The sequence below is a fragment of the Anas platyrhynchos genome, chromosome 5, assembly GCF_047663525.1.
Source record: "Anas platyrhynchos isolate ZD024472 breed Pekin duck chromosome 5, IASCAAS_PekinDuck_T2T, whole genome shotgun sequence".
In the NCBI taxonomy this organism is placed as follows: domain Eukaryota; kingdom Metazoa; phylum Chordata; class Aves; order Anseriformes; family Anatidae; genus Anas; species Anas platyrhynchos.
The window spans coordinates 57,284,305-57,844,532 of NC_092591.1; the positions used below are offsets into that span (position 1 = coordinate 57,284,305).

The following is a 560,228-nucleotide window of genomic DNA, read 5'->3' on the forward strand; positions in this document are numbered from 1 at the left end:
GGTATGAGAAAGTAATTTTATTTTACACCTGTTTGAGAACGTGAGTAAAGAGGAAACTATGTTCAAATCAAACCAAGTCTCATTCTGAGAGTTCTGAAAAGGTTTTGTAGAACAGACTGAGCCTAGAAAAAGATATCTGTAAACAAGGTTCCTATTAGCTCTAATAAAAATTCCAGCTTGATCAGTGTATGTGCAGGGGATGCTCAGCGATGAAATCAATTAAATTATTAAATTAAATTAAATATTGGTTCCCTATGGTGAGTTTGGGAAAAAGGACAGGAGAGGTATGATCTCTTCATTCCGCATAGCCTGGCAGCAGAAAGCTTAGTCTTCAATGCTAAGTGTGCACTTAAAAGTTGAAAAGGTCTGAGTACTGGAGTGCAAGTCTATTGGCTTTGATAAATTTCTGTCTTGCACTTTAACTCCTCTATATATGAAAATAAGGTTGTCTTTATAAAGAAGTTAGGATGCCATGAAGTTAGAGCTTGCTGTAGGCGATTCCCAGAAGGAACAGGAAAAGGAAAGACTTTTTTCGTGCTGTACTGAATTTGTAACTTCAATTTCAGCAGGTTCTACAGAGAGCAGTTCTGTATGACCTGAGGAGAGGCCTTTAACCATAAGGAAGCTCAGCTTTTGCCTTTACCTGCTGTTTTAGGCTCTCTGCAGACTAGAACAAGTGTCTCTGTATTCTGTTCTCTCATTTTAAAAATACGCTTCGTATAATAGGAACCTGAAACCTTGAAAACATCTATTTCAATAGAGTAAGAATTTGAAGCATTTAAAAAGTGTCCTTTAGTGAATCCTTTGCTATCAATTTGTAATGAAATTTAGGATTACAGTAGCTTAGTTTAATTATGGATCAAGATAAATATGTTCGTTTGTTTTAACAAGAAAGTTAGAAATTAAGCAATTTTCATCTTATGTAGGCATTCAAACAGACATACTCCCTCACAGGAGCCGAGGAGATTCCTTACCCTTTCCCAGCACTCAGCTTGCACCTGAGGGAAAGCGGAGTAGTGTAGTCATTAGGGACAGCCGTCTGTGATTGTCTGTGTCAGAATCCCAAGCGTATTTCCTGTTAGACTGGTGTACAGCATGTTGGAACAATTCAGGAGTGCTGGAGGTGCAGAAGTTTACCATGATCATACAGTAACGGTGAAAAAGAGAGAAAAAAGCTATGTTTTCTAATAAAAGAAAAATAATACTGATCTAAAAGTGCAGTGTCGAGATGGTGGAAGAATCGTGCATAGGTTATGAATACTCCAAAACAATGCACAAAAATTGGAAATTTAATCAACCCAAGCTAAATTTATTTGCTGTTATAGGGTGCATCATTAGCTCTCTAAAGCTACCTTCCAAGTTTGTATATAATGTTATTCTTTTAATGGTTGGGTGTCATTATATGTAAGGTCAGAAAAGTGCTATATGAAGTTCCAGAGTAACTTAGCAGGCTATCTGGAAACTCTGTGGTTGCAAATTTAAAGAATTGCAAGTTACAAAAGTGCAGTTTATTAAAAGTTAACACTTAATTTGCTATAATTTAGGTAATTTATCCACAGAATTATTTTCTGATTAACTTTAAACCTTTAAATCTTGCTAATCTTAGGGACAGAAATATGAACACTTCTTTTTTTTCTAGCAGCTGTAATACAGCTTTTTTTTTTTTCTTCTGTAGGATTTTTTAGAGAATTGTTTGAGACTGCGTGCAAAACCACCTCTCTACCAGTGTCTCCTAGAAATTAAACATGCATATTTTTGAAGGGCCTCATTCTAATTTTGCATAAAAATCATCATAAATCACTTGTGATTCATTGAGCTTCATCACTGACCTGCACACGAGTCCCCTAGTGTACAGAGATAGCCATCTGTCCTTCTGAATAATTTGCACTCCTCCTCCCATCCCCTTTTATTCTCTTTCATTATTCTGTATTCTCTAGAAATTCAGATAGTGTTTGTTTTAAAAAAATTGAGTAGTCTTCCTTACCGAGTGTACCATAGCTCAGAAAATGGTATCTTAATTTCCTGGTCTAGGCACAGCAATAGAATATCAAATCACTAGTTAAGAAAAAAATCTATATTGATAGATCATTGAATTATTTGTAGGTTTTGTTCATGAAAAGCAGGTTAAAGCACACCATAGTCCTATCTTGCTACATTGGAGAACAGCTCTTTGTGTTTCCTGCACAAGACTTTTTGTATGTGCAGAGAAGCAGCTATATGCAGGAAACAGGTCCTTCAAAATGACTTGTGTGAACTGTGCAGGAAAAAAAATCAAAATCAAGGAACATAAAATCACTTTCACTGCCTTTAAGGTCTTTATGAACTTTTGCATACATGGGTTATTAACCTGATGTCAATAGACGGTATAGCCTTAGGGTCATTCTAATTGACCAAGCACAGCTTTCATGTTAGAGATATTAGAATAAGAAGTTCATTAATGTTTGCTTTCAGAGGCTGAGTACAAGACAACATAGATGCCAATGTGGAAGCACAGGGAGGATGAACATTTTCACATATTTTTGTCTTTGGCTGGAATCTAACAGTCGTATTTCTTTTATGCACCAATATAACAACAGTTGCGATGAGTTCACTGGAACTGAATACTCATATGACTGTTACTAGTAGGATGAGAATTATGACCTGTTACTTCTAAATCCTGAGAGTTTCTGAGATTTATTTAGATTTAATCATGTAAATCTTAGTGGATGGCATAAAGCTCAGCCTCTGTTCAGTTTGGAAGTGATATTCAACATGCTGTGGAAGCTCTTCAACGGAAGATGAGGTTGCAGAACACTTTACTGTCAAACTATCATTTTACTGCAAAATCAGTGATGTTTCCATATGAATTAGGAGGAACAGAATAACAAACTTGTGTATATTATGCTGCCAGTTCTGCACAAAATGTTCTGGAGGATGTATCGCAGTTCTATGGTGTTACTGTTTTGTTTGTTGTTGCTGGATGTTGTTTTCTTCTTCTTCTTCTTCTTCTTCTTCTTATTTTTACCATGGTAAGAAACAGTGTATGTTCTCCTATTCAGAGGATATAAGAAAACATCTCTCTTATAGATGCAGATAGGATTTCAGGTAGGCCACAGTCCTATGCAACTGGAAAGGGAGCTGTCTTTCCAGGCTGTCAGACAGCTGAGTCAAAGAGATTTCAATCGCAGCGCTGGCTTCATTCTGTGAAAATAAAAGGGGTGAGGGAGGTGTGTGTTAACAAACCTTCTGACGTGCTTTTGCTTTGTCTCTCAGATTCTGTGTGTACTAAGGCTCTCAGTTTCTGTGTGTACTAAGAATTTCTGTGAAACAGCTTAGATTTTGGAAAACTGTGAGCCATAACCCTTATTTGTCCTCCAGTCCTGCTTAGCACAAAAGGTTTTACTGCTCCTGTGTGTGAAGAGGAGAGCTTGTGTTTGCTCCTTAAAGTTGTTGACAAAGAATAGCAGAATAGACTGTAGGAGTTGAGAATGTAGAATTGAATAAAACTGGAGCAAACCGGAACCCGAACCCAGAACAACCTTTTTTTTTTTTTAAAGAGAACACTAAAGGTATAGGTTCCTGGGGGAAAAAAAAGTGAAGCTTTAATGTGGCTTGGAACATTGGAACAAGGTCTCAGGCTTTCTTCTATATGGAAAGACATGGACCTATGAAAATAGAGGAGCAGAAGCTATTCAAAGTTCTTGTAGTCAGAAACTCTCTAAACTCTATCTTTGGCTTCTGTTTGACACTAGGGACAATGCTGTGTGTTCCTTCTACTGTCTTGTAATTCAGTCAGACTGACTGACTCATGAATTCATTAAAGGAGCTGTTCTAGGCATGGCTGCCTCCCATCCACTGGGTAAGAGAAAGAGAAATTTCTCTTTTGTGAGGTTAGGGCTGGAACAAAATGACAAGAAAAGGATCAGCTTCCACAACTGAACTGCAGATGCACCTTGGGTGTTTCAGGTAGAACTGTCTGGAATCTTAAAGCAGGTTCCCAGAAGTTTGGATCTACCTCTCTCATGAAATCTCAGCTAAATTGCGAAAGACAGCTTTCCTGAAATAAGGAATGGTTAACATATTCAAATGAATTTACTTGGGAAATTGCAAAACCTTGTCAAATTCTGGCTCTTCTTCACAAGCTAAATTCCAAATTAATACATGCTGTATAAGATAGGATACATCTCTAAAATTATCAATTTTCTATAGCAATTTTACTCAAAACCTCTGAAGTTTTAAGAATCAAAATTGATAACCAGAACTGTTCTATTTTTCTTTTTCCTGTTAAGAATAACATTAGTAAATATAATGAAATTCAGCCATAACTTTTCATGTTTTTGAAACACAGACATCTTTTTGCTTTTTACAAATCTCTGGAGAAAAGGGAAAGAACAAATTAGACTAAACAAAAACTGAGAAGAGAGAATGTATTTAACGTTGTGTATGGGTTAAAATAACAGGAAAAAATAATAACTATTAATGTTCTGAATTGAAAACTAGCTCTGAGTCTCATTAAAACCTTAACTGCTTTAGGCTTTCCCTTCTCTCACCTGCCACCCACTGATGACCTATGAGTCACCAACTATTCCAGCTTCATCTGAAATCTTTATTAAATTATTTTAAACCCTAAAGCCTTGTGTGATAAGAAAAACAAGAGATCAGATTTTATATTTTTAAATTATAGGATTTTCTCTAGATAACAGAAATCAGTTTTCCGTGTATATATCTACATATATGTATGTATGTATCAACAGCTACAATATGTATAGTTTTGTATAGCTATAAAACTGTTAAATATAGCAAATAATGAAAAATGAGTAAGTTTTAACTTATCAGATAAGCAGTTTGCTGTCACAAACCAACCCCTTCAGAAAGTAACTAGAGGACTTTAACATACAAACAAAATGTACAGCAAACAAAATGTTAGTTGGGAAATACCTTTCTTCCAACTTTTTTTTTTTTTTTGCTTGTTAGTACAACTCAATGTCTGTTGATTTAAGATTATTTTTATTCCATCATATAGACTAATACTAAAGGCACTGTTTTTTTGTCAGTATTTTGCTCTGTTAACAAGAACTTGGCTTTGGTAACTGTAGAATAGCATCTGAACAATGCCACATGCCAGTAACTACCTGCTGTTTGCTCACCAAGGCACAGGTAACATAACACTGATAACTCTGTGAATAATTGCAAGGTCTCTTATTGACCAGCCGTGACTGCTCAGTGAAGGCAACTGGACCTGGGTGTGTCAAATGGTGGGCGAGATTCCTAACTATTATGCTGTCCAAAAAATTTAGTAATGCATCGCCATGCTGCTTGGTTTCCATCATGTGTCCTGAAGGGTAGTCGTTGTGAGTGAGCCCTAGGAGAGGTTTTGCAAATGTAGCTAACTCTGTACTGGCTAGAAATCACTTCTGGTGATACCACAGCTGAAGGGAACAAACATGTATTTCAGTCTGCATCCCCTTTACCCTACACATCAGCATATTTACTAGATGGCTTTGCTGCCCCATCATTCAGCATTTTAGATTTTATTAATTTTGCTATCATTGATAATTCTTCACATGTATTATATAGGAAGTTAAGTCATTTAGCTATTAATTAAGTATGAGTTCAGTATCCTACCATGTAACAAGGCACCTAAATGGTAAAGGCTGAAATACTTAACCCTTCGATGTCTTGCTGTGAGTTTGTGGTGGAACACAGAACACATCCAGGCCTCCAGAGTTCGTCTAACTTTCTGGCCAACCATTATATTCCACATTCTCATAAGACTATGGAGTAGTGCAAGTACAAACCAGGAATGATTCCCACAACTTACAGGACAAAGGAACAATACTTAACACATCATCAACAAAGGACCTCGTGGGTTGTATCAAGTAGACAAAATAATGATAGCATTGTGACCAGTGCTCTACAGCGCACATGCAGAGCGATGTGATGCAGAGCTACATGGGGGTTTAGGCTTCTCAACAGTAAAACACTTGCTTACTTTCAAGCATATGAATAATCTTACAAATTATTTCAAATTTGTTAAGTCTCATTTAAGCATGTGAGTAACTCTGGGAGACCAGGGCATTAATCATATCTGAATGTCTTCATCAATAAGTGAGATGGTCATTTTGTGAATATTTTTTGTGTAACTCTTTTAAAATACAAGTCTATGTCACAGATGACTCACACAATGGAAAGAGCAGTTGAAAAGATCAACAGCAGTACCAGAATATAACCTTTTTGCTGCATGAACTGGACTACACGTTCTGACATACCAGTGTAACTTCCCCTTGCTTAGTTTGAAATGGAATTCTGTCATGGTGCGCATTGCACTCCCCCGATCATTAAAGTGGAACCAAAAGTGATTCAGCATTGCTTTTTAAGATAACCTTTACTTACTACAATTCCCCACTCTGGTCAGCTGTTAAGGCTGCTTTCTGTACATCGATTAAAAGGGAACCAAGTCCACAAATTGTAAGCATTTTCTGTCCTGTGACTTTCCCTAATAATTTTCCTATTTATATAAATATGTATGTCTTCTGTATTTCTTTGTTCTTTTTGTATTAATTTACTTTTTATGCTTTATAAATACTTTTGATTTTATGCTTTTGTCTCTTTCATGTTAATGTGTTTGGACTTTTGCCATTTTTCTCATTTTTTTTCTCCCCATGTGACCTATCTTCTCCCTGAATCTTGCAGAAGTGAAAATACATCATCTACGTGTTTAGAAATCCTTAGAAACTCCATGCTCTTTTCTGAGTCTACTACGTAGTCTCTGTTCCAAACCTGTTTTGCGTTTTACCATGTTTTTCTCATTATGCTCAAAGCTAAGAATCTCAAAATGTTTCCATTTTCATGGAATTCTCACTGTTAGAACTAGGTGGTTTGACAAAACTTGGTTTAAAATAAATAAAAATTCACAGAACTTTCATCTATAAAATTACAGGCCTCTATACAAAAAGGAGACACCTAGATTAGATACATCTTTTAAGAAAATGAATATCTTCCTTAACCTATGTGGGAAAAAAAAAAAAATACATTTCATAGTAGATATTCAATTATAAATAATTAGAACACAGTGAATAATGGCTGCAGCCTGGTGCTGAATCATGGACCTCTCTTTCCTTGATGCAGATCACCAAAACATATAGTGTTTTAAAATTAATTATTTGCAAAGGTCAACAAAATAATTTATGGGACGTATTATGCAGATCAAAGAACTTTTGGTACTTGTCTAAAGTTGTAGTAATGTAGATCATCTCAACTGCTGACCTTCAAAAGACCATGTTTGACGTCACCAAGTCCTACTGAAATGACTGCCTGCTCATTAGGTTCATAGCACAATGAATTTTCTAATTCTTACACCTAAGCAGATTACACTGTTGTCTAGTAGATGTTGCCCTTTCCTTTTATAAGCACTTTTCAGATACTAAATTATTATTGTGGAAGAAATATCTACTGTTCTTCTGAAAACCTACAATAATTTCTCCTAATTATTAAAAGTAATTTAAGGGATCCAAAAAAGAAAAATAAATAAATAAATAAGCTAGAAGATATCTTGAATAGAAAATAAATGTGGAGGATGAGCATGTAGCTGAAAAATAAAGAACTGTAGTTTCCTTTCTTTCATCCCAGAAGGTGATCTGCCGCTGGTCTACTCCCCCATTCTCAGGGCTGGTAATCTCCTGTATTTAATCCTTCTGTATAGAAAAGAGAAGCATCTCTGCAAGTTTCCTAATTCTCCACTCATTTTAACCTTTTTAACCTCTTTTATGCAATAAAATGTCAGAGGGTGTCTGGTTATTCATTATTACCTTTGCACAAGCAGCTTGCATGGGCAAACATGGGAAAGGGAATTAAAAAAAATCTATAAAATGAGTAAAATGAGACAACCCTGCATGGACTGAAATCAGAAAGATAAGACTGCATAAAGAGAAAGTAGGATTTGGAAATATTGAGTGTTATAATGGAATGTTTTTCTTCACTTTTCCTGGACATATTTAGACAAATTCTTTCTCTCTCTCTCTCCTATATACTTTTTTCTTCCTCAATTTTTTTTCCTTTATACAGTATATTAGCTTTACTAAGCAATACTAAGCTTTACTAAACATAACAAGATAGCAACAGTTAGGAGGACAAGATAAAGGAAAGCATGATGAAGGTGAAGAATAGGTAGAAAGCTTGATAAAGGCTAATAATACTTCACATAAATGGCAATTCTTTTCTCTGCCAGTCTTGGCAGACTGAATAGTATTTACAGTCTTATTTTGATCGAATGATGTTTACTGGTTAAAAATAAATATTTAAAATAAAAACAACAAAAAATATACAAATTTTTCAACGTATCTCTAACATTCAGATATATACTGGTATTAAATTATATTTGATTACAATACTTTGGAGTTATATATTTGGTCTACTTCAACATGCTTTGTAAAATGGCACATTGACCTTGTTGCTGAAACTATACAGCTCAAAATTAATCTATTACATCTTAATAATATATATTATATACATTTATATAATAAAATAAAATCTATTATATGTTATCTCTACAGCTATTATGTATTTGGATAAAAAAATAAAATACCAAATGGGTCTATACTGATAAACATGTCTTGTGCTTGTCAGTTAAAGCTACCTATTTTTGTCTGCCTTCCAGAAAAAACATGTTTTAAAAGCCATGCATCTTTTACAATAACAAGGGGGAAACAGGGTGCTACTTAAATTCAGTCTATCTGAACTGCAAGTAAAGCGATGTTTTCTTAGCTGTAGTGAAGCTAAACCAGAGACAACCCACAGATATGGGCAGTTGGTGAGTGGGTAGCACTCCAGTACAGTCATGCCTGAGGAGTAATTGCATTGTAACTGGCATTTTTTGCTTTCCCTCTCACTTATCCAGCTTCCAGCAAGTGGATGCTCTTCTCCCATCACATATTCCTTTTACCTGATATGGGCTAGGGAGTGCAGACTACTAAGAAAAATTCTATTAGGCTCCCAAGAAATTTAACCTGTTCTCTCAATATTTTTTAATAGAAAAACATATCTGTTTCACTGTAGAGATGAGCTGTCCCAATGTGGATGAATCCTCCAAAATGTACAATGCTGCACCAACTTCTCTGCAGTCTTCACCTTCAGTTTACTTTTATCATGTGGTTAATTGCTCCCTTACTTCTTAGTAACTTTGTACCAAAGGGTAGTGAAAAAGGTGGTCCTGCACCATGTCTTATCAAACAGCCTTAGGTCCTTCTCACATGTATATTGCAGATTTTTGTGTCCAAAACAGATGACTATTTTCTGAAAACAGCCTACTCACTGGCCCCTAGGATCGTGTTCACAGTCTTACTCAGCTGTTACACAGCATATAGGAATAATTTTATTATTATTATTATTATTGGTGGAAAGGCTTGGCATAGTGGCCAGGAAACACTGTAAAACTTCCAGGTTTCAATCTCTTTTGAAGCCTTCAACATTTTGCCTTGAGCTCCTCATAAAAGTAATTTTTTCACGTACAGGTCTAGCCATTCTGTTGTAACATCAATGAATCTGCCTGGCTACTTTGCAGGGGAAGAGTCCGTGGGAAACTGTGTGTTCTTCTGGTTTTATTATGGCCTGGTTTTCAAAGCTCTGAGAACAAAACTTACATCCACAGATAGTTATTCTAAAGTTTAGTTGTGGAAGGCTCTGTTCTAAGTTAGACTAGATTAAGTTTTGCCCCAAACTTAAGACTGACTCTGTGTACAGAACCAGTTAGCATTGATAGTAAGTCTGATATGACTTTTTTTTGTTTATAACACAGCCAACTTTGTGAACATTTATGTGCAGACCAGAAATATCCCAACATTTAAATATGCACTTATGCTTTCAATATTAGAGGTGCTTTTGCAATCACCCTTACAGAATATGGGAGTTGCAGTCAAAGCCATATGTTAAGCACTGATATTTTGTATGTCTGCACCAATATTTTATGGAGTCAGAGCTTGCAATGCACAGATTAATTAAAGCACAACAAAAAAGTCAATAATATAGATTGACACTAACCAGGGAAAATAACAGCTCTTTATTGAATGTAACAGTGCAGTTAGGCTAGCAATTGCAGCAATTGTATTGCAAGAATAAAGTAAATAGCATGTTACAGAAAATGCATCCCACCTTACTTTAATGCAGTCATAAGTATTAGAGGCGTTAAGCTGAGTGTTGCTCCCAAGGTATATGGATGCAGTACTCTGTCTTCTAGTAAAATATGGCAACATTGTGAAGAGGATTACAGAAAGCAGACAGGACTTTTTTATACTCAAAATGAAGAAGATGTTGTCTCCTATTATAATGTGTCACAACAAATAACTGTATTTATGCAAAGTATGCTAGTTCATCCTTGCATATTAAAAGTTTTAGATTCCTGCCATGCTGCAATATGATTTCAAAGTTGTAGCAAGTGCAACAATAGCAGGATCTAATCAATGAAAAACATAAAATAACTATTTTTTATGAATTTAGTTTGAGAAATGTTTTTATTCTTGAAGAAAAAGCAACAGGAAAAGCAAAATTCATATATAGAACTTAATGTTTAAGTCAATACTTGTGTCAATATATTAAGCAAAATGATTGATGTCATACATTTCTTACTAGGAAAAAGCTACCAGGTTGAAAACTTATTGAAACTATAACTTTCTCTAAATTTTAGTTTACTCTTCATTTCAAATAATGGTGGTAACTTTGGTAGTATTATGTAATGTAAAGTACAAAAATATTACTAATGGAACATGACAAGTTCAAATAATATATAACCAAGTGTTTAATTGCAAAGTGGATTAATGCATGTAACAAGCTAGCAAGATGATGATTCTCTTTATTTTATTTTTTTATAAGACTGGGTTATTTTCTGTGTGTGTATGTGTGTCAGCCTAGCGGACCACTAGTGATAAAGGCATAATGCAAGATAGTCAGGTAATGATGATGTGTTGACTCTGATTTTGACTTCCGTAATCTGTGTTGAAGTTGATATAGATAGAACCAAGTCTTACACCCTACAAAGAACTGTGTTTAACAATAGAGGCTTCAGGAGAGACATCATTGCACCTGCTAAATTTGTTGCAGGGTGCAAGATTATTTTTCAGATTACCGTGGCTCTCACATAACAAGAAATTCCTGAGATAGCTTATTAACTGTAGCAGTTGAATGTTGTTGAGAATTGTGGGGTAGCTTATTCTTTCTTTGGGAAGGGACTACTTCCATTGCAAGCAAAAACTAAGGAGGGTAATAACGTGTGATTACTCATGAAAAAAAATGATTTAAAGTCCCATTGTATTTGCTGTGTACATGGGGTTCATTAGGGTTCAGGAAATTCATGGAGAACTGGTCAGCTTTGGTTAGATAGTTTTGCTGTGCTGGGTTTCTTCCATTTCTTTCCCTTAAAGAAATCCCTTTTACCTTAAATTCCATCTAAATTAGCATTGGCTTTTTAAAGGTCATAAAATATGAAGCATATTGACACCATATCCCACCTCCAGCACAGGTGAGGAACAAATACATGATTTTGGCTTCTAGTCTCTCTTCCATATAAAGAACTCCTCATCCTACACCATGTGCCTGAATTTTCTATAAAGTGTACTGAGAAAATAAATACTGAGGAATGGGATTCTCGGAAGCTCATAAATTTGATAGGCAACTTCCCAAACTCATGTCTGGGAAACTGAAAAAGGGAGTGGGCTAGTCATCTAGCTCTGGACAACAAGGAAACAAACATTTGTTCATGAATTCTCTTGGGGGTTAGGCAACCCAGCCACGGGGCTTCACTCATAAATAGATGCTCTTGTTCTTACCCCACTAAAACCAGTAGTTCAGTGAGAAAGGTGCATAGCCAGGCAATAGAATAATTTCCATTTACTTGAAAGCAGTCAAGTACCCTTGACTTGCTTCTTTAGTTGGAGAAATTTTTGTGTTTGATTCCTCTGTTCTTTTGATTTCCAAGATAATGCCCTAAGGAGGCGTGTAGGATCTTTTGATTTCCAAGATAATGCCCTAAGGAGGTGTGTAGGATTTAGTGATTGTGTTTTAGTTTCCATTGAAGCTTTTCCTATTTGAATGAATAATGACCAATACACTGAAGAAAGGACCTGCACCTGCCTGTCATCTTATTCTTGGTGACTGCATTATCTCAGGTCCTGTAGAGAACTCTCACTCTTTATCCTGATAGGAAACAGAAATATGTGATCAGCATAAGGTGAACATACAGGCAAAATTTATGATAAAATGGCACAACAGATGAGGAGGAGCATAGCAGTGAGAACTGAGGTATGCATATAGTGAAGACAGAAATCTAGTGCATAGATACTCAAATGTAAGGAAGCTAGGTGGGGGACAGGTTGCAGTAGTCACAGCAGCCAAGCGTTCTGCTCAGGCTAATATATTTATTTAATTATCAGAGTGAGAATCTTCCTCAAAACATTCTCCAAAAACAAACCTCTTCATGGGAGTGGTGATGATTACTTCAGAAGCTGAGCCTTTCATAATCAGTCTAGAAAGTCAAACTGCATACAGTCTAATGCTTCTCTGAGAGATTGGCTACGTGTTGTGGATGATACCAGAGCTGGAGAGTTCTGGACGTTCTGATGTCTTACTAACTTATAAGATGATGTCTATATTGACACAGAAGTTAATCAAGAAGTGAAAAAACATACCTGTTGTGTCACCATCAAAATAAAAAACAATTTTGTTAATCAAAATGAATAAAAACTTGTAGTCAGTGAGTAGCAATCAATTGACACCAAAAAATGAGGCTTGGTATTTGACTCATGCAGTTATTTCAGCATTTTGTGTGGTGTTTTAGGAACTAATAATGTAATCATATATAATTATTTTAAATATTTTATAAACTGCAGAGAATTTCCTAATGCTGTTTGCTAATTATGCAATATAATTTTAGGAAAATTTCATGGATATTGTAGTATAGTTAGGATGAGTCACTTGTCACCACAAGATTGCAGAGAAATCCTCACTCCTATAAATAGAGCCATACCATTATGTATTCACTCTGTCTTTTTATTTAGGGCTTTATTAAATACCTATATCTCTACTGACTACTGCTACTTTGATATGTAATAGTATAAATATTACATCATCTGAATGTTAAAGAGTACCGGCAGCAGTTGGAAATATACCATGCTCAAAACAGAATAATGAGCCTTCTAAAACATTGTGTCTAGTTCACTTCATGGAAATATCTAAAGCACCGACTATACGACTACGCTATAGAAGCATAGAATGAAAGAATTCAGTGTCTAAGTAGACCAGATCAAAGAACAGAAAGTGAGAAAATGTGTGAAGAGATTAGAAATTTTTATGCAGGAAGACAATACTGAGAACGAGAATCCTTAGAACCTTATACCATTATTAACTAATTATAGGACCATGTAAGAGCTTTGGTTAGGATAAATTTATCAATCAGGAGATCAGCAAACAGAAAAGACTTTTAAAAATGGTTCCAAAATATTTTCTCTCTCTACCATAAGAAAAGATACAGGCTATTATGAAAAGCTGTAGATGAGGCAATACAGTGAAAGCCATAACAGGATATAGACTAGGCTAGTTATTATAAACTTGGCTACATCTGATCAATATGTTTCATTCTATACAAGATGTAAAATGAGGTCTCCATTCAGAATGTTTTCATTTTATGCTAATAGGAAATACATGTTCAACATCTGTCTAAAACTATGCTCCTATATACATGCACACCTAAATAATGGCCTCATTCTTTAAAGTGCTGAGCTTTTACTGACAGCCAGTGTTACCCAAATGTGATCTAAAATTCAAGTATTTTTCTGCATTTTTCTAGAATGACAGCTGTAAGTTTTAATTAAAATGGGGGGGGGGGGGGGGGGGGTGGAGGAGGAAGACAAGTTATGATATTGCAAAAAAATTCTGTACGTGCCCAAACTCGCATATCGGTCACAAGTGTCACTGCTTACAGAACCAACGGTCTGACAGGCATGTATAATTGTGTATGATATCATGCAGATATCTCCCTGAAGGCAGTAATACTTCTTGTGAAGTTAGTTTTGAAAACTATAGATGAGAAACTCATGATTTCATTCCCGTAGTACGTATAGCAGGAGATAGATTTGCTTCTTCACTTCGTGTTCCAAAATCTTGTTCACGTGATTGCAAACTAAGTAGCAGTATCCTCAAATAACGTACGTGCTCCTGAGCTGTCTCCAAAACATCTTGGTTTTATCCACCCTGCCTGCAAACAGAGACAACTTCAGTGGGTGCAATAATTTTTTGGTTCATCAGCCTGACAATCAGGTCAGTCACTCTGGCTATTTGTGTAAATTTTTGGGACTTGCAATCACACTGGGATGAACTGGCAGTTTCTATCCACCTGCTAACATGAATAGAAGTCTTCGGCTGCACTGCATTCAGTAACTAGCATTACCTTGCACATAGTTGCAGCAAATATACATGCTATACAGGAGCTATACATTACATCATGTGAACATGTTTTGCTCTACAATGGTGAAAGTGCCTCTTCACAGAGTATTCTGGCTTCCCCCATGGTCCTTTTCTCCTCCTGTTTCTCAGTGTAGAGAGTAGCTATATTCCCTGGGGCATCTCATGAAAAACAGATGGCATTTTTAATCACATAAATGTCTAATAGGCATTTTCTTTGCAGCTAATTTGTGTTTCTGTGGTATGACTAAAGTAGTTACTGAGAGAGGCCCAAGAGTTCTGAAGAACTTGCATGGAAATAGATATTGCTGACATCTGGGTGTGGCATGAGGGCATCATTGTACAGAGGCATGGTGAAATACACATTTCAGACCTGCTACTGTCTAGATAGCAGTAATCTCCAGGACTTGACATTCCCATTGCATCTGGAGTCTCCTGATGGAGTATTCTGATTTCCTCATGTGCTTCTGGTGCAAGACAGTATACATGGCCCATGAATTTGACTAGAAGGCAAATTATTGCAGGTACTCTATTAAAATATTATAGACACAAAAGTAAGTTGAAAAGTACTCTTCAAAGGGGTATCAAAGGAAAAGTTGCAAAGAGTTACAGTGCCTTCATCTACAGCTTGATCTAAATATCACAGCTTTTTCAGGCGGGTAATTGAAGAATAGGCAAAAACTTTGACTCATCATGCAGGTGGAGTACTTTGTTACTTCACAAGAAAAGAAAGATCAACTTGATTCTTCCTGACAGTTTAACAAATGAGTCATGCCATCTGTTTTAATAGTAGTTCAGATCTCCCCAAACTTTCTGTAGATTAAATTCAGAAAAATATTTCCTAAGAAATTACAAATAACTATCCCTTATGCTCATTCATCTTCTAATTTGTTAGTTAGTATGCACTGAATAAATACCCTTATGGTAATTGTTGTCTGTTCTTTAAACAATTGTCTTTGTCTTAGTCAGTAGCTGGCATGGTGCAACAAAAAAATTCTTTCCATGCTATTAATTATGCAGACAGAAATCTGAAGGCATATTATACAAAGCTACAGGTTTTCCATTTTTCATGATGAATTAAAGACATCACAATTAAGTGTTTTCTGAGAACTAGTGATATAAAAAAGGAGCTGGCTGGAACAAAGTGATTATACTCTGTATAGATATTCATGGTATTCTTTATAATATAACAATTGTTTTACTTTGTGACTGAGAAACTAATGCTGCCAAGTATGTTGGTTTATGCTGATAGCATGCCCTTAAGTGTGGATTTCTCATTTTCATGTTTAGGTGGTTTCTCAAGAAATGTATGAAACAAGAATAAATAATTTGAATAGAGTGAGACTACACAGATCATTATACTAAAAGATGTCACATACTAATCATTAAAATGAACTGCTGAGATAGCAACAAGAAAAAGAATCCGGGAATACTTTTGGAAATTAATTGGTTTACAGGAAAACAATTGCAAAGGAAAGGGGGAACAAAACAGAGAAATTCATTAGAATTGATGAGAAAACGCCCGAGGATGATAAGGTATACTGGGTAAGACTTGGATTCAGGCCAAATTTCTTAAAACAAAATGCAGTGATCTGTTATAAGAGCTTTTAGAAATTGTTTGTAACTAAGATTGCTAAATAAACTAGCTATCTGCTACTTATCAGATCAGCACATGCATTCAAAAAACTTAGCAAGTAAATTTTGATAAATTTGCAGATTTTCCTAGCAACACTAACAACAATAATAATAAAGAAGCAGTGAGGACAATAGAGAACAACCATGAGTATTTGAAAATGATCAGGATTAACTTCAATTTCATTGAGAGCTGAAATAGTTTTCCTGGAGAACACATTCCTCTTCCTCACTATAGACAACGTAGTCAGGAGAAAGTAGGCTTTATAAGAAGCCCATTGGGTGGGCCAATGACCTCTACTGCCCATAGCATGGATGTCACAGAAATGGGCAGCAGCTGCAGTGTACCATATTGTTTCAAAGCCAGATGCTGCAAGAGAAAAAGGAAAAAAAATATATTCTATTGGATGTATTTTTGAGAGCTGTGTGTAAGAAAATTGTGATAAAAGAACATGGAACATTGCTCAACAATTCAGTAGTTATCTTCACACCTAATTTCAAACCCAATCTGGAGAGATATCAAATGGATGTTTTTAGAAAGCAGGTAGGATAACCTTAAAATGTGGAGTTCATTGCACCTCTCATTTGATAGTACGCATATTTTGCCACAGGACTCTCTTGCTACTCTCAGCTATATTTTGTTTAAAATAAGTTTAACAAACAAATGTTTTACACTGACCTATATGAAACAAGCAGTTTAGCAGGAAAGTAAATTATTAGTCTAAGTTATTAGAAAGCAGTGAAAAGATTAATTTGATCCAAAATACCTCATAAAAATTATGCTGGAGTGTTTCAACATGTCAATAGGAGTTATCACTTAAATTTGTTGAGAAAAGCAGTTGGTGCTGAGGATCCAGAGTTCACATTATACCTTTCCAGGTAGCGGTGGGTTGCTACAGATGAGCTCTTTGCTGTTTCTGTAGGCAGGACACCACTAGAAGCTGGCTTATTTTTATTTTGCACACCCTAATGTTGCTCTACGATGTCAACCACTGTAAGTGTATGGAGGCAGCAGATTTGCAATAAAGAAAAGAAAAAGCTTCCAGGTTGGATCTATATTCATAGTCTAGTTTGGTGTGTGATTCTGGATCTGATGGTGGTGGGATGCCCACTGGAAACACATTCTACCTATTGGATGTCTGGGAAGATGCTGCTAGGGCAGCTTTTACATTTGCTGTATCACTAGGAAATGTCTAGTGCTGCTATTTGAAGTCAAACCACCAGAAGAAATGGTGATCTACATATGCCAGATTATTTCTTTCGGGAATACTAGAACATCTGCTGTGGGACAACTTTTTGAAAATCCCCCTAGGTATAATCTTTCACATTTTCAAAAGATAGTGGAGAAGTCCTAATATTGAGTGTCTCCTCCAGGAAACAGAAGAACATCTTTTATTTTACTTTGTAGGTACTGTTTTTGTGGTACAGAAATATACCTCATCAACTGTGTATTTGTTTTCTTTTGTATCTGTATTTGTTGCATCAATAAAATCTGCACCTGCTTGTTTTGGCACCAGGAACAGTTAGTTGTCTAGCCTCTATAAACATTTCCCACCTGCCTTTCTTATCTCTCTTCCAGTGATAAATATCCACTATACTTGTGGGTAATTAGCAGGCAAGTTAATCCAGAAGAGGCAAATAGTTTTTGAGGGGAGCATCTGCAAACACATTATTTTTTTTCTACAATCACTTTTCTATTAGAAATAATATGAGGTTATTTTTTTTAAGACGTGGGGAGAAAATAAAGCATTTTTAGATGATGTGTTGTTATGATGAACACACATTAATAATTGACATTCATGGTGAGAGAGAAGGCACTAGGCACTCAGAGGGATTATGATGATATCATGGTAACCATGAGAGCAAAGCCCGAGTGGTCTGTGATGACGACAGATATGTGCATAGCTTTATAGAAGCTGTTCCTCTGTTGGATGGTTTATATTTGATGGAAATCCATTCATTACGTTGGTACATAAAATATCTACACACACTCCTGAAAGTTTGCTAGGGACAAGAGTTCGGTTAGGTCAGCTCAGTTGCTCAGACATGGGGAGAATAAAGAGCTACTAACTTGAGGCATCACCCCAGTGAAGCAAAGCAGGATTTCAGTCCCTGTTTTAGTAGTATAGCTGTGCTGTGAGGGAGGAACCTGCAGATGGGAAAGGCTGCTTCCTGGGACAGGTAGGTGAGGTTTTCATCCTGCATGCCCAGGGCACAGACTGGTCAAAGGGGGATAGTATTTTCTTCCTAACTGCTTCAGTTGCAATATCCTTTGGTTATCTCTGTAGGCCTATCCCAAACTGTCCAAATCCAGTGCAAAGATACATCTCTTCTGTGATTACAGACATTCATTCTGTTGCCTTTGCATAACTTACAAACTATATGATCATACAAACAGCTGCTATAACTTGTCTTCTCAACACATTTGCAAACCAGTATACAGGGTCTCTCTTGAGAGGGGGAGAAAAAATTGGTTATCTTTTTGCCTTGATAGTTAATATACTTACCAAAATCCAAATAGTTATTATTTTCACTCTAATCACTCAGCAACTCATTGAATTCAAGAGCAACCATTTCAAAAGGCAGTTTGTGGCTGTCAATGCGTAGTGCAGGAGGATACCTCCAGGTCCCACCATTTCAGAGCAGTGAAAATAGGCTTCTGAGTTAAGCCTGGTAGAGGACAGAGGGCCTGCAATCCACTTTTACCAGGAGTCTTAATGCCTTGCTACTCTGCTGATTCTCCATTTTGGTAAAGGAAGGTTGCATACTGGCAACCTTGTGCATGATAAAGAGCTGCTGCTTGTTTTAACAGGCTTAACTAGTTTTTGTTTGTTTGTTTGTTTGTTTGTTGTACATTATTTGTTTTCACTTGTATTCAGATGTTCTGTTTAGCAACATGGAATGGCAAAGCAAATGGATTTGTACCTACCAGAATTTCTCTGGTAGGAGGGTTTCTTTGCTGGCAGAGAGCTCTCTGACTTCACACCACCAGTGGTGGCAACAGGTCAGCTATAATTAGGTTGTGTTATGCAGCAGTTACCAAGTGTGTGCTTCTGAAAAAATAAGCATGTAGCATGTTGCTGCAGAGCAGTTGATATACTGTATGTTCTTAGTGTCCTTCCTGATATACCACTCTGCTGCAGAAACCTCTGTTTTAGGTTGCACTTCTTTGGTGTTAATATTGCTTTGAGCTAACTATGAGTAAGTATGTGTTGATTGTCTTGCCAAGTCAAGTGTGGCCACACTGAAGGGCTTGGGCAACTGAAGCTTATGTCATTGCTCCCTCTGTTGTACTTCACTAGCAAGTACCTGATGGTTTCCACGCAAACCTACTGAAATGATTGAAGTAGCATTTCCTAAAGCTGATTGCAATTCTTGAAAGGCCCCTCTCTCCCAAAGGTGACTCATCATCTTTGTCTCTTGGCTTCCGTCATGTGAAGGTAGCTTTCCTAGCCACTGTGTGAATAGATTATCCATTATATCTGTGTTTACAGCACCAAATCTGTATCATCCTCAAAAACTGGTCAAAACAGTAAATCAGCACTGGTTTCCATCTGTACCACTTTTAAGAATTGTAATAGGGAGGATGCCATTCTCTCTTTTTTTTTTCTTTTTTTTTTTTTTCCTGTAGCATATTGAGGTTCAATGGGTTACATACAGCAAATGCTAAACAAGATAATCTAGTTCTGACAAACTTCAAAATGGTCGGAGATAAAAAAATATTAAATGCCATACACTCAAACATGAATTTAGGAGTGCAGCTAAACATATTTCTTATATGTTCCCTTTTTTGCCATCTAAGACATCTGGTTTTGCATGTAATTTTGAGTTCTGACATGCATTTTGAATGATAGAACAAAATAATGATCAATCTACTGAAAGCCTAACAAAACTTTAAAGGAAATACATTGAGCAATGTAGTCATGAAATCAAGCTTGCAAATAAATTAGCAATGTGTCAAATTGATTCCCATGTTTGATCAAATTATAAGATGAACACAAGCAAAATTTTCATTATAAAGGATGAGAAAATCCTAAAAACTACAAAGCATAAGATTCATAGTCTCATTGTCTGCCTTCCAAAATAGGAACAGGGGCCTCACAAATAGCCATTACTTGATTTTTTGTTTTTAGCTCCTTTCCAACCTGACTACACTGTTTAAAAGTCCTTTTTCTTTACTGATGGTTTAGTTTTATGTAAATGCACTCATAAGTAGGATTGCATAGAATGGTTATAAAAATTGTTTGCTTTAAACTCAAATATGCATGTACTAACACTTAGAGACAAAGAAAAGGGAGTTGGAAAAAAGTAAAACCTCTTTGGTGTTGGAGTTCTCGTTAGCATTGCAATGTAAGGTAACTAGCAATCACTTCCTTAAGAATGATTTTCAAGACTGTCAGTGAAATGCTGTTTTAAGAGAGGAGTACAACTCTACCACCTAGTCCTACCTTTATTGTCATTGTTTTAGGTGGGAAGAGCAGGACACTCCTGCCCAAATATTAGGTACATACTAGGCCTTTTAGAAACTTTTTTCATCCATCTCTACAGTGGCAGGGAGGGGTACAGAGAGGACACGGAAAGCCCACCTGTTAAACACGTGGCTCAGGGGCTGGTCCCAACGCAGAAATCTTGGGTTTTTTGACCATGGGGCACTTTACTCGGCACCCGGCCTGACGGCCGCAGATGGGTCCCTATCTTTTAGGGGAAAAAGGATCCTGGGCCAGGAGCTGGCAGGGCTCATTGAGAGGGCTTTAAACTAGGTAAGAAGGGGGATGGGGCTGAAGCAAGGATTGTTGGAGCTGTGCCAGGGGGAACAATAGCAAGGCCGGGGGATAAGGCAATGGCCCAGGTGAAGTGCATCTACACCAATGCACGCAGCATGGGTAACAAACAGGAGGAGCTGGAAGCCATCGTGCAGCAGGCAGGCTACGACTTGGTTGCCATCACAGAGACGTGGTGGGACCAGTCTCATGACTGGAGTGCTGCAATGACTGGCTATAAGCTCTTCAGAAGGGACAGGCAGCACAGAAGGGGTGGTGGTGTGGCTCTCTATATTAGAGAGTCTTTTGATGTTGTAGAACTCAAGGCTGGGAATGACAAGGTCGAGTCCCTTTGGGTTAGGATCGGCAGGGACAACAAGGCTAGCGTCCTGGTCGGGGTCAGTTATAGACCGCCAAACCAGGCAGCTGACAGAAGCTGTGAAATCTTCAGCGCTTGTACTCGTGGGGGACTTCAACTTCCCTGACATATCCTGGAAGCACAACACAGCCCAGAGAAAGCAGTCTAGGAGGCTTCTGGAGAGTGTGGAAGATAGCTTCCTGACGCAGCTGGTTAGTGAGCCTACCAGGGGTGGCGCCCCGCTAGACCTTCTCTTCACAAGCAGAGAAGGACTGGTGGGAGATGTGGTGGTTGGAAACTGTCTTGGGCAGAGTGACCACAAAATGGTGGAGTTCACTATTCTTGGCGCGGCAGGAAGGGGACCAGTAAAACCGCTGTATTGGACTTCCGGAGGGCTGACTTTGAGCTGCTCAGGACACTGGTTGGTGGAGTCCCTTGGGAGGTGGTTCTGAAGGGCAGAGGAGTCCAGGAAAGCTGGGCGCTCTTCAAGAGGCAAATCTTAATGGCGCAGGAACGGTCTGTCCCCACGTGCCCAAAGACGAGCCGGCAGGGAAGAAGACCAGCCTGGCTCAACAGAGAATTGTGGCTTGAGCTTAGGAGAAGAAAGAGGGTTTATAATCTTTGGAAAAGTGGGCAGGCCACTAGGGAGGACTATAAGGTGTTGAGAGGCTGTGCAGGGACAAAATTAGGAAGGCCTAAGCTCATCTGGAGCTCAATCTAGCTACTGCCGTTAAAGACAACAAAAAATGTTTTTATAAATATATCAACACAAAAAGGAGGACTAAGGAGAATCTCCATCCTTTACTGGATGTGGGGGGAAACTTAGTTACAAGAGATGAGGAAAAGGCGGAGGTGCTTAATGCCTTCTTCGCCTCAGTCTTTAGTGGCAATACCGGTTGTTCTCTGGATACCCGGTACCCTGAGCTGGTGGAAGGGGATGGGGAGCAGGATGTGGCACTCACTGGTTGGTGACCTGGTACGGCATTTGGATGTGCACAAGTCGATGGGGCCGGATGGGATCCACCCAAGGGTACTGAGAGAACTGGCACAGGAGCTGGCCAAGCCGCTTACCATCATTTATCAGCAGTCCTGGCTATCAGGGGAGGTCCCAGCTGACTGGCGGCTAGCAAACGTGACACCCATCTACAAGAAGGGCTGGAGGGCAGACCCAAGAAACTACAGACCTATCAGTTTGACCTCAGTGCCAGGGAAGCTCATGGAGCAGATCCTCTTGAGAGTCATCACGCAGCACTTGCAGGGCAAGCAGGCGATCAGGCCCAGTCAGCATTGGTTTATGAAAGGCAGGTCCTGCTTGACGAACCTGATCTCCTTCTATGACAAAGTGACGCGCTGGGTGGATGAGGGAAAGGCTGTGGATGTGGTCTGCCTTGATTTCAGTAAGGCTTTTGACACCATCTCCCACAGCATTCTCCTCAAGAAACTGGCTGCTCTTGGCTTGGACTGGCGCACGCTTTGTTGGGTTAGAAACTGGCTGGGTAGCCGGGCCCAAAGAGTCGTGGTGAATGGAGCCAAGTCCAGCTGGAGGCTGGTCACCAGTGGCGTTCCCCAGGTCCCGGTACTGGGGCCAGTTCTCTTTAATATCTTTATTGATGATGTGGATGAGGGCATTGAGTGCACCCTCAATAGGTTTGCAGATGACACCAAGCTATGAGCGTGTTGATCTGCTCGAGGGTAGGAAGGCTCTGCAGGAGGATCTGGATAGGCTGGACAAATGGGCTGAGGCCAACTGTATGAAGTTCAACAAGGCCGAGTGCCGGGTCCTGCACCTGGGACACAACAACCCCAAGCAGAGCTACAGGCTGGGAGATGAGTAGTTGGAGAGCTGCCAGGCAGAGAAGGACCTGGGACTATTGATAGTCGGCTGAATATGAGCCAGCAGCATGCTCAGGTGGCCAAGAAGGCCAACAGCATCCTGGCTTGTATCAGAAGCAGTGCAGCCAGCAGGGCTAGGGAAATGATTGTCCCCCTGTACTCGGCTCTGGTGAGGCCGCACCTCGATTACTGTGTTCAGTTTTGGGCCCCTCACTACAAGAAGGACATCGAGGTGCTTGAGCGGGTCCAGAGAAGGGCAACGAAGCTGGTGAGGAGTCTGGAGAACAAGTCTTACACGGAGCGTCTGAGGGAGCTGGGCTTGTTCAGCCTGGATAAAAGGAGGCTCAGGGGCGACCTTATTGCTCTCTACAGGTACCTTAAAGGAGGCTGTAGTGAGGTGGGGATTGGTCTATTCTCCCATGTGCCCAGCGATAGGATGAGGGGGAATGGGCTAAAGTTGTTCCCAGGGAGATTTAGGTTGGATATTAGGAAGAACTTCTTTACTGAGAGGGTTGTTCGGCATTGGAATGGGCTGCCCAGAGAAGTGGTTGAGTCACCATCCCTGGAGATCTTTAAAAGACGTTTAGATGAAGCTTAGTGATATGGTTTAGTGGAGGGCTTGTTAGTGTTAGGTCAGAAGTTGGACTCGGTGATCTTGAGGTCTTCCAGCCTAGAGGATTCTGTGATTTTATTATAGCTAAAGTGAACTAGTGTTAATTTCAAAATATTGATAGAGGGTGTGTTAATGTAGAAGCCCTTGTCGTGTGCTTATGGCAGTCCCACAACATCTGTAATCTGGATGTGTTAATTCTGGGCAGAAGGTCATCTCTGTTTACAAACATATAAATCCGTGTGTTTACTCTGACTAGTCATGACATGATAGAGTCAGCTCAGTGCATTGCTATGACCAAATGAGAAAGACATGCTGTGAGATGTAGATTCAAGAACAGAGTTTACCTAACTCAAGTTGACTGTTATGACCTGATAAAACGTATGTAGGTATTTTCTCTATCACCCATGTCACCTCATTACCTACCTGCTGCAGGTGTTCCTGCTTGAGCAGGGACTTTGGACCAGATGACCTCCAGAGATCCCTTCCCACCTTAACCATTCTGTAATTCTGTAATTTTAATGGACAGTGACAGCAGATGCTGGTCCTTGCCTTATTTGTTTGCTTAACCCGGAAGAGAATAGTGAGGGTTAGACAGAAACTTCACACCTGTAGAGGAGACAGGAGCCATCCATAAGCAGGCAGAGAGACCACACAACCTAAAAGTTGTTATCACCATATTCTGGGGATGTGAGCTGCTTGCTTCTAATGTGTCTGCAGTCACTTAAAGAAACTACTATGTAAACGTTCATGTTAGTTTTGATATATATTATTTGATTTTGAGCACTGCAGCTACAAGTTTATGCAAACAACTCTGTTTATTAGCCATCCGGAAGAAACTGAGTCAGATACATGACTGGCGAAATCTAAGCAGAGGCATTGCAGTCACAATGCGGAATTAAGGCTTAGTGCCAGGGCATTATGGCAATGTTGGAAATGCTGCATTACCCCAACTTCAGTATTATCCAGGGTAATGCTTTTTCATGTGAAACTGAGGTTTCATCCTACTAATATCTGTAATTAGGAATCAGTGGATGTTAGGAAGTGTTGATTTAAAGTATGATAAATTTGGGGGGGGGGGGGAGGGGGGGAGGAGGAGAGAAGTGGTTTTCATGTGTCCTTTTACCACGATGTTTGAACTTACCAACTGATCAAATTATTTTTGTGGAAGCATGCTCTTCTCAGTAATGCCCAGGCACCTTTCGGGGTGGTTGGCTTGCAGGTAGCTATCATGAATCCCCCTCTAGTGGCTGCAGGCAGAAAACGAATGTTTTATTTTTATATCAGAGAAGAATAAACACATACATGGTATGCTGCCATGAATCAAATATAGACTGCAGTGCCAGCCAGAGGTTTTGTGCAGCAATAATTAGGGTGTTGTGAAGAACGTTGTCACATCCAAGAAGCAGTTTGTCTTGCTCATAAAATATTAAGGGTGTCTGCCTCCGCACCATGCCCAGGGGCTAGTATGACGTGGTCACAGGGCAGCTCTTGCTGCTGAATGCCCATGGCCCAGGTCCCCGGTGCTGTCAGTCCCTGCCCCATGCAATATAAAGACAGCCTGCATAGTTCATCCCTGGCTGCCACAAGCAAGTCAGAAGCTGAGGATATATTTGATCCCCTTTGGTGGTACCATTCCTTCTTTTCCTGGGCAAGTAGCCCTCTCACACATTGCCTTTGCCCCTGTTGGAGAGGATCCCTCCTTTCCGTGGATATAATTTTAGGAAAGCAATAAACTTTTAGATCAAACAGAATTACTCAGTGATTCCGATGTATTATGCAGGGAGGAGGAAGATGAAATAATAAGGTGAGATAACAAAAACCCTGATACACTGTGGCATCAGGGCCTACATACTGTTATAAGAAAATACGCATCTGTGTCCCGTGTTTAGAAACAGAAGTTTCTCCCCAGTTAGAGACACTTTTCTTGTTTATCGTAAAAGAGGTACATAAGAATGGCAGTTTTATTGAAAGCAGTTTGGGATGGAAGATGTTGTTTTTCTTGCATGAGTTTGGAATAAAACTTGGTAATACTCCCGTTGACAGGTTTTGGCACTGAGGTTCCCCAGGTTGACTGTGTGTCAACCACTAGTTCCAGGATTCAGTTGTGAAATTAACGTAACCAAAAATCAAAGAGTCTGGAGTTGAAGGGAACTCCACAGTAGCTTCAAGAAAATTTGGATTACATTTTTAAGGCTCAGACATGCAGAAAGAAAAAATGAAGAATGTGAACATGTATATCTGGTTTCACATGCTTTTAAAAATATTTTGATCTGTTTGCCCTACTTGAGTTAAACTGTGAACAATGGGTCTGTCATATGGAAGAGCTTAAATAATAGTCCTTTAGAAGTCCTTTCATTTGGGTTCTTGGGCTCTTTTTTTTTTTTTTCTTTTTTTTCCCACAAATTATGTGGCATATCTATTACACATCTTTACTCTTAAGTTAGTTATCAAGCTATTACATGTTGATTATTCTATATCAAATAAGCCTGATGATTTTAAAGAAGGTTACTTTCAATGCATCTGTACACATCATTAATTATCACTGGTCTAATTTGTCACACTGTTGTCAGTCAAACAGAAAGGCCAGGCATGAACAGAGCACAGCTTTAGGCATATTCACATTGCGTGCTCTTGTCAGATTTCAGATATGTAAGTGAGAATAGTCCAAAGATGTTTATTTTGCTGTGTTATGGTGAAGATTTGAATTGCAGTAACAATTAACATAGCACTTGTCACGAACACTTGTGCAACGCGTGTATTTACAGAGTAGTGCTCAAGCACGTAACCTGTCACTGGCAGTACAATTTGCTGAAACTCCATGTTATCAAAAATAAACGTAGACTCTAGCTCAAGATATAGAATACAGAGAATCCAGCATTTATAATGTTGAATTTAAATTTAGAGTAGAGTAGAATTTGGCCTTATATGTGACAGCAGTCTGCATTACTGTCAAACCATTATATCACTTTGTTGAAATATGATTTTTCATGCTTTTTCGCATGAAAATGCTATCAAGAAAATTCTCATTTGTGACACACTGTAAGCTGTTACTCTGCACTTCTGAAATGATGGGCTCTGCTCTTTCTGGCTTTCAGGGTTGCTTAGAACAACTTCTTAAGCCCACGTTATATTGTACGGTTTTAGTGAATTACTGGTTATGATGTTATGTGAAGTATGAGCAAAGATCACAAATGTGACACCTGGGCAACACTAATCTTTTATTTCTGTGTACCGTTATGTTGGACAGGATTTAATAGGTGCATTCATTTGGTAATAAACATAATCTTCCATATAGTATTAGAACTGTGAATTCAGGTTTTATGAGGAGAATGAAAGCATAATGTTTACTAAAACAAACCAAGAGAGTAATTTCCTGGCATTTCCTTTATAGCACTACTTTCCTAGTGTGACATAGGATCATTTCAGGCATGTCAACATTGCTGAAGGTGATTGCTGAGTTTCTCTACTTACTCACTGCAGTTAAAATTTGCCTTTAAATTCAGCTTGCACTTCTGGTGCTCCTACTTTGCCTTTGTCAAGGCACTTAAGTGGTATGTTTTCAATATGAATAATCCCAGTGAAGTCACAGATTTCATAACCCCCAAATCTTAAGCTCTTTAAGCAGTAGAATGACATTTGAAGGTATTTTACCCCCAAAATAGGATATTTTGTTTTATTTTATTTTATTTTATTTGATGTAAACATAAGATCTTCCATACATAATAAAAATGCAAAGACTTAAACTAATGCCAGAAATGCCTGTCAGTGGGGTTTTAGACAGTGACCTCCTGACCTAGGTACATCTGCAATTATACTGTGGGACAGACCTTCAGCTGATGTAAACTGGGATAATTGACTGAAATCGGCGACATCCATCTTCTAGTGTTTGGTATCTTCTAAATCATATGGATAAACATGCAGTAATTTGTTTGTCAAGTAGTAAACAGTATTTTGTTCTTCAGTTTATGATATTTCTTTTGGAGAGAATGGGACATTTACAAGCATAAATATCAGATAAATATCAAAGATATTGCATCAAATCTAGGGCCCAAAGTTTTAGGGTAGTGACTAACTTGGAGTTAAACATTTTTCTGCCAAGCATTTACTTCTAATTTATTTTATTGTGTCAGTTTTGTGGTGTAGGCATGGTGTTAACAAATAGAGGCCACAAATGGTGCAGCCTCAGAAAATCTTGCGAAAGATTTTCTCAATTATCTCACCTTTCCTCAAGACAGAGCTATGTCAAGAACAAGATACATATTTTCTACTTTTAACAATACTAAATATGCTGGGCTGGGTTGGGTTTGTTTATTTGTTTGGTTTATTTCCTTGGAACGATGCACTCTACTGAGCAGAATATCCAAAATCACTTGCTCGCACACATGTATATTAAAAACTGAAAGTGTGTACTCTACTGCATTTATTCACCTGTCACATTTTTGACACCATACCCATTATGGTTGTATTTTCCTTTATGGAACCATATTTGGACATATTTCTATGTACAAGTGATCCCACTATAGGATTCGTACAGGGACCATGTTGGATTTATGGATACCTAATACCAGATAGTAAATTCCCATTTCTTCAGAAGCTTAAAAAAGTAAACAAAACAAAAAACTAACATACTGGTTAAATCTATGTGGTATTTTCAGTAAATTCTCACAATATGAGAGTTAATTTACTCAATAAGAAATAAGATAGAGACAAAAGCAGTAGTTTCTATTAACTTTTTTTTTTTTTTTGCTTGCTTAAGTTTTCTCTACCAAGTAATCTTGCTCACCCAACGAAGCCAACTTTCTCTGAAAGAATGAAAATCCATCCGCATGGGCAAGGGCAGCCCTTGCTGGAGCCCGTTAGGTAATCTGCTGGAGGCGGGCTGCCAGCCACTGCATCCCCAAACACCTCACGTACAGGATGTTCCTGCTGGCCAGAGTAACCTCAGATAGGAGAGAAGGTCGTGATACAGCCCAACTCGGTCTGGTTACCTGCCCAGTTCCAGTGGCATAAGGAAGGGTTCCTTTTCATGAGAAAACGATGATTGGTTCTTCGGTCTTCATGGGAGTCAACACCAGTGAAACTAAATTCTTTTCAAGAATATCATGAGAATTCTGAGTTCAGAGAGTAGGAAATAGCCATAAACCTTTTGAATGGTATAGGAAATTTCAAACATTTCAAAGCAATTTGCTGCACTTTTTATTATCATTATTAGTTATTTATTTTTATCTTCTGGTGATTGTCTTTCTAACATATGCCTTTTGATGAGTTGGTTTGCTCTATTATCTCACAATGGTTTGTGCTTTGGTTGTTTCTTAATTTTTGCCTTTTTGTTTTTTTCCTCTTACTCATATAAGAATGTGAAACCTATGCTTTGTTGACTGATGCTCAGCAGCATCTTAAATCAACTTTCATTAGAAGAAATTCAGGCCTGCTGTCCATGTATAAATTACATTGCTGTCCACTGGCAACCTTAAATCTGTTGAAAGTGCATTGATCTTAATTGCAGCTTCTTAACTACTGTTTCTTATTATGGCTTGAATATAAGAAGCTCTGGATTTTTGTAATATAAATTCTGATGTTTGCATGAGAAGTGAGACATCACATTCACTCATTCAGAAGCTTAGTGCATTCCATAGGCTTACAGAAACTACTTCTTATTTTCTACTGGTAAATCTTGGATTTTACAGCAGATAAGCTTATAAGGAAGAGTGAGATAAAAGATAAATCCAACAAAAAGGAAAACATTCACGAAGCGAAATTAAGTGCGCAATTTAGATTTGCATTTCTCCAACAGTGTTTTAGAATTTATTTTATATTTGTGGGAGTTGAGGGACACTAGCCTTTTAAGAAGGAGAATACACTAACAATTTTAGAGGCTGAGATTTCTGGATGAGAATAAATATATATTATTTTTTACCTGCAGAGAAATTGCAGGATAGCTTAGAAGCAGTAGAAAATGAAATCAAAAGGGACATTAAGTAATATAGAGAAGAATAAAAGTGAAAAGTCTGAAGTGATTTAAGCTTATGAAAATCTTAAAATAGAAAACATCAAATGGAAATTTGACCCAGGATACGAGGAGAATTCTGGAGCAATTTTTAGCCCGTCTGGACAGAGAGCAGCTCTTACTGTCTCTGAAGCAAGTGCTCTGGAGAGGCTTGAAGCGATAGGCTGTAAAACAACAGTGAAAGAATGGGCCAAACATTGGTAGAAGAAATGTGTGAGTAGGCCTCCTTGCTGCAATGCTTGCTTTTAATTTCTGCCATCAGTTATGTACTCTGGGCTTCTTTGGGGCAGAAGTTAAGGTAGCAATATTGCTTGTTCCTGATGCTTGTTCCTATTTTCTATTCATTATCAAACATCTTTTTGATAATGGAGGGACTGTCTTTGCTATTTTCATGGCAATCTGGGGTAAGTAATTTTTTAATTTATTCTTTTTTTTAATTGAACTGACCCTTTTGGGTATTGCTGAGTTAAAGGAGATTATTGTTCATAGTAAAACTTAAAGAATGATTTTGTCACACAAACATTTTTTTCCTCTTTTCATCAACTTCAGTTTCTCTGCTAACAGTACGTGAAAATAATACCTTTTGTTGTTAAAGTAATGACTGTCTTTAGTATCTTAAACATCTTTAAGCTCGAATTTTATACCGTGCATGTTAGAAGTCTTTTACAGCAACAAACGTATAGGGTAATTTACTGGTCTGGAGTCAATACAAAAATCACAGTTTATAGAGAATTGTAGAATAAATGAGAATGCTTTGTGGGAGCTAATTAGAGGGAAATGAAGGGAAGATTTGATGATAAATGTTTACAGCAGTTTAACTACTTATATTCAAAATCTCTGTCTAAATATCTATTCAATATGTTCATTCTAACATCACATGCCATGTCATGGGGCATGAAGTAGGGTAGCAGAACAGATGTGATGGTTCCAGCATGAAATACTTAGAGGAATTAGCTTTCGATGAATATAATAATACTTTGCTGTTGGAAAGTAGGAAAGACTGGTATTAAAAGTAGGACATGATTAATTTTTACCAGTATAAACATTTGTCTGTGCAAACCCTGAGATAAAAACACCAGATCACATACATACAGCTGTCTGAATTGAGGCCAGTGTTTTACAGTTTTAAATAGTCAAATGGCACAAAACATATTTATTTACATAGCATGTACAAGCAAGGATTAATGATTCTATCTTACAACAAAGGATGAACATGATACAAATTTTAGAGGCTCGCCTGGCAAAAATTCATTTCATAAATTCCTAAAATACATTGCATTATAGGTGTTAAGGCTCATTATAATGTAGAGAACACTTAGCATCTCCTTGTCTCTATCTTTGAGTTCTCCATAGAGAGAACTCTTCATTTTAAGCTGAGGCCAGGGTTAAAGCGTGAGGAATTTTCACACGTGATGCTGCTTATGGCTATCAGGACAGATGGCATACTATGTGCTAATGAAACCAAAAGCTGAGCAGTACGTTTTTGGTCATTTCAAGCAGGTGACTGTGTCTGTTTTTAAGGCTGTAACCAGCACGCTGGAAACAATGTTAGAAATCAGGTTCTGTTTTAGGTGGGAAATGTGCAGACCCAGTACAGGCACAGGGATTACTGCTGGTAACCCGGACTGGGAAGTCCGTGCACAGACTGAGGTAAGGCAAACTTTACCATATATTACCTCAGGGTGGGTTTGGGGAGACTCTTGTGTGGAGTGTGAATGAGATGCACTTTTAGTGCGAGACGAGTGTGGAGCCCTGATCTGCGGTTCTGTAGTCCCACGAGGGGCGCGGCCAGAGACAGACAAAGCGAAAGACAAGCGAAAGAGAGTTTTGGGGGTGTTGGGCCCTTAGGTGTAAGGTACCCCAAGCATGGTGAGGTGAGGTGCTCGGCAGTACACCACACCTCTGTCCTAATCCTCGGTGGAGGCATGTGGTACCCTGTGGGTGGTTATGTCCACAGCAGCATGTCAGGAAGAGTTGGGGTTTAAGGGTTCCAAGAGTCAGCAGGGTGGGGGTGGAGACCCCAGGATTGGCAGGCAGTTTCTGCCTGGCAAGTTTCTGCCTTTGGGTACACCTTAACGGTGTTAAGGTGTACCCAAAGGCTTCCACTGGGGGCACCTTTTGATGGAAGAAACTGGGAACATACGCCTTTTTAAGGGTCCTAATTAGGGTTAGATTTGGTGTTAGGTTTAGGATTACGTTTAGGGTTGTTTGGGCAGGGAGAAAACAGAATCCTGCAGTGTGTCGGGTTGTGTCAAGGCTGCCAAAGGGAGTTCACGGCTGCCCAAAGGCTTCCTTTGGGAGCACTTTTTGATGGGACAAGGTGCTGACGTTTGTGTTTTTTAGGGTCCTAATGAGGGTTAGGCTTAATGTTAGGTTTATGGTCATGTTTAGGTTTGCTTGGAAAAAGAGAAAGCACAGAGTCCTATTGTGTGTAGGGTTGTATGAAGGCTCCCTAACAGAGTTCAGGACTACCCAAAGGCTTCAGTTGGGAGCACTTTTTGATGGGAGAAACTTGCGACTTACATGTTTTTTAGGGTCATATTTAGGGTTAAGTTTAGGGTAACGTTTAGGGTTGTTTGGACAGAGAGAAAACGCAGAGTCCTGTTGCGTATGGGGTTGCGTGAAGGCTCCCAAACGGAGTTCAGGTCTGCCCAAAGGCTTCAGTTGGGAGCCATTTTTTATTGGAGAAACTGGCGATGTACGTGTTTTTTAGGGTCCTAATTAGTGTTAGGCTTAGCGTTAGCGCATTTCTAGGGTCATATTTAATGTTAGGTTTAGGGATATGTTTAGGGTTGTATGGAAAGATAGCGCAGAGTCCAACCTAGGTAATTCTGTGACTCTTTTTTTTTTTTTTTTTTTTTTTGTAATTGTAGAAGAAAACCTTTAGGACGTGATAAGGAAAAATAAAAATCATGAAAAAAGTACCTCATTTATTTTTCCTTCTTTTCCTCACCTGAGGGTTGAAGAACTTAAAGGCATGTGTTTCAGCAACCAAAAAGAACCTGTTCTGCTCTTACTAGCATGCAGATTTAGCTTAGGAGAAAGTATTGATCTATTGCAGATACCTGCTTTGTGGCCGACCAGCTTCTTACAGACCTGGAAAGTGAATGTAAAAATCAGCATTAGTTTCCTTGCAGGAAAAAAAAAAAAAAAAAAAAAAAAAGCATGCAGTACCGGCACAAAACTAATATTTCCTCTTCTAAAACAAGAGGTGTAAGTATATGGCACCTTTTAGTCTGATAAATGAGCTCATTTCCAAAGTAGCAAAGCTTAATGGCTTTTACTGTTTGCTCTGTATAGGAACTGTTCACTGAGGACTGAGCACTTGTATTTGAATAGCACATTAAACAATTATTTGCTAATTTAGGCCACAATTTTTCATCTGTTTCTCTCAGTAAGAGTGCCAGGTCAGGTTGTTCCTGCCACATTGCCAATAGCTCATTCATGTCCTGTGTAGCTACTTTCTGTGGCATTATTTTTAGTCCAGATGGGTCCCCTGATGCAGTTTACATGGCTCCATAAGCAGCTGCATGTGAGTAGTGTGAGGGGAAATAAGGAGAAGAGAAGAGAAGAGAAGAGAGGGGTGTGTGGGAATAGGTAGTGCTGGGCTAAGAGGAACGTCTGTAGAATCCTGACTTCAAAGTTGTCCTTGCTGGGGTGAACTTGCTGCCTCCTGCTTGAGTCTTACAGTACGTCTAAGTAAAAAGCTTTATCCCAAAATTCAGCTCAGGTATTTTGCTACATATAGGCTTTATCTTCTCTGTGTTCAATATTGATTTCTCATCTTACTTATTTTCCCAAGATTTCTTGATACTTCCTTTTCAGATTCTAGTGGTTGCACTCATTGGTGTTTCTTTACACAGAACATTTTAGACTATTCTTTAATATACTTCTGTGTACTGATGTTTCATGTGTAAAAAGAAAACTATGTTAGTTTCAGAAAGAATGTCACTTGAGTATTTTTCTGTTAGGTTCAGTACTAAATTGTGGCTAATTACATATTTTTCCAAGTTGTTTAATTTTTATATGCTTCCACACAGATATTGTAGATATTCATATAGATTTCAAACTTCCAATTCCTGGCGTGGACATGCTTTATGTCTCTGCTTTGATTTGCAGATGATATCATTTCATTATCATTTTAGAATTATTTATTGATAGCAGAGTTACACATTTAATATTAAAAATTAAATCTAAAATTGGAATTATGGGTTGAGGCTATGAATGTCTTTCTACCACACAAGCAAAATAACAGATTTCTTAATGTGAGATTTTTTCACAAAACATACTGTATTAGTAGAGGATGCACTAGAAATTTGACGCAGGTTCCACTGAAATTGATGGAAGCCTGTTTATTGGTACTTTTTAGGAAAGCAGACAGGCTAATTATACCTTTGGTTAAAGCTCCCAAACCTCTCACTCTAGTCAATGAAGAGAGATGAGCTTCTGCAAGGGACAGTTTAGAGCTGAAGCCGAGCATTGCTCTTCTTTTTCAAGCCCTGGAGGATTATATAGTAGAATTCTCTTGAGTCTCTAATTATCTGTATAACCTGAGGTTTCTGTAGCATCCAGTGTCATAGCAGCTAATCCCTTCACATGATAATTAGATCAGTATTATAGTATAAAATTAAAATATTCATTTTAACTTTAAAGTAGGCAGTTGCCACCCTTGTATGTTTTATAGAAATTTCTGTTAGAAAATTCCACAAAGCACACTATTATTTGTTATAAACATACATAAAGACAATATGTCTTTAGCAGGAGAATGTTTCAGCTTGCTTTTAGACAGATTTCTTATAGAAGAGCTCAATGAATGAAGAATGTATCTCATTATTTAATGGTTAATAGGTATCGTTACTTGCTAACCCTGGTCAGTAAACCTGCACTTGGTTCAGAAACGTACCACACTACACACACATACCATTCTAGGGGGAGGAAAAAAAGTGTGAGATATATGGCATCTTGCCTTTGAGCTTTAAAAGGAAAAGATTAAAAAGTGTAATAACTCTGGGTCTAGGCACTTCACGTCATAAAAATACATGAGGTCTCATGCAAGTATCATAAATTCCAGAGTCAATGGGGAAAACAGTTCTAATAGTTTCATCCTAATTGCCTGAAAACGTAAGTTTTTAATTACCTTTAGATAAAATCAGACACTATGTATTCCTGCTAGGCCAGTTCTCTCTCTCCCTCTCTCTCAAAAATCATTCTCTTCCTCAGCTCAGCTGGTCTCTGTAAGAAACTTCTGCTTCCTGAATCCTGAAGCATTCTCAGCTTTGCTCAGTGTAGTTATCAAATCCATATGTCATCAAAGGAGCACTCGGATTTTGAGTGGCCATTGAATACTCTCTTAGTTTTTCTTTCTCAGCTAACTGAGCAGCTGCACAGAAAAAAATAAAGGGGGGGGGGGGGAGGGGGAGGGAACCCACCACCATGAACAAAAATACCTCCGTTGAGTTTAAACCATGCAGACAGCTAAATAGCTCGTCTGTTAAAGCATTAGCATCCAAACTATTAGTTTAATTAAGGCCTATATAATCCTATGAAAATACTGTAACATTGTAAAAATTACAAGGTTCCCCACCGTCCACAAACTGAAAAAGTATTGAAAGATGTACTCTGGAATCAAGCTGTCTACTCAAAAACTGATTAACATTAAACCAACATTCAAGGCTGAGGCTGTATAAGAATTTACTTTTATTTATTTATTTTCAGCAACAGTGCTGGTTTAAATAGCCTGCCCCTCCAGCTCTAATTCCTCCTCCTTCTGTTCAGCATGCTAGGTCAGCTAGTTGTGCAGCTGAAGACGTAACCAGGCTGTGAAGCTCATCCAAGTCAAAAACATGATTTGCTGTTGGGTTACTTGTCAGTAACCCAACAGCAAATCATGTTTTTGACTATTCCCCACTTTGGTTTAGGGTGTGGATGCGTAGGCCAGGACAACAGAGGAGATGAGACAAAGGCGGGAATGAGAAGCCAGGATGCTAGAAATGGCCAAAGGTTATGTCAAAAGTTTTAGTGATGGTGAAGAACTTTTTTTGAAATTTTGCACGTTGGTAAAGCTCAAAGAATCCACATTTTCCCTTATGTGTGCTTCCAATGTTCACATCAAGGACATTTTATTTTATTTTATTTTATTTTATTCATATTTTAGAAGACTGTTAAAGAGTGGACTAATCAAACCAGACATAGCAAGTAACAGATCATTCTTTCAGAAGAGCTGAGCTAATTCTGTAGCTTCAGTTGACACATTGCTTTATCTACCATACATGTATGTCTAGAGGTTTTTTCTTTCCATAGTGCATTATTTTGTTCTATAAATGTAACTTTCCAGATGCCCCTTTACTCACAGAAAAAAAAAAGAGTAAGAGGAAAAAAAAATGTATTCTCTCTGTTCTCTGAGTGATGTTCAAGGCAAATAAATTCTAAGAATTGAAGGTCATTTTTTCTTTTGTTTATTCACTTCTATGTGTAAGAAGGGGATTTTAAGAGCCATACTACATGTTCACTGGTGACATTATAAAAGAATATTTTTTCCCGTTTTCCCCCAGTATTTCTGTGACATGCCAGAGATTCTTTTTTGCTTTCAGTTGAGTGAATTATGCTGGCATTTTAGGCCCACTTCCAGGTTATATTAGAGCATGAGGAGTATTACAGTGCTTTTTCAACATCTGTTTAATATAGCCTTCCTATCTTGCGCACTAAGATACGATTCTTTATTCTTTTAAACTAGACAATTTTAGAGATTTCTGTTTGTAGGAACTTTTTTTCTTGATCCTGTGTCGCTCTTTTGGTTGTGCCAGCACTCCTGCAGGTGGAGTGACCTCAGTAGAAAAAAGTCCTCCAGGTTTTTCTGGTGTGTTATTTACCTTGAAAAAGATGTAATTGAATGAATCTACAGCATAGTTCTGTAAATGCTTAGTTTTGCCACAGCTCAAGGGGCAGTACATTTGGTCACAAAGGGCAGGATGCTGTGGTCAAAGTGAAGAGTGGTATTTGAAATGCAGGAAGGTATTTTGTCATGTAGTCTAGGATTAAAAGGTTATTTTTAACAAAATTGTGTTTATTTTTGAGGAGATTAAAATTTAAATCTATGTTGCAGAAGTCCAAAAAATGTTTTTTAATCATTGGTCTTCTGTTTTTCAGCATTAGACGTTTTTAGGGATTCATTTAGTGATTTGTGTTACATGCAGAAGTGAAACACCTGCTCAGCTTTACTTTTTCTATTTAATTTATTTAGCTTCTGATAATGCTTATTATCTGGAAAACTTTCTTGCTCTGTTATCTGTTAGCCTGGGTCAAAATTTTCATTTCATTCTTTGCTATTGCTACAGACCATGAATTTGCTAGCTGGAATAATAAATCATAATAATAAAGCCTAACAGATAAAACATGTAAAACAAAGCATTTAAAAGTAGTCCCGTCACTAAATAATTTATTTTAGATGGATAACACATGCATGAAATAGCTCTCTTAAATTAAATAATCTAATATTTCAGTTCTCCAAGACTTTCACATGTGGAACCTTCTTAAGGCTGTAAACTGATGCTTGAAGATATTTAGATTAGCATCTATCTTGCATGTCTAGCTTCTCATCATCACAGCTAGAATCACGTAATTATTCTGCAGATTTCTGAAGTAAGACAGCTATTGTTTCTGTCTAAAAGATGACCAACTGCCATACAGGAAGTGTAAGTAAGAGTCAGAAAAGAAAAAAAAAAAAGTAGAATATCCATGAAAATTATCTGAGATTTTTCTAAAGTGTGAGACAGTGTGAAGTTGCTGGTTCATCCTTCATCCACCACTAATGAAAATTACTGAAATAAGCTGAAACTTGCACTAGGAAGAGATGATGAAATAATCAGTGACAAAGAAAAAGAAGCAGCAGCATATCACTTAGAGGAGGGCTACTCAGTGCGTGAGGCAGAGTCAGACTTTCTGCCATAGAACGTTCCATGGGTGGAATCTGGATTTGGTCTCTTGCTCTTGGCCCAGCAGGTGCTGGAAACTTATGAGACACTGTATCCTGGGGATATGCTGCTTTTTAAATTATTCTTCAGAGATGGTCAGCATAATACAGTATGATTTAACAGTGATTGCCCAGGCCATAGAACTCGGTAGCTAGCAGCTGTCATGTAACTACATTTTCCAATTCCCCATTTTCTGCCAAGAGTGAGAGAGGGTACCTACTAGAATCAGGGAATTTCTCTATACAAACCTCCCCTCCTCCTCAAAAGCAGCTCTTCCTTTTTCATGATTCATTTTGCATCGTATGGGATTGCCAGTTGTATACCCTTGCAGGCAACTGCTTTCTGTTACTCTTTGAAATATTTTTCATAGTAACAAGTTAATTCAGTTTTACATTTCAGAAATGTTTTCCCCCAATTTACTTGCACATTCTCTTCACATCATCAGCAAGTCCTTTGCCTGTTCTATGAATCTTAAAATAATTAGTTATTTCTGTATACTCCACATGCACTTTTTGTAAGCATGGCAGGTTTCTCTCATTATGTTGCTTTCTATTATTTTATCTCATCCATTTTCCTCTAGTTCTTTAAAATTCTTTCTAATTTTCTTTTCAGTTGCTTGTCTTGTTAAGATACTCATATGATAGCTTTCTTAATTATTTTCTATCATTTTGATTTCAGCGTTTGACATTTTCCACTTCATGTCTTACTTTTAACTTAACATAATCTGACCCTTTTTGTTAATTCTTTGGTTTTCCACTAACTTATTATTCCATCTTTCATCTTTTCGTATATAATGAAATTCAAATAATCATATAGTTTAGCTATTCTCTCCCAATTATGAACTCTATGGACTGTGAGAGGGTGAATATAGAGGATGTGGTAAGTTCTAGAAGCAGCTCTTTGGGTAGACTTTAAATAAGATTTATTTATTTATTTATTTATTTATTTATTTATTTATTTATTTATTTATTTATTTATTTTTTGAAGTAGAAACCTAAATCCATAAGCCAAGCAAAGAACTTCATTTGTTTTACCCTTATATTACATATTACATGGAGTTTTCTTTGAATACCCAATCACCAAGAAAAAATAAATTCTTATGACAACTTGCTATTCTTAGCTCTCCCAGAGAATTTGCAGCAATTGCTTACGCTTAAGACTATATCACAGTTTCTCGTTGTGTAAAGATGTAGTAATAGTATCTCACAGGACTGCTTCAAGGCATAACTGGCTAATATTTGGAGAAATTATTACAACCTACTAGGTTGTAAGAAAGATAGCTCAGTACTATACATGTATATAAAAAATACATTCATTTTTTTTGGCGATGCTGCAGATAATCGACAAACTATTAAATCAGAAACATCTATACAAGATAATGTTAAGCAAAAGTTGTATTCTGTTTTGAATCCTTTGTTCTGCAAAACCATTGTACTTCTTGGTAAGGTTAGTGGATTGCATGAACTACGGTGATGATAAAGCTACCCTGGTGAATCGTATTGACACAACACTGATAGACTTGAGAAGCTTACATATTAACCAACTCTACTACCACTCCCATGAACTGACTGAAGAATCCCAAAATCGCCCTTATCTGTCACAATCACCGTTTTTAAAGTTTTGTTTCTGCATTTCCTTTACTTACTTTATTTCACATGCTAGTCAGGACATATACAGTGACTGTTCAGGCTTTTTGATAGAAATAACATGAAGAAGTGCACTACAAATATTTCACATCAGGTATAATTTTCTCTGTTTCAATAATTTTCTTTTCTACTTGATTACATTACACCACTTACTGCCTACTGTGGTTTGTGTCTCCCGGCACAAATGAACAGTCAGACATTTTGCTTCAGGTACAAGAAATTTTTATGAAAACCAGATCCATTTTTCCAATAGATTTATGGGCTTAGAAACAGACAATTTACAATACAAGATTTTAAAATTTTTCTCTGGTTTATGGCACTTAAATTACCGTAAATTCAACAAGTCTCTTGCATACTCAGTGTTCCTATAAGGAAAATAATTGTAAACTTTTCCTGATGTTGATTTCACAAGAAAAGTTCAATACTACACATTTACTGATACAGAGAAGTTTGAAATTCATTTTAAACTTAACATGAGTTTACATTTCTGTCCATTTAAAAACAATTCTATTCCTATTTCTGCCTCTTCCCACAAGTAAAAACATACTTTGGTAGAAAATGGATGAAATCAGCCTCCTGAGGCTACCTTTTTCTCTTCCACTTTTCAAATAAATGCACAAGTTTAAAAATCACTAGGAAAACATGAAGGTCTATAATATTTATGTGAGTAAGGATTCTACAGATGGAGCCTGACATAAGAGTGATTCAGTGGTGTGGGTAAAAGAGAAACTTCTCCAACACTTTTTACATGTCTGGGAATCTCTCTCATCCAGTATTTTTCTGATGCTGGAATGGCAAATATCCTTTTCCTTCCTCTGTATAGTTTGTACTTCTGTAATTATACATTCCAGGAATTCTCTTCTGATCATTGCACTGACTTCAGTGGGCATTGCATCAGGCCTTACTAGCAAAAATCCTTAGGCCAGATCTGTAGAAAGTGTAAATACATGTAGCTCTGTTAGCTGCAGTGGAATTTTGCAGGTTAATGATTCGATTGCATTTTCATGAGATTGTAAGCATCTGTACATGAATAAATATAAACAAATTTGTATAAATGCTTATAAAGTGTAGAGCAAATTCTTGTCAACTGTGATAGTCAAATACTAGGGTGTTCTGTATTACAAAGGATCGTTTCTTATGAACCAAAAATATGTAGGGTCATGTTAGGTTGCAAAGCTGCCATTGCATGTCCTTTACTTCTAACAAAATCAAAACTTAGGATTCAGTGGCTAAATGTTGAATACCACAATGAATGAGTGTTTGCAATTTGATGAGAGCATGAGATAAGCCCAGATTTCTGTGGCTGAGTGTTTTTTTTAGAGTCCACTTTCAAGGTGCTATGTATGTTCAGTTTTACTTCGATGAGATATGAGGGTATAAAGTCAGATTCTTGTTAATCTGAAATACATACAAAAGAAATGCAGAAAACTTTATGCTTTAATTGAAATCTTGGGAAATCAAGGGTGCTCAGCATCTTTGCAAATGATGGTTTAAGTGCCTCAGGATAATGACAAAAAAATGAAGTTCCCTGAATGGATCTCCACAGTGTATTTCCAATAGCGCAAAATCGCCATTGATAAGATTCTGGCCTATGGAGCTAAAAGCAATACAAATCAAAAATTAAACAAAACCCCAAACTGGTACCAAAATGGATAACCCCAAGTTTTCTGACTCATTACTTTCTTCAACCCCAACTGCCTACATCCTTCAGCTGATACTAAAATAGTTGGCATTAATCTATTGTTATGAATGTCACTGTTCTCTACAAATTGCTTAAGATTATATTTTTTGGAGTATTATAATTGGCAATTTGGCAGAGCATGAAGTATGAGCTAATGAGTTGAAAGAACAGACTGTACTTGCAAATTCAAAGCATTTACATATGAACTATCTGCAGTTTCTTCTAAAAAATTGTATTCTAAGTGCCAGGTTCTGACCTCACTTGAAACTCCACTATGCCATATTCAGCACAAAGAGTGGCATTTTCTGATATAGTAGTTTTCCCTGTGTATGAAAATATATAATATTTTGAGCATGTAACCTTAACTTTACTGACGCTCCACAACTTTCCCAGCAGTGAGGAAAGTCAAAAGGTGATGTTAAATGGCCCCCTTTGCTTCCTCCTCTGATCTCTACATTCAACACCACTTTAAAGGCTTTCTAAAAAGGTCACGATCATTATTTTGGCTCTGCTCTCCTCTGGAAGACTGCTGGAGTACACTCTACTCCATTTGCACTTCATTCTTTCAGTGCAGTATCTCCTATTCTGCCATTTAGATTCTGTGATGATAGACAACAATGTAAAAGCCTAAACCAGATAACATCAAATCCTTTTGTTTCTTATATCATAGAATACAGCTCTCCCCTCTATCATCTGTGGTCAGTAAACTTCCATCGTACCCTGTAGACCATATTCTAACTTTTTTTAATGATTTATATATTATCTATCTGCATACACTTCAAAGTATTCAAGTCAAACCTGTAAGAATCATAAGTAGGATTTATACATGAATTAATGAAATACTTCTGATTTGTCTTTGTTTCTCTTTTTAATGGTTAAGCAGTTCTGGTTTCACCTTTGTCTCCATAGCAGCAAGCAAAGGAATATTTGTGAGATCAGAGGGTTGGACAACCTCTCCTACAAAGAGGTTGAGGGAGCTGGGGTTGTTCAGCCTGGAGAAGATAGTAGTGATAGGACAAGGAGTAATGTCTTTAACCTAAAAGAGAGTAGAGGTAGATCATATATAAGGAAGAAATTCTTTACTCAGAGGGCAGTGAGGTACTGCTAACAGGTAGCCCAGAGGACCTGTGGACGCCCCATCCCCAAAGTGTTCAAGGCCAGGTTGGATGGGGCTTTGGGGTCTAGTGGGTGTTGTACCTGCCCGTGGCAAGGGGTTGGAAACAGATGATCTTTAAGATCCCTTCCAACCTAAACCATTCTGTGATACCTGGGTCCAGTACCCTAGTGCAGCCAGCAGCTATGCTATGCTGACTGGTGTATAAACTGATCAAGCTTCATCATCTGCTATTAGTTGGTCCCAGGACTTTTATTGTTTGTAGAAGATTATAATCTGACATCCCATATCCAGGCTTGGACTGTCAGAGAGAATTTAGATTATTTGGAGCATCCTTAGCATTATACAAATGTGTTTAAAGCTCTCCTTAGTCATTTCCAATATTCTGTTGCCATAAAAGCTTTCATTTGATTTGGAATATATTTAATAATGTTAATTATTGTCCTAATAACAGTACTTTATTTCACTTTTTGAAACGTGATTATATAGTTACTACAATGAAATGTCAACGTTTTTGATTAGTAGTTTTCATACTATTTAAACAGCAAACAATTATAACAGTATGTTTTCATTTATTTTGGTATTGTCTGTAGAAATCAGTAGGTGCGTTCAATTTGATTTAAATCTAAGATTTCTAAAACCCACAGTTGAATTAGTCAGGCAAATAGCTGAGCTGATTAACTTGCTAATTTTAATTATAGACAAGTTTATTACAGGACAATTTTTAGGACACATAGTAGTTAGCTGTTTATTTGCATAGGCATTACGGGAGTCAAGGGCACGGGAATAAAAGAAGAGCAGAAATAGCATGTTGAGATCTTAACAGCAAACTAAGTGCAAACATTAAATATGCTACATGCAGAGAAAGAAAATTTTGTGTCTTTGATAGATGATGTTTAAAAGGGTTATAGTAATGGTATACAAAACAATGAAGGGCACAAAGATTGACGACTTTTACCTAACCCATTTTTAAACTCAAGTAGAAGCACTCATTTCATTATATGAATGGAGTTCAAAGATAATAACTGTGTAGTGGTTAAACAGCCTCTATATTGTAAGTTAACCCTGAGATCAAGAACTTCATAAAAACTAAAAAATGTCAGCTGCTTAAGGAGAATACCTATGTTTGTTTGTTTGTTTGTTTTAAATTTTATTTTCATTTTTAATCCCAGGATAGGCTTTGGACTACTCTGCAAAGACAAACTGATTAATAGAAGGCTAAGAACAGCATTTGTTATGAGCTAGCAGCAACACACAAACTCCCTGAATAGAATAGGATGTCTTTTTTTAACACAGTATCATCTAAGAAGGATACATTAGTTAAGCAGACTGCTTAACCATTCTACTATATCTTACTTTACATTGTTTTTCTTGTGTAAACAAGTCCTGGAAATCATAGGGAGGAAAAGTTTATAAATCTTTTATGGTGCAGGATTTATCAGATGTTGGTCATTATGAAAGTTAGGAAACGGTATTTGGCAAATAACAAATTGGATACAGTTTGTTCATCTTTACGTTCCTCAAGTTTGCCTTTTCCTGGAAACATGAACATAGGCCACTAGCCTTTCCCAGGTGCTACTGGCATCTCTACCAATACACTATTTTCTCCATTCATTTTCAAAAAAATTCATTGCTATATATTTACTCTTCATAAATTTTCTAGAATTGTTTACTTGTAACTTAGCCTGGATTCTACCAGTGCTACTTAAAATAATATGAGCCTGTTATGTAGTATTGTGTTTCCTTTCTAATTGTAAGGTGGGCTAAGCTTCTGATTAGGCAAACAGATTGCAATCAAACTCCTAATATGGCTTACAAGGGTAAAGAATAACAGGGCCTTTAGCGACCTCTGTTCAATACAGGTTTACGGATGGTTCCTTTAAATGTATGTTAACATAGCTTTCCAATTTACTAGAGAGAGGAAACTTACACTGACAAGGAGACGGTGTTATGGGGGTGGAAAATATACAGGATCCAATCAGTGAAGCAGGAGGTGGGAGGAACAGCTGCTTCTTAAGTAATGACATATAAGTAATATTAGTCCCACTGGCTTAATTACATTGTAACCTTAAACAACAAACATCTGTTTTCCATGTTTTCTTCCCAGAGGCCCTGACATTTCCAACATAACCAAACCTTCTTATATTTTTCATGATAAAATAGTTTGAAACAGTAAATAGTAGAAATGTTATTAGTATGAAATTACATCAACAAAAAGATCCATGGGAAAAGCATATCACAGTTTTTTTCAGTTTCCTAGCCTCCTATATGCTACTTGCTTGTATGTTACAAAATGTACAAATGAAGGATGGGGAAATAGTAGATTAAGATGAAGTATATCAGTATTTTTTAATTCCTGTCCTCATGAATGTTTGGAAAGAGCACGCACCTATGATATATGAGACATGCTTAACTTTCAGATCAATTCAGTTTCCAAAATAAAAATAACTGGTGAATCACTGTGCAGATCTCAAACATGTTTCTAAATACCATTAGCTTTTCCTTTCTCTCTTTGGTGTACCTACAAAACAATTCATTCTTGGGTCTTGTGTGCTTGGTGTATGATGTACAGCTGTGATAAAGGGTGAGGGAATCCACATAAGTCTATGTCCCATACAGGAGGTCCAAGCAAATCTTATAGGGCAAAGACTTGTTTATAGTAAACAAGTGTCCCAAAAAAATCTGTTTACATGAAGATTCTGCTAGATATCAAGCGACAGGTCCCTAGATATACCTAAAACAAGACAGCTAGGTAGGAAGCGGATAAGTAGGAAATGTAGGCAAGCTGGGTAGTCTTGAAAATATGGCTATGCACTTGTCTTTCCATACAAACTTACTTAAAATCAAGATCTTGATAATGTTCAGTGGAATTTATCTACAGTGTGGGAAAAAATTTTTGAAGAAGTATTATGAATTCAGAAAAAAAAAAAAAGGTAGAAAAAAAGATTTCAAGATACTGTAAATTGCAATATATTCATGTATTTCAAGAAAGATGCATTAAAGATGGTGTTCATGTATAGAATGTGTTTTAATGTTTAATGCAAAAAACATTAAAATAATGTTGTACATTTTCTAGATATTTGCATAGTACATACAAGGTTAGGTCTGTGTATACAGCATTTTACAAATCTATGAGCTGTGGAAACTCACAATTGCAGATAAAATCTCACCCCCCAAACTCCAATACTAATGACACACTAAAAAGATACTTGCAAACACTCCCACCTGAAGAAAAAAAAATATTTGAAATATACATTCTAAACATAATAATACTGTGTTTTGTTATGTGTGCCTAAAATTAGTTTAATATGGGCAAAAACTAATTGATGTCTAAAAAGAAAAAGAGAAAGAATGAATACAATCTTTGTATAACTTTTTTTTTTATTTTTCCAAGAAAAGTTAATACTGTGCTTCCTTGAGTGCAAAAATGTGTAATTCACAGAATCACAGAATCATCTAGGTTGGAAGAGACCTCCAAGATCACAGAGTCCAACCTCTGACCTAACACTAATAAGTTCTCCACTAAACCATATCCCTAAGCTCTACATCTAAATGTCTTTTAAAGACCTCCAGGGATGGTGACTCAACCACTTCCCTGGGCAGCCCATTCCAGTGCCTAACAACCCTCTCAGTAAAGAAGTTCTTCCTAAAATCCAACCTAAACCTCCCTGGGCACAACTTTAGCTCATTCCCCCTTGTCCTGTCACCAGGCACGTAGGAGAATAGACCAAACCCCACCTCGCTACAGCCTTCTTTGAGTTATCTATAAAGTGTGATAAGGTCGCCCCTGAGCCTCCTCTTCTCCAGGCTGAACAATCCCAACTCCCTCAGCTGCTCCTCATAGGACTTGTTCTCCAGACCCTTCACCAGCTTCGTTGCCCTTCTCGAGCACTCGCTTGAGCACCTTGATCCTCAATGTCCTTCTTGTAGCGAGGGGCCCAAAACTGAACACAGCACTTGAGGTGCGGCCTCACCAGAGCTGAGTACAGGGGGGCAATCACTTCCCTAGCCCTGCTGGTCACACTGATTCTTATACAAGCCAGGATGCTGTTGGCCTTCTTGGCCACCTGAGCACACTGTTGGCTCATATTCAGCCAACTATCAACCAATACTCCCAGGTCCTTCTCCATCAGGCAGCTTTCCAAACACTCACCTCCCAGCCTGTAGAGTTGCTTGGGGTTGTTATTCCCCAACTAGTTTGTCTACCTAGCAGTTAGACAATTCACCACTATTTTGTCTACTTAGCAGTTTTCACAGACCTACAATAGATTTTACTTTTAAATTGCTCTTTCCATGTTATCACAAGAGAATATTTTTGCTGAGCTGCTGCTGCCATGACACTTGTCCAGGATAATACCACTGTAACTGGATGATCTTGCCTCACATGATTTAGATGTTTAGTTGAAAACAAAAGTTTAGTAAACAGCCATGAATATTTCCAAATTTAAACTGGGTCGAGGTAAATATTCAAATGCAGCTATCAGACTCCATGGGAAAAACTCAAATTAAGGTTCCCTATGAACACTGTGGCTTGAGATCTGTCAGCTTCCTCAGTTTTATTTTATTTTTTCCATGTTTTTAAAACATGTTCCTCAACACTAAAAGAAATGCCTAAAATCTGGAAATTTTACATGAGCAACAACCTAGTCTACTCAAAAGTTCTCTATAGCTTGTTTGATGACATTTAATTCCTTAAAATTGGAACTGGTCAGCAGTGCTCCTACTGTGGAATTCAGTCCCTGCTTGTTTGTTGTCTTGTGGTAGGTTTCTGTACTTTCTCTGGGCCTGATTCAAAGATGTTGCTCTTAATACTGCAGTATTTTTTTGGAGCTAGATGTTATTTTACAGGGCATGCTTAGCTGTAAAAAGGAAGTAAAAAAGGAAGTTTTTACTTCCTTTTATTCAGGAAGTAAAAACTGCTGAATTGAGATATGTACTATTTGTATTTTATGTCCCATTACATGTAGTATACATAAACTGCTAACGATGACCAGGAAGCCTGCTCAGGTACTGCATCACATCATCCACATGGCTCCTTGGTTTGCTTTGGATCATTCCAAAGCTGGAGTTGGGAGTGCTCCCAAATGCTAGGATGAATGACAGTGCATCAAATTTAGCTTCCTCTACCTACACAGTCTTTTAAAAATACTAACTCAGAATATTTAGCGCTCTCAAGTGCACCCTCTTGCCACTCTCTCGGTTCTTTCTGTAACCTCAGTTTCATGCAATAAAATCAAAACCTCTCTGATAGTCTGCATTATTACAGACACTTTGAAATTTTAAAATAGCACAGTAATAATTAAGGCAACAGAGCAGTGTGATGTTGGGATCAGAAGATAGCTAGGCCCAAAGGCTGGGCACCTTGAATTGTGCAGATACAAATCTGTACACATTACTTTGTGGACAGATATAGTTGTTAAGATATTTGAAATCTGTACTGTTGCGAATGTGAGGGAAAAAACAAACAAAAAAATCCAATGTTGTTTTTCTGATATATACTTGCAGGTATGGGCAGGATTAATACTAGCATCTTATCTGTATCACTGATGATGTACATTATACACCTTGGAACCTCATTCTCTTCAAGTCTGTACCCAACTTGAACTATCACTATTAACTTTCGTGAACAGTGAATCTTCCCATCAAACTCAAAATGTGTGCAAGGGACTTTGTCATCTTACACAACTGCTCTGCCATGGGTCTTAAAACACACTGTTAATAGAGGACACATTTCAATCAATCTGCAAAGGTTGAGAGGATGTAATGAGAAAGATGGAAATAAGCAGTAAGGTGGCAGCAGCAGTGATTGTTTCTTCTGTTTGTGACAGTCTTTTGTGGAACAGGGCAAAGGAGTGAGGTTCTGCCACGTTTTGAGAGGGTATCCCAGAGAGATTGTGGATGTCCTATCCCTGGAGGTGTTCAAGACCAGGTTAGATGAGGCCCTAAGCAATCCGGTCTAGTGGGTGGCATTCCTGCCTACGGCAGGGGGTTGGAACAAGATGATCTTTAAGGTCCCATCTGACCCAAGACATTCCATGCTTCTATGATGTGTAAATCTCAGTTTCTACGAATGTTAGCCTTGGCTTAGTCTGAAGGATTTAAGAATATCCCAATTTGTAAAGAGTTCTACAGTTTAATATAAAAAAGATCCAAAATAGTCTAAACTTTCCAGAAGAACATGTAGAATATTTTAGCCTGGCAAATAAGGCAATTGAGTCTAGGTTTTTCCTATTTACAGTCAAAACCCATTTTCTTCCAAAATAAACACGCATGGTACTGGAATCCTTACTCTGAATCAAATAATTATAGAAAAACAATGGCAGAAGGGCAGTGAGAGGTCTTTTCTTCACCCCTTTGTGCTGAAGAATGATCTATCCTGGTGCTTCTCAATCTCTGTTCGTAGACTTGATATTTAACTGTACTGAAAAAAAAATCTGCTATTTTTCTTATTCAGATTTTTCTGTTTTTTCATGTTTTTCATGACTGGAAAACAGAATTTGCCTGTTGCTTTGTGCTAGGATAATTTATGAGTTTCTAAGCAAAGGACTTAACCGTCTTCATTATGTAATGCCAAATATTCAGACAATAGAAGCTAAGCCTGTTGTCAAATCGCATTTTCAATTGACATTCTGTGAGACGTTAGGAGTCACTACATATATCTTCGGTGCATGTGGGAGTCATGACATTAAAAATGACATAAAACTTATTATGCAGACAGAAAATAAACATTTTCTTCCCTTAAAGAATATAAGATTGATAGATAATTACTTTGCTTGCCAAGGAGAGACTTCAATGATCAGTATAAATCATAAGGTGATTAAGTTGGTAGGGCAATGAGAGATAAATCAGTGCCCTGAAGATGACTTGTAATTGCTTGTTGCAGGATACATGGCTGAATGATATTTTGTAAAGACCATACTGTGCATCTATCTAATTGGGTTGGATGTGTTAGAGAGTCTATAACAGAGCTAGCTGAATAAGTCAAAGACCACCCACATATGAACCAAATGACTTACGTGTCTGTGGGACACTCAGGAAAATCTGTACTTATGGCTCTATCTCAACTTCATCAGGAACTTCCTAGGCTGCCTTAAAAAAGGATAGAAAAAGAAACAAAAGGTTGATGCAATTCGTTTCATGTAATGCTTCTAAAACCAACGATATGGAGACAAAAGTGACATGCAGTCATAGCGACAGCTATGCTATTTTGGAATGTTCTGCGTGTACATATTTCATAATTGGATTCAAATGACCAGAAAGTGACACTTCTCCCACAAGCAGTCAGACGGCTCTTGCAGCCAAATCTGATAAATCATTTGGAATCAAAATCTTAAGAAATTAAGACTTTGCAGTTTGTGACCTTTTAGTACTGGAGGTTTACAAATAATATATTCATAAAAATCAGCTTAATTAACATGTGCATCTGGAGAAAGGCAGTAAATAAGTATTATAAAATTGAAATAAATTGTAGTACAGGTTTATCAGTGGGCTTCATAGTCTAGAGAATTGCCTCATGTCTGTTTCACAACCTGGGCAAAATGAATGTTTATATATAATCTCCATCTATTTTACTGTTTTCCCTGTGAATTCTGAATTTTTGTTTTGTTCTCATTTAATGTCTATATCCAGATTTACTTCAGTGTCATTTTATTTTAACATACCTGATATTAGAGAAGTAAAAGTCAGGAATTTATTAAATGTTGTTGCTTACTCAACATGCTTACATTTAAGCAAATGTATTTATTTGGTATGGATTACAACAATACAAGTATTTATATGACATTCGGGCTTAATCAGTGGCTAATTCCTGTTGTACTGGCAGCTGTAGCAATAAAGAAAAGATAATGTTCCTTATGTTCAGATGACTTAAAGATTACAAATGCAAATCGTACTCTGGGCAAAAAGACACATCATGGAAATAAAATTTTAAAAAGTGTAATAGTTTGATTAGCTACATATAGCAGCTGTTGGTTTTTGTTTGCTTGTTTTCTTTTAGGTTTCATCTTTCTTTAAAAAAAATGGGATAAAACATTATGAAAAGAGGGGACAGCATGAATAGATGGATTTAAAAAAAAAAAAGCTAGAAAGACAGAAAGTCAGGATTACATATTTGCCCAGTAGACTGCTAAAAAGAGTACAGTAAATCTGAGATTATTTAATCAGAGTCCCTCAGTTTTATTGCTTTCTAACTGAGAATAGATAGGGACTCAGAAAGAGTTTGCAAACACATGAGCATTAGAGACTCTTCAGAGTGCTTATTAAAGCCGTTCACTGTCTGCATATTGCCATGGCTACTATGCAAGCATGTAATTCAAAGAGCAGTGAACATGGCATCGTTCAAAAGTCCAAACGTTATTCTAGATTAAAACTGTATTGCCCAAGTCTTTGTAAGGAGCCAAAGATAAAACTTCATCAGAGCTCCTCCAAAGTTTATAAGCTGTTCAAAATTGAGATTCATCCTTCTGAATGAAGCTGGTCAGTATCTTTCTAAAACCAAAGTAGATGAATAAAACAACAAATTTATTTCACCCATTTTTCTAATGGTCAAATCCAGTTTTAAATTTCATTTATGTTTATATTTCATGTTAAATCCTCAATGGTAAATGAGTGAGAAGCTTCAGCAAAATAGCTTGCAGTCTGTTGAATTCAAGGTAAATCTATCTGGTTGATTTAGAATGATGAACTCTGCTATCTGGAGGGTTTCATGGCTCTCTCAGCTTGCCTGAATTATGCCAAGTTAACCTTCAGAAGAAAATACAAATAATTTGAAATATGTGGTAACAAGAACAATTAAAAATACACTGCAGTGCTAACTATGTTTAGTTTTAACATGGATACTTCACTCCAATAGTCACAATCTCCTAGTAAAACTAGTTTGCTGAACATAATGGAATGGTGATATTCCATTTACCACTTGATTATACTCTATTTTCACTTACCCTTTGTCAAACCTTTTGAGTCATGACAATTTCTTTTTCCTGTCAAGATTAAAACAAGGGACCTTTTCTTTTATCCATGCGTAACAATGAGAGAAATCAGCTAGACTTTTAGTAAGTGATGAACTTGTTACCTTTCTGTACTGGTTTCTTAAAGAACATGTTAAGTTAGATTTTCAGTTCTGATAGTTCTGTGCTGTTACATCAAATCTGGTTATTTAAATATAAGCAAATAAAGTAGGGAGTTGGGAAGATAGTACACAGGAGAGGTGAACAGGGTAGGCCTCAGACATTTGAACTTTGTTAAATTACTATATTTATGAAATAAATATAAAGGTTTAAAGATTTCAAGGCTTCAGTTGGATAAACTGGAGCACTAGTATCTGCTGCTGTTCATGGCTCTGTAGCCACATCTTCGTATACAGTAGGGAAAAACAATTCTTCACAGACTCTTCCAAATAATCTTGAATAGCTTTCTTGGACTCAAACACTTTAAAAGTTTCTATTTTACCAGAACTACCCCCTCTACCAGGGACGTATATTCTATTTTCAACACCACTGGTGATATTTTCATTTCCACCATCACTGTCTGAATAGTGAAGGGGAAGACCATATGGCACTGAACTGCCACCGATTGGCAGTTGTACTTAAAGTGAACCTTCATGATGGTGCATGATGTTATATATTCATATATATATTAGATAAAGAGGAGATGGTCCTCCTCATAACCTTGGATGCTTATGTCTAAAGGGTACAGAAGGTTAGATACCATTTTTGAGTCACCACCAATAAATGTCTTTGAGAAAAAATCAGATATTTAGTCAGGGAAGTAGCCTAGATCTTTCCTACCTCTGTTTTCTACAGTTCTGTGCTAGACCCATGACATTCTTTTCCATGTTTCCTACCCTTTCGCAGTGACCTGATAAAAGAATTGCAAACATGGGAGATGAAATTTCGGTATTACCTGGAGCAGCAGATGGAAAGAGAGAAGTCAGAACCATTAAACCATTTCTCCTTTTATTCTGGGAATTAAAGTTGAGGATAAGAGGTGTTTTCCCTTGGCCAGGGAGGCGGAGGGAAAGGAAGGATAATGCCAGCTGCTCTGTTACCCACGAAAGCAAGATCTCACTAATTTGATATTCTTTCCCACCTACAAATAGAGAATAATTATCTCCTAAAAATATTTATACATCCATATTGATTTCAAATAGAACACATGCTTCCAAAAATGTAATAGAGAGATGTATGTTCCAATAATGAAGGTTATAAAATATTTAAATACTTCCTCCGCTTCTCTCAAGAGGAAATGCCAAATAGCAAAGAGGAAGGAGATTCCAGCTTCTCTTGTTTTTAGTGTGAGGTTCTTATTCCCCTTTGCTTTATCACTCTCTGCTCCCAGAATAAAAGCTATTACTATTTTGTGATGCATATCCTGATCCAAACTTCATACATATGTATTGCCATATGTTTCACACATCATATGCTTTCCTTAGTTTCATTTCAGGTTCAACATCAACACTCTTTACCCATCACGCTTATATACACATACTTTGTTCATTTCACACATCTTCCTATGTTTGCAGAGTCAAATACAGAAAGAAGTTGAATTGACTAATATATCTTATGTGGAAGAAGCAACTCGAGCCTATATGTAGGCCCTTCTATGTCATTCTTACTCACTGCTTACTTAAAAAGACTAATATAAGATATTCCCTGACTATATGAATCTAAACTATACTCTCTTGCCTGTGAAGGAGTGAAATTTCAGAGAAATTAAGAAAAACTATTATTTTATGTAAAGCACCAGGAGGAAATGCAAGCAGATTTGAGTATTCCTAGGCAGCATTACAAACTAAAATTTTAGATTCCTTGCTACCTTGTGGAATCCCTTGTTCTACTTAATGTGGAGGTTACCCTGGGGACAGGTAGTTATTGAATTAGGGATCCTCAGAGGCCAACATCCTGGACAAGGTGCAACCTAGAGCAAAGATGCAGCTTGTTTCTGCAACTCAGGATGCTTGAGAGAAGAGACCTAGAAAGAAGTTTTAGACTCCAAAGAGGGTCTCAGGCTTTTCCAGGCAATCAGGTCCCAGCTATACACAAAGGATCCTGCTTCTAAGGAGTGAATGACAAAGAAAATATGATAGAAAGGAAGGGCTGGAGGTGTTTGTTCTCATCTTTAAATCTCCTAAGAAATTGCAAAGGAACTGCCTATGGACTTTTTGGATTTGAAGCATTCTTCTAAGATAAAATAACGTGATGGATAGGTGAAATGACTACTACAGAAGGCATACAAAGGATGTTCCCCTGGAATTTCAAGGTGGGATGGGTTTTGTTATTTTGTTTACTTGGTTGTTTTTTGTTTGGTTGGTTTTGTTGTTGTTTTTGTTGTTTTTGCTTGTTTGTTAAAAATAACATCTGTTTGTTAAAATAACATCTGGATTTACCATCCAGATACCTGAGGAATGAGTTATAGTGATGTTTTGTTTTTTGTTTTTACCAGGAATGAGATGATATAGCAGTTTTTTTCCTAATTTCTGCTCTTAGCCCACAATGACATCATTCCAGCTTTATTATGTAGCAGATGATGTGAAATGGCATTTCTTATTATGTTTAAATTTTAGTCTCCACTTATAGTGTATAAGAACATTAGCATTTGAAATTGTGAATGGCGTATAATAGTGTTAGGTATCTCACCAATGTATTTTAAGATCTTATAAGGGAATATTGTATGCATTTCTAGACTGTGATCCTTTTGTTTTGTTTTCTACTTTGCATTGTAGTTATGGATAGGAAGTGTTTATGTTGTGGATGCTTAAAAAAGGTTAAAAAATTAAGAGCTCTTTTCTGCTTTAGTGGAAGAATTTGATTGGTTTCATGACTCGTAATATTTTGGATCCCAAGCTGAGAGATCTTACGCAGTTATGGTGTTATTCATGGACAAGCTGACTTTTGAACCTTTTGGACATCAAAGAACAAATTTTGGATTATTTTGGAAATGTTTACAATTATTAACGTAACAATTTTAGATTAGTGATAACAGAATCACTGTTAAATTTATCAGGTGGCTTACCAAAATTTATTGGTGCAGTAGTTCTATTCTACTGATACCAGAGAAAAAGTAGATGGGTTTCACAAAATGCAGATGTTACAGTTCTCTGTATGAGGGGCATACAAAATCTGGATGTTTTCATTTATATCTCTTTTGTTCCTTGTCAAATATAATTCAGTTTTAACCGTGTTCTGCAGTTCTATTTCAGTGTGAGAATGTGACATACTATAATAAAACTGGTAGTTCAGTGCTCACCAGGAAAGTAGAATACCTGGGTTCATCTCCCTTCTCCAAATTCTGAGAAATAAGGAGAGCAGATAGTATTTCAACAACAGGGCTGCAAGATAAATTGAATGTACATTCACACCACTCTTAGTCAGTCACCCAGAATGGTACTGATGTGTGGATGTGTTGTGAGACACCCAGTGCAAAAGACAGGCTCTAGAAATAGGTAGGTCAGGATCCCTTGTGAACGTAGGCCTGAGACAGACCAGAGGGAAGTTTGGCAGCATGAAGTCCACAGGCATCTCCTGACAAAACTGAGATTCTGATGGAGAAGGCTTGGTGCTACATAATTACATCGTGAGGGCACCAAAATAGTGGTTTCAGGAATCTCTTTTGTGCTTGAATGTGGGACTTGTCAAATGGTGACATTGTAATGTGCTGACTCTAGTAATACTAGAAAATTGTGTCTTACTGTTTTTAATGGGTAAATACTGTTAAAATAATTTAGTATCAGTAGGCTCAGGAAAGAGTGACTGCCACAACCTCAGTGAAGAATTATGTTAGTAGGAATAGGGCACCTAAATACTTACAGGTTCTTAGGATCTAAGTGGAAATGAATATGATTTGCAAACAATGATTGAGCTTTATTCCTTTATTCTTCCTCTTCCAGATAAGTAGCTTTTACCCTCAAATGGAAAAAAAAAAAAAAAAAAAAAAAAAAAGGAAAAAAATCACAAAAAATTCTTCCAATAATTACTGAACCCCTGAAGAACAGGATTGCACATGCTTATGCACAAAATCACAATATCTCTTGTGACAGGTATTTGAGTAAAATTTGGAGGAGGAAGAGATCAGCAAGCAAGCTTTTCTTGTATATATTTAAGAGCTAGAAAGGGAAAAATTCTTCACAGGAAAAAGACAAACAAAAATACAAAAACAACTGTCATGGACAGGCAGCCTTTGAGGAAGCAGGTAGGAATTAAGTGTTTTGTTATCTAAGGGTTAGCTGTCTGTCTTAGAAGGATCCTGCTCAAATCACTAACTTGACCTGCAACAAACCCCACAGTATGGGTGAGAGCTAGCTATTTCCTTAGAATTCTGCAATATCCTGGTTCATCACCACTGTTAACCTTTGTGGGGAGAGGCACCTCACTTGACCTCTACCCTTCCAGAACCCTAAATATCAGAGGAAACAACCATTCATTTGGTATTTATACTAAGAATACTGCTTTATTCTCCTTTGACATTTATATACAGTTACATTATGGTTGTTCAGATAAATGTCAGATGAAAGGTTTCCAAATATGACATTTTTTAATAGTATGCCTAAAAATGTTGTGGTCAAATGAAGGACTGTGATTCATGTGGCACTTAAAATGATCTACCTGTCTTCCGCACACAACTTGTAGGCTAATTCCAGTTAAGCAGAGATCAGAATGGTAGCACCCAAGCAGAAAGGAGAACAGGAACGTTCTCTGCTGAATTAAGCAAGTTGAAGCATAAAACACCATTTTCAATACCAAATTTATTTGTTTGTAGATATTTGATGTTTTGTGGGATTTTGGTTTAGCAAATTTAGTAGAACACAGCAAGATACTAAAATCACCAATACATGTGCACACCTCACTTAAGAGAATACAAAAATTGCGTTGTGTGGTTGAACCACAGTACAACTCTAATCCTAATTATTGTTCTTTATAATATTCTCACTGTCAAGATACTGGGCATCCACGGTTGCCGTGAAGGAATAAATAGTTTGAAACCAGCTCATCAGAAAAGGACTTGTGAGAGTGTAGTTGCAGCTACGTTTTTAGTTTTCAAGTATGTTTAGATGTACAAAATATGATATCTACAGTCACTCCTTAGTGTTGCAACAAAATTTTAAAAATAAAATTAATTGAGAACACTTTTTCTTCTTTACTGGTTACCTTTAGTTCAAACACCTTTTTGAAACTAGTCAAAGTATCCTCAAATCAAGTCTGTAGTGGGCAGAAATTTAACTTGAATGATAGAAGGCAGGAAAAGATCTTTCCACTTCACCTGTATCATTCTTCCTGTCTCTTTTTTCCACCTCTTTTTTATGAGTAATCATATTGTTTTTAATAATACAGAGAAAATTTGCATATTTGAGATGAAGGAACCTCTCTTCTGGACTTATATTCATTTTATTCCAAAGATGCAATTGATATTGTGAGCTCTCAATCTACCTTTTTAACAGCAATGTGTAGTTGATTGTGAGGTTTTGTTGTATTAAGTCTCTGCTTTTTCTCTGTATCTCCATGGAATCGGGTATATAAAGAGAATTATTTCAGCTGTTCATGGGACATTTTATTTAATTATACATACCACCTTTTCCTGGCAGCATGCCTAGAAATATCTCACTATGATTCAAACAATGATCATTACATATCATTAATTCCCTCCATGGAACAAGACAATAAGGAAAGTTCTGGGTAAGCTAGTTTTCATTTTCACCTAGTTCTACATGCTTTTATCTCCTGGAATTCTCTGCTAAAAAGAAAAATGTCTGTTCACCACTGTCACCTACGTTCCTCCACTGGTGTTATCAGCCATATTCATTAAATGGTCATAGGCCAAAACTTCAACAATTTAGTCTCTGTATGCAGATTTTTTTATACAGTTGAAACTGGTTTGGGTCCAGTTTTTGTCTGAAACGTGCTGGTCTTTAGGGTTTTGTGCTTGCTTTGGTACCTAACTCTTCCATAGACCCTGAACTTTTCACCATGCGCTGAAGAAGTATAGACACCAAAGAAACTCAAACCTCATGCTATAGAGATAAGAAACTGATGCATAGCTTCAAAAAGGTCATTTCTATGTTGTTTCATGAGGCAAAATGGTATAGCAATCTTGTCTATTACAGTAACTATTTAATCATTTAACATGTTGAAGAGGAAAGTGAAATCGGAATTTGAAAATTTAAACTTGATTTGAAAACAATTATGAATTATAAAAATATAATTCTTTTAATGCAGTCATAGATTTCAGTCTGAATTGATAATACATTGAAACAAGCAATATTCCTTTTACTGATATTTGTAATTTTTTCATGAAAAAGAATTTCACCCATCAAAAAATTTTAATTATATTGGCTGATCATTGCAGATGTGGGCAAGCATAATGTTTAAAGGCAGAAAGAAAACCTGTATATTGTGGACTCGTTTCATCATTTTGATGTGCATGCAGATGAATAATGGGAAAAGTAGAAGGGAGAGAACTAGAAAAATGCTAGAAAGTAAAATGATCAAACCAAGTAATTTAGTATTTGCAAACTGGTATTTCTTGCATATTTATCTTGAAGTGGAGGATATGACAAGGGAAGCAAACAAATCCTAAACCTTTTATTTCATGTTATTTAGCCTGTGATAAATGAAAACGTATCTTGCAATTACAGACTAATCACTGGAAAAGAAATCTGTCATAATTCCAGTACAAAACATTTCCAGTGGGGGCCCTGATCAGTATGACACTTCAAAGAACAGAACAAAAACAGCTTTGTTAAAATAACATTTTTTGAAATTTTAGATGAAGAGTTCTGAACCAGATAGAAGGTTTTGTCTGAGGTTTGTTGGACGTCGAAAGTCTGTGGAAAAGATACAAGCTGAATTTGGATCCAGATCAGACTTAACCATTTTACTGTTGTTCTTTTAATTCCCAGAGCACTCAAAGGACTTCCCTAAGGACATGATAATAAGATAAAAACTCAACTGCAAATAATAAGTGTGATTTTCTTAAAAAAGTTTATTTCAGTTGTACTAGATGAAACATTTATGTTACTGAACAAGGAATTTAATTATTTGTTCTTAAACACATGGATTTTTTATATTTTCTAAGTCTTGTCTCATTTTGTTGTCACAGAAAAAAAAAAAATAGTAATTACCTAAATTTCCTCTTAGGTTCAGATTTTCCGTACCATTTTACCAGTGCTGGCCACAAGAGCTATCATATGGGAACAGACGTGCTCAAACTTCATGACAAATATTTTAATTTTACTAAGTATAATAAATATAGCCATTCTTTTCATCATACAATTAAATAAACATCAGAATTGGAAACACTTGTTTAGTGTTAATTAACATGGTATCTGGGTTAGTACTAATTGTGGTATTCTTTCTTTAGGATAGAAACTATTCCTATGGAAGATGCTCCCCATTGATGACTTGACATTAGCACTGATCCACCATTCAGTTGGATAGTCCCGAAAAACTCTTCAGGAACTCATGGAGGATTTTTTTTTTTATTATTATTTTTGAAGCCTATCCAAAGGTAATTAACTTTATCTCATAAAATCATGGTATGAAAATTAATTTTATACATATTTACTTCACCAACATTTCTGTTAGATGACAGATATGAAATTGGCATAGATTTACATAGATTCATATAGTTTACCTAGATTCAGATTGAATATCCTTGCACAGGATTTAACGGGACTAATTAGTTAGATCTCTTAGATATATAACTTTTTGACTATATATCCTTTTTTAATGAAGTATTTCTAAACTTCTGAAATATTACAGAGTAACATACAAAATAACCTGGAAACAGAAAATATGTATATATTGCATAATTCTATCTAATTCAGCAGGAAAGGAAAGAATAAGAGATATTAAAGTATGAGATTTACTTAACTGAACTGTTCAAAGGTATTCCACAGAACTTAAAAAACATGTTATATGCTTTTTATTTTATTAATCATCCATCCTTATACAAAGAAACCCTTTAAAATGAATGGGAAAAAAATAGTCTGTACTTCTTCCAAAACATGTACTTCAAATGAGGTTAAAAGAAAATAATATACATATATATATTTATCAAAAACATCCCTTATAAATGTCAGAGAGACCAGTCAGAAAAGAATGGTCACTGCCACACTTGGAGTTTTGTTTTTCCATGTCTGGACTAGGTTTGCCTTCTTACCATGAGGAGGAAATTCACATCTGCTGAAGTTTTTGTAGTAATTTATAATTCCAACTGCTAAAATTTGAAACAGACCTCTGTTAAATGAAAAGGCGATGTTAAAAAAAAAAACAAAAAAAACTTTATAATGTATTCCATAAGATGGGGGAAGTGTATGGGGGAGAAAAGGGATGTTTATAAGTCATTACAGCCAGAGGATCAAGGAACCCAAATAAAATTATCATGGAGATAAGAGAGGATCTTTATTTCTTACATGTTAAGATCTGTAAGATGTTACATGGCCAAAATCCCTACTTCTCATTTATAACATTTATATCTGTATTGGAGAATCTGAAGTGAGAAAGCACATTATGGTTTTCTAGTCTGGTCACATTTTAGATGCATTTGGCTTTGGATCTTATTCTGTGTTGGTTTGTTGTTTGTTTGTTTTCTTTTCTTTGAATCTCCATGATAAAGAACCACTGATCATACATTGGCACCTACTAAACCAAATTATCACATCAGTAGATGAGCAAAACTACCAACAAAAAAGAACATCCAAAGAGACAATCGGAAGGTAGGCAGCTCTAAAATTTGAAATAGGCAACTGGATTGACTAGTTCTGGAAAAAGATAGACCAGATCTGAGGTGGTAGAAATGTGGGTACTTTCACACAAATTATGGAAAATTTTATTAACTAAAATTTGTTGGCATAACATTAATAAAATAATGCCTATATAAACATATAGAGTTTAAATCATATAAAAATGACTGTGTTATAGACGCAATTTATTTAGATAAGGGAGACCATACATTTATTTACAATAATTAGGCTCCAAAAAGACGGGTTGGATAGAAGACAATACATATAGCATGTCGTTCATTTTGAGACTATTCTAGAATAATAAAAACTGTTATTTTGTTGGTAGGAAGAAGCCAAGGTTTATCAGTCACTGCCAGATTGTCAGGGGGAAATTGCATTGTCAAAGTAGAGGAAACAACTACTACAGCATCCGATAGCTCTTTTGTTTTACAGTGGATCCTTTAACATTGATAAAGCTTGAAAGACATAGTCCATCTATACTGTACTCTCAAAGTTACAGTAATAATTTTGTGAAACCCCAAAAGTAGCAACTGGTTATTTCATTTTCCTTTTTAAGGTCTTCTGCTCAGATGTTTGACATTAAGACTTTAAATTTAGGGATATAAGAGTCTCTTTTAACATAAGGAGTCTCTTTATAACATAAAACTAAAGGAAAACAGATTAGAAAACATTTAAAAGTATAAGTTTAGGAAATACTGTGGGTTCTTTTTATACAATGATGTAAATCATAAGGAAAGAAGAATTAGTCATAGCTCTCTCTGATCTCATGGAAATCAGAATCAAGTAATTTGTTGAGAATCCTGAACTCTTAAAGCTGCTTTATTTTGCAACAAAAATGTTACAGATGTATTGCATGGAAGCTGCATTTAATGGAGAGGAGATTGATTCCTAATTGCACTTGTTGCAAGTGAACAGCATCTATTAAAAGATTTTTTTTTTTGCATACTGTAAGCTAAATATTATACTTCTATTCTACATTACATTAGTTGCCATTTATAAAACAAACAGAACAAGACTATATTTACTTAATAAATTATATTTATTTATATTTACATATCATGCTAATTATAAATAGCATTATAATATTAATAAAAGTAAGATATCTGATATATTTACAAGAGTATTACAAAAAAGTTTGAAGAAATGCTGAAAAAGTAAAAATGTATTACTGAAAAGCTCTTAGCTCCATTAATCTATATTTGAAAACATATTATTTTCTTGTTTATTTATGAATGGTTTGGACTGCTCAGGAAATTTCTAGTGAAACAAAGTTTACATACAATATGTTTGAAATTTTATACTGTTGGTAGCCATTTTTAGTAACCAAGGGAAAACTTTGGGTTTTATTAGGCAAATTGAAGAGACAAAAAATATGTTTTGCCTCAGAAGTTTTCTAATTTTTTTAAAAAACTATTTCTAGAAGAAATTTAGAATCATCAAATTTCCTTGCAGCACATTGTCAGAATGTTTAATTTTGGAAGGAACCATTTTTTTTCTTAAACTTAAAAATCTCTTTTTTTTATGTCAGTTTCTTATTAGACTTCAGTTTTTCACATGGTCTACAACTTACATGTTTAGGTGTAGTTAAATTTGAAGGTAAGTGTGTACAAGTTTCATATGTCAGAGACTGGGAGTGGAGTCTACCCGTTTGTTTAACAATTTTATACTAGCTAGTGATCAGGACATTCTCCTGACTATGGGAATCTTCGGTTTTTATCCTTGATTTCATATTTCCTCCAGTGAGTCTGTAATGGAAAACACCTTTACAAAGTTAGGAACAAACAGCAGTGTATGTTTATTTCCTTTCAGATTTGCTGTGAACCACACTTCCAGGAGCTGATGTCAGCAAATAAAGAAACGGTGGTTTTAGACTTGAGCATCTAAATTCTCATTATTCCACAGACTGGTAAGTGTTTTACTTAATTTTGCTCTAAGTGCAAAGCTACTATATTCAAGCCAAAACATAAGGTGGGCAGAAGAGCAGGAGCTGCTCGCTAAGCCAATTACAAAGAGGCACAGCTCCTGAATTTAAGAAGCAGCAGTAGAGGGGAGAAGAGCTAAAATGAGTTTTCTCTGATGATTGATGCGTCATTCTTGTAGAGAAGAGGATTATTGGAATATCACAGTACTACTTGGTGTTTCTTGAGAATAATTACTTTTTACCTATTCAGCCCACGTTTGATACTATGTCAGCATAACTCACGTTTCAAGTAAGTTATTCTTTATTAATAGTCATCTTACATCAAGCAGCAGAGGTCTTCAAGCTGCCAAAAACAGAGTTTCTAACTCTCTATTATTTAAGATTCTTAATTATTTACATTGGACTTGGAAAACAATACAATAACATACAACTGAATTTCAAGATCATAGCTCATAGCCTTTATTTGTAGGAATTTGGCCATACAACAGCCTATACGCAGTACAACCTACTATACTCTGAAATCTGTTTCCTATTACGTTTTATTGTGCTTAGCCTTTTAGCATATGGATTTTGGCGATCTTAAGGAATGCATAATTATGTTATTTTTAGACATATAGTGAGGTAGCTTAGTTAATAATTAGATATTCTGAAATTAAATTGGTCTAAAAGATTTTCATAAATCTAATATATGGTAATTTTAAAGAAAGTATAAAAATAGAACATCCTTTACCTCAATCACCTTAATTATCCCCACATTGTGTTAAAAATGTCCTCCTTGTGAATGAAAATTTAACAGTAGGTTTACATTTTCAGCATGTCTAAATTAGTTATCTGGAAAAAGATCACCTGTAGGAAATTGAGTGGTTTTAACTCTTTTGAAATATCACTCTCTGTTGTGATACGAAGTGTGAAAGAATGTCAGTGTTTGAGAAGACATCTGTCTGCAAACCATGACCTGGTGCTGCAGCATCATGAAACAGTAATACATGTACATCATGAAAATCATGTCCCTCTATTAAAGAATCAAATAGAATTTTAAGTCATTGTGGGGAACGTTGCAATGCAGTCAACTACCATTCATTGTCTGAACAAATTAATTAACAATTTTTTTGTTATACTTTAGCACTAACTTTAAGCATAAAATTCACTACCTCTCTCCTATGCTCTATTATTCTATATTAGTCTTTTCTTTCACAAGAACTTTGGCAACAAATGAATGTTTTCAGCACCTGAAAAATAATGCAATTACAGGAATTTCCTGAGTGGAGCCTGTTTCATTACCTCTGGGAAAAAGCTGCCAGTCAGGGTTGTGACAGGAGTCAGCAGAGTTTGCCATGAGCAACAAGGGAGCAGAAAGTTCAGCTCTTTGGGAAGACTGTTTCCTGCAGCATCACTTCAATATCCACCTTCTTTTAATTTCCGTTAATGAATGCAGCCGTGATGGAAATGTACAGAAAGAGATGGCCCTGCAGTGATGCAGACAGAATATGGTAAGGGCAAATAGCTCTAAGGCAGCAAGAGAGGAAGTCTATTGGGCAAAGTTGCTGTGCTAATTCACCATGGAGCCTAAGATAAAGGGAGGTGGTGGTGGGGAAAGGGTAAAACTGGAAAATTCAAATGAGTTTATAAATATTAAGGAATGCCCAACTTACAAGGTCAAAACACACAACAAGGAATACAAGCTACAGGATAGTGAATTTTAAAGCTTAATTTTTAATATATTATGTGGGTTTGGGATTCAATTGGACAAGCCTTTTGTGCTAGATTTACTGCATTGAACATATGACTGAAATACATGTGTACTATCTAATATGCTGCTTCTCTCAAAACAGTAATTCAAGATGAATCTCATTAAAAACCCTCTTTCTGAACAGACAAACAAAGTGGTAATGTATTTTTAATGAGGCGAGGTGATTTCTTGCTGTGCGAATGTGCAGAGACCTATAAAACTGAAGTTTTTTTTCCACCATGTGAGGATAATCATGAGTGTTTTTCAATGCATCATTGTCCTATTTACTGGTGAGACTGACCTAGTGAGCTACATATAAGAACTAGGACTCCTCTTCCAATAAAAAGGTCAGTATTGCCATTTTGAAAAATTGCATTATTTCATTGTTTAAATTGTTATAACGTCATTGTCATAAACTTATATGATCTTATTTGAATTACAGTTTTTGGTTGAATTTGCTTTTGGTTGAATGACTTTTTTTTTTCTTTCTTTTTATTTTTTACTCTGGCTATCCCGATAATGCTGACAATCACATTGAAGATGGCAGCCATCAGAATTGGGGAGGATTTCCTGAGGTTTCACCATGCTCTGAATAGTTTGTCATGGTAGGAAAGAAATCCACAAAACCTTTCCTCTTATGTCGAAGAAGCTTAGAAAATACAGAATTGTTCGCCTAGCAGTTATTATTTTGTTGTATTTTTTATCTTTGTTTTGGAGGGAGATATGGAAAGGATTAAAAAGGAGCAAGAACGGTGTTCTCACAGCACATGGCTATTTTTAGAAAAACAAACCCAGAAAAAAAAGCTGAAAATGTAATATCTGAAATGCAGCTTCTGACATACAGAAATATCCCCCACCGATTGACAAAAATAAAAAAAAAAAAAAAAAAAAAAAAAAAAGAAAAAAGAGAGGAAACAAATTCCCCCAAATCAAAGAATCAAAGTAAATTATGATCTTTAGCCAAACCCATCTGAACCTTTTTGGTTCCATTTAAAAAAGCATTTTGGATACCCTGGGAAATTTCAGTTCTTGACAATGTAATTCAGTATAAACATATTATTATATATATTATTATACTATATATATTATATATATATTAGATTATTCAGATCATAGTAGAATAAGATGATGCCCAAAAATAGATTATACTGTGTATTTGTACATCTTGCTAAGGTATGTGATTTTTTTCCTTACTATTACCTAAATTGATTTCTGACTTTTATGTATTATTACTGTGATTATTACTGTTTGGGGTTTGGCATTTGTTTTCCTTTTAATCTTGATCACAGACCTATTGCAAATTTATTTTCCACTAAATAAATTATATTTATTTCTTATTGTTCTCAATTTTTAATTTATGTTATTCATGGGATTATTACTCGTTATCTAATTTTAGCAAAGCCCTATAATATAAAGCTAATTAATTTTGTTACAAGACAATAGAAAAAGTTCAGATGTATGTAAAATCTCTGCTTTTGGGTACAGCTATATTATAGGTAGAAAATTTCAAGGAAAAGGCATAGCTTGATCAACAGGCATTTGAATTAATATTTAAATGGCTAATATATATTGCATACAAAAAGACTGGTCTGAGAGAATCTTGGAAACTATTTTCCTTTCGTTTCCCATTTGTTGCAAAACTGCTTCCATAAAATAATGATTAAGTCTAAATTGGACTCCAAGAGGTTGTTAATACCATTTAAATTGCAAGAGTATTTTGTGAATTATTGGCACTTAGTTATTTCCAGTTGGGACTTGTGGAAACATACTCATATTTTTAAAGATCTAAGGCCAACTTGTTAGCTTATCAGTAATAACAAATACTGATCTCAATGTGCACATTCTTGACAAAGACAAGAGAACTGTTTTAAAAGTATTTAATTTCAATGAATGGACGTTACAGTTTTGAAGAAAACTGAGCAGTGCCATCTTTTGTTGGCAGAGACTAACTGCAACTTTAAAATGTCAATATTTATATCGGTTCCGATTTGTACGTCACTTCTTTATATCAGAAGATTATTTACTACTAATAAGATGTTTTTCTTATTAAACACAAGAAAGAATGTTCACTGTACCTACCGAATATTTGCTGAGGAAGAAAACACTTCAGGCATGGAGAGTTACCAACAAGAGTCAGGACTAGCACTTCCATTCTATTTGACTGTTTGACTACTATACTTTTATAAATGAAAACACCTCAGGCAAAATCCATAACCTTCTTTTGTTATAATAAAGACAATTTATTCAAATTTGATTTGATAACTGTAGCTGATGCATTTATTTTATTTTATTTTTTAAGTGCCTACCTGTAACTTATACTGCTGCTGAATCACAGTTTATTTTCCAAGAAGAAAGATCTTGGTCAGAAGGTCTTCATGTTCATTCTGTTCTGTAGCTCAAGAAAGAAAAGGGAAAATAAAAATTGGCAGGGAATGTACATGAAAATGCAGGAACTTTTAGTCTCAAATCTTACTTGCTGCGTATTATGTCAGCTTAGCAAGGAATGGTGCTTCATGATCACAGAATTTCTAGGTTGGAAGAGACCTCAAGATCATCGAGTCCAACCTCTGACCTAACACTAACAGTCCCCACTAAACCATATCCCTAAGCTCTACATCTAAACGTCTTTTAAAGACTTCCAGGGATGGTGACTCCACCACTTCTCTGGGCAGCCTGATCAAACCAGTTTGTAAGAAGTAGTGAGCTTTCATGGTGTCTTTCAAAACCAGGTGTATTTAAAATTGTTATCAATTCTTCATTTTCCCAAATAGAGACATGTCAGATCCATATCTATGTTTTTGTATGCATAATTTGCTTATACTTATTACTTCATGTTTTAGTTGTTTCTTCACTTATTACTTCATATTTTAGTTGCTTCTGTCTTTTTTTTTTTTTTTTTTAATAACTGGGCAAATTAGAACTTTTAAACCTGCTTATGTCTGTCAGTCTCTTGCTGAAGATGTACAATAGACCACCTATGGGCAACTGTGGTTTGATGACTGTACCTCAATAGGAGTTAAAATATATATATGTTTACAGCATGTAATAAACAGGCTTATAATATTCACTGCATTACTTCTGTTTTTCCTTCTCACTATACAGTAGATTCCCATCTGGAAATTCAAGATGGTGGAAGATGCTTATGGCACAAGGAAAAAAGTAAAGATGCCAGATGATACGAACCCTCAGCAATGTGAGTACTGTTCTTGAGTCATCCTTTCACCTGACTATCCCTCCTTACATAACAAAAGATGACTTGAAAGATAACTCAGGCATGTAGAACTGCCACTAGCCATCTTAAACTACAGCAGGGAGTGTGAAACCTGAATTTTTCTCTACAGTTGTAGCAGTACAGACTTCTTCATATTCCCCATACAGATGGACCTCACTTTGAACACTGGGTGTGTCTGGAAGGGCAACCACTATAATCTTACTCTGTCCAACCCCCAACATGATATAAGCTCAAGAGACAGTGCTTAACCCCCCCCCCCACACCCACACACATACATGCACACACACCACCACCCTGGGAATACCTGTACTATAAATATGTCACTTTGCTTTATAACTAAAATTGTTTTCTAAACCACTCTCAATACTACAAGATGTCTTTTCCTTTGGCTTCTCTAAATTTAGTTTTCGGCTTACAGTACTTGACCAGACCTTGAGGAATCTGATTTGTTTAGTTCTTAAGTTTTCAAATGGTCCATTTCCTTTAAAAAAGGATTGAGATAAAACATTATTTTGCTTTACTTACATTTTTCATGTTCAGGAAATAAACTGGCTTGTATAAGACAAATAACAAACATTGTCAGATCTCAGTCTATCTGTCAAGATCCCAAAGTTAGTAATATTCCATTAGCTGGTATGAAGAGGCTTTGGAAAATGTGTTGAAAGTACCAAACAGCTCATCCTGTAAAAAAATAAATAGGGAAAGAAGTCAGGATTAAGAAAAGACGCAACCCTCTCCTTCCAGTTACAGGGAATTGTGTGTTTCAGTGGCATCTCTGGTAGTCATGCCTTCCACAAGTCTAAAACTAAGCAGATCAATTTAGAGATTTGTGTATAGTCTAGCTGTGCTAACCCCTGCTTCCTCTACCATATTATCAGCAGCACTGATGGCTTTGGCAAGTCTCTGAATAAGAATTAGACTTATTATATTAGACTTATGTATATATTCAGTGAGGAATGACTCATGTGGTCCTGAACTTAGAAAAGAAGAGAGCATGGCTAAAGACAAACAAACTTCTGTTATTCATCTATGGAATAGCTTACAACTTTATAAAATAAAATCCAAAGTCTAACTTGTGCAATAATAAGCTCTCTCTATATGTTTTGATAAAAATAATTAGAATCTAAATATAATATACATACATTTAATGCATTAATATCTACAATCAATCGGCTTATCATGCAATTTCTTTTCTCAGTTTTACCAACAGGCATGACAATGCCTATATCACAGTTCCAAAAAAAAAGAACTTCAAAAATCTCATTTGGGTTTACAAATAAATCTATTTGCTCAAAGAGCAAACTCTTAATGAGCATATCCCTATTAATCTGTGTATTTTGTTGACATAAATTTGTTAACAAAGTTTCACATGAAAATTATTGAGCAATTATTTCATTCTATTTCCTTAGCTTTCTTAGATACGTAAGCCCTCAATTTTAAAAGACATATTTTGAAATTCTTCTTTATCAACAATCAATATATTTCCTTCAATGATCGGGATTTTCAAACTATTCCCCTATATACTGCAGAATGGCAGAGAGCTATCTGCTGCTGGAAGTGACATTGCTAGATTTGAGAATCCTGGCATATCCTAGAGTGTTATAGTTAACTCATGATCTTGCACTTCCCTTACTAAGTCCTGCTTCCCAAGTAATTAGGTGGTATCTACTTAGATGCAGCAGACTAACCTCTGTTTCACGCATTCGTGCCTCATTTCCTCATTTAATGCTCTTTTCAGTCTTGTTATTTATTTTCTTTAATATTACATTTCCAGCTCTACAGCCAGATGAGTCACACTCGTTGCCATCCACAACAGCACTCTCCAAGGCCTGTGAAACAATAAGGTAATTTATAAAAGCTTTTCCACTGAAGAATACAGTCAGAGAAGCTAACCTTTATTTTAGTGGCACTTGAATTAGGACAAAGTTCCATTCAGAAAAGATGGTTCATAATAAAATATAGAGGAACATAACGTATTTTATATTATTTTCAGAAAAAAAAAAAAAAAAGTCCTAATACCACAACCACAACATACCAGGACAGTGGTGTGAGAGACAGTGGTTTATGTTCACATTTTTCTCATTCAGAAACATTAAAAAATAAAAATAGAATGAAATTTCAGAGCCCTTTTCTTCTTTGCCATAGAAAAACAAAGATCAAATTCTCAGAAATTCCTATATTAAATATAGAATAACTGATTTATTTCTTCACAGCAGGAGAGTAATTTCTCATTTCAAAACATTGTTTCCTCTGAATTGTATATTGTTCCCTGTTCGGGCATCATTATATGCCTACAGTCATTACATATTACAATTAGAATTCGGGATAAGAAAGTAATTGTTACTTTCCTGAAGGTGACATTATAATGCCTATGGGATAAAAAGAGGTAATCGCTGCTAACATAGCAGAAATCACTCTAGGCGTGAGTAAAGATACCCAGAACCAAAACAAAGAAGGATCTATTTACTGACAAAATATGGGAGAAATCCTATAGTCTTCCAGTGAATGAAACTCTAATTGTTCTGGTTACATCAACAGATACTTGACCCTTGAAAGTACAGTACGTATTTTTTTCTGTCATTTCTGTCAAACAAGTCTCTGTTTAGTGATGATGATAGAAATATACACAATGAGGAGATGGAAAAACAGTTACATGTATTATTACTTACTCTCTTTTCTAAGGTAGGTAACTCTATTGACTTCAGTGGAATTACATCAATAAATGATATGGTTTAGTGCAGGACTTGTTAGTGTTAGGTCAGAAGTTGGACTTGAGTTGGAATTGGAAGTGATCTTGGAGGTCTCTTCCAACCTAGATGATTCTGTGATACAATAGTTGATAATGTTTATCTGTACTTACATTACCGAAGCTGTTCCGTAAGACTTAAGCTAACTTCACGATGCTGACCTCCTTTAGTAGTTCATAAAAATTACCTGCTGAGGACATTCAGTCAAATATTCACCAAAGCACAAGTCAGAATACAGCACTGCCAACTTCAATGGGACAGTGCTATTTCTACAGGCAGAGCATTATGGTCTGTCATATTTATTTCTTCAGGTCCCTAAAGCATGAGTAGTGCTATCTACAGTTGTTGATACAAATACTTAAGTATTAAGGTAAGTATTTTCACCTTAAGATATCTCTTAGTTTACCAGGAAGAGAGAAAATATTTAATAACATATCCATACAAAATACAAAATCTAATTTTCTGTACCTCATGAATACACTTACTTGACTTGGGTTCAGGATGAAAAATGCAGATAAATTTTGCTGAAATGAAGAATACGTTTATGTGTTTGTTTGTTTGTTCGTTTTATTTTTTTTAATTATTTTATTTTTTTTTAAGCCAAAATAAGACACCTTTACATGATAGGGGAGCTGGAAATGCCATTAAGGAATCAGACTCCCACACCTCATCTGAAGCTCACAACATACATAAAATGAGAGTACTTAGACAACAAAAAGTAAACTTACAAAAAATAACCAACAGAATTACATTCTGGAGTTTATGTCACTGTAAAGAATATGGCATTCCCACTTTAAGAATATTTACTTCAAAATTAAACAAGTGTTATTTTGGTATGTTTAATTATTCTATTTGAATATATGCTAGTTAAAACAAAAAAAAAAAATCACAAGTATAATTTCAATACCAATTAGATATATTAAAAAAAAAAATCATAGCATAAAATTTCATGCACGCAGAAGATGATGAAGGGAGCATGCATTTTAGACCACCTTAAAAATCTGCTATTCTTTTCTTATAAAATGTACCATGAAGTTTATATAAAGGAGTTTAATTAAAAGAGTTTATCATAACTGAATATTTCTTAAGACTTAGTGGCTTGTTGCAGGTCTCCATAAAATCTCACATACAATTTTTAATCTTCCTGTATAGAAAATGTTATATTTCTGTAATGTTCTATAAAAAACACAAATGTCTTTGTATATTGGCATTGTTAGGAGAGTCCTAGACAGCAATACATTTTGTAATTTTCCCTAGAGCTGAAACCTCTTTCAAGTGAACATGAGTCAGGCATACTTTTGAGACTAATGTTACAAAGTTGTAAATGCTGCTTACCATTCCCATGAATATTGCCTTTTGGAGTCAGTATATCAAGTGTCAGAAATGATGTGAAATCTCGTTTGTAAGCACAGTGGTATTTTCAAAGACATTGCTATGTGTTGTCTTGCTAACTTTGAAAAGAAATGAATACTTAGGCTAACAAGTGAAACAAAGGTTGCACAAAACAAATACACAAAATTGATTATGTCTTTCAGAAAGATTTAACTATGGGCCTGGAGTCAAAGCTCATTGGCACGTTTTGATCTAGAATAATTTTATGTTAATATTTAAGTACTTAAATTCAATCGCAAGCCTGTTTATTGAAGTGCTAACACTAGAGGGTTTGATTTTGAGCAGCTCTGATGATAGTTGAGACCTCTTTTCAACTTGAACAGTCTGTCCTATTATAATAGAGTCTATTAAAAAAATAATTGTGTGCTTAGGAATTAAGATTTATTTATTTTTATGTGACTTGGATTAGCACCTACTGGGCTGTTGTGTAGGGGAAAATAATATTTGATAAAACAACAAATTCAAACAAAAAAATTCAGCTCTTCTGGAGTCATTAAAAATATCAGTAGGTTGGGATATTTATTCTTCCTTTTTTTTTTTTTTTTAAGTTATTATATGATTAAAACTAACAATTATCTGAAATAAAGTAGAATACATCTGAAATAAAAAAGATTATTTCAAAGTAGTTTATTAATTAGAATAGGGAAATTTTGAAGCACTGAAAAATGGAAGGCCATTCTATTTCATTATAATAATGTTAACTTATTATTGCTGATGGGGTGGAATAACTCATCAGTTACTAAATAAACTCAGTTTGTTTCTGTTCTGAGCACCATGCTTGAGTGCCATTGTGAAAATAAAGGTTGTACCTGACATTTGGAATAAATATCTACCACATGTTGCTCTCAATAGAGAAGTAAGCCCTCTGTGTAAAACTGTATCCATGTGCTAGGAGTCAATATGATTGTTTTAGTAATTAAACACTTAATCAGAAGCAGGAGAGAGTATAAGGTGGCACAAAAAGAATAAATCTGAATTGAACACAAATCCTTTACCTCTTTCTGCATATACAATTACCCTTCCTGGAGAAGCTTTCTTCTTATTGATGATATCATTATTAACATTCATGTCAGGTCAGGATTCATAAATGTACGTCTTCTTGGGGCAGATGCTGCCTCAGATTTGTGATAGTTTTGCTCATTTTGTCAATGCTGAATATACCTAAAATCACAACAACAAAAAAGTTGTATGATAATCTTTCCAAATTGTTCATGTTTCAAAACAGTGTGATCAAATGTGATAGGATTACTGTTTCGTAGAAATCCCTATAATATTCTTGAAAATATTAGCAACCTTCATTGAATGGGTGAATATACAGAGCTGATTTATGTTCTAAGCAACTTTTTTTTTTTTTTTTTTTTTGTAAGGTTTTGATATATAAGCCTGGGATTTCCAAAGTTGTCTATGTTTAGAGTTTTTTAAATCACTTGTCCTGTATGCCCTTATGCCTTATATACTATTACTAGTTTGTGCTTAATGAATGTTACATGAAGGGCTGTTAGGAAGTTGTGCTGTAGGGAAAGACTATTTTGAGTCATGAACAGTGCTGAACTGTACACTCATTAATCTGATTAAAAGCACAGCTCGTTATAGCACAGCTGGTTACACAATTTTTAAATAATACAGGTTGTATGAGATCTAATTAATTGTAGTTATTGTGACTTGTATTTATTTTTATAATATTTTTCTCCTAAACTGCTGTTATTTTCATATCATTTCCATCATAAAATTTGCCACTGGCCATGCATGTGCAACTGCTGCACGTTTGCAAAACTATCCTTCTAATACACTGTAGGTATTTTATTTGAGTTTTTAGCTTTTCGGCATGGCTTGGAATTATATAAGTCCCTCTAAAGACGAATATATTGCACAGCTTCAGTGCTTGGCAATTCTTTGCATCTGTTTTTAAAAAGAGTTGCTCAAAAGTACTGCTAATATAGAAGTTTATAAGAATTTAAATAATGCTTTGAAAGAAACTTCCTCTTATTGTTAAAGTTCAAACAGTATACAGTTAACAGCAACTATCTACTGAAAAACTGCTTTCATGCAACTTCTCATCCTAGTGGACAGAGCCATTGAGGTCACAGTGACAAGATTATTCTTTCCATGTAGGTATGTTCAGTATTACATACCAAGGGGCAACTACTAATAAATAAAATATTACTCTGAATCACCTCAATAAATACCAAGTCTGTACATAGCAAATGAACAGTAATAAATAAAATATGACAAGGAAACTACAATGTTGATAGAAAAAAATGTACAGCAAAAGGAAAAACATTAACACAGCAAAGCCAACTCAGTTAAAAGCTTTTGTTCATATCATCCTTAGATGAACTGTCAAACGCCATTTTTAGTAAGAACATATGATGATTCAAGTCATATCCAATCTACTGTCTCTAGTGAATGCAGAAAGTTGATCTGTGTCATAAAAGATGCAGGAAACATCCTGGAATGTGACTCTATGTGGAGAGAACACTAAAGAATTTTCCTTCAAGACCTAAGATTTCATATTTGCAGAGCCCTTGCTGACAGGCTGTATTTGATTTGACTTGTCTAGAAAGCTTATAATTGTCTGAATCTCACATACTGTACTCTGATTGTGCAAAGAACTGCTTCATAACTCAATTATAGTTCACTAGGAACTAGCATTTACTAATAAGGCACTGTGAATGACAGACAAATTCTTAGAATTCGGTTGGACTTTTCTCTCATAGAGAAACATACCTTTTTAGAGAAGACAAACGTTGTTTCAAAGCTTTCTACATTTTCCAGGCACTGCAGTAATGTACCCTGAAGGTCAAATATGAAAGAATAATTTAGTGAGATTTTTACTGTCTGTGTTTTTACTTTCAATCAAATTCTGAAGATTTACACAGACAAACTTCTGCTAGGGTTGAATAAGAACCTATCAAGCAAAACCAAAAACAAACAAACAATAAAACCACAAATCATACTAAGTCTGGAGGAGCTTAAATAGAGAGTAAAAATCAATGATTAGTTTTTCTTTTTCAGAACATGAAATTTACTTCAATGGATTCATCTCAAACATGCCAGACAGGAATTAGTTAACCAAAGGAAACTTAGTTCTCTGGAAAGTGACTATTAGACTATTATGCCAGCTAAGAAGCTATCAGGACTGTTCACCCAGGACTTTCTTGTGAAACGTGATAAACTCTTTTTTCAAAAAAACATGAGCCATACTTTCCTTCTCTAGGTACTCAGGTCCCAAGAAAAACACATGCAAGAGAGAGTTAATGCATCATTCTGGGATTGTTCTATTTCAGGATATCTCAGCAAACAGACATGCTTTTATCTGAGCAGTACACAATTTACACACACACAAAAAAAGAGAAAATCTTACCAAATAATGTATGAGAAATGTGTCATATGGCATAGTAAGGCAAAAAAATACTCAAAAATATCTAAACAAGGAAGTACATTCACATAGAAACAGATCCATCCAAATTATGTGGCTGAAAATCATTTTGAATCTAAGGTGGTACACTAATTAACCATTATAATTCAACACAGGGTTACATATTCCTCTATCCTGTCTCACAACATGCTGTTGAACCTTAACCCAAATTGACTTGCACCTTGCTTTGACATTGTCATGGTCCTTTCATCTACTAAATTTCTCTGTATTTTATGATGACAAAATTTGGTCTTCAAATGAGGATGAGCTAAACAGGCAAGGTTTGAAAGATTTGTACTTACATGAATCTTTGAGCTGAGAAGCATTCAAAGGCATGCACAAGACTGACCAAGTAATTAGTATTTGAAAATGTTTGTATTTCTGAAGTTTTTTATTAGCTGTTTCAATACACAGCTATAAAAAAAATTAACTCCCACAATTTTTCTAAAACAACAAAAACATCGAAAATCAAAAAACCAATCATGAAAGAAAAAAAAAGCTTTTTTGTTTTGTTTTTTAATCTTATTAAACATGATAATCTCTAATAGACATGGTAATCTCTCAATTATTTAGTGCCTTTATTGTAAACAGATCTAGTCTATGAAAAAATAAATTACAATACCATGGAATGGTTTCAGTAGTAGGCCCTTTAATTGTATGGTCCATGAGATTTACAAATCTGTAAAGCATCATGAGGTCTGTAATTATACTTAAAATTAACTGGACAGATTTTACAAGTAGTTTTATATTTGCTCCTGTGTGCTCAGCTGGCAAACATACCAAGCTGCTCAACAGTTGCTTTTCCTTAAGCAGATTTTAATGATTTTTTCCCTGCTTTTAGTATACTCAGTAGGAATCACAGTCAAGTTCTTCATGTAACTAACATAAGATTTGGCTGTTCACTACTGCGTATAGATTTGTAAGTAATAACTTATGAACTTGATTAGCAACATGGCAGTTTTGGCCAATTTTACTGACAAATGTTGAAAAAGAATTTTTCCTTCATCAATCTTACCTTGTACTAGTATGATATGGTTCCCAGCTCCAAGAACATCACTCTCTAAAGAACAAAAGCCAACTAAATGAGGATTGTAGGCCTAATTTAGAGGACACCTAATAGCATAATACTCCTTTAACATCCCTGACCAGTAAACAAAACAGTGTTTTTCACCCATCACTCAAACAGACACAGGATTTACCCCAGGAAAACAAACAAACAAATGTAATTTCACTGTACTGTAGCAAGTAACAGGAAAATAAACAGTTTATTGACTGCTAAATAACTTCTAAAAAAGTTCTAGAAGACAGCAATTTTGTAGCTAAAACCTACTACAAGTTAGCTATTGAATTACAGAAGATCACTTTTAACTATACCTGTTGTGGTCCTGACTGTTTCTCAGTAGAAGCTTGGACTTCTTTTTCATTCTTTTCTTCTCCTGAAAAATGTAAAGTAGCAATCAGAACATAAAAGATTTCATTTAAGTGAAACTTCAAAGTGTCAGTGTGGAAAAAAAAAAAACAAAACAATAAAAAAAATGCTTCAATTAGATTATTGGTTTTTTTAGCAAAGTTAGCATATCAAGAGAAAAAAAAAAAAAAAAGGCTGTTGAGAAATGCACCATTGAGGCAAAAACATTCCAAGAGGAAATCTCACAAATGGAAGGAATTTTGAAAGACGATTAACTGTTTTTGAGCTAAAATATTTAGTTGAGCTGGAGTTGGCTGTGCTTACTTGGGACTTACAAAGAGAAAACTGTCTGGGATCAAAGAAACTTGGCTCCATATTTTTTATAAACTGAGCTTGTTTGGGGTGGGGCGGGGTTGTTTGTGCAGTATAGCTTAGCCCAGCTACTTCCTTCTGACCAAGCTACAGAGTACATCTTAGAACAGATGCAGAATTGTTTTGGAAAGCGATAGATGGCATATAGCAGCCACAAGTATCTGCCTTCACTGCAGTTTTACCTTCCCAGGTAATGGCAGAATTTGCTTCATGATCTCTGATTATAATTCTACCAATAATCATGATTTTTTATAGAAAATGTTTACACATGAAAATTCAGAACTACAAGAAATACATTTTTTCTTCCTAAGGAAATGACAAAGTAGCTAATGTTAATAGAAGCAGCATACAAACTTTTGGGAGCAGTGTTTTCTTTGGACAGCTTATTTACATAGAGCTTAAGATAAATTGTAAAGTGAAAGAAAGATATAAATAACATATATTTGTTTTCCATATAGTATTTCCATATGTTTTCCATATAGCATTTTTCCTTCCAGAGTTATCTCTGGCCTTTTCTGTGTTATCAGACTTTACTTTGTGGCAAAAGAAGAACCTTGTAACCAAAGACACCAGAGAATTCTACTTTCTGGGTACATGCAGAGCCTCTATTTAAAGTCTCATACAAAAGGTTTCTATAGAAACATGAAGGGCTTAGCCAACCAATGCTACAAAGCTGAACCCTGAGCCACCGCCCACTCCCCCCCCCTCCCCCCCCCCCCCCCCCAAAAAAAAAATCTGTCCTGAAGTCTTTGATGAGGATCTCTGTCATGCTTCAGCTTACCATCTTAATATATGAAGTTATACCTTACATTAGTGTATTTAATTTTGAAAATAACACATTCTGGTAACTATTAAAAACATGGGTTTAAACTCAGGTCCTTAACTGATCCCAAAGCTAGTGAATTGAAAATTAACTCTGATATCCTTCTTGGCATATTCTATCTCCTAAGGGACGTATATGAGATTTTTTTTTAAAGCTGTTTGTCCTATATATAGTTATGTTCCAAATTGTTACTCACTAAAAGAGCAAGTATTTTTGGTTCCTTCTGAAAGTCATATTTCCATAGTGATGCCAAGCTGACAGAAATATGCAATACATCATGATAACTGAAAATTAACTCACTATCACAGATATTGCTCCCAGATACCATTTAAAACCTGGCCTAGAAAATATTGTATTGCTGCAAAACTCATTTTTTTCTGAACCTTATTTGAATATACATTCTACATAACTTCAGTGTTCAGAATTTTAACTGCGAGACTCTTCAGATTATTTTAGGACCAAAAAAAAAAAAAAAAAGTAGTCTGTCTTGCCAATACCTCACAGTCTCAATAGCTTGTTTCCAAGGGAAGTCAGCTGAAATAAATGTGAATGCATATTAGTGGGGAAAAAAACACTCCCCAAAGTATCTGTTTTTCTATAGGATGCACCTATCCTGCTATACAAAATAGGGACAGGGAGTAAATGCAAGCATTTGTTCTTCTTAATTTTCAGCTTGTTCCCTGATATTTTTTTTCTGGCTTGTCTGAACTAGCTGAACTAATCTAATTCTAATCTTAGATTCTGAACTAATTCTAAGTTCAGAATCTAAGGCTAAACTAGGAGGAACAGCTCATCTCATGGTCAGCTCCTGAAGAGCAGCTTGGATGAGGCTGTGCTAGGTTTGGCTTTCTCTTTGCTTTATAGAGACATGTTTCCTAACACTTTGGCAGCACTGCACAGTCCTCCAGGAGTCCTCCTAGAAGCCTCCCATCCCTCATCTCTGCAGCACGTCTCTCCGTCATGCTCGTTTTCATGCTACAAGCCCGACAATTGGTGGACTGCAACACAGCTTTCTTACTGCTTCAGAGGCTTTGAGCTGACAAAATACGCAGAGGCATCACATGGACCAGTCACCAAATAACAGGGATATAGCTTGTCAAATTTTGACAGGGATACTCCCAAGCAATGCAGATAACAAGGCAGTCTGCTTGACAGCAATATAGGTGTACTCTTAAATGAGATAATTCTATCCTCATCCAACACCTGGCTAGATCAAGTAATCCCTGAATTTTCAAGGCTTTAGAGATATTCTACTATACCCAGAAATTATCAGAGGTGTCTGAATTCACATCCCACATTAATCATAGGGGCTATCCCACTATGAAATTTAAAATCCTGTTTTTTACTCAAATGTAGCTCCTAATGAACCTATGTAGTCTAGACAACTGTACTCTAGGGCTTGTTGTTTTGTCAGCCTAGCAGTAACCGAGGAATAGGAGATCGTTGTACTTTTGAAAACAAGCAGCTGCCCTATCCTACCCAGTCATAGACAATGAACAGCCACTAAAAGGTCATCATTTCAGAGGCAAAATTTCTCTGTATTCATCTCCCAGAATGTTAATAAATATCCATAGTATGTTTGCTGTTAGGGCTATGCAGAAACTCTCAGAGATGCATACACTGATTAGAGGGTGTGTACCACAAGGAAGGTAACTCACCTCTACCACTTACTCTGGGCAGCACCTTCAATGTTTTAGGAAGGACAGACCACGTACTTGTCACACTTATTTAATGTGAAGTTTTTTCCTTGTACATGATCTTTTGTTTTCTTATATAGTCTTAGAAATACAGATTCCTTCATTTTACTACTTGTGATATTGCATTATGTCTCAATTTATGTTGAAACCACCTTTGAATTTGAATTTCAGTTTGTAATTTCAGTAATTGCAATTTCAGCAAGTCTTACGAGGAGCAGCTGAGGGAGCTGGGGTTCTTCAGCCTGAAGAGGATTCTCAGGAGTGACCTTATCGCACTCTACAGGTACCTTAAAGGAGGCTGTAGCGAGGTGGGGGTTGGTCTATTCTCCCATGTGCCTGGTGACAGGACAAGGGGGAATGGGCTAAAGTTACACCAGGGGAGGTTTAGGTTGGATATTAGGAAGAACTTCTTTACTGAGAGGGTTGTTGGGCATTGGAATGGGCTGCCCAGGGAAGCGGTTGAGTCACCATCCCTGGAGGTCTTTTAAAGATGTTTAGATGTAGGGCTTAGTGATATGGTTTAGTGGAGGACTTGTTAGTGTTAGGTCAGAGGCTGGACTAGGTGATCTTGGAGGTCTCTTCCAACCTAGATGATTCTGTGATTCCGTGATAATATTTCCTTTTAGGTACACCCAGACATAACTCTGAAGCTCAGCAGCATGCCAATACTTAGGGAAGAAAAGGCTTTCAAGGAGAAAAGGAGCACTGATTTCTCTCTGAGTTTGCAGAGCTACAATAATAGGACATATCACAGATACTAATTCCAAAGATAGTTATTCATACCATCTATGAACAACTCTCACAAATGTTACAGAGTTTGGGGCAAGTTTATCTTTATAAAGAATTCATGACATACCTCCTTTCAATCATCTCACATCCACCCACACTGACATTTCACAAACCAAACTTATCCATAGTACCTCTCAGCACAAGGCTTTTTCTACACATTTGTTCAGGTCAGCACGCAAATGTTCTCACTTTCCAGTCTTAAAAATAAAACAAAACAAAAACAACAACAGAACCCCACAAACTCCCACATCCTTATACAGAAGACTATTCAAGGTCAAGATCAAGCAAACAGACCTTTATCCTCTTTTGTCCTCCTCTTAGTTTCTGTGATACCTTCTTTGACATAGTGTGTTTTGTATTTGCCATCAGAATGTTGCAATTATTGCAGCTTCTTTCTCCCTGAAATAACAAGATCAAACAGAAACTAAATGGCAAATTTTGAACGGTTTTGTCTATTTCCATTACAAAAATAAGCAGATACTGTCATAAAAATGAACGTTGAAAAATTAAGTTATAGAAAACCAAATGGAGTCCTCTATTCCTGAGGAAAAACCTCATTGTACCTAATTTATATCAAGAACTATATCATGATTTATTCGTTCATGGTTATTCAAAATTTATATATATATATATATTTCTACAGCCAATTTACTTCCTGTATCTTAATCACCTACTAAGTTGCCTACACCAGATTATCTTGTGGGTTTTTTTTTGTTTGTTTGTTTGTTTTTTGTAGTTGTCTTTTTTTTTTTTTCAAGGTATAAAAACAGCTAAACAGTGCTTCCTGTAATTATGAGGCAACAGTTTTATTTCTCTTTGGTGGACCTCAATGTTATACTTCACTTACAAGAAAAAAAAACGAAAAAGGAAAAAAAAAAAACTATAAAAAAATAAAGCAACTAAACTCTTCCTATGTCAAAGAAATATATGTCTCAGCTGAAGACAAACTTTTATGTATGATAATTATATTTCATGAATAGCATTAAAAATATGAAAAGTACTCATAGAAAGTAAGCAGAGGAAGAGAACTTTTATGGAAAAGAACAGTGCTAAATCATTAAGCACACAAAAACACATTTTCTATATAGCTTAATATGACACAAAGGCAGAAAACGCTAATTCATATTTACTGCCTCACCAAGACAATTCTTCCATGAAATTCCACAAGTAATGCACATTATTCTCTGATTTACAGATCTTTGTTGCAGAAGTAAAGTCACTTGCTCATAGCTAGCTAGCATGTCATGGCACCAGCTGTATGAAAAAAATGAATTTCTTTCTAACCTCAAATAGCATAAATGAACTATTACTAACCACAATGAAGTAAGGATCCGTGACTGCAGTTGCAGATGAAATTCCCCATCGGCTTCTGAATTTTACTCATTTACCACTTTAGTGCAGTGCAGACTCATTCATGAAAACAGTTCTCAAAAAAATGTGTAAGGACACTAAATGGGTTTCAGGGGCTTTTCATTTATTTTTAATCTTTGTTCTGAAGTATGGAGCCGATGCCAATAAAACGGCCAGCACAGCTTTATTTTATTTTAAGAAAAGATAGTCACTTGTATGCCATTGTTGCTCTCAGGTATAGCTGAAATGTTTCATCTTAGACTTCCCAAAAATGTCAGCTTCAGGCAATTCATCTCAAGTTAAAAATATCAGCTTTAGGACCAAACTAAAATAAAGCAAACAAAAAGGGCCTGGCAACTGGAAGTGTCAGTAAAACTTAACTACAGACGACATTGTTAGTTCCCCATATAGTACAGGATATTAAAATGTATGCATAGTAAATGGAGGGTTTTGTGATCTTGATGTACTTCTTAATGATATCCACCACTTCGCAAATGTCAGGCATGATGTGGATGTCTATTCACATTACCACTTTAGTGTATAATCCTGAATAATCACTATAATCTGTTTTTAGCAACTGTGGTCATGATAAAGGATGTACATCTACTTCCGTAACTATCTCATCAGAAATTGTTGCCTGATCCCGCATTAACTTAGGAGAGAAGAAAACAAGACTGAAACAAAAGAGAACCAAACAAAAGAGAACATTCAAAAAGATTCTACAATTCCGTTATGATTCATGATCTATTCTACCAAAGTGCTTAAACACATATAAATGTTTAAAAACTTGAATAATTCCACTAGAAGAAGTAAAGCTGTTTATATGCATAAATGTTTTGAAGGCATGCAGTATTGTTCTCACAGTGTGATTTCATGAAATACAGTTGAAAATTATTATAATTTTTGAATTACATAGAATGAGACCCCCGCCCCCCCCCCAAAAAAAAAAATAGCCAGACATGAATAAAGTGACTACTTTACAACTAAAATTTATTTAAGATGTAAATAAATTGACCCCATTTAGATCTCAAAGAAACTAGTTAGATTCAGTTAGAGAACCTAGTTAGATTTTTTTTTTATCAGTATGTACTTTGGAGGAAGGTGCTTTGATGCATTCAGAGGAGATATTGCTCACATTTCTTTGCTAAATATCAGCACAAGTACTACAGACTGCAGAATGACTTGTTGCTGAAAAAAGATCTCAAAAAGGGGTCATACAGGGAACAGGCAGCAGATTTGATTTAAGGACAAAACGTCCCCAAAATAACATGCCTGCATACAATGTATCTGCAACAGAGGCTGACTACTATAATGAATGCAAATTGAAGTACCCAAAAATAGAGTACTAGTAAGCTTGAAATTGACAAAGGGAAAAAAAAAAAATGTTACAAGTGACACATATCACCAATATTTTAGACTTTTGAGTATTTTACTAATGATAGTAATATTTACTACTTTGCCTTATAAATGAATGAATGAATTAATGGACTAATATATTTTACTTAATAGAACAAAATGTATTAATTTTAGGATTTAGTTTCTGAGCACCGGTTAGAATGAAGTTAAAACCCTCTTAATTGTTCAGAACGATCAAAATCATTTAATTAAGCTGAAATAGTCTTTATGGAATCAATTTAATTAATACAAATCTAGATTTTTTTGGGGAAAAAGTAGCCTATCATAAATACTCACACACTTAAAATTCCATAAAATGGCAATACTTTGTTCCTTTTCATATGCAAGAGATTTCTAGCGAAGCTTGAAGTAGACTAGAACCAGTATCTTCCTCTTGACTATCACGGTAAAGGAGTTTAGCCGAACAGACTGCCCAGGAAGAGATAAAGTAGGATTTATATGGATACTTTTCCCAGAATAAAGTTATTCTTCCTGACAGAGAGGACCAAACAAAGAGAAGGCTGTGACTAAGGCAGGGGCACCGAGCAGTGGAGCGGGGATGGAGGCAGGCAGGGCCTTGCTGCGGAGCCGGCAGCAGCTCAGGCCACTCAAATCCGGTGTCGCTGCCATGTTGCAGCCAGTTCTACAGACAGCTGGCAGAAGTGGTGAAATCGCCAGTGCTTGTGCTTGTGGAGGACTTCAACTTCCCAGGTGTATCCTGGAAATACAGTACAGCTTAGAGGAAGCAGGCTAGGAGGTTTCTGGAGAGTGTGGAAGACAGCTTCCTGACACAGCTGGTAAGTGAACTTGCCGGGGGGTGCCCCGTTAGACCTTCTGTTCACAAACAGAAGGACTGGTGGGAGATGTGGTGGCTGGGAGCTGGCTTGGGCAGAGCGACCATGAAATGGTAGAGTTCTCCCTTCTTGGCAAAGTCAGGAGGGGGACCAGTAAAACTGCTGTCTTCGGCTTCCGGAGGGCAGACTCTGAACTGTTTGGGACACTGGTTGGCAGAGTCCCTTGGGAGGTGGTTCTGAAGGGCAGAGGAGTCCAGGGGGGCTGGGCGCTCCTCAGTAGGGAAATCTTAATGGCGCAGGAGCGGTCTGTCCCCACGTACCCAAAGACGAGCTGGCGCAGAAGATACCGGCCAGGCAGAGCAGAGAGTTGTGACGAAAGGCTGTGTATGTGGTCTGCCTTGATTTCAGTAAGGCTTTTGACACATTTCCCACAGCATTTTCCTCAAGGAACTGGCTGCTCATGGCTTGGACTGGTGCACACTTTGTTGGGTTAGAAACTGGCTGGATGGCCGGGCCCAAAGAGTCGTGGTGAATGGAGTCAAATCCAGTTGGAGGCTGGTCACTAGTGGTGACCCCCAGGGCTCAGTACTGGGGCTGGTCCTCTTTAATATATTTATCGATGATCCAGATGAGGGGATCGAGTGCACCCTCAGTAAGTTCGCAGATGACACTAAATAAGGTGCATGTGTCGATCTGCTCGAGGGCAGGAAGGCTCTGCAGGAGGATCTGGATAGGCTGAGGCCAACTGCATGAAGTTCAACAAGGCCAAGTGCCGGGTCCTGCACCTGGGGCACAATAACCCCAAGCAGAGCTACAGGCTGGGAGAGGAGTGGCTGGAAAGCTGCCTGGTGGAGAAGGACCTGGGAGTGATGGTGGACAGTCGGCTGAATATGAGCTAGCAGTGTGCTCAGGTGGCCAAGAAGGCCAACAGCAACCTGGCTTGTATCAGAAGCAGTGTGGCCAGCAGGGCTAGGGAGGTGATCGTCCCCACTCAGCTCTGGTGTGGCCACACCTTGAGTACTGTGTTCAGTTTTGGGCCCCTAGCTAGAAGAAGGACATCGAGGTGCTCAAGCAAGCCCAGAGAAGGGCGACAAAGCTGGTGAGGGGTCTGGAGAATGGGGATTAAGGGTTCCAAGAGTCAGCAGGGTGGGGTGGAGAGCCCAGGATTGTGCCTAAAGATATTTCTCTGGGGAGAATGATAAGGATTTGGAAAAACAACACAAAACTAGGGAAAAAGATTTTTAAAAAATGATTTAAAAATGGTTAGATATTGTATAATTGTATGGCCTAAAAAGCCAATAAAAGGAACTTCAGTATTTGGGCCAAAAATACTGAAATACTGGGGAGGGGGGAAAAAGGCAGTTTTGAGTATGTTATTCACTGGAGAATAATATTTAGGAGGGGAATGATTCAGCAGGCAGCTATGCAAGAATGGGGAAGAGCTAACACTCCCCGGACCGAGTAATTGTGATAGAGCATACATGTATATATCTGCTTATCTAACTGAGATAATAACAACCCACAACATAGAAATCATATGAGAGACTCGGGATCAGAATTAGAAAGTACTTAGGGATGAATCCTGAGGATCTGGTAGCCCAAGGGCTCTTCAAAGTTCATTTTTTGTGATTAAAGCCTGGCCAGATACACTGAAAAAGCCCCAGAAGGTGGTAGGACGGAGTGAACAGTGCGGGTAGTATGGAGGTGGACGCCAGGAACGGAGATGAAAAGGAAAAGTAGAGAGCAAAACCAACGGTATTCCCAGCATACTGGTTAGTGAGGCAGAGAGGGAGATAGAGGGGCTTTCAGGAGGAGCTGGGCCCAGGATGGAAAGGAGAGGAAGAGAGTTGAAGGAATGGCAGGCAAAGAAAGCTACCTGTGTTGCAGCCTAAATCCTAGCAGGGATGGGCTTTGAGAAGATGTTCTAAGTGTGGCCAGGCCAGCCACTTCAAACAGGAGTATCCGGAGTGGAAGAAGGAGGAGGAGAGATTGCTGTTATAAATTCGGAACAGGGGAGTCAGGGCTTATCAGAAAGCTGGTTCCCTGGTAAAGGAGAAAGTGTGCCTCAAGGGTTCCTCAAGTGTACCTCACTGGGGATTACTCTGCAATTATTGCTGTGGGAAGAACAGACTTAGCATAGGAAGATTAATAAAATTTATTACCTGTTGCTGACAGGCTGGAGCAGTGAGAAACAAGCTGGGGCACCTCCACGCTCTTCACTCTTTTCCACCTTTTCCCTGCCCTGAGTGGTGCGGGGGGACCAGGAGCAGGGGCTGCAGTCAGTCTGTGGTGCTTCCTTCCCCCTGCTCCTTCACGGACACTCTCCCCCCTGCTCTGGTGCTCTGGTCCCTCTCATGGGGTGCCGACCTTCCTGGGCTGCTCCTGTGTGGGTTTCTCCACAGGCAGCAAAAAAAAAAAAAAAACCAACAAGTTCTTTGGTGCTCCAGGTGCAGGTCTGTGTCGTGGGGTCTGTTTGTTAGGAGTGGGTTGCGCTGGCTTTGGGACACCCTGGGGTCTATCCCCCCTCCCCAGATCACCTGCTCCTAAACGGGCTCCGCAACAGTTGTTTTTTTTTCTGTTTCTTGGATGTGCCCTCACAGAGGCACAAACTGCATTGCTCATGGCTTGGCTCTGGGCAGCAGTGGGCCCCTTTGGAGCCAGCTGAAACTGGCCCTTACCTAACACGGGGCAGCTGCTGGATTCTTCTCACAGATGCTGCCAGTGCAGCCCCACCCTGCTACCAGAACCTTGCCATGTGAACCCAATACACTGAGGCAGTTAGGTCATTACTGGCCTGTAAAGTATCAGGGCTTATATTAATTAATGAAACCCTAAATGTGATGGGGGTAGAAGGGACTGGGATAACAGCACCGCTTTTTGGGGACACCAGGCTGAGACTAGGGATAGAATGATCACTGGGCAATTATTGTATGTACCTGAGGCAGGGACTAACTAGTTGGGAAAGGATTTGATAATGAAATTAGGCATTCAAATACTAAATTGTTAGGCTGGAATAACGGTATTATTAATGGGGTGCTCTCAGAGCCATGAGAGCAAAGATATATTTGCCTTTGAGTGGAAGGACCCTGAAATGGGGCAGAAGCAGCAATATGGATGGACAGTTTTACCTAAGGGGTTTACAGAGCCACCAATTTCTTTGAGCAAGTTCTAGAACAAACCTTGGAGCAATTCCAACCTCCAGAGAAGGTGTTACTGTTACAATATGTGGATGAAAAATAAATTACAATACATAGAAACAGAAGTCAAGCATTCAGGGCATCTGGTGTCTGAAGGACAAAAAAAGAATAAATCCAGAGAGGATTGAGGGAATTGAGTTAACTCTACCCAAAACAAAAAACTTAAAAAAAAAAAAAAAAAAAAAAAAAGAAGAAAACTGAAAAAAAAAAAAAAATAGAGAGAGAGAGAAAAAAGTTTTTGAGGAATCAGGAGTTACAAAGTCCAAAGGAAAATAGATAGTCCCTGAGGGGAGAAAAATCCTGAATGAAGTGCTAATGAGGCAAGTATTAATGGTTTTATATTAAGAGGGTCATTGGGAATTCAAACAATGTGTGATGCAGTGCTATGGAAATGTGTACGCAAAGGAATATAGATACTCTGGCTGAACAAGTATGCAGGAGTTGTGTAGTATGTCAAAAGGTAAATTGGAAAATTATCTGCAGTCAGCCCAAAGCGGGGCAAGAACCAGGAATGCAATGCTTCCAAAATGTATGGGTAGATTTTACAAAGCTCCTTAGAGTAGGTAGATTTAAATACTTAGTCATGGTCGATCATTGTCAGGGTGGGTGGAAGCTTTCCCTTCAGTATCTGCTACTGCAAACGTAGCAACTAAAGTAATTCTAGAACAAATAACTCCAAGGTATGGAGTCATTGAAAGTATGGACTCTGATCAAGGAAATCACTTTATATCAGAAATATTGCAAGGGCTAATGTGGACTCTAGGAATTAAGTGGAAATTTCACACTCCTTGGCACCCTTCCTCTTCTGGATCAGGCAGTAAAGAAGCAGTTGACTAAGTTCTGGAAATTTGGCTTCCCCAAATGAAGTGCTTACCTTTGGCTCTTCTCCAAATTCAAACTGCACCAAGAAAAGATGTGGGAGTTTCACAATGTGAAATATTATTTGGATTGCTGTACATGGACAAAGGGAATGAATTACCTCAATTTGAGTTAAAAGATACTTTTCTTAAGAACTATATACTTCAGCTGTCATCCTCTTTGTCATCTCTCAGGACCTGTGGATCATTAGCTCAAACCGTACCCTTGGAAGTCCTGATCTGTCCATTCCAAGTGGGAGATTGTGTTTTGATGTGAACACGGAGAGACTCGAAGCTGCAACCGGAGTGGGACGGACTGTTCCGAGTGCTCCTGACTACTGAGACAACAGTAAGAACAGCTGGAAAAGGGTGGACTCACCTGGGTAAAAGCATCAGTTAACCCTAATACCAGAGGGACTGCATTAACAGACTTCTACAATAGATGCTTTGAACAGTTTTAGCCTTAAACCTTTAACTTCTCCTTAGAAGAATTCTTAATGAATTAGTGAGTAAAAGGGATTGAATTGCACAGAATTAGAGTGTTTCCAGGGAACACTCCTTGGAAGTGAGAGAAGAGGGAGGTATTTGATCCCCACCAGAAGAATCCTTATTAGTTTGACTTTTATTCTTTTTCTTAATTATTATTTCTTAATTATTATAGGGGTTTGTATATATACATAGAGAAATTATGTATTTTAAGTTTATCTTAGTAATACCTATTCTGAACGCATTAGTGATAGGATGGAGAGAAAAATTACCATTTCCAATTAATCCAGAACATCTCTCGAGTTCTGTCTTAAAGTAATTGTTGGATTTGCACCCAGATGCCTAGAAAGACTTGAAAAGTCCTTGTCCCTGATTGCTATTTCCAAGCAGCAAATGTGTCTGGATTCTCTAAATTTCTAAAAATGATAGATCACACTCAGTTCCGAGAAGGAATAGATTTTGAAGTTGAGCTCCCTACACATAACCCTGGCTATTTGTTGATATTGTAATAATAATGGCATTGTCTATCTGTCATCCCGCATGACATCCAAAGGAGAATATTGCACCTAAGTGTTGGAAAAACTCAATAGTGGGGTATGTGAAGAAGTTCAAAAACAACAATAGAAGTAAGAAAAAAAGAGGGGGGAATTGTGAGAAACTAAGTTGTGGTTTTGCAGCAGAATTTGTTTTTGAAATAGTGTGTGTTGTTGCAGTAGAAAAATAATCTGTACTCAAAGGTAGTTGTGTAGTCATAACGAAGAGAAATGCTAAGCAGATAAGTGGACAGTAGAAGCCTCACTGTTCCAAAATAAGGTAGAAGACAGAGAAAGACAGGATGAGCAGTGTGAGAACAGTTTAAAAAAAAAAAAAAAAAAAAAAAAACAACAACAACAACAACAACAACAAAAAAAAACAAACAAGATCACAAGTTCTCTAAATGTAAGAAAGGAGGGGAAAAAAAAATAGAGGAGAAAGGAAAAATTAAAGGGTTGATCAAAAAATTGTACATACATTGTATACCAATGGAGCGTCAAGGAGCTTGTGAACCTGTAGTACTCAGCCAGTGGGGAAGCAGGGGAGGAGATCAGGTGTTGGGTAATAGGAAATAAAAGGTGAGTTTTACTATAATGCGCTCCTAATCAGCAGGATCCCAGAAGAGCCCATCTGAAGAAAATTATTGAGATTTTTCTCACAATATGGTTTAGTGGAGGACTTGTTAGTGTTAGGTCAGAGGTTGGACTAGGTGATCTTGGAGGTCTCTTCCAACCTAGATGATTCTGTGACTCTGTAAGGGCAAAAAAAATTTAGACACAAAAAATAAGTCTTGTTTTTTACTTTTTACAATTATTTTACAAAATTATTTTACAATACTAACAGTCCTCTAACAAGAGAGGAAATAACAGTTGAAAACATTGCTAATAAGACCATTTCAAGACAGGTTTTAGGACAGTAGGACTACAGACTAGATTTAACAACAGTAAAGGCTATGGAAGAAAATAAAAAAAGCTTCACAGCACATCTGACTTTTGATAGCAGAATGCAAGACTGAATATTTGCTTATAAATGTATGGTGATCTAGTGAGCAAAGACAAAATCATAAAAGAAAGGAGAAAACTCAGCTTTTTTGTCCCAACAGGACAAAGATAACATCACATGAACACACGGAGTAAGAAAGGCCCTGGTGCACATATATACCAGAATAACCATTTCCAAATAGAGTATCAACATTCTAAAGATGGATGTCTGGGTATTAGCAAAAGACAAATATAAATGAAGTAAGCAAGGTCTTTATTTTGTTCTTCTGCTTGCCGAGACAGGAATCTCCTGCTTTTCTATCATAGAGCTTTTGCTTCTTTTTGCTTAAAGAACCAAAGTGTTCCTATAGTCTAGTCTGTCTTTTTCAATGACTATCTAATTTACTCCTTTCCTGTTTTGTTTTTTGTTATCAATATTTTAGACATAACAAAAGTCAATCTTATAATTTGTTAACAATCTTCTAACAAGATCAAAGAAGAGAACAGTGCTAACAAGACTGCCTTAGGACATGGATTTCAGGGTGGCGAGACCCAACTCTTAACTGTTAAGTGTGGTGACTACTACATACAGCAAGAAGCCTGTAACAATAAAAACGTCAGCTCCAGACTCAATAATGTCCTCACATTAGAGTATCTTCCCTCTCTTTTCCTTTCTGATCAACAATTGCATAATCTCTTCTGCCAGGCAGCTGACACATTGCTGTCACGGTGCTATGCCTGAACAACAAATCCTTCTTTTGTAATACAGATGCTAAGTTAAATAAGACCGGGTAACTTTACTACTGCTTATATTAGAATGAAGTAGCTGTGTTGCACCTGTTCGTCGGGTGTGGATATCTCTATCATAGGCCTAGTTAATACACTACTATTGAACAAGGAGTGATGAAGAGACCAAAATTATTCCAATATAGTTCTAAGAACAGACAATGAATTCCATGTCAAAATACCAACCAGGAAAAGCAGAAAACAAAAACAAGCCATACAGATAAATATAATGCACTTTCTCCCGTATTCTCATGTGACTTAAGCCCATTACAAGGGTAAATATGTGCAAGGGGTGTCTAAATGACAAAATGCATGTTATAACACTGAGAGATTAACTTTAAGGATGGGGCAACCCAAAGAATTGAGGCACAGTGGCCTTGGATGACCCCCCCCACAGGCTAATAGGTGACCTCAGATGACCCCAGAACCCAAAAAATTGGGGAGAAGTGACCTCAGATGACCCCGAAGGCTAATTGGTGACCTCAGATGACCCCGGAACCCAAAAAATTGAGGAGCGGTGACCTCAGATGACCCCGCAGGCTAATTGGTGACCTCAGATGACCCCAGAACCCAAAAAATTCAGCAACCGTGACCTCGGATGACCCCACAGGCTAATTGGTGACCTCAGATGACCCCGGAACCCAAAAAATTCAGCAACTGTGACCTCGGATGACCCCACAGGCTAATTGGTGACCTCAGATGACCCCGGAACCCAAAAAATTCAGCAACCGTGACCTCGGATGACCCCACAGGCTAATTGGTGACCTCAGATGACCCCAGAACCCAAAAAATTGAGGAGCGGTGACCTCAGATGACCCCACAGGCTAATTGGTGACCTCAGATGACCCCAGAACCCAAAAAATTCAGCAACCGTGACCTCGGATGACCCCACAGGCTAATTGGTGACCTCAGATGACCCCGGAACCCAAAAAATTCAGCAACCGTGACCTCGGATGACCCCACAGGCTAATTGGTGACCTCAGATGACCCCGGAACCCAAAAAATTCAGCAACCGTGACCTCGGATGACCCCACAGGCTAATTGGTGACCTCAGATGACCCCGGAACCCAAAAAATTCAGCAACCATGACCTCGGATGACCCCACAGGCTAATTGGTGACCTCAGATGACCCCGGAACCCAAAAAATTCAGCAATCGTGACCTCGGATGACCCCACAGGCTAATTGGTGACCTCAGATGACCCCAGAACCCAAAAAATTGAGGAGCGGTGACCTCAGATGACCCCGCAGGCTAATTGGTGACCTCAGATGACCCCAGAACCCAAAAAATTCAGCAACCGTGACCTCGGATGACCCCACAGGCTAATTGGTGACCTCAGATGACCCCGGAACCCAAAAAATTGAGGAGCGGTGACCTCAGATGACCCCACAGGCTAATTGGTGACCTCAGATGACCCCAGAACCCAAAAAATTCAGCAACCGTGACCTCGGATGACCCCACAGGCTAATTGGTGACCTCAGATGACCCCGGAACCCAAAAAATTCAGCAACCGTGACCTCGGATGACCCCACAGGCTAATTGGTGACCTCAGATGACCCCGGAACCCAAAAAATTCAGCAACCGTGACCTCGGATGACCCCACAGGCTAATTGGTGACCTCAGATGACCCCAGACCCCAAAAAATTCAGCAACCGTGACCTCGGATGACCCCACAGGCTAATTGGTGACCTCAGATGACCCCGGAACCCAAAAAATTGAGGAGCGGTGACCTCGGATGACCCCACAGGCTAATTGGTGACCTCAGATGACCCCGGAACCCAAAAAATTCAGCAACCGTGACCTCGGATGACCCCACAGGCTAATTGGTGACCTCAGATGACCCCAGAACCCCAAAAATTCAGCAACCGTGACCTCGGATGACCCCACAGGCTAATTGGTGACCTCAGATGACCCCGGAACCCAAAAAATTGAGGAGCGGTGACCTCGGATGACCCCTGCAGGCTAATTGGTGACCTCAGATGACCCCAGAACCCCAAAAATTCAGCAACCGTGACCTCGGATGACCCCACAGGCTAATTGGTGACCTCAGATGACCCCGGAACCCAAAAAATTGAGGAGCGGTGACCTCAGATGACCCCACAGGCTAATTGGTGACCTCAGATGACCCCAGAACCCTCAAAATTCAGCAACAGTGACCTCAGATGACCCCCACAGGCTAATTGGTGACCTCGGATGACCCCAGAACCCCAAAAATTCAGCAACAGTGACCTCGGATGACCCTGCAGGCTAATTCGTGACCTCAGAGGACCCGTATCCAAAATTCCATATGCCTCCCAAGTGGTTGGGTTACTTGGATTTCTCCACTATCACCTCTGTGGTGTTTGTACTCTCTGATGACTCCACCTGCTGTAGTCACCTGGGACCTCCTCTGTGGTGCAGGTGCCTCCAGCATGTTCCTGCAATGCCCAAGGAGTCATTTCAGCTCTTTTGTGCTCTGCTTTCATTTTAGAGGTGTTGGGATGGTATGAAACCACTTTAAGTTTGTGTTTTCCAGCTTCAGCTTTCGCACTCTGGCTGAATGAAGCTTTCAGGCATGATCTTTTGAGTGTAGCATGTAATGAGAAAAAAGGGAGACTCGTATCAATCTTCCCCAATGATTCCCTTCAAAGAAAGTACAGAAAAACTATGAGTTAATGTCAAAAATTGAAAACAGGCACCAGCCCATTTTTATTTCATGAAGGAACAACAAGAGGCTGCTTGTTTTACTAAGATTAACATTATGAAGTACATATAAAACACCTTCCATCTGCTTAACCTCCTTACATCGCGCAGTTCATTGCATGAAGCTTTTGCAGAGATCAGCCCCTGAACGATGTTGATTTCATCCAGTCCTTCAGCAGCAGACTGCAGGTCTCTCACAGCTGCACCCATCTTCTCCTTGTGTGTTGATTGAGTCCATTCAGCTTCCCTTGTGTCAGCATTCACCTCTTGGGTTTGGTTAATAAAAACTGTTACTGTTACTCACCTCAAACCAAGGAGGAAACAATCTGCTCTGTAATTATCTTGGTGACACCGCATTAAAATACAAGACAAATAAAGTTTCAGGCTAAGCCCTGCTTGGATGAAAAGTGCATCATACCCAGCTGGGCCATATTACTCCCGAATGCAACACTGCACATGTGTTTGTCATCTAATCAGCTCAGATTAGCAAATTGACCAGCTCACAGATTAGCACACAGGGCACAGGCACCTTACTCGCTAACAGTTGCCTGTAAGGAAGAAGCCAGAAAGAGAATACATTTCCTGATATTAATGCATATTGCTGGAGGAGCAGCAACATCTGCTTGGAGGCCCTGTGCCTTTCACAAGCAGCTGAGTTCTTTAAAGTTGGATTCAGCATTGCTCCATGTATTTTGAGATATATTGCACCAGCTCTCATAAATATATATATGTATAATTATTATTATTATTTTTTTTTAAAAAGGACAAAGAAATCCAGTGAGGGGACTGGATGAAAAAAAAAATATTCCAAGAGGGGAGGAGAGAGACTGGCTACAAGGAAGAACAATGAGACAATGCATAGTCCAAATCTTCATTTCCAAACACCCAGACATTTAACAGTACTAGCTGAAGCCAAAGGAGCTCTGTTTCCAGCTTCTCCCTCCTTGCTTTTCTGCGAGCCATGTCCTGATTAAGAATTACTCAGAACACAGGAACAAAAACCTTTGAATCCCAAGATGACCCAGTTTATATTCAGGTACCAAAATACAGATACTTTCATTCTGTGTGAACGTGTAGAGAAAATACAGAACAAGCCCATCAGCATCCAGCAAACCCTCAGGGGTCCTGTGTGTGTGTGGGGGGGTGTCCTGTGGGGCAGGGGGGCTGGAGCAGCAGCGGGCACCCACCAGGCAAGAAGTCCAGAGCTGGGACAGTGATGAGGGCTGGCCAGGGCCCTGAGGCCCCCAGACCCAGGTGCGGTGGGGAGCAGGGCTGAGGCCCAGCTGGGAGCAGAGGCAGGGATGGGGACGTGCAGCCAGCCGAGCACAAGCACTGCATGGCTCAGGTGGAAGGGCAAACACCAGGATGCAAATGCAGGGCCCAGCCAGGGACAGAGGGTGCCCGGGTGCCACCCCCAGCCAAGGCTGCTCGGGGCAGCTATAATGCACCTTCTCGCATATTCTCATGTGATTTTGGCCCATTACAAGGGTAAATAAATATGTGTAAGGGATGTCTAAACGATAAAACTCATGTTATAACAATGGGATTTTGACTTTAAGGATGGGGCAACATGGATGGCACTTTTATAAAATGTCTGTAGGTGAACATGATATGTTCATGGTTATGATATGTTAATCCCCCAGAATGGAATTATACAGGGGAAAATAACATGGTCCCCAGCTACTTCTTTCATGTATTGATGGAGACATCTTCTCAAAGCAAATAAGTATTCCAATATAATTAGAAGGACATTAATAATGTATTATACAAGGAAGATGCAATAGTTTGTCAATAAATAATACATGCTGCATACAAAACTATGAAATAAAAGCATTTAACATTGTGTTGACTTACGCATTATACCAGCAATTACTTTTCCGCCTAACCCTACAAAATTTACTTACCTGAATAATCCATTCTTTTGCCATTTGCTAAAAAGAAGTACTCACAAGTGATAACTTGTCCTTATGCTCCTCTGGGAAGTGGCACTCCCTATTTGTCTGCTCCAGTCTGTTCTTCACAGTTTTCTGTTTTTGATAGATCACATCTTCAACTGGCTTCATAAAAAAGGTTGACCCAACAGAGGATTGGCTAACCTACACGAGCTGAGGTGCCAGTTCCCCCCTTTACTATAGTACATTATCATAGAGTACCCTGAGTTGGAAGGGACCCACGAGGATCACCAAGCCCAGCTCCTGGCTCCACACAGGAACACCCAGAAATCAGACTGAGAGCACTGAGAGTGCTGCCCAAGTTCAGGAGTCACTTCCTGAACTCCAGCAGGCTCAGTGTTGTGATCACTTCCCTGGGGAGCCTGTTCCAGCACCTGACCACCCTCCCGGCAAAGAACCTTTCCCTAACACCCAGCCTGACCCTCCCATTGCAGCTCAGTGCCATCCCCTCAGGTCCTGTTGCTGTCACCAGAGAGCGGAACTCTGCACCTGCCCGTTTTCTCCCTCCCATGAGAAAGCTGTATGTCTACATACATGTAGATATGAAAACATTACTTCTTTGGCATTTGACTTAAACCTATAGTTGTGGAAAGTAAATTACTCAAGTAAGCTGTAATTGACTAGGTTTTAAGGAAACTGTTGAAAGAACCGTTTGTCCTGAAAACATAAAAGGCTTAACAAAGCACTCTAAGTAAGCAATGCTCTTCAAGGAAATGATAAATATGGCATTAAGAGGCCTTAAATTTCCTTCCAGATAAAAATATATGCTATTTTCTCCGTTAGCTAGTAAGTCTCAGTAGCTGACGTAGTTCTATGAACTGCAGTCAGACTTTTTTTCTATTTTTGATGACCATCAGCTATAACACAACTCCTGTGCTAGGATCATGGAGTTATACAAGTATTACTGATTGTTTGCATTGCAATACTAGCAGTCAAAAATACTTGAGAGAAAGGAAAACATCATCAGTGTATCTAGACATAACAGGTAAAATGCAGAGAGAAAAACGTCCTTGTGTTCCAATGAAGTCTTGTACAAGGTGCTGCATATTGCCATGTCCAAATGGTGTATCAGGCAGAGAGAGCAACTGAGGTTCAAAGGACGTGAATTATTTGACTGTTAAATCATTTCCAGCAATCTTAACAGCAATGTTAATTTCCAAACTATTTTGCATCAGATTTGCTCAGAAAAGGTAAAAGGCAGGTTTAAACACTTGATATGAGACTGGCACTGCTCCATTCACATTTTTTCCCACTTTATCTACATTTGATAAAGTTACTCTCCTAAGTCTGTTACCTCCTGTTCACCATTCCACTTTACAGTCTACTTTTGGAGTTGTTCCTAGCACTGCTATCCAGAAAGGAGGAAAGTAACAAATCAAATCAGGAATCAAAACATGTTCAAATAGCTTGAATTGTTTGTGGTCAAAATATTAAATTTTGCCCTTTTCTATATCATGAGTTACCTCTTACACTTTTTGTAGATCAGACTCATCATGATCTTTGAGGCCATTTTGCTGTCACAATTACATAGGGTCCTGGTTACATATTTATATATATATAGGGAGATTGTATTGAGAAACTCCATCATCTTTCTCACCAGCATGATTCTCTTTCCTTATATAGTGTCTGTGAATTATACAACATACTGTTATGTCCATAAAATAATGAGGGTAGGGAAAAACAAACAAACAAACAAACAAAAAAAAAAACACCAAAAAATCACTGTCCATATTAAAACTTCCACACCATTCAAATTCGGCTGATATAAGTGGACTGACTCTCCCCCAAACTACTTCAAAACTAAAATCATTTTGCGCATGGTTTTGAACTTGCTTTGGATGGTATCAATGAATGAAAGGAGAATTGAGTCTGTAATTTCAAACTAGAAAGCATTAGCATCTGTTTATATGCACATCTTGCTGCTTCACAATTCTCTCCCTTTGTCCATCTCTTGGAGGTCACCTTTGTTTATATGACAAACCACTGCCACTGCCTGACACAAAGATACTCCATTACTACAGTGATAAGGTATCAAAGCTTGGATTGAAATAAACACATGTAAAGCTGTGACAGACATAATTCAAGAAAGAATTAAGCTCACCAATTTCAGACTGGCAATAGGTCTTTGAGTTTCACCACTTCCACTCACTTATTAGCTGAGAGTGGGAGGAATGAACAGACAACAGAACTTCCTTCATGTCTGCTTCCCTTTTAGCTTTATTTTCACCTCACACAGGAAAGAACAGACCGGTGAAGATCCCCTGGCAGCAGTTCCCTGAGTTATGGAATCCAAATTCTATTTCATGTGGGATGCTGTGTCCCATCCCATCTAGGATAGGATTGAGGTTATATCTATGGAAATGTCCAGTATGAGATCACAGCGCCAAAAACTTCTTACATTATGTACACCATACTGATACCTGTACAGGATGAATTCAAGCAGTTTCTTCTCTACAATTTTATCTAAGTTTATCTAGAAAACATTAACATGATAAGGAAGTATGTAAACTATGTGTAGCACAACCAAACCTACCAAAATAAATTATGTTTCCAGACAGTCTAAAAATAATCTTTGGAGATATGACAGAAATAGAAGGCTAAGAAAGAAACCTCTACAATGCTCAATGCATAAACAACGAATTGTTTTGGCTGTAATTTCCCAATGTTTCCTCTTCAGTTCCATTCAGTTTAGTGCCTGATCAACATGTACAAGTTTCTGGCCATCATCTATGAGGGCAAAAGACAAAGCCGGGCCAATGCACTTCATGCAGAATTCTTTTACCTTACCCAATTCACCAAAACTGCTCATCAGAGAGAATATATCCTGGCTTACCCAACACCAGTGATGCTTTGTTTGGAAAAGCTCATGATTCAGGCAGTGAAAAGAACAGCTGCCTTTTGGAACATTCTTAATGCAAAGAGCAATCCGTACTGTGAAGTATTGACAGAAGACAAGGAAAAATAAGGTTGTTGACCTGTAACTCTATTGATGAGAACTCCATTCTGGGCAGAGGGGGAGATACTGAGCGATGGATAGGGAAAATTGCCTCCCATCTAAAATCTAGCTTAATCCCTTACAGTGGGATTACAGGGATAAAGTAAAAGTTGTGTAACTCTGTAAAACATCAAAATTATTAACTCATAAACATAATGAGTCTTGAAAGGTAGATGTATCAATATCAACTGAAAAATCAAATGATTGGTAAATGAGTTCCAAGAGGGCGCAAGGGGGCGAGGAGGGGGGTGGGGAGAAGAGAGAGATTTCTAATTGATAAAATGCTCAAAACCCAAAAGAAACAGTTCAGTGTATTTGAACAGAATATTTAACAGACCCTGCACACACACACACAACTAAATATTTTGCTCAAAATCAAATTTGAAGAAATTGTTCTGGACTTAAAATGGAGGGAGGTTTTCTCTTTTTTAAATAGGACTTATTTGGGGCATTTTAGCAGCTTAACTAAATCTTATTTCTCTTAATACAAAACAATTCTCCATTCTATCACCAAACATATAGGCTGTTTCCCAGAAGATACAGAGCCCCAAAAGATAAGAATCAAACCTGCATTTCCATAGAAAATACCTACATAGTTAAATTTTCCCTATTTTTAAAGTTGTATCATGCAACAGGATAAAAATATGTACAAGTGTAGGTGGCTTACTCTGTTTTGGGGATACAAAACTGAACTTTGCAAGATGAAAAAAATTAACGAGCTCAATTCCACCTTTATTACTAGCCCTTTTATACATGACCAGAACAGGTGGTTAAGTATTTAATAATTTTTTTCATATATTTGAAATGCATCGTTCTATGCTTTAAAATTTTCTTTTATTACAATGAAAGTGACTTAAAACAAAGAGCGTGGGAGGCATATAAAATCCACGCTACCCAGTATCAAGAAGAATATCAAATTATTGATCTGTAGACAGGAGGAAATTAAAATATGGGAACTCCTTCTCTTTTAAAAGAAAATAACTTTGCAACAACTCCACAAAAGTTCCCAAAATAAACAGATTAAAAATTTATGCATTAAATCAACTTCTGAACTTCTGTTTTGAACATATCTTCTCCAGTGCTTGTATTTTCAGAACACTACAATTAGGATTTATTAGAAGAATATAGACTTAACTTCATGAGTTGGACACCACGGTCCATGTGGGTCCTTTCCAATTTGGGATACACTATGATTAACTATCCTCTATGATTCTATGATTAACTATCATAATTGTATGATTAACTATTCTCTCTGGCCTTAGCTCTTGTGCATATAAAGTTAAAGAGACACTTTATAGTTGTGACAGCCAAAATCACTATGTTATCTTAAAAACAGAATTATTTTCAGTGGTATACTGTCTTCATGTATTTTGCTTCTAGAAGTTGATCTTAAGATTTCTTGAAAACATCTTTATATTTTATCAAAAGTCAGTCTACTAGATGGACAAAAAAACAATTAATACTTCTTTCACAAACAGTTATAAAATCATTTTGCAACTCTAAGGCCCATGTTGTATTAATTTGGCATATTTTATCTCCATTAAAAATCATGAAAGTTCAATCCAAACTTGTCACTTAACTGAAAACTATTTATACCTGCGTAATTGTATTTCTAACTGCATTTTCTATCATTCCACATGTAGTGTGGTCTATAAAAATATATATATATATATATATATAAAAAAAAAAAAAAAAGAGAGAGAGATAAGAGCTGGTTCTGTTCAAAATTTTTGTTAATGCGAGCGTGAAACACATCCTTAGCAAATTCCCTGACAGTACTGAACTAGGGGGTACTGTTGACTCTCTGGAGGGACGAGAGGCCTTGTAGATGGATTTAGACAGTCTGGAGCACTGGGCAATCTGCAACAGCATGAAATTCAGCAAAGGTAAATGCCGGGTGCGGCCCCTGAGACAGAACAATGCCCGACAGGCACAGACTGGGAGCTGAGTAGCTGGAGAGCAGCCCTGCAGAAAGGGTGCTGGGGGTGCTGGTGCCGGCAGGCTCAGCAGGAGCCAGCAGCATGCCCAGGCTGCCAGGAAAGCAAACTGCACTTTGGGGTGCATTAAGCACAGCATAGCCAGATGGTTAAAGAGGTGATTCTCCTGCTAGATTTAGTGTTGGTGCAGCCTCACCTTCAATGTTGCGTGCAGTTCTGGGCTCCAAAACATAATGATGTTAAGGTCCTTGAAAACATCCAGAGAAGGGCAAGAAAGCTAGCAAAAACTTGGAGTAGAGTCCTGTGGGAAGAGTCTGAGGACACTTGGGTTGTCCAGTCTGAAGGAGTCTGAGAGGTGATCTCACTGCTCTCTGCAACTCCCTTAGGAGGGGAAGCAGAGGGGGAGGTGCCAGTGACAGGACGCTTGGAATGGCACAAAGCTGCACCAGGGAGGGTCAGACTTGGAAAAAATTCTTTACCCTGAGGGAGGTCAAATACTGAAACAGACTTCCTAGCAAGGTGGTTGATGCCCCAGGCCTGTCAGTGTTCAGGAGGCATTTGGATAGTGCCCTCGATAACACACTTGAACTGTTGGTTAACCCTGGAGTGATGAGGAGGTTGGAACTGATGATCTGTGTAAGGCTATTCTGTTCAATAAAAGAGACAAGTGTCTTGCAGATGTCCAAATATCAAGAATTTCAAAGTTAGAGACTTGAGTGGTAATCATAAAGACTAGCTTTAGCTTAACACAGCTAACTTCATTACTCTCCATGTAAGACTCTGCCATAAAGTAGGATCCTTTCTCTCATTTCATCAGTGATAGATGGAACCAGTTAAAGTTTTCCTTTCCAAATATTTCACGTCCCTGTGTGATATAGGAAAGTGGCAATACGGACACACATCACCATGCTCCTAGAAAACTGGTTCAGATACTCAGTTCACTACTAAAAACACACTACAGCCTGTGTTCTAAGACCTATATCAAATTTGGTTTTCTTTAATATTCAGTCATTTCCAGTTCTCAAATCTTGCGCATACTCATTTTCAAACAAACCATCACAAATTGCATACTTAATAATTTGAGAGGAAAAAAGAAAAAAAGCTTGACCACAAAAAATATTGACCACAGAATCTTAAAGAATAACCCAGTTTGTAAGGGACCTTGGTAGTTCATCTAGTCCAACTTTCTGCGCAGAGCAAGGGCTACCTCTCATGTTTTAAGTTATGTCTGCTGTCTCTTGTCTCTTGTTCTCCCAGAACATGCATGGCTTCCCTACTGCTACGCTACACATGCACGAAGCAGACATTTTTCTCCAACACTAACACAGTAGTTGGCCTAAAGTGAAATATTTCAAGTGAAAGTACAGGAAAATGTGGGTTTGAGTTTGCAGATTCTTACAAGTCATTTTTAAAAATGAAATTCTAATGAAACAATAGAAAAAGTAACAAAAAAATACCGTGTTTCCATTTCCATCTCTCATACATGCTTGTTTAGCTTTACATCTCTCTCACTGAGAAAAAGAAATGTGAAGAGAATAAAAATTAGAAATTAAATTGAAATATCTCAGAAGTTTAGAATACCCACTTAAAAAAAAAAAAAAACACAAAAAACCACAAAAAAACATTTTTTACATTTTGGTATTTTTCTATCCCAGTAAGCCCCAGCTTTTTATTTCTACAGAATTTATCATGAAGAAAGCAATACAAGTTTTGCATATGTAACATATTTACAAAGTTTTAGTCTTACCTAAGAAATTTCTTGCATCTGCAGAATTGCCTGAAACTGTTCGAACTCTTGCTGCTTCAGTAGGTCAGAAGTACTAAGAAAAAAACTCTTGTATAATTTTTCTACCCACTTTTATTCCTACCAAAGAAAAAGAAAACACAAAGAATTTTAGAAAATATAAGAAATGAATGGAATATAGGACACTACGTCAGTGTTGGTTCTGTTAACCATGACAGATATTTGGACAGAATATTTTGCTAATTGAACAGATCTTACATGGAATAATTTCTAGGCCCAGGCTAACATTTTCAAATGTCAGTACCCAAAACCAGGCACATCAGAATCCATCTCCAGACACGCAATTAAACAAGACACAGTTTTCAAATGTACTTATGTGTAATTTTCACTTCTCTATGAAAATCTCATGGCTCCCTGACAAGATTATCTTTGTACTGTGTTTATACATAGTGATGAGGTCTGTGAGGCTTTAGTTCCTGAAAGGAGGGAGTCCAAGAGAGCCCTCCTTCTTCAGATAAATTCCCTGTTTGACCATAGACATTAAATTACTCTTGACTAGGTTTATGCCAATTTATACTCTTCTGTGCTCCAAAAGTGGGAAGACAATAAATGGCTGAGAATTACTGAGAAATAAATATATTAAAAAGATTATCAGAATGTTAGTTTTTTATGTATGGTGATTAACATATTAGGGAAAGTAGGCTTGGCACATATATAAAAAATCATTTCTTTCACATCATCTGTCCTCACAAAAAGTGATAAGGAGAGAAAAAAAGTTTGTTCTTCCTTATTTCTCCTACATAAAGTAGATGTTTTTGCTTTTGTTTTGTTTCCTGCTATGTAGATCCAGGTAGTACTAAAAATATCACTCAGACAGTTGGCAGCCAATAGTCTTGAACTTCATATTAAACTGTTTTACCTGTATACAATAACGTTCTGGACAACAACATTAAAACACATTTTATCAGACATGCAGAAGTCCCTACTTTTACAAAAGGGAAAGAGAGATATTAACTGTACATCACAAATTTAAAAGTAAGCAGCTGGCTGGCAAATCTTTCGTCTGCTGATTCTTGTCTTGTTAGCTTTTTTGTAAATCTCCCAAGAGTTTCTTTAGCTGTACCATGTGATATTTCACAACTGCTATTTTCTACTCTTGCAGCAAAACCTAGTATTTCATCGTAAACAAATAGTGTTAACACTTGTGATGCTTAATGTTTTGTCAGTTTGCTCAGCAAGTGTGAAGAAAATGCAAACACTTCCAAGCCTTTTTGCATGCTGTCAGACTTCACTAAGTCAAGATCTCCCAAATGGATGCTCTTGTATGCTGCATTTAGATCATTCGCTGAAAAATTAGGAGTTGAAACTCATGTGGTTCTTAAAATAGGCAATATCTGGTTAGTAAAAACCTTTCATTCCACCCGGAACGAGTAAATAATTTTCTTCACAAGAAGCTCATGGGATGTGGACATACTTTTTTTAGTCACAGTAGACCTGCTTCCTAGAATGGCTTGCCTTCCTTACATTTCTGTGAATAGCTTCCTACATAATCCCATGCATAATTCCTATACACATGCTTTATTTTATACTTCTATATAAAATTTATACTTCCATAAAAATATACTACTATATAAAATTCCACATTATACCTGCCCGAGTAAATACTCTTTTCAAAACCTTCTTTTCACTGATTTATATATTTGACCATTTGATACAATTAGCTTTTTTTTTTTTTTTTTTTTTTTTTTTTTGGTGGTGTGAATAAGCTGTCTCAAAATGAAATATTTTACAAAATATGGATTTTTTTATCAGTTGGGTCTGTTCACACACTATTCTTAAAACAAGTAAGAGCTAGCTGTGTCACATAAACTGCTAATAACAGATACATTATCCAACTGCAATAACTTATATTCATTTTTATAAATGTGGGTAACCTCAGGAAACGTTGACATGCACAATTCCAGTTCTGCAGACTGACTCAATTCTAGGTGTTTATAAAAAGTATTTAAAGAAGTAACTCTGATGTTTACTATCCTTTTGACTTGAAAAGATGTTTGAGGTGCATTAAAACTTTGTAAACATAAAGGTTTAACTTATTTAAGAGGCTTGACATGGCCTATGATATTTTCACTGGCCTGTAGCTGCTAATCCAGAAGGTAATGTGTCTCCACAGATCACATCTGTAAGCCCCATGGATCTGTCTCCATTGCATCTCAAATGACAAGTGATTGCTTTTAGCAGCTGGATTCAGTTGCTTAAAAATAACCATCTGCTACATCTCTTATGTTCTAACTAATCTAAAGCTGTAAACAAGATGTAAGGTACCATACTGCTCTAGTATGTCAGGTCTGAAGGAATGCTCCTTCTTGGAAATGTTCACCTGATGAGTGGTTCCATAGAGTTCTACCCTTGTTTTTTGTTGTTGTTGTTGTTTTGTTTGGTTGCTTTTGAACAATTTTCCACATACTGCACTGGTATAGTCCAAAGTATTCTAGATATGGTCTGAACTGTACTTGAAAAAAACACATATGCAGTCTTCTTCCTTGAACTGCTGATCTGCAAATGTTGTCAACAGTATCCTTCGTAACACTATGATATTATTCAAGACAGCCTTATCAGGACAACAGCCAATTGCTTTGGCATTGTTATATCAGAAACAGAAGATGTAGTTCATTCTTTTTTAACTAGATATTGATTTTCTTACAAATAATTTAAATTTTAAAAAGTTAAAAGGCATTTAAACTGTCTTCTACTTTACCTATGGATTAACATGGTTAAAAAATCAGTTTACACAAAGAATTCACAATACATCACAACTGCTTGAATATTTTATCCTGCGACACATAGAAGTAGTCTGGGGGGTGAAAAGTAGAGTGCTGGAGAGGACATCACTCAGTGCTCCATTACTGAGCTGTAAGTGGGAGGAAGAAGTGGGGAGTTAAATAAATTGTTAGTACTAGTTAGCAACTCAACTTCATTCTCCCTATGCAGAACAAGTGAAAGGTATTAAAAAAGAGAGGTGAAAAAGAAAGATGAGCCATTTAGTGTTACTTAGGATGCAACAGGGCCATGACAAGAAAGGAAGGACCTTCTCTTAGGAACCATCTAATTCCAGATGCAGATTTGTTAGCAACATTACTATATTATATGAGCAGTACAAAGAATTCAATACCACCTTTGTTGTTTTGAACCAAGGAGCAACACACATTTTATCAGATGCACCCAGTAATCTGAAAACCAGAAATGAAGGTCATCTGGAATTTTAAATCACACTCGAGTGCACCAGCCAGGAATCCCTTCCTGACAAACAACAACAGCTCTAATGGAAACACTCGGGTTAGCTCAGATTTGACTCTTTTTGGATGTAGCAAAACAAATGTAAGAAAAGGCTGACCAATGAGGTTTAAAGAAAATCCCTCCTCCTAGAGACCTTACTTATAAAATGTTTCTACCAGGAATGTTTTATGCATGACTATGTTTTATACGTCCCTTTATTTCTGGTTAAAGAGGTATATTATTTGCACCAGGAGAAATTAATTTCATCAGGCTAACAACAACATACAAATTCCCTGCAGGACAAGGAAAGAAATGGAGAAAACGTATCTGAAAAAAATAAGGAATCAATGTTAGCTACAACATCGGACAAAAACAGTTGGAACACCTTCATTAAAAACAAACAAACAAGAACTATTATTAATTTTGATTTAAAATTCTTAATTTCTTAATACATGTCACTTACTTAGGGTCACACAGTTTTATTACCTGAACTATTTAAGAAAAATAAATAAAATCTTCCAATAACCTCCTTGAGTGAAAAATGGCTATTCCAACAGTACAAAAATAAGCAAAAATAGAAAATAAGGAATTGTATAAAAAACAAGGCTCCAATAGGCGAAGTATGTGAAGTAAGCACTAATTCAATGTGTATGTAAAAGGCTTGTGCCAAGTTCTCTATCTTGGTTGAGATCTCTGAACATTATTGTGACCTAATGATAAATTTCTTTTCCTGAAGGAACTAATTCCAAAGCCAAGAACGCAGTGCCATACCCATAACTCACACAAAATCTTTCAAGCAGATACTAGAATAACTTGGTGGGGAGGGGGAAGTACAAAATATCTATAGCAATGTAATTCCAGGCCATTTATCCATCTTGATGGCCACTAAGCTGGAAGCAGACCAACTCCTACTCAGCTTAGTACACAGACAGCATTTAGCCTCTGAGGCCACCCAAACTTTTCAAACATCTATCTAAGCTCATTAATAGTTAGAAAACATTACAGACCAACAACAACAAAAAGCAATTACACCACACTTCTTATGATTAAAGCATGCCCTTTCCCATTTATAATAAATTGCTACAACATGTCTGATACAACTAGGTTGTATCAGACATTTTGGTTTGCAGAATATTAAAAATAAAATAAATTTTAAAAAAAAAAAAGATCAAGCAAATTTAATTTCGAGCTTCCTGTTGGGTTTTTGGTTTGTATGTTTTTGTTTCATTTCAAAATGATTTTTAAACAGACTTGGACATCCCTTTACATAACACTGTCAGTTTGAACCAGATTTATTTGTCCAATGAAGTATGTTTTATCAGAACATTCATTACCCTTTTTGAGCATAGTGGAGTCAAGGATCAGAAAGCAATTTTCCTTCATTCCTGTTCTCAAAAGTATGATTTTTTTTTAGTGAGGTTAAGCAGTGCTTTTTCAAATTCCCTGTGCTTGATGTGTCATCTGTCGATGAGTCAAGCCTGTTATGCTGGAACTCTGAATACAAGAATGGTCCCTCGCTCTGAAAACTTTTTAAAAAGGAATTCTTTCTTGTTTCTGTAGGGTAATTTCAAATATGCTCTCCTTTTATTTGTAGATGTCATGGCCATACCCATTGATACGAGGTCTTAACTTTGTACTTAGACTCTTCAAATATTCGGTTTTAGCATGACTGCATTGCCTAAGTAGTTCTATTTTCAAAGACTGAAACTACTACATCAACATGAACAGACTGGAATTTCTTTGCATTTTTAGAAACATCTGCTCTACATTTCACTATGTAATATATCTATATATTTACTGTAAAAGAAATTAAGGTGCTACTTTGGTGCCAAAAATTTAAGCATGTACAGGACATTACTATTTTTGACATACTGCAGATGGAGTGTTTTAAAAAGGATAGTTTAGCCTTTGCAGCCACGTGTAATGGATGCATATCCAACCTCTAGATAAAAACAACTCTATGAAGTAAATGTTTAGTCTGCCCTTCTGCTTTTCACTGAATATTACTTCTAGCAGCTGCTTTCCTGTTCACATAAAACTACTGCTGATAATTGAGAGAAGAGCTTTGGCAACAGCATCTAAATCTTCACTCACATTTTTATTACTGATCAGCTTACCCCTTCCTTAATTTAACGGAGTTCATTATGTAAAAAGGCACATAATATTCACAGAAACAGAGAAAAAAAAAAAAAAACAGGAGTATGACACCCCTTGTGGTGATTACAACCTTTAGCCACAGCATTTGTCCTTTCTAAATGTCCTTATATCCTTTACTACTTAAAGCTTAAAAGAACAGCAAAAAAAACTGGAAGACCTAAGGAAAATGTTCAAGCAAGGACATACATTAGGAAACTTTGCAGGGGGAAGTGGAGGAGGAGATCTGTCAGTCTCCCAGGGTACCGATTTCATTGTTACAGGTGAGGCAGCAGTGAAATGAAGTATTTTTATTTTTGCCTGATCCACCTTTTAATTTGTCAAACTCTGCCTTTTCTCAGTGAACAGTCCTCATGGTACATCATTGTTCTTGGGTGCTCCACTTGCAAAAGGAAATACTGGTCCCAATCAAACTTTATGCTACTAGTTTTAATTACTCTGTTAAACTAGATTGTCACTCAAGAGAATAAATATCCTTTGTCACCATCTGAAAAGCTGAATCAATCTAAGGATATTCCACAATCTCTCTTTCAACCAAAGCTTAATTTCAAAGTTTCAGAATATATATGAAACCACCACATAAGGTATTTCACAGCAAGTAGGTAAACACCTCCGTGACTGCTGCACAGAGGAAAATGTCAGAATGAAAGGGTGATCTCTCAGCATGGAGATTCTCCTGTGCTCATTTACTTTCAGAGCTACATGTAAAAGCCAAATAATAGTCCAGTTGTAAACATTATTTTCCTAGAAGTTTTTCGGCAGTGTCCAGGTTCATATTTGTGTCTGATATGTAGAAAGTAACAATGGAGGTATGTTTCTGTCAGCACAGGTTACAAGAATCCTTGTAACATCTATCTCTGACCATTCCCATTTACTGTGCTTTGGTTCACATCACAGAGTGATCTCAGTCATTGTGAACTGGATTCTGTCCGGACGAAACTCCATGGGAAGACACGCTGCAGGAGCTGAAATACTGCACTCCAGCTGCGAAGTGGCAGGCAGCAGCCCATGGGGCTAGGCTGAAGTAAAACCACTACAATACAGGCCCAATGGGGCTGCCGGGTCCTTGGCACCGGCTGTTTTTATCTACAGATCCACTCTTGTTTGTCTACCTGCTAACATAGATGTAGCTCCACTGCTTGCCAACTGCATGCTAATCACCATGACTAGTATTTCTTGCATATGCTCATTCTTTCTTTTTGTCTGCCTCTCACAAAATCAGGCAGTGGCTGCTGCTAACTAGCACAAGGCATTCTCTCTCTTCAGTGCCTGAGCAATCTGTCTCTGTGGTCTTCCCAGCCTTTATGAGCCCAAGGATTTGGAAAATAAAACTCAACTAAACCAAACTAAATCATATTGTACAGAACAAAGCAGAGACAGATCTTTGGCTGGACCTTACAGTTCAGAAATACAATAGTGTGCCTATAACTCTGATATGTGAAAAAATAAATGCTTCTCTCAGCTGACGTTTTTTTTTTTACTCTAGTTTTTCTTTCAATAAATAATACTGAGTTATTGTAGATGCATTTTCAGATGGAGAAGAATGAAGCAAAATTAAGAGGTATTGAATATCAAAACATCACTTTAGCTAAGCAGCAGAATGTTTAGATCCTTGCTGAAAGCTTACCTGAGCTACCGGAAGCTCCTTGACTCTGCAGAATCATGCAATACATTTTAAAGCAAGTAAAATATTAGGCACTTCAGCTGCCAGGAATATCCCACCAGGAAAGAGAGAGAATGGGGAGGAAAGTCCTTGCATCATTTCAGGACCTAGAAGGGTGATGCTACAGGCAGATGACAGTGGTACTGATGTTGATTTATTTAAATTTTCCTTCTACAAAATTTGATTATATATCACTAATGTTTCTCAGTATAGCTAGCTTCTATTCTTTTTAATCAAAACATATGTCTATATTCAAAAGTATTCTGAAACTGCAGTTTTGTGCATGTTTTTGAAAATCCTTATGGACAATTATGTGTACAAAATATTTAATTGCATGTACACATGGACAATTTCCACCGTTTGCATGTAAGCACACATCCTTAAGTGTTTGTGAGAACAATCATAACGTTTGGACATAATTTATTAGATGGACAATTACACAAATCAATTACACAAATTCTATATTTGTATTTTAAGTGTGTCCCGTATTTTTTCTACATTCTGTGTAATATTTGATCAACCAATTAAGAAACATGAAGATTAAAATTCAGGAGTTTCTGGAAGCATGCCTCTTACACTTAATTAGTGATTGCTGAAGAAAATGATCTGAGAAACATCATACTGAATAATGGCAAAGATCTACACAGCAATAAAAATGTTCTGCACAATGTTTAAATTCAATTCACTGTCACTGGTAAACAAACAGGTAAAGCAAAATACAGTATTTTGCATTCTGTCAGGGTTTCATTTTAGAGTTTTATTTACGAACACTACAACTCAATTAAAGAAAAGAGTAAGTGTCATAGTAGGAAGGTGTAGTAATGCAGGTTTTTTACAGCCATGCTGTAATGTCTTCAGTGCATATTAAATATTTAAACATGTATACCATACATTAAAAATCTGACAGAGCAGCAGAGGATAAAAATGCAGCACTCTTGGAATAAAGATTTCAGATACAATACAGGGCATGAAAGCAAGGTAAATGAGTAACTGTGAATCATCCTACTAAGATGCTGAAAATGTTCAAAGGGTTAAGGATGGCAAATCACATTTTGTTGCTATGTGCAGCAAGGATAAAAATCTCCCGGAACCCCCTTTAATAGGTGAAAGGTGGTCTGAGCCAAAACGCACATACTGACGTCCAACCCTTCCCCAGAGAATCAATGATGTTTTTTTGTGTGTGATCAATGTAATATTCCACGGCTAAATTTAGGGATTCTGCATCCTATGAAAATGGCACCTCTCTATGACTAATTAGCAATAAAAAATATGGTTTTCTACAGGTTTAATTATTTAATCTCCAAGGTTTTGATTAACTTAAATCTTTTTAGGAAGGACAAAAAAGTATATGAAAAAAAAATGAATTTCTAATGTTGTTTATTCAGAAGGGATTCTGTAATTTTCCCTAGTCAGCTTGTAAGATTACACCATCTTTGCTGTTAACTCCCCTAACCCAAGCAACATGCAGTGTGAGACAGACTGCTAATAAACCCGTTTTACTGTGTCTGTGTATTATTTGGCTAAATTACAAACTATGCCTACATAACTTCTCCTTCTTATTTTGCAATATTAAAGCATTTTTAATAAAAGAGATCATAACATTCAGAGTTTGATTTTGATGTGTTAGAAGAAAGCTGAAAAGTTAAAAACAGATGTCTTTAGCCACATTGACAAAAACTGTTTGGGGCATATTTTATAATGCAAACAGATCTTTACACCCAGGTCCACTCACTTTTCAGAACTGGCACAGCATTTGTTTTTACAAGTCACAGTGTCGCTTCCACCAAAGTCAGGGAGAGTTTTGTCTGATAACAGTGGGGCCAGATTCTACTTTTAATAATTCATTTGGCACCCAGGCTGAAGTAGCTTCAGTGGGTGGGTATTGTGCAAAGGATGAAATAGGAAATAGACAGTTTCACCATAGAAACTTCCATTGTAAACCCTGTTTTCTCAAAGCACTCTGAATATTCTTGCTTTCAGGCTATTGCTTTACCCAAAAGCACATAACAGAAATCATTTAAATGAAGACTTAAAGGAAGAAACTGTCCCAAATTTCAGGAATAGGAGTTTGATTCTCAGCTCTGCCACCATACGCAACACCCTTATGGCTCAAATTAGAAACATTAACAAGAGAAATTAGCAGACAAGGAGATTTTTGAGATTCTTACATTTTGTGTTACAGAGAGGAAAATCCGGTGAAAGTCAGCTAATGAAAACATAGTCTGCTCTCTTCCTCATTTTTTCCTCAACCTCATATCCCCCATTTGTAAAATGGAAAATGTAGCTACAATATGGAAATGAAATCTTTGATACCACGTATTGTTCTCAGTAGTGTGACTATTTAATCTGTTTCTGTAAGATTTACTTTACCTAGCTGAAGTTCAGTAGGGATAGACTTCATATAAAATAGGGGTTATTTTGAAATGGGTTTTATATTAAGCTTATATTCAAGCGCATTTTCGCAGGAAGTGTATTTGCTATGCTAACAAATAAAACCCATTTTCAAGAACCAAAAGAATTTTCTATGCAGGAAAAAAAAAAAAAAAAAAAAAAAAAAAAAAAAAGAGAGAGAGAGATTTTGTCCAAACACCTGTAGAAGAGTTCTAGCTGTATGGTTTCAGTGTGCCCTTGTGATTCAGGCAGACATTATCTCCCAAGACAGAGAAGTGCCATAGCATAATCATTAAAAATAAATTTGTCGGCAAAAGTCAGGCTCACTGTTTTCACTGTTGGTGATTTAGCAACACATGGACAACTCAGCCAGAATGTCTCATACCCTAAAGTAGTTGTTCCAAATAAATGCAAAAATCTGACCAGTGAGAAAAAGAGACTGTATATGGACACCAAGACTCACAGTAAGTATAGCAGCTGACCACTGATATTTCTAATTATTGTGCTACCAATAGTACCTGGTTCAACTACAGTTATGGACCAGGTCCTGATACCACCATCCTACAGCATAATAGATGCACATAGACCTCTCCACCTATCACATGCACTCCTTTACCCACCAAAGTTGTTTTAAATGTTTATGTGGTCAGAAGAAAACTGGACCTAGTGTTCTCATCAGGTAAACATAATAAAAACAAAAACAACAACAAAACACACAGAAAACAAGCAATGGCCCCATTTTTCTGATTGAAATGGATACACAATGTCTTCTTAGTCCATTTGGCCCTGCCTCACCAGGAGAAGGCAAGAGACATAGCTGCCAGGCTGACTACAAGCCCATCTAACTACTTCTGAAAAGTGTGTTTGTTTTCACTAGGTTTCTCCAAGGTTCCCTTCATAGACAGACTCTAGGTGCCAACATTTCTCTAGAAATAAAATTGCAGGGCCATTTTATAAGTATATGGCTGCCTGTTGGAAAAACAGCCTTTATCATAATTCCCCTCATACAGATGAATTAAAAAAAAAAAAATAAAAAAAATCCCGTTTTGTTCCATGGAGAAACTCTCTTCAGCTGCCTTCTGTATAGAGCATTTTCTGTTAAACATGAAAAGCTGTAGCAACTGAAAAGCACAAAAGCCTCACTCCTTAAGGGAGAGGAACACCTGTGAATGCCTCTACTTACAAGGAGTTACTGAGCATTATGAACTCTTGATTATCAGACAGTAAAATAAAAGAACTCATCTTTCATTTCAGTTGTGTTGTATTTTTTTTTGTTGTTTGTTTGTTTGCTTGTTTTAAATCCTGTAAATTATCTCAGATGGGGATATAGTTGGATACATACAGGTATGTCAATTTGGGAATGCCAGCCACTGCAATTTTACCTATCCAGCCAAGGTGCCAAAAAAAACCCAAATCAACCGACCCAACTGACCAAAAAAAAAAACAAACAAACAAACAAACAAAAAACCTTGCTGGGGCTTTAACCCAGCTCACAAGCAAGGGAAGTTATCTACTTCTCTAACAAAGTTAGTAAAATTGAAAGAACCAAGGACAGAAGGAAAACTCATTTGGGAGATCTTCAAATATTTGAGAAACTAAGTGACAAATGCAGCTATATTCCAACAACCCAAGAAGGATGTGTGTGGCAGGCCTCCCAGAACCTGTATGGTTGAAAGACTTGAAGACAGCATCTTTGATAATTTGCTGAAAGTTTCTGTCTGGCTAGTTTCTAGGATTTGTAGCTGTAGTTGGTCAGCTCTCATCTATGATTCTTGCTGTACACAATGATAAAGACTGAAATAATGAAAGCAGGATTAAACTACAAATATTTTGTGCAGTTTTTTTGTGTGTTTACTCATTTTATGCCCCTGAAGATCTAAATGCTATCTTATATTCCCCATTTCAAATCAGTGACACGAAGACAGAAAAAGGTTACTCAAACTACCCAGAACCTGGCTTTGGAACAAATTATTATTACATGCATTCAACATTTTAAGAAGAAAATTGTCCAGGCAGCTATATCTATTTATGCTCAATATTTTTGAAAAACTGATGAATCCAACTGAAGGAACAAGTGACTACACCAAAGGAAAAAAAATAAAACAACAACAACAAAAAAAAGCATGACTGTAAGATACTTTTCAGATGATTCTGTAATGTTCCTGACAAAGAATAAGTGGCTTTCAGGGTATGCATTAGGTCTGTAGAGTGGAAAAGATTGTTGTCTATTAGAATCCCGCTTTACTCGAAACAAGAAGGAGATACATGGGCTGAAAATGGAAGAAACTGCAGAAGAGTGGAAAACCGAAGGACAAAGGATCAAGTAACTTCCAGGATCATATACAACGATCTCATGACAGAGGCAGAAGACTCTCTTTTTGGTCTCCCCTTTCAATGACATGGTTTCACTGAAGAACCAGTAATATGTCACAAACTGTTCATGTAGTATGAAAAATATTAGTTTTGTCCTTACAGCTCAGCTTTTTTGCCTGTTGCCGTAGTGGGTTCATTGCTCTGTGCTGTGCTTCCACACTGCTAATGGGAAAAATCAGTCATGAAAACAGACCAGCTGTTGGAAGAAAACTAACTGCACTTCCACCCTTTTCATGGGTGATACAACCCACTCTTCCTTTTCCCACATTAGTTTCTCTAAATGCATTCCATTTCCGTTTAACAGATTCAATGGAAAACTACATAAGTCTTACATAAACAATACTTTTAAACAGTCACAGACATGTCACATTTGTTTTTCCCTCAAGACAAATTCTTTCCCTATTGTGCACAGCATTGCTAGAAGATGGACTTCAGACTTGCTTTTAGGATCTCTTAAATTAAAATGACACTTCTGAACATCAGGGATGGTTAGTCATGTGATTAGGACTAGCCACAAAAATTCCATGGAATGAAGTGTTTCCTGACTCAGAGCTCAATTTAGTATGTCCAAGAAGGAGAGCATGCAACACATCCAGAAATTAATACTGGCTCTACAGTTGTCAGGAATTTCCTTTCCCAATGTGATTTAGAGTAGTCCCCGGCACCTCTGATATGCTGGTAGTCTGTTTTCAACTCTACCTCAAAATTTCCTTCCCAGAAACAGACTGAGTGGTAGGTGCAGACAACACAGACTGGTGTCATCCTGGTACCCTTCGCTCACCTTCAATGGAAGGGATGCTGCTAAACATCTTTGGCCTTGGAGATGCAATGACTTTGGCCCTGTACCCGTGTCATTCTACTAAAGGAAAACACTGCTACTGGCCATTTGTGCTTGTCAGTGCATGAGTGCAGTTCCATGTTAACAATGCACGATTACTTGTTCCTGGCTTTATTATCTGTTGGTACATACAAAATACAGACTGACCAGTGTATCACAGCTCTCCTCTCTGAGGGCATCTGTGACCAGACTGTAAGCGAAATGTAAATGGAGAAAAAAAAGCCATCAGTTTGTGAAAGACTGCTTCTAAATGTTGTCAGTACTTTTGTCACTGCAGGCAACCAGAGTGTGAAGCAGGTAAGAAGACAAGCAACCGCTTGACGTCAGTTATTCCTTATTTGGAACAATTTTAAACAATCTTTGACTTATGTTCATGTGCTGATCATTGATTAAGCCACAGGGATGTTTCTTCCAGTGTTTCTTTGCCCTTATTACTATCAACAATATAGTACTTTTCCAAATCAGCTAGTGTCAGACTGCGTGTATGGCCTATTAATAAATGTACTTTTATATATATATATTATTTTTTTCATCAATATCTATCAGACAGTTTATTCTTTGTCAAGCGCTGGATCTCTGAAACACTCATCATTGTCAGCAATAAATTATGTGGATTTCTTAGCTGCACTTCAATTTTGATTTATGCAGAAAAAATAAATAATTCATTCAGCAGAATGATCAAATTTTATATTTCTCCTTGTAGTTACATATTAGTCACTTGGCATTTTCAATTAAAATGAATATATTCATTTAAATAGTAAGGAAAAAACAATAGCAGGCATACAGACTTATTAGGCAAACAGCATGCATACTGCTGTAACTAAGGGACTTTTGATATTATGAGAACCCACCGATGTCTGCTTTCATTCACATGACATACACACTGATTTTAGATAGATTTTTCTTTCAGTGTCATATATTAAAAGCAAAGGAGGGCTCCAACTCAGAGATTAATAACCTGTGGGTTATTATTTCAGCTGTGTTCAGTAAATATTGCATGTGTGCCTGGATTTCATGTTTCATCATAGTATGAGGAGTAATTCATGAGCTATCAGCTGCATCAACTGAGTGTGGAACAGAGCAGAGCACTGCACAACAAACAACAAGCTAGCAGATTAGTAGTTACATGTATCTATGGTCAAGTCATACAGTAAAACGATTAGCCTGCTATTTGCTAGAATTGACCCTCTCAACAGGATGTGAAGCACAGCAGCGTCGATACTCAGTTATTTTCTTCTTTTGTTCTTTGTTTCTCAGCCATGTTCTCAGCTGTGATAAGAAGGAAACCCTTAAAGCTTCTTCACACATCTTTTTCAGTCTAAAAAGTGTTGAAGCATCAAGTAACTACTACTAGGATGGTTCGGGAAGCTTTGTCATGTGATATAAGGTGTGTAAATTCCAGCCTACCAGTTAAAAACATGATCAAAGTCTAAGCTAACTTATTGAGCCAACACATCTGGGGAGGTATTCTGACACACGGATCTTTATTTATTTTTGATTCAGTGAACCTACAAATACCAGTGGCTACCTAACAAGCACATCAGCAAGAGGTGCTCCTGAAAAAAAACGTATGAGAGGATTACAGCCCTGTTCAATGTCATGTAAATTCACATTCAACAGCATTGAGCATGTAGGCACCTGAATGCTGTTCTCTCCCTACCCTGCTGCCCAACGCATTCTCCAAAAATACTATCATATGTACAGCCAAGAAAACAGTCACATTAAATTAAATGAAAGCATCAACAGAGGTTAAAAGAGAAACACTGTTAACATGCAGTGCTACTCCTACACCAACAGCTGGTAAGCCCTCAGAAAAGCATAAACAAACTAATTAGACACAGAAGAATCTTCAGTATAATGATGTCCATCCACGCATTGTACCATCCTCTTTGATAAGCAAGGGGAAAAGTGAATCAACAGTTTCATTTGCAGGGATATGACCTTCGCACCTCTGACCTTTATCTAAGCAGTAAGGCTACCTTTACGTATCCTTGTGCTGACTTACACAAGCATGCCTGGCTACCCCATTAGCTGGAATTAGCTGGATATAAATTCCATCAATTTCTCTGTAAACCCTTTTCAAGGAAACTTTTTTTTTTTTTTTTTTTTTTTTTTTTTTTTTGCATTCAGAAGAACTGCTGCAGTCTAAAAATTCCCAAAGGAATGTGTGGGAGTTTGTGTTACCTCTGTAATAACCGTGATTGTGAAGTTTTCAATACCTATAATGGAATAGCGAAGACAAGTCATTGTACAAAGTGAGAGCATCTATTTAAATTTAATTACAGTATTTCTGTTGTTTCCAAAAACCTGCAATGCTGTGTATATTTTCTGGCACGCGTGCAAGACTACTATCATACTTTCAACTAGGAGAGTAAAAATTTTTGCTTAAAAATGTAATGTAGCAGACTGGGGAAGAAGAGGGTAAAAAGGGGAAAGAATTCTGTAAGTTCTAGAAGATGGCTGTTGTAAGACAGTCAACTTTGTTAACAAATGTGCATGTGTGTATGAATCTGTGTCTACTACAGGTAGTAGATTTAAGTCTGTTCAGATTGTGGTTAGTTTCTTCCACCTGTTTCTTCCTTTTCCATTTCAATTATCATACCACAACACAGGTATAGCCCAAAGTTGGGAGTTTCATTAAATTTGCTGCTATGTAAGGCTTATCACCAAAAGATTTATTCCTTCCCAAGTAACATGTATTTATATCACCTCCTTAGCTGCCATTTTAGTTTAGGGCAGGATGTCCTCTGATAGATTTTAATGACATAAGATGTACAGACAGTAGTATCAACAACAGTTTTCCAAAATTTGCAGAAGTGAAGAAAATGAAGAACGTGAATCTAAAGCAAACAAGAAATAGACTCGAGTGAATTTAGCTGATGAAATAGTCAAGATTTTCTCCCAACCACAGGTTCCCCTAAACTTAGAGACTCACAAGGTCATATTTTATTTTCTTTTTGTTCATTTAAGTATCTCGACTATTCTCAATAATGTATACAAACAACTTATTAATGACCTGCAAATTTTCCATTGACTTTGGGACTTTTGCCACAATGCCAAAACCTACCTGAAGTGTTCTGCAGCCACTTAACTGCTCAATGACATTAAAACAAATGAAAGATTTTAAATTTTACAACACTTCATGTGGACATGATTTCAAAAAAAAAAAGAACTATGAAAGCTTTGACGGATTACAGCAAATAATACCACAGGCAGGGGCTCTTTTCTGTACCCATTGTTAATTATTATAAAAAGTGGAGGGAAAAGAGGTATGCTAGCCTTAATAATCTGCCTGCCATCAATGGCATAAATACTCGTCTAGCGGAGGAATAGTACTGGCTTGCACCAAACATTGGACCACTCTCTACTCCTGAGGTATTAGGATGTGTAGGATGCATTAGGATGTGTATTCTACCTTTTACTGGTAATAGTTGGAGCATTCCCTTCATTTTAAAAGGAAAAAAAAAAAAAAAAAAGGAAAAAAAAGTCTTAGGCACCCACTACTATAATCTTTACGTTTTAGTAACCTGCAAGCTTCTTCCTTTGTTTAAAGTAAGGTCTGGTTGTACAAGGGATTTTAGGTCGCAGTTTTTATTTATCATTTGAAGCAGTATCTTCTACAGATTTTTCAAGAAAGCTGAGAAAACACTGCTTTGTAAGAATGCAAGTGAGGATGTATTTATTTATTTATTTTAACTGCTGGGAGAACAATATTTTAAAACAAAGGCAAAGACAAGCAGGACTTGAAAAGAGATAAGTCAAATTCTACATAACATCTTAATTTATATATTTGCTGTTGTATTTCCATTAGTCAGAATTGTAAAATTCACCCTGTGAGTTCCATCATTTAATATTTATCACTCAGTACTTTACTTTCATATTAAATATTTCCCCTAATACACAATTCCTGTAAGAATGTTACAGCATTATTTGAAAACAGCCTCCGCCCCACAGGTTTCTAAACAGGAAATGATGCTGCTAGTATTGGGATGATCTCCAGGAAAAGGAGTAGACTAACAACATATATGCTGGATGAGAAAAGATTATAGGCAAAAAGATACTTCAAGAAGATATAAGTGCAACACATGTAGAAAAAGATATATATGCAACACGTTTTTCCTGTTGCTCTTGTTGATTCTTGCTGCCCACTCTAATGAACAAGTGATGCTCTTCACCTTCATAGATCCTACGTCATAACAGAAATGTCCAATGAATATATTAATTGCAGCAACATACCGTGCTAACAAAAGGATTTATCCATGCCCTACTTGTACTGATACTCAGGGATTTAGCATGCCAGTGAATCTGTAGATTTAATTTACTACAGATTTCTTCTCTTGTAAAAAGAGAGCATCGTATGTTTTCCTCATTCCAGTAGGTTACTCTTGTTCTGCTAGCTCATGTGAGAACCTTCTGTACGTGAGCAGTTGCTTATGTCTATAGAAATCCCATAACAAAACAATTTGAAAAATCCAAATTGAGATACAGCTAAAATACTGCAGTTTGGGGTAAATGAACGGTTCTCTCCCCCTTTTCAACTTCCTGCTCTTAAAACTAATCAGCTTGCAATGCATGGCATTTACACTGTTCCACCTGGCTATGGAGCAGGAGGTCAGGGAGCTGGAGCCTAACTCATAGTGAGGATGCCTAGGAAGCTGAGATGCCTTAAGAGACAGCTTGAGGAGATGGAGAGAGCTCCACAGACTGGTCACAAAGCAGCTGTCATATCCCCTCCATGGTCTGTGGTCAAGTTCATAGAGATTTGGGTTCTGCCCCCATAACCTTTTCACCTAGATAGGAGCAGAGACTCAGAAATCAGCACATTAACTTTTACCATAAAGATTTCACTCATCAACAGAAAATGTAAATTTCCAGATGTCTATCATATATGATTGTGATCGTGTAGCCACACAAATATATCAAGGCAACAACAGAATAAATTACAATTCTTAAATTTTGAGTTTGTTGCCTCAAATCTTAGTTCTATGGCCTATAAAATGCACAAGGCAATTAACATATGCTATATTGCATTGTATGCCCAATTTGCTCTTCCTAACAGGCAAGTACTCATATGTACTTTACTATGTGACATATCTAAATTTTGGGTCATATTTTGCTGAAGATTTTAAGATGGTTTTGTTTGTCCAGCAAAGTGAATTTATCAAATAAAACACTGCTAACTCTTCATTCTCATATGCCTAAATAAATTGCATATACTTAGCTTCAGCATCCCTTGTTTGTCAGTGGAACTTACTAAAAACCCCACAGTCTAGTACCCAAAACTGAGGAGGCTAAATCTCAATTTAAACAACATAAAAGGAGACGAAAGAAAGACTGGGAAAGTTTAAGCCAATGAGAGTGTGAGTCATTATTATATAACAAGCAAGTTGGGTAGGTTTTGATATTTTAAGCTGAAGAAGAGATAGGTTGAGAGGGGAAGAGAGCACAGAAGTAGGAGTCAACAGGGGAACTGAGGTAAAGTAAGTGGGTATTTAAAAGTTAAAGATCACTAATAGGAACTTACATGTTCTCTTAAATCTTGTTTTCCTACAGTTTTTAAATCTCAGGTAGAGCTCTCAAAAATGTTAATTCTGTTTTCATCCCAATGGAATAAGTATCCATTTAAATCATATCAGTGTAATTCATTTTCACCAGGTAGTTATTAGGCAACTTGTAGGTAACTTTGACAAACTTCTTCCATTCATAGAAGACACAGCTGGGTAGAAATTAGTCTCTAAAAATACTTTCACACAACCTGCTTGTTTTCTAGTCACTGTCTTCTTATGTTATGCTCATTCCATCTGTCAATAGATATGAGTCACACATTCGACCTTTCAGTTTCACTTGCGCACATAAATTTCTTCCAATTTCCTGTGAAACAAACACTTTTAACTCTTTAGGGGCTTGCAGTTCATTCAGATCACATGCTAGAATCGCTAAGGTTGAAGCAAGCTCTTGTTACCTTCTGCTGATGTTCTGAGCTTTCCAGCCTGCACTCTCCTCAAAGCAGATTGTCTCTTCATCTTTCTGACCACCCTCGTTGCCCACCCTACTGCCACCTTTTCACTGAAAAACTAGCAAATGCGTGGAAGTCTGGTTTAAAAAAGACAGCCTAACTATATTTTCAAAGAGAGCTAAATAGCAGAGAAGCAGATCCAAGTCACTGCTGACATTACCAGACACGACCAGCAGATTCATTGAGGGAATGCTATCATTTTACCATTTTTAAATCTGCAGCAGGCAACATTTGGTTTGAAGCTAACTTAAAAATAAAGACTCATGCTTGCCCAAATGCTACCCACTGACATAAATCATGATGCCTTTACCAACAGATCCTATTTTTTTTCTCCCCAAATACAATAACCGCCTCCAGTATGAGCAAAGGAGGAACATGGCCCCAAAGAACACATTGAAATGTGAAAGAGCATTATTTTGGGGTTTGGGAGTATATTGCCTTACTCTTCTTTCAGGCATAGTACATAATTAAAGTTCCCTGAAAGATTAAACTTGAAGACAAGGGGAGAAACTGTATCAATTTTAATAAGAACCACAGAGCTGGTCTACTGAAAAGGAGATCAAACACTGCCCACTGCCCTGGGTAAAGAAGGACAGGCACTCAACATGTCCAGTTTCTTGGCAGACCTCATCTGTGAGCTCACTTAACACACTGTTGGCTAAAACAGCAGCTTAGCAGTGAGGTGCTTGAACAGAACAGTAGACTCGGTCTGTTTCAATTCAGCATTAGAATGGCATACAAGGCAAGGGTCTGCAGATTGGCCTTGTTCTCTTCCAAATACACCAGACCTAGACCAACTGTAATATTGTCCCATCAAAACAACTTTAACTATCTACGCAAAGTGCCTTTGCCAGCAGGGATTGAGATTTCTCCATCCATAGCAACAAATGGACAATTTTAATGGACAAAATAAGATGGCAGGCCTGAAGTTCAAAGGATCCCCTTTGGCTAAAATGACACTGGAACTGCTCAGGTTCCTATAGCTGTGCACTAACACAACATCTCAGGAGACTGCTGGGATCTTATCACTATGATGTGAGTGAGAGTAGTGCTTTAGAAAACAGTGTAAAATGTTAGCAGAAAATGATAGCAGAAAAACTGCTATCACTGTATAGATGAACACTGAATATTTTACCTTTGGTCTTTATTATGTTAGTATTGAAGTAATAAAATATAATGCATGATATGTAGCAGTGTTAAATTCTGCCCAAGCAAGCATCAGTGTGAAATTGGAACATCTCCCTTTCATTTTGAGAGACTTGCATATCTTGGTGAAAGCAGAATGTAGCACTCATTAACCTAAAGATGCATCTGTTTTTCCTACTAGTACTCTGGACATAAACATTGGCATTATCATCCCATTTGTGCATACATTTAAAGATATTTAATATCACCCCCCAAACCAGTAACAAGACAGTCAACAAATAAACATATACATTTCATCATGACAATCAAGGAACATCAGCATTTTTACTCAACAATACATGATTTTCATATCATAAATAACAAGCAATATAAACACTAGGGAATATGATGAAGGCTCAATGATTTATGATCCAAGATGTGTTCCCACAGAATACCTATATCCAGGCATACCCTACAAATACTTTTTATATAAAAAAAGATACTTTTACAGATACTTTTTTAATAGCTACTACTTATATAAAAAAATATGTCTGGAGTTTCAAAAGTTTCTGTACTCAGGAGTATCTGAATCAAGTGTTACCTTACTTTGTCTATCGACTTTCCTATCGTTGATGAAATCCTAACTCTCATACCTTACAGATGTATGCTCCTGGACATTTGAGTAAGACTGGTCAAATAAATTAAGATGATGATATTGTAGTTACACACACGTGATCTTTGTGTTAAAATTAATCTTCCTTATAGAAAACACACACTCAAGGGATTAATTTTACTTTACCTACCCTCACTGCCAACTAAAGCAAAAACAACTAAAGAATGAACTTGCTATTGGTATGGACATAACTGGTAAACAGCAGCTTGTACGTTGGTTCCTGAGCTAAAGGGAGGAAAAAAAAAAAAAGATCATATATGGAGAAGACCAAAAGCCAAGCCTAAAATTAGGCAATAGGCAGTATTAGTCAATGAGAGCTTCTTGTTTATTTTATAAAATGTAGGTTGCTTTGGTTTTTACATCGTGAAGTGTCATAAAAAACAAGCTGCATTTATCTGCTGATATTTTGGTCATTAAGTGCCTGTAGGCTAAATTATAATTACAATTCTTAAGGTTGTTCATATTTCTTAGTTCAGATAAACACTTGCCTTCAGCACACTGCTGACAGTAACACCTATAGCACTAAAATAAATAAATAAATAAATAAAATAAAAAATAAAAAATGAAAGAAAGCTATTAAGTGATGACTTTGATTTAACAGGCAGCTCAAACTTAGTCTTGCAAAAACATTATGATACATGGTTCATTTACAGATCTATAATATCTATATACAAATATTGTCTACTATTGCTTTTTTTAGGGTTTCAAATCTCTCAGCATTTTTTCCTCAACTTCCAAAAGCTTAAGCACCCATTATTGCTCAAACCTCCTCCCACTGAAGTTAATTGAGTTTAGAATGACTGTCAGAACACACGTACGACGACACAGCAAACTAGCCACAATGTTCTCAATTCAGTGCATGTTTGTTTCTATACAAAAAAAAAAAAGATCTTATTTTTGGCAAGACCACATTTTTTTTTTCCTTAAATCAGGTAGAGAAAGGAAGAACAGAAGGATTTAAATACAATCATAATATAGATTAAAGTTAATTCAAATAAATGTTTCAGAGGAAATTATCATTAGTCAAATTTACCATGTGATAAGTATGAAACTGTGACTTAAAATATAGGCTGTTTTAATACTAATTTAAAATACAACAAAATACTTTCCATGTTTCCAACTTGACCCCCAATCAGTTGAAGTCAGTGGCCTTTGGACTAAAAATCAATTAAGTATCTAAGGGTCATATTTAAGGGTCCGTTTGAATAGTTATTAGCAAAACCTAAGAAGAAGAATTAAATTAAAGTGAATGAAGGAACGATAAACTGCATTAAATTTCTCTTAAACTTTCACAGAAAGGTAAATAGTACATATATTGGTTACAGTGACATTAAGAATTAGAAGTATTTTTAAGCTTCATTACCAGATTTGTATTTGTGTCAGGTGACTTGCCACATATGATTTTACACCAAATCTGTAGAGGTCAACTGAATACAGTCTTTTATTTGATAATTCACAACTAAAGAAGGTAACATTTGGATTGCCTCAAATAAGAATTTCAATGTTAATAACACAAGACAAACTCCACAACTGGGAAAAACAGTTAGAAAGATATTTTTTAAATTAAAAGAAGCATCCTACATTATTTTTCATGAAGTTTCTAAAAGATTAAAGTACAAAACCAATACAAAACCCTCACAGGACTGTGTTTATTTTTTCCTGATAGTTTTGGACTAGTTTTATCTGTTAAGTAACTATCAATAATTATCCAAAAGTTTTTGTTTGTGTGTTTTGTTTTTAGCTGTATTTTCCAACTGCAAGGCACTAGGATATTTATTAATCGACTAAAAACAGGCAAGAAAGAACTTGATTGGGGTATCCAGCCAGAAACAAGTTTCACACATTTCTTTCTGCAGGTTGTTCTGGAACCTTCACTTTAACCAGGTGATGTGGAATGGGAATAGACTGCTTATGATTTAGCATACCAATATGCCCAGACACCTTCATCTATATGCTGGCAGAGTTTTACAGCTAGAAGCTGCATTAAAATTGATGAAAGACAACATAACTTCTGTCGGATGATTCTATGCATCTTTGAGTTGACAAAAACAATGCAGCAGTCCCAATCTTTGTTCATAAGAAAGTCTCCCAAACATTTTCCTTGTTTTATTTAATGAGATGTCTTTGTTCTAAACAACTTGATTTCCTGTTTTGATGTTGTTTCATTATTTTCAATCTTAGTTCTTCACACTGCAACCATAGACCTAGTGATTAAGTCACCATTAATAGGAGGTTAATGATACACAATTATGTGCTAAAATAAAAGGTCACAGAAGAAGATTTAAATCCTTCATGTTGAATGATTTTGAAGTCCCAGAATCAGTGATGGTTTAAAGGAAACTATACACATAAATACATAATAATCAGTACCTGTAGTGACTGATCAATACATATACAAGACAACGTAAGATTTGCATGATTGCTATGTGTATAGGTGCACTGCAGAGTAGGAGGGTGATATGCACGATTCCATGGGAGGCTAGAAAGACTTCATTTGGGTTGAGGGTGTGGAGGGGTGATGTCACAGTTATAACTGTGCTGGATGTTTCCTTACACAGCAGACAGTTGTTTTGTTAGTGCTAATTAAGCTCTGGCAAACACTTTTGTTAAGGAAGTAGGAGAATATTTGGATGAGGGCATGTGGTGGTTTACTCAGGTGGGCAGCCAAGCTCCACCACAACCGCTCTCTTACTCCCCCTCCTCAAATGGGTGAAAAATACAATGAAAAGGGCTCGAGGGTTGAGATAAGGACAGGAGATCACTGAACAATTAATGTGACGCCTATTACTAACAAGCTAGAGAAGTGAGAAACAAAGGAAAGAAACCAAAAGCACCTTCCCCCCATCCGCCCTCTTCCACCTCCTCCACATGAGCAGCACAGGGGAACAGGGGAATGGGGGTTGTGGTCAGTCCACAGCACTTTGTTTCCATTGCTCCTTCTTGGTCACTCTTGTCCACCCTTCCAACCTGGGGTCCATCCCATGGGATGCTGTCCTTGATGAACTGATCCTGCGTGGGCTTCCCACAGGCAGCAGCTTTTCAGGAACTGCTCCAGATATGGGTCTGTACCATGGGGTCCATTCCTCAGAAGCAAACTGCTCCAACCTGGGTCCCCCACGGGGCAGCAGCTCCTGTCAGGTCACCTGCGCCTGCGTGGTCTCCTCTCCACAGGCTACAGGTCCAGCCCAGAATCTGCTCTGGCAGGGGTTCTCCAGAGGCTGCAGCCTCCATAAGTGCAGGTCCACCTGCACCATCGTGGTCTGTTCCATGGACTGCAGTGTGGAACCCTGCTCCACCGTGGTGCTCCATGGGCTGCAGGGGGACATCCTTCTTCACCATGGTCCTCACCACAGGCTGCAGGGGACTTCTGCTCCAGAGCCTGGAGCACCTCTCCCCCTCCTTCTGCACTGACGTTGGTGCCTGCAAGGCTGTTTCTCACTCCTCTCACTCTCTCAGCTGCTGTACGGCATTTTTTTTTTTTCTTTCCCTTTCTTAAATATGCTCTCTCAGAGGCTCAAACAACATTGCTTATAGGCTCGGCTGTGGTCAGCAGGAGGGCCCTTACCTAACATGGGACATCTTCCAGATTCTTCTCACAGAAGCCATCTCCAGGTCCCCGGCTAGCAAAACTTTGCCACATAAACCCACTACAGGGCAAAAGAAGAATTTTAGTGCTTGACTCCACGTAGAAGCAGAAACTTTCAAGTTTTGAACTTCTGGGATTCCAGCACAGGAGCTAAATGACTGATCCTGCAAAGATTGAGAACCCTCCAGTTTTTCAAGGAGACTTCCAGGTATTTGCAGCACCTTGCAGGATATTACTACATTACAGGCATTTTAATTAGCTGCTCTCTTTTATATAGCCGTACTACCACATAGTATTCACCTGTCTGCAGGGGTCACATTCTGGAATTTAAGGTTGTATACGCAAAGTACACCAAGCAATTATTATTAATAACTATAGATTTTTTTTCTGTTCATTTTTCAAACACTTGTAAACAAATGAAAGAACCATCATTCTTCCAGCAAAGACATTCCTGCCACAACTATTTGATTTCATTAACGACAGCCCTCCCAGCAACAGCACTGAAAGCTGTACCCTCTTACTGTCACATGGGCTTGTATCAAAGCTGGACTGCTAGCACAGGTAACGTCTGATTTTCACCTAAACATGAATTTAGGTGATGCCTCTTCTTTTTTTCTAGGTCGTAACTCAGAGAACTGAGAATAGATGAAAGGCAAACAAGATAAAAGAGACTGCTTGTTTCTTTGTTGACAGAAAAATCGGCAAGCTGCGAGGCTGTTTAAGGATCAGGGAAAAATTGGCAACAGTCCATTGCCAAAGGAAGGGGAGGGAAAGAAAAAAGAGGGGGGGGGGCTGGAGAGAGGAAGGCAGGGTGCAAGGGAGAAGGTGTTTTCTAGACTGGCTGATTTAGAGCTGAGAGGGAAACAGAACAAGCAACTGTGAAATACAAACACTACTGACTTTGTTCTGGACTTGCAAGAGATAAAAACAGAAGTACAATCATTTGAGAGCAGACAAGGGAGACGCAAGTATGCAGAGATTTATGTATTTGGACCAACTTTTTTCTTGGATAACATTTTAGAGCACTGAAGATGAAAAGTATTCCCTTCCTTAGAAGTCCAAGAGTCTCAACACCTTATAATGCAGCAAAAGAAATAACAGCAGAAAGGTAATAAAGTTGGATTCTTTGCTGGGCACCACCACTGAAGCAGATTTAAAAAAAAAAAAAAAAAAAAAAGTCTTTTTCCACCACCACCACCCTTCTCCAAGCACAGATATCCCTCCCCATTTTGGCAGTGACCTTTAGGTGGAAAAGAAAAGCTGTCAAATACATGCATGTATTTGACCAAATCCCACTCTCCAGTTAAGGTATCCACTTCCAGGATTCAGTGAGCTTTCCAACATTTATCCTTTTGCAAGTTTCCCCACAAATCTCCATTTCTCTTCATTACACTCTTTCCAACGTTATCTTTCTTCACCCTGCTCCCACCACCACCTCTGCTTTAAGTCTCTTTGCAGTTCTGACACTTCTTGAGCTTGCTCAGTCACGTTCTTTGCTCTCAATTTGCATTCCTAGGCACAGCTCCTGTGCATTCACCTTCTCCTCCCAGCTTCCTCCTGCTATCACAAATTGCACCCACCTTTCCTTGAATCCGTTTCTCATCATTCCTTCAAAGAATGATGAAAGACAGCAACCACCTTGGCTAAGGACAGCCTAAGGCTTTCCTCTCACAGGACGAAGGGCCACAGTAATCATTTTTATAGCTTGTTGGAGATTGTAGTCTCCAAATTTGCTACTGAAGTAAGACCTGTCTTTCCTAACCCACAGCATGTACATTTGGAACTAAGAATAAAGAATATGTAAAATCATGGTTGTGCTTGTTTAAGTAACATCTACAATGTTTTTGTTGTTGTTTGTTAGTTTGTTTTTTCATTTCAGACATACTGCAAATAATTTTTAGAATTACCAAAAGATTAAGGTGAAGGCTTTGAATCACTTGGGATGTGGGTTATGTCCCATGCAAGCAGAAGTTAATAGGCTATACAGTTTAAGATGCCGGTAGAGCTAAATCAAGGAATTTCATAATCTAAGATTTATATCACAGTGCTAGAAAAGCAGCAGGTCTAGGACAAGAATTTATGTCGGCAGAGGCCAGGATTAAGTTTGAGATAGGTAGTTTGTCAGTTTGTCTTAGAAAAAAAGCAGAGGCTTCTTTAGAAGATTTAAGGTATATACAAGATTGTAAACTCTTAAAGTAATAATATAGTACAGATAGGAGAGTGCCATAAGGATCAAATATTTTGGTGGGCGACTTAACAAGTGCAGTACATCTCATTAGCCACCCAAAAGATCAGTCTGGGTTCAAGAGAAATTCAAATATGTTCATGCATACAAGAATGAAAGTAAAACATTCTTACTACCTCCATTTAATAGTGTTTGTTCTGCAAAGGCCTAACTCCCCATGGAAACACTTTAAAAATGGGAAACATACAGAAATTATAACAGCACTGTTCAATTACAATCCATAACTCAATGGGACTGGAGTTGTAATTAAATCCCAGCTCTTGAACTCTGCATTCCTTATGTGTAAGCCAATGACTAGAGAAACACTAAGATATGAAAATCTTCTCAACTTTTCAGGTAGCGTTTACATCAAGATAAACATAAGAATAAATAATACTACAGACAAAAATAATGAGACAAGATTCTCCTGTCTAGATGAGGGGAGGGGACTGGAAATAATGTAGCTAGAATTGGCAAAATGGCAAAAGGTAACACTACAGAGAAAATTATCTGGTGATTTTTAGTTTTCCATTTTTTATTTTTTTTTTTTTCTTTTAATTGAACTCAATGAAATAAAAACAGATTAATTTTTTTTAAACAGTCAGATTTTCCTTGCTTCTAAAAGGACTTATGGATTCTTCCCACTGCCTTTTCTATATATTTTTTTTTCATATTTTATAACTCTATTCCACATAACGATAAGGAAATTTAATTATCTTAATTGTGTTAAAAACTAAGCCACAAACTTGACCTTGTGTTTAAGTCAACCCTAACAGAAAGAAAGTATTTAGAAATAACTCATAGTTAAAAATAAATTATTCAACTATGGTAAAATGCAGAAGAGATGCCATTAGTCCTCCAATTGTTTGTGTTCCACATATCATTTTGAAATGTTTTACTGAGGAATGTTGCTGTACGGAACTTATAAAGGTATAACTTCATTGATTTGACAAATTCTAAACTAAGCATCAAAGTAAGGATTTGCACCATTTAAAGTCAAGGCTATAAAAACTAGATATTTAAAATGTTAATCCTTTAAAGACTCTATAATCGGCAAAACACATGGATTATTTTAAAGAAAAGAATAAATAATATAGCTTCCCCAATACCACAGAAGGATATTTTTTCCATATGAATACCCAATCCAAAAGTAAAGCTCTTCCAACTTGTCAGATATTGACAGCCAGGTACTAGCTGCTTTATTTCAGCTGGATGATAGCGTGAACTACATATTTCGTTTCTTATATTCAGGCAGCCTTTCTACGTGAATCCATTTTGTTTACCTACATTGCACAGGTTTCAGTTACACAGGCTGCTTATAATCATCATACCTGGTTTCAGCACAGAAGCAGGCTGTTTTTTGATGAAATGTTTTTGACCCAGAAATCTGCTGTCTTCATGGTGGTTTGTCCCCCACATCGCTGTTACTCCACCTACATCACATTTAAACAACTGATGAATCATTAGATACAATCACCCTATGGTTGGCGGCATCTTCCAGGCACACTGCACAGCTGCAAGTGACTACTCAGACCCCAAATGAAGGAAAGAGAGTTCACCCATTTCCTACCAATGCCTGTGGGCTAGGTTACAAGCTGCAAAGCCCAGCACAAAAATCATCCAGGCACAAACTCTTCATGCAAGTAGGAATCTATAGCTGCACTAGCAGTAGACATAAGACATCCCAGACAGTGTTTTTAGGAGGAAACAGCAAAATGGCTTCACCTCCTTCTAGTCATCTCCTGAGGAGGTTGGTAGAAAAACCAGCAGCGATGAGGAGCATGTTCCCCCTTGCATACACCTATCACAAAGCAGATAGCTCGCTCAAGGGGAGCAGTGAGGGAAGGAAATGCAGAGGAAGTCCCATGTTGTATATTTTATGAGCTATTTTACTATGTTCCAGAAAGAAAAGATGGAGGAAAAGATGAAGAAAAAAAAAAAAAAAAAAAAAAAAAAAAAAAAAAAACAGGCTGGCAGCTCTGCCTTTCTATAAATTAATATATGAAGTTGCAGAAACACTGCTGCTTCTGTCAAGAGGGTAAGCCAGGTGATCTTGCCTTTCGCTGCCTGTGACAGAGCCTGGGCAGTTCACAGCCTTTCTCCATTAACATCTGGTTATAGGACAACCTGTGCAAGGGAAGGCAGCCTGATTAACTTGCCGTATTGATATTCATTTACTGCAGTAGGTATTGGACGCCATTCCTAGTCAAGGAAAGTTAAAGCACAGAAAGTGACTTATTTCTCCTCTTCCCGCACCCCCAGTCAGCCATAGCCTTCTCTAAATAACAGAACACTCCTCTGACTTGCTATTTAAAGAGAAGAGGCTATAGTCTGTGGCTATTCAACAACAATAGCCACCCCAAGAACTTTAGCACAATGCTCTGCTTTTGAGCTTTGCTAGAAATAAACATTTGAGCACAAGTTTAGGCATTCATACAATGGTACGTGGATGTCTGTGGTGAAACACTGATATTACTGCTAGAGCTGATTAAAAATGAAAAGAGCTAGGTATAAGGTCAATCACTAAGCAAGTTCTCCAAGGCTGACTCATTTACATGGAGGGTTTTTTTGTAACCCTGTAGTCAGCGCAGAAAATAGTGAAGTGGTTATGACTGTACACCATGCATGCTTACAGCTGCCTTAAAAATTAGTTCTTTCTTTATAAATGGGTAGATTATAGGACAGTTTGGATACTAAGGGTGAGGAGTAAGTTTGTGAAGATCAGGTTTAAGCCAGATTGGCATCTGCCTCCCTTCACAGACAGATTTCTGTATGTTTTAACCATTGGTGTCCAACTCTGTATTATCTTCTATTTCTTCTCTTTTGACAGAGATGAATGAACTGGACATCATCCGCTCTTAAACACTGTCTTGCTAGAAAGCCCATCAACCACTGAAGCTAGTACTGTTTAGTCCTATTTGTAAGCACAGGGACTTGTTTCTGCATAGGACTGAATTTCATTCTGGTTGACTACATGAAATAACAGTTTATTACTTGACTAACATGTTAGCTAAGGTAGAACATATCTTGAACATCTCAGAGTATTCCTTCAAGGAACGAATTGTTCATATTCCACAGTTAGTCTCGATTTTCAAAGCCCCAGATTTGAAGGTACTCCCACTCAAGTGAGTTCTCAGAGCCAGAACCCCAATGTTAGCCACCTGCAATTATCCTCTCATCTGCAAGCAGAAGGCTAAACAATAGCATGGTCACACACTGCCACAAAGTAGCACAGAAAATACATCAAGTCAGAAGAGACATCCAAAGCCCTCTGACCCCCTCTTTTTCACAGTGCTAGACACCTCTCTTACTACTCTGTGTCTGAAGGAAATATTGCTGAAGAAGTCACTTCACACCTGCAGAAATGTCTTTGTTGAATAATGGGGTGGGTAAAAGCATAAAATATTTTCATTGCTCAGGTTTCCTTACAGAAGCAGTATCTAGCTGCAGGGCACTTCCACCTACAGATCAACATAAAAAAGATCCCGCTGTATATATGCTGTCCTCCCCCACTGGGCAGAAGTAATGGGAGAAGGGAAATCTTTAGTTACAACTCTGCCTAACTGGAAGACAGACATTCCCGTAAAATTGTGTGTGGGAGCATTTCACAGTGAAACCAAAACACTGTTAAAAGTAAATTCAGCGAACTACTTCTCATGCAGTGCTGCTATATGAAAAGATGAGGATATTTTATTATATATACACAAAGTGCCAGACAGCAGCACCACTGCAGTGCCAGATTGCCACCAGAGAACTACACTCTAAGTCCACAGGATCTCCTTTCTGAGGCTGTGGACCAAGTCATAGCTTCACATGACAGTCCCAAATGATCCATTCCTTACTGACATGAGGAGTTGGAGGCAGAACGTACCTCACCAGTTTAGATTCTATGCAATTGTTTTATTCTAATTAAATTCCTGTTTGGAAATAATGCGACCAATACAATTTGATGTGGCACCCCTGACTTGTGATACCAGATTTATGCTGTTAGAACAAAAATAGATGTTCCATACAACATAACCATATACCTGATGAACATCTGTGCCAAAACTGCTCTATGTTAAAAACTCTCTGTGCCGTATTACTTCATGCAGCATCAGTTCAAGGAGATACTGACTCAAAAACAGGTTTGTACCACAACTACGATGAACTGTATTTTTAATGGAGCTGAATTGTTAGGGTGCTCAGGCAACTGCGTGTCACCAAGAACAACATGGTATTGTTTTGTTTTGCAAGTTTTACCCTCAAGATGACAAAATAACGATGGCTTACTCTCTGCCTTAAACTCAGCTCAATTTGACAAAATTGAAATACTTGATGTTTAATACAATTGATTTTCCACCCACCAGGCACAACAGTTAAACACCAAAATCAATGCCGATCTCTCAAGTCTTACTTTAAAAAAAAAATAAAAAATTTTTTAAATTGACTGTTGCGTAACAAATATTGAAAAGTACCAAAGTGAAGGAAAAAAGGTAGCAAAGAAACTAATCCGGTCAAGATGATCAGCCCCTCCCTGATCTGCATTTGAGCAAAGTACTGATGACAACACAACACTGTTTGGCAGTGAAGTCATGTTGGCTTTTTAGGCCATATCCTAGAGATGGACTATGCTCCTACTTCTTACCAAAAGCAAAACAAAAATTTGCATCAATGCAATTTTGTGCATGTCAGTGGACTAGAGTTAAAGCTTCATACCTGGCCTAAGCAAGTCCAACTACTGCTTATGTACAATTTGTGGAACTGTAGATACCCCAGAAGACATACACCTTCTATTACTCCTCAGTGGGACTTCATGACTCAAATATTTACAACTACTCCCACTCATATTTTCTATGTGTTCTTGAAGACTTATAGATTAATACTTGTGGTAAAAATAGTTTAAGATTATTATTTTTAAACTGTAGTACAATTACCAAAGTGCATTCTTAAGGCAATCTAAGAGATTGATTGCTCTGTGCATTATGTATGCGCACAGCTTTTGTTTGAGAGATGCCTACCTGCTGGGAGCCAGTTTCACAAGTTATATTTAAAGATGTAATTACAGAAGTAAAAATATTAAAGTAGCTACAGATGAGTATAGCTATTAACACTACAGCGATCCTTTAAAATACTAGTTCATGCAAAGTGACAAGCTTTGTGCAAGAAAACATCATACATTCTCTACATGAGTGCACGCCACTGTTTCATCTAGCCAAACCAAAAGAACATTCAGCTTCTACTATTTCACAATTTTACAGTGTTATTTCTATATAGAGCTGTTCACTGACTCCACAAGGGTAGCTAATGCTTACATTACACACTGGACACATTGGCCAAGAAGTACTCCTGGATCCAGCGTAACTACTGAATAAAATCCTGATTATATTCTTTTATATCAAATGTTTGAGACTTCTTTATTAATTCATGACTGGGCACAGTTAACTGACCTACTGATTGTTCTTTGTTGACCTGTGTATTAACCAACCATAAATAGTTTTTGTCTAACAGAAAAAAAAATAAAAAAATCTCCCTCTTTAATCTTCATCTGGAATGCAGAAAGCTTTCTTTGTCCTTCAGGAAGATTTCCCTCTCAAACAGGAAGTGCAGTTCTGATAAGATCACATTTAATCAGTTAGTATACTGCCATTATTTGTCCGAGAATCAGAAGCCAGTTTATAGAAGTATTAACGTGTTCAGGTGAATGTTGCTCAGCAGTGCACTGAAAAAAAAGCAGTACTGCTTTGCCACCTTTTTTTTTTTTCGCTCAGGCACTGCCAACAGCTGTTGGGTTTTGGTTTCTTAAACAGGAGAATTACAACTACATTAGGACAGAAATCATTGCATTACTCAAACTATTCTGTGCAGAGGAAGCACCAATGTCTAACAAAAAGTCCCCTTAGGTTTTACCAAAAATATTCTCACCATTCCATTTTCAAAAGTTGAAATAAAATTTAAGATTGACAAAAACCTGAACATGCAGGATGAACAGCAAGGGAAGAGAGCATCTTTGCTCAGAAGGGGAAGGAATACCTGAGCTGACATGGGTAAATGCTCCCTCCTCTTCCCCCCCCCCCCCCCGCTAAAACTGTTGGTATTTTTCTTTGGCTAAGAGTAATTTGGTCATAATAATCCATCAACTGCCTTCTTGCAGAAAGAGAATTAAGTTGCGTTTAGTTGCATTTTATAAATCTCTCTAGCTGGCCACCCTGTTCCTGGTGTGTTGAAGTTTCCATTAAAGTCACCAAAATCAATAGCTACCTGCCTGACTGCAGCAACATTAAGATTAACACAACAAATTCCAGTATGCATACACAGTAGTATTATGCAGCACACATAGTTTGTCCCTCTCTCTTCACCATTGATGCTCATTTAGATTTTTGCTCGATACTTCATTGGATTCAGTCATATATTGTCCCAAGAAAATACTAGAAACAAGACAGAGAAAAAAATAAACAAGGTAACATGCTCCAGGAGTCCCTTACGTTCAAAGTTGGAGGAGCGCCTGCTTCAGAATTTTCAATCAAAACAACATCAATCTACAAATCAAAAAGAAAGTCATTGCCACAAACAGAACAGCAGAGAAACTAACAGTATCTACAGACATCTCCATCAGCTCTGTGGACAGGGAAGAGTGATCCTTTGACAATCAGAGTGGGTTGCAGAACATGCAGCGTATAACAAACGTATGCATACACGTAACACATTACTCACACTTTACCATTACAAGTTCTACAAAGTAGGTATGGATTCATCTCCTGTTTTCTAACGGTAATTTATCTTACCAGATAAAGTTAATTTTGTTTGACTTACTCTATGTCAAAATTATTGAAAACATTTTTTACAGGGCCCAATTCTTCTGTTTTCTCACCCATACATCAATAAATTGTTTCTTCAAGTTAAATTAAACTACCGATGGACTGTGCAGCTGAACTTCCACACTCTTCTGTTTTCCATAAAATTGGGCTGAATTAAAATTCTGGAAGCCACCACACTGTTGGTGTTTTATTTTGCAGTGTATAACATTGTGCCAGTTACACTACTGATTAGGCTGTGGGCACAGTCATTTTTTAACCGGCTACAAAGATACTATAGGCACTCTACCTTCACTTCCACACTAAAACAAACATACAAAGCTAAGATTTATAGAAACATAGAATGATTCAGGTTGGAAGGGACTTCACCTAGTTTCAAGCTAGTGCCATAGGCAGGGACATCTCTCACCAGACCAACAGCCCCATCCAACATAGCCTTGAACACTTCCATGGATGGGGCGTCCACAGCTTCTCTGGGCAGCCTATTCCAGGGCCTCACCGTACTCATAGGAAAGAATTAAAATAATAATAAAAAAAATAGATATAAAAGTTGAAAGCCATTTCAGTTTAAAGCCATGTTCACATCCAGTCGAAATAGGACATTATCTTTATGCTGCTACTTAGCCAGGAGTTAGATTTTGTGTGTGTGTGTGCATGATATACACATATGTAATCATTAAATTATATTACAATTCCAAAGTTTATACATAATACTGTATTCTGTGACCCACAATGAACTCAATGTGAGACTGAAGTAGTACCAATTCATGTTGGATCAGATTATAAATGAAAAATGCTGCTCAGAATAACGATTTTGTGTTATGGAAAACAAAAAACTTGCAATGTTGCAGAGATAGCTCCATTCTACACCTTAGTAAATGGATTTAGTTGACACCATAATGAAACCTGTGCAATAGTCTCCGGAATGGAGCACTTCCACCCTAAAGGTCTTACCGCTGAGAGCAATAGGACTGTCCGTTCTGAAGTTAGATCTCTCCACTGTGCTAGTGAAAGCTACAAACAAAGGCAACCTTTGAGCCTGGGAGCAGCACTCCCATTAGTCCACACAGAAAACTAGGTCAAAGAAGCCCCAAGGCATCTCTGAACTACATAAGCAAGCAGAGGCCCATAAAGGGGTACTTCTGCAGCTGTGTATCCCTTATGCAAAGTAATAGCCAATTAATAGTCTCTTTTCAAGACACACCCATGCACTGGATGACAGGAGAAAGAACAATGTCCAAGTTACTCCTTAGTTCAAGAAACATCCTGTTGGCTCACTAAGCTAGATTAGGGAGGGGGGGAAGTCTATACAAAAGAAATCCCAATGGATGCGAGAGCTCCAGGCTACCCTTCACTGCCAACTGCAGCAATAGCCAAACGTTTTACCCACTGGGGACTGGAAGGAGACCAAACTCATCTCTCAGAATTGTCAGAGCCCAATTGCCAGAGCCCAATTGCTGTTTGGTTGCAATGTACTACATCGAATTTTGAACAGCAGCCTGTAGTTAGAAGATTATCTAACCCACTGTCAAAGTTATGGGCCAGCTAGTAATCCCCAGATATCTTTTCTTACAATAGGTTATATTACTAGGTTATAATGAATTGGGAGTTTTTATCAGATAGTTGCTCAGAAGAGAGAGAGAAGATAAAGTTTATTTTGGATGCAATATAGAAATCACTTGCTTAAATGCTGCTAATGGTAGGTAGCACAGCTGCTTTCTCTATGAGGTCTGTAGCAGTCTACCTCTTTGAACAACCTTGATAGCTCACCCTAGAGACATCCTACGTAAGTTAGTTTTTAACTGTGAATCTTCTACTCAGCAAGTATGGCAAAACAAGAGAATCTAGACAAAAAATCAGCAATCTAGAATTCATCTGGTAATGCTAAGTTCGCCTTTCAATAGGCATACAGCTCTGGAGGTTGCTCACCTAAAGCTGGCATCTTTTCATCATGCTAGTTTCCTAGTATCACTCCTGTTTATCTGCAGGCAATATAGAACCAATTGAACATTACAGTAGCACTTTTGGGTTTTACAATCATTTCCATAGCACACTATTGCAAATTTACCAATTATCTGTATTCTTAGCACAAAACGTGCTGCTTTAAAAAAGTACTTGTCACTTTGCACCAGTATTATATTCTGTAAGTGTTAAAAATTAGCATTACACCTTTATAACAGTTTTAAAGAACCTAGAGCTAAATGCACTCTCTCCCCAAAATAATGAAGAATTTGTTTAGTAATCATGCCATACGGTCTCATCAGCTACATAATTTAAAAACAAAAAACAACAACAACAACAAAAAAACTGCAGCTCAAAACATCATACTACGCCATGTCTAGCAATTATTTACCAAGCCCAAACCGGTACAGGACTTCCCTGTGCCTCCTCACGTTGTTAGCTAGTACGCAACAGCTGCCTCAGTTTGAGGATGAGGCATATAAAGAACTCAGGCTGCTGGAACAACCACAAGACAAGAACCCTGGACATTTCTGAGAATCCTGCATACATTTGAACTGAACATCAGCACCATTTTGAATGTGTGGAAAATAAACAGCCAACCTGTTCTCTTCCGCCTCTCTTCCCTCCAGTCTAATGTATCGTCTTTTCCACCATATTTATCTTTCTGGAAAGGTTGTCCCCCATCACCTCAGCTAACTCCAAACCTCTGTCACACTATCCCTACTTGCAAGTCATATTTTTTTTTCCCCTGGATTTTGTTGGAAATTGCACCTGAATTTGGTTTTTATTTTTTAAAGTGAATCTCTTCAATGATCTCTTCATATTCTTCTATTCTTCGCATGTACAGCGGACTCTAGTCTTGGATAATCCCTGGGTTCTACTTAACAGGGCATTTTAAGGGGTTAATTAATAGGAAAACTTCCTTATGCAACAGCTCTGTAAAGCTACTGAGAATGCCAGTTAAATAGGGCTAGTCTGACCACACAGACTGGTGGGCAGTGGAGATTATTTCCTTATACAAGAGCTGGGGTGTGGGAAGAGAATAGTAGAAATTGCATGCAGTTTTGATAGGCAATTTTGAAAGGTAGGTGGTATTGGTAGGCTACCCACAGAGAAGAAAGTGAGATATTCTAAACGGAGATTATTATATATGTGAGATGAGTAAGAATAAAACAAAATGAATGTTTTCTAAGTCTACAGGAATTATGTAGTCAGAAAACTCCCTATCCACTAATGAGAGCAGGACTCTCCCATTAGTACTGCCAATCCTATGTGCACTCAGGAATGAGCAAGTTAACGCAAGACTCTTACAGTGTTTTATTTTCAGGCATAATTTGAGTGGAAACTCCAAACAAACAGGAACATTGCATATCACAATAACTTCCTACATACCTGCAGAGCGCAACAATGAGGACAAGGACTTAGCTAGCATACTGCATGTAGCAGCAAAGAGAAGAGCTTCATTATACGAAGGTATGTTAACCATTGCACGTTTTACAATGAACCATAGGAACTAGAGTGATAATCTTTAGGATCCAAGATATAAACCACAATAAGCAAAGGTAGCAACAGATTACTTACTTGCATTTTAGCTTCTTCAGTTCCCCCTTTAAAAAAGAAACAAACAAACAAAAACAAACAAACAAAACAACAAACAAAAAACTTCCTACCTGTGGGTACATATCACAGAACAGTTCTCTGACCGTATCATCAAGTCCAGGTTTTTCAGGAAATAAAGCAATACTGCTCCAATTCCTCATTTATAAAACATCAAGGAAAAGAAAGGAAAAAAATCACATCTGTTAAGACTGAACACAGCACTAAAAAGAAAGGGGAAAAAAGTACTGCCTGTGCTCACATGTTCTGTAACCCGACCCAGGAGGTAAATTGATCACAGGTGATCTTATCTGAGACCCTAATCAAAGGGACATGCTGAGCTTTACAGATGCCTCTTATTTTATGCTTTTGGGCTGATCTAAGTTTCTGTTCCTCCTTTTCTATTTTTGTTGTTGAAAATACTTTTTGTTCTTTTTGTTATCTTGTAAAAGATTCAAAATATAAAATCAAGTTTAATACTTTTTTTTTTAATTACAGTACAGTCAAGGATTAGAAAAACAAGTGTTGTTTTTATGTCGTGTCCACCCCTTTCTTTTTAACATTATAACCTTTAACCGTGACTATTGGCAATGTTCTCTCATTCCATCCAGTAAACACACTCAGGCCCCACACACATTCAAACTCCCTTGATTCAACTTACAAATAGATGAAGAGCTTGACAGATTCAATAGATTTTGTTCCTGGTCATAATCCTTCTGAAGTAATGCCTAAACTTTTTTGCAGCTAGTATCTCAATAGTCTGTCTGTTTAGACTTTCCGTACTCTTACCACAGATTAAACAATCAGTATCTAGGAGCTCAAAACTCCAGCTCTGCACTTGCAAAACTGATGCCAGGGAGCGGTAATTATACTTCAATGACTTTATTGACTCCAAATGATTAAGCCAAGTATGACTGACAAAGCTTTACTGACCATTTCTATTTATAACACAGCACCATTCCATACACATTCAGAGTTAGTTACATGCGGTTCTTGCATGAAGCCTTACTCCCTCTTAAGACTTGGGGGCTTTTACAATAAAGGGGAGTTATCCTTTCATAAGTGTTCATAAAGCCTTTTAGAAATTTTTCATAGCTTCTTGGATTTTTTTATTTTTTTTCCCTCCAGGGGGTGGGAGGAAGCAGGGGAGAGAACTTTGTTGTTGAAAAGCTGCAATTTGTTTTTAATTTTCTTGTTTTGGATTAACATATACTGCCATCATGTGGGCAGAAATAATAAGAAATTATTCAGTGAAAGCCTCACCTTTATTTTAAAAGCATTCTTGTTGCTGCCTATACCAGCACTAGCTCATGATCAGTGAAACGGGAGGAAAAACAGAAACATGATTTTTTTGTTTGTCTGTTTATATTTCTGATGTCACTTGAAGGAAGAGGTGCCAATACTTGAGTACTCAGTGGAGGTACCATAAAGCTATGCTGCAGCTGGCCAGTGTATTAACTAGTACAAGTGGCAAATACCCCAGCATCAGTACATGGCTGTTCCTACTCTCTCTCAACTGCATGTCTAGTCACACTGAACAGATCAGAGTGACTAGAAAACAAACAAACAAACAAACAAACAAACAAAAAAACAGAACAAGCAAAAGATAGGCTAAGATGTAGCAGCATAAATGCATAGTTCGTATGCAAGGGTCAGTATTGCCAGCATTATTTCAACCCACGCACAAGACACGTGAAATCTGTCAGCCAAATGACCAGTTACTTTCTACCTGCCACACTCACTATCTGTAGATTCACCCTCTTCCCTGGGCATTGCAAGAATCATTTACCTCTTTTAGATTAGAACTTCACCTTCAGTGCTGCTTCAATATATTCATAGAATAAAGGACAAAAAGAAAAAGAATGACCACCCACAAGCACAAACACTCTGATTTTTACAAATGTCTTGAAAGCAAATCACTACAAAGTTTAAATACATCATAAATTTATAATTATTTTAAAGAACCTTATTATTGGCAAATAGGTAAGTTTCAAATGTTGTGTATTTGAATGGACTAATACTATTTAAAATGTATTTTAAAACCTGTATAATTTTCAAAAATAACGTAAGTATCGGTATTGCCAAATACCCCAGGCCCCACACTAAAATAAGAATATTCTTAAATTCAAGGAATTATTCTTGACATATTAGCAGGTTTCAAGTTTAAACACAGTACAAAAATGGGGGGGAGGGTGTTAAAAACTATATATTAAATATAGCTCATAAAAAATAGTACTTAAATCTTCACTGAAGCACTAAAATGTCAAAGTTAAGGCTGATTTTGCTAGCTTCATGGCATAGCCATTATAAGCTGCTTTTCAAGCTCCATCACATGGAACCAATTAGTGGGATCTGCCCTCACAATGAGTAGCACTGTATTCCAGAAGGGTCTCACTGAGTAACTTGGTACTCACACTGAGCTGAGTACATCAGGATCTAACAATTACATAGTAAAATATAAATAATACATTGATTCCCCCATTTTAGCAGCTTATCAAGAAAAACGTCTCAACATCCATGAAATAAGATTGCTACACAAGAATCTTACCTATTGCACAAAACAACTTTTAACTCAAGTAAACTTCACCCAAACTGCATCGGGTCTGAGCCTGTATGATACGATCACTGTATAAACAAACGTGTATTGTCTAACATAATGATTTACACAAAAATATGTATGTACTGCCAATAACATGAGCCACATAGGTGTTATTTGAGAAATCAGCTGTCACCAGCATGACTAAAAGAATATTTCTACCCACATTTAGGTGCAATGGTTACTATAGTCTGTTTTTTATTGTTGTTGCTGTTGTTTTAAGTTATTAAAAACTATTTTAAAACATTTTGTAAGAAAATATGGATTCTAGAATCTTGATCAGTATAACAGTTTCAACGTTAGAGTTTCTGATTATTTTGTATATGGAACAAATTTTTCATTCATTGTGTGTGCCATTTCCCTCTTGTATTAAAATCTGATCTGTTCCTTTTTACTACAGTTTTAATACAGTTTAATTTTTTAATACAGTTTAGGTACTTCCAAACTTGTCATGTCATAGCTTGACATTTTATGAGTTACAGCAAGAAGTGACAAATAACTGAATTTATTGTTACATTAACAATTCTACCTGAAAAAAATATTTCCATTTAATAATATTTATTTAGAGTAAGATCAGGTTACTTTCCCTTTTCATTAAAAGTAAGGGAACTGTTCTCTCATTAGCATTTAGTCACAAGCTTGACAAACTAGAGTAATGAAAAAGCAATTTTAAATAGATGAACATTAAAACAGAAGGACAGGATTGTTGCAAAAGTGTAACAGAATAAAGAAAAAAAGGGAGAGGTGCAAGCAGCATGAGGAAATGGACTTTAAAGCAAAGTTCCGTCAAATAAACTGATAAATCATCCATCTCCAATACAACGCATTGTTTCATAACATTTCCCTCACTGAGGCCAACACTCAAGCTTGACAGAAAATTCAGAACTCTTCCCAACTCATGGATCAAGCCTATGTATAATACAATAAAAAGAAATGGAAATGAAGAGAACAGCATCCATTTCAGCTGTTCACTTCATGATCATTCAGTCTCAATACATTTCATTAGCCCCCTCATATTCTCCAACAGAAAAGATCTTGATGAGAAGCAGTTTGAACATCGGTGTTGGAGGGAGTCTGAGACATGCTGGTGGTTTACCATTAAGTTCACCAGCTTCAGTTGTAGCTCATCACCTTTCTCACCATCTATACTGTAAGCAGAAGTAATTCTTAAGAAACAGTGTATGTAGTTCAAGGAAAACATACTAACCCAAAAGTATCACATCCCTCTCCTCATGTAATTTCTGTACAGAAATTCAAATGCAGAAACTACAGAAAGTTAAGAAAATCTTCTTACTCGCATTGGAAGGAGCTCAAACTACAGATAAAAGCATACTGCATTCTCAGACCAACAGACTTTTACCAGTTTAAGAAGGATTTACGTGGTGACAGGACAGAGAAGGTGTTTCTAAAATACTTCAAATTCTTAACTGTCAGAATTTCTGCATTTACAGTTGAAAGACTACAGAAATTATTTTGTACTTTCAGTGAGATTCATTCTTTTCAGTTACTTGCAAGAGAAACATACAACAGGATAACTTTTTACTTATGTAGCAGTTCCATCACAAAAGCTGCTATAATATCTGATCTCTGCTACACAATTTCATAACATTTATGTCACTAAGACCTGGACAAAAGTTGCAGTGAATTACAAGCTCTCCAGTGAGCTATGGACCAGAACAAAAAGCAAGCTCAAAATAAAAGAGCTCTACTAGCATGCAGAGAAGCATCAAGTGTTCAGTATTACTGAGAAGAATGCTAACCAGATCTAACAAATAAGGAAGAAAACATAGCTCCACGGACCTTTTTTGTACATGTCATTAATAACTTTACATGAAATAGCAAACAGTCTGCAAGACACCAAAGAGGTTTGGCTTCAGTATCTTCTTATCTTGCCTACTACTCAGGAATTAATCTTAACTTGTAATGGTGCTTTTAAGAGTTATTAAAAAAGCATTCATTTCCTTCAAAATTAGACCACAACATGCAACAATGGTGGAATAAAATTGCAATGTTGGCTACTCAAAATCTAATATAATATTTTCCCTTCTTCCCATAAATAAGTAAGTTTCTGTTTCTGTCCCTTAACCCTCTTCGATCTGGGCCTATATTTCACATAGTGTTGCTCAGGGCTGTCTGGCCAGTTCCAGTTAATGAACAGACCTGGCTGAAAAACAGGCGAAAGCTCAGCAAACGCAAGAGGATTCATTGCAGTCCTGGGAACAACAAAAGCATTTCAGCTGAAGCACCGGCCGCAGTGGCTGTTCAAATTGGGCTTAGGCTGCACCTGCTCTATAGCCCACAGCTGAATCACTCAGCACAAAAATTTTCCACACTTATTGGAAAGCTGGGAGTTAAGTTTTTGTAATCTTCACATACCTTAACTCTGCCCCACAGAGTCTGGAAGCTTGCAAAGTGACCACTTACTCAAGGCTAAGAGAGCTCCAGCCTGTCTATAGGGTGTTCTGTGGGGCAGAATTTAGACCAAAAGCTCAGACAAACAATGTTTGCCAAATTCAGAGAGAGAGGCAAGCATTATGATAAAGGCAGGTAGATTTGACAGCTTAAATGTTCAAAAAGCATAAAATTAGACACAGATGTTCTTACCATATGTTTCAGGGAAGTTTCAAGGATTAGCAGGTGTAACCATGTCTGAAACTTTCTGCAGTAAAACTAATCCTCTGAAACCTTAGTCACACCCTGCAGCAGTGGTACACTCTTGCAGATACACTAAGTGTTGCAAAAATACAAAATTATAGCTGTTAATAAAAATACAAGTTCATTCTCTACTCTCAGTTTCTCTAGAACCCTTGTACTTAACACCCTGTCATTCCCAACCAACTTGAGTCTAATTGATTAATCTGTTTCCTAGGGTGATGGACAAGAATCACTGGTGCTTATACTACAAATAATTAAGAACCATTAAGTAATATACTGAGCTATACACACATGAGGGTAAAACTAAGAAGACTGATGAAGAAACCATTTTTCACAATATTTCTGGAAAAAAAAAAAATCTGAAAAATTCTGAAAGCCTAATTTTAAGAGGTCATTCCATACCAGGTCTTCTTCATTTAAATCAGATTTACCCAATTGTAGCCAACAATTAACTTTTGAAAATCTTTCATTTTTTATTGTTGCTTTTGTTATTAATCTCCTAGAAGTCAAGATGTAAGGATGATTAACAAAACATGAGCCAAAATCCATTGTGTGCATTTGAACACATGCAATAAACACACTGATACATGGAAAGGCTATTTAAAAAAAAAACAACCGTATTTGAACAAAACCTTGCAAGCTGTAGCACACCACTAGAGGGTGCACAAGGCTACTGCATTATATCTGCTCTCTCAGTCTATATATAAATATTTATTCTCACAAGGCTCCAAGTACACTTGTAAGCATGGTTAATGAAATCTTTAAACCTGCACTCCAGAAGAATATGCTCACTCCCTTGACGCCTACAGGATAAAATTTAAGTTGAATTGGTTTGCAAGCTTCTCCCTGTGGTCCATGCTTTCTTCTAGGTTCTGCAGACTGCAGCCCAACGGAAGGCTTTACAAGCGATGGCTGCAGAAGGGGTTTCAGAAGTATTTTTAGTGTGTCTGCAGTACAGTACGTAAGTCATAGCAGGGTGTGAAGAAATTCTCTTTGCATGAAAACATGGGACATGGGACTTTCCTTGTTGTCCTTTCCCTGCTTTGACTTGCATTGCGTAATGCTGGGGTCATCCTGCTTTCTTACACAGGTTATGAAAAACCAAGCCTCTATGCCAGTGAAAGTACAGTGGCTTTAAGATTATTTTTCAGGACTCTGGAAAAGTCCTTTCTTCTGCTTCTGCATAGACAAATTATTCAGACTCCCTACTAGACAGGGTGTGCCAGACAACAACTTAATTGCATCAGAAAAAAGCATCAGAACTTGTAAGGGTGGCTAGGCCATGGGTAGGGCTGAGAGCCTTATGTTGCTGGCTTGGGATCAGACCTAAGGATAGACAAGGTTAGGGGCACCCAGCTACCATAGATCGTATGGAAGATCTCTCTTATTTGGTGAGGAACTGTATCAAGCTTCCATGAGGTATCTGAGGTTACTGCTAACTATTTATCCATATTTGCATGCTCCCTGATTGCTTAAAAAAAAAAAAAATCTAATAGATTTTGAAGGTAACATTTCTCTCTACAGAAGTTTTGATTTTCCCTACTAAGACACTTTTACTTAAGTATCAACTAGTTAATTCCATTTTTATCATAGCTTCCTATATTTTCATGCTGTATAGATCTGCCTTTTCTTAAATCAGCTGTCTTCCTCTTGTTCTTCAAATCCTTGTTAAAAGTCAGCATAATCATTTTACTAATATGCTAATACCTAATCCTTTAAGCAGCCTTGAAGAAAAACAACCACATAAATGGAAGAAATAATTTTATATTTGATTACCTTGGCAGTCTAGCGTGTAAATCATCAGTCCTGCCAATTTGTTAGCATTCATTTTATCAATTTGTCCTAGGACATCTCCAACCAATCCTTCAAGTGATAACTGGTCCTGAGACTCATGCCTGTAAATTATGGTTCTAATGAGGAGAATATACTTATACTTTTCACTGTTTATGTCTGCAAGATTATGCAGATAAGCTATATTAATTTCTGCAAGACTTATCTTCATTAAGACCTCTCTTTGCAATTCCTGAAAAATAAAGCAACTCTTCCTCACTAAACATAACTGATTTGTGCTCCCAGTTTGACAAAAGCAGATTTAAGACTCTGTTCAATGACCTTCTGCAATCAAACCAACAATTTCAAGTTTTTCACGGGGTTAAGGTTCACAACCATCCAAAACCTACAGGTTTATTTTTTCATGTCTGACTTCTTTCAAAGCCCTACTATCACCACCCTGTTTGTTATTCCTGGGAGTGACAACAGCTTATTATAAGATCAAATATACTAACTTTTTCTTTTGCAGCTCCTAACAGGTACTTTTAAGTCAACTTGCAGATATTTTAGCTTTCTTTCTTGTCTGACCCCCCCTCCCCCCCCCCCCCTTTTTTTTAACAGGTGCATTGTTTCATCTCCTGGGCAATTAATTTCTGTAATCACCCTCACCCTTTGATCCAGCTGATCACAGAACTCTGCTCAGTTATTGTACTTATTTAGTGTTTGTACAATAAAAAAACACCCTCACTATAACTTTCACTCCTTTGTTTTTCTGGACATTATTACACGGCATAAACCCTAAAAAGAAGTAGAGAGGTCTTTAAGTACCTTAAGCCTCCAGCTATTGTGAGTTGCTGTTTAACTCTGTTACAGCTTGGCACTACAGTGGCAAGGTATATCTCCTAGTTGTTTTCCAGTCAGTCTACTCCACCTTCTCCTCAAATCTTGTAGGTTTGAACAGGCACGTGGTCTCTCCTCACACTGCCCAACCACTGCCTTGATCCTGTTGTTAGCACTCAGTTTCTTAGGCACAGTCTGTTAGCTAACTTCTTTACGTTATTATTGCATAGGATTTGTATCCTTCATCACAACGTGTCTTTCCTACACTTTTAGACCACATAATTCTATAGCTGCTGTGTTCCAAGAGAAGCAGCACTCCCTCTTGCACAAAACCCTTTAGGATCATATGAAGAATTGCTCCACAGGCAGTCATGAGTTCTGCTAAGATCCTCAGCTGATATCCATTCCCTCTGGAGTAACACCAGAAACACTGAGCAAAAATCAGATATGGGAGAGCCCAAGTTCAGTTGGTACTGGATTTCTCCTGATTTTTTCCTGTGAAAAGTCATGTCTTACATGTCTTACTTCTCAGAATACAAATCTGTTATCCATCTCAGCTTTTTCTTTTCTTTCCATGGACCAATGATCACTTGGGCCTCTACCAAAAACTTAAACCAATATCTTTTGACATCCTAGCTTTTGTTATTGCTAGAAACACAGTAATTTTTGCATTAATTATGATCACATAACAAAATAACTAATGATGGCAGCCTAGACCCTTAGGGGACTTCCACTTGGGCACTTCTGTCTCAAGCGACCTTTTCCTTCCATATTGTTTATAAATTTGTTTATCATGGGAATAAGTTTGGAAATAACATCTCCGTATAGTGACAGTAATTTTTATTAGCGTATATTTTTTGCAATAATTTATGGAGATAGTGTACCTGATGTAAAGGAAGCGTTTCCATCAATCTGCCTTTAGGTATTTCTCTTGCAAAAATTATTAGGAGAAGTGCACCCATTCTTTTAAGTGACTGAGATGCAATTTGTTTTTATAATTTTCAGTTTTACATTGCAGTCTGAGAAGGATGAGAGGCAAAGAAACATAATTATGTATCAACTGGTGAAACATGAGATTCTCAAAATAAAACATACTATACCTTCAGGTTTTAAAAACAACTATTTTCTTTATTAATTCCTGTCCTTAATATTGGATAGTTATCCCTTAGGCAGAGAGCAAGAGATGAGTACTTAACGTGACAGAATGGCACAATGAGTTCCAGACAGAAATTTTCAGAGAAATGTGAATACAACATTTTATGCATGATGAGGGATATTATCTAATACGTTGGAAAAAAAAAATGGTTGTCATTAAGTATATTTACATCCTACTAGGACTGTTTAAAGTAAAGGAAAATAACATTTTCTTGACAATATATGTCTGTAGTAACTTTTCTGAAGGCTGTAAGCCCATGCCAAAGTGAAGTCTTCAAAAATATGAGTTATTTATGCCTACCTGTAGAAGTTTAACCCTTCATGTCCTGTAGAAGTTTAACCCTTCATGTCTGTATTTAGATGGGAAGAAATAAGTTTAAAATATGAACTTTTGAAAATACACTGAACAAATGACTGATGTTGAACTAATTCAAGTATTTAAAATACTGTAATGAATTTAACGAATTGAGATCTCAAAAGAATTGTCAGGTAAATTAAGGCAACTAATTCAGTATGGTTGAGAATGCAGACTAGATAGTGACAGGTCAACATGAAAACAGTGATGTAAAAGAGCTTGTGACAAATTCATGGGGAAACAGAAACAGTGAATTTAGATGGTGGACAAAAGAAGTGTTACATGACAGCAACTGTGTTCAACTGGAACAACAACACCTTGCTTGAGTCACGGCTTCCCTTGTAGTCTCTCAGAACAATTACTATATTATCACCACAGGGATTAAGATAAGAGCTTCAGAGTTGTATGTGCTTAATTGAGCTGATATACAGCTTGTACCATAATGTTTCTTCATGGAAAAAACTCAGTTTTCTGATGCATCCCTTTAATTGGTCATGAAATAAAATTAAGTATTTATTAAAGTCATAAAAAATAACAGCAGGCAGGCTAAAGTTTAGTTAAGAATGGAAATGCTTCAAAATTTGGTTTTACATCATGATGCCTTCCCCTCACGTTATAACAATACATATATTGCTGCTTCTATATTATGAATGAAACATATAATTACACACTCAACACCCACACAATCCCAACAAAATACTTGCAGATTTACTTCACAGTATTTTTTGTATCTGTGACCTTGCCCATGGAGCTGACTGGACAGTAAAATCATGAAAATCATTTTTCAGGGGAAATTAAAGATTTTAAGAGTTAAGGGTAAAATTATTGAACAGCTTTGACCAAATAAATAGAAAGAAGTTTTGAAAGTATAGAGCAAATTCAACTTGTTGAATAGTAGGCAAGTTTTGTACCCCTTAGATACAATGCTTCATGTTGGTAGTAACACATTTTTAATATATAAAACTATGTTTGTATTTGATCTAAAACACAATTTTATGTTTTGTTGTTGTTATTGTTTTTATTTACAGGGAAAGAGCTGTCTTATTTCAATGAGAAAATAAGGTTTTCTTTCCTTTGTTTCTCATCACATGTATTTGTCTCTTGAAAGCACAAAAAAGTCTGACACATAGTTAAGGCTGCTAAACTTCCTATTATCTTATTTTTAATGACTTATACTTTGACATTGTCTGAACCAGGACTGTAGCCCCCAGAATGCTGGAGACTTGTCTGCATCTTACAATGCTTTGTGGGCACTGGCAATGAGAAAGAAGCATCAGCAGAAGAAAAGCGGAGATACAAGAAGAAACAATTTCAGCAGATACAATTTGGGATATATTGACAGGGAGAAGTGAAAAGGAGTAGTAGTGTGGCCAAAGGGAGAGAACAACTCATAGAGAGCTAAGAGCAAGAGAAAAACATCTGAAAAGCTTAAGACATGCACAGACTTGGAGGATGAACTTGGCAGAAACAAAGAAGCCATGAAACAGAGTTAAAAAAAAATAAGACTGAGGGGGAGAGATGAAAGCGGGGAAGAAAGGGTGTATAGCCTTTTCCCTACTTCTGCACGCTGTTAATTCACTGTAAAAGGTGAAATCTGGACTACAGGAGACCCAGACTCAGGATGACAAGAGGCTTTCTTCCTTCCTGTTTCAGTTATATGACCTGCTGTACAAGTAATCACAACCATCAGAAACGTGATGGTGCTTTGATAAGAGATAACCACAACAACAACAAAGTTCAAGAAGTAAGGTCAGCCTGAAGAAGAAAAAGCATTTCTCTGTTTTTTCCTGTCACTCCTCATTCAGTGAAATATTTCATCCAGGAAAAGGAAGAATATGGCAGCATCTGTGCCTTGATTGAAAGAGACAGATCGACTCTCTAGAAAAGGAGAAATTGGTGGAGACAAGGTAAGTATAGTTCACTTAGAGCAGAAAAGATGTGAAAAGTGAAGAAAAAAGAAGAAAACCTAGTTCAAAAGAACACACACATTACAAAATCAAGTAAAGAAAATAGCAAGTGCAAAGTTTCTAACGTGTTCTTAGTTTGACTTGTGCCATATAGGCCAAAACTGCTTTTAAGGTTACTTTATTTTTCAATTGGAGCTCGTGTTAAATTAGAGTTCAAGCCCTTCTTTGCTATCTTGTCTATAATTAATTCCAAATTGACAACCTAACGGTGACCAGTGTTTCAAAATTTGCTTTTGTGGGGTAACAGAAGCATGAAAATGATTTTGTTGCCTCTAGACTACAGAGTGATAAATAGTTGCTCCCAATCAATGAGACTCATTTGTATGTGGAGTAAATATTTAAATCTGAATGATGAATCTCTGAAAAACAGACTGCTAATTGCAGCACTGTTGAAGTTGCCATAGAAGTAACATATGTAAATTACTACTTTCAAAGTGAAAGGACAGACATTTTTGGATGCTTCTTTCAGATTAATTTACAATTAACATCAAAGTTTTCTGACAGTTAAGTCACACACACTGTGATGAACTGTGATGGACATGATCAAAGTCGTGTTCCTTGCGAATGAAATGAATGGTTAGCATTTATAAACAAGCCTTTTTCTTTCCTCCTAAAATGGAGAAAGATGGGCCTAAAAATGATCTCAGCTGATCAAGTGTCTTATTAACTGTTCATATTCTTACTTCACATTTTTCCTTCCACCTGATAGAATGGTTTAAACTTTACTTTCAACAGTCTTTATTCACTGAACTTCTTGTTTTATCTTGATCCCTACACTAACCACAAATAATTAATTTACCTAACTATGAAATATAGATGAGATTAGTGCTTGCACCTTCCAGAGATCAGAGATACATTAATTATCCACTCTGAGGAGCATGGTATTGGGATGACTTTACCTATATCTGAAGGAGAACATAACACAGATACTAAAAAAAATAAGGAAAAAACAGACCATTGCTTTTCCTTTGTCCCAGAATTTGAAAATGATTCTGATTACTGATTGCATATTTATCTTTTTTTTTTTTTTTCAATTCAAATGTGCTTTAAATACAGCATATTACAACACTTAAGTATTTTGAAAATTGAGACTTTGAGACTAGTGAAAATTTTGTCTTAAAACTACTTGATACCTCAGAGAATTCTGGCATCAATCCTTCGTCATTTTAATTTGCTCATGGTGAACAACACAGAACAATAACTTTTATTACCAGTTTTAATGAACTATACATTTTTTTTTCATCTCAAAAAAACTTTGAACTTTAGTGACTATTTAAATAATGATCGTGAATATCATTATGGAATGGTACACCAGATGATTTCAGAGTTTTGGAATTCAAGCAAAGATTTGGAATTGGAAGGGGCTATGTTTGCATTTTCCTATTATTAATACAAATTTGCAAAGATCAGTAGTATCTAACTAACAGTACAGCTTGACAGCAAGAAGTGCCTCTAAAATGTTCTTGTATTTATAACATCATTTCTATAATATTATATACAGCAATATTATTAGCATCAGAATTTAGGATATAAGATGTGAAATATTTAAATATATGAAGTGGGTTGACCCCAGTCAACAGCCAAACACCCACACAGTTGCTTGCTCACTCGTCTCTCCTGCAGGACGTGGAGAAAATAGAAGGAAGGCAAGAAAACTCATGGATAGAGATAATGACAGTTTAACAGGTGAGATACAAGCTGTGCACACAAGTAAAGCATAAAAAGGCATTTATTCAGTACTTCACAATGGCAGGCAGAAGTTTAACCACTTCCTGGAAAGCAGGACCACAGCAAACATAACTGCTACTTGGGAAGCCAAACACTTCCTTTCCCTGAAAGGGGGCATGCTGAGTATGACAGCATACAATATCCTTTTGGCCAGTTTGGGTCAGCTGTCCTGGCTGTGTCCCCTCTCAACTGCTTCCCTGCCCCCAGCCTCCTCACTGGTGGTAAAAGTGGAGTAGCAAAGAGGAAAAACCTTGATGCTGTACAAGCAGTGTTCAGCAACAGCCAAAATGCCTCATGTTATCAATACTATTTTAGCTAGAAATTCAAAACACAGCACCATACAAGCTGCCATGAAGATAGTTAACTCCAGATATAGTACAACATATTCACAACCACACCTGTACCTGTTGATGTTCATCCTTGCTAATTTCTACTAAGCTTTTTTTTTTTTTTTTTTGAGAATTTCTAAGAGGTTTTGCGAGAAGCTTTCTCCTTTTCTACTTCTTTCAGAGCCTGCCTCTTTCTATCTCTCTTCCCCTACCCTCACCCCACCCTACATAACAAGTTTTTCTCTTCAAATAATGGGTAAAGACATCTGTATAACAACTCTTTTTGACCACTGCTCTCCAGGAACAAAAAGGAGAAATGGAAAGTTAGCTGTTTTGAAGAGAAATCTTTGGCAATCAAGAGGATACACTAATCAGTTGCAAAGATGCAAAACACCAAGGGTTCATAAGGTGGTTATTTCCTAACACCTAATCCTTCCTGAGGCTGGGACCTTGCCAAACCAGGATGGATCCTCAGCCTCTAGGATGTCAGATGGTTATATTCAATTCTTATGGCAGATGGTAGTTCTCATTTTGATGGTTTTCCAACAGGTTTTTCTACAGTTGCTCCATATGCATATTCCTCATTTAATAACATAATAACTTAGATCATTATGTCAATATCGAACAAAGCTAATCAACACCTCACTTGGGGTCTTCTGTTTTTGTTTGTTTGTTTTGTTTTGTTTTTGTTTGTTTTCTTTTTGACTGAAACTACACCATAGTGAATTTCCTATAGGTTTTGTTTCCAGAGTTTGCATGTGAAATTCTAGTATGAAAGCTATGTCAAATACCTTATTAAGAAAAAGATACCCATCTAAAATTCCCAACTGCTTTTTTATTTTTCCACTTCTTAAAGCTACTACCATTGACCTTCTCCAGCTGATTAGTCTCTCATGAACTTCAATGAGTTCTTAATGAATATTATTAATGTTCCTGGGATTTCAACAGCCTTTTTTTAATTTATTTTTTTTGTAAGTACTCCAAAGCAAAAGATAAATGCTAAATACTTATAAATATATCCCTACCAGTGACATATAGATGTTCAGATGGAATTGTGAAATAGCAGAAACATAAATAAAATATACTGTAGAATATTTAATGCATGAAGACTCACCGAGAAATGGATGATTCTTGATTGGGCAGGTTTTGATGGTTACTTCTGGACTGTGCACCAAATCATTATAAACTCTAGGACTTCCCTCCCAAACGCAAGTCATACTGTAAAGAACAAAAAGAAAACACACAACTGAAAATGTGCAATTTCTTCCTTTGATGAGAAAAATGAATTATACGGCACATAGTATTTAATGCAGTCACTAATTATCACAGTGAAAAAAATACTGAAAAAAAAAGAAAAAGTGAAACTGAAAAGAACAGAACAGAGGAGCATTCAATTCAATGAAACAACAGTGACAATGAAAGGAGAAAAGAACACTAAATTCTATTTCATGGAACAGTCTGAGAGATGGAAGAATAACCAGGATAACAGCAAATATGGGTGTACTCTAACATGAGTATCAAAAGCCTAAATTTCTCATACACAATATGGCAATTATAATTCCTAGTAATCAGAAACAGTTTAGCTTTGATTTAATGTATTTCACCAAGAATACTTATAGATTGCATCAAGAAGTTTTCAACAGAGGTTACAATGTGAATGAGCAATAAGCAATGTTAAGTAGCATTTCAATGGATTGTAGAATTTATATCTTAGCTCTAAGTTATGCCTTTGGGTTCAAAGACTGAACTGTAAGGCTGGGTGAATTCAGGGTTAGATCCAGGTACACCGATGGATGGAAACATGCAGAGGAAAGGAGAGGGGTTCTGTTCCATTTAGTGAATTTCATGATGACACCAAAAGCAGGTCTAAGTAAAAGATGAATGTTGGGACAGATTTCATTTACAGATGGCTATATATTGATTAGCTGTTCGATACAGTACTAAATAAACTATTTAGAAGAAAAAAGGTATAACTCATCTTTAGCCCTGAGCTCAGCCTTCTGGATTCTGATTATCACATTTTCATCTGCTTTGAGAACTGCAAAGCTTCAGTTCACTCATGTCAATGCTAATTTTGAAGTTAAAAATGCAGTTTTTCTGTTTATTTCTTTTGTTTTGTTTTGTTTTCTGTTTTTTTTTTTTGTGTGTGTGTGTGTTTTTGTTTTTTTTTTTTTTTTAATGGTATCCTGTTCGATTTTTTGACCTTTTTTCAATCAGATTACAGAAGGCTGTATCCAATGAATACCATAAATATTTTTCAGATCTACTTCTAATTTGACTATTTGTATACTATTTCTGAGTTGAAATACAGGGAAACAATATCTGAGGAAGAACAGAATTTCAAAGAAGGTTGTACAGAGCAGAAAATAGCAGTTCTGGAAAAATAGCTATTATCTGCGGAAATAAATAATTCTGTCTATAAGAGAAGTACTGTTAGAGTATTACTGTTTCTAATAGAAAATGTTAAGCTTCTAGTGAAGTGTAAGAGAAGGAAAAGATGAAATGCACAGGAAACCTTTAAAAAGGTGGATTTATTTCTGCTTGTCTGGATATATTAAGCTGGGTTAGCTTTTCCTGATCCTCCCATGTATTACAGTAAATAGTGCAACAGTTACGTCGCAATACCAATTGCTCTTTATGTGAACGAGTGAATAAAAATGTTTCATTTTGCTCTTTGCTTACGATTTCTTACTGACATTTCATGAAGTCACATACTTTTAAGAGCTAATGCAAGAGCAAGGTGGTGAAAAGTGTTATTAAATTCTCTCTTGGATAGGCTACTGGCTTATCTTGGGCACTTGGGACCATAAGCTACTGCTGCTTTATTTTTTCTTGCATTTTTGTGAATATGAAATCGTTTAAATCATTCTGGCAACAAATGAAATAAAAGGAGAAAAATCCTTTCACTTTTAGTTCACATAAAGCACCTAGGTCTTGACACAACAGTAACCACAGATATCCTTGGTATGTTTGTGACTGTAGATGCAAAGGCTGGTAAAAAGAACAAAGCTGCTTATATTCTGTGAAAGCCAGAATTACTAGGACATAGCATTTGTTTAGAAGCTACAGTGAAATGAAGAATAGGAAGGCAATGAGAGAAGCAGAGATACACTGTCTGTGGATCACAATGGAACTGGGGTTGTTCAATTCTGACAACATTCATAAATACTGCAGTGAAATAAAAATGGATGGGTACAGTAGAGCAGTGTTGAGGAGACTCCCCAAAACCTCCATCATATGCAGAATGGAGTAAGAGAGGAATTGATGCTGACCAGATTTATTCAAGTACCCTGAACTTCTCGGTGCCCATACAGTTCAAAGTTTTATGAGGGAAAACTAGAAGGCAGACCTTTTGTTTCCAGCTGCAGGCCCCTCCAGGGATGTGATGCTGTCTTTTCATCTGTCTCTCAGAGATGACAGTAGAATATCAGTGATCTCACCACCACGGCCCAAATAAGGACTCCCACATTGAAGCCTTATTTCTGTTTGTGCTTCCTAAGCAGACAACCTTGTTGCCTCCTTCCTAATTCATGTTCCTACTGTAGATTTTGCACAGTGTTCAGCACTGGCTTATGTTTGGGGTAGGATAGGGAGAGAATAGAAACTTTTTCCTGGCTATGGCAACAACCTGACATCCAGTCTTCTAGATCTCCTTTCAGACACGGGACCAACTTTCAGGTGAACAAAGATATTGCTGACTTCATGAGCTGATCTGCAGCCATGATTCTCCTATGCTCTTATGACATCTTTGAGCCCGTTCCTGGATTGAAGATAGTGGTTATTACTTCATAGTATCTCACACCCTGCAACTCATACCGGGGAGTGGCTATTCTTAGGTCTGAGCAAGTCTGCCAATGCCACAATTAAGGTCTCTGAGGTCAATCTTCAAATGCCTGTCATTCAAATAGTACAAGCTGAAAACATTCATGAAACTGTCAAGGATTTTACTGTCACCCAGAACATCTGTTCAAGTCTGAACCCTGCTTGCTTCCCAGTGAATGTGCCAGTAGTCCATTCACTGCTGCATAAAGAAAGAAGGTACATGTCTCACTAGGGCAGAACAACAGTCCACTGAACACAGTACAATAGACAGCCAAAGCTGCATCACAGTCTTTCAGAAAATCACAAAAATTCCTCCACATGTTCTATCGTGCAATTTTATATCTTTGAGAAGAACAGGCTGTTGGACCAGAGTAATGAACGGAGCACAGGTACAGAAGAGAAGATGTTTCCAGGGTCATCAAGCTGGTATTGAGCTTACGGCACAAAAGCACAAAAGTTACTAATGAAGTATGTAATTCATCTTTTTACTTGAGTCATCTGTCCTGTCTTTTCCTCCTCTTTGTCCTTTCATATATGTATTGCACATAAAATGTCAGTGAGGGGGGAGAAAAACTAAAAATAAAAACAGGTAGGGAAACATTAATAAAGAATTATATCTAAAAATTATATTAAGACATTTTTATATAACATAAAAATGCTATTTTGGATATTTGGAGCCTTCTGCAGAACACTGTGGGAATTGTAGGTTAGGAGCTTTCAATGGTCAACAAAAAAAAAACGTCAAAAAGTACGTAAATGATAATTTGCCTCCTTTCCCTTCAAAAGCATGGAAGGAAATTCACTGCTACATTTATCTGTACATTGAGATGAGAAAACAGCTCAAATAACTTTTGAAAAAATGAAAAAAAAAAAAAAAAACTGGAATAGAAAGATTAACAATTCTAAGGTTAGAATTGCAAACTTTATCTTTTTCATATAGTTTCATAAAGCACAGTGGGAGCCTTCTGACCATAACGAGCTGCCAGATCAAGCCTACTGTGCTTCCACAACTATATACCAATTGCTTACAAGGGCCACCTTTATTTTTCAGGCTGAAAATATATGCTCATGTTGCTTTTTCTTAAACACAATTATTTAAGTTATCTCAATAAGCAGTCGCTAACAGAAATTAAGGGTGATGAAACAGAACCATTATAATGCAGTCTGAGTTCAAACTTTTTTTTCATTGCTATGCCTAATAGAGCCAGAGGAAGGCAGAAGTTGAACGTATTTTCTTTACCAAATTGTAGTAGAAGCATTTATCACTACTTCACAAACAGTTTGTGAATTAATCAATAAATAGTGTTTATGTTATTTTTTATATTATTGACTGGACATGAGTCAGAAAAATAAATTTGCAGTTACAGAATTGGCTTATATTTGGCAATAACAGACTTTGTTTCTGCTTTTGGAACAGGTTCCACAGTGAAGTAGTCACTGCACCCAGCCTGTCTCAATTTAAGAAGCATTTGGACTGTGCACTTAGTCATATGGTCTAAACTTTTGGGTGGACCTGTGCGGTGCCAGGAGTTGGACTTGATGATCCTTATGGGTCCCTTCCAACTTGGGAGATTCTATGATTTTGATACAGAACAGCTATGGGACTTAATCTCTATAAACTCACTATAAACTCTTCACAGACCATTCAACATTTTACAAAAATGTTTAGAAATCTGATGCTATAATAATACAACCAAGAACCACAGCTGAGATCTTAATTGCAAAGAAAATTGCAAAGAAAACAAACAAACAAAACCAAAATTAACCTTCAAAACTAATTTAAAACTAGTTTCTCAAAGGGCTTGCCACATTTGATTCCCATGCATGATTTCCACATACAATTATTGGAAGATAGTTAAGTGGAGTTGCACTAAGTCACTTTAACATGGATGATCTCAAAGGAATTACCTGTTCCAGACAGTACTTGATACTCAACAGAAAGCATTATTTTTATATGTTAGTCTGAAGTCAACATGACTTAGGTTAATGATAGAGGGAATGTGAAGTATGGTTTGTTAAACCGAATAGGCTGTGGCATAATAAGTAAAATACAGTGGGCTACAGTGAATCTGTGTTGCATTTCCATGTATATATGGACGTAATCCTTTGAAGGGAATTAGTTATTCTTTCAATAGTTGTAGCTGTGCTTGCTATAAACTCTTCACTAAGACACAATGCTGGATGAGCAGAGAGTGAGGAGAACTGAAAATGACAAAAATCTGGAGGAGTGGCTGATAAATGAGAGGGTTGTGAAGCCATCCAGAGTACCCTGGATGGATTGGAGTTGGGAGCCAACAGGAACTTCATGAAGTTCAGTGAAGAGAATTGCAAAGCTCTGCACCTCAGGAGAAACGTTCAGTACATGCTGGGAGACAATCAGCTTGTCTCAAAAGAAGATAGGGGTCCCAGTGAAGTCCACTGACTATGAGCCAGCAATATGCCCTTGTGGCAAAGCAGGCTAATGGTGTCATGGGCTGCATTAGGAAGAGCATTGACAGCACGTCGAGGGATCAGATCTACACAGCAGTGGTGAGGCCACACCTGCAGGGCTGTTTTCAGTTCGGGACTCTTCAGCACAGAGAGAGACACTGGTTTTAAGGTTATGGAAAAATATATTTCGCAATGAGAGACAGCATGCCCTTTGCTTTAGCACCAAATCTGATGCACCAAATAGAGCTACTATGACAGTATTCTCTTGCCTCTCTTTGCAGTTTCCAGAACATCCTATGCAGCTAAACCCAAGGCATAAATCCCACAGGGCTGTATTTCTGCTGAAAAATAGTGCAGTGTATTTCCTGGCTAAGAGGAAGCAGCATCTTGCTAAAACCCTACTATGTTGTTTCTTGTTTTGTTTTCCAACTGACAAATGAAATAAAAAGATATAGCATTTTTTATTATTAATAATAATTTCTGAAACATAAGGATGTCAATTTCTGTTACATCACCACCTAATAAATACTGGAGACATTGCTTATGTGATGTGCTATGGTAACAGCCTTGCAGATATGAACGTTTAGATTAACTGCTTCCTCTACCAAGGAGCTTGCAGTATTTGTTCCTAATCTTTTAAATGGCTATACAGGTGAACAGCAATCCTCATGGCACTGAACTGCCTAAATTCTGTTTGATATACCTGTAAGTCATGCATACACTCTCAAGGTAAGGGTCTAAAAATATCTGAGGATAAAACAAAGCAACCTCCTCGTATCACCAAAATGAAACAAAAATAAAAATGAAATAAAAATAAAAAATTGAGCTGTAAATGGCTACAATATATAACAAAGGTCTCTGACACAGGCCTAGCTGGTTTTGTTGTCCTGGGTAACTGCTCAGGAATCACTGTATCATCTGTAGGTATTTTAAAGTTATATCTCATTCATCTTATTCCCCACCCCTTACCCATTTCTCAGTTTCATGATTAATACTTTTCTCTTCTCTTTGAAGATGCTTCATTATTTTCAACTTACATTAGTCATTCTTGTTGGGGTGACTAAATCTCATGACTAGCAGAACACAGATTAGGCTAAAAATAATAAAATACAACAGTAATTACTAGGAAAGTAATTAACATTTACAGATTTTTCACTCATCCTTTTTACATTCTCTATAATTTGCTCAGCTTCAGCAAATCCAAATGCACTCAGGACAGTTCTATATTGTTTACTTTCAAGAAAAATAATGTATTCCTGTAGTGCACTGGACTGGGAATTTTCATTGTAAGGCTATCAGTTTTATCCTAAAGAAAAACAAAAATTGTAGTAATAAGAAGCTGAATAAAATATGATTTTGCAATAAGGACATTATTTACTTCTTTTTTTTTTTTTTTTTCTCTCTTTTTGTAATGAAAAGTACCATAATATTCAACAAGAGGTATTGCACTTTCCATGAAATAAATGGATATATGTTTTTATACAGGAAAGGTTTAGGTGGATTTAATATCCAATATTAGAAATCCGTCCTCAAGTCCTTTCCAGGCCTAAGCATACATACAACAGATTTGGTTCCTTGTCTAATACAGGGAGGGTTACAATATTAGTGAAAAGGGTTTCAACAATAGTGCAAATTTAAGTTAATGCTGCTGAGGTAGTACAATGGTTAATATGTACTCTTGTAGTTGAGAGAGTAACAGTAGCTTTCTGTTTAACATTGTCAATCAGGATTGGATTCAAGGTAAATGACAAGATGACATGAAGATTTGGTATTGTTAGAATTAAGCTCTGAACAGTTGAGTTCGCTAATACATCCTGAATGAAGGAAAAAACTGAGATCAGCGTAAGTATTGTTTGTAGTTTCATTACCATTTTCTATTACTTTGTCTATAAAAATATATAGCTATTGGTGAAATTATTTGTAGTATAATTATAAATGTATTAATGCAATTAATTATAAATGTTCTACAATAAAATAATTTATTAATATAACAATGCTCTTATTTATCTTATTTCAACCAAAGATTCAACTTTCAGAAATAAGAAACGCGTGGAACAATGTGATGTATAAAACAAAAGATGATGCTGATCTTAGAAAAACAAAGAAAGATGAACATTCACAGCAAAACTAAACAATGAGTAAAATACGGCTGATCAAACAAGTCTGATCAAAAATCTCCAAGAATCTCATGCACCAGCCACTTGCAATTTCATGTATCACTCACAATAACAGAGTTAGTCTCCTCCTAAATAAGGGGAGGAGAAAAATGAACTAGCTTGACTGTGAGTAGATATTCCCAAGTGAGGGAACTGAGGCCAAGAGAACTGATGAAGGACAAAGACCTCAGCTGATACAGTAAATGTAGTAGAATAACTATCTTGTATTTTTTTTCAGTAATTCAGCTCCAGCTAAAATAAATGTCAAGACAGATGGTGATAGAAGAGGAAACTGTAATTATTTAGTGAGCATCTCCAATGCCTAAAACATAGTCTTGCCATGTTCTACTGTTTCTCCTGCAAGTGAAGGAGTAAGTGTTGAGGAAAATGCATACTTCTTTACTCATAACATCAACACCTGTAACATAACAAAAGATTTTGAAGTCCAACATGTAAGAGCAGGGAGGAAAAATCCCATAGTAGTAAATGTTGTAGCAATAATATTGCCTTTTTTTTTTTTTCACATATAAATACCAAAAACCTTTCCATACTTTTTTTTTTTTTCTAGCATAATGCAATTTCCTGCCAAAGCTTTCTTTATTTTTAACTGCATTAAACTTCATGAAAAGACACTCTGTACTTTTTTTTTTTTTTTTTTTTTTTTGTTAACTGACAGTTAACATTTCCCCCAATTTTAGGGCTTCCTAGGAGGGCAGTCACAGCCTTTCAGCCTTTCATAACCATGATGAATTATGTTTAATTAATGAAGGCAATAAATAGGATAGCAACTGTATATAAATGAAATCATTACTGTTATTTACTTTTAATAGCCCAAAATAAAACATCTTTGAGATCAGAAAAAGACAATAACCCTGATTGAATAATAGATCTATTTCTATTCCTGTTTTTGTTTGTTTGCTTGGTTTGGTTTGTTTTTTTCTTTTTTCCCTATTTTGAATGTATATGAGGTTTTATAACTAAAGTGACTAAAGTGCCCTTCCAAGGCTGGACTCTTAATAGCTTGTACACTGAAGCATATGCCAGAAGACTGAAATTATATTGAAAAGGCTGAGTGAATTAAATAAAATAAATAAATGGTAGAAATAATCATCTAGTTTGTATTTTTACTCCTACAGAACACTATCATCAGACATCCTTTTCTTCATTTTTGTCGAAGGAAATGCAACCCTTATTTCTTGCACCTCCAAAGCACACATGATGATCAGTGTGTTACCCATGCTATGTACTGAGACTCCCTAACCTTCATATACCCTCCAAAGTTTCCATAAAGACTTTTCAACTTATCTTCCCTATATCCTAGTTACCTTTTCCTATATGTCTAACTGAGAATTTGAAATTAGTGTGCTTGGGTGAGTTAAAGCTTATTTGCTTACTTAAACTATCCCTAAAGAGACAGACCTGACAAGTGCAAACCAAGTTCAAGGACCCTTATTCTTTGCACTAGTTGAGCTAGTTTAGAAAAGGAATGGAATCGTTGATCCAATTCTCCACTAATCATGAACAGCAACCCTATGAACGTTACATTCACGAAGATCCACTGAACACAGGCTCGACAAGCCAACTTACCCCAGAGATGACAAGAAACCTTACCAATGCCTTGTGACAACTGCAATACAGGTAGGAAAGGATGAAAATCTATGAATATACAAAGGGCAGGGAAAATCAAGGATTGAGGATTGCATTTATTATAACTATGTCTTTAGACTAGTATGTAGTAAGTTATACATACAGAGAAAAAAGGCAGAATCACAGAATTGTCTAGGTTAGAAGAGACCCCAAGATCGAGTCCAACCTCTGACCTAAGACTAACAAGTCCTCCACTAAACCATATCACTAAATTCAACATCTAAACGTCTTTTAAAGATCTCCAGGGATGGTGACTCAACCAGTTCCCTGGGCAGCCCGTTCCAATGTCTAACAACCCTCTCAGTAAAGAAGTTCTTCCTAAAATCCAACCTAAAACCCCCTGGTGCAACTTTAGCCCATTACCCCTTGTCCTGTCACCAGGCACGTGGGAGAACAGACCAACACCCACCTCGCTACAGCCTCCTTTAAGGTACCTGTAGAGAGTGATAAGGTTGCCCCTGAGCCTCCTTTTCTCCAGGCTGAACAAACCCAGCTCCCTCAGCCGCTTCTCGTAGGACTTGTTCTCCAGGCCCCTCACCAGCTTCGTTGCCCTTCTCTGGACCCGCTCAAGCACCTCGATGTCCTTCTTTTGGGCTGAGGGGCCCAAAACTGAACACAGCACTCGAGGTGTGGCCTCACCAGAGCTGAGTACAGGGGGACAATCACTTCCCTAGCCCTGCTGGCCACACTGCTTCTTATACAAGCCAGGATGCTGTTGGCCTTCTTGGCCACCTGAGCACACTGCTGGCTCATATGCTGGCTCAGAAATAAAAGGCGAAATAGTAATCTTACTATGCAGGATTAATAAACATAGAGTGTAGAGTACAGAATACTGTAAACATTATGCTCGAGTTCCAAAGGAATACACCTCTGAGAAGCACTGAAGTGGGCATCTCAACAAGTCACAAAACAACTTAAGGGTATTTTATTTCCCCAGTATCTTAGCATTCTGATTTCTTATCTCAACTACAGACAAGAGACCTTTTGAAATTTTGATAAAATTAAAATTTTTGAAAAATCCTTCTGGTGACAGAATCACTAGATGCCTTAGCTCCCTTTGAAATTGCACCAACGGTGACTAAAAGAAATTGCAGAGAGACAGAAAGTTTTTGTCTCTTACAAGCACAACTGCAAAACTTCAACTGTTTTAGTAAAGTCTGCAACTTCAGTCCAAGACAAAGAGTCCCATATTTAAGTTGATACTAGTCATTGCAGGGGCTAGGTAGGATGTGAAAGAAAACACTTGTACTGTACTGTTGTAATTGCAGTTAGTCAGAACACTTGAGAAAATTACTGGAGTAATATTTTTTTCTAAGGGAAACCCCTTTTACTACTAAGCTTCAAATTCACACTTAAATGTTATTTCCAAGAAAGTTGTCGAAACGTTTATTTGAGCATTTATTGAATCTGATTTATCTGATTTTACAGCAGCATAACCTAATGCTGAGGCTGTACTGGTGACAATTATTATCTTTTCAGCTGTCATGAAATTACACGGTCACTGCACACAATTCAACACAGGCTTATGGCAAAGGGGAATTACTGTATGCCTGGACCAGTGGTAACTGGAACATTGCTGCCTCTTCATGTCTGACAGAAAATGAGTTGGGGGTAGCCAACTCTACAGCAATTTTTTATAACTAGGAAAAACTCAGGCTGAGATTCAACTGCAAGGATGTTTTAACTAACATGTCCACCATGAGAATGTACAACCTTATCTCCCTTGTTTTTCATTAAATTGCTGCTCGATTAAAAAGTTGCTAAAAGCTTTAAAGAATGCATAATATACAGAGTATGGAGAGCATCACAAAATCACAAAACGTTATTATACTCTATAATCCCTCTCAACCTTTAGATTAAATTCGCAGTTGTGGTCAAACACATCAGTGCCATCAACTGGTTATTATGACTTATTCCACTGCGGTTTTTACAGCTTAGGTAAAATCACCTTCACATCCCTGCCAAAAGGAATGACACTCATTCCCTATACCATGCATTTCATAATGTTTCTGCACCAATGGTAATGAAATTATTTGATGATATAGACAATAAATGTGATGTAACAACTTAGAAGTTGGAGCGTTACTATTTAAATAGCATGGGAGCCCTTTAAATACCACTGAAGTCTTTTTCTTCTAAAGTAAGGGAAACCCAGCAAGGCAGTAATGTGCATGTGTAATGGGAGTATTATAAACAGTCATCATAGGTCTTTGAAGACCCATGGACCTTCATGATTTTATCCTCTTCTTAACATCAGGTGGAAAGCATTGAGGGCAGGATCTGAATGTGGAAGAAAACATTGTGAAAGAGTCATCCCAGAGGTATTGGAAAAGTGAAATCAAAATTTAAATTTATTCAAGGCATATGTTACAGTAGTAGAAGCACAGCATATGATCATGTGAAATACTGATGTAAGTTAATTTAGTTCAGTGCAAATATGAAAGCTAACGACTGTTGTTTTCACAAATACAGTTCCTGAACAGACTGCAAGTGACAACAGAACTCACTCCCATCCAGAAAGTTCCACTACTTTCTTGGAACAAACACTATCTGACAAGTCAAATCATATATATATATATATATCATATATATGATATATATATTATATATATCATATATAAATCATTATATATATATATATATATGATATATATGATATATATATATACATATATATGTATATTATTTTTTTCAATAAAAAAATCTAAGGAAAGGCATTCAAGCAGTTGATCTCTGCTGTAACTGCAGGTAAAGATGCCATAAAAAACAATACTGCAAATTGCCCTCCAGTCTATAAAAATGCAGTACTTGTTACTGTGACTTAGATAATAGGCATATTGTCTACTAGATGTAATGGAATACATTCAGCTGGACTGCTGCAACCTAAGGTGCAAAGATGCCCTCATATGAAAAACTGATGATGTAGGACACACTGAACTATTCAATTTTCAACAAGAAACAGGATTCTAAGAATAGCAAGGCTAGCATGTAGTAACCTGAAATACTAACATCTCTTTGTATTGTTCATTGGAGTTAACATAAAACATGCCACAGTAAGGTATGCGAACTAACTTTTTAGCTCCAGGTCTACAGAAGATTGTTTATACCAGCTGACAATTATATTCACAGGTAGTAGATTATGACAAATCCTGTGAACCCTCCAAGCAGTAAATTGTGCTTTTAGATATACACCATGCTGTTACAGGTAGACATCTGATACTATCATGATGTTATTCAAGAACCTAAAAATCATCTCTCAGATTTAAGTCATAGCTCATCTTATATTGTGGCCAGGAGATTTAGACACGTCATACCACACTAAAACATTAAGAGTAGGTAGAATGCATCAATGAAATAGCGTACCTCTGATTAATCTGTGTGCATGCTTACTAGGCATTCCTGTCACTTACTGTTGTAGCAACAAGAGTCCCAACAGGACAGCAGTCAGCAGATATAGTTAGATCTCATATTAATGAGATTAATAATGGTTCAAATTGACAGAGATTAATAATGGTTCAGGCTGTGAAAAATTATTATAGATATTTGTGCATTTTTATTTGAAAAATAATAAAAATTCTTTGGTCAATGGAGCAGTAGCAAATTGTTATAACATTCTCTGCTAAATTAAATAACTCCGATTTATTTTTTTTTTAAATTGACATGATGTCAAACAGGTTGTTGTCAGAATATATATACCATGATGTATGTTTTTGTAAAAAAAAAAAAAAAAAAAAATCCATGATCTACCCCTATTAGTTTACCATGCTGTAGAACCCCTCTCTCAGAATTAGTCATTTTACCTAACTTGGGAATTCTCTGGTCCAGTTCTTCAGGAAGCAAACAGGTCTCTATTGATTTGTTCTACATTTGCTTACAATGCCTTCTATTCCACCTGTTAATCTTCATGTCTGTTTATGTCAGTCCTCTCTTTGTTTATCTAAGTTACGATCAGCCTTCTCAGTCTCTTTTCAACCCCTGAGTGCCTGCATGACCTGTAATACTGAAAATTGCTCCATTATCTCTATAAAAAAATTCTTTACCTCTTTTGCTTCAGCAGTCTGTAAGTTTACTCTGACTTCCCCATACCAACAGTCTCTTGAGAGAAAGTCCAAGATCTTTAAATCTCCAGGGCTCATTTAGTCCTTGATTCCTCTATTAAGACTGCTAACAGAGGTACCACCTAGTATTTTATTTCAAATTATCAGGTTCTTAACTTGATAGCCCAGTTCAGCATCCTTATTTTACGCAGGTAGATACTATTTGTATAATCCCATTCTAGTCAATTGAACAGATACTTAAACACTGTTAAGGAATAGCTCCACAATCTGGGGAACTGTATCAGTGTATATGAGCTGAAAATCTAGTCAATACCACTGCCTGCCTGCACACAGTCTACCTATGAATAAGCATGCATGATTTATTCTTGTTTTAATAAGGTTGTGCATTTTTAGTCACTCATCTCTTTTAAACCACTGAAGGCATTCATATTCACTTACCTGTTGATATATTTTGCATCAGCTTTTATTCTCTTTTACCAGGTGTTTGAAATATGGTGAATAATGGACTCAAATTGCAGTTCAACACAGTCAAGCATGGAGGTTTTCAATAGGTTTTGTTGAAATGTTCGTGTTTGTTTTTTTTTCTTAATAGCAGAGTTGGGTTCGGTAAAACAAAGTGTATTAGAATCATATCTTTGCCATTTAAGAAAATTGTATTTTAAATAGGTCGTGGAATGGTAACATACCACTCACGTCACGTGAACAGTTATGTGAAGTAGTCATATTTGCCAACTATACCTGTAGACTAAACCTCAATCTTATGATCTTATGTTTTTTATAACTTACATACCTGATAAATCTAGATGTAATAAAACCAGCCACAAGCAAGAGAAGAAAATATAATTCATAGGATATCCAGTCCTTTTTACATCCCTTCCTATGCTCCCATTAATCAATATCAAACCAAAGATATCTTGTTCAAAAGATTCCAAACTTTAGAAATAACAATAAAGCCTAAGAAGAGATTAGGAGAAATAAAAGTGCCTTTATTTTGCAGTGACTCCCCGAGTAATGAGTATTTTTATTGAAAATGCATAGAGGAACCTGTAAATGATGCAGTGCTAAGATGAAAGCAGACAAGCTAAAACAAACAAACAAAACCCGGCTTTTCCCTGCCTGAAGAAAATTCTGTCCTGATTCTAGATCTGCCAGTTGCTTTAAACGTGATGTCTGTGAGAAAACACATCCATAAATTTTTATCACATTAGAGCAACAGGCTAACTGTGGTTTGTCTCTGGTGTTCCAGAAGACACTGGATAACTACACATCAAGGAAAGGGGACAGATTATGCTTTCTGCTCCCACATTTAATATCATGATTGGTAGCAAGTCTTATTTCAGTTAAGTAACATGTTCATTCATCTAGAGGTTGGAACATCTCCTTTTAGAGTATATGCTCTTTCAAAGATCATACTGGAATGAAGGAATGTTAGAAAAATTTCCATTTGTGTCCTATTTTTTCAAGGTTAATTATTGAAGGACTATGGGAAGAAGATGATCAGAATGATTTTTGATTTAAAAGTATTACATATACCTTAACTCGAACTCAAATATTTCGTAAATCAAACTCGCAGATGTAACCTACAGTCAGAAAAAAGAAAAAAAAAAAAGTCTTTCTTGTAGGTTGTAATGAACATTCTTGAAAGATATAAAAAATACTAAGATGCGCAGTGAAGCTTTAGGATGTAAGCCCAGTGCCAGCAACAGAACATGTTCGCAGCTACTTGTAATTTATATATGAGCAACAAAACTGAAGTGAGGGACACTATGGAATAAACTAAAATTCTGACAACCGGCTGGCCAAAAGATCATCATGCCATTATTTACCTGCCTGCATTATCTCCCTACAGAAATCAGAATTTTACCAATACACCTGTTAAATGTCTTTCCGGAACTTTAACTCAATTAGTAGCTCAGGAAAACCTTTCACTTATAAATCTTTCTACTGTGACTTTCATGTTACATCTGGTCACATTTTTTCCTTTGGTTTCCTAGCAGCGAATAGCTATACCAGTAGAGTTTCCTTTTTAGGTTTCCACAAAATAGGCAGCATGTATTTAGGCAGCAAAGCCTGTGTGGATCATGAAAAGAAGTTTTTTTTTGGTTTTTTTGTTTGTTTGTTTTTTAAAAAAAAAAACTAAAATTATCATTTAAATTAAATAATCATTGAAATATCGTTTTCAGTTGAAACCTGGAATTTTCATGAATGGATATTAAAATAAAAACATTGACTACATTATCTAATCAGTATCCTTTCAATAACATGAGTGTAGGAATGTAGACCACACACATATTATTTTAAAAAAATGCACGTTCAGATTTAAGATCAACCTACACTTCATTAGCTACTCCTGTCCCCCACATCCAATCCTTCATATTGCACCTGCATTTCAGACACATTATGTTCATTTGAAATTAGCTCCATTGATATTCTCCACTGCTTGAAAGTCTTAATATTTGAATTCTTCTATTTAGCTATCATGAACTTTGATATAAATATAAAAGTGTCATGTGATTATAAGGAAAAAAATGTTTAACGTCTAGTTTCACAGCACTGTTTTTTCAGCTGTTATAAAAAGAATATATTGAATAGCAAGGCCAAAAGGGAATTGTATATCTAGAAGCAAAGACAGTGAGGCTGATTAAAAAACTTGTAATTTTCAACTGTTTCATGCTTAATCAATTCAGCAGGTAAAGGTATTTAGCAATATTAATATTGTTATTTTACAGCCAGCTCTAAAGCAAGACTGAAATGTTCTTAGTTTTGTTGTTGAAAGCAATTCAAATAGGGTGGGTAAGTGGAAAAAAAACTATTGAGTATTTTCAAGCCCTAAAGAGACAGATTCTGGTGTTTTTATATGTTTCAAGTAATATTGGCAGCAGAAATAGGCCATAATCTTTTGTCACATTTTACTCTACTTTCAATAATATAGAGTAACTCAACAGATTTACAAGAGCATTGCTGACAACAGAATTATCTGGGCTATTTGCCATCTGCATTTTAAGCCTAAATATCAAAGGTTTTTCATTAGGTACCTGAAATAAACATGCTTTACTACTGGCATAAACATTTTCAATGAAGAACATCTGTCTGGTTTTCATTCATCATAATGGCTTTGTTTTTCTATTTATTTTTTTTTAAATTATATTTTACATTGGTATACAAGCAATAGTGTCAAGCTTATTTTTTAATTGAATTACACTACTCAGTCTGTAATTATAAATGTATATCTATTTTATATTATTCATATTACATTGCTGTATATTTGTTTATACATGCATTTAATTATAATGCTTTTATCTAAAAAATGACACTTCTATCAGCTTTATACCCATTAGAACCTACTAATCTCATTAAGGGATTTTAATTCCTACAGGATAATTCACGGATACGTACATGCACTTGCAATAAAAATGTTCCATTGATCTTCCACAATTGTGGAAGGAGCTATATATAGCTAATGCTATTGTGAGCATATGTTGTGCCTGCAGGAGGATCTGATTAGATGAGATACTTGGAAGAATTCCATGAAACAACAAATTGAGATAATGAGTGCACTGAATAACTAAAGCCTTACAGACATTTATGGACATGCTTAACTTCATGCACACTGCTAATCCCATTTACATCACACTTTGCCTTTGCGTAGACAACAAAGATTCAGAGTTAGATGCTAGATATTTATATTTCATATCAGTAGAGTATTTGTGCACCCTGAAGTCCTTACAAGTTTTATATATTTACCGGCCTTCAGAGATGAAAAGTAATGCATTCATTTTGAAATCATACACAGAAGAATATTAGTTTTTTCTCAAACATTGCTAATGACTTGCTCTTTATTGCTACCTTGAGATAATGCCAGTGAGTATCCAATTAAAAAAAAAAAAAAAAAGCATACTTTGAATCTTTCAGTAAGTACTCTGCAATCTGCTTATGAGCAATCCACATGACACCACTCCTCATCTCCTCTCTCAGATAAGTATCATCTAAAATGGGACAAATGAATGGGGCAAATAAACAGGAGAATATTCCAAGCTACCACAGACATGCTCCAAGTGAAGGTACTTTTTTTTTTTCCTGTAAATAATCAACTACAATTACAGATGAGTGACTAGTTGCAGATAAATTTATATCTATGCTGACACTGAAGATATTGACATTTCTGAAAGCAAAGTAAAATAAAACCTCTCATTGCTTATATATATATATATAAAATACATTTTTAAAATACAAGTTTCAAAGATGACATAACTCATTATGCTTTATGATATCAGTGGAGACCCAGTAACTGAGGTTTAAAAAGAAGTTTCAGTTGAAAGCAAATTTTTCCAGTCTGGTCTGCCAAAAAGTGTTCCCATGAATTATCTGCCACTTATTATGCTTATTATATGCTTGAGCAGATGATCTACTGCATTTAGTCTATTATAGCATGTTCAAAATTCCTAATTCTTAAGTTTTATCTTGTTTTCTTTAATTTATCTTGTTTCCTTTCAGTTTTCACCCTTGGGGTGTTGGTCAACAAAAGGCTCAAAATGAGTCAGCAATGTGCCTTGGCAGCCCAGAGGGCAAACCACATTTTGGGGTGCATTAAACAGTGTAGCCAGCTGGTCGAAAGAGGTGACCCTCCCACTATATTCAGCATCAGTGTAGCTTCATCTTGAATACTGTATGTAGTTATATTGTGTGTAGTTCTGGGTTCCACAATACAAAAAGGATTTTAAGATATTTTAAAGTGTCCAGGGGAGGACAACAAAGGCAGCAAAAGAGCTGGAAGGCATGTCCTATGAAGAGAGGCTGAAAACACCTGGGTTGCCTAGTCTTGAGAAAAAGAGGCTATGAGGCAATCTCACTGCCCTCTCCAAATACATGAGGAGGAAAAATGGAGAAGGAGTTGTTGGTCTTTTCTCCCTGGTAACCAATGACAGGATGTGAGAGAACAGCACAAACTGCCAGGGAGCATTCAGAATGGACATTTGGAAAAAATTCTTTATCGTGATGGTGGTCAAACAGTGGAACTGGCTTTCTAGCGAGGTGTCTGACGCCCCTTGCCTGTCAATGTTTAAGAGGCATTTAGATAAGGCCCTTATTAGTAAGTTTGAACTTTTGTTTAGCCCTTGAACGATTAGGCAGTTAGACTTGATGATCTCTGTAGAACCCATCCGTCTGAACTATTCTCTTCTATTCTAAACACTTTTTTATGTGGCTAAGACAAAATACTAAGAGGTTGATGCCTACTAATTTAAATAAATTTCAGAAAGACTGCATTTTTCCAGATGCAAGTGCAGTTCAGTGGGAGAAATACTTTGACTTAGAATATACCAAATACATTTCATCATAAAAATGTAGTTGTAGAAAAATACTTTCCCTGTAAAGAAATGCCATTATCATCCACAGGGACATGAGACTTGGAAGCAGCAGTTTTACAATGCATTGCCATTTCTTCAGCAGTTATGCAAAAGACCACACATAAACTTATATAACTAGATTCTTCTCTTTACATTTCAGAATAGGAAAATGTTTTAGACATAATACTGTATTTCTCTCTGTAATTCTCTCTGTTGTGATTTGGTGTTCTGAAAGACTGTTTCAAAGCTCTAAATTCATTTTAAAGATTGGTGAAAATGAGTCAGATCAACCACTGATCAACTGAACTGGCTGAAAAACAAGTGACAGTTGCCTTGGGTTAACCAGCAGAACTTGTGTACACTCAACAATAGAAAAAGAGTGTCATCTGAAATGTTTACCTCAAAAGCTGCCTAAACCTTTCTAGTGTTCTTGGAAATAGTCATGGGGATAATGGCATCCCAGTAAGCAACAAAGCAAGAGACTTTTCTATAGATAACCTTTCTGAAGACTGATTTGTAAATTAATGGTATTTAATGCAGTTCACGATTTTTATTAACTACTCTATCACAAATTGGTGATATTTATCAACTATCACAAGTTGTGACAACACTATCTTAAGTTTTCAATTTCTTAAGCACAATGATAAAATAGCCAATAAACTAGCATTGGCAGAGAATCCCTTAACATGAAAAATGGTGCAGGCCCTGGTTTAGAGGGTATATATTTTTTTCACTCAATACCTGCCAGACTTGTAGCTTTATCAATGTATTACAATTTCTTCAGGCTTTGTTGGCAACAGAAAATCTAATGCAGTAGAGAAAGACAAATCAAGGACATTCAACTACTGAATTAGAGCTTGGTTTCAGTGTCATTGCAAGAAACTATCAAATCAGTTTGCAGATGTCACCTTCACCACATTAAGTACATTGAACTCAGTATTAGACTGCAAATTACTGCTCACCTTGCAGAAAACATGATGTAACGCAGCTGCTTAGTTCAGAGAGGCACTGTGAACCTCCAGGTCTTTCCTAAAAGATACTAGCTCAGATACGGTACATCATTAAGTACAACAGGCCTTGCTGTTATCCTCATATTGAGGATTTTTATTCAAGCAACACAATGCTTTTACTTAACTCTAGAGCCACCTTCTAACGGAACAGTGAGGTATCTACACCTAGAGACATTCACTAAGTACTATCCCAGATTTTGCTGGCAACGTAAGGAACTTATCTAATCAACTTTATAGGTCACGAAGTAGAAATACCTTCACTCGACAGGTCTTTCTTCTTTAAGAGATTTACATTGCATGAGTGAGGGTGTCAAAACAGTTTCTATAACTAACTTTTGGTTTCATGTTTGTTTAACCTCTTACCTATGAGATAATGGCAGATCTAAGGACAGCAAATTCCTGCTGAATAAACACAATAAAAGCCATACAAGAGTAATTTCTTTTTCAATTAAAAAATTTCAGCCTAATATTCTGTCATTTAAGTCATAAAAAGGCCAGTGGCTGTTCAGCTAGGCTATACAATCCCTAGGGGACCATGTGCCCACAAGGTTCTTTTCTCACAAAGCTACACAAATTAATCTTTTGTATCATCTGCCTAGCCTTTTTGGTACATCAGTCAGTCTTTACTATTACAGAAGGTATTTCTGGGAATTTCATCATCCCTAAATGCTATTTCTTAACTTACTGGGTACTGAACTAATCAATCATATTCTTATTGTCATTGATATAGAACTACCCGAATGCCATTAATTCTCTATGATGATTTTGCAGAATTAGGATTCATCAAAATAATAGAGGGTGATAACTTCAAAAGAATGTACAACTGCTTTCATGATACTGATAGACAAATTTTGCTTATTTGCTGTTCACAACACTGTAGCTGTTTTCCAACAAGAAAAAATTTTCAGCACCGTAATTCCCAAGGTAATTATATAGCATTGTTGCCTCTAGTCTGATGTACTTTCTGCTCCTGTTCTCTACTCTTTCTCAGATTGTTTACATGTATATTTCATGAGAAACAAGCAGTCTGGAGTATGGCTGGGTTGTATAAGAAAAATCAGGGATCTCTGTGACAGCTGATGAGAGAGAAAAAGAGAGGCATTTGAAGGTACATATAATAATTTCCCTTCAAAATTTGAACTAGAGGTGCATAAAATTAAGTCTAAATCTCAATTCCAAATTGAATTTAAAACAAACAACAAAAAAGTATTGATAATCTGGGTCCAAATTCTGAAATATTTTCTCAACACCAACTCAAGTTAATCTCACAACTTGAAAGAGTGCCCTGTTCTATAAAACACAAATGAACTATCACTGCTGGAGGTGGCTGGAAATTTGCCAAAGACCTAATAAATAGGCAAGTTAGGAAAAGGAAAAAGGAGACAGAGCTGTGGTTGTGGTATATAGTCTGCAGTAATTTAAAAAGGTAATAATGGCAAGAGGCACATCCATGGGGAAAAATGGCCTGAGTCTTTTCTTTGGGTGATATTTCAGACTATTAGCAACTTCTGTTTCACCATCACAACTAAATTTTCACGTGCTATTTGTTAATTATGTTAATAACATTTTAAAAATATCTCCCGATTGCTATTCTGAAAAATCTTGTATGGAATTTTACTTTAAAATCAATCTTATTCCTTTTGTAGCTATTTCACATGTGTAAAAGGCACTTAACGTTCGTGAAATTACTAAATTATCTCAACCGCTACATGTTTCATTTATTAGTTGTTCTTCAAGATCTAAATCATCTGATGTCTTAGGGACAGATACTACTCTAGTCTACAAGGCAATTCCCACTGACATCACTGAAAGATGCACCTGTGGATTTATGGTGGAATAAGACTCTTAACGTGAAGATTGTTCATTTGGGATTAGGTTGGTTTTAGCTTTTAGTATTCTTGGGTTATGGAAGCAGCTTCTTATTAATCAGTAATGTCAGTCTATTGAAGCTTTTAAGATTTGACTTCTCTGATGGTTTGGAATTCCCAAAAGAAACACAGCGAGAAAACTGTACATAGCTCCCCCTTGGCAGCCCACTTCTAGCCCAGCTGAATCTCAGGTTTCATTGTAAGAGTTTTGTTCTTAAAAGCTGAATAATTTCTTAGACATTTCACTATTACAAGGAAGAAACAGAAGACAATACGAGGCTTCTTTCCTCACTCCACAGATCTCTCCACAGAGAAAATTTCCTCCAGGTCACAATCACATGGAAGCAAAGCAGCACTCCCCTTATTTTCAGTTTTGTACAGTGCTTGTTCTTGTCTGGAAGGAATAAATCTCCCAGGCCATAATTTACTGTGTATGCATGCAAAAAGCTTATCTCTTGAGGTTTGGAACTGAAACTGTTTGTTTGCTAGTTTGTAGGGAAGACTAAAAGCATTTTCATCATATACAAAGCCTTTTGTTTCTACATACAATATCAGACAGTAGTTAGTGAGAAGAATAAAATATAAAGAAAATATTTGCATGCGATATTTTGCAGTTGAAGAGCAGAAATTTTACAAATGATGTTTACATCATGAGTAGAAAATGCAAGGTTAAACATGAAAATACATAGCAAAGATGAGCAATCAGCTATCACTTACTGGGTTGCTGATATCAAAATATCTCTCATTACCAACCCCTGAAGTTTCACCTGCTGTCAGGTCTCAGTTCTAAAGCACCATGAATTTTAAACTCCCTTTTCCTCGCAAGAGGCACTGTTAATAGCACAGTAACGAAACTTTCGTTAACAAAATTTTCCCTGATTGAATCTTATGTTTACTGTATTCCTCAAATGCTATAGAAATAACTATTTTCCCTCTTTTGTCCAATTCTTAATATGAAAAGAGGTTTTACGTTTAAGGCCAGACACAGAAAGGAAGAGGTACATAGCAAGTGAAAAAGAAAACTCATCACTATCAGACACAATTTTCCTCCCCAATTCTTCAAGATTGGACAGTATTAGGATTAAGAATAAGAAGAAAATTGGAATGGTAGAGAAAAGGGCTAACCGCTTGCCTTTTCCCCTCATATTCTACTCTTCTAGGACAGTCATGCAGAACAAAAAGGAAGAATTCATCTGCGAGTTTCTCCTGCCCTGCATCTGTCTTCTAGCTTGCCTGAGAAACTATCCCAAGTCCATAACAGAGGGATTTAACAGCAGCGGAAGGCACTTATTCATCCTAGCAGCCTTGACTCAGAAGAACAAAACAAATAAATCAGAATACATATATGAAATTAATTTCTCGAATGTATGTGAGTAGAGTTCTCTCTTTCTTTGGACATCCACACACACATGCACACACAAATTTGGACACGCTTGGGCACACACATTTGATAGAGATTATCCTCAGGTTTATCTGGCTTGTGAAGTTTTCTGACCAACAATAAACCTGTGTCATTAGGTCCCAAATCATTCACTACATTTAAGTATAGTCTAACTTCCTCAACATGTTCTTACATTTCAAAAGCTTTCAAAAATCATTATCATGTTAAAAAAAAAAACAACTAAGGCATTGTCTTGGCTTTCCTCCAACTTCCACATGAGCAACTAAAAAATAAGTTGAGGATTTACATAGTTCTGAATCAGGCTTGTCCTTTAATTTGTCAACCCGGTGAATATTCTACAAGACTTCTCAAGTGATTTGGTTCAATCCTTGGTAATTGTTCCTTACGCACTGTTTTTGACTCCAGACATCGGACACTACGGTGTAGCATTTGAAATAATTATTTACTCTGATGGCTTTTGCTAACGTGACCTTTTAGCTTTTAATGAAACCTGATCTTTCATTTTCTCTCATTAATCTTACATTAATCTTAATCATTAATCTGATTTTCTTTCATTAATCTTACTATAAGTATTACGAACCTTTCCATTGCCAGTACTTTTAAGAAACAAATGGATTAACTGAAAATGTACTCCTTTCTCAAAAAGCTGATAAGCTATTTCCAGTAGTCAACACCAACCTCCTCATCCTTTTGTGTTTAACTGCAAAATACAGAATCTCTAACCAAGCCTGAATATATGGACCTTTCACCATTCCTTTTATTATGTGATTTAAATATCACTTTGATCTATTTTAACCATGTGGTACATTAAATATTTGTCCCTATTTTAGATAGTAAGTAGGGCAAGCTATTTTCTGAAGAAATAGTATTTACTGTGCATGTGGGTGGTTGTTTTTATTCCGTGATATATTCCACAGTTCAGAGAAGCTAAGTTTACCAGCCCTGTAGAAGATAGCATAGGGATTTACATCTCTTCAGAACTGACAGTAACTGTCAAGAGCAGTAATGCCTAGTTGACAGTGACAGCTGACAAAGGTCATTTCTGAGTTAAGGATGAATTAAATGTTCTAAAATGTGAACGCGGAAACAGCTTTAAGGAGGAAAGCATGTTAAAAGAAATGATGTCCCATTTAGCAAAAAATTACCCTTAAAATTTCAGTCTGAAGAGTAATACCGAAAGCAATTTACTAAAATAAAATTGATTACAGCAAATATAAGATAAGAAGTAATCCAGTATTTAAAGCTAAGAGAAAGCAGTTTTCTTACATGCTACAATTAGAAATTATTAAATTTCAGTTGACTACTACCAGCACAAACTAAAGAAAGGGGAAAACAACAACAACAACAAAAACACTGAAAATGTTACCAAAGACCAAGATAACAAGACCAGATAACAAGACCAGTTATCTTTTTTATTTTTATCAGTATTTCTGCATATTCACCATAATGACTGGCCAAGCATAAATTCCCTTAGGGGTTCAGTTATGCTTGACAAATCAGAAAAGAGACAATTTCATATACATACTCTTGAACCACCAACTCAACTTCTTACTTACATTTACATTCCTGTTTGCTAGATTCCAAGTTTTTAATAGTTCTTCAAATGTGGGATAATAATATTTATAGAACCTGAAAAAAAAAAAAAAAAAAAAAAAAAAAAAACAACACTATAATCTACAGTTTCTTTGTCCCCAACTACTACAGCAAGGTGAATTGGAACAAAGCAAAACATATTATGACTAAATAGATAAATGTAAAATATAACAGAGAAACATATTTCCTTCAATGTATTGCTTTAGTCTACCAGTTGAATGATAAAATGAACTATCACAGTTGCAACTCAAGGAAATGTCTGCATAGGTTTACATGGATAATGAAAGATTCCTGGCAGAGTTTTCTTAGGCAGCCAACACACGCTCCTGATTCTACTGAATATTATCGCAAATATAAGAAAATACTTCTATTTTAATGATAGAAGCAAGTAACAGAGTCTTGTTACTTTGAAAATGCCCTTAATCTACCTTCTCATAAATCACTACTACTACTTAAAATGAATTTATAAGACACAATTACAATTGAATTGTAGCTGACTGAATATCAGAGAACGGTTGACTCACAAAACTACATTAACTTCTAGTATGTATTGTAATCTAGTATGCTGTAAATATCTCAACTAATCCTACAACTCTAAAGTAAAAACATAATAAAATATATGGACATTGTCAGATTTCAGAGCTTCTCAGTAGGGACAGATATATTTGGACTAAGGCCAACCTACCTCTTATTTTTTCCTGAATGAAGAGACCATATTAAGATTAATCTACTATTACACGCCCTATTTTCTGGAGATTTTGTTTTTTTTCATAACTCTTTCCCTTTGAATATTTTGCTCTCATTTTTTATGTCTGGAACCAGAGACAGAATTCTGATAACACTCCTGTCACTGCAAGGATAATACAGGTAAAGCATTATCTCCCCACTTCTAAAGGATATTCTTTCTACTGATTGTTTAAGGATTAGGGCTGTTTTGTTTGTTTGTTTGTTTGTTTAAGTATAACTCTGCAAAATGTGTTCTGACAGCTCTTGACAGTTTCATTCTGATCCTCATTTCCATGTCCCCATGGAGGGCATTCAAAAACAAGTCATGCATCACAGAAAACGTGTTAGAGAATTTTTTTCTTGGTGCTACAGATGCATACACAGGGCATTGGACTCAACTGTATTCACAATCTGAATGAGGTTTCTTAATGTGTGCTAGCAAAATAAACAATCCTGTGATGCTAAGGAATCATGAAAAACAAAAGGAAAATGAAATATGAGTCAAGGCCCTAAAATTTGTTTCCATTAAGGACCAATGCTAATCATCCTGACTGTTCTCTCCATCATCACAATGACTAACCCAAACCATTCTGACCAAGAATCAATATGGCCTTGAGAGTTTCACGGGACAGTGTCTTTTTGGTAAGTTCTGTCATAAGTCACACTTACCAGCCTCACTGCCTGAAATTATGTCCTGGACCAAGGGCTGATTTGCCTAACTTCAACTGTCAGCTGTATGATTCTCATCCACCTTTTTCAACACAACCAGAAACTTCCTTCATGTTTCCCCCTTGCCATCCTGACTATTCCTGCACCACTACTAGAGCGCATGTAAACTTTCTAGAAAGCAAAGTTTCTCTATAAAAAAGACTATGGGTTTTGTTCAAATTTTTTATTTTGATGAGGTCCCACCAAATTAAAGACAAAACTCCCACAAACCACACAGGGATTATTTCAAAGTGCACGGGGGTCCAGACCCATTCAGAAAAAATCTATTCAAAGTCAAAGTACCTGAAGTTGGTTTCAGGAAGTATTTGTGAGACAGTTTGCTACAAAGGAAATTCACTTGGTGAATTTCCACATAAATTATTATTGGCTTGTGGGCTTCCCAGCCCAGGGCAAACATCAAGATTTTTCAAGCAGAGGGAGTATGGGGACCCAGTGCCAGTTTGTCACAGTGATCAGGATGCAGATGACAGGCAGATGATTTTTTTTTTTACTACAAAACCACAAAGCCCAAATCCTTAGATTCACAGTATCACGGTGCTAGACTTGGGATTTCTAGCAGCCAATAGGAACAATAATACTCATGGTACTGATTCATTTTCTTTGTTCCAGAGGCCCTGGGAGAACATTTATTTAAGAAATAGCATATATTGGCATCCCATAACAGCATTTTTTGCCTTGTAGGAAATTTGAAAGCAATTTGAAAACAAACAAATCAACCTTTCAAACCCGTGTTCTCAGCTAGCTAGCTCAATCCTCACACAGTATTTTAATTAGCATTTAAAGAATAAGCTGAATTTTCACATGTAATGCTCTATGTATGTTTTTTAATCCATAGAGTGTGGGTCTTCTGAATGTATTCTAGTTACTTCTCATAGAGATCAGACATATTAGTCCAATGGATCTCCCTTGTCTACATTGTGTTGCGTGTTTTAATATACCTTACTATACATAGCAAGTAACACCATTTCTTGTGTTGTTGTTGTTTGTTTTCTGTTGCCTGTACACTACCTTAAGAGCCACAGGTTTTATTCCAGTGATACATTTAAGAAGATTTAGCAGAGCAAGCAGGATAACATCTAATTAGATTCCAGGTTCATTTTTGGAAATATTCAATGTACCACATTTGCTGCAAGTACCAGAATTCTTGGTTCAGATATTTCCTACTAAATTAAAACTGGGTTAACAGAAGGTAGCATGCAGCTGGTGTCAGAAAAATGACGTGTTCAGAGAGAGAGAGAGAAAAAAAAAAAGTGATGCCTTTGCCTAGTGTAGCCTTTTCTTAAAGAGAGACAAACCACTTCTTTCTTTTAGGAAGTGCATAACCATGTTGCATATACATGTACATCATCTAAAACTCAGTGTGTTGCTAAAAATGTTCCATATACAGTCACGTCAAGGACATTTGAGTTATATTTGGACTTTTGAAAACCTAATCCAAATTGCCAAATGACCAAATACATCATAACTACAATGGGCTTCAAGAGTAGGCTATTTCATTTTACCAGCTGATGTCCAGACCTATCCCAGAGGTGAAAGATGGGGGATGAATCCAAGATGTAAAACATGTCTTTACTGTTATGTTATGTCTTTGATAAAGAGGAACTTTAGCAAAGCAACCAAAGAACACTCTCTATCTTCAGTGTCTCATTCAAAAAAAAAAAAAAAAAAAAAAAAAAAAAAAAGCATTCAAAGGAAACTGACAATAATAGAGCAGCATCGCAGCATCTGCTTCATTTTGTTTCTCAGAAATACCACATGGTGATGATTTTACAAGTAATTGTTGCAGATGTTTACCTTGTTGTGAACTACTGCCCTATTTAATATCTGCCAAATGGGAGCTTACTTACAAACATAGAAACTTTTCCATGTTTCCCTTCAAAGCTTTTACAGAAAATCTTCAGCTACACACAAAAGGACTCCAAGTAAAACACTCTGAGGTCCTGCCACCTTGTGAATTCTGTTCTCATTTGTGAAAGTGCTGCCACTTGAGAAAGGTTTGCACAAGGAGATGAAGAATAAAAAAATGAAAATAATGGTCATTGCAACCAAAAACTTCAACATGTATCCTGAAAAGAAGCTGTGTAAGAAAAATCTATGCCAAAGAAAGCTTCTTGCAGCAGCTAGCAGGGTCTAATGCACTAAACATGCATTAGAGAGAGAGAATGCAAGCACTTACATTCTCAAAGTAAATTGAGATTCACATTCTGTTTTCCTTTTTTACTGATTGTCCCTTCCTAGAACATTTACTTTATCAGCCAAGAATGACATCAAATTTCACAAGACGAATTGCAGCTTCCGCAATAAATGGTTTCTAAAGGATTTAGGTGTAAATCAGAGAAATTTCAGATCTGTTGATTATGCCGTACTAAGCTACTTGACAAGCCCAATCCATTGCTGAAAAACACTCAGCAACGGCTTGCTATTTGTCATGTTCTTTAGAGCTCAGAACAGAAAATACTCTCTTTGCTCGACTGCATACTTCCACTAGCCTTCCAGAAGGCTTTCCTGGGTTCTTCCCCAGCATGTAGTTTTCCTGATACTTCAGTATCTATTTATACCACATTTAATATTTATAATGGGAGTGAGATACACTTTACACAAGTGTGGTGTTACGCAGTTGCAGTGGCTGAGAGAGTCATCAAAACTTTAGCAAGTATAAATTGTTTACATACAACTTTTATGTTATCCTTCTTGGATGAAAAAAAATGGCTAAATGCTGATTTGAAGCTGTAAAAGAGGGAAAATACAAAGCAGTAACCTAAGTGACCAGTGAATGACATTATCATCACAGGGCAGTGCAGCAATCGTATAAATACACATATCACAAAGAAAAAATATTCCTTTCACGTTTTAGAAAGCATAAGAGCATGTGTGTGGTCCGTGCTGCCCATAGCACAGCTGCTGCATACAGTCTTTCTCCCTCATTGCAAACAGGAATAGTTCGTCTCCTTTTGTGTACAGGAAACTTAAGGGAGGATGCTATGGAAATACATTTTTGTAGTTTCGGTCCAGATTAACGAGTCATAGAAAATCTTACATCACACCCACAGTATTGATGTACACAACCCCGTCTGCAAAGTAGCATTAACCATATTTCTTGGTGTGGTAGGCTTCTTTGGGAAGACAGAATATGGTACAGATACATGTACAGTCTCAATTTCGCATGGACCAAGTTAAAAGCAGCATCATTACTCAATTGCCTTAGCTCAAAACAAGTTCAGACACACTAGAAGAGTACAGTGAAGAGAGCATATGGTGAAAAATGTTCCTTTCAACCTTTGCACATCAGCCCAAAGACTCAATTTAAACACTTCAGAGAGGGCAAGGCACTTCAGCAGCTGCTAATGAGCACAGGAGCTTTGTTACACAGGTGAACTTAAATAAGGATCCTTTCCTAAAGTATGTGAGCAGAGCTCTTCCAGCAATGCTGCTAACACAAAAGGCTTCTGATATACTTCCACTTCAACCAGAGTGACAGATGTCTGATATGTTTTACTCTTGACTTAAGAATTCTTCATCCTTTACACTCTGTTGCTAATACTGACAGGTTAAATAAAAACTCATTACAGTACCTATATTTAACACTTTGCGCACTATGTAAGAGAATATTCTTATTTTAGAGTTAATAAACATGTAAATGTCTTAAAACACTTTTAAGATGATGCATTGTCCTGCCCAGCTAGAAATGTTTTGTATTTCCCTGCAACTCTTATAAGTATCAAAGTTGCTAAGATTAATGTCCATATAGGAAAATTTAGAGCATTTCCATTTAAATAAAACTCAGCATCAGTGTTTACAGTCCTCACCCTGAAAAAGGGGTTGCCAAGGGACTATAGTGTGCTACTCCAAGAGAAAAATCAAATAGTAATTCTACTTGTTATATGTTTCTAATTATAATCAACTACAAAGCCCTTCTTAATGAGACAACTGTGTAAACAAGGACTTTTCTTACAGATTATGAAACTACATGTTCTAACAGGGGGTACTACTAACTCCAGAACACAGATGCTGCTTTATAAATACATAAATCATTTTCATTATTATTTTCTGTTGATAAATTACCTATGGGATGTTTGATACTGAGTGCATCAGTGTCATTCTTAGTCATCTGGCCACAATGGACTTTGAATCTGTCCTTCTGTCCCGTCAATCCTTTTTGCTAGTGCCACGTGTTATACTGCTTCTAGTACTTGATCCTGTGCTTGCAACTGGATGTGCACTGCACCTCTAAGACCACAAATAATCCCACTGAATACCTCTACAATATTTTACTTGGAAGCACTGCATTCATTCATTACTCAAAAGTTGAAATTTTGAATGCATAAGAACAATATAATATTCTCTGTCTCGTGACTGAAGATTGGATTAACACAGTTCTTCAAAACAAATTAAAAAAGAGGCTGGAATAAAAGAGATTGAAAACAACTGCCATCTGATGAAATGAAAGGATTATTCTATATATAGTCACGAGGACATTGATTTTACTTCTGTGAACATTTCTGAGCGTCAATACATTGTTAAAATATCTTATGGGGAAAAAAAAAAAAAGGCATGGCAAAAGAATGAAAAATCTCAGTCAAATCTAAATTGAGCAAATGTTAACAAATGTTTTGGCAGATATTCCCTCAGTTTAATTACAGAATGAGTCATGTTTAACTATCCTTCTGGGTTACAAATGGAGAGTTCCTTAAAAGATTTATTCTGTATGTAGATATAACATATGTGCATATCTAACAGTCTTACGAATATGTTTTTTCAATATACAGCTGCTGATAATATGCACTATTTACAAAATTAGAACAATGCTCATTTGGATTTCTGACACAAAGGAGGTGTGTTATTACCCTATGATGTGTTTTCCTTTTTAGAATAGAACAACAAATCAGAATATTTTAGATAACAGTCTGAAAACAAGGAACACATACATTATTGTATTAAAACCTAAAATGGAATGACCTTAAAGAACTATCTGAAACTTTTTGATATGAAGAATCTGTAGACAGTGGTTCTCAGTTTTCAGTCTTTCTTTCCAGGGATCTGGATCTATTTATTGAAGGGATCCACAAAAACTAATTATGGAAAGCAAATGCATTGTATGTATCTTCCACTGGGAAAGTTTTTTTATGGGCATTCAAAAAATGGCAGAGGTTAAACCCATTAGAATGATAGCCTTTACTCAGGTGAAACAAAAGTTTTGCTAGAGTAAGTTTAAGAAGTGGTGAAAATACTTTCAAACATGCAGATTCCCTCCTCTCAAGAGGAAACCAACGTGTTTACTACTGTAAAAAGGTTAAGAATGGTACGAAGACAGAGCCCTTCAAGCTGCGTGCTAGGGATTATAGATCAGGCCTTGTTCCAATGCTGAAAGGTGAAGCAGTCCAGTTATGAATCAGGGAAGTCACTGAAATGATTGCTAAATTTCAATGCAAAGGTCTAGGCAACAGCAGCTCTAAGGGGAATGTGATATTATGCAGAGAAACGAAAGAGAAATGCTTCTTATATATGCAAGTTCAACTGCCATTTGTCTTGCTATCACATTTTAATTGTTGATACTTGTGGATATTAGAAGTAAAACAATTAAAACCATGAGTTTACTGCTACCAAATATACACACCTATTGCTTAGGCACTACAGTGGCATATATAAATTACCAAGGTTGAAGCTATCAGCTGACAGAAATGTATCCCTCTCATATGCCATACAACAGGAAGCATGGGTTAGATGAGTTGGTTCTCTACCTGCTATAGTGTGCAAGTGTGTACCTGTGACACATTTTTCTACTTCTGTTCTCCCTAAAAAGCCGCATAGTCTCTTCACCTCCTAAAACCTAACTGAATGAATTACAGTGCTAACTACTTGAATGGAAAGATATATCCACTGGAAACCATACATCCATTTCTACATTCAACCCTGGCCATATACATTTCCTGGCAGAACCAAGATTAATGTGTTACATTTTTAGAAGAGGTATTAGTCACTTGGGCTTTTCTGCTTTCACTTTTTAATGAGGTAGGATTTATCTTTGTACCTTCATTTCCATCCTATGAATGAATCATAAAGAATCATCAATACAAATGCTTTCAATGTTTAGCTAGCTAAGGTACCATTACAATATCCATCATTATGTTCAGTTTTCAAGAAAATAATTCTGCATCACAGCTGTATTCCACCTACAAAAATGTGGGGTAGGGATGGACTCTAGTCAAGAAAACTTCAGGTATCTGGATATTTTCTAGCAATAACCATATAAAATGTTCTGGCCCTTTTGTGTTCAAAATGCAAATAAAAAGTAGAAGCTGAGAGTTTTAATGACTCACTGATGTCACAAATGCATTTAATTTTGACAAGGCAGACATCTTGTTCTTATATTACTTGTGTTATGCTACACTTTTTTTCTGAAGTATTTCATTAATTTTCCAAATTTTGCAATTCTAAGGAGGAATGGATTTTATATTTTCTTTTGTTAACATGTTGTTAGCAAATATAGACAAATAATGATTGGGATAGAAGTGTCCTCTTTATCACAACTCAGACCATTTCTTTTGAAAACTGACAAGTTCAACATAAAAAAAGAAATACAAAAATGAAATACACCTATAGCAATTATTCTGACTCTAGGCAGTTACTTACTAAAAATCACTGCATTACTTATTAAAAATCAAATATCAAGTTAAATTTTCAGTCAGAAAAGGCAGTCACACATTACAATGATGCCCAAGGCAGTACCTAAATATCTTTCTGATTTTGGAAGAATTCTAAATAAGCACTGATTCCTTAAGATTGTATCTATAGTGGATTCCAGGGTTTTCCCTTGTGTTGCTTTTTATATGTAGCAAGCATGGTAACTGTAGTTATTTATAAAATTAAAATATTTTAAAATAAATTATTAAATTTATATTATCAGTAATTATTTTATTTGAAAAGAATTTCATACTGGGAGCTCTCAGAAGAAATGGGCATTGAAATAGTCCACTGGTTGTACAATAAAATATTCCTGGCTACTTTTCTTCCAGTCCACGTTTGAATGGGTCAGCAACAATTGGGCACACTACAACGCATTCTCAGTTCTTCAAATATCCCAGAGTCTAGCTTTGAAATCATGGAATAAACGAATGCCTCCTTTTTTTAAAAAAACAAAAACAAAAACAAACAAAAAAAAAAAAAACACTGTGATTGTAAAGAAGCTAAGAACATCAAGAATGGACTCAAAAGGAGAAATTTCTGGGGAATATAGCCCAATCGTCATCAGCATTCTCGACAATCGCAGGATAACCCAGAGTTGAATGTCTACTAACATACCACAGAAGTATTTGTACCCTCCACTCCTTCTACAAAAGAACTACATATTGTGACAGACTGTTCCCTCTCTTGGCTACAGAAGGGAAGGCAGATGATGAGAGGTTACAGGAGACTGCAGATTAATATATGAAAAGTCTTACTTGATTCTGATAAGATTTCTTAAATAGGAAAAGGAGATGCATTGGCAGGTGCTGAGTAGGAAGGTTATGGTGGGGGGAAGCACCGAATCACTTTCTGTGGAAGGACAAAGAGCTGTGCATTTGTCTGACAGTCTTGGGATTTACAATTAGATTGTCTTCAGGAGCAATCACGTGTTTCAGTCTCATTACTGCTGTCCACCACCACTACTTCTTCATGATGCTAGGGCCCCTTACATAGCAGCATTTCAGTGGCTAACTCCGGGTGTAATTTTACTTTTAGTATAAAAGTGCATTTTTACACTGCAGCTAAGGAACTTCATTCAAAAACAACATCAAACAACAACAAAACTAAAAATAGACACTATCTGGTTAAAGAAAACGAAAGCACATTATATCTTCACAGTTAGATATCCAGTAAAAACTGAAATGAAAGTCTGAAAATAAATTGAGAAATAATTTTTAAGGGGTATCATTTTTTGCATAGATAGGCAAATCTGGTTCCTTTGCTAAATGATTATGTTTGTATATTTGTGCTTATATTCTCACATGCATTTAGAATACATAGAAAACTTGACATAACAATTTTTTGCCTTTTAATTCATATGGTTGCAATGAAGTTTGATGAGTACAAGGCACTTGGAAGCCCTTGGATGAAAGGCATCATATAAACGTTATTCAACAGCACTTCAATTATCAGTAATTCAGTATTCACAAATCATAAAATAAAGACTTGGTTGCTGTCAGTCATGATTTCTCTAGTAGAAAAGCAATAGTTCTGATAAGCAGAGAGAAAATAACAGTAAAAACATGGAGACAAACACTGATTTCTAAAGCTGAGTACTGCATCTTTTATTACAAAACTTTTGGATGGAAATACTAACAGACTTTTTTTTTTTTTTAACTATTAATTACAGAAGATAGAGATCATTTGTGAAAATTTACGCCTTTTGAGTAGCTTTTATAATCATAAAAAGTATGCTTAGTGTTCCTACTAACTGATTGCCTTGCTGCAGTACCTGCTAAGAGATCAGAGAATGTGCTGGCAGTGGCAGGAGAATTGCTAAATCCAATACCTTGACTCATTCTTTTCATTTTAGGAAAGACAGATGAGAAAACTGGCAATGTACTCTATGTCTATATTTGTGCCAAACAGCATTGTCCATCTAGCATAACTGATCCAGCAATTACAGCCAGAAACTAGAACATAAAGAAAAAAATAAATAAATTTGTGCATCAGTGTCATGGTGATATGGCATCATACAGTGTTAAGCATGAGAAATATCCCTTATCCTCATACAGAATAACTAGTCAACAGTGTCCCAGACAGATGAGGACTCTACGCTTTGATTTTAGCATAAATGATAACCACTTTATTACAGATATGGGTAGAAGAGAATTGAAAGATTTAAATCACTTTTGTTTGTTTGTTTGTTTTCCTCTTACTACACTATCCTTTTCCTGCTGAAAACAGCAGACCTAATACACAATGCTCAAAGTGACCAGAGGCAGGCAGAGAATGGGGGGGGGGGGAGGGGGTGAGAGAGAGGGGAGAACCCACTATGATTTTTCCTTCTTTGAGCAATAAGATCAATACCAATACTTGCAGCTAGAAAAGAAGAATAAACAGTTATTTTTGGAAACAAGATAAAAGAGAAACGCTTTTTAATGCAATGGGTAATGAACTAGATAGGGCTGTGAGAGACATATGATACGAAGTCATGGAAGCTGACACTAAAGGCAAGTTCAATACAAAGGGGGTAAGAATTAGACAAATTAATGTTCAAAACACTCATAAATTGACTTTAAAATTATTAGAGATTTATCCTTAACCATTCATAATACATCAGTGAAGGATGCTAGGGAACAGAACACAGAAACCACCAGGATCACAAGCTCATCTCTTTTTGCCACATGTAGGAAGAAAGTATTGGCCTGAAAGGACATGTAGTGCATCTCTCCCATTCTTAAGCTCTTCTCTGTGGGTTTGAAACAAATCAGAAATCTAACCATAAGTTAATAAAAATATCCTTGAAAGAGCTACAAGGGAAAACAATGCAATCAGATATTCCCAATACCAAGTAAATATTTGTTTTTCATGTTTTAAAGTTTTATTTCTTCAAATGCAAAAGAATAATAGAATTGTGTACTAATTGATTTGATCCCATTTAGGATTGTTGAAATTTTATAAAGCACAGAGGCAGCACTAGATAAGTTTCCAATTTTAATACCCCTACTTTCCTATGCAAGGCAGATTAGACCATGTGGGCAGCCAAACTATGCACAGGGTATTTACTAAAGAGTATTTTCTCACACAAGCTAAGTAAAAAGCAGTTCTGTGTTTTCTATGTAAATATTGAACTTTCATAACATTCCCTGCTTAAAAAGATGAAGTGTTCTGGTATTGGCTGCTGTTTTGCTCTCACCACCCTGTCTGCTACGGACCATTTCCAGTCCTGGATACCATACAGTTAATACTTTCTCATGTTTCTTCTCTGATCCTAAGTCAGAATCCATGAGACAAATGTTAAAGTAATTCAGAAAAGTGCAAGGGACCACACAGATGCCCGTGGACACCTTGGGCTTTTCATTTATAAATGCTTTGTGCTAAAAGGGCTCTAAGTAGTATAAATTAATATCATTTAGTATTCATTAAGACTGATTAATAGGATATTGTACATAAATTATTATCAAAAAGTTAGATGAGCTTCGAGAAGTTAGCCACTTCCATGTCAGGAGGAAAGACCTGTGCCTAATACCTTCTGTTTGAAAACTTTAGGGAAAAAAAAAAATGACACACTACAGGCTGCCAGCAGTGAAATAGAGTGGTGAAGCATTCTAGCTCAGCATCAAATTTGTTCTTCCACTTGATTTACACTCCTTCTTTGTAGCTTTGTTCCTGTAGTGATGTGTAGCTGGTAGGCACTATCAGATCCAGACTCTGTATGTCACATCCCAGGCCTATGATAGGACAAGGCCAGTCAGACACCAAAATCCCTTCTTTCTCCCCATTTCTATAGTCTCTGAAGGAAAGATATCCAGGCAACAGATCAGAGAGATCACGACTGGCAAATGAAGATTGTAGACAAACCTCCACAGTTTGGATGGTGCCTGTATCTAATCAGCACACCAAGGTAGCAAAAGGCACAAGCAATCTTGGAAGCATTACTTAAATATTACCCACATACTTCATGTAGGCCCTCTTTCCTAGAGCAGCCCTGAATTTGTTAAATGAACCTCCTACTGAAGCATATAGGAGACACAGCACAGTGACTAGGTTCAAATCACTACCGGAGTTAACAGGTTCCTGACTTGCTGTGCTCCAACACCTGACATAGCAAGGCCACGAGGTAAAGAATATATTCTGAACACCCTAAATATAGACAGACTAAACAAAAGGAGATAGACCAGCTTCTTCGATATCTGCATACATCAGGCTGTAGGGATGCACTTTTCATCCTGAACACACTGAAGTTATTATTAAATAGGTTAATGCACTCATTCATGGTTCAAAGTATTCATTGCTATCAACTGAAAGTCAGCAGTTCACCCTGACTTCTGACTCCATCTGATGAATTACCTTGTCTGCAGTGCTGGAGCTATAAATGAACACAACATCTGTTGGAATGCTAGGTCTGGAAGGCTGGCTGAATAAATCACTCTGTAGAAATTCCCAAAGCTACTAAGGCTCTTTCCACAGCTTCTGTCCTTTGCCCTCCCCTGCCATGCATATATCCATACTTCTTCCCATCTAGTGGGAATTATTTTAGTATTGTTGTTTGCTCCATTTCAGTGTCTTAAAGGCATATGTTCTGTGGGGCCACATAAGAGGGTCAGTGGTGGTGGTAAGAGCTATTACTCTCTATTACAAAGCATAGAAAGTTCAGTTACTGCTTCAGCAGAAAGATTATTAGTGCTGTTTTTAACCTCCATGTTTAGAAAGAGCATTAATAAATTAAAAAGAGTGAGTATATAAGATAGTAATTTGTGCTCAGTTCTTTGGCAGCAGTAAAGAAAATAAGAACAGATTTGGCTGGCTCTCCTTGTCTTGTTCGGCTTTGCCTTCTGGTATCTCCTTTTCCCAGTCCTCCTCTTTGCAGATTAAATAGGAAGACTCTCACAATTTGAGAAGACAGCTATTGGGTCTCAGTGGGGATTGCAGTTTGTCTCTAGCAAGCTCACATTCCCCTCAGTTTTTACTGGTACTTAATCAGATTAACTGTCCATGTTTAGGAAGGGGAGAGCTGCAACCAGGAACTGTCTGATCCCAAATGTCAATTTCCATCAGGCACTGCAGCATCGTATTTTGACAAAAAAAATATTTCTGGTTTAAGGTCTTCATTAAAATGCCAGGTCTCCTACAAGTAGTTAAAAAGAAACAAACACCTTTTCTTAAATAATACTGTTCAGTATTTCAACCTAATTGACCAGCCCTAAAATCGGTGTCAGAATTATTTACGGTTTAAATACTAATCTGAAATTTTAAATTGGACACCATCCACACATACACAAACATCAGATGGTCATTTTTATAATCCATCATAAACCTGACCTCTTGATAAAGAATTGACTCAGCTGAAGTTTCAGATGAAAATATAAGTTTTTTAGCCACTTAGTCTTTTGGCCTCGGATGCTTCATTGAACAAATGTTTTCTTAAAGTGCTGCCTAGCTACCCAGGTATTATAAATGCATTCCTTCTCCTTCTGAAAGACTAGAAAATATAACATTTCAATAGACTGGTTAATAACTGATGTTGCTTACTGTCCCTCTGTATGTATTTAACCTTATATTTGTTTCCAAATGTGGAATATAAGTGAAAGTTATCTCCACTGTTAGATTGTGCCATGCTATTATTTTTTCTTTTTCTTGATCTGTAAGTTAAAGCAGAAAAAATAATTCTGTATACAAATTAACACACTAGAACCCTCTCAGGATCAGAAAGAGCACCTATGATTGTACGCTGCAGCAGATAAAGTGGAGGCAGAGAAAAGGAGTTGAAGTATAGAGTTAGCAAACAGTTGATTGTAGTGGATAACACGGGATTCACAGTCCCACTACCATCGTCTTGAGCTGACCATGCCCTCTTACATTACAGGTAGAATATTATTTCCTCATTAAACATTTTGTTCTAGTACATCAACAAACTTTTGTATTTGCATGCTAGCAAACACATTTAAAATAAGGTTTGTCCATGGATCACTCATTGCATACAACCCCATATTTTCACATGGGGTAAAACATTTTAATTAAAGTCGCTTAGGTGTTCCTGAGAAAGGAAAAGACTCATGAAACTTAGTTGAAAATTTAATTAGCAAAGGTTATTTTTTAATATTTGTCCCCAGTGATTTTTTTCTCACTTTCTGTAATAGGTTGAGAGTGTAGATTACAAAATACTGAATAACATTAAAAATTGATAATGATATCCAGGTTTCTATCAAAGTATAATTCAAGAACTCATTTCCTCATTACAAATTTTAAATCACATGCACATTTTCCCCCCTTTACTGAGGAATTTAATATCTAACTTTGACATATGCTCCACAGACTTATTGTAACTGTTAAACGTTAAAAAAAGCTAATGAGGGAAGACTTATTTATAGCTTAGCCTTTGGCGGTAGGAATTTTAGACAATTTCTGAATCAAGCTTTATAACTTTAGAAGTAAAAATTATATTAAAAAAAAAAAAAAAATGAAAGAAAGAAAGGAAAGAAAAATAAATGCCTGAAGCTAAAGGGTATAAAAAAAAAAAGTAAAGAGGAGATCTCTTTTTCTATAAAAGTACTGGCATTTATGTTCCTATTGTTCATCTTTGTCATTTTAACAGCAGTTCTCATGCTTTACATCTCAGGCCTTTGATGCACCTTACCAACCATAATGAATACATCTTAATGTAACTGTGAAGCAGTAAGATAGTGCCCTCAAACTTAGGATGAGAAAATGAAACATACATATAAAAAGGATTTATGACCCAGTTGTTGAGCATACTGAGCCATTGAATCAGACTGATCAGACTGTAAGTAATTTTTAAATCACCTGAAACCAAGTGGTTAGACCAGCTCAGTGACCCTAATTGGATCCTAGGAGAAAGACATCCCCAGGAAGCCATAATGTTGTTTATTTTAGTAACTGCTAACATAATGAAAGGGAATACTGCCCCATTTAAGAACCTTGCACTCATTCACCTTCTGGAAAATGTCTTATATGTGTATATATATATTTATATATGTATATAAATATAATGATATATGTATATATATGTAAAATCAGCCTAACTATTGTAAAGCAGTACTTTCTTAAGGAACACTGATTCAAGAGGAAAAAAATACTAAGTTAATCCTGTGATGCCCATAGGGCATTTCTGTAGGAAACAGAAATCAAAAAGGTCAATGCTATTTTTGCATTTAATTACATTTTTTATGCATTGCAGGTTTTTAGAGCCACTATGTGGTGTAACAAAAGAGGTGCCTAATAAATGCATATAGCTAAGCTCTGCTTCCTTTCCACTACTTGAATGACACAAATGGAGCAAATGCTCTTTCTCCTGTATTTTAAGAACTTGGGGACACACTGCTTACTCTGTTCATATGCTGTAAAGAAACACGGACACTGAAAATTCTCTATAAATGAAAATAAGTGATTCTCTCTCCACAAATGATGGCTTAATTGAAAGCTATACAGAAATGAAATGTACTAAGGTTCAGTTTCTGACAATCTATGTTAACACAGTTTCTTCCTTGTGGTCCAAAAAGACAGCATTTGTCACTATAAAAACTGTAATCCCTGCTGGACAGCCTGGTTCAAAAATAGCAAACCATCTCTTTATTTCATGCTATTTACGCCGGGCTGATTTACCCTATTCATGGGCTTATGCACTAAGTTTAATCCACAGAATTCTCAAAACAAACAGTCCATAATAATCACATGCAATGCAGATTTTTTTTTCAAGTGCAATGGAAGAGATTATTTTAAACCTTACATTCTTCCCATGAAACACTGCAGAAGTCAGATAACATGTTCTGACACCAAAAAGATCAGACTCTGGAAACATCAAGATGTAGTTTCAAGAGGACCATAATGTATACTCGTTCAAGGAAAGAGATGAGGGAAGGAACACAATAATACCTAAAGGTAGCAAGTCCATGTTAAAGTCAAGATTTTCCACCAACGGTTTAAACTATCAACATCTCCAGGCAATGGGACACCATAGAATGGTGGCCTTCAGGAGTGGAGAGGAAGCATTATTGAAGGACCACCTTGTCTGGACAGAATTCATATTGGAAGCCAACCATTTATGCACAGTCTTCAGAAGTTCTTTCCTTCCAGTGCAAATAATATCTGTTTTTTGTTTGTTTGTTTTGTTGTTTTTTGTTTCTTTGTTTGTTTTGTAGAAGATGGGGAGGGCTGTTTTATTTTGTTATTGTGCATTGAAGGATTCCATAGGTTTGGAATTTCTGACTTTCAGGTACTTAATCATTTTCTTTAAGATATACTTATCTTGGTTACTTTTGAAACAATCAGTCCAACACGTTATAGGGTCTGTGGCAGTAAGACAGAGGGAAGTAAAAAAAGAAGGATTTGTCCATGGGAATCTGTGTGGCTATATTGCAGGGAATGAGGTATTGTTCCATGCCAGGGGAAGACATAATTTTCAGTATACATTCAAAAATGTTAAGTTCAAGTTGTGTCTTATAGGCAGTAATACGTTCCACAATTTCAAGATCAGAGAACACTTGATTAAGATAAGCACATTAAATTAGCTTCAGCTGGTTGTCACTTACAGATCTAAATTCTTATAGTTTGCTAAATGGGTAAACTGGTGCTTCCTTCCTAAAAGCCTGTCTACGCTGCATCACACTTTGGCTATGTGGCATCCAGGTATCACTAACTGGCTGGTGAGTACTAGTAACTGTTGAACTTTCTGCTTATTGTGGGCTGCAATACCCATTTGGAACACTGGGCAAAATAACTAGGCTCACACAATTATAACAAATACTATATAGAGTTGTACGAGCATTTACTTCAATACCAACATCTACAGAAGGTCTAGGCACACCTTTGACTTGTACAACATAGCTATACCTAAAAATTACGTTACTACAAGATGAGTAGCATTTTCAGATTTTCAGGTGTTAGATCAAGGTCAGACCTAGTGATGTGTGCTATCAAAATGTCTGCAGGGCTTTTCTCAACACAAGACTTTTATGTGCAAAAAATTATAAGAAAAATAATCCTTATCCTACCAGTTAACCACACTAAAATCTGCATTCCCAAATGGGTATATTTTGTGTGTTTATGACCTTCCATTATATCTTAGCCAATTTATTTGCTTTAGATAGACTTAATCCTCCTAGTTAAAGAAAAGCAGTAATGAAGGCTGCACATTACAGACAGAGATCTAATTAGTCCTGCCAAAATGTAGTGAATTCACATGTATACTTTTGATAAAAAATTACCAAGATACATATTGAGACATCTACCTCAATACATACAACTTTTTTCTGGTCTTCTCAATATTGTTACTCAGTGCCCCAGATATTTTCATTTCTGAAATATTAAGGACCTTCATTCCACTACTTAGAGTCCATACGTTTAGAAATGTAGTGACAGAAAAGCAGTATTGGCTCTACAGTTCCAGATGCAGCTTTACCCCTATTTTATCACCCTGGCAGACAGAATTAGATAGCGTATTCCATGAAATCCAAGAATGTACACAAACAACGTAGCTGCACGAAGCCTTCTCCCTGAAAGACAGGTGATTATTGCCAACAGATATAACTGTCAGTCAGAGTGTATTTGGAAAAAATATATTGTACACAGATGGGAGCTGAAGAGTTATGTTTCCGCTGAGATTCTGGTTATGTATTTTAAAAGCAGTCCAGGTGGTTTGGGTTTTGTCTTTTTTTCTTTAGCATTGGCACACACATCTTTTCCCACTGTTGCAGATGCTCCGTGCAACTGTTCAGTTGTGCATACAGGTCTTCTGCTGGCATGGTCTCAGAATATTCTGGAACATCCACACAAATAAGGATACTCTAAACATTGAACCCATCTTCCAAGCAACACCAGAGTCAAGAATTAAGAGTCTTTAAGCTCTGTGTCTGCTTTCATTGTGTCCTTTATGATCTGGGGTGTCAGACACATTAGGATCTTATATCTCTTAACAGAAAGAAGGACTATTAAATAAACCACATACACAGTCTCTGGCTCTGGAAGTCACAAATCTCAGGAGCCTCTGTGAGTCTGCAGGGGAAGCATGTTTGTCTACTAACCATGGAAGATGAACTTTGACCTGGTAAGGCTTTTCTTAGGTGTCTGCAATTTGCTAGATTTCTTGGCAATACATTTCGTCATAGTATAAATACAGAAAAAGAAGAAAAAAAAAAAAGACCATCTGTCAAAAAAAAATAATAATACAATTTGAGAAAACAAGAATAAAAGAAAAAATGAAAAAAGAGAGAAAGACTGAGAGTTAAAGCAACTCTCTGAAGACTATGGAACCTGATAGTAACAGAAGCTGGAAAGAGGTCTTCAATTCGCAAATCATAATCAAGATCACCTACCCAAAAGTCATCATTAAAAAAAAAAAAGTCAAAATCCCACAGCCTAAATTTATTAAGAGTAATATACTAGTCTATTCTGAAAACTAGTTTTTAAAATGGCATTTTAAAGCTCCGTACTAATTATGAACTAATTCTCAGTTCAAGTATGTTCAATTATTTCTTTACTCTTCATTGGCCAAATCTGTGCAGCTCAGTATTGACCTTGTCTATAGAACTGGATGTTCATTAACCTTTCTATGCCGGTGCAAGAACCACATCACTCTGTGCACCTGCACAATGCCTGCTATATCACAGTGCTCTAGCTCTTGACTGAAGGACTGGCTCTATCTTCAACAGATAGAGCTCTATCTTCCTTCACTGGTTCTTCTCCTTCCCTTCCCTTCCAGAGGCCCAGTCAAACACAATAGGCTAAACTCCCAAGAACAGCTAGAGTACTGGTGTCTGTACCCATTCTGCAACAGAACCCTGTTTTGGCTTGGCAACTTTATTTATTTATTTATTTATTTTGGCAACAGCTGTCCTTAGCACTGACAGATGACATGCTTGCAGAAAGAAAATCAACAAGTGTAAAATGTTTGGTGCAGCAGTCCAACAACTTACAGCCCATCAGTACAAATTCACTAGCAAATATGAGAGCCACATGGATTTGTGGACCTCAGGGATGAAATTACAATTATTAATAACATTTATTGCTTTTTCCCAGTGTCTTAGAGCTCCTGATATTCAGTTCCTTATATAAAGAACAGAGTGCATCTATGCTCTTCTTAATTCTATCTCCAACTTTAATTGGCCCTATTTATATTCTTATATAATGTACATTTTATGATTTATATTGCTGAAAAAAATATAAAGTGACCAAAATCATTATCAGAATCTATCTCCTTCCTGACTCTTCAGTTGTTTCTTTGTCTACCTATCATAATTCAAGCACGCCCAGCTGTGCATCTGTATTGTCAACATTTCTAGATGTGTTCCCTTTATCCCATTGTATTGTAACAGTGAAGTGGAGAACTATAGTCTAAAAATACAAGAAAAGCAAGGTCTAAAAATACAAGGAAAGCATATATAGGAAAAGGCAGTTAGTTTATTTGCTAGAGTTCAAAAACAAAACAAAAATATCACCACCTGAACAGGCAAAAAATAGCTTTGGCACAGTCTCTGCAGACCTGAAGCAAAGTGTGTGACCAAAAACTTGCACATCTTACCAACTCTCCCAGGTAACTTAATAAAATATATATGTCTCTCTAAATCTGGCCTAGAGGAACAGCACACGTATCACAAGGATTTGAAGACTGCCTGCTCCTGCTCAGAGAAAGGTTCCTGAATATACAAAGATCTATCCACAATGCTTAACAACTGTTCCATTAGAGACGAAGTTACTTGGTTTTATTTAGTTCTGGGCAGGTCTTCTGCTAAATTCAATTTTTTGTGTGCCTAGAAATACACATTAGAGGAAATCGCCAGGTCTTTTCTCTCAATAAATGTGATATAAGACCCATGTTGATAGAATAATTTTGTTTACTTAATAGAATTGTGTAATTTAAAAAGAGATGCAAGACCATATGTGAAGTAGGACAAAGAGCTGTTTCAATGAAAAATGTATTTAATTTTTTTCATCTCTTTTTTTTTTTTTAAATCTTATCACCTGACAAATATCAATATCATAACTGAATCTGTGTTGGTTTATCCTCCTGTTACACACCTGCTGAAAGGTTTGCTCTCTGTGATTAATGTCTTGTGAGCTGAATAAATAGTTACTTTGTTGATCGACTCCGTGAAAATTTTGCTGATTTTTAAGGCACAGGAAGGTGGGCAATCTCTGCAAATTATCATATTAGTAAAAGGAAAGATTTAAAAGATACACACATAGGAGGAGTATTTTTAAGAAGCATATACTGAACTTACTGAAATGTGATAATCCTTCACATTACACATATTTAAGAGTCTTCAATTCTGCCTTAAAGCTCAGGCCTGTTACAAGCAGGCTTTAGAAACTTCCAACCAGTCCCTAAACACATCATTAGAGGCTACAACGACACCTCACTGGGCACTGTGCTTTAGCTTTTCTCCTCTTCGGAAACTTAAATGTGGCTGTATCCACATCGTCTACAGGAAAAGAGTTGGAGCATAAAGCAGTCTTTTTCCCCTTCAGTCCTCTCCTGCACTGTGCCAACATGTTACTGCCTGGAGAGACAGTTGGAACGCTTCAGCCTAAAGTCAGAGTGTCAGCCAACAAGTAAGCAATCAGAAACTGGGCACAAGGAATAGTTCAAACTCTGTGCCAACAAGACAATATAGAGCTACCATAATAAATACAATTTCCTTCAAGTTGCAGACGTGTCTTTTGACCCAATGTCTTTCTAAATATTCATTAAAATATTGGGCCTTAACGTCTAACAAAACTAACGTCTTTGCACTTCCAATGAGTAATTCTCTTTGATTCCTAGAATAACACTTAATATCCCTCTAGGAGCCAAAGTTTTCCCTTGATTACACAAGGTTGTGTAATCCGATAAGGTCACTTCCAACTTACAAAACAAGCAACAGTCTCAGCTGGAGAGTGGCACAGTTCTGTGCTGTTCCATCGACACCTGACCAGTTTACCCATCACTTCTCAGGTTCTAAGCTAAATATGGGTAATGGTCATGAAAATACATAACGGGTTTGGGTTTTGCTTTTGATGTTACTGCTCTTTTTTCCCGTGTCAAAAAAATGCATTACTGATTACATTCTAGATCTGTATTTCAGATACCTAAGGTCCAAAAAATAGTAAAACACAAAGGCCATAATTCAGTCAGAGCTAACTAGCATAGCTCTGTTAGTTATTCCAATTAATACTCTCTCTGAGTTATTCCAATTAATACTTGCTGAGAATACAGCATCAGGCCATTATTTTATATATATATATATATATATATATATATATATCAAAAAAAGAGGAAACAATGCCAATCAGTTCTCTGGGATCCAGCAACCAAGTATGCTGAAAATACGGGATTTGCTTAGTAACAACTACAGTGGATTTATGATAAAAACTCTTCCTGACTGACATGCTAGAGTTCTTCCAAATCATTACAGAAAACAAGTGAAATGCATTTAGTATTGTCCACGGTACTTAGCCATCTGAAAATCTTACAGGAAGATCCTTCATCAGAAATGACTGAGTAAAGTCAGATGTCATAGTGGTTAAACAAACAACCTTAGGAGGAGGAAAACAGTCATACATTCATCTGCAAAGTTTAATTAATTTGAAGAAGATCCCTAGGATGAATTTTAACAATTTATCTGCAATATCCAGAAAAGTAATTTTGCTACGTATATGAAATGGGAAGCAGGGTACAACAGCAATACTTTCCTAAACTGTGCATAATTTCAGCTCTCCCCATTTATGTCACTTTAATCATGTTACCAGAAAACACCTTAGGGTCTGAAGCGTGGCTCTTAGTCAGTCAAGCACAAGAAGAAGGCCTCACTCGCTCTTTGCTTGCCAGATTTCAGATCTCCCATAGCTCCTCGTTTCCAAATACTGTAACCCACAAACTGCTTTAGGAGCTTAGCTTTTGAGGAGTAAATTCATCTATTCAAATGGAGAAGTATCTTGACAGCCACACAGTTAAGGGGGTAACAGTTTACAACTGGACTCCAGATGAGTCATTCAAAGCCATAATTCCTCTTTAACAGTTCTTCTTCATGAACATACAAAGCAGTTCCAGGTCCTAAGATGATATCAAATAAAAAAGCAAGTGCAAATCATGAACGTATGTAAAAGATCAAGCATAGGAAGGAAGGGTAGGAAATGGTTGCACATAAAAGGCTGGGACATGAATAAAGCATTTTTATTTTCCAACAAAAACAAATATACTTTTAGTGTAAGTCATGCTCTCTCTGAAATTATATTTTTGTAACAGCGTGGTAAAACACATATCCTGTCAGAGCAAACGCACATGCTAATAGTCATTCTGCCTATCTGGTTTGTTTCATGAAAACTATAAAACAGCAAAAAAGTCACACCTAATGCTAACAGGTAATGATCATTAATTCACAGCATTACCACGAGAGGCTGTCCAATCTATCAGTAGTGTCTTTGAAAAATCCAGACCCTTCAAATTTCAATTCCTGCATATTTTAATCTACTTATGAAGCACATTTTAGTTCTTTATGAGACATACACTAATAAGCACTATGAATACTTATGGTAACACAGGCAGAAAAGAGAATAACTCACAGGAAAGTGGCACAGATTTGAATCATATTTTCCTTCTCCCACTTGAGTATTTAGAATGAATTGTGGTAACTTACTAAGGTGGCCTTAGATTTTCAGATTCCACCATTAAAACATTTTCTTAAACTGAGGCTTATTGCATTGATAAAAATTTGTTCCAGTTGGTTTAAATATAAGCTCAGGAAAGTGTTTCTATAGTTTGAATCTGCAACAATGACTAGGTAAAAACTGCTGGTGTTGGCACCACTCCAGTGTCTGAGATTGTCACGAGAGTGTCAACTTCACCTCAATTGTCTACAGTATTAAACGTACACGTCAAACCTAATTATTTCTTTCTACATAACACCCCTAATCCATTCATATCACTAAAGATGAAATCCAGATCACCATTTTTCATCTTGACCTTTGCTCCATCTTACTCTCTCATTTTGATACATGCCCTTTGACTATTTTCAATACATTCACTTTTTAACAACTAAATTAATCTGCTTGGCAGTGCTACCATGCCAGCAAGAGACTGCTCTCTTTTCCAGTCTATCATCAATTCCTGATCCAAAGAGAAGTTTTGTACTGAATGTGCTTTGTAGGTTATAGTACAGCATAGCCTGTGGTATGAATATGTGTTCTTCAGTGATTTCCATATCTATTCAAGCCAGCTGTCATCATCTATTAGTCAAACTTCCCTTCAAACTCTCAGTTTCTCTCTTCCTCTAAATACGAGGTGAATTCACTAGAAGAAAGAGCAAAATGAGCATCCCTCTTCAAATTAATGTTTTGATGCCACCTTTCTGTTGATGCCAATAAGCCTGAGAATTCCCTTCTCCAGAAGGCCTGGGAGCCAGGCTTTTTGCCCATGGGCCAAAAGGTGTGCCATATCCAGTGCTGAACATCTGCGGGCATATGCAAGAGACACACTCAAGATGCATTAAATGGCATCTTCATGCATGCATATATGACTCATGCGGGCAAGCATTAGCCTGTGTGTACACATGCAGTAGATGCAGCGTGCACATTCTGTGTGCATCCACTGTGTATGCACAGAAACAACACTCCAGTCCCTTGGCTTTTTTAAAGAAGTTCTCAGCAGCTGTTTTATTACTACAGCTGTTTACTGTACAAAAGAGTATTATTTCATTGTTAACTTCTTCCCTACTCTGTTCCCTTTCTTTCTTCCATCCACCTGTCATCACTATCATCATCATCATATATTTTCAACCTGTGCATTCTGGAGCTGGAAACACCTTGTGCTTTCCAAACCTGAACTCTCCTGTTTGTCATCGTATGTTACAAGTACCAAAATGCTGAATCTGAAGGTTGTGTTCTACTACTGAGTACATTTTTTTAATTTTTAAACTACGATACATAATTACATAATGTCTTACTGTCAATATTAATCAAATAAATAAAGTTTGATGTGCAGGCTAGATGCTTACTGCTCTGTAAATTGGCATTTAGTCATTTGAATGAAAAAGAGCAAAGACGTATATTTCTATCCGTATATCCTAGCATTCCCTGCACTTTACAATCATTTCAAAACATAAGGAGGCGGTTCTGGGCTTTATGCCAGCTGAAACAATTGGCATTAAATCTCATAAAGTGAAGTGCACATTTTCAGTGTTTGAGGTGTTTGTTCACTGCTGACAGTGAATTGTAGTAACAGCAGAAATAAATACAAAAAATATGACTCCATCCCACTACTGCTTTACATAATCACATTGGCAATTTTGGAAGTTTTCTTTATGATCACCCTTATTATTCATGAGTTGAAACACGCAGCAGGCAGAACTGTATTTATCTCTGTCATATATTTCACTAGACAAGTAGTAAAAAAAAAAAGAAAAAAAAAAAAAGACATTCCAAGCACAGAGTAAATAGCTTCAGTTGGATGAAGAAAGGAAAAACTGCTGTGCTACTTTGGAGCAGATATCATCAAAGTATTATTGGTGATTTGCAGTAAAAACAGATTGACAGCGTGCAGTCAATTTATATTATCTGAATATTATCTACACTTTGCAACATTTCCCCATTTTTCTCCTTCATTTTCTTTGCTCTGTAGTAGGCATGTGTGTGATCCCGTACTGACATGGGGAGGGGAACACAGGGCACTTGTGGCCTTGCTCCTCTTGCTCTCTTGGAACATAAAGGCTGAGTTGCAAGGTCACAGAAGGCAATAAGGTGCCAACAACCATCTCCAGGGTATCACTCATGATACCTAAATTTTCAGAAGGTGTACTGTATCAAGACTGTTATGGACAACATTTTCAACTCTTTCTGATGGTCCTTGCATCTAAAATTACTGGTTAAAAGTTGTTAATCAGGACTATGAAATGATTCTGCAAGGAAGACAGAGCTCTAATTTCTTGCACACCTCTTTCATCACAATCCCTACCCCTTCACCCCCGAAAAAAAATGAACTGTTGATCTAAATTATTAGAATAAATATGCAAGAGAAGTAAAAAGGCTAATGAATGGCATGCATCATCATCATCGGTCTTTAAAATTTTTAGTTCTCTTACATAATTTTACTCTATCAAAAAATAAGCTTATATGGTTTTACTTACAGCCACCATCAGCTGCTTCTTCGGTATCTTGTGTGATTTAATAAATCTTATTTCAATAAAATACAGTGTCCATAATTCTAGAGTTCATATGTCCTGTCTTTCATAATTTTTATTTTTTACTTTTTTGAACTAAATATTCTATCTATTTTAGTCAACAAATTTTAGTTCTTGACATATTTGATCATTTAATATTTTTCTTTTCCTACTGGTATCGCTTACCATATTTTTATATAATTTAATTGTATTCTATTCCTTTCTTTAAAGCATTGTACAATACATCAGACTTCTACCTGCACGACACAAAGTAGATGAAGGAAAGGGAGTCAAAAGAAAGGTTTTTTTCTAGCAGTTGTTTGAAGATCTGGGCCCATGCCTTCATAGTTGCTTTCAGTAAGAGATAGGTACCCTAATACCTTGCTAGCTCCCTAGGGAAGAGGTGGAGACTGGTAGCATATCACTTCTATGATAGGCCATCTTCAATTACTTGAATCGTGTGTCAAAATATAAGATAAAATCTGCTATTACCTCCACTTTGATCCAGTGGCCTCATTCAGAATTTCTTTCTCTGACGTCTGCTTTTTGGAGGGAAAAAAGGACACAGGTAGGATTAATAAGTACAAACTGCTTGCACCATTAAGACTTTCATTGCACAAATAGTTACACTCTTGAGACCTCTGAATAACACCAATTGGTTTCAGAGGGATTACTAGCACACATAAGGCTGAATACAAGCATAATGCAAGTGGTTTGTAGAATCAGTGACTAATTCACACTAATTAAAACTTGACCCAGATCTGTGGTATCTAGGTCAAATGAAATAATTGCTATCTGAAGGCTATCCATTGACTTGTGCAAGCCTGTAGTGTCATGGTACTGACTTGCAATATAGATGCTTATGCACTCAGTAATAAAGTCTGACTGAACCTCCTGCAGTACAAGCTGACATGAACAGCTAAAAACCACATATTCTTTAACATGCCTTGTATTTAAACAGAGAAACCAACCAGTTAATACCTAACTGGGAATTCAAGAACAGGAGCCATAGCATACTTGAGGACCTGATCAGGGTTCAGACAAAACTTTTGCCTAATTTTAGCATGCTACTTATAGCCATGATTCAAGTCCAGAGTCAAACAAAGCTCTTGGTGGGGAATCACTGCCTATCACAGAGATAAAGCAGCTGATCAAAAGCATCTCCCGGCAGCCCCTGCTCACTGCTTCTACTGAGCTCCAAATTCAGTAAAAAGCCTTGCTTTTCTCAGAAACAAAATCCTTCCACTACTACAGAACATCAAGACATGTAAGTACTGTGATATATTTATGAATATACATGGCCTCACTGATTTCAACTAGCACTGCAACAAGTAAGTCTGGCCTTGTTGATTATAAAATTAATTTATAAAGGTGATGTATAATTCGACAGGTCCAGGGCACAAATGGACATCATTCACTCAACTAAGTTTCATGATCACAAAACTGATGATATTCACTTTTGTAACTATACTTTTGCATATATAATTGGAGAATAAGAAAGAAGTTGAAGGAAATACCTTGAGAATGGAATGATTTAGGTAGCATGGTATGTTCCATAAACATACCAAGAAAATAAATTTTGCAGTTAATAAGGTTATTTCTTTGCAGTCTGCTTATCTAAAATATACAAAGAAAATTAAATAGAATTGCATTATTGCTCCCACTCTGTCCTACCAGCAAACATAGTCACCTAGCCAACCTATTTACTTTGAAATGCCTGTGGCTGAGAACACCTGCTGTGCTGCACAAGAATTGCACTTCCTACACACTTCAGAGAAGCTTTTCATTATCAATCAAACTGATTCAACACAAATATTGTCATAAACACTTTCTAAACAATTGCTGGTAATGCTGTCAAACATATTTCTTGTCATAAACTGAACTTTTTATCATCATAAAATATATTATTAACACAGCATCCATACAACAATGAAATATACTAGTTAACCTGTATAATGGCTTTCACAATTAGTTAACTGTATGCATGTCCTTATATCCCAGAGCTGGCCTTGTTGCTAACAGATCGAGTTACTAAGAAAAAGATCAAATACTGGAATGTTAATCAATTTTCTGATATTATTGTCTACTGTATATGTATCTTCCCTGTAGCCAGATTATAAGCATTTTGGAAAGACACATGCCAAAATTTCCAAGCCCAGAACAAAACTTTTTTTTTTTTTTTTTTTTAATTTTCATTCTCTGACTTCTTACTTCTATTTTGCACTTTTATATACACTTGTTAAACTGCTTATTTTATTTTTAAATAAGAATGGATATGTTCCAGAAAGCTAAAAAGACCGTCCCAGCAACATGTCCTAAGGAAAACACAAATGTATTAACATGGAGTTATCATCAATGGCTTTTACATGAATCTCAGGCTAATCTCCTTTTCCTAGGACATCTTGTATGAAATGATGACTTCAACAGGAAGTTGGACACAATCCACTGTCTCTGTCTCAGTCTTATTTGATCTTTTTTTCCTATCAAGAATTCTCAGGTACTTAGTCCTCCCCAAGTAACTTTTCATTTTGACATTAAAGCAGTGAAAAGGGACCACTTCCTAATGGAAAACAGAGTTCTTATTTTCTTCTATCCAAGCTCAATACAATATGTCTGCAGAACAAAATGCAATGTGTTGAAAAGGTTGTTGCTGCTAATATTTATGATCAGATCGGCCTTCTTTTTCCATTTATAAATGATTTGCTAGAGGATCACAATTTCTCCATATATATATATTATTAAATATCCCAAGGAGTGTTCAGGCCAGAATTGATTTCAAGCAGCTCTTTCTGAGTGTTACTGCTGGTTTGTCATTCATCATCAAAATTGCATGAAATTGTGCTGTTCCATGGGATGACAACAATTTAAATTAGAAGAAAATGAAAATTAATAGCAGAAATGATTCCTTGTATTCCCAATAGACATTAATATTTGGATTAATAATTCCCAATAAAAAATGCATGAAACTTCATTATCTGTGAAGAAGCTAAGGTTAATTGCAAACTCTGCTACTGGTTCCCATTTAGTAGAGACAGTTACTCTCCCTCTGGGCCTTGTCATTGGGGATTTTGGTTAGAATCTGCATACGGTAGTGAAGTTATATTGGCCAATATGTAAATCGCAGCTTGGGAGTTAGCACTTTCATAATCCTTTCCATTTGGAATGACTGTAGGTCTGTAACACTTCTCTTGCACGTAATCATTTCTACCAAACAATAAGAACTAATAAGTTTTGAAAAATGTTGTCATTTTTATCCTTCAGACTGCAACTGCTACAGAAACAGAAATACCATTCCTACATTATACAAGCATACAGTATGTATAAGAAAAGAGGTCTGTTAGAAATATTTTAAAAACTCCATGGCTTAACATAATCAATCAACTGACAAATTAACATTGTCTTTAGTCTCACATGATCACAAGGTCAATTTTGGGATGCTCAACTGAAAACTAAAAAAATAAATAAAAAATAACTACATTTTTTTCTACAGGAGACTTCATTGTATATCTGTCCTGTAATTGAGGCACGATCTTATAAGAAATGATCCTGTATCATTATAGAACTCAGAAAGTTGTTATTCTCTTAAAAGTAACATTTATCTCTGATAGCAACATTTGTGAGTACATTTTGGGCTGAATATTATGTGTCATGTCTAAAGAAACCCTCAATTATTTGGAAATTAACTAATAATACTGCTAAATCCTTTGGCAAGTATGTAAAGCATGCTTTCCAGGTGTGGCTGGCAAATATCCAGATCCCTCTCTCTTCTCAAAGGAATACAAAATGATTTATACTTCCTAGCTTTTCCATGGATGCTCAATGTTTTGATACATCACTGGCACAGGAGCCGAATCATGTACTCTTCTATTGTCTAATTAATTCTACATCACGTAAATTGACACATGATTCCTGAACTGTGCAAGATGGACTGTGAAAATGTATTTCATCTCTAAAATCAGATCAGATATTTTCAATCGATTTTGACTCGTGATTCTGACTCCCTTTCAGCCCATAAATACATGTAATATAAAAACCATCACACATGTATAACTGTTAAGAGATGTCACATTTTTCCTTTCTTTTAATCTGAAATCACATCAGATCTAGTACAAGAAAGAGTTTTGCACCACTGCAATGATACAATTCAGAAGGTTTTATGAAAAAGAGCAAGTAACATCCACTGCCAGTGGTCCTCTACACCATTCCCTACTGTGGAATCCTTCTAGTTTTCCAGTTTTCTAGAATCCTTCTCGAAAATTTTCAGAGCCTGTTCAGTAACGCTTTCTTTAAAACAGAAAACAAAGCAAAAAACCTGCACTGGCTTCTGAAACTTCTCTGAAAACATGTGAAGTATGAACAATTTCAGCAAACTCTTTGCTACTTTTCTAGAAGCCACTTATTAGAGCAGAACTCTTAAAGATAGAGCAGGAAATAATACATACCAACCTGCAGCTTGAAACATTTGAAAAGTTATCGGATTCAATAAAATACAAAACAATTTCCTTTTGAAAAACATAACTAAGGAAACCAAAGTTTGAAATAGCTCTCTAAACTGAGTGCTCTTTTGTCAGAGCTTTAAATGAATTAGTTGACCAGATTCCTGCTGAGGAACTGACTTCGACTTGCACTTTACAGATTTCTGACCCTGCCTGCACTTATTCACTCACCTCAGGAACTGCTGAGGAGCTGACAAAAAGAGGCATATTATTTAAAACCACTGTAATAGCAACAAATGCATTTCAGAGACAATTTATACACCCATATAATTTAAAATATGAATTTATATAATTTTTATCAGCTCTACTCTCAGGAACAAACATTAAATGGCAGATGTAGGAATTAATGTTACCTATTTACATGTAAAATCAATACAGTGATGAAAACTATTCCAGCACCAGCTTGGGAAAAAGAACACAATGCAATGTGTCTCAATTCCAACCTAGAGAAAGTAAGCCTAGTTCTGAATTCCATGCATCTGAGCCATGACAACAAAACACAATAGACCTTTACTGGCTGACAAGATAATCTTGCTCTATACCCATGTGCTGACACTGGTATCAGAGAAAACTATTCCTAACTGGGAGGATCACCTTGTGAGGCAGTTGAAACACGCAGTTTCTTCTCCATCCAGATGACCTTTAGAGGTTAAGGGTCCTTTGGAGTCACTGTCAGTTAGTGATGTTAACACCTTCTGTAACACCTGCTCATGTACTCAAGGAATACACTGGACTATTGTGCTTGTTCTCTGACGTTCTCCTCTGCTGACAGTAGCTATCCCCATAGCACAATTAGTACAACACAAATATCTAAGTGCTTATGGCCAGGTTGGATGGGACTTTGAGCAACCTGGTTTGCTAACAATTGCAAACTGCATGAAAGGCGTTTTAGACTGTTATATTACAAACCGCAGTGACATTCTCACCATGTGTGGGAGTATGTGCACTCTGCTGGATACAAGAACCCCTCCAAACCCTCTCCTGCAGCCAAATTTACCAACCAATGGACTTCTCCGTTCTTCTGACATAAGTATATGGTTTTGTGGAAGTACCTCTGTCCGTCTGAAGATGGTATCAGAGAGATGGGTACTTCTGCATCATGTCAAATATGCAGTGTAAAAGTAAAGTGAAAAATCCGATTTCATTCGCAATGCTCTACTGCTGTAATTGTCATGGTTGTCATGGTCAAAGTATGCAAGCAGGACAATGTTTGTAAAAAGTTACTTCTATCTGTAAACTTTGCCAAAGAAAATCACCATTCATTCCAGAGTAGTAGCTCTGCAAGCTCACAACTATTCATTCAATATCCACAATCTCCCGTGTCAGATTTTAAAATCTAGTTTTGATTCCTTGTGGAACTTCTGAAAATCATGCCATTATAAGGAACAACTGAGAAATAATAAAATGGTGTCATACATACTGTTAATGAAGCTGAAAATGGAAGAGAACAGCCACCACAGGATCCTTGACTGTGATCCCAAAGTACATTATTTTGCCCTCATTACCCTCTGATGAAAAAGATTTTGTCAGTCATTCCATTGACCAAAATAAGTGTTAGGTCAGATTCAGAATCTGCCTGCTTGAGTACCAGTTATGCCTCACAGAAAGCACGTACCTAGAGGGGATTTAACAGATTAACTATATTCTTTTTCACAACACTTTGTAGACAGAAAATGAAAAAAAAAAAACTTGTATACCAATGCTGATTCTTGTGGCATTTTTCCTGATTGAGTAAAAATAAATGGTGCATGACTGCTCTGAGTCAGAGTGAGGATTTAAGGTAATTAACACATCACACTGCAGCTCCTTAACTATTTAGGGGGAAAAATAATAAAAATAAAAGACTATATCTCTTTTTAGGCTCTTCTGTTGTAAATGTTCTGTTTTCATGACATTTACTATGACAGACAGATGTTCATACTGTAGCCTGTAATTACGCCACCTGTAAAGCTGGCAGAACAGAAACCAGAACCAAGGTGCCTCATTACCAACAAAAGTACTCTAAGTAGTCAGCTACTGGCTCATTTCAGCTAACTTGGACTCTTTCATTTTTATTTGATGTCTTTAAAAGTATCACAAATGTTATGGCAGGACTGTCTCAAATTTAGAAAAAAGTAGTGGCAGTACTGATTTTATCAAAGAATCAAAGACCCAAGAGTATGTCTTGCAAAACACTTTAAAGGATAGGGAGTAAGATCAGCAACATGCACACACAGTATTGAAGAAAATGGTGCTGTCAGGCTAGTTTGCCATGAAGCTCAGGACGGAAAATAGTAGGAAATGGAGATTAACATATCAGACTAATATAATATATGCAAGAAGAAAGAAGGAAGAGGTTTTTCCAAGCAACTCAGAAGCTGAGCTATGCCACAGAGAAATGAAGACCATCTGGTTGTCCAGTGCTATGTGATGACTGAAAATAAAGGGTTCAGAAAGAGAGATGAGGTAATTTCCCTGCTCAGAGAAAGTAAGGAACAATATGTATTTTACGTAACTACAGTAGAGAGCTTGGGTAGTTAACATACTCCATCAGGTTTTAGAGAGAGAGACAGACAGATAGAAAAAACTTTCCTAGAGAAAGAGAGCTTGAGAAGTAAAGCACTGTAACTCTAAAAAGCAAAGATCCAGCATTTTTTTTTTTCTTTACGTTCACGAGGCAAAATGCAAGTTTGGATGAATGAAGGATACTGTTTTTATTAGCAGTGCATCTCTGTACCTCAGCTTTATCGAGCCATTTGGTTGAAGAAAAAAGTATGTTAAAAAAGAAGGAATTAAGCTATATCATGAAGCAATGACTGATTTTTAAAACATTTCCTGATTTTCTATGTATATATGTGTGTACATGCATTCAGAGTAGTGTAATCCTTCTGAAAGTACTCTCCTCCAGCCCAGAGCTGTTAAAATTGCTACTGTAATGGAGATGATTGCTTCCTGCACATGCCTATTTTGCATCTACGTGTATAGCTATATGTACAGAAGAATACTGCTAAAATCCTTGCTATATAAATAAAGATGAATGTCAGAGCAACGTACAAACTGTCTGAGCTATTAAAAACTGCCCAATATACCTGCAGAGAAAGAAAGAAAAAAGGTAAGAAATAATTTTTAAAAAGCATTAAGAAAAAAGGTGTTTTTACTGTCTTATTTTCTCCTTCCTGTTGCACAACTGACGTCTAGATATTTATCACTTTAATTCTTCTGTATGATACAGTGCTTGATGTAGGTGGGCATCTCTGTTCACTCTAATCACCTAAAGTTTTCATCCTTTCCACACTCTTGCAAAATTACTATGAATGGTCCATAATGAACAGTAAACCTTGCCATTTCTACAGGTGGCCTCCTTTAATATAGCACCAGACATAGCCTGCTTGATATTTGAAAATCCTGTTTTCACAGCTCCTAAGCATCTTTTCACACTCCTTGTTTTTCAGTCTTAATCACTGTAATGTAACTTCGCTAGTGTTACAGGATCAAGGAACAGGTCTCATTAACCACTCCTGTTTTTCTTTTTTTCCCTGAAGAAAGACATGCTCTAATTAACTACTCATCTTAGCTATTCTCAAGACATTAGATTAGCCCAGACTGTCTGAGTGAAAATTAAACAGGGTGAGATCTGAGCTAAATGGCAACATCAGTCATTCCTGGCATCCTATGCCAAATGTAGGGAGGGAGTGTAAAGTTCTACTGGTCCTATCAGAAATCTTCAGTGCTGTGTACAAACTGCCACGTATTTATGCCCTACCTTATGCCTTTCATTATGCTGAATAGAAAAGTTCAAAGCGATCTTTATACTGCTATGGGAAGGTTTTTGAGGATTCATTCTCTTCAGGTTGGGTAATCCTTAAGGAAATGACAGCTAACACTCTCTAGCCTTTCATCATATCCGTGTAGAATGAGGACGGGTGTTTAGAAGGAAATCCTGACGGCCAGGGATGTCCCACAGTGTCCTTTAATTTGTCCTCAGACCCTTTTCAGGATTAGAATAGGAGATCAGTAGTTTTGCATGAAGTGAAGTGAGAATAAAGTCCTGTCTGAACAGATATCCAAGAGTCTCACTGAACACATGTACTGCCAGACCTTAGCATTGATTGTCTAGAGCATAGTAGTTGTGGTCAAATAATTAATACCATGTGAGTTGAAAGATGGGCCAGTTCCTGTATGTACTCCCTGTCTGTTCTAGAGCAAATTGTTTTTTTCTCCTGAAAGTTATGCTGCAATTTAAGCCAGAATACTTGTGGCACCAAGTAATTACTTGGGAACATGAATCAGGAAATACAGATACTCACTTTAGGATGGTTCTTGTTTTCTTCCTAGATCAAAAAAGAAGACGCCAAATTTGACAGAGATACATTTACCATCCTGAGAGAACATACTTCTCAGCTGACACCAGAATACTAAAGGAACACCACAAATATTAGGGATATTGGCTCTGTTACTGCTATTTTGTGCAGTTTAGAACAGCTCTCTAACAATGACCTTCAGGTTTATATGAAGTAAAACCTTCAGGTTTATAGAAGTAAAAATGCTGGTGATCTGTTATTATTTACCAACAGAAAGACAAAACCTACAGGAATGAGTTACGAGAGGAGGAACACAAAGAGGAGCAGCAGGAAGAGAAGGAAGAAGAGGTAAAGCGCCTTCATTTTCTCCATTTTCATAGTAAAACATTTGAACCTCACTATCAAAAGAAAGGTGCTTTAATGCTTCAGCTTCAAGAGAGTGTCATAGAAATCATAGCACGAAAGTAAAATAACACCATATACACCTACCACAAATTCATTACATCTCTTGAAATAACTTGTGAATAATAATACAGAGTTTTAATCTAATGAAATCTAGTATTCTTCAGAAGCATTTTCATGGTTATAAAATAACTCTAAGATAGGCAGTTAATATAGACTGAAAAGTCTATATTAAGAAGATGGTGACAGCAAGAAAGAAAAGGAGAAACTGTTAAGAACCATCTAAATATGATAGCAATATTTATTTAGTCCATCCTAGCAGCAGTCTTTGTTGGCCATGAATTTTTCATAAACAATTGTTACTCATTTGTAAGATTATTGTAAAACTTGGTAAGAGCCATGTTTGCAATAGTAGAGTGTTTTTTTTTTTATCTTTCTCTATATAGATATCTAGACCCCCACACTCTATCACCTTGTAAAATCAAGAGACTTTTGAAATATTTTCCGAAGCAAAAGAGGAGGTATAAACTGTTGATTACAGCTACTGTGGGATACACCAAAGACCAACATGCAGACAAACCTGAACTTTTTTTTTTTTTTTTAAACTTTCCTTGAAATTTGTGTTTGAGAAACGTACCAAGGGACATACCAAGAGTTTGAATTATTAGGTTTTTTCCCTATATCTTCTATCATAAACAGTCTTTCAGTGCCAGTTTCATTGCAAATCTATGGCGGTGTGCAATCTGCAAAGTGATTTTGACAATGTTCACATCCTACCGTGCAGATTCGTAAAACAAATTAGTTATACAAACAAGTTTTAGTGGCACCAGGCAGACTGAGCGATCTAATAGCTATCCATCTCTTTCCAAAATACCTATGGATTTCAGAATCACAATGTAATAATATAAATGCTCTTTCATTTTAATAGAATTCATTAACATCTGCTCATTGCTTAATGTATATTATTGCATAATGAATCATTCAGTCTCACGTGTCAGTAATCCTTTAACTTTTTACTGTGTAATGTAATACTTAATTTCTTAATTTATCTATTAAATGCAAAAAAAAAGACTGCATTTTTATACTTTTTAAATATGTGAATGCAAAGAGATAAGCAAGGGAGACACTGTACAGACCTTCAGTCAATTAAAGTAAGAAGTTAATTTGAATACCTGCTTTTTATAACTTTTATCCTTGGATAACCTTGCCGGAAGATGAGAGTAATGTTTGCACGAATTACCATGAAATTGCCATTCATTCCAGTGGAGTTTTCATGGATGGTGTCCCAGTTACTGTAAAACAGCATATGCAATTCAGTTGAGATCTCCCTTGTTTTATGCTTACTCTATTGCACTTAATGACTCTTTTCTCCCTCTGGGACATATTTCTCTATATCTTTCACAGCAAAAAGTCATGGTGGCTGGTTGCACAACAGTCAGACAGCCCTAATAGCCTTCATTTATTTGTATTTGTTGTATTTAACACGTATTGCTGGATATTTCAGGTCTTTAAAACACGAGCTTTCAGTGAAGGCATTTCTTTTTACTATCATTTCCAGACATTCTTGGGCAGAGACATCCAGCGTCTCTGCATATCACAGGATAAAAAGCATTGATACACTCCTGCTGGTTGCTGCAGCACCCTAGGGCATACATTTTCCTGAATTACAGAAGTACTGAAGCAATACGACTGTAGGCCCTCAAAAGTTTACAGAAATTGCCATAATTGGCCTCTTATTTGTGTTTGAAAATGCCCTTTTGAATATCACCACTTAAGGCTTAATGAAGACTAGGTATTACATGTAGTACAAATAAACAGACACTCTCCTTTTACTGAGTATTCCTCAAAAAAGCCCAAGCTTAATGTTCTGTTTTTTTGCTGGAATAGAGTTAGTATTCTTCATAGGGTGGTATGTGATGTGTTTTGAATTCAGGAGAAAAATAATGCTGATAACAAACTGTGTAAGCACTGCTCTGCAACAACTAAAACATCAGAGTCAAGGACTTCAATGCAGAGGCTGTGGGTACACAAGGAGCTGGGAGGGGACACAGCCAGGACAGCTGATCCACACTGACCAAGGGATGTCCCATACCATCTGGCATCATGCTCAGCAATAAAAGCTGGGAGAGGTGGCCGGAGGGGACACTGCTCAGGGACAATCTGGGCATCACTTAGCAGGCGGTGAGCAATTGTGATGTCCATCACTTGTTTTATATATATATAAAAAATACATAATTATTATGTTCCCTCGCTTTTCTGTCCTATTAAACTTCCTTTTTTTTTTTTTTAATTTTTTTTTTCTTTAACCACACTTTTTGTTGGGTAGTTTTTGGTGGTTTTTGTTGTTGTTGTTTTGGTTTGGTTTGGTTTTGGTTTTTTTTGGTTCTCTCCTCCATCCCACTGGGAGGAAGGGGAGTGAGCAAACAGCTGAGTGATGCTGAGCTGCCTGCCACGTTAAACCACAACACCTAACAAAATCTGCTCCTGTTGGAGATGTTTATAACACAGCTTCTGAATACTCATGTTTATCACTCTTCTGTTTTGTCATATCTTTTGGAAAGAGCACAGAACACAACAAAATCCTACCATTAGAAAAAGACTTTTCTCAACCAGGTGTATTGCGTACTATGGGATCTCCTACAGAGGCAACATACTAAAGCAAGGTCTTTGTCAGTCCTAAATTCTGTCTAGAAAAGCAGAGCAAAACAGATTTGTTTATTTATTGTTTGTTTGTCTTGAATTAGCTACAGGGTAAAAATGCCAACATTAAACTCCCTGAGGGTAAGCCAGTGGAATTGGCTAGAAACACAGGGCTGGCAAGAACATACTTATATACAGAGGCTGAATACCTCTAGAGTGAAAGTCAGAGGCAGGAAAACACCCCTGAAGGAACTCTGATCAGTCTTTGCTTTTAATCTGTGTTTTCTTCAAGTAAAATATTAGACGTAACCTTGTTAGCTTGTTTTTTAAATTCCTACTAGCTCCCAGCTACTGCTTGTCCCACTTGCTCATTTTATCTTGTTTTAAGACAATTGTTGGAAGTGGAAATCTGAGTCACTTAAGTTTTGTACAGCATCTAGCACTAGTTGTACTGCTGCAATGCTAATGCTAGGATTTTGTACTAATAATGCCATGTGCTATAGGTGCTCTATAGCAGCCTAACTCTCACCAGAAATTACACAGATGTATCACACAGTCTGTAAGCAGTATATTTGCTGAAATACATATATTTAACTTCAAAGAAAACAAAAATATCCAAATTTGCTCATATTGTAAGACAAAGAATAAGTTAATTAAATATTACTCTTTAGTCTTACTCATTCTTAGCATTCTTAGCTCTGTACTCACAAGAAACCTCCCTTGCTTAACTGCCAATTTCTTCTGACAGTGTAGTGCTCCCTGCTAAAGGATATTAATCATTCCCTAGATGTCATACCTTGTTATTAGAAACTAATAACTCATAACAAACTAGAAAGCTGTATATCACAGGAGAAGAGCTGTAGATAAAGATCACTGTAGGATGCTTGCTCCTAACTTTTTTCTTCTCTAATGTTCTCAAACAAGTCCATGAACAGGGTGTTTGCACTTGCTTGCTATTTATTTAATTCACGGCAATAATACTGGCATTACTGTGACTCACGCAGGTGACTTCTGTTTGAGCTGCAGTAGGACCATATCTTAGCACATTATAAACAGAAGGCCCAGACCTCTCAAAGTTTAACTGCATAGTGCATAGATGAAAAATTCCGATACTGTTACTGGGGTGCACTGCTTTTCAGACAGGAGGGAAGATGAGCAAGAAAGAAACTACAATGAACAGGAGTCAAATAAAATTAACTGCCTATTACTGTTCTCTGAGACTAAAGACTTTTTGCACTGCTTATTGCTCATTTTCATTGCATTCCTTCAGAGCTAAGATGTATAAAAAATAGCCAGAGTGGATGCATGTATGTTTATCTATCCTACTACAGACAAAAAAAGCTTCCTTAATGTGATCAGTTTCTGAATTTCTCCCCAAAAGGCACAATCAGAACAAATAATAATAATAGTGGAGATACAGATGGGGTAGAGCAAGAACATTAAGAGCATTAAGAACACTTGATTCAACGTAGACAGACATAAGTTAAGATCAACTCAAACAATGTTACAGTTCCATAAAAGAAAAAAAAAATAGAGGCTACACCTATTGATAAAATTTTCATGCTGTTGTCTGCTTGTGGTATTTTCTGGGGTGTGAGGAAGGAGCAATAAATAATGAAAAAAGAATGGGACTGTTCACATAAAATAAACACAAAATAAAATAATTTACTGAATTTGTAATCCAAACAACTTCCGAGTAGCACTTTCATTTCACCCAGAGTGTTAGGTTTCTGTCCTCTGTGATGTATCCTCAGAGGCCTGGTCAAGAAGCTTTAAGAATAAACAGAGAATGAAGTAAAATGAATATATGAAAGCACTCTGAATACAATTGCAGACATAAGCGTAGGTGTTTACTGACTCTGTGTACACATACAGTCCATATATACAGATGTGTCTGCTACATTTAATGACTGTTCACCTCAAAGGTTTTCTGGAATTATGGACTTCAAGCTTTACCAGAAGGCCTCTTCAATCCCTTTTGACAGATTGTAGCTATTTATGTAGATAATGCCTTAAAAAAAAAATAATTTTAATAATCGTTTTTGTCTTACCTTCTCAAATATGTAATTTGCTTCCTAGCTGCTATTATTATTATTAGCTGAAACACATTTGGGACGGCTAAGGAATGTTATCTTATACAGTCTGACTTAACAAGGTCAATCAGGTTTAATTTAAAGTCAAAGCTAACAGAGAAAACAAAGTAGCATAGTTTTCCCACACACCTTGTAATAACAGTTGTCACAAAATGATGGAGAAGAGTTTCATGTTGGCCATGTCATTCATTCTTTGCTCTTCACTGGACAACACTAGACATCTGTTGTGGTTTAATCCAGCTAGCGGCTAAACACCACACAGCCATTTGCTCACCCCCTCAGTGGGACGGGAGAGAGTAAGTGTAAGAGTAAGTACACTCTGCAAAAATTAAAACATCAGCATGGTATCAACATTATTCTCATCCTAAATCCCAAATAGCACCCTACCAGCTAGTGGGAGGAAAATTAACTCTATCCTAGCTGGAACCAGGACAGCATCTCAAATACTTTTCCTACCAAAAATATTTCAGGACATACACTAATTTTCATTCTTACCAGTTTTTATTCTTTACTGCTTCCTTTTGCAATGTCTCATTAATTTATCAAATGTGTGAGATACAAATGGTTCTACCTATTTATACTTTGTAAACATTCATGAGGTGGAATGCCTTCTATTTAAGCACCAAAGACAAAAAGGCATCACAGACTGTATCTGCATGCTTTTTAAAGCTTGGTCTCTTGCACAAGAAGGAAGATACAAAGATAGTTAGAAAGAGGAGCACCAAAGTCAAATTTCTCAGTGAGTCCTGTGAGCTGGCTATAGACAGAGTTTATGAACTAAAATATTGATTTATACCTTGCTTCTAACAAGGATAAAAAGTCTGTAAGCCCACAAATTTCTGACATTCGCATCCTCAGAGCATCTAAAGTTTTGTTTCTTGGTTTGCTCAGAACTACCTTAGTATCAATAAGGCTGAGCAGCTTGGGTTATGTCTCATACTCAAATTTAGTTGATGGCTTTAAGCTAGTGAGTGGACCTGGCTGCAGAGGAGAACTCCAGTGAGTCTGCACTGAAGTAAACCCCTCTGTGTGCCTGTGTTTCAGCAAAATACATGGGGCAAATCAAGATTATCTTTCTGCTTTGTTTTGTTTCTTTCTATATAGCTTTGAAATGTCTCATACATCTTGTGATCCCCAGAACAGCCGTGTTTCCACTAAATTTCTATAAAAACAAAGTGCTTTTAAATTACTGTACTTATCTCACAGAATATGAATATACAAATATAAACACATGTATGTTTACACATACATACACTTACTTTTTTCCTTTATAGCTCTAGAATCTAGACTGATATATACTCATTTTTAAATTCATATATTCCTAGGGGACTTCAGATTATTCTAATAAGCCTTTTAAGGCTTCCTCCTTTTTAATTAAAAACTCCTTCTGCTTAAAGTATCTAATGTTCATTGCTATTTATCTGCAAGTGCTAAGTTAGTTTAATATCAAAGATCACACCTTCAACCAGTTTAAACTGGACTAACTGCGCAGGAGTCGGCAAAACCAGACTGGCAATTTGCCTTTCCTAAGTGGATCGCTCTTAGAACTGTTAAAATCCCTCTCTGTCTTTCCAAGAACATATTCAAATATTTGTTTCTACAGAGGCTTTTTGGTTTCTAAGCTGTGACTTCAAATTCTTCAGACAGGGAGGTATGCCAATTGTGTTACATACTGTATGCTGTAAACACATCCATACACTTAACGAAACTACATTTTTACTACAGGGTTGCTATTTTTCAATTTAAAATTCAGTTAGCTAAGGCTAGTCACAGATGGGAAAAGCAGCTGTCTATGCTTTAGAGAACTGTTTGTTTCTGACTTACTAAAGGTATGATATCTAAATGCAATCTACATTGGTTAAGATGAGGATTACATCTCTTTTCATGTTTTGATTTAATCTAAAAGTTATTACTGAAGTTCATTATTGGGCATATGTTGTTATAAAATGATGAAATAATATTAAAATTACTGATTTTTGTACACAGTATATATCTAGATATTTTGTGGAACAAAAAGAACATGAGAACTTCCAAGTAATTCTTGTAAATCCATGGGAAAATTGGGCCTTTCAGATTGCCATAAAGGAAAGTAAATGTTATTTTATATAAACAAAGTAGGACCAGAGAAGTTTTGAAATAGAGTCATTATAATAAACTTAATATTTTTGAGGCAAAAGAGGTTAATGAATCAAACTGATCAAGCTAAAAATAAAAGACTGTACTTGCAGTAGAATAATGCAACAGCATGAGTGAAACTGCTTATAGAAATGCCTATATGCAGAAATATAGGACCTTGCAACCTTAAAAGAAGATTCAACAAATAAATTGGAGAGGACTGACTGCATGCTGATATGCAGTTAAAATATTAAATTACACTAGGATTTGAAAAAAAAAAAAAAAAAAAAAAAGATGGTCCACAGTGTACCTTCAAATAATGTACCTTCAAGAAAGATTTGACCAGCAACTGGTACATGACATCTCTATCACGGATGGCTATATAATTCAAAAAGGTCATCTTTTGTGTTATTGCACATGCCTTCCTGCATTTCTGCCTCCCAGTGTGTTCATGTATTGTGAACACACCATAAATTCTGTGATTTAACAGCTTTGGAGATCTTCTAGCAGATGTTTGCAGACACAAAAATAATATAATTTGGCTTTAAAGTAACCTAAGAGGGGTTTCCCAAGCATGGGGTTTAGCTTGGAAAAACAAGCAATGTCTCAGCAGAACAGCAGAGGGAAACAGAGAGGCAGTTCTAAGAATAGTATTAAATACTAATAATTGGTGGTGACAGAGGTTCTGTGAGTTAAGTGAACTGGTAAGTTTAAACTCATCGCATTTAAACTATGAATAACTGAAAGCTTGAGTGCATAGACTGACAAGCAGAAAGGAAGGTATGCAAATGAGAACTATAATTTACTAGAATAAAGAAACCTTTAGCTTACAGCATGTCTTTGCATTGATTCTTCACGACTCAACTTCAGTGTTCTAGGAAAATGAGTGTGTGACATTTCCTTGCACAATCAGTTACTGTCAGTGGAGATACTGGAAGTGTTTCCTTCTAAAACCCTTTAATTTTCTGGAGTTCATAAATGATTTTATTTTTTTTTTAATATAAATTTCAAAGCCATGATTCACTTCAGCTCTCAAAGCAGACAAAATACAGCAAACACTTCCTAAAGGTTTGCCAGAGCTAGTTACCTTTCATTCACTGTGACTTCAGTTTCTCCCTAACCATCTATCCCAAGAGAGTACCATCCATTTAAACAAAGTTCTCTTCTCATGGTCATGTATAAGAGAATCGAGCATATACAACATGGCAAGAGGCCCTCTGTAGCTTGCTCTAGGAAGAACAGCAATTTGGAACTCAAAACCTCCAAGATAATTTTTCTGCTACAATTTTCTACTGATTTTAAACTAGAACATTTAATAAAATACAGGAAGGTTATGCTTACTGTAATTTCTTTCTCACTAAATATTTTTAGGAAATTACTTGCCCTTTCTTCAGTCCTATGTACAATAAAGGATGATCGGCATTTGGTTGTTGTTGTTATTTTCTAAAACAAAATGCATTTTCCAAGTTATACTCATGTCAAAGTTTTATTTGTAGAATTTGAGTTGTTGTGGGTTTTTTTGTTTGTTTTTAAACAACTGACATAAATGATTTTTCAGGTCTTAGGTACACTATAACAAGGTAATGACATATTCCCTCATGTAAAAATATGCAAGTCTGAAGTGCATATGCCTAGGTGTATATACACGTATGTGCACATTTGTGTTTCTATGCACATGTGTAGAAGATGGGGTATGTACTTTATAATAAAGAGAGGATGCTGACAAAAGTGGTAACAATACACAGATGTGAAAGAAAAAGAAAAATCATTATTTACAGTAAACTATTTTGCACTAAGTGTAAATACAGTATTTGCTACTGCTCAGTGTATGAAACTGCTGTATCTCTTATAAATTAAATGAAGCTGTACTTTCAATGGAGATTTTATAGTTCATAACCTTTCCTCCGGCAATTTTTCTACCTGCACTGAAGATCTTATCAGCTGGGTTTCACCCAGCAGTCCTTGGTCTATGCATTTCACACAGCACTGTCAATTCAGTGTCAATTCAGATTTCAATACTGAAACCATTCTTTATTCAGTTAATTCTGTTACCATCTATTCTGTCCTGTCTCTCTGCACTTAAGTCATAATGACTGAGAACACAGTAACTGTTTCTTGTACAACACTGATGCTAACTATATCATTAGAAGTGTTGTAGATAAAAACACTTTAGGTAGTTACTTCATTACTATTTTCCTCTTTGGCTTACATGGCAGATCTTTGCAATAGCATCACAAGTTCTTTAAAGCAGTACTTGATTAACGAAATCCATACTAAGCGCTACAAAATGCCCAGGTTTTCAGAATGCACTAAGTAAATGCTGTGTGTATGTGTGTTTCCACGTGTAACATTCCAACCAGAGGAATGAAGAATTCAGTACAATTAAATTTGCCAAGATGGAGCTCAGTGAACAGCTTCCATTTCTAATTTTATCCACATAAATTCATACGTGGCATATTAATTTCCTCTTTTTCTGTATTTGAAACTTGTCTCTAGACTTCATGACCCAGAAATCTCTTCCTAAATTTAGCTGAAAGTACTACAAAAGAAAGTGATAGTGCATGTGTCACGGTATTAAACACAAGCATCTTTTTAAGTGCAAATTTTTGGTTTGTGTGCATTTAAACATTAAAAATATATATAAATATATATAGAAATAACCTTTCAGTGATAGATTCTTTCCTCCTATCAGTCAGAATAATGCATGTAATTTTTTACACTTGTGTATGTTCTGTGTGCAGTTAGAGGAGACCAGTGGACACAAGACAATTGCAAGCAGAACTGACAACTCGTGCTGACCTCTAGGAATCACACTGCTGTTGAACAGTCAAGCAGTGATTGCATCTAAAATGCTCCTTAAAAAATCCTACAGGAAACAACAACAACAACCCAGGAACATCCATAGCAGATAAAAAGCTTTTTAAAATGTTAATTCTCCTTGAATCTTTTACTTTACATGAGTACTTAATCTTTCCAACTTCGTGGAAGGTTTCTTATAAAGGTAGTGAAGTGTTGGTGCACCATGTACAATCAGATCTCTATGCTGGAGCTATTGTATATATAGTAAAAACCATTCATTTTGAGGGAGAGAGAAAAAACAAGCTGGAACAATTTATAAAGTACATTTTAAAGTTAAATTATGTCAAAATGCTGTCAAAAAATAATATTTCTCAAAGATCCCTGAGGGAAAAAGGGGAAAATCATTGCATGAGAAAGACAGAATTGTGAGGACACCAACACCGAGAAACACCTAGAAAGACAGAATCATCAGCAGAAGAATTCTGTTACCAACCATCCTTTCATCAGGGTTTCTATCCATGTTCAGAGCTGAGAACTAAGCTTCTGTCTGGCCACAAATACACAAGAACTTCCTGATGTGATCTTTACCAGCTTAAAAAGAAGATGCCTACAATCTAACATAGTTATAATAACCTGCTTTTAGACTTCAGTAATTAATTATATGGAACAATTTAGGTGCTCTACCTACAGACAGAAGATTTCAAATGAAATGTGGCATGTTTAGCAAAAATATTGGTTTTTTGCTAAAACATTGTGAAAACCTCCTTGAGGTAAGTCATGTGACAGCACTTCTTACCAAACATAAAAATCTGATCCCAGAAGGACCTCATGTCCTTCTGTTTTTTTAAGTACCTCATGATCGTATTAGGCATTCCAGTTCCAAACTGTGAAATCTAAAGGCTTCTTTTATGTGCAGCCTAGTCTGTAAACAAAAGACCCTGTTTCAAGCTAAAAACTGAGTTTGAAGTAAGCTTTCAAATACTAGAATTTGCCCAAATTCTCGGTTTGGATCATTAAAATTCCCGAAGCATCTATATGTTTGATTATAGTATGCATGTACCCCAGCTTGGAGGACCAAATGACACTAACTTTTTCCCCCATGGAAAGGTACTTTGAGACTCAAAGTATTCATTGACCTGTTCATCAGCAGGGTTCACCACAGCAGAATTTCTCAGAGCTTATCAATAAAATCAGGCTCCAAAGTATGGAAGGAAAAGAAAAAAAAAAAAGTTTTTTGCACTAGTTTTTTGCACTAGTACTTCTTATACTGAAGGGTAAGTTGCTGGAGTGCTCACTAGGGAAAACGTCTAGAATAAAGTCTTGTTTAGTAACCCAAACTATTTTGGAAAATAATACCTGGAATACATTGAATTAATTAGGCAAACAGGTGATCCAAACATAAAAATGTGTTTTCACTGAAAATCCTATTGCCCATGCTCTTTGCTGTATGTGCAGAGAATGTGCTTAACAGTAGTCTGCCTTTATACATAGAGGGAAAAATATGAATATATTGTCATTTTTGCTTTGCTTTTCCTGTATATCTGCAAGTAAACATTGCTGACATTTTGCATTTTTATTCACGTACGTTTTGAAGACAAAAATTGTTCTTTCAGTAAACAGTCCCACCATTTTTGCCTTCATTGTAGAGAAAGTGATGTTGTTTGAAAATACCAACATAAAGAACACATCCGTCAGCACCTTGAACTTATATATGCTTACATGAGTACATCTGTCCCTCCCTCATCTCAGCACTCTGTAGTGAGTCTAGTGCTAACATATAAATACTCCTGTTCAATTAATTTGTAATGCAGGCCTCTGAATAGAGATATAAATATTTCAAAATAAGAATATACCCATCTGGCCCAATAGCTTTTAGTGACAGTGGCTAGTACCAGATGACTCAGAGGCACACACTGAATCTTCTGATAATCCCAAATTACTAGACCAGTAGGCACAGGTTTCCAAACCTAGGCAGCTATTGGGTTCATTCTACCTAAACATAAGAACTTTGACTACCTGATTTAGTTACATTTCCAATGTATTTCATTGTTGTTTGTTGGTTTGTGTTTGTTTTTTTTTTTTTTTTTTTCTCGTTCCTGTGCTCACACACACACACACAAAATAAAGAATTATGAATATATAAAAAAAAAAAAAGTTGTCTGTGATTTATCACCTCTCTGAAACAGAATTAGAAGTATGTTCCTGGCTTTAACCTGTTTATCATTTGCTAGGCATCTCCCTCATCTACTATATTGTTACTGAACCTGGGTAACTGATGCAAACACTGCAGTCATGTGAGAAATCACTGAATATCAAATGACTAACAGTCTGGTCTAACAGAAATATTCCTTGCAAACAATATTGCACATGTTTTCATTGAAAATTGCTGACTGAATATTTATACATGCCATCTATTTGAAGCAGGCGGTAAGAAGAGGAGCGAACTCACAATAAATTGATGGTAATTAACAGTTTTACTTTTGCAAACCTCAATTTATTTAGCTGTTGACTTCCCTGAGCTATGCACTATGACTGTCTTAAAAAAATTGTAAACTTCTTATCTATCAATAAAGGACAAATCCATTCTTCAACTTAAATATTTTATATGCAAAGTTAAAATCAATGGAGGTGTATAGCACAGACAGAGAAATAGTGCCAAACATCAGAAGCTCAGCTAAAACCATCAACACACTCTGGCTGCCAGAAATATTTGGAATGTTACTCGTTATAAACTAAAGCAAACTCTGAATCAATGAGATGTTTTTCAACCTTTGGATTGATAAAAGTCATAAAATTCCAAGGGATTTCTGCCACAGTCATCAAGAAGAAAAATTATGTGAGAAAGGCAAAGGAAAGGATAGGAAAGGAGATGAACTGAATCAAGATCCAATGATGAGTAAAGCTGCAATACAACAAATTTATCAAGCATCCTGCCATTCATGTGTCAGTTAAACAAGACTGAAGCAATATACAACTCAAACACTGGGTAGATTGGAAATTTTAAAAGGAATGACATCCAGAGGTTACTGGACTCTTTAGGAATATGGTTTTACTGGTTCAAAGGACCAAAAATTTAGAATTAAGATTCCTGCACCTGAAAAAGTTGTTCTAGTACTAACACCTTTAGGGTTGTAAACTACTTCGTTAGTGAGTCCCCACACAAGACTTACAGTTTGCACCTGCTCAATAAGGCAAACTTTCAAAGCACCTAGGAAAAAACATTGGGTTTTATGGTATCATTGTAGGAACTTGAAGATAATACTGAGGAAAAAAAAAAAAAGAGTGAAAAAGAGATAATGACTAATGTAAAGTCAAAATGGAGCCACACAGCATAACACACAGATTTGAATGGGAAGACCAATACATTATGCCAACAGAAGTTTTACAACACAGGAAACAGGCTTTACAATCTATCGCTATGTGTTTTGCAGGAGTGCAATGTATTTTTATCATTTGATTAATTAAGAATGGATTTTATCAGATGACAACAAGTAGTTGGCAAATCTAGTGTGCATCAAATGACTTACATGCATTGTGTTTATAACTGAGATTTGTATATGTGTAGTAGAATAAATACAACTAAAACTACACAGAAAATATCTCTGTTAGATGAGTTTCTCAGTTACAACTGACATGTTACATAGCTGCAGAAGAAACCTGCCAAGACATCAAAAGTGCCCACAGACCTTCAGCTGAAGAATTTTAAATTCTTTAATATGTTTCATAAAATAACAATGCAATATTAACAATATTACTAAAACTCAAAACAGCAAAGAAGATTATAAGCTGAGACTAAAACTCGGGAGATAAAAACTCATCTTTGAACCAAATCAGCTCCTCTTACTCCTGAATATTCAGAGAGAAGGACCCGAAGAAATATTCAGAACATTTGGCACTCTGCTTCCACTTGTGCTGACACAGAGCTCTCAATAGATCAGGGTGGCAGTGGGTAACTTCCTTGAAGATTTCCAGTTCTCTTCTTCGCAGCCTCTTTCTTCATTGCCATGGATGTTACAATAGCACTCCCATGACAGGGAGGATTTTAACTGTTTTTCTCTATCTTCTTAGTGCAAATGGACTGGAACTAAGCAGAGAATGGGAACAAAACACCAACATTGAGGGGGGTAAACTGAATTGAAAATATTTCTTCTTTTTAGCCCATCTTCAGTGTAAGTTGAAGACTTGTTTTTAACTGTGCCACACATAAGAACGGCAGAAACAAGGTTTAACTAATTATGTTGATTTAGCATCCGAAGTGTAAAACTTCATTACCTGGATTTTCTAATGGTCTGACAGGGTTCTCATGGCTTCATACAGGTGCAATGCATTAAAGGTTTTCGCAGACTACTCAGCTTGTATATGTTTCAGATAGCAAATTAGACTGATATCAATGTCTTTAAAAGTCAGACTATTTAAGAAAGAAACATAATGAATAAAGCAGTCTTCAGAATACCTCTGCATAAAATTAAAATCACCGGAAAATCTTTTTTAGCAAGAAATGTGTTTTGTGGAATTAAAGAAGAAATAGTTCTTCCAAAATAAATGGATCACGTTAGTAGCATCAAAACTGGGCCATCTGGAGTTGAGTACTGCGTTGTCCTCCCATCCACTTGCTTGAGGCTTATAAGCATCATAATCATAAAGCCATGCTTCTAGAGGGAATAGAAACTGCCCCAGGTAACCATGCTTCCGTTAAACTAAGATGATTTAGACCTCCAAAGTAAATAGGCCACAGCTATTACAAGTGGAAGAAATTAGGATAAGCTAAGGTAATACCAGAAAGGTAACCTCTTCAACAATTCGTAAATGAAGAGCAATGTATGCTCTCTTGTGGAGATTTTCAAGGACACAAAGAAATTTGCAACCTGTAACAAAACTATCTTCAGTTCACATTGGAACAGGCAAGATATTGCAGGACTGCCAGCAATGGGGTATTTCTCTTTCCTTAGCTTTGAGAGGATTTCACTTGCAGCTTTTCTTTTTTTTTTTTTTTTTTTTTTTTTTACCTACAATTAAATGGCCATGAAGTGATTTCTTACTGCAAATGGTAAAAAAAAATCTTAGAGAATCCTAAGGTCAGCAAGCCAGCAGAAAAAAGACTCCAGGTTCAGCATGATAGGCAGGTAAGACAGATTTTCCTGCAGGGCAGTACATTTTGACAGCTTCTCCTCTGAAAATCTCATCCTAGGTCTGATCTGCTACTCCCCAATTACCTGTCTTGTTGTTCAGCCCCATTGTTCCCTTTCTCAAAATCCAAGTTTACTGCATCTCTTTGTTGCTCTTTTAGAATAGTTTGTTCTCTGATAAAGCAGGGTCTACATTTTTTACTCTTTTCTCCTCTTCTGTTAAACCAAAATAAGCTGCAATTGGAAATCAGGTATAATTCAGCTAGTTTAGAAGAGTTATCTATCAGTAAGGATATATACCTTAGCTTGGGTAAGGTGTTATTTTAATACACTTTTAATATACCACAAGAATGTTGCCGCTGCCACATTTACTCAAGCAATCAGTAGTAAGAGAAATGCCACTTCTTACATTCAACACACAGTCCAGTTAACTGATGGCACTCAATCATCCACAAGGACAAACTTGGTCCTAATGCATTCCTTAGCTGGGTTTTGAGATCCCAGTATTACAGGCTATAATGGAAAAATCTGACACATCTGGGTATCAACAGCTCTGAGACTGAAAGCAAGCACAGAAAGAAAAAAAATAAGTAAAATAAAACATCACTACCTAAAAATTTTCTCTGTAGTCTCATCTATTTTGAAGTATAACAGCGGGGAAAACAAGGGAAAATGTGTTCCTGATAAAAAATATATATGTTTTCTGAATACCACTGTCTTCTCAGAAGAAAATATATACCTATGTTTCCATAACAACATCAGGAGACAAATTCTATTTGCCCCAGGTACGGAATAAAGGGTCCAAATTATATATATGTTGTTCCAGTTTTTATGCTCATGTATCTCCCTTGATGTATGAGCATTTTTCTGTAAACAGACTAATGATGAGATTAATCAGGACCAAAACAGGCAACCATAGCAGATTATTTTATCTTTTAACCTAGTTACAGGAGAACCTTTGTTAAGAGAAAGTGTTATTTAGAGGTCCAGAGTAGTTTAAACCTTTGATCACTACTTATTGTCAGATTAAATGGCTAGTTTATTTTTACTTCAAATGTCAGATTGATTTGATATTTATTGCCCGGAAGCAGATTTGAACTGATAACACAAACTTCCAGGAGAAACATGAATCTCTTCTACAAAATACAATGAAATGATTAAGAAATGAGTTTGATATTTTTTAATACTATACTAACACTGCAATGTTCCCAGATATCAGAATACTGCCAGGAGAGCTTAGCATGTCACCTGCAAAGCAGGCAATTCCAGTTGTTATTACTTCGCTTACCGAATAGTTAAACCATGACATCCCGAATATGCACTCATATCATTGACATCCAGAGTCTCAGAAATGCCTTCCTTAACTCAAGATTTATCTGACCAGTTGTCGGGCAGCCTGAAAAACACTGTGTGTTCTTTCAGCCACACAGATGCCTTCATATTTTCTTAGCTCCTTCTCCTAATTAAATTTCTAAATTGTGTTTTCCAACTATGCTGCTGCAGATGTTCTATCTTACCCAATTTTGGCACACACAAGCATCACAGCACCACTCCTTCAACCAACCCAAAGGAATTTCAGATAGCATTTGCTAACTAGAGAACTTGATTGTAGAGAAAAGTTGTTTAAAAAGTGATTATACAGGCAGAAAATCACAGTTCGTTGTCAGGAGTAAATAAAGAGTCTTGCCATGTACAGCAATACAGACAAAGCATGCTTAAGGATGACTTTCCTATATAGATGCATAATGGCATGATAGCCATTTAATCCCATTAGCCTTGAAAATGAGAAACAAAATTAATAAATGTTAAATTAAAAAGAAACACTCAAAATGCCTGCTCTGGCACAACTGTGTGTAGCAGTTAAATATAGTTTAAGGTAATGCTCCTGGTATTTCTCACAGCTTTACTTGTGAAACCATGGCAAAATAGAATATATTTAGAAATATAGTCAACATATAAGTTAGTAATTTTCCAAACACTGATTTTATCAGTAGTAGTCTTAGCATGCCCCCTATGACTAAAAATCTTTGAGAGTACTAAATGTAGTTACAAAGATAATGGTTAGTAAAATCAGAGAACCAGGATTACTTACTCTACAGGAGACTTTTTTCCTAAGCCACCTCACTATTCAGTGACAGTGCATCTTAGATTATGACAAGGTCCAAATCCCATTAAAGCTAGAGGTCCATTTGTAACTGACTTCTAAAATGATGATTTGTTCTCTCTTCTTTAACACCTGCTTTTTGTTTAGCTTTTGGGTATTTTGTGTTTGTTTGTGAGATGGAGGGGGATTCTCCTGCGTCCTACCAGAGGACTTGGAAAATGAATTGCCTGATCTTTATAAATGAGATTCTGTTTTTCATACTGAATCACTAAATACTGTCAAAGAACACAGAGGAAAATGTTAAATACCATTATAGAAAATGTCTATGACTGGGATAGGGGAAGGGAGATCTAAGCAAACTCCTTTTGCCATGTGAAGTTGACAGTGTTTTTCACTGTGTTCATGGTACTGAAGATGCTACTGACACTTGCTGCTATAGAAGGAAGGCAGGCAAGAGCAGAACCTTTAAAAGCTCAGCTCGATTCCTCAGGTGGGTAAATTAGCCAAGGTAGAGTGTTGCACTCAGTTAACTACTGTTTTCAAGAGCTGAATTAACACTGGGATTACTGATAATTCTATATTCTGCTGTACTACTACATGAAATTTAATATCATATCTGAAAAGTCAGACTAATAAGATTGCTGATGTGACTACATTAGTAAATGCTGGAAGCTTATGGCACACAATAAAAATGTAATTGCCTGGGAACAGAAATTATTTGCAGAGAAGACCTCAGCATTGCAAAGTGTGCCACCTCACTTTTTTCATTCCATCTTAAGGCTTCAATTTCCTCACACAAAAATTTAAATCAAAAGTGAATGCACAGAAGGCAAAGGAACAATATTAGAGTAAAACTGATGCAAGTGAAAAGAGAATTCAGGATCCTCAGTCTGACCTTTACAGCACCATACGCACTTCTTTTTATATCTCAGGGAAAAAATAGCAGAAGCCATTAGAGATTCAGCCCTGTTCTAATACAAATTGAACTCCAGCACATAAATACAGTGAGAAAAAGGAGAGTTTGGAAAAAGGGTCTGAGAAGCATTTTTTTTTCTTCTTTTGTTTCTGAAGATATTTAAGAAAATATAGTCTCTATTACATCTATATACTAATTCTGATATGTGCACAATGGGCAAAGAATAGAAAAACTTTAATTTTCAATTTGATAAAAATTTTGGAAGATAACAGTGGGAAATTCCACAACATTGACTGTTTCTTTTCTACCCGAGCCAAAGGAAATAAATAAAAGCTTCCGTTCATGCACACAAAGACCACACAAATGGCAAGGAACTGCCTTCCCTGACCATTTTCCATTTGCATGTTCTGCCATTTCTTCCAGCAGCAGTTCAATGAAGAAAGCAATCTATGCATCTACAGTTTCTGCTGCTGGTTTTCTAGGTGGCAAGCAGGCAAGGTTTTAGCTTGAGATGGGTAAGCAAAACTGCATGATGAAAATTGGAGGAATCAATCTGTCTCCAGAGTATTTGCACACTTTGTACTAGCCCTAGTGCTCCAGTAGCTATGCAGTCCATCTGTCCAGAAACGTATCCTGGTTCTCAGGGAGCCAGAGCAACTCCCTGACCATTTATTACAGGCAGTGGCTTTCACAAATTGGTTTTCTGCTTCCTGACAAAGCTGACTGCAGTTGCCTCTCTGAAGGATGCGAGTGGAAACCGGGACCTCTCTTGTCTGAAGTTAAAGGGCATAATTTTTAAATTTTGAACAAGTTAAATAGTTGACAAATTGGGCAGAGATATATCTACCAGAATTGAATGTAGAATCCAGACTGTAGACCTTGCTACAGTATTCACACAGACTTACACAAAGCCTTTAAAATAGTCAGGTAGGCATACCTGAGCCTACTATACTGAAAACTGTATCACAAGAGAAGATAGAACCTTAAAACCTGACCTCCAAGTACAAAACACAACATACAACTTTGGAGCAGTCACATGATGATAAGAAGTAGCTTGTAATATTCTCCATTGTTTGAAATTAAAAGATAACACTCTATTTGCATCCTCCAGTATGACTACAGAGTAGCCCTATAGTACTTCAAAGGAGTTAACCTCTCTTTTATGTTGATAGAAATGAAATCAGGACCTCTTCTAAAACTCTGTGATATTCACTGGCTACAAAATAAGACTTCCAATATTATACAGAGTAGTGAAAGGGGGAAATGAGATATCAGGGGAGCCTGCAGTTTTATGCTGGGGAGTTTGAACTATTAGACCTTCACGCTCTGACTGGTACAGTCTGTGGCAAGAATGTGCACTTATAAAAATTGATGAAACTCAGGAAAGTTGCACTGGCCCACTCTGTATGTGTAAAAGTCATAAAAATATCATTAAAAATGTATTGCTTAATATCCCAAGAAGCTTTTCCAATACAGTATCATTTGATTGACTGGTATAGCAGAAAAGCACACAGACAGCCTGAGGAGAACAGGCTGGGAGTGGCATACGCATGAGTACACCATCCATTTCTTCCAGTTATTTTTCCTCTATTTATTGCAGTTGTTTCTCATTTGTAAATGAATGGCAATATATTCCATCATTTTAAATTGAATTTAGTGAATTTTAGCACTCATGAATTTCAAAGACAAATTGCAGCAGCTGGAGCCAGAGACTAAGAAAAATAATGTTAATGGTCTTAAATTATCCTGTAAAAAAAGAACAGCGATGTCAGTCCCTGAAAACTGCTCTTGTGGAAACTGTCATAAAAAGAATGGGAGGAACAGTAAAACACTATCACAAGTGTTTTTATTTCAAAGAACTGAAATTGAGTCTTCACAGCTCTTTCCTAGTGCTGAAAGTGAATTTCAGCATGTTATTACTCTGAACATCTAAACAATAGATTAACTTAACCTTATGGCTTCTTCACCCTTCCATACATTTCCCATTACTTCACTGAAAACGATAAAAAAAAAAAAAAAACTTTATTAGCTTTGTTTTCAGATGAAAATGGATTTATTAAGAACATATGATGAGTATTTTGTAACAAAATAGTTTTTCTCATTTCTTCTATTACAGAGATCTAATAGAACTCTTCCTGTAGTATCATAAGAGTAGGAACAATGTCTTATTTTACCAAGAAAGCATTAGAATTGCTAAGAATAAGCATTAAAAAAATATATATTTACAGTAATGATGGCATTTTTTCTGGAACTCTAATTTAGTGTCGCAGTAACCTGAACAAGTGAACAGAACAGCAGAATGATTTTTTTGTTCCTTTTTTTTTTTTTTTTTTTTTTAACTTGTCAATGAACTTGACTAAACATTTGAGCTAATGAAATCTAAATTTCACCTACACCTAACACTAAAGGACAAGAATCTTCTCTCTCAGAAGGTGTCTTTCTGCCATCTAAAAGGTCTGGAATATTTATTTACAGGTTCCTCACAAGCATTGCTTCTGGCCAAGATTTTCCAGGTGCCATTATTCTGGGAGACAAACAAAACCAATTTTTGAAAAGCAGGCTTAGAAATTCTAGCAGCAGGCAGCATGTCAGTGCAATGTTAAAAGAAAGATGAGCCCCAATACTATACAGAGTATGGATAGTGCTGTATTCCATTCATCAGCCCCTTCCTACTAGGTTGACAAGAAGCAAAGAGCCACTCAGGGTTTACCTTGGGAAGTTGATAGTTTGCAGTGTGCTAACCATTCTGCACTAGTTCCTTCCACAGACAAGTATTAAATTAAACTGGGATCTTAACAGCTGTTCCACATGAATTATTTTAAGACTTCTCTCAATCACCTTGCTGTGTGCCATCTCAGATATTCTCACCACCTTACATCCTCTTTCCACCAAGTCATCTCATATAAATGGTCCTTGGTAGGACCATTTAGCCCCATTAGGACCGTTAAGAGTCTTAGATCAACCTGAAATTACCCCCAAGTTAAAGGACTCTTTGAAATGAAGACTGGTTTGCATTTGTAGAAACAGCCCTTATTTATACAAACAGTTAAGAAATAATATCAAACAACTAGAGACAAGAGAAAACTGTTGGTGTTCTACCAATGCTACTTACACAAAAATAATCAACTATATATTGAATAGAGTTCAAGTACTGTAGGAACTTGAGCTAGCCTGAGTTTACAATCTTTCTATGCCCTGATACATTACTATTTTGATTGCATTATAATTTTGCCAGATGTTTATAAAATAACTTCTGTTTCTCTAGAGCACGTGGAAGTAGAGCCCTTAAATGGATCATTATATCCAGCGATGAGATAAACAGTGAATGAAAGCATATATTTACTGACAAGAAAAAGAAATAAAAAACTGTGTACACAATTACACCCATCATAAGATTTATAGCTTACACACAGATTATGCACATATTAATTTGGAACATCAGTGAATTTAGTTTAAGTAGCTCAGAGGTGTGACACAAGTCTATAATTTTCAGGAGACAGCAGTTTCTATTACTGACGTTCTTCCTTCCCTTGCATCTGCCAATGACATGATTCCCTTGGAAAGTTACCATTTGTTTGGAATGCTGCTGCATTTATCTATTAAATTCACTGCTTTCTGTCCAACTTTCTGACAGCTTCCTCTGTATATTTTAAAAGTTTTGTATGGTTGTGGAAATATTCATCTTCATGTTATTAAATTTAAGATTATTTAATTTGAGAACTAACCTTTAGATAACAAGTCTCCCATGTTGCCTTCTATTTCATTGGCCTTGGTTCACATCTACCAAAACCAACAAACTCAAGCAGAGAGACAACAGAAGGATAAGACCCTGAGCCAATATAAATAGGGTGTGCTTTCCCTCTAAGAGTGGCAAAACTATAAAGACATTAATGGGAACCAAATCAGATGCCTTGGCTATCGAGATTTTAAATGTAATTTTTCCACTGTTTTGTCCATTATCTTCTATATACAAAAACATACAAACATATGTGTATATATACATACAGAAATATATTTCTTAGAGCTAAGCATTAAGTTTCTGGTTGTAGATTTTGCAAAACTAGTATTTATACGCTCATAATCTCAGACCAGTTTTTTGGAATCCATTAACCCATAATGAAGAAATCCTTCTTCTTACAAACAAACTGAATTCATTATTTATACTTTCACACCAGCATCATTAATTTTCAGTGAGAATGAAGCATGGCTTAGGGCAACAAATATTCAGCATATTTTGTGCATTATTTTTTCCCTAAAATGCAGATCTACATTTGTGTAATTTCTCATCTGCTCTTGAGTTGCTTCAGCTCTACCATCTGTGGAGAAGCTGCTTTATCAACAAACATTGAGCTATATTCTCAGGGGAAAAAAAATAAAATATAAATAAATAAATAAATATCAATGAATGTCTTTACAAATAGGCTGCCTGCATTAGCCATTATACAAGCATCTACTTTTGCCTGGATAAACACACACACAAAAATGTTTTGTTTTGTTTTGTTTTTTATAATCATAAGTAATGTTCTAGTTCTCTCTTCCCCCCCAAAAAATTATTCTGAAAAATAAGAAACAAAATTAGTTTGTTCCTTTTCACATTTAATGCTTGTTTATTTCGACAATATGTTCTCTAGTTCGTGCACATCATCTTGAAAAAAAAAATCATAGAATAATTAATTCTTGAAAGATTAATTCCTTTTTCAAATGGTCTTATTTTTTTCCTAGCTTTTTATGAAAGATAATGACAATTTGCATTATAAAAATAGGGATTTTAGGAAAAGTTTTTTTTTTCTTTTTAATGCTAATCATCAGGAAAAAAAAATGGTTAGTCAAATCTGCATTCTCAGAGAAAAAAGAAAACTTCAACATCCTGTGGGCCAAAGAATTTCCCAAAACATTTTCCAAACAAGCAAATATGAACATTAAAGTTCACAGTGAAAGCTTCATCTGTGAAAAGCAAAACTCAGAAACTTCTTATGAAGTTTTTTGAGCTTAGCTTCTTCTCCAAACAGACTACTGAATGAAGGGTCACTCTCAACAGACTTGGCAGTCTTCTTCTACTGTATATTAATGATGCATAAGTTCAGATGTGAGATTGGTTTACTCAAGTGACAATGCCAGAGATATTAGGAACAAATACTGTGCACTTCCGATAAGCCATGCTATGTACAGTCTTAGAACCAAATAATGCAATTAATAATAAAGATGTGTTTCTCTCAGTGGATTTTGTGGGAACACCAGAAGAAAACCATAGGTGGTGAAAATGAGATTGCTCCATGGAAAATGCTTGAAACAGTAGGAAGGGTGATGAATACAACGGTAATTATACAGGAAAACTCTTAGGAAAAAAAATATGTTATAAATGCCTCTGAGAAAAAATGTTCCATTTTGACTGAAAACTGAAGGTACACAAATACATCAAACCTTCAACAACACTTTTGGTGAGTATTTTTTGCTTTTGGTGAATCAAAAATCCATTTCTAACACTCTAAATAAGAAAAAAAAAAATTGAAAGGCCTGTGGTTCTCTCAAAAGAAGTGAAAGTTGAAGGCTGCCTTAGAATTTTTCACTATTTTAAGCGCTAATCCCTGAAAAGCACGCACACAGAACAAGTTAATTGCAGGGAATAAACACAGTTTGCAAAACCTGAAGGTGGAATCATGGCTACCCTAAAGTCAATAGCAGGCAGCCTACTGCCTACCCTGCTTTACCATCTTTGTACATTAACAAGAACGCTAGGCTGATAAGCAACCTGCTCGTCTATCTTACTTTGTTGTATCTGTACATTCAAGAAGTACCCAGACATATGGCTTCTGCTGGAGAAACCAGTGCTGATAATGAAATCAGGCAAAATATAACTTCTACCAGGGGAGGATAGGGCCTGTGATTTCATAATTTATTTTTTTGAACACAGAGATATAGTCTTTAATTGACTGGCAGTGAAAAATTGCAGGCTGAATTAGAACACCCCTATAAAAAGTTTCATCTTAAGATAGACCATCCACCATTACAGGCGTTCAGAATTACTGACAATGATAGTGTTGTGTGCAAAGGGTAGAGGAAGGAGAGGAAGGGTGGTATGTATACTAAGGTACAAATACAAATCCAAGTACATTAGCAGAAAATTCAAGCCATCTCAGAGTGAGACACTCTCAAATTAAAACCAGCATCATCATACAATACCAAGCAAAGATAAAACCTCAAAATGTTTATGTCTTTAGATAAATCAGTGAACAAAATATCATTTCAGCCAGCTACTCCTCCTTACACAGACCCTTCCCTGACTAGCACCCCCAAATTTTCATATGAAAAGCAGAAGAGCAGACATATCAGAAAGCCTGATTTATTTATTTTTAATACTTAAAGTGAATGGAAAGACTCATTAGAAAGTGCTGACAAGCATTAGGATAGAAGCAGAAGGGTGAGAAAGAACATTAACCAAGAGATTAAAAGAAGCTACATACAAGATCACGTACATTTCTTTACTGCTCAATTTCATGGTTGTCTTTTGCACTCAATAGTGATTTTAATTTGATACTATTCACATAAAAAAAAAAAAAAATAGTAGTTCTCAACTGGCAGATACCACTGAGAGAAAAAGGAACTTCACAAGCTTAACTGAGAGAAACAAGTCTACCTCATTGTTTCTGAACTGAGTGCTAATTGGCACCAGCTTTAAAAAAAAAAAAAAAAAAAAAAAAAAAAAAAAAGGAAAAGGAAAAAAGGACAATCTCCAACATGAAAACTGAGATGTACTGCTGAGAGACGTCAGTTTGTTTAAAGACCTGCTGAGGTAAATTCCTAGGAAGCTGTCATGAGGGGAATGGTATCAGAAGAAATTTTTGTTAAAGAAAACTTATCAAAAACTCAGAAAGACTGGGAAATTCAGAAGAAGGCCTCCTTGGCTATACAATAAAACACAAAAAGAAACAGCTAAAAACATGGGCAGGCAACAGAGGCAGAGTTAAAAAACATTGTTTGGATACTTAGAGGGGAAAAAAAGAAATCAAGGAGGCCAAAGCCCAGCTGGAGTTAAACCTATCAACAGACATTAAAATAACATGAAACGGGTCTACAGGTAAGCCAGTTACAAACTGAAGCTGGGGAAAAAAATGAAGGTCTGTTTCTGGATGCAGGAGACGATCTGGCGACAGATGAGACGGCAAAGACTTAAATAGTCAATATTTTTTCTGCTTTGAAGGAAAGCGAAGACCCCACCTACACCTCCAGATGAATCAGCACATTTTGGAAAGGGGGACAACTAACAGTGAAGAGACAACAGGTTAGAGACTCCATAAGGACTTCCCTGCATTCCAGTCCATGAGGCTGGCTGGGATTCCTGTAAGGATGCTGGAAGGGTTGGCTGAAAAATCTCTTAGTTTACCAAGGCTAACACTCCTGTCAGCCACGTTCTCAGAAAACCAAGAAAACTATCCACAGTAAATCTAAAGATAAAAAGAACATGGATAGAAATAAACCTGAGACCAAGATTCCCAGTGTCTCCTCCAGAAATTATCACAAAGATGGGTTTAGAAGAAGAGATGTATCCCTTCTTAAATATACTGTAAGACAGGCTGGAAATTGGAGAGCTGGCGTGAAGGTAGCAGCTGAAATGGTGATGTGCTGATAAGATCAGATGCAGTAGATGACTCATTTCTTCAGCCTTCTATAGTGTCTAGCATGCATAGTTAATTCATCCTCCAACACCTGCATGCTAAAAATGTCACATTTAGTGTGCACTCCAGGAACAGAGAAGATTTAGGGTATTTCTTACTAATTTCTGTGGCTTTAAAGCAGGAAAATGTTGCTTTAATTTTGATAAGAGGAGGAACAAAGAACTTTACTGGGAGAAATAATTCTTATATCAGTATTGAAGGGTAGTAGCTCAGAGTTAGTTTGTCACCTTCCTCCCAGCAAATCTGGGCAGCATGTACAGATCTCTCATCATGCTGATCTTTTTTTTAAATTAATTAATTAATTAATTAAAAACATAGGATAACCACATCTTAAAAAACAGTTTAACAGTAATTACTTTCACCTTTCTTTATAAATGACAGTTTGATTTTAAACAGTTAGAGCTTTATAAAAGCTTTCTGCCGGTGAGGCAGTCTGTGACCAATCACGCTCATTTGACTGTCAGTGTGTAAGATATAACGTATTAAGCTTCTGCAAAATAAACACTTGCAAATTGTACACTGGATGTTATTTATGCATTTGTTCTCTGTTAGCTGTAATGCTAAATGTAGCAGCGTGAGCATATGACCCTATGTTCATACAGCCAGATTCAGCTGCCTTCAGGGAGTATTGCATCTGGATCCTTTATGAAGTACTGCAAATGACCAAGAGCAGTAAGCTTGCATGCCTAAAAATAGAACACCTCCTGCTTCGTTTCAGGAGCTACCATTATGCTGTAACAGACCTCGGTGATGTCTACATAACATTGGCAAGCAACCACTGACCTTCCCCCTTAAGATGCATAAAGAACAAGGGCTATGGCTGCAACAAATTATCCTACAAAACAAGCAGGGGTGAGAAGGACTCCCTTTTCTGATGGAAAAAAAATAAATGCATCTTCTTGAGTTTCTACAGTAATAGGTAAGCTAAAGAAAAGGACTTAATGACACAATTATCACCAAGAGAAATTAATTTCAGCATCATCTAGGCAAGAATCAAGGGGAATTACTAAATAAGGATTGTTCACATTCAGCATAATGGTTTCATTCTGACAGCAGATGAGGCATCATTTCTTGGGGATAAAAGAGGCAGTGTACTGTATCAATATCATCACTGCCACTACTGCACTACTGCAAAAATGCCCCGTGACATTTACTGAGCTGGGTATCCGCTCTGCCAAGCTATTGTATCAGGTTCCCTGTAGCAAAAGACATCTCCAGAAGGTATTCAGACTAGGTGGGCTCATTTGCTTTTTCAAATTGCCCAGTTCTCTCCATTAACTATAGAAAGAATAAGGCAATGAACTAAGATTAGATATGCAACTTTAAGATGGATAACATTTAGAGGTATTGTCATCTACCCTAAATGAATATTAAATGAATACTTATCCCAAGATAAAGACTAAACTAAACTTGTAAGGGTTTCAACTGAGGTAAGAGACGGTGGATAGCATCATGCATAGAAACAAGCTCAAGAGAAGGTCTATTTACATTAAATATTATAGACACCATGAGTTGTTTGAAGACAGCACACATGAAATGGCATCAAATCCTCTTGACTCCATTCTACTCCACAGAAACTTTCAGTGAACTTAAACAACTTTTTACTAAAACTGAACAAAGACTGAACAAGGAGACTGTTAGTCTCCTTGTTGGCTCTAATAGCAGAGCACACTGTCTGAATAAACACTGGCCTCAAAAAGACAGTATCTTCTATTAAAGTTCTTTAGTGACTCCACAGAGATAATGCTACTCAAGGATACTCAAAAATTATTCTGATACTGAAGGCTACATATTGGCACTAGAATTAGAACATGACAAAACAAGGAAAAAAAATCACTACATGTTGCTATGTCATCAGGAATGCAAAAACTGAGCAAAAGATAATATGATGTCTTGTAGGTCATGTCAAAAAGTTAATGAAATGGAGGATAAGACTCAAGATTCGTCGTTTCACTTATGAGAGGACAAAATTGATGAAGCACCTTGGAGTATTCTGAGTCAAGGACAAATACACCACCACTACAGCAAACATTAGAAATACAGATGTCAACAGGCATCTGTATTCACAGGCAAAGTAAACCTACCCAAAAACATCAAGCTTAAAAACACCTTTTGGCAGATTTTAGAAAAAAAGTCAAGAAGAAGTAATAAGAGAGAAATCTGAAGGCAATTACATCCTCCCTAGCAATCTTCATATGTCTCCCAATCCTGTTGTGCATCTGTTATCACAAGCAGTTAAAGCATGATCTTAAGAGCCACCTACTACTTATTCTTTATTCTTCAGGATTTTTTGTTTGTTTCTTTTTTGTTTGGGTTTGTTTGGTTTGGTTTGGTTTTGCTTGTTTTCAGATTATCCCTACAAATCCTCAGAGGAAAAAGCCTGGTTTTAAAGAAGACTCACAACTTCTTTCCTTTTCATTCTGCATCTTTTGGGGGACAGAATTGGACCATATTATCTCATTTGTTTTCACTTGTCTGGAGGACAAGGCAGATGTGTAAAACAAGCAAATTATAAAATAAAAGTGCATACCTTCTCCTTCTGAGGAATTATGTCATGCTGAAGTATCTTATATCTTTTCACTAAAGACAAGCAAAAGAAAAGAAACAAAAGATTAAAAAAAAAAAAAGGAAAGAGAAGGAAACAAATGTGTAGTCCATATATCTTGACAGTAAAAGAAAACAATTCTGCTGCTGCTGTCTAAAGAAAGCCTGAATTCATTAATACACTTTAAAAGAAATATGAAGTTGGTATGACACTGCCAACAGAACCTAGATCAGAGAGTAAAAGCAAGATGAGATCATCTATTCTGAACTATTTTAAAGCTTTTATTATAAACTGAGTATAGAAATGGCCTCTAGAAAAAAAAAAAAAAAAAAACTTAGCATGTAGACCTAAAATTATTTTTACTTTTTCCTAAAAATAAAAAAATAAAGAAGCATTACTCAGTGACTGTAATGGTAAATTTTCTCCTTGAATGAGTTTTCATGACAGTGTGAAATGCTGCAGAATATAATAGTCATGTCAAGGATACAGCAAAAAATAAAGTCATATGGAGAGAGAAAAAACTCCTTCAAAACTGCCTGTGCTTCATTCCCTAAGGAGGCTGTTGTGAAAGCATATCTGATATCACCTGCTGTCCAGAGACCTCCTCAGAACAGAGAGAGAACAGGTAACAACCTCTTTTCAGTCTTGATCTCATTTTTATTTACTCTTCATGAAGGAATTTTTATATAGAATCATGGAAGGACATATGACATCGTCATGTCCTATCATTGTTGGATAGGGGGTAATGGTTTTAAACTTTAAAAAGTGCAGTGAAGCACTGGACCAGGTTGCCCAGAAAAGCTGTGGCTGCCTCATCCCTAGAAGTGTTCAAGTCCAGCCTGAATGTTGCTTTGGGCAACCTGGTCTGGGGGGAAGGTGTCCACTAGACAGTAGACACGTGCCCTCATGGCAGGGAGTTGGAATTAGATGATCTTTCACATCCCTTTTAACCCAAAGCATTCCATGATTCTATGGGAAGTAGCAGGCCACATGTGCTTTCATGGATTTGAATGAGTATCATTAATTGAATTTCACAGAATTATGGACTTTTACAGATAGATGTACACATTAAACAGGATTAATGATGGGATGTTGTGCAATGAAACAAGCATCTTCACTGTTTCTAGAAATTATTGATGAATGTTAAAACTTGTGAATTCTAGTTCAATACATGTATTTCCAAGACATGTAAATTCATCAGCAAGACATACTTCTGAAACTCCTAGATCTACAAGAAAACAATAATGATGAACAACCACCAAGTCTGGCAAGAGCAAGATCCTTTATGAAGCCCAGTTCTTCTCTAATCAGTTACCCATGAAAACTAGTTCAAAACAGAACATCTCAATAGGCATAAAAATTGAAAGTTCCAGATGGTAAACATTAGCAAAATTCATGTTTTTTAAAAAATAAAAATATCCTGAATATATTTCCCAAGCTGGGAAGCATTTCAGCATTCATTTGCTCAAAAATACATGTCTTTCCTAAGTTACTTACATTCACAAATAAACAAGTGATAAATAAGAAAGGGATGGTCTTGCTCTATGTGAAATAATAATAAACTATTTCAGCACTGCAGACTCCAATGCTCAGCAAGTCACTGTTAAAGTCACTTTTATGCTTGGCTTGACATTCAAGATTCAGTTTAAGTATATTCTCCTACTACAAAAATAGAATCCTATTTGTTATCTCACAGAGGTCTCATGAAATGTGCTAAACAGGACTAAATTGGGATTCGCCGAGCTGGATGGGTGCAGACAGCTGTATGTGCATTCTGCCCAGGCCGAGATGTGCCAGAACATGAGCCAGCTCCAGCATGAAAACAACAGAGCCACATTATCATGGCTCTGAGCTGGAATTAATTTATCTACCTCTCAACATGGCTTAAAGTTGAAAGAATCCTTCTGTTTATTTGATTTCTAAATATGATTCGTATTGGCAAACATAAAGTAGAAAAGCTTATTGCAGTAGTTTCATTTCATTAAATAGTGAAAGGATAAAAAAAGTCAATATAAACATAAATCTTAAAAAAAGATAATAATAAAATATATAAAAAAAAATCCAAAGTGGTGGCTATCACGATTTTTCTATTAAAGAAAAAAACGTGCGCCAGTTTCGTTAGCCAGTAAGCTTTCTCCTAACTGCAATTATATAGCGCCACCACTAATCCAGCGAGGCACATAAAGCATCATGAGTCATATGGCTATCTCTTGCAAGCTGTTCAAGACAATGTACATGTAGGATGAGCTAAATTTGGCTTAAGGTCTTGGTTCGGCTCATTGAAGAACAGCTTCTCAGGCCAATATTTGAGTGGAACCAATGGCTTCCATTGGACAACCAACTCCTTTTCAATGAGGTTAAGTGCCTAAATTCCTGTCTTCTCTTTAAAATGTACAATGACAAATCCCAATGAAGAAAGGACTGATTTTTTCAGGAACAGAAAATATAGCACTCACTAATTTTAACAGAAGCGACAGCACCTGTAAAATCTTTTTCCTTCATTTGTCATATGACTTGGAAACCTCCTTAAAGCATTCTCTCAAGGATTTCATTTTTATATTAAAACCAGTTAATTTTGGTAACAGTTCACTCTGATACATGTATTGTTCCATTTTCCAGAGGGGCACAGATACTTCTCAACTGCTGCAATGGCTTCAAAAGAGATGTATCTGAGGCTCAATATTTCCTCAACAGTAGAGAAATCAATTCCCACTTCTAGAATGATTCAGAAAATTCAGAACATAATGGGAAGGATAATTGATTATAAAATAGGCTGATGGTGCTTATTTCAGGAAAAAGAAACCACCTTTTTAACAGTGAACAAGCAGACAACTGTGAAATGCACTACGAAAGACCAAGGGACTATCTAGAAAAAGTATTCAATGTTCCTCATAGTATTATCATTATATTAAATGCTTCCAATGTACTGCTTGACAGGTGATTAATTTATAATTAACATTATTTCTTCCCTAACATGCTAATTACTGACAGTTTATTTTTCATGTTGTTCTTGAAAAATGCATCTGAACAATGGTTATAGCCCTGCGTAATAAAGAATAGTAAGAAGTTAGCCCTTAATTCAAAGAAGTAATGATGCCAAAAAATGAGCCACATAGGAAAGCATGGAAAAAAAATACAAGATCAATCAGAGTTTATACTGTAAAGGCAGTAATACCTTCTTAATACCATCTTACTTTTTCACCTTGGAGGGTGGAGGGTATTAACGTTGGGGAAATTAAAGAAAAGAAAGGCTGAGGGACATTTAAAGGAGCGTAATGAAGGAAAACACAGGACAGAAAAAAAGGGAAAATAGATAACTGTGAGATGAAATAAAGGAAAAGAATTTGAGACAATACTGGGAAAATTATAACTGCTGGACTGCTATTAGATTTCTGTTCTATATAAAGCAGAAAGCATCACTCAGATTCTTTTTTAGTCTTATAAACCTGACTGTTGCAGTGAGAGTATCGTGATTGTTAAAAGCAAACGAAAGCTCCCACATAGCTCAGGAGCATCTTTTCTTCAAGAAAAGAATGACTGATCAGTGTGCAGAAGTGATAGGCCTTCCCTTTATTAATAAATAACTCACTCTACCTACAAATTAACATAGGGTCTTTTCAAACCCTGGAAAAAATAAGCACATAGGTGAAAGATTTAGGTTGTCAACCATGTGCTACTGGAAAGGTGAATATAATTGAACGCGTAATCCTCTAGGAAAGACTTTACTTTCCAGTATAGCGTACTTTGCTTAGACTGTTTTTCCAGCACTCTGACTCAACTGTCTGCAAACATTCAATTATACCCTGCAGCTATTTCCAGAGAAATAAACAAGGTCAGCCTTCATTGGCAGAAACTTGAAATCATACAAAATGCTTTTGGCATTCGTTACTTGCAATCAACTATTTGAGTACAAATAAGAATTCAGCACAGCATGAGCAGCAAGAATATGTGGATCGTTATCCTGTTCAAACCAGAATGAGGATATAGTATTCTAAAAATGTAAAGGGTTAAATGCAATAGATACGCTCTCTCTACAGCATATAACACACAGAGGATGTTTCCTAAACATTAGGCTGCTGAGATGGGAGTGGACTGTAATGCATCAGGTATATTCTATTTGCCTTGCACTATAAATAGTAAGTTGCCTTAATTCTAAGCATGAAATGTGTAGCTAGATACGATATTCCCTTTTCATATACAACCCGTAGTGAATATCATAACTGTGTTAAGCAGTTACCTTCAACAACCTTAGTTCAAAACTGTCAGTCTTGTTTATAAAAACCTAAACAAAATACAGGGAATGCTGCTTTCTGTTCTGCAAACATATGTACAGGTACAATCCAGAAAATACTTCCTACCCAAGACCATGCATATTGCACAACATCAGAGATTCATGCACAGTGGAACAACTGGTGTATTTTTTTTTGGCTTACTGAAAAGATGTGCCGATGTTAAAGCATGGAAGACTCGGATCTTAAAATGACAATCTTATAGGGAAGCAAAGACAAAGACAATTCAGGAACCCACAAATTTAAGGTGGTGATTTCCACAACATATCTTTATAATTTGGTTGCAGTTCCTTGGCAAGATAATTTCTGTTTTCCTTTTTAAGACTAAAAGACTGGAGCAACACACAAAAATTCTCCTACAAAAAATTAGTAACATCATTTCACTGCTATGGATTCTCCAGAATCAAAACATCTGCTATAAGCTACGAAAATGTGGACTTCTATCAGATCTACATTGAAAAAATAGTTTTCATGTTTCAGATGATACCACAGTTATGATAATTGTTGAACAAGACTGCAAAGATTACTTCTGCTCATTACTCAAGAGGAGAGAGGTCAATATTTGCCTGGGGTCATCATGCTGTTTGGTCCTGAACACTGTAATATTGTCCTATGGCTTCTAAGAAAAACATATAAGACAGATTTGAATTGTGGATTAAAATAGGGCCAACTACAATCTTTACTATTCTAAGTGATTTCCACCTTAAGGTCTTCAGTGCTAGCAGAACTACAGAAAAGCGATTCAAAAGTTCACATTTGAAGATCATCAGAAATCAGTTCAAAAAGTAGGAGCAGTTGTGTTGGGGAATAACAGCGATTATATGTACTACACACGTGTGTTTACAAGGAACCCGTCATAATGTTCACGGTGTTTCTTTTAAAAATGGTGCTAGATTTAGCACTTTACAGGCCAATAGAAGTTTGATCCTGAATCTCACCAAATAACTAGCAACACATCACCACATGTATCTCTGTTCTTGCATGCTTCTCCTTCTACTCAGGTCAGGGTATCACCCTGAAAGCAGTTTCCTTTCTTCATTAAAAAGTTATGGTATTCCACAGGGATCTCAAGTGTTTGTAAGCTAGCTGAGGCAGGGCGCTATATACATTTCTATTAAAGATGATTCTCCTACCACTTCCAGCCTTAATGCCAAAGATAAACCACCAGGTCTTAGTCCCGCTGTGTATGTATGACTTTGTTCAAAGGTTACACTGCATCTTTAAAAACAAAAAGTTTTATACTTTTTTCATTATAGTGGAACATAGGTATTAATTACTTTTCTCACAAGATCTTGGCAAATACACCTAATTAAAAAAAATAAATAAAGAATTTGATGACAACTAAAGAATATCATCTATAGTGAAGAGAAAAGGGAAGAAAAGAAAAAAGAGGCATACAAATGAACCTCTACCTTGTTAATTCAGAAACAATGAGTATTTCTTCAAGTGAACACTTTGCAGAGCTCCATCCTGCAGGTGTCAGTCCTACCATGCCGTCAGCTGAATGCACAGAACCTTTTACTCCTATAATATTCTACAGACAAAAAATAAAAATTCAAGGAGGGCTTCGGAAAAGCTTTCCAAGCTCCTAAAACATTATCCTCTCTCGACCGATTTTATGAATGGTAATTTGTCTTCTTCACACTCTTTGTCAGCCTGTCTTCATGCAGTCATACAACAGCTTGTCAGATTCACCACAAACAGATGAACAAATGTTGAATCCAAAGCACTTGCCACCTATAGAGAGAGACAGAACTCAAAGAGCAGACATCCAACCTACTTTTTGTGAAGCTGTGTTGCAGAGCTCTTTAAAAATATCAAGCCATTCCCATGTTCCTTTCTGTCCCCATTCTTCAAAAAACTGCATTTCTAGCATGTAATAACATATATATTTTTGTCAATGGACCAAACTAAGTGTGCTACTAGAAGTCTTCCAAAACTTGACATTATGCCATACTATATACATTGGCGGTCTGTGCATCACATTTAATTAGCAGGAAAGCTAAGAAAGATCACGTAGAGCCCCATTAACTTTAAATTGCTTTCAGGGGTAATTAGAAAGTATGTCAGCTCCCTTCTCTATATTTTAAAAGAACATTTTAATCCATTTCTGCAAAGGAAAAATAAGAAAACCAATGAATGGATGAAGCTTTTGATATTAATTAAAAAAAAAAAAAAACCTAGCCCCCAAATTAAAATGAAATGCTTCAGTCCCTTTAAAGCTTCCCTAGGTTACTGTAATTATATCTGTTCAGAGAATCCAAGAAGTCAAAAATTACTCTTTGTTGTCATTTCATATTAGGTTCCTGTGAACTGCAAACTACCATTGGAGTACATCTTCACATTCTATTTTATTTGGCATGTCACAGGCTTGCTTTATCATCGCAACACAATTTCCATTTCTCACAATCTAAAGGAAAATATGCACAACTGTTCAAGCAGAAGTTCTAATACCCATCAGCCTTGCCTTGGTATGAAAGAGGGGAATGAGCTAATCTTACAATAAGTTCAACTAATGCCATGACATTCTACTTACCATTAATTTTTTTTTTTCTATTGTATACATACAGCCTGTGTGGAGTAACAAGGGAGAAGATACTTTTACACCTTTCCATCCTCTATTTCTCCTCCTTTCCCATACTTGCAGAGAGGAAAATCTGCTTCAGAAAGGAACTAGCTATTTCACAGGGTATAGCATAGACTCCTGCTGCTTCTAACACTGAGTCATGAATCCATGATGAATTGGTGGACTGGTTCTCTTACTGCTTCTAGGGAGTCATTATTTTGAAATGTGTTTTGGTCACACACTTTCAGCTTATCTGACAAGTTCCTCTGATCTATTACAATAGTAGCTGGTCATCAGTTATCTTAAGGACTGTTTAGGTCAGCATTCAGGAAAAAGAAAACCATGTAGTTTTCCTCCTTTCATCTCTCCTTCCGCTTATAGGAGTGTGCTATGAGTAAGATGCAGTCTTATGGTTTGTGTCTACAGTAACACAAGAGGGTTTTTTCCTTTTACTTATTACTAAGTTAGTAAAAGCTCAGGATCACTGGAGCTGGAAGCTAATTCCAATGTGGACTAGTGTCCCATTGCTAGTATAAGTCATGAAGTTGCACACTCGTCTTATTTCAACAACTGCATTACTGAGTACCAGGTCTGCTTTCACCAAGGCAAAATGTATTAAATTCCCCTGGCATTCTTCTCAGAGGAGTGTTTTGTGCTTGCTATTGCACAGAAGAACAGAACAAAAACACCACCAACCAACACATTCCTTTTATGATGCCTGTTATCCATCAGTGCATAAAGGTCACTTTAAAAAAATTCACGCCTCAAATATATATGCATAAAGAAAGGTTAGTAGCAACCAGGAGTTTAAGTGAAGGTGACTGCCACAAAAACTGACCGTCTAAATGATGTGCATAAACTATTTCCAGTTGCTTCGCTACACTCAGTGGATGAACTACAAGGAATCCAATTCTCTTGTTTACTGCTTATGTATATACCCACTTCATAACCATCATTTTTTCCAACAGATGACTGACATCTATTAAGCCTGAAACTCTGATCTACCATGACCTCAGATACATATTTCCATAGAAAACTAACCATTTTGTACCAATAACTTCAATAGCATTAACTTCAGCAATATTTAACAGACACTGATCTAGCTGACCAACACATTCCTACAGCTGAAGGTCAGTTTAAAAACACCACCTGACTGAGATAACCAATGGACCTTATTACTCCCTTTCAATTTTAGCTATGCCTGCAAAGCAAACTTTAGGAAGTTCTCAACAGTATTTCATGTGATGAGTATTTCACTCTGCTCTCCAAGATATTTATCTGGAAATGCTTTAGCGGGATACCATCAGAAAAATGAGACTGATGGTCCTCCTGTTTTCATCTTTACAGCCTAAGGAGGAATATTGGCAATCATGTGCCGGTAGCTGTGGTCCCATACAAAAGTCATGCATCAGAAAACTGATTGATATTCTTTTCTATCAGTATCACTTTTTGCTACTCAAATAAAACATACTGTTAGTAAAGTCTAAGAAATGGAGACTGCTGAATGATTTGTGAAAAATACATGCATTTCCTAGGTACATACATGTACCCTACAAGTGCACATTTAAAGTACTCTGAGACTAATTGAAGTGCTTCTAAAGCAGCTTTATTATCACATGAAATCTCCAGAGATTATATAAATAAACAACTGAGATTATTTATCTCAGTTTGCAGTGATAAATGTGGCTTTTCTGAATGATCTGACGTCCTAAATATGGAGCAGAGTTTTGTCAGTTATTTCATTTTCCCATTCTGTAAAATGATACCTTTTTATAACTGAAGGGTACTCCATATCTGCATTTGTAAAATGCCTTTAAATCACTACATGGAAGAAGTTGTACAACTGCAGAACATTATTAATACTCTTTTCTACCTTTATTTCCATAAATATATTAATTACAAAAGACAGTTAGAAGGCAACAAACATTGATGATAAAGAGAGACTTCAGCATTACATAATCGAAAAACATTTATTTTCCTTGAAAATTACAATGGCATGTAAAAGAGTGCTCATTTTAGCAACACACTAAGTGCTGCAGACACAGAAATGAAGATTCAGGTAGTTGTATAGAACTTACTGAGTTACAGAAGCCACATTCTGGGAAACACAAGCTTTCTTAGTTTTTATGAATGCTATATTTAGCTACTGAATAGAGATGAAGATTTTCAAGGGTTTATAGCTTAAAGAAGAGAGACTAAGCAGTATGCTGGGCAGTAATGTTAATGTCCACTTTCTGGAGCTAGTCTGGGGGAAACATTGTTCTGTGATCTAGCCTACCCAGAAGTTGTTCTTGTCTGTTTGGTGCTACAAAACGCAATGCAATGGAGTTTACGAGACTATTTCTCAGAAGTACAGTATAGTTACAAACACAATTTTCAGTAAAGTTAATTCAAGCTTCTGCCTGAATGAGCAATGGGTACCATATGTATTTTTGTTACAACCAGCCTCCACTTTTATTGAGTCATTCATAAGAGAGTGAAAAAAATCACTGTAGTTCTGAAAGCTGACTACTTTTTCCATGTGCTGAGATGACTGCAGTTTCCACAACATTGACGAGTAATTGAAATTCTTCCTGCATCACTCAGCAAAACCTTTCAAATGGAACAACAAAGTTCTTGAGAAAAGGACACAGGGATACAATGCTGATGAAGATGCGAATTGTGTAAGCATCCTTATATGTTTACATCTGAACATGTATCCAGTTCTCTGTCACTTGCTAACATTCAACAAAGCCCATAGGGAAGATGTTTTCTACTGAACTGGTTACCTTATTTCATGAAGGACAAAACAGAATTGAGGGTATCAGTGGCCCTTGTTAACCAAGGGTAACACCAAAAATACAATAAGCCTTAACCAAAAGCACAATTCCCAAAGCCCAGACCTGGAATACCATGGGATCACAAAAAAAAAAAAAAAAAAAAAAAAAAAAAAAAAAAAGTTTTTGAAAGAACACAAAGAAAAGATTTTCCACCAGGTTCACATTCTGTACTTTCCTTGACTGCAACCAAAACACATGAAGAACAATGAAACTTTGGAAACAATTAAATTTCTGGAATTCTTCATCACAAACATTGATCTGAAAATCTAAACTTTTATATATTTTTATTTTTTTTATTATTATTATCTTTTATTTCACAGAATCACAGAACTGTAGGGGCTGGAAGGGACCTCAAGAGATCATCGGGTCCAATCCCCCTGCCACAGCAGGTTCCCTAAAGCAGGCTGCCCAGGTAGGCATCCAGCAAGCCTTTCTGTACAATCAGCATGTTGAGGAATGGTAAGTTATTGCTTAACAGCCAAAACCACGCAGTGCTAGGACAAGTGCAATCTCATATTACTTATGCCTGCTTTCATAGACCTTTGGAACAATTTTCATTTATCACAGTATTCAAAGCAAACAGACGGTTTTCAAGCAACATTTCTTGAAGTAATATTGATCTATAACTTGATTTTGATGTTTATACACAGGCATGACATTGATTTATTTGGAGGACAGCAAGAGCTCAAAAACTGTTAGTTATAATTATTTCATGTAAGGAATATACTGCAGGTTATTTTCCACTGAAGATAAGAACATTGTAATCTAAAACCCTGAGACCGCTGACTGGCACTGTTCTGATCTCTACTTATAAAAAGCTATCCTGTATCATTCCGTACATGGACATTAAATAGATGCTAGATAACACTGCAGCTCCACACAACAGATACTCTCTTATCTTGAACTTCGTTTGCAGTTTGTGTGGCTGACAGACCATTTATAAAATAAAGACAAAAACGAATAACTTAGACTGAAAAGTATGCCGTAGTGGGTATAACAATAATCATTTGCACAATGCAATCAAGATCTTCCTAGTAATTATCAGGGAAGTTCTTACAGAATGGCTAAATACATTAGCTTACTTTTCTTTGTCCCATATTGGAGTTGAAATTTGTATTTCAAGCTGTTAGTCTGATCTAATATCCTCTGCAACCGATGGTTGATCCCAGCTCCATCTCATTTTAATGCAGTCTGCATGGTTGCATACAACACAACCCCACAGAATTCCATCCTAGATGGAAAGTTATCTTCTCATGCTCTTCGTTGCCAACAGAGTGAACTTTCAAGAGTAGTATGCTGCTTACACTTGAGAATTCAATAAGAATAGAATGATTCGGTTTCAAAGATGCAAAGAACTTACATTTCTCTTTTACAACAGTTTATCTGTTGATGCCCAGCACTTACAAACTTAAACCCCAGGACTTTAACGGAAGGCACTTAATAACTTAAACCAATAAATAATAAAACCTCACTGGGGTTTTATTGGAAGCGGATTTTCAAAAGGGTAATGTAATTCTGAAACATAGTTCTTGCCACCAGTCATGCAGTTACTTCTGAAGATGTAATTCCTTTTTTTAGTGAAAATCTAAAGTTTCCTATAAATCAGTATGGATTTAGTGTTTAAACATTAGGCATACACAACTGAATAAGGAAAAAGCATAAACATTAATGTCAAAACAAACAGAAACAACAACCGGTATGTACTGTGCGGATGTCAGCATGCAATCTGCCTCTCCCATAGGATCAAAAGGATAAGAAATATAAAACCAGCAACTGGTGAAAAGTAATTAAACGACTCGTGAGGGAAAGGTTGGAGTGACTAACACTTGCCTACAAATCTGTCTGAAGAGAATTCCAATAACTCACAACTAGAGATCATCCCCACTGAACACAGTACTATCTATTTCTAGATCAGCTCTCTCTTGCTTCTGTATTTTGTTTTTCACTCAAATGCTCATCTTTACAGAGAAACAACTATTTATAAGTGGTCAGGAATTGTACATAAATGGAAGTAAACTCATTTGAAAGTTGCATAGGTGAAGCCAAGCTTTGCAGGAGAACTTTTTGGAGAGGAAGGATAGAGAAGGTCAGTTAGATCATGTCCTTGGAAACACCGTCTGATATTTTTTCAAATTGTCCTGGCTCACAAAGTACAATGTGGTAAACTCACCCTGTGCAAGTAACAACTGCAGTGTCTGCTGTGCCTAAGATACATTGGAAGACATTAATAGGACATTGCCAGCACTGAAATCATTGACACTCCACTTACTGAAAGGTTTCTGGAAAGGACAAAAAGCTGTTCACTAATACACTGGCAAAGACAAGATAAACATAGCATTCATCTTTTCTCATGGAAAACTCTTCACAAGCTGCTTGCTATTTTCCAACCACAAAAGATTATCACAAAAGCTGTAAAGGAAAAAGCAAACTCTAGGCAAGACGAATGACATTTTAATACTTCCTTGGAACAAATGAAATCCTGTTGAATATAAAACCAGAAGAACTGCCATATCAGAACAAGACAATAAACCATTCAGTCCATTATTCTGCTTCCAAAAAAGGCTAATTGCAGCTTTTGAGGATAGCTTAGGTTCCCTGTAAACTGAAAAGTTCTACGCAAGAGTAAGGAATAATTTTTAGCTTTGCTGTAGCCTGACCATAAAGTCTAAATGTAGCAAGTACATGTGATCATGGCAGGACAGCTCTGTTTCTAATTTCATTTACCCTAAGTACCAATACTAGTATTATCCTGCAATGTGATCATGCCACACAAACCTAAGGAGACGGTGTAGGTCAGTATTTGCAACAGGTACCTCTGAAGAAGCAGAAAGACTGCTGAAAGGTGTCTTCCCATTCAGGGTTTTGTTCTATTCATTGACTCCAAATCTGCTTGCCTGCAAAACTATGAGACTCTGTAAGCCTTTCTATATTCTTCCCAACCCTTCTTTCTCAATTTCTATTTAGGGCCACATTCCTTGACCCACAGAGAACAGTATTTGTTCCTGGGAGTAATGGCATTACCTTAACTACAAAGACTCAGTGAGGGTTAATTACAACACCCACAGAATGCATTATGTTTCTTGCAAGAGTTTAAGCTTTTAGTAAAAGTTAATGTAACTGCTAAATCCTTGGAAATAAAGATTTTATTTCAGAATTACTTTCTAAGATACTTTCTATCACACGTAACAGTTTTTGATTCATTTCCTTTTAATAACAACAGTTTTGCTTATAACTTATGTATATGTGTTCATATGCATGCAGGCACACATGTTGTTGCAAGTAAATAAACAAATCTACTACATGCACTTAGGTAATCTGAAAATGAAGTTCTTGATGCAATTTATTCTTTCTCTGATATGGAATAGCTCTACTTACCAGCATCTTCTGAGTGCTAATATTTCATATATATACATATGAAATATATATATATATCACTGCTGTTATTCACCAGTGCACCTTCTGATGGCAGTCCTTGTGATACAGAGTTGTACTAAGAACGGGATAAAATCCACCAATTTCACAGGCATTGTACAGCAGTCAGATGGCCATTAGTGACTTGGACTTTCCAGCAAAAGCTCTCAATTCCATTTCTAATGCCATCAATTTACTGTCTTCTCCCTGCTTCACTGTGCAACATGCATGACATTTTCCACAATTCTGCATATGAAAGCTTTGTGTTTATGTCATTATGATGCATACTGAAAGGATGCTTACAGTCTCTTTTAAGTGTTGTCCTTGTTGGTGTACTAGTCTCAGTAGGTAAAATGTTAGGTGTTTTCAGCTCTAAATCAAAAGCCCTATTTTTATACATGCTTCATTATTAATCTCAAATTAGAAAAAGGCACAAATTTTCCTGATAAATTCCTTACCCTTGTTTGTCCTTCTGGTCTTAAGTGTATTCAACTCTCTATAGTGTATTTTTTGTCTGATCTCTTCCTCTGTGCTCTGGTGTCCTCATCCCTTTCTTGAGGAACATTACACTGTTTGAACTCTACTGCTGTTCAAACATTACAACACCTTTCAGCACTTGTGCATGGTGGCCAACAATCATGTGACTTGAATAAAGACTGAATAAAGTTACACAGTCTCTGTAGACCAAAACAAGCCATATACAGCAAAGTATCCACTAATCATTTTAAATCCAAAGAAACATTTAGCAACACAGATCAATCCCCTTTATTCACATTCTTAATTTTTCCTAACCTGAACACCCGCACTCCATGTTGTGCTCTTACTCCCTAAACCTCTTTTCTCCCACATTTTTTTATTTTTTTTTAGCATCTTCATTCCCCTGCCTCAGCCTAAATCTTGAAAACTGATGTAAAAGTTTAGGCAACCATCTGAATAGAAGTCAGAGATACTGGAAAGTAGTTTGCAGCTTTCCTAGAACTCTGAGCTCTCAGTGAAAACACTGTTGTGAAACACAGTAAAAGCAACCTCTTCAGCATCCAGTGAAGTACTGCAGGAAAAATCACATCTATTGTCACCCTAATGATATGGTATTTTGCCTGAATTGGGGTGCACAATAGCTGCATCTACGTATTCTCTACAAATGAAGCAGTATGACTATTCTTTCAAGGGCCTGCAGGGACTAGTCCAATATTGCCCGCTTTTAATTGCATCTAAAAATACATATTTGCTTACTCAGCCAGCTTCTACATTTATTTCCCTAAATGTATAAAATGGCTGTGGCTCTGCAGTACTACATTGTGTGACCGTGCTGTGTCTTGGGGTGTATTCATCAAATTACAAAGGCACTGTAATCAGACAGAGACCAAACCAAGTCACCCAGGAAGGGAAGTTTCAGGGGAAAGTAGTCCTGATGGATGACATATGTTAATAAGTTGCATTTAAAAAACAAGACTGAACCTTATTTTGTGCTTTCAGAATTTAAAATCTGTTTCTCTTGGGGATTTTTAGCTCTATACGTTCTTACATTCTCTCAGCACCTGATCCAAACAGGAATGCACAGCTCCTTCCACCAACTGATACCTCACGCCCTTGGGAGATAAAGGAATTTTTATACCTCTTGACCATAACAGCTTTTACTTTCATACCTTTGAATCTAATACGGTCAGAGTTAGGAGGCATAGAAAAACGTAGGATGGAAAAAAAATGCCAGTGCAGAAACTTTCTCATGAACCAAAAAGTATTTCTTTTTAGTATTAATGTGTGTTTCTGGCCTAAGTACCAATACTCTACATTTCCAGGGCAATTAAATTGTAACAGTCCAAGTAAGCTAGCGGGAAATCCTGTGAAGGAGATAAAGCCTCAGTATAAAATCAAGGTTCAGTCACTGCTTAGGAGGGACAGATTGGAGCTGATACATGTTCTATCAATATTTCATATTTTATAACCCCTAGGTTAAGTGCCAAGCATGCAAAATATCAGTGTATTGCCAGAGTCTGCTGCAGTAGTATAAATGAAAAAAAAAGGACTTGATAAAATTATATTGTACTTCGAGATCTGTTGTATGTATACAACTCAGAAATACACCATATCCACAGCACATTTCTGTGCTCCGGCCAGTCACTTGTTCAAGAGCGAATCTTCCCATTTCTTTTTAAATCGCTCTTGTACCAAATTACTGGGAGCCCAAAATCTACGTATATACCTGTCCAAAAACATTGTTTGTTTTTTTTAAGCTGTCATATGTTTCCTCAGTCTTTTCACCTATCCTCTATTCACATAAATTCATAAATTTCAAAACTACGTCTAGCTATACCTGTTGTGCTTTCTTTCTTTTTGAGTGGGCTTGTGCAGGCTTTTTTTTGTTTTCCTTTAAATATCAACTAGGCTGCTAAATCATGCTAAGACAAGCATAAAAATGCAGAGAGCAATTTAAGTGTATCATGCCTGTACTTGAAGTTATGATGCTATGCAATTTACTGCGTTTCCCTGATATAAGATGGTTACGTGCCAGGGGTTTAAAAATCACTAGTCCAAGCACTACAGTCATTAAATGACAGCCAGCCAACTGAAACAACAACCAAAAAGCTGGTACAGAGGATCTTCATTAAGGTATATCTGAAAGACACAGCTAAGCATTATGGAACAAGATTTTAACTCCTATTACCCACTGCACAGTATTACCTGGAAGTCCCTTTACAGTGTCTGTCAGTATGGATTTTCTTTGGAAGAGGAGCATAAACTCATTAATTTTAGGCAGCAATTTAAGAGCAATCTCTCAACCAGGCAGCTATAGTTGACTTTATAAGAGACCCAGAAGCTCAGCTGTTACATATTAATATAATGTTTAGATGTAGAGCTTAGGGATATGGTTTAGTGGGGACTGTTAGTGTTAGGTTAGAGGTTGGACTCGATGATCTTGAGGTCTCTTCCAACCTAGAAATTCTGTGATTCTGTGATAAGTGGACCAACTTCAAAGGAGCAGTGCTGATTAACACCAGATCACAATTTGGCTCTTAACAGCATTGTCTGATTTTTTTTTTAATGTTTTGCTTATACTATGGCTGTTAAACTTGCCCATAGGCTTCATAAAAAATAGTGTTTTAGACATGAGGAGACAAAGGAGCCCAAGAAAGACAAAATATGTCTTGCTGTATATAACTGTTGTTACTATCCTCAAAAACTGGGTCAGATGCATGATACCATTATAGTATCCCCTAAGACTGAACGGAGATTAATATCAAAGATAAGAATGTGGTTGCTGTAGAACAGTTTGATAAGAAAAACAGTGAATGGGCTTGAACAAGGCAGGACAGTATGGCTAGAAACTGATTTTCTACTTTAATAATCCATCCTTATTATGTGGTGTATATGAACAAAGACTTGAATTCTCAAGGTTTAGCCAACTTTGTTCACAGTTCTGTAGCCTGCAAATGGATGTAACTCAGACCTTGACTCCTAATCCCACTGAGGTTAAACAGAACCATGTTCTAGGAGAAAGAGATGATGTCAGGAAAGGAAAAGTTTCATTAGCTATCTAAAAATCCGTATCTGCATGTGTGAAGTTTCCATTGTATTATGTGCTTCAGTTTTAAGCAGATGTTGCCTGGGACCACTTCTAATGACAGAGATCTACGAGAGACTTCCCTTTATTTAGAGAAATTCCAGTGATATCTAGCGCCCTATGTACCTCAGTATACAACCATAATATATCATACATGTCCACAACACAGCGTTATTCCATAGCTCTGTTCCCATCTTTCTTTCCTCCACTCTACACAAAATCCTCACAGAGCAACTGACCATTGTAAGGACACTCCCTTGCCATACCAAGCTGTGTGCCATCAGCAGCTACAGTGTGAGCATATGATGAACTGGAGCGACCCTTGATGAGAATTTTTATGCAGGGCTACCACATCAGTGGTATCTTGTTTACTGAACTCTAATGGTTATTTGAAAAACTATCACTCCAACCAGAGACAAGACTATGCTGGCAAGAGCTTTCATAACCCCTTTTACATGGGGAATATGTTTGAGGACAATGTTTTAGGAATACTTAAGGAAAAAGGGATATTCTAACTATATCACATTATACCTTTCTAAAGTTAGAAACGTTTGATCTTTTCCCAAAGCGCCTTGATATATCTGTTAATAGCTATTTCTAGCAGTTCAGTTGCACTGGGGTGGTGAAAGAGGGTAACATTTCCATAGCTTTGCAGGAAGACAATTCAGAATACAAGTTTCTAATTCCTTCTCCTGTCCTTTAACATAACTATTTATTCAAACTTTTTTAGCAGCTATATTTGCTCAGTCAGTTCCTAAAACTCTGAAAATGAAGACCCCCAATCTTTCTAGTTCTTTCACTGTCTATATATCACAGAGGCTTTTCTCGCTTCCAATCTGAATGTTCCTTGCTGAAATTTAAGATCATTATTTCTTGTCCTAACAAAGACAGGCATAAAGAACAATTTTATGGTTTTTGAGAGCTTTACATATTAGCAGACCATTTCTGTTCATAGGCTTTGTTTTTCAAAACAAGCAATTCCTTCATTAAACCCAGGCAGGTGATGCTGTCCAGATCTCCAATCATTCTCAAGGCTTTAGAAAAGAGGTTCAAAATTCTGAATTGAAGTTTTGTGACCAAGACTGTAATTTCTTGTGTTATTAAAAACAGAACTACAATCAGCTGAATAAAAACCAGCTAAACTTCGTACTCAGTACTTCCTACTTCATAAGAGAGTTATGGTGACAGCTTTGCATCTAATACAGTCATTGAAAAGCAAATATACAAATGCTAAAATATACAGAAATATATAATGATAGACCTAGCAGAGTTAACAAGCTAGTACAAAGCTGCTTAAAGTAAAGTCAGAAATAATTACTGGTTACAAAAAGTCTTGTTGACAGCACTTAATGTTGGTCTCTTGAATTATGAGAAGCATGCCTTGAGGGCAAAATGCATGTAATGCTTGAACGTCAGGAGTATACTTCCAGTTGGCAGTTTTAATAGCACACTTCCACGCTGTGCTCATTTTTATATTGTTAGTAAGCAACTTCTTGAGGAAGTCACATTGCAGTCAATGTGCTTATGTAGGAATTTGTTCTCTTCCACCTGAGCTGGCAGGGTAGCAAGTATAGTGCTGACCACGTGGTTGAGCATAATGCCAATGACAGAAATGGCCTTCCTGCTTTCAAGTATACCTTTGAGAGGAATTCAGATACAAAACCCTAAGTACGCTTGATTTGAATACAGCAGCAACTGAGATGTCACCAAGATTCTGCACAGATAGCTGAGAAAGAGCAATTTTAGAACATCATACATGAAAAGGGGATGGCAAGTTTGGGTTCAACAGTTTACAAGACAGATTCATTAATATAGACAAGACATAAGCAGTTTCTCCATGACTCTGCTGGATGACATGATGTAACTTAAAATATACAAAAAATGGTACTAACGGTATCACTCTAAATCATACAGCTGAGAAGCAAAGTGATGTGACCCATCAGCATAGCAAACTTTATCAGCCTTTCTCACCTTCCAGACTTAGTACAAGTCTTGGACGACATAGGGTAATTAGTTGAAAATATTTCTACCCTTTTCTCCTTGCAACCCTGTTCAAAGCAGTAAAAGATGTGAATCCTGTCCATTAATTCTGTAGAGAATGCTACTCAAACCAAACCTTGTAGCTAATAGTATGTAAAGCTCAGATTAAAAGGTGTTTGCACCATATAATTGCACATCAAAACAACCGCTATTTGCGGATGTAAACAGTGCAGCCTGATAATACCTTCAAACAAAAATTGTTTGACAGTAAGTCCAATATTTCTTCTGATGTAGGTATATAGGTATATTCAGTTGGCTGACATTAACCATATTCAAACAGAAAGAGAGTACAATATTGACACAAGATCACCCTCGTATACTAAGACACAAACTTTCAGGATGCTTCAGTCGCAAACTGCCTGCTGCCTCCTAATGACAGTCTGCTGGGGCATGTTAATGACATTGTGCTACTCCAAGAGAAGATTTTTCTTTAGTGCGTCTTTTCTCTATGCAAGTAGCATGTTTATATCTTACAGAGACTGGAGGCGATAGTTGTCTGGCTTAAAATTGCTGTTTAGTCAGACTGCATTTCACAGCTGTTTTTTTGTGGGCACTATTTTCATATCATAGAGTACCAGGTTAAAAATTATGGCTTCTCTAAAAATGCAACAATATTTTGTTCCCGGAATGTAAACCTTGTTCTCAGGACATAAAATAAGAAAAAGGAACAGTCAATTTACGTATATTACTGGATCTTTCTACCAGAGATGCTCTGTTCTGCACTTAGCAGGTATGCCAATGCCACTGAAATCTACATCTCCTCATCACTGACTAAGCCACACAGCCCTAAAGGCTTTACATGCTGTATTCCAGTTGACTAACAAATGCTGTTTTGTTTTTGGAGAGGCTGCCTGCAGCACCACAATTGCTTCTGGTTACAGTATATTTTAGGGAAATTCTCCCTCAGGAATTTGAACTAACAGTTGGAGTCATAGGGGTAAAAAGCATCCTCTCAGAGCTAGGAAAAAAAAAAAAAAAAAAAAAAAACACAAAACACCACACACACAATAGAATCATATTTAAAAATAACCTATACATAGTACTGGTATTGAAGGCTTCCATTCTTTAGTTTATTTTTGACTTCTTTTCTGCTGTAGATCAAATGTGCATGTGGGCAACATTTTTCTCCTGCATATATTGCAACCTGAAAAGAGTCTATCCTTTATCATTTTGTCAGACCACTAAAGTTTCCCAGTGGTAAGGCACTTTCCTTTTCTGTAGCCCCTTTAGTTCCTTCCTGCTCTCATGTCCTTACCCAAAATATTTCTCTTGACATAGAGAACAGACATGGAGCCATACAAACAGAGGAATTAAAAGGTATGTAGGGTCCACATTGTACTGTCTACAGCCACATATAGAAAAACACTAGGTAGACAATTAGACTGGGAAACTGGCAGGAAATCCACTTTCCAGAACACCTTTACTCTGAAAGGACTTCCTTTCTCAGAAGTTTATTCTTCTGCAATTGTTTCTCCAACCTTCCTTTGAGTGTATCCTCTGTTCATTGTGGCAGTAACAAATTATTTACTGCCACAAAATTAACATGTTCCCTATTCTTTTGATACGAAACATTTTTATTAGATGATCCTTCTCATTCTCAGTTGAATATCAAAGTGTGGGTTTCACTTTTCATTCGTGTGTCAAATAAGGTGTAAGCATTTTGTTAAATAAATGCTAAGGAAAGGAAGAAAAGCTACTCAAAAATCAATCTTATTTGACTCAGCTGAATGATGTGCTACAGATACTTTATTCCAACAGAAAATTTGGAAAGAAAACTAGTTCCATATTTGGAAGATAAGGGTGTAACAATATAAAGTGAGATAAACACCGAAGTTTAATTTGCATTCTTGTTATTATTAATGTTTTTATCACGACACAGGTCTATCACAAAGCACAGGGATACCCCTCCTCTGTCACCTTGAAGATATTCCCAGTTATGCTGCATTTTCTTAACAAGTGCATTAATATTGGTGTTTTCACAATAACTAGAAAAAGCTATACCTTATATATTCCTCAAGCAATCTTTTTCTCAGGTTTCCTATACAACTTAGCACAGACAAATGTCGAGACTGGTTCTTTTCATTAAAAAACATAACTTATTCTCTTGATATTACCTCATTTGTTTTTAAACAGCCTCTGGCTGATAAAACTGAGGACATCTGTTTCATAAATATTTTAAAAGTAAGGTTCAGGTGTAAAACACTTCAAACTTTAGAACACAAGCATACAGCAACACATATGTATGAATTAATGGGATATGGATTTAATGTGTTGCTGGCATCTTATTCAAAGTCATTTTTGTTTAGAACGTGCTAAATAAACTCTGCTGGGTAGAATAATCTTCGTACTTGTGACAGCTATGAAGGATGAAGGCAAACTCCCAACAAATATCTCAAACAAATTAGAAAAAAATAGTCAAGCAGGAGATAGTGCCATCCTTCCCAACAGCAGTCTTATAAAGAGAGATTTTTTATTTTTTATTCTGATACTTGAATCAATACCTCTCCATTAACCTTCTCCCCTCAGCATGCAGTATACCTGCAAATGCTGCTGCCTCCATTGGCTGTTTAATGTCACTCAGATACATTCCTGTATTTTGTGTGTGTGTGTGTGTGAGAGGGTTCATTGTTGTTTGTTTTTACGCAAGCAAGACTTTGTAAAGTCTTGCTGATTCTCTCACTTCATGCTAGAGTTTTCACTGAGTTCCAAGTAACCAGGGACAGGTTAACATCTGATTAACAAATAGTATTCATAACTAAACGTACTACATTTTGCTAATATAATGCTATGGATATTTTCTTGTCACATAAACCCAACTAGGTGAGGTAATAGCTCTTTCTGGAATGATAAAGCATAGGTCTTAGTGGATGACTGCTTCTTTTCACTCACAGAGAATCATTTCTAGCACAACGAAAATAAACTAGTAGAAGCATACTCAGAAAAGATCTGCAAGTTTCAGTGTAGTCTCCAGCCTCATGAAACAGCATCTGGTCATTGCCAGATCACTGAAGTGAGCTCCACTCAGTTGTACAGCTTCAGTGCTAGGACAAACTTTCAACAAATTGCTGTAATTTATGTTCTTTTCTGTCAGCTCCTGATAAAAATCCTACTAGGACAGCTTGATGCCTCTGGCAACAGGAATAGCTAGTAAGCTCCACTGGGAAGGTAAATCATCTTCCACCTTGAAACATGAGTGGATCCCTCCAAACCTAAAATATACCTCTTCATAATAACAACTTCATTAATATTGGCCGGAGTTTGTAACCCACAGATTTCTGAACAAAGACGCTCAGGTTAGGCTGAGCCCACTTGCCATACTTGTAGCACTCCAGGCAAACTAGACGTTCAAGCTGAGACTTGTGTGTCCTGCTGCTGGCCCTTAGAATGGGACGTTGTGAGCATTAACACCCTCCTTAACTAAGAATTTCCAGACTGTACTTATTGCTCTTTCATATAGTGAGGGAAATAAAATTAAAAGAATTTTTAAAAGGAAGCTAAAAACAAAACACACTATGAAAGGTCTTTTTGACTACCAGAGCAGTGATACAATATGGCCATTCACAACAACCACCTGTTTGCTTGCAGGTTGGTGACCTCACAGTCGTTAAAGTTTAAGAGTCTTATTCAGAAGAAGGCGTCTCTTTCCTGCCTCTGTTGTAACTGCAGACTCCTGCACAATATGGGTATTTATAAAGGAGAAATGCATACCTGGGAGAGATAATAGTGAACTGTACTACCATACACCTGCTTTTTAATCCCTTAATTATTTAGCATATCCATAAGGAGACTAAACATTTAGACTCACTAGGTGCCCATGACATGCGTGAAAAGTATAATAGGAACTTGTCAGCTGCATACCTTACTCTGGAAAATTATCCGTGTTATAAAATATTTATTTCTCTGTACAGACATAAAGTAATAGAAATAATGATGTTTGAAAAATGATCTAGTGGGGACAAAAACAATCAAAATATCAAAATGCAGTACCACAGCACAAACAAAAAAATCCTACATAAAAGTTCCCAATAATTTCCCAAATATTTTTATAACAGCAGTGGCTGCAGTTAAAAATATTTGTACAATAGGGACTAAAATGTACATCTTAAGTTAAGTCCTTGGGTTCGTGGTTTCCATGCAGACATTTTACACCTGTCAACTTGTTGCCTTGGTTGGCAAACTAACAAGGTACCCAGAACCCTCATGGGATTCTGCTGTGGGAAATACAGCCTCACTGGCAACAAAAGGAGCTAAGGATGGTTGAGGTGAAACGAGAGCTGGGACATTGTTTGAGGGTAGTCTTAAGTTACAATCATAAGAAATAAAAACTATTCATGGAGACAACATCAGAGGTAAGGCAAGTAGGGTGATACAAATAAGTGCATTCTACAGTTACACAGCAGATAAAAGATAGGCTTTGTAAACACTGTAAGTGCATTTATGATTTACTAACCCCTAATAGAGTTAATTACCATCTCTATTTTCCAAAGTAAACAGCTTTTTCCTAATGAATCATGATTCAAGTGAACTGAAATCATGTCTAAAATTAAACTGACAAAATATCTATTTTTAGACTTGCTATTCATGATTTGAATTACAAGTTGCACGTACCTTTCAAGCAGGCTTTACTTCTGATGCCAAAACAAAGCAAGTGTAATGGAAATTATGTATTCTTCACAAAATCTTCAACTTTGGATACACCTAGGTCAGTTTCCCAGTTTCTACACAAATCAAAATTGAAGCAGACATCCTCACAGATTTTAAGGGCTCTAAAAGCAAATGTAAGTAGCGTTTAATCAAGCTCACATGGGCCATGGAAACTGAGGAACATCTTTTCCTAACATAGTCCCTTAAAAAGCATTCACAGCTTGAAGAGTAATACCCATGCATCTTCTGTCTGACAAATAAATCTGTAGTCTAGAGAAATAAATTAATCTCTCCATAAAGATATATGTTAGCTGCCAGCACCAAAACTCCTGAGAGATTACACTGAACTATTTCAAAAAGGACCATTTGTTTAAAGTAGACACTGCAAAATACTCACCACTTCTCATCAAACTGAATACAGAACAACCTCCTACCCTGTCTTTGCAAACTTTTCAGAGTTCTTCAGCAATATTGGTACCAAAACCAAAGGGAAATATTTCTTCCTAAAATGTAAAAGTGGATTAAGCAACCACAGTTTTGCCTTTCAAATAAAAGAGGGATATTTTGTAACCACACAGAGATAGTTCCTCAATAGACCTTACAGCTCACTCCTCTTCAACAGTTTCTCCTCTTGAATTCTTTCTTACTGCGTAAAGAATTTGTAAATTCACTTTCCACTTCCTGTTACTTACCAGACAGAATAACAACAGGGAAAGGGAAAAAAAAAATTCATCAGCATCTCTCATACACATATCTTTACCTCTTTCCTAGGACACTGTAACTCTTGTAAAGTCTCAGGCAAACACTGTGAAGTCTAATTTGCAACAATTAATCTGTATATAGAAACCTATAGGGTTTATGACCAACAATATGTATTTCAAGTGTAGAAAAGACATTTGTACATGTGGAAAAATTAGATAAATTATGGGATAAATATACATTTCAAGGTTGTGTTCATAATCTGAGAACATATCCAATTTACAAACAGTGGAACATGGTTATTAACACTTTTTTTTTTTAACATGCCCATAGCAACTTGGAGCCTTAACCACTGTGCTTGATGTGCTCGTATTTGTATTAACAAAAAGAGTTGGTCCCCTCCCCAAGGAACTTGCACATACAACAAACTACTTACAGTGAAAATTCAAAAAGAGTTCCTCAGAGACCTTCAAAAATTTACTTAATTTGTTATTATTCATTACCCTATGCTGAAGTTATAAAAACAAACAAACAAAGTCTAACACATTCTATTTCTTCAGTGCAAGATGATAGGGTGGGGGGAAAGGAAATAAAATACTGGTATCATATGTGAGTGCATAAACACTTGTCATCCAGAAAGATGAATGCTTAAGTGGAATTAGATTTGGAGGGAAGCTATAGTCCATACTACAGACCATAAAGAGTCACTTGCCAGATTTCCTCTTCTAAAAGTACAGGAAAAAAAAAGTGAATAAAGGGAGGAGAGGAGGACCAAAAATCCTGAAGTCACTACAGGCTTGTACAGTGTTGCATTTCCTAATTCATCGTATGATAGCTCCTCTGGGCAAAATGAATCCACAATCCCATTAAAGCAATGGGATTTGCGTGATTTTACCCAGGTTGTTGAGGGACCAGTACACACCAGGGAATTAATACATTAAAGGAGAAGACGAAATGCAGGAAGTTCTATGAAGCAGGTATCAATAATTAATGCTTTTTTCCATTGGCTTTTCACACTCATGCCATATTACAGAGAGGGAGTCCACAAAAGCATTGCCCATGATAATGCAAAGATATAATTATCTTTAATACAATTTAATATAATGATAATAATAAGAGAATTGTTATAATAATAATGCCAAAGCCCCAAGCTATGGAGACCATGTAATGCATAAAGGAAAATACACCGTTTTTAACATTAGTTTTGTTATTTTCGCAGTTGTCATGGTGGATGTCATGAATTGTTATACACTGAACAATCCCAGAGAGCTTTTTGTGATACAAATGAATTTGAAGTTATTATGAACAGCTTAGTCCATAAAAGTCAACATTAGGGCCTGAGCTAAAAATACAAAAATAAAAATAAAAAACTCAAAATTCAATGCTAAAACCCCCTATGCTTTTTAGTATGATTTCCAAGAGAAGGAAGCAGAGGGTTTTTGCTGAGGAGATTTTTTCTTGATATTTGTATGTTGGGTTATTTGTATTTTAAAATCTACTTCTATAATGTGTTCCCTGTGCCTTTGAGGTATTTGAAGGTGTGGTGTAAATGCCTGAAGTAACTAGGAAAATAAAACTAACATTCACACTTTTAAGGAAAAGGTACAGCATTGAAGAGGCTTTCAGGGTAGGGCATAACTGCATTATCTGAGCATTCCCTAGGCTCCCAACCTTAGATGCTATCGCGCTGGGGAAACTTGGTGTGCTAGCTCTAAGGAACACCACGGAGCGTGGAGTGGAGTGGAGACACCACGGCTAGGCTCTGTAATCAGGTGGGGCCTCGATTGTTCTTGTGCACAAAGCTGCACTTTTTGCCACCCTAAGTCAAAGACCTGTCATGTTTTGACAAATGCTGTACCCTAGTGTACTTTTTGCTCATTATAATATCATTATAATACCAAAACACACCTCCATCCCAAAAGCTACCCGCCTCCAAGGTGCGACCACCCCTCACTGAGCATGCGCTCTGAATTTCTCGGAGCCTATTACTTTAAACGGAAACGGGAAAACTTTACACCAATCATAACTAAGATGTGCTTGACTAGAGCCACTCAAGCTCCACCTAAAAGATAGAAAATAATATAAATTGGCTCAAGAGAGAGGGGATGTTAGGGAAGATACCATCGTCAGGGGAGATACCATCCCAAGGACATACAACATCCTTAGGACCTCCTGACTCCTGGGATCAGTCGACGGGCTGAACCTCTCTTCCCCCCCCATTGGGACACCTTTGGGTGAGATCTGAATATTTGCTTATAAATCTCTATAGCGTCTTTGATCCTTTTAACGCGTTTATTTCTAGGCTGCGCACCTAGAACACCTAGAACACCTACAACCCCTAGAACCCCTAGAAGCCACACCTAGAAGCCACACCTAGAAGCCACACCTAGAACACCTGTAACACCTGTGTATTTCATGCATACTAGCTTGCTTTTGCAGATAGTCACTATCACCGGCAATCCAAAAGAACCTGATTATCTGTTGCTGTAATAAACCATACTTGATTGCATTGTGATAGCTCTCATTAATGCAACTAGGGTGAGGGTGGTTATCCGTGATAGTTCAGTGTTCTGAATCTAACCAGACCCCCAGACGGTTAATGCATTGTTGGTGAATGTCTGAACGGACCCCCAGGTGGTTAATACGTTTTTGGTGAATGTCTGAGCGGACCCCCAGGCGGTTATTACGTTTTTGGTGAATGTCCGAACGGACCCCCAGTTTTGGTGAATGTTCGACTGGTTCAGTACTCTGAATCCAACCGGGCCCGTAACGGTTAATCAGCTACACCCCTTTAACGCGACAGAAGGCTGTTGTTCAGTAGGAAGCAGTCCCACATACCAACTCTGGCAATTTCAGGCTCAAAATGCAGAACTGGTGATGTGATTAGAAAATCAGATTATTCCTGTTAAGAAATAACTTCCTTTTTAATTTGCTAATGCATAGAATGTCACTGTATAAAAATTCTAATATCAAGGAAAATTTATGGGAGAAAAAACTGCATGAGGAGCTTTCAAGCCACAATGCTTTCACTTGGACCAAGATTTCAAAACCCTCCAGTTCAAAAGAGTTGGCTGACACAAGTGGTTATTCCTAGAAACTGTCATGTTTGCCCACTGAAATGAAGTTTTCACTAGCACCTAGTGAATTTCATTGTTTTGTTGTTGTTGTTTTGGATTTGGTTTTGTTTTAAAAACAGAACTGTCTGCTTCTTTTTCCTCTTTCTTTGTAACACGGCAGACTGCCCTGCTTTTACTTACAGGAAGAATCTATCTTTGTAAGAGCTTATTCTCTCCTGCCAGCCCATTGTATTTGCTCACCTCTGTAATTAATGAACCAAAAATGGCAATGGATCTGAAAGGGCTGTATCAGCTTTTTATCAGATTTACTGAAGTGATTTGGAAAAAGCAAACACCACTTCAACTCAGGCCAGTGTCGCAGCTTCACGAGTAACATCATAAGGACTTGATCTACAAAAAATAAAAGATCGTGGAACGGATTGCCTTGGGGCCTAAAGCAAGATTCACTTATTTTAATATGATTCCAAAAACTGCTCACTTTTCTTACTATTGTGCCAACACCAGTCACTTCAAAGAACAAAGCAAGGTCTGTCATGAAAGGCCACTAGGCCAGGCACTTTCTGACCACCCACATCAGCCGCATCATGAGGAAATACATGTAAGGCAGACCCAGGTAAGGCAGACCCAGAATGACTCACTAGAACAGGGCAACAGAGCAGAACATGTACAAATTTCAGAGACGGTGAAGGTCTAACAAATCTCTACAAATAGAAAAAATATGCTCTCACTACCAAAACACAGTGTTATTAATCTGACAGGCATGTTATATTCATTTATTAATAAGTAGCATTTTAGAGCATTTCTTAGATGCATTGGCAAAGGAGGAACTGCATTGTTGGCTCTTGCCTATTCGCACCCTGCCTTCTTCCTCCACTAATGTCAGGTTCAGTTCAAGCAGTACCAAAGCAACAGTACATGCCTTTAATAAGGCAACACATGCTCATATTCCTGAACTTTTAAATACAGCCACCCTGTCTTTATAAATACAAAAATAGTTATGAACTGGAATCCAACCTTCCCTGCTTGTAAAGTGAGAAAAATCCTGAATGATGTCTTTGGGTGATAAAATAATAGAGACTACTAGAGCTCTCACTAATTGCTCAAACTTCTGTGAGAGACAGGTATTTCTTCATACTGCATGTGGAATTGCTAACACGAAACAAACAACAGATTAAACAATAGATGGGAAACTTGCTAGAAACAATAATGCTTTAAAACTATATTAACATTAAGAACATGTGCATCATATCAGATTTATTCCTCTTATTAAAAGTAAGATGAATACGGAGACTGAAAAAAGACAGAGACAAAACTGAAAGCCTAACACTGGTTCTGGGGAGTTCAGATCTGGGGGTGTTCTGGCACTGATGCATCCACAGGTTTCTCACGTGTTAGGTTTTAACCTACATTAAAAAGGCAGGGATGATCACTTCGCCTTTTACTCAGTTACATGCTCCACATTAGCATTTTGTACTATCTTCAGATTCAGAGCCAAGTCCTACATAGCTTTTATTTTCACTGTGGTTCTTTGCCTTTCTATCTTTACAACGTCACCGTGGGAAGCACTTGTTCAGAAAATACAGCACGGAGAAGTGGCACTCTCTAATACAGTATTTTCATCTTGTTAAGGCCATAAAGTGGCCACAAAAGAAAAGCAGGGGGATACTTTCAAACCAGCTTTTTTCTTTGACTCAAGGATTATTTTGGGGGACAGAAAGAAAGCTGCTCTCAATCTCAAGCATTTAAAACTTCTGCTTTTTAGATGTCACTATCTTACCACTCTATATATGCTCAGATTTCCTAAGTATTAAGAGACTTTATTTTCCTAAGGAATTGACATCGGCTTGGAGCTAACTCTGCAATAAATCACAGAATACACAAGTAATACCATCTCAAAGTTTTTTTCTGATCAGCAGGCATGTAGACCATGTACTTTTAGAGCAGTCACAATGAACACAGCAGTAACCATGTCTCGTACTACAGTGCAAACTGAACTGTGGGTTCCAGGCATGATATGACCCAAAAGGGATAAATTAATTGCTTTAACAATTCGAAACTTGTTTTAGATGAACCAGAAACTGCAGAAGTTTGATAGGAATTATGGGAAGAAGCATATGAAAATACCAAGTTAGGATTTCACATGCACTGTGTTAGTAAGGATTTGTACTCCATCTCATTGATCATGAAAGAATCATCTACTCCGTCTGCACAGCAGTGAATCTGGGTTAACAATATTAATAATAAAAGGAGCATTTAAACTGATGGACATGCATCTGCTCAAATTCAAAAAACTCTTTATTTGGAAAGGATGCTAGTTACAAGCCAAACACTAGCACAAGAGTCACAGTAAGACTACAACGTGAAATCAGGAGTTTCTCTTCCTAACTCTGCTATCAATAAGCAATCTTGAACAAGGCTTTCCACACCTTTCACAGTGTTTACTTGCCTGTGAACTTACACTATGTACAATACAAGGCAGAATGCTGTGCTTGTTCAGCACACATGCCCCTTGGCTTGACTAAGGCCTCCTCACGTTACCAATACAACAGAGAGCACCCATTAATAAGTACCAAAGTTATTAGTGATTTCTGAAGCCCTTGATCATGCAAAACAAATGAACCTACTGTGTTCAACTAACAGTTCATCTCTGTGGTTCTAGTTCTTGACTTGATCTACATGAGCTTTAGATGTAAACCACACTTTCTGACAAGTTTACAAAACCAACCAAACAGAAAAACATATCAGCCCTCTTAAGGAGAAATTAAAATATCCCAAAAAAAAAAATCCAACTTTATAGGATGTGTGATTTTGAAGTCCTTGGAATGATTCTGCCTAAAATTCCTGCACGAGAAGTGATGGTGCTAGTACGGAATATTCCACATGAATCAGTTTATTTGTCACATGCCAGAAAGAGTTAGAATTATAAGAAATCCAGTTAGAAATAAACTATTGCTCAGTATAGAAATATGTTGGGGGATACAAGTAGTGGTAGGAGCTCAAAGAAGTTAAACATGTCATTCACACACTACAAAATGGCAGTACTTGAAGATACCAAAATGAAAGCTCACTTAGTAAAAAGGCCACAGAAATTGCTGAACATAAAGTTACACATTTGTGTTATGAGCTACTACTCGACAGGCAAAACAAATCTGAGTCAGATAGGCAATAAACTGAAAAAAAAAAAAAAAAGCCAGAGGTATAAAAGCAGTGCATATAAAGTGAAGCTGGCAGACAAAAACCAAAAAGCAGCCAAAGACTCAGAACAGAAGCAGAGAGAAAATAAAGCAATATGCATGTTGGAATGGAGTTAAATGAATGTTAGTCACTCAGCAGTCATAGGTCTGTAAAGACCAAGAGACATGTTGATAGTCTCATGATACAGGTTGAAAAACATGGCATTTATCATTTCTAGACACTGTTCTTTGCTTCATTATATGTTTAAATAATTGAGAAAGGTATCTAGAAAGAAATTGGTACTTTTTGTCACTGTAGGCTTCTAAATAAAGAACTAAATGAATCAAGAATCTGTAGTTAAATTTCCAGATTTAAAGTATCAGTAGCAACCTCCAACCTGTAATTATACTGTTGCTTGCTAGCAAAACCAGAAAAATGGTAAGGCACTGTTAAGTAGATCAGATTTGGAAAAGTAATTACTTTCACGCTGTTGAAAGTTACTGATAAAAAGACATAGTTATTTTTCTAATTGCTATTTTAGTGTACACAATGTTCCATTTATTGCATTTAGTTAGTACACCTACATGACTTTTGTACATATCTATGATCCACATACACTGTAAATACAAAGCTCCAATATACAGTGGAGCATGAGGATAGGTGGGCATGGAATTCTATGTAAATGTGCCTGATAGAAATCACTCCAAGAGAACATAGGGGTTCTAAGGGCTGATATCTTCAACTGCTTCAGGGAAAACAAAACACAACAAACAAAAAAAAATATTACTTTACTTCTTTGTTCATATCTGGTCAGGGACCTGTGTGGCAGATGGTTAAAATTTTTCCAGTGTATTCCAGAGAGGCAAAATTTTTAACCAATTTATCCTTAGCAGATGGCATCCTCTTTCTCCCCAAAAGCCAACCCAAAATGTAGACAATGATTTATGCTCTGGGAAAGGTAGCTCAGTTCTGCACAAAGTCATGGCAACAGAGGTTAGGAAAAGACCATCACACAGCTGGGAAAGATGAGATAGAACCAAATACTCCACAACAGCAAGTAAACTGCAGTTTGAATGTGAGGGCTGATGGAAGAGTCATGCAAGACCTGGAAAGCAAGCAAGCAACACATTATTACAGCAGGTGATGGCCTGTATTAGAGAATCAGTCCTTGCAAAGGACAGGAATGGGTCCTAGCTGTGAAGACTTAATTAGTATCAGTATTTGAATCCATGGGAGCTCTCCACCAGGATTCAATGGTATGTGGGCACGGAATCAAGCCTGCCTATTTTTCCTACCAAAAACATGTAGGACAAGCTTAGGTTTTCTTCAGGCAAAGTTGACTGATTTGAAACATTTGCATTTTTGCTTTTTTGTTTTCAGGGAAGTTACTAGAAAAGGGTAGTGAAAGTGCTAGCACAGACCTTAAGTTAAACACCACATGAGACAAGACAGGCAAGGATGAAGTTATGGCAAGAACAAACAAAATATGTAGGCTACTAGTTTTCATCTCCCTTATGATATTAGTGTCTTTAAAAAAAAATAAGCAGGCTTGTCATAGGCCAATGTAGACTAGAGTGATGCCAAAGAGGTCAAGAGGGGTTGTATGAAGAGCAACAAGTGGAGCACACATTCATGCATCCTCATGCCCCAGTCACCTGTGCCAAAGCCCATCTCAGAGACATTAACCTGTGGACTCATCTGTTTTGTCTTCCATCTTTCAGACCATCACAGTTGTAAAAAGGTATTCAAGGCCTAGAAACATATGTTGAGACAATCACCTAGAAGACAGGAATTTTGTTTCTTCTCACATGGCCACAACATCAATGGGACATGCAAGTGCACAAAAGTTGCAGATTAGCTTTCCTTCCACCTCAGATCATATCCTGACATTTTCATGTCATGGCAGCAGCAGTTCTCAACTTAGCAGTGAACCAGTCCTAAAAATTGTTATGTCATGGAAAAGAAAGCAAGGTGATAATCCACTTAAATATTTATCAAGTTATTTATTCTAATGACATTTGACTGATTTTGATGTGAACACAGTTCAGTCATTCATCCTTCCTTTTTCTTTAAGTTTGTGTATGCATATTGTGTTTTCTTCAGCTATGCCAATAAACAAATGTCTACTTAAAAGATTTTATGCTCACTTGTAAATATCTAGGATTAGCTGGAGATGGTCAGGAACCTGGTTCAGTAGGGTCCTTTACTGTGAAAGCCCCCAACAATATCAAATGCCTCTGTTAAGCACCCCAATGACATCTGGCCTTCACACTTCACAACCAGCCCTCTATCACACCAAGGACTACACCAAAATCCTGTATCATATCAAGAATGTACCAAAACTAGAAGACACGAGTTCCAGAGAATATTTTGTTTACCACAAGATTTAAGCCTCTCTCGCACGCCTGTGTTTATGACACTGTTGATGAAGCTTATCCTTACAGAGATTCTGCCATCTGGGCATGAGAATAGTTTCTACAGGGGAGCACACTGAATTTTCAGATCAGGTGCAAATAGGCATGCAGCAGCCTCCTAAACAATCTAACAAGGTCTACTACAGCTTTCACTTCCCTTTTCCTCACACAACTGTGCTTTCGGCTTACCCAACAGACCCGCTGGCATCACACAACCTGAGGTGTGATGGAAGCCACAGCTGCCCAAAGAATTGCAGCCTATCTCTGATTAAGGCTGCCTGCCCACCAACAAAATGAAAAATATGAAAGCTGTAGTTAGGTAGATGAATAGGAAAGGAGTAATAAAAGTATTGCTGCCATAATTAATTCACATTTTTCAAGCAATCACATCTCCAGAAGAATTCTAATAAAAGGGATGAGCATATTTGATCTCAAGAAAAAAAGAAGGGAAAAGACTGTTTTCCTAGATTGCCTTTTTATCTTTTTTTTTTTTTAAACATCAATCAAAGATATGCACAATTTTTAAACACATAAGGTTAGTCCTACATGAAGCATCATATATTCTTCTTGCATGCTCTGTGATTTTCCTCTTCCTCAGCATGGACAGAAAGCACAACTAAAGACTATGCAGTTAATTATAGTGTAGCTGCTACCCCAGCTGTGCTGTCATGACTGGTGGGAGAACCACAGGGGAGAACCGAAGAAGAGGTCCTTTTCAAGGATGCCTCTGCTTTTAGCCCCCCTCTGCAACAACCTCAGGATTCTGCTTCACTCATTATTTCTGTTTTGTAGTTCATGAACACCCTGGAGAATGAGGATCTCTGAGATGTAGATTTCATTTAATTCACCACCTGTACTTGTAGCTGCAAAAGGATCATTTTCAGAATCACAGAATGGTTTCTGTTGGAAGGGACCTTAAAAATCATCTGATTCCAACCCCTGCCACGGGCAGGGACACCTCCCACCAGACCTGGTTGCTCCAAGCCTCATCCAGCCTGGCTGTGAACACCTCCAGTGATGGGGCATCCACAGCTTCTCTGGGCAGCCTGTTCCACGGCCTCACCATTCTCATAGGAAAGAATTTCTTCCTAGTATCTAATCAAAACCTACCTTTTTTAGGCTAAAACCTTTCCCTCTTGCCCAATCCTACACTCCCTGACACAGTCCATCTCCTGTTTTCCTGTAGACCCCCTTTACATACTGGAGGAACCTACACCGCATGGCAGTAGCATGTATACGTATACACTGGCATAGGTATGTGTATCTGTACTTGTATTGGCAAAAGACTTCAGCCTCAATCCAACAGGGTATAAGAACAGTTTCACACAACATTTTAATGTGGTTTAGCTGCAGAAAGAAATTTTTAAAAATGTTCTCTATAACTGTTAAGTTAAAATTTGTAATTCTAGTGGAAAGTCTGTATTTATCTTACAGTGTAACTGGTTCTCTAATCCTTGCTTTGTAACAAAAACAGTCTTTCGAGACTAACAGGATACACATCTGTAAAGCACATTTAGCCACATTTATTTCAACAGCCATTATTCATTTTCTTCTCAAATAAAGCCTTTAACATAGACATTTACATAATTCCTAATATAACCTTCATGCCCATTTTTTCACAGCCTCCTTCTTAAAATTTTACATCTACTTAGGCACCTAGCTGCACATGCACAAAATTGTTTTTCTAGTAATTCTATAATGCTAACAATGTTAAATCAAATTCTTCTGGGACACTTTATGCTGCAAAGCTTTGTATCATTTGTTGCAAACACTACTGTACGAACACATGGTGACCCTGTCCCTCCATTTTTTCTTTTGTTACTTACAACAAAAGATCATCCCAAAGCAGTGAAGGTTAATATAATAAAATGTAACAGAAAATCACATCAAATTGAAGTGTCTTATATAACAGCAAGTGTTCTGTGTCTCAAGCAGTGAGTTGGAGTAAATTGAAACTCTGAACATTATCATGGGGGTGGAAAGAGAAGGAGACGTGGCTTACAAAGACTGTACTTTTTAGCCTGAGAAATTCAATGCAAGAAGGCCAATCTACTTTACAGTCTGCTTATTAAATGCTAAAAGCATCACATAATCTACCAATTCAGAAGCATCAGACAGCAAGACTTCAAGAAGCACCAGAAAGTAAACAAAAGTATATAAATTAAGATAGGATATTATAACTGTCTTACTCGGGTCATCAACAGAAAGCACTAGCCTAATTTCAGCATTTACAGCCCAACTTAGGTCACAAATCTAAAGCATCGCTTCTGAACATGTTTTCTCTTTCAAAGACGTGTTCTATTAATGCCTTTCTTACTAATAAGGCTTTGCACAATACCTAAGAACACAAAGGTATAGACTAAGTCACTGAGTATTTGAAACAGTCAAAAACTCAGTGGAACGAAGGGATACTTTTCTTATCATTGCCCTTCACAAAACTGAGTTTTCCCTACTACAGATATCAAACAGATTCCTGGCAACAAAAGGTAGGTATGTGACATGAACTCTTTCTTCAGCTCCCAAATTACCCTGTGCTGCTTTCAATAAGTGGATTAGGCTAAAATTAAGCTGAACACTATCACAAAGGTGGAAAGAGATGTAGAAAGCAGCTTATACAGACTGCATTGTTCAGGCTGCAAATAAGAAACTGAACGTGTGAATTCTTACCAGAACTATTTTTGACGTTCTGTCACTCAGAAGTATGTTTTTGTTTAATAAATGCCCAATTTGTTCATGTACATTCATTATCCATTTCAGCTACTGGTGATTTAAACAGTTTCTCCACACACAATCAGAGCATAATTCAAGCTGGAGGGGATCTCCAGAGTCCAACCTCCTGACCAGACATGGTACCTTAGGAGATCAGACCAGGTTATTCAGGGGCTGATCCACTACAGGCTCTGAAAATCTCCATGGACAGAAACTATGAATCCTAAAATACGGCTCATTATATGGAGTTTTATTTCCTGTCTGCTTGACACTTAAGTCAACAGAAAGAATGTAAACATCTCCAGTGGGAATATGTAAGAGTACATAAGCACATACATGCACATGGATAGTGAAAAAATGATTTTGTAAGTGTATTCATCATGTTTTCTGCTCCCATAATATTTTTCAAGGAAAAATATAAATTTTTGAATACTGAAGAAAATGAATAAATGGAAGAAGGAAAATGCAACATCTCTGTTATTGAACATTAATTGATATTTTGTCAATTATCACAAGGACAAATCCTTGAGTGACATTAGCGTACACGTTGGCCCTGAGTCATTGAAAGAGGCTGAGAAAACTGTTCTGCATTTCTGCAACTCAGAAGCTGTTTAAATTTTGTTTTTAACAGCTAACTCAATTTTCTTATCCTTGTGATATAGTTCAAGCTACACACTGGTAAGCATTAACACCTGTTACGCAGCACTGACGGATTCACCTCACATTTCATGTTGGAAATGCAGGCATCTTGAACTATAATGAGCATAATGTAAAACACTAAAACTGATTTATGGTAGCTCTGAAGAGAAACAGCTATTTAAGAACATCGTTAGGTCACATATATTTGCACTTAAAATGGCACAAAAGCTTTGAAACGATTGCTTAAGTCGATGTGCTTATTGTTAGAAGTCCATAGCACAGCTTTCATTTTTTCATTTGCTTCTGAATGACTTCTTACATTGCATCTTTCACTTAAGTATCTCACATCTCCATTAAAGACATGGCCAACCATAGCTGCTTTACCCTCTTTCTATTCCTCTCTCTCAGGGAAGACTGTCACACATACATGTACACTGCAGCTAAAGAGAGTGGGAAGAAAAAGGGGGAGTCTAAGCATAGGTAGTGGTGTTTGTTTCTGTTAGAGAAGAAACATTTTTTTAGTTTTGAAGCAAAAGGTAAGGCAGGCTGTTACCATCCTTAGCTTCCACGGGAATCTGCTGCACAGATATTGTGCCATTATGCATTTTAATAGTATTAGTCTTCCCAGTATTGCTCTAATTCAGCAATTATATTATCATCTTCATTGCTTGCCAAAGCAATGTGTACAGCTTCCTAAATTATGCAGTCTATTTCATTTTATTAAATGAAAGCTGCCTTAATATCTTTCATGGATATTGCTATTTAAGGTTCAAGAACACAATATTCAATTTTTATTTTTGTGGTCACTTATGGTTAATGTCCTAATAGTCTTTATTTGTATCGCATTACTATCATTATGGGAGGATAATTACATGCCATTAACATGAATAATAACCATTTGTGTACTACTAAATCTTGCACAGGATTACACAGATTGTAAAAGAAGCTGTATTATTTTACAAATACACTGTTGTCTCTCACATTAAATTTATCTTCTATATCTTTTCTAAAGAGCTTAATTAACAAACATGATTTGTTCACCTGACAGTTCTTCCACATGCTGAGAAACAGTTACCATATCTCTTAAAAAGATGTGCAAAACAGTTCGCCAAAGTGATAAAAACAGCCGAACTTTAGTCTTTGTGGTGGAGAAGCACATCAAATGATACAATTCTGGCAGCAATAAAGAAAATGGCAAAAAGTAGCTCTATTAATGTCAGATAAACTAGCCTGCAAGATCAGTAAGTATTTAGTCCAGAATTATTAGTCCTGTATTTGTTGCAGCTACAGAGGCAAAAGGACTCTTATACTGAAAGTGTATCACCCTGCATATATGAAGGGCTACCTGAAAGAAAAACATAAGGCAGCTGGTTCCATAAAATTCTGTTCTTCATTTTTATGTCTCCAAGTAGCAAAAGCAGTAAATTTCCAGCATATATTCACATTAAATTAATATGTTACCTTCAAAACCACAGACTACAAGCAGGGTTCTGCAAACCGTGCTTCCATTAAACAGTACTTACTCGAACAGATAGCTCCACATTTCTTACGACATTTCCAACTTAGTACAATATAAAATCCACTGAAAGCATTCCTTCTTCTCAGATAATTCCACGGTTCCAACTTATTTCCATAAAGAAGTAATCCCATTTTCAATTACAAGCCTAATATAAAGAAAACTCTAATATAAGGACCAACTGCTTAAAAACATCTTTTTCTTCTAACTCAGTAATAATACCTCTCAACAAAGGAATGTTTTCAAGGGCAACAACTTCCAAAAAAAAAAAAAAATCTACACGTGACATTACAATTTTCAAAATAAAGTAGGGAAAAAAAATCATCTTCAAAAAAACAAACCTAATAGTACTCCTGTGAGCAACACATTTCCAATGCATATAAAAATCATATGAAATTAAGTTTGCCTTTTAGGAGCATATAAAGTATTTCTCAGAACTATACTTCGCAGCACCTAAATTAAAAAAGGCTTAGTATTTTTTAAACATCTGACCAAAACCAAGAACCCCCACTAGCACAGAAAAAGGCATACTACAATTAGTTATGGGATGCTTCTAGCCTATTCTGACAAGTGCAGAATCTCTTTCTCCAACTGCCTGTGTTTATTCTGAATGCTCAAGGTACATAACCATTCAGCAAGTTTGCAGATATATCCTTTCCATGACAATTGCTTGTCAGACTAAAAAGCATAGTTCAAATCTGGGTCCCTCAATGCTAGAAGTGTCATATAGCAACTCAAAATCAAATGTCACTTTCTCCTACTAGATTATTCTCCTTTTAATTCTAATAATCACTAGTTCAAAAACAAAGACCACCAGATAGAAAACAAACTACATATGAAGGTTACACTTGTACCATTTGGTAATTTCCAAGGAGAGATGATAGGGCCAAGCCTTATGCTAGGCTAACTTCCTTCCAGTAATAACAGCTCTGATAACACCAGCTGTGCTTCTAGAAGCACCAGGCAGCACTGCAGAATAACCTGCAGTCCTAGATCGGATCAGAATTGCAGAGTGTGATGTACTAGTCATAGGAGGTTTGGACTGTGCCTCCCAGCAAAGTCAAATATTCAGGAGAAAAGTGAGCGACCAGAGGCAGACTTGGAGATCACAGATCTCACTGGACTGATACGCATGGCAAGGAAAATGTCAATTTGTTTGCCTTTATCTTGTCAAGGGAAGCAGAATTTTGTGCCTTTTTCTGAGGATTAATTAAGAATATAGTTGAATCTTTTGATTTGTATAAACCATCAGAAAGTTAATCATCAAACTTTGGCTATTTGAACTAAAAGAAAAACATTGTGGTCTCTACAGATAACCAGAGAAAGACGATAGAAGAGTTACTTACACATTAATGCAACACATTCACTCCTCTATTTCACATATCGATCCTTCATTAAAGTAAATACCATATGGTGTTGAACATCTCAGTGTAAAGCTCACTAAGAAATCAAGTTAATGACAGCTAGTAGGAATAATATGACAGTAGAGATAGCTATTATACATTCACTTTTATATATTTGGGGCTAGTAAATAACTCTATTGTATTGCAGGTGAGATACAATTCTCTAAGAAAAAGGAAATCAAACTGATATTTCAGTATTAAGCCAGTTATCTACACAAGAGCTATGAATAAACCAAATAATCCAAATAAATTTAAAAAAAAAAAAAGTTTCAGCTTTTGTCAATTTCTGACGTGAGCATCCTGTTCTATTACTCTTTGGTTAACATAGATCTTACACAAAAAACAGAATACATAAATTATAACTGAGACCAAGGGCACCTACCTTCAAATGATTCTTACCCATGAAGCTACCCAAAATGAGCTGCTAACGACTTCATAATGACAATCACCCATTAGGCTAATGGGACACAGCAGCAGAATAAACTACAAGGCATTCAATGTTTCAACTGTTGGAGGACAGGCTCTGGTTTGTCTTCATTAGCAAATTGTTGCCACCTGTCCTGCAGACATGCCTCTGCCTGTAAGAACCTAGAGGGATTTCTTATGCTTATAGTCAGAAAAAACGAGCAAGGTTCTTACTAGAGATGCATGAATAACGAATCCTATGCTTAATGCCCAAAATAGGATACTAAGAAGAAATCTAATTTACTCAGGGAAAAAAAGAAAAAAAAAAAAAAAAAAAAGGAAAAATTGTTGTTGTTTTTAATCCTAGCACTTCCATTTCACAGAAAGCATAAAGTTGTATGTAGGAAATTTTAGAACGATAAGGGATTAATTTTAATCGAACTCAGCAACAAAGGTTTTTTTTGGGGTGGGGGTAAAGAGCACAATGTACAAACAGCGGTGTTTGACTTTCAAAGATGTTTATAGCTTCAACAGTGAGGGAATTCAATAGATTCAACGCAAAAATTACTCATGATCGAAACATGTAATATTTTTCTGGAAAAAGAAGTTACATCAAAATTTTTTTGCTCGGACCTACCTGAATATCTTCAACTGCACCCCTGCATGTTTGCAAGGACAAAACATTAAGTACCATCTCTGTTCTGTACAGTTGTTTGACCTGCATTCTCAGACCTTCGTACTCGCCATTTTCATTATCCTCTTTCCCTCATGATTATTCAGTCTAAGAAGACAGTGCCTTTTTCTCCCACTTACGCACTCCATGCTGAAGGGAATAACTTCTAAACTTACTATGCCAAACCCAAACGTTCTGTTCTAAATATTTTCTTCTTTGAAATCAAAAAACATTGACATATTCCTTCTACAACTTTTATAACAAGAAAATGGCAAAAAGTAGCTCTATTAATGTCAGATAAACTAGCCTGCAAGATCAGTAAGTATTTAGTCCAGAATTATTAAAATCCTGTATTTGTTGCAGCTACAGAGGCAAAAGGGCTCTTATACTGAAAGTGTATCACCCTGCATTGTTGTATTTACACAATGTAAGATAAAGTAAGGAGAAGCATGAAACATCATAATCACTGCAGAAAGGGAAAACTGCAAGTGTGTCAAACGTGTAAAGCAATTCTTCAGAAGTACAATGCTGGAGGTTGTCATGGCAACTTTTCTCACTCCTTCCCACTGATTTTTGGCAAGCATTTTTCAATTTTAAAAGCATTTTTACTCCTTCCCTCCTAGACCCCCTCCCCCCCAACACAGTTTGAATGATAACACTGAAAGTGAAGATCATGCAAAAACATCAGTGTGCAGCCACTTCAGACCGAAGATACATCTAGCCTGAATGGGTTTAGGGGGTTATGGTATCACAAGCACAAGAGTCAAGATAGAAGGAAAAGACTTTTTCTCTTTTTCCTGTAGAAGATACTGTATGTTGTTGAGCCGTTAATTTTTACTGAATGACTCTAGACAAGAATCTTCTTAAAAGGCTTCTCCTTCATCAAGAACTCCTTTATCACAGGATCAGAGCCCACCTCTGGCTATTTTGTGAAACTCACGGGATGCTCCCCCACTTCCAGCTATGGATGTCTGCCCGCAGGTATTCTCCTTTCACAGCCAGCTTGTATGGAAAGGAAACTCATTTTTAATTTTAAAAGCATTTACTGAAGACATGATTTCTATTCAGTTTCCTTCTCCAGAAGTGGAGTGTCTGCTGCCCTGACTTAAAGGTCCTTTGAACAGAACGGCTTCACGCTACGTTGACAATTTTTTTTTGCATGAATAATACATTTTTATGGTTCACTCTTTCCAGGAAATAAACACTCAGGCATGCTAATAGTATTCTGGGATACATTCTTTTGTGTTCTATTTTACTATATAAAAAGTAAAATTATTTTGACAAAGACAAAAGATCCATCTAGTCCAGTGTCCTGTTCCTGGGAGTGGCCTGTATTCAGGGTGATTTCAACAACTGTGGAGCACATTTCTAGTCCCCTTACTGTCAGTTCTCTGGGAAAATCACCACTGTATACCAAACTTAAGCTCTATGGTCCCCTCAAGGGAAAGTGAGAGTTCTGCATACATTATGGTCCAACTCCCTTTCTGGTTCCCTGTTTTGGCATCAAGAAGTAACCCTTCAATACTGTTCCCTTCCCTTTTTTTTTTTTTTTTTTTCTTTTTTTTTCCATCTTTTTTTGCTGCTCCCCCGCCTCCAGTCCTGAAATAGGTTTCCCCACCCTGTTTATTCTGTTAACCTCCCTAGCCCTGGTCATGCAGGGATCTGAGAATTTATTAGGGACGGACTGCATAAGGAGCAAAAGGGCATTGAGCTTTACTTTGCTCACTTTATGTTCTGTATGTGAAATTTATATACTTCCTTCATATTCTTCCTCATTTACATTCTTTCCAAGCTAAAAAATCATAGTTTAATTTCTTTTCATATAAATTGACTATTCTGTATGGGTTAATCAATAGGTTAATATGTGTCACCTGTTGAACAGACTTCAAATATTGTACGCCAATTTGTATATCTCAGCATGAGTACAGCATAAAAGAAATATACATTTAGAAGTCAAAAGTATTTACGAGCTATCAGATGAGTAAAAACACTATTTCTATGTGTAAAACGTCACATACAATTGTTCTTTTAATTTTGTGTTGCAGAAGTATGAAAGCTAAAAACTTGTTCTCTCTTTTCTGCACACACAACACGTGCTGACTGCAAACCCAAAGCCTATGCTGAAATGGGATTCAGTGGGTCTGAATGTTTGTTATCCTACCACAGTTATTTCCTTGTAGAAGGATGAGTCTCGTTGCCAGTGACAGTGCTGCTCCATATGGCAAAGGTTCATGCACTAAGATCTACAATTCTCAGACTCAAGTCCTACCCAAGACTTAAGGATATTGAATATGCAGCTATCAGTACCTAACTGGTGCAGAATGAAAAATGGGGAAAAATTCCCCAGTTCTATCAGAATTTTCTCAACATATTTCATCCCCATCAGGTATTACCATACTGTACACATTTAGTATGGGTAATGCAGCTGCTGCTTTTGAATAGTCAGAGCTCCGACTCTTCCTCCTGTTACTCTTTCAGTTCTTCCACAGGAAATAGAAGTAGATTCTTTGATAAGCATTTCAGACTGTTCAGATCAAAAGCAACCCGTGAACCAAAATACAGAGCACCACTACAATGTGCTGTGTGAAGCACACCTTACTAGGTATCTGACTGCCATTCCAAGCATGTATCTTCATGCATAAATCATTATGGAAATCTCATCTCAAATCAGTAAAATGGCTTGTAGTGAAGCTTGTGTCATAAGTTTTACCCTTTTGTACACCTTTAATGAATAGAAAACATTGCGTCAGGCATGATACATTAATATCTCAAGTACTTGAGGAACACAGTCTGAAGTTCCTTAGTAAAAATGCAGCACTACTAACCTGTAAAATGGACTGAGATTAAGTTACCTAACAGTGACCAGAACTGAATGGAACAAATGCAAAGTCATTACAAATAATTCCTGTGGAGATTTTACTGGCTTATTAGTAGAGGTTTGTGAGCATATTTGTTAAAATACATCACATTGCCTAAGGTTGCTACTCTTCACAGCCTGTTATGTTACTGCGGTAAGTTAATGGCGTCACTACATTCTTCGGAGGTACGTGTGTGTTGGGGGTAGGAGGAGGGTTACAAGAAAGATAAATAAATATTCATGAGTAGTGCAATTATATATTTGCAGAGAGAAGTCCCACTCCTACTGTAGGGAATTTGGTTCCCAATAGTTACAGAGAGAAATTAGAAACCGGTATGCTTCTATTGTAATAAATTATGATATTATTATTAACTGTATAAAAATGGTAAAACAAGAAGCTTCTGTGCTGTGCACACAAGAAAAAGACTACGTAAGATACGTTTATTTTTGTATCTACAGAACAGAATGGCAGAGCAACACAAAGTGTGGAAAAAAGCAGGGTGGGATATATTTACTTCTACGTAATGTGTTCTTCCAAGGACCTTCAGCACCTGCTGAAGCCAACTGAACTGATTGCAATATGTCTTTTATTGGACTCTACTTGTGTTTTCTTAGACTATTTATAGAAATGGCATGAGTTTTTGCAATTATCCATTTGCATCTGAATAAGCCTAGTGGATTTGAGCTATGCTTTTTTTCCTGTATAACCTGAGAACTACACAATGATGTGAGCTCTTTTCTTGACTACACCAGTCATTCAAACCCATTAGGAAAACAACCATATAATTTGTCTTACAGAGATATATCGTGTTTTAAGGAAAAAAAAAGAGATTATACTCACATGTAAGAGATCTGATTTTAATGCATACATATGAGAGGGAAAGATATAATGGTTATGACAAAAAATCATTACCACTTTCTGATTTCATAAGAAATAACGAGAAGCATAAATGAGTCAAACAAAATAAAATAAAATTCATCAGGGTAATTAGAGAATGCACAAGACTTTTGTAAATAGAAATTTCCTACCTTTGAGAAGATCTCCACCTGTTTTGTCCAAAGCACTTCAAATGGTGACTTATAACAAGAAAACAATGGCTGATGGCATCTGAATGTCTCTCCTTTAAGAAAAATGGGCAAAAGTTTGCATTTCTATCTGTTTTATTTACATCATTAATATGACTCTTAAATATGTCGTTAACACCACAATCATAGCCCAGCGTTAATAAATCCATGTAATGGTATATACAATTTTCTGATACAAGTGAGCCCTGATTAAAGCCATTCACCTCTAGATTCCCACTCGTCACTTGGGATTTCTGTTCTGTTAGTAACATTGTCTTCAGATACAACGCTACATTGTAGTAGCAGATCTATAATCATCTTCCTTCATAGTATGCAGTGGGAACACCCTGTGCTTTTAGGCACTTCAATAATCTTTTACTTGTATGTGTTACTGAATATATGTGCCCACTTAATATTTTGTTGTAAAACTTCAAAACAACAAACAGTAAGTTGGACAAAATCTTCAAGAAAGATGAAAAAATGTTCTGAAGGGAGGGCAAATGGTTTCTTTTGAGAGCACAAAGCTGTCACGACAGGTGACTCATGTTGGGCTGCATTAGTCATGTCATGGCACATTATATAACCAGAGGCAATTGACACAACATAAACTGACGCACCACAACGTAGCCTGTCAGCAGTGATATGTATAAAGCTATGCTTTTTAAGGAAAACGTAGGGAAGAAAGTATTGTGGGTTTTATAAACACCACTTGGGGGGCGGCGGGGGGGGGTGGGGGGGGGAAGCGCTCAGTTGTGAGGTACATTTTTACAATGGGACATTCTGATTGCTGTTTTCTGCAGGATTTGCCTTCTTTGTGTAGACCCGCTGATCCCAGATGACTGAATTCACCTGAACTCCCAAGCGGCTTCACCTTTTTCCTCAGCAGCACACCTGAGCACGCACTGCCAGCAGCTGCACAGCTGCCCTTCAGGCACCCACCCGCTGCCTGACGTGCTGCACCTCACGAATGGCAGCGGGAGGTGCCTCTGCCCACGGTGGCCGGCACCAGGTGGCCTCCGAGCCCCCCACCCCGAACCATTCCCGGTTCGGTGACCGCGGGGAGCTGCCCCGGCTCCCCCCTCAGCCTCGCACACCGCGCCACCTGCCGCCCGCCCCGCCTAACGGCCCAACGGTCCGAGCCCCGCGTGACAAAATGGCGGGGGCGGCGCGTTTGCGCCCGGCCGGGCGCTGTTACTGCGGGATGAGGCGCAGCCGGGGACAGCGCTGAGGAGAAGCGAGTCCCACAGCTAAGGAAATGTAGCCAGGGAATGGATACATTTCAGCTGCCTCAGGCTCTCCTCAGATCCCCTCACAGCTCCGTAGGTTAATAAGGGGATTTAATCAAAAATGTACTTTTGACAGCTTCAGCATTCCCGCTCGTAATGTGGTGAGCTTGAAACAGTACGTCAGCACTGCTATTTCAGGCAGCACCTGAGCTCCACAAACCAGATAAATGCACATAATTAGAAAGCAGGGTGGTGGCAGCCAGGTGTGTGTCACACGTTCACGCTCATGAACACACAAGCGTTTGTTTTTTGTTGCATTACAAAACTGGTTTCTTGTCTAGCCACTTCAGAGGATTATAGTTAAATGCTGAAATGGGATTAAAGAGGAAATTGTGTGTAAATCTCAGTGTTCAAATTGCAAACTAGAGCACATGGGTACCTCTAGAGATTAAACACAAATCTGGTTACATTTTCCAGTGATGGAAAAACACAAGCCTAAGCATTGAGACACCAAGCCCCTTGTGAAGGTGCACCTTCTATAGCAACTGGAGGGCAGGACAGGACCCGTCCCACCTATGCACATCTCCACTGCTCAGCCACAGGGCTCTGCAGAAACGTCAGGAGTGGTGATGGGTTAGTGCAGAAAAGCAGCACACCACGCTGAACCTTCAAGGTATTCTCTTCATTTCTCTTACAGTGATCCACTTACCTCTGCGTGAACACACTTAACCAAAATCCCAGTACAGGCAAAGTTTGGAGAGAATCTGAACTAAGGCTGAAAGGCTGCTGAGGACACTGCTGTTTCTCATGAGAAATTATGGCACAACCATTTCAGGATGTAGAGACCTGACTACAGTCCATCTGTCCACACAGAGGCTTTTACTAGACCATGCAAGAGATCTGGGCAACTAGTACCACAACTGACCAATGATAACCATATGGGTCAACAGCTACCTCAGTCAGACCGGTATACTCAGTCCGACAGAGTATGTCAGTGTCAGATACACTTCACACACCAGTTGACAAAAGCAGCACTTACCCTTATATTTTATATATGTCATTTTTTTCAGAGAAATTTTCAACATCAGATATTTTACTGGCTGAGACAGTTCTGCCAATGGGACCAAGCTTTGCACCTGTGGTCTTTATACTGCCCTGGGCCAAACAGAAGTACTGTTTTCAACCCACAATTCACGCTGGAAACTGGTATTCCAATTTCCAAGTGGACATGCAGAAGCCATAACTAGCTTGGGACATCCTTCCAGTAGAGGCAAACATTTGGAAGGGAGGAAAGATCTAAGCCATTGAAGATTACTTTGTATAGCAGATGTAGCATTTAACATGGAAAGTAGTGGCAGTCACTGAGATAAATAAGATTAAGATTTTCATTGGCAGCACTCGTCACAGATCCATTTATGGCTCAGTTTGCGTGTCCCAGCTCCTCCCTCCTTGCCTGGAACTTTATAAATCTGGTAGCACTTCTTAAATCAAAATAATGTGTTCTTCATGCCAAAAGATATTCTTATGTGTGTTTACAAATGACATCTCTTCTGTGTTGTTTCCACTTAGACTATGGCATAGTAATTTTTGGAATTACAATTTGCTACATAAATAAGGAACAGTACTTTTACTTACTAGTCACATTAGTTTTCTTGTTTGCTTTTATGAAACTCTTTTTTTCAAATCAATACAAACATGCTTTGTCCTGAATGATCTTCAACACCCAAAACATTAACTGCTGTTCATTTTGTCAAGCAGCAATGAATGCGTAGTTAGAAAAATCCCATCTGTAGATTACTACCTGGAATTCTGTCCTTTACAGGCCCATAGGTATATATGTAATCCCACTGTGCATTTTTCTCATCCCTCAATCATGTACACAGGAAGCATTTGAACACAGTAAATCTAAATTTGATCATCTACACACTTAATTATCAATCATGCTTTTAAAGTTGCACACTAACTTGAGTAAAAATGACCTGAAACCAAACTATGTCACCCTCACTTAAGTCTTCACCATTCTTTGTACCAGTGAGAGGCCTCTGAGAGAAATAGCTTTTCTTTTGTTTATTCTTTATTTTTGGCATTTGAGCTTGTAATAGAGAAGAGGAAAAAAATCTGTGGCACTGTGATCAGCTCAGCCTAAGGGCAATGTCTTTTTACTCATCGAGCTATATTTAGAACTGTCACTTGTTAAGAACACTGTCAGCTAAAACAAATTTCTAGAAGAGGCTTTGCATTATACACATGGCCTGAAGCACTCATACTGTAACATCACAGCAACCAAAATAAAAGGAAAGTGTGATTGTACAGTCTAATATTGGCTAATTTATACCCATTTCATACAAATTCTAGCATTTAGCATTAACATGCTCTGTTGCTAAGGAGCTCCCCTTCCATTTTTTTCTTAAACAATATGTCAGTTCTTGCTTAAAGTAGTGTCTATACCAAAACACCACGCTCTTTTGCAGTCACAAGAATACTAATTTCAAGATGTCAACAAATCAAGTATTTCTACAATAAAAACAGTGTTCAGACACAGAATTTCCTATAGAAGGACCTAAGAAAGCTGAATTAAAAAAAAAATCATCTTCATACATCATACACATAAAGACATACAGCAGACTTTATTTGCAAGTGCACCCCTCTCTCTCTACCAGAATTCTCTCTTTTCCTGGCTTGAAACCTGTGGATACCCTTCTGCATATCCAAAATTCACCCAGACACGAGGGAATGCAACTACATTAGCTGTGGGTGGGTTTGCTCCTACCTAAAGTGAAAGGCAACAAGGTTACACCTGCAGTAAACAGGGAAAATGAGGGAAAGCATCTGCCTACATGTTTTAGAAGATCTGTACGTTTGAGAGGCCTTATGGCAACCCCAGTCCCAGCATGACCAAAAATTAAATTCTCCTATCCACACTGACCAGAAGATTCTCCATGAAGTGAATCCTCCTTGATGTTACCATACTGGGTTCTTTGTATTTACTGCAGGTTATGCCTTTGAGGATATTTTCAAAAAAAACAGGAAATAACTGAAAAATGTCACAGAATGGAAAATCTTTTCAGACGGTGATTGTAAAATTACTGTACCCCACTAAGGATAAGTTCTCAGCATACAGATCCAGTTACCCTGAATTAATATTATGAATGGCAGCTTTAAAATCCAGGAGGATGATAACATTTAATAGCTAACAATAGTAGTGATCTACTATCCTATAGTAATGACTGAAGCTTATGATGCCTCTAGAAATGAAAAACTTTACTGATATTGAAATGAATTTGACTGCATGCCTCTGTCAATGATATTCTCTCTACATAAGTGGATAGGACATATCCTTTAATTATAGAAGATAATAAAAATTAAAATGATTCTTTTTCAAGTGCACTGCAGGTCTCAACATCCTGAGTGCCTGGAATGCATGCCAGAAATGCATGGTGCCCATTTGGATTGCTGAAGGCCGTTGTCAGGCCATAAAGCCAAAATAGAAGTCTGGTATTTGTTTAAACTAGGAACAAAAGATATTTTACACACACAAAAATAATAATAAAAATAAAAATCCCATGAAACTCAACCTCACGGGAACAGAGACAAATACACTATCAAACATCATTGTTTCAATTCAGTGAAGTTTCTATTGCTTTCTCAAAACAAGGCAGCCATCTCACTTGTGTAGAAGGTCTGTGGGTTTTCTGCGGGATCAAAGGGACTAGACATGTACCGTTGCTCCAGTTGACAAAGATAGCACAATTCAGTGTTTACTGTTTGCTAGCCACCAGTGGTAACGAGCAATGTAACCCTTGCTGAAATGAAAAGTTATGAATTACTGAGCTCACTGATGATTTGAATGCTCTGCATTGGTTCAGACCTGTGTGCTAACAACCTCATGTCCTTTCTGGGGACAATCTTTGTGCAATAGTTCATTTCCAAAAATGACATAATTCCTATGAGATAGTTCCCTTGGAAAAAAGACTGTTTCATTTTGAGTCCAGTTCTATGTTTTTGAAACCTCATGGAATAAACTCAATAGCTTCACCAACCCTTAATCCTGTTCCCTGCCATAGAATTTAACAGAGGCCAACAAAGATTGACATTCAGTCGATCTCCGGAACTTGACACTTTTTCTTACAGTGACTAGATAACGTATATACAATACATATATTGCTTTCTATACAGCTGAAATAGCCAAGCTGGAGAGCATTAAGCTAAAAATTAAAGGATTCCCAGTTTTTAGTCCATGGCTTTGCAGCTCTTTCAAGGAGAAGCAGGTTGATGGGTCTATACCCCTAATTTCTAAGTCATTTGTACCATGGAATAATTGTCCTGGGTATAAGAAATAATCACTGACACAGAAGGCAGCAAATGCTTACTAGCAAAAGTTCAGTGTCATACAGAAATACCCAGATTAACTCAGAATGAACCTACTTGACAACCAGAAGCTGAACAGTTGGAGATGAAGTATCCCTTCAGTTTGTATGACCTTACTAACATAGCTATGCCACTTCAGTACTCACAGCCTTGCTCTTTAAGATCTAGCTTAGATAACTCAGCACACTGGCTTCATTACGGCATAGAATGACATGCTATTTACAAATTAAATGGAAACACTGTTCCAAAATCACATTCTTTTGATAACTACATCAAGTATCTTCCAGATACTACTTATTCACTCAAGTCCTACAATATTGTAGATTGCAGCAGGATGTCCTTTCAGTACAAGTACCTCAAAGAGAAAGGAATAGGCAGACTTCTGTCACCACCAATGTAATCCTTTTATGTAACCCAAATAGGACTTTATCTCATTTACAATTAAAATGTTGAATGTGCACAAGAACACAATACACAATGTACAGATGAAACAGGGTAGGATCAGTAAGAGATTAATTAATATTATATAATAAACTGTAATCAGTATTTTAGTAAACAATTCTATTTTATAATAAATGTATCTCCAGTATTTAGCACATCCAAGCTGTTTGCACATCCCTTTCTGTCTTTAAGAATCACTAGGAAGCATAGAAGTCAGTTCACCTCTGGTCCAAATATTTTTCATATCAGACATCAGCCCTGTGTCATGCATTGAACCATATTGAAAAAAAAAAAAAAAAGAAAAATAAATCTCTTAGGGGTGTTATGACTTTGTATAGACTGCCACAAGTACTCTATGCCTTTGTCTTAAATAAGCCCCCTCATACATGCTCACCGTGCTGGAAAATAGAAACTCAGATAAGACCAACCATCCCATGACTTTAGTGGGAAGTTACAAATTCTTCAACCTATTCCAGCAAACACTTTATGAGTGCAAAATAAATTGAGATAGGGAGTGCTCCAAACTGCCAGCTGTCAACTGTATTTTGGGGTCATACAGTCATGTAACATCCATAAATACGATCACAGCTATTGACTTCAGCGCTGACAGTGGCAGACCAAATGGCATGCAGTAACAGCAGCGCATGAAACATCAAGAAGGATAGATCAGGTCAATCTTTAATTGGTAAGCACATGATTGCCTAGAGTAAGAGGAAGAACACAGCCCTAAAAAATGACTAAGAAAATTTGCTTGTGACAAAGAAAAATTTACATTTAAAAAGCGGTCTCTTGACTGAAAAAGAAAATCAGTTAATAAGTATATGTTGTCTCTTGTATGCATAATCAAACTCAAGAAAGTTAATCTATATTAATTTCTAAAATGGATTATATAAATAGGGATATTAAGTCCCTTTGCATACACTTTCATTCAGAACTGATTGCAAAAGCCAAACTGATGCTGTAGAAGACCGCATGGCATCTCAGCTCTTTTCAGAATACTACTGGGGTAGAAATTAGTAAACTGAATCAAATCCAGAATACTGCTGGAGTAGAAACTTATGTATTTGATTTTTTAATTTTTATCTTTAAAAGGCTATATATAACTACTCCATTATAAAAGAGGTACTTGACTTGTCTTACTAACAGTGAAACTGTCCTTTTGTGACATCTCATATTTCGTCCTGGTCTTTCTCTCAGAGGTCCATGGGTGCTATAGCACCTCACAAGCTGATGTCTTTTTGAGATGCATCTTAGAATTCATATATTGATTGCTCTGAAAATGAGGACTGAAGTTCTAAAATGGTGGTTCGAGCCAAATAGGATGAGCAAAGGTACTTGAGGAAAGGACTTCACATGCTCAGTGTCCCACGTCAAAAAAACAGTTCTGTAATAGGTGTACCTGGCACCTGGTATTCAAACTTCAGTGTATTGAATTAGAGCAATGGGACCAAAAGTAACCCAGTTACAGATTACAGTAATCTCTGATGTGGACGAAAGAGTCAAAATTTACTAGCAGAAAAGCAGAAAAGATTTAGGCTTACTATTTATACAACCCACTTTTACTTAAGTTACAAGATACCATGCAGGTGTCATTTACCCTCAAAGGAAATAACTTTTCTTTTTACCAACTCTAAGTTATGCATAATATAATGAAATAGAACTCACTATTAATCTGAAATATGTTGATTCCTTCAAAGCTTCATTATGTAAAGTAATAATTTCTGTCAAGATTTTACTATCAAGAGTTGCACAGAACAGACTATACCAAGAACTATCCTGTTATAGGACATATTGTTTTATATAAAATAATCACAGTTAATAATTACAATGACACTGTACAAAGTAAGATCAGCAAATATCATTCATTAAACTCCTGTAATTAAGCTAGCCATCCTTACAGAAAAATAAAACAAAATTAAAGACGAGAAGCAGCTCATGCACTTCATAAAATTGTTTTGTTCAGTACAGTGCTCATATTTCTATTAGCTGTGCTCCATAAACAAAAGCAGCATTGATTAGGGACATTCTGTTGAACATACTGTAACAATTGCATCTAAATGCTTTATTTTATCTTTATTACCTCAGGGTAATGAATTGTAATGTAAAGAGCTGATGAGTAATTAAACTCATCAACTGTGGATTTAGAGATATTTTTAGTATCATATGATGGAAAATCCTCTCAAGAGTAGCAAGGATATATTTTCAGAGAATATATTATATTCCTTAACAGCTCTCATGAGGGAGCACTTTGTACTCTGTTTCTAGATGTTGAAATTATGAAAGAACACTGTATCTATCTTCATTTTTTTCACTGCCCAAGACAGGAACTCCAGATAGGACTTCTTTGTGAGCTAAAGACACTTTCTGCTTGCTGAGTACCACTGAGATACAAGAGGTCTTTTGTCCATGGATACTACATACATGTCATACAATAGTGATATTAAAATGGTCAAGCCCCTTTCCTAAAGCTCCCCTCCCCCCCCCCCCCCCCCCTTATTTTAATTGCTTCAAATATCTCTTCCTATCTATCTGGATAGAAGCACATCCATCTATCGGAATGGATTTTCAGCCTAAATTTATCCAAGACTAGTTTATACATCTATTCCACATTAGGGCATTACAGATAGTAGCTTGGATATTGGATGCATCTTGGTTAAGGGCCCTGGAACAAGTCTTAAAAACCATATGCATTAGAAATGCAAACAGTGAACTGCAAGCAGACAATAGGAAATGGTGGAAAGTAGACTGACACTGTGGGCTACAATAAATAAATAAAATAAAAAAAATACACAATAGCTACAGCTACCACAAACTGCAAAAACTGATTTATCATAATGGTAAACAGAAACCCATAATGGTAAACAGAAACCAACAACAATCAATAACAATAATCTGCCCCTTTGGGCACCATCACAGAAACAGCATTTAAAAAAAAAAATGCAGAAACCACTTCCTACTCTTTTAAGCAAGAACGTCGATGACCATTTAGTTCTATATCATGACCCTCCCACTGAATGAGCATGAAGCCCAGGTAGAGCTATGCAAGTGAGCCAGGCTCATGCCCATGGAGTGCTACTGGCATATAGAAACCGAGCTTGGAGCTGCTACTCAATCCTGCCCTGGCAAGCTTCACACCCCTCACTTCATGCATACACCTGAGAGCCAATGGAGGTGATGTGGAGGAGGCTGAGCATTTCTGAGTGACAAGCATGGAGCTCAGAGAGCAAGACTGCAGAAATAAATCATCACCCATATGGGAACTGGCAGCTCCTTTCACTGCTTCTTGAACCTGGTCATCGTGTACTTTAGTCTCTTCATTCTGCCTGATGCTGCCTTTATATTGCTTTGGGGTCTTTTCCTTCTCTCAGTGGTAGCCAGCAAATGTCTGCCAGAAGAACTAGCAGTGCCAGCTGCTGCTCTCTGTTCTCTATACCTGAAATGAATGATTAATGGTTTCAGACATTATCTACCTCAGGCCTGGAAATCCACCTCAAGTTCCAAATAACCTACTAAGCATGCGCTTCTTTCATGTTATGTCTGTGTTCCAGATTCCACCTCAGAGCAAAAATATGAGTGCTTGGTGATTCAGCAGTTCCATTCCAATTTTTGTACTTCAAAATTCCTCTGTACTATGCCTTGTTGGTTTATTTCTTACAATTTCGCAAGTATCCAGGCAAAGAAATCCTTCCATCTCAATGGGGTGCTCTCAAGGAGCTGGTGACATCTCATGATTAGAGGGTAGGACTGAAAAAACAGATCTTTCCAATTACTTTTGCTAAGTCACAGCATGTCCTGTTGTTTTTGTTTTGTTTTCTGCCCTGACTTTCAACATATATATAATCATTCCTAGCCATCCCTTGCAAGAGGCTAAAATCTACATACAAAGAGCTCTGTGTTATTGCTAAATATTTAAACTGCAGTTTCATGTACATCCATCTTCTATTCTGACATAAAACGTACCCTGCTGTATTTTCATTACACCTTTGTCATTTCTTCTGCACTAATATCTCACAGATGTTCGAGCTATTGTCCTATGCTACCAGTCTTTCATTTATCTTTATTTTTTGTTTGTTTATTCATGATGGGGGTGCATGTAGTATTCAGCTGAGTTCAGAAGTGAATACTGGAATAAAGCCCAGATTATTCCACAGAAAATTCCTAGAAAAATTCTATTACTGGCTGATCCTGGCCGATACAGTCAGTCTGTGTTTTGAAATCACTTTACCTGGGAAAAGATCCATGGTATTTCATTGCATAATAGATGATCCTGCAACTGTGTGAAAATATCACCATTTCAAGTCAGTGTATGATTATTAACTTCAGACATTTGTGTGATGTTCTACTTAGAGAACCTCACTTAGGGTTCTGATCAGCAAAGTATTTCTATCTCTAATAGCCTCACCACTTGATGGGGGAAAAAAAAGCTGAATTTCTGAGTAGGGAGTCCTTCCCCAAAAAGGCACTCTTTTTCCCTTAAGAAAAATGTATTTTTCAATTCTGCAGGCAGACATCACATATTTTCATGAGGCTGAAATAATAATATGCTCTGTTACACTGAAGTATTATTGTTAATACTTAAAAACAAAAGTACATTTTAGTGCAATTATTGAGAACTATATTATGACTGTTCCCATGCTACACATAAGAAAAATGCATAAGAAAATACCCATGGGTCAGTGCACACAGTAGATGAAGCATGAGAATGGGAGCTATGTTCCTCTCCATTCTTGTCCTAGCTCTGACAATCATTGTCTTGCTTCAGGCAAATCACTTAAAATTCCTTGGATGCAGCTTCTCTATATATCAAATAACAATAAGAATACTTAACTGACTAAAGCTTTTGCCCTAAATTAAAGGCTATGAGAACTATTATGCCTTAATTAAAAGAAGCCAAGAACAATTTTTAACAAGAGTTTGATCCAAATGCAGCTCAGTGGCAACCAAATGAAAATCATTGGGATTTCATTAATAGCCTCACAGAATCTTTTTTGACTGCATAAATCAACAGAGTAACAAGAGGCCCAAAATATTCAGCTAATTAAGCAAGTTAACCGAAGATTATAAATTGATATGCTGGACAGTAGATGTACAGCTGAATTTGATATGTGTGCAAGAGATAAGAGTTTAACATCTCTGAGGTTTCAGCACAGCAGCTGTGTCTCCCCATTCTGTCACCTAAGGTTTTCTGTGACTTTTTTTTTTTTTTTTACCTTCTCTGCATTGTCCCCAGTTTCTCACACATTGCCTGACTTCTAGTACCCCATTTCAAGAGCAGTGCTGTGCATTTCTGACTGATAAGAAAGTACAGATATGCTGAGTAGTCAAGATGCTCACTCCACCTCAGTCAAAGAAAGGATCAAAAAGCACACTGACATACAAATGGCTTGCAGACCACATAGGCATTGGCTAGATTCCACTGTGCCACTGAATATTGTTCCATTATTTTAAAGCACTTCCTTTGTTCCAGCTATCGTAAGATCTATTTACCTACTTTGTTTTTTAAAAGGTCACCTTTCCCTGTGATAAAAGCTGAAGTTCCATCTTTTATAAAAGTTTTAAAATGGAAAAATGAAACCACTATGCTTCTACTCAAGTTTTATAACTAAGTATCTATTGCTTAAAAATATCTCAGCAAAGAATTCTAGTAATGAATGTATAAAATGTATTTTTCCTATAATATAAAGTTACAATAAAACATAATAAATAAATAAACATGAAAACCTCTAGTGACTAGATCTCCCTAAAGAATCATATTTGAAATTCAGAATGTCTCTTCTGACACAGCTTAAATTAAAAAAAATATATATATAGAAAAAAAATAAATCTGAACAGGGTATTACATAAGTCTAAGAGAGAACTGGATGGTAAAAATCTCCAACTGCAACCCACAATGATCTAAAACTCTACAAAAAACATATGTTTTACATAAAAATAACTGGCATTATGTTACTTTGTAATAAAATCTCTGTAGAAGTCATACTTAATTACACATCCAGGGAAAAAGTGAATAATTTAACCCACATCTCTGATTAACTCAAGAGAACAAAGAAAAAAAAAAAAAACATCAAACCATTGTTTCCCTACGGTGTATTTCTACACAGCCATAAAAGGAATAAGCAACAGAAAGCCTTATTCTTTACTAATCAAAGGATACATCAAAACTCTAATTTAAAAATGTTCTGAACTTGGATGATTACTCTAAAGGTGAGATGGTATGCTGTAATGCTTTAAGCTCCACTAAATTGTCACTCTAAGTGACAGCTAAGTTTAAGTGGTTATTTCAAAAGCAGGGCAGTACGGAAACAGGAAACTCCCATGTAAGTGGTACAACTTTCCTTTCATTACAAGTACAGATAGCAGAGATGCTATTCTGTTTTTAATTCACTTCGTTTTTTTCTATTTTTTTTTTTTTTTAAATCTCATTTAGTATTTTAGTAAATCTTCTTTAGAAGGACAACTTATATATGTATTTACATATGAATGCTGTAACCATCATAAACCATTGAAATTTATCTCCTCTGTGACACTAGACAAAGTAGTTTATTCATCTATCTACTCTCTAAATTAGGGATCATATATGAGTGGAGTAGTTTCAATGGTGAAATGTGAGTCTAATTCCAATGACTTCTTAGCTATTTCTACAAAAAATTTGGTATTCCATTTTACTTCATTTTATTAGCAAGTGCCTCATTATTTATGTTATTATAAGTTAGAAGATTCACTGTTCTCTTGTTTATATATAGCACAGTGGCTAATTGCTTTTTGCTGCCCTGAGGAGATTAGGGAAGTCATCTTATTACCTACATTCATGATAATTTTATTGACTCGTATAGGAAATGAAAACTTTACTTTTATTTAACTCACGTGAAATATCTGGGCTATTAAAGATGAACTTGCCTCATCTAAGTTAAAAATTAAAGTATTATTTCTGAAGCATGGAAGCCAGCAGACACAGTCCAGTTCAAAGAAAAGTGTAGTCCTCTGCTGCACAGGAGATCCAACTAATGGTTTCCTCTGGCATAAGAACCTATTATTTTCTTAATGTGATTATAGGATTACAGTATTGTACTTTGTATCTGAGAGTCAGCTTCATTTTACAGCTTCAAATCTATGACCTAAGAGACCAGAAGTCATTCCCTTGTCCCTAAATCTCACTCGTTCTCTGCATTACTTTTTCTCATTAGTAAGATGTTCTAAAATCAGTACTTGTGCTGATTTTACCTATTTAGAAAGGTTTGAGATTATTTCCTGACCTTTTGGAGTCTGCAGGAGTGACTGGAATATAAATCATAGATAATATGGTTGAATAATGCTAATAAAGACAGAGATTCACATGAACACAAAAGAGAAACACTGCAATAAGTGTTAACACATTGATATAGCATCAGCAGTGACATGAGATGATGAACAGTCAAATAGTTTGGTTGTTCCTTTAATGGAAAAAATGTCAAATAAATGAAAAACAGGGTTTAGTAACGTCTTTTCTAACACCAAATGTTATTATCCCTTATTATTTTCTCATACCATTATGCAAAGATACCTCCCAATTCTTTTTGATCATTTGAAATCTTTGTCTGCAATTCAGATTAAAAAGAAGCATAAACAAAAAATACAGAATGAACAGAGTGAAAAAGCAGACATTACAGTGGAAAAAGCAAGAAGGTTATAAGAAAGAAAGAAAGAAAGAAAGAAAGAAAGAAAGAAAGAAAGAAAGAAAGAAAGAAAGAAAGAAAGAAAGAAAGAAAAAAGGGAAAGGGGAAAAAATGCCATCTAGTTAAAAAAAAAAAAAAAGTACTGAAGAGTGCAATGTAGGTCCCTAGCCTATACATTTTCTATGCACATCTAATCAATTGTGTAGGTCACATGTCCCTTTAAAAAGCAGAATCTTTTTTTTACATATTGTTTTCATGTCTAATCACTTCTAGGAGGAAAATAGATTAAATGGTGGAGGAAGCTTTGCAAACCAGAACTATTTTTGAAAACATTTTGAAGATAAAAGTACCTTGAGAGGTCAGACAGTCATAGGATCTGCTCATTCTTATAGCAAATATCAAGAACATACTAGCCATTCCATCTTCTGAAAATCTAGCAATTATTTTCGGTTGCTCTGTTTCAGTTGGGACAATGGAGTGCTTTTAACATATCCAAAGAAGCATACATACACACACACACACACACAGTCTTCAAAGATTTCAGTCTGCTTTGGATCAAATTAGCAGGAGATTTCCATTTATTTCAATAGGCTTTGAGTCAGGACAGCAATATTGGATTTCTTGCACTTTAATTTTATTGCAACACTGAATGGATTTTAGTTAGCACTTCACAAAAAAAGGTCACTTTGCCTACCGCAGGAAGCCAAATTAAGTAGAGATGGACTTGTAGGTTTAAAAAGGCTTGTCCTCAAAATGTGGCTTGTTTTATCTTTCCTGAGTTTGAACTATGTTGTAAAAAGAACAAAGATGGAATGAGGTATAAAACACTGGGCAGTGTAAAACTAGATGTAAAGAAAAATTGAACAGCAATAGGAAGAGGGAAAATACTAATGAAAGCACATACAGTAATAGCCAGTATACCTGACAATACTTGAATAAGTTTCTTATGTAGGTAGTCTAAGTAACCCTAGGAGCCTTGATGTTTCATGATTTTCATACCTGTACCCACAGATATGTATTTATATTGGGCAGACATGTAGTATAGTATTGAGATTGATTTGCCATACATAAGAAACAATAAGAAAACAGCAGTTCTTCTGACTTGCAGAACTTTTTCCTATAATTGCTGACAATCAAAATACATTGCGATAATTCTTCAGTTGAATTTTCCTTCGTCATGTATGCAGTCATGGTAGAGAAATGAAGTTCTGCATCCAACTGAAGATCATCTAACATAGTTTCTGAGTAATATAGCATTAACTGGCCACTTGTGTTTCTTTGATTCTTAGAAGGATCTCATAAATACAGAATAACTATTTAGAGAAATATTTTTTAAATGGCAACATTTAGTTTTTGAAGTGCATTGAACATTCATTCATTCTTTTTCCTATTTCACCAAATGCTGATGAGAATATATAGCCAAATGTGCTTTAAGATCACCTACTGTTAACAAAAGACATCACTAGACCATCCTTATTCCTCCCATGTGGAGGAATTGCATATATACAGCCTGAAAAGCAAAATGCTAACTCTGTCATTCAAAATGCAAGAGTGTTGCTTACAAAAACATTTCTCTTCATTTGTCACTCCCCTGTACACCTCTGAAACCAGCATCTGTCACCTAAGCAGCATAATTGCTCACAGACTCTGTATACAATTTGGGCCTCCACAGTTTCTCATACATATAACATCTCTTACCTTCTGTGAGTGTGTGAGTGGTGGCTGTATTTCCAACCCCAAGTACGCATGAATTAGAAAAGAAAAAAATGATTACTCAGATATTCTAAGTCTTTAAATCACACAATAGTAGGAAAAGTCAGAGCTGAGGACAGCTGCAATACTGAATACAGAATGCTGCAAGGAAACAATATGAAAGCTATAGCATGGAGAGAATTATTTATTTATGAAAAGTAAAAATAAAGAAAAAAAGAGTACTTGTACAGCTTAAACATAACTTGGGAGGTAACTTGGGAGAATCACTATACAGATGGAATGTGACTACTTTGGAAAAATAAGCTGATTTAACTGATAATTGCCTATAAAATCCACTTGTAGCATCCCAGTGGGAGTGCTAATCCATAAATCACACTACAGTGTAAATAACAAAATGTACCGGTGAAGGTTAAGGTTATAGTTCTGTATTTCAAAATCTCCTATGCTTTCCAGTGGAAGTCTTACATTCTCCTAAAGTTGGCTTGCCGTTATAAGCTTCTTACATTCAAGATTTATGACAAGACTGCCTGCTCACCTGAAGATTTGCAACAAACTGTTCCTCAAAGATCAGCTCTGACTGACTTCCCTACAACTTTAATTTTCATTTAAATTACTTCATTGTTTTTCTGCTAGCTTTTGATGAACAGATGTAAAATGATAGTTTTGAGAACTTCTCCTAAAAATGGTACACTTTTTTTTTCTGCTACCTAAAAGTTGTGCCCCTTATCTTCTCTTTGCACAAAGAAAAGTGAATAAGCCATATGCCACTGTGCCAGGGAGACACAAGAGGAATTACGACAACTACTACAGATTTTCTGGTCATTTTACTACAACTGCATGCAACAGAGAAAATCAAGTTTTTCATTTTTCTGCAAAAGAATTATTATGCTAGCATGCTGTGTTTCAGTTCAAACTACTGAAGTCTTATATTTTATACTGTTGATTTGTAGAAGAAAATGAAAACCTTTGCAGAAGCTTCTTTGTATCATCTTCCAGAGTTTAAGAATGATGCTCCTTTTTTAGAGCTTCACGGGACATGTCCAAGAGAAGAAAAACTAAGTGGGAAAATACAGTAAACTCTACAATCATTTTTGAAGAGCTCTGCTGGTGGTTTTCCATAAAATAAGACGATATATGTATCATTTCAAGTGGAATAAAACTACCAGAATAAAGGCATGATTGTACTTCTCTTTTGCACCTAAACCAGTTGGTTATTCAGATTCCTAGGCCAAAAAGACATAATTAAGTTGTCTTTCCTCTTTCTTCCAGCAGGATTTTGCACTCTGTTAATGATGGTGGAAACTCATTATCCATCTTGAAGATCTGGTCACACAGTTACTTTCAGTTTTAGGATGAACAGAATTCTAATTTCATCGCTAAAGGTTTACTGAAATTATATGCATTTACTCTAAAGCTGACATTACAACATAGCTCATCTATTGCTTTCATCTTATTTCTGGTGTTTCATTACTCTTATTTTTTTTGTTGTGGTATATTAGTTTAGTTCTTCAGCTAAAGTTTTTTCTTCATGTCCAGTATCATTCAAAACAGTTGTTATGAAATTTAAATAACTGTATTTTTTTTTAGTTGAAAACTCTCAAGGAAAATAGAAGCTACGAATCCAATTGTTTAACATATTGCACACCAGCCATAATACAAGATTTAAAAAAAAAAAAAAAAATTGATTCAGGATTACATTTTAGCTTGGTTGGGTTTTGTTTTGATTATCTAAGTTTCTGCAAGTATATTTGGTAAGAAAAATGACTAGAACATACCATCTGCAATCCAGAGCACCCAGTTTCCATCTCCTGCTCTGCTGCAAGCCTACATTATGACCTTGAGAATGTCATGAAGTTTTTCCATTCTTGTCTTTATATGCCTACACATCCCCTCTCTTGTTGTGATGGATTTGAAGCTGCCTTGTAATAATGTATTAACACTCCATGTTGACCCACTACTAGAAAGATGAATGTCTCAATAAATCCAGTGAGATTCTGTCTGTAGAAATGACAGGAAGTAAATGACTACTTCAAAACAGGCATCTCCATACACAGCATTGTTAAGGAACAAAATCAGAACTCTCATCTGTCATCAATCTATAAAATTGGGTTTGAGTAATGCAAGAGCCTGCAAACAGAAGAGCCCAAAGTCTTGACACACACATTTAAAATTGAATACTTCTCAAGAAAGAGAAGCAGTAGTTCTTTCTGGGAATTAGATTCAAATATAGAATCCCAATGAAACTGTTAAAAAAGCTTCACCTGCAAACATGTTATCTATCCTTGGTAAGATTTATGGTAAGGTAGGTTTGTAGGCCTGCTAGGAGAAAGATTTTTTCCAAGTTCTTTTTCTCACTCAAAGCTTTCTCTAGTGGCGAAAGAAAGAGTACTTTGATGGAGAAAGCCTCTTGCCACACATTCTATCAAGGTACCTAAGCCTGCGCAGTGCCATTTAAAGTGCTCTAACAGTCTAGTCAAGAGATAATAAATTAATGTACTTCTTTGGATAAAGAATTCTCCAGATGAAAATTTGGCTTTTGATGAGTTCAGGTAGGTTGCCTGAGAACATCCTCCAAGCATCAAGGGAAAGGGAAAGGGAAAGAGAAAGGGAAAGGAAAAAAAGGAAAAAGTCTGGAAAAACAGACTGTATATTTTAAAATACAGCAGGAGGCAGGTGTGAGTACAGAAGAAATTTAGGGGTTATCAGCCAGCCATTGAAATGTCATTGCTATAAAAATACTACTACGAGTTATCAACTATACTTGAACACAACTAGAAGGAAAAAAAAAAAAAAAAAAAAAAAAAACAGAATAAATGCAACTCAGTACAGGTGTAAAAGCCCACTCAGATTGGTTATCTCTGGCTCCCCGCCAGGAAGAAAGCCTTTGGACTAATCTTAGAGTCTCTTTTGTGCCCAGTACTGTTTGGTATTTTCCAAAGCAACTTTCATGGTTCTACGTGGAAAATCATAGCAGCACACTTGAAACTCATAATATGTGGGCAAAAGTTGGGAAAAAAATGAAGTGGAGATGGGATGCAATTCTTTTGTCTGTACACAGCATCTCTAACTGCAGATGCTAAATTCAGTTAGTAGTTTTAGGTAAGTCTGACATGTATGTAGACATGTATGTGACATGTATGTTAGGTCTTGGCCTAACAATAAGAAAATAGTGACATTCCCCTCTTGGCAGTGTGGAAAAAATAAGATTAGAGTCCAAGAAGGCAGGGAGAGGTATCAAAAACCTTTATATCATGATATATATCAAACCTCTAGATGATTACAAGATACTTTGGAGATAATTACATATTTTTCTTCTATTATTTTTGGAATGAATGCCTTCCACAAGGAAGACTCCATCTCATTCAGAGGCCTTTGCATGTTGCAATTACATGAAGGACAGATTATGAAGGACAAACAGCCTCTAAATCTATTGTATGCATACCACAAAATCAAAATTATATATGAAATTAAAAACATACTTTCTTACGAAGGATTTCATTCTAGTCTTCTTTTATTTCAATTATGTGACCCTTTTTTGTGTTTTATTTTCTTTCCAAAAACTCCAATATGTGTCTAAACCATTATTTAATTATTTTTGTGCAGTGTAGAGTTTAAGGTCTAAGGTCTAACATTTTCCAATAGCAAAACCAGTGCTTCAGAATCTCACAAGCCTACAAAGAATATAAGTAAGATAAAAGATGACATCACTAAACTAAGACCACTCCGGTAAAACTAAGTCACCGTGCAAGATTTCACATAATCTTCTTATTGTCTTTAATTAATAGGAACCTAGCTCCCAGACATTTGACAGGCTGACAAAATTGGTCAGGTAAGGAAGGAAGCCATTCTAGTACCACCACTGATCATCAACGTCCCCCCACCATGATGTGGTGTCCACAGCACAATTCAGGAGACAGGACACAGAGCTACTCAGCCTTACGGTATTGTCCAGCATCATACAAGGTCACCTTCGTTGAATTGTACTGTAACTGAAATTCATTTTCTCAGCCTCTCACTTCTCACCATGAAAACCAATGTTGCTATTACAAGTGTGCCTCTTATGATACAAACTGACTACCTTGTCTCCACTAAAAGGAAACAGTAAGCCAAAAAGTGAAACTACTCCAGCTTTCCTACTAAATGACTAGAAATCTGTAGGATTTCCGAGAACTAAAAGTAATCCAGATAATTATTTTGTGTCCAAAATAGAGAATCCAGAAGAGGAAGAATAAGAAGGAATTTTATTAGACTTTAAAAGGTGTTTTATTATTAGAATAAATAAATAAATAACTCTCAGCTGTGATATAGAACAAGTATGAGGTGGTTGGCGGGAAAAAGTACATTACTTTGGTGCATAGCTATAAATCTTCTGTTTTTCAGTTTATATTAAACACACATACAACCCAAAAGATATAAGCCTTTGCTCTACTTAAACCCAAATGAATTAATTATAAGTCTATATAATACCCGTAAGTATAGAAAAGGCATTCATAATCCTGACCTGAAGTGAAGCCTACCTTTCACCCACACACAAATTCTTCAGAGCTGAAAACTGCTGCTTAATTTTACTTTTCCAAACAGAAACCAAACCCACATTTGACAGGTTTTGAGTGCAACAGTTTTATTTAGTTACCAGTTGAAGAATCAGCTATACTAAAATTAAATGAAAAGAAACAGCACTATTAACTATCACATGGATGTTTATAACGTGAATGTAGAATAGAACGATAATTTTTGCTTAAAAGAAGAAGCATACACAACAGATTCAAGCATTTGAAGGAAACTCCTTGATTAGCCACACTACTTTAGTACTTCATTTCATCCAGAACTAGCACCTCTCACTAACTGTAGTCATCCAGAATGCCATTTCTACACAAATTACAACAACTTGCACTTTAAGTCTCTCTTACAGCTTTGTGTTCCACAACAGAGCAAATCCAGCTTACCTGCCACAGCTCTTTTGTCCCCTTTCTGTTTCCTTTCTCACTTTCAGCTTTGAAAGGTTTCTAGTCCCCTTTATCCAGCCTTCCCAGTCACACAAGTCTGCTCTCTCCTTTTTCAACTTTTCTTGCACTTGAAACAATCCACATCTCTTTTCTATAACTTACAAAACTTTACCTAACTTTTACAGCCATGTTTCATCTAGTTTTACGTCGATTTTCAAGACCTTTATAGAAGAGAATGTATGGTTTTTCATTGCACACAAAGTCCATCAGCCACAACAAAATGATCTCAAGAACTTTTTTTATATGCTCTTTTTCCATACCAAGCTTGAGACAAACTATCACAAGAACTGTAACAAATCCATTCACACTTCAACCTTTTCTACAAAATCCTGTCTAGCTTTCTGCACACTAAGCTCATGCAAGATCTCTAAGAGTTTTACAAGATTAAGAGTGGCAAATATCAGGCATCTTTTGCAAGCATTTTTTTTCCTATGTACTTCAGAATTCATGCAACCCTGAAGTATAAAGAAATTAAGTATATTTCCAATATACTTCAGAATTCATACTTCAAGTAGAGGCAAAGAAATCTATTTTTCCATTTATCCTACAAAGAACCTTCCTCTCTGAATTCTAACATCATTCTTGTCATAAATTTCTTCATTCTACCTAAAGGGCAATTTCTACAAGAATCTAACAGTAGAAAAAACAAATTTGCAACAATTTAACTGTATCTACAAGTCACAAGTGTAAGATGCCAATCTACAGCAGTAGTTCATACATTTCTTGTATATATCATAGAATGGAATCATCATATCAGTTAGATTGGAAAAGATCCACAAGATCATGAAGTCCAACCATCACTTAACACTACCAAGTCCACCGCTAAGCCACGTCCTTAAGTGCCATATCCACACATCTCTTAAATATCTCAAGGGATGGCAACTCTACCACCTCCCTCAGCAACCCATTCCTATACCTAACCACCCCTTCTGTGAAGAAATTCTTCCTGGTATCCAATCTAAATCTCCCCTGCCACAACCTGAGGTTGTTTCCTCATGTCCTGTCACTTGTCACCTGAGAAAAGAGACCAACACCCACCTTGCTGCAACGTCGCAGGTCATTGCAGAGAGCAATGAGGTCTCCCCTCAGCCTCCTCTTCTCCAGACTAAACAGCCCCAGTTCCCTCAGCTGCTCCTCAGTTCCACCTAACTCTCCATCCATTGATTGAGTAGTCTGAAAATTCCAGCCTGAATCAACACGATCAAGTTTCAGAAGCTTCTGTGTTATACACAGAACCTCTGTCAAACTTTTATGTATAATTTTAAACTCTTTGAATGACAAGGCCATGGAAATATATTTATTTTTTTTAAATATTTTCAATATTGCTAAAGCTTTTCAACATACAATAAGTACATTTCAGCTATTCAAGAACTGCAATCATGAACTGCAGAGCAATGCTGTGAATTAACATAATCGGAGACTGCATTAAGAAAGGAATAATGATGATAATGGTATCTTGCAAACACAGAAGAAAAGATAAGCATTACAGATGATGTAACTGAAATTGACAAAGATCATCAAAGTCAACAAGGTTGTATTCTAACTTCTTTGGAACTGGGGCAACTTAAAAACAAATTGTTTAATGAGCACAGGGATGAAGAATTAAGTAAACTATGAGCTGGGGATCTTGCCAAAAATCACTTCTATTTAATCATGAGTTCAACAAATTACCTGGAAACAACAGCTGGAATATGTTTTAAGTACAGTGTCTTAGAACAGCTTGTAACCCACTCTTTATTCATTACAAAACATGACAGCAGACTAAATGCTGGGAGCTGAAGAAGTGTTTAACAAGCACAGTTATTATTACAACTCTGCTAACACCATCACTAAAACATGATCTTCCAAAGAAAAATAAAGAGCAAGTTGAATCAAAAAATACAGGACACCAATGACTTGAGTTTTGGGACAGTAACTTCAATAAAAATAACACTAAATACTATTTTTCCATTTATGCGAATACAACTATGTACTTGTTTATTAATATTTGGCACGATTAAACACTTTCAGGTTGTTTTAAATTTTATGGGCACTACTGCAAAAACAGTAAATACTACAATTTATCTTAATATTCTTAATATTGAAATGCAAAATTAAGTAAGGAATTGTAAAAACTTAAATTTTAGAATTATATTATTCCATGTGTTTCACATATTGGTGAGAGCTACTTGTGATGCACTTTAAGTATTTTAAGTAAGTTCTCATAACTGTGAGGAACTTTACAGTTATAAGAACAGGCTTCAGTAGCAGTTACTCCAAAACAATCAAGGAGCCAGAGGAAAGAATTTATAGACTGATGATAATTATCTCAAATGTTTTTCAAACAAAATCTAAGATTGCGAGATTGACAGCATATCACTTTGCTTTAAAAATAATGAGAATAGGGTAGAGTTCAGAACATGCCTATAAAGCTGTGAGCCTCATACCAATAATGTCTTTTTTTTTTAAATCAATATTATAATTTATATCATGCATGTTATATAATGGATGTCCAACCAAGTGGAAAAGTTCAATATCAATACCAACCCTAGGCAAATTCATTAAGTTGTCTTTTTATAACAGAAACCGTAACTATCCAAATACAGTTTCTCAAGAGCTCTGACAGATTCTCAGCCTTTGCCATTTTTAAACTTAAACATCATGTGCTTTTTCAGTAAAATATGGTTCTAGCTCAAACACAAGTTAACATATTTCAGTACGTAACTAATGATTCTTTTTGAGATAAGGAAAGAAACAGTGAAGCAAAGCTACTTCACCAGCTGCTTATTGTACAGGATTTGCTGCATGGGTAGATGCCATCTCTCCTGAATGTCTGTTTGGAATTTATCATCAGTATGCAATTCTCTCCTGAAAAGGAATTTCAGCCGTCAAACCTATAAACATTATTCCACTTAGCTCATGGGTCAACCTCTCGATACTGCACATAGTTTTCCCGACAGTTGGTACTATGTGTATTATCATCTGATTTGTATAATGTATAAAGGCACATGTAGTGAAATCTGTGGCCTTTATTATTCTGCTTTCTGCCAAATTTTAATATATATATATATATATATATATATATATATAGTACATATATATATATATGTATCAACAATTAACTTGAGATAAAATGCTGCTTATTTAAAAGGCTCTTAAGACAAATTAATGAATTGCATTCATTGGCACTTACTGATTTGTACTGCACAAGTCTCTTTTGGTTTAACAAACTCTAAGCAACCCCAAAGAGATGAAATTAAGAAACCCTAAAAAAAAGCACAAACCAAAAGAGAATAGGCATCTAAATGATAAACAAAGTATATAAGCAAGATTCAGAGTGGCAGTGATACGTCACCTGACAATCTGGCAGTTGTTGCACAAAAAATTAGAATATGGCAGACTTCCAAGGGGAACAAACTCCAAAAGGTGATACCTTCAGATGGGAAAGAACTGTCATCTTCCTCCTCAGTTTTCTTCCCCAAAACCTGTAATGCCATCTTAGCTGTCACTATAGGATGAGGTGAAAAAAATGCAAAATCCTCCTGGGCCTAAAGCATGCAAGGCTTTGAATATTGGTAGCCATTAGTCAACAGTACTCTGACTTGCACACTGAAGTGAATAAGAAGCTAGTGCTATATTTCACTGTTGATATAAAATCTGTAAAGATTGCTGTTTATGAAAGCCAGTATTTCAAAATCATTACTGTAGCAGAAGATTGTCTATAGACTCATTTTGCAAGGAGAGCAAACACAAAGTTTACTTTCACATACCTCTCCAGATTGACTCCTCCTCATAATTTGAAACAGTAGGAGTATGTGTCATTATCTGCTTCAAGAAATCACACATGATCTGTACAAGTATAATAACACATTACCATTTCATTGTCATCTCAAGGCAGTTGTAGGTGTGCATAGAAGTACGTTGTAAGGCAATAGTTGTTTCTGTATGCAGTATTAGCATTTAGTGGTAGGATGGTTTGAAGAGTAATCTCAAAATCCAAAAGGAGTTTTTTCATTTTTAGTTGAAGTTCAAGTTTTGTATGAACAAAACCACTATCAATAGATGTTAGTTAAGCACATATTAAACATAACAACTGTGTTTTACCTGTAGGAAATTCTTTTGCAGATGAGTTACAGACTTAATGTTTTAGTGATTCTAAAGATCCCCCCCATTATACTTTATATCTTATCATTATTTGCATGCATGCAACAATTTTAGACTTGTCTAAGGGAAAGAACTGGTACCACAGTCAATGCTCTAGACATTTGCTCAACTCACCCACCTCATTAGAGACAAAATTAAAAGCATTTTTGCATTTGCTGAAGAGCAAAAAATGAAACCTGAATGTTTCTTCATGAAGAGCAAAACCAAAACTTTCCTCTTCTGCTGCTTCAGAACATCAAATAAAGCTCAGAATCCTTCCGAAGAGCAAAAGTTACTATCTGATCCCCTAAGACACTTTATAATGGAAGCAGAACACATCACTTTGATACAACATTGTCTCCTGAGAAGGACACAGATCTGAAAGAAGCATAAAGTGTACACTGCATAGAACTTATATTTGGCTCCAAGCTCACTATAACAGGCTGCCATCCCTGAAGCCAACTATGCATGTGCTACTTCTGGGATTCAGGAACAAAGGTACAGAAGACCATATTTGTTGCATGCATCATAACTTTTCCAAGTATCTGTATCTCTGTTGTGTTTGATTTATCGCATTTCCATGGCACTAGATATTTTGTCTGATTTGACTTTCCACTTCAGAAAAAGTTTTGAAATATTTCATAAATGTGGTAATATCACTTTCTAGTAAAATAGTTATATTGTAAGCTAGTAACTGAACAATTTACTGGTTTACATTGTCACAAATTATGTGACAAGCTGATTTTGTCGTATTCTTGTTGCATCTTCTGGTGAAGTAATGGGGAGTTTTGTTATTTCAGGCTTGACTCTGTGTACTGTATCTTTACAGAGGTAACGCTCCACCATCCAAAAAAAGACTGAGAAGAGAATGAGAATTTATCTTCTCAAAATGTTTCCTGCAGAGCATACCATAGTAGCTCATCCTTAATGCAGATGAAGCAGTCTATAGAATGCAACAAAGAGAACTTGTCCCCATTTCTCTTAGTGACACATTTCAGGTTTCATAAGATTTCATAGATAGCACTGACATCCTCCAGAATCTGCAAAACCCGACCAGCTCAGGTTGTTTAATCTTCTCTGGCTTCACGGAGCTGTGTTTGCCTAACACATACCACATCACCATGAGCCTTCTCTTCTACCTTTACTAGCATGTAGTAAAAGAAAGACATTAACACGTAAATCAGAATATACAGATTGTCTGCTTCTTTCCATCCTGTATTGTTCCTCACTCATTATTACCCTTGCACAGTAACTTTTTCTAGCTTCCAATTAAGAAACCTACATTTTAATGCTGCAATATCACATGCCAAGTCTTTCCTTTCTGATAGATAAAAGGATTCATATTTAGGAGGTGTTCTTTTTGTTTGTTTTGGTACATTTTCAAAAACAGAAAATTATCATAACATTCAAAATAAAACTGTAAACATTCAGCTGCTCTCCTCAGGGAAAAAAAAAAAATGCATAATCATATAAATTATTGATCCATTAAGGAAAAAAACAACCAAACAAAAAAAACTAACCCCCCAAAAAACACAACACTAGTGCACGTTAAGCCAGGTTGTACCTTCAATAGCTGTAGGATTTTGCAGACACCAGTAAAGCAGCAAGCTCAATAACATGCTTTTGGGTACCTATAGCAACCACCAATAATATAAAAATCCCCAAATTATTAACATTTCAGCAATTTTCCAAAGTATATATGAAATTACGTTTTTAAAAGAATGTCTGGGATATTGGGAAAAATATCCTACAGTAGACAAAAATGAGGAAAAAGAGTCTACAGTATATATTTGCTGGCTAAAATATATGCATTCCTGGAACAGGAAAATACCAGCAGATTATTAACATGAAGTGGTGACAGCGTGTTGCTATGTGAATCAAAGTGTCTGTTATTCTTAAGAACGCAATTAATTTTCTAAAATGTTGTGCTAGGCTGACAGATAATTATAAGAAAGTTTAAGAACTGGATCAAGTGCCAGAAAATGGCAGTGGAATAAGAAATGTTAAATCATCTGATTTTAGGTACAAAGATTGGCAGGAGAAAAACAAAAACAGAAGAGAAAAATGGAAAGAAAAAAAAAAAGGTGTAGGATATGACATGCCTTTTTGTGCTGACATTTTTTACAATGCATCTGCTTCTCAATTATTTTTTGGAAGAGGAACCTTTTGCAAAGGTTGAATTTCAAGGAAATAAATAAATAAATGTACAGTTTTGCTCAGAAGTGCACAGAGACTTTACTCCAAAACAGAACTAGTATTAGAAATGTGCAGTAGTTTTGTCACTTTCTGAAAACTAAACAAGTCATCTGTCTCTCTATAGGCTCTTGCATACATTTAATTATTACATTGAGAGCCTAGTGCCACATCTATCATGCAAACCACCTCTGACATAATTCAGACTGCACTTTAAATACTGGTTAACTGTTCTCAGTAAGAAAATTATATTAATGTATTCCATCCTTTTGAAATTTTAAAAAAGAAAAATAATCATGGTCAAAGGAAAAAATTTGTTCCTTTTAGTCCAAGGAGAGGGAAAAGATCTTAGTTTGATATATCTCAATTTTCAAAAAAAAAAAATTCTTTCTTACCATCAGAACGATGAGCATTTTAAAAAGTACAGTCAAAGCTTAAGATATTTACTGTATACAAATTGTGATCTGCCTCCCTCTTCTCTCATGATTTTGGAATACTGAAATCTGCTATGATATATCAATTTAAGAAATAACTTCTTAAACTTTGTCATTTCACTGCTTGATTCAAAGAAGAAATTCTGATAACATTCCAGTAACAAGAAATATTAAGACTGCCATCGACTGTAATTTTTTTTGTATCGACTTGCTCAACATATTATATAAATGTTTTCATTGCTGAGACCTCTTGCTTTAAGGCAGGGGTACTTTGTAAAGTTCAATAACAACTACCCATAAAATTAACAGGTAGACAAAACTGGTGCAAATTCTGACTTTACAAAGAATGCCTTGTAAAGCACAACAAAGTTTCAGCATAGCTGCAGCAAAATATCAGAAGGGCCTAAAGACTTCTCTATAGTACATCTTCTGTAAAGTTCTTCATCCGTGCTTCTATATAGTACTTCTTACAATATTGCACTCCATAGACTAACCCAGATTTACCAAAAGCTCTGTATCTTCTGAAAATGTTCAGCTATTAAAGCATACAGATCAAGGGTGATAAAAATTTTCTCCAGCTAGAAGAAGATTGGAAAAAAAAAAGGACGAATATATGCAAAGTTCATAGAGCATACATTAAAATAAAAAATAAAATAAAATAAAATAAAATAAAATAAAATAAAATAAAATAAAATAAAATAAAATAAAATAAAATAAAATAAAATAAAATAAAATAAAATAAAATAAAATAAAATAAAATAAAATAAAATAAAATAAAATAAAATAAAATAAAATAACAAGAACTTAATTTCTTCTGCAGCTACTCAAATTTAATCCCACAGTTAATTCTGGATTCAAAGGAATAAAGACAGAATTTGGCCACTGCCTTGGACATAAGAACTTCAAGTTCTGTATAAAGCCTGCCTGAAACTACCAGAAGCTAGGTATCAGCTATGTTGAATGAACAAAATAGACAGACCCTGCTGAACTGTTTAGCTTCAACTTTTCCAATTAAGTGTAGTATATCCATTTTCAGCCACAGTAGCTAAAACTTACAGAGTAAACCTGACTATAATTTTACATCTGAAATCTCCCCAAACATTGATTCAACAGAACATCTATGCGTGCTGTGAAGCCACAGTGCTTTCTTTGGGTATCAAGAATTAAACTGCAGGTTCAAGTCTTCATGCATCCTTCCAGAAGCACGGAACAAGGCTCACAGTCACAGAAAAACAATTCTGTCATCAATAGTGAGATTCCAAGGCTTAAAACCTCCATTTGCAGGCATAGAAATGCTGTTTGGTAGCTGGTGATAGATAATTCTTTCTGCTCAGGAAAGCAAAGGGAAAAGTACCTGCTTTTTTTGCTTGACTGATCAGATTCTTAATTCAGTCACACCTTCAAAATGCCACTGTCTCCAATAATGTTACACAAGCATAGCCAAGACATTCAGGACCACAGACTTTGGATAATATGTAAACATAAATTACTACCAAAGGATAACAATCAGCACAGAAGAATGTATTGTATAATCCCCTTGTGCAGCATCAAAGCAGAACTAGTGTGATTAAAATAGAAACCTATATATTTTACTAGGAATTAACAGGGAAAAAATGCTTCTTACTAAACCAGGATCCCCGAGGATCCATGAAATATGTACCTCAAACCCTGTGGATAAAAGAAGGACTGTGCTTCTGCTGTCTCTGACACTGCAGAATACTGACAACTCTTCTTCTAAAAATGTAATCATGTCACACAGATTGCTATAGGTTGAATCCTGATTTTTGTAACATAGACAATAATCCAGAAAAGTTCCATTGACTACTGCTAAAAGTCAATCTCCTAAAAGTCCATTTAAAAATACTAGGATGCTAAGAGAACAGTATTAAATTTACATATATCAGTTAAGTATCTGGAAAAAATGGAGCTAAGCACAAAGAAAATGCAGAACACAAACCTGAGAACAACAATCCTATGTTATGAAAAACAGTTGATATATGGCGGAAGTTAAGCCTGTTGCAATGATAGGTACATCCATGCAGCATAAACTGGACTTAAGAATAACGTCACACATTGAGCTTTTAACAGAATTACTGTACAGACACAATACGGTTGATAAAATTGTCAATGCATGTTATAGTCTGCCAGCTTTGTAAAAGAAAAAAATATAGGAATATAGTCCCTATGTTCTGAACTTTTGCCTGCATGCATGGACCTGAGAATACTTTTTTCTTAGACAATAGGGATTTTCCTTCTTTAATATTATCCCTATCAGGAAGCTTCACAAAGCAAAGAAGTTTTTAGTACCTAGATTCTATTCACTCATTTTCTACTAACTAAAAATGTGCTGAGTCACTTTTACAGACCAAAAAAAAAAAAAAAAAACAGTCTATGGTACAAAAAGATTACAAACTAAGCCTCATATACTGTAACTAACTCAGTGAGTGCATTTGGACAGCGTTTGAGTAGAATTTGATGGGGTGGAGCTCCCCACTTGTACAGAATTTGTGGGTTAAGCACTTACTAATAACTTAATATTTTAACATTAGAAGTATTATTCCAATGTAAGCATTAGAAAATTCCAGTGCATAATCATGACCTAAACAGATATGGCTAAGCGATGACAGGACACAGAGAATGAAAATGAAGGCACGTTAATCCACGTGTAAGAAAACACCAGAAATTACCTTGAATGCAACACTGCCATATAAAGAATTATCCTTTACTTGAGCAGAAAAAGAATGTTTAAATTGTAAAATATAATGTACATCCTGTCAAGTTACACAAATACATAGTGGACCCAACAGTATTACAGAATAACAACAAAAGCAGTAAATTATAGTTAGGGCAGTACGTTGATTAATATTACCTCGAGTATATGTCAAATCACTCAATGGCAAATGTTGACTTCACTAGAGTTAGAAATCATTAGAACTCATTAGTCAATTAATAATATTTCACATTCTTCATCTTACGAAACACATACCCACTGTAAATCTAACTTACTCAGCTTAAATACAGTTTTCCTCAATAACTCTAATAATCAGTAGCAGACAAATAATTAAAAAAAAAAAAGCTCTGTACAGAGGTAAAAGAAAATATATACATGAAATAGGAAACAGAATGGAAAGGAAACTTAGTACTGTATATACTGAGGAGAACCACAAGAACTAAAAGTTGGAAGGAACTGGTATGTATTTCATATGCTTTAAGGGATATTTTATAACAAGTACTATTTGCAGAGGCCTGTTACAGAGTTTTAAGTCAGGACTTGAGCAAAGGCTTCCTTCAAAGCAGGCTGCACAAACAGACTGAGAAATCAGTGGAATTCAAGGGCCTGAATTGAGGGCTCCCACACAGTTCTTATTGTCTTCAGAAACAGTAAAGGTTGTTCACTAAATTATAGTGTGAATAAAATTAAAGTCAGAGGACTAATATGATGAACAGAAAGACAAGTTCAGCAGTAGTGTCACCCCTAAATTTGATTTCCCTTTCCCCCGCTGGCTTGACAGAAGCTGTGAATCTTTATGATGCTGCCCCTCAGCAATGGTCTGCGAACTGAAAATGTGGCTACCATTCCTCTATCCTCACATGGCAGTAACAGAAAAAGCAAGCTATTAGGCTTCTACAGGCAACAGCAGTCAGAGCAATGCAACAGCTGGAAGACAACAGAAAAGAAACCAGCACTTTAACAGGGAGCCAGAGGACTTCAGTGAGCTAGAGAATATGAAATAGTGCTATTAAGGATCCACATGCTGCTAACACAATGTTTTGTGTGTGCATGTATACATGTGTAATTGTGCTGAACAGCTGAATTCTTCAATTACTTTCCTCTCTGCCACATCTCATTAATGTTTGTACATGTAGAATGTCTGTGCACATAACCAAAGCACATTTTGGTTAGTCTTGCTTTCTGTCTTCATTCTGTTTCAAGACCCTCAGCAGCAAAGTAAGCACAATTTTTAACAAATATCTCTATATGGGTTATCAGCACTGTTCTGCATAACACAACTGTTCCTAGTTTATCTAAGTCCTGACTCAGGTAATAGAACTGCACTGATAAAAATAAAAGGATCTTAACCTGAGGATCTAAGATACTTTCTAGTCATTAATCTGTGAAGAGAGGATACTGACTTGCATCACAAGCAGCTCTAAATTATCTTTGACTATATTAATTAAAACATACAGGCTTGCAAACATCAATATTACTATAAAACAAACAAACTTTGAGTATCTTTTCAAAACAGACAGCTGCGTCTCTATAGACTTCTGGGCTCTGTATCTAGGATACAAGGATGGTCCCATCCTTGTCACTGTCTCATCATTTGCAGTGCAGCCATCCCACTTCATGGCGAGTTAACTGGCACACATAGTGGTTAAACAGTCTGCCCAAGGCTGACTGTTAAACTTTTAAGCCGTACAAAAGAAAACTGTATTTGCAGATTTAAGTGGCATTCTTCAATCTAGGTTCTTGGCTCTATGGGTAACTTTCCAATATATACTTACATCCTTGTCATTATATCAAATCTGGGAATAAAAAACATTCCTCTCCTTATAGCCATCTTCGAGGCCTGTGGACTGATAGATGCACAGATTCTAGGAAGCAGAGCCCAGATCTCCCTTGTCTTCAGCTTGTACTAGGAGATATGTTTTCTCTCTTAATGAATTAACCTGCAGTTTACATAAGCAAAGAACTAAATGTCCTAAATGTTTGGGGCATGTCAGAAAGATATTACCTCCCAAGACGGCAAAAGAAACAAATAATAATCTACTGCCAAAGTGCTCTGAAAAGATCCCAGGCAGCTTGTCTTGAAATGAAACTTCAGCTTCAGTGGAAGGCTAAAAACTAAGGATACACAACTCCTTTTTTTCCACGCAAGATATAACTTATACAAGCAGGATTCAATAAAAACTGTCATCCTAAATTCAAACAAGGATAACAAGTTACTGATGCTTTAAAAATTTACCTCTATTCCACTAGCATACAGTGAGCTAAATGAATAGGAATTATATTCATGAGTACAGCCAGGCACAGCAGTAGAGCTGATGTGGACTTTTAGTGTTAACAATGTATTAACACTAATGAGTACCAGGATCTTAAAAAGAAAATTCTCTGAATGATTTTATTTAGAGAATTTATTAATGAAAACAGATAAACCGGTCAGGAAACTCAATTAATTTTGGTGCACTGAAATAGTATAGTTATACAATTTATTTCCCTCCTGCCAACAGGCTGAAAGTTGATAAGATCCATCATGCAAACAGAATCCTGAGGCACAATCAAGTTTAAATTTGAGTACAGGATTATGTTCAGTCCACTATTTGATTAAGTTAATCCTGATCTTTAGAGCTGGCTTCTTTCACCAACTCATTCCAGACCAATGAACTGCTGAGAAATACAAAGCTTCTGAAAGTGGCAGTTATAGGCAGAAGAGAACATTTTTCGCTCAATGAAATCCATGGACTTCCTTGATTTATGCCTCCAACTGAACTGATTTGATTAAAATTTTGTTTCATTTTCTTTTAATTGGTCAGGACAGCTAAAATTAATTATTAGCCTTAAGTATAGAAGCAGTATCAGGAAGTTCCATGCAGGCTGCATACAAACATGACACTAAAAATAAAACAAACAAACAAAAATGTTTAGTATAAATATTGTTCAACCTAAGTTAAAAAGCAAGATAAACTGAAATGTATTATTGATTTAGCTTTATAGATAAAAATTTCAAAAACACAGGCAACAGTTTAAAACTCAGTGATTTAAATATCATGGTCAGGGCTGCAGAAAGAAACACACAAAACTCTGCCTACTGACACTGGGTGTTAAGTAGGAGGTTAACCCTGTGCAGTCACTAGCCTGGAGCAGTCACTGCTCTCCTGATTACAAGGACAGAGTCTGTACGTGAACCTGGCTCAGAGACAGCAAAGCAAAAGCTCTCTGTTTTCCGCCTCCACTACCTATTTGCATAAAGCTAAATACAATCTAGTACACATTTAGATATGAGTAAGTTCTGAGGTACTCAATCGAATTCTACTGAGCTATAATCTGTATAAATAAAAGCAAAATCTAGTCTTAATTGCATAAATGCTATCTATATTGCTAGAATATATAGGCATTTCTCATGGACAAATGGACTGTTGAAAGTTATTGGCATAGCATTCACTGTTAAAGCAGTTAAATATGCTGACCTAATTTGTCTTTGATGGTTACATCACGTTAAGACAACTGAGGACAAATCTCACTTTCCAGTGCTACTGTTTCAAGCTGTTCTGTAGCAAGCACCAGTAGATAACAAGCACCACGCTGAACTCTCACAGTCAGAGCTGCCTGAAGAGAGGTATGCCTTGTTTTAGCCAAAATAAAAAATTAATTGGCAAGTTGCCAAAGAATCAGTTGTAACTTAAGTCTCCTATTTCTCTAAGACAAATACACATGAAATGGAATACCCTCCCTTTCGTTGTACGTAGATACAGAGTTCCTTCTTTTTTCTACCAACCATAGCTGTTTTGTTTCTTTCTAACTACCGAGTCACAGTTCAAACACAGCTTTTCAGTACTTTTTACTTCACAGCTGGTATCTATTTTATACAGGAATATTTTACTTGCTGGCTACAGTAATTTTGCTTTACACTGCAGTAGCCATATTGTATTATATATTGTAGTGCACAGTTTGCGTATTTTACCATAACAATTGCAGCCGGATAGCTAATATGGTAAAAAATACAGTCTCCAAGAAAGAAACTATAGAAGAAATTGCTAGGACTGGAGCAGTATGCTAGTACACTCTAGAAGTAACCTCACATGCCACACTTGCAAATTAGTGGGAATAGGAAGCATAGGTGCCTATTAAAATGTATTATTTTCCATGTAAGACGTTCCTATGTGTATGACTTTAAACATGTTGTTTTTGTTGTTTTTTTTCCTTTTACCTTGTATTGAAAGCTTGGCATTCCAGGCTGTGAAGTTTAAAAAAGCCGACCTTGAAAACACAGTCACATTTATTTTTGAATGTTAGTTTACTTTCACACCCTGGAACTGGTTTCCTGCCTTCCAGATTTTGCTGAACGCAGTATGACCAGCCATGCCTGAACCTGCTGCACAGCTCTGCTCAGGCTGCGCCACAATCCTAAAGGACCTATCCTCTTATGGCTTGAAATATGAAAAAGGTCTGTTTTACTAACCAATGCTATGATGCTTATCACCTCCTTCAAGGAAAGAATGATCTCATGGCTCACACACTACTGCTTTTGGACGTGGCAGGCCAACAGTATTTTTCTGAGATCTTCCCCAGCACTGGAAGAAGGAGATTTTTACTCCCACATAGGTTTCATGCAGTGCTGTCACTGATTTTACAGGAGGTAGGTATTTCAAAGATACCTACCTAGGGAATCTTTCTCCATGAAGAAAAAAAAAATAAAAATTTCATGCACTGTGCAGACTAAGCACACCACAGTACACTCTTGCACCCTGCTAAGCTGTGAGAATGTTTGTTCATTAAAGCAATCTGTTGGGCTAATGTAAGGGTGAAAGGGTTGTTCTGTGCTAACATGAACTTGTAAAGAAACATTTCCATGAGACTTCCCTAATGACAATCGGGCTACTATCTACACAGCAATTTTGATAGCACAGCGAGAAGCAAAACCTTGACTATATATACAGAGTGTTCTACAGGGAAATGTGGGATTATAGCAATGATGTTGATACAGCAGGAGTAGTGAAATATGTACAGCACTTAATGCAGGCAATAAGTGTATGCTCCCAAACATTCCCAGACACTAAGGATACTGGCCTAAAGGCACTTAGAAATAGACACAATTCCCAAAGATGGCTGCTCAGACACTGAACGCTGCCCTAATTCCTGAGATTTCCAGTTAGCTTCAAGATCTGCCCATCTACATTTGACAGCTGTAAAAGAATCAACAGCACGTTACATGTCAATTTATATTTCTTTCATGCATGACCCAATTTAGACAGACTTCCTTGAGAAGTATTTTCCCATCTTACAAAATGCCTTATTCACAGTTCAAATGGACCTAATTCTCACCTCACACTTTGCATCACATTTAGCTTCATATTTAATTAGATTTACAGCACTACTCCTGATATGCATTAATGTAGTTCATGGCTCGGAAATAAGCACACGACCTAGCAAAACCAGGAGAGAGTAGCTTACCTGCTTGTCAGATGAGCTATTATAACTGATTGTATGTACAGACTTAGCTTATCCCCATTATGAAGTAAAGCAGGCTTACTTAAACCTGAATTGAAGAATGAGAAGATAAAACATAGCTGAAAACTTATTAACTTGCACTGAAGCTACTAGTCATCACCTAATAGTGTTACAGAGGAACATTATTGACGTGAACAGTGAGAAATCTCCCTCCAGCACCAAATTCTCAGGGAACAATTACTGCAACTCATGATGAGGGAAAAACAATGGGGAAAAAAAAAAAAAAAGGAAAAAAAAAAAGGAAAATAAGCATTAATTATAATGCTTCTGTGTTAGAACAGAGAAAAAAAAATCTGCTGCTCATTTTTTTTTGTTTTTCCTGTTCTTACCACTAGAATATATATTGTGAAAATAAAACTTCTATGTCAACTCTCTCTCATCTGTCAAATCACATCTACCTCTTAGCCACTTGAATCATTTACACAGATTTATTAGATTTAAATAGTCCACGCAAGCTTGTACCCAAGCACATCACTTTGATGAGAATCAGGCATCTGCAAGTTTGGCATAATCACAGCAGTTGAGGTAGGATAGAAGAGTACAGTAGCTCAAGCTGGAGTAGCTCAAGTAAAGCAAACAGGCTTCAACAGTGTTGAAATTGCTGATAATGTAGGCATCAGGATCCAGCATTGCTGCAACTTCTAAACCACTAGTGTCACGTCAGGAAACCCTTATCAACAAGCAATGGTATTAGGAAAATCGGTCCAAAATCAAAGTGAAAATATTTGAGCAGGACACATTTTTGAAAAAATAAAATAAAATAGATCAGAAGTCTTCCAGTGGCTTCATGCTTTGTTGGTATAAAGAACTTCCCTTTACAACACACTACTTCTCCCTTGCTCCCTCTCCTGCCCCTCACTCCCCCGTCCCACACACACTCAGAGGTAAAACACACTTGCAGACCCCCAGTCTTCTGACTGTAAAGGCTACAGACATCAGAGAGAGCTGCCTGGCCAGGAAGAACTGCACATATTGCACCCCCATTCTTCAGGTGGAGGCAGCATACATGCCTAAGTGACGTTGCTCCAGAAGGCATCATTGCCAAATGGCTGCAGCTGAAAAGTTGATCAGGGTGGTATTGCTGAGCTAGTGCTTTAACTCAGTTCTTTCTTCAGCAGTTTGAAACTTCCAATTGTAAAACATGTGCCTCAGAGGTAGGAGAAATTTTGTGACTCCTTTAAAATGCGGCTCTTAGTATATTGAAACAGATTCCAAATCATTTGGTTAGTGTATGGGGTATAATAAAGAGGTTCATTGTGGGATCAATTCATCTTATCTGCAAGAATATTGGAATCAGCATTTTTATAAGTTTAATTCTGAGTAACCAGAAGCAGTGCCGTTATTTAACAAGCCATTACATTAGTCCCTTCAAAATACACAAACATTAGAAAACAGGAATTTCAGATTCAAAACAGGAATTTCAGCTCATGAAAGACTCAATATTTGCTTGACTCTTACCCCAGGTAGTGTGGTATGAGTTTATTTAACTCCATTCAAATAAATGGAGTACTGCCAATTACTGCTAGTTCAGGAGTGTGACCCTATATTAAATGAACATTTCTAAATACCTTTTTTTTTTTTTTTTTTTTTTTTTTATCTTAAGCAAAACTAATGCTGAGCTATCTAACACAACATTCTAGCTTGTCAGAATAACACTTCAGCGCATGAGGGTTGTAATTCTCCCCATAGAGATGGGCTGAGAACACTGAGATCCACAGCAGGTATGAAAACTCAGCTCCACAACACTGACAGAAGCAAACTGCAAAATTTCAACATGGTAAACTACACAGCACACAGGCACAGAGCCAAAAAGCATCTGTCATTTAGAGATTGCTGTAAAACGTACAGAAATATGAGAACAGCATGTTCTCACTCATTCTAACAAACTGGCAGAGACCCACTATGAATGGAAATTAATAACTACTACATAAAAAAAAAAAAAAGCCAACCAATTTTTTAGCCTTTTTACAGCTCCCCATTATATGCTGTGCCAGTACCACAAACAGACCAAGAAAAGTAGTTATTGGAACTGGCAGACAGTCATAAATAACATTTAGTGGGTAGCATCAGTTATGTGATTTAACACTGGGGTCAAGTTGGTTTCAAAACCACATATATATTTATAGATAACTGGCTACAAACATTGGAAACAACCAAATAGCCAGAGAACGAAAATTGGTTGTTTCTGGACAGAGCGTAGGCTTTCCCAAAATCAAATGCGTAACAGTTTATTTCAAAGCATCTAGAATAACTGCTGAAGCCAGTGTTTATATAAGATCTGAACAAACTTGACACAGATGGAAAAACTGTTTTGAGTTACACACATACAGCTAATGTGAAGAGCAGAATTTGTCCCCAAGGACACGTACTGTACCTCAGAGCCAGAAGTAATGTAACCGGGCGCAGTTCCATTCTCAGCTACACCCTGTTAACTGTGTTTTCATAGCATAAAGAAACATGGCACAGACTTCTTAAAAACAACCAAGTCAAAGAAAGAAGGTATTTGAAAAGCCGCTGTCAGATCTTTGAGGAAAACCAAGGGGCCACCTACCATCAGTGACAGCTTAATAATGCAGGTAAATAAATACTGGCAGCATTTTTGGTGGCATATTTCCCCAACTTTAGTCACACAGCAGACATTCTAGAATAAACATAAAACTTCAAGATGTTTGTAAGGTACAGACAAGAAAACCAGATTTATGCTAAACTGTACAGAAAACTTCAATCAATCTCACAAAAAACACTGGGGCACATTTGAAAAAAAATAGTACAAGAGGAAGCTTGGGAGGCAAGAGAGAGGAATAAACTGCGGTAGGGAGTTTAAGTTGACAAATAATTGTAAAGCATATCCTGTAAATCTGGAAAGCCAAAGCAAAACAATGTTTTCTACCTCCATCTATGTTACATGGCTCCTGTGTCTGACTACAATCCTGTTTTGCTTTGTTTTTGCCAGTTCTCCACAAGTTGCTTCTACATTTTTCTGTTCTTCAGCTCTTAAATACTGCAGTCCTTTTTCTTTATTCTCGAGTCCCTCTTTCAGCACTGCTCTCAGCCCTTTTCAGTTACCGGAGTATTCATTCATCAATTTTAAAGGAGCTCAGGGAGCTCAAGAATGATTTTAAAAATTTATCTTTCTTTTGTAAATTATATTACAAACATTCATTCTTTTGCTCATTCTACCACTTCACTGGTCTTCTAACCAAGCATTTCCTGAGTATTCTCCACTTCGTCTAAATTAAAAGCTTGTCTTTGAAACTCTTCAGCATACTGTTGTTTTTACTGCCTTGCATGGGAGCTGAAATCACACAGGTCTGAACTTGCCTAAACTTTTACTGGATTGGCAAGTAAAATTGTCATTCATTTTAAAGGAATATTTTAAGAATGACAGTGCCACACTAACAACTCTCTGTGGTATTACCTTCCGCAAGAGTGAGCCTCAAAACATTCCTATGGATCTGAGAGAATTGCTTTGCTGAATTATTGTTATCTGCAAGTTCATGCCCATTTGTAGTGTCTTTCAAAGCACCTCTGATCACCAAACATAGAGATTTTAAAATTGTAATCTGTCCTTTTATGGTACTGTGATGGTTGTTTTCACTTGCTGACAGCATCTGCAACAACTACTTTAAATGCTTATAATCCATCTTGGTGTAATGTTGAAGTAGATGTGGTGAAGCCATAGGAATGCCTCCTCACAAACTCCAGCAGTGCAAAGCAGCCCTCAGAACAGCATTTAAAAAAAAATAAAAAATAAAATTAAAAAAAAAAAAAAGCCCTGTCAAATACAGACAGAGTAAATTTTCATGTTAAATAACCTTCAATGTTATTGACAGCATTGGAAACTGCCGAGACACTACCTGTCAGCATCCCTAAAAGCCTGACTACTGAGGAAAATGAAGGAAGCAACAAACTTGCCTTTGGAAGCCATACAAACACAAAGACCTAAGGCAGAACGACTGCAGTTGAACTCCAACTAGCAGGAGAAAGTGCTGGTCTAGCTTTGTTGGGGAAGAATGACATACCAAATGGCATGAAAAGGCACAGAAAGAGGGAATAGTAAGACTAATCCCCCACGATTTCCTGACAACATCCTTTTCCACAAGGACTAGATCTCAGCATTAAGTTGTTACTCTGGGAAATGACTGATAGAGCTCAACAGTTTTTGAAATATTCACATAAAGTATGTATAATTAACACAGTCCCTCAGCTGCAGTTTATGAAATAATATTTCTTACTGTAAATGCAGAGGGTATCATATTTAAATCTACTATCAAAAGATAACACAGTTAATTGAATAAATCGTATTTCTTTCAATTTAACTTTTTTTGCCTAAACCAGATGTATGAATAATCTAAGGTTGGTGCATCACCTTCCTCCTGATTACAAACTTCTAAAAACAGTGTCTTAAGCCAAACAAGATCACAAGCAGTTATACTCTAATACTATCTTGAACCGTCTTCTACATTACCCTCTCCAACTCTTTCTAATTCATATGCATTTCAGAGCAAAGATTACTTCACTGGCTGACCACAGTGACTTACTCATCCATCACACACGTGCATTGCTTTCACGATACTACATAAACAACACTCTGCAGGAAGTTCACAACAGTTTCTGAATGTCTTGCTTCTGGGGTCACTCTTCTTTACACTTTCAGTTCCTACCGCCTACTTCGCCATGCATTTCCTAAACAACAGGAGAGCTCAGCATTCTGCCTTGGAAGACAGTGAATGGGTTTTCTGCAGCTTTACAGAAGTATCGAGAAAGACACTTTTTTTCTAGCCTAGCAAACCACGTAGCAAAGGGCCGTTGTCATCAGGTGATGCACTTCACTGAAAAGATAGGGGTCAATATTTACTAGTCTACAAGTGAGAAAAAAAAAATCTATAGCACTGCAAGTGGGAAAAAATGATTTCTATAGCATTAAGTAACTGGATACAGAGGTCATAAAAAGTGATGTAAGACAAACTACAGTGCATGCTTCCTAACATCTGTGAATTAATGTTCATATGTGGATTTTTTTTATATATTTTTTTTGTGAATTCAAAAGTATTCTGAAGATTAGCTTATGGCAGAAAGACACTATAATAACTAATCCCTGTAATGCACCAAATATACAAATATCACACAAAAAATATTTTTTAAAAGTTATATAATTTGCATACACAAACTAAACCAACATCCAGCATTAAATGTTGCAGTGTTACCTCCATTAAATAAGCAAATCTTCCAGAGAGGCAAGGAAGAAAAAGCCACATTTCTGACAAAGAAGTTCCTGACTAACTATAAACTATTTGTTTAACTGTCAAACTGTTATTCCTCCAGCAATTATGATGTGAAAATAACTAAATATTTCAGCTACTAAGTCAGAACAAAAATTGATTTCATAACCTAGAGGCTGGTTACTAGAAGACTTTCCAGTGCAAACAACGGACCAAAGATGAGCTTTATTTTCCAATACCTATCCTTAATTAATGATCTTTCATCAAAAGTTTCATTTACACTATTTACATTTTCTGTAACTAATTCTTACACAAAATTGTATAATTTTTCTGTGAATCTATATTTACACAGAAATCAATAGCTAAGTTATGAAATCAGATCACTTAATTTTATATAATACAATTGCAAATGATAACTCAGGATAACAATTGCAGCCAAGTCAGAAAGAAGTTAGGATGCCTGTATGAGAGTGGATGTTTGTGGTACATGCGAACACAGAAGACAACTGACAGGCTACTATAAACTGTGGTAATGATTAAATGTATTTCTAATCAGTATTGAATCGTTGATCGCCACAATAAATTAATCAGTATTTTCTAACCAGTACAGACAGAGAGAAGGTGGTACAATAAATCTTTGTTTAAACTAAAAAAAAAAAAAAGTGAAAAAACAAAGTAAGAATTATCTCAACCAGAGGACTGTGCTCAGTACGTTTTAGCATTGACTGGTTTGTCTTTACATTTTAAGAGTTTTTTAATTGTGTTGAAACCTATGTGTATTCAGTTACTATGTTATAATTGCAATTCTGTTCTTTTGCAACTTATTTCAAGACTTAAATTCTAATAACTACATAAACATCAATATAAGACACTATGCTATTCTGGACAGAAATTCACAGTTTGCAGCACTAGGCAAAACAATTCAGTAAATTTAGAACCTATCCATAATAATAACGTACTGCATATTTAAGCCATCTTGTGTCATCAGTTCCTGAGCAGAACATATTAATGACTGATAGCACTAATCAGAGTGCAGTAAAGCTTGCTATTGCTTTTCATAATTAGAATTTTTTTAGTCATTTTAGGAACATCAAAAACATTATAACAACCAAATTCCCCAAACTTTGTGGGACTTAATTTTCGTCACTTCTCATAAAAGTCATCTTTCTTGTATATCTGCATTTCTCCATAGTCCTTATCAGAACAGCATCATAGCAAGAGAACCACAGAAAAGAATGGACTAGAAACAAAAGTAAAAAGAGAACCTTTCGCAAGATATTGAATTCACTTTTATATTGCCATCATTTTCCAAATCAGATAGCATTTTACAATTGCTTTTGAGTTTATTTGTATTCTTTGACTACTCAGTTTCCTATGCAGCTAAGTAAAAGACACCTGAAAGAGGTTAGTAATGATACTCTTTACTGTAAAAGAAACCAAATACATCCAATGTAATTTGTTCTCTGCTAAAATGATACTTCTCTTGTTAGTTACTGAGTTTTCTTACTAGGTCACGTACAGTTAAGAACACTGAAAAAATGTGTAGATGTAGTGCTTAATGACACGCTTTAGTGGTGGACTTGGCAGTGCCAGGTTGGACTAAATGATCTTAGAGGTCTTTTCCAACGGAAATGATTCTATACCCCATCAGTTCATTTTTGTGACAACAGAACATTACCTCTCCCCTTCCAATGCTTCAGATAGAAAAAAAAAAAACATAGCACATAGAAATGTCTCTTCAGTGATCACCTCTTAGCCAACCAAGGGTAATTCAGTTAAAAATGCATGCTGATACAGGCTGAAAAAGAGATGACCCTCAAGAAGTAAGTTTCATAACTGGTAATCACTTTGGATTAGGAAGAGAAAAATCTAGCTAATGGAAAAGAAAGGACTCCTCATCTCAACTGTCATATCTGGTGCCTGAAATTCGCTTCTTCTATCTGAGGAAATTGCCAAGCAGTTATGTACTTAAAACCTGGTAGGACAAATCGTATAGTTCTGGAAGAGTTGTCTGCGAAGTAAATGATGAGTAGAAAACAAACAATATCCCTCATTCTTTATAATCACATGTAAGTAAGGGTTACCTATTCTCACAGCACTCTCTTCTACCCTCCCGAAGTCTCTTTCTCACAAAAGAACGCAATAAAGACTGAGTGGATTCAGGAGCAACAGGTAGAGCATGCCCAAATAGATTTATAATTTCTGCAGCTCCTCAAAGAATCCTCCTTTGAAGTAATACAGGCTGTAATCATGGAGAAACACTGCAAATAGGCGATATTGGTAGTGTGCTGGACCTGCAAGGAGTACCAGAGCCTTTGCAGAAATGCATCATTACTGAGTGGTTCATTTTATCACTCACGACCATTTTGGATCCATTAAATTTGAAAATAGCTCTTCAGGGAGTTGGATGTAATCTATACTTTTCTTTCTACAGTAACGAGAGATATACTATGAATGGAACCTCCTAGATGTTATGATGGCAGATGATAATCTAAATCACTTTTTTTAATTTGGTCTGCAGTACCATTTAATGTTTTATGTTGATGATGGCCAGTCCACCAAACTCTGCATTTATAAAATAAATGGAAAAATTCTCCACGAATGTAACAATAGTAGAAGGAACTACTGAGTAGTGTGAGAAATTTTGTATAAATTTAACTACAGCATTAAGAGTCAGCATATTGTTCATTTCATACAATCTCCTCTGTATAGACTGAAAATATAAAATATTCCTTAGTTTAGAAATCTCAAAACAGAAATGTTTGGAACAAGTAAATGTTGTATTTATAAAAGTATAGCATTCACCAAGCATGTGTAAATATTATTCAGTCAGAGTCGGTTCCCTGTACTATAGTGCTCTGAATACAAGACGGCATGATTATGGCTTATTTGCAGGATGTTTGGTGAGGAAAAAAAAGAACATAAAAAACACCATATCTCATATGAAAAATACATACACACTTTCAGAAAACAAAAAGCGCCCACAGAACAGGACTGTTGTGTCCCTAAAATAAAAATACAAAACATAGACTCAGATTAATAAAATCCAGTCAGCCTAAAATATCAACTATATCAGACTCCCAGAACATAAAATAAGTGGATATGCAATTAAACATACAATTTCCCAAGAGCAGTAAAATCCAACTTGTTGCAACTGCCTGTGTCTAAAGAAAATATAAAACTCAGTTCATGACAAATGTATACAGATGCTTGTTCTTATACAAATTAATTTATCATTTAAAGATCCGAATGAATAATGTCTGTAGACCAAAAAGAAATAGTTACAAGTCCTACTCCTCTATTCTCTTCTCAGCATCATTCTATTGGTATTAGAGTACCAAATCTTGTCTGCAACATTCTTAGCAGTAGAAAAACAAAAAGTGAATCCAAATGAAAACAAACAAATCTAAAGGGAAGGAAGGGGAGGAAAGTTTGTACTGAACCCTTAAAGAACAAACAAAGAAAAAAACAGAAGGCCCACTCTTTCACAGGGATGTTCCTTTTCATTTTAATTCCATCTCACAAAGAAAATAAAAATATCACTTCAAGAAAGCATTCCAGAAATCCACAAATGTTATATTAATTTACTCTAGCTGATGAGCAGGCACACACATTAAAAAAATAAATAAATATCTCTGTAGCACAAAGCAATAACTTTCAAAGGGATTTGTGTTATCTCAGGACAGGAAACGTTACAGAAGATACATTTCACAGTGACCCACACAAATAGCCCGTACATTCTGGGCCTGGCTGTACCAGCTTCTCAGCAAATCTGTTCAGAACCAGCCCAAATACCTGAGCACTGCACCATGTCCTGTACGTGCCGTGTCGCGTTAACATACTCAGAATTCCACTTCTGCATTTGTGATCTCCTCCCTCTCTCAAAAAATAAACGCTACTTTTATATGACCCAATATTAAAGTCAGTGGTATGAAAAGAAATGAGGCCAATCTCCAAAACATATTCCTCCATGAACCAGTTTGGTTCAGACTTTTGGGGATCAGGTTCTGCAAAATGATGCAGATCTTCCTATCTTTGTAAATAAGGTTCTTAATCCTGCAGAATGTAACGCCCTGCTTGATGCTCATTTCTGCATAAGAATGTATATATATTATATATGGAGCTACATTTAACCATATAAATTATCCTATAAATAGTGATAAATAATTTAGTGGTTTTTTTGTTTGTTTTGTTTTCCTTTTAGCACAGAGAGCATGCATGTTTGTATGGGTGAGGAAAACAAAATTCTGAACGTGTTTGTTACAAGTCTATTTGGGTAATAACATCTAGTAAAACAGAAACATGATCTACCTTAGGTGATTTCAGGCAAGTATTACCTCAGACCACTATCTGTGAATCTATCTGAAAAAAGGTATCTGAGCTTTCAGAAAGAAAAAGCAAAGTATCTTCACAATCTGAAGCATCAAGGGTCACTGCAGATGCAAAGTAATTCCTGACAAGTTCTCCGCAATCCTGGGATTTAAATGTATTTTCCCCAAGTGTATGAAATATTATCAATGTGAAAAGGTTTAGTATCTAATACTAGCTGTATCAGCTCAAAAGATCTACCCTCAGCATTTCTTCTCACAGTGTGTGAGCAGAAGGTATACAGGTTCAGAGCAATGCAATGACACTTTTTTTTTTTATCCTGTTTGAGCTGAGCAGTTGCTTCTGCTGAAGGAACAAGGTGCAAATGCAGTCACCAGGCAGCTCCTCCAATTCACTTCCAGTGGGACTTCTTCTGTAGCCCTCCCTTCCTCCAAGGACTGAGTGGTACTCACACTGACAAACCGCTACAGCACTGCCTTAACAGCATGAAGTTACAGGACATAAACTGCCTACTTATATAAACAAACAAAAAAAGGTTCCAGATGAGAAAAGGATGCTAATCCTTCATGTTGTACATCAGGAAGTACTCAAAATATTGTATTTCGAAGACTGGAGAGAGCATAATATGAATCTACTTCTGAAGGCAGCTATGAATCTCTCTAATTAAAGTATTAATTTTTAAGTTGTTACTGAAAAATAATTAAAAAAATCAACTTCTCTCACAGCATACTGAATTTGTGAACTTTTCTGTCATTCTGCACAAATTCTGGACTTAGTTTCTGAACCCTCTTGGACTCATTTATCCTAGAAAGCCACATAAACTAAGTGCTCCTCACAGAGAAAGGATCCAGAGAACACTCACAGTGCTGTGCCAGATGCTGTGAGTTCACAGAAAGCTAAACTTTTGGGTTCAATCTCCTTTTCAACAGCTAGTCATATTCTACCTGCAGAAATGACATACAAGCTGCATAGGTCACCTCCCACCCTTGGAAAACAAAATGAAGATAATCCTGGCATTTCTTATGAAGCACAGAAAACCACTAGTTATCTCAGTCAAAAGTTATAAAAATACTACCTAAAACTCTGTAACACCTTTCTAGAGGTCATTCCAAGTCAGAGCATCCTTAATTATTTCCCAACTTTCCAATAACAAACAATAGCATCTTTGGGACCCCACCATTCCACAGCTCAAAACCAGCTTTGCCTTTGAAGAGGTTCTGGACAAGTAATTTCTCTCCACAAAACAAACAGCAGCACGGGCTAGGAGAATAATCATAGACATACCAGCATCAGCAAAGGTAGCTAAGTAGAAGGAAGGAAATGCAGAAGAAATAAGACTCAATGTTTACGAGACAAAAATCAATCCAACCTGCAGACTGACTTCTTGGCTTGACCTTAGACAAGGTTGTGCCTTGTCACCACAACCGTGGCGATGTTCCAAGCCGTGGGCTGCCCCTGTGTGCCCCTGACAGTCCTGCCCTGCTACCTCACTTGGAGCCCAGCTGGAGAGGCCCCTGCCCTGCAGCTGTGTGATCACACCCAGTTCCTGGCTCCCTGCCCCCTAGGGAAAAGCCACTCCTCACTGCTCCCTAGTACTTTTTGCCACCTCAACTTGCTGTTCATGTTACGTGCATTTTCAGTGTAAGTCTGATATCTTATATATGAAAAGGGAAGCTTTTCATACATAGAGCGGAGGTCAAAAATATTAGAAGTATTTCTTTGGACAACGCTACAATCTAGCACACATTAAAGCATGCATAAGGCAAACCTTTTAAGTCACTATATTGTTTCATGTGCCAGTACAACCAAGAGCATGCTTAAAAACATTGTGGATTCTCTGGTCACCTCCCTTAGACGTAGTTCAAAACTACTAAAAGCCGCAGAAATCAAAAATGTTGAAATATGTCTTGTTCTTTCCTCCCAAGAAACAAAATCAGTAGAGTCATCAGGATAGAAATTTTCAAAAAGAGCTAGTGATCTGAACATCCTAATTTCTGTGTGCCCTGAACTAGACAATTTAAAATGCTTTTTTTTTTTTTTTTTTTTTGCATCTATTTAAAAGCAAATCCTGTTCAGAGAGACACCATTTCACTTAAGAATTCACTTCACCAGTATCACTAAACAAGACTAGAAATATTTTCTTGTAGGATAGGTAAAGGAGCAACAATTCAGTATTACTTCTACTTACTAGTGTCTTTTCCCATTTTCACCATATTTCAAAGCTAGGAAAAACGTTGATCCTCCATTAAGCTATGAGCAACAAGAAAATATTTTCCTAGACAGAGAAAACACATTTGCCTTCTAACCTATTGAATCAGCATATCACTTATTAGAGCAGATGTTCACAAATTAAATGGCACCAAAATAACATCATCTAGAAATTATTCAGAAGAATAAAATCTCTTTTACTGAAACCCTTGTAGCATTTTTGTCTTTAATTTTGCAATCTGTAAGTCCCAAATCACAACAGTGCTTATAAATAACAGAAATATGTGGATGTAGAACTATATCCTGAACTATAAATTGTTATATAATACCTGTAGCATACTCTCTGCAGTGAGATAAACATTATTTTACTGAAAATCTGTTTGCTACAATAAAATATGATGATGCTTTTTAAACAGGCAATCAAAAATCTTTTCTACCCCTTACTTGTGATCAAAGAATATTTTTCATAGTGTATATGCAGCCCATGTTTAATAATTAACAGAGGAGCTACTATCCCTTAGCCACCTTTAACTTGAAAGATATGATAGATTTCTGCCTTACAATCCTTGCCCTTTTCAACGCAAAACATATCAACTTTCCTCATGCTTGAGACCTGAAAAATATTCAGTGTCTTAAATTCCAAACGAATTCAGGGCAAATTGAAGGCACTTTGAAAGAGCACACCCATTAAGGAAACAGAATTTATATACCCTGACGAGTACAGTCTGTGGAATGTGTAACTTGTTGTAATGCAAATATATCTTATTGTATTTGGACAGAAAAACAAAAGGTACCTTTATTTCACATCAACAGTCCTCTGCAGTTTTCTCTATTCAGGCTCCACTGTGCAAGAAGAAACTGTCACTGAATGACACCCTGAATTCATTACAACGCTGTACCAATAGGGAGACAACAAAAGGCAGAAATTAAAGTTCATTCATATGGTGGATGCACCACACTAAGGGCAGATGACTCTGACTGAAATCAAATCTTCAAAGACTTAAATAGAACAGAAGTGAGACATACGGTTGAGGCTACAGAGCAGGGCAAGGATATAGCAGTGTATTGAGCAAGCATTTTCCCTCGATTGTACAAGGCAGAGAAGAAAGGGCAACGATGCCTCTCCACACATGTGCTTGGATTTCTTTCCAAAGCATATTGTGGGGTGTTGGTCACCTATCAATGAAGATACACACACAGTGAAGCACTCTGGAGCATCCCTTCTCTACAGCATAGATCTGCATCACAATCCAATAAGTATAAATACATACAAGCAAAAGCAGTTGTCTTCTCCATTGCCATGTACTGCATTATTAGGTAGAGTATTATCTGTTATTGACACAAGAAGTATTATATGACTTCAGTGCAAAAGCATTAGACTCAAATCCAGCATATTTAAGGCAAGTTAGAATCACAAGAGTGATAGCGAATATCTCTGATTTGATTTTCTTCATTCTCAGCTAATGTTCACATCCAGAATGGTTAATTCAGAGTAAATGTATGTTCTTCCACTGAAATGGTTAGTTCTTTGGCTAAATAAAAAGTAAGTTTACTGTGACAGAAGAAAAAAACTATCTAAAAGACTCCTTTGACCTACGCTACTGAATCTATTCATTCTTCTTCTCGTCTCAATACCCCATGAAACTTCAAACAGGATTGAAAACAAAGAGAGACCTAAATCTATCTTCAATATGTGCTGTCACTTCCTACACTCCTTGGGGAACCACTGTTACACTTGGGAAACACTTGTAACACCTGCTCCACCACAGTCTTCATTTTGACCTTAAGCAAATCGCTTGGTCCCAGCTTCATTTTGCAACCTAATTCCTAATGAAATGAATGGAAGTCAGGTGTCTGAAAATACATTTCACGAGCGTGGACCTGAATCCCTCTGTAGCTTAGGAGCTAGCTAGCTAGACTGGAAGGTTTAGGACCTCCCTATCTAAAACGGTCACAAGGCATTCAGAACAAATAATCAAAAAACTGTTTGGCACTCAGGATAATTGCGGTAGGAGCACAGATCTACCAGATGATAGGCTAAAAACTTCACAATATCCTCTCTGCCCCAGTTGGTCCTACCTGGCACAACGAGTGTCTTCCCAGTTGCATGATGTACTAGCATCAGCTGAACCCCTATTGGCAGCTGATGAAGTTCCTGAGATCTGAGTACCTTGAATAGACATAATGCACGAAGAACCTCACTTGCAGCTGCAGATTTAATCAAATTGCCCCTGATTTTTTTTCAACTGAAGTACCGCACATGCAGAAGTGAGTAAAAATTAAAAAAATAAAGTTTTTACTTACCTTCTTTCCCTCTATTAGAATGTTTTATCAGATTTTGACATGTAACTTAAGATTTCTCTTCTTTACTTCTTATACACTTATGTATTTATTTTCCAAAGAACCTGTTGCAGAAAAAGGTCTCAAGGTACATTATAATTTTACAGAAAATAATTAAAAATAATAATTAATTCAACCATCTCAGTACATAATACTTTAATGACTTTTCTTTCAGAATTAATATAATCAGAGTTCTGAATACACAGAAAGCATGGTTGCAATATGTAAAGTTTAATGTTTGTACCTGGTTACCAGGCACAAAACATTTATGTGCTTTAACCCAGAATTAATATGTCAACAGTTTTTTCCACATTAGATGATCTCTGTGGAAATGAATTCTTTTCAAAAAAAGAATCTCAGCTTTTCTAGAAGCAGTTGTTTCAAACAGAGGTACACAAATATGGTAAGTCAATAAACTAGATCTTATTTGTTGCAAAATCAGAAATATTTGACCACTCAGTTATAGCAACAGGAAAATGCATACCCTGTCTGACATCTACAGATGTTACAGGCTATCATTTAGGTTTATTTTATGACAGTAAGAATATGTAATTTATATGCTGGGTATAATAGATTTTTTTGTAAAACCTTTGCTTTCGTTATTGTTTTTGTCTTGCGCCAATTAATTAAAAAAAAAATAGGCCTGTATTTATAACTGGACAAAATGAAAGGAGAAGTGATAAGGAACCAGTAAGAAATAGATAGAGGAAGCTAGTTACATAGTCTAAAGCACCATGAATAGTTCATATTTAATTTGAGGACTATCAATTACCTCTGTAAAGCTTATGTTAAAAAGTCATTTACACTCAGAATTAGTTTTACAAGTCTGGGATCACCATAAAGACACATTTCCTATTTCAATGCTGTGAAGGAAATACTTTCACAAACTAGTTACACACAGAATAGACTTTCTGACGTTTTTCTTCCTTCAACTCCACAGTGCATTTATCCTATATTTAACCAAATACAAAAAGTAAGTATTTCATAGTCTTGGGCAGCTTAACGCTGATTTCTCATGTCCCAGGTCAAATGACTTTCAACTCCTGAAAGCATACTTGACAGGAACTTTCCATGTCACCAGTAACAAGATAATTTTTCATTCAAGATTATGACCTGATCACAAATTCTTTGAACACCAGTATTATGCAAAACAAACATTTTCATGTTCCAAAGCTAGTTCAATAGTTTTTCTGACTGAAACCACACTTAAGTCTCGTGACCACAAGAAATTCGTAACAGCCATTAGTATCCCTAGACGCCAGGAACATCGTTGTCGTGAATTAGATGTAATCATGGCAGCAGTGGGTTCTTTCACTCCCTTGAGATCCCAGAATGATTTCACACTATTTAGATGTCACAGAAATGGACAGTGCACAATAAAACAATGCAGGAGAATTTTCCTTCAAATACAAAAAAAAAAAAAAAAAAAAAGCCTACACTGTCCATCAAATGGAATTGCCCTCTTGTGGAATCAGTCTAAGAAAGCTTAACCAGACACTTAGCCAGGAACTGCCTAGCAGGGTGACATAACACTTTTTTCAATATAAATTTCAGCATCCAGGCTGAAATTTTCAAGTAATCAAAGAAGCATCATAGAACTTGATGACTATAATAAAGAAAAAGATACGCATCTCTGAAGTCATGCATTAAATCCAATTCTTCAGCTGGCAAACACTGTCCTTCCATGCCTGGCCTTGGCACTTAAGACTGCTATAAAAAGATTTATGAATTTCTTTAAATAAGGGCCAGTAGACATTTAACTATGAACCTATATTTGAAATCTGATTGGAATCTGCTGTGATTTCATGAATTCAGATGGAGCTTCTCAAATTTTTTTTCCCACTGCAAGTGAACAGGAAATATCAAAATACCTCATTTTGCATTATTTTTAGCTGAAATGTATGTCAATGTGAAATAATTTGAACTACATTACTAGAACTAAAACATTCCCTAGTGTAACTCCCATTCACGTCAGTTACACCAGGAATGCATTTCACCGCTATAATTTAATATGTAAAAGCCCAAGTGATTACAAAATTATTTTTCTGATAGTTGTATCCAGTCACACTGGATAAAAAAACTCTGAGAGGAGCAGTAGTAGTAATTTGGAGCCATAACGGCTCAAATACAGTGTTTCTGTAGCACACAATTTCAACCTAAGTGATACTTAAGGGAAATTTCAGTCTCTTGCTAAGCACTTGGGATCTTTGGGTTTTAGCATGTTAGGGGTAGGACTTTGGCATTTAAAAGATGACTTGCAACTGCCTGGACTGATGGGTAGATGAATAATCAAATTAAAAGCTAGCCCAAGTGAAGGTATTTGCTTCCATTCCAAAATGCTCAATTCTGTGCATTTCTGTGATTCAGAATGGTCTACCAAACTGGTAGTACAATCTAGCATTAAGCTATACTAGTTCTTATTTATAATGACAGTTACAAGTACAAAGGCTTATACGTTGCAGGAGGCAGAGCAGGCTCCACTATTACCTTAGGATGTGTGTCCACAGTACTGCAGTATGCAGTGCTGACACACCCAGAATGTTGCTCTGCAATGAGGTCCTCCAGGAAGAACTTTTCTTTCAAGGAGTAAGGTATTGCTACAGTCACAGCATAATGTAGACATCACCGTGCTTGCTTTAAATTAAAAGATTTTGTACTGGTAGCAGAACACCTGCAGGACTTATTGGATAAGCTGGGTAACTACTTAAGCAGATACCTCATGCGGAGCTCCATGTCCAATGTGTGAACATTCTCAAACAATTATTCAAAGAGCTTTCTTCTTTATTTCCATTAGACATCAAAAATTCCCTCTCTTATAATCCACCTTCCCTTTCAACCAGTTAATACTGCAAAACCATACTACTTATTTTCTCTGTGTATTTTATTTGCCTAGTTATTTCTTTTATTTTTACATTCTTGCTATGGTCCACTCTTGGTATTATATGGTTGCTGGTACTATGCAGAACTACTGGCAAACTAGCTTACAAGGGAACCTTTATGCCCCTTACCTCATAACTGTAAAAGCTGTTAAAGAAACACTCATTTACAGATTTTTGCTGGATTTTATAGAATGCTCACACTCATTGCTGATATTGCCTCTGTACAAAAAAAAAAAAAAAGCATTTAGTACATTTACCCAGGTGAGCTATAAAAAAATGCAGTATTTAATTTTGGCAAACATCTATGCATAAAATTACTGAGGTGTTTGACTCAAAACATAGTTGGAAATAATATTATCATATTAAAAAGGAGCTTTGTTTAACAGTTTACATTAAAAATATAGTGAAGCCTGCTCTATGATTTTAAAATAGGAATCAGACATTTACAAACAAGTTTCAAATCAGGGCTCAGCACAATGCAGTCTTTTCTGTGTCTTGTTTTTTATTACTCCTTCTGAAGTGATAGAAGACGAGTGGAGAAAGTTTTCCAAGAGGTGATTCACAGAAAATCCATGAAAGCAAAAATCAAAGCTTAAGGAAAATCCTGTGCCTCTGGTTCTGTTCTGTATCACTGGATGCTGCATACAGCAAGCAAAGCTTATCTGATAGATTATGCATACCGTCACAGGTACCCAATTTGGACTGTTTATATTGTTGCTTTTCAGCTTCAGAACTGCAAGTCACTAACTAGTTCTCTCCCCACAAAACCCCCTTCACAGCTTTAAATGGATATTGCAAAACTACTGGAATTCAGTAGTGTTGGTAAGCCCTATTTTCTCTCACAATGTGCTGTCCCGGCCCTTAAAGTGCATATGCCGATTTGGTTCAAGTTTTATGATTTGGAATGTTCCACAGTACCTCCTCAAAAACAGCTTCCGTTTAATTGTGCCTTCCCCAGACAATTTTGAGTCTGAAAAAAAACATCTGTTCTGAATCTATTATTTATGCTAAATACAGTAATACCTGACTTATTTCATTCTGGAGTCTGGATGTGCTGTAGGTCAGATAATCCTTACCTAACTTAATCTCCTATAAAGGGCAGTGGAAGTTTTTGACACAGGAAGATATGGCTGGCCTAAGAATTACGGAAAAGAAATCATGGGATGTTTTCCCTAAGACTACATGGGACCCAACATGTTCATTGTGAACCCCAGAATGTCTATTTAAGATCTTAAATGTTGCTTCAAATGCACACAGGTGAAAGCTGTAATTAAGGGAGAAAATGCAGCACCAATAACATATTAGAAGTCAGCAATTTTGAATTGTCAGAACTGTAACAACTGAGTATCTTATTATTTTTGCCTTCCTCACATACCCTGAATTACTTCAATACTGACAAAGTGCATGTACTAACCATTGCCTCTCAATGTTAAACTAACCAGGCAAAAAGATGTAAGCTATAAGATATAGGTTGGTGTTTCTTGAGAACGTCTATAGAAAAGAGTGATTTCAAATAATTTTGATTATAAAATTTTACTTCACAATCCTTTTGCAGATCACAGATATTCATAATTAAAAGAGTATGGAATTAATGTAATGTTAGCTGTTTTGCCATCAGCATCACATAAAGGAAAAAATAAAAAATAAAAACAAACAAACAAAAAACAATAAAATATGATGCAGAATTCACTCTTCCAATGATTGTCATTGAACTATTACATTAGTAAACATTCACAGTATGAAGTCTCTTTCAATATATCTCCAGCATATAAAGTAGTGCAAAAAAGCATTCCAGTCATTTTGCCTTTGCAGTCAGACCAGGTTAAATGATTCTCTTACTTCATTTCTTCCATTATTAGACAACAAATGCTGCAATGCCTCCAAAGAGAGTTATAAAAATAAACAATTTCTGGAGGTTCAGCAGCCTTTTCAAAGTAAATTTCCAGTTAAAAACAAGCATTATAGATTTCAAGAAAAAAATTTAGAACTATCTTCTGTAGAGTATCTTTTTACAATAAATTTGAAAAAGAATGACAATGGTATCCAATGATTTATGGTAGCTGCTATTAAAGCACTGATAAATAGATAAATGACTACCAAACTTCATTGCTTCTTACATAGTAAATACCTCTGAATGCCAACTTTTACCACAGAGCTGTTATTAGTGATGTCGACAGTTCATGCACCCACTTTAGAACTGACTTGGTTTTAATAAATTTTTCAGCCTCATGTGCAAAACACTTGCATTCTAATAAAAATATAGTCAAGTTATATCAGACCTAGCAATCCCTTCCTCAAGTTATATCACTTACTTGATATGTTATACAAGTTTAGCAATGCTTTTTATTTGTATTTAACCATTAAATGGCATACTACTGTATGCTGTGGACTTCTGTTTGCATATTTCATTATTTTCACTGCACTCTTTAATGCATAAATATATTTGGAAACGTTCAAAATTACACATCAGTTTCCACAGAATTTGAATTTACACAGTTTTTCTTCTCTGACTCACTGCTATTCCCCGTGTCCTGACTTTTTTTCTCCTTTACACAGAGAGATTCTTTAACTCCTTCTTCCATCTCCAAATATTCTGATTTATCCTCTGTGGATGAAGATGATGCACTTCTAAATTTCTTCAGTAAATTTGTTGGGAGGTAAGGGCAACTGACTGCATTTTGCATCAGCTGCGTTTGTTCTTCATTCTCAGTCTCTCTGTGGTAGAAATAGTTAAAATTGGAGACAATCACTGGCACTGGTAAAGCAATGGTTAACACTCCCGCGATGGCACACAGCGACCCAACAATTTTCCCACCCACAGTTATGGGTTTCATGTCCCCATAACCAACTGTAGTCATGGTCACTACAGCCCACCAAAAGGCATCTGGGATGCTTTGAAAATGGGTGGCAGGCTCATCAGCTTCTGCGAAGTAAACAGCACTGGAAAACAAAATTACTCCAATGAAAAGAAAAAAAATGAGGAGGCCAAGTTCCCTCATGCTGGCCCTGAGTGTGTGACCCAGGATCTGCAAACCCTTGGAGTGCCTGGAGAGCTTGAAGATGCGAAACACCCTGACCAGACGGATGATCCTCAGGATGGCAAAAGACATGGCCTGTTGACCATTACTGCCCTGCTCCTGTGCCAAGTCAGTGCCCAGAGTAATGAAGTAAGGCAAGATGGAGACAATGTCTATGATGTTCATGATGTTCTTGAAGAAGTGTGCTTTGCTTGGACATGCAAAGCAGCGCACTGTAAACTCAAAGGAGAACCAAATGATGCATACTGTCTCTACAATGAAAAACGGGTCATTGAAGATGGTATGCTCCCCAGCATCCAGGTGAAGTGACTCATTGGAAAGCCCCTTCCCTAAGCTCAGGGACATCACGAATTCCTTATCGTCTCTGAACTCTGGCAAAGTCTCCAGACAAAAGATGACGATGGAGATCAAGATGACCAAGACAGAAACAATGGCAATGCCTCTGGCTGGACTGGAGCTCTCCGGGTACTCAAACAGTAGCCAGACCTGCCTCTTAAACTCATTCTCCGGCAAAGCTTTGTCCTCTTCCTCTTTGACAAACCCTTCATCCTCCCTAAACTTGAGCATGGCCTCCTCCCCAAGTTGGTAGAATTTCACCTCCTCACTGAAGATGTCAAAAGGTACATTGACAGGCCTCTTCAGCCGACCACCACTCTGGTAGTAGTAGAGTATGGCATCAAAGCTTGGCCGGTTCCTATCAAAGAAGTATTCATTTCTGAGAGGGTCAAAGTATCTGCCTCGCTTCGCTGGATCACCCAACAACGTTTCCGGGAATTGAGCTAACGTCTTGAGTTGAGTTTCAAACCGCAGTCCTGACACGTTGATTACCACACGCTCACAACACTCGTACTCACTGTAGCGAACAGAGCTGTAACCCCCAGGGCCTCCACCATCATCAGGTGGCTGGTCTGAATATGAGAACTCATCCTCCCCATAGTCAGCACCGTAGTACAGCTTTCCTTCTTCCTCATCGTCTTCATCCTCATCTTCATCCTCCTCTTCCTCCTCACTCAAGTCCTTCAGTATTCTCTCTTCAGAACCACTCAGAGGCAGCAGCTCAGAACAGGGGAAGGAGGCCCCACACTCCCTACTTCCCAAGTGGTGACTCCTCTTTTTCCCTTTCTTCCATCTCTTACCACTCTGGCGGTTGGGCAGACTGCTGCGTGATGCATTCCCACCGTGAGAAGAGGATGCACCTCGACTCTGTTCCTGATGGTAGTGGTGATACGGTCCACCTCCACCTGTTGCCCCTGCTTCTACTGCTGCTGTTGCTGCTGCTACGGCTGCAGCTGCTGCAGCTCTTGACTGTGCCAGCCGCTCCCTCTCTCGGGCCCGAGCTTGGACTGCATATCCATAGGGCATGTGGCTGTTGCACCCAGAGCTATCTGCACTCACCATTGCAACCTCCATTTTTCAACTGCTTTCTTTTTTTTTTTTTTTATCACTTAATACAAAAGCTTTTCTTTACAGTGCAAACTTAACTTTCAGCATAGGAAGTTCAAAGCCATTTGCATTTGGAGGACAGTGCACTGGACACAGCACAGGGCAATACAGTTATAATGCTGAATCTATGTTCTGCAAAACCACAGATCTGCATTTTCTTATTGTCCAAAACGTTTGACACAAACTACTGTTTTGCTAATACGAAAAGATGAAACTCTCAAAATTGGAGCAGGGAACAGCTGAGGCCTTGTCCTTTCATCCACTAAGTCCCTTTGCTTTCATTTATCTCCCGTGACTACCACAGATCTGATCAGATTCATGACCACCTTCGTGAAGAAAAATACATGCATATCAAAGGGTACCTGCTCTGCACAGATGTTTTTAGTTCATCGTCACAACCAAATGCGAATAGTGTCTTTCCTCATAATTTGTTCCTGGTAATGCTTTGGCCTAGAATTCTTATTATTGTTTATTATCATTACGTGGGGAGTTGAAATTAATTCCAGCCATCACTCTATTTACACAGTGAGAAGGTCTTTGCAAATCCTTTCTTCAGCCTGTCAACGTCTCAAACCTGGGAGCAGCACCCAGGGCGTCAGCAGCAGTGGTAAGAGGAGGAGGAGGAGGAGGAGGAGATGAAGACTGAGAAACTGGCTCTGAGGTCCCCATAGAACAAAAGGGAGTGGATGGGTCACCCTTTGGTTATGGTCATGCAGAAGAAGCACTTAACCTGAGGCACATGCACAAACACACAAAAATAAACAAAACAAAAAGGGAAAAGATTGGATTGTTTTCCTAAAAGGTCACACTGATCAAATGAAACTGTGTCATCTATTACCACGGCATTCTAATCTTCCCCTACCCACACTATTCACACTTCTACATTACACACACACCCACATCACATGCACAGAGATTTTGAACCACTCCGTTGGTAGGGATGTGGGTGGGTATGTCATATATATATAGACAGAGTTACAAAATCCCCACCCATATAAGCACTTGCATCCATACACAAACACATGCTTCTGAAACACCAATACATATAAACACTAATAAAATTACTGCAATACACAATGCATTCAGATCTTTGAGTACATACATAATACATACACCTACATGTATCTACATGAAATATTGAAATAAATGTGTCTATACAAAGAGCTTTTCATATATTTGTAAAAACACAAGATGCAAGAATGTTACATTTTAATCTATAACTGAATTGTGTTTCAACCATAACGAACATCTCACTGAATTTGATTTGGATACGGGCACGTACAGTGTTCACTCAAGCAAAAACACTGTGATATGGTGTGTCAAACACAACTGCAGGTGCACTGAAGCAACATCTACATGCAAACGCACACAAAAATATACATGCACACACCCCTTTGAAACAGAACCCTCATTTATAGCTGTACCTATTAATATATGATAAAAGGTGGCTATGGACTATTAAGAGACAATGCTATTTTTAAAATCATACCTATATGTCATGCAAAAAAGAGGTCTTTAAATTGCTGTTATACTTACTGTTTGTAGGCAGAGAAATAGCAATGCTGCTCTTGCTCGTGTAAGGATCTGGTGCCAGTGGTCCTGAGGAGGGGGCTGTGCCAACTGATCTACACCTGCAGGCGTGTAAGGTCAGTCAGCACCACAGGTTGATGAGTTATTTTTCTGCCTTCTTTCCAGGTGCAACAAGATTGCCAAGAATGAGCCAGGGAGGAAGCTTAAGCTGGGAGCATTCTGCACAGCTACAGACACCGCTTCTCACCCAGGCATTTGCAGAAAGGCAACAAGCAAGAGTCTTTTCCAAAAGGAAAAAAAAATGAAAGACGTGAGCGTGTTTGTGTGTGTGAGAGAGAAGGAATGAATGGATGAGTGTGATCACTAGGCTTTCCGAGCCCAGCTTTTGCTGTAGATTTGTAAATCAACGTTAAATAATCCGTGTACCGAGCCTGTTTCCACTGATGGGAGGATGAGTGTCGCTCCTTGCAGTTTCTCCCCGACACGTCCAGCCAGCAGCTGCTCAGCCAGCAGCCCGCAGCTTGCACTTGTCGTGCCGCTTTGTGGCAGCGCTTACCAAACACCCCCTCCCAAAAAAAACAAAAAAAAAAAACAAACAAACAAAAAAAAAGCGATAACAATAATTAAAAACCCTAAAACCAGAGGAGGAAGCGGCTGTCTACCACACGGCGTAGTGCCCCGCTTTACAGCTGCAGCCAGCAGCGGCGGCGCTGCCGGAGCGAGCCCTGTTGCTCGGCGGAGGCGCCGCCCGCCGGCTCTGCGCGCCGCCGGGGCCGGGGCCGGGGCCGGGGCCGCTTTATGGCGCCGCTGCCGGCTCCGCGCCGCCCCCTGGCGGCCGCCGCCCCGCACTGCGCGCCCCCGGCCCGGCCCGGCCCGGCCCGGCCCGGCTCCTTCCCCGCCCCGGCTGTGTGGGAGCTGTTCATTAGCCACAGGCGTGTGCCGCTGATCAGTAATGCAGACGCTGGCTAGCGGAGCTTGGTGCTCAAAGCCACGCCACAAGCCCTGGCTTCTGTTTTGTTTTGTTTGTTTTGTTTTCTTTTCTTTTCTGTGTGTTTTTTGTTGTTGTTTTTTAAAGGAAGAAAAAGACATTGTCAAGGTGGTTCCGAAGTGGAAAACGAAGTGCAAATCGCATCTTCCAAAAAGATCAAACAGCTGGCCCTACCTCTGTCCTGCTGATTCGTTCACCACAAGCCCTCAGATGGCACAGGCACACGAGAAAGGTACCCCCACAGCTCCTGCCCAGCGCTCCCCTGCTCGCATGCAGCGTGTAAGGTCTTGCACACGAAGCCAATTTAACTCTTACCCCTAATTCTGTATCTGCACAAAGAAGTAGGTCCTAGCTCATGAATAGGATACCATCATGTATTTGGTAGGGGAGACCTAAAATCACAGAGGTTTAGCACCCCTGACAAGATGTCAAATCTTTTCTCCCTCTGCCTGTACCACAAGCTGTTCCTTCCCCGTCTAGAAAACCCAAACAGTGACCGGTTCCACCTTCTGTGAGCGAGCACCACAAAAATGCAGCTTGGCCATATTTGATGGTACAGCTACAATTCTACCATCTCGATGAAGAGTAAGCGTAGGCACGCCTGCTTAATGTAGAAAAGCAAAAGAAAGATGGGATCGTAACAGGGACAAACCAAGAGCGGCGCTCACTCCAGACACTTGCCTCAAGGTGTTCGCACCTGGTCAGGCATTTTTTCATTGCATAGGTCCACACCTTTCCCACAGTCCAGAAAAACCTAGAGAGCCTGGTGACTATTCCTCTTCAGATCCCGCATGGTACAACCCAAATTATCCACAATACCTCTGTCTCTACTGCCTACAGCAGTTAGTGCTCAAACTCTTCATTCCCTTCATTTCAGTAGGCTGACTTATGACTATAAAAGGGAGATCTAAGGATCAACCAAATAAACATCAAGTTCATAATAGTCAGGTCAAAAACACTTAAATGCTTAAAAGGCAGCTATATCTAACCAATTTTTCAAAAATCCCAATTCTTCAAATTCTGTAATCAATATACAGCAAAAGACATTAGGTATTCTAAACTCATCCCACATTCCATTAAAATAGAAACTGGCATCATCACAGGAACAGTTCAAATTTTGGTGCTCCCTGATGCAATTTGAAAACACCCTACTAATTCACTTCTGATACCAACATACAGATTATTCAGCAACCTGGCACAAGAGTACACCAAAGACAGAGATGAAGCACCTAACATGATTTAGTCACAAGGAAATGTTCAATGCCATAAAAATAGGACAGATACCATAGGTATAAGTTTTTACAATTAGAAACACCTAGAGATCCCTCCTACTTCAGTAAAATCTAATTCTAGAGGCAAAAAAATGGCAGAATTCAATAACTTCATTCTCTCTGAAGTACTGTATTGCTTTCTATCAGCAAGACCTGAACATACGTTTTTTTATTCCTTTTTGATGTACTTCTAGAGACTGGACCAAAGAAAACACTCACCTATCTTTTACCTTTGTTGCAGTTTCAGATGCATTTCAGACACATTCCTCAGGGCTCAATTCTAAGGCAGGTTCTCTTCAAATTTTATTAATGATATGGATGCAGGTATTGAATGCATCCGTAGCAAGTTTGCTGACAGTACTGAACTAGGGGGTACTTGTTGACTCGGGGGGGACAAGAGGCCTTGCAGTGGGATTTAGATAGGTTGGAGCACTGGGCAATCAGCAACAGCATGAAGTTCACCAAAGGAAATACCGGGTGCTGCCCCTGGGCACAGACTGGGAGCTGAGCGGCTGGAGGGCAGCCCTGCAGAAAGGGTGCTGGGGGTGCTGGTGCCAGCAGGCTCAGCAGGAGCCAGCAGCGTGCCCTGGCTGCCAGGAAGGCAAACTGCACTTTGGGGTGCATTAAGCACAGCATAGCCAGATGGTTAAAAGAGGTGATCCTCCTGCTATACTTAATGTTTGTGCAGCCTCACTTTCAATATCGTGTGCAGTTCTGGGCTCCGCAATATAAAAAGGGAAATTGAAAGCATCCAGAGGAAGGCAGCAAGATTGACACAAGGGCTGGAAGGCATGTCCTGTGGCTGAGGACACTTGGGTTGTCCATTCTGGAGAAGAGGAAATGCCAGAGGTGACCTCAGTGCTCTCTGCAACTCCCTGAGGACGGGAAGCAGAGAGGAAGGTGCCCTGGTAACCTCTCTGGTAACCAGTGACAAGATGCACAGGAAAGGCACAAAGTTGCACTGGGGGATGTTCAGATTGGACATTAGTAAAAAATTCTTTACTGTTAGAGTGATCAAAACCTTGAATAGGCTTCCTAGTGAGGTGGTTGATGCTCCATACTGGTCAGTGTTCAAGAGGCATTTGGACAATGCCCTCAATAATATGCTTGAATTTTTGATTATCCCCGAAGGGGTCAGGCCATTGGACTACATGGTCTTTGAAGGTCCCTTCTAGCTAAACTGTTCTATTCTGTTCTATTTTCTAGTCATTATCTCATACCACTGTTAAACTGAAAATTTCACTGGCTATCTCAGTATAGACACAAGTTGAAATAGATCAATCACTTTGGTATGCCATTTTTTAATCATTACTCTCCTTTTTTTTTTTTAATAACTACAGTATATTCTTGAGCAAAGAGGAATAAAAAGTGATATATGATGGGATACACACATAACAGATAATGTAAGAAGCAGAAGAGCTTTTTTGTACCTTTTTTAAAGTCCATTCTAATGTGCTAGAGATGACGTAACTACATGCAATTCAATCAAAATCACAAGTCTTATCAGATCCAATTTTTCTTTAACTAATTTAACAGCTAAAAACAAGCTTTGCGTATTTACAAATGAATACTGTGAGTCATTTCATTCAGCTTTATATTTTCATAGTATTCAAAGAAATTTTTTTTTAAAGATACTACATTACCTCTGCTCCTTTATATTCATAAGGGATACTATTATAGGTAGAACAAAGAGGGAATATGTACATGTCATTATCTCAAATAGTACTGTACTAAGAACATCATAGCATAGCAAAGGATCTGTAAGGTATGCTATTGTACAGATTTGTTCTGTTTTACAATGACGTGGAGGAGAAATATGCATCATTGTTGCTTATCTATGTATACAGTACCAGAAAAAAAATAATAATAGCATTTTTAGGCAAAGGAAAGATGAGATTCAAAAAGCCTAACTTAAGCTGCTATACCCAATATTAATTTATGCTATCTCCCAATTGCTGCAATTCACACTGGCAGAGTCTGGCCTCGGTCCAACACTAATCTTCCTGCTGTAATCAAGAGTTCTGTGCAGAGAATAAGACTGCACTACAGCTCAGTACTTACAGCACTTCTAGACCATGAATTATTCTATTTCCATTTTAGCTTTCCCTTTTTACTCTTCTGCTCCTCCCTATGCTTGCTTCATTCTTATTTCTATTAGCCTCTCAAGGCACCTTGGCCAACTTCCCGTAAGATAAGAAACTCCCTTCAAATCAAGTAAAATGTTGCACTAGTGGGTACTCAAAGAAAATCAAATGAAAGAACCATGGTTATTGCATCACTTCAAATGTGAGGAAACATTTTTTGTTGTTGTTGTGATTTTTGTTGTTGTTGTTTGCAGTTGATTACAGTACTGGAGACTAATAGGTACCAAAGTAGCCATGAATTCCTGTCCCTGCAGCTACGTTTTTCCTCCCAGTGTTTGTATTGCTTTAGGGAGTTTGTATTTTATTCATATTTCACTAACCATACCCAGTAAGACATATTTGTCAAAGAATCTGGCTCTAATACTGTTCTTTTGAATATGACTGTCACTACATAATAAGGTACTTAAAAGAAAATGCAGCCTATCTGTAGTTAGTTCTTGTACACAACATACATGAATAGCGCATCTGTTTGTTACTTGTACTGCAACAGGCTAATCAGAAGAAGTTGACACTGCACATAACAGTAGGTCTTTTATATGTTCTTAGGTACGTATGCAAAACCACTGCTATTTACCACCGAGTTTAGGATGAACAGCAGTAAAAACACTGATGATGTTTACATTTCAAGAATAATTTCTTGCATCAGAGTATGGAACTATTTAGAAACTATACTAAAAATACCATGCATGGTTTATTTTTGGATTTGAATATTTCTCAGTTCATTCTGGGCAGACAGGGACTCATATCAAGGAGATTTTTCAAATCAACAATAGGAAAAAAAAAAAAAAAAGGAAAGAAAGAAATAAAAACGCAGAAAAAGCATCTAAATAAGGAACTGCTTGAGAACGGAGAGACCAGCCACATCACTGTCAATGCTAACATCCCCCCTTCCAGTGTAACAAGGGTAGTTCCCCTGCCTTTTTTTTTTTCCCCTAACAAAGTATTTAGAGTACAAGAATTTTGGAGCAGGCAACTCCCCTTCTTACAGATATGCCAAGCAGTAGTGAGCAGTATGGATCTCAAGTTTGGATACTGTTACTGTAATTATCTCATGAGGGAAATCAATTAAACTCACAGAATTACTTAAATGACCATCTCATTTCAAATCCTGGAAGAATGCATTACTTTTTTTTTTTAACCTATCTTTTTTTAACCAGCCTTGCACATCAGAAAAAAACATAAGCAATTTTAACTAGGAGAATTACACTGATAGAAATGAGAAACTATTCAACCTTATTCCTAAGAACTTCAAGATCAGATTCATGTGGGAGCTAGTAGCCTAGCCTAGAAGTTTTATATGCCCTGTGTACAGATACACAAGTGAAAGATCATCAAACAAACTGTTCCCAAATAAATTCTTTAAACTTGTTTATTCCAGATACATTGTTGTCTGATCTCACCTATGTATTAAGCACAAAGTTAACACAGAAAAAAACATTCCCAGCTTGATCAAACAGGCAGAATTAACTGACCTTGGCAGGGTACAACAATGGTTATTGCCATACAAAGTTGGAGAAAAATAATATCTCAAGATTTCCATCAAGGTAACTATTCTTGTGGCTAATTTTGAACCAGCAAACAGTGCAGAAGGATTCTAATGACAGACTTTATTTTGTTTTATTTTGGTGTAAGATAAATGTATAATTTTTTTGTTGTTGTCAGTATTATATTTACTAAGGAAGACCTTTCTAGAATGGAAATGTCCTTTCTAGAGGGCTGCAACCGAGAAGGAAATTGATCTGGGTGGGAATCTGGGACTAGCAAGAAATCAAGAAAGTAAAATACGTATCATGAGGGCAATATTAAAATTGTTTATAATACTGTGGTATATGTATATAAGTACTATAAATACTTTGGGAATGACCCCTTTGAAAGACACCTGCATTTCAGGACATTAAATTTACATTTACAATAACATTTAGGGAGCACCAAGGTACAATTAAGATAATAAACTTATATACTCTCTACATCAGATCTAACCTGTTGAATGGATCATCTGTCTTCTTGTCTTTTCTTCAGAGCAAACAGGAAATATTGTTTTGGAAATTACATGCCGTCGTACCAGTGTTTTTCCTCATGTTCAGGCAAAGCTGTCACAATTAAGTGAGGGAAGGAACTGCAGCCAGAAGCAACTTTTCTCCTTGTATGTATCAGGGTAGGTAAAGCTGTGAAATAAAATTGTTTCAGTCTCATTAGTACAGCCCAACACAGATGTCCCAGAAGTGACACCTTATCATTGCAGTCCAAATAAATAGGCTGCATATACACATCAGATATGATCTGCGCAGAGCTGATCTTAATTTGTACCCATGGAATAGAGTAACTCCTGAGAAATCTTAGGTAGTCAGCTCATTCCTATCCTATTCTTATCTCAGGACAGTAAAAAACTCTCTATTAAACCCTAAACTTTGAGCAATCTTTTGTTATTCATCTACAGTTTACTATAACAAATTTCCTCATACGTGTGTATAAACATGTTAACACTTATTATTAGGTGTCTCTGGGCATTGATTAACTATTGTTGAATACAAATAGAGAAAGGAGTTTTTATACAAAGACCAAAAAATAAACCAGTTGTACTTTATGAACACAATTATATTTCATGCAATCCTGAAAACTGAATTAAGCTTAGCTCTTTTTAAAAGTTGCCACGTTACCTGCGTCAAAGTTATGTGTCAGAAATTAGGATGTGCCAATTCTAACGCAAATATTAAACTGAGCATGGAAGCCTAGGATCAAAAGTCTTAATGAGTGTGTTGCTAAATTCTGAGAGTTAAGTGGATCTAAGGCCCAGGTAGTCCAGAGCCTTTCAGCCTAACACAGATTAATTTATTTCCTAGACTGAGGTCAAAAGCCTCACTGAATTGTTCAGGATTAGTTCTGTTTAGTAACTTAGTTGGGACTAGAACCTTTAATAACTAGCAGATAACTTGCTCTGTGGGATACATGGCTAAGTATATAATTTAAGAAGTAGTTTCTATACCCCATGTGGATCTGTATAACCAGCACATAAAGCTATTAGACATCTATCCCTCATATGAATCCACTAGGAATCAAGCTGTAAATGGATTCTCATTTTGTCAACATAATTCTCCAACCTTATTGTCAAAAAGGCCTACTGCTGAAGAAATCAGCAAGGTGTCTGACCTCAAAATGAGCTATAAATCCCTCACGAGAAACTGAAAGGGCTTCATCTACCCAGACTCTTAGATTACCTAACTAGACTCAGCTTAACATTCTCCATATGAATATATTAGTACCTCACTCAAGGGATTATTTATGTGTCAGTTGCAAAAACATACTCTGTACTAACTGTGCCCTGAACATTAATCATATTTGTCTGCACCAATATCTAAACATAGTATGAAATGAATTATCAGTGAATATTGCACACAGCCACCAGGCTAACAATATAACAGCTTCTGCCTGCAAGTAAAGATAACAACTCGAAGCTAGACTGAAGCTATTCCCCCTCAAAAATAAATAAATAAATAAATAAATAAATAAATGGTATATATATATATCGTGTGCTGGCTGTGTTACTGTACCATTGTCTTTCTTATCTGTTGAATATGCACTCTCTTAGGTAAAATAATTTCAGATAATTATAGTTATAAAATAAATAGATAGCTGTTACAGGAATAGTCTTCCTTCTGATTAAAATGACCTTTACAAGGCAAACTCATGTTCAGCAACATTCATAAGCAGTTACAATAAGGTAAAAGCCAAGAGAAATAATGTATAAAAATCTAGTACACTTTTACTGCAAAAGGCTTGACCTCTTCTCTGCCATGCACACTTCGGGCAGCTGCCTTCACATGTTCTATAAAAAATTGTAAAAAATAACATTTTATATTATTTCCTTTTCTGAAAGAAAGGGAAGACTGATGAGTTTCCTCAGACACTTGCCATAAAACAGAGAATGAATATTTGAGAATGAATTTAGTGCTGATGAAAGTACTCTAGAGACAAAATTTTTCTCTCTTTAACCACAGCCAAACCACATGAAAAGCAACAAGCTACATTTCTGGTCACTGCTGTCCTTTTATGCCTCTCTTCTGACCTGGAAGGTGAGAAGGTTCTTTGATTATTTTATGAGTCCTACAGCAACTAATATGTTTGTAAAACTCAGCTAGCACTTCGGTAAGAGAAGTGAACTTAGAGATGCTGCGATTAGTGCTTGTACTGCATTAAGTACGCCAACTGGAGCTACTTTAATCCTGAATGAGATCACTTTCTCAGGAGTTAACTCACATACATTAAAGTATTTACTTTAACACAGATATATTTAACATGACAACTCCAGTTAATCTTGCTGATTATCACCACATACACAGGCTTCAGACTGAAAGACTAATTAAGTTCATTGGTATATCTTGTTCAAAGCTGTAAGTTAAAATGCATACCAGTTATGAAAAAAACACTATACAGAGATGACCTGCAGTCAAACGTGTGGTGTCTAACTTGTGTCTGTCACAGCCAGACTTGACATAGTAACTACTTTTTTGAATGGCACGCATGAATCAGATGAACAAAGAATACCATACATCCCATTTGCCAAGGTCTTTTATTGTAACATCCATCAGTCTGCACAAAATTAAGGTGTTTTTTTTTTTGAGGTACACACACAGAAATCGAGCAAACTGAAGAGATATGGATTTGGAAATGAGATCCTTTCACAGGGTATCCCATTTAGAAAGAAACATGAATCAGATGAGACTATATCCCTGTGGTAAATGTATTAGTCATGATGAAAGTCTTGAGCACTCATACTCAGGACAGAATATACAGCACCAACACAATGTTCACCTCACTCCAATTTTAACTTGCTTTAGATGTTCTTAAAATACCAAAATTGCTTTACTTTTGTATGTATTGGCAATTAAAAATTCCAAACGCTAACCATGTGTCCCTAAAAGTAGCTCAGATTCATCCAGTTCAATTTTAAGCCCAATTTTAAGCAAAATTTCTTTTACAGATTATCGAGAGAAATTAATCTTAGCAGCAAGTTTGGCTTGAACTTCAAGGTACCTTCATATTTCAGTTTCAAATGCACAGATATACATTATTTATTAATACAAATATTTATAAAAACTATGCAGTTTACTAATTTAACCACCATCAAGAATTTTAAAATGAAAAGCATAAAAATGCACTACAACATTTGTTCTGACAATGTACTTTGATTATATATAGCAGCCTTAAATGCACTCCAAACAACAGGGTCTGAACAATCTAAATCTGTGTGCATTATACCTGGAGCTGAAATCTATACTCAGACCTCTTCGGTATAAACATACAAAAAATTTCAGCCAATTCAAGAGGAGTCTAACACGTCTCCCCCTTTTTTGCCAAGTGGAATTGATACTTTTCTGGTGCCTGTGTATGTGCAGGTATATGGATGGACACACATATGCAGGGGCATGCACCACCCAGCTCACAGTTCTCTGATGGTTTCCTTTGTGCATCTGTGGAGTTATTAAATGACAGAACATGGTATGTGAATCACCTGTGGTAGGAAAAACATTCTTCAAAAAGATATGGCATCATGCCTGGATCTTTGCCTTTCCTCCAGCCCTCTCCCCACATATGGCATGAATTCCAACTGTGGTTTAAAAACAAAACACAAATGTTTCACAGAAATAATTTGTATATCTTAAATTCTTAGTTTGCATACTGCTCTTGCTGGCAATGGCAAAAGGGGAAAACAAGGGTTAGCCGAACATCAAGCTAAAGGTGGCTAAGGTAGTCCAGTATAAACCTCGAATATCTGAAGGTCGGAATTAGCATTCTAATGATCAGAAAGTGAGTAGATCCTGATAATAGCTTTCTCTGAATACAGTCAAAACAATCCCTTGCTTTAACCACAAATAAAGAAAAGAGCTTTTCTCATTGTTTCTATATGCAAGAGTCCATTACCTATCTTTAGCTAGGAAGACAGATAAATAAGCAACTACAAGCTTTACAGGGTAATTTATAAAGTCTTGGTTCAGCAGAGTGGGAGTTCTAAATGACTGTTATTTTATATTTGAGCAAATGCCTGACAGATCAGGGTTTTTTTTAAGCAGTTCTGGAACTTTCTTTATATTAACAATGCACTATGTCAAACTAGTAGAAAAAAATCTGTTATAAAAATGTCCATTATCTAGGGAAATCATAATTGGTTTTCATATCAGCTTTCCTTCTTAAATTACCCGAAAGAACAAAGTAGATAATTGCAAAGTTCATGGAGTAGCAATTATATTCTGACTACAGCAATTTAGATGATGACAAACTAAAGACCCACTATACACATAAATAGTCTGGTTTTTGTTTACAGGTGACAAGAAAGTTAACCTTTAAAAGGTATTTATGCCATCCTTTAATTTATTGTACTGAGATTTATGCACTGTGTTTGTGGTATTTTAGCACTTTCTACATATTGCACTAGGATTCTGATTTTACAAGATAAACATGCATCTTCTTTATTAAAGGAAGAGATTAATTTTGTGGATCCTCTTTTACGTCGGCAGATCCTGATAGTCCTTGCTGAACAGTGCTGCAACTAACTCAAAACACCTATGGAACTCGGTATCTTTCTTTTCTTCTTTCTCACACAATACGAATTTGTCTATAATTATTTTTGTACAGCTCTATGTAACAAATTATTGTCATGCATTCCCATTTCCTGTCGTACTAGCATTATTTGCACAAGTGCAAAGCAGTTCAGTTTCCACTGGACCATAACTTACAAAATGACATTTGATAGCTTTTTGTTCCAGCAGGTGGTTTTTTTTTTTTGTTTTTTTTTTTTTTGCTACAGTTTTGCATTAAATTCAAAATTCTGACTCTTACTTCACCTTGCTGTTTTGATGGAAAAAAATGTTAATCCTTTAAGAAAAAAAAATGTTTTGAAAAATCAGAGATGCCAAGACAAAGATAACTACTTAGTATTTTATATTTAGCATCATGATATGCTGTCATTCAGCTGCAATCTTCTGTCTGCTGCAACTTTTGCTAGGAAACTAGTATTTATTAAAAAATCTTCTGTCTGCTGCAACTTTTGCTAGGAAACTAGTATTTATTAAAATATTTGCCACTGACATTAAACCATGATCTTTCTCACTTCTTTTGAAAAGACATATTCCTGCTTCTAAAATGTGCCTGATTTTCAGCAGACTACCTCATTTTCAGGTATTATTCGTTGTACATTTACCACTTCTTTCCAAATGTTTTTCTGGGGCAGCACAAAGAAACAGAAACATAAAAAATATAATGTATCCTATATTAACACATAAAAACAATAAAAAATACTAATTCTCACCTTTTACTTTACCAAAAACTCTGAACATTTCTCAGGGGCACTACACCTGAACACTCCTGCAGAACTGAGAGGTTCTACCACCAGGCTGTAGTCTACTCAATGAAAAATCTTTAAAAATACATTCATTGTATCTGGGAATTTCATGATAAAAACAATGACCAACATAGTCTAAATGGCAGCATTAAGAAACATCTTCCAAATAAGGTGGTGAGTGCAAATATAAAAGGCCTATTTTGCTAATGGCAAGCATCAGAAAATTCTCGGAGAAAATCAAACAATAACCTCACTTTAGAAAAACATGCATTTTTTTCTCCTTGTCAGTAATCAAACAGGTTCCTTTTTTGCATAATTATACAGTTCTTCTAGTAAGCTTGTTTTTTCATTTGTTTGTTCTTCTCTAAAACAATCAGCAATTAAATCAATTCTGCCTACTGCCCATTTCCCATAATTAAACCCCCCTTTCATCTCTCTGGCAAGATGCACTTCTCTAAGGATACACATCATGCAAGGGTTGGTTCTTCCCACTCTTACCTGTAATTCAGAGCCCTGAAATTGTCCTCAAATTCTTCCTTGCCTATAGTGTTCTTTGTCCCTTTAGGTCAGCTTCCTGATGAAACTTTTTATAATGCTATAATTCATGCCACTTTTTTAATGGTAAATCTTCATTTCATATTACCCATACCCACGGTTTTTAAGCCTCATTTGATACATGGGTAACACTGGAATTCCTAAGTTTTATTCTTATGGCCTCTTTAATAGCTTTATTTTTGCACTGAATTGACAGGTAATGTCAAGCACAGGTAGCATTTAACAACTGTTTTACTCAACTATCAGGGTTGTTACTACCCTCTATCACTTGATTACTTTTAATTTTTTAAGTAGCTTAACTGAGCAGTACAATAGTCAAGTATTGCATTCAAGCAAACACCACCACCAAGTCAATTTTCAATTTTTTCCCAAGTGTTTATGGTAAACTCATATAGGCTAAGTCATAAGATATTGTTTTACATTCCTTTGACTTTTCAATGGAACTTGATGAAAAAAATATTATGGAAGCAGCTACTTGTAGCTAACAAAAGCAGATGAAGAGAGTTGAAACCTTCAACTGATAAAGTCCATTCTCATCCAAAGGATACTCATGAGATTTATTATATCTTGAAACATCTACTTATACTGCACCAAGCAGTATATCACAAGCAAGAAAAATTCAGATGTACAAACTAAAACAAAAGACTGAAATGCCACAGTGAAAATATGTCAAAACTGCAAGCCTTTTCCTGAGAAACTGCATTATAGCTCTTGATTTTTCCTCCAAATCTCTTCACTGAAATTCATTTATGATTCCAAATATTAGTGGAAATTTCTCACATACCAACAGTATTCTGTTGTAGTGCTGCCTGCCACAGCATTTGTATGGTAGTCAAGATTTAAGTCCAGACGTAATGGTGAGGGGCTACTGGATGAAATAATTGGAGTTTTCAAAAGCACATGCCTGTATAAGAATTTATGCCTCTGTGTACTTTTCTGGCCATCCCCTGATCTAATAAAAAATGTTAATTGTCCCTACAAGTTCTAATATGCAGTGTTTTGTACATTGACGTAGATGTTTTTCAGTTCCAGTACCACATTGTATCCACAGTGATACTTCATTGCTTTGGTGTTTTGTTTTCCTCTTCTAGCTTGGGGCTATGTTATCCTCTTCTAGTTCACTTTCTATTTATAAGACTATCTAATTCACAGCTACATTCTAACCACAGAGATCATAAAATGATGTATGCTCCTAGATACGACCTGAGAGTAAAATAAGGACCAAAAAAAAACACATTCTCTGGGAGAGTATTTCTTGTTCAGTTTTAAAAGAACAAGATGCAGTATTAGAGAAAGTCTTGGAGGAAATGTGACATGACCCTACAGCATTTACTGATGAGTAACAAGCAGCGAGAGAAGCAGAACTATGATGTGGTAAATCTTTTAAAAGAAAGTATAGATCAAGATAGCCCAGAAATAAATCCTGACTGTGGTCAAGAACATATGAAATGAAAATATAGTTTGAGTGTGGAAAAGAACCTGATGCAAAAAAGAGAGAGAATAGTTTTTCCAGAGGTGGTGTATTCTGAAATTCTAGGGGGAGGAAGGAATTCATTATGGACGACTCTGTATGCATTACATTTGAAAACCTGTTTGGGCCAAATGTGACTGCAAAAAGAAGAAATCATCAGAAATTTTGAGCCTGAGTCAAGTACGAGAATAAATTAGCAGAAATTTGTTTTTTAGTGATGCACTTAGTACAACCTGGCAGCAATTGGCAATCCAATTATAATCAACACAAGCACAATCACAAGGCAACATTATAACTTAGCTAGAGCTACAAAAATCACACGTTACTTGAAACCAACTCATCCAAGGATAATTGTTGCAGCAATATGAACACTGGTATCTCTGGAATTCTTTGCTTCATAACCCCCATTCACAATTGCAAAGTAAAATGCTCATTTAAAAGAACACGGGTTAGACACAACATAGTACAGAGAGAAGAGTTAGATTAAATAAAATAGCTTAGCATAGCATCAAACCCTTATTCTGCATGTTGGATACTTCACATGAAATTGCAATCTGCTGTGTAAGGAAGCTGTATGTTGCAGCTTGTTGTTCATGTGTTGGATATTTGAGTTGGGGATAAGAGAAAAGATCATTTAAAAGCTTTTCTGAAGAGAAAGTCTGTCCATTTTATACCATTCTGAGGGGGATTTTCCATAGCAGAAACTATGGAAAATGTCATAAAGTAAGAAAAAAAAAGTTTTAAAATAGTTTTGCTATTTTTCAAGAAAAAGAAAAAGAAAAAGAAAAAGAAAAAGAAAAAGAAAAAGAAAAAGAAAAAGAAAAAGAAAAAGAAAAAGAAAAAGAAAAAGAAAAAGAAAAAGAAAAAGAAAAAGAAAAAGAAAAAGAAAAAGAAAAAGAAAAAGAAAAAGAAAAAGAAAAAGAAAAAAGAAAAAGAAAAAAGAAAAAGAAAAAAGAAAAAAGAAAAAAGAGTATGTCTAGTCTAGTATTGTCCTTATTAGCAGCTCTCCTTCAGAGGAAAACTAGACAAACATTCATTTCAAACATCATTCTTAGGCCACATTTTGCTTACTTGTTTTACTTTTTAACAGATGAGACCTTTGTAAAATGAGGCAACATATTACAGACAGAAATGGGTTTGAAAGAGAGATTTTAACTTCTGCGTGTAATGACAGAAGGATTGAGGAAATTATTATCTGCACTCTTGTTCTGATTTTACATTTTACAAAGCTGCTATAAGAATTAAGTTCCAGTTCTGAAGTCCTCGCATCACCTAAATTTCCATTGTTAGAAGAAGGATTTGTAGCAAATCACAAAAGCAAAACTCAGACCAAAACAGACCATGTTTTAAAAGGAAAAGTATTTTGTAACATGATTACTATAGAAATCCTGCTTCACTATTTTTCTGATTACCTAGAATACTGTGCTTTCATACGAGTAAATAAATAAATAAAAGTCTATCCAGATATTTGTCAGAGCAACATATAAATTCATCAGGTTTGGAATAATGTAATATCTAGGAATTAAAGTGGTTTTATTAAGTGGCCTCAGGTTCTAGACAGGACACCAGACTAACAAAACAGTCCTTAAGGGAAACAGTTACTTGAGGCGTTTTTCAGGATCAGATTAGCTTTTCATCATAAAGGCTTCTTTAAGAACTAAGTTTTAAAAATGCAGTAATGTATCATACTGGTATCTGTTTATTGTAGTTAATTCATCTGGAAGTTTGCTTTAGGATGTTATTGAAACTGAAGTTCTTTGTATTCATGGTAGACTTTCAGCAGTGTCCTTTTGATATACAGATATACCCTCCTCTTTATTTCTCTTACCCACTTTCTTCCTACTCAATTTGCACTGTTTGCTTGATGAAGCCACTTTTTGCAGCTGAAATGCAGTTAGGGCAAACATACAAACTTAGTAAGTGAGCATTTACTTTTTGTACACAAAATACAAAAGTACTCATTACCTCTCACAGTATGCTGGCAAGGCAAGCACCTACAATAGGAGACTTGAGATAATGAAGTTTAATAATTTTTCCATTGAGAATGAAAAGCTAGTCACTTTGAACTCAAGAACTGTAGGCATTGAAAGACTTTGATGGTACTATGTTTGTAGGGCAACTCAATTATTTATATGGCAACCACTGCTGTAATTCGTTATCACTTCAAGAATCTGTAAGTAGTTGTCTTCACATTCCTCGGAGGTTAAAATAACCCACTGAACCTTAACTTATAGTGGCTTTCTGAGGTTACGCAGGAAGCATAATGTACTATGGGAACACGATTAGGATTTGGACTCTAACCCAATGTTAGTTTAGGACGGCGAGGACATAGCAAAATCAGATTAAATATTCTCCTTAAATTATAACCTTCCTATCTCCAGCTACCAGATTTGTAGGATTCCGTTGATCCCCCAAAATGTTGTAGACACCCAGTAAAAATTTTCTTCATATCTCTACACCTACAAAGACTTCAGAGGGTTACCCAGGTTCAAATGATGGCTATGTTCATCCATGCCATGATCAACACTGCACAGTAAAAGCAAGCTACTAACATCTGAACACACTGAAAAGTTTCTGTGAAATAAAGAGCAAACAGAGCTACAAAGGTCTTTAAAGCCTAAATGAAAGGACAAATCCAGGGAAATACTTCAGCCTCTTCACAACCTCTAGGTATTGGCTTTCAAGGATCGTAGATGAAGCAATTTTATATGTTTGTAATGCGCCCTATACAGGGTAGTTCATAATAGCATAAATTCAATAATAGCATAAACCAGCCAAAGGATAATGGTCAGGAACACACAACACATGACATAAAGAAACCATCCGGGGCACAGAGTAAGCGGGCTGCAGTGCAAGCCACAAAGGTTTTCTCAGACCATTGCACTGTTCAAACATCCATTCACCTCTGAAGTATATCAGCAGGAGCCGTCTGGCTACATTTCAAAATGACTTTCTTTGGTTTCCATTCAGGCTGAAATGGACAAACTGTTTAACGCTGTTTTACAAATACAAGGAGCCTTATTTTCTCTCTCCCAGTGTGGGAAGAGAAAGTGAAGACTGGTGGAAGACTGGTGGTCTAAATCCCAGTTCTCCCATGTGTACCAAATGAATCAGATCTGGCAGACAAGCAGATGGAATGTGATTTAAACATTTCATTGCTCTCTTAACCTTGCCTAATGAATAATTTGGAACTAATTGCAGATTGTGTAAATACAGCTCATCATTTATGACTCACGTAGCAAATGCTTCGTTGAATTCAAACCTCACTTTAGCCAAATGGTACCTTCATTTTTGTGTCTGTATTAAGACAGTATGAAGTCTGTTGAGGGAAATCCAACAGAGAGTATTCCTGTGGGGAGCAAGTTTCTTGAGTTTGCAACACCCTACCTATTCTCTTAAGCTCTCTGTTCGTGTATATTTTAATTTTTAGAAGAAAGCAGATATTTATTTTCAATGACATGACCTAAAAAATAGGCTGAAGAGTGCTTACTATGTATGTAATTTTTTTTTGCAACACTTACTTTTTTTCCAGCATGGACCAAGCACCAGATTTGCAGTTATAGCTTCTGTAAAACAAACAAAAATGGCACATGTAATTCCACTACACTAAGAGATGAGTGTGTAGCAGTACAGGTTGGGTTTCATTGGAATTCTAAGAGATGCTGGGAATTAGTTTCACTTTCCACAATTTCTGATTTTTTGCTTTCAAAGTACATAATCACGTAGTAGTTCAGAGAATACATGAAAGGGAAGTAGCTTGTGTTGCTAATGATAACTAGCTGATTAAGTACCACTTTTTCTCAAATTTATGTGATGCCTACTTCCTTGTGTCTTGATCTTAAGCTACCAGTACGTTTACCATCATCAGCAACCAATACTGTGTAATCCCAGGGCAAGAAGTATTCTTAAGATATTCCATCAAGGGTTTTTATTGTTGTTGTTTTGTGTTTTGTTGGTGGTGTGTTTTTGTTTTTTTTTAACCAAGATTAAATCTCCAGGATTAGCCATGAATTGTATTTCAAAAAAGAAATTTAGTTATTATTCAGGAGCAAAATTTCAACAAATAGGGGTAAAAAAATGCATGAATACAGTTACTGTGAGGAGTAAAATGCACATGACAGTGCACAGACAAAGCATCATCAGCCCTAATCCCTGCCAGTTCAATGAAGAATCATTAGTAAATGAATATAGTAAAGATGTGCTAGATTGTTCTTTTGGAAAGAAGTGTTTCTATACATACATAAATACTACCTGAAGTTTTCTGCTATGGAAAAATGTTCCCTTGTCCAATAAAACAACTCTCCCTCTCACCTATATATACACGTGTACATACATACGTTTCCATGGTTTTCCTTCTATCTTCATAAAGCATATTAAATGCTGTTTTCTTTGATCTATTTAAGACCGTGTAGCTGTTCATCTTTGTAGCATGTTAAAAAAAGGCAATGGCAAGCACTTTTGTGACAAATGGGCTAGGTTTGTAGCCATTGCAGAGAAGTTCTATATCAGTGATTAATTTGGAAAAACAGATAGCTATCTACACAGATATGTATAGTCCTTAAAGCCGACATATTGAATGGAGTAATTTCCATTTGTATTTTTAATTATGAAGCCTAAGCAATATGTTATTTTGTTTAAAAAAAAGTCTTTATTACAGTGATGCTGAATATCCACAACAAAAAAATGCAATTTACATTGTGGTTTTAAATTAATTCTGTTATGTTTTCTAGCTATAAATTAATTACCCTTTCAGTGATGTTAGACTATTTTTTGTGATACAGTGCTTCATTACAAGAGACATAGGAAAATAAATGTATAAGACATGGGTTTAGATTACCAGTCAAGTTATATCCTTTTTCTCCCTGAGTGGTATAGTAACTTCAGTCATTTTCAAGGTGAGATCATTATTTAACTCCATCAACTCAATCAAATTAAATCTGACTTACACATCACATTAGTAAGGGTACCATTAGGTCAAATACTACAAAAATTACTTATTTATATCTCTAATTACAGCTTACTGTTGAGCTCTTGTCCTTGAGGAACTTTTTTTTCAGAAGATATGCAACACAAACTTGATAGATTCTTTATGAAGTGCAGGAACTCCATCTTTGGAACCAGGGAAGTAATGATGTCTACTTTGCCAAGCAAAAAAGGCGGTCCTGCAAAGATAACAGCATAGCATGCTCAGGAAAATATGTTTCAATCAGTCTGAAATTAACTGAATTGTTCAGAATTAACTGAAATGTTCTATTTGAACTCCATCATATAGACACAAGTATATAAAACATAACAGTTAAAATGGTCAATCTAGCTGGTAGATAACTCAAGATATTTATTCAGCAGTTATAATATTGATAAGGCTTAAATTCCTGAAGAATAAACAGAAATCTAATTGGATTACCACTCAGACCATCAAAAATGGACATAAAACTCAAGCTTTTGAATCTGTCTCCTGAGATGAACTTCAGATTGATTAGATTCCACAGGAAAGCAAATGTAAAAAAGATTAAATAAAATGAGCAATGAGGTAGGTAGCAGCGACAAATCCATAGTAAAAACAACATTTAATCTTCTTTAAAAATAAAAATTGCTTACTTATTGCTTAAATAAAAATTGCTTGCTTACTTTTCTGGTTTGTACTGTCGCATTACAAAGAAATGAATAAAACAATGATGTCTCCCTTATGCTAGCTTTGGTTCTCCACACCTTAATCCTTTGAACTCTGCCTCCCAGATGTCACACGTATTCTCTGAGCACAGAAAACTACTGTTTCCTTTTTTTTTTATATATATAGATCATCAGAATGTACACATCATATGACTTGAGAACCACAAAAGTATCTAATTGTAACAGCATATAAGTGTTTTAAATGTTGGAAGAAATCAAAGCAAGTAATAAACAAATGCTACTAAGAAAGGACCATGAATTCCACTCTGATTCCCTGTCAAGTTTTGTGGAGAAACACACAAATTCTTCTTGGATTTTTCCTCTACAAAGATTTATGCTTTTATAAGTTTTACTGGAAGCAATATTCAAGAGGACAGAACTTTAAAATCACATGGGTGCATAATTACTGGTATTAAAATGTCCGCTTATTCATATAGTCACAATAGAAGTGTTTTCTCATATACTTAGTCAAGTAAATGCAAAATGATCGCAGTTAGTAAAGATCACTCACCAAGTATGAAATTTACCCCATGAATCAATGTCAGCACAAGGCTTAAGTAGCTCAAATTCCACTAAAACCTTGATGAGGACCATCTCTTGTATAAGATAATTCCACTTTTGTCCTCTATTTTTTTTGATAAAGGTCATTTATAAGAAGATTGAAGATGAGATTGAGAAAAAAAAAAAAGAATTTTAAAGATAAAGTGACTCTGTATCATGGAACTAAGTGATTCATAAACAACTGATGATACCTAAAAACTACCACACAATCTATCCTCAAAAATGGTTTGAATTCTTCAGGTTGCTTATGTTCAATTTTCATGTATGTTCATGGCACCCAAGACTTTTTGCACACCACTGGTAAAACTTCTGCAGGTTTTATCAATTGCAGCTATGAAATAGAAGTCCTTTAAGATTCTCAACAAGATTTTGAGGTGTCTGTTTATATTCCGTCATTTATGATCTATTTTCTCTTTGAACTCCAACCACATAAGAAAACATTTTGTATTCATTTACATTCATTATTCTCAGATTGTTCCTGAACTAAGTGTAGGAAAGAAGTAACAGGTAATGAATTGTTAGCTTGTACCACACTCTCCTGTTGATTACTTTGGCTCTGGATCATGTATTGTAAATACTAACCTCTGAGGATTTTAATTTATGCTGAATAGCAATGATGTGGATTTGGAACTCCAAAGTACTTACAGGTGTTTCTTAGTTCCATCTTCACTCATTTACTTGGCTAACACTTCCTTTTCTGTTAAATGCACAATGACAGACAAAAACTTTAGCTTTACAAAACTAGGAAATCCCGTGGCTCTTAGAAAGGTAATTCTTACTATCTCCTCCAGTAACTGCTTTGGCTCGGAAGCCTGAATTGGAAAAATTCATGCATTACTATCGCAGTTACTTAACTGAACCTTTGAAATTACAAAACACAATGGATTTATATTTTTATTGAGAAGTGTATGTTTTCCTTCTCCCACTTAAATTCTGCAGTACTGTTTTCTCATTCTCACATTACTCAACCCTGTCTTATGTGGAACAGGAAGTAACTGAATAGTAACAATTAGTAACAGCATAAAAATTCATCTAGTGGGTTCAAGGCAGTAATGAAAGCTTGCTCCACTCTCCCTCCCACTTTTTTGGTGGTACTCAACCCCGAAATTATTATTAAGTATGTCTAACTTTGTACTTTTTCATTCATAAATCAAGATTTGATGCAAGAAATTCTGAAACTGAGTCGCATTCTTCTGAGACACATAACCATGCGCAGCAGAAGTAATGGAACCTTCTTCCTTAGCAGGAAAAGATAATTTTGAAATAAATGTATTGATCATATGTGATCTTGGAATTTGGTTTCACCTTCAGACTTGTATTTTTATAATTTAAGTCATCAACCTCTAGAAAAAAATAATAATATCACCACTGATAGATATTTTTCTGCTATTTGTAATCAAGCTCCATTTTTTCTCTTGTTTTCTTCTGTTACTTAAAAGCTGTTGAGAATGTTGTACAATACCCTAATTGCTTGAATTTATCTATAGGGGTTTTCCAAAATGAGTTAACGCTTGCTGAAAATTTAAGTTAACTATACTTGGAAGTTTCACAATATATTTACTAATTCAAATATTCCAGTTTAGTACAGTTACACTGATTACAGCTGCAAAGATAATTGATTATATTCCTGTTATACGTACAAATGCACTGATACTCTGCACATTGTAGGTACTATATGATATGGTACCATATGATGTACCATGTTTGATGTACCATGTATGTACCATGTGATACAGTACATTTTGAGCCACACCAGCCTCTACTTTTTCTAACCTTTTCTCACAAACCTAATTCTGAGAAACAGAAATCAGCACATGAAACAACCTTCATTCCATTTTACTCTTCAAACTTTCTTCTGAGATGATACACAAAATCTGTCAAAACTGAGGTATTTTGTGAAAAGGGAGTGATTTCTATCTCTTGTTGGACTGAGATCATCAACACATTTGGCAACTGTAAGATGATCCTTTGTTATTCCTGACTGATGCCAGATTATTGCCTGGCTTTGAATCTGCTGTATATTTCAAAAAGGTATAGAAGATAATTGTTGTGTGATACAACAGTGGAAAAAATAAAACCATGACAAAGAGGAAAAAAGTTCACGTGAAATTGGTGCAAATACATTATCAACACTGGAGAAATGTAAAGAGCTGTTGTTATTTTCTCCACCAACACTACAGCAAATTGCTCCGCTCCCAATAATAGTTATGCCATCAGAAACTTTCATTAATTCCTGATAATTCCTGAAGAACCAGTTACATTTTGAATTTCCACAGCTACCATCAAAAAAGACACAAGTTTGAAAGTTCTGCTTTCATTCGGTCTTCACAGAAGAAGCAGAACAGAATCAATCCATAACATCAAAGAATCTCACGATGACTTTCAATTCAGATATTCAGTTGATTTCACAAGACTCAGTACTGTGAAAATAGCTATGTCCAAATAAATTCGTTCATGTGAGCAGTCCCATTGGATTATAGTGGGACAAAATGTTAGATTTTTATTTTTCTAACACAAAATGTTAACAAAAATAAAATAAACATTTTTAACAATGTATTTGCCTTCAACTATACCTTCAACTGAAAATGAGTGTTTACTTTTTGCAGCAAGTCAAGGTCAAAAAGATTGCCAGTATAGTCAGAACTGAACCATATTAAATGAAGCAAAAATTGAACTGGCTGTACCATATTCATTTGGTGCTTCAGGCCTCCAACCTGCCACCTTTTTAGTAACAGTCATAAACTTTTAATCTTACAAAAGATTCCATTTGTGACCACAGGGCTGGCTGTGTCTTTCAGCATACAGACACAAGTGAAGCATGCTGCTATATGATGTGCACTGCCCTAGGAGGTGCTCAGGGACGTATAGCGCATGACTCACATACAAGCCTTTTTCTCTTCTCCACTGGCTGGCAAAGGCATAAATTTAAACTGGACTCTTTTTGTAACAAGCAATGTCATTCTTGCAGCAAGCAAGCTGCTTACTTTTTCCCCCCATACTCACTTGTTTGCAGACATGCCCCACAGCAGGTACATCTACTTTGCAAATTAAAGATCTGAGCCTTTTCTCATGTTCAGCCTGTTTATGTGCTTTCATGTTTAAATGGATAGACCACCAGTAAAAAATATGTTACAGACTTGTGCATAAGCATCAGCTCCAAATAGAACTCTTCCTAAGCACTGTGAGGATGATCTATACCTGACCTGTATCTTTGCTTGGTCAGAAAATGTGGACAGAATGTATACAGATCACTGGCACTTTTATGCTTACCTTGTCCTTGACCCATCATCACAACATGTTCTTTTCTAGATCTTTTAACTGATGTTTTATTTAATAGAAATAGTGGAAAAAATGGTGACAAAATATTTTCATTATTGTCCTAATTTTCTAAAACATTCTTTTTTTTTGGTAAAATATTCCAGTTTTAATGAAAATAAATCAGGTAGCTAGAATCTTACTCATATAGCCTGACAATAAAGCAACAAATCTATTACTATTTTGTTTTGATTAAAAAAATATAAAAATATTAATTTGGACCCAGAAAATGTGTTCTATATGAGTATATTGTATTATACTCGATGTGGGTATATAATACTGAATTTTATATCTATATAAGGGCTAATACCAGTTTTCAAGTTTACCATACCTTGAACTATTCATACTTATCTACTGGCAAATCTGTTAAAAGAGCTTGTTTTCTCTTTTGTATTTATTTTTAAAGCAAGAAAATTTTAGAAATCATAGAAGAATCTAGGCCAACTATTTCTTATCTAGCTCTAACTCCATTACAATGTGTAACAAATTTTGAAGCTTGGAAAGTAAATCTATTTCTCGGTGCTTCATTAAGTTGTGTCAAATACATGGGTATTTGTGACTACGTGCTAATTTATGCACTTGTCTTAGCTATACAGCACAACAAAACCAAGTCAGGGTGCTCTGGAACCATATGATTATGGAGCCCTATTCCGATACTGCTGACAAGAGACGCTTCAATAGAAATTCCTAATACCTGATAATATTAGAACCCATGACCAGAAAAAAAGACAATGCAGTACAGAAGGCAATAGTGAATGGAACTCATCTAATTTAATCTTTTCTTCTAAAAATAAGCATCAGAAAACATGCCTCTGAGTAGGAGAATTCCTCAGTAGGAATCTGTATGCAATATTGGAGAGGTTTGTGGTCCAGGTCTTTTAAATTCATAGCAAGAGGAAATGATTAAAGAACAGTTTGACACTGTAAAATTATGGTGTGAAACTTCACAAGCAGTATGGAAGATATACAATCAGTGGACTATCATACAGTGCAAAACGTGAAATTGGATAATCAAATTTCTGTCACAGATCCCAGATTCAGCAATCATATCAGACACAATCTCATTAACTGTGGTAGGCTACGTAAAATAAAAGAACAGGCAGGTTTTCAGATACGATGCAGTAGTCTTTTTGACCACTGATGCAAAACACATCTCAGTGTTCTCTTGTTACTTGTTGCTATTTTTGCATGTCTATAAAGAATTCTCTGGATATAATTCTGAACGCAAACCTCAGAATCCCAAAATATTTTTAGTATACGGGTTCTATTATGTAAAAGATAAAGTCTAATTTTACCGAGCATAATTTAGAATTGGCAAGTCACCTGGAAGCAAGGAGTAAGGAAAGGAAAGACTCATTATGCTGTGTTACCCATAGACAGACATGCCTGCACAGCAGCAATCAAATATGACTGTATTATGAGGGACATATAATTAGCATAATATCCATCAAAGGAAGCAATTCACCATCTTTTCTAGATCTCTTGAGGAGACTTTAGACTGAACTGTACAAAAGGCCTCCTCTTTACTTCACAGTGTAATAGAACTTGCATCCATAAAAACAGCGGATGCAAGTCACCAGAACAAACTGTCTCAAAGACAACCAGAAAGACTCTTTCTGGGAACTATGACTAAAGAAAGCACATGTTAAAAATTAAAGAAATCAATCTTTAAATTTTTGTTACCCACAATAATATTCATTAAATTCCTTGTCCTCATATTCACTGGAAATGTAGACTCACAGAAATACAGCTTTTTATTGTTTACCTTACTGATATAAGAAATTGTTTCATTCTTCAAGGCTTAAATAAGACATGCACGCTGAAAAACATTGTTTTTAAATGACTCTTGTTTTTTCACCCATATAGAGACACATTTTGTACTTGCTGTTGGTCTGATTTTACATTCTGAAAATATTAGGAGAATCAGGATAAGCCATTGCAGTCAAAATTTCACTCCTATGTTACAATTAATTTGATCAATCTTTTTGATTTCTCAATCTTTAATACAGTTTTTGAAAAACATACTAATAAAATAATTGATTATGGGTGGTAACATTATTTTCATTTTCTCATAATGGTGGTTTCAGAAATCACAGAATCATTAGGTTAGAAGAAAACTAAGGAGTTCATGTAGCTCAACCTCCTGCTCAAAGCAGACTGAGACTAAGACAGATTTCCTTGGGCTTTGTCCAAATGGGTCTTGAAATTCTCCAAGAACACAGATTCCACTACGTCTGGCAAACCTGTTCTAATGCTTAATTATCCAGCAATGATATATTTTTTCCTCAACATACCTAATTCAAGCCACTCTTGTTTCCACCTATGACCACTATCTCTCTTTTTTCCACCTCAGTTAAGAACCTGTCTTCATTTTCTTGGTAACTCCTTAGGTTTTGAAAGTCTTGTTTGTCTGTTAACGGATGCAGGATCTACATGTGTTTAGAAATGCAAATGGAATAACTAGCAATGCCTATAAATGGGAAAAAATCACACTGCAGTAAGTTTTATATTCTTGCCTATTGAAGTTTTTAAAAATTTTGCACAATACTGTTCATATTTTATAATTGTTTTTAAAGTATGTGCGCTAAAAAAAATTGGGGAGGGACAACAACATATGACACTGTTTTATTGACAGATAGATCACAACTAAATGGTGGGAGTTGAACTACTTTCAGTTTTCTTATTACACATTCCCCTACCTAGTATCAGCATTCCCACTCACATTACAGCCAGCAGCTGTGAAGACAGAACATGTATCTTTAAATCTGGAACATAAAGAGAGAACCTTGGTTCAAATGATGCTGTAGTAATTAACAAGACAGAAACAGTATGAAAATAATAGACAGATGGCCTTTTGAATAAGACTTTCTTAAGCATTTCCAATCAGTTGTCAGAGAGGGTTCATTCCAAAGTATTCATTCTGGGCACATTCCTTTTTCCACTACATTACAAAGAACATCTCGTGAATACTGCCACTTCTGGATCAGCAGTGTCTTATCAGAGGCACATGTAAGCTTTGACATCAGTAGATACCATGCTGTTGTTGTGCTCTTTATGTGCTTAGAAGATCAGTGCTTTCGCTTTCCCCTGTCCAATTTCTTTGTTTTTTATTAACTCTTTTACCATTAATATTTCTTTTTTTTTTTTTTTTACTCTTTTTAATGAGAGAAAAGCCTCCTTGAGCCTGCAGGTACAACAATCAATTTTTTAAAATGTCAGAGCTCTGATAACGGCCTGGTTCTTTAGCAACTATTAAATAATTAAGAGGTTGCAGCAGCAGTTTGAAGTGGCCCACGTCCATGCTTGATAATTTATTTTCATATCAAAACCATTAATCATGGACAACCTGCCTTTCTGTGTCATTTGAGGACAGATTGTAAAGTTTTAAGGCTGTCTTGATGAGAAGGAAAAGAAAACACACTGTATTAATAAACAAGAAAAATCTTTTTAGGTTAAAATTAGATTCTACAGCTCAAGTTTGTTTCCCTTTCACGCATCTGCCTTTCCATTTTCCTGCTATAGTGAAAACGAATCTACTTTGCATCAAATGAGAACAGACCGAGACTGCAGAAACAGCATGTCTTGGTTTATCACCCCACATTCTTTCAACTTTTTTCTTAGTTACTGCACCCCAACTCCTGTGAAACCAGTGACTTCCTATCCTTGATAAAGGAAGGGCAATGGATCATTTCGATGTGTAGGCTCTGCGAGATAGTAAGACATGAGCCAGCAGAGGAGCAAGCATGGGGTTGACAATTCCAAGAACACGTGAATCTTCAAGAAAAATGGGAACTGTGAAGCTATTTGAGGAATTAATCCTTTCCCTTTCTAGTCCCTATAAATTTCTCAATATTCTGGTGCTTTCACAATTCACTGCAGACAGCTTCTACCTGGGTTGATTTAGTTGTGTGTGTCATCAGGATAACTGCACGTTTAATTAGCCATAGGATTCCTCACGTAACAGCTTGCATACTCATAAGGTGACAGTTCTTGAGGAAGACAGTGAACTTCCAACAAGGTTATATCTGTCAGCAGGGGAGCTTTCTCATGGAGCAGGGCTCCACCCAACACTCCTCTGCCATTATTCAGCAATTTTGGTCGATCAAGACAGCCTTCCCATTTCGGAGTATGCTGCAATTAAAACCAATACACTGGGGCTCTTGGGCACTCAATAACAAATCTAAAAAACACAAAGGAGACTTAATTATGTCACCTAATTTACAACAGTTCCTCATGGCATCAGGAATGGGAAAGACCTGTCAAAGAAAGCAATTTTTTCTATTCACAGAAAACTTACTTTCAGCTTTTGAGAATTTTTACTGCACGAGTATTCCTTTAAATTCTCCTTTTGAATTAAAATGTCTGGCTTTCCAAGAAGTTAATAACTAAGCCAATCCTAGAGGAGGAACAGAGTCAAATTCTTTCACTCACAACATATGATTTTTTTATTCTAAAAACTAGATCCATAATGCATCCAAATTTTCATCAGATTTTCAGTTATTCTGAAATAAAATTTATTTATAACGAAAAGCAAATGTATATTTGAAGTAACTCTGCTTTCTACAGTCTTTTCAGGCAGAGAGACCTAAATTATTTTTACAGTAATCTTAATGCCATAAAGAAGAAACCACAATAGAACAAAGCATTATGGTTCTATTTATTCATTTGCTCCTCCATAAAACATGGTAAAAGATCCCTTGGCAAAGGATGGAAAAGGTCCAGTTCAGGTAGAATTCAAGAAGGAACATACAAATTCTGGAAACTAAAGTCACTTGCTAAGAGCCACCAGTGTCATTGTAAGCATAATATAACTGCATGTTCTTCTTTCTTCTTTTTCTCTTCAAGCAAACATAGAAATCAAGGTCAACACCAAATATTCAGCTACTGTCAGTCAACAGTCCTCAACCCAGCTGATGGTATCACTCCACAACTTAGACAATATGGAGGCTGAGAAACTCAGCTGCATCATAAAAAGAAGGAAAAAAAAAAAAAAAAGGAAAGAAAAAAGATAAACAGATAAACTATCATTGCCACAAAGCTTACTAAATCAGATTGTTCACTTGCAGTCCTTTGTATTCAAACTTTCTCAGTTGAAAATAAACACTAGCATATTGCTATTCAGTAAGAGTGCAAGAGCAGTACACTACCTACAAAAATAAACCACTCTTGTGTTAAAGAAAAATGCTGCTGGCAATGAGATCCAAATATGCACATTTTACCTTACAGAATTTCTGGAAAAAATTAATTACTCATTTTTCCTCTAAGCTAAAGCAAGCTTCACAGGGTATCAAAGCAGCACATAGCAACATAGGAAGTAACCGCAATATTTAACTCTATAATTGAAAGAGAAGCAAGTTATAGCTAATAAGACCTGTCAGCCAATTTTATTTCAATGCACACTAAAAGCTCAAAAAAAACTTTGATAGGGGATTCTGATTTTTTTTTTATTTTTTTTTTTTTACAACAAGTGATACAAATAAGGTAACACAAACAAAATAATTCAGAAGGAAAACAAATGCTTTAGAAGGAAAAAAAAAAAAAAATGCTGCTATCATGTTCTCTACCTTCATCACCAAAAAGCTGATCAGAATTTCTTCAGAGAAACATTGTGACGGTGAAGGCAGGTTCCACAATAAAAATCTCAAAATCAAACTAAGGTTAGCTGACATTAACAATGAAAGGACAAGAAGAGGAAGTTGAAAACAATGGAAAATAAATGAAAATGATGAGTGATCTGCAAACAACACAAGGGAAATTCAGGAAACAACACACATGATGACAGTATTGGAACTTAGAAACTACATCTGTGCAGGAAGAGGATCAGAAATACATTACAACTGTAAGATACTACAAAAAACAGAATGATCTTTATATTCTCAATGCATGCAGCCTCAGTGAAGGAAGTGTATTCACTGAAGTTTTTTACACCAGAAACACATTTCTGATCTAAATACTGCATTTCATAAAATCCTTAAGGACAGAATGGGAGACACTTGCGCAATAGTAAGATGAGAAATGCAAACACCAGATTTATAACATGCCTTAAAATTTAGTCATCCCACATGATAAAGGAGAGTGCTAAATATTCACAGGTTATTTGCTCTTTAGTTAAAGGAATAGCTCTGAGCAAATATCCCATTAGAAAAACAAATCTGCTCAAATCTTTCCTTCTTAAGACAGAGCAAATTATTTGATTGTCAGAATTATGGTAAAAACAAGACACTAAAAAATAGAATTAGTCTGCTTGGAAAATTTCCCCTCTTCTTCTGCCACTTCACAGCTGCAATCAACTGGTATAAAATTGAAAAGGCTACTGCATTTCTCCCAGCATAAAAGAAATTATTCTTTCTGAATGCAAGAGCCATCTGTAAGAACACGATCCAAAAACTAGAATGAGCAGACAGACCCTGCTACAATATATTTCTACTAATTAAAGTATCATGCTGTGTGCTAAAGCCGGGTGCTATTTTCAGGCTAAATGTATCCATTAGCAGGTTTAGAACCCTTTATCCTGGAGCTGACACTGTTCCTTAGCTTAAGCATTTAGCCAGCCTGATACACAACACCCACCATGTTTATAGAGAGAAGACATCTTTTAAAGCCTTACATTGCTGGCTTACAAAAGCAGTTTTCTGGCCTATTTCCACATCAGCAGGTGCCTACAGTCACATACAGCGCGGCCTCTGTTTCAGACTCGCAACACCCAAATCAGCTCTAGTTCTAGAACTATAACCCATGGGCAAACTATCCTGCCCATGCTAGTCTGCTAATCAGTTACAGGCAAAGCTCTTCACTTCCTTTACTCTTATTAATGCATATGCTACAGCTTACTTTCATCCGGTTTAGCTGACCAGAACCACATATGTGATGATGTGATATACCTGAGGAAATCTTACCAGCACAACACTACTACTAATTTCTCCTGTCTGCTATATCTGAGCATCATGTTTGCTATTTTCACTGTCATATCTTTACTAAAAAATAATTATTTTGCAGCTAATTACTATACTCATGTGTTGCTTCTTATCAATTATTATACATGAATGAAGCTCTAGTTGACAGCAGAAATCCTTGCAATTGGTCCCTAACTGCATGACCTTGCAGTTTAATACTGCATTTCATCCTGTTTGTATTAGTTCACTTCCAATTCATTTAGCCAGTTTCACCTCATCTTTGAATCAAATGATGCTTTCCAGCTTTAATACATCAATGAATTTGCCTATTTACAACAAGGTAAAAATGAAAAAAAAAAGGAGAAAAAAAAAAAGCTGAATAAGATTGATGCTTACCCTGATTATGGAGTCTTTTGTTCAGTCCACTAGTTCTCATTTCATTAAGGATTTCATTATTATCACATTTTTTTTTTTTTTAATCACATCACAATTAATCTGTTATACACCGCCTTTTTAAACTGAACAAGTTATGTTGTGCAATACAAATACAATACATTCCCAGATACCTTAGAAGTGAGAACTTCTGTAGTCCTTTTGTTTATAAAGGAGTCAAAGCAAACAATGATATCAGGCTGCTCTATCACAATATTTCCTAGTTAACTTTTTTTGTTGTTGTTCCCTTATTATTTTCTTTTATGTCTTTACTGACTCATTTGGTTGATAAATTCCCAATCCTTGCATATATTAATTCAGACTCACGGGTTTACAGTTGTCTGAATGTTTTTGTTATTTTTAATATAGATGTTATGTACAATACTCTCCAACTTCTGTACATCAGTCAGGTTTTAACAGATTAATTATAGGATCCTTGCTAGTAGTATTTTCATGCGACAGTTTTTCCACTACTACAGAGCGAGATGTATGTGACTATTGAGTTCTTTCATAAAACTTTCTACCTATAGATATCAATGGTAAAAGTTGTTGTTTATGGAACTGGGGGATCTTTTTGAGTAATTGTTAAGGTATCGCTTCATTATCTGAGAAATCGTTCTTAACTTTGCTGAAATATGACATTATGCCTTGCATAGAAACTTATGGTCAGCTTACGGCAAAAGTTTCTGAAGCACAGAAAGATTTCAGTTCTCACACAGATAGATACTGAGAAATACTTAAAATGGAATATTTTTAAATAAGCACAGGTTTGCTTCACTGATGATAACTCCTTTTAGTTGTAGCTTACAGTTCATTGCAGAGTAAAGGATATAGAAGTCTCTTCACTTAAAACTTACAATATGTGAAAAAAATGGATGCATTCATTTCCTTAAGATATCAAGTAATTCTCTTGAGATGCAGAATCCAATTATTCCCTAATTAAGCAAATCTGCATCCTTTGTTTAATTGGAAGAGATCCAGACTCAAATAGTTGAATGTTCTTTTTTGTCACCATTAACAAAAATGAACTTTGTGTTTTCAGGAATTAAATCTAGAAGAAAGAATTGACACTAATTCCTGGAAAATTACTTATATTTCAGACCTGGAAACACCAAATATCGTGGACAGTTTTACACAATTGATCTAGACTCAAATTATTGTATCTGCATATCATAAATATGCCAATTTGTGTACACACAGAATCACACAGAATTTCTAGGTTGGAAGAGACCTCAAGATCATCGAGCCCAACCTCTAACCTAACACTAACAGTCCCCACTAAACCATATCCCTAAGCTCTACATCTAAACGTCTTTTGAAGACTTCCAGGGATGGTGACTCCACCACCTCCCTGGGCAGCCCGTTCCAGTGCCTCACAACCCTTTCAGTAAAGAGTACCTAAGAGTTCAATTTTTTTTTTTTTTACATAAACTGCTACAGAGAGATCTTTGAACGTCATGCACCGGCCAGATTTACAAATGTCTGTGCGTATTTGACCTGACATCACTGAGGGCTGGGGGTTATGGCCTGACATTAAAATACTGCACTGGTGGACTGCTAGATACATGTATTATTTCATTTGCATGCAGAAGTGCATGTACATGTATGCTTTTGAAATTCTGCAGGTTTTAACTATTGCTTGTTGGTAACATATAAATTCTTTCTAAAACTTGTTTTAATCCCCATGGGGTACTCTGAATCAGGACTTGAGAATACCTGGTAGACATAATTATTTATATACCTTAAAAACACGGACTTCTTTCCTCTCCTTTACTCAGTTTTATAGTACCCATGATAAATTTGTCTTTAATTTCCTTATAAAGCGATCACAGATTATACAGGGATCAGCGCCTCACAGAAATATATAATAATCTTTCACAATTCCTCTGTTTTATGCTAAGAGGGGGTGGGAGGGAAGAAATTCAGCAGATGAGGGAGGAAAAAAAACATCATTCAAAATTCAGAACAGCTAAATAGGTCATTCAAGTCTTATAATAATCTCCAGTATCCAGGAGCAGGTGATGACATTGGTAGTCAGGAAGAGAAATTAAGAATACAGAACACACCAGCATTTTTTGCAAAGCTTATAGGTCTCTCAAACACTGGATCACCTCTACTACTTGTGATGCTCTAGGTGGCAACCCCAAAATACATTAACAAATATATGAAGGCAAAAATATGCATAAGAATATGCAGAACAGCTCCACAACCTTAAAATATCTCCTTTCAAAGCCACTCAAATGTATTCCACTCAAAATGGCTTAAATATTACTTAAAATCCTTTAAAGTCATTACTGCAGGTAATGACTAGTCCTCACTGTCATTGTGACAACCACCACTTCTCTGATCTCACTTTTGTTCTAGCTAATGTTGACTAATGATTCATGGTATATTAAAAGATCGCTTCAGTTAGCCAGCCAAGAAATTAATTGAAAAGCTTCCTCTCTTACAGTCTGCAGAAGGTAACCAATCAGCCAATTTCATTAGCAACCTGCAACTTGGCCCTACTCACAAGAGTGCGGTAGTACACTCTGTGACCTCACCTGAGTCCAAAAAGGTTGTCCATAATGGGAGAACGGTTGTGGACATTTGACAAAACTTTCTTCACTGATCTCAGAAATACATATTGAGTCTTCTGTATGCTTTTTTGTTTGTTTTCTAAAATATTCAAAGACATCAGCTTGATAACTGAGACCCAAGCCTCTCCTTTCCTGCCCTCCCTGACCTCAGTGCAGGTAGATCCCAGTGTTCCTGACCAATGAAAGATCTGCATGCAGCATTTTACAAGTCTATGAAAATCACAGCTTATTAAGTTGCCCATCAGTATTCCCTGGGGCTGAATGAAGATAGCAGTTCTCATCTCTACTTCCAGGACTGCGTCTATGGCACTATCACATTGTAGCCTCTCCAGATTACTTCAGAAAGAATGTTATGCAGTAGAATTCATTTTCCCTTTCAGTGCTCTGCCTGCTCAGCTCTCTTGTGATGATTTTATGTCTACTACCTATATGGAAACAGAGATGTTAAGCAAAAAACCTTTCCTTGGAGCTACTCAGTCATACACGGCCAGCAATTCTGGGATTCATAATTTTTACAAGCACCAAGAAATTTTATTATAGATGGATAAACATCTTCTTTGTTAAGTCCTATTTGTTGTGTTTTTTTTTGTTTGTTTGTTTGTTTTGTTTTTTATACAGACACTTAGAATTCAGGAAAAAACAAATATAATTAAGATTTTTCTGAAAATGCCTGTTAATTTTCAGGATGCATTAAAAAAAAAAAGTGAGACAATATTACCACAAAAAAAGAATAGGGAACAATGGACAACATCAACAAAATAGGAGGCTGCGAAATGATAACAATTTTAATGCTATTTCAAGTTTCCTATTTTTGAGGCTTGAAGGGAAAAATAAAACCCAATAAAATCAGTCTTTCACTAATAATCTACTTGTCAACATGACTTTGGAAGAGAAGGAATATATCTCAGAGTAAACATTGTTTTTCAAGGTTTAGACAGCAGTAAGACAAGTGAGGCTCCCTAAACAGGAAAGGAAGCAGAAAGACTGCTGGAAATTAGGAGAAACACCCCTCAGCATACAACCTCTGCAATGCGTAGGTGGAAATGAGATGGAGAGAACCAGTATATACACTTTCCTATAAATCTTTTTTTCTTATTCCAACCAAGGCACATAAGCAGCAGGAAGACTGTACTTGCTTATTTACTTTGAGAGAAATTCTGTTCTTAAGTGACCAGCAGGAATGATTATACTTAATGTTCCACGGTTTAGAAAGAACGAATAAAGAAGGCATGTTTTCCTGAGTGTAGTTCTCCTTGCCTCTTATACACAGGGACAAGCAAAACGGCCTGAAGTAATTAACACCGCTGCATTTAAGGACTGTTATCACTGCTTGGGCTCCTTGGTGAGAGTTCTGAAACTTCTTTTTACCCAGAGGCCTTACCTGATGCAGAAAGGATTGAACACAGCGGGCATGTGGCCGAGAGGCAGAAGGCTTAAAGTGCTGTTTAAGTTCTAAGCACTCTCATTCGGTTTGGCTTGCCGCAATGCCGTAGAATCTGCTTTAGCTGTGAAGTAACTTTCCCAAGTGCGTGAACTTTTACTCGACAACCACTAGATGGCACCACAACTAGCCACAACAGGCCGTTTAATTACCAGCAGCTAAGGTCTTGCCCATTTATATAATTAATAAAGCAATCGAGTAGCACTGTTTCTTCTTCAGGCATTACTACAGAGATTACAGGTGGATTTGTGCTCTGTGACTTTCCTATTCCTATAAAGCCGATCAGGCAGTGTTTAGACTTCTATTTCAAACAGCTGGTTAATACCATGCCGAAACAGACACAACATAGATCGGTATTTTAAAAGGTGATCGGTGACGACAGGTACCCAATTTCAAGGTAATTTTAATCATACTTTGGAACCCCCGTTTTACAGGCTGTCTCGTTCAGCTTAGCCTGCAGGATGCCTACCTTGTTCATTCCTCCTACAACTCTTTTCAACAATCCCTGCCTACTCCGGTGCCCTGCTTGGCATCCCACACTGCCCAGTCCCCACACAGAGCCTACCAAGTGGGTCTTTGGTGCCTGACACCTGCCATGGAGGTAGGAGAAAAGGATCCCAAATGCTTAACAGATTAGGAGTTTCCAGGGTTCTTGGAGAAGGAAAAAAAAGGGGGGGTGAGGGGTGGGAGGGGGGTTACTCCAGGATCCTAAAGGGAAATACGGGCAGTATTTTCTGATGGCATTAATGGCACTATGGCCAAGAATCTGGCTGGAGGCTCCAGTTGTCAAGTAGCATTACTTTTCTGGCATAAGAAAGCTTTCCATCTTCTGACATCATGTAGATACAAGAGTATTTACTAGACAGGCTGAGCAGCATTTATGTCCCCCTATGGCCTAGTGCAGTGCGTGCTCTCTGTCACTTGCCATGGAAGGCTCCTGCTGTCTAACAGACCCTCCCAGCTATTTCTTTATGCCCTTAGATAATAGAGTGCTTCTGGTCACTATAATTTACATCCCCTAGATGTGCTTCATCAGTGCTTCATCTTCCTGCTTCTCAGAAAGAGTATCTCTTGATTTTCTCTGTACACTGGAGAAGACAAAAGAATGACATTATGCCACGGGACTGTGCTCTCCCTCCTCAACTTCCAATGATCACCAAAGAAACAACCTCAAATCCGGAAGACTGAATAACCGAACACACAATACCTAAAATAATATATGTTCAAATAAGCTTTCTAGATGTGTATGTCTGAATAAAGGCTGTCTGTATTGCTGCCCATGAGTTCAACCCTCAGCGAGCAGTTCCCAATACTTGATTAAATTAAAGCAATTTTCTGATAGATATCACACTGTGCTTTTTTGGAAATTCAGTGACAATGAGGTGTTTCATATATATATTTTTTTTCATGCTTTTTTCTTTTAAATTGATCACTGAAAAATCATGGATGCAATTATTTCTGTAGTAAAAATACTACTTGGCAGTATCAGACCAATTCTTCTAGAAATGCGCAAAACTGCACTGGTAGTCCTCCAAACTGGGATTCTGAAGTCTGAATGCTGCTGCCAGGAAAACAAACAAAACAGGAATCTTGGGGTCTTGGTATGGCTAAAGCCAGGAAGATATCCAGAGTGAGACAGATAATTGTTTCCTCTACAGGAGAACTAACCCCAGAACTCTCACTCTCTCACAGACCTGCTTCCAGCTCTGTCACAGGCAGAGAAGACAACAAGGTCATGGTTCTTTTCCTCGCTCTAGAAGTCTGCTTCCCTGCCACAGCTTGCTTTGGTTATGCCTGGACTAATACTGCATAAGAACAGCAGTATTCGTACACTGCGGTTAATGAGAAGACAGTATCACATGAACAAAAAAAAAAAAAAAAAAAAAAAAACAGAACGGGAGGAAAAGGAAAGAGCTGCACCTTTCACTGAGAAAAGTAACCATATTTTGCTAACCGCTGAGTTGGTGGAACAGTGCATAATAGTGTACAATGTAAACAAATGGTAGGAATTCAGATCAAGTCTGAACTGCCAAGTCTGCATCTCCTTTATTTAAGAATAAATCCTCTGGCTTTATTATACTTTTCCTGGAAAAATATAACTCCATTAGGAGTTTAGACTAATACAGTGCTTGGTTTTGTATTTCATCATTCTGCTAAAGCAACCTATCAAATAAGATTTGTTTATTTGAACTATAGACTGGGCTGATACTTGCCAAGCTTTTCCTGTAATAAAAAGCTGTTCCCTCATTAGATCCCTGGAATTCTGCTTCCTGTAGTACGGTTTTGTGAAATTCTTTCTGCAAATTTGCAATCTGTATTGATTACAATCAAACTCCTACTTGATGAAAATCCCCATGAGTCAGTTAAGTAGGAATTTCTGCTGCTTACAGAACAATGCCACCACCTTATATTTTATTCATTAATGGATCCATGCCCTGGAACAAAAATTTCATTAGACCACTGAGAAAATATCCTAAAAAAAAAAAAAAAGCAATGCTCTGAATCCTTAAATGCAGCTAATATTGCAGGGATAAGTGGTCGGTCAGATAAGAAGTAAAAGTCACAGCTAAAGGTGAGAGGAAAAGAAATGAAAGGAAAGAATACATTCTCTTTGCCCTATTTTCCTTAAATAATTTGACCTAAAATTTGCAGCACCTGAAAAAAGAATATGGGTCAGGCATCTCCAACCTAAGCCTAGGACTTTATATAGCATCCCAAATATGATCTTTTTCTCAATTATCCAGTGTGCTGAATCATTCTACGTCAACTTCCATGTGCTATCAATGCACACTGTGAGCAAGATTCAAATAAGCCTTATACTACGTATCATAGACATAGTTTGAAATCAATTAGCACATCCTGTTGTCTATTTGTGAGTAAAGGCATAGTCCTGCCAGACTTACTGTTTAAGAAATGCATGCTATTTTTATTAAAAAAGAAAGGAGCCTTCTTGCTCCTAAACTGACAGGTATGCCACTCAGCAAGCTGCATGAAAGCAGCTAAGTATTTCAGCTTTCTCTTAAGCACTTACTTTTCAGTGTATGCAGTAACAGTGTGCTCCAACAGTCTGATTAGACTCTGCCCTTCAAGTGAATACTCAGGTATGTTTGGTTTTCATTTTGGTTTGGGTTTCAAAATTCAGTCAGCTCCTGATCAATATGGTTTAATAGAGTAATTAATACACACTTAAAAGCTTCCTTCGCAACTTAGGAACACTGTTCTCCAAAACACAAGACCAAAAAATTCTGACATTTTTTTCTAGAAATTTACCATTTTTGGAGGTAAATGGCAAATTCCAAGTTGGTTGAAAACCGATTCTACAAAGACTATTTCCATTAAGTTCTTTGAAACCTAGGCTTCCTGCCAGCTTTCCCATCTGCCTGCCCCGAAGCCTACCAAGCTGGGTTGCTGAGGATACTACACTTCCAAGGCCGGGGAACCCAGCGCTTCCGCAACTGGCAGCTGCCTCGGCAGTCCACGTGTATGCTCTGGCTTCAACTTACCGTAACTTGAGAGAGAAATACGGCAACCTGAAGCAACTCTGCAAAGTAAAAGGCTTTCCTTCTATGGAGGGTTTCAAACTTTTCAGATTCGTTTTGTAAGAATGAAATAAAAATTTAAAAAACAAACTGTTCTTCCTCTCTGACAGTTTTGCTTCCACTCATACTGAACTGTTTAACAACCCATGACCCCAATAAATCCAGAGGGGTCTCTGCTTCTGCTCAGTGTGGAAGATGAAAACACTTAGCACGGCTCCTGCTTTACAGGCATGCAGGTACCGCTTGTATTGGAGTGTGACAGTTCTGCACAGGTCTCTGTATTCTGCACAAAATCAGCAAAGACGATTCATAATGAATCATATCAGGTGAAGCCTCACGCTCCTATTTCTGGTTTCTTCAACTCACATCCCAGCAGAAATATTTTTGCTCTTTAGCTATCAACATCTTAACAGCAAACCTATATAGCCCCAAGAACTGCTTACATAAGGAAACCCTAGCTGGTTATGTATCAGTGGCACATGTGACTTGGAAGATATTTTCCATCAGATCTCTCCCTTGCTTTTTCAATTCTTTTCTAATATGACTAATCTTTTTTGTTAAGTCCATGAAGATGCTTTCTTGTTCTTTTTAAGTAAAATAAAACAAAATAAAATAAACACTGCTCTCATACTTACAGCCAAATATAGAACCATATTTCTCCAGGACAGTCACAGGATCAAAACTGCTACTTTATTTACATACACAGAAATTAATCCAAAAAGATATATGTATATTAAAAAAAAAAAAAAAAAAAAAAAGGAAAAAATACTCTGAAATAAAGTGAAATGCTAAAAATTTCTAAAAACAAAAGAATGCAGGATGGTTTAGCATGTCAGGAAAAAAAAACAAAAACATTTGTAACAAACATACATTCAGTGCTCAACAGAATCTTAAAACACTTTCTATCAGATACCACTGGAGTTATCAAATTACGTTACATAAGAAGCCAAGATCATACAGTGGTTTTACAACAGCAAAGGGCTGAAGGTTGTAAGGATCACGTCACTGAACAGGGTAAGAAAACACAGCTGTTATATACTCAGAAATGTGGTATTAAATTCGGACAGGAATGAATTTACATCATGAGAGCCAAAAATACATGAAAAATAACTGAATGCCATTGTTCTTTGTATTGTTCTGTGTATACTAAACACATTTCAGAAGGATTAGCTTCTGCTGCTGTTGATTGCAAGCAGGATATTTACAAGACTTAAAAAGACGAACAGTTTATGTAGGTATTGCCTAGGGAATATGGGAAGCATAACCTCTGCACTAAGCAATGGAAACTGACATCTCAAAAGCTTTCTAAACTTCTGTGCTACCAAACATGTAGCTGATGCATTTTGTGATTTTCTTTATCCTCCTAAGGCTGAAATATTCTAATTGCATACTGCAATTCTTTATTAATTAATAACTCTTTAGCTGATGACGGCTAGTTTTAGCTATCCAGCTCTGTGCTTGGCAGGCACAAGCTACTCCACAATTCTGCATCATCAGTGCTGGGAAATTAAACCAGTATCAGCAAAAATAGTATTGAACAGTAGTGACCAACTACCCAACACAATTACTACTAAAGTCATGAGGGGTTTCTCCAGTGACTTGGATAAGAATCACAGTAAATCCCAAAGGCACCTAGAGGGGCAATGCAAGGACATAAGTCATCTGTTGTAAGCAGCAATAACAGAAGGCAAAGACTACACTCCAGTGAACTTATTTAACATTGAAACACAGGCCTGTGCTGCTGTGCTGTGAAACATCAACCCCACACAGAGACTGCAAATTGCTTCTGAATCTGTGCTTTATGAATCTGCGTACTTCAAGGATATCAATTAGCAAAACACTGGGTAGCAGCAAAAAGGTCTGTTGCTTTAAATAGCTCAGGTTAAATTTGGACCTCTTCAGAAAAACATTTGAACAAAAAATAAGAAAGGAGAGAGGAAGAGTACTCAGTCAAGGAAGGCCACCTGTAGAAGAAACTTGACACAAAACCCATTATACTCAGCGAAGCACACAACTCCCAACTTGAAGAACCAGCTCTTCATTCTGTTATAGTCCCTAGAAACTTAGCTAAAGACATAGTTTTAAGCATCTTTAAAAATGTCTTGAGGCATACTTGCCATGAGAAAAAGCTCTCAGATGAAGAAACCATTAAATTTCCCAGTAACATAATATTTGACAAGACCTAAAACATGTAACCACAACCAAACTTAAACCCAAGGTCCCTTGACACTTTTTAAAAATACATAAGCTATTTTCTTTCTGCAGCTGGAATAATTTGCAGATAAGTTTTAACCAGACAGAGTCAGATTTATTACTCACAGTGTACAAGTTACACACATAAAGACAAGTTTTCCAATAGTACTTTTATAGATGCTGAACTTCTCTGAAAGATATAAAGCACATTCTTTAAAGCAAGGCAGATTTATGACTTCTAGTAACAGAACTGCTAGCCTTACCACCACCTCTCTTGAAGGCAGGAATTTCATTAGTTTAAGCTATATAAACAAAACAAAGTTTTCAGTCCTGTGTTAAATGCTTTGTGAAAAAAAAAAAAAAAAAAAAAAAGGCAGAAACATTAACTGCTACATAGGGTAGGAAGGCTCTGCAGGAGGATCTGGATAGGCTGCACCGATGGGCTGAGGCCAACTGCATGAAGTTTAACAAGGCCGAGTGCCGGGTCCTCCACCTGGGGTGCAATAACCCCAAGCAGAGCTACAGGCTGGGAGAGGAGTGGTTGGAGAGCTGCCTGGTGGAGAAGGACCTGGGAGCGATGGTTGATAGTCGGCTGAATATGAGCCAGCAGTGTGCTCAGGTGGCCAAGAAGGCCAACAGCATCCTGCCTTGTAACAGAAACAGTGTGGCCAGCAGGTCTATGAAAGCGATTGTCCCCCTGTACTCGGCTCAGGTGAGGCCGCACCTCGAGTACTGTGTTCAGTTTTGGGCCCCTCGCTACAAGAAGGACATCGAGGTGCTTGAGCGGGTCCAGAGAAGGGCGACGATGCTGGTGAGGGGCCTGGAGAACAAGTCCTACGAGGAGCGGCTGAGGGAGCCGGGCTTGTTCAGCCTGGAGAAAAGGAGGCTCAGGGGCGACCTTATCGCTCTCTACAGATACCTTAAAGGAGGCTGTAGTGAGGTGGGGGTTGGCCTGTTCTCCCACGTGCCTGGTGACAGGACGAGGGGGAATGGGCTTAAGTTGCGCCAGGGGAGTTTTAGGTTAGATGTTAGGAAGAACTTCTTTACCGAAAGGGTTGTTAGACATTGGAACAGGCTGCCCAGGGAAGTGGTGGAGTCACCATCCCTGGAAGTCTTTAAAAGACGTTTAGATGTAGAGCTTAGGGATATAGTTTAGTGGGGACTGTTAGCGTTAGGTCAGATGTTGGACTCGATCTTGAGGTCTCTTCCAACCTAGACAATTCTGTGATAGGAAACAATAGCAGAACTGAGCAGAACTGTGTCACACCACTTCTGGTTGAAATAAGTGATTAGAAACAGCAAAGCAAGTGCTCCCTTGTGGCAGCACTGGTAACAATAGCTTGCTAGGTTACAATAATAAACAGTCCAAGGGAAACAGCCAAAGAACACAAAAGATAGCAATACAGAGAAGTTTTTTATTTCCCTGAAAAGCTACTAAGATATTAACGCAACCATATGAATGTGATGTCTGCTCTTTCTTGTAAAAAATGCTGTCACGTCTTTTAATTTCCTAGGCTGCATACATTAACAACCATAATGACAACTGCTACATCTGGGATGAGCAACACTGCTTAAGAACTACATAGATAATACCACTACTTAACACGTACAGATGCTGTAGCGTGTAAGGTGGGAGGGTTCGTCCCTCTGCATCTATTCCCGAAATAAGTATAAAGCATTTAAAATGGAAAACATTTCTATTACTGAAAACAATACAAAATCTGGTAACACAGAGCCTACGTGTAATATTCACATATGTGGGAAAAAGAAAGTTTCCTGAATCAGTAACATCTGCAACTCCCTTTACAACAACCATAAACTTTGTTTTAACCTACTGGTAATATAAACTTGAGGGAGTATGATCCATTTAGAACATGAGGATTTCCCAGAGATATGAACTAATGGTCTTAGAAAAAAAATAAATACAGCACTTTACCCAACATGAGAAGGAATTCATTTCACGTATCTTTCCAAGAAAAGGAATGGGAATGATATCAAAGTCACTATCAAAGTAACAACTCTCCAAATTACCACTCCTTGAATGATGTATTGCAAATGAACTGGCTTCAATTTGTAATTTCTTATTAGCCTTAAAAATACATATTCATATACTTGAACAATCAATTTAGCAGAGATAATAGCTGGCTCACCAACTTGAAAACAGAAACAACCGCTCTTGAATTGAGGGTAGCAGTGGAATCCACCTGTTAAGAGCATATTGCAGTTACCACGTGGCTTCACGAATTCTTCAGTGAGAAGGCTGTGCAAGCATTTTCTGTTTACCTCCCTACTCATTCTCACTCCCCAAGCAATCCCATCAATTACACTGCTGCAGCTGTGTATTTTGTTGGGGAACAAGCTGATACAGCAGTATTGAAAGCAATGCTGTAGAAGAGGGTTGGTTGTTTTTTTTTGTTTTGTTTTGTTTTTTTTTTTCTTTTAATCAGAATGATTTCCCTAATTCACATTGCCACAATTGAAGAGGCTGTGTGAGACACAACAAAGTAACATGGGGAAGAAAGCATGGCAGGGGCTAAGTTTGCACGCTCTGCTTGTGAAACTATGGTGTTAGTGAACGTGTATGACTTCTTCAGATCATGAAACAGACCACTGCAAATTAGAGATTTCATATTTTCTGTATTGCCCTTTGCAAATATAGTTCATTTGGCTTTATTTAACTTGCGTAAGTTAGTACCAGGTACTCTGTAGGGATATAATTACTTTTAATCAGCTTTTGTCTGGCATCTGTGAAATTAGCAAGAATCTTTCCTGAGAAGCGTGACTATATGAACAACAGAAAAGACCATTATTCAATCATAGAGTTTATGTTATTAGTAAAAAGGTAGATATCTGCTTTCTTGACTTCTTTATACATTTAATTGGGCTGGATTTTCATTTAGACAAAACTATTATTACAGATGTCTAGGGAGAAATTGCAGATCACCTCCTAATTTTGTTGTGACAGGAAATTCAGTAACAAATTACAGTATTGCAGACTGGATCAACACTGGAACAGATGGCCAGACTGCAGGACCGCAGGAAGGTATGAGACACTTAAGGGGTTCACTTGTAAAAAGACATTCTGGAAAGCATCCCGTCTGCAGGACAACTAATAAGCTGGTGAGAATTTCTTTTCATGATGAAATGCTGCATGTCCTTGTCTAGTTTTCTTTTGTGGATAGATTTCTGTAAAAAGTCAGACTGACCATAATAGAACAGTCATAACAAAGCAAGACTGGCTGTTCTGGGCAGGTGATAGTAAATACAGTCCTACTGTGAGTCATTTTCCCCAGAAGTGATCATATGTGAAGCTCAACAAAGTTATTTCTCTGTCATTATTCTGGTAAAGAGGCACACAGCAGAAAAAGGGCAGTGAACAGGGAACACTGGTCATAGAACCTTATTATAATGACAAACTAGGGAATGCATTCAAGTTGGGTTACATGATTGCCTGTTAGAAATATTTTTAAGTTTCCCTGTAACGTGACAATACTTGATCTGAGATCACTGGCAGAAAACACATATCTAGAATCTAATTATGACATCTTTATAGTCCCTTTCCACAATACAGATACCCCTTACATAATTTTTTTTAAAAGTGACAATGTGACAGACAGAAACCAGGAGTGCCTACACTGGGATAGAAATCAGAACCGTGATGAGCTATGGTGGTATTGTAGATGGTAAAGAAATGTCAAGTTTGGTTTAACAAAACACATACTCCTAGCCTTCTTGGACCCCTGATCAATAAACAAGTACACATACAACCTACTGAGTAAAGTCACTCATACCTAACTTAGAGAAAAGCAATTAAGACTGGTATCCTGAAAGTCTCAGGAGCATACTCTTGAGATAAGAAACACTCTGGCAATGTCTCTGCTGTGATTTACCAGAGGACCAGCTTGCACCCTAGCATTTCACTTTGATAGCTGACACAGAACAGTTAAAATACCCAAGCATTTTCACAAAAAAATAGGCTTCTCAACCCATTTCCAAATTGTGAAATGGGTCAGCTATTTCTAAATGCCAGCGAATAAAACCCAAGCAAATTTCTAAAAAGACATTGTAACAGTAACCTTCATGATCACTTCCTAAGTGTGTTTTGCTTTTCTTTTTTCCCCCCGTCTTAACAAAGCTTGATCTCACTGTCTGGCTGAGCATTAATCCTCTTTCACCAAGTACCAAACTAATGCTTGCTGCATTAATTCTCTGCAAATCCACAAGGTATAAGTTACACATGATTTAGTATAAAAGGTAAGCTTGGGGCTTTCTTTTCACTATAGCTATTACCAGGAAGGCAAGTAGAATACAGGTGAGTTTTCATCAGATCTTGATCTGGAAATATTTTTTTGAAATTGCAAACACTGTATGCAATTAATTTCTTTTTTAAAGCAGGTTATCCTTTGCTCTTTATTTTTTTTCCCTTGTTTCATTTTCTTTCTCCTAAAAGACAGGACACATTATCTGTACTGAAATTTAGATGAAGTATTTCATTGAAAGTAGTATAATGTTCAGCTGTTCTTACTCTACAAAGATTGCTGATATACTATTTCAGTTGCTTAGGAAAATCAAACTCCTTTAACAATAAGCATACAGATAGATCTACTTAATTACTTTATCCTCTGAAAGCTTGCTATTATAGAAACACTTGAGGGTAATGTGAAGACTTAATTTATTCCTGTCTCTATAAATATTTCCTGTTGTAAATAATTATATGTTTCTCCAATACAGATCCATTTTCTGCTTTATGCACAGGATGAAGACACTTAACTGCTATGTGCTGTTATTTTGCTGGAAAGCAATTTGTTGCTACAGCTGTGAGCTCACCAATATTACTATAGCAGTGGAAAGAGAAGAATGTGAATTCTGTATTACAGTGAATGCCACATGGTGCTCAGGATACTGCTTCACAAGGGTGAGACTCTTAAGTTTAAGCTTCAAGCATCAGAATTAAGTAGTGAAGTGATTTATGAATAACCAATTTCTCCAGTTCATAATATACGCATGGGCAGGATAAGCCTTGTGAAAGAACAGGCTGAATAATGGCTATGTTATTTGACAGGAAAGTAGATAAACTGACAGTCTGAACAGTAAAGGGAAGGGTGAAAAGACACTAGTTGAATTCAGACCTTTATTTGTCTGCATACATTGTTTATATTGTATAACTAGCGTTGAAAGTATGAGAATCTGGATCTCTGCTTTCTGTTCAGTTTGTGGTTGCAAACAGACACAATAAAGCAGTGATCACTACGTAGACTCTACTTTTCCAATAGAAAATAATTTAAAGAATCAAGCCATTGATCTGCACCTTTGTCTGGTGATGGTATGAAACCTATCTTGCACAACCATTCTCCTGAAAGGAGAAGTATATGGATCTAGGTGCAATCCAAATAGCCTAATCCAAACCCTTTTTATCTCAGTGGGATTTTCCCCACTGGTTTTACAAGACTTCACATTAGGTCTTCTATTTTGTAAAAACAAAGAATTCTACCCTGTAATGAATTTCAAAATAAATATTTTCTTCTTGTAATTTTCAGGATCCGGTATATAAATATCCACCAGTATCATCCGTTCAGCAAACATGTACCTTCAAGGAGGTTGTGTATGAAACAGTGAAGATCCCTGGCTGTGGCGACCATCCTGAATCTTTTTATTCATACCCAGTAGCTACAGAGTGCCACTGTGAGACCTGTGACACTGACAGCACTGACTGCACTGTGAGGGGACTGGGGCCATCCTACTGCTCCTTCAGTCAGAATGGAAGCAACCAATGAAGGGTACTTGAGATAGTAGTTTGACTTTAGATGTGTTCTTCTAAATAGTGCTGACCAGGTTTAAGTGGAAGCTAATAGCCGAGGCTATTTAGAAACTGACAAGATTGAAAAAGATTTTTTAGGCCAAAATGGAGAGCTACTGACTATACTTCTCTTCAGGCCTCCCCTACTTCTTCTAGTTTCCTTAAAATCACTTTCTATAGAATGTCTATAGAATGTTGCTTATGATTCCTTCTGCTCTTGCCTCCTCTTCTTTTCTATTCCACCTTCATTCTTTATATTTCTGTATTTCCACAACTTAGTTTGCTTGGCTTACTCTATACTATCCCATACTTTTAAGAAGTTCACAATCTCCATGCCTTTATTATGCCTTGCATCTCTCCTTAGAATTCACTTATCCTAAAAAGCCTTGCAGCACTGGTCCAGCATCAATAGTGTTAATAACTACAGGCTGGACTGTAAACCTCTCTCAGATGAGATTCTGATTTTTTTTTTTGTTGGCAAAATATTTCTTAGTCATTATGCTCTTTAAACAATAACAACATGTTTATTTAAGAGCCAAAATCCTGTGTTCAAATGTTAAAAGTCACCAAACTCTTGTGCTCTCTTATTAAGGATTGTTAGCTAAGGCTCAATGACACAGTGACACAAATGACACGAAATCCAGGTCCTACCTGGCTAACTTGCTACTTGAAATGCTTGGATGTTTACCTTCACCTGGGTAAACAAATGTCCTAAGTCAGTCCTATGTCCAAAAAAAAATTGCAATGCATTTGAAATGCTGCATTTTCTCTTATTATGCAAGAGAACTTAAGAATGAGAATTATTTCAATGCTATTTAATAGAGGAGTCTCACAAATGGTTTAGGGATGAATCTAGAAGAATCTGACCCTGGTTATGCAAACCTGGTGTGAGAGCATACCTTCAAAGTCATTCACAGTAGTGCCTCTGAGACTGAAGTGAATTCATACAATTCTGCAGCAATCAGTATGAATGGAACTGGCTGGAAGCAAGGTGGAGATCTAAATGAGAATGGAAAGTTACCTAAAATTATTGGGAAAATGGTCAGAAATTTAAAGAATGAAATCCTACCAGAAAAAAGAAGATATGTCTCTTCAACAGAAACAACCACCTACACAAATACACAACTGACAGCAACCGGTTCAACAGCAGTTCTGCACAGAAGACTCTGAGGTTATACAAGCTAAGCATGAGTCAACAATACCACACTACTATGGAAAAGCAGAGATGTAAGAACAGGAGCAGAACTGACATGATGCACAACCTACATCCTCTACTCTGTTCAATCTTCTAAGGGTCTCAGATGAGACATTATTTCCAGTTTTGGACACAGAACATCAAGGTATTGAAAAACTGGAGAAAGCCCGCAGAAGAGTAGTAAGAATGAATAGAGACCTAAATAACATGACTTAGAAGAAAGATCTTTTTTTAAAAGTGTAGTTGTTTGTCTTATGGATGGTAATAGGGAGAAAAAAAAAAAAAAAAAAAGTGAAACGTTTTTCATGCTTGAAAACTGTTACAAAGAGAAAAGGAACAGTCAGTTTGCCATGTTCATAGCAAACAGAACAACTAATGCAAGATTCGGAGTAGTCACTAGCAAATCTCCCAAAAGGAAAAGATAAATAGACCCTGAAATAAATAGTCAGGGGAAGGAAAGAAGAGAGAAGGGGGTCTGTGGAGTAGTGGCAGGTCTTCAATAATATGTTCACCTGTCAGGAATGACAGCAATAAAGTTAACCTGCCATGAGGCAAGGGAAGGAAGTAGACCGCCTCTTGAAGTGCCTTCCAACACTATTTTGGTATTACTCTACGAGCTGTCGTGACTGTTTTTGAGACCCTTATACAAATGTTTATTTAAAGGGAATTTGTTACTCTGGATCTCTCTTATTACAGATATTTTAACTTATTTCATTTGTAACTTTTTTACTGTAAGATATTAGCTCTTGTAACTTAATTTTATTTATAAGTTGTATCATTATGGGCATTTTCTTCGGTCTAGTGGAGTTTTAAAAATGGTAAAGTAATAGGTAAATCAAATTGTGTGTAATTTCAATTTTAAGCAAGAGTTGACTTCAGTTAAATACAAATATATTGTTTACATCAGGAATTATTTCATCTGGATGAGGGAATTCTGGATAATTGCAAAACAGAGGAGCTTGAAGCAAAAAGTATGGAAAAACATATGATTTATTTCTGTAAACATCTACACTGTCTGTTGTGCACTTTGGAATAATAAAAACAACTTTTTGTTGCACTTGTGTTATGTACGTCTTTCTTAAATTGTAAACTAAAAACTTAAAAGTCCATCAGAAGTCTATCTGTGCACTTAATAATGCTTTAAACCACACCTTTCTTCCCCAGAAGTATTTTCATGGGACTAATATACCCACCTGAGCCATATGTCTTTTTTTGCTTTGCCAAAAAATATATATCCAAATCACATCAAATAAAAGATTGATACATTTTAGCCTGACCTGGTAACATTGTGATGAAATATTTTTTAGTTTCAACACAATAGAATTATGAATCAGAATAATGATTATTACGAGTATATTTTTTGAACTATAGGGATTAGAACTTCTCCAGAGCTCAATCCACAACTCTCATGAATTTGCTTGCATGTGAAAACAAGAATTATACAGATATTATTTCATCTACCAGACAAACGCAACCACTCATTTTCATTTTGCAAAGGAATCTATCCAGAACCTCAGAATTGCAACAAATGGAGTCAAAGGAGTAGTAAATTTAATACCAGAACACTAAAAAAAAACTCCTAATCATGCGCCATTTCAAGCCTCCAGACTCACTTCTTATCTCTTACATATCTTAGGTACCAATGCTGAGTAAAATACCGAGACCTAGAAATCAGAAAGATGTAAATAAAAAGGTATTTCATATAAGCATTAACTTCTCATATAAAGGTGCTCTCCATACAAGCACAAGCAAAATACAGCCTTTGAAAATATCTGTCAAATGCTTCCTCAACCCCTGTCTAGTACTTAGAGATGAGTTCTACCGGACTCTTTTCCATATAGCTGGCTTTTGAAAAGATGAGTATTTCATGCAGCAAAAACATTATGTATTTCAATATATCAATAGGAGAGCAGTAAAAGAATAAATTCTTGAATTTAGCTTCTTTCTCTGATCATAGGTGATCACAAAAAAAAAAAAAAAACAAAAAAAAGGTTGAGAAAACATGCAAGTCCCATTGAAATCTTTCTGTTAAAAACAGTAAGCCTTGAACGCACACCTCAATTTTTATGAAACTAGCAACAACATTCTACTCCAAAGTAAAATCCGTTCCACATCAAGTCAACAGTTATTTGCTGCTCTGTAGACTGATTGCAAACATTTCAGTAGTTTCACTGACAAATTCAGAAATTCTTACAGAAGCAGCGCTGGCTTGACTTGAAGATACCACGGACTACCTTCAACAGTTTGTCTGGCAGACTTTGTCTTATCGATGTTCACTTTCCATTCAGTTCCCAATAATCGTTTCATTAAACTTAATTATACTTCAATGTGTTTCAAAAACTTTAGTGTAATTTGAGGTTCAAATCTGCTTGGAATTATTATTTAAGAAAAATATTTAAGAAGTAGTTCATATGCTGTTCGCCTAGTGCTATTATGATGAATAAATGGCAACTCTGTCAGAGGTATAAGTCCTAGTATGATATGCTATTAAGTAGTAAATTGGTGGGAAAGCTGTTAGACACATTCCTTATAGATTCAGAAGGACATTGGCAAAAGTTCTCGCCATGGGCCTAACCCTTTCCACTGAAATCAATAGGTAAAAGTTTTTCAGCTTCGATTCAACTGTTCTGCTAACACAAAACTTGTCAAAAATCTCATACAAATTCTAACTTTAAAGGCAGGCTCTTAAAAAAAAAAAAAAAAAAAAAGGAAAGAAAAAGAAAAAAAAAAACTTTTAATATGTCAGCGTTAATCACCAACCTACAGAAATTAACTTTTTAGAGAAATGTCACGCCCCTGAGGTAGCAAAAACTAAAATGGATTAACCTATCTTCATTCTTACACAATTTATTTACTCCCAGGTAAACATAATCCTCTCTTTTCTTGCTTGAAAGCAGAAAACCTGGAAAACTGTTACTTATAATCCCCTGCTGAATGGATGCAACATAGAGGCAGGCCGTACATAGCATTGAACTGTCCTTTAAAGACCTTTGAGAGGAACAAAATGTAGGATTCGATATGTTGTAATTAACTGAGTCTTTCAAATACCCAGATGTACAGATAAACTGCATGAAGATTATTCATCTCTGCCACCACATCTATGAGTGAATTAATATTTTCTATCATTTATTATGCAGACAGTTTGACCTTGATCTTATGAGTGTCCGTGCCAGTCGTACTTGAAGCTCTCCAGACATCAAGATGGGAACATGAAGTTCAGCAGCAGTGTTCATAGTCCTACTAATTGAAATGACCATTTAATCCTAACCGCCTTTTAGGTATAAAGCACACCCTGATTCTACAGGGATGCAAAGAAAAATGCATTCCTCACCTATAAGCTATTAATAAAGCATCAGCATAATAGCATCGCCCCGCTGCTGTCAATGCTCAGCTGTTATTCTCAGACTAAAATCTGTAAACCTTTAATCCTATCTTTAAACAGGTTGCCACTTGTCTTTATAATGTTGGCATAAAACCAGGCTCACAACATTATTTTTTTTTGGCCATAATTAAAGCATATATATATAAATGCCACCTGGTATTAACCCAACTGACACATAAGAATGTATTAGTCATTAAAAAAAAAAACAAAAACACACATACAGATCTAAGCTGAGAGAGAGGTAAGTACAAACAACAGGTGGAAAACAGGAATGTTAGAACTGTGGTTTGTACCTGTGAGGTAGAGGCAGCACTTATCTGGGGCTATTTATATGGGAAAAGGAAAAACAGTGGAGAGTGTGGTTACTGTGCCATATTTCTTCACCCACACACCTCAGGAAGTGCATTTTGCTTTGGTAGTACACAATATTTAGCCACACGCTTTATTTTCATTAAAAACACAATTAATTAACATCTTGTTTGAAACTACAAAGAAAAAAAAAAAGAGATGAGCAGTTAACCTGAAAAATTCATTTGGAGATGGTAGCCTTGAGATTAGTGGCTCCCCTCCACTCAGGCAACGGGATCTATAATTTTTTTCTGTGTATCTCATGTTTCTCTTCAATTTATGTTAATAACATAAGCTATCAAAGCCTTGGTCTTTCAATGTGACTTACACTGACAGACATTACAGCAGCTCACAAGGCTGCAGTCTCTGGGAAATATAGCAAACAAAGCAGCAGGGCTAGAGAAAGAACATACTTTCAAGAAATCAAATGTCAGTGTTTTATTATGTGTAGGTGGAGAAGAGACAGAATTAACTAGCTATGCTTTACCACCTTTAACTATTCGTTTCCTTACATGCTACAACTCTAAAGGGCAAGAACAAAGTTTTTACTTCACACTAATGACTTCTTAATTCACTGAAAAATACTGTTTTTCCAGATGCATTACATATGTAGCATAATGTTATTCTATAAGAGAAAACTTGAACAACTTGAGAAAACTGATTTTCCCTTTGCTCTGTGTATTTAAAAAAAAAAAAAAGTTTCATTCAACTATGGTATTAGTTTTCATTGTTTCCTTCTCTCATAGTAAAACATTGGCAGGTCTTCATGCTTTTGTGAATGCTAAGAAGCAAGAAAGAGCTTTTTTTGGTTTAGACGCTGTCAAATTTTTGGCAATGATGCAAAAGGCTAAGGATTAGGTCTATGCCCTGGCAGCAACAGCCTTTTCAAACAGGCCTTTAAGAACATCAACAGCATGATTCCACATAACACAAAAGTAGGGTCTGCATTTCAGCTAGCGTAATGATCAAGAAATAATTAAGACAATTTAATATGAACTCTGCCCCCACTTCCAAGTAGTATCAAAGACACATCTACCAAGCAATTGATCTGGTCCAATCTGTTCCAATTTCTTCCTCACCATATGACTTCTCCTTTTAGAATAAATACCTGAGTCTTCATGAGAATTCTCAGTCACAGGCAATCTAATGCTTCAGGTGGGAAACTGATTTACACCATCAGTGTTACCACACAGTGTAGTAAACCACACTGGCTTTGTTTATGCAATCTAGCCTTAAGACAAGTAGATCTTTATCTATGAGTAGCTGGATGTGTTCATATACTTGGATTATTATGTCTGGAACTTGAAACCACTTTATGCTGAGATGCTTAGTTCAGGGACAACATAAAACTATAATGAAACCAGCTCCTGTCTATGCACAATCTAGTTAGTTTTTGTCAGTAGGCGTGTACAACACACAGAGGACTGTCATTTTAAGGCATATATTCATACAAACACCAATACGCAACAATTTATTTACAAGTTATGTTGGCTATTGCAGATTTTGACCCCACCAAAGCTATTTTTTGATGCTTCTATACAGTGATAACCCATTATTCTCAAACTGTTTCCAATTTATCCTAATCAGCCTATACCTTAGTATCAAAATTTTAAGACAGACAAGATGACAACATAAAGCTATGTAAGGTCAGAGTGATCTCTCTCATAGAAATGGAGTGCTTCTACTATCAGCAATACCATCTAGCATTTTAGCAAATCCTAGAAGGGAAATGTAGTCCAGAATAGCATTCCATTTATTAAAGTGCAGTCACCCTTATTTAACACTCTTACGCAGCAATAAGAAATACATGTGCATGACCAGAGACCTAATTTGAGATAAAGTTTGGTGACAAATTTTTCTGGTCCATTTTCTAAAAATAAAATAAAATAAAATGCTACTTTAAAAATATTTCAAGTGATGGTATTCTAATAAATATTTTAATAATAACAAACAGGAAAAAAAAAAAAAACTTATAAAAAGGCCAGTAGTCTCTATAAGTGTCAATAAAGTTAAGATTTCTTATAATTAGTATTCTTCTCCATAATATGTCTGAGTTAGAAGCTACCCTGTCAAGTTCCCATACTCAGGTGTTAAATTCATTAGAGGTAATGAAGATTCAGGAGCCTGACAAAGGTTCTGTTCATCTCCAAGCAAGCACCAAACACCACCTCTGAAAACAAGCACTGCAGTAATGGAAAATGCATTGCCTGGAATGGTCTAACAGACTCATAGGAATCACTGTTTTCTTCAGAGCATGTTTCAGGAGTATCAGGATAGCTAGCAGGATTACAAGGCATTTCTATAAGCATCTGAAGAATATCCATTTAGTTTTCCTTGTAGTTTCTAGACCAATACTGCTTTAGTAATAAATAAAAAAAAAAATAGCACAAGAGCAACTCTGGGAATGAACATCATTACATCAGAATAACTAAGCCTCAGTTATGAATTTCAATATTTCGGGGGTTAAATACCCAAGGGTTTGAGATGCCCTTAAATAATTCAGTCCACGTCCTTTCAGTAGATGTCTGATCTATTAAATATTCACTAACACTTTGAAGACTGGAATAGTGTCAGATCTCAAATTAGAAAATTTCCTTTTAATGTCACTCTTGCGTTAATTTCTGCCATATTATTTCAGGTTATTTGCCACATCTCAAACTAGGTAATATTAATAGCACAAAAAATTATAAAAAAAAAAATTTTCTTTCTTATGTATGCAGTATGCAGAGGGGAGGTTAGTAACCAATAATTCTGCAATTGACATCTGTAGCCCCATCAACTTCAAAACAGGAAAAGTAACCTGCCCAAGGATGTGTCAGTCAGTAAGAGAGACTTTAGGACCTCCCTGACTTCTAACTTCAGCAAAGCAACACAAAAACACAGTTTGAAGCATAATTTAGCTGGCAATATTATTAAACTACACCAGTTTATTAAAAATGTATCCATATATTTGGTCTGAAAATAAAATAAAAGCTTATTGCCTGTGAAAAAAGGAAGAACAAAGGATAAGAGTCAAATTATAACTCTACTATTAGATGAAAAGAGCCTACTGTAGAGCTGCCAAGATTTTGAAAACAGACAACTAAACTGGGAAATCCCTTCCAGTCTTGATACAGCATTACTACATAAATCCTTATTATGTTATATGGCTACAAAACCACTATGCAAACAGCTGTTGGGAAAGCACTGAAACAAGATCTTTTACACATCAGGAGCTTTGTGCCACAAAACAACTCTTCTGCTTGAAATATGTCACATTGTCCTGGTGAACAACGGGTCTGTGCTGGCAAAGGATTTCCTGTTCACCTCAGCTGATTCCTGATGTTTTCATTTATGCAATTTAGTTCTTTCAAATTGTGAATTATTTTCAGGTAGATACTAATAAGTGTTTTGATTACATGGGTTTCAGGTCCAGTTTGTACAGATAATGGATGAATTATGGACGGCTACCTACAACTATTGGCTAGAATATTTAGTATTTAGAGTTAAAAGTCAGTAATATTTCCAAAACTGAACAATCCAACAAGACTAGAAAGCAAGATGCCTCATTAGTTACACTTCTTTGTATTAATGAGGGAACACAGTAAGGGACCTGTTTTCCTGGTACACTCTGACCAGCGTGTAAGTAATGATGCAGCAATAAATATTGCTCTTCCCCTGCATCTCACAGTGTCCCCTGCGCCTAAGGCAGCAACCCCTCTCTGTAAAATACCCAAATGTTATTTGGGTATTTTACACTTTTACTCAAATTAAGAAAAAAAAAAAATAGCAGCTTTGCTCTTCCTTTTCTCACCACTTTTTCTGCCTACTGCTAGTAGCAGAAAGAGATATTCTTGCACATTTTCTATCATGACTTCATTAAGAAATCACACGTACTCAGAATAAAGCCTTTTGAAGTGCAATTCTAGTAGAGTTTTCATGTCAGTAGCTGTTCTCATTCCTTTCACAAAAGCACCTGAAATCATGCCTGCTTCTCCAAATCATGTGGATAGCTGCATGCCCACCTTATTCCCATTTACAGAATATGCATATATCCAGTTATTCAATATATATAATATTATAATATATATATATATATATATATATATATATATATATATATATATATCTCCAGTTATTCAATAGCTTTTCTAGCTTTTGCTGTAATACTAACTGGATGCATAGCTGCACTCTCACATTTGGGCACACAGAGCTGCATGTCTGAAAATCAAAATTTCAGTAACTGATAAATGGCAATAACATAAGGTACCAAGAGCCATCATCATGGTCAAATGCAAGGTCCTGCACCTGGGCTGGGGCAATCCCAAACACGAATAAATGCACAACAGACTGTGTTCTTTTTAAAAGTTCTCAGATGAAGGGCATATGACAGAAGTGAGTTAGCTCATGCACAACTATACAGTGCTTGTATTTGGCAGTGAAGATAAAATAAAAACTTTCTGAAGGACTCCCAACCCTGGTTCTCTTTGGAAAAAAATATGTTTATAAGTAAATCCCCCCAGATCAGGAAGAGGTACAATAAATTCTATAAATAAGCTACCACTGGTATTTTCAAATGCTTCTTTAAGTGGCTTTCCACCTCTGCTGAGTACCACACTGAGTCTGTTTTACTGCTGTTCTAGCAAGAACAGAATGAAATTGATACTGTGACAAGAAATGCACATGTGAGTAATGAAACTCACACAGTCTGCATTCACAGTAGAACAAAAGATAATTTTCCCTTTCACCTCTTTAGCTCAGACACCCTTTGACATTCATTGAGCATAATGTTTTGATTTCAAGTAATGTTTTTCTTTGCTTGGATGAGTATGACCTTTATGTGGCACCTGCACTAAAGTAAAATTCATTGGCAAACCAAGGCCGGACAGATTTTCCTGGTGAACACTTGAGTTTCCAAAACAATTCACACTAATTCATCGTAAGCAATCCTTTCAGGAACCCAGCTTTAGCTATCTAAATTAAAATCTCCACAACTCAGGTTTCCTAAGTCAGATTTACTCAGTGCTACACAAATATGTCCTCAGGTATCTCACCAGATCAAGCTATGAGTCTGTGTATCACTTTCCTGAAGTTAGGCTCTGAAATTCCAAACAACTTATAAGATTTCCCACACTTGAATAGCCCTTCCTTAACGCATAATTCTTTTTTGAAAACAAACTTCAAATCACAAATGAGCTTTTGAACATACAATCCCTTCTGATTTTCCTATATAGCATTAAGCACAGCAATGAATTTATGCAAGTCAAATGTTTTGTGCTTAATTCCAAAATTCACTTCTGGATGACTTCTCATTATCTTTATGATATAAGTAGTCAATTCAACTCCATTGCAACTTAAGAATATCTTTGGTCTATGTCACATTATTATGATCCACCCAGGAAGTTGAAAAGAAATGAAATGGAGCCAACTATTTATCATGTGACAGCACCTTGGCACTAAATATTATCAATTATTTGAAACTGAAGCACAAGACTTAACAAGAAACTACCTAAGGATTTATCCTTGATGCATCACCTACGGAATTTGTACTTGCTTTTCCAGATCATATAGCTACTGTTAAATTTCTGAATTTGAGTCTTAAATTTCAGAAATGTATTTAGATATTTTAGTTTTGCTGGGACCCGAATAGGGGACTTGGCTTTCCAACATAAGCCACACTGTATGTCCTTATCTTCCTGATACCCATAAGCACAGGTATAAATATGAAATTTCCTTCATATGATCATTCTCACACATAAACAGAAATTCATACTCCTGAATTTAACTCAAGTAAAAAGAGAGACTGAAACTAGTTGATCATAGCAGAAGCACATTCATTGTGGGTGAGCAGGGGAATAAACAAACCAAATATACTCACAGAACTTGGTTCCTAAAAATTGTTCTTAGATAGCAGCAAATACTGTCAATGTAGCAGATACTAAACAATAGGTATCGGGCACACTATACGACCAAGGATGAGGGGGTTATTTCATATTCCTAGGACAATATTTGCCTGTTTATTTACTTCTGCTCAAGTTATGCAGTTACTGTGTGGTAAGAAACCAACAGAAAGTCAGAGAATTAAGCATTGCTGTTTCATCTGTGCTATATATAAGCATCTGTAAATGTCTATGTCATATAGGGGATATTCTTGTTTCCTTGGATAGATTTCTGCTGCAGAGCTTCCAGAGAATATGCCTTCCCCCAAGTGATATTGTCCAATAACGAAACATTTGACAGATGGGACAAAAAATTGTCCATGATTATATTAACATACAGCAGTAAAACACATGGAAAAATAGTACACCTTTGGGCTTGCTATAGACAAGAGTTTCATGAAAAATGCTCCTGCACCGATCATCAGCCTTGCTTGACAACCTACCTGTGTCATTGCTTTCTGCAGCCTTACACTGACCACGCCTTCTCTATTTTACCAACCATAAGGTATTTTTGCCATCACTTTCAAGGCTCTTTAGGATCGATCCTTCCTACCCATCAACTCTTATAAAGTATTTAAAGGTCTCTGATCAAGCTACAGTGACAGCTTCCATCATATAGTAGTTAATTTTCCAGATAATCACCTGTATTCCTTCTGTCATCAAGTTTAGAGTTGACACATGAAAAAAGATAGTTTGTGGTTCTCCTTCATATCTTTCTTTCAAATTCTGCTTTATTGTGATGCCAGTAAAAAGCATATTATGATGTATGAAGATACATATTTAACACATTGATCAGGAATATTAAATTGTCTCCTTGACAGTCTGTCTATAAGTATCTATGTTATTTTAAAGCTATAAATTATTTATTCCTCTCAATCATGCTTTAGAGCCTGGTGGTTCATTCTACCACTTATGACACGATAAATGTGCAAGTATCCCCCCGAGGCAAAGGAAGCACTCGCCAAACCCGCAGACATCCCCCTTTTTAATTTAGAGTAATACAACAACATCTCCACAAGATGGCACTCCTCCACGCCCAGATGGAGGAATGTGCAGCATTGGCACTCACTCTCTTGACTGCTTATTTTCAGGAAGGATTCAGTACTCACTGAATTGTATGGAAGTAGTCAGCACGCAGAAAAGATATCCCAGTCTCTTGGAAGTACATAAGTAAATGTATAAAGGGAAGGAAAATGCAGGACAGTGAAAACTGCATTTTTTCCTTTTAGAAAATATGGAGTACATATTTCATAATATGCAAGCAGCCTATGAAATATGATTGTCTCACTACCACTGCAAGACCAATTCAATTACTTCAGATGCTCACTCAGTCCCTGACAAAGACAATTCTCTACCTGACGCTCTATTTTTCACCCATGCAGACTGGCCCATAAGGAATGCAAGATTAACATTCAAGTAGGGTGAAAATTATCAAAGCAAACAATTATTAAAAGTATCCAGTTAGCAAGGAAACCCCAACAACAACAAAAAAGTGCAGTGTAATTTCAATGTCCTCCTAAGGGTCAAGTAAAGTCTTTGTAAATTGTTGCAAGTGCAGAAGATGCATGGTACCTCTGCAGTAAGAACGTAGTACGATGAGATTTCAGGGCGTTACTGAAGATAAGCCAGTAGCACACTGAGATTAAGACAGTATCTTCTCAGAGGCTCTGGCAGGACAAAAGTCTTGAAGGATGCATGCAGAGGCTGCGACAGAATCCTAAAGCAGGAGAGAGATCCTATGAACTGTAACATCTCAGGCTGAACAAGATAATCTACACAGCTAGAACTATGCTCCTTTATCTAATTCTACCTTCACTACTCCCAGCACCCAAAGAAGGGCAAGGAAGCTGGTGAAGTGTGTAGAGAACAAGCTTCATATGGAGCAGGTGAGTGAACTGTGGCTACTTAGCCTTGACAAAGGGAGGCTCAGGGGAGACCTCCTTACGATTACTTCAAAGGACGTTGTAGAAGAGTGGGAGTTGGTCTTTTCTTCCAGGAAGCAAGCGATATAGCAAGAAGAAATGGCCTCAAGTTGCACCAGCGGAGTTTTAGGTTGGATGATAAGAAATTTCTCCACTGAAAGAGTTCTGAGACATTGTAACAGGCTGCCCAGGGATGTAGTTGAGTCACTGTCTCTGGAGGTATTCAAGACATGTAGATGTGGTGCTTGGCCCAGTGGTAGATTTAGCAGGGCTAGGTTAACAGTTGGGCTTGCCAATCTTGGAGATGTTTTTACAACCTAAACGATTCTATGATTCTATGTTCAAATAAAACAGATTTGTACCAAAGCTGTAACTTACTTGGTCATTGTCCTGTTCAATAGTGCACAGAGTCACAGAATCAGCAGTACGGTGGTGAATTAAACTCTGTGTCAGGAAAGACTCAGACCTCCCAGTAAGAAGTACTAAAACTGACTAACATGATCTACCTCTTTCCCAAAGATCAAGTGAAGGGAGAATCAATTAAAACAAACAGCCATGGCAGTTTCTGCTTTATTGTTAGTTTTATCTGAAACACTGCAGGCTGTATCTAATTCGAAGACACCTGCTGACCTCAATGGGCTCTGGATCAAGCCTGAGTTGAGGAATACTTCTCAGTTCTCTTTAACAAGACACTCAGTTGATTAACAGCCCTCCTGCCTGCTACTCTAATGGGAATGCTTTCATTTTTATGCTTCTCAAGGCAGCAGATATGCTTGCACAATCATCAGCAAGAAAACTTTAAAGAAAAACTGTGTAACTGCAGCATCCCCTAGTGTATTTACACTGCTTACCTGTTACAGAAGATCCTAAGATCACTGGGGGCAGATCCTCATTTCAGGATGAAGCTATTGTCATATTGATTGAAATGCTGATTCTAACAGAGTAGGTTAGCTGATCTTTTTACAGCACACCTTTCTCTGCATATCAAAAATACTGATATTAAAAAAAAACATTAGAGACAACAGCATGAAAAAGCGAAAACTCTGAAGACCTCCTGAACTGAACAGTCGAAGGAAGCTTAACAGAGATCACAGATTTTCCATAAACTGCAAGATAATAATGTGAGCTCACTGTTCAGAAGATATTTGATGGATTTAAAAAAAAAAAAAAAAAAAAAAAGCAGAAAGGATATCAAGGGGCAAGCAGTTAGAAGAAGTAGAAGCTTGTAGAGAGGGCAAACCAAGTCTGAATACAGCAGCACTATATTCCCACCAGAGAGGCTACAATTAGTGTGTAAGGGAATGAAAGGAACAGTCTGAAGTAGCTTTTAGTAATAACAAAGCAAGTAGCCTGAAATTGTTTGCTCTAGTTTAGCTCTTAACTCATGCTTACTGAAAACATGTAGTTTTCATGAAAACTACACGTGTAACATGTCGCTTCAAATGCACCAAAAAATGAAGACATGAAAGCTGATACAAAAGGTCGGACATGTGAGAAACACCCTGTAGCCAGTATCTTTGGCTCAGGCGAGGATCTCGGTGAAGTAGTAATTTATTTGCGATTGCAAAGACCAGCACTCCACAAGCAGGAGAGCACGCCTACTAGTTCCAAAACACAGTTTATGTACTTTTTGATGACAGGACCCTCCCCTATTTCCCCACTGAGTGGGTAATCCAGGTTCACAACCTATCTGATGCTTCACAGACTACGCATGGCCTTCAGTTGCCGGCCTGTTAAATTTCAAATTTCTTTTGACACTTTTACTGTTTAAAGTGGTAATGTTTTTTCACTTACCTGACTTGACTTAACACCGTGATTTTCACCTAATTGCTCTAAAGAGTCTGGTTGTCTGCGTTTTACAATGTCGCCTGCTAAGCTTTCTTATCACTGTAAGCATATCTCAATACTACATTCCTTTCCTCCAAACAATGTAACTCTGCAAAAACATTTCTATTCCCGCAAACACATAGTAGGTCTTGCTTTCTGAAGAATGAGCGTAAGAGTGAAGTACAGAAATACTCAGAGCACTTTATTTTTCATTTCTTTTAGATGTAGACTCAACTAGGTTTTCTGTTTGACTATCTTGCTAATGCAAACATTACTGCTCAGAATACTGTTATATTTCAAATAATAGAAAGGGTGATTTCCAATGGCACAACACTGTGATTCAAAGCATGTATAAAAATAAAAACTAAATGGGCTGATATTACTTATTTCCTTTGAAATTATGCTGCTTGTCGTACAGAGAACTTTTCATTTCCAAACTGCTCGCTTTCTTTCTGCTTCATCTCATGGAAGTCATTGCCATTAACAGCAAAAGAAACAGACATTATTCCATAAATTATCCACTGATGAGTAAACAGTCTGTTGCTCCAGGAGAGATGGGACAATAATACCCATATTTTAACCAGCATGCACAGGAAAACCTTTCTTGCATAGAAAAACTGCTGTCTGGGCTGTTTTAGCGTGTACTCATGAATCATCCAGTTAGCAACTTGGAATTCAGATCCTCCTCCAAGAAGATCAAGTCCCTGTCACTGGAACAAACAGATTTCACTTAACTGACAACACTCTTGGAATACAACACGAATTCACACTAAGAATGGAATAAGAAACAAAAAGGAACAACGGTTGCTCAGTCTAGCGTGATACGTATGATCAACAAGTGCTTTGCAGCATCAATACAACCACTTTATGGAGGCTTTAGGGATACAGCTAAAATCCATCCAAAAATATCAATGGCTCTGAATTTGTAAGTAAATCTGATTTTGGTTACACTGAAGAATATGCCATTTCTTTAGTAGTAACAAGGTGATGGAAAATAAAACGTATTCTGTATTTGGCCAAGCAAGGACTACTAGTAGCAGAAATACAGGCATATACTTTATCATCTCATTCCTACAGCACAGCGATATGCCAAAGAGACATGTTCCAGCTCAACAAGAAGCTTTACATTTAATCCAGGAATTAATTTGTTTTATTTTTTAATCATTATAGGAAATAAAATTGAATGACCTTAATGATGCTTCCTGAGTTTATAGACTTTGACTATGAGCCTATTTATGCCTGTGAAAGGTAATAAAAAAAATCGCTATCAGATTCAAACTGTTTAGTAAGGGCATACTCTGTTAACACTCAGGGGAGACCTTTTCTTCTTCCACTTTAGTGGGAACTAAAGTGACCCCTCAAAGCTGACAGTTGTTTATATACTTCTTGAAATCTTTTTTCAGTAGTTGTAAATAACTGCAAGAGAAGAAAGATAAGAGAATTTGGCCCATATTATTGCATTCTAATAAAAAAAGATGTGTTGACATTTCTTTCCCCTTATCAACATAAATTAGAGGATATTATCTCTCCCCTGCACTTGACATTCAAATGAGTGATTGGGAAGGGAATGAATGGTAAAGGGAAGTGTAATTACACAGGTATGACAACACATACCTGTGTAATAAGTGGGGTAAGACTGGTAAATCTTGACCAAATACTCCAGGAGGAGCAACCAAATTTTCTGGTTCCTGGTATCTGAAAAACTAACCCATACAGTTTAGTAATCTGAATGGAGCATTTGATGACAGACTCCTACAACCCACTTTAGGCTTTTTGTTTGTTTCCTTGGGAGTTATGAGAAATAAACTGATCTACCTATTGAATAATATCCACACCTAGCTGCTCTGAATGCTGCATATACATGTATTAAATGGACTTTTACATTAGAATTTTAACCTGTTTCCTTCTCCCCACCCCCATTCAACTCTATGATTTTTTTTGTTGTTGTTGTTGTTTTTTTTTAATTTATCTCTAGAGTCCTAAAAATAACTAGAATTGATTGATGACACTGAATAATGTTTCTCAAATTTTAAACACATTCAGTTTGAAATCTAGCATGACCCAGTGTAAAATTAAACTTTCGACTTCAAATCAGAAATCTACTACGTATGTCTGCTGCTTATGCTTTGGTTTTGCAGTGTGACACTGCATAGAAATTTCAGAATGCATCTGACCAGAAAAACACTTACCAAATGTACAAAGAGGAATTTGTGGCAATTTATCAGCTTGTCACCAAGACTAGGCAGGGTGCTCACGGAAACTGCAAAGTAACACTGATGGAACATCAGCATGTGACTGCTGACGCCTCTAATTTACTCCTTGGGAACCAACTTATTCTACAAAATGTCAGCAAAAAGCCAAATCAGTGCTTCCATCACTTTCAACCCTGTGTCTTGCATAATGCAGCTCAGGAGCATTAGAGCTCTCCTTTTGTGAGCTTTAGTGACTTTTCTGCTGGTCATGATGCTAACTGGAGAGTAAAGGCAAAAGTAAAAATGTTTAATACCCATCCTGTCTGGTGGTATGAATAATATATTTCCCATTCAGAAAATATTTCTACTTTTTTTTTTCCCCCTTTAAACAGAACAAAAATCAATGTTTGCCATTTTCTAACACTTTCCACTACACCAAAAAAATCAGTGCTAAGATCCAAAACCACCCGGAAAACATACTGTTAAACACAGTTCTGACCTAACTCTAGAATACTCACTCTGACTCAAGCGCATTACACAGTAGCCACATTTCACTTCACAAAATTAGTTTCCTTCTCTTTCTGCAAAGAGAGGCAAAAAGAATGAAACACTGTGTAAAGTACAAGTTACCTCATGGGAACAAACACTGAACAAAGCAAAGGCTGCTGTGTACTCCACTGAACTGTAACACTCCAAAGAGTTTGTCATTACTAAACAGAAAAGAAAAAAAATCAGAAACACAAAAATCATACATTTACCAGAAAATATTCTCCTGAGACTGAATACTATGGTTTCCTTGCATATCCCTCACTTGAGTAGGCAGTGATCTGAGAAAAGATAAACCTGCATCCTGCCATGTGCAGTCTGAACCTTGGGAAGGTTCAAGTGAAGCCCAGATTAAAAAACATCTCTCCAAGTGTCTTGGTGCCAGTTAGATAAACACAAAACATTAAAACAGTTCTAGGGAAAAAAAAAAAAAAAAAAAAAAAAAAGCACTAAAATATTAACAATACTAATAATTCCTTTGATGGATAATTTTCCTCAGCTTAACTATAGCCCTCATACCCTATTTGCTGAGCCATCTGCTGGACAGGTTTCCCAATACCTATTTGCTTGCAGCAACAGAAGATTTTATTCTTTTTTTTTTTTTTTTTAATATCGCAGCTGACACAAATTATAGCCCACAAGCATGGCTCCTGGCTGCTAGATTAATAACATACCAATAAAAACAAAATTATTGTGAAATACTGGCAGAATTTGAGTAAGGGATTCCATTTGATCTCAGTGCTTAGATGTGTACTGGATACAGCAGCATTTCTGTGCTCCTAGATCCGAATATGCAGTTTAGGAGCAACTTAAGTTACAGGGGCCAAACAGAACCACTGACAGCCTTCCCTTTTTCCTATTCCCCTTCAGCTGCAAATGCTTTCAATTTACCCAAGACAGCACTCTAAAGCACACTGCACATGCATCTTTAGATACAACCACTGTCTTTTTAATTTCTTTTGTGTAGCACTTTGCTCATTTAAAAATACACATATTCTGATGTGTTATTTAATAGGTCGAACAACACAAGGTAAGACACTGGCTCCATCAATCTTGCTCATAACTGCATGCTGCTTAGCTGAACTAGAACTTTACTCTTAACTGCTGCTTTAAAGAAAAAAAAAAAAAGAAAAAAAAAAAGGAACAAGAAATTTGCTGGGTTTCGATAGACTAACTATCAATGCTGGCCATAAAACTGAAAAATCACACCATCCAAGCCACCCTATATTCTATGAACTCCAGTGTCTGCATGTGTATCCGCCAATGGGTGGTAAGTTATTGCTCAGCTGTTAGATTGCCTATTGCTCTCCTCAGATTTTGCACTTGCACATGACTTACATTTTCAATAGACACTAATACCAAGCTGACAGCTATGTAATATTCTAAGGACTTTTCCAAGGACATTCTAGATTTTCAAAATCAATGGAAAGCATTATAAAATAAGTCAATGCATGCTTGTCATTCAGAATAAGAATAATAAGGAGACTTAAAAAATTATCCTGCTCATTCTAATACAGTAGCATAAAGAGGCTGCATGACAATAACACTCAAACTCTGAAATAAAAGAAAGCAATATAAAACACCGTAAACATTGAGATTGCAGAAAGAAAATGGGAATTGCACAAAAGGAAAACAACATTTTGGTCACAGTCCATTAAAGTGAATAAATAAGGAAATGTTCCAGTGGTATGCTTATATACTTAAAATGACATGAATTCAAGATGACAAATGGCCCAAATGTTCATCTCCTATAGCTGGAGGATAATAAAAATAAGAAAACAAAACAAAGCAAAGCAAGGAAAGGATAATATTCATTTCAAATATCTGAGATGTCAGGCTTCCAACTCCACCCTCCATAAGCATGCCAAGTCATTTCATTAGCATACTTGACAGTCATTATGTTTATTTACAAAATAGTTCATAATTGGGTAATCTGTGCACCTCTGTGCTATGCATATTTCTTCAAGCACAAGTGTGGGCTCTCGGAACTGTTCCCATCTTTCAGATCATGACTTCATAGGTGGCCAACATCCCATTCTTCCCTTTCAGACTGACCCACACATGGCAAGAGCTGCCACACATTCCAACAGGTCTGTCCTGGTTTCAGTTAGGACAGAGTTAATTTTCCTCCTACTAGCTGGTAGGGTGCTGTTTTGGATTAGGATGAGAGCTCGGAGGGGACAGACCCAGGACAGCAGACGCAAACTGGCCAAAGGGGTATTCCATCCCATCTGACATCATGCTAAACAATATATAGGGGTGGCTAGCTGGGGAGGGGGCCTCAGTCAGTGGGTGGTAAGCAATTGCATCGTGCATCACTTGTTTCGTACACGTTATTAGCAGTAGTACTATTATCATTATTATTATTATTATTATTTTCCTGTCTTAATAAACTGTCTTTGTCTCAGCTCACAGGCTTCACTTTCCCCTTTTCTCTCCCCCATCCCAGAGAGGGAGAGGGGAGGGTGAGTGAATGGCTGTGTGGTGTTTAGCTGCCAGCCAGGTTAAACCACAACAAGGTCCCTCAATCCAGACAATCAGCGACCACAACAAGCACACTGAGCAATCTTCTTGGTCTGCAATGTAGACAAGACACTATTACCTCCATATGATGTGGGAATTTTGATGTTCAGCCAGCCAGTTTATCATGCACTTATAAAGGAGGTTTTAAGTATTGGGAATGTGGAGGGTATTGTGTTTACTAAACCTTTGAGATGAGTTATCAGCTACTGCTCTTCTCCACGTCTCAGAGAAATGACCACCCTGAACCAAGAGCCAATGACAAAAAATCCTGGAGTATAATTTGAGTGCAAGTGTTCAGCCAAGATCCGACTCTGCAATGGCACCCAACAGCATGGTGGTTCTGTCCAAACAGTGGAGATGCAATCAAGCAACAAGAAAGATTATCAAGAAAAATGTCCTATCAAACCTACTTAAATACAAAACAACAGAAATAAGAAGTCTAATATTAAATTAAAATAAGAAGAAAATAAGAGTCTAATATTAATTCCATAAAACAGAAAAGCACACGCCCCATGAAAAATAAAAACTGGGAAAATACCAGCAGTTTTTTTCAAAGTAATCAGTAACTGTGTTACTATGGAAAACCTACAATGACGTATAGCTGGCTAGGTATCAGCTGGACAAGTAGATAACGGGAATCCTTCTGATCTTGCTAAACAATGAGGATATGGAGTTTTGATGCAGTGGTATTACTCGCAATGTCAGAATTGTTCGTTGTAATTCAGGATTGCATGACGCCAGCTTCAGAAACAGTATTAACCCTGTGACATCATGACACTATCATTTCCCTGGGATTTCAGTCACCACTGAGCATGTTTTTATTAGCTTTGAAAAAGCATGTGATGCTTCCTAATGTAAACAACTTTTGAGGAGGCTGGACAACGTTTTGAGGAGGCTCATTAACCACAAGCATCTCAGTGATTTTAACAGAAGTCTCTACCATCACCAACAAGAGCTGGTGATGGTAGTAGTTGTTGCTGAGTATCATGAGAGATAAGAGTGTGTTCTCCCCTCAGTCACACAGAAGGTAGTATGGACACATCATGAACAAATTGCACAAAGGAGGTGAAATCTCCTTGTCTCTCTGAACTATCTCAGATGCACTGATCATACATCAATCTTTGCTATGGAATGCAACGAGCATTGGAGTTGGCTAAAAAATGTTGAGAAATGCTGATCTGATGATCCTACGAGGACAGAGCATTAACACAGTACACCGACTTAAGAAAATGGTGCCAACAATCAAAATTTGAGTACAAAAATTATCTGAGAGTGAAATGAAGCTGTTCTGAAGAAAGAGTGTTAAACAGCTTACTGAAGTTCAGGAGGACATGAATTTATTTAAATGGAAAAATAATTTATTTTCCCACAGTAACTTGTGTTTAAGGATCAGGGTAAATTCACATCACTGACACAAGAAACAAAACATTTGAGACATGATGGTGACAAAGACATCTTAGAAGATGACAAGGAACGATTACATCAGAAGTATTATTGGGAAAAAATAAAATTTTGTCAGCAGTCAACCAGACAACTTACATGCTGGGATAACCTCCAAGACAGAAGAATAGCCTTGAGAAAATCATTACAGATAAAACTATAGCAGGTCATTACTGTACAACTAATATACAACACACCCAGGGAAAAAAAAAAATAAAAAGAAAATTTGAAGTTGGCAATGAAGAAAGAATATTAAAACATAAGTAAAAACAGCCAGTGGTATGAGCTTTCTTCTCAAGCCATTTGGGGCTTTCTTATTTTTTCCTATTTTTTCCTATGTTATTTTTAAATAAAACTGTCTAATACAGTATGTGTTGGTTTTACATTAGTTTTTGAAAGTTAAAAACCACTACATTTAGGCTGTGACTATTTGCAGTACTTGCTGGTACCTGCTCACAGGCCTATGAGCCTGCTGCAGCCAAATACACCATTTTCTCTCCAAATACATAATGACGCATGAAATCCAGGGGCAAGCGGTGTGTTGTTAGGCCACCAATTTGTCACGAAGCTGTAAAATTGCTGGACAATGTAATTGTCTCCCACACTTCAAGACACATACACAAAAATTACTCCTTAATGTAAAACCAGAAAGGATATAAATAAACTTGATTTCAGTAAGGGTTTCATGGGATAACCGCCTCATTTCTGTAAGGATTAAGGAACCATGGTGATTCCCACAGCTCCAGTTGACAGAAAAGTTGAATAGGAACATCATTGTGCAGCAAGCAATGAAGAAAAGGGCTGTAGAACTGAAGGACGGACTTACAGAACTTTGTGTAGAACCCAATCCCTCTAACAGACGAGGACTAAACAAAATCTGAGCTCACAGATACTTCTCATTTCAGGTGATGCATACACACATCTGCACTGACCACTTCATTACCAAGGCTTTATGTTTGATAGGAAGTCATGCAACACACAGAGTTAAAAATAAGAGTCAGTTTCTGACATTCCTCATCACAAACATTTCAGGACTTGCTGTTTCTCAAGTGTAACTGAGGAAGAGGGGCAGAACTCATCTGTTAGCAACAACAAGATTAGCAAGCAAATGTATTCTTGCAGCAAAGTGTGACTAAAGCAACAGGCCATACTAAAACAGGTCTCATATGAATTATACCAATGCAACAGCACCAATAAAACCTTGCACAGCTGCTCCCAGGGATATAAGGCCACTCTGAGACTTGCTAGATGTTATTTCTACTTAGCTACTGAACTACTTCAGAATTTCAGAAAGTCATTTAAAATCTCTAAGTACCATTTTGCTGGCTATAATAAAATGGTGGTAATGACTAGGACCTCCTTAATAAGGTAATAAACTGATGAGTGTAAGATAGGTGGGACTGGCCCTGGAAAAAACATGCTATTTAAACTACAGTCTGTATCAGCTACCCTCAGCAGCAGAGACACTTTCATGCCAGTATAACTATGCCAATAAAACAAAACTTTTCCTTACATAAAAATATCAGAGGAGAAAAATTTCTTCTTTTCCAGACAGTATCACAGAGCAAGAGTTTCCAAGATACTGCTGATAATCACTGGAGCAGTTTGTGCTGAATACCTTTTCAAAACCTAGGACTTAACTACAGTCCTTGTCAATGATCCAAGTCTGGTGGCAGCTGTACAGCCAACACTCCTAGATGTGAATGCTGATCTGTCCGTTTCTTCCCCCTGAACTTTGGTGTTCAATTCAGGGAGCCTTACAGTTTGCTCTCTCTGGCAGACAGCATAAAAGAAATGCAGAATAACCATGAATCACGCCCTGCTCTTTAATGGGAAACAAACTTACCAGGCTTCCTCAAACGATGTATGACCTCTAAACCCACACTTGCATTCAGAAATAATGCCCCCTGATGGGCACATATTCATTATTTATTTGCTTCCTCAGGCACAAGAGAGCATTGGGAAGAAGTAGCAGATAAATAGACAAATGCTCGAGCACAAACCAATGTGAAAACAGCAGTTTCTCCGTTCGTATTCAGTGTGCCTGTCAGATTAACAACCTGCAATGTCCAGCAATCCAAACATGGAGAGGACATTTTTCTTAGTAAAGGTCAAAGCCTAAATTCCTTGAACACCCTAACTTGTTACCAGTGAGTAAGCACTAACTGCACTTAGGTCTGTGCAAGTATTAGCTGCTCTCCAAAGAGCCTGAAAAGAGGCTGAATGAGACTGCTTTTACTAACATTCAGAATTAACGTCCCTGTTTTTTGAATCAGAAAAACATTTTTACAGATGGGTAAGAAAACTGAAAATCAGCACCATACAAGACTAATGTCAGAATGTCAGAAATGCTACCTTACTTGGGCTTTCTCATGAGACACAAACCTGACAGAGAGATGTTGCATGGATTGCAAAGCATAGCAGACACCCATGTTTCAAAGCACGTTCTCGTCAGCCCTGAAACAAAGAACACAGTATACCAACAGAGCGATAACGCATTTGTTGCTACAACATCTGTGAAGTTGCTCAAACAAGAGGAGTAGATTGGAAGCAAAAGCCCAAATTCTGCTCAACGCAAAAAGAAAAATCTCACTGAGTAGACGGAACATGCCAGGACGTACATTTATAAAGGGTAGCAAGAAATCAGCCTACAAAGGGCAAAAGATTCCCAGAGAGGAAACCCAAAGTCAAATGCCATTAAAGCAGATGATTCTCAATGGGACATATCCAGTATCAAAGCACTGAGAGGAATTTAGGTTTTTGTCAGCCTGACAGAATAGAAATACGTTACCCTAAAAATAAAGTGTAATATGAATCCAAACACTCAATATTTGTGGGTCAGAATTCAAATCCAGATTTTGAAAATAATCAATAATCTTTATAATACTGCCAAATTAAAATAAAAATAGCACACTCCCAGGCTGGAAAGTGATTTAAGCCAGTACGTAAAGGGGGCCTAGAACAAAGCTGGGGAGGGACTCTTTGTCAGGGAGTGCAGTGACAGTACATGGGATACTGGTTTAAATTAAAAAGGGTAGCCTTGGATTAGACATTATGAAGAAATTCTTCCCTCAGAGGGCAGTGAGGCCCTGGAACAGGTTTCCCAGAGAAGCTGTGGATGCCCCATCCCTGGAGGTGTTCAAGGCCAGGCTGGATGGGGCCCTAGGCACTCTGGTCTGGTGGGAGGTGTCCCAGCCCACGGCAGGGGGCTGGAACTGGGTGATCCTTAACATAACATCTCTTCCAACACCCAAACCATCCATTCTATGATTTTATGTATGCTTTTATATCCAGTCTGACAAAACAGTGACTATTACATCCACATTATGCATAGTATATGTATTGTATCCATATCTTACAAAATAACAGGGTAACATTAAAAATACCCCAAAGAACTTTTAAAGACCTTCTGAAGTTATTTTAAACAAGTAGCTTTATGGTGATGCCTGCACTTTCAGCAGATTTAAGATTTGGTGTGAAAGTTCTGCTGCTGGCAATCATCAGTTCAATACTCTTAGATCGAACGCAGTACTTGCCATCACATTTTTCATGCAACGTGAAGGAGAAACTCATTATGTGCACTACTTATTTGCAGTTTTGTTAAGATTTACTGGATGTCTTTATGCTTACGAGTTTGTGTGGGCAAAAGGATATATCAACACTTTAATTTGTAATAAAATATATCTATTGAGGCATTGTGCAAATAAAACTGTAGCTCCTTGTAAAAGCCAAAGACAAGACAGTTGAACAAATGGCAACACAAAAAAAAAAAAAAGAAACAGTTGGACAACATGAAATTAATGGCATCAAAATAAAACCTCTAAGGTCTTTTTTTTTCATCCTTTCATAAACTAATGCTGCTCGATTCACAGCTGACACAAACAGGCTATTATTTACTCCTGTACTGTAACGATCAGTCCCAAAAGAATGAAGTCCCCCGAGTTAGGGATCCCCGTTGCATCAGGGAACATACAAAGCATAGCAAGAGTGGCAGCTTGCTGACCACAAAAAAAGCTGAGTCTAACCGCAAACGAAGTAATACTTTCTCCAAACACATCTTAGGTTTACTCAAAATTTATCATCTCTCTTTTTTTTTTTCTTTTTTTTTTTTTTTTTTTTTTTTAAAAATCAAGAGCATAGTAATTCACTGCAACCCTGTCTTTCAACTCAGACAGCCCTCCTTTCTGCATTGAGCCTTCCTAACCCTTACGCAGCTTCAAAGGTTCTGAGCTGTACCTCACAGGATTCTGCCCCTTCACGCTGCTTTTACTGCTACACTCCTCCAGAGTAAAAGCCTATTTTCCATCTGTGCTAAATTGCCCTCCCTACCAAAATCGTCAGCTCTTTTCTTCCTCCTTTCCCGCTACAATCACTCGCCTTATCTCTGACTTCACATATTTGAAACTTACATGACCATATTTCACAGAAAAACTCAGAGCAGGCAATGCCTTATCCCTACCAAGTGTTCCAGCACATTTGCTAGGTGCTAGACACACAGAGGTGCTTGCTTCGAATACTTTAAGAAAATAAACAGGAACTCTGGCTGCAACAGGAATATATAACCACAAGTATGCACTTCTTCATATCAAATAGGCCAAATAACATATTCAAATTTTATTTTCAACTAATATCCAAATTTAAAGGACATGTCACGTGATACAAAAGGTTCTTCACAAGTGAAATATCTCTGTTTCAGTTAAATAATAATAAAAAATAAATAAAACGAGCTTTAAAACTTAACTTAAAAGAAGAAATCAAGTCTCTCACCATTATCAACATTTTCTAGTTTCTAGGCCAATTTACATGGATACCACATAGTTAAAATAAATTGATAGCATTTTTCTATGGGCACGGTTCAAGCTCTTTAAAAAACGTTGTTGACATAAGTTACCAAAAACTTAAACCCCAGGAAGAAAAAAATAGCAAAAGATTTAGTTTCTATGCTTTCTCAGGCAGTTCTCTCTCCCCCTCCCCCCCAAAAAAAAATTTTATTTGACTATCTTTCAAAGTGACCTGAGATACCTAGCATTTGTACTGAACGCAGTGCTAATACCATCGCTCCCCTTCATCTGTCCCGGTGTTCTGCAGGTCAGTAACAAACCTGCCACTGCTCTGGAAAATCAAGGCTATTTTTGTGTGCTGATAGATGTCAGTATTACTTTATCCAATTTCACATGTGGATGAACTTAGACACATGCTAATTGCTGAATCTTAGCAAGCAGATCAAAACTGGTTTCAGAGTATGACTTCTACTCCTCTCCAATTCCAGATCCATTAAAGATTACTATGACAGCATACATTCCTTCGCAGCACAGGCTTTGACAGTTTTCAGATGCATTTATGTATGAAGACAGCATATGGAGTCAACCCGTGCTAGCAGAGTAACAAATTTAAATTCTAGCTCAAAAACCATGACAATATTTTTACTTAATATAGCTGATGATCCTACCTTTCATCTTCCATATCTAGAATCATTTTACTCTAACCCAGAACTTCTCCCTCATTAGGGTGCGTTTCCAGTTACGCAGATGAAAACTAATGCGATCAAAGCCAGTCTAAACCCATGGGTGGCAGACTCGTTACAAGCTAACACACAGGTCAGACTCTGAACTCCAACTCAAACCCCGCACACTCAGCCTCACTGATTGACACTAACACTGAAAAAGTGAATGCACACACCTCAGTGCTCTTCTTATATTTACTTAATACAAATTGATGTCATAACCTGTACCTCAAATATCTCCTCTCATGAATTATTCCCCTTCATTAATTCCACACATTTCATCCTAAGCAGCACAAGGCAGCAGAGGAAGCCTTATCACCCTCCTTGAATGATAGCACTTCACAGTCTCTCTGTCATCATTAAGCCAATGTATGACTTAAGCAATATATATGGAATTTATAACAGCTTTCTATTAATGGTCAGATACACGGCTTACATCCCACCACTGTCACATTAGGATTAAAGCTTTATATTCCAGTGCTTTGGAATCCCGGCTATCCCCAGAAGTGCAAAATTCTCCCTCATCTCCATAGGCTTTTGCTTATTTCTAGACAACCATTCCACCGACTCTTCAACACTGTGGCAATAAGTTAATGAAAAGGCATCCTAATTTATAATCTTACATTTTAAAGGGATGCTTACAATTACAAAAAAAAAAAAAAAATGTATTTCTACCTTTGGATATCTTTTACAAAATCTCTTTATCAGTGATGCCAGAGGCTACGACAAGTAACAGACTAAAAGAGAACCCCACCAGCACCCTGTTACTTTGGCTCTTTCGAGCTGCTTCTAACATTTATGCCCAGTCGACTTCAGTACTTCCTTATGCCAAGAAATTTTTCTAGTTCGAAAATACAGCAGAGGGGAAAAAAATGCTAGGCCTCAAAAAAGTTGTGTATTATTAACTATTTGAGCTTAAATTGTCTATACACTTCAAGCCATTTGCTTTGCCCTTTTAGATAAGTTGAGCTTTTTAGGGGGGGTGGCTACTGTTTCTGACATTGCTAAAGAATGCTTCTGAGGAGACCAGGGCCAAAAGCTGTTGGAATAAATTTTAACCACCTGTATCTACTCCCAGATGTTTATGCTGAATCAAGACTGGTTTCTGTTGCTCTACTCTCTACCCTAGCTCAGCTCCAAAGTTTGTTTGTTTAGTAAAAGCTGTCAGCTGTTACTGTAACGTCCATCAGCTGTGCCTTGCTGCAGGTAAATGGTATGGCGTTACTCAGTGCTCTGTTACTAACACCAGCTCGTACTGCTCGTTATGTTGTTTCTAGGTTCATGCTATGCCTGGCTGTACTTGCTCTGGGTACAGTTGAACCTTCTTATTCTTATCACCCACTCAAAGTCTGCTGTGAAGTCAATTAGTAATTACTTGGTTATAAATGACAGGGGAGGGAAACACAAGTCTCTAGAGCTGGTAACTGGGTGGCCTTACTTTGTTCACGTTGGGCTGTGAGACACGAGTTTTTGGTGGGCAGAAATACAGTGAATTCTCTCTCTGATCTTTTCTTTCATCGTATGGCAACTCTGCAAAACACACGCACTGTGTAACGCAGCAGCAGGTGGAACAACTGAGTCCCATAAATCCACCTGCTACAGCTCACCTATTGAAAGGCTATTCTGCCTTCGAAGAGGTTTGGGAAGAGCAGTACCCTTCTGTAAAAGAATGCCGGTTGTGAATCCAGTCTGGAAAGAAAACTACTGGGCAGGAGTCGAAGAAAGTTTCTATCCAATATTTTTTTGTTTGTAAACGCTCAAATTCTAAATATAAACAGGGAAATAAATAAATAAATAAATAAATTTTACCAGTGTAAGTGGTTATTTAAAGCCTTCTTTTAGGCACCGCTGACACCACCGTCTTGGATTCCCTCACCGCCTCCACAGGCAGGGGCGCTGTCCTGACCGCCTCACAGCCCAACGGCCGCGCCTCGCGCCCAGCCCGGCAGCACGCGCCCAAGGCGGGAACGCGCCGGCCGCCCGCTCCCTCCCCGCTCCGCCAGGGGGCGCCGCCAGCCGGAAGCGGCCGCTCCGCGCTGAGGCGGTGCCGGATGGAAGCGGCCGAGCGGCGCTGAGGCGCGGGGGGCCCGGTGTGGAGGCGCTGGCAGGTAGCGGCGGCTGGGGAGGGCAGAGCGGCGTTTAACGGGAGCGGGGGGGTTGTGGGGTGGCTCTCTGACGGAGAGGGAAGCGCAGGCACGCGGTGGGAGCTCGTAAATGTTCCGCTGCCTGCGCCTGCTCATGGGGACACAGCCTGGTGCGCTGGGAAGCAGGCACCGAGGAAAAAATGCTTAAAACTTCACCCACGTCCACGCCTTGTCCTCTGCCCGGAGCATTCAGTGTGCGTCTGAAGAGCTGTGCAAGGCCAAGATTCAAGGAGAGGTCTTTGTTAACTGACTCAGGATACAGAAACCACGGCACAGATGAGCTCAGATCAGCTCGCAATTTAGGACTGGGCTCGTTGTAGTCCTTAAAAACAGTCCTTAAAGAAAGGGTTTCAGTTTTGACCTGAGAAATCAACGTTAAATAAGCCTTAGCTATTAACTTGTTGACTTAAGTCTCTCTGTACAGATAAAGTGGAAAAAAGAAAAACAAAACTAACCTTATTTTCTTTTCAGAATGATACTTGCTTTTCTTCTCATACCCAGGCGTTTTCACCTTGTCCCTCCACATTCAGGACTCTCAGTGCCTCCGCTGTTCCTGCTGTAGATCTGAAAGCACGAGCATTCGTAACAGTAGGCTGAGACACCTGGTTTAAAAATAATTGTTATACTCTGCTCCATCTTGCACAAGATACAAACCTATTCCTTAAAACAAGCTGACTGGTCTAATATAGCCAAGTGTGGCATTTATATTTGGAACAGGTGAAGCACTCAACAGTAGCATGTCCTGTGCAAAATGTTTAGTTGCTGTGCATACGCAGAAGTGTGTTGTGTAACTGCTTCGAATCACCTAGTTTAAAAAAAAAAAAACAACCTAAAGCATTACAGTCAAGGGGATTTCTGCTGCAAAAACGCCCTAGGAAGTGACTTTGGGTGTTGTGTAAGGCCTATTAACTTCTTGTTGCTCCGTGATAAGCTTTTGCACTAAAGTTGCTATGTTCATGTTTCTTTTTACTGGTTAAACTTAACACATTTCACGTCATTAGGTTGTGCGTGATGCTACTTGCTTTTATTTTATTGAAGTAGCATCCTGGCCTGTTAGACAACCAGCTGATATCTTCATCGATTAAAAAGATGTTAGAACTAATAACTGTGCTTTTTCATTTCTCTGATTTTCATCTTTGCAGAGTAGCGTATAGGTGAACATTACAATCCCAGTTAGGTCATAGTCACGTTAAGGCTTTCAGAGGTTTTGGAAGGCAAATTAATTCCTTTCTTGGGTAGATTTTTTTTCCCCATTTTGTTATGGTAGAAAATAGCACAAGGTTGGCTCAGGCTTTTATTTTTAGGGCTAGCACTGGACTTGGCAACAAGCGTTGGCATGGGCAAAACCACTCTGCAATAGCTAGCTTTATTTTTTGTAGTTGTTTTTGTGTTCAGGTAACTTTAAATGACTGCTCAGTATGCTTAGTATTTACACAGAACTCAGGTAGAAAGAGCTGCATGCACAGGCCAAGTGACGAGAACAACTGCGCACACGCAGAGCTGCTGCTCTTCACATATACCGTGGGCTGATGTTTCTTGGAAAGGCTCAGGGGCATTCTCTGTGCATTGACTTGCTCCTGTTCAGGAAACTGGTGTCCGGAGCAGGCTCCTGTCTGAGCAAGTCATCCACCTCACACCTCCCTTCCAGATTGCCTTTGAGAAAGCAATGCTGCTACTAGCGTAAACATTTTGAATCAATACTTACAATGGCTGGAAAAAATTGCCTCTGAAGGGAGTATAAAATGCATGGCTTAATTCTAAAATGACATTCAGTGTATTTTTAGTCTTATCTAGACTGGAAGGACATAGTACAATTTCTTTAAATGTACTTTAAGCTACTTAAACCTGTGTAAATTTGTGTTTGCAGCACAAATCTGATTTTAATGCTTTCTCTAGGGTGATCTTCACAGAAACTACTAGAGACTTCAGAGAACTCATTTTAGGCAAAATAAGTGAAATAAGTTGTTCTGATAAAGTAAAATGGATCCTTGTTCAGTTGGAGTTCAGCTTCAAGCTGCCAATGAATGTCATAAGACCTATTACACCCGTCACACTGGCTTCAAGACTAAGCAAGATATATCATCGTCTGATCTACTGTTACTTCAGCTTAGGACTGGAATGTCCCTTTCAGAGAACAACACTATCTGCTTCCATCACGCAAAAATCTACATTGAAAGATTTGAAGACTTGCAAAAGTCATGTTGTGATCCCTTTAACATGCACAGAAAGCTGTCAAAGAAAAACTTGCGTGCAATTGACTTAGATGACGCAACTTTTCTAAGTGCCAAGTTTGGAAGACAGTTTGTACCTGGCTGGAAACTTTGTCCTAAATGCATGCAGGTCATAAATGGAAGCGTGGATGTTGACTCTGAGGAGCGCCAAAGAAGAAAACTTGATTCGGACGTATGTATATGGATCAGTTTTCCCACTCCCTCTAAATTCTGAAAACGATTGGAACTGGGCTTCATTCAGTGCTACATAAACTTTTTTCTAATAGAATTATGAAAGGGTGTAGTCTTTTTGATGCATGGTAATTTACTGTATTTAATCCTTTACTTGAAGGACTGCTCAGTGAAATGAGTGCATACACACATTCCACTTGTTTTACCTTAAAAATCCTCTTCCCTAATTAAATATTGTGGCTTTTATAATTAAAGTAACTACACGTACTAGGGTGACTTACTCCTTTAAAATTATGTAAGTACCAGACTGCTGCTAGTATTTTAAGCTGTTACTCAAGCCTTGCAAAAAGCAAGCAAACTGAACACTGCAAAAGGTTGCTTCTAAGGATGTTGAGATAAACTTTATTTAGTCTCCAGTTTTAAAAACATTCACTGTTTCTAGCAGTTTGTTACCAAATGGACCTGCTTTGAGACGAATTAAGTGTACTCTGGTGTGGTGTCTGAATGGTGAAGGCCACAGTGTTTGTTCAGGGGAACTGGTGTGGGAGGGTGACGCTTCAAGTACTGAAATCAGAATACAGCTTGTACATTTTTGGATGCTTTGTTCAAGAAGTTTGCGGGTGTGGGAAACAAAATCAGCAAGAGCTCATCCTCATATGCTCTATAGTAAAACAGCATTTGAGGAGCAGCTATCCAGCTATATTTCTCAATATGCCTGTCAGCGTCCGATCAGGACACTGATGGAAGGGGTAGGGAAGGGTGAAGAAACGTGAAAATATTGATTAAAACTACTATAAAGCTTGTGGTAGTACTTTTTGGGACCGGTACAGTTCTCCAGTATAACACTTACAACTTAAGTCTTCTCCAATGCTTAGTAAACTGTTGACCTCAACGCTAAGTTATTGCAGTAATCTGGTTAAACTGTATATTTTCTTACGAATTTACCTTTGTATTCATAATAAAGTGAGATTTTCTGTCTGTTCAGGGACGTACAGCTAAGGCTCTGAAGTCTCTTCAGTTTGCTAATCCAGGGCGGCAGACTGAATTCACTCCTGAGACTAGTAAGAGGGAAAAAAGAAGGCTGCAATCAAAAACTACATCATTTAATTCAGACAGGTGAGCAGCTTCCTGTATTTACAGGAATTACCTAATTTATAACTAGCTTTATCTTAAAAATAAAGAAATTGATAGTTGATGTCCCTATAACATTAATGTATTCTATATAGAGGATGTTTTGCTTGTCTGGGGGTAGCTTTTTTGTTTTGAGGGTGTTGAAGGTTACTCACTGATGTAAACAAAACAAGGTAAAGTGATAGCAGACAGTCCATATTTCAGGTGCTTAAAATACAAACAAACTTTTTGTTAGGTGTGACAGTACTGCACAGATAATAGATGAAGCTTTTAATTTACGCATAAAAATCTGATAATAGATTAAACTTGAATACAGTAAGGTTAAGTACACTTGAAATAATGGAGTTGTCATATTTCAATAAACTCAGTAATTGCACTTCAGAAACAAAACTGTGCAAGTCAAATCCTTACATTTAATTAAGGGAGATCTTCACATCATTTGAAAAGTAATAAAAAGTTAACCTCATAAATATTCCTAAGTGTTATTACTAATAAATATTTGAAGTATTGAAGAAGTAAAAGCTTCCTGTTCCTGAAATGAGTTCAAAAGCACTATAGTGGAAATATAATACGAAGCTGGGAAACATTGTCGAGTACATTAACATCTTAAATTAATGCAGTGTTAAAATTCAAAAAAAAATTCAAAAAAGCAAACTTCTGTCCACATCTGTTAGCTGCTTGGCATCAAAATGTGTGGATCTTTTTTCACAAGGAAATAAGTGTTGTTTTTCATCATACAGGCAAGTTATACCAGCCAAGAGTAAGGTCTACGATAGCCAGGGACTACTGCTTTACAGTGGGATGGACCTCTGTGACTGTCTTGATGAAGATTGCCTGGGGTGTTTCTATGCTTGCCCAAAATGTGGCTCCAATAAGTGTGGAGCTGAATGTCGCTGTGACCGCAAGTGGCTATATGAGCAGATTGAGATTGAAGGAGGAGAAATCATTCGAAATAAGCACCTTGGTTAGTGCATATGTTTTTTTTTTTTTTAACCTGGATGTATGATGTTCCATGCTTAAACACAACAAATTATTTTTTTATGAAATCCACTGGATTTATCACAATCTACATGACTAATGTGCTTTCATATTCAATCCCAGTATGATTATGAAAATTTTCTTAATCATACTACTTGTTGTTGCGTTTCTCTCTATCTTGTACTGTCTTGTCATCTAAGTTCTCATTGAACAGTCTTGCACTATAATAACATATAAAGGTGCTATTTTCCTGTGACACATTAGCCACTCACCATCACTTCCTATACTGCTTTTGCCATCTCCATGTATCCCTCATCTTTCAGAATCTCATGGTTTGGAATTATTTTGTGAAACTCTCCTATTTTAAGTTACCACTGAAGTTATATGCAGTATTAATAAAGCTCTCTCCAGTATTAATAGTGAATGCTACATCTTCTATAGATTACCCCAGCTACACCTGAAAGTCAGTCATTTCCATTTGATTCAAGGGTATTTAGAATAACAGATCCCATCCAAGCTACTGGGATCTGTGATCAAATTATCCTTATGAATTTAAGAGCCTCACTGTTAAAGCGTTACTTTTCAATGCCCTGACAGCTTAATATGTCAAAGTATTTCATTATGGTACTGTTTGTTTCAGTTGTTACACAGAAACCAGTTTTGCTGTATTTGTAATCAGTCTATAATTGGACTGTACGGGTACTTCAACAGCCCTCTCCTCTTTTTTCTTTTTGCTTGTTTTTAAGGTAAAGGTTTACATGCAGCTGAAATGAATTCAAGTATGTGTTCCCAAACTAAGAATATCCAGACTGCTACAAAAAACAGTTGAATTTTTTTGCTTCATACAGCATTTATCTTCAGGAACTTTAAAACTTGCAAAATTACAAGATGTATGGAAATGAGATTTTGTAACTGAAATATTAGTTGACATTTGATGTGTTATTCCCTGGTATTTGTGTTACGTGCTGGATGAACTTTATACTTCTGTGACAGACTTGGAAGACCTGCATGTTTGTTGCATCAGATTTATTCAAGAATACTCTAACTGTTGCTTTCTTAAGGCTTTTATGTGGTAAAGTTACATAATCTTGCTATTTGTTTAGAGTATTTTATTTTCTGCTAAGTGTCACAAAGGTTCTCACCCCAAAATCCAAAGTTACGCTTTGAGTTTTACTGACATCTGCTGGTCCTAGTGAAGTATTGTTTTGTACTACATTTGTTAGGTCTGCTTAGAAAATAAATAGACTCTTTTTTGATCAGAACAAACAATGCATGCTTGTCTCATTAGCCTTGGTTTCCAGCCACAAGAATCATCATGCAGATTTTTTCACTCTTTTCCAGGTAGAAACACCAAAATAAGTAATATCTGTGGCTTCCATTACATGCAAATAGCATTTAATACAATTCACTTTGTTGACTACAAAACATGCTTATCCTAACAGTAGTTTAAGTCACATGCTTGATCCATATTTGAAACTGTTACAGCTTGTAAACGATTTTGTATTAGATGAAAATACTAATATATTCCTCCATGAAAGGGAGGGGGGAAAGAAAGTCAGTTCAATCTTGTAAGCTTGATGGTGGTTGGTTTTTTTATTATTTATTTTTTAAGATCTGACCAGAATCAGCAGTAGCTGTTCTTAACAAGCTTCCATTTGTTGAATAAAACTTATTAACACCTAATCCCATGGTTGGGCTTTTGAATGGCTGAGTGGCTGTTGAATTTCAATGAAGTGAAATGCTTTCAAGTCCACCCATAGCTTAAATTGTCCAGAGCATCCCATTATTAGAACATTTTTCTGCATCTCCATTAAGTCTCTGAAAAGCTAATACAGTCAGTCTCTCACTTTACACTAGTAACGTTGACTTTCCCAAATAAGTCACTCAAGTTCTTTTCTAACAAATTGTGTAGAGCTGTTGTTTGACAGAAAACCTGTAGTAAGTAATGAGCACTGTTGATTGCTGCAGAAACTAGAGGAAGCATTAGATTTTTCCTGTATAAAGTTTTTTAGTGTTGGCTGTTCAGTGGCCCTGCTTACATATTTTGGACTCTCAGTTACGGAGTATTTCCTTAGCAAGCTTAGCATTCAGCACAATATTGAGTTGAATATTATGTCTTTATACACTACCATGTCCCCCTGCTGTTTGCATCTGTTAGAGACATACTGTTACAAGTCAAATTTTACCCTCCTGCTAGATTTAAAACTTAGAGCCATGAATTTCTGACTTACCTGGATGGTTTTACTAAGTTAAACACCGCAGAAAGTTATTCCGACAGCCTAATTTCAGTGGGATCTGAAAGTAACGTTCCCAATAACTCATTTCATCTTTCAGAAGTACTCCAACTAAGCCTATCAAACAGTATGTTCTACTGAATATAGCCAAAAGAAACAACTACTTTCCATAAAAGGCACAGTTCATAATTTTGCTATAACCATTCGCAGCTCTGCCTGCGTTAAAGAGAACTTCTTCTTTAAGAGAAGTTAACTTCTGCCCTTGGATATTAATTGCAAAAATTAATGCCTAGACAAACTTCACATATTCAAAAGACAGAAGTCAGTGACAATAGAAAAATCTGGTTTGTGAATAATGCATGTCCCATTGATCAATTTGGTTTTATTGAACAGAAGCTCCAGATACGTGATCTCAAGTACAGTGCTAAATACTGTTTTGGTTTATTTCTCACAGGGAAACTCACATCAAATTTAGTACATGAGGAGCAAAGTGAACATGTAATCACCTTTATCAACAGTTAAAGCTGATGTTACAAGCTTAATACTTCAAAAAGATCACAGAAAACTCAAAGCATGTCCAGAACAATTCATTACTTTCACGAAGTGAGACTGACTGAAACCAAGCCTATGAGACAGATACAATGAGGGGGGTGTTTCAGCTAGCTTTCTCAGGAGAAATCTTTCATTGGAAAAACTAAATACTTCTGCTTCAAATGAGTGTACGAACAAGGACAGGTTCAAGGCCTTAATGTTGTCTAATGTGAGGGAGGAGGGATGGAGGAAAAAGCAGGAAACTTGAGTTAAGGTGACAACTTTAGACCTGTTTGAATGTTCTTTTCAGTCTAGGTGCTATCAATATTAGCCAGAAAAGACCAATGGGCAACTGCACAAGAGCAAACACTGAAATCCCAAACTGACATAACTACAGAGAAGTTAAATGGTCACGTGCACACTTGTCTTATGCGACAAAAACAGCTACTACTTACCTTGCTAGAATCAGCATTAAAGCCTTTGAGTTCCTCTAGTCTCATAAAAAAACAAGCAAAGCTTCCAGTTTGTTTCCCACTAATTTTAGGAGGTTGCATTTTTAGTCGTACTTATGTCAATAAATACAGAGTTTCAGCATGTTTCAACTAATTTCTCAACAGAATGGAGGATGTACAAACATGTAGTAACTCCTATTTAACACCTTCCCCCTCACAGCCTAGATAGTATTCCCTAATAATTCTTCAAGAAAACATTTCTGAAGTTTTATTCACATTCATACTGACTTCTAATCAGTTATTGTCATAATGACAGTGTTTCTTTACTTAAATTGGTTAACCACTTCTCTCCAACTTTACATTATACATGCTTTTAAATCCCACTAATACTAGAGGAACAGTTTATTAAAAAGACTGTACTTGTATTTAAAGATCTTCAGTTGCATCTTAGACTACCAAAGTGGAAGCCCTGCCCAAACTGTTCTTATGTTCATTCATTGGCTGTATAAATTTCAAATTAACAGCTCTGCTCCAAGCACATATTTAAAGTTCTGTAGGTAGGTGTGAACGACTGTGATTAACATGTCCCGTTCACTCTGTAGGGGTTCTGTTCAAAACTTACTAACCTGCTTGAGAAGAGCAGCGTTTCAAAGAGCGTTTTTAAAGTTCCTTGCATCCAGCAGAGGGCATCAGCTCCCTGCAAACCTCACTGTTCACTTCTGGTGTGCTGCAGAGGTGTAGCCACTGCCTTTGGGGCAAAGAGGATTTCCTTGTTGGACAGATTCTGGCATCAAGCCCTAGACAAGAGATGCACAGCCTCCACGTCTGTGAGGCTGAAATATAGCAGACTCAAGCACAAGATTAGCGCTTCATAAGAGAAATGGATATTCCCATGCTCCTTATAGAAGCTTCTCCCCCACCCCTATATATCTTGCTGATTGTTAGTTCTTTCAGTAGAGATCAACCCAACTCTTTACAGATACATTTCATGATTTACAATGTTCACTATGAAAACTTGACTAAAAGCTTCTATCTCACCATGCTCTTAGAAATCCTGTGCTAGGTATCCGAGAAGCCCATTCATAGCAGGGTTCTGCACTCACTGGCAAAACAGGAGTCTCTCCAACACTCACTGTGCTGCTGCTTCCAGCATGAGACATGCAGCTGAAGAACTGCACACCCTTCATTTCTCAGACAAATGTTTGTACTCCAGTGCAGTATTTTACTATGAAATACTAATTTACCCTGACCCATGGGAAAGCTATAGCTACCCAAGCCTCCAGAATGTCCCAACCCCAACACAGCCCTCCTGCCACACTGTGCATCTCACCTCATGTTACCCCTTTACCTGCTTCTTCACGTTTCATCAGTAGTTAGTGACCATACCATGCATACAAGAATATTAAGGACAGCCTCCAGGTAGACTGTGCATCTCTTCCCACAGCCACCTTCCTGTGCTCTGCCCTATTATATCCCCCCAACTCACACACCTGCAGGAGATGCTGTTGATAGAGTGACAACAGCAGCAGCCAGAAGTACTGCACCAGCTGTTGTAGAGCAAGATAACAGGGGCAACTGGGACAGGGAAAAATATCTCTGGATCTCCTGTGAAGTGGTGAGAAAACTGTCCTAATTCTTGTCTTCTTCCCCCAGTTCCCTTTAGCAGCCCCGCACACGGGCCCACCAGCAAGTTCAATCTGTCTAGTACACTGCATGACCTGCCCCCGAGTTAGTGCACCATTAACAAGCTCAGTTCTCCATCTCACCCACAGGTGACAGCACTGCTGCCTCTAACCTCCGGAGAGCAAACAGGGAAAGGGATTTAGCATCCCTGCTGAGCCCAGGCTGCAGCCAGATGCTAAAGCAATTCCCTTCAACCATCTTCTGATTTTCTTTGTTATTCTTTTATTTGTTCTTGAATTTTAATTAATAGCATTGCTAACTTTAAATTGTTCATTTTGGCTACTAAGTTAGCAGCATGAAGCAGAAAACATCAATTTGTGTATCAAAAAAACAAGATCAAAATAGTTGCAGCATGCACCAGCTAAGCAATCCAGGTTAGCCACTTACCAGAATCAGTAGAACTTCTGAAAGATAAGTCACTAGAAATTCAAAGATCCTACACAATTCACAGCCCTTCAGGCCCTCCAGTCTTCTAATAAACTGGATTTAATCATCAAAATACACTAACCACAGTCTAGTCCAGATAGAGAAGAAACAAACATCATAATCTAAGGTATACAGACTCTACAGAACTATTCCATTAACACAGCTGCTCTGCTTAAAGGTAAAAAATTAGATGTTACTGACTTCCAGTAGTATAATAAAATTCCTAACTTAAGTATTTTTTGTTGGAGTACCTGATTGATCTGCTGGAGCACCAGTCCAGATGTAGTCAAGAAAATGAATTTCTCTCCCCACTTCATCCATTTTCTACTGTAAATGTGAAGGACCAAAAAAAGCCCACAAAAATAACAAACAAAAAAGTCAGACCAATGAGGCAACCCCCATCCTAAGAAAACCTCCTTCCTCCTTCTTCTGTTTTATAACATCTTACTGCTCTGGCAGGTGATTCCCTTGGGCATTTCCAATCACCTGGGCTGAATCCTACCAGCTGACCTCAATGTTGCTAGAATCTTTCTCCTGACAATCAGCTCTCCTTAACAGTTAACCTTATTAATCAGAGTGATTATGCTTCAGGTTACTTTTCACTTACTATCTTTGTACTGCTTCTTGGGAGTTTGAGCTCAGTCTAAGAAAAGAGAAAATCAGCATTACTGAGTCTGTTAAATACACTTACGTAGTATGCATAACCTCATGCCAGGCTCCTAAATTGCACAGGCTCCATCAAGCTACAGCCATGGTGTTCCATCAAGCCCACTTGTCTGTATATTTCTCCGGCAATAGCGAGTTTTACAGTGAGCTCACATGAACAGTCCTATTGACTTCAATCAAATTCCTCACCTGGGTAGGCAGGCTGAGCAGATAGATCCATTCTACACCAGTGAAAAAGTTTGTATACTGCCCGTTGGAGTTCAGTGTCAGGCCTGGAGACAGGGACAAGACCACCAAACACAGCAAGGTAGAACAGATAGATGTGGATGTAGCCGTAATAAACTAGCTGGGTACAAAGTACAGAGGAATTAATTAACAGCCAAAAGTCAATTATATCAGTAGGCAAACCCGGAATTTAATTTTTCTCAAAAGGTTTTCTTCCTACTGTCGTGTTTTGGTTTTGTGTTTATTATTAAAAACAAACAAACAAACAAACAAGGCACAAATTATCCAACCTCATCTGTGCCAACTATGTTTATGACTCCCCCGTGTTGATTTCTTGTCTGTGAGCTGCTGACTCTCCAAAGTAAAACATAGGGCTGGATCTGTTATGGAGCAAATGAGAATGCAGGGCCGCTGACAAAGGAAATCCATCATAAAAATCACTGCAGAAGATGTCTGCAGCTTCTCCTCCTCCAGGTGCGAGTGAACTGCAGCATCCAGCTTTTCACGCATGCCCCCAGCCTCCCAGCTGGGTACCTCTCCCAAAACAGGCTGGTACCCCGAGCAATGGTTTTCTGTGTATGTGGTTTATCCAGGCAGACTAATTGGAGCAGACCTCACAGAAAGACCAAGCACAACTTGTGCGGTGTAAGTTGCCACTGATCAGAGTAGATTTGCTTGGATCTCCCAGAGAGGGGTTGAGAAGGAAGATGTGAGGATGCTTTTCATAGCACAGGGTATGACTGAAGGGAACCTGTGTTTCATCGACTTTTATTGACCCTAGCAATTATTCAGTGGTGAACAGTAAGGTTGGAAATTATCCTTCTCCATCTTCTGCTTCAATGAAAGGGCCATTTATCACACAATTACAGCTGGTAGCTGGTCTGATATTTTGATACCAACGTGTGCAACAGCCAGCTCTCCTGACGGGCTGGAGCTGTGACTCTTCTCCCTCTCACATCCTTTCTCTTCTCTGACTGCTAATTTCACAACTGGGTTTCTTTTTAAGCTGAATTGAAAACCTTTGCCTAGTTGATGATGCTTTTCACATGTCAGAAATTGCTACTGACATTTCAATTTTGCTTTATTTTTCCCCTTTCTTTGATAGTATTACAGAGAACATTTATATTTGAATAAAAAGCAAATAACGCATGTCAGAGTACGCATCAGGGAACGTCAAATTGTTTTTTTCCAATTACCATTCTATTTCAAATAGGGTAATGCAATTAAAGCATAATTGCTAGAAGTGCAAAGCCAAGGTTATGATCAGAAGTGGTTACCCTTTCACTTTTAAGTCCTGTCTTACTAAATAAACTATTCCTGAGGGACAAGTTGCTCCACGTAGCTGCAGGTATCCAGAAGCATCCAACTGTTTGGCACTATCAGTGGAGTGACTGCATGTGTAATGACTGCCATCTCACGAAAGAAAGGCAAATATAGGTGGCTTCACCACTGATCAGCACTGCTCACACTGCATCCCAAGCTGCCTGCCAGACCAAGCCCGTCTTTTCTGATGGCGGGCTCCTGGCCATCCCCCTATGACAACTAGCTGTAGCCACTGGGACCAGCCAAGAGAGGGATTTCAGGGTAGGGAGTTCGCCTCCGTGGTTCAGCTTCATCATGGGAGGGGTGTTGTGGGAGTCAGGGGATTTCAAAAATTCAAGGTTCTTTTTGCAGAATTGCTTTAGTGTCTATGGAGGGAAACGCAGCGCTACTGTGTCCGGCTCGTCCCAGGGTCTGTCTGATGGCAGGCTGGCAGCACAAGGAGTCAAGCTGAGCGAACTGCAGGGAGCTAAAAATGATTTTCACATGACACGAACATCCATCATTAACTAGCATGAAGCATTAATTAGCTTTGCCCTTTGTCTGTCCCCGTGTCATTCATTGCTGGTGCCTAGAACACCACAAGGCATGCCGATGGTAGAAAATGGGCTTTTTTCTGCTGGGCATAGAGGAGGCAAATGGGAGAACTGAAAGCCGCCTGTGACTATTCGAGAAGTCATTGCAATGTGAGGGTGCTCCAAGCTTTCAGATGGAGCCGTGGGCTCAGGCCATTTAAGAGCCTGCAACTGATGAAAAATCTGCCCATTTGCAGGGGCTGGCTCGAGGAGCTGGCTGGTGTAACACCTGAACGTCACAAACCATTAGCAAGGTTTTAACAATCTGTTTTAAGTGCTCGAAGTAAAACAGCAATCCTTTATTATTATTTGCTTTATTTGACTGGCAATAGCACTTAGAAGGGGCCCGGGCTCCCATTCACTACACTTTGAGTCACTATTTTCTGAGAGAGCAAGTGTTCCCATTTTCTGTGATAGTTTTGGTGGGACAGCGAGCCTGGATTCCATTTCGTCTGTCTTCCTCTCTGGTAAGGAGCAGACAAAAAATTCTCCTGTGGCACTTGTGAGTGAAGCGGTCTTCCTCTGCCATGCCGAGCACAGCTGGACCCCTTCGAGAGGCTCCTCCAGGCACCCCGCTTCCTAAATAACACCGGGGTGCTTTCGACACCCACCAGCCTTCGGTGACATTAGAGACTGGCTTTGGCGGCCATGAGCTCTCTGGACAAGAAGAGAGAACTGCGGGGACTGCTGCTGTTTGGCCAGAGCTGCTCCGTGAGCTGCAAGCCCAGGCACAGGGCTGGGGCATTGCGGAGCACAGCTGAAAATCTCCCATGCTCAGGTAATGTGAAGCTGGAAGGTGAAGCTGAACACACACAGTTTGTTTTGTAGCATGAACGTAACATTAACATCAGCGTTTAAAAGAAGCTGATACTAATACCTGTTTGTTTCTAGTGCCAGCCTTACTTCAAGGACATTTATCTGGTCACAGACGTGCCATCTCCCCACTGCACCAAATCCTGCTCCCGGCCCAAAGCAGGAGACCCAGGCACACCAGGAAGCAATGGTCCCCGTGGGACAGACAGACCAAGGAAGAGCAGCTGAGTTAAAGCCTTTCTCTTGTGCCCTGGAGACGCGTCCTTACCTTGATAATTGGAGGAATAATAAATAAATAAATAAAACATCTTATTTAGCCACGTTGCTGTTGTTGGAGTCCTTTGTCTGTAGTACAGGCAGGAAAAACTTCGTGACTGATCAGGAGCGCGCAGGCCCATTTTCTATTAAAGTGTATTAATGCCAGGTTCTGTGCAATTAGTGGAAAGTCAATTCCCATTACTAGTTAACAGTATTGAGTATCTGCTTTCTTTAATAAAAAGCCATGTCCAGCATAAAGACCATAAATCGATAAGCAGCCACTTTCTAAATCTATTCTGTCTCCTCCAAAAACGCAGAGAGAGCACTGCAGCTCAGAAGACAGAATAGATTTAGGAAAAGAGACCCCTGCCCTCCGAGAGCATAAATGTCTGCCACAGATCCTGATTTCTCACCTACTTCTGAACGGCAGCGTGGCTTCTGCTGTGACTCAGCTCTTCAGAAAACACATTGCTCATTTCTGAAAGCTGTACACGTGCAAACTGGTGTTAGAATTCTTACATTGGCTTCATGGCATCTAAGACCAGGTTGGCTGAAATCCCCCACAGAATGCAGTCTTGGATATTTGACCGATCCACATGTTGAATACACAGGTACTGCTCCAAGCTGCCCACGTGTCAGGGGCCAGGGCAGGCAGCTCAGCCGATAGAAGGGTTGTAGCAATGGAGAGGCAGGTGAAAACGGCATGCAGGATAACCAGGAGGAGCTATTTTTTTGCCTTCTGTTACCACTACAATCCTTCCCCAGGACGTCCTATGGGCACTTGTGCAAACACAGCTGTTGTGTGGGTAACACACACTACCTGTGGCAGCCCAGGGGCTGAAGGCACCTGGCAGGGTTTGTTTCTTCATTGTAGCCCTGGCTTTCACTTGTGGCTCACAGACCTTCAGAAACCCAAAGGTGGCTTCCCAGAAGTAAAAGCTCTCTCGCTGTTGTCAGAAGCCCTTGATTTGCTAATTGTTTACTTGCAGAACCAGTGAAGAAGGAGAAGAAATGTATAGCATGGAAGATTAAACATTACTAAAGAAAATCTATTTTCTTATTTTATAAAGAAGTGAGGAAATGAAGATGTTTTACCTAATTTAATGATCATTTGCCACACATCTGAGCACCTGAGTTCTTAGTCTGAATGCGTGTAGATGAAATTCAGATACAGAAAAGATTATTTGTAGAAAACTTGATTTTCATACACACATGGACACTATTTTTGTATTTTGATCTAGCCAGGGGACAGAAATCATATTATGAGATTTAATTATGTTATTGTGACTAACAGTTCAAGTTACAAATACAGAGTATTGAAAATGGAAGCAAAATGCAAGCTCTCTAGTAGGTAAACATTTTCTTTTAAATTGACTTAATTTGAATAATGAATAAATTTGAGGAAATTGCAATCTGCTTCTGGAAGTTCCATACAAAGAAAAAGGAGCTAAGCTCATAAGGTGAATTATTAATGTCAGTATATTCGCTTTGCTCCAGTTATTTGTAACGCAGGAAACGCGAGTTGTGCGTGTACGTCATTTTAATATTAATTCAGTTGCCAGCTTCGATCTAAAATAATGAGACAGATCCTCATTCTCTGAGGATTTTTAGCACAAGTGAGATCAATACGGCAAAGCATTGTGCCCAGAGAAAGGCTAAGGACTGAGTGTGACTGCGATACCTGAGGTTGGTGGCTTTCCGACCCTCGTTGATCCTCACTGTGGCATGGCAGAGGTGCCTGTGCACCAGGAGCTGCTCAGCAGGAGCAGGAAGGCGTGTCCGGGCACTGCTGGGTTCAAATGCATGCTGCGATTGTATCTGGGGCGACTTTGATCAGGGTCAGCTAGAAGAGGATAAACAAAAGTAAAACATCACGTACTTCAACACAGCTGTGTGCAGCTGCCAGGGCCGGGGCCAGAACCAGGAGCTAATATCCTTGCTGAGACATCCCTGCAGAAGTCGGCATTTCAGCGCAAGTGTTACACAACCTCTCTTTTTTCCATTCACAGCACTTCCTTATTATTCATAAATACAAATTTCCATTCCATCTTTTCACCCTATCTATAAATATCTGCAGTTGCACCAAGTGTAGAAATGAAGTTCTATTAAAGGGAATTGTGAATTGCAGCTATATTTTTAGATTTGAGCTTTTTGCTAATTTAGTTTCAGTGTTTCCCAGAAATGCAGTGATTTTAGTACTCGCAGCTGCTAACTGTGTGACAACACCGGGCTCTGAAGCCTTACATTTATACCCCGCACACACACAGGCCCACTGTCACTTCCCAGGCTTTCTTTTATCAGTAAGTATCAGCCTGAAGAGGACCACCTCTGGGACTGAGAAGGTTATCTGGAGCTTCACAGACATATTCAAATCCAGACAGGACTTGGAGAGTTGTAGAGGAGTCCTTAGCACTGGGAAAGCAACATCTTCCTTCATTTGGTGTCCTGGTTTAGTATCAGGGTGTAAGTAAATGTACTTGCAATGCCCATGAAACCACCCATTGCAGAAGAGTAACGACTCCTCCTCACACCTTTGCTACTGATTAAAAAGTGCTCAGAACAAGGTCCTTCATCCCGGCCTCCATGTGGACTCTCATCATGATGCCAGTGGTACAAGGGGCGCGTTTGCAAGACTACGTGCTGATTTTGTGTACGGCACTGAAATACCATCAGTATATGTTACAACGCTGCTCAGTGTACTGAGGCTTTGGTGGGGGTGAGGCTTTGCTGGGTGCATCGCATTACCGACACGGAACCCAGCACGCTCCTCCAGCTGAGGATCCTGGCACCAGCTTGCAAACCAATTGGATTTAAGTCCTAGATGTTGATCTGCAAAATGCCAATGGTTCAAAAAGTCTTGAAGGCCATAGCAGAAGAGGGGAGGAGACAACCTAAATTCTGTTTAGATACTTAAAATGGATTGCGTTTATGTTCCCATACAGGCTGTCATTGATACAGTCTTGGGGATCAAAGGGAAATAACAGACTAGGATCATTTCACTCTGAAGCAGCCTAAAACAAGGTGAGAATGCCCTTATTTTCATGAAAAACCTGAGAAAAAGTCCCAAGGGAGCAGGCTGATTTGGGTCTTTTCCCCTCTAGGGCAAGGCTGAGCCTCAGCCAGGCCAAGGCCACTTGTGGCCTGCTCAGAGACCTCTGCAGTGTGGCCTTGCTCAGGGTGGGAACAAGTATAATGCACGAGGGAGGAAAATTCAGTCCAAAAACACTTGACCCTGTCTGTATTCACTACAGATATAACTAGGCTCTTGACATTCTAGATGTGAGAAACACAAAGCTTTGAGTATAACTGAGCATATTGCTGGAGCTGACACTTTTAGATTTTTTAACTAGTGCTGTGCCGCTCTTCCTAGCATCATTTGGACATTCATCATTCATTGTGAACAAAATATATGTGGTCTCTTTCTAACAAAATCCAGAAATGCACATTTTATAGGTCTGCTTTTTCTAATATGGAAGGCAGAAATCCATACAGTCTGGAGACTTAAGGTACTGGAAGTAATTTTTCAAAGCGTGGTGCTTACCGCATTCGCTGTTTCTACCAGCTGCAATGCAGTTTCTCCTCAACATGAGCCCCACACCCAGTGGTTAGAATTTGCTGGGCTCAGCCTTACGATGCTAACATGTCAGATCTGTGTGTTCCTGTGATGACTAATAGTGGTACAAGAATTAAACATTACTCATCTGGTCCAAAATCTGCTCTCCATGGGACATGTACAGCAGAAACAATAGTGGGAGCTGGCTCTTTTCTTGGGGCTTGTTAGAGGCTTGTGCCAAGTCCCCTGGAAGGATCATCTATGAATGTGTGAAAAGAATAGTGGTGTCAGGCAAAATTCAGGTCCAAGTTTCATACTGTGAAAGGCTAGGGACTCTGGTGGGGTTCAATCCAGATCGAAATGACTTTTTATTTAATTCAAAAGGTGCTGTACCAGAGGTGAGGTCACTGCAGAGCTTGGTCCAGCACTTTTCTCACTTATAAGGCTGGCATGTACATACATCTCATATTGTCTTGGGGTAGATCCAGATTTCAAACCGAGCTTGTATTGCTGAGTTGCCCTGCACAGAGCTGGGAAGATGCTGGTTTCTTAAAGGGTGAGAAGATTTTCCTCTTCTTATTTCCTGATTGTGTATTCCCCAGAGGCATCTTAACAGCACAGCCCAGTGCCAAAAATTAAAACTAAAAAAGGACGGGGAGGAGAGGAGGGATGAGAATAACAAGACATACCTGCTGCAGTCCTGGCTGTATATTCCCTCTGTGTCCTACTGACGGTGTCATGTGGAAGGGAAATTGTTCTATCAGTGACTGTGTTAGATTCATGACCCCACCACAACCTTGAATTGGCCTTTAGTTGTCGCTGATGGGAACTGAAGAACAGCTCCTGTCGACATGATTGCTGCTCTCCAATGAATCAGAACACGCAGGGCACAGAGCAGCACATTAAACTAGCAACAGAAATATATCACTGTACTTTTATATAGATGTATTGCTTTTGCCCAGGCATATAAATGATTGGGCTATCCACTTATTTTTTTTCCAAGGACTATAAATTAAAAATAAGCTAAGGGTTTTGAAATTATGTTCTCTCTCTCTCCCCCTCTTTTTTTCCCTCCCCTTCTCTTTTTTTTTTTTTTTTTTTTAAGCTAGGAAGCTATTTTAGGTCTACAGTCTACAGTAAAACATTTTAAAGGTAATCTTACAGCCTGTGTCTATTTGAGCATCCTTTTTTTTTTTCTAAAAGAAATCTACTACTGCAGTTCTAGTTCAGGTAATTTAACACTGCAGTGTGATCACAATAACTGTATGCACTCCTGTGCTTCCTTTGCTGCTAATGAACGGGATGTATGTTTTAATTTAATAAGACAAGTATCTTAAATGGCAAAATCTATGGGTGTCACATGTCGGTGTGTTTTTGTGTTTTTTTTTTTTCTTTCCCCTAACAAATATTTCATAAACTAAGATTATTTCAATATACCTTAAGCAAAGGTCACTTTGACTTGAAAGTTAGTTTGATGTACGGCTGCATAATTTAATGTAGTGCCTTCAAAACTGAAATGTTTCACCATTGAATTGCATTTAATTTTTGCAACCTTCTCTGCTTGCCGACTGAATCTTCTTTTTACATCATCCATTTAATTCAGAGATGATATCACCAAACTTGCCATGTAATGCCTGCAGGAGATTGCATTGTGTTTTGTCCATGGGATATTTCCAGCTCCTTGTGTACAGTTTGTCACTCACCAAGTTTACAGCCAGATGCAGAAAAAAAATAAGCAAGCTGTTTCCCTTGCCTTCTTCCCCCTTCTTATTTTTTGGGGGGTGAAATGCAGAACAAAAATAATCAAAGAGTCCGTTTCTTTATGGTGTAAGACCAAGGCAGGACAATATCTCAGTTTTCTTTCCAATTGAAAGAAAGCAGCCCTACTGCTCAGCTCTGGAAACCCTTGCACATGCAATCAGCCCCTCGTCATGCCAGTGGAACAACTGACTTGTGTGAGGCAAAGTTTTCCTACAAGGATCTGTGGGACTGAGCCAGTCTTTTTTTAGTTGCTAAGGAAATTTGGTTTTAGCCATGCATCTGTGCATTAGAGTAAATGAATTTGTAATCCACCAACATGCAGCCTGGTCAAAGAAAATAAACTAGCTGGTTACAGCTATTTCCTCTCAACAGAGTCATAGACACTGTGACAGTTCTTACGTATCTTTTCACTAAACTTTGAATGATTGCATCTTTATTATATACCACTTACTATCAAAGCTAGTAAGTATAAATAAAAACCTGATTGCACTAGATCTGAAAATACTGGTCTTTTTAGAAGATGCTAATGATAATGTGGTCATTCAACATTTTGAACCTTTCAGCTGACTGCTATCGCAGACAGCAACACTTCATCACACCACAGTTTTGACAATAGTTAAAACTTTTAGGCCTTCTGAGCAGCAAGTGCAATATCAAGAGACTGGAAGGCTTTGTAGTGTGGGGAGGGCGTGTGGTACATGAAAGATCGAGCATCTAACTGCCTAAGAAGTAACAAGATCTCAGTCCTCTTGCTTGGTTGCCACCTAGCCACTGTGCTTTAATTCTCTAGGTGTTTAATTGTCTATCAATAAATCTTTCTAAACGTTCCTGGCATGGTCAGAGTTAGCTGAGATCTTTAGAGAGCTGTGCACTCCAATATCTAGCTTGTGTTAAAATCCTATCAAGAGCCAGTTAACCCACGGATTATTGGCTGGTGGATTGAGGGGAGCATCTCCTCTTCTTTGTGTTTTCTCAAGAAGGGAAAATGTGATTGTAGGAGAAAGGCTTTCTAGCTGTGGTCTCAGTGGAGAGAAACACTTACCTCTCTCTGAAGGAAAGCGGTGAGACAGGGGCTCAGCTTTTTGTCTCCGGCCAGCTCAGGCATTTCTGGACAGCTCTGTGCTGAGCGCGCTGGCTTCCAAAATAGGGATCAGTGACCTCTGGAGCACTGCCCAGAGAAGCTGGCTGTCAAACCTGGGCTGTGGGTTTTAAGGTCCATCAGTCAGACAGAGCAAGCTCTCGGTGACTTCTGTCCCCTTTAGAGCCCATCACAACATCCATCCACACACGTGTGCATCCTTAGGATGCTGACAACTCATTCTCCAGATTATTATTTAAAAAAGCAAAATCATTCTATTCCAAGAAAAAGGTACTTGCTCTGTGGCTGAAGTACCACCCTGAAGCACTTGGCTTCTTTCCCTGGTACACATGCAGTTTGCCACATGGCCTTGCAAAAGCCAATTAGCTGCTGCTTGGTTGCCGAGCTGGGGAATTAGGAAGTTTTTTCCTTCCTGTTTTACAGAGCTGCTGTAAGCCTTGACTCTCTAATAGCTTTAACACACACTAATTGTTTACAAATTAACTTTTGAGCATGACTGGTGCTAAATTCTAGACCTAATGAATTTATGTGTCGGAGGGCTCACTCCTAAGCTGCTTTGGGCTGCCAGGGACGTATTAGTACCTGCAGGGGCATTTCTTCCTTTCTATGTTGCCAGCAGGGTGCTGAGGGATGGTGGTCACCAAGACAAGATGATCTCTAGCAGACCCAGGGACTAGCTGAGTGTTTTCCTTTGGAGTAAAGAAGGAATGAGACCAACCACTGCTGCGAGGCCAGCGAGCCACTGCCAGCTCCTGGCTCTTGTTTTCTTTGTTAAAATTCTGAGTCACTCTCTAATCTAGTCTTAAAAAGGCAAGGAAAAGCTCTTGTGAACTGCCGTGGAAAAACAAAATAGCAACAACAAAACCAACAGAAAATGAGAAACTGTCAGAAGCTGCCTGTCCCAAATCGGGGCAGCAGTAGTCAGTGCACAGCACAGCTCCCTAGGACAGTGCTCCACACCCGGGACTGCTTACACTGAGTTGTAGCTCAAATCTTGCCACTGATCAAAAGTGAGGCAAAGTTTAAGTTATCAGCTGCCTTGTAACCACCAGTCCACTGAACTCAGATAAACTGAAAATACTTCCACCCCAGAAGTATAACTGGCACTTGAAGGACACATAGAAAGTCATTACTGAAGGGCGCTAACTTTTCTGATAATAAATTAGTTTTCTGACTCCTTGAACACTTTGTCAGCCCACACGGTAGATTGTTTTATGACACAGGTCTGGCATGCTGTTTGCTTACTGATGTTATGAATGTCTGAGATTTTATTTAGGGTTTAGGTTATCGCCAGATGTTGAGATTGCACGGGGAAAAAAAAAAATCTTGAAATGTCCTGGGCTGATCTGTTCATCCAGCAGCTCACGTGAAGGGGAAGGTTGACAAATTTCTGATATCAAACCCAGCTGTCAGAACAACACGGGGTAATAGCTGTCCTTGTCAAACGCGCCAATTAATTCACCGGACTGTCAATGGGGGTATAATTGATAGACTCCACAATCTGGCTGAGTAATGAAAGTCGGAAGGATTACTAAGACCATTTCACCTCCTAAGAGATCTTATAATGTAACCTGAGCTGTCAGCGCTGTGATGAGGGATGCTTAGAAAAAAGCAAAACAACAGTTTTTTGCAATGGTAAACAGAGGTTTCCTGTGAATCCTGATTTTAAGGGTAGAAAAAGAATATGTGAAAAGAGAGAAGATGAAACAATGGAATAATATTGTGGAGTGACAGGTTTTTTCCAAATACTCTCTAAAGCGGAATAGAAAATATAATTAGAATCGTTATTCTCTGAGAATCAGTGTGTTGTGAGAGTCTTTGTTCTAATGAGTGAGTTATTCCTAAAAGAAAACATGGCCATTGTCTTAAAAGCTGCGGCTGTCAGAAGGCAGCGTCAACTAAACATGCTCATCAGCATAATCCTTTGTCTGATTCAGTAACGTTTGTTAAGAACCCCCCCCCCAAAAAAAAAAAAAGCTATTAGAGTTTCCTGACTGCTGTGCTAACTTGTCCTCTTCTGATGTACATTTGTAATAAATTGAGTTCTCTTGGCCTTATAGGGTGATTTTCTCTTAGCTGCTCATTAAAAAAATAAAGTTTTCTTCTTGTTTTCTTCTTTAGCACTACAGCTCAGAGATCAGGTCATCAGACCTACAACCAGACCTACTAGAGTGACACGTGCAAGTGAGAACCAGCATATTGAGTCGTCTCTGCCAGTGGGCAAGCACTCATAGCCATGGACAACACCATAATAAAATACAGAATAGAATCTTGACAGAGAAATCCAAAAGCCACACACATTAGAAAGATAATAGCAGGAAAAAAAAAAACAACTGATGTTCAACAAAAAACTTAGAGCGGAACTGATGCTGCCCTTCTGAACCACCACGTCTGCTCCTGCCTGTACAGACAGAAAGGAGGGACAGGAGGCCCTGATCTCACCCCTAACACACATCCAAACTTTAATGCAGGAATATATAATGCACCTAAGCTCCCCTGGGGAATGGGGAGGTACATTCCTACAGTGACCCATGAAATTTGTCACAGCCTCTTTCAGCACACTGCACTGGCCTGACTCTTTCTGAGAAATCACAGCTCTGGAATACTGCAAATCCGCATCACTGAAATGGACTTAAGAGGTAGCTGCTTGCTGGAAAGAGCAGGGACAAAGTCAGGCCTGCTCATCTGTGCTCAGGAGTGGTACAAAAGCACGTCAGGGACCCCAAGGGAGGGAAATAAGCCACCTGGGAATTAAATGCATGCTCTGACACCCTGAAAAAAGAAAAAAAACGAGCTTCTAAGATACTTTAGGACAGCATTCTAGGGGGAAGGACCATAGTTTTGTTTTTTTATGCAGTTCAGGAGGTGACTGAAAAACATTACAACCACTGGCAAAGACGAGAAAAGCAAGTTTACAAGGACTGCCTGTTCTGGGTAGCCCTGCGGTCTGTGTCCTAGGATTTATGTACTTACGGATGAATTTAATGCTGGGTGATCAAAAGAGTTCAAATAGTGGTTGTATTAATGATTTCAGCATAACCTCTAAATCCCAGGATGGCAGTAGAAATTTTCAGCTTGGTCTTAATCTCTGACACTTTTTATTAAGTGCTGTTGCCTTATGATAAAGGAGCTTAAAGGAGTGTTAGCAGTGGTATTGTCACTGTAGTGTACGTACACTCTGTGCTCCAAGCTCAATTTCTGGTTATACTAGTTTCTGGTTAGAAAGTAAATTACTAATGGGAAAATCTCCTGTCTGATATTCTTTCAGCCTTTTTTCTTTGATATTTGATTAATCCTTACTTTATTTTATTATTATTTTTAAATCTTTTTTTATCTGCCTCTCTGAGGTTTGAGAGAGAGGTGCATTGTTGCCTGTATTTGTTAGGGTGTCCCAGGGCAGGAGAAGAGCCTGAGTCCTCAGGTCCATGCAGAGTGCTTTGGCTCACAACTGCCACTCTTTCTTCTGGTCTTCCCAACAAATGATTGTTACCTGCTAAAGATACCCACAGGGCTAACAGCTCATAAAAGTGTTATGCATTTTGCAGCAAAGACCTACCTTATTCTGGAGTTTAGGTCACATGTGATCTCCATTTCGTGACCAAGGAAATATTAATATGCCTCAAAGAAATATGAGAATCATCTCACCATTACTCTTTCTCTCTTCCTCCAAGCTGTTCCCTGAAGTATATTGATCTTTAAAGCAGTAGTTTTCTTGAGCCTGTATCAAGAGAGTGCGTCTGAATCACGGACAAAAATAAGTCATGTTCAAAACTGTTCTTACCCCTCCAGACAGCTTATTCATGTCAATCCCCAGAATGCCTAAGTTTCTAAATTAGGGATAGTCTTATCTGCTAATTAAAGGTAATGCCATCCCCAAAGACCAAAATTGTCATCCCTAGTCTTTGTTTTGAAGCTAGAAGGTATCACAGGAATTGATGCTGAGTTCCTTGAGATGAAGGACAGGGGCTTGAGCTGACATGCTATTGCATCCCTCCCCATACATTACCATGGGGGCTGTTAAGGACCCTCTTATTGCAGAATCTTACTGATAATACAAAAGCCAGATAACATCTTTTTTGCAGTTCATAGTTTTCATCTGTACCCACTCAAAGTCCCTGTTGGCTGTTTAGCTTCATGTCTGTGTACTATCTGGGCTCCTAACATAAACCCAAAGCTACAACCAAATGAGAAAAGGTGGGAAAGAAGGAGCGATGCTCATGCTGGTGGCAATCACATCCCATCAGAATCTGCTACAACAGCACTACCGGGCTTTGCGGGTACAAAGCCATGAGAAAAACAGAAGTGGAACGAGTGTGAGAACAGCAAGGGAAAAATACTACCACAGACTGGCTGGGAAGCATGGCCACAACAGACTGGGTGAGAAAATAACAGAAGTGATGGGGGGGACGACAGAGTACTCCTCCATCCCCACTCCCTCCCAACCTGAGGTTAGTTGATTCCCTGTTTGGTATATTGATTCCCTGTTTGGTATAAGGTATGTGGCAATAATATCTTAATGTCGTGGCCTTCAGCAAATGCAAGGTTTAAGACTTGAGGGAAAGACATCCATAAATTCTCTGAGTGATGAATGGCTGGCAGTTTCATTTGAGTACTTTCTGCTGCAGAAATTTAACATTTTTTTTCCAAGGGCATATGCCAGAGAAGAGAATGAGGAGACTTTTTCATCTGAATACTTGCATCTCCATCATGAAGTGGATGTGCTCACCGCGGGCCAGCAGAGCCAGATTTGCACACAGTGCCCCCGAGTCCCAGAGAGGAAGAGTGGGGACACAACCAGGTTACAGTCTTGGCAGAAGCCTGAGAACGCTGCGATGTGCTTTGCTGGGCAAGGTGGAAGATGTGATGTTCCCAGCTGGCAACCGATGGTAACTTAATACCCGCAGATGGAGGCTGAGGGCGATACGATATTCCCAGCTGGTAGCCAAGGCCTGCCTCACTGCATTCCCATTTGTACACGCAGCTTCTCCGTACAATGAGAAAGGGTGGGCGAAGTGCAATAAAGCAGCTGGTCTATTAGAAGATAAGCTTTGTGGGGAATAACACAAACATGCAGAATCCCCTTAATCTTAAACTTTATTACCCTAGATAATAGGCTTTGGTAGTGACAACAATCAGTTGAAATGCAGAATTGTCTTGGCTCCTGCGGCACCTGCCATGTCAGTCAGTCAAAAGCCATCTTCTCCCACACAAAAAGGTGGCTGTTTGGTACAAGCGAGCTACAAGTTTTATTCATTTGTTTTGAAAAGGCTAAGGAAAGCTGGCTACCCGCTCGTTGCGGATTTAAGCATGCACTCGCTACAGGGGAAAGGCCAAAGCACTGTGAAAGCCTGCTGTCTTTCTTTACCTCGGAGGAAAAGGAGCAAGATGTCTTTTGTCTGCTGAAGCCAACATGAAAGAGTGGGGTTGCTGTTCCTGCTCTGAATGAGGTCAAGTTTCCTAATATTCAACCAATGATGAGAACGGGAAATGTGATATCCTTCGGTATAATCTCCATATGCGCCACTTGCAATATCTTTGACATAAAATTAATTTGGTTATCCACAGCACAATTGTGAAGAAGAATCTCTCATTCTCTTTTTGGGGGAAAACTCAGACCTCAGAAGCTCTATGCACACATGCAATCCCCACTCCTGTAAGTGGACAGGTACAAGCTTTCAAATGAGAAGGCATTTCACTCTAAAAATCGCCTTGAATTTATTAATATTTCTCTGTCACGTGTGCTTTTGTAAAGTTATTTTCCCCCCACAGCCCTTCTGTCAAAATATTAGGCAAAAAAAGAAACTGTTTAGAAATATTTCAATACAAACTTTGGTTAAAAGAATAACTACAAGGTGACAGAGAGTAATTTTTAAGTCAGAAGAAATAAAGGCAGTTCTAATAATTAAGTACCAATTATTTCAACTTTTTAAATGTCCTCTAGCGATATTTGCAACAGGCACAAAAAAAAAAAAGACTAGCAGAACTATACAAAGAAATGGAACAGAAATTGCACCACAGCTTGCACTGAGGCAGTGGTACCTGATGTGGCCGCCTGCCAGCTGCATGCAGCAAGCAGTGGGAAAGCATCGGCAGGGCAGACCAGACACTGCCACACAAGCTAGCTAGGTAAGCAAGAACTACTGCAAAAGGCAGGAGAGGAGCATAATGCTGAGTGCAACTGTAGAAGAGATGCTACTTTATCGCCACTGAGTTGCCTTCAAAATTTGTCATCATCTGCTGCGAGCAGTTCCAGGGCTTCTGATGAGCAGCTTTCACGTCCAGAAAGCTTCATCACCCTTTTGGTTTATCAGGACCAAGACACGTTTGCCTTCTTTAGATGGTTCCCCTTCATCCGCTAGACATGACCAGAACACCTCTGCTTCCTTTGCAATGGTGTATTGATTTTTTTTTCCTGTCTCTGTTTCCCTAGGGAATTGACTGCACTAGATCAAATTAAGAACAATCTAAGCATTTAATGGGGCTCCTTCGATACAATGAAGTTTGATTGCTTGAAGTTGAAGTTCATGATAATTATTTATGCTGACAGCACCCTCTCAGGCAATAAAGACTGACCCTTTCCTGAAGGCGCCAGTCTCCATCAGGAAATTATTTTCATTTTGCAGTGCTTTTCTAGTACCCATACTTCTAATTATTAAATATGAGCAAACAAATCATAGAACAAAATATACCCTAGTTTCACCAAAAGCACCCGCAGTTTTGAGGTTACCAGCAAAACCTTAGACTCTCTGGGTACAGTTCCCAGGTACCCAATAAAATCATTTTGTGATGAGAACTACAGCATTTCTGTATTGTTTTAGGAGCTTGTGCTGAAGACTGCCTACAACCGTAACTCTTTGAGCTTACAAATAGGTTAATCTGTGAGCAGATATTTTCTATGAATGGCTGAGAAGTTGAAAACAAATCTCTCTTGCAGCTTCTTGAGCTCTGTTAATAAAACTCCCCCTAGCTGAGTATAAAACCAGGCCTGAAGTCAGTGCCTGTGCGCAGATGTACACATATCCCAAGAAACCAGGTGCCTTAGCTCCTGTGGATGCTTGTCACCATACAAAACATCAGCACACTTTCACTTTTTGGTACATACATACACATAAAATTGAAAACATGATGATGTTTCATATATACAAAATACATACATGAACACACAAATATGTATGTTAAGTAGCCTTCCACGTGAACCAGTACAGCTCCTCCAGTTTCAGCAACACTTGTAGTTTTACAGCAGATGCTCTGCTTCAGAAAATGAATCAGGTAAGGGAAAGCAGGCAGGTTTTTTTATTTTTGTTTTATTTTAAATCCTTCCTTCCTGCCTGGAGCAACAACTACATTTGTCCAGCTCTTCTCTAGAGTGTAACTATCAGAATATAAAGCATTTTGGGGAAGCTATAGCCTCATGTGTATTTTGCCTTTTTTATGGCTGGGAGAAAAATGAACATGGCTTTAATACAAGGAATACAGTACTTACTTTGGTTGTTGAGTCCTTCTGTGGTGGAGAGGCTGTGGTGCTCTGCCATACCTTCAGAGAAGTCCTCATCTTCACCTTGAAGAGACAGGCAGGATCTCCACTGTTTGTCCCACACTCCTTCCTAGCACAGGCTTCTGTCTTTGTATGTATAAAGTTCTCAGCATTAGCGCTTTAAAATGATAATGCAGGAACAGCTGCCTTGCATTACTTACTAATTCCCCAGCCAATGGACTGAGTAGAAAAATTAGTCTCTTAACTCGTCTAAATGTAAAAATGATGTTATTTAAGAAATGAGTTTGTTATCAGTTAGAAAATGGGAAAATTAACATGAAGCTGCATGAAGTCAGCGGTCCTTCCTTGGGACCATGCTCACAGAGTAGCAACAGGAGCACTGGAGCAGCACAAACTCACACCTACCGCTTTGGCCAGACAGAAATGGAGCAGCTTGAAGCCAGCAGCTGATTGAGGGGGAAAGACACGCGAGAGGGGTTCCCTTAGGTGACTGGGTTTGGTTCTTTTGTCTTTAGCTTGTTTCTGTCTTACATCATCCACCTCAGAAGGTATGGGAATACAGAGCCCATCTCAGTGGGCTACTCTGGAAGGCACCAGCAGCTCGCTCGGCCCCTGACCACCCAGCTGAGCTCAGGACAGAGCTGTCAGGGCACACTAGGGCAGGGCAGGGTTTGTGCTGGGGTGCTTGCAGCAGGCCGGGCTTTTCAGCAGGGTGACATGGAGTAATTAAAGAAAAGGGCTCAAACGTGCTTCTCATTAAAAACAAACAAAACAGGCAGAAGGAAGGCAAGAATCTGCTTTTTCTTTCAACGACAATGCCTGCGCAGACTGCTCTGCCTGGCTGTGCAGGCCCTTCGTAGCAGTGCTGTAAGGTTTTCAGTAACACTGAACTCCTGGTGACCCTCACCGGCAGTAATTGCTTTAGCATAGGTTTGACAACAACACGCTAAAAACAAGCACAAGCTTAAAATACAATTTCAGTGCTGGAGACCTGCTCACATAAGGAATCCAGTACATCTCCTGTGTTTTTCTTGATTAGCAGCACAGTTCTCGCTGCTGGGAAAAATGAGTTTTCAAACCATTTCAGCTGCCTCCTGCTCCAGTTTCCAGCCTGGCAGGGAGCCAGCCAGCACTGACAGCGACAGCCCTGAAAGGGACCTCACGGTGCAGCCCTGGGCCAGGACCCATGCTCATCTACCCCAGTATCTAGCTTGTCTAAAAGTGGGGTGTGGAATAAATCCAGTTTTATTGCAGTGACTGGAATAAATACCTTTCCTTCCTTTGTAGCTCTAACATAGTTCGTTTAAGTTGTGTACATCATCAGTTGCAATGCAAAGTACTCCAAGTTGCTCACCAAACCCATACTAAATTAGCCACCCTTGTGTTGGAAGAATGAAACAGCTTTCTGCCCATCAAAGGAAAAGCAGAAATTTTGGCTGCAAGCACTGAAGGAGGAATTCATTGTTCCAGGAAGAAGGGCCCACCAGACATATGCAGAGCAATGGCATGTCCAGTATTTCAGAACACATTTAGATGACTTCCTGTTATAATGAACCACCTGGAAATTAGCCCTTATCCTTCCAAGGTTTTAAGGCAGTACATATACCTTGCTGTTGTATTGCACCTGGGGTCCAGAAATCCCAGATGTTCTCTAAATGTAAGGGAAAGTAACTCTACTTTCAGTAGGGAAGAAGAAAGCATTTGACTTGAAAAGGATGAAGCCTGCTGTTCCCAGCCCATTCAGTGGTGGCATACAAGGCAGTGCTCTCAAAAGCACCCCAGAGCTGGTGACGTTAAAAGCTGCCAGCCGTAGTGTATGGAGCACAGGATGAATCTCCTTTTGGTGAGTAATGGAGAAGAGAACCAAATTATTGCATTCTGGCTCTTTTTAAGGACCTTTTTCTCATCTTGCCAAGCTGACTTCTTGCAGGCAGCTGTCTGACATTATGAACCACTGCAAGTTACAGTGTACTCCTCCGCTTTGCATACTCTCCTCTTATTAATATTTTAGGGAATGGTATGTTAAGAAAAGCCTGTTAGAACATAGACTAAGAACAAAAGACATGAAAAAATTGTGCATGGCAGTCAGTGATTAATCCAGGCTCCTGTGTTTTATTCTCAAAGGAGAACTTCAAGTATTTAACATAATGTATTTGTATCAAGTTTCAATCCTCTACAGTAAACCTATAGAAAATAAAATGTTTCAAGCTTTAAATACCAGCAAATCCCAGGACGTGGTATGTGAGACAAGAAGACATTTTCTCTGCATACTATTGCCTCCAAGCTCTTTTTTTCCCATTTCCCTCTCAGATAAAAGCTAGAATTAGATCCTGACTGTAAACTGAAGTCTTCAGCTGACAGCAAATATTCAGATATTGCAGGCAACTCTAACACAGCACTTTCTCCTATGACAAACTAGAGATATTTGAATTCTGAGAAATACAAATATTAAAGTCTATAATCTTACCTTGATGTCTGATTAAACAAACTTCTGCTCTATCAGCACTGGAGAATTTGGGTTAATTCAGTCCAATGAGTTTTGACGAGGCAAAATGGTGGACTCGCTGTTGGCTTTTTAAGTGCCTTTATCTTAGGGGAAAAAATGGCTATATCAGCTCACTAAATAACAAAACTGGTGAAATTGCTTATTTTAGTTGTCATTTGGACTAGTAGCAATTATGCTTGTAATAGTAAAATGAAGTTTTAATGCTGATTAATGAAGCCACTAAGCTGTCAAGACTGCTAGTAACACTTAGGGGTCTCTGGAGGCTGTCCCCTAAAATAGTTGGCATCACGCATGTAATATGGCTTTTTTGTAGGACCAGATGTGAAGCATATGGTGACCTATTATTGTAAGGATGAGCCGTAAGTCCTGGTTGAATTATATTGGACAAACTATCCAAATGGAAAGATAACATCCAGTGATTATTACAGGATCATAGCAGCTTTCTATAGCGTAAGGGACAATGATGGGCTTGGGAAATTGCCTAGCTCAGTTAATCATTCCTGCTTGATAGAGTAACGTTGATGCTCTTTTGTGCTTATTTATATCCTAGAAGAATGCCATTGCTGTGCGTGTGAATGTACTCTAAAGCACATTGCCACTACATACCACTTGTTGCCTCTCATGCCCACTACTGCACGTGGCCCCACAGGGCGAGGGGCAGTCACAGCGTTCCCCAGCATGCAGCCCAGCAGCAGCAGGAGCAGACCTCAGAAGCACAGCTGCAGAGAGAAAATGTGCTGCAGTGCTAAAGGCTGGGAGGGTTAAAAGGACACTGTATTGTCTAGACCACCAAGAAGTAGGCAGAAACACTAATCATGTAATGAAACTCACTGCTCTTGTATGCAGAGAGATAGTCCTGGTGCAGTCAGGCACATTTGGCACAATCGGGTCGTTTAGCTGTTGGAGCAGGGTCCTTCGTGCTGCTGGCCACCCCTCACTCGCACAAAACCAGTGAACTGCTGGACTGAGCTCTCTGGAGGGCCATCGTGAGAGCATCGTGTCACCTGGCAGGAGGAATGAGGGCAAGACTCTTCTCTGAATTACTCTGTTTTACCCTGAATTACTCTGTTTCTCCATATTCATTACCTTTATCATTATCCAGTGCTGTACTCAGTCTTCAGTATGGTGGCAGGTACTATGCAGAGCAGAATATAATGGACTGCTTTTCAGTTTTGCTGCTGCCACTTTGTATTACTCTTTGGTATGATTCTATCGTTTTATGAACAGTTTAACCTATTTACTCATGTGTAAATGGACAATGGTTGAAGATTAGAGAGGCTTCATTTGCTACGAAGAGCTACTATCTTGTCTCAAAGGAAAAAGAACCAGCTGACCTAGACGGCAGCGCACATACTTCTTACTGCGGATGTATCAAATTATCACCACAGCATTGGCCTATGGGTATAGTAACTAATAACAGAAGCGTGGCTACACATTGATTTTTAGAGACCAGAAAAAAAATAAACAAGTATTTCAATAACTAAATATACAAATTAACACACAGGATGACTCATCAGCACATGCATCTTGTTTAATGTTCATTTCTAAAATTGGTTTTTGCAATTGCTGCTGGCCAAACTTACTTTAGACATTATGTTCTTGTTTGAATATATATTTGGAAGAGGGAGTAAGTTCTGTGTTACCTCCCTTTAAACACTTCCAGTATTTCTTCCATTGCCATACTCTCATATTTTCATCATATGGCCCAATTTTTTGTGATGAATAATGCCTCCACAGCTTAACTGGCAACTATATAAATATTCTGGCCCATACGCATGATACTACTGAAGCCACGGCTACAGTTGTGGTTGTCTGCATATGGTTACTAGACTCTGGATAGATAATTCACTCCTTGGAGAAGTCTGTTTTCATAGTTACATAGCAGTCTCTCAAGTGCCAATGTGCTGGGAAAGCACATCACAGACAGAAACATAATGACTGCTGACACCAGACCAGCTTTCCTTTTGCTCTGTATAAAAGCCGCCAAACTCTAAATCATCAGAGCAACCAAGCTGCTTACCTGCCCTCATTGCTTGGGCATGTCTTTACATCATGGAACTACATCTATCAAAACACAGCTTAAAGAAAGGAAAAAAGCATGGTGACTGACTGGTCTCAAAAAATTAAACTGGGATTAAGGTTTCAACAAAGAATATTCCCTGCCCAACTAATAGTGCTTTGTGAACTACTTCACAAAGATATCTGAAAAGCTGTCTGGATTTCATTAATAGAAACCCAAAATCAAAGACAACAATAAACTGAGCTTCAGTTTAAGCTGATATGCCTATTGAATTTCAAAGTTTTATATCTCGAATAAATGATTATGAATAAGAATTTTGCATATTTTTTACTTTTACGTCTACAGTAAATTCAATAGCACTTTGTAGTAGAAGTTGTTCTGTTGATTAGGAAACCTTAATCAATACAATTTAGCTCCTCTTAGGAACTGCCACTCTCCCAGCCTGAGTTGGGCTTCAGCCAGATTCCTCCTAGTGTCAATACAATGTTCAAATACCTTGTCTCCAAAACTCTCTAGATACCTTGTAACACAAAGCCAATAACAATGTGGTGTTACTGACAGAGCTGTAGTCATCTGTACCTTACAGTAATGTAAAGATTTTGTACTTCCTTCAGACCTTTTAAAGAATCTATGCTAGTGATGATCTTCAGAGAGTTTGAACTAAGCTAATTCATCACTTATTTGCCTGCTGAAGAAAAAACACAAGATGCACTTTAAGATGATTGATAAAGGTTTTGCTGTGCATCTAACATAGATTACTTGCTCTGTTACTAAAAGCCTGTTTTTACCTGTTTATCCTCACTCTATCCTGGCTTGATTAAAAATGCAGGAATCAGCTTTGATTTTTCTCTTCCATCTAGCTGAAAGTCTCCCTTGTCAGCCTATGTTCCAGGATCCAGGGATGATTATCACAGCAACAGCTTTGTATTTGGGTGTAGTGAAGGAATTAGTATCTCCACCTATTTGCAAAGTGTACAAAATAGAAAATCGTAAACAAAGAGCTAAAACACTGCTTGCAAGATGCAGATTCACCTCTGTGAGATCTCCTGTGTGATCTTGGGAAAGTCAGTTAGTTTTCAATCTGTTTACTCAAGAGACTCCTCTCCCACCTTTTCAGCATCCTGTCCTTTTAGATTCAGCCTTACAGCATGTGCACTGAGCTCCCAAACAAATCAGATCCATGCTGACTTTGGGCAATGCTACCTACATTCACAATTAAGACCAAGAGATAAAGAGAGAGAGAGAGAGAGAGAGAGAGAGAGAGAAGTTGCTCTCTTCCTCCAATTGTAGACTGACTCTCTGCAGGCAGTAAAAATATTTTGCTGAAATACTCATATGACAGTGAACGGTAAAGTGGCTTGTACGTGATATGCAAAAAAATGAAATATTTTGCATTGTTTCTTCTCTAACAGGAAAATCATCGCTGAAAGCCCTTGGCAATAGACTGGCATGTTTGAGTCACACTAACAGCAACAGCTGTATAAAAATAATGAAATTTGAGGAAGACTAAGTCTCAGTCTTTTATTCTAGACCTTTAAGTCTGCACTTTAAAGAGTTTTTTTGTTTGTTTTGTTTTGTTTTTTTCATGTTTTGTAGTTTAGAAGTCTTAAACTCCTAGAACTCTAGCAGACCTAGCTCCTCAGTTCAAAAAGCTGACAAATCCTATTGTACCACTGAGCCATTTACCTAGATAAACACTAAGCACATTTTAGGGAAGACATGAATGTGGGACATTCATGCAGTTTTCCTAAACCAAGGTAAGTGTTTTTGTCAGACCCTCTCCCATGAACGTAAGCCTTAGATACAAAGCAAGTGGGTCAACCGTGTAATAGAGATTGCCTAGAAGAAGTGAAGGACTCCCCCAACTCTGTGCTATAACCAACAACAAGCAAATTTCCTCAGCAAAATGTAGAGGTAAAACAAAACAAGATGTATCCTTACAGCCACATCATGAATGAATCATTATAAAACTGGCTGGCACAAGCCAGAGATGGAGGTATGGAAAGCAATAGCTAGATGGGGAAAAATAAATCAATATGGATGACTGAAATCCGATTTAGTGCACTAAAACTCCCTCAGCTTTCTCTTGCATTTTCTCTTGATTAGGCTGACAGTAACTGAAGTTGAAAATGTTAAAAACCCAGCCTTAGTCTTCCATGTTGCACTTAGGCTACACTGATTTATTAGAGTCCCTTTCTTTGTGCTTCTGGAGGTCGGACAGTGCTTTGATGGCTAGGACTTTCTGCAAAAGTGCACAGGGCATCATCCTGTGAGGGCTCACAGCTGGAATAGGTATCTAAGCCTGATCATAACATGATTGAATGTCAATTACAACAGTGATAGTGCATAAAAAGACTGGTTACTACAAATGGAGAATCTGCAAGGAAGTTAGGATCTATACCTCAAAAGAGAGACACGGCAGAATACATTGCTCTGTGTTGCAGGCTTGGCTGCACACAGCTTTTATAATGTGTTTCTCCTTCTGATAAGAAGTTGGTCACAGCAGGCAGGGAGAATGGAATTCCCTACCTGTCTATAACTACTAGAAAGTATCCTGAAAAAAGAAAAAAAAAAAAGGGGGGGGGGGGGGAAGGGGTGTTGGAATTGGGAAAGGAAGTAAAGAAAATTCCAGAAGTGTAATTCAATCAGGTGTGGTCAAAAGCAAGGTCTTAGAGAAAGCCCTTGGGTCAATTTAACACCAAATGGAAGGACTGCAGAGTTTGGATGTCTCCCGGAGACTTAAATTATAGATGGTTTCCAGGAGTTTCCTTAATAAAATTTGTCTAGGGAGAAAATATTGATGTCAGTGAGGGGAAAAAAAAAAAACTCTGATTCACGGAAAATGGAAAAGAGAAAGGCAGCTTCAACCAGGAGTTAGCCATCAATCTATTTCTTAGACACAGTCTTGGCAAAACCCATTCTCCTGGTAGAACTTGCCTGGAGTAGACCAGATTGATTTGACAGTCTCTTAGCCTAATAAATGCTTGACCTCAAGGTCTGCTGAATTCACTAAATTCACTATGCAGAGAGAATTGGGAACCAATCTCCTCTGGGGAGCATCCTGTTCTGCAGCCCTCCCCTGATAAAGGCCTTGACTGCTTTCAGCCTCAGCAAGACGACTAGATGAAAGCTGCTCTCAGAAGAAGAAAGGTTAATCGACTACACCGCTGTTAATCAATCACTTGGAAAGATTCAGCACTTACAATAGGTAGGTCCCTCTTCCTGCCAAGAGGTTCTTGCATGTTAACCAGGGACCATCTCCTCCAGTTTGAAGGATGAGCAATAGACAGAAACACAATCCAGAGAGATGCCAGGTGTCTGATCCAAAGCCAGCTGAAGTCAATAGAAAGACTCCCAGTGAGTTCAATGGACTTGGATCAGACCTCAGAGAAAGACTTATTATCCGAGGTTTATTCTGCATACAGACATTGAGCTACTTTTAGTAGTAAGGGATCCTTGAAAAGCAGCTGATTTAACGCCATTTTGCCTCCCAGTGAAACCACACTTCTTCAAATCATACTGTGCCCTATTTACACTGATTGTCAGATATGGCTGACATCCAGCAAAGGAAGATTACCTGCCTGTGACAGCAGACAGACACATATACATTTCAAAGTCTCTAAAGAGTACGAAAAAAAAGCCGAACTATCTCTGCAAATGTTTTCCTGGCCTTTTTGTAATTGCTGCTATCCAGAATGTTAGCTTTCTCGGAGAGGAGAAAAGGATAGGTAACTTTTGAAAGCATGATGGGAAAGGAAGAAACACAATTTAAAAGATACTGCCACGTGGAACAAACTCTGTGATGAACAAATGGTGGTAAAGACGGTGAAGCTGACAGCCAGAAAGAGAAAAAAAAAAACACAAGAGAAACAATATATTTTGAAAGTACCCCCTGAAGACTACGGATTTCTCTAAATGGACACATATTCACCATCAACACTACCTGATGATGAAGCAGTGACTGTCCTTGACACTTGTCTGAATAGAAGTCTCAGTCTGTTACAAATACAGGCCCTCACATCCCAGTGCAGAACCACTTGGTTCCAACTGCTGCACCACAGGGCCTAAAAGCTGTAAGGGAAATAGTTGAAACCAAGAGGCACACACCTTGAAGACATACACAATGACGCACACCAATTCTGTTTATTGCAGTCTGGTGCACACTTTTGCTTATTCAAGGAATTTTGCCTGTGATATTTTCTCACTACCAGCTGTCTAAAGGCAGACTCCTGGCTGCACTTACACCAGCCTCAATTCATCTGGCTCTGTCTGCTGCCAGAAGGCTTCATTCAGGCTGCTCACATTCTGGAGCAAAGCTGCTGACTTGTAACTTTTGCTTTAGGAATAATAACCCAGTTTGCACTACGGAAAAATACCTGCAGAGGAGAATGAGCAGTCATGGACTGCTCCTGTCCTAACTACCATGCACATAGTGAAAAGGTAGGAGGTCCTTCAGAAGGCTGGAGAGGAATTCAGATACAAGCATTATTCTCTGCTCTTCTCGAAGTTCATGGCACTATGAAGCATTCCAGGTAACAGATCCTTCTTCCTTGTGTGGTGACAACAAGCGAAAGACCAATGAAAGAGAATAATTCTGAGTGCACTATAATTTTTTGTGTGTGTGTTCCAAGAAAATGCTTCACCTGAGGAAGGACAGTCATTTTTAACATAGCCATGTTCTTTGAACGTAAGCAGGTGACTAGAATATTGGTTTTGACAATCTACAGCTAACTGGGGAAAAAAAAAATTCTGAATTTACATCTACAATGAATGACTGATATTTAGTGACAATGAAATTTCAGTATCACCAAGAGACTTAGAAGCTAACAACCTGCTAAGATAAATGGGAGTACTCTACTTCTGCTCACTGCAGGTTCAGAATGATGAAAACACCATTGTATCTTCTTATGTTTCAATCTAGATTTTCACAGCTCCAAGTGCTATTTTTAAAGAAGATTCTGTTATTATATACTTAACTGTACTGCAGCATGACCAGCAGGTCCTGATTCATTTGTTGTTCTACTGGCACACACTGAATCATAATCCCGTGCACTTCTCCTGTCAGTGGTGAATTCTGCTGTAGCCACAGAACTAAGAACAGATCCAAATAAAAAGATACATTTCATCTATGACTATTCATTTCTTAACCCACAGTGGATGAACTTAAAGTACCTGCAGCTCGGTACAAACAAGTGAGGAACTACAAAGGCTGCTGCCTAATCCATTTTTCCTCGTGTTGTCTGGAATGGGATCCTACAAGGCTTTACTGCACGAACTTGGTCGCACTGAATTATATCATCTTGAGACAAAATCTCTTCTTTCTAAAAAGAATGGAAAGATGGATGGCTTAGAAACAGAAGTAAAAAGTCTGAGTGCTTTATTGGCCCAACTGACATCCTATGAATGGTAAACAATAAAAAATCATGGAAAATTAGAAAAGCTGTTTCTTAATCTTATTGCTGTCCCCCCCAACGTTCATGCCAAAGAAAAATGCAAAATTCTCTTAAACCACATATTTAAAAATCTTGCAATTTTATTTGCATATAAAGGCCGCTAGATATAATATCACAATAAATTTAAAGAAACAACTGCTTTTCTAAATTCCATTAACAAGGTAACATAAAACAGAACAAAGCTCAATAGCATTTACAGTGGTAGAACAGAAATAACTATCTGCAACAATATTTTGTGCTAGCAAGATTGCATTTACACACAGTGCAAAATAAGAAAAAGAAAATAAAAAGACGAGAAGAATATTTAAATATAAAGGACAACTAAGCCTTATTTTAGTTAGGCTTGATTGTATCCATTTGACTCTATACATGCCTGAACTACGACAAAGATTTAACTCAGGCTCTTGAAGGCCTTGAGCACTTGGAAAATGTGTCACATCCTTCATAATTTAGATGTGCTGTACAGCATAATTTTGCAGATGCTATACTGGCAATATTAAATCCTAGCTTAGTTATAATGCACAAAAAATACATATATATATATAAATTCATATTTAAAAGGAGTCCGCATTTACATTTTTTTTTATTTTTTTATTTTTTTTTTACTGCGTGAAATGCCTGCTCTTTGCAGCTTTCACCCCCAGTTTTTTAAAGCTAAAATAATTTAAAAACAAACAATAAAAGGTAGATACCACATACAGACTGCGGCTATCTATACCAGTCTTTAACGTATAAAGCAGGTAGAGACAAACAACTGAGAAGTCTATTCTCCCCTTGCTGCATTCTACTGTCAACAGAAAGAAGTTGACGTGTAGACATACCAAGAGAAAAATGGACCCCAAAATCTTGTCTGTACTACTACTACAAAAAAAATGATATAAATGGAGAGATGAAAAGCTAACATTTAGACCTAGGGAAAAAGAAGACACTTAAAAAAACCCCGACAGTAACGTAAGTTGTGCAAATTTGGGTGTTTTTAAATGCTGCCTATTTTTTTAGCTTATCATATAATATTAAAATAAGGTCTCTCACTTCTTAAAAGAAAGCTTGGCTGTCCTTTTGAGAACACTATAACAATTTACAATGGCAAATTTATTGAAAAACAAAATTCATTTTACAAATTCACAATGCTTTATCAATTTAAAATGGATGCTGCATTTCCAAAAAGCACAACCCTCTAACTTTTTTTTTCTTTTGTACCAGCAATTTACAAAAAAAATCCATCCCAAAACAAAAGCAACCACAATTCTCTCCCCCAAAATGCTCCCCCCCGCCCCAGTAATTTTGAAATAAACATGTAACAGAATGTAAGTTTTGTAATTAGAAAATGGCAGTTTATAGACCTTCCCCAGTTCCAAATGTGCAGTAGTGCTTCATGATCCTTGAGGGGTTGGAAGGTCAAATATAATTGGAGGATTGGTTGGTTGAAAGCTGACTGTACAAGTTGAAGCATTGATGTAGGTTGTGTAACCGTCTGTCATAATGCCATAACCTGTAGGGAGAATGTGTCACACTTACTGTAATATAAACAAACGATGCTGCCCATGGGCAGCTGCACTGAAAGCTTGTTGCGGGATCAATGCTTTGGAATAAAATTAAATTAATCCCTTCAAAATGACATAAGCTCTTGAAAGCTGCCACAAAGACTTGAAGGAAAAAACGCAATAGACTGGATTTGAAATCAGAACTGATGCTTTTGTTTTATCTTCACACATTTTTCCACGGAAAATCCTCTGCTGCAATTGATTACAGCAAAACCAGAGACAAAAATCACACACGTACTTTTTCTAATTACTTAATTAGCACATTGTACTTTGCATGCTTGTAGTATCTGTCAGATAATAAAAGACCGATCAGGAACAGGAGATTTAGAAGTACCTTCAGCTCTACCTACAAAAATCCTTGCTGTCTCTGGGCAATGAACCAAGCTTGGTAAGCTTCCCCCATGCTAGCCTTTATCATCCAGGTCCCTCTCACAGGACTGCCAAGATGGTGTTCACATTGGCTTGTGAAACCTCAGAAACCCATTAGCAGCAGGTTAAAAATACACACACACACACACACTACTACTCATAAAAGCTGCTGCAAAGTATTTCTTTGAAAGTATAAGTGGGTCTAACCAATAGTGAAAAACACAGGTTCTAAAACACTTGGTTCTAAAGAGGTCTTCGCACAAAAGAGGAGTCTTGTTGACTCAAAGGGGAGCTGCAGTTATGGCAGCCTGAACAGGCCAGGCGATTTGAACCCAAATGTAGGAATAGACTTGACAAGAAGAACACAGTTAAAGCGATTAAGTTCTTTACAAGGAGACACCAGTGAAAATCACGACTAAGGAAAGGAATCTCTTGCTATAAGCATAATAGAGCACTGGAGGTCACTGGATAAGCACTGGCTTAAGCAGAAAGTTGAGGTTAAAGTTTAAAAGACGACTGCTTTTCACTATGAAGGGATCCTGACAGCTCATTCCCAAATATATGAAGGAATAGCGAATATTAATCATGGGATTTTTCAGTATGCCAAGGCCTTGACTCCTCAATAACACTACGGCATCAGGTTCAGGAGGCCGGAGACTCTTCTCAACCTCCTAAACATCTGCCCAGCAATTGCCATGTTCAGGACAAATTTGAGCAATGAGCAGTAATGCCACTTCACTTCTGGCCTCTATCTTCTCTTCCACTTGCCACACAGGAATAGGATGTTTTTCTTTTAAAACAACCTGATACAGTACAGCTCTCTGCTGTCTGAGAGCTAAGATAAATCCAGCTACCTACAGCGTCTCTCACAAAGAATAATCACTTCAGAATTGCTGCACTTTATTTATTTGGACTGGCAATTTTGATTTAGATCATCTTACGGTGGGGAAAACCTTGTTTGTGGTTGGTTTTACTTATCAACCAGGACAAAAAGCCTGCATGATCAAAATGTGTGTATAGCCTCCCTTGATTTAACAGAATGTAGTGTGCATTCATCTGAGCTAGAGTTGGATGAGAATTAACTGTACTGCGAGGTGCTGCTCTGAAGAGTTGACCATTTGTTTCTGTACAGGAACTGGTAATTCTTAATGTCTTCTGTGTAAGTACTAAAACAGGATTCTAACTTGTTTTAGTATTCTTGTAAGAATGCATTTGAACGTTCACTTTTAACATGTGCTACCACCCTTCCTATGAGATTTAGATCCGAGGTGCTGCACGTGGCTCCACAGTGCTTTTTCATAACCATCTTGCACATTAAAATTCTTTTCTCTCCCATTACTTAAGAATATTACAACTAGAAGTTTCAGCATCCCATGCAACTACAAAAGCTGCATTTTTGTGTTTTAGCTGGAAGTCTTGCTGTATTCACTTAGTCTTGGTATGCAAGGATTAGTATTTGTACAAAATATGCAATCTTTTCCTGGGTGCATTCAAATACTGCTATCCATGCTGCTGTACTTAAGGTCAAGTCAGTATTTCCATTATAAACTCCTTATTTACAGACCTTTATAAACCATGAGTAAAATCCATTTCATGAAGTCATGAGGGCTTTGGAAAAACCAACAATACTAGTTGACCAAGCTCTCTTTTTTTTTCCTTTTTCATTTCTGAAGTTCTCCAAATCTGTGAGCTTACAGAGAAGCTAATTAGAGTCAATGGAGAAACCTCCAGGGGGGAAATATAAAGCATTTAATGCATAATTTTGAGTTCTAGGGTCACAAAGTCTTACACTCTCTCTCTGGCAGACCTCCTAATATTTGTCTCACAGCCACATGAAAGCTACAAAATTGTATTAAATATTTAAATATCTCCAAAATATATTTAATCTCTCATTCCCTCCCACTGCCACAAACAAGAGCTTTTCATTTCTGATCTGGTACTGACAATGGGCAAATCTCTTCTAAAATATGAGGCTGCTGGAAGCTAACATACACAGTATGAACTGTACTACAGGATGCTTTTAGAAATGTATGCAAAGTGAGTTCTGGCAATCTCTCCTCCTGATGTCTGTCCTCCTTTCTGCTTTTCCTTGCATGCTGAGGGAGGTAAGCTGAGACAGTAAGTTGTCTTCAATTTTCTAGCACTTTTCTTGGCTCCCGCACTTGGAATAATTGGAATAATTTTAATTTTGGCTTGCATGTGTGGGGAATCTCATCTGTTTCTCTAACAAAGTTTGTCAAAATTTACATTGCTTTCAATTAACCTGTGTAGAACAACCTTTGCACAGTGAAAGATGTAGGTGGCTAAATGTAGCACACATTCCTGAAACAGCCTGTTTTAATTCTGGCATAAATTTACAAAGCGCTGTGCATGCAATCACTTCCCTCAGTTCCCTCTCTACTTTAGTCCAATATGCCAATACCCGTCCCTTGCAATGCGTCATCGAGATGCGCTCCTTTGGAATTAGCCTCAGATCCAAGAGGAGTAGCACAGGTCCTTACCTTCATGGATTCCACCAAAGACGTGGAGTTTGGGCCTTACTCGCCTCTGCACTGTGTTTAGCAGTTCCACACAACCAACTCTCTGCAGCTCCTTTGGAACCCAGTCTCGAAAACCTGAAGGCAAAATGCAATCAATAGTATTAATTTTCTCTGTTCAGGTAAGGTTTTACATAGTCTTTCAGGAAGTCATAATTCACTGAAGGTTTATTACCATTATCTACACTCATAACCTCTCCATTAAAGCACACAATGGCTTTTAAGCAACATTTCACTGTCACTTCGTCTTCCTTAAGATTTCCCCTCTCCATATGCATTAATATTTTTCTGGATGTGATTTGTTTTTTTAAACTATAGGCTTAAACTCATCTTCCACCTTCAAACCCTTGAACATTTTTTCCCGGCACTGCTGATTTTTCTTCCCTTTCCCCTGGCTCTCACAGCGGTCACCTTCCCAATTCAGTGAGGTGGTCCCTCCAGAAGCAAAATACGTGAGGAAATCAGCTGTTCTACAACCTGACACCTCTGCCACCCCAAAGATTTAACACAGCCTTCCACAACTTCCAGAGGTCTGCGAGCATCAGGTAATGTCCGAGCCCCCAGTTAGCAACAAGAAGCAACGCATATTCAATTAAAGCATTCATTAGCATCTGCAGCATCACTGTATTTCTCCACGAACCCAATTGAGAGCAGATGGATTAGCAACCCATGTAAAATAGCACCCGCGAAACATCATAAAAGTGCTTGTGGGGTTTTCTGCTTCTTCGGGAAAATAAACAGATTAAAAGAGTGCTATTCAGAGCGCTGGTTTGCAATATCCGGTGTGCTCCACTGTCAGCGGCTGGTGCATCGCTGCTTTATCAAAGCAGCAGGCAGGTAGCTCCGGGAAGCTTAAAGTGAATTTGCAGCACTATTAAAAGAGCTCCTAGTAACCAGGATATAAGAAGAGCAATAAGTATATTATTGGTCAAAAAATTTTTTTTTTTCCTCTGCTCTTAGCTCTGCTTCGATTGCTGACTCTTAACTTACTACGATGCAAAATAGGCGTTAATTCTTGACTCCATGGACCCTGGGAGAGCACTGAGCCAACCTGGTGGCATTTAAATGCTGCTTTATACTGGCACCATGCAATTCTGAGAACTGGGGGTTTTCTTCTTTTAAACTCACTACCATCCCAAAAGTCAATGACTTCATGTGATTGTGCGATGATCTAACCCCTCGCATTTCTAAACAATTTACTGAAAGCCTGGCAAAATCACCATCTATTAGCGGTAACGGTAATGAATAAGTAGCTGGCACTTCTTCAGCCTGATAAGCAACATTGAAAAAAGGCAATGCTCAGTTGTAAAACTGATTGAAATACTGAAAATATGATCCTAGACTGTTTGCTATGTGTCTTGAAGAAAAGCAACACATGATGTGTGATAGTATCTTGTAGGGTAAAAGATAAGAAAAAATAGTGGAAATTTTAAAATGGTTTAGTGAGCACTTAACATATGCCCCAAACCAAGTACCTCTACCTCTGCTGAGCGATCCTCATCTTAGCATCTTTTTGAGACAACCAGAATTTACTTTATTGCGGAATTACTGTGATATCTGTTATATCTGTGAATTACACACATGTTCAGGACAAGCAAAATGTAACTAAATGGAAAAATTTCAGCTAACTCTTGAAAAATAATTTACACATTCATATGTCTTTAGTTTACAATTATCTGAGGGCATAATTCATTCTTTCACAAATTTACTTTAAGTCAATTAGAATATGTAACAGTGGTTTTACAGATGTTATGCTTAAAAGGGAATTGTAAAGGAGAAAATATGACTACAAGCTCTTGAACTTTTGACTGCATACACTAAAACCTCAAAGAAATATGTCATAGTAGGGGGGGAAATGTTTTAGAAGTTTAAGCCAACCTCTGAAAAATCACATGGGATTGGAAACTGTCAGATGAATATTGTACTTAAACAAAATGGCCATGGAATTGGATATATGATATTCCCTAGCTTGAGCTAAACAAAAAATGTAATTGAAAAAAACACCTGGAAGCTCAACAGATTTTGCTAACCTTAATCATCACTTTACCCTTCTTTCAGAAAGGCTTTTTAATTCATAGCTTTGAGTTAGAGTGCAATTACAGCACATGTTATGGAATTACTAATTTTGCTTAGTTGGAAAGTAAAATTCTCATGAAAAGAAAAAAAAAATCACACACAGCTTTTGTTTCACTTACCAAGGGGAGGTCCATGTGTCATTAGTATATCAATACCCTCGGGGATAAGGTTCCACTTGTCTAGCAAAGACTGACCTCTGGGTAGGTTAAAGCCCCATCCATTAAACCACGGTGTCCTTTGGGGAAAAATAAGATGAAGTGCATCAGTGGAAAATAAAAATCTCTTCCCTTCTCCAATTTTTCTGAATTACAGTAACTTCTGCAGCACAGAGACTACTTGCAGACAGCCTTTTCGAAGGGAATGTCTCTACAACAAACTGGTTCAAGTACACACTGTTCTGTATGTTTGAATTTAATATCCAATGATCTTTTTGTACCTCAGGAATATTCAGCTCTGGGGGCATTTATCCAACAAAGAGAAAGGAGAAAAAATTAAACAACACAAGCTCAATCTAAAGCTTACATTTGGGGATGTTCAAATACAAGAACTCCTAACTTGTATTATCCAATCAAAACCCTCAGTTTTTGGAGGCAAGGGAAAATTACAGCACAAGGCATCTAGTGGGTAACAGTTCATCAGGAAGACAGCGTAACGTTGTGGATATAAGCACTGTGTACTACAATATTTCACCAAATTCAAACTTCCTTTGTCTAGCACTTTTAATATCAGAACGTCTGTGCATAACTTGGCTTTGAAGCCCTGAGCCTCCTGGAGGCCTTGATCAATGTTTAGCCTCCCAGTAACTTTTTTAAAGAGATCTTATCACTTAAAACTCATTTAGTATTTCTTAAGAAAAAGAGATCCTCAGGTTTCTCCATCACAGCACAGCATTGTTCTGTGACATTTGTTTATCCATCAACCCAGGCACGTAATGATAAAAAGCTTACTTTCTTAGAGTACTTTGTCAAGGTATAATACCACAGTGAGTGGTCTTGATGCAATTTTAATATAGTAACGTCTTTCCTCATCAGGTAAATCCACAATTGTTCTGAAGAGGCAGTGTTTACAGCTGTTGTTTAAACATTTTGGGTAGCTGTTAGAATTCAGGTATTTGTAATAGTTTTCATCTGTGTGTGTGCTTCTTAGAGTGTAGGCAACAGAATTAAGACTGGGTTGCTTCATTTTCTAGGAGGGTTTCCCTGTACCAGCCATAGATATTTGGGGCCATCCTTCTCAGAGTTCAAGCTACTCCTGCAGTCTTCTCTGTACTGCAGTTGTGAAAAGAAAACTTTCATGTTAAAAAAAAATGTGGAAAAGCATACCTGTTAAATAAGAAAGATCATTAAGAGTCCTACATCACTTCATTATGTAATCTGCCTTCTGCACCCTCTAACTTATGAATATGTTCAATCTCAAATACGCATTCAAGTGGAAATTTCCCGTGGAGATTACATCTCTATTTAATTTTATTTTTTGTAATTAAAATACATACTTTGCTTGCCAGAGAAAGTAATTTGACCAATGAAAGGTTTACCCAGTTCTAAGTACACTCAGAGTTCCTGACAATCAGCAGTAAGGGCAAACAGCAGGCACTACCAATACAGGTGCAGGAAGGTCACAGCTACAAATCACAGACACATCTTCCTCCCATGTGGTCCTTCTGAGCTAATGCTTATATTACACATCCATAGGAACTCGTTCAACCTAATAGACTTCCTGGATGTTGGAAGAATGGCAAGAAAAGACAGGAAAATTAATGCTAGTTAAGCGTTTTATATAAGCTATGGGCTCCTCGTGCATAGCAAAGGAACTCCAGCTCTCACTGTTGGCTTACTCTGCACCATCTGAAAACCTGAAGAAAGATCTTAAGTTGTTAAGTGAGGGCAGTGCACCGCAGAGCAGGTTTGCAAGCAACTGAATTAAAAATGAAACGTGTCTGAACTTCAGCTAAATCACAACTGCTCCTGCTTTGCCATGATTCACCTTTCTGAAACGTCTAAATTAGGTACGAATGTTTCCTTTCCTGTAATGTTCCCACGTTTTAACATATCAAGATTATCAAAACCCTCAGGGCTGCAGTTGGCTAAACATTCAGCTGCTTAAAAAAACAAACACACAGCACATAGGTTGAACTTTTCACTATCAATTAATGATTCTTTCCCCACTTGCATTCCTCCTGCAGATAGTACTGTACTTATTATACCATAGTTAAACCTGAAACATGAAACCACATCTATGATCTCTCTGGAGTTCTTTGGAGACTGCAACCACGGAAAAAGCTGCATTTGTCTGCAGGTTTTTTATTTTATGTTATTCTTAAGCACTGAGGGAGGAGGAGGGGAATCCGAGTTCCAATATATTCTTCCTTCACCAGCCTCTGTAATTAGCTGTGACTAACAGCCACCACATGGGAACCCACTTGTAAGAAAACTTTCGAGATGCCTTCCCCATTAGCCAGCCCATGCACAGAAAAGGCAGGAATCTTTATTACACTCAAATCTTTTCATAAAAAATTAATAAATCGGGAAGATGAGAGGGCGTGACTGGAAGAACAGCAGGGTTCAGGCTCCGCTCCCTGACTCAGGCCTCGCTGGGGCCCTGCTCCGGGCCTCGCAGGGAAACCCACAGGGCACGTTTGGAACAGCACCGAGAGGAAAAACGGCACAGGTTCACGTCGGGATGAGATCCCATGGAAGGTCACCCCATGCTTGCACTCCGCTGGGTTGTGGTGCAGACGAAATGGAGTTGATGTGCTGCAAATCCCCTGAGGGGCCAGAGGAACGGCTGCTTGTCCCCAGCAAGCGCTGAGCAGGTGGAGGAGAGGCAAAGCCCGCACTGCAGGCAGGTAGCATCCTATCAGCACGTGTTGGACAGGGATACTGCACTCCAGGTATTGCCTTTTGCTGCATACCAAAGAGCTAAACAGAGTCACACACAACATTTAAACGATCTAGGGGAAAAAAAACATGCACACAGATACATACAACACCCTCCTGAGCTGATTACTTGTTGGGAGAAGACCCCTCAGCTCCAAGAGGATGTGTCTGTGATGTCCTTTGGCTGCACCCACCTATGGTAAGGTGCAATCCAGTGCAAATAATTATGCAGAGGCTAATTAGGCATTCGTAATCATATTTAAGACCTGACATATTTTTCCTTCCTATTACGTTCGAAGTAACAGAGTTCTGTGAACTACCAGCACCATGAATAGCGTGCTTCATTTCTAAATAGTCAAAAGAAAAGAAAGCGATCAACTGTTGAAATGTCACAAGGGAGGCGTAGACATAAAAAACCGTGGGAATTTGTAATGAGAGAGAACAAATGATTTTGTCATTTTATGTTTGACGGACCAGAACACTTCCTCAGACGCACCGCACGGCACGACACGGGTCCCGCTCACGCACCGTGGCAGCCCACGGCCAGGAGAACCTAATTTAGCCTCCGCTCGTCAGAGCCACGCTGCGCTCCACAGCATCCTTCACGTGCCATGAAGCTGTCATTGTAAGTCTTGAGCCCTGGCTCACCTGACAGCTCGGCCCTCCCCTGACTGCAAAGCTTCCTTATCATTTAGGCATTTCAGCTCTGCCGGCACCAGATGTGTCACGGGGAATATCCTAATGAAAGGCAGACACCTGCCCCGCTGCTGTACCCTCTTCGGTTCTTCATTTCTGCACGGGAATCCCCACAGATCCCTCTCCACCTGGCGTTCTGGAGCTTACATTGGCTGCAATTAACAGAGTGCTTACGCAGCAGGCTGCGCGTTGCCTTCACACCCTGTGCTGCAGGAGAGGCGCACGGCACTCACCGCCAGAACGAGGAGGAGGCGATCCTAAACTTCAGGGTAAGGCTTACCCTCCTGTCACAGGTGCTGTGGGAGAACTGCCTGACAAGAAAAACAAATCCACCGGCCTTCAGAGGCAGAGAGCTGACTCTTCAGCAGGTGATCGCATCCTCCCTTTTCCCAAATAACTGAAGTGTTCTTACTAGTTTGCTATTAAAAAAAAAAATACAGCGAGGGAGCATTACTTTACGGCATAAGCTTCAGAGAACAAAATCACAACCCCTCCGTGGCATGTACATCTCAGAAGCAGCAGTCACGCAGGGAAACAGAAGACACACAGCTATGGCCAAGCTCATCCAAGTGATGCAAGAATTTTGACTCCTTCGGGAAGGTTTTTAAAGGATGGTATCTCCCACCATCTACTTCCATTCTTTCTCTGGCTAGGGGCTCATCAATTTAATTACACAATCCTCAGCGTTCAACAACTCAAAAGGTAAACCTACAATGAGACCTAGACAAAACTTTTCCTTTTAACCCATGAGCAAATCCAATTATTTCATTAGCTACGTCTAAACAGAAGTAGAAAAAAATAAATTCTTTTTTCCATTTCCTTTATTCATTCATTTTTAAGGCTAACCGGTCACCCCACAAAAGCTCCAGTTTGATCTTTAATCCTCCTAGTGAAGTGCACAGGAGGCAAAAATCTGGGGCTGTTTCCTTCTACAGGACCAAGCCGAAGGAGCGCCTGACCCACACTGCAGCAGGAAGCGCTTCCACGCAACAAACAGCAGAAACGAGACGCTCGCTGGGTGTTTTTGTCAGCATTCAGAGTGCACACACAAGCCTGGAAGGAGACAGACAGCTCCTGCAGCAGCAAAGACGGGATAAGACAGGGCACTGCATGTGCATTCCCAGAATGGTTGAGGTTTGGGACTAGCCCACTAGCATAGCCCCAAAATATTCACCACAACCCGACGCAAAAGCTTGCCGCGGCGCAGAGCGCTTGCTGACAGCAAACCACAGAGGGAATAAAAACAAAAGCGACCTTTGTGCACAGCGCAGAAAAGCCTTCCCATCCGATCCTCCACCCTGCATCCGATCCTCCGCCCTCCGTCCCGAGGCGCACACCGGTGTTTGCCGGGGCGCAGCAGCAATGGGCAGAGCAGAGCGCGCCTGCTGGGGAAACACAACGGGGCTGGAGAGGGGAGAAGGGGAAGGCCAGAGCCTGTGTAACCATGAAGACAAAGGGCTGAGCAGGGCAAGTGCATGGCGTACTAAGCAAGCATGTTTTACAAGATAAGAGCTTCTGGGAAGACTCTGACACTTGCCTTCGGTGCCACAAAAGCGTTTTTGATTAAGCTCTTTCTTAGAGCGAATATTAAAACCCCTTTTTTTAATATAATGTAACAACAACTAGGAAATCCTAAAGGCTAAATAATTTCCTAAACGTGCTTGTTATAACATCGTGATATTGCTCATAACGTTGTGATATCAGAAAGGACAAAGTTAAATGGTTCTAGCTGTCCTAGCTCATTTCCACCTGCGTTTACACGCTGTGCCTCGGCGTCCCACTGAGGAAAGTGGGGCCAGTAACAGGCAACCTTCTTAAAAAGTATCACAGAGTCCAGCTCCTCGGGGTTTTGCTTATCCTGCATCTTTAAACAACTGAAGCTCTCGTGGGACAGGTCTTACAGAAGTGGGTTACCAGTACTGTGACAACGTGGCTCTCCTAATTAGAGAAGTACACACGTTTCAGGCACCTCTGCAAATGTCTAGAACACAGTTCTGCAATTCTCCCAACGTTACAAAAAGCTGAAGCCGCAACAACGGCTGGGATTTTTGCAGGTTCTCTCCCTTTCAACTCACATGCTACAATTTCTAAACATTTATTGGTTCTCTGAATGATAAAACATTTAAGAAACACCAACATCCACAAGTTTGGAAGGAAAGAGTCCACGCAGTACCTCGCCCCCATAAAGCCAGCACAAAGTAGTGTGCTCTGCTCAGATCACAGACTTTACCAATACCACAGCACCACGGTGAGTATTTAAGACCCCAAGTTAACTTCTGCGGGAAAGATGTGCTTTTTTAAAAAAGAAACCAGAAGAAAGTTGTGTAAAGAAACACAGAAACGTGCCAGCATTTAAGAAACTTGAAGCCAAAGAAGCTGACAGTCAGGAGGTTAAAACACCAGCAGGATCACGGAGGATGACAAGACAGAGGACAGCAAGACAGGGCATGGGGCTCCCTGAGGGAAGGGGGGAAAGAATATGCAGTGAAGCAGAGAAGGGGATGACACCGGCATGGTAGTGGATACTGGAGAGGTAGGGAATAGATGAGATTTTCAACTTTATGACTCAGAAAAACTTTGGTTAAGTATGTGAATCGCTCATCAAAGAGTAAATTTCCTCCAAATCTTCTGAGGTTTTCCAATCTCCAGCTGTGTTGCAATTATTTTATTGAGGGCTTTACTTAATGAGATCTGGGAGATATTTTAATATCCCCAAAATCTGAAAATAATTCAAACTTGACTCAAGGGCTAATTTCATTCTACTTTTAAAACACACAGAACTACACAGACCTACTAACAGAAGAACGTAGTAGCCCTTGCGTTCTTCTGCGCTGTGTATGGCTGAGGATGGCTTGAGGGACACACCTGGGCCAAAGGTAGTGCCAGGCTCGGCTGGGGCTGTACAGGACCTATAAAGTCATCTGGGGCTGTACAGGAGCCACGCTGCATTTCCCCAATTGCTACAGGAGTGCTGCGGCAGCAGGTCAGGCCTGCGAAACACCATGGGGACTGATCTGATGATCTGCTGCTTGTTCCAGAAAGGGCACCTTGTCCCCTACATTCCCATACTGCACCCATGCCCCTTCCAGCATCACAGGATGCTGCAGTATTGAAAAGAGATTGAATTGCTCAGTTTTTGATGGTAGGATTTTCTGATTTTTGTGGAAATGAAGAGGAAGGAGCTGACTGGTCCAGAAGCTCTCCACAATGTAAAATCAACGTCCACTCTGAGGGACAGGGCAGGAGGAGTAAGAAAGAAAGAAAAAACAGTTTGTTTGTTAAGCTGGGTGCAAAGCCACTTACCTTCCATAGCCTTATGGAAACAGCCAAAACAATCAAAAAGTTTCCAGAGTCACGCCACACACTTATTTGGCATTTAAGTACTGCATAAAACATCATGGCTAGACCTTAGACAATAATACTGGTTCACCATTTCATTGTGTTAGGAGGTGTCATTTCTTTAAAAACCATGCCCGCTTGCTTCATTTTCTTCACTTATTGTAGCCTTTGCCTTGTGCTGAGAAGTAACATCTGACGCAATCAAAATTTCACTTTGCTGAAAACTGTGATCCTACTTTGGAGTCTGCAGAGAAGTTGGTAGCTTCACCCAAACACACTGCCACCTCCTCTGTCAAATTCTGTCAACCAAGAACTACAAAAATTCATCAGGGGAAAGGGGTGAGCATGGCTCTCTGAATACATATCATACCTCCTTCTCAGTTCAGGCAACCTCATGTACTTGTTTTGTAGGCACATACAAAAACCCTCCAGCTGATATTTCATACACACTACTTACACAGGTATACACGTGTGCATATACGCATAAATACACACTATGTAATATAGATGTATATAAATACATCTGTCTCCTGTTGCTCTGCCTGTGACAAGGAATCTAGCACATAAGTTGAAGAAACAGAAGAAGGCACTCCCAACGCAATGAAAACTACAAGTACTCTAGCACTCAAGCATGAACCCAGTAACCTACGTTAACGTTTTCAGGTTATTACCTGGAGGAGCTGTTTTATGTATGAGCCAATTTAGCAAATCAATTAAAGTAATGCAGTTACTTGATCAACAGATGAACACAAAGGGGAAAAAAATGACAGAAGAGGCTGACAAAAAAAAAATGAGGATCATAAAAGAAGCAGGAGCTGCTAAAAGGACTGCAGAGCATTCAGCATTACAGAGGTAAAAGGAGCATTACTTTAATTTAAAAGAACCTGTTTAAACATGGGTCATTCGCTTTTGTTGGCTTCAAGATCATTAAGCAAAGATCTCAGATTACAAGCAGGTCAATTTACACAACATTTAATTTTAGGCTTACCCACCTTCATCACGCCCTTTTTCAAAGAGGTTTGTGGGGGGAGGCAGATAACCACAGACTGAATAAGAGTCAATTTGGCTCTTCTGGCAAAAAAAAGCTAACATGAAAACTTTAATTAGAAACCGATGTCGTAGAATCTTTACCTCTGTATCAATGACTCCAACGGATCAACAAAATGCTCCTCATATTCTATCCAGTTCTCACCTTGACTGAGACAAGAATTTTTCATCTTTTCATCTATCCAAGGCAACATGCAACACCTAATTCCCCTCAAAAGAGGGTTAATGGCACTTAATTAAGTGCAAGCAAGCAACAGGAAAAAAACATGAGTCAGGAAAGACCTCTTTCTCCCCATCAAAACTCCTGATTTTATGACAAGACGGAGTTGCCTCCTGGTTGGAGGATACTCTAAGTTCAATTTGTCTGCTTTCAAGCCCTCTGCATGCCCGCCAGAGCAAGCTGCTGCTTCTCCTGCAATCACAAAGCCCGACCCCAGCCAGGGGCACCCTGCCGTGGCCAAAATGCTGGCACCATCAGATGTTCCCATTGCTGCCACAGGTTCACCATCACCTCTTCATCCCTCTGGATCATATACACTTGCATTTTTACAGAACACATTTTCAAAGAAAAGACGTGAGCTCATACTCCAAGTTTCCACCTGAAGTAAATTTTTCCTGATGAGTTACAAGCCTACGAACTGGTGGTTTATAATAGAAAGGCAGACTGACATTTAAATAGAGCGGATCTAGAATAATGGCTTTACATTAGGATTTTATGGGAGGCTGAATAACCACAGAGTTAACATACTGTATTTTCTAGCAATAAAAAAATCTGTTGAAAACAAAAGGTCATTTGATTTGATAATGTAAACGAATTAGATTTGTATTGTATGGTCACAAGAGTAAAGGAAAGATTAATTCTTAGAGGAGAAGTCAATATATCAGAATGGCTAGGATTGGTTTGGTTTTAATCCTTTAACCATGTTGTAAAACCTGCGGTTCATAACCCACAGCCATATATTGCTGTACTCTCCATTTTAATACAGGCCCCGGACTTTCAGTCTGATCCGATAAAAATCTGAAACTTGCAGTAGGCCATTATGTGGGCAAACTATTCATTTTATATTCACCTCCCTGTCGTGTCAGTGCAGAGGTCATCTAAAGAGGGGGCCTAATTAATCAAACTGTCAGAGCCAATGAGGAGGAGCATGTTAATAGGACTTTTATTTCACCCAGGAAAGCAGTGGTCTGACAGGAACCAGAAAATATGGCCTTGATGTTGCTGTTTATTAGCAATGCTGAGATCAGTGGTAATAGGTGCCAAGCAGCTTATGTTTGATAAAGTGCTGAATGTCAAGAACCTGCACCAACTAGAAATTAGACTGACAAGAAGCAGGAATCTCAGCATATTGATAGCTAGCGAGAGGAGATGGAGCTTGGACAGCACCACTAAACTTGAACCTCCACAGGCCACACTCATATTGTGAAAAGCAAAACCAAAAAAAAAACCACTCCCTCCATCCCCAAACAACAATAACCAGCAGCTATTTTCCTGCACTGAGAGGTGAGACTTCTCTCTGTGTAACTCCAGCTCAGCATACATAAGCAAGCAGAGCCACACTGGCAGAAGAGCCCTAAACTCGGTACAACGGTGCAGAGCTTAAGGGATTGCCTGGATGGGAACCCGTGGTGATACAAGGCCAGCATGCTGGCCCCACATCGGTTATCCTTCGAGAGAAGTGTCAGGTTTTCAGCACAGAGTAGTTTCACACCTAACACTGACCCAGATCACTGCAGAGGCTGCTGCAGATGAAGGATGCATAGCACAGGTAGCAGTGAGGTCCACACGCCCCTTGCCTGTGTTAGGCTGTGCACTTAGTGAGTTAATCCTGGCCCCAAACACAATAATAATACTAACACGAATGTGGCGAGGATTTCATTTCTTACCCGAAAGCCCTTTTTGCAAAATGGATATTCTTAACACGAATGGCATGCCCATAGTAAAGAATAAAACAAGCGCAGCTAAAAGGGAGTGAGTGGGAGATACAAGAGATGCTAACAGTTTTTGAAGGGCACTGGACTCATTTTAGCAGCAGCCACGGCATTTGCTGTGTGGGTGATATATGTAAAATCTTAAATTAATTATTTTAGTAATGCACCCCTACATGATTTCTCAGTCTGCAATGTATTTTATACTTCAGGCCATGGTAGGTTTTATAATTAACTACTTTCTGAAGCCATTTTAATTAATTTTTTTTTTCCCCAACACCATTATTTCCAAATGAAGAGAGAGCTAACATTAAATGGCCTTCTAAATAGAGTGCTGCAGGAATCTACTCCTGTAGGATGAAGCACTCAGAATCATGCCCCTGGTAATGCCCCCAGGAAGGTTTAAGCAGAGAATGTGGCAGCAGGATGGAAGTGAGCTGCCCCAGGAGAGCCTCGGACACCAACGGGACACACAAGTAACTGGCGAAGTCAAAACCTTTCTTGGTGGAAGAGAACGCTGTTATGTTTACGGCTGCTGTCGCAGATCCAAATATCCTCATCCTGAATGATCTTGTTTTCATTTGCCCTGAGAATAATCCATTGTCTGGATCTTCCTCTCAAAGCCAGCAGCACTCTAACTGGAATCAAATGTTGCAGAAGGGAATTCTGTGGCCCTTCATTCTCATGACTCAAGCCTCCATGGCAACCGCACTCCATCCCGGAGCTCTCAGGAGGTTGCTACAAAAGCACAAGCCACTGCCCAGGGCAGAAGTGCCATCTGCGATGTGGACTGCTGTCCCTGGCGAGTGGCCTAGCACAGCTCACACTACAGAGACTAGGGAGAAACCTCTGCAGTAAGCTGGCGAGCTGGTGCTGGTTCTGATAGCTGGTTACTCATCCTGACCAGGGTTGATAGAGCTGAGCACTGAGGTGTACAAAGATACTTTGGTGGCAGAACCACTTGGAGAACCACCTGCCTTTCTCCTGAGCTTTCCCTGCTCTCCAAACAGGCACCGCTCCACTCTCCTGGTACTGACGAGACCGAGATGGGGTCACTGACACATCACATCTTAATAAATAAATAAATAAATAAATAAATAAATAAATAAATAAATAGAAGCGTATCTTTTCAGTTACTTGATTTAGAGCACTCAAACCTTCCACAGCACAAATAAAGGACAGGAGAATGGTAGAACAGTTATTCAGGGTATGCATTGCCTCTTTGGTGGCAAAACTTACTTGATGTTTTACCATCAAACTACAGCTTTAGAGATAACAGTTCATTCCTACTGCAGAAAAAACATGGAGAATAATAAGGACACTTCCTCACATTCTGTTGTTTACAATGTCCTTTCGAATGGTTAAAATCATATTATTTTCCCCGTACAGTTTCATACTTCCTAATTTAAACAAAATAAGGCACAACTCTGTACTCCACAGTAAACATGTCAGGTTGAAAATAAACAATTGAAGACAAAATGAGGTCCAAATGACTACCTTTTAGAAATTTAAATGGCTGTTTTCACAGCTACAAGCAAAGTGTATGTTGTTCAGTAAAATCTTAATAATGGCTATGAGCATCGTTTTTACGTTTCTCAAGCGCAGTAGTGTTTTTAAAATCATAGATTTGTTCCAGCATTAGCACTTGAAGTGGAAAGTAGCACTAATTCAGAACTGTGCTAACTGAGCAACTTCTTCTTCTGCCTTTGACAACTTATTACATTGCAATTAGCACAGTATTTTATTAGTTTTTGGATTTCATTACCTAGACTGTTATTACTGGTGTGTGTGTGTGCGACATGTATATATATACATGCTTTCTTTTTTTAATGATCTCACACCTTCATTTACTATTCTGGTGTTGTCTGAGTAGGGCCAAGTAACTGTTTCTTCAATAGCTTTGTAAAAGTGTGTGCTTAAAATTGCTTGCCTAACTTCACAGAGATACTGCTGTTGTTATGAAACAAAAGAAAATCTGTATGCTGATCCCAATAACATCGCGATAGGAACCTTATTTACAGTATGATCTTAAAAATGGTCTTTTCTTACGGACTCATTAAATCTAAGCCTCATTTAACTACTGGGACGTTTTTACAATGGGTTTAGTGACATGCTGTGATAAACGTCTGTGTAACATCCTTCAACAATAGCCACGACTACAGTCATAACCACAGTGTGTATAAACACTGCATCGGTTTTAACAATGCGCTGTCCTGAATAGTAGGAAGTGAAGTAATACTGAACACATTTTTACTAACCAAACCAGCTTTTTGCTTTTTTTTTTTTTCTTTCCCCCTCCAATGGTTTCTGTTTTGTTTTGGGGGAATGCTTTATTTTGTCAGTGGGAAAAATAACATTCCCCCTAAAATTATGAGAATTAAGCAGCTCAACTTTTTAAGTATTACACGATCCCTTTGAAATTTCGGCCTACGCAGAAAGGTTTCCTGAAATTTGATTCTTTAGAGATAAAAGGGTTGGCAGAAGGATGAAAGCAGCCCTGCCCTTTTTTCCATGTCAGAGAAATGAATGGAATGGTTTATGAATACATGCAACTCACCCTTTCAGGAGCCACACTGGTGCCTATTTGTCCTGAAATATCAGTGTTAGGTTACTGTGCAAATCAAAATAACTGTTAGCCAGCATGAACTTGATCCACAAGAACAATGAGGAGCAGAACCAGCTTTCCAGAGACTTAAAACTTTTCAAACTAAAGTGTAATGCAAAAAACTAAAAGACATTTCTATAGGAACTGTGGTTTCCAAGCACTTTATAAGCTGCTACCAATTGTAACTTACTCTAGCTAGGAACAGAGATCAGGAGCAACAGAATTACACTGCGAACTAAAACTGAACAGGCTCAACTGCATTCCTGTTGGTGGCTGGCCTCTGATTTAATTTCACATAAAATGATATCGCAAAGCTGGACATGGTAAACCTACAGTATTTACGCTGGAGACTAGGGTCTGACATTCTGTCTAAATGAAATTTCCCAGTTGTCCTAAACACTTTTTATCTTATTTCCATGCTAGCAGTTTGAATTGTCACTACATATTGCCACAGTGACAGATGAGCAAAAGCACAAGAAAGCAACGTAGCTGGTTTCTCCAATGAATCATGCCTGGTAAATGTGAAAATCTACTCTTGCCCCAGTTTCTTGGTCCACACCCAGGCAGGTATTAATGGCACCGGGGGTAAATTCTGGAATGGGACTTCATGCAGACTGAAATATAGATCAGCCGTTAGTATTTATTTATATACAGTTAGTATTTATTTATATACGTTCGTATGTATTTATATACACACACATTATTAAAAACAGCACTAAAGGACACACCTTGCAAATATATGTGTATATATATATATATATATATATATATATATATATATTTATTTATTTATTTATTTTACTGTATCTCACTAAGGTAATGAGACACAGAGCAATAAACTTCCTGTACTATAAGGCTCGAGCCACGTGGCCATAATACATATTTTATGTGGATTAATAGACTGAGGCCCGGATGGTGCTGATGAAAAAATAAACATCCTTCAGAAAAAAATTGCTTAAGAGATGAATGCCTCCAACTTGGTGGCTTTTCAGAATCTGTGGAGACTTCCCTCTCGGTGACAGTGGGGATAAGGCCATGGCACACTGAGCAGTGTCCCACCTTTGTCCTGCCTCAGCTGAGTATTTCTACTGACTACACTGAATTGTTTCAAGGATGACTTCAAGATCAAACTCTGAACTTGGGTTTCTCATTCCTAGACTTCTCTCTCATTGTAACGAAACCTTCATTAAGCAACCTCTCTCTTCAGGCTTGTCCCTGTCACAGAGCTGCTAACCACTAAAAGAAAAATAGATGGGGTTACATTACCAAGGAACACCTAAATGTTGCTTACCCTCTCTTCCAGGTGAGTAACGCTCTGAACAACACTCTCGTTTACCTCAGTGAGATCAAAAGACTTGCCACGCATGGCAATGACTCTTTCTGAGCAATATCAAAAAGAAAAAGAAAAAAAAAAAGAAGAAAAAAAAAAGAGAAAAAGGAGCAGTGAGCATTTGTATGCAGCAACCTCCATCTAGAAATATCCAACAGCTGTATCAACATGTGTGAAATGCTGGTCTCTCATTGAAGTCAGCGTTCAAAATTTCACCCATGATCTATTTTTCAATAAGTCATCTCTCACTGTTCTGCTCTTTTATATTGCTTTCCTTCTGAGAGCACAGAAGATATGAAAAGGTGCATTTCTATTAGCAACATCCACTTTAAAACTTCACATTTCACCCTCTTTATAAGGCTCTGCTGCTATCCATTCTCTGATACAAGAGGTTTTTCAGCCTTCATCTGGCTTTATCCTCACAAGAAATCATTTCAACTACGGCAATACTCTCTGAGTAAAAAAAAAACACATCAGAGGTCAACATGGATTCTCTTGTAGGCATTAGGAAATGAACTTTTGAGTCGTAGAGACAGGGTAAAAATAGATTTCTCCACTGCATTTTCAGTAAGTCCCCAGGAGATGGGAATCTGTACAACTACTTACTTAAGCAAGTGTAGTACAACTGAGGCCCCAAATGAGTTGAATCTTCCACGAGTGAAATGATGAGAGTGAAGCCTACAACATATTAGGAGTGTATTTTCAGAGCTTAATAGTGAACCACCTAAACCAGCAGCACAACATCCTTATGGAGGTAAGTTTATCCCTGCTGTAGCTTTATTTCTTACAATGCATCAGGAACGAATATGACCTGTTGTTGTTACGTAAAGTGAATGCAAGTCTATTAATACTAGAGTTCCTGTCAGCTAAATTTAGCCTTCTGAAAGTCAAATGTTTGGTCCAAGCCAGGGCTGGGCTCCTTTATAGGCAATGGAGAGAGCCAAGCCTTGCAATGTGCAATTCAACTTGTCCACAGGCTGATGTTTAAAGCAGTGGGATGGAATGCAGGGGCTGCTTTCTCTCCCCATTAACTAAATTAGGTAGCTGAGGAACTTAGCTTATCTTACACTCTCAGCCTTTAAATGCAAAAAAAACCCCACCCTCAACAACCCCACTTACTGTACCTTAAGGAACATCATGAACATATGCAATAAGTCTTCTGCAGAAAATAGTGGTAAGAAAGGTGTTTGTTCACATGGGAGTGCGTGTGTATATATACGGCATATAAAATTTGACACCTAAAAGAAAGAACATATATACACCAACTTCTGGCAATCCTGAAAACCCTTCAGCATGTTTCATCTTTCAAAGTGTGCAATGCTTATAAGAAGGCAACTGTGATACTGCTTTTAAGCTATTTTAGTAAAGGCCCTTGACAAGCTTCACATAAAATATTCAGCTTTGATGCTTTCAGGTCCACACAATTTAACTTAAAATGCTCTCAGTCTTCAGCCCACATTCTGAACAGGGTTCTTCTAAAGGCAGTGCGTGGATTCTGTGCTTTCCTTTACCCTTCCCAGATCCCTTTCTCAAGTGTAATAGTATTGGACTGCATCACAAACACAAGCTAAAATCCAAAGCAGTTTATTTTCAGAATTATTTGGTAAAAATTGTAGTCGTTTTTAAGAAAACTGCTATGAAGGAATTTTCACATTTGCTTCAAAGGTATGGTACAGCTGAAAAGCAGAGGGGGCTGTAAGGATCCTATATATTTGGTCCTCTGGTATCAAACTGGCCATGCCTTTTATGGGAAGGGTTTTGCTTTCTGAACTGGTTTTTGACATGAAATTCTGGCTTTGTAGAACTGAGGAGCCAGTGATACTGATTTCAGAGGGAGTAGGCTTCCCTCCCTGATCTTTCCTTATTGTCTGCATAATGAGCAGGTATCAGTTCAATGTAAATATGACACTTTTGCTGCCATAAAGCAAAAGCCAAACTCTTACGGGCCTGGAGACTTCAACATATTTTTCTAAGCTATTTAGATGCCGAAGCTGGCATCAAGATGGAGATATGGTTGAGCCTGGATGCTGCACTTCGGAATGGAAATCTGCAGTCCTTAATCAGGCAGAAATCCAAGTGCGGCATTTAAATCTTTCTCATCTGTTGTCTGACTAAGATCTTCAGATCAAGCACATAATTTAAAGCCTACTGAGATCAATGGAAAAATCCTACTGGCTTCAATAAGCTTTGGATCAGGCTCAGAGGACCACAGGCAGGAAGCTACGTCGGGCCTACAAATGCAAGCAGGCATCGAGTAAGTTTTCCAAAGAATTAATGCAGATGCTGAAAACACTTCGACTGAGTGCTTTCAGCATAGATTTTGAAAACAAACAGATTCTCGGTTGAACCACGCCATTTTTTTGCCAGCTCAGCACAAAAACTTCTAGTTATCTTAGTTTTTCTCTCAACTTTTCCACCTTCCTGCCCTGAACTACAGTAAACTAACATTTTCTTTATTCTTTGTTTCATTGGAAATCTGGTGCCTCTTTCTCGCTCTTTTTTTACCCTTTCCCCTCTCTCTCTGTTTGGTACACTTGGGAATTTTCTCCTTGACAACAGAACCTCATGATAAAATCGAGGCTAATAACACTTTTAACTTCTATTCATGTTATGCAAAGATATTTTAACTTCTGTTGAACTCAAGCTATAGGAAATGGTGACTTCAAACTGGACTTGATACATGATATGGTCATTGAGATATTTCCTATAAATATTTTAGATGGTAATTCTATTCTTCCCAAAGAGAAAATGACTTAATTATCAGAGTCTTTTACTTACCCTATTCATGGGAACAGATATACTTTTGTAGCATATTTAAAGATACTAAATTATGAAAACCGGTTCACACAGGGTAACTATCAGAGATAATTATTTGATAGTTCATTACAATGACTACAGGAGATTTATTTATAATAAGCGTCGTGTTTTATAACGTGGTACCAAAGCCACATACTACTACATAGCCAAAAAAAAGCCTCCTTTGGCACCAGCAGACTAAAAATCAGTGCAACTTGGTGTACAAACATATGGTTAACAAGCAAACAGATTTATCTTTGCTGTATTGATACTGCACAGCCACCACTATCCATTTCCTTGTCCAAAGCCCACTCAGGTCAGTCTGCTGACTTAAGAGCTGTGCATGCACATCCGTAAATACGATCTGCCATTTTCTGCGTTTTATAATTCACCACTTACCCTTTAAGCATATGTTTGTTAAACCCCTAACAAGACTGATGTCTCGATTTGATGCTCATTTACAGAGCCTGCAACCTCAGCTCCCACTGAAACCAGAAGTTTCCCTATGGATTTAATTCCAGGTGACTACTGCCAAGGCATTTCATTTTTCCCTGCTGCTTTTATGCATGCATGAACTAGATCTAATAATTTACTGTGCAATTGTTGCAAAACGTATTTTGATAATGATAATGCTAGAAAAATGTTTGAAATCTAGGAAAGTGCCATCTGAAGGACCAGAACAAATGCCCACTGAAGTGTATGGAAAGATGAAGTCAGCTCTGGATCACACCTTGTTTACGAAGCACCATCTTCTTTACAGCTAACTAAATTTTACCTGAGGAATTACAGGTATGTTACAGATCATCTGTACAAGTTCCCTATAGAAAAAAATGTGTAGAGAATATATGAATGCTGAATACATGGTGAGGAAGCAGGAAGACTCTGTTTCCACATGCATTTAGGTACAATCTTTGACACGCAGTCAGGGGTGATGTTTGTTGGAAATTTTTCAACACAGCAATTTGTAGGCTGGGCTCCTCTGCTTACTTGCAGCAACCTGACTGCTTATTTGAAAAAGAGAGCAGAGAAACCACAATGCATGGATTTCCTGCTGCTGTTTTAACGAATCACCACATTACTGAGAAAGTTGAGGTTTTGGAACAGAATACCAACACTAAGCACTTTGGATACATGTGCCAAGTTTGTTGCCAGTGTTTGCTGAAGTAAAATGCATTCACCTGAAATGTTACCAGTGAGGAAGAGTGGAACGTGCAACATATCATTACAATCAAAGGCAGGACATTAAAGCTGTGATATGTTAAGTTACCACCCTGGCTGGCCCCCACTGCTTACTGTAATTAGGAAAACATCTTCTGCTCCCACCACCATTTACCTTTGTCATTAAAAAAGAAAAAAAAAATGCTGTGCTGGACCAACTTTTAATGAACTTATGTACCATGCCTCCAGAAATGATTAATATTTCTTGAAAGGAAAATTAAGAATAGCAACAAAATAAAAACCCAGACCATTGTAACTACACTGAATTTCTTCTTGAACTACACTGCAATAAGTTTATTCCTCAAACAGTAAGATTCAGTTACTCTCGTTGTAAGGTCAAGTACTACAAATTTAGGATGAACTTAGATTTTCAGTGCACAATTCAGCGTGATGTTTCTGTATGAAAGGGCAGTGCTTTTGACAGGTTGGCTGAAAAACACCGAGAGTTTCCATTACAGAAACTAAAAAGGGCAACGAGAACATATGCAAAAGGTAACTGGGAATACTTGCCAGCAGTGCTTGCTATCCGTCCCAAGGGACTGAACCCATCATCCAAAGCACCACTTGTCCCCACAAGCTTCTGCAGCCTCTGCGATGAGCACTAGGGCTTTCCACAAGCTGCAGCGTGTTGGTTCACCAACTTCATCTCAGCTTGGTGGGCGCTCTGTGGAACACAGCTAACAACTCCAGGAGTACAGGAATACAGAAATCTAGCATACTATGTACGCCGTTCTAGCTGTGAGAGTGAGATGACTTGGGATTGTAACCTTTTTTTTCCCCCACTATTCATGATGCAAGAATGCTGGTGCCTTCACTTTTATCACCTGCAAAAGCCATTCAGTCTCAAAAAAATACATCTATACACATTATTTATTTATTTATTTTTACTTTACTGATTGGTTGATTCCTTGTGCAAAGTATCTTAAATACGTTCCCATAGGAAAGGATATTTTGGCATACATAACCGGAATAATTAACAAGTAAAAATATAAACATAGAGAAGTGCCATTCCGTCCTCAGAACATCGCTAGCATAAAGGCTGTGTGTGTGTGTTGAAATTTACTAAGTAGAAAAGCAAAAGCCACGCAAGTCAAACTCGGTTCTCTGCTGCAATTTTATCACAGACATGCAGGAAAAATGTTAAGATTCACAACACTAAATGGTGGCATTGAGACAAAGTTCTATCTCTGATTTAATTAATATGGATTTTTATTCCGATTTTTTACATAATGAATTGTAGTTTATATTAAATACATTATTACTGTTTTGGACAGCTAATTATTTTTAACATTTACCCTCAATCCATGACTATCTACATGAAATCTACACTTCCAACAATACATTAAAATCATTATTAACTTAGTAAGTAAGCATTGTTTAATTGCCTCTGAAGTTAAAAGTCAAACCACTGAACTGGCAGAGGTCCCCGCACAAGCTCTTAGAACCACAGTTTGCTGAGAAAGGTTTTCATAGGATTAGTTTTTTTTTATAATAGATTTAATAGATTATTTTTTTACATAGATTTGCTTTTGGAGCAAAGAGAATTATTTTTAATTTTAGCCTATACAAGTAGTTCACATTAATGTTTAATTAAAATGAAAAAAATAGACTGGGAATTGGAAAAGCAAAGGTGCCACCTGCGATTTATGAATAAAATCTAAGAATGGAGGACTATGTCCATTATCTCTGCAATCTTGAAAGACTAGCTTGACCAGGAACAATATCTCAGTTTAGAAGCTGAGACAAAAGTAATACTTTGTCTAACGAGACAAAAAAACTGCTGAAATGAACTTACTTTAGGTATTTAACAGTTGTAAGGTGGTTTTGTTCAAGCAAAACAATTTAAACATTGTGTTTATTCATAAATTAATTCTAATTTGCATCCAAAGACTACTTGAAGTAATGACGAAAAAAAAAAGTTTAAAAAACCTAATTTACCATGGTATATCCAGAAAAAATTAAAATGCATAGACGTAAAGAAAAAAAGTAGTGACTACCATAGACCAACATATAGCAAGCTATGCTGTTATTTAAATAAGAACAAGCAGCATAACATCTGATGTTACTAATAAAAAAATATCGTTAATCAGCAAAACTCAAGCTTTCTTCCAATAAAAAAACACCCATATTTTAAATAGCACAAAAGCAAAACCAGATTAAAGCTGGTTAGAAATATCCCTGCAACTTAGACCAAGCCATTTTGAAAAACACAATTAAGCACTCTCTTTTCCAAGCAGGTAACTTGGTGAATGGCAGTGCTAAGCTTCCCCCTGCTCCCGAGGCTTTCCCCTGAGGAACGCTGTCTGCCGAATCTTTCCTCAGCTCCCTCGCGGTGCCACCCATCGCCGTGCTCCCCGCAGCATGCCCTCTTTCTTCACCTTGCTGCTGTTTATCCACCTTATCAGCTCAGGAAGAAATTTCGGCAAAACTCTTCCTCTGGTCACCGATATCTCTGGGAACCGAATCCATTAAGATATTTCTGCCCCCTACTCCTGCTATTTTAACTGGCTGTTGTACAGGAAGGAACTGATAAAAATAGGCTTACAATGCCCTTACAGATGAACTAGCAGGAGGCTTGATTGTGATTGATGCCTGAATAAATATACAATAACAGGCCCTACATTTCAACACAGCTTTTGATAGAAGGTATGGAGAAGTGTCAGTTTTCACTGCCCGGATTGCAGCTTTCTTTTCTCAAATACCTGGGAAGTGCCTTTCAGAGCAGCCTGACTCTTCTACTTTGATTTGAAACACAGAGCGGGAGGTGGTATCGGTAGGCAGGAACCAATATTCATAGGAGCTGGGAATTACAAAGGTGTGTTTCTTCCCACAGGTGCTTATGTGTGAGCCCCAAGTCTGAAAGGTCTAAAGCCCTCTGAAGCCCAAACCCCTCTGCAAGACCTCAGAGCCAAGGTGGGTCCATGGGAAAAAACAAGCAACACCCTGAGAGCTCCAAACAAGTGGCTCAGGCTTGGAGTCGGAGGCTGGGGCTGCTGCAGGTTTTGGCAACTCAGGAACTCCCTGGGAGAAGTTCTCAGCAGGCCTTTGGGTACAGGCTTTGCTCCGAGGAATTAAAATAGAGCCAGCTTCTTGCTTTTCTCCCAGTGGGGTCAGCTACAAGAAGAGGGGATGAGCTCCTTGAAAGGGCAGCCCACGTCCTTGCTGTACCTCACTGGTGATGGCTGCGGGTCCCTGCCCAGCACGGTGGCCACATCTTTTTAGGAAGGGCACTGTGGAGATGCACTAAGAGGACGAGCCCAGCCGCTCGCTGCTGGTTTGGACAGTGGGCACACCGTGTTTCCAGCACAGTTCCTGACAGCTTTCACTCACCCCACTGCACTGCAGTACAGATTGAGGTCTGTCTGTATTCTTTTATTCTTTCTCAATAAACTAGTTAGTGCTGAGTGATGCATTTACATGCATTTACCAGCCCAAACAAAAACATCAGGAAGCAAACTCAGTGCCCAGTTTTTATTAACCTTCCTCTTTTTGCAGAAGAGGGCTTCAAGTGTCCTGAAAGGACACATTATCAGCTCCCACTCCAAGTACCACTGCTATCTATACCACTCCAACAGTAGCTCTGATATGTCCTTTCTTATCCTGCAAAAATATAGACACCTACTTAGCTTTCCAGTGGCACAATCCAGCCAAGTACTTAAGCGAGTACACAAACTTCAGGCAGGCAAACAGTCCCACTGGATTCTTTGAAATCACTCATGAAAGTAAGCTTGAATCTGTTCGGTACCTTCCCGGATCACCTTGCTAAAAATACCTAATAGTAATACTTGGCACTTGGCAGTACTTGGTGTGTAGAAACTACTGCCCAAACAGCAAGCAGAGGTGCACATGTAACCATCACGAGCTTCGTTTTGCAGATAAAGAAATGAAGGCAAAGACACAAGTTACTTCCTGCTCCTCGCGAAGCCAGGCAGCGGCAGAGCTGGGACTCCCACTCCGTTTCCTTCCCCATATGCTCAGTCCTTCTGGCATAAAGTGGCTCTTTAGCTGAAAGCATGGTTAGCATACATAGCAGCTGCCTGCCAGTCTGCAGTGCTACAAACAAAATGGAAAGATTTGGTTCCACCGATTATTTTACAACCATTAATATAGATCAGCGTGATACATACTCGAAGATGTGTTCTTTTAAATGGATTGTAATTGTGCTACCAAGTAATTTCAAAGACACAGGCATCTCTGACATGCACATGTTGCAGCACAACCCCCTGTGCTCTGCTAAGGAGCACCAACCATGTTGTCCCCTGTGTTCCCAACACTGCAGGAAATGCTCATTTCTGCCACTGCCACATTTCTGCCACTTTCACAATTCCTGACACTTTTCTAGCGCGCCCGCTCTCTACGCCAGCAACCAATGACCCAAGCGTTCATCTCCCAAACAAACTGATGCATTTACTGCATCTCCCTCTTACCCACTTAGCTTTCTGAAAACTCTGAATTAAAATTGTTTCATTGCAGGTGACCTAGGTGCAACTGGCTTTCAGATGCACACATAAGAGCAAATCACGTGGATTTCTGATGAGGGTACACTAACTTCCTAATGGATTTCTCCTCAAGCACTCAATCCACTAAAAACGTAAGCCAGACAAACAACACTGTTTAAAAATATATCATGTCCAATTCCAAATGCCTGTTTTATTCATGAAGCACTTCAGTTTAAATGAAACACCCTTACGTTTAGAGTACAAACGTGGACACCAGACCTGCCACTCCACTTCTTGCTCTTCGTTATTAGCAGATCTTCCTGAAGTACTACCTCTTTCTGGAACCGTGGTTCAACACAACAGTGAATCCCATTTCAGGGTACCCAGTACTAAACCAAAACTAGATCAAAACCCCAAACAAACTCCAGAACAAAGCACTGCAGCGACAAGCTGCAAAGCATTCACCCAGTTCAAAATGCTGAACACACCCAAAGGAGTAGCTCTGTCCTGCTGCAGTCAGTGCAGACTCCCTTTTTGTACTCTGGATACTGAATGAGAAACGTGTCTAACTCGGCCGAAGCCTGCATGAAGGGGTATTACGGCAGATCTCAGACCCGGCATTACCAGTTGCAGAACTGGGGCTGAGATCACACTGTGCCCCAGCCTCCATTCCCTTCCCCAGTTTCTCTGGGATTTAAATGCTTGCAGGGTGACATCAAAACCCCCGTGCCTGAAGTCATTTAATACAGCACCTTCCTGCTTAGTGTCACTGGAGAAGTCGCTCCCTTCAGCAGGGAGAAGTACCAAGCCCTGGCTCAGGGACTCGGGTGATTTATGAGCAACACGCCCGACGAGTGTGATTTCTTTGTTTAGACTGCGCTGCTCCCCAGCCCTTACCAACCAGAACGTAACAACAAGTGCTCTGGTTTTATGTTACCATAGTTCTGGATTAGCACAGTCGTAAATCAGGGCTGTGACCCATATTTTAATACCTTTTCTTCTCCCAGTTATTATGATTCAGTTATGATTTGAACAGCATGCCATTCCAACCAAGCTGTGACAAATACACTCTCCACACTGCACTTTATAATGTAAAAATCAATTTTTGCACCGAGCTTGTAAAATAAAGCCTAACATACATAAAAGAAACTGAACTTTCCCAAGATTGTTTTGATTCAACTGCTGATAGCACAACTTGCTATTCAAGTTCATATAGATGCACACAATGCAAATGTGGGAAAAAAAATAAAGCAAAAGATTTTTCCTATTGCAACTTAGAATTTGAATGGAATATTAATTCAAATGGGCTACTAACCAAGTGATTCCCCCAACCCGCACAACAAGAAAGCGCTCAAGTCCATGTTAAACTTAAGCAAGTACATAAATCCTACAAGTTTCACAAGGGTAAAAGTGCGCACTGAAAATTAAGTCGGGAGTTTGCTGTTGCTTTTACAAACAGAAGAATGAAAATTCAAACAAAGATACCTGTAATTACAAAGTAACAAAGCTCTGACCACAATGACTGCTGACAAACAAAAGGTAGTTCAAATATCTAAATATTAGTGGAAAAATTCTGTCTATTGTACTAATATGGTATTGTAAAAAAAATTAATTACATTAATTTAAAATGTAACAATAACCTGGTAGATTGTATCGCACTAGACTTCAGCAAAATGCTGTACAGTCTTTTTTAAAAGCCCTAAAATTGGCTTGCCTGGTAGGAGTACCACTCAGAGGAACAGTGGCTAAAGGGCTATAAACAAATAGATTGCAGCAGCACGAGGGAGGTGCTAGTGGATTGCTACAGGGACTGGTATTAGGATCAGTTTTATTTAACATCTTTATTAATGATCTGGAAGAACGGGTAAACAGCACATTAATTAAATTCACAGATTTCAATACAGCGAGAGGTGTTATAAACACGGCAGTGGGGAAAGAAATTATGCAAAAGGAGGTTAGGAATGCAGAAGTAAAAAAACGGGATCCCTTCTGAAAAAATGCAGCCTAATACACTGGAGAAGAATTTAAAAATGTAAATAATCAGGGAGGGGAAGCAACCTGAAAACCGTTAAGCTAAAACAAAAGACCTTAGGGCAGCACTTGACAGCGCATTATGCATGAGCTCGCAACATGAACAGGGGAAAAAGAATAAAATGATGCAGGCTACACACATGGATGTATCACAAGACATCAAAGAGACAATGCGGTGCAAGTCCAGGCTTCCTGCAGAAGCAATAAACATAGAGTTGCCATACTAAATCAGTATTTCAACTAGCCAAGTGTCTCCACTCAACATACATTATGTTAGTGACATCCATGCAAAACACTGGATTTTTGCTTCGCAGCCTCTTGCGAAGATTTAAATCAAAATAATATCTGGGAAATATGTATATAAAAAAAAAATAAGAAAGAGCAAAAGAGATAAACCTGGAAGGATTACAAAGACTGAATACATAATATAATAGAGACAGGAGCTGAAAGGCACAGGAATATATACATCAGGAAAGGAAAATAAACCTTTAGGCTCATCAAATATGGTACAACTTGGATTTTTTAAAGAAATTAAATGAATATAGGAAGATTTAAGTGGAGTATCAATTACCGTTAGTAACACCTACCAAGCTAAGGAACAATTTTGAAAGGAGTTAACTAGAACACCCTTTTTTTATTCATCAAAATTGAGCAAAACATTCAAAACTATAGTGCAGGAGACAATCCCGCAATGGCAGAATGACTCAATAGGTCTTTTCCATCTCTAACTTCTATGATTCCATAAGAGACAATAAGCAGAGAGACAACCCTCTGCAAAATTAAATCACTGGGAATCAACCGGAGAATGAAAATTAAATCACAGGAAAGTATTTTCTTCTTTGTAAGCATTAGCATTAATCACATGCAAAAGTAAAATATTAGTTAATTTGATTCTCTGTGCCTTCCAGACTCCAGTCGAAATGAATCAATGCAGGAAGAGCGATTTCTCTGATAACTGGGAAATGATAAAGAAAAAAAAATGTAGAAAGAGATGGTGAAAATGAAATGACCAAAAAGGGACTATAGAAAACCATACTATGGGCTCTATTTCTTCTGAATCCCTATTAAGAACAACACAGGTGATACTTCACAATGGTGGCTTTTAGAGAGCCTTGCCCAAAAGGGCAAGAATTAGGAAGAAAAACACCTTCCGCGGTATAAACTATTACTAATTTGTTTGTTTAAACGGCTGTTATCACTGCTCTGCGAGCCTGTGAAAAATGGCTTTATTATATGGCACCTTCAAACGGTGAGCCCGCTGTAATGCTGCAGGTCTGCCACAGGGAAAAGAGCAAGGTAACCTCGAATCCCAGCAGCCCCTCCTCAACTCACGCAAGAAAACAAGCAACGGGTGCGATGGATTTGCAAAGCCTGATGCATTTGGGGACCCGTTTGCCTTAATTGCTGTGAAACGGGTTACTAGGGTGCACGTAAGCTGCTCATGCAGCTATTCATGCCAGGATCGTGTCAGCGATAAGACACAACCGAAAGAATTACATCTGCACAGTGTCAGAGCAGGGAGGGAGGCAGAACGCTGGCACTTAACACTGTTCGTTAGGCCACGAAAGGTCAAACCGGACAAAACATAGCCTAATGAAGCAGTTTGTATCGGGGGGGTGGAGGCAGCACAAAGCCTTTTAAATTAGCAGTTAAATTACGGCAAGAAGCGATAAGGGAGCTGGGTCTTATCACAGCCAACAAGAATTCAGGTACGTACTTCACTGGAAGTTGAGACTGGTCCAGTTTTGCAAAGGGTGGTGATTTAAGCTCGCGTGCTAGTGAAACTGAGGCATGTGCTGTGGAAATAACAATAAAAAAAGGACACGCACACGGTAAGAGAGCAGCACTGCAGTCGAGACAAACCCTACTGCCTCACTGCCAGGTTATTTTCCAGCCAACAACCCAAGCTCTTAGTTCAGTGACAGACATTCTTGATCTGACATGAAAATATGTAATAAACATAATGGAAACTTCAAAAAAAAAAAAAAAAGAATCAAACCAAAGGGACAAAACAGAAAAAAAATAACTAGGGGTCTGTTTTGTTTCTTCCAATACGTTTTGAAAATAGATACTTTCCTCCTACAGGGAGGAAATAGTACATTTAATTGGAATCATAAATCATTAAGCTTTTATAGTTAGTAATATCTTATATAATGAAACTAGTTTCTCACCACATATACTGTTTATTGTTCAAATTTTACAGTAAGTTCTAATAATGGAAGTGTTACAGATCAGTTCAGCTTGCCATTTATATTCCGTCAGTTCCTTGGTGTTTTTTTTTTTTTTATGTGTGCGGTTTTAGGTTTTATTTTTTATTCTCTCTTTTTTTTTTTTTTTTTTTTTTAATATCAGCATAAATCTGTCTGGCCTTCTACCTCCTCCAGAAAAACACAGGCTATTTTAAATGACTCTGAATATTAGGGGGCTAGAAGTATCTTTAATACTCTATAAATGGAGTTGAAAACACAGCCTTCCTTCTGTAATCACAGATGAAATTCCAGTTCTCACCTTTAAAGATGTGAGGTTCTTCTCATTCAAAAGGCACCTAGCAAGCCCTTCCGCTGTGCCAGGCTCCTTCCTGCAGCTGCTGCTCACCTCTCTAGCAACACGCAGCCACAAATGTCACCAACTTGAGCAATTTTCTATAGGACTGTAATTATTTTCCTCTTTCTGCTTTTCCCGTCCCACAGCAACACAATCAAGATGTAAAAACAAAGAAAGTGCAACAGACACATCGCTGATTTCATTGCCATTTAAGACAAGCCCGGCAGCTCTGCGCTGTGGGCTGATGAGGAAAGCACATTAAGCACTTGCAACAGAACATCCAAGTAGACCTGCTTTGCAGCCTGATTAATAGAAACAACCTCTAAGGACTAATCACAAGTCGAGCCCTGTTTTGTAGATTAATAGAACAAAGGCACGAGAGAATAGGGAAGGTTACAGGACTGGAATATAAATAAGCAAAGGTGTACACTCTGGGCAGTTTGACTGCTAGTAATTATCAGCTAACAGCACATCCTTACCACGAGGTCTCAGTCTTCTGTGCTAAAGCAGCTCACGTCCAGATGGACAATCTGCCTACGCGTCTCTGAATGTCTTACCTCTATTTAAACTCCAAACTTTATGAAATCAAAGCAAAACCTTGCTCCCAAGCTAAGCATATTTTCTTCCCCCTTAAACTGCTGTTGGGATTAGGTGATTACCAAGCTTGCAGGAGGTACACTTTTCAGGAGGTACACACAGCTCAGCAAATCCCACGTGGGCACACAGTGGGACTCAAGCGCTGCTGCCACTGCAGCATGGCAGCAGATGCTCAGACCCTGCAAGGAGGCGTGTGGCTCCTGCCACGCTGTTCTGGCCAGCAGATTTTGCTGGCCCGGAGCAGGATTCCACCCCGTGAAGGAAATGAACTCAAGAGAAAAGTCCTACAAATAAACCTCTCTGAAAGGAGATGCAAGATAACTAATGCTACCATAAAACAAGAATTAGAAGTTATGCATTAACTGTGTGTAGCAGCTGTATAAATACCATACAGAAAACGATGGAAAAGACTTCCACGCCTCCGAGGAAACAGTTTCTCTGCTTTTCAAAATATTCCATTTGATCGGCTCAGATAAAATTCAGTGATGATAATGGCAACACCAAATGCCTGCTTCAGAGCTCCAGGTACCACTTTGCACTGTGAACTTCATGAAACACGTGGAAGCTGCTGTCCAAAACCCTGAATGACCCAAGTCCTTTTAACTACTGAGAGGACAGATTTCATCCTTTATGTTTCAGAGTATGTCTTCAAATACAGAAAGATTAAACAATACACTGAACTCTACTAGAGTGATTCATACTTATTTCCACATTTTCTAAGCCTTCCCAAAAGCTCAGCCTCTTCCCAAAAGCTATGTGCACATGAACACAAGCAATATCATTCCTGAACCTTATAAATCCAGGAGTTAATTAAAAAGGATCTTCAGGTCAGGCAACGGATGACATTCTTCCTTAAAGTGGTACTTTCCACATTTCTCAGCAAATACAAAACCTAAGTTTTATTCACAAGCAGAAGGAGACAAGCTTTTTAAACACTGGAAAAAAAAAATCAGATGCACAGAGTCCTGGATTACGGTGTATCAGGGCATTCCCTATTAAAAAGGGAAACACTTTAGGACTGCAGCTTTCAGGTTAATGCGCAGTTTGCCTTTTTCCTACAATTTCCTGCTATGCAGAATATGGAAGTGCCCAAAGCAGCCCAGATGGAACACCAAGAGAGGTGTTAAAGAGAACACCTTTCTTGTGGTTTCTTTTTATTACATTCCCAGTTTGGGAAACAAGATGCATTAAAATCTGTGCCAAGAAAAGCAGACTGAAAGATTCCTCCTTCCTTCTTACATAAAGCTTTTTTACATGAAGTCTGAGGCAAGATACAAGCCATAAGTGTATTTGCAGGGTACAAACTTAAAGCCTTTCTCACCAGGGCAACAGCACAAATACCAGCCTCTGTCAGTTAAGATACGTGGATTTACGTGTGTACAGAAATAAGGAGGCTTTCTGAGGAACTGCAGCACACAACTTTCTGTCAGTCCTACCCATCCAGAAACCGCTGCTGGAACACCAAAATGGAAGGCTCTCCGGAAGCAGAGGACAGACAGGTTGGCAGGTGCACAGATGCAATACTCAAGTACTCAGAACATTACTTGCAAAATAAAGGGCAAAGGACATGATGACACGTTTCACATCACTACTGGCTCATTTTCGAGGAAGTATTGTTTCCTTTGACAATGTAGATGTAGGCACAAGGTTCCCAAACATGACATGCATATCAGGATGTCAAGCCACCAGCGAAGCACATACATGAAAGGCTGCAGGTTTGTTCACAGAGATGGCTTTACCCAAAACACTAGAAGAGGAGGAAAAAAGAATGGAGTTTCTAGCTGCTAGCTCCCATTACTTTTTGCCCCAGCATGCTGTGCACCCAGGCTGTACAATGGTGCCCCTGTTTGTGCAAGCACCACACCATGGCAAGGCCTCCTGGAGACACACAGGGGAGGATGCTACTCAGCCACTTCCATCAAGGCATGGTGATACATTGTTGTCACCTTCCTGCTTGTAACACCACTTAAGCCTTTTCCACGTGCACAAATACAAACAGTTCTCAGCCTTACAAAGATTTTAATGCTTAACTAGTAGAGTCCAAAATGCCAGCAACTCCCCTACCTTAGATATACACAAGCCAAAAAACTGACAAGCACCTAAACATTTTAGAGGTGATAAATACCCAGTGGTCTCATTGATTTCCAACTAAATCCATGAGTCTTGACCACTTGTGATTAGATGCCAAATCTATTCTACTGAAAGGACTCTCATGAAAATCTGATGAATGTAGTTGTCACTCCTGACCTTTACATCCACGCTCAGATTCACAATCAGTGTTCTCTTATTTGGAGTGCTCATGCAATTTCTGCTTTATTTCATAGCCTCTGTGAATTCCATTAAATATTTTAAACTGGTTAAAGTTAGCATTCTGATCAATAAGTATTAGATAAATATGACCCAAATCATCTTCAAGATAGTCATGAGAAATCTTACCCTTCATTGGGAGCTAACAAAATCCAGTCACTTGCTACATGACTTATTTTTATTAAATCCACAACACTATTTTTCAAACTTAGTTTCTCTTCTATTTAATTTTATCACTATCACATCATGTGAGTCTCATCATCACCTCCATATGAAGCAATGTACATTCTTCTACACACTTTCCTCGTATTTCTCCAGAATAGATGAACTATGAAGCGAGACTACACTTAACCATTTCACATACCTGATCCCTCCTTGAGACAGTGTGCAGGACAATGCAGGGCAAGACCTGCAAGACCTTCTGTCCACCCCTCAAACTCATTCATTTCAAATAATCTTTAAAATGCACTTGAATGTGTCCTCTGTATTTCCAATTACAACTTAATTCAGCAGATTTCCTAACCTTTATTTACATACATAATTTCAATTATATACGAAAAATTATTTAACCAATCAATATATTTATAATATGTATGTATACATTGGTTAAATAATGATAAATATTCATATTTAACCACTAACTACGTATTTAACTGAAGTTTACTACTAACCTCACCTCGTCAGTGAATCTAGCCACGTCCCAAATCTGGCACATCTAGGTGCCTTGTTCAAGTGGGGTGTTTCAGCTACATTTTTGCAGTATGGGTATCAACCTTCCACTGAAGGTACCGACCCCCGTATGTCTCTTCTAACTCAGGGTCACAACTCCTGACTTAGGAAAGATTCGCTCATCCAGTGCTTTTAAAGCAGCAGCATTACTGACTAAACTCCCCACCAGAAGCTGTTTGGATCTGAATATCCTGCTGAAAATATATGTATTTCCACGCACATCAGGCTCAATGGGCCTCTCTCTTCCAGTGATACAGTCCCCCATGGCTTCCCCTGCAACAAAGTCTTGGTCTCCCACCTAGCTCCTTGCTGGGGTCCTGGTTTCTCAGGCTCACCAGCTCACTCTGCCCCCAAAGTCCTCCGTCAGCCTCTCTGCCTCTCACTCAAAGCACTCTGCTGCTCTCCACTTCCTCGTGTTTAGGGTACACCACACACGGGCAATGAAGGCAAGAAAGTAATGGGACCTGAAGCACACCATCCAGTGTGGAAACTGGGATGTAAACTCTGGTCTGATGTAATCCAGACACAGCCCAAGACACCCTCTTACTTTTCCAGTCTCCTCAAGTAAGATAATCTTTCAGTCAGCCTTAACAGGTCGGTATTTTCAATTTTATCTGTCTTCCCCTCTGTACTTACGCACCACAGAGGTATGGCACACATACAGGAAGAAAATCAAAATGTAAAAGTCATGAGGTACGCAGAAGCCACCCAGGAGAATTTATTTAAGTAATCAACATGTGGTGCTGAGCCTCGCCTCACAAGGAACAGAGTAACCGCGCATTAGGGTTAACTCTCCCCTTCCCTCCTCTTTCCCCAGCTCCCATTCGTTAGAGTTTCTCCTCCCACGGTTTGCTGTTTGCTGTTGAGCAAACCTTATTTTAATCTGTGAATAGGATACCACCAGAATTAAGTAACCCCTGAGCAGCACAGGTGATGCTCATTGTGGCTCTTTGCTTTTTTGTGTAGCACCTACTTAACTCCAGGAAAATGGTGCAGGAATTAGAGACATACAGCACATTATTACCTCAATCATTTGTTTGGGAGTGCTCTGAAGGAGTTCAAATCCCTGCTTCCACACCAGGAAAAATGCAAAAGAGTTAGGAGAATCACCATTTTTGCCTGTTTAAGTGCCTAGACTTCCACCCACAAATAGACGCAGTTCATGTGTACTAGTAAATTCGTGTTTAACTTGAGCCTGAATGAAAAGTTATGACTTTATGACTTGTCCCAATAATGGGATGCAGATGGGATAATGCCCTAGTTCGCTAGGACAGGATAGCACTGGAGTATTAAAAATAACTTATGAGATAATATATTTCAAATTACAAACATTCCGTTATTTCTTTAAAGAAAAAACTTTTAAAAGTAAACAGAAAAAAAAAATCAACTTCAAGTAAATCTGATATCAAGCAGACTGAGGAAAAATCAGCAACATTCCCAACAAGGCAAAGAATGTAAACAAACCGCTGCACTCCTGGACCTGGGGGAACACATTCTTCGAACTTAAAATGAGAGGCTTGAAGGACAAATGCCAAGAAAAATGAAACAGAAGCCCGCACCTTAAACACAAGCATGCTACAGTGGTGGTGTGTTTGTTTAACACACAGACAGAGGACCAGAGGACTTCAGGTTTTGCCAATATTTTGCTCGGTTGCTGACTTCTCCTGAATAAATGCTGGAACTCATACAAAAACTGGTACATCACCAATTTTCTTTTCCAGTCTCCTCCTGGTTCCCTCGCTGCTAAAATAGCAATGAAGAACTTTATTGCTGAGTAGTCCAATTTCTGTTCCTCCTTTTTTTTAGGCCCAAGTTAATTGCCAGCTAAGATTATGAAATAAAAGAAATGAGATCCATTCTAGCCCATCAGTATGTCTGAATCCTATCATGTGAGTTGCCAATTGGTTTTCCAGTCCTCACACTCAATATCTGCTGTTAATTTGCTTGCTATTTCAAGAACTTGAAGACTGTCAGCAAAATCCATGATGCATTACGAAACTTATAATTGAAAAGAAAAAACAACATCTGATGCTTTTCTGACAGGATAAATACAAAGTCTGAAAACACTGATCAGAAGACAGGAGACGTACTAACTTAGAGCCACTTGGATTAAAATATAATTGCAAATGAAGCAGAGAAAGGAACAATTATAGAAATAAGTTCAAACTTACACAAAATCTTTTGATGAAACCCACAAAATTTACAGTGTGCTAAAAAGAAAAAATCTCAAAAAAAATTATTTCTATAGCAGATGACTGAACCTCTCTACACTTCCTCAAGGTTGCATTATCTATGCCAATTAAAATTTTGCTTCTGAAAAAGAAGTTAAGGCACTTCCTCTAGAGTTACTAAAAAAACAAAAAACCTTGAAAGCCTTGGCTTCTCAGAGGTGAACGATAGTGAGCTGTTTGTTCTTGACCTCTGGATCACCCTACAGATCAAATTCTTGGACATAGGAAAAACCCACCAGTATTCATTAAAAGCAACCGGGAGGCCAGCTTTGTGCTACTGTTCTTGAGACCTGAGCAAGCTACAACCTGACAAATGTGCAGGATATTGTTGAACAATGCTGCTGTTCCTGTCAGAAGAGAAGAGCTTTATTCCCAGCTTCATTCAGGATGAAGTGATTTTAATCACAATGATGCAAATCACAGATTTTGAGTCATTATTTAAATAATCAATTTTAGTCTTTTACATTTGCACTTTTCAGTTATTTCCATAAAGTTGATTCAATTAACCATTAAAATACATTGATTTATATAAAATTAGCTTTTATATAAAACATTTTCGCTCCTTAAAATGATTCATCTCTCTTTATGGTGATTTAAACAAATATATATGCTGAAAGCCTTTGGTCTTCAGTTTTATTTTTCATTCTGCTAGATATGGGTGTATTTTAGTAGCGAAAAACTAACGTACATGATTGCTTTACGAGATTACTTTATACGTATGACTGGTGACATTTTTCTGAAATTTTATGGAGAACAGGATTTAAAATCCATAAATAAACCTATCACCTCATTATTCATGAAATTATGTACCGTAAATTTCTAAGCACATAAAATGAAGTTCATCAGAACACTTTCAACTTTTTCCTTTTAAACAAACCAAAAAAAAGCTAGCTGTAGAGCAGAACAAAATAAAACAGAAAATATTCTCCCTGAACAATTGTTCCTGTCAAAATGTGGTTTAAACAAATTCTGCCTCCAGTTAACTGCAGCTCTCCAGTGGTTTGAACACTTTTAGAGCTTCATCTGAAAATAGACATTGCTAGAGTATTTGTATTCAAATGTCAATAGCATGCTACAGAAAATTCAGCCCTCAACATGGATGAACAATTTCAAGTATTACTTGAACACACAAAGTACATTTGAATTTAAATAAGACTTACATTAATTCACTTGCATATATTCAGTACCGCAAGGTCCAGTAAAAACAAATGATCTCCCCCTACCCTTTTAAAGACACACTGATATGTGAGTTACACTTATATATAAAGACAGGGAGTCCTAGGATTTAGAAATTCATACATCCATTCCTGTTTGTATTTTTGTCTCATTCAGTAACTAGCCTTAATCTCAAATTTCCAAAGGAGAAAAATGTTTCTATTGGAGCCCTGAAGAGTTTTGACTATCCGAAGTATAAACTATTCATCATTTTTCCACCAAACAAGTCAGATTCACCAGGCAAAGTCAGAAGAAAGAGAAAGAAGGGAAATATTTTTGTTGTTATCTATAGACTATATGGAAAATCTTCCAATCCCCTACTCAAGGTGTGAAAACATCAGTTAGATCTTCCTCTGAAAGTGAGCAGAGCCCAGGGTGTGACTCATGTCTCACCCTCACTCTTTTCTCTTCTAGGGGCTGTTGCTCTGTTTTCAACTCCCCTCCAGCTAATGCCATTTAATACTCACAGAACCATCAGGCTAAATTCAAATTTTCTGCTCCTTAGAGGCTGTTGATATGCACCACCGCACATTCCAATTGCAAATACACATGAATGCTCCCGTGTATTTTAAGTTATTTTCTACATACAAATTCTTCTAAATTGTAAGTTAGCAGGCACTACTTGAATTCTCTTAGGTCTTTAGAAAGCTTTCAGATGTACCATGAGCAATAACATGTAATGAATATGGACTGATATTTCTTTTCTGTAGTTACACTGAGTTGGCAATTTACATTTTCTAAATAGATAGATGACTTATAGCCAGTTTTCCCAGTCTTCTGGCAATTACTTCTTAGAAACCTCTGACAGGCTGAAGCCTGCAGAATCACAGCTGTTATTCTTGGTTTGATCCCCCTTTTTAAATTAAAACCAGTAGCTTTATCAGCAAATGAGAATTTTTTTCCCTCTGGAAATACAGAAATGCACATAAATTGAACATGCCAACTTATCTCATTTTAGGGTTGGAGCATCTTCTGGGTTAACGACCACTGTTCCACATCTGTGACAGAACTAATTGGGGTAAGGAGGCCATAAATACACACAAACCCCCCACAAATTCTCTTCCTTTGGGGTAATCAGAAGATTTATTCTACTAGAGTGAGATGCAATTGGAAAGGAAGGAGAAAAAAATTAAGAGCGGTCAAACGCTTATCTGATCATTCTATCTTAGTTTCCAGGCACAGATCAAATTTGGAACAGATTTTTCCAGTATCTAATACGACTTTTTCTTCCTCTTGAGGACCAAGTAAAATACTGGACACCAGCTTAATATTCATCTTCTCAGGGGTGAGGTGGCAGTGATGGTGGGAACCACACAAACCAAGAGAAATGAAGATACTTATCTCTGTCCTCCGACTCAGATTACATATACTGATCTAAAAAGCTGTACTTAAACTGATAACCACAACTCCATTTCCCATCACCAGTTGCTTGAAAACATGCTTTGACAGCAGTTTGTCACAGCTGAACACAAAGGAAACATCTTTGACAAGAGAGTAGAAGTCTGCATTTGGTTGGAGCTCAACTTGCCGTTTCAGAAATCTAGTCGAATCTCCCATTGATCATAAATTGGAGAAATTCAGTTATTAATCAATAGATTATAAGGATGAATAATCAAGATTTGTCTTCCACAAGGTCACAATATATATATGCCACTCATGGTTAAAATCAACTCTGATGGCTTGTCCCTTGGAATTTCATAAGAAACATTCTACATTCACATGTGTACCAGTGAAATGAAGGACTTCTCGACACAGCTGGATGAAAAGGGTAACTAATCACCATTATGAATTTTGGAAACCACAGAGGGCGGGGAGGGGGAAACTGCACTACATTTTGCCAGCACACATAAATGTAATCTGGCCCAACAGATTTTGAAAAGATGCCTACACACTGAAATCACTGGGTGCCTGCAGAATGCAAGCCCTCTGTCTCAAACATACATATGAAAGAAGTTGAACAAAATCTTAATCTCAGCAGGTAACCTTCCAGCTCACACAGCTACTCACAAATCTACCATACTCTAGAAGAACTTTTACAGGCCCTGTTTTCTTCCGTGTGTTATGTATTATTGTACTGAAAAAAGTAATATTTTTTTTTAAACTTTGAAATGTCTTTACAAGAAGGTTTCTAACCAGAATTAAGACCATCTTTCCCAATTAGCTGATACTGCAGGACACAGAGGGTTGGCTGTTTAATTATTTATTTTTTAGTTAAGCAAGCTGTCAGGCTGACTTAAAACTATTTTAAATAAAGAATTTTAGATCAAGCTATACCGTTTTTCTAGATAGCACTAGTACACATGTACTAGTACAATTATCTAAAAAGTATTGTCAGAAGCATTAACATATGTGTATAAACTACCAAATACTGCAGGCTAAGTGAATGGTCAGGAGAGATGAGATGAAGGTAAAGTATGAGAAAGGGGGAAAAAAAATTATGCCTGTATATGTTTGCTCCATTCTTTGGTTCAGACCCTGCCATTCCCCCTTCCTCTTCTTTCACCTGTAAAACAAGCCTGACATAAAAAATGTAAATTGTAAGCTTAAAATAAACCCTTTTTATAGGTGTGCATAAATTAGCATCCAATCACTTCAGCTGATAATTGAGAATGCCAAGTAACATAATGATCATCATGATCACTGAAGTTCAGTTTTCTGGTAGAGGCTCAAAGGACCTTGGTTACTGTTGTTAGTGTGAGAATTTAAAATGAGTGCTACTGAAGACTCCACAGAGAGATAACAGGCATTGCAATTTAACAACATATTGAGAAAACAAGGAATAGTCTCCTTAGTAAAACACTGGACAGCAATTTTCTTCCTGCATATACTTGGCTCAGGGGTGGAATGAAAACAAAACTTGCTCAAGATCACGTTATTTTAGCTTTACACACACACACAAAAAAAAGCCTCAAACTGATCAGAAATAGCACTTAAAACACCTGCTGCCTTGTACCTTGTGCTGTGTTGGTGATAAACGCCACCACACTAACCTATTAGAACAGTAGATATAAATATCTAAATAGCATACAACAGAACAGTGCTTCCTTCCCTAATACATATTACATATTAAGATGATACTGAAGTTTATCCACAAGCATTAAATGGATATTGAGTCCATAATTTAAGTGCGTTCAGCATGCAGAATACAGATAAGTTACAACTTTTTCTTTATTTTCACATACGTGGCTAAACACAGCATACTTATCCACACACAAAAATGGCCATTTCTTCAGAGCTGTGAACAGCTGAGTTTGATACTATTCTGCAGGGCAATACAGCAAAGCAGCTTCAGGCATTTTCAGCAGGAATGATTCCTGCTGTGGTTTAAGTAATAAAGAGCAAAGAAAGTTTAAACTGAGACTTACCATGGGGCACCGTATATTCGGAATCCTTTAACTGTTACCTCTGAATCTTGTAAGTAAATACTATTTGTCAGGAGTGACTGAACATTGTCAAAGTCCTCTGGTTTCAATTTGGACACAGAAGGAAAGCGGTAGTAATCTTGTTTAACAAGGTCTGCCATGAATTCCTTATCAAATGTCAGTTCATGATTCCCAGCAATCACTATTTTATATTCATATGGCAGGTTTCCTGAAATAACAAAAAAAGGACTTAATTAGCACATTTTCCTCCCACACCAGCATTGCCGGCACAATAAGTAGACAGCTAGCAGTGACAGAATGAAATACCCAAAATCTGCGTGCATCTCCATGTTGAGCAGAAGCTATTAATGCTGCCTCCCTTCCACTGAATGAAACTGTTTTAAAATTTAAAGTAACGACACAGAAATAAATGTCATAATAGTAATAATTCTGAACAATAATTCTGCGTGTAGCGCAGAATTAAACAAAACAAGCTGGTAGGCACTGAACCACCTCCAAGCATGGCATAAACCATCAGTGCTCCCTTGCTTTCAGCTGATTGTATGTTGGTTTATATTACCCTAAGCTGTCAATTACCACTGAATTCATGGGACTGGGTCAGTCAGCAGTGCTGAGCCCTATTCCATGGAAGCAACCCACAGGGATTTAACTGGGTGCCCTGTGGGTGGGTACAGCAGAGGCAGCAGCATGCCTCACCAGGATGCCTCACCAGCACATTGTGAGGATACCAGCTACAGGGCACTGAATCAGCTAGCTGGCACAGGTGTTTTTGAATTGTGCAGTTTTTTAGGTCAACGTGTATGGAACCCAAGCATTCAAAAGACAGCATTTATCTCCAGACCTAGTCTGTTCTTCAAAGCTCTGACTCATTTGAAATGGACTTTCACTTTATTATTATTCAGTTTATGGTAGTATCTCATTTCTGTAAAGAGTACATACATAGAAGAAACCATCGAACCCAAACAATTAAGACATAAGGTAGGAAAAAAGAAACGTGGCTAGCACATTTATTTTGAGTTTCAGATATAAAGAGCACAGGCTTGATCACCTGAAGTCCATGCAACTATTTCCTGTGTTTGGAACGAGGCATGGATCAGGCCCACGGAGCCAGATTTTTTTTTGAGTTCAGAGACAGATTTTTCAAGCACTTGGTACCAACAACCAGTGCCAAATATTTCAATTAAACATATTGCGTATTGGGCTCCCTTAAAAATATGTTCCTCTACTGTGGTGTCTTCATAGAAGTCAAGATCTTTTACGAAATCTGTCTTACTGTGATTTGCCAAAAATCACATCCAAGTTTGCATCAAAGCTAAAACCAGGCTCACATCTCCCCTCTATTGCCGTCACTGATTCTGTCTTGAACCAAGTTGTTCATTTTAGTGCACACTCCTAATAATCATATAAAAAATTGTTTTTTCCCCACAAATATGCACAATACTTTACAACCAAATGGATGATACATATAAAATATATCATTATATATATTCACTTCTTGTATTGCTCATGAGTCTTGGTTATTTACATAAACCATGAAAGCAACAACTGACACACTGTAATGGTTAATGCTGTTAGCCCAGATGCTCACGTGTATATATACATGCAGATGTTTAATGGCCACTGGTTCAGAAATAAAGCACAGGTCCTCAAAACATAGATGGGTACATCTTCCAGATCTGGAACTTCCAACATGCACCCCCAACGGACACAGAACTGTAAGCTAGGTATTTCTCATGAATACTGTTCTCCTACTAAACAGACACAGCTTTTCTAGTTCAAAACTTGTTTTAAACAGCTTCCAAAGGTGTTTTCTCTTTGTTTAAACAGTAAGTGTTAAACTAAACCTGTAAACATCTACAGCAAGATTAACCTTCCCCCAAATAAGGCTTATAGGGAATCAGCCAAAGCTCTCTGCTTGTCAGTATTTACAGCAGAGAAATGGGCATTATACAAGATACATAGGCACTGTCTCCATGAAATAAGTTAATTCTGGATAGAAACAAAGAAAGAAACAAAGAAAACAAAGAAAGAAACAAAGAAAGAAACAAAGAAAGAAACAAAGAAAGAAACAAAGAAAGAAACAAAGAAAGAAACAAAGAAACAGTTATATATCCCCTGGGGAAAAACAAAAACAAAAACAAACATAGATTCCTCACACCTGAACTAAATGCAGTTAATACATATCCATAATTCCCTGAACTGCTGCATTAGATTAAAAACTGGGGGAGACACGGTAAATGTTCCTCTACAGATTATACCTGACTCCTTTCTCTCTTCCCTTCCCCACCTCTGCTACTTGCTGCTCTGCAATTAATTTTTATTTGAATACTAGAAGTGCTAAAAATTCCTGCTCTTTGACACTCCTGGGCACAAGGTAAAATTGCTATTTTCTCCTCTCTCAGGAAACACAAAGACACCACTGGCATGAAATCTGATATACTTGTCATACCTATCAATCCCCCAAAACAAGAAAGATGTGATTAAATTCTCAGAGCAGTAGAACGGAAAAGTTAAGTTCAGGTGTCTGCTAAGTTATTAACATTTACCATGATAGCAGAGAAAACTTCCCATCTTACTAGATGAATGCCCAGGTTTTACACTTTCTCCAATTTATTTTGATAGGAGATCTGAAAATCAGCACATCTTGCAGATATTATGTCCAATTAAATCTGGAACGTTTTGTTTGAAGTGAATGCTTTTTATCTTGACTTGTTGAAAAACAAGGCTTACTTTAAAGACACATAGGACACACACATAAAAAAACAAACGAGTAGTAAGATTAATGATTGTTAAAACGTACAAATGTAATATTATACATGTTATATAAGCAACTGAAATCACTAAGGAAAAATCTAACAGTAATTACCTCAATTAACGTCAAGAAAGCCATTAATTTTACTGAGACTAAGGAGACGCTCCGCTTGGTCAGTCCTTGAACCCGGTAACGCCTCAAGGCCCAGGTCTAGGCCTCAGGCACCAGGCGCAACCAGGGAGCTCCAGACTAGGCCTCACTCCAGGATCAACACCAGGGACTGAGAAACAGGGCTAAATGGGTGCCTGAGGAGAAATCCTACAGGGACCACAATTCATCAATATCTGCCTGCAAGCTCTAGCTTAGTAGTTCTGCACACCGAAGAGCAACCAGTGCAGGCTGGGGCTGTATTCACCGTAGTGCCGAGTCCCCCCTGAAGGGGCAAGGCAAGATGCGCTTCACTCCCTAGCTGTACACACAGTGTTATTTACCACAGCATGGGCACAGAGTTCTCACCTGGCACCCCTCCGCTTAGTTCCCTGATTTTATTATCAGCCACATTTTGCACTTTTTCTGGAGGCAAAAACCACCGAAGCTGCATTGTGAGCTAGCGATGAGGAACGTGCCTCATAAAAATGCCAACACACCAAAAGCCAGGCCCAAGCTAAGGAGAGCAGCCAGAGGAAGTCTCATCCATTTCTTTCCTCTTCCCTGAGGAAAGACTATATAGCACTAATCATGGTAATAAATTACCTGCAATCAGATTAGCTATTTGTTCATCACATTCAGGTTTTGCCTTCCTGAAAGGCCCTGGCGGCAGTGCACAACATTCATCCTCTCTGATATAATTTATGAAATACTTCGGTGTCTTTTACTTTGGCAATTTTGCCCTTTGTCTATAGTCTGCTGACCTTTTGTGCTTTTTATGGAAGCATAAACAGTCACACAACAAATCTCCTACTCCATGATATTTTAGTTTTCATCTTGACCAGATTAATCTCTATCTACTTCCATTCTGTCAGTTCAGAGAGCCACTGTACCACAATACACAAGTTGGAAGCAATTTTCTTCACTAAATTTCTGTTAGCTATATTTGGTCTTTATTAAACTACTTTCCTATCTACCAAGTTTTTTTATCACATTTCAGTAATATTATTCATTCCAATTTATACCACGATTCTGAAAAAGAGAAAAATAACTTCTCAAGCTAGGAGGAGTTTGATGTGTTCACTAGGACAAACAATTCAGAAACTCCAAATATCAATTCACAAAGTAATAGCTAAATTTAAATTAAACATACTTAACTGTTTTCCAGATGAAATCAAAAGGCTAACATCACAGCTTCTAAAAATGATTAGAGCACTAAGTCTGTGAAGCAGAGTCACTTATACGGAACTACTTGAGATCTTAACAGGTATAGAATACATATATGTGCACATGCACATACACGTGGTGTGTATCTTCAGTATATGTTAATATTTTTTTGGCCAAGATGTCAGTTAATATCTGCCCTCGGCAGGAGTATAGCAAGGACAGAAGGTGGTAGTCGATTAAGAAAATGTCGCAGCTAGACAAGTTGTCCTGAAGGACAAAAAGTGAATATCACTCTTGCTCCAAAAAGAACAAAGATAGGTAACTGTAAATCATTTGGAAGAAAAAAAAAAAAAGTAATTTATAGTCAACACATTAATCTGGCAGCCTCAGAAGATTTCTGTAACTTTTCTGTTTGTCAGTCAACTGTCAAGTTAGAGTCCCACATAGCAATACTTTCTTCCATCTGATCCACAAGCCTTTGTTCTCACTCCTCTGCCAAGCCCCTTTGCCAGCACATGGATTTGGTGGCCACAGAGTACAGTGGATCAGGAAACCAACCCCGCTGAAAACTGATGCAGCAAATAAGGAACAAGACTATATGCACGTGCTAGTAAGGCAGGACAGGACTTCTTTCACTGGCAGCAACGATGTATAGCACTTTAAAGCAGAAGCTGAAAGGACTGACTTTAAATACAAAAATTACATTGTTGTTTTTTATTTTAAGTTTACCTTAAATACTTGATCCTAGGAATCCTTAATCCATTGAACAACCATTTCTATTTTAATGTCATGCTTCATACAAGTCCAGCTTAGTCACACAACTGAAGTTCCGTAGAGCTGCCAGACATGAAAAGCAGTCTGACTGTCAATGAATGCTAACTACTGACTACCTATAAAAATAAAAAATCACACTGTTTTTTGACTACTGTTATCTACAAAATGCATTGGGAGGCAGGGGAGCTAAAAATAACATGATACTAACTGTTTATATATAGTGGTACAAACCTGTACTTGCAGACCATTACTAAACAAATACTTTTGATGTGAAGCTCTGAATATGCACACACATGCATTAACTATTCCCACCACACAACACTTCCATCAAGCGTTAAGTGCTTTCATGCCCATTTCACATAGACCCTTTGGCCATATCCTAAAAACTGTGCTGAGAAACCTTGAAGTAAAAAGCTCTGTCCTTTCATAAAGAAGGAAAATTTCTACAAGTGAGATGCCCGTGCAAGTCAATCACCTCCAATTTACAGTGTATCATATATGCTTCAAAGAGCATAACTAGCTCTGGAACATTCACTTACAAGCAACCCTATGCATGTCCAAAGATAAACACCGAAGGAGCACATTTTGTGTGGTCCTATGGCGTTCCAGTCCCTGCAGCATCTCAGGTTGCCATCAGCTGTCTGACCACAGCTGCGTAAGTGCCCTGACAGCAGCCAGCAAACACCATCACTGCTGTTCAGTAGCACCGGAATTCCTCAAAGAGGTTTCCCATGAAAAGTCCATTGGATCTCAAGGCCATGGTTATTACTCTTCTTCCCAGCATTTATAGAATAATCACAACACTCACAAGCCCCTTTCACAATTTTAAAAGGAACAGTATCAGAAAGGATCTGATTTCTCCATCAGCAGCAACAAATGAGTTAGACTGTACAAGTACAATTACACAGACCTAAACTGTCACATGATATGCTGGACTTCTCTCACCATAAAGGAAAACCATCAGTGTAGGTATGGAGATTCAAAACCAGGTATGGGAAAAAACATCCTTTCTAGGATGAGAACGATTGGCTTTAAAAATATTCTGGCTGTTTTAATCAAACAGCCCGCATAAAAAGTCTTCAATGGAACAGCTATGCTGATGCCAACTGATACACTGACTGAAAACTTAACCCATATATCTCTATTCATCTTCCCTTTGTATCTGCAGAAACCTAAAGAATGAAATAAATAACAAAAAGCAGGCAAATAATAGAGAAAACATGCACAAAAACAGAACAAGTTTCTAAAGAAGCAGAAAGAGCTGAAGCACAAGATCTCAAAATCTTTTTGATGAAAAGTATTCCACCAGCTTTTTAAACTCTCATCAGTTCAAATGCCTCTTCATTTTTTTCCTCCAAAAGAAAATCTGAAGAAGGAAAAATAAAGGCAAAACACACATGGGAAATGCAGCAAGGCGAGTAGATGAATGAAAGTTTAACTGTTTTGCCTTTATGCAAGGAAAACATCAGACCACAGCGCAGGGAGAAGCAAAGGCTGAGACCCTTGAGTTCCTGTGATAAATCTAAAGCTCGCACATTAAAGCTCCCCTTTGTTGAAAACGCTGTTAGACACAACAAAACAGAAATGTTACGTAAGTGCAAGCTCTGCCTCTGACCTTTCACTCTGTAACCGTCAGGCTTCATTAATTTTCACAAGGCCTGACAGCTCTAGCGTTAATACTCACACTTGCTGATCGAGCCACACAGCAGGTTCAGACTGCTACCTTCTCCTCTGAAACTCATGCATTAGGATTTCTTCCATGCTGGCAATGGAAAACCAAGTCTAAGAAACATTAAACACAAAAAACTACGTTACAATAATGCCAAGGTTGAGTCATAAACCCATGAAAGCAAGGAAGTATCAAGTGAATCTTGCCTCAGCACCTGTAACTCGTCTACCCAGTGCCAGGATGCTGCAGCCTGTATGGTCCACTTTGAGTGACCACAGATGTAGGCTCTGCTGTACCTATGTGGTCACATATGAGCCCTCTGAGGCTGCAGAATTGGTGGTGCCTAATACCAAGTACTTCTGCTCTCTCCCATCTAGGTAAATGAATTGAATTTGGTACAACACTGGGCCACAACATCACCAAACACAGCATGAACCCTGCAACAGGGCCATATATACTGCCGAACCTAGTTAGCTACCGGTCTGATTTAACGAAGCTCTGACATCGTAAAGATTCCTTGCTTTTATGTATTTATGTCTCAACCATAACATTATTCTAATGTAACTGTTTGTGATTAATATCCTTCTCCTCTAATAGAAGGAAAGTAGCATAACATGAAGGACAACCTTTTGTTTCACTTCAGCATTGCACAGCTTCTGTAGCATTCCGACATTACACACGTTGGGTTTTGATCTCAAAGTCATTTTTGATTTCATCTGACTTCTGTTATTGATTTTTTTTCTTGAAACAGAAGGTTTCACCAAGGTTTTATCAATTAATACATGACATTTATTTGCTTTGAAAAAGAATCTGAAGGTTTTGTTTAGTCTAAGCTCAAAAAAAAATATCCTCAGGATTTTGCAGCTCACAGCACTGCCAACTGTAGGTGTAAGAAGTCCCCAAAATTGGCTTTAAAATTATCATAATTGGAACTTAAACAGCACAGATTTCCCTGTTTATGAGTCCACAGAAAGGGTTTCTTTTCAGGCTTGTATTTATGTAACCAAAAAGATGAAGCTTTCAAAAAAAAATTAAATCGTGTAACTTAAAATCAAAAAAGCTGACAGCTATGAAGTTTCCCTTTAAATTTAGCGAATTCTCAACACAACACCCTCACTGCAAATCACAATAGCCTTATTTTTCCCTTTCATTTCTAAAAAGGATTCTTGCAGAAACGGTAGTTCCTCCTCCACTTCTGCTTCCTATAAACAAAGCAATACATAAAGGCCTAGCACGACCACTTTGGTGCTGCATGCATGCTTTTAGAGAGATGTTTTAAGTGAAATAGAGTTCACTTGGGACATTACGTAAGGTTTTCAGCCAAGAACTACTTTTTGTCTGGTAGAGTGGAAGGGTATTTATTCCTTTAAACAGGATTACCCCATATTTACACTTAACATGAAATTCGCATCTTATCTCCTATAGTTTTTGGTCTATCCATCCTGTAGGCAGATATACGGAAGTGTTATATTTTGTCCAACAGTTTTACATTTTCTCCTGTGACCATGAACATGAAACATCAATGCATTAAGATGTAACGCACCAGAGCCAATGAGTTTTAGACTGATTTCAGCTCAGTGCTGAAAATGGAAACAAAGCATGCCTTCACAGGGCCAGCAGGGCTACACAGAAATGTTCTTCTTCAACTTGATTAAGACAAAATTGAAAAGGAATGGGTTTGGTTACTATTGTATTAGGCTAAAATAAGAAATGAACCCTAGCACTACCTAAATCTAATATGAAAAAGCCATCTTTGTTTCAAAATTTTCAAAGCATTCTCTATAAAAGCATCACAGATCAATTTACATGGTACTTTTGCCAATAAGCAAAACGAAATCACAAGTTCCAATTGGCTTAACTCATATTGGAAAGTGTGAAAGCAAATGCTAGTAAATGCAATTACTGCAAACAAACTCCATTTTCTTCACTCAGGAGGGAATTTCAGGGAATATTTTATTGCCCTCAAATAATATTTCTAAAGGCATCAATACACAATTCTATTTTCTTTTTGGAGTCCCCCCCACACACGCTATATAACCTAATCCTCTATAAGGAATCTCACCAGTTTTTGAAATAATATATTGGTAGTTGATATTACCTTGTGCACACACATACTGTATCAATTTAAATGATTATTCTCAGTGAATCTTAAGAACGTCAAAACCAGCAGTCACTGTCTGACACAAACAGCTCTGGACCTATTTTCATAACATGCCCTTTGTCTCTGTAATTTACAATTTCAATTAAGTCTTTTATATATTTATAAAAAATAAATGAATAAAAGCCATACAAAAGGAGGTCATCTTGAGAACAATTATACAGAAAGTAATTAAGTTAATCATAATCATCACAGACGATAGCTTGGTACATGTACGTGTATTTTCACACTACAAAAACCTGGCAAGCGCTAAGGGCACGTTTTACCAGACAAAATGATATCTTTTAAAAAAGAATGAGTCTGGTTGGCAATTTTTCACTCCTTACTGAAAGAAACTTGCTGCAAATCAATTAGAATTATGAATAAAGGCCCCAGATCTAGAGTGCCTCAGATTGTTCTTCTGCCTCACCAACAGGCAGCTTCATGGGAGCAGCAAGGCTGAGAAATGGACCTGGACCAAGATATTTCCAATATTTACCTACAGATCTTAAAATAAATGCGTAAACAAACTAATCAGGATTTGCAATTAATTGCCAGAAACATTCTCTTCTTTCCTCTCTGACCACATTCCCATTAACTGTTTCCTCATTTTTAAAGGAAAGACGCAGAGTCTCTGTGGCTTACAATTGCCAAAGCACAGGCAGACACCTCCCTCTGCCTCGCAGCCTGGGAAGCCAAGTCAGTATTTCTGAACAATCCCTTCAAATGCCTCCTTTTTTCTCCATCCCAGAAAGGTGATCAGAACATTCCTTACGAGAAGAAAAATCTCCACTACATAAAAGGGAAACTTCTGATACCTAGTTTAATTTTCTTCTGATATTGCAGTGTCTTTAACATACCTTTTCCATTTCTGTACATGGAACTGAATATCCTCCTTTGATTTTTGAGCACGCTACTGAAAAACACTAAAACATACCAGTGCCCAGACTCACCTGACTACCAAACACTAACATAACATGAATAGAGTCCAATAAAGGCAAGGAAGAATTAATAAGCAGGAACAGCAAGAATAATCACAAGTAAAATAAACCAAAAGGAAGAAGAAAAATAAGGTAACGTGTTTTTAAACTATCATAAAGGTTTTAAAAGCATAGAAAGCTGTCTAAAAGCAGGACATCAGCTTTTTAGTAACTCTAAGAATGTAACATCTTCCAATGTGCTAAAGCAATTAGCTGCTTCTGAAACATGATGCTGTATGCATTTGTTGTGGTTTTACTTGTAAGCATTTAGTGTAGGAAGCAAATCGGATATTCAGAATGGTTTTTTAAACATGTTTTCAGATGGCCATGCTGATGTTGGTTGGGAATTGTTTCTCCCTCTTGTAAGTCACAAGAGAAGAAATCTAAAACCTGAACTAAACTCTCTGCCTAGAAGCAGACCAGTACGCTTCCGACAGCACTGTGCACTGCGTTTCACAATTACCTTCACAGTCCGCCCCCGAATTTTTTAAAGGATAAAAAAAGACGAAGTCCTGAGAGAACGCAAACAGAAATTACAGTCAACTAAAAATATTCAGGCAGATCTCTGCGATCCTCCAGTACTATCTTCTGAATCCCACAGTCAAATTTGTTCTTCTCCATAAACCTAAACATTCCATTGCAGTCTTTCAAGATGGTCTTGGATATCAGGGATCTCCTGAGCCCTGTAAGGAAATTCCTTTTAATAATCCAGCCCGCAGAGAGATTTCTTAGCTACTAAAGGAGACAACCAAATCACTCCAGCTGTATCATCTTATTACAATGAACTGAATTTCTCATATTCCATTTTTTGTTTTGTTTTGTTTTCCCTTAGCCATCCACAGTTGCCTGAAGAGAATGCCACATAGCCTCATATTTTCCGTGTAGGTTTAAGCACATATACTAAGCCCTAACATTAAAAAATAAGGAAGGAAACTAATCCTGAAAGCAGCTCTAAAGTGAAACTGGGATTCCAATGGAAATCGGAGCCAGCAAGTTCTGAGTTCTCAATTGCACCTCTGGTACTACTTTTTCCACCTCCTCTCTTCTTCAGCTTCGCAGAATTTCAATTCCCAAGTTACTTATGTCACAGCACCCCAGAGCCCCATGACAGAAAGTTCAGACTGAAGACTTTTAAAAATCCAAGGCATCACTCTTCAACTTGTAATGGGCAAACCTATGTGCCCAAACACCTCCTAACCATCCTTCCAAAGAAGGGTAACAAAAGAAATGAATGGAAATAGTGTACAGAATATAAACTTCATTCTGCAATATCAGAGTTCAGGTGCTTTGTATGTGCCTGACCTCACTCAGGTAAGCCTTATCTTTCTGTCCCTGCTACTACACGTACTTGGGCCCTCTGCCCCAGCCATCTCTGCTCCTTATTAAAATAAGGATAATAGTAAGTTCCTAACATATTAAGGTAATTAAATATTTTTAAAGCAAGCTAACAGAGTATGTGTGATTCATGGTACTTATATCTGTGCACTTGAATTTACAGTAACATTTTCGTGAAGTGTTGTAAAAGCTCTATGATGCAGCATCTGTAGTTTCCCTTTGTGTACAGAAAATACACCAAGGACCGTGGTAGATGAGTAAGGATTTCTCTATCATTAAATGCTATCATTAACTGCTGGGGTATGCAGCATTTGCAATTTTTGATCTACTGTGCTTTCTTCAGAGCAGGGTGTTTCTCGGCTTATCCATTTTAGTCACCATTTCTAGACTAAAAAAAGAAAAAAAATGCCATAAAAAGGCAAGATATGCAGATCTTAACTTTTGCTGAATAACACAGCATAGTTCATCACAGCTGGTCATTAAGACAAAGCACTACCAGAACAGCTATTTCAGTCACTTACACAAAGGTAACAATTTATGTCTTATTTATACTCCTTTCTGCTAAGGTTTTGCCCTTTCACCTCAAAGGCAAGCATCATTGTTTTTACAGCTGGCTTCACGGAAGCATTTGTTTATGAATGGCTATATTGCTTCCACTATAACTGTACACGCCATCCTCTCTACGAACTCAGTCAAATGTCAGCCCTCATTTTAGCACATCTACCCAGAGCTGTCCGTCAGCAAAGCAGCAGCTCTTCCTCCCCTCTGCCCCCAGCGCTGCCCCATGGGGACTGCCCAGGTGTCGGGCACAGCACAGCATCCCCTGAGCCACTCTTGCTCAATCCTGCCCCGCTTTCCAAGTCTAGCAAATGCCACAGGGCTGTTATTTGCAGCCAGGTGACTGTTCCTGGGGAATGGCTTCCCCTACAGCAGACCCTACAGACACCGGGGCTGTTCCAGGAATTCCTTTACCAGGGGTTACGAAGGGATGTTAGTCGGGGACTAGTTAGTCTCAGGAGCATCAGCACTGCCAGCGCTGTTACTTAATTCCCAGTGACCTCCAAAGCTTCCAAAGCACAGGAGAGCAGAAGGGATGAACTCCTTCCTCACAACGCTCAGGAGAAATCTCTTGCAGAAAAAGGCAGAAAACTTCATGGTTGCCTTGCAGTTTTCTGCTCGTCTCTCAGCAGGGAATGCAAATAGCAAATGCCTCTTACGGAGTGGGGGGATTCAAGGGTAGCACACAAGGGAGGGCAGCTCAGATGACAGTAAGGAAGCACAGGAACATTTTAGCATGTGCAGCTCTGTTTTAATCTAAAACTCTTTTTCTTTCTATTGGTAGTTACGCACAAAAAAAAAAAAAAAAAAAAAAAAGGCAACACTGAGGAGAAAAGGAGCTATTGTACCCTGGTGCCTGGCTTGTAATATTAAAGATTGTGGTTCATTAGGAGAGACGTGTGTAACCCTGGGGCCTGCAAGTTTCACTCATCATAAGTCACAGGAAATTCAGAAGTACAGAGTGTTCCTGAGCTCTCATTTGTTAATTTCATTATCTTGGGAAGAAATGAAGCTCTGGAAAACGCAGGTGAATCTCTGCTACTTTACGTCCCCATGTCCTCATTTGTCTTTCTTTCCTCTGGAGCTGCCGTCCCTCCCCCAGTTTGAAGTCATTTTGTTCTCTCCTGTGTTGGCTTCGCATCTCCTTGCCCCTCTCCTTGCAGTGCTATCCCCTGTTGTGCTGCTTTGTTCCTCTTCTGCTACAGGCCCAGCAATGGGAAGAGAGGCTTTAGGAGCCATCACCTCGCAGCTGGCAGGCAGCACAGAGACACAAGGCAGCTCCGGGAAGCAAGGCACCGCCGCTAGCCCTGGGACACAGCAGCACAGCTTTTCACCCTGCCACGCTCAGGGTGACAAACAGGACGCAGAAAACACAAATTCCTCCTCCAACACAAGCTGAGCTCTGGCAGGAGTTCTCCTCCCCTTTTTCTCCCCACCGGTAGTACCACGTTGCCCACGAACACAACAGCTGTCCCCTGAAATCAAACTATCCCCTCAATGTCACCAACACAGGCTTCAAGCACTTCTAACAGGCACGCTGGGAGGTGGGGGGCAGGGGGGGGAAGAGAGGGTGCTGCCCAGGTTTTTGTTTCACAGTCCTTTTGTGCCAGGACTTCATCACTCCCACTACGTAAAATCCCTGCAGAATTTGTCAGAGCTCAAAGCCTCGGCTTCACCCACTGGAACAAGAGGGTTAATTAACAGGCTACACAGGCTGCTTATAGCCAGTAAGAAGCAACCATCTATTTTTCTTTAATAAAAAAAAGTCAGTAATTCTTGGAACATTTATTAACCCCCTAGTATTGGCAATTACTGTAAGATAAAGGTCTGCCAGTCTTGCATTAACATAAATTGCTGCATGTTGCTTTTCTACTGCATAGTAATGTCCACAGTACTGTGAATAAATGCTAACATTTGGGTTTTAAGCTTGATTCAACCCCTCAATCTAACGTGTTTAGCAGATCTTCACTCTCACAGACTGCCCACAAAAAAAAATATCATTTTCTACGAAGCAAAAAAAAAATGCAATAAGGCATTTCACTGAGGTACCATTTCTGTAGCTCAGTTTAAGGTGATCTCACACACTGAAAACTGAAACTGAAAAGAGGAAGGGGGGCACGAAGCACAAAACCCAGAAACCATTCCTGCTGTCTGTCAGCTTCTGTAGTCACATACAACATTAAAAAAAGAGTGGTGATTAAAAAAAAAAAAAGTCTCTGTAATAGACAGGACACTGCCAACCAGCTTTAAATTGAATTACACAGCCTGCTAATCTTTATGATGAAATAAAATTTCTTTGAACACTACACATTATACTAAAATCTGCAGCGCTTTCTCCCCATAGCCCCAACCTCTCTCTGCTCGAACCAACTCCTCCACCCCCTGAGACCATTGTTCTCTCTGAGCAGGAATGTGCTGCTCTGCTAACCCAAAGACTCCTTATTTTAATTAGATATTGTTAATACGACGTGCGTGATGTGAAAATGTAAGTGACAGGAGTTTTTGCACTTTGCATATTTTGATGCAACAATTAATTTTGGTGACAATAAACTGCTGGTGACTGCTTGCCACTGGAATCATTCCCACAGCTGCTGTGTGTCTGCTGCAGCAAGGCTCCTGGAACAATCCGGTGACAACGCCCACAAAACTTTCTGTTTGGATAGCGTTACTTGCTTGATAACTGGTCACTGCAACAACCACAGATACGGGGGAAAGAAGGAAGTGAAAGAAAGAATTATTTTGATTACTTTAGAATTTTGTTTTCATTACGGCCCTGCTATTTGAAACCTGATCATTCCCTGCCCTTTTAAGACAACAGCAGACCAGGGAAACAGATCCAAGAAGCCACTGAGCAATTTCTGTGATTGAAAGTCCTGTTCAAGACTTGTGCAATACTTTCCAATGCTCTCTTGCTCCTCTCCTTCATTGAAAATTACCGAGCAAGTACACTAGATTTGAACACATGAAGAACTACTTCATCTAGAACATTATTCGCTTTGAAAGCATATTTAACCTGAGCCATTTCCTAATGGCTGTCAAGTAACACTTCAGTATTTGGCGTGGCTGATTGCGTTTAGCAATACACAACTTGTACTGAGCATTTTACGCTGTATCTCCAGTAAGTAGGTGACTACAATATAAGAAAAAAAAAAGCTCAAAGTTTCTTTGTGTGCCATTAACAGACAGCAGAAGTAGTTTCTTGTGAAATTTCTTCACAAAAAGTTGCCAGGAGTAACAAGAGCAGAACAAGAAACAAGTGATGAGATATGAATAAATTCACGTGCAATTTCTGCATAAGCACCGGTGTTACTGAGTGGAAATAGTAGTAGTTTGTGTGGAAATAATAGCACTTTATTTGATCTTTTAAGTTATACTTTAAGGTATCTGTTGCCCACAAAGCACGTAATAAATATCTGACTCAGAGCAGAGGATAAATATAAAGAAGGAACTAAAAGAAACACAGAACAAATGTAGGAAAAAAAAATAGGGTTCTTGCATTTTTCTCCTTTTCACTATAGGCTGCTACATCAGGAAAACATTATTCAGCCTATTACAAAAAAATGCACCTGGCTGTATTTTCCTGTTATTTTATAAATACAATAAAATGCAACATGGAAATTACTTCTGTGTTCCACTGAGAAGAAAAAAATGAAGATCAGTACTACTATGCAAACAAAAGCTGAGAACTGATGACTAACCTTGTTCAAGCCACATGGGAATTTAGAACTAAGTACAAATTAGAATTTAACAGTGACATTAAACAGTTCAAGTTAGAGCAAAAGCAAAGGTAATAGTCTTAAGAATTCATATTGCAATAAAATCTAAACGAACTTGGAAGAATCCTTATAAAACTTTAGCGTAAAGATGGAATGAGATACATATTCCAGAAAACTAAGTAAGGAAAACCAAAACTTGCCTAAGACTCTAAATTCCATCATATAAATGCTTTTTTGTTGCTGGTGTTTTAAAAGAAATTGCATCAACATATTCCGTGCTCATAAAACTCTACATGCATCGCCTATTAGAATTACTAAGCAGGTTGATGTGGTACAACTGTCTGCACAGGCTTGCTGGTACACCATTAAGTCTGTTAGTCTCCAGTTCAGAGCATCCCCGAAGCTGGCAGCCGACCTGGTCTGGCCCTACAAATCACACAGAGCTCCTAAAGGAGCTTTCTTTTCTAGATGTAAAGAGGAATGCAGGTACCAACCTCTTGCTAAAATACACGCAGCTCATTCCGCTGTCTGAAGCCTGAAGTAGCTCCTCGCTGAAACCCCTGACAGAAGACATCGCTGTTTTCAAAATCAGACTAATAGACATTTCAGGAAGTTGCTTCCCTCTCTCCCAGAACAGCTGTGCTAAACTCATACTTACAGGATTAAAGCTACCTCAGCATTTTCTTTCACTTGCAATGAATGCAATTTTTTTTCCAACTGTTAAAGAGTTTTGTTCATCAAAACGGTATTTTATGTTTAGTCACTTAATTATTCATTCTGGCTAAAACAAGTAGAGCAATGTAGAGTTCAAAATATGTTCCAGATGGTAAAAACACAAATCAGAAATAAATCATTTTATAAAAATAGGAAAAAATTTGTTTTTATTGCCATAATTTTCCTTTAAAATATGCATAAGCTTCCTTTTGGATCTAAATTAGATTGGAATACTTTGAGCTAATATCCCTCTGAGTTTTGAAAAATTTAAGAGCTGATTTGTTTTTGTAAAAAAAAAAAAGTCTCATGTCAGATGCTAAGATAATTTTCACATCTGAAATACACTTGTAAGGAGCAGAAGTTCTGAATGACAAACAGTTGGTCACAGTGAAATTGTTTTCAGTGCACAGAATCTAAAGGAACACAGCCACACAAAGCCCCACGTGGAATTTCCCTGGATAGGAGATCAAGCCTTGGTAAAATGAGGGAACAACTGAGCCTGACAGAGTGAGAAAGAATATATGAAGACTGTGACCCTGAATTTTAAAACGGTGATAAGAAAAGCGCTTGAATTTATCATACTATTTTGTTACAGCTCTTCCCCCTCCCCCCCATTAAGTATATTATCTTAAAGATCAAAGACTGTTTTGGCAGGTCCTAGCTGACAATTTTGGATATAATTTCAAGTTCTTACAGGAGCTAAATGAAGAAATGTAAGTGTAGACAAAACCTGCCTATCCATGCCTCCACACCACATTTCAGAGCCTCTTGTCTTGCCATTTTTTCCATGTTACAGCCAACACTTCCAACCTGAAGCAGCTGTTTTCAGAACTAAACCTTCATCCGTGAGTAGAAACATGGACTGTAACATCAGTCCTACTAAAACAAAAATAAACTTTAAAAGAAGCGACAGTACATTTCTGAGGACCATGTCCACACAAGCAGCAAGAAAAACCCCACATTAAAATAGTACAGCCACGTTTTTCTCCTCACTTTAAATAACATGATAGAGGAACTACACCACAGGAAAAAAAAGCTGAATTTTTATTTTAGTTGTATCAACACTAAACACAAAGATATGTTACAGGTAAATAAGGACTTGTTACAGTCCAAACCATAGGTAATTGGTCATAAAAACGTTCAAAGAATTCCTCAACTCCTAGGATAACAGGGCAATGATAGGATAAAATCCTAAACATGCATTCAAAACAAAAACAAAACATGAAAGAAAAAATATAATTAGGCTGCCAAATCCCCAAACAACTGAGAAAAAAATCTAGTCAAATTTTACTCTCACTGCCACAAGTTGTTAACTGGCAGTAATTTCACCTCCTGGATTTATCCACTGGCCCTGCAGAGTTTTGCCTGGTTTGTCCTGTAATATTCCTTATATTAGAAATGTTGCATTGAAAACAACACAACACAGTAAGAGAGAGCTACAAGGAAAAGATAATCTGAAGGAAAAAAATGTCTTTCTGAGAAAAATGATTAGAATGGATGCAAATTATTCACCCAAGCAAGGGCCTGCACAATCAAGCTAATTGAGCCCAATAAGCATCCTATCACTCATTAAAGATACATCTACCCGAGTTTAGCTTGGCTTTCTTTTCATTTCACTTCTTCTGAGCTATTCAATCCCTTCCCATCACACAGGAAAGGAAGTATTATATTAAGACAGAGTTATAATTAGACATTCCTGTATTTCATTCCCATATGTGACTGAATGAGAATGGCTGAGGGAAATATGAACAATGAGAATAACGCTATGTTGAATACGTTCAGTAAGAAATATACGGTGATATAATAATGTCATAGTTCTTCCTCAGCACAAACTGTTGTGTTTACTGCAAGGTCAGTTAAGTTACTATCAGAGATTTTTAATGAAAACAATTATAAATTTAAAATAACTGTGTTTAAAGCATTTAACAGTCACTGAGGTCAAGTGATTACAGCAGTTACAAGACCCGAGGGACGTGTTCACACCAAAACAAAGTGAATAAATTACCTCAGCCAGTGTATGCAATCACTAAGTGACCACAGAGGTTACTCAATGTATGAGCCTAGATGACTTTCATGCAAAACCAATAATGAAAATTTATCATGCAAAGAAAAAAAAAAAAAAAACATAAGAATTAGTAAAAAGTTGCACGATGGGCTGAAAGCTAGGAAAAACAGGAGGGAGGACATGAAAGCACGTTCTGTGATTCAGCTGCAAAGAGGAGGAAGAATGAATGTATGTTAACAAAGTGGATGGACAAGATGCTGTACATTTTGCCCAGGTGAAATACGCAGACTTGCAAAGGTATGCAAGACCCACAGTTGTAAAGTCACAGGGTTGATGGAATTGCTCTCAATCCTATGCAATGTTGACATACGTAACAGCCAGTGAAATAAAATCGAGACAGAAGTTAAGAATCATCACCCTTTAAATTTTCCCTTGGATTTCTCCTGTTAAGAAAATTAGGCAACTGTCATCGTGGTTTTGTTATCCCATTATATAATCCTAGTGGAGGGTTGAGCCCCTGTTGTTTCACCACCAATAGGTAAACTAAGCTGTAAAATGAAGTCTAGCTTTAATTTTGCTTCATTCCCTAAAGGTGATAGAAATGCCTTGTCTTTATTACTGCTTTACAACAGGCTTGCCAGGGAAGAAAACCAAACATGCAAAAGATATGAAACCGTTTTCTGTAAGGATAACCTTGTGTTTGATGGGAGTTCTCAGTGCATTGTTTTGGAATAAGGTTCCTACCAAATACGATGATGAAAGATGCTTTCCCCTGTATGGCAGCAAAAAAAGGAATCCTCCTCATCCCTGCCTGCCACTGGTAAGTACTTTTTATACTATTACATGTCACTTCACAACCTTGAAGGTATTAATTTTCACAATATGCACAGCAAATAGTAATATGTGATTACTCCCAGCTTACAGACAGGAGCCTGAAATAAAGTGGCAAGAGGACGTGCATGAATTCATAGTGTTTTGATTCCAGATGAGGAGAGGGCAGCACCGGAGCAAATATTCACCATTATGACATGACTCCACAGGGGAATCAATTTGCAGCCTCACTTCATACTAGAAACCTAATAACCACTATTGTTTTATATATGAAGATGCAAGAGTAGACTGTGCATGTAAAAAAATAAAAAAATAAAAAAAAAAAACAGACACACACCACAATGAAATACCAGAACAGATTTTCTCTGTACCTGAAATACGAAAGCCTGAGGCCGAAACCAGCAGGCTCTCTCACAGCTTCCAGCCAGTTTCAGTGACACAGACTGCCAAGGAATGCAAAACCTGCTTTCTCAGATAAGCACCACACTGACTTCTGCAAGAACCATATATTTGTTAAGAAAGCCCCATGATAAATTATTGAGGCTGGAACAAAACCTATTTAAAGGGTTATAATCCTTCTGTTGTAAATGTTAAACCAAGAATGTATGATAAAACAGCGTCATCATGAAATACCTGTAAAACACAAGGGGAATGCCAAATGGCTACTGATACTCTTAAGAGTCCCGGTGAAAGACTAAGAACATAAGAGCAGCTTACTTGCTCTGGCTTTCAGCAGTAAGTATTGAGTTAACATTTTCCAACAGAAAGCAAGGGACATGGGCTCTGGCTGTACCAAAATACTTGTGTAATGACCTGAAGTCCAAAGACAAATTTTGGGGCAGACTTCATAAGTCTACACTCTCCAGAAAGCAATTCCTTTCCTGGAGCTGACTGATACAAAGCCCATCTGTGGCAACTGAACCTCACTGCAGAGCAGTGCTGCCCACCTTCTCTACCAGGGCTGCAACTCAGTGGAGACCACACTGCCCGACCCCAGGGAAGCTGTGCAGCCTCCCACAGTCCTTACGTTGCTTGCTCCTTCTCTTCCTCTTCCACAGTACTTGAACATTTCCAGGTCACCACAAAGAATGCATAAAAAGGAAAATGATTCCTATTGTGTCTTCCCTTGACCTATGTACATACCCACCTATTTCCCATACCACTTCTTTTTTCCTAGCCTTGTAGCCTTGTGATTACATTTGAGAGAAAGGAGAGTTTTGAGGCCATAAAATCTGGTACTGCTTTCTAGAAATAAGATCAGTAAAATGGAATTACAGTAATACAGCAGTACCTGAGAGCCCCAGTCCTGCATGCACAGCCATAAAAAGATGGAAAAGCATTCTTTAAAATTAGGCTAGAGAAATCAGAGGAGGTCATAAGAAAGACAGAAAGAACAGTGTGGAGAAAATGCAAAGGTAGGTGAAAAAGACAGACTACGAAAGCTCTTTTATTTAAAAATTGCTTTTGTAAATCTTTAATATTCTTTACTTAGCTCTTGAAGGGTCAGCCAACGAACTCCAATGGAATAAAATTAGGCTATTAAAGACATGTAGAGATGCAGCCATCACACAGCATGCAAAAAAGACTTCAGTGACTGAGGTAAAGCATGATGACAAAGCCATGCTTTCAGAGGTTTTTATGTAATGCTCTAAATTCATTTTACCATTTTGGGAAGATCAGCTGCTTGAGTCACTTTCACCTCTGAGTATTTCTAGCACAAATGGTGACATGGCAGTACCCAGCCAGCCTACCAGCAGCATTCGTAATAGGAGCATCATGCACAGTGTGTGAGTTCCCTTCCCTCATTTTGGTCTTCTGCTGTTGCAATCTAACTGCCTTCATCTGCTGCAGCACACCAGCAAGACACTGCTGTCAAGCACAGCAGAATACAAAATGCATTCAGCCTAAGAGTTGTTGAGTATCTGCGTTCAAAATTAGAACCAGAACTCTAACTCAAAGGGCTAATCATGTTGCCACCGCAGTAAAATTCTCCTCTTTCAAATAGGATTTTTGATTTTGCCATCCTACCCTGTGGGGAAAAGGACTTTCACCATTTCTGTATACGTTGTAGCTTTCAGCTGTGCTTTAAAGTACGATAAACCTGAAATGCAGCAGGCAATAGCTTTGGATGTGCACATTAAAGCCCACGGCATCAACTAATGGGACACGGAATGCATTCACATTAGGTGTCACCGGGCCCTTAGTGCACACAGAAGGTTACACTGTTGTTGCTTGGGAATGACAGAATCTTTTCCCCCAAGACAACGCACAAATACAGTGAAGTCTCTAAAATTGTCTTAATTAACAGAATCATACTGAAAGTAGAAAGAGCACATCACACGAAGACAAGTGAAGCAAAGGTAGGGGGGATTTTCAAGTGCTCTAATTCAATTAGGAAGCAGTGACTGACACTTGGACAGGAGAGGTTAATTGGGGTCACCAAAACGCAGTAATTCCTTACCTAACCAGTCATTAAACTTCTTAACCTCTGAGGGCAGTCCCAGTTCGGTGAAATCGCCCGTGTGGAGAAGGATGTCCCCATAAGGCATCTGGATGCCATCTGTTCTGGAGTGTGTGTCTGAGACGCAGACAAATCGCGTGTGGCCCGCTGGTTTTGGAGTGTCATATGGGATAGGGTCGACCCTAAAGCAGACACAAAGATCTCGTAACAGTTACAAGATTAAAACCCTCACATCTCTTATTTCAAGTATCAACACAAATCAATCTGTACATCAGTGTGCACACGCACACACACACACACCCCTCTACAAACAGCGTGCTGAAAGAATGACATTGGTAACAAGGCCAAAAATCCAGACAGGATCACAATGCTTCTCAAATACTTACCTGGTTAAAGACAGGAGATTAAAAACTACACAGATACAACTACTTTTCTGATGTTAAAATAAAGCACTGGGAAAAATATGGGGGAGGGGGGAAATACTTTGAATTCACGTAGATTTTTCCCCAACTTCTGCCTTACAAGTGAGCAGGTGCATGGACCATTAAATAACAAATCCTGCAGGTGGGCCAGCAACAGGCTCTCACCTGAGCTGAGCTTAGCATAAAATTTTGTTCAAGGATATGGGCACTCCTATTGATTCCAGCAGGAGTATTTGTTTACAATCACCGAGGTATGGTGCTTTGATGAAGCCTGTCAATTACAGCACTGAGCCAAGTGACAACTTCTTGCTCTCGCAGAAAATCCTGAGCTCATCTTTCAGAAATCTATAAAGCCACATGCTGATGTGGTAGAGCACTAAGCAAACATTTTTTTTTCTACAGTCAGTGATGTTAAAAATTTAGTTCAAGTGGCTATTTGCAAGTTACACAGTTGTTAATGTGATCTCATAAACTACCTATGATTCAGCATAGCAGTTTGGCTTTGAGAGTTTCTTTGTTTATTTTAATTGAAGCAGAACAGAGAAAAAATATTATTTTTAAGAGACAAGTGCTTTATGTATATTTAGTTGTTAGAAGTTCTAATTTGTATCATAATAACTTAAAATGTAAAAGGCAACCCATTGCTTACTTTGGAACAACAGCTGTCTGCTAACATCTCCAATCATTGCAGCAGCACAAACAAACCAAGTATTTTCCAGCACCCGAAATAATGGTATTCCAGGATTTACTGGGACAAACTGACACAAGAGTAACCATTCAAGAATTGGTGCCTGAAAGTAAAAAGAAAATCAAACAGACTTTGTTTTGCTCTCCACAGTGGCTGGGAAGAAAAACAAGAAAATTCAGACTTCAGATGTGTTCCTTTATTTGATGAACATTATTTACTAGTAAGTTAGTACTTACTATCTGCCAAGTTGTGTGATAACTTCCACTGATGTCTTTAACTTCAGCTCCATGCATTAGTAAGACTGCATTTTTCTGGGTACCATAACAGTTCAAATTAAAGTGTATTTCCCGCAGATGTACCACAATTGGTTGCCATGGACCGCTGAGCTCATTTGTAAAATCCATGCTCTACAAAATTATGTTTATTTTAATACAGTCTTTATATTAAAAATGAAATGTCACTGTAGGCTGGGCAGGGTGGAAAGGTTCAGTTTGGTAGGTAGCTTTTCTTTTTCAGTTCTGCACCTCCTTTTCTCCCCAAAGCACCACGTATGATTACTTGAGCCACACAACCAGTTACCACTACAGAGACCCAGTGTAAAATCTGAACTCCAGACATCAATGAAATCTTCTTTTCTATAATGGTTAGATATTAATAAGGTTATCATCCAGAGGAAAGCTCATTTACCTAGTGCGATTATGCTAGCAAGATGGGCAGAAATTTAATTGTCGGCCATAGCATTCTTGGATTTGGTGTCTTCCTCCCAGTTACCGAAGGTAACTCGAAGCATTTTAGAAACGCGTCACACAGTAAGCATGGGTTCTATAAATCGGTATTTCTACACTGCCAAGCATGTTTTCTCCTGACAACACAAAATATGAACACCAGCTGTCATTACCACCATATACCTTACTCAGATTGTCTCTGCATGAGCTATGATCAGTGCTGCCTGCCTCTGGGGAGTGCAGCTTGCTCGTACACAGCAGCTCTGCTTTTGCTATTCTCTGCGGTTTATTCCAAAATGAACCCTCTTTTGCTTTAGACAATCTGTACTGGAGTATAACACCAACATTTGGTTTGGGATTTTTCCAATCATGCAACAACTTACTTACAGGAGATTCTATAACCAAAATTCACTAAGTTCCTGACCCCTCTCTTTCTCTTCTTTACATACTCTATGATGTTGCCAAGTAACCTTTTTTGTACATCTTAGCTTAATTTCTTCTCTTATTCAGTAGTGCTTGCCCACCATGTATTTGACAGTGAGATACTGACCGTTATTGTGCTCAGCCCATCAATTTATCTTACTCGAAACAGTCTTTCAATAGAAACTTAATAAAAGTGGTGTTATTACCAGTCCTAAAAGCCCAAGTTTCCTTTTCATCCACAGCTACAGTATGAGAAACACTAATGCAGGATTTGCCTTTATCACTGCATCATGAGAGGACTGGCCTCTGAATTTAAGAGATCGCCTACCACGGTAGGCAAAGCATTGTGCTTTCACAGTTTTTGGCAGCATGCAGCTCACTAGCAGGCCCCTGTCTGGGCTGTGAGCATCATCTATTCCTGCGGTGGTCTGCTCACCTCACGACCCAGCGACTGGAAATTACAGGTTGGCATTTCTAAAAGCTCTGTAACAGTCACGCACCTGACCCTGAGAGCAACCCAACAGGAAATAATTAGTTCAGCCCTGCCCAACACCAGTCTCTACTGAATCTATCAGTGTCTACTTGGGTAGCACATCCCTAAGGAGTCCAGCAGATTTGCCCCCATTGCTCCTAACACCATACAGCCAGCTGAACGGCAACTCCTTCACTACCAACACCTTTTTTGTTTTAATGGCAGACTGAAACACTTTACAGGTTATTCTATCATTGCATTTGGAAAAGCATGACTATAGAAAGATGTAGTGAAAGTTACTTGAGTGTAATTGAAAACATTAATACAACAACCGGGAAATGGAAAATAAATGAACGAAATAGAAGTACCAATCCAAATGAGGAGGTTTTGCCTTAAAGTTAGTCAACAAATTTGGGCACCCAACATCCTTTATAGGTAGTTGATAATAACTACTTATCTACCCTAAGGCACGTTGTACCTTAGAAAATAACATTTTTAGGTGGTTTTTTTTTTACAAAAGTTTACATACGACCCAAAATGAAGCCCCTACAGCATCTGCGTGACGACTGCTTTTTAAGATCATGACAGTCACTGAAGATGTCACATTTAATGCATTTATAAGGACTTAGGAATCAGAAGGGACAATGGGATCTTCATATACTTCTGTAAGGACTTTGCTTATCAGATAATTACTTGGCTTTACCAAACTGAGTTTGCAATCCGTTGTTCTAACATAGGATGAGAGTCCCTCAGACAAAACCCTCAGCTTTCCAGTTCCTCACACACCTCTGCAATCGAACCAAGGGATGGTATGAACCCAACTTCGATTTGGCTTACTTGTCAGCTGTCACTAAACAGTACCTTCCTCCCAAACCACGGTTATCACGGCACTTCCAAGGCGTTGAAAGCCAGAGAGCTCGGTGCTGCCCCGCGGCCTAGCAGCGTGGCACCAGCAGCCCACCTGTGGCACTGCGCCTCACCGCCACAAACACTTGGAGTTTTGGGCAGTGCTCCTCCACCACACAGCTCATTTTGTCACGCCTTTATGTTTTAAGAGTGGGTACTGATAGGAAATGCAATAATTAAACACCAACCGTTAACACTGAAGTTATCAAGGAGATTTTGGCAGCGAGGTAGGAGGGCTGAATTCAAAACCACACACAGGAGGAAAACACTGGGCCTTTCACATGCGTGAAGGCAAAGGTCATGATTTAGGATGTCAAGCTATGGAACAAATACATCAGCTGTGCATTTCAGCTCAACCATTCGCTAGTTACCCATAATGATGTCTTATAAATCAGCAGAATTAGCAAGTACATCAGAGACAGCCAAGGCAGTATGGCCCTCCAGGAGACATAGCTGCAGGGAGAATTACACTGCAATTCTGTTTTCAAAGAAAACTTTGGGAAGACACTAGCACCATTTTTCTCAGAGAAATGAAAGTTTTGATTCCAAGGCATAATTCTGCATGGGTGACTACGAAAGCTGAGAATACCGGCCTCTGCTTCGGTTAGCCAGCCCTTGCGAGGCCCGTGCTCGGAGCGCAGAGCACACAGCACAGCCTTTTCGCCTTCCTGCTCTCTTGGTGTTTGAGATATGCAGGCCCCAAATCCCCTCCCATAGAACAATTCCCGAGAAACCAATCCATCCATGAAAGTGAAATAAAAATCTTAAGCATTAAGCCAGGAAGAATTTCTAGTTCCTAAAGTGGAATAAATCATTCAGATGAATGCAGCACCTATGCCGGATAAAACATTCACAGATGCACAAAAATCCTCCTCCGCAGAACCGTCCAGCCTCAAAGCAGCAGGATTACTGCTTACAGCCCACTCCTTTTAACCTGCCACTACTGGCTTTGCCCCAGGTGAACAAGTCAGAGGTCGCTGCGAAGGACCACATCATTTGACTCTTTCCCAGGCTCAGTCCTATTTTCCACAGCAGTGCCTATGTCCTTCCCAGATTTTGTCACACTTGTGCTGGTTTTTCAGCTGTTAATGATTTCTCCATGTGTTGTACCTGTGACTGAATTTATGAGTTCGGTTTTTGTTTGTAAATTAGCATTCATTATAGATCAACTTAAGCACAAACTTCCTGTTTGTAGACCATATAAAATCTGCATATGTTACTGCACTTACTCTAACGGGTTTACGGTCATTTGGAGACACACCATCTAGCAACTATTCTACATCTGTATTATCAGTTTTTAAAAAAAATCACCTACTCATCCTTGCTATGCATAGTCATGGTTTGCTTTATTTACAGTATAGATTCCTCTTGCAAAATCTTCATACCCTCCCCGCTACTCCTATTTTCAAAATTTGTAAACCAATTACTTTTTCAAAGAGCCAGTTAGCTCAGTATATTTACTTTTGGATTTTAATCCAAATATTTCCTGCAAAAACGCTTACAAAAAACTTGGTTTTAAGTGCTGTTAGATCCCCCTCCTCAGCTGCTGTAACAAAAGAGTTCTGTTGAAATTGGAAAGCAAAAGAAACCGTATAATACATCTACAGCGTTTTCTTTCTTTGAATTCAGTCCCCTGTCTCTGTGCATACTAACTCTGGTATGTGGATTTTGGAGGAATAAAAAGGGAATTTCTATGAAAAACCCTTGCTACTCTACTTCCAGCACTGTCACTGTAGCCAAGTCCCATCTTCGTTACATTGCAATATTTGTTATTTCTCTTGGAGCGCATCCCAAGTCCTGGAATTGAGTGATCATGTGAGACCTGTGGTTTAATTATTTTTGTCAAAATATATCAATCAGTCTCCTCATTGAAGAAAAATGCATGAAATCAATCTGTATGCCTCGCAGAGGTTCGAGAAATGTACTGAAAATAAAAGATGTGCAATTGTTCTTCTTTAAAAATCAAAATCTTGGGGCTATTAGGCCAACTTCATAATTTCTAATGTTACAGACCATCAGAACCATATCAAGACCAAACTGGGTATCTGTATTTTGAAACAAAAACTCAATATACGAATCTAGAATCTCCGGCCCAAAACTTTAACATGAACCTTAGCATCATCCCATTTAGTTGACCAGGCTGATAGGAATAGGGATGTGTTACTGAAGACTTGGTAACCCTGTTTGATTAAAAACAGAAACCACAGCATTAAGTGCAGAATGAATACAATGCCTTTATTCCTCATTAAAACTTAACTCAAAATCTTTAAGCTGCTTCATTCAGTGGATCAGGCTTTCTGTGCCTGTACTCTCCCCCACAGCCTGCCCACTGCCACCCTGTTGGCCCTGCCTTGCCCCCTTCTCCTTTCAGCACTCAAACCATGCACTGGGCGTGATTCCCCAATTTTATTTTGTAAGGCAGCTTGGAAGACTGAGGCATTTCCTTATCGCTTCCAGTTAGCACCCTGACGGTGCCCAGCATTACCACTCCCCTACACACACACACACACTGAAGATGCAGGATGCCAGCAGCCACGTCATACGCATGTCCCAGGGGTTTTTTAAGTTGTAGTGACTATTTAATAATGCTTTGGCAAATGTCTCAGTATTTATAACTCATCTCCTGACTTTGAGAGGTGAATGACAAAAACTGTGATGAAGGGAAAAGCAGTTTATCTGGGGCCTATCTAGCTGTATCCTCCACTGAAAGGAAAGGTGGATAGTCTGCAGCTTCTTGCAGTATAAATTCAGTGCATCATACACAGATCCTGACATCTCCAGCCTGAGAACTATATATACATAAGCAGAGCTGATTTTGTGATACAACACATGCAGAATGACACAAAGCTAAATACTCGTTTCCTCTCGGTAAACACAAGGAATGCCAAAATACAGTATTACGCTAGCTGACCGCTGTCAGATGTTAATTAAATTATATATTATATTCGTGCTTTTGTTGACTTGACTCTATCTTCTAGTATAGTAAAACACCAAGAAAACATCTGCTTTCTCCTCTGACTAAAAAGAAAGGGATGCAAATACCTTTCAGTGTTCTCATTGCCAGGTCTAATTTGTACAGGCACGCATATCTTAAGAGCAGAATACCTCAAATGAGTTATAAAAAAAAAAAAAAAAAAAAAAAACTTTTCTGGAAACCTCCATGTACATATGTCACCCATCAAAACCTTAGAGAGGTTCTGGAAACTGTAAAACAGAGGACTGATATTTCTTTCAGAAATGCCATTAATTGTGTCTCGGTGCGATGTGGAAAAAAAAAATTACATTTCCAAACCCACACGAGGATTCAATGCACCACTCAGCAGCTTACTGCTAATGTTTCCAACAATTATAGCTGCAGGGAAATGATGGATCTTTTTATTACAGGTTTTGGAGCTGTTTTCCTTCCAGTGAGATTTATGAGATTAAACAGAGAAGACCTGTATTACCCACTGCCATAATCTGGGCAAACTTAAGAAAACCCTCTGCAGAAGGAAGTTACAGCCTGATATAATAACCCATAACTAATTAAGAGTCTAAAATCAGTTAATCCCAGATTCTGGTCAGTAATAAAACCAGGAGGTAAAATCCAGATTTTCAGGTGCAAATAGCCTTTTTTCTGAAGTACCTACGGTATAAATGGGAATTCAGAAACTGAATTACTCAAGCACTTTTGAAAGTCCTGTTCATCGTGTCTTTGCAAACAAAATTTCTTCAGTCAATTAAATACTTTTAAAAATCTGGACATAAGTGGCTTTGGAAAGGTTACAAAAGCAAAACAGAGCTCCAAATGATATCAAAACCAGTATCAGCATCACTCTAAGGTCCAGGCAGAAATTTCTACTTTAAATAAAACAGTAAAATGCTATTTTTACCCAAGTATGGTTTCAGGTCATTAAGAAGCACTTTTCCCACATTCCTTTCATGTTGGGGGACTGCTATAAATTATACCCTCCCTTCACCTTGAAAGAACTCAATTGATGATAAAACTCCACCTGCTAGGAAGACATACCATGAAGCTTTGAACACTGAAGCCTTTATTTTTTTTTTTTCCCTACTATAAGCTCTACAAACACTGACTTATTACACACTCAAAGTATAATCTGGAATCGCCAACCCCTAAAAGATGCGAATTTAGATCCCATTTTGAAGGACAATGAGATCTGAAAGATTCACATTTTTATATCTCAGCAAGAGTGACGCTAAATTAACGTGTGGTGCCCCACCAATTCTTTCAGCTGCATGAGTCATAAAACAAGGTGGACTTACCTCTAGGGTAGAAACCACAGAGACAGCTTCAGCCCTTGATACAACCATAAGTCAGTTTTCCACATTGAAATGCAAAAAAATAAAATTAAAAAAAAAAAAAAATCTCCAGGATAGCGTAAATTTAATTGGTTTTGCTCTAACATGACACATTGAAAATGCCATATTTTTTTTTTCAAAATCACAATGATTTTCAGAGGGACAGATGTAGAGAACTACCAAGATCATTTACTTTTACAAGGTTCTGTCAAAAAAGCCTGGTGTAAGAAGAATTACTGCAGAAGAAATACTGAAGCATATACTGAGGTTTTGATGACCATTCACATTAAGAGTGAAATCCAGAATGTCCCAAAATGCAGAGAACTCACCAGCACAACTCAGTACTTTTTCTTGGAGATGATAAATTCAGCGATAGAGAATAACTCCTATGTAATAAGGCAATTGGACTTGAAGGCACACAAATCTTCAAGGAGAACTGATCACCTTGTAGAATTAGCCACCTAACCCAAAGCCTATCTTCGTGTTCCAGAAATGAATACTCCGTGGTTAGACAGCATAGAGCCTAGAGTGTTTGCAAAAAAAAAAAAACACTTCAGGCTGGTTTTGATTTATGTATGCATTTTCCAGTATGTATTTGGTCTGAAATATAGCAGCTACCAGAAATCTCGCCGACATTTAGGAAATAAAAGATCCTTCTTTAATCCACACATTAAGCATACTACGCAAGGAAGAAACTCCAAGCCTTCTCAATCATTTTGCTTTCTGACCTGAAGGCAGCACCCTCTCCAGGGATGCAATTCAACCTCCATGCAAGCAAAGCACTAGCCCTCTCCTAAATGAAGTGCTGATCACGAGTCTCTCTGCTACTCTGCCTTACACATTTATATACCGCCCACTGGGGCAACGGAGCCCAGTACAAAGAACCTGTTTAAGGAAAGCCAATTCACACTGGGCAAACACCACCAGTTCCTATTTTTAAATTACTAAAGGTATATGGTGCCATCAACGTGCCTATGAAATTGTCACTGACGTTAGTACATCTGTGAACTAACAAGAGCAGCATGAACAACTCAATTAAGCGCTTTCTTAGTCTTCCTGCAGCATGAGATAGTATATTAAGGAGCTAAACTGGCAAACTCTATTACCCACAAAATTCATTTGTGGATCTGAACCAACACAAAAATCCCATCTCCACCAGGATGTATATTCTCCCTCCTGTACCTAGGCTTGAGAAAAAAAAAAAAAAAACTTTTTAAAGATTTTAGTAATGAAATGCTTCCATTTAAATCTGGGCATCTAACACCGTATTCCTATTAAGTAAACCCTTCAGAATGCTGTCCTGAAAGGCTTTTTTCCACTCATATTCATGAGCTACTTCAGCCCTTGTTAGAGATTTCAGCCTTTAGCTCCCTCTTAAGTTTTAAGAATTCTTCTGCAGGGAAGATGATACACTATGGACAGCACTTCAGCTCTCCTTCTAAAGTCATTTTCTTCTTAATAGGAATAGAGAGAGGAGATTATTAACTAACTTCTACCAACATCTACAGAACCTTAAAACACAAGTTCCCGTTCAGCATCCTGGTTGCCAAAAAACTCCTCACAATAAAATGGTTGACTGAAATTACATAAGCTTTCATGGTATATAGTTGCACATCTGACCTAATACTATTCCTATGCTGCTACCAATTCCATTGCCATAAATTCTGACACTGGTCATCTCAGTCTCAACTGGAACTCCAGATTTAGACTCCATCAGTCCCAGGGTGTATAGAAAAACTCATATTTACTTCCTTTACTTTTTTTTTTTTTTTTCTTCCCCAGTTCTGGCCCTAAGCACGCTCTCAAAACTTTGTTGGAGACACAGAAACATGCAAAAAGACTTTGGGCACCAAATCCTACTGGATGTATTTTTGCACTTTTATCTATCTTTAACTTTCTAGGGCAATTGTCTAATTGTCTTCATTACAGCTAACATCATCTCCCTAAAATACATGTCTAGCTTGAAACCTAGTCACAGGCAGAATTGGATTCAGTCAAGAAAAGCCTGCAATTCCTGGGTGACTGCGATGGAGAGGGCTGTAGACCACCGTGCTGCAGATACTGAAAGCAAGTTCTTTTCTTTGTAAAAAGATTGTGCCAAATACATTCCCAGCTCAAAAAGATTGTACCAGATAAGTTTCTCTCTCTCTCCGCAGGATTAAACAACTTATGACAAGGAAACCGCAGGTCAAATAGTATACGTTCCACAATATCTCGAGATACAAACATGAGTCTGAGGGAGAAAAGGCTAGGCAGATAAAAGTTATAGCAGAGGGAGAGAGAAATAAAACCTCATGTCTCCACTACCAGAACACTGAATGAATGCAGCTTCAGCTGAAGATATTCCTTAGAACTGCGCAATTCATTCTGACGCTTTTGCTTTTCTTTTTCAAACCTTGCTCATTATTCGGTGTGCTCACACACTTTCCCAAGCAATGAGAACCTCTGTGCTAGATGCTACTGAACTCAGCAGCAATGTCTTCTTACACAAAATGAAAAATTCTTAAGGATAAAACCCAGCAATGAGCATTGTTTCACCACCACTGTAACTTGGTTATGGCATTTATTTGACGTGTATAACATTTAAACAAGGAGTACTATGAGAAGCACTGCCATATATATCATTAGGAGCCTTTATCAATAACATAGTTAACAAGCAGAGGTTTTGCGGGTAACCACAGTGTTACAGGTTATATAAGAACATTTTTGTTTTGCTTCTACTTCTGTCATAAAAAACACAATGAATTAAAAGTCCTCAGTGGAAATATTTGCCTGCTCATATTTATCAGAATTGTTACGGACTTCTGCATTTACCAATTACTTTCTGTGTTAAGCCTTTTTTTTTCTCCCCCTTGAAGATGTACCTTCCTAAAAATCAAATAAAAGCAAAACCAAATTATAGCCAAGATATAAATCTACCTTAGGGATACTTTCAGAAAACTCAATTTAAAAATACATTTACTTTCGCTTCTATACCAGTAACAAAGGCAGGGGAAAAGAGGGAAGCACTACAGAATTATTTCCATTTCAATATTTCCTCAAGTCAATTCTAAAGCCAAATAAGCTTAAACCCCCTCAATATATTGTTTCTATGTGTGAATGGGAGTAAGGTATTACCCTGCATGACTGAAGTTGTTGTTAATTGTACAAACCTGCTCAGGAACCATTTAACATGCAACAGAACATAAGACCTTGAAAACGTTGCAATCTGCTTTCCAAATCCGTATGTTGTTCACTATCAAAATTTTGGTTCATGTGGCAGATACAGAAGTGCTCTGCAGAAAGTAATTCCTATGCCAAATGCAAAAAGCAAATGTTTTGTAGCTTTGAAATTTAGAGAAAGGATATCACCATGAAAAGCTCCAGGAAGAAGGAAAACAGGCTGCACCACATAACATTTTACGATACGAAATGAGATGTGGGCAATGTAATTTCACTTAGGCGACTCAGTTACAAGCAATGCAAATGCAATCTCACTGATTACACTCCGAAACAAAAGAGGGAATTTCATTGTTTCAGCCAACGCTTTAGACATGGAAAAATCATGAAACTTCCTTTCCTTTCAAATAGAAGCCATTGTTTCACATTCAGATGGCAATAACCTCGGTGGGTGAAATTCATCCTGTTGTTGTGTGCGCTGGTGAGGCACAAACTGAGCAACATAACATCTAAGCTCAGTCAGTGATACGTAAGGTCTCACACACGGAAGTGAATTCCACCAAACTTGTCATTAACAAGCCCAAGACAGAGAAATCATACATCTCAGGTCCTCCAAACCATGAGTTTAAATATATATATATATATATATATATGCAAAAGGGTCTGTTTCATTGTTTTTATTAATCTTCTGGTTTCTTAAAGTTTGAGACCGTGAGGAGGTTTCCCTGAATTAAGACAGGCTGTGTGAATTGAAAGTACCGTAGCTTTTCCTATATGACTCCCCAGGGAGTCTATTTATTAGGCACAGTCCAGTTTTCTGATTTAGCTTAAGTAATTTTCCTAGAGAATATGAGTGTCCACACCAGGAGGAATTCCAGAATAGCAGCTGCGGAATAGCCTTTTCTCTTCGAACTACTGAAATAATTTTTCCCCTGCATGGTCACACTTATTCTTGGTTTTCATTTCATTCTCCTCCTAGTACTTACAAGCAAAAGAAACTTAAATCTTTTTTATATGTGTTTTGATAATAAGTTTTTCAGAAGAGCTCCAGCTGCTTCAAAATTCACAATAAAACTGCAAAAGCTGTCAAAAACAAAATACATAAATATATGGAGTATTATCAGGGTGCAATCATTGTCAGCTATACTAATGGGCATTTTTTTTTGTTGTTTTAAACAACCAAACCCATTTCTGCTTTGACCAAGAACATTTGCAGAATTGTACCCACTTCCCCATCCACAGTAATTTCTCTGCGCTTGCAAAATGGAGCACCAGATCTCTTCCCTGTCACTATGGAGCAGGAGGAGATACCTTCTAGGCACAGAATATGACAAAATCCCATGACGGCTTTGCAAGGCTATGAAGAATTGAAGAAAAAAATACATCAACAAAAACATTTGTGCAAGTTTTCAGGGAAAAAAAAATATCATTGCTAAACATTTTGGAGGAAGGAACGAACTAAAGTTTCCCAGCATCGTTGACAGCCTTATAACTGGGGATTTTTTTTAAGTGAGAAAATAGGCTAATTCAGGAAGCTGCTCACGGAGACAAAAAGAACAAGGTGTTAAAACCTGCGAACAGCTGTATTTTAACCATTTCTTCTTCTACATCTGGATCCATTTCTTTTTTTAGTTTTCTCTACGTTTCTGCGCTTTGGCATTGTCACTGAAGTTTCCAGTTGGACAGCACGAAGGGCTTGTGCTTGTGCTTACTGAAGTCAATGAAGCCAAAGTTCACAGTGACCGTAATGGTACAGGAATGTGAGCTAAGAGAAACTATTTTGTTCACATCGGTACTTTAGCAGTCATCTATATTAAACAAAATTAGCAGTTAAGATTCTCAGTTCTTTGACTGAAGTGACTAATTTCCTGCAACCTTTCTCCTCCTTCCCCCCCCTCCAACCTTTTTGGCAATCAAGACCAGACTTACAGCCTGATTCATAACAAGCACTGCCCTTAAGGGCAAAATTGGCAAGACACTTCAGTCTGTTCCAGAAACGCCTTCTGCAATTGATTATGCGATCTAGTTCTACTCCACCGGTGTGTTGTGACCTACAAAATCCCCAGCTCCTTCATCTTCTGCTGGCTGTAAAGGCTTGAGACAAACTCCATCCTTAATGGGCACGACTGGCTCCTTCTAGAATTCAGAGCCTTAAACACGGCTCTGTCTGAAGGCCCACAGACAGGAACCACGCGGTAACACATTCAGAGGCTTTCCTGTAAAAACGCCTTTTATACTGGAAGCCATCTCTTCTAGTTGCTTCCCCCCTCGTTGGTATTTCCGACAGTAACAGGGATCACAAGTTTTTGGTGTCAAACGTTAGATTTTTTTTTTTTTATAATGATCGTTTTGACTGATGCAGAGAACATCACAGCAGTGGCACACTGTGCCACAACACCCTTCCTTACAGGCCACTCTCTCTGCGTGCACACAAAACATGCCCCACTAAGTCACTACATAAAACAGAAGGAAGCATCTACCAAGAGGACCCACTGGCTCTTGGATTTTCCCTGGTGGCTCCCAGCCCACGATTTTCTCTTCACGTTTGTCCCACCAGACCCTGATGCACGGAAGATGACAACTTGTGCCAGGAAACCTATAAAGATCATCGCCTTCACCACCCGTTCCTCGGTCGGATCTTGGAAAGACCACTATTTACAGGTTAACAGATTAAGACACGCAAGCTCAGATCTTGTCCCTGCTTAAAAGTCAGATAGTTGTCAGCAATAAGGGAAAAAAGGGCTTTCTTTCTGTCCCACTAATCCAGAATCTATACCGCAAGCCTACAGAAGGTTGGCCATTCACTTCCTTTCTATTGCTCCCCATTTCCATAGAAGGTTTTCAGTCAAATCTCTTCCCAACACCCACTGTCCTGAGCACGTGAAGGCTCCACGGGTAGGCATGACAGCCCAGAAGGCAGCTCAGACCCACAGCCCTAGACGGGCCCAGCTGATCCCATACCCACCTTGCACTTGCAGTGGCACGGGCACAGCCGTGGACTAGCCCTGGAAGTTCTCCATCACCTCTATCCCCATCACCTCCATCAGCCAGCTCAGCTCACCGGGCTGCCAGAAGAGCCCAAACTCAAGTAAAGCAACGAGAGCATTTGGGCACAGCAGGCACGAAGGCTGTGGGCTGGTCCCAGCAGCAGCAGCTCCGTGTTGGACTGACGCAGCCATTTTCTGAAGCGCTAATCAAGTGTTTTTTTTCTCCTCTTGAGGCTCAAATAAGAAGCTCCCTGGTCTAATGAGAATTTTCCCTACTTCCAGACGCTGTTTAATCTTGTAGTGCATGTTCAAATCCTAGACAGCTCATTTTGTCAGAGACAGCATTAGGCCTGGATGGGAAACAGACTTCCTAAACGGACAAATTAATAGCAAACAAACAAAATGAATGGAAAAAGAAAAGCAATTAACTTAAATATATATTGAGATAACGAGCCCTGACCAGTTTCTTTATTGTGCTGTATTTTGCAACCTTCTTCACACATCACTTCTCCCCCCCATCTTCTCAGCTCTAACCACCTATGCTCTTCTGTTACTCTCTTTTTATCCATTTTGTTTATCCTCCTTGAACTAAATTGCATCCCTGTACCTCATGTACTTATTTGAGCTTCAAAAGCAGCAAGTGGACATCCTGTATATGAAATATAGTTGTGCTCAGCTCAACTTTACAGTCTTTCCTTTTTGTTGTTGTTTTCCTACAACCACTTCATTTTTTTTTCCAGGGGGACACACTGCCAGGGATGCCCCATTAACTGACAACTCCATGAGAAGAACATTTCAATCAACCATTACAACTAAGAGTCAGACCCCTAAAATCCCACAGCCAGATGCTGTTTCATGCCCTGCCAGTAACCCTACAGCACGGTTATCACTGCCACTTCTTATCTTATCGTCGTTTCCAACATTGTCTGCTGTGGTCAGACAGAGTCAGACCTAAACAATGATGTTAAATGCAGACTTCCTCCCACGGCAGTCTTGAACTTCTAATGAAACTGATCACTCCTTCACGAGATAACAAACCACGTCGGATTTCACAGGCTTCGAAAACAAAGTCGAAAGAAGGTCAAAAGGAAGCAAGCTCACAGCAAATTACAAAGGCATTACTGCATGTAAACATCCTTTCCAGGCCACAGGTAAGCATCACCTAACATATATGTGTGTGCATATACGCACACACATGTGGAAACAAATATACGGTGTGGGATTTTGTTGTTGTTTGTTTTACTTTTCTTCATTTGTTAATAACAAAAAGAAAGGAGGGTCAAATTTTCCTCTCTCACACCGCACTAGAAAGTGATGTCAGTTAGAGAAAATTATGTTTGCAATATTTTTATAACAGTCTAAGATCTGGTAAATAAATTTATAAAAAAAAAAAAAAGCCTTTTTACCAGCATAATCTGTGTCCTGAATTAGATGGCTTTGTTAACATGATTAATGGTAGAACTACACTAGCAAACTTCACTAAAATAGATCTGGTTTCTGTCCAGACTAACTGCCCTGTACGCCAGGGGAGCCACAGGTAGGAGCTCTGTATGAGGATTAAAGGTTTTCACGGAGACGAGATCACCCTGTGCATGGCTCCGTGGTACAAAAACCATTTGTCACCCACTCAATCCTGCTGATTTAGCTTTAAGGGGAACGATGCTGGCTGCCTGCAGCTCGCCCCGGGGGACCTCCGCAGTGGGACATGCCCAGGGTGGCCACCCCACAGCTCCAGTCGGGGCATTTCCCCTCAGTCCTCGTGGTGCTGCTCGTGCCATCACTGCTTCCCACCCACCTCCACAGGTGTGCTGGAGCCCTTCGGGATGTAGAAACCACCTCAGATTACTCTTGTAGCCTTGAACAACGGTGGGAAATTCTTCACCTGCCATATTTGGGAATTACAGAGAAGCCTCATTTTAGCTTGGCCATTCACCCACACACCGAACTCCAGGACACCCAACACAAGGCACCCAGCCCCTCCCGCTGCCTCGGTTCCCATGTGTTCCCCTCCCTGCAGGGATGATTCCCAGCTCCTGGTCATGCCACACGTAGGGCAGCGATGGGCGAGAGCAGAACAGCACCGCAGGTGGAGCAGAGGCGCTCCCGTTGGCAGTACCTCCACCGCAGAACAACAGGGGGGCAAAAAAGCCCTCATAAAACCATGGCTTCACACATCCACCACCGGTATGAATCCAGCAAGCACCAGCTTGGCCCAGCTCACGTGCCAGGACATTATTGGGACTTTATTCTGAGCAGCTTAACACAGCCCCAGCTGCACCCTGCAGGCAGCAGAGCAGCTCTGTGGTGCCGCAGCGCTGAGCGGAGCAGGCTGCTGGCTGCAGGACATGCTGGAGCTGCTAGGTGGGGAAAGAAGAGATGAGCAAATGCTTCACCAGCTTGGCTGCACCATGCAGCTAGTGGCATGTGGCGGGAGGGAGGATTTTGCCCTTTTTATCAATGCAGCTCGGGTTAAAAATATATTCCACAACATCTGAATGTTTCTGCAAAGATAACGAAGACTTCAACTCAAATTTCAGTCCAATGAAACCAGCCTCAATACTTCCGTGCAGAGGTCCCACTTCACAGTTTCAAAATACTTCCCCAGCGATCACAACAAAGTAGCCTTTTGAATGCATACAAGGGGGTAAGTAGCTTAGTGAACACATTACGTTAATGAATTCCACCCTATTTATTTTTTTATTTTCATAAATATTTAGGTCAAGTGCTGCAGAGCAGCATCATGGAAAGCTTCTTCATTCACTCCCGGAGTCAGGAGCAGCCACTTTCCTACTGAGTGCACGGAGGAAATGAGGAAGCAAGTAAAGCTGTCAATACAGAGTTGTCTGTGTGCCATCCCCTTGTAAAAATACAAGCACTGGAGAACCTTAGAAGTCCTTTCCAGGCGTTGTGTCACTACTAACAGCTAACATAACAGGAGATTTTAAGTCAAATAGTATATTAGCCAAAATAACACCAATAAATAGCAAAATTCCAAGGCTTACCATGAAAATGAAAAACACTAATGGCACACAGTGCAGCTTGTTCATACCATGTGCAGTCTAGAATCATGCATAATGTAACAGTGCAACTGCTAACAGCAGGCTCACAGAAGATAATTTACACTTGTTTTTATGGACATGAGGAACCGATCTTTGAAGTTGTCCCTAATGAGATTCTGCTTGGCCCTAACAGCATCCTGAGAGAATGTGCTGCATTTCTCCCCTGCATCCGGTGCATATTTATAACGCGGAATACACTGGGCTGAATTGCACATGTGGGCTGGGGTCTCCCCATCACATCCCAAAATGATGCTCACAGGGAGGGAAACACCTGCTAATACGTCTCACTTCAGCCTCAAGTCTTTTGGTGATTACCCACGCCACTTTTGCTAATTATCAGAAGATACATGGGGATTAATGAGTAAGGTTTTTATTTGCTTTGCACGGTTGAACTCCTAACTTGGTTAAGCTGCCAGGTAGGTCACTGTGAGATCACAGCTGCATCACACATCACAGAAGACATCCCAGAAAGAGTCATAAGGCTCTTTGGAGAAAACAGAAGTGTAGCTGCATAATGAATCAGAAAACTTTGTTTCACAAACACAGGCAGCAGCATGAGGAGTACAAATAGAAAACATCTTTTGGTGTGTCACATGTAGCCGCTGCTTTAATACTACACCCACCTGGTTTTGAAGGTCCTTTCACTTAGGAGATCTGCAACCCACTGAAGCAACATCATTAAAATCTCAGCTTCCAACTGAGTGCAGTAGCCACAATGCCTTCTACACCCAGGAGGTACTGTGGTATGACTGCAGCAAAGTGGCAAGGGGTAAAATGCTTAACGTCTACAATGCGAGGGAACAAGAGCAGGCCGGAATCCTGATGTGCCCAAACAGATGCAGTCACATCTGTAGTCACATGTGTGTAGCAAAACCCTTCTACATTAGTGGACCAAAAATGGCAGCAGAGGTGAGATCAGCATTTAAAAACACTTGTTTAAGTCCTGCCCAATGCAACTTCTGTGGTGGAGTATTCCAAGCACTGACACTACCAAGAGGCATTTCCTGCTCCGAGCCATGTTTCGCAGCAAGTTAAACAAGGACAGCCTCAGTTTCCCTCTCTCTTCCACACTTCTCTCAGATACAGCTGCCCATACAGCACGGTTCTGGACCATCACTGTTTCACATCAAGGTATTCGAGTAAACTAGAGCTGCCCTTCATTTTGATTAATATACTGACGTATGAACTCATGCAGTTCAGGAAACTTCTTCATGCTCCATTCATCTGCTCCTGTCTTCAGGAGGGTGCCAAATTCTGACAGCTGTAGCCAACATATAACATACTTAATTATGCCATCGGTAGCAAGTCACTCTTTTGACACCTAGTTCTCTGCCTTTTTCTGCTTGGCAAACACAGGAGAACATCCATACATTCCTTGAAAGTAGTGGTCAACACTGACCCCGCACTACAAATACGCAGCATACAGCTTAAGATGAGGTGCCTCACGGGATAGGTATAGCAGGACACCTGATTTTTCATTTAGAGCTTTTTGTCTCATCTGACCCAAGACAAGAGAAACGTTACAACTCAACAGCTGTTTGCTGCCTTAAAAAAACAAAACCCACAAAGGACTCCGTTTTAGTTCATATAAAGACGTTCACATAACACAAACCAGCACTGTAATGGATGTTCTCTGAAGAAGCTCTCGTTTGAACGGGCACAGACACTAATCTCCCTCTCCGTTCCACGGCGAGTCCCTACAGGTGAGAGGCGAACGAGAGTCATTTGCGGGGAACTTATGAGGGAAGCTTCAACAGCAACGACAATAGCTCTGTGTGCATACATGGAGAAAGGATTTGTTCTCAGTGTACTGACACTTCTCACAAGCGCATGAAGCCCAGCAGAAGAAAAAATGTAAAGAATAAAGAAAAAAAAGGAGCGTCTTTAAAGCCATCAGGGTCTGGGCACAGTACTGAAAGGTTCAGGTGACCTTGCCTCAGTACGGTAACGTACAGCCTCTCGGTCAGTATGGCGAGATTCCCTTGTGAACAACTACAAGGCATAAGACTAGAAGCTCAAAATCTAAAAAAGCTTTTGTTAGGAAAATAATAAAACACACAAAACTGATGCTGTAGCAATAACGTGTCATACATTACTTCTATGTTTCACGCTAGGGCAAGATTGCCTTTAAACGCATACGCAGACAGTAAAATCACAGCAAATGAGATACAGCTGCAAGGTGTGCTAAGAACTATACTTTAGGCCAACTTCTTATCTTTGGTTAGTCCCGAGTATTTGAGATCAGCTATCTGTTTCTCGTCTTCCATTTATTCTGCTTCCTGCTTACCACCACTGCATTAGTCACCTCCAGTACATTTGTCTTGCATTTTATTGGACAAGTGTCTGGACCCTAAAGAAATTGCATTGCCTCTTTATAACTGGATATCCGAAAAATCACCATTTCTTGTACCAAATCTCATCCAGACCTCAATTTCATTTGAATCAGAAAAACTTCTACCAGCTTCCTCACTCAGTGTTTCAGTTTACCCCTTTTAACTCTACGCTGAATAAAACGAGTCATAAAAAGTCTTTCCCGTTCTGTAGAGTGATGGCTTAAAATCCCTCTAAGAGAAATACTCACTGAAAATGATGACTCGTGCGTATCACAGCATTAAATGATGCTATGAACAGACCGCCAAGAAAGCCAGGTGATCCAAAGTTAATTTTCAACTTAATATTCCTCTTGCCAATCTAGCCTGAATGCAAGGATTCCTTTCTGGAAAAGATGCCCTGAATTAATGATAACTGAAATGAACAAGCCTGAAAACAAAATGAAATCCTCCTAACAGACCATTTAATTTCCTTGAAACCGATATCAGGATTTCCTTTCTCCTCTGGCTCAGAGAAAACCAAGACTTACATCCACTTTAAAAATACCCTCTTTTCTTGAAGGCATAGAATTTAAGCTAATAGACAACTAACAACAAATGATGAAAACTCTAAGAGCTAAAGGTCTTCATTTTGTTGCCAAGCTGATGTATCAGGTTCTGAGACAAACAGTACGTGTGATCCTTCCATTAACATAGTGGCACTCACAAAGCTGCAATGCAAAGCAGCCTAGCAAAACACCACGTCAAAGGTCACAGTGAAAAAAGCAAAACAAAAAAACAGCATGCGTACCACCCCTAGAGGATTATCATCATCATTTTAATTCTCGCAGGGTGCCTGAAACTTGTATTGCAATACTTCATCTGTGTAGCCTCATTATACTGCAACATTTCTAGCAGAAAAACCATCCAAGAACTTTGTACAAACAATTAAAATGCCGTCTAAAAGATCCAAGAATGCAGTATCAGCCGTAATTCTCCCTCAGTAACCCAAAGAGCATGTCCTAAGTGGGAACATTTTTACTTTCAAGGTATAGAATAATAACAACAGAACCAAATTTGTTGTTCCTATAAACAAGCCTTCCTTTCAAAGCTGTGAGCATTGCTTAAAAGGATGATGGAAAAATCACATTGATGTCAAGAGAAATATAATAAAAAATGAAAAAAATACATAAACAACTTCCGAGTAATTGCAGAGATTATACCTGAGTTCTTTATAAAATGTTTGTAATTTTGTGTTTATTTAGTTTTAATTTTTTCTTTCCACCAGTAGGGAAAAGTGAATGCCTGGCTGACTTACAATTTACAAAACAAACAAATCATAAAGACAACATTTCCTCTCTCTTCAATATATTTTAATTATCACAATCTTATACCTACACACCATTAACAACCAGAGGAATGTAATCCTTGAAGAACCATAGCTTAAAATTGAGGGCGCCACTTAGCCTGGCAGCTAAGAAACTGGTACTGTCCCTCTGGAAGCAGTAAGGGTGTCACTGAGCCCTGCATTTAAAAAGTATAGGACTGGGCTCCACTTTACTTAACAAGCTGGACCGCACAAAATTACAATTCTGACCAATTCTCATTTTCCCAAAAATTACTTCACCGTTCAAAGGAGAGAAAGAGAACCCTTTGGTAATTCTAACCAAAAGTGAACATGCTTACAGAAACAAAGAAACCTAGAGTAATTAAAAAGTAATGACTTCTTCCTTTGTGCTCCCTATATAAAATCAGCATGAGGGAAGATAAACTGGACCAGCACCTTTTCCTCCCCATAAAATGATACAATAGCTAAACATTTAGGAGTAATGTGCTGACCCTGATGCTCCCAGTCACTACACTCAATTCCTTATACCAGAGAAATTGTAAACGTGGTAAATAGCAAGTTTCCTGGCTTACAGATCCATCAGATAAAGTCCCGCTTTCATACTCCTTTCTCCTTCCCTCCCCCATCCTCTCTCCATCTGCTGCCCTCCTGGGAAGGGAGTGCTACACTTAATGGCTGTCTGCTTTTAAGTCTAATGTGCTGGATAGGAGTTAATGCCCAGTACAGTAAGTGGGGACTCCGCTATGAGCAAGCCTCGAGTCCTGGTTTTTCTTGCCAACATCTCCTGGAATCTTTGCAGCCCTACATCAAGCAGCATGCAAGGAAGAAGGGCCCTTGTTACATGAAGTCCTCGATTTGTGACACAAATAAATCTTACAAGATACCGTAGCACAATCGTTTACATAATCTTTTGGTAAAAAACAGGAGAGTTGTGATTTTCTTACCTGTCTCTCCCCTCAATATAATGTGTATGTAGAAAACATGCCCGCTATAAGAACAGGGGCATTTTCCTGCCCATGGGGAGTACGCACCTAGCGAGCTACCTATCTGCTGATAGCCTGAACTACGGGACAAGAAATGGGCTGGATCCCTCTGAGCTATGAAGAGGGTGACCAGATTCTGGGATTAGGGGTTGACTTGGTCTTCAGCCATCCTCTCTACCATTTATTTCCTCCTTGGCCCCCAGCAGCAAGCTTCAGCAGCAGCATACAACACCAATGCTCATCCACCAGCGTTTATGTTTTGGCCAACCTTCATGCTGCACAGCATGCGGGACACAGAGAGCTGATGTGCTGGGAAGAACCTCCGGGTGCATGGAGGATAAAACCAAGCTTTGTGGTCAACCTTTCTAGAGAGAAGTAAAAGGTACAATTCGAGGTACCCAGCATTCACTGTTCAGAATCCAGGCTTGCAGTTTTCTGCTCTTACCACTTGGTACCGCTCCTGGCATGTCACCAGCACCATGCACGTTACTGGGTACAAGATTATCTATCATACACTGACTTCTTGTTTGAAAGAGACGTCAAAATAAAAATCATTAAATGAAGTCTAGTCACATTTATTACATGATAGAAGTGTTTTGACTGCAGTGTTTTATACACATACACATTTTAGCCCCAGCCTCCTCACTCTATAATTAAAAACAACCAAACTCAGTATCACAAAAACTTGCCCTCTGCAATAAACAAGACCTAAAAATTGCAATCCTAACAGCCCATATTAAAACTGAGAGTAAACAGGCATGACCTGAATCTTCAAATCCCATTAGAAAAAAAAAAAAAAAAAAAGCTCTTTGTATCTTCTGAAATACCTTCTATGAAACACATGAAGGTACATATGCAGGCAAAATTATCTCCTTCTATTTGGCACTGCTCTGCACATACACATCACAGAAGAAGATCAGAAAGCCAGTAGGAGGCCTTCTGCAAGCAGAAGCAGTCACGATGAAGTTCATGAAACTACAACCGTAGATGCCAAGCACAGTTCAAACCACTGGGAACAACAAGCCAATGCTTCCAGGACCAAAGCTGACAACTCACTGGAATCATTTCTAGGGACCTGGAAAAACCTGGTGTGAAATAAAAGGGAATGATTTTTCCATACCAGACTGACATTCAGCTCTTTCAGCTAGCACTCACTGCTTGTGACAACACAGGTAACCCCTACACCAAACTTTATTATTTCTTCAAATCCACAGCTCACTGTAAGAGATGCATCTTTCAAAGAAATCTCCCTGCCTCTCTGAATTTCAGCTGTGCTGAAGTGCATCCACTGTCTCACGTTATGCTGAGACATTTTACAGAGTTCTAAACCAAAACTCATCAAATGCTCTGTTTCTGAAGGAAACATGCTGACCCCTGACTCCTTTGTTCCCAAATTTTTGTACACATACCCATGCTTGGCAATTGACTCTACTCCTAGAGCCACTTACAGCAGCTCGAGATCAGAAATGGAAACTCCAAGGTATCTGTGCAACATTCAGTACAAAGTCCATGTTCACCACCGTTATCTGAAATAGTCCCATATCAAACATAAGCAAATAAGCTGCGTATAGTCACTTAACATCTAACATAAACCTCTAAATCTGCACTGTTTGCAGGGCTTTCCTTTTGTTTATTTGTCTAGCCAGATAGTCAAACAAGGATTTGTAAAATAAACTAACAAGATGTGTCACAGGTAGGTGCGGCACTTTCCCTGGGCTTCCAACACCTGTCACTGGGAACACGGCAGGGCTGGCCTTGTTCTGCCACTAGGTGAAAACCATGAGGCCAAAACAAAGATGGGCCTGAAAAGTTTGTGAAGTCTTGACTCCCTGACTGGAAAGAAATCTATGCTCTCGAGGTTGTTTCACCAACCAGGTCACACCCTCACCTTCCAGGTGTTAATCTACAGCCCGCTGCCTTCATTTCCCTACTGCCCTACATTTTTAAATGAAGTTGACACGCTGCCCGTGACAGTACAACGTTGTGATCATGAGGTGTTTAATCACAACGTTGTCAACCTACCTCACAGTGCTCCCTCGGTGAGCAGTTCCCCTCAGGCACAGGATCACGGGGTACCACTGCTGCAAAAAGCATTCTTGGTCAGATCGCACCACAAACCCCCTGGAAGATAAGGACTAATTGTGTGCTGTGAATAACCATGAAGCCCGGAGTCCACTGTCACTCAGTATGACTGAACACTGGAGCAACGACATGGGAAAGACCGTAATGTAGAATCAGACCATATAATGAAAATTTCCATTTGTGGTGCTCAGCTAATGAAACGAGGACTTACTAATGTAACAGACTTGTTACCAAAGGCTTCTTTGCACAATTAATACAGCATGAAAGCATGCTAACGTACGTGTGCATAAAAAACACACCACTTTCTTTCTCCCTCTCAGGGTTTACCACAGGGGCTAGACTGACCCTACAATGTGCTGTCCTGGGAACATGATTTTGTCAATGAGGAAGTCAAAGGAATGTCCGATCGCAATCCTGGACGACTGCGGTAGGTGTGGAGACCAGCACGGGCAGTCAGAGGTTTTATCACCCATTTAAACCAGATCTCACCTCCATCTTAGGACAACCTAAGTCAGGAATATAGTAACTGATAGAGAGCTGGTGACAAAACATTATTTTAAACCTGTCCTACATTTATTAAAATAATATTGGCACTTTGAGAGCACCAGTCTTCCAGGGATGTCAAAATATTTTTAAAGGTAGGTCGGTATGGGTCCTTTCTACAGCAACAAAAAGAAAGGTCAGAAACTTGATCAATTCTTCAAGAGAGATTAGCATGATATGACTGCACTGTATAAACACTGTATAAGGGGGCTAAATTTGAGCTTTAATTACAAAACTGCATGCCATACGTCACCTCTGCACAATGCTCACTTTCAGCATGCTCCACTCAAGCATCCCAAAAGGCTTTACATGTAATTAAAGTGTACACCCATGAAAATAAGTTTTTCATTTTGCATCTGAAATTTAAATTGAGAATGTATCTTATGCTCTGATTTTGCAAAATACGTCATTTAAAATCATTAAGATCAATAGAAATCTTCCATTATTTAAACCCACAGAGACACAGACACATGCACACGCTCCAGCGAAACATTTTCTTAATGACAATTAAAATTAGCATCTTTGCAACTCAGCTTCCATTGTTCTAGAAAATGCAATCAGTAAATGGTCCTCTTCTTGAGTGGGGACTATTTATTTTGGGACAGCTGTAAGGATTCTCACCTACAGCTGTCCTCCCCTCTTTTCTGCTGGAATCCCCACTGGCGCAGGGAGAGCTCAGCTGCTTCAGAGGCAGCTGCTGAATGGCTGCTGCTGTCTGCTTGGTGGGCTAAGAAAAACAGGTTTGTTTTACTTAATGCACCACATTGTGAACGGCTGCTTTTCAGCATCCACCGAGGGACCAGAGAGGGATGGGAGACTCAAACTGCACCAAGGTAAGCTAATGGTGAGCCAAAGGCCGCATAAAAATCACTGTGAAACAGAAGTAAGGCTCAAGTTTTAACAACACTTGTTCAATGTACTCCTGTTTCCAGTATCAGAGCTTAAATATCATTTGTTTGGGGCAGTAAAAGTTTTTTCAACTTTTTTGGAAAAGCAGTGAAAAGCAACTACAGTGCTCAGAAGCTACATATGCTTTTGTAAGAAATATTATTTTACTGAGAGCAACAGTCAGCACCAAAGCTGTGATTCCCTCATCACCTCAATATCACCTGAAATAACGAGCCCAGCCACACAAGGTAATAGATAGATAGCTTAGACTGAGTATTTGTATTTTCTCAACCAATATTATTACATGTACAGACTCCGCTATTCTATAAACATCAAACAAGTCCATATACTACTAGTGTCAGTCTTTCCCCACCCCCCCAAATATCACACACCTTTTATGAATGAAAAGTTAATAACGTAACCAACAGAACGCACACATTTTCTGCTAATCTCACTGGGAGTTTATAAAACCCATTAAATGCAGGACGGTTTCCCCAAGAGAAAAAAATCTGCAAGATCCTATCTGTCAAGGTCAGTAGTCTAGTAAGATCTTGGAGTTTTAACTGTTTAAGGCTTTGCCACAGTTGAAAGTTTTTTCTTCTGTGACTATACAGCCACACTTTTATATTACTACCATTATTATATCTCACGTTTACATACATTCACACATTTATGTACTTTATTCAAATATATATAAAGTTCTACCAACATAAAATGCTATGTTTATACTCTATTTTAAAATAAGAATATTCACGTAGGGAATTGCTCTAGTACAGAAAAGGCAATAAAATTATATAGTTACAGATTGTTCAACGCATCTCCGCGCGTGAATAAACTCATTTCGAAGACTTCCTCTTGCACTGAAACCTCTTTCTTTCTTACTCCCCTAGCACTGAACTTAAACGGTCCCGGAGTACTAATGTATACTCAGAGAATCCTAAAAACAAGCCACTAAGCCATTCTGGTGAAGTCTGAGGAAAGCTAATGAACTTAATTACAAGTCTTCTAAATGGATCGGCCTGCAGCAGCTTGGGCTACAGCGAGCTCACCTTCACAGCACGCATAGCAGCAGCAGCAGAGCCCGTCAAAAGAGGCGTTTCCTACCACAAATCCAAGATGTTTATTTCACTCTCCCCTTTTTTCCCTGAAAGTGATTAGATGTTGTACCCAACAGGAAGGTTCTTCCCTATGATTTGAACTTAAGTAAACTATTTTCAATTCAGGTTTGTTCCATTTTCTTCTCAGCTCCTTTCCACTGGCCTGGGGGAGGAGGAAAAGGTAAGATGGGAAGGTTCTGCAAAACCAAGCACACTGATTTCTGCTAAATTAAAATGGTTTAAAGATCAACTGTGGTGATTACTGGAAAGTTGTAGAGTCTCATTCTGAAGCCCTCTGAGTCGGTCGTGCTGCAGAACAGAGGGCAGCACCACACCGAAGGAGCAAGAGGCATTTTCCTAACAAAAAATGGGGGAGTACAAAGACATCCTGAAGAATACTAACCATTAAGAAGCCAAGAAAGGTGCATTATCGTTGTTATTATTTAACACCTGCCCTTTAAAACAGGGAACTAAGGTAGTGCAGTTAATTAAAACTAAGTGAAAATATTCAAATGCAAACATTTAATAACATCTTCAGACAATTAGGGAAACCTGTGGGTGGGGGCATCACCTCAAGACGTTCAAAAACTTAAGATGGTATCTCTTTAGCCAAAATAAACTTACAGTAAAAATTGTCTTCACAGCACCTGCTCAAACATTAATTAGTACAGAAATAAAATAGAAAGGCTGGACAAAATGATATAAAATTTGTACTACAGCAGAGTCCAAGGAACTCACAAAACTACTGTCTGCCAGGCTAAGCACAGGGAGCTTTAATACACTGATATTTACCTGATGGCACGCTTAAAAGGATTCACAGAGAAACGCTAGTGTAAAAATACATATAAAGACAGCAAAAAGACAACCATATCCCTGTTGATTAAACTACATGACACTATCATGTGAAAGGCACTAAATGAAAGCAGAAGAAAGGATACGCCTCAGGGAACAGGAAGTCTAATTCCAGGATTTCTTTAAACATCAGTTTTATACTGGTGATATTCCAAGACTTTTAATTTACTTCATGTGAGATAAGAATCTGGCCCAATGAGTACTAGAGACAGAAATGACTCAATATATGCCAAGAATCCAGTTCCTGCCTTTGCATGTGAAGATGCATATGCATTAAAAAAAAGACTTTTTAATAAATTAATTCCTTTAGGAAATAACGATGTCCTTAAACTGCATCCAGCCACTCATTTATGGTTTGCAACAGGGCCTTGCAGCAACAGATCGCCCCACTATTTACATACATGTCATAACACTCAGTTTCTATGTTGTTTCACTCATTTCTCAATACCCCGAGATTTTAAAATTATTTTTTCACTGGAAGAAGAACTCCTCAAACTTCTTCTTAAAAAAAATAAATAAATAAATATGCATGCATTACCTTCGGATAGCAAAATAGAAAACAATCCTGGCAACTGCAGCAATGTGGCACTAGCAAAGGTACAACATGATAAAAAAATAGATCATGGTTTCTTTGTCAATATTGCTTTTACTAATTTTCTGTTCAGTGTTTCTTATTTGGTATCTTCTCTCAGAAATATGCACTATGCTTCTTCCATTATAAAACACTGGGAGCAACTAAGGACCCTGTCCCCCCTCTGAACGTACAACATGCTCTAAATTTTCCCACTCAGAAATAACTCTGTTCTTACCATCACACAAACCCCTACCCTTAGTCATATCTTCATTTCTTGCTTTCGTCTGCCCGTAACTCTAGACCCTCAATATGATCCTATCATCTTTTTCCTCAAGAGGTTTTCCAAAACCCATAACTTGCTGTCCAGACCTACACCCCAACTCATCTCCTGTACTGCAACATTTTCTTTAATCTAACTCTTTCAGACTAATCTTCTTTCATTCTTTTAAGTTCTCATTTCTCTTTTCTCTTAAAAGAAAGAGAGGTCTCCCTCTCTTAGGGAGACCAAAAGATCATATGCCACACCCTTGAAACCAAACTAAGGAATTTAAGAAGGAATTTAAGAATGCTGCAGTATTTCAGTTACTCTTTTTTAAATACTGTCACTATGTTGTACTTTAGAGCTTCGGCATTTGTCAAGTGTACAACTTCTCTAAACAAGTAAAACATTTTTGAAAATGTCTGTCAAATCAATACCATTTAAGACATACACAAGTTATTAGAGAGGGAGTTGTATAGTTATTTGTGCACTTTTGAACCAAAGCGCAAATAATTCTTAAAATGCTGAACACCACACTTAGTTGGTCCTAAAACCAGCTCCCACTGAAGTCAGTTGTCAATAAGGAGGGGTTCTTTAAAACTGCTTTCTAAATCTCTATTGTTTGCTCTGAATTCATTCTCTCCACAGAATTTGTGCTTAACGTCAGTCAGAAGTGCAGTCTGGAGTGCAAAACTTGCAATAGAAATTTGCTGACAAAAGATCTGAACAGTGAATAAGAAATGGAAATATTCCTAAAGGCAGAGTTACAGCATCTCGGCAGCAATAAATCAAATTAATTAATGAAGAAACTTTCAGTCACATGCACAACAGAGCCTCCAGCATCCTTCCTCGGGAAAATTCCTTTACGGAAGATTGTAACCACATGAAATCCTATTAGAAGGTGCTGAACTCCTACATTGTGACTCTTCCGGTAGGCTTCTACATAACAAAAATGCAATGAAGTACCCTACAACTTTTTTCACTCTTATTATGCAAAATCCTTATCAAATTCAATAGTGTGACATCACTCAAAATCCTGACTAACAATGGCACACAGGAGGTCAAGAGATGTCCTCTTTGTTTTAGTTTCAAGTGCTTTTCACTCTATTAATGTTAAAAGAAAAAGAACCTTAACAGAAATAACTGATAAAGATCAAACCTACGAAACAATGGGAAGGAAATTCAGACTTAAAGCCGGTGCTTAGCTTAACAGGAACCATTGTGCCTAGGTGCGGGCAGCAGAGCGATCTTGCCAGTCACACAATGCCCAAGAATAACAAGGTGAGGTAAGGCGGCCCGGAGCTCGCCACTTCCCATGCTTGTGGTGGTTTCAGTTCAGGCCGTGCCCGTTATTTTACCGCAGTATTTGTATTTCTTGGGAGCAATTGTTCAGCAGGCTCCCACTCCTTTGTGCCCCGGGTTGCGTGGAGCGCAGCATGCGGCACACGTTCCCCTCACAACCAGGAGGACAAAGGGCTCAGTGATCAGGGGGACAATTAGTCCCAATTAGGCCTATTTCGCAGCTGAGTGTAAGGGGCGGGGGAAGGGAGCTTAAATTTTCAAGCCATGGGTCCCTCAGGCAAGTTACAGTGCGATCAGCAAAGTGCCAAGTTCCAGAAAACGTACAGTGCCTCGCCGAACCTCGCCGAGGTACGCTTCTGGAAGTCGGGGCACAGCTTTCCTCCAGGAGCTGATGGAGCAGTACTTCTCCCGCACGCTATGTGGAAAGCCGATAGCCATTTTGCCTATGAGCTAACGTGACTAACCAATTTTTCTAGTTTTCAGCCCACTCCTTCAGCAGCAGTTCTCCATTTAAGCACGCACACACACACACACACACGCAGAGGCAATGTTAGTAATACTTACATATGCACATGTGGAGGCTGGAACCTGCTCTGATTAATGTTGTAGTGTGTAAACGCCTGCGTTGGGTTGGAGCTGTACTCATCCACCGTTATGGTAACTTTGCCTTGTGAAGGAATTCCATGAGCCATCCTTCCTCCTTATGGACATGAGCAATTCACAGCTTCCCAAGGCCAAGAGCGGGGCAGGGCATTGTGTTCCCGGCAGCTCCCGAATCCCAGCAGCTCCTCATCAACGCCGCAGACCTCTGTGAGGAGAGAACAGTGCATAGTGCTAAAACCTTGAAGGAGACATAAGCAGGCACAGCCATTACTCTGTCCTCTCCCCATTTCCAGAGTTTTTTTTTCTTTATTTTTATGTACACATCACCCAACACTATGCATTACTATTCACTACTGTATTCACCACTTCATCGTTTAACTCCGTCACTATTATGTAGATTAAAAAAAAAAAATACTTAAAATAAGGCTTTATTTACTAGAAATCTATCTGTGTGGAAAGCCCCAGTTAAGTACTCCATATTTACTATCCTTTATTTTAAGTAACATCTTGTGCTAATTGCAACCATGAAAATTAACAAGTGGACCTAGTTTCCTGAAGGACAAATGGCTTTCCGCAAATGCACATACTTGTTTTCAAGGCCCTGTTTTAGCTTTACAAAATGAGTTACATCTGACGGACTTTGGGGAAGCCGACTTAAGGCAGAAAAATCTACAGTTTCACAGCAAAAGGTGCATTCAAATACCTTTGCATCGATGTATTTATCTGGCTGCAGCAAGGCTAACATCTAGGCAACACCAACAGAATGACCATGTTACAGTCCACTAGCAATGAAACCGGTTTGGATTCATCATCAGACAGAAATCATTTGTCCGGTAAATTTCAGAGCAATTTCACGCACAACTATTTCTGCATAGGATGAAAGAAAGGTTTTTGCCTCTATAGGCATCCTGATCTTTCACTTCTTCCAGGTGCTCTTAAATATACTTTTGCACTACGGCTGGAAGCCTTCTATAATAAAAGGATAAGCTGAAGAGCCAGCAACTTCCCAAATCTGATCTCTGACGAGTTCCCCACACACAATTTGAGTCTCAATTTCTTGAATCGATAAACTAAGGTTACCTCAGCTGCCTGCCTTCGGAAGGACTTTGTGAAAATTGATCTGCTTGTATTTGAAGAATACTTTCAAGATGAGCAACTCTTTAAAAGCATTGCTCATGAGGTAGACCCTCAGCTGCTGCTGCACGCTACCATCGCTGCCACGACTTCAGTGAAATTATCACACCCCGTATCACTTGGTCTGCTCTTGAGTTGCTTCACACAATAGCAACATTTTTATATCTAGCGCGTACTTTATAAAACTAAGCCAGCACTTGCTGGAAAGACAAAGAGATAAGAAAAAGAGGATGATTTGATCCCTGGGCATCAAACTAAGCAATGTTTTTCCAGTGTGATATTCCTGGACTTCTCTTAGCTCCCAGACCGAAATGTGTTTGCCATGTGTAGCATTAAACATTTGGAATCTTTGATTTGTATTCAAAATATATTTTTAATACAAAGACTAATTTCCAGTTTGGCATGAAGTACAATAAAAATGCCCTGCAAATGGCAGATGGCCTGCTATAGGCCATTTATTTTATTATTTTACAACCTCAGGCCTACGTAGGCTTCCATATGTTAGCTGGGTTAAGACATTCGGCAACCTTCATTCCAGTAATTGGGTTCTATTCCTCATCTTCTTTATTATTTTTTTTTTTTAACGCAAGATGAAACTCAGCCATGAAGTTCCCATTTAAAAACCGAGCCATTGCTGAGCCAGTCCATCTCAGTAACTAAGGTTGTGGTCTGGCCTTTGCACTAACCCACTCTCCTAAAACCAAGCACAATAGTTTCAGGGGGAAAAAAATCAGCAAGGTGAGCTTTATTAAACTAAATCTCGGCTGTGTTTTAAGATATCTGCAACAACTGCTTCCGAATCATAATGTGGTGGTTACCATACCAGGTTTGCAGCTGTTTCCTTAATTTCCCTTACAATTATATTTCAGTGTTATTTTGCATAACAGTAAAACACAACACCTGCTTCAAATTGCAGTCCTGTTCCAAGCACTGTAATTCTTTTGAGATACAAACTACGAGGAGTGTGCAACACAGAACAGCATAATTGCCCTGCACTGAAAAGTAAATACAAATGAAAACATCTTCCTGTTGGAGAAATGACTGTCATTAACAAGAATGCTCGCCATCAAAGCTCCCAGGAAAAAAAACTAAGTTTTTCTTTTACGCAGCAAGAACTTCAGCGTTTGCATAAATTAAGTGGTATGAAAATTACGCATCCATGTTATATTTCTGCAATTAAAAGCTACTATATAGAATAACACGTTAAAGCAACAACAAAAATATGCCTGGACTTTCAGAGAAGCTGTATCACACTATTTTCAGTAATCTAGCGTAAGAAAGGTCAGAGCATTAAGTTTTACATTATAGTTCACTCATTGGGAAAAAAGAAATCCAATTTGTTTGTAAGAGTGAATCATACATAAAGACAATAAGCGTTTGTAGAAGGTTTATAACCTTTGTGTTACAGAAAGAAATTACCACAACCGGCATAAAACAAATGATAAGAGGATATTCGAATAGCTCTATTAAATACTTTAAAGTTGACTTTTGTACGATTTTAAGCATATAAGCTACAGTTGCTTCCCACTATGCCAGTCTTTAATCTTGAGAATAAACCTCCCTACTTGAATCAAGACAAAGCCAAGCAAAGCATCTTTTTAAAATGAAATTCAACAACAAACGCTGGACTGGAAAAAAAAGTAGATGACTTCTGTGTCCATTCTCTAAATTCCCTGTAGTGCACTATTTCGTACTGCAGCCCACCTAGCAGAAGTGCCTAATTAATACCTTCTTTAATGAGCTCTCTGAAGAAAATATCAAAAAGGACCTGAACGTTTCTCAACTTTACAACTAAACATATTTTAGGCCCAGGGTTTTAAAAACAAACAAACAAAAAAGGCTACTTTGCATCGCTACCATTCTTTCTCCAAAGGCAATCACTCTTCGACGATTACATGCAAGAGACGAGTAGCAGAGAATAGAAGTTGCATTATTTCTCACATCTGTCAAGCGAAACAATTTTACACACTTGCTATGCTAACGCTGGATTACGAAGAACCGGCCTGAAACCCCAGATAAACAATCGCAGCACGCTGCGGCTCCCCTCGTACAGCTTACCCTGGCTGAAACAATCATTTTCCAGCGTGGGTTTGGACTGACAGCGAGATGCGCTATTGTATAAATCCGCTGGCTTTTCGAGGTGCAAACTGCTGCAAGCCTATTTTCCCATAAAAGGGCCGGCACAAACTTAGGGGCAGCTCATTTCACAGCGGGCTAGCGGGACCGAAAGGCAATGATATCTGCCCCGCTCGGAGCGGAGGGCTGCATCTCGGGGCCAAATACCCGCGCAGGCTCTGCGCACAGCCATGGACGCGCACACTGCGAGCACCGCACCCCCCTCGGCTGCCAGATCGATGCCTCCCCGGCCCCCCCGGCTGCCGGCACAGCCGCGGCTCCAGCCCCAGCCCCAGCCCCAGCCCCAGCCCCAGCCCCAGCCCCCCCTCGTTACCGCTCGCCCCGGCGGCGCTCCCGCGGCTCCCCGGCCGGCCCCGCGCCGCACTTAGCGCCCAACTCCGGGCTCCAGCCCGGCCGCCCGGGCACGGCAGCGGGGGCCGCGCCTTCTCTCCCCTTCTCCTCCCCCCTCCCCAGCCCGGGGGGCCGGCCCCGCTTCGCCCCCCGCCCTCCGCCGGGCCCCGGCCGCTCCCCACCTCCGGCCGCCGCTTGGGGCTCCCGGGGCCGCCCCGGCCGCGGCCCCGCGGGGCTCCGGGCTCGCCCCCCGCTGATTGATGGCTGCGGGCGGCCAATGGCTCCGGCGCGGCCCCGTCCCGGCGTGTGCCGCAGCCCCCGCCCCGCGCCCCCAGCCCGGCTCTGCCCTGCCCTGCCCTGCCCCCGCCTCGCCATCCCCGCGGCTCCGCTCCGCGCCGGCTCCTGCGAGCAAAGTTTGCAGCGCAGCCCCGCTGTGTGTGTGTGTGTGTGTGTGTGTGTGTGTGTGTGTGTGTGTGCCTCCCCCCCCTCCGTACGGCGGGGCTGCACCGCCTGGGGAGGGGGACGGGGACACCGGGGGGGGGCCGGCTCGGCTCGGCTCGGCCTGGCCTCCCCTCCCCTCCGTGCCCCCGGCCCCGCCGCCAGGCCGCTGCCCGCCCCGGTTGCGGAGGGCAGCGGGGGCACGGCCCGGGCAGGGCAGGGCAGGGCAGGGCCGGGCAGGGCCGGTTGAGCGCCGCCGCGCACCCCCGGCTCGCCCCGACCCGACCCGACCCGGCTCGGGGGCGGTCACGCCGGGCTCGCCCCGGTCATTGTGTGCAGGAGGCTGCAGCCGCCCCCCCGCAGCCGCCGGTGGCACGGCCCCGCCGCTTTGTAACCCGCCGCTTTGTGCCTCCGAGCCCCCCCACACACTCACCTTTTCCCTGCGGGCCGGGGCCGCCTCAGCGCGGGCGGCGGGGCCGCTCCATGGGGCGGCGGGGGCAGAGCCGGGGGCAGAGCCCTTGGCGCTGCCCGAGGCCGGGGCTGAGGCCGGGAGCGGGGCCGGGCGCGGTGCAGTGAGCGGGGCTGCCACTGGGGTCAGGGAGCAGGCACCAGGAAACACGGCGGCCACGGAGCGCCACTCGCACGCACACCACACACACACACACACACACGGCACGGCTCCTCCCGCCGCCTTGCACTTCACCCCCCCGGGCAGGGAGGGAGGGAGGGAGGAATCGCTGCTGCATTTCATTGCCCAAGTGCGGCACAGCCTCCCCCCGCCCAGCCCGGCCGCACAGGCCGCCCCGAGCAGCGGCCGGGCCGGGGGCAGGGCGCGGAGCCGCAGCCCCGGGGCTCGACCCCAGCCCCAAGCCCGGCTGAGGGGGGCCGGGGGGCGATGTAGGGGTGAGGGGGGGCGGCCCCACAGCCCCCCCGAGGGGCTCCGGGCGGGCAGCGCCTCCCCGCAGCCGGCTCCTGCGGTGGCTGAGCCAACCTCGGCCGCCGGGAGGGAAAAAGCAGCGCACAGCAGCGATGCCCTTTGGGATGAGGGTAAGCAGGGGGTTTCTGCTGTTGTTTTTTTGTTTCCTTTTTTTTTCCTTTCAAAATCCACGTTTTGTGTCAAGAGCCGCAACAGGGACAAAGTGAAGAAGTGGAGAGGAGCCGCGTTGGGGTTCCCACTTCCCAGAAACAAATGGGAAGGGAGACTTCCCCATAGCTAGAGTGCAAGGAAAAAACAGCCAAAAGGAGCTGACAGGAAAAAAATGAAAGCTCCTAGCAGGCTGCTCAAAGCACGCTGTGCCCTACGTATTCTAAATAAATAATTTTGACTCTGACCAACCTTTGGATATGCATGGCAACTCGGCAGGTTTTCCTTTGTTGCTGAAAACAATGAGAAGGGTCCAGGGTATTGTCAGACAGAAACCCACTAGGATGGATGGTCCCCTCTAGAAGCACAGCAAACTACAAAAAATCAGCCTGGAAAAAAAAAAATACATTGCATGGGTTTTTTGTTTTTTTGTTTTTTGTTTTTTTTTCCAATTTGACATCAGATTTTTCTGATCTTCTATTGCCATTTTCCCTTTTAATAGAAGTAAACACTGTGAACCAGCAAAGGAAAATTCCTCCTCTCCTGTTTCAGACAAAACGGCCCACAGTTACTCGTCCTCCTCACCAAACTGAAGCAATGTTTTCAGGGAATCTTTGCCTGGCATGGAGGCTGCGGCCATAGTTTCACAAATATATTTAACTGCCTGCCCCTGACGCTGCTGGAAAATAAGCCATCCAGCGCTCAGCCACCTTCTGTCCCTGCATGAGCCCTTGTGCAAGGACAAGGAACCCCACCTGGGATGGAGATCAGCGCTAGGGAAACGCAGCCCATTTCCTCACCGGTCCGTCTCCGCAACCCCTTCACCTCACGCTTGTGCTGCGACGAGGCAGGGGGCAGGATGAGCAACTGAGGACACAAAGGGGACGGGATAGCTTCATTGGTGCCACTGCCTGCTTCAATATAAAAATATGGGGAGTGAGGGTGAGCGGGTTCTGTACAGAACCAGCTGTACCCCTTCTCCGCAGCTGCAGCAGCAGGACTTCTCCTGTGTTTGCCTTCCTGCCGCATCCAGAGCCCTCAGCACTACAAATGTGAGCTTCTGGCACAGAAGGAAGAATGAGGAGGAAGTATGGGTAAGGTGACTGAAAGCTCAAAGACCTCCTCTCTGATAGCTTGTACAGTCAGAGACAGCTCAGACACATTACCCCAGCGTCTCGGTGTCCTCATACTGAAATAAGCATTTACCTAATTTACTAGTCCTTACATAAAATAAAGTGTATGGCTTCAAAGTTAGCCTCACTTGGCTTTTGCCACCATGAATCAAGTGTGGGTCCTGATTCTAAGATCACATCTTTTTCACGATCCTGCACGTTCAGCTGTAACACAGTCACTGGGAGCACTGTTTCTAATAAGCGACTCCACAAACTCAGAAACATTTTCTGACAAGAGCACATAACGAAATTCTTCCTTTTAACAAACTGCTTGTTTTCAGTTTCCCCAAGAACACTGTGTGTTCCAAACTACCCACTTTTAGAAGTGCATTGTCCGTGGAGTTGCTACAAGAGGGAAAAATTGTTTCCTTAAATTGATTACAGGCTTTTCTGAGGAAAAGAGTTCTATTTTGCTGCCTTTCCTTTCTAGTTCAAAAGAGCAGCCTCAAAATGCAAGTATGTAAGTAGAGAAAAAGAAAATGTCTTTATTGTGGCTGGAACATGGACTTACTAATAAATACACACTTGACAAGAGGATCTCAAAGAAATTTGGAAAATTAAAAAGTAAAGAAGCTGTTTATTGTGTCACAGGACTGATTTTTCTAGTTGGGTGAAACTCAAAATAGTGAACAAGCAGCTTTTGTTTACGTTAATACTTCTTATTCATAACGTTTCAAGTGTGTATTATACATGAAACTGCAGTCACGTTCAGTTTGTTCTGGATTTTGTTCTTTTACTTTTACAAATCCAAGGCAAGTATCATCAAATGCACAAATGCAGCTGATGCATGTTAAAAATTATGAAATACTACAGTGTCATGAAAAGCATACAGATTCTCCAAAACCTATCCTGCAATCTCTGATAGTACTTTCATAGGTATTATCATCTCCAGTTTCTGCCAAGCACAAGAAAAAAACTATAAACTTTTGAGATACACACACAGCAGTTCAGAGTGAACAGTTCAGCCTGTCTCACTTTGATTTTCACTTTTGGACAAACCTTCCCTAAATATCTGTGGACACCTTTTAATCTTTTACATAGAAAAGAGAAAAAAAAAAACCACACACACACAACTTTCCAACTGCACATCGTGACATCGGTCTATGATTGCAGTATTAGCCTGACCGAGATCCTACCCGGTTAGGATGTACTCTATCACGTGCTGCCTTACTGTGCTCCATGGTTTGCTGCATATCATGTGTTGAAGCTACTCACAAAGTAAGGTATCTCAAGAATATTCCAACATCTGACCCAAGGAAGCAAGAGCTGATTACAAGCCCGTGTTTCACAGTATAAAATGATTGACAGTGCTACTTCGAGATTGTTTCCACAACTCCTCCACTCCTTTACCATTTATTTTTTGCTCCCATTCTTTAAAGACACAAACCACATAAGAAAAAAAAAAGTTTTCAAAAAAGCCTCCTTCCAAATAAGCTTTTAAAGCAGTTCAGTTTCCCCAGCCCAGTTCAAAACAGTCTCTTGAAAGCTTTCACTACGATAACACGGGGCACTCCAGTCAGCAGTGCAGGAGCAAGAGGGACGCACACTATGTTATGGTTTCAGAAAAAGGCCACTGATCCACATTATCTCTGAGTCTGGACACAGTATCAGAGGGTTTTTTTTTGCAACCTTTTTGTTTGTTTGGTCTTGCCTTTTTTTTTCTTTTCTGTTTGGTTTGGTTTCAGTACGTGCATTACCTGGATTTTTGGCCAGTTTAAGACAACAACAATGAGGGTTCTCATTTGTATTGCAGAGAGAACTCAGTTCCAGCTTTCAGAGACTGGGGCATGGTGGTGCACTAGTAAATTACCTACAGCGCTAGACAATACATATTTTAAGAAAGCAGAAATTGATCCAGTGGGCATCCACTGGTGGCAGCCTACACTGAAGTCACTAGACTGAGCATATTTCACCACACGCCACAGCGATTCTGCCAAAAATTGGATTTTTAACGGGCTCGTTCCCCTCATTGAAGCAACAATTCTCCAGTAACTACAGAACAGAAGACAACTGGAGAACAGCATGTTAGCTTAGCCTTTATGCCCCACCGAACAAATACTACATCTCAAATTTGCACAATGTAGCTGGATAGATGAACAGTTCTCTATTGCTCTCCTCCTCCATTTGTAGCCTGAAAGTCATCAAGTATTTGGTGTGCCTGCTGCCCAACATCAGGCATCCAACAGAAGAATACAGTACCCGATATAAAACCAAACCAAGCAAACAAAACCGGGATTCGAACTTTGAAGATACACATTGTTCTTGTATCACTTGGAGTTGCTTTCACGTAGAAAATCAAAGAATAGAACTAGCAAAAAATTAAACCCTAAAAAAAAATTTAAAAAAATACAATACTCCTTGGCTTTAGATTTTTGTAGGCTCTGCTGTTACCATTTTTTTATCTGACTTTTTCTCTCACTATATGGGCCCGTACACTAACCTGTTCAGCACTCCAGCAAACACTACATCCTGAGGAAGAAACCATGGCCCCTCCACAGAAGCGCCCCAGCTTTTTCAGAAAAAGGACAATTCTCTTAAGGAAGTATAACTGAAGCCTTCTGTCAGAAATCTGCAGACAGAGAGGAACACATCATTATAATGCTGAGAGAGCATCAAGTAAGACTACTGAAGGAAATATCATCAGTTGTCCTCTGGGCATTCTTTTTATATTCGATGGACCAGAACATTGTCACAGGATAATGGTTGTCTGCCGCCTTGCCCCTATTAAATTAAATTAAATATTTGATTGGAACTTTCCTACTTGCTCTCTGTAGAAATAAAAACTGATGCAAAAAAGCTGTAGGTGAATCATTTGCCCTTCTAAAATCTCCCAGTCTAACTGCTAGTCAAGGTAGCTAGAGAAGAAACCATTCCTATTAAGTTTTGGGGGGAGCTGAAATTTTTCAAAATTGAGAAGGATGTCTGGGTGATTTATTCCTTCATAACAGAGCAGGCAGTGACTTCAGCTTTGTATGTACATAAAGATGCAAGTACTGTTTGATGCATGGCAGTTATTACAAAGATATTACTGCGGGAACAGTTAGGTTTGCTCCCAGATAGTGAAGGCTCAGGACACGCTACAAGGAAAAGATTTTGGTGTTCACCTTCTGGTCAACAAGCTGTGGCAGTGAATAAGGAAAGTAATGTGAGGTGGTCAAACATCCTATTTGTTGGGTATTGATTTGCCTGTTTAGGAGAAGGTAGATGACTTTTTCTCAAGTGATCTTTTTATCAGCTAATTGGTCTACAATGTATTCAGCCCAGGCCAACGCATCAGAAAGTCTTCAGTTTATTCCTACTGCAGTTCAGCCACTCAAATCCCATTGTACCAAATAATTCCCAAACCTCAGGTTCTGGCAGGAAACAAGCATTCACTACTACAGCAGAGAGAATTACGAACCTCTCTTCTGCTTGAACTTTCGCTTACTCAACAACCGCTGTCCCTTTTCATCACACACATTGCTTCATCCTGTGGCAGACTGTCCACAGTGCATTTCTGGTCAGAGATGTAAGATGAACTTCATACCCAGGAGTTCTGAGTAGTCAAGGCAATATCAGGAAGCTTCCTAACTACACCCTCCCTCTACTCATGTCCTTCTGATTTCAGAGACAATGTGTAGTGAAGTGGGTTTCTATCACATGAAGTGCACACTGCAAATTACAGATCTACAGATCATTCTACAGATGAGTAGAAACTCTGTAGATGGAGAAAAATAATTCTGTTCCTGAGAGAAGGTCCCCATTGCACTGAAAGCTACCTATGAAATTCTCAACATCTGTCAAAATTCCACATGGAAAGCAAATTGCAAAACTGAAACAGACCTCAGCTCACAGCACAAATTAAGAAGTCTACATGGCGATGCTGAAAAGAGAATATCACTCCTAGGCTATCTTGAATTTTTCTTTTTAAAACTACAGATCCAACTGCTAATTCAGCTGTTGCTGATGACTTTTGTCAACAGTTACTCACAGTTAACTTCTTTACATCCAAACAAATAAACACCACAGCTTCACTTCATGCCTTGCATAATTAACTTACATTTTTGACAGAAGTTACAACCATAATCTCCAGCACACTTAATTCTAGTTCCAGTTTATGGACTCCAAATTACTTTTGGGCCAGGAGTGTGTTCCCTTTATAGAAAATTGTAGGGAATTGTAGGATAATTATAGTGAAAAGCCTTAGAAGGGGACAGGCACTCCAATATGAAGATCTTTTTCGTTTTGAGCATGCAGCTAAGAACAAGACTTCCTAAAGGAAGGAAAAAATTTTCATGTTTTCAGGAGTCTCGTCGCTTTGAATGTCCACAACAACACTGTTGATCCGAAAGCACATGGAAACCTAGAGCCTGAAGCCAAAGTCTTCATTATGTGTTAACTACCCTAATAATCAAGTTCTGTGATACACAGGATGCTAATGAAGCCCAAATTCTATGGTGAAAGAGCGAAGCTTGAATTCACACACAGGTCTGTTTAGTGTAAGATAGGTTTCTGGAAAGAAACAGATAAGATCTTAAGGCATAATCTCTGATGAATGACCATTTTTGTCACTTGATTTGATGTTATAAAATCAATATTGCATAGCAACTATTGTCTAGATTTTGAATGCGTACAGGCTGAAACTGCTTGTTCACTGCTGAAAGATCCTGTGCTGTTGGATTCTATACTCAGGCGCCCCAGGAAAAAAATCCTCTATTCCAGTTATTGTCTAGCATTTGAGTTCAGCGTTGGCAAACTGGCCCCTGCATGTCTTTGAGGCATATGGAAATTGATGATGAAGGTGTCTAGTATAACTAGAAGTATAATTTGATGAAAACTGAGGCAGTGAACTGTGAGAAACTGCTAAATCGGTGTCATCAAACTCTGCTTGAAAAATAATGAAACAGAAATATTACTAGGACACAAGAAATGCAGAGCAAGGACTGTGAAACCAGAGACTAAATGCAGAAATTAAGGAAACATACAAGATGTTATTTTCATTGT

General features: G+C 37.9%; 4 protein-coding genes and 3 long non-coding RNA genes across 27 annotated transcripts; 3 read left to right on the forward strand and 4 right to left on the reverse strand.

The window, feature by feature from the left end:
- Positions 1-30,720: 30,720 nt before the first annotated feature.
- Positions 30,721-283,971, reverse strand: LOC110353153 (uncharacterized). Its single transcript, XR_005266210.2, has 16 exons — positions 283,654-283,971; positions 282,769-282,860; positions 152,169-152,272; positions 100,992-101,108; positions 88,391-88,664; positions 85,002-85,233; positions 79,595-79,699; positions 75,586-75,647; positions 73,521-73,586; positions 69,324-71,954; positions 68,343-68,483; positions 67,180-67,335; positions 65,729-65,811; positions 62,975-63,159; positions 49,055-49,127; positions 30,721-32,723 (listed from the first exon to the last, which is right to left on the reverse strand). It is a non-coding gene; the product is annotated as an uncharacterized lncRNA (long non-coding RNA).
- On the reverse strand, positions 139,842-145,176 carry LOC140002667 (uncharacterized). Its single transcript, XR_011809815.1, has 3 exons — positions 144,687-145,176; positions 142,860-142,982; positions 139,842-142,717 (listed from the first exon to the last, which is right to left on the reverse strand). It is a non-coding gene; the product is annotated as an uncharacterized lncRNA (long non-coding RNA).
- Positions 283,972-336,468: 52,497 nt separating the features above from the next.
- Positions 336,469-447,171, reverse strand: KCNA4 (potassium voltage-gated channel subfamily A member 4). Of its 10 annotated transcripts, XM_072039183.1 has the most exons (11): positions 447,018-447,171; positions 446,373-446,494; positions 443,894-444,031; positions 431,679-431,840; positions 419,651-419,763; positions 415,969-416,867; positions 359,965-360,105; positions 358,465-358,509; positions 347,562-347,746; positions 341,185-341,279; positions 336,469-340,378 (listed from the first exon to the last, which is right to left on the reverse strand). In XM_072039183.1, the coding sequence occupies exon 11, from the start codon at positions 339,613-339,615 to the stop codon at positions 337,627-337,629; it is 1,989 nt and encodes a 662-aa protein (XP_071895284.1). In that variant the 5' UTR covers positions 339,616-340,378; positions 341,185-341,279; positions 347,562-347,746; positions 358,465-358,509; positions 359,965-360,105; positions 415,969-416,867; positions 419,651-419,763; positions 431,679-431,840; positions 443,894-444,031; positions 446,373-446,494; positions 447,018-447,171; the 3' UTR covers positions 336,469-337,626. The 10 variants fall into 10 exon arrangements, with proteins under 10 accessions (XP_071895284.1, XP_071895288.1, XP_071895282.1 ...); XM_072039187.1 differs by lacking the exons at positions 443,894-444,031; positions 446,373-446,494; positions 447,018-447,171 and adding an exon at positions 436,354-437,041 and having other exon boundaries at positions 416,759-416,867; XM_072039181.1 differs by lacking the exons at positions 443,894-444,031; positions 446,373-446,494; positions 447,018-447,171 and adding an exon at positions 436,354-437,041.
- Positions 385,749-389,615, forward strand: FSHB (follicle stimulating hormone subunit beta). 3 transcript variants are annotated; one of them, XM_072038039.1, is made up of 3 exons: positions 385,749-385,878; positions 386,322-386,481; positions 387,104-389,615. In XM_072038039.1, the coding sequence occupies exons 2-3, from the start codon at positions 386,323-386,325 to the stop codon at positions 387,338-387,340; spliced, it is 396 nt and encodes a 131-aa protein (XP_071894140.1). In that variant the 5' UTR covers positions 385,749-385,878; position 386,322; the 3' UTR covers positions 387,341-389,615.
- On the forward strand, positions 416,131-438,948 carry ARL14EP (ARF like GTPase 14 effector protein). Of its 6 annotated transcripts, XM_072039191.1 has the most exons (6): positions 416,131-416,267; positions 418,200-418,706; positions 419,691-419,821; positions 420,577-420,800; positions 421,561-429,704; positions 429,818-430,059. In XM_072039191.1, the coding sequence occupies exons 2-5, from the start codon at positions 418,284-418,286 to the stop codon at positions 421,641-421,643; spliced, it is 861 nt and encodes a 286-aa protein (XP_071895292.1). In that variant the 5' UTR covers positions 416,131-416,267; positions 418,200-418,283; the 3' UTR covers positions 421,644-429,704; positions 429,818-430,059. The 6 variants fall into 6 exon arrangements, with proteins under 6 accessions (XP_071895292.1, XP_027313700.1, XP_027313698.2 ...); XM_027457899.3 differs by lacking the exons at positions 421,561-429,704; positions 429,818-430,059 and adding an exon at positions 438,532-438,948; XM_027457897.3 differs by lacking the exon at positions 421,561-429,704.
- Positions 447,172-453,944: 6,773 nt separating the features above from the next.
- Positions 453,945-554,348, reverse strand: MPPED2 (metallophosphoesterase domain containing 2). 5 transcript variants are annotated; one of them, XM_072039192.1, is made up of 7 exons: positions 554,326-554,348; positions 548,913-549,156; positions 518,969-519,150; positions 497,705-497,930; positions 460,530-460,645; positions 458,299-458,412; positions 453,945-455,376 (listed from the first exon to the last, which is right to left on the reverse strand). In XM_072039192.1, the coding sequence occupies exons 2-7, from the start codon at positions 549,038-549,040 to the stop codon at positions 455,258-455,260; spliced, it is 885 nt and encodes a 294-aa protein (XP_071895293.1). In that variant the 5' UTR covers positions 549,041-549,156; positions 554,326-554,348; the 3' UTR covers positions 453,945-455,257. The 5 variants fall into 5 exon arrangements, with proteins under 5 accessions (XP_071895293.1, XP_027314035.1, XP_027314037.1 ...); XM_027458234.3 differs by lacking the exon at positions 554,326-554,348 and adding an exon at positions 553,423-553,673; XM_027458236.3 differs by lacking the exon at positions 554,326-554,348 and adding an exon at positions 552,734-552,889.
- Positions 553,720-555,323, forward strand: LOC119717061 (uncharacterized). The gene is made up of 2 exons (XR_005266033.2): positions 553,720-554,036; positions 554,576-555,323. It is a non-coding gene; the product is annotated as an uncharacterized lncRNA (long non-coding RNA).
- The last annotated feature ends 4,905 nt before the right edge of the window (positions 555,324-560,228 follow it).

Coding starts and splice junctions, on each gene's coding strand:
- KCNA4 (XM_072039183.1), bottom strand. CDS start 339,615: ATGGAGGTTGCAATGGTGAGTGCAGATAGCTCTGGGTGCAACAGCCAC.
- FSHB (XM_072038038.1), top strand. CDS start 386,314: ATGCACAGGATGAAGACACTTAACTGCTATGTGCTGTTATTTTGCTGG. Junction 386,482..387,103: donor CAGGATACTGCTTCACAAGG/GTGAGACTCTTA, acceptor TGTAATTTTCAG/GATCCGGTATATAAATATCC.
- ARL14EP (XM_027457897.3), top strand. CDS start 418,284: ATGGATCCTTGTTCAGTTGGAGTTCAGCTTCAAGCTGCCAATGAATGT. Junction 418,707..419,690: donor GAAGAAAACTTGATTCGGAC/GTATGTATATGG, acceptor CTGTCTGTTCAG/GGACGTACAGCTAAGGCTCT. Junction 420,801..429,817: donor CATTCGAAATAAGCACCTTG/GTTAGTGCATAT, acceptor GTTTGTTTCTAG/TGCCAGCCTTACTTCAAGGA.
- MPPED2 (XM_072039192.1), bottom strand. CDS start 549,040: ATGGCTCATGGAATTCCTTCACAAGGCAAAGTTACCATAACGGTGGAT. Junction 460,646..497,704: donor CGAATATACGGTGCCCCATG/GTAAGTCTCAGT, acceptor TTTTCCCCAAAG/GACACCGTGGTTTAATGGAT. Junction 458,413..460,529: donor GACACATGGACCTCCCCTTG/GTAAGTGAAACA, acceptor TTTTGCCTTCAG/GTTTTCGAGACTGGGTTCCA.